The following is a 434,290-nucleotide window of genomic DNA, read 5'->3' on the forward strand; positions in this document are numbered from 1 at the left end:
TTTTAGTCATGTGATGCTGTAACAATTTGTTTACTGTACCAATACTACAACAACAATTATGCAGCACTTTTAATGTAGGCAATGTCCCAAGGCACCTCACAGAAATGTTATCAGACAAAAGGTTCACGCTGAGCCAAAGAAGGAAATATTGGGGGGAAGAGACTAAAATAATAAGAAATAATAAATGCAGCATGTGTACTAGAGCTTCAAGTTCTGCCCCAGATTTTTAGTGGGAAGAGGTTTTAATTCCTTTAACCAGGTTCTGTAAAGGAGCAACCATAATGAATCATTGATATTAGTAAATAATATGATTCAGACATTCCAAAACAGAACCTAGTCCATGAAATTAGTCCATCGTTAGAACAGTTTTAGAAATAAATTGGAAAATGCCAAAGGTGTACAGCAGGTCATTCTCCATCTGAGTGGGAGATGACTGCTTTGGGTGTAACCCTTCAAAATCCTAACTTCCTGAAGCCCCTTGAAATGTGGTTTCTGACTCCCTCACTAATGGCAAGAGCTTTTTAAAAAAAAAAAATGCAGACTTAGCACTGCTGAAGAGAATGTCACATCATGTGAAGTTTTATAGCTTGGAGATGACTGTAATGTTATGGTCTTTGTATTTCTTTTTTCATTTGCCCTCTTTTTGAAAGGGGTGATTCAGGCTGGGTAAGCTCCATGAGTGTTTAGTAACCTTCAGTGCAATTGTCAAATAGCCTTTTTCAGATGTTACCTAAACTGTATGGCATATATTTGACTAAGCATGCTTCAAGCTCTATCCTTTCCTCACCTGATATCTCAACCACTTTACAGAGCAGAAGAAATAGGAGCAGGAATGGATCATTCAGCCCTCCCAACTTGCTCTGCTATTCAGTATGATCATAGCTGATATATTCCACCTTCCTGCATTTTCCCTTTAATTTCCTTAGAATCCAAAAATCTATCAATCTCTGTCTTGAATATATTCAACAACTGAGCATCCACCACACTCTGGGATAGAGAATTCCGAAGATTCACAACCCCTTGAATGAAAAAATATCTCCTCATTTCCGTTCTAAATGGCTGACCCCTTATTCTGAGACTGACCCCTAGTTCTAGACTCCCTAGCCAGGAGAAATATCCTCCCAGCATCTACCCTGTCAAGCCCCTTAAGAATTTTGTGTGTTTCAATTAGATAATCTCTCATTCTTCTAAATTCTCAGGAATAGAGGCTTAGTCTACTCAATCTCTCCTCTTAGGACAATCCCCTCATCCCAGGAGTCAGTTCAGTGAACCTTCATTGCACTCCTTCTAAGGAAAGTATATCCTTTCTTGGGTAAGAGACCAAAACTGTACACCGTACTCCAGATGTAGTCACACCAAGGCCCTATACAATTGCAGTAAGATTTCTTCACTCTTGCATGCCTGTCCCTCTATAATAAAACGAACATACCATTTTCTTTCCTAATTGCTTGCTGCACCTGCATGTTAACCTACTGAAATTCATATACAAGGATACCCAGGTCCCTCTGAACACCAACATTTCCCAGTCTCCATTTAAAAAATATTCTGATTTTCTATTTTTTCCTTTCAAAGTGGATAACTTCACAATTCCCCAGGCCATGTTCTTGCCCACTTCTTAACCTGTTTGCAGCCTCTTTGTGTCCTCTTCACAGCTTACTTTCCCACCTAATTTTGTATTGTCAGCAGATTTGGATACATTATACTTGGTCCCCTCATCTAAGTCACCGTAGTTTTGTTCTATGCCCTTGGCAGGGCTGTGGATGTGTTTCAATCCTTTGGCCTCTGAGACAGAAGGTTGTGGATTCAAGTTCCACTCTAGAGTCTTGACAAAATCTGGACTGATGCTCCGTTGAGCAGTACTGAGGGAGTGCTGCATTGTTGGTGGTGTATCTCTCAGATGAGACCTCAATCAGGGGGCCTGTCTACCGTCTCAGTGGATGTAAAAGATATTCCAGCACTATTTCGAAAAGCTGCAGGGACATTCTCCCTGGGATTATTTATCCCTCAACCAACATCTTCTAAATCATTATCTAGTCATATCACATTGCTGTTTGTGGGACCTTGTGCAAAAAATGAGCTGCTGTGTTTCATAGGCATAGAGAGATACAGCACTGGAAAAGGCCCTTTGGCCCACTGAGTCTGTGCCGACCAACAGCCACCCATTTATACTAATCCTACATTAATCCCATATTCCCTACCACATCCCCACCATTCTCCTACCACCTACCTACACTAGGGGCAATTTACAATGGCCAATTTGCCTATCAACATTTCCTACATTATAACAGACTACACTTCAAAAGTACTTCAGTCGCTTTAAAGTGCTTTGGTCATTATGAAAGGCACTATATAAACACAAGTTCTTTCTGTCTCACATGCACACGTGCGTAAGTTAACTCTCACATACCACATATCTCACACATTCCAGGAAGCAAACACAAATAGGGCTTGAGGGCAGACAGTTGCTTTCCTCCCATAGTCCTGTGACTGTTGGTGAATTGTAGCATCCCGACTGCTGATGAGTCAACTCCGCACATGCCAGGGATCGAAGCTAAGAGTTTGTGTGGCGCAGTTGCTTTTCTACACGCATTGGCCTGAGGTTCCCTATGTAACCATTGGCTTTTATTACTCTGGCATTACTTTTTCAGTAATTCACTTTTCTTTAAACTTCTCCCTAAACTTGCTGCTGTTTGAAGGTTTCTTGTCAGGTCATCCATTTTCTAAACCCTGGTAGTTTAAAAAAGATGTATTTTATAACCCACTGTTATATGGTCTACCAGCCACTTATTAAATATTAAAATCAAGCTGGCAGGGTCTTCAAACCTAGTTTCAGAAAATATGTATCCCATAGAGTAATGCTGTGAATAGGAGCAATAATGTTTCATGATAGCATAGTGGAATACCAGTTGGCATCTGTGGTCTTCCAGACACACTCGCAGATCTCAGCCTTAATGAACCTCAAGTAATTGCTGCATTGGCTGTAATATAGTGCAGGTGCTTTATTGACCTATTCAGGTAGTGTGATCTGAAATATTTCACCTGCTGTCACCTTTTTGTGAAATTTTCAGAGGTTTGCAGGATATTTTAAAATGACTGCCAGAAAAATTGAGGGTTCCACTCGGTGAATCGTGTTTCAGGGTTATTATGTAAAGCCAGGAAATAGGGTCTGCATTGACAAACTTGGTTAGCTAAAGTCTATGTAACTTCCTCCAGCTTTTATCTGGTGAGTCAAAACTGTTAATAGTGGAATGTGCCTTTTGTGAGCATGTTTTCTATAGCTCTGGTTAACCCCAAAAAGACTTATGATCATCACTGATCAAGTAGTATGTTGTTAGTAACACTGAACATTGCATGAATGCCCAAGTAGCTGCAAGAAAAGTACGATAGTGGACACCAGTGCTGTGACAGAAGAATGTTTCATGAGAAAAGTCGCATGTCTAATGAAGGTAAAAATACCTTATTGCTGTTGATGGACAGATGAGAAGTGCATAATAACCCAGAATAAATGCAAAGAAATATGCTACTGTGGTGAACTCATCTAACTAAATAGCCGGCCTCTGTGTGAACTCAGTAGCCAGTATCTGGATTTAACTCCAATAGAAGATAGTCGTTAAACTATATAAAATCCCTTTTGAATCCTTGGAAGCCAAATTCCCACAACCAAATGATTGAAGACTAGAAAAGGTAATTCTCACAGCATTTGCCCCTGATTGATTCCTTGTCCACTTTGACTACATGGGAACTCAAAGAGCAGCATCACATATTGCTGACCAAATAGTTTTGGAACTGAAATGATCACAAACATTATTTGCTAGATGTATTTTGAAAGGACAGATTTTTAATTTTTTCTATAAATGAAATTGTATAAAATGTATATCCTGCCATTTTATATAAAAATAATTGGTCAGGAAAAAACTACAGGTCATTCCTGCATCATTGTTTCATGCAAGCATTAATTTCATATATAGTTAAAAATCTTGTTTCTGCATCCTAGTATGTCTATAATGGAGCTGTTTATGTAAACCTCTCTGTAATTTACACACTCTTGCCAGTAATGGTGCTGTGGTGCCTCAGCCTGTACTGCCAAGAAAGTCCCGAATTCCAGCTTAGCTCCTCTTCCCAAATTGTTGTAAGTTTTGCTGTTTAATTATATATACTTCAGTTTTCATATTATTTAAACTTAATGGCAAAATATATGGCTTTAAAATGGGGATTGAATTACATCTATATGCCCTGGCCAAATGATATCCCAGCTTCTAACCCTACTTTGCCTGAAGGCTACAATTGATGTTTCACTCTCTGTGAGCTGACTGAACACATTAAAAATTACAGAAAATATTGGATCTTCATAATGTTTTCTGTGTATTAAGTGAGTAATGATGTCTGATATCTGAATAAATTACAGGTCATAATGGCATTCTGAATTTTGACTAGCAATAGACCTTCAAATTTGGTGAATCCCTTGGAGTTGTACTTAATTGCATTGTGTGGAAAATAAGGTGTTTAGCAATATCAGATCCATAGGAGAAGTAATTGCACCTGGGAAACAAAGGGAGATTTTTTTTCCCATTATCACAAAGTAACCAAGGTCACATTATTAATGTACCATTATTATTCACTGATAAACTGCAATCCAGGAGTGTTAATTACACAAGTTGAAATGTGTACAATTGTAAAACATCCAAGGGCTGGAGATAGAAGTCAGGAGGGAAAATGAACACCAATTACAGTGAGGAGAGAAGTGAGAAACTTCTGACACCAAGAATGTGTTTTAAATTCCTGTCATGTTTTCCTTTATGTATTTGCTTCTAGTTGACACGCTTATAAATTTGTTTGCACATTTTGACTCTAATTAGGCTGTAATTCTTGTCTCGGGTGAATTGTACCGAAATGGATAAACCATGAGAATCAAGTAGAGTCTTCTGACTGTGCAGCAAGGATTTCTCAAAATCCCTGTTGAATTAGTAAACCTCAGGTCACTAATTACAATAAGCCCTTTCATTTTGCATTGATTGACAGTATACATTGTTTCCCTATGTGTGTGTGTATATAAAATAATATAATCTGAATTTGATCAGTAATTTAAGACCTCATGGAATTAGTGTGCTGATTATGAGCATCTTTTTCTCACAATCCTCTTTGTCCCAAAGGGCTATTCATTTTGGCTGATAACTCAATCATGCACACGACATGTTTCTGTAGTTTTAAATGCCAACTTATAGATCCACAATGCAATTTTGTTGATTATAATTGTTTTAATTTACAAGACAATAAAGGCTACATTTACAGTACATTTTAACCTGTATTTTATTCTCCAAATTTTCCTTCTCTCCTGAAAGTATTAACTCCTTGTTGGGGTGCAGTTCCCTAGACACCAGCTGGTCTCCAATAATACCTCATTCAAGTGTATGGGTCTTGACTCTGCTGCTTTATTATTTTTTCCTAATAAGTACATTTTGATTATTTTTTGTACTCTGAATTTTAATGGCAGCATAACTACACAAGAATAGCAACAGGTAGCTTTTCACTGGTTATTCATTCAGGAGTATATTATTTACTATTAATTAGCTAAGAATTTTCACACTCGCAAGTGTGAAAGGGGAAAATAGCATTGCTGCATTTTTGCCAACTGTGCACCAGGTAGTATCATCTATTATTTAGCTCCATTATATTCTCTAGCTATGCCATGCTTTTCTCCAGTGATTGTAAATTTCTGAAATCATCTGGCACTTTCAGATTTTTTAAATTGTTACAGGGTTTCTTGCAGCATGGAGCATTCAACTGCTTATTCATTCACATCTTCTTGTGTGCTCTCACTGGGTTTCTGAGAGAAGAAACAATCCAAAGGTAATGAAACAACAAGCAGTTTTACACAAACGGGCTAACGTCTGTCTTGACTTGTCTCTAAGTTGGTTGTCAATAGCAGTTAATCAAAGAGCATGGTTGTGTCAACACTAGAAAGTCATTCACCACCTCAGTCTTCCACTGGAGAACTTTGGTTGCGGGGCATTTTTAAGTAAAAAGTTAATGGTTTGTGATGCAGTTGTATTAACATGTATTTCAGTACAGAAAAATCTCAATTATAATTATCTGATCAGCTGTGAGAGAATATATATTTCATGAAGCTGATATTCAAAATGGTTTTTTTCCTGCCAAATGTAGCTTCTTGCTGAATTGCAGTTCCAAGGCCACCCATTCATTGCCTTCCACTACCTCATCCAACTAGTGCTTCATCCCGTGTGAGCCAAGACTAGGTTTGCCAACTCTCCAAGACTGCTTTGGAGTCTCCAAGAACTGAGTTTTAACCTCCTGGACATTGCTACGAGCAATCCAGGAGGAAAACATCACAGTGGCGTTAAAAAAGTTTTATTTTCATATTCTTGGAAAGTTTTGTTTATAAGTAACAGAAATGTTGGAAATGGGAAAATGGCTATTTGAGAATGCTTTATTATTTTTTCCTAATAAGTACATTTTGATTATTTTTGTGCTCTGAATTTTAATGGCAGCATAACTACACAAGAATAGCAGGAGGGTTGAGGTCTTGTGATAAAACCTCCAGGAATATGTCCAACAAGAGTTGGCAACCCTGGCCGAGACCGTGCATGTCATCAGGTTATCTGACTGTGAGGAACGTCACTGTCATCCCTCACCCAACATTCAAACACATGCATTGTCTGCAGGGATCAGTGAATAGACATTAAGTAGGAACACTAGCTGATTTTCCTACCCCACCTACCTCAACCTCCTGTACCACTGTCCAAGTAACACTGGTTAAATCAGCACATTCTTGTCTGTTTGGCTCCGCGACTCATTGCCTCAATCATCTGAACCATATGGACAGCCTGGTTCACTCAAATCCAGCTTTAAAACTTGGTGGAGAAAACGCAGCCATGGCCAACCACAGCACATGTGTCACCTCTCCTAGATCACCAGGAACTGGGTGCTTACCCCCTCTCCCCTATACTCCAGGATTCTCAGGCACACTTCATTTTCCAAAGATTTAGATTTGCTGCTGTGGCTCCAGCTAACTACTGCCAATCTGAAACTAAATCTAGGGGGTGGGCAGAGGAAACACCAAACTGGTGCTGTATATGCAGTGGGATATTCTGTGAAAATACACCAGCTTTAAAAAAAGCTAGAACAGTGTACCTGACTACCAATTGGGTGACACCTGTATTATCCAAGTACTTTGAACTTTACCAAATTCAGAGAAGTTAGATTTTTTTTCCCCCTGAGTAAATCCTTTATTTAGTGTGTCATTACATCATTTTTCCTAAATTAGCACTGGTTTGCAAATATTTTCCTGGCATCTCCAGCATCACACCTGCAGAGTAAGAGAAATTCAACTCCTTGGGCAACTGTAGAAGAAAGAGTTGGACATAAGATTCAAGCTATGTGATGGGGATTGAGGAAGATGCTCCCTCTTTTATTCCGCCATCAAACAAAATGAGTGCACATGATCAGTGAGGTAGGAATTGCCCATCAGTTGAATGTTTGAATGCTAACAAAACTGTTCAAATACATTCTGCAGCCATTTTGATTGATTATGGATCTTGTGTGGAAAGGATGACAATTGTAGTTTTGCACTTGAAACAGTTAACAGAAAAATGGAATCAAATTTTGTAACGAGTTGTGTAAAAAGTGCTAATTTATGCCTCGAACCATCATCGGTTATGTTAGTGAGACAAGGCTGGTCCATTGACCTCGAATTGGCTGTAAAACGCTTTGGGACAACCCAAGGATGTGAAAGGCACTATATAAATGTAAATTCTTTCTTCAATGATTATGAATTTTGCCTTTTCACTGTGAAGGTACTTATTCACCTGAGCCTGCACTAGTAACAGTTTTGTCTCTTCCAGACTGTACCAACTGAATCCTGATACAAATGTATGAAGGCCCAGAGGAGCAGAAAGCTGTGTGGTCACTTTGTTGAAACCAGACAGATGGCTTAACTTTTATTATGCAGCCCCTTATTTTTCATTTGGTCACTCACCTAATTCCTTCCTCTACATTTCCATGAATTTTGTTTGGGGAGGAAGAGAAAAAGTTTATTATTAATTCTTACGAGTTTTCTATTTGATTTAACCTGATACCTGGCAGTTGATCTATGGGAACAGCTACAGAAAGAAAATTTATTTTTGGTGCAGTAAGATACTGTTCAAACTTCACTAAGCATTCTCACTGTTAGAGAAATGCTCTGGTATTAGCAGAGGGGTATATCTTGACAGGGAGTAGAGCTTTATGGATTGAGAGGTCAAGGAGCATCCATACGCAACACAAATTTAGAAAGGGCAGGTCTGGGAATCTTGAAAGCTCCAATTGTTCCCCCAGCATCCATAGCCTTTTGGATGAGGGTTCCAAACTGCTACTACCCTTTGTGTGAAAAATGTTTCAAGTGGCCCATCTCTTAAGCCTATGGTCCCCTTGTTCTTGACTTCCACCACCAGAGAAAACAGTTTCTCTGTATCAAATCCTTTTAACATTTTAAACACCTTGATCAGATCGCCCCTTAATCTAAACTCAAGGAAATTCAAGCCATGTTTACGCAACCAGTGTTCATAATTTAACCCTCTAACCCCTGGTATCATTACATAAATATAATCGAAAGAGAGCGGTAATTCCATGCAGATTGAATTCCTCTAATCTTGAAGAGATGATACTGATGTAATTCTTCAGTGTGAAGAACATCATACAGCAACTAAATGGAGCACCCTGATCCGTTACTAGATAAATAATTAAAATATATCCATGGTCAACAGGATTTCCATTGGAAATATCTGACATCTAAACATAAGAACTGATGGCTGGGTAAAAGTCATGGCATTAAAAATCTCATCCAGGGGTTCAATCTACAATAATCTGCTTGTTTTTTGCAAGCAGAGGCAATCAGTTTTGTCCCAAATTATCTCACTAACAGCTGTTTCCTACTCTGTTCATTCCAATTAGTTCTGGCACTTCATAGTTACCCAGTCTTATGCCCTCAACAATTAATTCCCATTCCTCTGCCCTACTTTTCTAAAGATAATGATACCGAGATCCAGTCCTGTTACCTGTAGGCTATTCAAACCAGGGTGTTGTGGTGGTTGGAGGAGGTGGCGGAGGGGAACCATGTGCCTCATCAACATACCCAACATCCACATGAGCAAAATTTGTAAATGGAATCACTGGAGCAGAATTGGGTGCATTGTACCAGTATTAAGAAACAGTGCAATTTAGCAAATTACAGTGTCTGTATTAATATTTAATTGGTTAATATATTTATTCTATATAGTTTCTTTTCTTTATTTTAATAAACGTTAAGAAAAATCTGTATCCCAATTGTTTATAACTTGATATGTTTTACTCTATTCTGTGTCATTCAGACATCCTCAGCTTTGTATCTAACCGTGCAGTGCTTTGAAGAAAATTCAGTCTCCTATCATCCATTTAAACTTTTGTTCTATAATTTTAGCTACTGCAAACAACCTTCCCTCCACCCACCCACTCCAATTAACCATGTCTTTCAAATGTGAAAACTATAGTCAACATCAGCTCAGCATCTAAAAGATCTCCTTCGAGCCCAGCAGTGTCCAAGCTTTTAGTCTTTGTGGGTCACCTAGGTGCTTACCATGCAGCCAAATAGTAGGCAGAATTTTCTGAGGTCATGTGTCAGTGGAAGAGCCTAGTGTGCACCAGATGGCTTGTTGGAAAATTGCAGGTGCACTGTCATGGTTTTCTATCCATTAACATTCAGTGTTTCTGACACCTGGGGAGCTCAGCATCGACAACCTGCTAGGAGGTCTACACAGACAGAGATGACTTATCCTCTTAACTAGTGGCATTTGTAAATGAGCGTGGGATGTGGAGTTCTCCAGCTTTCCCTAGTAAAAAGAAACAAAGACAGGAGCGAATCTCTTTCCACCTGCAGCAACTAATTTAAAGTGGCTACAATGCTGGCAAGCTATAAACTCTCGTAAAGAAATATTAAAACCTAGAGGGAACAATTTTTTTTCTACCGATGTAAATCAAGTCTGAATAGTGAAGAACTGTACTAATCGCACCAGAACAGTAATGTGCTAATAACGCACAGATTTCCTGGGTCAACCTATTGTTATTCACAGACCCAATTTGGCAGATGTGGTGAGTACACAAATGGTGAGAGTGGAGAGTGTAAGAGAAATTAATAGAGACAGGGACAATCAAATAATGAAACCAATCAGCACAAAAACAGCTAATGTAACAGCACGAAAAAATCATGAAGATAAATGGGGCAGAAACACCGGGCATAGGAACAGGAGTAGGCCCTTTAGCCCCTCAAGCCTACTTACTATCCAATGTGATTCCTAACTCCATATACCTGCCTTTGTCCCATATCGCTTAATCCCTTTAGATAATGTCACGTTCCTGTGTTTTTTCTTCTCTCCTCGGAAATATTTCGGTGCACCTTTAAAACTGTAAAAAGAACAGTGCATTTTTCAGAACTCTCCAGCGGCACAGTGAGCCAGGGTGCATTCTGGTTGCCAGGCAACAGCCACAGAGAGAGAGAGAGAGAGGACACAAGATTCAATGTTGCAGTTTGACTTTTGAAACTGGCTGGCTGAGACTGGTTTGCAAAGAGAGAGACTGTTCCAGCAATTGAAAGAAGAGACAAAGCTCTGAGACAATTTTAAACTGAAGGGAAAAGTGTTATTTCTCTCTCAAAATTCTACAAAGTTTCAAGCTGAATTAATTGCATAAAGCATAAGAAAAAGCTTTTTCTTTCACAACAAATTATTGATATTAGCTGTGTTCATCACTAAAAAAATACTACCACAGCCAAATTGTTGAACCCCTATCTTTGGAAGGACCTTCTGTTTTCACTGGACCTTGGAAGATTGCAAGTGAACTTTGAGTTGTATTGGAAGACCACTCGTCAGAAACATGATTTGCAAAGATTTTATTCTTTCTATTTTGTCGGTCAGCTAATTTCAAACCGAGTATATGTATGCGAATGTGGGAGTTAGATTTTTAAATAAGTTATAAGGTCTTTAGATTTTGGTTTATCTTTGTAGTTTTTAAGATTTTAGCTTTTTAAAAAAATAAATAGTTAATTTGTTGATATCTAAAGATACTTGGTTTGGTTTGCTTCATTCGAGGGTTACTAGGTTGTTCAATTTGGCTGCTTTTTTGGTTTGATTTGGAAAGCTTAAAGAAATATGATGCGACCTGTGGAGCAATGGGACTGAATTAGCAGTGTGTTGCTCCCACAGCAATCAGAATTATATATAGTGATTGGCGGCTTTGTCCTGACTGGTTGTAACAATAACAAAAATCCAATAACCTCAGACTTAAAATTTACAATTGATCGAGCATCAATTGCTGTTTGTAGAAGAGAGTTTCAAACATCCATCACCATTTCTGTGTAGAAGTGTTTCCTAATTTCAATCCTGAAAGGTCTGGCTCTAATTTTTATACTATGCCCCGATGGTCTAAAACTTATTGATTGAGTCTTCCAACTTCCATATACAGAGTATTTATAAAGTCCTTGTGCAACTTTAATAATTTTGGATGTACACATGATAGAAACTTTTTCATCCAGTTGTTAATTGAGTTCCTATGTGGTATATAATGAGCAGTGAATTTTCTTCTCCCAGCTGTTATGGACTTCAGTTCTGCTGACCATAACACACAGTTCACCTTTTCTTCTTCTGTTGTCATTTTCAATTAGCAAAACGTTAACAGCATTAACATTTTAAAAAATTATGAATTATGCTTTCATATGCTACTTGCAGTTTGCTTCTATCATGTGTACATCCAAAATTATTAAAGTTTTAATTTGCATAAGGAATTTATAAATACCTTGTACAGCTCCACCCATAGTAACTGGACACCCAGTAAGTTGTGCGGGGCACTTTTGCATCACTTTTGTACCATTTGGATACTATGGTAAACCCTCAATCTCATTTGGCTGAGAGCTTCCTCCAAACCCACCAAAAATGCACTTATAAAAGCACTAACTCTCACTTTTCACCCCATCAGCCTCCATATCCAAAGGATCATCCTCCGCCATTTTCGCCACCTCCAGCGTGATGCCACTACCAGTCGCATCTTCCCCTCCCTTCCCCTGTCAGCATTCCGAAGGGATCGTTCCCTCCACGACACCCTGGTCCACTCCTCCATTACCCCCACCACCTCGTCCCCGTCCCATGGCACCTTCCCCTGCAATCACAGGAGGTGTAATACCTGCCCATTTACCTCCTCTCTCCTCACTATCCCAGGCCCCAAAGACTCCTTTCAGGTGAAGCAGCGATTTACTTGTACTTCTTTCAATGTAGTATACTGTATTCGCTGCTCACAGTGTGGTCTCCTCTACATTGGGGAGACCAAGCGCAGACTGGGTGACCGCTTTGCGGAACATCTCCGCTCAGTCCACAAGCAGGACCCTGAGCTTCCGGTTGCTTGCCATTTCAACACTCCCCCCTGCTCTCATGCTCACATCTCTGTCCTGGGATTGCTGCAGTGTTCCAGTGAACATCAACGCAAGCTCGAGGAACAGCATCTCATTTACCGATTAGGCACACTACAGCCTGCCAGACTGAACATTGAGTTCAATAATTTCAGAGCATGACAGCCCCCCATTTTACTTTCATTTTTAGTCATTTTTTCTTCTTTTTTTTTTACATTCTTTTTTACATTTTTTATAATTTTTTTTTTGCATTTATTTCATTTCATCTTAGTCTGTTCAGTTTGCTTACCCACCGTTTTTTTTCAGGTTTGCACTTGCTGCTGTTCAATATTCAGTATATTAACACCTAATCTGTACTAATGCTTTGTCTTTCAACACACCATTAACATATTGTTTGCCTTTGCTCCGTGACCTTTTGGTCAGCTATGTGGCCTGGTCCAATCTAGACCTCCTTTGTTATCTCTTGCCCCACCCCCACCTCACTTGCTTATAACCTGTGACTTTTCTAATATTTGTCAGTTCCGATGAAGGGTCACTGACCCGAAACGTTAACTCTGCTTCTCTTTCCACAGATGCTGCCAGACCTGCTGAGTGGTTCCAGCATTTCTTGTTTTTATTTATAAAAGCACTGCCGCTCACAGTCACTTTCTCAGTCCCCAAGTCTTTGATGAAATGAAACATGGCAATTCCTCAATCCAACTATATTACAAAATAGTGAAGTACATTTGAAACCTGCAACCTGCAAGCCATCATACACTCACTGGCACTGCTATGCCACACAGGAGTGCTGATTTGGACTAGTGGTAAGGAATTTATAGCAGAATACATCAAATATAAAATGATCACAACACAATAGCAAGGTAATTAAACTCAATAGGCTGAAAAAATGGCAACATTTCTCATTACAAACACTGTTTAAATCTCCACATATTGCATGATAAAAATGCAATAATCTTTCATAGAGTACATTAGTTAGCATTTATATAGTGTTTTTTATGTAAAGGATATCCCAAGAAACTTCACGGATAGGGAGATGGAGCAGACATCAATTCAGGGAAGGAGAGATCAGGAGGTTTGAGGGGGACTAGATGCTGATGTTATTTCACATTAATTACACATTCATTTCCTGTGATCTTGCAGCAATTGTATCAAGATTTTAATCCACTGGTGTTGAGGTCATCCTGTCACATCAACTACATGAAAATAATGACATTACTGCTGAAGGTTTCCTGAAACAGCAACACCCACCACTGAGAAATAAAAAGAATGAAATCAAATTTCCAAGATTTCTGCAATTATTTTTTTAAAACTTATATGTAGATGCGATTTCAAAATAGAATTACATTAAATTTACAAAACAGAAACCATTCAGCCCAATTGGTTTTGCCAGTGTTGTATGTTCCTCGACACAAGCCTCCTTCCACTCTGATCACCTCTTCTATTCCTGCACCCACCCCCCCACCCCCCGCATTTCTCTCTATTTCCATCTCCCTCATGTATGCATCAAGCCTCCCTTTGATGCATCAATGCTATCTGCTTCAATTACTCCATGTGGCAGCAAGCTGCAAATTCTCACATCTGTGAAAAAAAGCCTCCTAAATTCTTTGTGGTCAGAGGCTCTCTTATGTTTAACACGGTATTGGGAGTCAGGTGATGCTCATGAAGAGTTCGATTGCAGTTTAAGATGTCATAGAGTTATACAGCACAGAAACAGGCCCTTCGGCCCATCGTGTCTGTGCCGGTCATCAAGCACCTAACTATTCTAATCCCATTTTCCAGCACTTGGCCCGTAGCCTTGTATGCTATGGCGTTTCACGTCATCTTGAGTTCTCACTCCCAGATATCTCTTACCCTCAGTGTAATGTAATCTCAATTTATCGGCACACTGCATGCAAGTGCAAAGACCTAAAACTCCTAACTGTTGCAATTAATCAATAAATATTATCAGAGGAACGCACTGAAAATTTGTTACCATGTCAACGGCCCATTGCTTATCTAATATTAGGAAGAATTTTGAGTAAATAGCAATACATCTTTGGAAATAATCTGTCAAGGAAGGTTATAGAGGAAAAAGATTGGGGTCAATGTTCTCATTAAGTTGTGCTCATGCTTGGCCAACCAGCAATCTGGAAGGTACCACACAGACCGTTCACAAGTTGTTTCCTGTAAGATACTGTGCCTGCGTGGCCATGCAAGTATTTAAAGGTACTGTGTCTTGAAATAAACAGGCTGCACAAAAGAAAGAAAATTTGGGTTATTCAAAATACAGTATTATACTGCGAGTTAATGTATTAGAGGAATGGGCTTCAATGGACTAAATGTTAATTTTTGTCCTTAACTTTTCTTGCCGCCTTGTATGTTAATGGTCAGTTTAACTTCACTCTAGCAGTGACCAAAACAGGCAGCTTACTGAGGCACCAAGCAGTCAACTGCATTCCTGTAATATAAACGTGCCTCGACGTTTATGGTCATTCCATGTTAAAATAGTGCCCTTCCAACATTTATGAACAAGGTCCTAAAACATAATTCAGTGCAGCATTCTTACCTGTCAGGGTAAAGGCTGAGTGATCGAAGCTCCATTCCAGGGCTTGAGCCCATAATCTAGCTGACATTTCAGTGTAGTACTGAGGGAGTGCTGCATTGTTGAAGGTGCCATCCTTTTGCATTAGAAATTAAACCAAGCCCCTGTTTTCCCTCTCAGATGGATGTAAAAAATCCCATGACTCTTGTTTTGAAGAACAAGGAAGCTCTCCCAGTGTTCTGGTCAACCCTCATTCAAGACACGGTAACTGTCATTACCTCATTGTTGTTTATGGGATCTTGCTGTGCGCAACATGGCCACTGTTTGCTTACAAAATAAAACAAGGACTATACTTCAAGAAGTAATTTATTGGGTGTGAATCACTTTGGGAACCTTGAAAATATGAAAGGTGTTGTATGCAAGGTACAAGTTTTTTCCTGATTTAGGAACAATTCAGCACTTTTCCTTAGCAGGATACATAATAAATTTAAAGCATAAAATGAAAAGTTTAAAAGTATAAGATGGTTTAAAAGGTCTTATTGTTATGATCCTGTACTTTGTTTTCTTTTCTGGGAAGTATGCAGTGTGCCTTTAAGGCTGTAACAGGATCAGTACTGCTTTAAGGCAGCAAGCTCCAGGGACAAGTCAAAGAATGCATTCTCATTGCCACAGGATGCAGCCAGCTTCAAATATACATTCTCGTTGTTGTAGGATACAGCCACTCAGGACCAATGTTGCTGATTGACATTTGAAACTAGCTGAAAAACTGACTTTTGAGACATAGTTAACAGATATATACAGACTGTCTGCCAGCATATACTGAAGGAAAAGAGAGCTCTCTCTCTCAGTTTATTTAAACCCTATTTATTATACTCTCAGAATTCTGATATCAAGCCAGATTAATTTCTTAAAAGAAAATAACCAAATTCCTTTAATTACTGAACTGTAATTGCTGAAATTCATCGCTGGAAAAGAAGAGCATCAATTCAACTGTTGAACTAGACTACAGACTGTTCTACTGTTGAAGAACCTTTTTTTCCCCATCGGATGGCTGAGAGGACTTCAAGCTACCTAATACTGTTCCACATTGGAAGAGTCCACTTTGGCAGGAGCGTAAATCTGCAAGGACAATAATTTTTTTTCAATTTAAATGTTGTTTATAGCCTAGTAATGTTTAAGAATTTAGTTTTTCTAATTAAACAGTTAACTTGTTGATCTAAAGACACCTGGTTTGATTTGCCTCATTCGGGGGTTAATAGATGGTCAATTTGGCAAATTTAAAATGATATGTTAGGCGATCTGTGGAGGGGTGGGACTGAATCAACAGTGCATTTCTTCCACCACAATCAGAATCATATATTTTAATTGGGGGCTTTGACTTGAGCGGTCGGTCGTAACATTATTGAAAAACCACAACTATGAAATGTCTTCATTTGGAAATGTTTTAGATATAGTTACCAAGCAGCCCGTTCTTTTATGCTTGGCATTTTAAACATTGTGAGGCCTATTCCAATGGAGGATGAAACAGTGTACGCTTTTGCTTTTCTATCTGACCTACTATGTCACCAATCTACAACCACCCTGGAGGCTAAACCTAAACTCTGTACACCTGCCCACTTTGGATGCCTCCAATAACTTGTCTCTGAATGACTTTGATCAGGAAGAATTTGCTTAAGAATGTGTTCTTTCCCAAACATAATCAGCAAAGTGGAGATACAGTGACTCACGTCTGGAAAGAAAGGAGGACTGTGTCTATTTTACTGAAAGCAGGATTTTGTTTTATTCATTCATGAGCTGTGAGCACCACTGGCAACATTTATGACCTTTGAGAAGGTGGTGTTGGGCTGCCTTCTTGAATGCAACTGAGTGGCTTGTTAGACCAGTGGTTCTCAAAGTGTGGTCTGCAGACCATTGGTGGTCTGTGAGGGTCCTCCTGGTGGTCTACAGGTTGGACCAAAATGTAAGTCACTGACGCAGAGCACGGCTGAGGCCATATGAGAGAACAGGCCAGAACCCTCATCCCACCAGTCACCTGACGTCACTCAATCAGACCAACTCCCGTGTGAGTGGCATGAGTTGTCATAAGCATAACCAACAGCAATGTACTTTTATAAGCAAGATTTATGTTACTGTTGATTTTGTTTTATTAATACAGATGTAAGATGAGTAATAATTCCCTGAAGATTATTCTGATGATTTTAACGCAAATTAGAATGTTTCAAATAAACCTGTTCTCTTGTAGTATTAATGTTTATAATATGAAAATATCTATACTTTCTGGCATGAATTAATAATTTACTTAAATTTAATCAAAAAAATTAATGCACAGAAATTTATTACATTTAGTACCAAATAAACAGCAAAATATTTACAGTTTCCCTAAGTTCCCGTTAATTCTGGTAAGTTGTTTTGTGGTGGTTATTGAAAGCGGGTGGGGTTGGGCCAGTAGGGGTTCCCAGTGTCCTCTGTCCTTCTTAAGTAGCCCGCGGGTGAAAAGGTTTGAGAACTACTCTGTTTGACCATTTTAGAGGGCAGCTGAAAGTCAACTGCATTACTGTGGGTCTGAAGTCACATGTAGAGCAGAATGGCAATAGACAGAAAATTTCCTTCCCTAAAGAACGTTAGTGAATCAGATGGATTTTTACCAAAATTCAGTAGTTTTATCATCATCACTTATGGTAGCTTTTTAATGCCAAAAATATTTAATTGAATATAAATTCCCTAACTGTTGTGGTGGGATTTGAACTCATTAGTACAAGCCTCTAGTTTATTAGTCCAGTAACATAACCACTATGCTAACATACCTATTACATGCTTAATTGCAATTGGTAGTGAGAGTTGGCATTTTCAATTCAGAGAGTGACATAAAATCTACAAAACAATAATGCAGTATCAAAGTTACAAATACATTTCAAATTGACAGATTAGCTGTTATTACAACTCATTCTCAAAGCACAAGAATTCTACTATTGTTGATAGTCTCAGAAACACAGCCTAATAATTATAATTTAGATGAAAGCAGGCACATTTTCACTTCAATATTCAGCCAAGGGATTTAGAATGAATTAAACTACCCATTATCATTTAATGTTAGGCAGTATTTGTTTTAGTGTCAGCTTGCTTTGTAGTTCAAGCCCCACTCCAGGTTGAGCACCTAGATTAGACTGACACTTCAGTACAGAGGGAATGCTGCTTGAACAGAGATAAGAAGTTCTTTTATTCATTCATGGGAGGTGGGAATTGCAGGCAAAACCAGCATTTATTGCCCATCCCTAATTGCACTTGAGATGACGGTGAGCCACCTTCTTGAACCAATGCAGTCTGTTTGGTGAAGGTACCTCCCAAAGTGCTGTCAGGAAAGGAGTTCCAGGATTTTGATCCAGCAACAGTGAAGGAATGGCGATATAGTCCCAAGTCAGGATGGTGTGTGGCTTGGAGGGGAACGTGCAGCTGGTGGTGTTCCCATGTGCCTGCTGCCCTTGTTCTTCTCGGTGGTAAAGGTCGTGGTTTGGAAGGTGTTGTCGAAGAAGCCTTGGCGCATTCCTGCAATGCAACTTGTAGATGGTACACACCATTGCCTGGCACTTGTGTGGCATGAATGTTACTTGTCACTTATCAGCCCAAGCCTGAATGTTGTCCAGGTCTTGCTGTATGCAGGTACAGACTGCTTCACTATTTGAGGAGTTGCGAATGGAACTGAACACTGTGCAATCATCAGTCAAATCCCCAACCCTGACCTTATGATGGTCATAGCTGAAGATAGTTAGATCTCGGACACTGTCCTGAGGAGCTCCTGCATTGATGTCCTGGGACTGAGATGATTGGCCTCCAACAATCACAACCATCTTCCTTTGTACTGATATGAGTCCAGCCTGTGGAAAGTTTTCTCCCTGATTTCCATTGACTTCAATTTTGCAAGAGCTCCTTGATGCCACACTCGATCGAATGCTGCCTTGATGTCAAGGGTAGTCACTTTCACCTCACCTCTGTAATTCAGCTCTTTTGTCCATGTTTGGACTAAAGCAGTAATGAGGTCTGGTGCTGAGTAGGCTGGGGGGGGGGGGGGGGGGGGCTGGTGGTGGGGAGGGGTGGTGGTGTTGGTGAGCAGGTTATTGCTGAGCAAGTGTGGAGCTCCTGAAGGCTTGAGCCTTCAGTGGGTAAGTGCTGGGGTGAAAGGGAGAGAGACAAGGCCGCCACAAGGCCGCCTTTTCCCATCAGGACACTTTGATGTCTTCCTGCCAACTACATCAGCAACCTAGGCCTTGACTCCCCTTTGGCAGTTGCATATGGTGGGTAGGGAAGGGATGGCCACTAGTGGTAGAGGATCTCCACTGTGGTGAGGAAAACTAATTTGAGGAGAATCAGTAGGGTTGGGGTAGTCATCACTGCCTGATTGTTCTCACTATCCTGTTCATTTTGGGGTGGATGAAAATACAGGCCTACATGTTGTCATGCAGGTCCCCACCTGCCAAGAATGAGGCACATTAGTTTCACCACATGGACATTAAATTTCAAATCATTGCTGGGAAGAAGAGAAGGCTTGTGACAAGGGTTTGCCAAGCCCCTGGCTGGAGAGCCATTTTTGCATATTAACAGACAGTGTTTGGAACAAAGGAGCTATCCCCTGTTCCAATACAATCCACAAACAAACATGGTCAAACCAGTTAGTCACATGACTAACCTGCTTGGCAGTCTGGATTTTTTCTGAATTGTACAGTTTGAACTGAGAGTCTGCAGAAAGCGGTTTGCTCCTGGACTGAAGCAGACCTCCTCGCCTCTCTGTCTGTTCACATCTCTTCATCACAGAACTCCAAAACCCACTGAACCCCAAGAGAGAAAAGTCTCCTACAGTGAACAAGGTTTAAGAAGAATAAACCCCAACGAAAAGCAAGATCTACCTACAATCAAGGACTCTACAGTGAGCTCAAAGAACCGTAACAAAAACTCTTCAGATATTCCTCAAACTTTTCCACTTTATTTTTCTTCTGCTTTTTTCTGTCTCTATTTGCATGTGTGTATCGCGTATGCATGCTAGCGTGGGCGTGTCGTATATCCGTAGGCATCAACTGAATTAGCATTTAAGTTTAATAAAGTTCAACTTTTCTTCTTTAAACCTTAGAAAGCCTGTTTGTGCTAGATTCTTTCCCTTATAATTGGAAAGCGGTAAATAAGGATTCACCAAGGGGGAGCTGAAAACACGGGGTGTTTAAAAATTAAACCCTGTTACAGTAAGACCAGGTCAAGGTGAAAGAGAACCCTAGACCTCTTTCTCACCTGGTCGTAACAATGTCTAGTGGATCCAGATCTGGATTTGAAAGTGAACAACTGATTGATACATCAGCAATAAATAGATAAAAGGGCCTGTAACTCCGCTGCTTTCAGTGTATATTGTACCGCACCGATCGCAAAATTACAGTATTATAACAGATACTTTTCTGAACTAGTAAGTGTGCGGATGTGGGTTCACACTACCCAGGTATCTCTGTGTCTTGATGAAGGGTCACTGACCCGAAACGTTAACTCTGCTTCTCTTTCCACAGATGCTGCCAGACCTGCTGAGTGGTTCCAGCATTTCTTGTTTTTATCTCTGTGTCTTGGCCTGTTTATGGGACCAGCACATGATGAGCTAAAACAGCTTTAAATTCTGAACAGGGATGCTTTGTGAAGCAGGTCTAAAGTAAGGTTGAGGGGCTGAAGGAATATGTGAAGATCACTTATCCATTTCCTGAGGGTCTGGGGATGTTTTGGTCACTATTGATAGTTAAAAAGAGATTGAAGTGCTTAAGCAGACCATATAATTATGGTTATAGGATGATTAGCAGATTGAAATGGGCATAAATGTATCTTCTTGGCTCCATGTACATCTGAAAGCTGCATTGTGTGTCTTCTGATGTATTGTGGTTTAGTGTTAGTATGCATGGAATGTAGAGATTAAAGGTACAATTGGTATATGTGTTTTGAGTAAACCACTGTGTTCTGTAGTCATGCTGAAATTGTGAAGTGTGACGTATCTGAGTTTTTACAGTGAATTGTGAATTCAATAATAATCATATAATCATATTGGAACAGTGTAATATGCTTTACCTGCGTACTCAAGTTGAATTGTGCAACATGAGCTTGATTAAGACCTGATTCTGCAGCTGTTTTAATTGATGTCTGTGTAAAGGAACAAAATGAAATCGACCAGGAAAGCAGTCGCCAACACTAAGTACATCACAAAAGTGAGATATGTTCATCATCCGAACTCCAGTACAGGATTATCACCTTAAATAAAAGTACCTGTTATAGTTTATAACATACAAGTGTTTTTTTCTAACTGTTTCCATTTCACACAATACCTGAAGTGATCATGGGTTTTATGACACTCAGACTGAAGGTAAATTGAATTTGTAACAGCACACACAATACCCTGTATATAATATTCTTTTACTATTCTACACTTAATGAAATGGGCTTTCAGATAAATTTATGGTAAGATGCTTTGGTTTTAGAAGTAACTGGAGCAGTGTGCAATGCAGTAGACAGTAATTCGATTCACTCCGCGTGATATCAAGAAATGACTGAAGGCACTGGATATTGCAAAGGCTATGGGTCCTGACAATATTCCGGCAATAGTACTGAAGACTTGTGCTCCAGAACTTGCCGCTCCCCTAGCCAAGCTGTTCCAGTATAGCTACAACACTGGCATCTACCTGACAATGTAGAAAATTGCCCAGCTATGTCCTGTACACAAAAAGCAGGGCAAGTCCAACCCGACCAATTACCGCCCCATCAGTCTACTCTCAATCATCAGTAAAGTGATGGAAGGTGTCATTAACAGTGCCATCAAGCAGCACTTGCTTAGCAATAACCTGCTCAGTGATGCTCAGTTTGGGTTCTGCCAAGGCCACTCAGCTCCTGATCTCATTACAGCCTTGGTTCAAACATGGACAAGAGGTGAAGTGAGAGTGACTGCCCGTGACATCAAGGCAGCATTTGACCGAGTATGGCATCAAGGAGCCCTAGCAAAACTGGAGTCAATGGGAATCAGGGGGAAAACTCTCTGCTGGTTGGAGTCATACCTAGCGCAAAGGAAGATGGTTGTGGTTGTTGGAGGTCAATCTCCAGGACATCACTGTAGGAGTTCCTCAGGGTAGTGTTCTAGGCCCAGCCATCTTCAGCTGCTTCATCAATGACCTTCCTTCAATCATAAGGTCAGAAATGGGGATGTTCGCTGATGATTGCACAATGTTCAGCACCATTCGCAATTCCTCAAATACTGAAGCAGACCGTGTAGAAATGCAGCAAGACCTGGACAATATCTAGGCTTGGGCTGATAAGTGGCAAGTAACATTTGCGCCACACAAGTGCCAGGCAATGACCATCTCCAACAAGAGAGAATCTAACCATCTCCCCTTGACATTCAACAGCATTACCATCGCTGAATCCCCCACTGTCAACATCTTAGGGGCTACCATTGACCAGAAACTGAACTGGAGTAGCCATATAAATACCGTGGCTACAAGAGCAGGTCAGAGGCTAGGAATCCTGCGGCATGTAACTCTCTTCCTGACTCCCCAAAGCCTGTCCACCATCTACAAGGCACAAGTCAGGAGTGTTGTGGAATACTTTCCACTTGCCTGGATGGGTGCAGCTCCAGCAACACTCAAGAAGCTCGACGTCATCCAGAACAAAGCTGTCCGCTTGATTGGCACCCCATCCACAAACATTCACTCCCTCCACCACAGTGGCAGCAGTGTGTACCATCTACAAGATGCACTGCAGCAATGCACCAAGGCTCCTTAGACAGCACCTTCCAAACCCGCGACCTCCACCACCTCGAAGGACAAGAGCAGCAGATGCATGGGAACATCACCACCTGCAAGTTCCCATCCAAGTCACACCATCCTGACTAGGAACTATATCGCCGTTCCTTCACTGTCACTGGGTCAAAATCCTGGAACTCCCTTCCTAACAGCACTGTGGGTGTACCTACCTCACATGGACTGCAGCGGTTCAAGAAGGCAGCTCACCACCACCTTCTCAAGGGCAATTAGGGATGGGCAATAAATGCTGGCATAGCCAGTGACGCCCACATCCCATGAATGAATTTTAAAAAAGTATTATAGGAAAGTGTCTGGTGAACAATTAATGAGCAACTCACAACCATTTTCAATGATTCATTGTGTTAAATTGACAAAAATATATTAATGTAAAATACACCAAAGTTTATGAACTGGAGTGATTTAAGATGAAACGATTGTTTCTAAATGTTTTCAAGTATTAGGTATGGCAGGCAGCTGGAAACCTACACTTCATATATGATTCGATCAGTTAATACAAGTAACTCTGTCAGCAGCATAAAGTCATACGTCAATTGTAAAAATGGAGGCTCCTCAATTCATTCACCTTCCTCCTGCAACCTACAGCTTCTTAAAACCTAAGCATTGTCTCACCGAACCAGTACTTTTTGACTTGGTCTTCTTTCCTAGTCTTTCCAATCTTGATGTTATCATGCACTATGGGCCTTGAACCTTCACCTAGATTTTTCAATAACAACAACTTGCATTTATATAGCACCTTTAATGAGTAAAACATTCCAAGGTGCTTCACAGGAGCGTTATCAAACAAAATTTGACACTGAGTCACACAAGGAGATACTAGGACAGGTGACCAAAAATGTGGTCACAAAGGTAGGTTTTAAGGAGTGTCTTAAAGAAGAGGGAGAGATGCACAGAGGTTCAGGGAGGATATTCCAGAACTTAGGGCTGAGACACCAATGGTGGGGTGAAGGAAATTTTCAACGAAACCAAACTTAGGAAATTCCAACTATTGTGCAACTGATCATGAGAAACCTATAGTTTTTCCATCACAGGATCTGACTGTTTCTAAAATGCTTCAGTGTCCTTATCTGGAAGCATCAGATACAGTTTAACAACAATAAAGTAATTTTTGAACAGCTGCAACTCAATAAAACCAAATGCTTGAAAAATTTTAAAATACAAGGTCACCGGAAGATGATTTTTAAAAAAACAAAGCAATCTCCTCTCCACCAGTTTTACATAATCACCGAGAATGAGGGCAGATGTTTCACGTTAGCCCATGCAGATGTACATGCAGTATAAGATCAGTCCCATAACAAGGCTTGTTGATTAAGCTCTTTTGAAATAAGCTAGTATTTTGTGATATATTTCCTCTGTTTGCTAATGTTATGCTCACACTGACATGTTGATAAACATTAAAAAAAAACAGAAAATAAAGCCCTTTGTTATCAAAATGGGAGATGTACGTTCTGGGCAATGGAATACTTCTCCTGGGTGTATAAACACCCCAGGCACACCATGCGTTCTCTGCAGAACAAAGCTCACAATATGTATGTTTCAGATGAAATGTTAAACCGAAGCCCCATCTGTCCTCTAAGGTGAACATAAAAGATCCCATGGCACTATTTCAAAGAAGAGTAGGGCATTTCCCTCCAGTGTAATGGGCAATATTGAAGCCTCAATCAACATCACTAAAATAGATTATCTCACGATTATCTCACTGCTATCTGTGGGATCTTGCTGTGTGCAAAATGGCTGCTGCACTTCCTACATTGCAACAAAGACTGCACTTCAAAAGTACTTCACTGGCTGTAAAGCACTTTAGAACGTACTGAGATTGTGGAAGATGCTATATAAATGCAATTCTTTCATTTTTTCAAGGCTTTCCTTGTAGTTTGGGTGCCTGTGATAATGTTTAAACAAGGGAAACTCCTGTACATGTTGACGGACTCAGTGGTGAATGGCCCAGCAGCTGCACCTTGGAACTTACCCTCGAATCTCTGGACGTCAGGTTTGTGGATTATCAAGCTCATTTCTTTTTATATAAAAAAAGTGCCTTAATCCCAAAATCAGAAGAGGAGCCTTGTGACAACACTGGGATGTTTCTATTTCTCATACTCGTCATCCTCTTTGAACAAGATTGCCAATTTAATTCCAATTAATCTTTAAACAGGGAAATCTGAATAAGCCATAAAGTAAACCTGTGATTGTATGAATTGGAATACTTCTAAACTGTTAAATTAAAACAGTTGTAACTACAGGTGGGGTAAGGGTAGAAATTAAACCAACTTATCTGATTGTTTATCCATTTTTGAACTTTTACAATTGGAGGCTTATATCAAGCAATTTAGCTGCTGAAATGCCTCTTTTCTTTCCTTTAAGCTGCTGACCAGTGCTGGTGTATGATTCCACAGGCAACACCAGCAAGCCTGGACTTCATATTTATGTGTGAGTGTAGACATTGAGTATTAGCAGGCTACTCAATTGTGGGGGACAAGGTATTACATTTTATTCATATTCTCTCCCCGACCAATGTCCACATTCATACATATCCCTGCAAGAGTTGCTGGGCAGTATTCAATGGGAAACTGGGCTGCTTTTAACCCTCCTTAGCTTGGTGACACTGAGGCCAGATGTGAAGCTCTACTACCTCTCTGTTTGCAGTCAGCTAGTGCAGCAGACACCAGGAATTGAACATGGAATCTTCCTTTCTGTCTCAGCATTCCTTTTTTTAATTCTTTCATGGATTGTGGGTGTCTCTGGCAAGGCCAGCATTTGTTACCCATCTGTAATTGCCCTGAGAAGGTTGTGGTGAGCTAGGAGTGTCCTTGCTGACTGAACCATTGTGATGCTAAGGTCTGCACTGATTCAAAATTCCCTGTTTACTTCCAGTACCTGAAATATTTCACATCACTGAAGCTCTTCACATCAGTTAATTAAAATAAACCAATTCTGCCACAGTTCATCTTGCATTTTGTTAGCCTCTTTCCATTCAGATTACTATTTCCACTCGACCCCTCCACAACTCACACCATTGATTTTGTTTCTTCTTTTCTCACTCGCTTTGGCTTCCCTCATTTGAAATTGTCCTCAACCTATTCGCATAGAATAGTCATTCATCTCATGAAAATACAGATGGTGCTTGTACACTAAACGTCGGATTTTATTGTCACAGTATGTTTATAAGGGCCAGAGTTTTTGGGCCCACCAAGATCAGGAACAGAGGTGGATGGGGCCCGAAAATATCTGCTAGCATGCTACTTCCCTGACCCCCAAGATGCAGGCAGCCAATTAGGCTCATTAAGAGCCTTGCTAACAGCACTTAAAAAAGGCCAACTAGGATTTTCCAGTCAGCCTCCAGGTTCCCAATGCAACGGAGGGCAGTTCAATTGCCTGGAGGCGGGCACCTGGGAGGTTGGGCCCTCCCTGGATGCCTGGGTGCGGTGCCAGAGTGGTGGCCTGGTGGCTTCTTCTGTTTATTTGGTTTTTTTTAAAGTTGGTGAGAGGGCACGTTCATGTTGCAGCATCCTCTCAGTTACTTACCGTTTACTGCAACCTGCTGCTCCTCTCAAGCTGGGAGGGCTCTGATTGGCCCTCCAGCTTTGAGAGCCCACCTAACACCCTTAATTGGACAGGGAAGTGGTCTCCTTGCCAATTAAGGGAATACTTCCATGAAAATCCCAAGGAGTGACTATTTCCCCCTGGGGCAGATTTGGGACCCAGAAACAATCCCAGCTCCTGTTTCCTACCCCCAAAGCAAAAGTTCAGCTAATGGAGTCACTGTGTGTTTAAATGGGGCCCCACTGTGTTCATATGGGATTCCACTGTATTTAAATGGGGCCCTACTGCATTTACACAGGATCCTGGTGTGTTTATATGGGGTCACTGTGTTTATATGGGATCCCAGTGTGTTACTATGGGGTCACTGTGTTTATATGGGATCCCTGTGTTTTTATATGTTTATTTGGGGTCCAAACCTTGCACACCCAAAGCTTTGTATTTCAATGAAAAATAATTAATACAAAACATTTTACATATAGATGTTCAACTAGTGATGCAGACAGGCTCAGATCGCATTTCTACCTGCTGCCAGCTTCTATGAAGACAGAAGAGAGGGAAGCAGTGACAGACAAAACTTAAATAAAAGGAAACCCAATATGAAAAATTCATTCATGGGATGTGGGCGTTGCTGGCTCGGCCAGCATTTATTGCCCATCCCTAATTGCCTTTGAGAAGGTGCTGTCGAAGGAGCCTTGGCGAGTTGCTGTAGTGCATCTTGTGGATGGTACACACTGCTGCCACTACGCGTCGGTGATGAAGGGAGTGAATGTTAAAGGTGGTGGATGGGGTGCCAATCAAACAAGCTGCTTTGTCCTGGATGGTGTCGAGCTTCTTGAGTGTTGGAGCTGCACCCATCCAGGCAAGTGGAGAGTATTCCGTCACGCTCCTGACTTGTGCCTTGTAGATGGTGGACAGGTATTAGGGAGTCAGGAGGTGAGCTGCAGAATTCCTAACCTCTGACCTGCTCTTGTAGCTGCACTATTTATGTGGTTGGTCCAGTTCAGTTTCTGGTCAATGATAACCCCCAGGATGTTGACAGTGGGGATTCAGTGATGGTAATGCCATTGAACGTCAAGGGGAGTTGGTTAGATTCTCTCTTGTTTGAGATGGTCATTGCCTGGCACTTATGTGGTGCGGATGTTACTTGCCACTTATCAGCCCAAGCCTGAATGTTGTCCAGGTCTTGCTGCATCTGTATCTGAGGAGTTGCGAATGGTATTGAACATTGTGCAATCATTAGCGAACATCTCCACTTCTGATCTTATGGTGGAAGGAAGGTCATTGATGAAGCAGCTGAAGATGGTTGGGCCTAGGACACTACCCTGAGGAACCCCTGCAGTGATGTCCTGGAGCTCAGATGATTGACCTCCAACAACTACAACCATCTTACTTTGCGCTAGGTATGACTCCAGCCAGCAGAGAGTTTTCCCCCGATTCCCATTGACTCCAGTTTTGCTAGGGCTCTTTGATGCCATACTCGGTCAAATGCTGCCTTGATGTCAAGGTCAGTCACTCCCACTTCAACTCTTGAGTTCAGCTCTTTTGTCCATGTTTGAGCCAAGGATGTATTGAGATCAGCAGCTGAGTGGCCCTGGCGGAATCCAAACTGAGCATCACTGAGCAGATTATTGCTAAGCAAGTGCTGCTTGATACCACTGTTGATGACACCTTCCATCAATTTATTGATGATTGAGAGCAGACTGATGGGGCAGTAATTGGCAGGGTTGGACTTGTCCTGCATTTTGTGTACAGGACATATCAGGGCAATTTTCCACATTGCCAGGTAGATGCCAGTGCTTTAGCTGCACTGGAACAGCTTGGCTAGGGATGCAGAAAGTTATGGAGCACAGGTCTTCAGTACTATAGCCAGAATGTTGTCAGGACCCACAGCCTATGCAGTATCCAGTGCCTTCAGTCATTTCTTGATATCACGCGGAGTGTATCGAATTGGCTGAAGACTGGCATCTGTGATGCTGGGGACTTCAGGAGGAGGCAGACATGGATCATCCACTTGGCACTTCTGGCTGAAGATTGTTGCAAATGCTTCAGCCTTATCTTTCGCACTGATGTGCTGGGCTCCCCCATCATCGAGGATGGGGATATTTGTGGAGCCACCTCCTTCAGTTAGTTGTTTCACCGCCATTCACGACTGGATGTGGCAGGACTCCAGAGCTTAGATCTGATCCGTTGGTTATGGGATCACTTAGCTCTGTCTATCGCATGCTGCTTACGCTGTTTGGCACACAAGTAGTCCTGGGTTGTAGCTTCACCAGGTTGACAACTCATTTTGAGGTATGCCTGGTGCTGCTCCTGGCATGCCCTCCTGCACTCTTCATTGAACCAGGGTTGGTCTCCTGGCTTGATGGTAATGGTAGAGTGGGGGATATGCTGGGCCATGAGGTTACAAATTGTGGTTGAGTACAATTCTGTTGCTGATGATGGCCCACAGTGCCTCGTGCATGCCCAGTTTTGCATTGCTAGATCTGTTCAAAATCTATCCCATTTAGCACGGTGATAGTGCCACACAACATGATGGAGGGTATCCTCAATGTGAAGGCACAAGGACTGTGCAGCGGTCACTGTTACCAATACTGTCATGAACAGATGCATCTGCGACAGGTAGGTTAGTGAGGATGAGGTCAAGTATATTTTTCCCTCTTGTTGGTTCCCTCACCACCTGTTGCAGACCCCGTCTAGCTGCTATGTCCTTTAGGACTCGGTCAGTAGTGGTGCTACCGAGCCTCTCTTGGTGATGGACATTGAAGTCCCCCACCCAGAGTACATTCTGCACCACTGCTACCCTCAGTGCTTCTTCCAAGTGGTGTTACGACCAGGTGAGAAATGTGTCTAGGGGTCTGTTACTATCTTCACCTGGTCTTAGTGTAACAGGGTTTAATTTTAAACACACTGTGTTTTGAGCTCCCCTTTGTGAATCCTTGTTCACAGTTTTCCAATTATAAGACAAAGAAACCAATTCGCACAAGCTTTCTCAGGTTTAAAGAAGATGAAATTTTATTAAAACTTAAACTCTTAATACGGTTCACACCTATGGATATAAGACACACCCACGCTAGCATGCACACGCAATACACACATGCAAATAGGGACAGAAAAGAGAAGAAAAGATAAGGCAATACTTTGTTATGGTGCTTCGAGCTCACTTAAGTCCTTTTGTAAGTAGTCTTGCTTTTCGTTGGGGCCCAGTAGTCTTCTTAAAACCTTGTTCACGTAGGAAAATTTTCTCTCTTTGAGTTTCACGTGTTTTCACAAGATTCAGTTCCGTGGGAAGGAGATGGAAGCAGGCAGGAGAGAGGTCTTCTTGTATCAGTTCCAGGAGAGATCTTAACTCCATGAGCACACGGCTTTGTCTCTTCAAAATCTCTTTTTCCAGTTTTAAAACTCCCCAAGTTGGCCAGCAGGTGGTCACGTGACCAACTGATTTCACTAGGTGTCTTCTGTGTATTGGGGCAGCGACTGGTTCCCTTTGTTTTAACACTGTCTGGTACTATGCAAATGTATTTCCAGTCAGGCACTCGCAATTTTTTAAGTTTTAATGCTCATGTGGTGAATTAATGTGTGCCTCAGTCTTGGCAGGTGGGGGGTTTGCCTGACACCTCCACACCCAGGGGAATGAAATGTGATTTGAAGAAAAAGATGCATTTCATTGCAGAGTTTGAGAGAAATATAAGATACAGAAAGAAAACACATGCATTTCTCTCTTCATTTCCATTCATTCACCAATCTTAAAGCTTAATAAAAATGGTCTGTTCTGGGTGCCAGGGCTGCTTTAATTTTCTCTTTTTTCCCCCAGGAGTGTTAGTAGGAGGCGGATCTATCCTGAACTCTGAGTCATGCAAAGACTTTTTACTTCAGGTGGTTCCCTTTTCCTCTGACTGTGGGGGAGGAGTCTTTGTTACTCCCCCCTTTGTTCTCTGGGACACTCCTACCTGCAGGTATTTGTGCAGACTTAACTGCATTCTCCTGTGACACTTCGACTAGGTGAGGAATCACCCTCACAGTTTCTCTGCCCCCTAGAGATCTCTCTTTGTCTCTGCAGGTTCCTGTAAATGCTGTTAGCAATTCTGGTGGGGTGCTTCTCGAGGCTGCACTCATAGGAAGACGTGAGGTCTAACTTTTCACGTTTTTCAGGGTTGGTTGACCAGACAGTAGGGATTTTCACCCGGGATTCTTCCCGGACTTCCTTTAACATACCCTCTTGGTCACTTTTTTCCCTTCTCGTTCTAAACTTTTGCCAGCCATGTACCTGCCTGTTCATTGTGTTCTCGGCGGGGGTCCCTTACAGTTCACCAACCCTCAGCTGGAGGGTCCTCCTAACACTTCTTAGGGGACTTAGGGGTGCAGGTTTCACTGTAGGTTGGGGTTTCCCCTCAACCTGGCACATGTGGCAACTCCTGCAGTACGCCACCACATCCTTGTGGAGTTTTGGCCAGTCAAACCGCTGTCTTATGTGGGCTTTGGTGTTTCGTATACCGGCATGTCCAGCTATTGTAGTCTCGTGGGCCATTCTTAATATTTCTCCCCGGTACCTCTGTGGCACCACTAACTGGTGAACTACTGTCCACTCCTTGCCCCTCAGCTCTGTGAGGAGAACTCCACTTCCTCATCAGTACCTCATTCTTTAAATTGTAGCAATCAGGGACTCCCTCTGCTTCACTTTCAGACTGGGCAGCCTGTGCTAACTCTCACAATACTGGGTCGGCTTGCTGAGCCTCACCTAGGGAAAATCCATTGAATTCATTCCTTGGGTCTCCTAACTTTCCGAAGAAAGTCTCGGACAGGCAGACCTCATGATCATCTGCCTGCAGTGCCAATGCAGTCTACTCTGGGGGATCTGGTTTGATCATGGCCTGATCCACTACCCATTCAGGGACTCTGCAGGAGACCATCTCCAGCCACTGTCCTGTCTCTCTGACCTCCTGCAGTCTTTCTTGCACTACTGGGGGGAGCTATCACCTTCACTCCTGCCTGATCATTACCTAGGAGCAGGTCAACCCCATTCAAAGGCAAACTAGGGACAATCCCTACGGTTACCAGTCCCGAAACGAGGTCGCACTCCAGGTGCACCCAGTGTACAGGTACAGGCATACACTGCCCTCCAATACCATTCACCACCATTTTGGTGTTCACTGTGCTCTCTGGGTGAAAGGCCAGGCCTTTTCCCAGTAAAAGGGATCTGGTGGCCCCTGTGTTCTTGAGAATTACTATGGGCTTGCTTTGCCCCACTCGAGGATATGGGGTTACTTTCCCTTCAAATACAAAACCCTGATAACCTTCAGGAATCCTATTAACTTTTCCTGCACTGGCTGTAGTAAACTTCCTGGGTTGCACTCTTACTGCACAGTACCTTCCTTTTTGGCTGGAGGATGGCTCCCGTGTCTCCTGCTTTCCTCTCTCTTCCAGGACTGCCTGGACTTCTATCACCTTCCCACTCTTTGTCCTTTTCGGATTTGTGGGGGTGATCAGGAAAGGTTCTCCCCTGGGAAACCGACTTATAAATTAAAGCAAATTAATTGGCCAGAATGGCTGCTTGCCGGGCTCCCTGAACCCGCTGCTCCTCCACATGGGTTTTTATTGAGAATGGGAGAGTGTTTTTAAATTCCTCTAACAGGATTACTTCTCTGAGAATCTCATAGCTCAGCTGTATTTTTAAAGCCCTCAGCCACTGGTCAAAAGTCAGCTGCTTGGTTCTTTCAAACTCCAGATAAGTTTGATTAGTTTGCTTTTTGAGGGTTCTAAACTTTTGGCAGTAGGCTTTGGGTACTAATTCATATGCCCCGAGGATAGTATTTTTGGTCAGTTCATAATTTGATGAACTCTCATCTGGCAACAAGGAATAAACCTCATGGGCTTTTCCAGTTAGCTTGCTTTGCAGTAAAGGAGACCAGGTCTCAGCTAGCCATTTTAGCTGCCTTGCCAGTTTCTTGAAGGGCACGAAAAACGCTTCCACATCTCCCTCATTGAATTTTGGAATTAGTTGGGTGGGTTTTAGCAATCTTGTACCTAGTCCCGAATTGTGCTCCTCCATACTGGCCATGCTTTCACTAGGGTTGCTCTGTCGCCCCCTAGTTAACTCAAGCCACTTCAACTCTCTGTCTTCGCATTCTTTCTGGAATTTTCTTTCTCTCTCTCCAGCCTTTTATTTGCTTCACGTTCCTTTTGGAAGGCCCTCTCTTTCTCACTCTCCTGCCTCTCTCTCTCTTTTTCTCTTTCCTCAAATTCAAGTTTCTTTTGTTCCAATTGTAACTTTACTAGCAATACCCTGTCTGGGTCTGCTTCTAACGCTGCTTCTGCTTCTTCAGATTCAAGGGAAAAATGGTTGGCCACTAGCCCTAGGAGTTCAGACTTCCTGGCCTTGTCACGTACAGTGATCCCACACTGCTTAGCCATTTTTCTCAACTCCTCCACAGACAGTCCTTTTAACTTATCCCTAGTTACTTCACCCTGGCTCGGAGAGCTGCTAGCTTCAGTTGCAGACATGTTAGTATTCAATCACACACAACCACAAGAAAACCTGTAGTGATTATTTGCTCTTTTTGATTGGGAACAATTTGGCTTCCCACTTCAAATTTCACTCATTTGACTGTGGGTAACAATCCGGACTCTAGCACCCAATTTCTGTTGTGACCAGGTGTGAAATTTGTCTAGGGGCTGTTACTATCTTCACCTGGTCTTATTGTAATAGGGTTTTATTTTAAACACACTGGGCTGCATTTTAGGTTGGGCGGACAGGAGCTGGCCACCGACGTAAAAACCGGTGGCGAACCCACTTCCGCCTAGCCTGGGGATCCGTCCCGCATTTTACAGGTCCCAGGATTTAATTGTTCCGAGGCGGGACTTCCACCCGCTTGAGGAAGTCCCGCCTCATTGAGCTGCTGCTCCACCTGGGGTGGTGGCCACTGCTGGGAATGCAGCCCAGCCGAGGACATGGAGTCAGGAGTCCAGGTAAGCTTGGGTTGCCTCGCTGGGGGTTATCGGTCGGGCACCAGCGAGGCAAGGGTAGTCGTTTGGCGTGGAGGGGGTGCGTCTTGGGTCCTGGGGGTGGTTGGGGAAGCGGGAGTGGCCCTCAATCGGGCACCCAGTGCTGGACTGTCAGGGCCTACCCATAGGGCGCAGAGAAGCTGACAGCTTTTCCCGAGCGGCCTTTCCCAACTCCAGGTTCCCCGCTTGCCACGGATAAAATCCCCGTGGAGGCAGGCAAAGGCCTTGAGTAGTCATTAATTGGCAACTTAAAGATCTTGATTGGCCTGGGGTGGGTGGCCCATTTCCGCACCCCCACCCCCTCACCCTATGTAAAGTGGGCCAGAGGTGGGAGCGGGTCAGAAAGGCCTCCCAGAGCTTCCCACTCCATTTTAGGCCACCCCACCCCCGCCACCACCTGGCTCACTGTGGTCGTGTAAAATTCTGGCCACTGTGTTTTGAGCTCCGTTTTTTGGAATCCTTGTTCACAGTTTTCCTATTATAAGGCAAAGAAACCAATTCACACAGGCTGTCTCAGGTTTAAAGAAGAAAGATGAAATTTTACTAAAACTTAAACTCTAATATAATTCACGCCTACAGATATATAACACGCCCACATTAGAATGCACATGAGATACACATATGCAAATAGGGACAGAAAAGGGAAGACAAGGTAAGGTGGAACAGTTTGAGGTAATGTCTTGTTACGGTGCTTCGAGCTTACTGTAGTCCTTTTGTAAGTAGTCTTGCTTTTCATTGGGGCCCAGTAGTCTTCTTAAAACATTGTTCACAAAGGAAACCTTTCTCTCTTTGAGTTCACGTGTTTTCACAAGATTCAGTTCCGTGGGAAGGAGATGGAAGCAGGCAGGAGAGAGGTGTTAAAATAAAAGCAAAATACTGCAGATGCTGGAAATCAGAAATCAAAACAAGAAATGCTAGAAACTGAGTTCTGAAGAAGGGTCACTGAGCTGAAACATTAACTCTGCTTTTCTCTCCACAGATGCTGCCAGACCTGCTGAGTATTTCCAGCATTTCTTGTCTTTATTACAAGAGAGATGTCTTCTTGCTTCAGTTCCAGGAGAGCTCTTTACTCCAAAGCACACGGCTTGGTCTCTTCAAAATCTCTTTTTCTAGTTTAAAACTCAACTTGGCCAGCAGGTGGTTATATGACCGACTGGTTTAACCAGGTGTCTTCTGTGTATTGGGGCAGGGACTGGTTCCCTTTGTTTGAACATTGTCTGGTACTATGCAAATGTCTTTCCAGTCAGGCACTTGCAATTTTCTAAGTTTTAATGTTCATGTGGCGAAATAATGTGTGCCTCAGTCTTGGCAGGTGGAGGTTTGCCTGACAGTGGTCAATATGGAGAAGCACTGATTCACCAGCTGAGGAGAAATGGTAATCAGCAGGAGGTTTCCTTGTCCACATTTAATTAGATGCCATGAGACTTCATGGGGTCTGGTGTTGATGTTGAGGACTCCCAGGGGAACTCCCTCCCGACTGTATACCACTATGCCTCCATCTCTGCTGGGTCTGTCCTGCCAGTGGGACAGGACATGGGGATGGTGATGGCAGTGTCTGGGACACTGTCTGTAAGCTATGATTCAGTGAGTATGACTATGTCAGGCTGTTGCTTGACTAGCCTGTGGGACAGCAGGGTCGGGTTTGCCATTGTCGTTTCCGGTGCCTAGGTTGATGCCGGGTCGTCTGTCCAGTTTCATTCCTCATTAACTTCGGAGCGATTAGATACAATTGAGTTCAGACAGCATTTAAGAGTCAACCACATTGCTGTGGGTCTAACATCACATGTGGGACAGCAGATTACCTTCCCTAAATGGGATTAGTGAACCAGATGGGTTTTTAACAACAATCAACAATGGTTTCATGGCCATCATTAGACTAGCTTTTAATTCCAGATTTATTATTTGAATTCAAATTCTACCTTCTGCCGTGGTGGGATTTGAATCCATGTCTCCAGAGAAATACCCTGGGTCTCTGGGTTACTAGTCCAGTGACAATACCACTATGCCACCAACTCCCCATTGATCTAAATTAACTCATCTTCAAGCAGTTTAGGACTCTCAATGTCAGATGACAGACTCAAGCCCACATTGAATTAGACCTTATTTCGGACAAATGTAGAAGATTGATTGGCTCTCAATGCAATAAGTGTCCTGGAACAGTCCAATCTATTGGAGTTCATCTTCATTAACATCACATACCATTCACTGTAGCCACACACTTTCACAGTTCAAGCCTCGCAGGCAATGTAGCTGTGTTGATCATGTTGAACTAACCCCATACCTTAAGCAACATAAATTAAATGGTTTGTATATCTGTTAAAAATATTTGTTTTATTAATTCATTCAACAACAGTTAGCAATATTTTCAATTATTGCTGCAGTAGCTGATTCTGGTAAGTCTTATATAATGTGCTTTTTGCAGCTAGTGATTTTACAATGACAATGTAACGAAAAATTCAATTGCTTAAGAATGATACCAAAGAGGAGAAAATTGGATTATCAGCTCCTCTAAGCTGAACTGAATCAGCAGCAAGAACCCAATCACATTTTATGAAGCGTGGATTAATTTATATCTGCAATGTAGAATGCAAAGATCAGACAGAATATCACTACACTGTGCAGAACAATGAAAGTGACTCGGTCATTACAGGTGAGGTTGCCTCTGTGTGCCGGTGGTAATGAACTCTTTTGTGTTTCCTTTTTAAATAAGTTTACAAATCTAGTGCACAGAGGAAATCTCCCTCCCTGTGACTCCTCCAGCTTGGGTGAAATTTTATACAGCACGGAGTGAGCTATCAGGACTATGCAGCCCACAAGACATACAAAGGTGGGAGGAAGAGAGCAAATGATGCAAATTTCCCAGTTATATCAGCTTATTTGGCAGGGAACATGAATGATTGAGGACCATTTTTTACTGCGCAATGTAGCATCATCGAGTATCTTGTGTACTGTGTTTGAAGCCTTTGAACATTTCAAATGTTATATCATTCAGTTTCCTGCTGGTTTTGAATGTGATCCATGGCAGTGGACTTCTCTTCCAATGTTGTAAGATCTAAATTCAGCTTCCTTCATATTCTGACAAATGTATTTCCATTTGCAAAAACCTTCCACATTTGAGGTATCACAATTATATCACAGATTAACAGCATTGGAATAGAATTTCAGTTCCTGTTTACTAACACTCTGGTTGCATTAGGCACTTTCAGCGTTGTCAGCAGATTGTTCCTGAAGATGCCCTTAACTTTTGTATTGTTTTAGCAGCTGGTTGGCTATGACCAGCCGCTGGATTTCGCTGGTTCCTTCATAGATCTCAGTTATGCGGGCATCACGATAGTGCCGCTCTGCTGCCATGTCCGTTACATAACCCATACCTCCCAGAATCTGCATGGCCTAAACATATGAGGAAACAGAAGTCAGACTCAAGTAAACAACTGGAACTGGTCAGCCTTGTGAAAAAATATAACATGCATTTTGTGGAGTTGTTGTATAACTTTGTACACAGTGCTCACAGAAGAATAAAATGGCAGATTGAGGATGTTGGTACATTAGGCACATATTTGGAACCACATGCTTTAGGGGAGGGGGTCTGGGTAATTTAGTAACATCCTTCAGGTTCAGCTGCATCAAGCAGATTACAAGAGTCCTGCCTGCATAGGGGATCTCTTAGTAATGGGTGGTTGCTTCCAATCTTGGGCTTTTACGGCCCAATCGAATAGAGGTGAATCCTTGATAGTTTCCATGCTTACTTTCCATGTGAGGAAGTTTATACGTTATGGGGCGGGGAGAAGCAGGAGTCGGAGAGGGGAATGTTTGGATCGAGGAGGTTACCAAGAAAAGGCTCTAGGCTGCCTGATGCCTCCAGTGATCCAGAAGATGTCTGCACATTACTCGTTCTACTGGTTTATCATGGAGAGGGCTACCATTTGCCATTGGGGGAAGGAAGGGATAATGCATCTTTTGTGAATTACACTAATGGCTGCAATATCTTATGCATTGCCAGGGATTGTCAATCATGAACAGATGCCACCTGAAAACAAAAAAAAGGGAAAAACAAGAGAAAAACCAAAACCAGCAAAGGAAAGAAACAAAATGGGGGCAGAGGTTATGATCTGAAACTGTTGAACTCAATGTTGAGTCTAGAAGGCTGTAAAGTGCCTCATCGAAAGATGGGGTGCTGTTTCTCGAGTTTATGTTGAGCTTCATGGAACATTGCAGGATGCTGAGGACAGCAAGGTCAGAGTGGGAGCAGGGTGGAGAATTAAAATGATTCTGCCATTTACACCTCTAGTCACATCTTTTATTTCTTTACTTGTCCCATTACCATTCCCTTTGGCCTTGTGCCATGGACACGTTTATCATTTAATCCCTCCCAGATTCCCCCCATTGCAGTCCTTCCCTTTTGTTCTTTTTCCGTTCATGCACAATCTCCAGAACAATCTCCGATTGAGCCTGCCCATCATAGCCTCTCAAAAAAGGTAAATGCTCAAAAACGCCCAATGGTATTAGCCTGGAAAGAAGCTTGTGTTTTTCCAAAAATCCCACACGGCCTTGTCAGTCCTATCTCCAATGTGACACAATAAAGAAATCCCAGACACATTCACCATAGATGGATTTCAGGACTTCCCAAGAAAGACATTACCAATCTAGACCAACACCTTATCAGGGGCCATATTATTTCCTTCCACCAGCAGACACACAAATTTCATCTCCCCAAACATGACCAGCAGCACTCCCTTCAAATTAAACGTTTTGTCCATGACCGAGTCATAACTGTGAAGTCTTGGACATAAGCCCATAGCCATCCACTCCATTTCTCAGTAGAGCTCTGCTGAAACATTTCTAACCTTTGCTCCATGGCTGACTCTAGTTCTAATGAAAATACAAAAAGCCTGAAGGTGCCTGCAGCGGTACAGAGACAAATATTGATAATAATTACTAAATGTTATTCAGATTTTCAATGAATTTGCAAAGTAAACATCAGCACACAAGCCCTGATCGTGCTCCTGCTCCACTGTTATCCTTTCCCTCCAGTTTTAAACCTGGGAAATGGTGGTGACATTTGCAAGAGGAACCCAGAAGCAGGTGTGTGAGGGAGACTCACGAGGATATGGTTGAGGTGCGCTGACCAGCACTAACAGAAGAAGGTGCAATAACGGTACTGATTCTGGCCAAAATGTTAATCAATCACTGGTTACAAAGTTGGCAACACTTATTTCCCCTGTCCTACCACCCTGCAAACTAAAAGGCACTGAAACTCTCTAAAACCAAAGTGCGTTCTGTACTATGATCAGGGTGACAGCACTGTCCTCTGCTGCTTGGCTGGTCTGTAATTTAAGAGCATCAATATCAAATTTATCTATCATACCATTAAATATATCCAGGCCTAAACCCACATAAAAAGTACTGTTGAAATAATACAGTAGCTTAACACTGATTGCAGACGACATTTTATATACATTACACAAACACATTACATCACTACCATATTTCATTATCACCCAGCATATTTCAGAGCCCTGTATACAGTAGGCAGTGCCGTATATTTGAACTGTAAACACTTGCCAAGATTTGTAAATGATCTCTGCTCTTTATTACAAAATATTTAAATCACATAAACTACCATTTGACCCAACAGGTTCATACCAGTATTTATGCTCCACATAAGCCACACCCTACTTCATCTAACCCCACCAACATTTTTTTCTATTCCTTTCTCCCTCATGAGCTTATCTAGCTTCTCCTTAAACGCATCAATGCTATTTGCCTCTATTATGACTGAGGATGGAGGAGTGCACAGTCTTTCTCCAGTCCCACTTCTCCAAGAGTCACAACATATATTTAAATGTTTTACCCAGTTACCAATACGGCCAATTATATACTTTATCTATTTTAGTTTCAGAACAAAAATCTGCCAATCAGGTTTCTTTAACAAATAATAAAATTAATTTGTTATAAAACAAGACTCATTCAATAAAGATGCAAAGCTTATTAACACACAGGTTGAAATATAAAAGTATATTCCCTTCTAAATAGCCCAACACACATGCACACACACCGGTTAAAGAAAAAAGTAAGGAAGCTTTCTCTGCAGAGATCAACTTTACAAAAAAAAAAGTACTTTGGCCAAATAATTGTTAATTCTTGAAGAAAAAGGATAAGATATGGATTGTTCCAGATGGATCTTTGGTCTGGTGTCCAGGTACACATAGATGGGTGTCATTAGACTTATGCAGTGGTCACTGGGATCTTTTCAGAAGTAGTTCGTTCAGGAGATGTCAAGAGAAAGTCTTGCAGAAACTTCTCAGGAGAAATGCTGCATCAGTTTCTCCAGTTCTCACGCTGGGTTTCTCAAAGAGGTGGAACAGGGTGAACTGGAAGCCTCTCTCGCTTAGCGGGCGTACACACCAACTGAACTCCAAACAGACAGTTCAAAAACAAAAACAACTCTTCACCACCATAAATCTGGACCTGTTATCTCTCTGTAAACAACTCTGATAGTAAGCAAGGCTCCTGCTGTTTACTTAGCTTGAGACATGTGACTTCCAGTAAGTGCTTTTAAATGAAGTTCCAAGTGTCCTTCCAGTGATCCTTTTTTCATAAAAGCCGAGTACAGTATCTCCTCAGGTATTTCCACAGTCATTTGAACACAAGTCCTCAAAAAATATTAAAAATGGAAGCACCTTCATAACACCTCAACTACTCATTGTGGTGGTGAGTTCTGTATTCCAACTATTCTCTGGATAAAGACGTTTCTCTTGAATTCCCTGTTGGATTTATTAGTGACCATCTTATATTCATGGCTGCTAGTTGAGGTGTGCCCTACAAGCGGAAACATCTCCATGTCCACTCTATCAAACTCTTGCATAATCTCAAAGGGCTCGAACCGGTCACTGCTCAGTTTTCTCTTTTCTTGACAATAGGACCTTCTTGCTCAGTCTTTCCTGACAGGTATATCCTCTCAATTTTGGTATCATTCTAGTAAATTTTTTTTGCATGTTCTCCAGCACCTCTAAAACCTTTTAATAATACGGAGACCAGAAATATTCACAGTACTCTAAGTGTGGTCCAACCAATGTTCTACACAAATTTAACATAATTTCTCTGCTTTTCAATTCTACCACTCTAGGAATTAACCCAGTGTTTTGTTTTCTTTTTTTAATGGCCTTTTAAGCTATGTTGCTACTCTTATAATGGTTTGTGTATCTGTGCCCCCCCCCCCCCCCGATCCCTCTGTTCCTCTACAAGGTGTATGTAGCTGCCTTATTCTTTCCACCAAAATGTACTAACTCATGTTTATCTGTTTGAAGTTCATTTGCCAATTACATGCCTGTGCTGTATTTTGCCTCTGTCATCCTCTGTATTAACTACAACCCCTAATTTGGTGTCATCTGCAAATTTTGAAATTGTACTTCCAATTCTCAAGTCCAAATCATTTATTTAAATAGTGAACAACAGTGGTCCGAGCAAAAATCCTTGTGGAACACCACTTCCCACCTTTCATCAATCTGAGTAACTGTTTTTAACCCCTCCTCTGTTTCCTGTTAAGTAGCCAGCTTGCTATCCATTCTGCTACTTGTTCCCTGACTCCACATGTTCTGCCCTTAGTCATAAGACTACTTATCAAAGGGGTTTTGGATATCCAAATATATTACGTATACTGCATTACTCTTATCTACTCTTTCTGTTATTTCTTCAAAGAGTTCAGTAAGGTTGGTCAAGTGTTACCTTCCCTTTTGGAATTCATGCTGACTATTCTTATATTTTCAGTTTTATGATGTTTTTCTATTACATTTTTGAGTAAGGATTCCATTATCTTTCCTAACACTGACGTTAAGCTGATTGGTCTACAGTTCCCTGGATGTTTTCTACCTACCATTTTATATATAGGAATCACATTAGCTGCCTGCCAGTCCTTTGGAACAATTCTCCTTTTCTAATGAACTTTTATATATATGCAATAGTGCCTCTGCTACCTCCTCCCTAACATTTTTTAATATGACTGGACACAATCCATCCAGTCCACAGGTTTTATAATCTCTAAGTTTGATGAGTTTATCAATTATCTCCCCCCTTTCTACCTTAAAATGTACTCATATACTGCATTGGAGTGACGACAGAGATGATGTGCCCTCGAACCCACACCTTCTGACTCAGAGGCAAGAGTGCCACCAACTGAGCCAAGCTGACAATGAATTATATAATATATAACTAAGTAAGAAAAAACTGTTTTGTTTGAACCTGAAAGTTGTTGGAGTCACAGTGGCAGCATCTTGGTCAATAAGATTTTACCACACATTTTCCAGTAAATATTTTCCTCTATTAGCAAGTACTTGGTTTAACAAAGCTTTTCAACAGCTGTGATAGAGGCATTGTGGCTCAAGGTTTTCTTTCATCAGGTGAGGTTTGACATGTTCTAACCATGCAGAAAAATAGTATCAGTTTATAGAAAATAACAGATGGGTTTAGAATGTGAGAATAATAGGGTCAAAACACAGTTAGGGTGACAATGCACCACACAATAGCACCCAATCATGTTAATTGTCTTACTTTAAATGGGTTAATGCCACTGTTAACTTAGTAAAGGCACTCCATACAAAATGCCTTGTAGAACGAAAGCTGTAAATTTATATCATGCCATATTGCCTGTCCCATAGCATTTCACACTTGGTGAATTATTTGATAGGGTGACAAAATTGCATGCCACTCTCACCATTGATCTGTACAGTGTCGGTACAACATAGTGCAGTGTGTCAGGGAACTGTATTTTTTTCTCCTCTGATTAAAAACAGTGTATGCCTTTAAGACTCTGTTTTAAAACAGTGTGCCTTTAAAAACTATGAGGCACAATGTGCCAGCTGCGCCTGTCCCTAGGCCACAGCAGGAGAGAGAAGTCACATGGTGTACTGTAACAATTTGACTGTGTGTAAAAACCGGCTGAAACCAGTTTAGAGAGACATCAGCAAAGCGTGCTTACTGAAGGAAAGAGCTGTCTATTTCTTTCAACAGAAATTCTACAATGAGCTACAGCCGTGTTAATTGCCTAAGGAGGAAAAAAACCCTATGAAGAGACCATCTGTATTGCTGGAGTAAAGTTTCGACTGAGCGACTGTCAGTTTTAAAATCCGAGTGGACCCATTGCTATACTCCTTGTTTAAAAAACTGTTTGACTCCTGCTGCAGCCGAAGTGCTTTAAATGCCTATCTTAAAAAGACTGTTCATCAAATTCACGTGGATACTTCGAGTGGCATTTGATTATTTTTACACTAGGATACCTCACTAATCAGGAACGTAACCCACAAAGACTAACAACCCAGTTATTTATTTATTCTTAAGAAACAGTTAATTTTTAAAACATTTGTTTAAACCGATTAACCATTAGTTTTTGAGTGTATGTGTGTGAATGGGGGAGTTAGGTTAAAATACGAAGTTACAAGGTCTTTAGACTTAGTTTTATCTTAATAGTGTTTAAGACTTAGTTTTAATAAATAGTTAATTTGCTGTTGCCTAAAGATACCTGGTTTGGTCTATTTTATTCTGGGGTGACTAGAGTATTTAATTTGGCTGTTTTTCAGTTGGGTGGGAAAACTTTAATAATATGCTGCGACCTGTGGAGTGATGGAACTGAATTGACAGTGCATTGCTCCCACCCCGGTCGTAACAAGTGTTATTCTGACTGGGACTGCAGTGCCTTACAAATGCGCATTTCCGTTACAACTAACTGCTACACATTGACCAGATGGTCTCAGGATATGGTCAACGGTTATTCCAAACTAATCTTCCTTTTCAGGTACTGCCAGTGGAGACCCTTTCATGTTTTCATTTGACCCTTTTTAATATAATTTTATTTCTGCCTGGTGTTCAAATCAGTTTGGATGGGCTACCCTTCCTTGAGCCTTTAGGGCTCCCCTCCCTTTAAGGGAATGTACTTGCTTTCACCAATTTAAAAATTTCATTGGCCTGTCACAAAATAATTCTCATGTTAAACACATTTTAACTGTTACAAAAGCAAAATCCTACAGATGCTGGAAATCTGAAGTTCTGATGAAACGTCATTGACCTAAAGCATTAACTCTGTTTATCTCTCCACAGATGCTGCCTGACCTCCTGAGTATTTCCAGCATTTTCACATTTTTACTGTTACCCATTCCTATAGGTATTATCCTACATTTAATCACATTATAAGCTGCAATTTATCAGCTCATATATATATAACTGTTAGCATCCAAGTGAATGCATCTGAATTATATGCAATTTAATGACGAGAATTAGCTTTCCAAAAAAAAAATTCAGTCAAGATATCAGAAATCAGGGATACATTAATTTCCAGGATCTGTCTGTAAATAGAGAGCTCATCTTTCATGTGTAATAAATTGGCTGTTCGAGCAATTGCATTTCATTTATATTGTTAAGTGTTTCTAAAGCTTTCCTTTCATCTTTCAGATTTTATTAATGTGAGCAGCCAAACTAAATTTCTCTCCCAATGAAAGCTCCTGCTTTCACCTTTATACAATTCAGAATCCAGATTTCTTTATTATTCTGCATTAAATGTGTTTCGTGACTTTGCTTCAAACGTATCATTTATTTCAGAGCCAGCAGATGATTTAAATAAATTACAGGCACTAACAGATCCAATGTCACATTTCCTTATATTAGGTGACTCCAGCTAGCCTGTACACCCATTGACTCAGCATCATGCTTCTAGTTTGCTTTCCTATGCTTCAAAAAAAAGGAACTGTCTCAGGTTTTGGACAAAAATATATTTTTCATATAGAATCATAGAAAGTTTAAGGTACAGAAAGAGGCCACTTGGCCCATCGTGTTTGTGCCGGCCATAAAACGATCCACCTATTCTAATCCCACCTTCCAGCATTTGGTCTGTAGCCCTGCAGCTTACGGCACTTGAGTTGCATATCCAGACTCCTTTTGAATGAGTTGAGGGTCTCTGCCTCAACTACCCTTTGAGGTAGTGAGTTCCAGACCATCACCACCCTCTGGGTGAAAAAGGTTTTCCTCATCTCCCCTCTAATTTTTCTACCAATCACTTTAAATCTATGTCCCCTCGTCACTGACCTCTCTTCTAAGGTGAATAGACCCTTCACATCCACTCTATCCAGGCCCCTCAAAATTTTGTACATTTCAATCAGATCTCCCCTCATCCTTCTCTGTTCCAAGCAGAACATCCCCAGCCTATCCAATCTTTCCTCATAGCTGCATTTTTCCCGTCATGGCAACATCCTCATATATCTCTTCTGTACCCTCTCTAGTGCAATTACATCCTTTCTGTAATGAAGTGACCAGAACTGCACACAGTATTCAAAGTTGTGGCCTAACCAATGAGTTATACATTTCCAGCATAACTTCCTTGCTCTTGTATTCTATACCTCGGCTAATAAAGGAAAGGATTCCATATGCCTTAACCACCTTATTGACCTGTCCTGCTACTGTCAGGGATCTGAGGACATTCACTCCAAGGTCCCTCACTTCCTCTACACTTCTCAGTATTTTCCCATTAATCGTGTATTCCTTTGCCTTGTTTGACTGCCCCAAATGCATCACCTCACACTTCTCCAGGTTGAATTCCATTTGCCACTTTTCTGCCCATCTGACCAGACCATCAATATCTTCCTGCAGCCTTCAGCTATCCTCCTCGCTATCTACCACACGGCCAATCTTTGTGTTGTCCGCAAACTTCTTGATCATGCCCCCATTTACGTCCAAATCGTGAATATACACCACAAAAAGCAGGGGACCCAGTACTGAGCCCTGCGGAATGCCACTGGAAACAGTACCCCAGTTGATAAAACAGCCATCAACAATTACCCTTTGTTTCCTGCCACTGAGCCAATTTTGTATCCACCTTGCTGCATTTCCCTGGATTCCATGGGATTTTATTTTTTTAAACCAGTCTGCCATGTGGGACCTTGTCAAAAACCTTTCAAAATCCATGTAGACTACATCAACTGCACTACCCTCTTCCATTTTCCTGGTTATGTCTTCAAAAAATTTGATCAAGTTGGTCAAACAAGATCTTCCCTTAACAAATCCATTCTGACTATCCTTGATTAACCTGTGCCTTTCTCAGTGACAGTTTATCCTGTCTCTCAGAATAGATTCCAATAATTTGCCCACTACTGAGGTTAGACTGACTGGTGTATCCTTTGCTCCCTTTTTAAACAGAGGTACAACGTTAGCAATTCTCCAATCCTGCGGCATCACACCTGTATCCAGTGAGGACTGGAAAATGATGGTCAGACCCTCTGCTATTTCCTCTCTTGCTTCTTTTAACAGCCTAGGATACATTTCATCTGGCCCTGGTGATTTATCAACTTTCAAGGATGCTACTCCCATTAATACCTCCTCTCTCCCTATGTTTATCACATGCAATAGTTCACAGTCTTCCTCCTTAACTACAATATCTGCATCACCCCCCCCTTTTGTGAAGACAGACGCAAAGTATTCATTAAGAACCATACCAATATCTTCCACTCCTACGCATAGGTTACCTTTTTGGTCTTTTATGGGCCCTACTCTCTCCCTAGTTATCCTCTTACTCGTAATGTATTGACAGAGTATCTTTGGGTTCACCTTGGCTTGCTCGTCAATATTCTTTCATGCCCTCTCTTTGCTTTCCTAATTTCCTTTTTGATTTCACCCCTCCACTTCCTATACTCCTCTCGGCTTTCTGTAGTATTGAGTTCTCGGTGTAAAACATAAGCTTTCCTTTTCTGCCTCATCTTACCCTGTAAGCTCCTTGACATCCATGGGGCTCTAGATCTGGCCACCTCACCCTTTTTCTTTGTGGGAACATGCTTACCCTGAACCCCTTGAATCTCCCCTTTGAATGCCTCCCGCTGCTCTGATACTGATTTACCTTCAAGTAGCTGTTTCCAGTCCACTTTCGCTAAATCTCTCCTTAGTTTAGTAAAATTGGCCTTGCCCCAATTGAGAACTCGAACTCCTCTTCTATCTCTGTCCTTTTCCATAATTATGTTAAAACTGACTGAATTATGATCATTACCACAAAAATGCTTTCCCACTGCCACTCCTTCGACCTGCCCATCTTCATTTTCTAAAACGAAATCCAAAACTGTGCTCTCACTTGTTGGACTTGGACATACTGGGCAAAAACGTTTTCCTGAATGCACCACAAGAATTCTGCTTCCTCAATTCCTTTCACAGTAAAACCATCCCAGTTAATATTGGGGGAGTTAAAATACCCTACTATTACTGCCCTATTGTTCTTGCACTTCTCAGAAATCTGCCTACATATCTGCTCTTCTATCTCCCTCTGATTGTTTGGGGGTCTATAGAACACTCCCAGCAGCGTGATTGCCCCTTTTTTGTTCCTTAGCTCAATCTATATGGCCTCATTTGATGAACCTTCCAACATATCATCCCTCCTCACAGCTGTAATAAATTCCTTGACCAAAATTGCCACTCCCCCACATTTCATACTTTTAGTCAACAGTATTGACCCCAATATTAATATGAAGGTGGCTTCCTAGAGGGGATCAGGGTGGAATTGTATGGGGTAGATCCGGAAGTCAACTGAGCTGGTTGGAATCTGGGATCTAAGTTCAACTATACTGATTACTTTAGACTTCCAGGTTTCATGTCTCCACAGCAGGAGAATGTGGTAACGCGTGATGCAATCTCAGTTCTATTTAAAGAGACTGTCTACAAGTGGAAATTGGGGTGTTCAGGATGGTGAATGTAGAATAAGGGCAGCACCCAGAGAGAGTGACAACTTGCTAGAATTACTGTTAGGTGCAGTCAGGAGGAGGAAGGACATACTTTTCCCCAGCTATGGGAGGGAGAAACCTGCTGCTTTCACCAAGAAGGTGTGGTTGGAGGTAGCTGAGGAGGTAAACAGCAGCAACAGCGTGCCGAGTTCTTGGATGCAATGTACGAAGCAGTTTAATTACCTAACCAGGGCAGGAAAAAAAAAGTACATTTTCTGATCACCTACATCCTGTGCTTTAAACCCCACTCGCCCTTCAATCGGTCTTACTAAGCATTCTCCATCACATCACTCCTCACCCTCACTCAACTTCCAGTAGCACCCAGCCTTCACTTTCTATGCACTTCATCACCTCCCCATTTATGCATCCACCATTGAGAATCACTCCAATCTTTATGCAATGTGATGCATGTCTCATAGTCACCCTCACTGAATGTACTACCTCCATCAGGTAGTAGGTCTGTTTTTTCACTCTTGTAGGAGAAGAGAACACTAAACACATGGGAGAGGGACGGGACTGGAGGTGACCCACCACAAACAGTCCATCTCATTGATGCGGAGGAGGATGCCCTGAAGATAAGTGGCATATCCTTATCCTTCTTAATCGGAGATAGTGAGAACGGGATCTCCCAGATAGCTGGTGACAGAATTACAAGTATCTCTGACACACATCCGCTGACTACATTTCATCAATGACTGAAAAGATTGAGTATGGTGCTTGTCAAGGCTGTAACTTTGCCATGTAATCATATCCCTTTTTGCTCTCCAGGGCCTTCACACGCACAGGAAGTGTCGCAGGACATCCATGATTCCTCAGAGGACTTCATTCCTGCTGAAGATTCACCATAACAGGATGTACAGCCCTGCACAAACACAGAATTCACACTCCGGTGGGTCCACTTCAATGATTAGTTGGGTTTTCACCTGGTGATTCATAATACAAAAGTGAACACAAGTAGACACTGGTGGTAGAGAGTTGTAGAGTCTGTATCGCGGGGCGCAATCCTCTCCAAGCTCTGTTCAGCTGGACACGGATGGTGAATCTCAGGCGCCATCATAAAGAAGGAGAAATGAGAGATGCATCAGCAACTGAGCAAGGTATGAACTGATGTGCCACACACATTCTGCACAATAGTGGAGAGGATGGAGGAGTCCATCTCAATCATTAGCGGATTGGTGACACCAAAGAATTACAAGAATGTCTGTCATGGAGAGACTGGCTGCCTCCTTGAGGTTTCTTGCATGGCTCTACAGAATGACAGATACCTTATCCATGGGCTGCAGCAGAGTAGTAGGAGTGGAAGTGCTGGTGAAAGGGGGAATGGAAGTAAGAACTCCACTCAAAGCACTCCCACTTCTCACCCACTGCTCCCCCATCAGCCAGTATGGGAAATGCTGCGTCGTCTCCTGATGGCCGAGTCTGACTCTGCACAGGTGGAACAGTATTTGGCAGGGCCGTGAGGGCTCCAAAACTCAGAGCATAGGCTAAAGGCACCTCAGCAGTTAGGGCACAGATCTGCCTCTGCTGAAACCTCACAGGATGCGCCACATAGATGGGGTAGGAAGCATAAGTTAAAGAAATTGTAATTCTCCAAGGGTATACATATGCTTGTTTGACAAAATGTTATTTTTTTTATATAATGGCACATAAAATTTACTGATTAGCATCACTTCCACATCTTGGCCATTATTGTGTCCAAAGTGTAAACTCACCCTTTCACTTGTCTCATGCTGATCATCATTGCATTATGGGACCCATTGGGCAGATGTGCAATGGGTGGATGAGTGGTTGAAGGACTGTTTAATGCAAAGGATAGGGGTGGAGGGTGGTGCTGGTGTGGGAGCAGATCTCAGGATTTAATTTCTTATGTTTCACACTTGGCGAAACTTTGAGATATTAGGCTATCCCTGACAGCAATGTAATCAGCTAGTTTTGCAACAGGTGCCCCATCTTCCTTCTCCTCCTCTGAATGTGAATGATGTGCCCTTTTGTCCACCTCCACCTACAATCCTATCCTCTGCGCAACACTGGGCAGAATGCAGCATACCACAATCGTTCTGGACACCCTGGCTGGCGAATACTGAAGGGTGCCTCCAGACCTATCTTGGCACCCGAAGTGCATCGTTAACATTCCAGTGGCTCACTTGATGAAACACCTGGTGGTCATGTGGCTCTCATTGTAATGCTCTGGAGCATCATTGTTGGGGTTCCTCACAGGTGTCATGAGCCAAGTTTGAAGTGGGTATCCCTGGTCTCCTACAAGCAAGCCATTAAGTTTCCTTCCTGGAAGGAAAAGGTCTGGGATGTTGAATTGCTGCAGTAAAAAAGCATCATGATAAGTCCCAGGGAATCTGGCACTCATCCTCATGAACCCCTTCTTGTGGTTGCATAACAGCTGCACATTGATGGTTTATAAACCATGTTTTATAAACAGTCCTGGTTGCTGTGGCAGTGCTCTGATTGTTATGGGTGCGCAGTCAATGGCAGCATGTATCTCGGGTATCTAGTCAGAGAGGAGATGTCGAGTGCACTCTCATTCTGGCTTTTGTCAGCACAGAAAATTTACATAATTGTCGGCCCCGGCAAACAAGGCATCAGTAGCCTGCCTTATGGCTTTATGTGCAGCTGACTGGGAGATCCTGGAAATGACTTGGGTAGTGCCCTGGAAGGATTCGGAGGCAAAGAAGTTGAGTGCAATGGTCATTTTCACAGCCACTGGTAATGGGTAGCCACCAGGCCCAGCAGGGAGCAGGTCTTCTTCCAGGAAACTGCTGATGTCTGCCATCACCTGAGCTGACAACCTCAGCCTGTGGGAGCACTGCTCTTCTGAGAGGTCCAGGAAGCCAAGTCTCTGTTCGTAAACCCTGAGTCATGGGTAGTGCCTCCTGCGACCTCGTCACTTCTCCTGTGCACATGCTGATCCCATCACAGCATGTCCTCACTGCCATGAGTAGTGATGGTCTTCCTCTTCTGATGTGCTGTCAAACATATCCAAGGTGCTTCCCACCTTGATCTTGTCAATTTGAAATCCTCTAAGGCTGAAAAAAGCTGTATCCACTCAAGCCCTCCCTGCTAAATATTTGCCAGAGGAAACAGTCACCATCTGTAATAGTGAGCTTTTATTCAGATGGGACACTGATGAATTTGATTGAATACCCATCTGAACTACTGCTCAAACTCACCTCCATTTCCCTGGTCAATTTCATGAGCCCCAGGAAACCTGCACTGCACAAGTTAAATTTGGAGCCAAGTTAAATACAGTTTAAAAATACATCATTAAGGACTTTAGTTGTGCCAGTAAGTACCTGCTTTCATCCTATTATTAAATCCCCAACATTGGCGTATAAGTTTCTCGCCAGCATCCAAACGCAGCTCCATGCAGACTTGGACATGTTGGAGCCAGGTTGCGCTCCCACTCTAAAAATCAAAACTTTTAACCACCCCCCACTCCCACCCCACCTATTCTTGGGTTAGAATGCCCCCATTGTTTCTAACAAGCAATTAGAAAAAACATAATAATGTTTACACTTACATTATCATTTTTTTTAACTCCTTAAGCTATTAGGACCATAAAAATTCTTGTCTGCCTGGACCTATCAGCTGTTCGTTTGAAACTCATACTATAACACTAATTATTAGATAAATTTATTCAGATGTCAAACATGGCTTTCTTTCTGTAATAATGTAAACTGTTAGAATAAATAACAGAACACAATTTTAAATGCAAAAAAATTAACATTTCGTTGCATTTATCCATCATTCTATCCGTTCTACTATTCTTAGCCCTATTATCCTTAAATTTATTTTCACCCCTTTTCTAATTAAAACACTTGTATAATACTATTCTAATCTTATTACCTTTTGTTCAGCCATACTCAGCAACCGACAAACCATATGCTATACTGTATCTGTTGGAAACTTGTTTCTAAATGGAGACCCATGCATTGCAGTTGCTCATAAAGTTTGAAATATATATGAGTGAAGTGAGGGGCATCAAGATGTACAGATGTCAGTGCAGTGTCAGGGCATTAAAGTACTAATCTAGCATTTCCACTGCCTTGCCACATCACTGCTCTTGAATAATTTAGTCCGGAATCTAATACAATGGTCTACAGAAGCAGCAACGCAGACTAAATTATTTCCCAATTTAAAAAACAATGTACAAAGGGCTTTTATAAAGTTTCCCTGTTCTCCGCACTATTCCCCATTTGAGAGAGTGGGCAAGTGATAACCTATTGCTAGTACTGCTCTGTAGCCAGTCATTCAGAGGTGTACGACAGAAGCCCAGATAAATCAATCACAAATTTTCACTCCACATATCCCACTAAGAAAATAACTTGACTGCAGATCTGCGCCTGACCAAAATCATTGTGAAGGGAATATCATCGGGAACTTGTTATATAGGGAATCTGATCAGGACTTCATTGTGTAGGGAATTCTTGTTGCAAATTCGCACTCCGCCTGTGCATTAATGTTGGAGCACTTACACACAATGTCTAATGCACGTTTCAATCAAAACTAGCACTTACTTTATGAGCTATAGTTGTTGCAGCCTCAGAGGCTGCCAGTTTGGCCATTGCAGCTTCCTGTAAATCAGGAAAAAAAAAATCAAAATTCAATTACAGTGAACAAACATCTTTTTATACTATACAAAAAATATTCACTGTCTGTACTTTATTGCAAATTCCAATATTAAAATAGATGATACTGATCCGAAGTGAACTCTGAAGCCTTTTCAGGAATTTCTATCCCATTTTACATTTCAGAATTACATCAAGTAGAAGTGGTTCTGAACTATGTTGGGTGCTCAGGCATCTGCCCCAATTCTGTTGCTGGGTGGATTCCAAAGCAGTAGCAACAAAGAACCAACTGCACGTGTGCCAAGGCTGCTCCTGTGTGTTTGTTCAAAAGCTTTATATCATAATTTTCAGTTTCTGGCCAGGGTTTGCCCCACGGGCCTGGACGGATAGGCTCGGGTGCTTAGTTTGCTTGTAGCACTGCTGCCAGCTCCTTACACTTGCTGCCAGTGATTCTTGTTGTGGCACCACCTCATTTATTTTACAGCAAGTCAGGACTGCCATCAGCAACAATGCTGCAATATTAAATAGGCATAAGATGAATTGCAGCAAAATGTGTCTATTTTGCCCATGGCGCAAGATGTCCTGCAACTGGCATGCTTTTGAAATGTTCTGTGCTATAAGCAGATTACAAAAAAAAAATTACAAAAACCCCCAAGACTTTAAAAAATGTCAAAGTTTCACTAATGTGACACAGGCTACAATATCCCCTGGAGCTGATGCTGGCAATGTACCAGAAAATCAACAGATTTCAATAAATTTAAAATTTAAATTCTAAACTGGAATATAATGTGCAGCTTTTCAAGATTGTCACTACAGGGGCACGTAATAAACCACAGTCAACTGTAATGTTGCCACGTCCTGATTAACAGCACACACTCTGGACCACAGCAGTCCTACTATTACCTATATACCATTACACAGCTTCAGTTTCTGATTCTAATTCAGCAGCATGCACAAGCACTCTACATTAAGGAGAGAGAGAAAAATCATTTTTCATGCAGATTTATGTTCAGTTCTGATCTCTGAAGAATTTCATCTATCTTTCTTTTTTAAATGCTGTCTAACCTGTTTTGTATTTCACATCTGCCAACCACCAGTGTTTCATGGCGAGAGTCAGCATTTGGTGGGCCCAGTCAGCATGCTATCATCTTCCAACACAAAGCAATGCAACCAGGTCACCCTCCACCCTGCTCTCTCCTCCCAAGCCGCCGTACAGGTCCGATTCCTCCTTGCAAGATTTCCATTGCTAATGGTCTGGATTTCCTTCTCTGCTGGTGGGAACTTGTGTGTGAATGGGGATTTCCTGCCAACTGCACAGAGAGGCAGTAATCGCAGGAGTGGTGTTGAGAGTAGAAGCGGGACCCGTTTCCATTAGTACCAGATTCAGGTAAGAGTGGGTGGGGGCAGGAAATGAATGCTAAGGGAAGGAGACAAGAGAAAAGTTTTGCAGGTGGGGAAAGAATGCAAGGAAAGAGAATGGAGGAGGCAGTATGCATGGCAACGATATTCATTGTGTAGGGAATTCTTGTTGCAAATTCGCACCCCGCCTGTGCATTAATGTTGGAGCACTTACACACAATGTCTAATGCACGTTTCAATCAAAACTAGCTGATGAAAAACTATAGCACAGGGAAAGAATAGAATGCATGCTGAGGAGAGGGACCAAAATGCATGGCAACAGAATGCATGTGAGGGAAATGGTTGGTGGTGGTGGGCAGGTGAGGGGTGGGGGTAAACGTGTGGCTCTGGCACGCAGATGGCAAAGACCGAGGGAGCAGTATATCAATGCCAATGAAGTGGGAGGTAAATTCATTACAATATATGAAAGAGGGTTGGAGAAGAGAGTATCTCACGTTTAATTTAAAAGTTAAAAATGTTTCAGGGAACACACCCCTGGAAATGACCATGAAATTTTTCCAATAACATCTGTATTTCCCTTTAAGGCTTGTATGTTTGTCTTTTTATCCTACATTACAAATAAAGGAATGCTCTGAAAATACTTGTTGAACAACTTGTTTTCTACATCAGGACAGTTGTTAGCTTTTTCTAGATTGGCATAGATGATGTATTTCCAGTTGTATTTCTGATGCCAGCAATCACAACTTCCAGGCTGACGCTTAGCAGAAGGAAGTGTGACACTGTCAGAGATGCCATCTTTCAGATGAGACATTAAACCGAGGCCATGTCTGCCCTCTTAGGTGTAGATAATAGATACTATGATACCATTGGAAGAAAAGAAGGGGGTTCTCCCAGTACAAAAGAAAAATGCTGCAGATGCTGGCAATCTAAAACAAAAACAGAAAATGCTGGAAATACTCAGGTGGTCAGGCAGCATCTGTTTTTGTTTTAGTTTAGTTTAGTTTAGAGATACAGCACTGAAACAGGCCCTTCGGCACACCGAGTCTGTGCCGACCATCAACCACCCATTTATATTAATCCTACACTAACTCCATATTCCTACCACATCCCCACCTGTCCCTATATTTCCCTACCACCTACCTATACTAGGGGCAATTTATAATGGCCAATTTACCTATCAACCTGCAAGTCTTTTGGCATGTGGGAGGAAACCGGAGCACCCGGAGAAAACCCACGCAGACACAGGGAGAACTTGCAAACTCCACACAGGCAGTACCCAGAATTGAACCTGGGTCGCTGAAGCTGTGAGGCTGCAGTGCTAACCACTGCGCCACTGTGCCGCCCACATGTACACATGCCCCTTTGTACCATGAAACCGTTTGTCATTTAATTTCTCCTGTCCTCTACCCTATCACAGACCTTCCCTTTTGTTCTTCTTCCCCCGCCCCCTGCCCCGCCTTTTCACTTGCTCAAAACCCTTTGCATTTCTAACTTTTGCCAGTTCTGATGAAAGGTCACATGGACCTGAAACGTTAACTGTTTCTCTCACCACAGGTGCTGTCTGACCTACTGAGTTCTCCCGGTATCATGGCTAATATTTATCCATCAACCAACATCAGATTATCTGGTCATTTATTTCATTGCTGTTTGTAGGACCTTGCTGTGCACAAATTGACTGTTGCATTTCCCTATATTACAACAGTGGCTGCACTTCAAAAGTACTTAATTGCCTGTGAAGCACTTTGGGATGTCCTGAAGTCATGAAATGTGCCACATAAAATTCAAGTTTTTTCATTTATTTTTCTCTACAAGAGATTGTCTGTTTTATTGGATAGGCAGAGACCTATTTACACAATAAAAATTATTTTTCTACATTTGTAATGCCATTCCAAAATACAACAATTACCAATAAAAAAATGATGTGGATCTTATCTACAACTAACTCTCATCAGGACTTTGGCAGCATTTTTCTAATCCACACTGACAAATTTCTTGTAATTGGGGATTATATTTACCTACGATTTCTTTATCTATAAACGCAAGTCACACAGGGGAACAAGGTACTTTATATTCCATTACAGACAATCAAGCCTTTGAAAAGGCAAGGTGAGCTTACTCTGACTGCTGAAAATGCTTTGAGTACACCCTCAGGTGCAAATTGCATCTGACAGCACGGTGAAATACCAGCTCAGTTTGGCAAATTTCGCACAAATCCTCTCAATTCTAATGCCTGCTATCCAAATAATGGTGTTTTCTGATCTAATAAATAAAACGAGCCTGACAATCAGCCTCCCAAACTCTCAAAAAGTCACAGTATAAACCACAAAGCAGCAAAGTTACAGATTTAGATGTTTTCACCAATTAAATTCCTTCTGGAGAGATAAGGCTTAGTTTGACCTTGAATCCCACTCGCAGCTTTAAAAGGAATTGACTTACTGAGAGCAAGTTATCTTCCTTGATCACATATAATCCAAATACCAATCAGGGAAGCTGAACTGCTCTGCTGCCAAGAGATGTTACGGATAAGAAACTGTTGCCCTTCTAACCCAAATGCAATATTTTAGGATGTAGGATCTAATGTTTCAGGGACGGCATGCTTTCTGCTCTGGGCTTGGCTCAGCGTTTTCATTTTTTAAATTCCAGGAAAACTTTGAATTGTTCTGTAAAGAGTATTTAGAAATAACAGGAAAAAGAAATCTTCAGTAACGACAACATCCCTCCCCCCCCCACTACCCCTGTCCCCACCGCTACAATGTACACATAATAGCATGGTCTATTTTAAATAAGACTTACACTCTAATCAGCCAGTTATATCTCAGTTATCATTGCAGGGTAAATTGAGTGTAGTCAGTGTTGGCCTTGGCTCAGTTGGTAGCACTCTTGCTGCTGAGTCAGAAGGATGTGGGTTTGCCTCTCAATCCAGAGACTTGATAATGCGAAATCGAGGCTGACACTTCAGTATAGTACTGAGGAAATGCTGCACTGTCAGAGGTGCCATCTTTTGGATGAGTTGCTAAACTGAGGCCCCATTTGCTGTTTCAGATGGTGTAAAAGATGCCACAGCACATCAAAAAACAGCAGGGGCGTTCTCTTCAGTATCAATATTTATCCTTCAACCACCATCCCTAAAACAGATTATCCGGTCATTATCAGATTGCTGTTTGCAGAACCTTGCCGTGTGCAAATTGGCATTTGTACACTTCAAAAGAACTTTTATTGGATGTAAAGTACTTTGGGATGTCCTGAGATTAGGAAAGATGCTACATAAATGCAAGTCCTTTTCTTCGTGGTTAGCCAAATTGAAGTAGATAGGAGTCGAGAGACGAGCTCCAGGAGGCAGCCTTGCGCAGGCTGCAGTATAACTTCGAAACATCATTTTCAGATTTTTAAAGTTAGCAGAGAGCAGTAAAATTAAACAATTTCTGGCAGGTTGGGGAATGGGCCCAGGTCTGTGAATGCATGCTCACTGTTCTGTCTCCCAGTGCAGAGATGGTGACATTGTACAAACTTTGGTCACTCGGCCATGGATCACTCTCAAGGATGCTGGTCGTGAACTGATATGTACCGGCAAACCAAGGGAAGCTAGTAATTGTTAGGCAGAAAGAGCTATCTAATTAGTCCCACTCCCCTGCTCTTTCCCCATAGCCCTGCAACTTTTTCCTGCTCAAGTATATATCCAATTCCCTTTTGAAAGTTATTATTGAATCTGCTTCCACAACCCTTTGCAGAGGGTTCACAGTTATCCCTAATTGCTGTAATCTGCAGACTTGAATTTACGCAGAGACACCATCATCTTGGTATTGGCAGTATGGAACATAGAACAGAGCATTTACATAACTGTCTTTGAATAACTGAAAGAATCAAGATTTTTAGAACAGCTCCCATCCATTTTAAAGGGCCATATGCTCGTGAGGTGCACAAGTGTTTTAAGATTCATGACTATGGATATAAACAACTGTTTAGTGTTGTTACAAGTCCACACAATGGCCTCATTGATTGGAAAAGTGGCAGAGGCCACTGGATGTTGAGAATTGGGAATGCTTTGTGTTGGAAGACTAAGTTGTGTCTATGCTTTTAAGGGGCAGCAGGACAGTGACTACTTGCCTGTTCTTCTGCCTCATTTTTAGTGGAGTGTAAGGCAAGAAATTGACTTAACTGAGTCTAAACCAAGCCCAAGACTGTCTAGGGAATTAATTCAGTGGCTGAAGCTGTATGGACTTTTGAGTGTGGATCTTGGGATTTGTCGCATTGAAGTTATCCGTGAAATTCAAAGTTGACTTGAAGACTGTTTCCATGAATTGCATGTGGAAATGGGACTCAAACATTTGATTAGCAAGGGTGAAAATCCGGCCTGTTACATCTAGAATCTAACTGTAGAATCTGTATTGCATTTAGTTTGAGTTTTGCAAATTTTCAAAGTGGCACAATAAAATTATGAAGATGAGCAATTTGAAAAGGTTGAGAATAAAGAACACAAAAGGGCAGGTTTGAATTGAGTGAAAGTATAACTTTCAGCAGTATTTTATGCTAGTTTTGAGAGTACATAAATGTAGCAAAACAAAGGCACTTTAGTATTCAACTACAACTTTCGAACAGCTATGTAGCAGTTACTTTAACTGAGGGAATTTTAAAAGGTTCTCAATGCTTTTGAATTTTCATGGTTTTTGGGTTACAGAGGACTGAAATCCAACAGGATTTCCAACTAGATAATGGCAGTAACACAGCATACTGAAAAGATGCCATATGTTCTTATTAATTCTTTAAAGCATTATTGTGGGATTTAAACTGAATTGTGTGAGAAAATAAAATGCTTACAGAAAGAACTTAAACTTATATAACCCCTTGCAAGACCTTTTTTTAATTATTCATTCACGGGATGTGTGCAATCACTGGTAAGGCCAGCATTTGTGGCCCATTCCCACTGCCCTTGAGAAGGTGGTGGTGAGCTGCCTTCTTCATTACAACGGAGTGGCTCGCTAGGCCGTTTCAGATGGCAAAGCCAACGCCATTGTTGTGGATCTGGAGTCACATATAGGCCAGGCGAAGACATTAATGAACCAGATGGGTTTTTATGGCAATCTGGTAATTTCATGGCCACCATTGCTGATATGAGCTTTTTATTCCAGATTTATTTAATTAACTGAATTTAAATTTCCCAGCAGCTGCAGTAGGATTTGAACTCTTGTCTCTGGATCATTAGTCCAGGCCCCTGGATTATCAGCCCAGTAACATAACCACTACACTCCCATATCCAAAAGCTCTGCACAGCCAATGAAGTACTTTTGAAGTATTCCCTTAAACCCAAAGCTGGTGTAGGGATCGGAATCTCCACTTGTACCAACTGCCTGTGTTCTGTATTTTGGAGTCAATACATTGTCCTATTAGATTCAGATCTGAAGGCAAGGCTGTTTAAAATGTGATAATTTGCAACATTATGCTACTATTCATATCATTCCTGGTAAGGATGGGCACTGACTGCAGTACAAAAGCTACCTGTGCATGACACTATCACAAGGGACATGTGTTTGAAGCTAGAAACAAACTCTGCCATCTAGCTGAACAATCATTCAGACTAAGCTTCCGCAAAGGCATGATTTCCATTTTCAGGTATAAACCAGCTCTAATTCTGTTTGCAGTGCTTTTGGTCTTGCTTGAGTGTTAACTTTAACATCGTTAATAGCAATCAATTCTCTGGGCTAACCTCATTCTCATAACTATTCACCACTCCCAGGTGGGTCTAAGAATGACAGCACTGGTAACAGAACAAAGGTGCATGCAAGTCAAATTTGAAGGGATAGGGACAATTAACAGTAAGTGTAACAAGAAGGGGGATAAAATTTAGAAAGAATCTGGAGAACATTAAAAGGCATCTTGAACCATCAGCAACCTTTGCTGAGACTCGAGAAGCAGGGAACTAAGAAGTAGCAAACTCCCTTGAAGGGAAAGGGACCTCGAGGTACAGGCATGAGTCTGCAGACAAGTGACAGCACAGACCAGCACCTGGACTCCTCTTTGCCAGCTGTTGAAATCGAAGTGTTGCAACATTAGATGCTTGCAAGGGGAGTTTTCAGTGGTCCTATTCCAAAGGACAATCCCATAAGTCAATTTAGAAAGACCAGGCACATTTCAGATCACAACAGACCATTACTGGCCCTGCATATGTGCAAGCTCTATGTTGCATTGTTGCCGCAGGTGTCCTTGCAGCAGATAGCACAACTTGGGATCCACCCCTCTGCTGATACAGTCTGAGAAGACATGTTCCAATTCTCAATCCCAATTCCCACAGATTTGGTTAGGGGCATCTTGGCAGGTGTATTCAAACAGGGAACAGTGGCTGCTGATCACGCTGGCATACCTTCCTTGATGTAGTATCATGTAAAGCATGGCATGCTGTGATTGGGTTGCAACAGTATAATCTTCCAGCATACGCATTAGTCAGGTATTCACATATCACTATGAAGGCACGAGAGCTCTGCTGATGCAGTTTCCTTTGAGAAGCGAAGACTCCACCAACAGTGTCTGCCAAAGTGAATTATTCTATCTCTCTGCATCTGTTGGGGGCTAATGCCAACAGAATATCACAAAGCAAATCTTGGGAAGTCTTAAATGTTTGGCTACCCTCCAGAGTATGACAGTTCAAAGGTTAAAAGGATCCCTAGTGATAAATTCTTTTGTACCCTCATTTCAATGGAAATGAAAATTGAATGGTTTTCACAACAGGCACCCGATCCGTCGCAACGGAAAGTTGAAATTCTATCCCAGTGAATCACAACCCACTAAAATTCCAGGCAAGGGCAGTACATAGGTGATTTGTCACGGTTCATACATTATATGGCTGAGTTCAAAAATATTTATCACATTAATAAATACATCCCAAATCCAGGAGACCGAAGCCTAATTAATTTTGCAGGAATAATGTGGGGACCTAAGTTTACAATAAGGGAGGTGGTGTGTAGGGGAGAGGCTTCATTTGAACAAGAGTGGGGAGAGCGGGGAGAGGTTTCATTGGAAAAAGATCACAAGAGCGGGGAGAGGTTTCATTTGAAAAAGATCACAAGAGCTGGCAGAGGCTTCATTTGAAAAAGAGCACAAGAGCGGGCAGAGGCTTCATTTGAAAAAGAGCACAAGAGCGGGGAGAGGTTTCATTTGAAAAAGATCACAAGAGCGGGGAGAGGTTTCATTTGAAAAAGAGCACAAGAGCGGGGAGAGGTTTCATTTGAAAAAGAGCACAAGAGCGGGGAGAGGTTTCATTTGAAAAAGAGCACAAGAGCGGGCAGAGGCTTCGTTTGAAAAAGAGCACAAGAGCGGGGAGAGGTTTCATTTGAAAAAGATCACAAGAGCGGGGAGAGGTTTCATTTGAAAAAGAGCACAAGAGTGGGGAGAGGTTTCATTTGAAAAAGAGCTCAAGAGCCGAGAGAGGCTTCATTTGAAAAAGAGCACAAGAGCGGGCAGAGGCTTCATTTGAAAAAGAGCACAAGAGCGGGGAGAGGTTTCATTTGAAAAAGATCACAAGAGCGGGGAGAGGTTTCATTTGAAAAAGAGCACAAGAGCGGGGAGAGGTTTCATTTGAAAAAGAGCACAAGAGCGGGAAGAGGCTTCATTTGAAAAAGAGGACAAGAGCGGGGAGAGGTTTCATTTGAAAAAGAGGACAAGAGCGGGGAGAGGTTTCATTTGAAAAAGAGCACAAGAGCGGGGAGAGGTTTCATTTGAAAAAGAGCACAAGAGCGGGGAGAGGTTTCATTTGAAAAAGATCACAAGAGCAGGGAGAGGCTTCATTTGAAAAAGAGCACAAGAGCGGGGAGAGGTTTCATTTGAAAAAGATCACAAGAGCGGGGAGAGGCATCATTTGAAAAAGAGCACAAGAGCGGAGAGAGGCTTCATTTGAAAAAGAGCACAAGAGAGGGGAGAGGCATCATTTGAAAAAGAGGACAAGAGCGGGGAGAGGCTTCAGTTGAAAAAGAGCACAAGAGCGGTGAGAGGCTTCATTTGAAAAAGAGCACAAGAGCGGGGAGAGGTTTCATTTGAAAAAGATCACAAGAGCGGGGAGAAGTTTCATTTGAAAAAGAGCACAAGAGCGGGGAGAGGTTTCATTTGAAAAAGAGCACAAGAGCCGGGAGAGGCTTCATTTGAAAAAGAGCACAAGAGCGGGCAGAGGCTTCATTTGAAAAAGAGCACAAGAGCGGGGAGAGGTTTCATTTGAAAAAGATCACAAGAGCGGGGAGAGGTTTCATTTGAAAAAGAGCACAAGAGCGGGGAGAGGTTTCATTTGAAAAAGAGCACAAGAGCGGGGAGAGGTTTCATTTGAAAAAGATCACAAGAGCGGGGAGAGGCTTCATTTGAAAAAGAGCACAAGAGCGGGGAGAGGTTTCATTTGAAAAAGATCACAAGAGCGGGGAGAGGCTTCATTTGAAAAAGAGCAAAAGAGCGGGGAGAGGTTTCATTTGAAAAAGATCACAAGAGCGGGGAGAGGCATCATTTGAAAAAGAGCACAAGAGCGGGGAGAGGCTTCATTTGAAAAAGAGGACAAGAGCGGGGAGAGGCTTCATTTGAAAAAGAGCACAAGAGCGGGGAGAGGTTTCATTTGAAAAAGAGCACAAGAGCGGGGAGAGGCTTCATTTGAAAAAGAGCACAAGAGCGGGGAGAGGCATCATTTGAAAAAGAGGACAAGAGCGGGGAGAGGCTTCATTTGAAAAAGAGGACAAGAGCGGGGAGAGGCTTCATTTGAAAAAGAGCACAAGAGCGGGGAGAGGCTTCATTTGAAAAAGAGGACAAGTGCGGGGAGAGGCTTCATTTGAAAAAGAGCACAAGAGCGGGGAGAGGCATCATTTGAAAAAGAGCACAAGAGCGGGGAGAGGTTTCATTTGAAAAAGAGGACAAAAGCGGGGAGAGGTTTCATTTGAAAAAGATCACAAGAGCGGGGAGAGGTTTCATTTGAAAAAGAGGACAAGAGCAGGGAGAGGTTTCATTTGAAAAAGAGGACAAGAGTGGGGAGAGGTTTCATTTGAAAAAGAGCACAAGAGCGGGGAGAGGTTTCATTTGAAAAAGATCACAAGAGCGATAAGAGGTTTCATTTGAAAAAGAGGACAAAAGCGGGGAGAGGTTTCATTTGAAAAAGATCACAAGAGCGGGGAGAGGTTTCATTTGAAAAAGAGGACAAGAGCGGGGAGAGGTTTCATTTGAAAAAGAGCACAAGAGCGGGGAGAGGTTTCATTTGAAAAAGAGCACAAGAGCGGGGAGAGGTTTCATTTGAAAAAGAGGACAAGAGCGGGGAGAGGTTTCATTTGAAAAAGAGGACAAGAGCGGGGAGAGGTTTCATTTGAAAAAGAGGACAAGAGCGGGGAGAGGTTTCATTTGAAAAAGATCACAAGAGCGGGGAGAGGTTTCATTTGAAAAAGAGGACAAAAGCGGGGAGAGGTTTCATTTGAAAAAGAGGACAAAAGCGGGGAGAGGTTTCATTTGAAAAAGATCACATGAGCGGGGAGAGGTTTCATTTGAAAAAGAGGACAAAAGCGGGGAGAGGTTTCATTTGAAAAAGATCACAAGAGCGGGGAGAGGTTTCATTTGAAAAAGAGGACAAGAGCGGGGAGAGGTTTCATTTGAAAAAGAGGACAAAAGCGGGGAGAGGTTTCATTTGAAAAAGATCACAAGAGCGGGGAGAGGTTTCATTTGAAAAAGAGGACAAAAGCGGGGAGAGGTTTCATTTGAAAAAGATCACAAGAGCGGGGAGAGGTTTCATTTGAAAAAGAGGACAAAAGCGGGGAGAGGTTTCATTTGAAAAAGAGCACAAGAGCGGGGAGAGGTTTCATTTGAAAAAGAGCACAAGAGCGGGGAGAGGTTTCATTTGAAAAAGAGGACAAGAGCGGGGAGAGGTTTCATTTGAAAAAGATCACAAGAGCGGGGAGAGGCTTCATTTGAAAAAGAGCACAAGAGCGGGCAGAGGTTTCATTTGAAAAAGAGGACAAGAGCGGGGAGAGGCTTCATTTGAAAAAGAGCACAAGAGCGGGGAGAGGTTTCATTTGAAAAAGATCACAAGAGCGGGGAGAGGCATCATTTGAAAAAGAGCACAAGAGCGGGGAGAGGCTTCATTTGAAAAAGAGGACAAGAGCGGGGAGAGGCTTCATTTGAAAAAGAGCACAAGAGCGGTGAGAGGCTTCATTTGAAAAAGAGCACAAGAGCTGGGAGAGGCTTCATTTGAAAAAGATCACAAGAGCGGGGAGAGGCATCATTTGAAAAAGAGGACAAGAGCGGGGAGAGGCTTCATTTGAAAAAGAGGACAAGAGCGGGGAGAGGCTTCATTTGAAAAAGAGCACAAGAGCGGGGAGAGGCTTCATTTGAAAAAGAGCACAAGAGCGGGGAGAGGCATCATTTGAAAAAGAGCACAAGAGCGGGGAGAGGCATCATTTGAAAAAGAGCACAAGAACGGTGAGAGGTTTCATTTGAAAAAGAGGACAAGAGCGGGGAGAGGTTTCATTTGAAAAAGAGCACAAGTGCGGGGAGAGGCTTCATTTGAAAAAGAGCACAAGAGCGGGGAGAGGCATCATTTGAAAAAGAGCACAAGAGAGGGGAGAGGCTTCATTTGAAAAAGAGCACAAGAGAGGGGAGAGGCATCATTTGAAAAAGAGCACAAGAGCGGGGAGAGGTTTCATTTGAAAAAGATCACAAGAGCGGGGAGAAGTTTCATTTGAAAAAGAGCACAAGAGCGGGGAGAGGTTTCATTTGAAAAAGAGCACAAGAGCGGTGAGAGGCTTCATTTGAAAAAGAGCACAAGAGCGGGGAGAGGCTTCATTTGAAAAAGATCACAAGAGCGGGGAGAGGCATCATTTGAAAAAGAGGACAAGAGCGGGGAGAGGCTTCATTTGAAAAAGAGGACAAGAGCGGGGAGAGGCTTCATTTGAAAAAGAGCACAAGAGCGGGGAGAGGCTTCATTTGAAAAAGAGCACAAGAGCGGGGAGAGGCATCATTTGAAAAAGAGCACAAGAGCGGGGAGAGGCATCATTTGAAAAAGAGCACAAGAACGGTGAGAGGTTTCATTTGAAAAAGAGGACAAGAGCGGGGAGAGGTTTCATTTGAAAAAGATCACAAGAGCGGGGAGAGGCTTCATTTGAAAAAGAGCACAAGAGCGGGGAGAGGTTTCATTTGAAAAAGAGCACAAGAGCGGGGAGAGGTTTCATTTGAAAAAGAGCACAAGAGCGGGGAGAGGTTTCATTTGAAAAAGATCACAAGAGCGGGGAGAGGCATCATTTGAAAAAGAGCACAAGAGCGGGGAAAGGCTACATTTGAAAAAGAGGACAAGAGCGGGGAGAGGCTTCATTTGAAAAAGAGCACAAGAGCGGTGAGAGGCTTCATTTGAAAAAGAGCACAAGAGCGGGGAGAGGCTTCATTTGAAAAAGATCACAAGAGCGGGGAGAGGCATCATTTGAAAAAGAGGACAAGAGCGGGGAGAGGCTTCATTTGAAAAAGAGGACAAGAGCGGGGAGAGGCTTCATTTGAAAAAGAGCACAAGAGCGGGGAGAGGCTTCATTTGAAAAAGAGCACAAGAGCGGGGAGAGGCATCATTTGAAAAAGAGCACAAGAGCGGGGAGAGGCATCATTTGAAAAAGAGCACAAGAGCGGGGAGAGGCATCATTTGAAAAAGAGCACAAGAACGGTGAGAGGTTTCATTTGAAAAAGAGGACAAGAGCGGGGAGAGGTTTCATTTGAAAAAGAGCACAAGTGCGGGGAGAGGCTTCATTTGAAAAAGAGCACAAGAGCGGGGAGAGGCATCATTTGAAAAAGAGCACAAGAGAGGGGAGAGGCTTCATTTGAAAAAGAGCACAAGAGAGGGGAGAGGCATCATTTGAAAAAGAGCACAAGAGCGGGGAGAGGTTTCATTTGAAAAAGAGGACAAGAGCGGGGAGAGGTTTCATTTGAAAAAGAGGACAAGAGCGGGGAGAGGTTTCATTTGAAAAAGAGCACAAGAGCGGTGAGAGGCTTCATTTGAAAAAGAGCACAAGAGCGGGGAGAGGCTTCATTTGAAAAAGATCACAAGAGCGGGGAGAGGCATCATTTGAAAAAGAGGACAAGAGCGGGGAGAGGCTTCATTTGAAAAAGAGGACAAGAGCGGGGAGAGGCTTCATTTGAAAAAGAGCACAAGAGCGGGGAGAGGCTTCATTTGAAAAAGAGCACAAGAGCGGGGAGAGGCATCATTTGAAAAAGAGCACAAGAGCGGGGAGAGGCATCATTTGAAAAAGAGCACAAGAACGGTGAGAGGTTTCATTTGAAAAAGAGGACAAGAGCGGGGAGAGGTTTCATTTGAAAAAGATCACAAGAGCGGGGAGAGGCTTCATTTGAAAAAGAGCACAAGAGCGGGGAGAGGTTTCATTTGAAAAAGAGCACAAGAGCGGGGAGAGGTTTCATTTGAAAAAGAGGACAAGAGCGGGGAGAGGCTTCATTTGAAAAAGAGCACAAGAGCGGGGAGAGGTTTCATTTGAAAAAGATCACAAGAGCGGGGAGAGGCATCATTTGAAAAAGAGCACAAGAGCGGGGAAAGGCTTCATTTGAAAAAGAGGACAAGAGCGGGGAGAGGCTTCATTTGAAAAAGAGCACAAGAGCGGTGAGAGGCTTCATTTGAAAAAGAGCACAAGAGCGGGGAGAGGCTTCATTTGAAAAAGATCACAAGAGCGGGGAGAGGCATCATTTGAAAAAGAGGACAAGAGCGGGGAGAGGCTTCATTTGAAAAAGAGGACAAGAGCGGGGAGAGGCTTCATTTGAAAAAGAGCACAAGAGCGGGGATAGGTTTCATTTGAAAAAGAGCACAAGAGCGGGGAGAGGCATCATTTGAAAAAGAGCACAAGAGCGGGGAGAGGCATCATTTGAAAAAGAGCACAAGAACGGTGAGAGGTTTCATTTGAAAAAGAGGACAAGAGCGGGGAGAGGTTTCATTTGAAAAAGAGCACAAGTGCGGGGAGAGGCTTCATTTGAAAAAGAGCACAAGAGCGGGGAGAGGCTTCATTTGAAAAAGAGCACAAGAGAGGGGAGAGGCTTCATTTGAAAAAGAGCACAAGAGCGGGGAGAGGCATCATTTGAAAAAGAGCACAAGAGCGGGGAGAGGTTTCATTTGAAAAAGAGGACAAGAGCGGGGAGAGGTTTCATTTGAAAAAGAGGACAAGAGCGGGGAGAGGTTTCATTTGAAAAAGAGCACAAGAGCGGGGAGAGGTTTCATTTGAAAAAGAGGACAAGAGCGGGGAGAGGTTTCATTTGAAAAAGAGGACAAGAGCGGGGAGAGGTTTCATTTGAAAAAGAGGACAAGAGCGGTGAGAGGTTTCATTTGAAAAAGAGGACAAGAGCGGGGAGAGGCTTCATTTGAAAAAGAGCACAAGAGCGGTGAGAGGCTTCATTTGAAAAAGAGCACAAGAGCGGGGAGAGGCTTCATTTGAAAAAGATCACAAGAGCGGGGAGAGGCATCATTTGAAAAAGAGGACAAGAGCGGGGAGAGGCTTCATTTGAAAAAGAGGACAAGAGCGGGGAGAGGCTTCATTTGAAAAAGAGCACAAGAGCAGGGAGAGGCTTCATTTGAAAAAGAGCACAAGAGCGGGGAGAGGCATCATTTGAAAAAGAGCACAAGAGCGGGGAGAGGCATCATTTGAAAAAGAGCACAAGAACGGTGAGAGGTTTCATTTGAAAAAGAGGACAAGAGCGGGGAGAGGTTTCATTTGAAAAAGAGCACAAGTGCGGGGAGAGGCTTCATTTGAAAAAGAGCACAAGAGCGGGGAGAGGCATCATTTGAAAAAGAGCACAAGAGAGGGGAGAGGCTTCATTTGAAAAAGAGCACAAGAGCGGGGAGAGGCATCATTTGAAAAAGAGCACAAGAGCGGGGAGAGGTTTCATTTGAAAAAGAGGACAAGAGCGGGGAGAGGTTTCATTTGAAAAAGAGGACAAGAGCGGGGAGAGGTTTCATTTGAAAAAGAGCACAAGAGCGGGGAGAGGTTTCATTTGAAAAAGAGGACAAGAGCGGGGAGAGGCTTCATTTGAAAAAGAGGACAAGTGCGGGGAGAGGCTTCATTTGAAAAAGAGGACAAGAGCGGGGAGAGGTTTCATTTGAAAAAGAGGACAAAAGCGGGGAGAGGTTTCATTTGAAAAAGATCACAAGAGCGGGGAGAGGTTTCATTTGAAAAAGAGGACAAAAGCGGGGAGAGGTTTCATTTGAAAAAGATCACAAGAGCGGGGAGAGGTTTCATTTGAAAAAGAGGACAAGAGCGGGGAGAGGTTTCATTTGAAAAAGAGGACAAAAGCGGGGAGAGGTTTCATTTGAAAAAGATCACAAGAGCGGGGAGAGGTTTCATTTGAAAAAGAGGACAAAAGCGGGGAGAGGTTTCATTTGAAAAAGATCACAAGAGCGGGGAGAGGTTTCATTTGAAAAAGAGGACAAAAGCGGGGAGAGGTTTCATTTGAAAAAGAGCACAAGAGCGGGGAGAGGTTTCATTTGAAAAAGAGGACAAGAGCGGGGAGAGGTTTCATTTGAAAAAGAGCACAAGTGCGGGGAGAGGCTTCATTTGAAAAAGAGCACAAGAGCGGGGAGAGGCATCATTTGAAAAAGAGCACAAGAGAGGGGAGAGGCTTCATTTGAAAAAGAGCACAAGAGAGGGGAGAGGCATCATTTGAAAAAGAGCACAAGAGCGGGGAGAGGTTTCATTTGAAAAAGAGGACAAGAGCGGGGAGAGGTTTCATTTGAAAAAGAGGACAAGAGCGGGGAGAGGTTTCATTTGAAAAAGAGCACAAGAGCGGTGAGAGGCTTCATTTGAAAAAGAGCACAAGAGCGGGGAGAGGCTTCATTTGAAAAAGATCACAAGAGCGGGGAGAGGCATCATTTGAAAAAGAGGACAAGAGCGGGGAGAGGCTTCATTTGAAAAAGAGGACAAGAGCGGGGAGAGGCTTCATTTGAAAAAGAGCACAAGAGCGGGGAGAGGCTTCATTTGAAAAAGAGCACAAGAGCGGGGAGAGGCATCATTTGAATAAGAGCACAAGAGCGTGGAGAGGCATCATTTGAAAAAGAGCACAAGATCGGTGAGAGGTTTCATTTGAAAAAGAGGACAAGAGCGGGGAGAGGTTTCATTTGAAAAAGATCACAAGAGCGGGGAGAGGCTTCATTTGAAAAAGAGCACAAGAGCGGGGAGAGGTTTCATTTGAAAAAGAGCACAAGAGCGGGGAGAGGTTTCATTTGAAAAAGAGCACAAGAGCGGGGAAAGGTTTCATTTGAAAAAGATCACAAGAGCGGGGAGAGGCATCATTTGAAAAAGAGCACAAGAGCGGGGAAAGGCTTCATTTGAAAAAGAGGACAAGAGCGGGGAGAGGCTTCATTTGAAAAAGAGCACAAGAGCGGGGAGAGGCTTCATTTGAAAAAGAGCACAAGAGCGGGGAGAGGCATCATTTGAAAAAGAGCACAAGAGCGGGGAGAGGCTTCATTTGAAAAAGAGCACAAGAGCGGGGAGAGGCTTCATTTGAAAAAGAGCACAAGAGCGGGGAGAGGCATCATTTGAAAAAGAGCACAAGAGCGGGGAGAGGCATCATTTGAAAAAGAGCACAAGATCGGTGAGAGGTTTCATTTGAAAAAGAGGACAAGAGCGGGGAGAGGTTTCATTTGAAAAAGATCACAAGAGCGGGGAGAGGCTTCATTTGAAAAAGAGCACAAGAGCGGGGAGAGGTTTCATTTGAAAAAGAGCACAAGAGCGGGGAGAGGTTTCATTTGAAAAAGAGCACAAGAGCGGGGAGAGGTTTCATTTGAAAAAGATCACAAGAGTGGGGAGAGGCATCATTTGAAAAAGAGCACAAGAGCGGGGAAAGGCTTCATTTGAAAAAGAGGACAAGAGCGGGGAGAGGCTTCATTTGAAAAAGAGCACAAGAGCGGTGAGAGGCTTCATTTGAAAAAGAGCACAAGAGCGGGGAGAGGCTTCATTTGAAAAAGACCACAAGAGCGGGGAGAGGCATCATTTGAAAAAGAGGACAAGAGCGGGGAGAGGCTTCATTTGAAAAAGAGGACAAGAGCGGGGAGAGGCTTCATTTGAAAAAGAGCACAAGAGCGGGGAGAGGCTTCATTTGAAAAAGAGCACAAGAGCGGGGAGAGGCATCATTTGAAAAAGAGCACAAGAGCGGGGAGAGGCATCATTTGAAAAAGAGCACAAGAGCGGGGAGAGGCATCATTTGAAAAAGAGCACAAGAACGGTGAGAGGTTTCATTTGAAAAAGAGGACAAGAGCGGGGAGAGGTTTCATTTGAAAAAGAGGACAAAAGCGGGGAGAGGTTTCATTTGAAAAAGATCACAAGAGCGGGGAGAGGTTTCATTTGAAAAAGAGGACAAAAGCGGGGAGAGGTTTCATTTGAAAAAGATCACAAGAGCGGGGAGAGGTTTCATTTGAAAAAGAGGACAAAAGCGGGGAGAGGTTTCATTTGAAAAAGAGCACAAGAGCGGGGAGAGGTTTCATTTGAAAAAGAGGACAAGAGCGGGGAGAGGTTTCATTTGAAAAAGAGCACAAGTGCGGGGAGAGGCTTCATTTGAAAAAGAGCACAAGAGCGTGGAGAGGCATCATTTGAAAAAGAGCACAAGAGAGGGGAGAGGCTTCATTTGAAAAAGAGCACAAGAGAGGGGAGAGGCATCATTTGAAAAAGAGCACAAGAGCGGGGAGAGGTTTCATTTGAAAAAGAGGACAAGAGCGGGGAGAGGTTTCATTTGAAAAAGAGGACAAGAGCGGGGAGAGGTTTCATTTGAAAAAGAGCACAAGAGCGGTGAGAGGCTTCATTTGAAAAAGAGCACAAGAGCGGGGAGAGGCTTCATTTGAAAAAGATCACAAGAGCGGGGAGAGGCATCATTTGAAAAAGAGGACAAGAGCGGGGAGAGGCTTCATTTGAAAAAGAGGACAAGAGCGGTGAGAGGCTTCATTTGAAAAAGAGCACAAGAGCGGGGAGAGACTTCATTTGAAAAAGAGCACAAGAGCGGGGAGAGGCATCATTTGAAAAAGAGCACAAGAGCGTGGAGAGGCATCATTTGAAAAAGAGCACAAGATCGGTGAGAAGTTTCATTTGAAAAAGAGGACAAGAGCGGGGAGAGGTTTCATTTGAAAAAGATCACAAGAGCGGGGAGAGGCTTCATTTGAAAAAGAGCACAACAGCGGGGAGAGGTTTCATTTGAAAAAGAGCACAAGAGCGGGGAGAGGTTTCATTTGAAAAAGAGCACAAGAGCGGGGAGAGGTTTCATTTGAAAAAGATCACAAGAGCGGGGAGAGGCATCATTTGAAAAAGAGCACAAGAGCGGGGAAAGGCTTCATTTGAAAAAGAGGACAAGAGCGGGGAGAGGCTTCATTTGAAAAAGAGCACAAGAGCGGGGAGAGGCTTCATTTGAAAAAGAGCACAAGAGCGGGGAGAGGCATCATTTGAAAAAGAGCACAAGAGCGGGGAGAGGCTTCATTTGAAAAAGAGCACAAGAGCGGGGAGAGGCTTCATTTGAAAAAGAGCACAAGAGCGGGGAGAGGCATCATTTGAAAAAGAGCACAAGATCGGTGAGAGGTTTCATTTGAAAAAGAGGACAAGAGCGGGGAGAGGTTTCATTTGAAAAAGATCACAAGAGCGGGGAGAGGCTTCATTTGAAAAAGAGCACAAGAGCGGGGAGAGGTTTCATTTGAAAAAGAGCACAAGAGCGGGGAGAGGTTTCATTTGAAAAAGAGCACAAGAGCGGGGAGAGGTTTCATTTGAAAAAGATCACAAGAGTGGGGAGAGGCATCATTTGAAAAAGAGCACAAGAGCGGGGAAAGGCTTCATTTGAAAAAGAGGACAAGAGCGGGGAGAGGCTTCATTTGAAAAAGAGCACAAGAGCGGTGAGAGGCTTCATTTGAAAAAGAGCACAAGAGCGGGGAGAGGCTTCATTTGAAAAAGATCACAAGAGCGGGGAGAGGCATCATTTGAAAAAGAGGACAAGAGCGGGGAGAGGCTTCATTTGAAAAAGAGGACAAGAGCGGGGAGAGGCTTCATTTGAAAAAGAGCACAAGAGCGGGGAGAGGCTTCATTTGAAAAAGAGCACAAGAGCGGGGAGAGGCATCATTTGAAAAAGAGCACAAGAGCGGGGAGAGGCATCATTTGAAAAAGAGCACAAGAACGGTGAGAGGTTTCATTTGAAAAAGAGGACAAGAGCGGGGAGAGGTTTCATTTGAAAAAGATCACAAGAGCGGGGAGAGGCTTCATTTGAAAAAGAGCACAAGAGCGGGGAGAGGTTTCATTTGAAAAAGAGCACAAGAGCGGGGAGAGGTTTCATTTGAAAAAGAGGACAAGAGCGGGAAGAGGCTTCATTGGAAAAAGATCACAAGAGCGGGGAGAGGCATCATTTGAAAAAGAGCACAAGAGCGGGGAAAGGCTTCATTTGAAAAAGAGGACAAGAGCGGGGAGAGGCTTCATTTGAAAAAGAGCACAAGAGCGGTGAGAGGCTTCATTTGAAAAAGAGCACAAGAGCGGGGAGAGGCTTCATTTGAAAAAGATCACAAGAGCGGGGAGAGGCATCATTTGAAAAAGAGGACAAGAGCGGGGAGAGGCTTCATTTGAAAAAGAGGACAAGAGCGGGGAGAGGCTTCATTTGAAAAAGAGCACAAGAGCGGGGAGAGGTTTCATTTGAAAAAGAGCACAAGAGCGGGGAGAGGCATCATTTGAAAAAGAGCACAAGAGCGGGGAGAGGCATCATTTGAAAAAGAGCACAAGAACGGTGAGAGGTTTCATTTGAAAAAGAGGACAAGAGCGGGGAGAGGTTTCATTTGAAAAAGAGCACAAGTGCGGGGAGAGGCTTCATTTGAAAAAGAGCACAAGAGCGGGGAGAGGCATCATTTGAAAAAGAGCACAAGAGAGGGGAGAGGCTTCATTTGAAAAAGAGCACAAGAGCGGGGAGAGGCATCATTTGAAAAAGAGCACAAGAGCGGGGAGAGGTTTCATTTGAAAAAGAGGACAAGAGCGGGGAGAGGTTTCATTTGAAAAAGAGGACAAGAGCGGGGAGAGGTTTCATTTGAAAAAGAGCACAAGAGCGGGGAGAGGTTTCATTTGAAAAAGAGGACAAGAGCGGGGAGAGGTTTCATTTGAAAAAGAGGACAAGAGCGGGGAGAGGTTTCATTTGAAAAAGAGGACAAGAGCGGTGAGAGGTTTCATTTGAAAAAGAGGACAAGAGCGGGGAAAGGCTTCATTTGAAAAAGAGGACAAGAGCGGGGAGAGGCTTCATTTGAAAAAGAGCACAAGAGCGGTGAGAGGCTTCATTTGAAAAAGAGCACAAGAGCGGGGAGAGGCTTCATTTGAAAAAGATCACAAGAGCGGGGAGAGGCATCATTTGAAAAAGAGGACAAGAGCGGGGAGAGGCTTCATTTGAAAAAGAGGACAAGAGCGGGGAGAGGCTTCATTTGAAAAAGAGCACAAGAGCAGGGAGAGGCTTCATTTGAAAAAGAGCACAAGAGCGGGGAGAGGCATCATTTGAAAAAGAGCACAAGAGCGGGGAGAGGCATCATTTGAAAAAGAGCACAAGAACGGTGAGAGGTTTCATTTGAAAAAGAGGACAAGAGCGGGGAGAGGTTTCATTTGAAAAAGAGCACAAGTGCGGGGAGAGGCTTCATTTGAAAAAGAGCACAAGAGCGGGGAGAGGCATCATTTGAAAAAGAGCACAAGAGCGGGGAGAGGCATCATTTGAAAAAGAGCACAAGAGCGGGGAGAGGTTTCATTTGAAAAAGAGGACAAGAGCGGGGAGAGGCTTCATTTGAAAAAGAGCACAAGAGCGGGGAGAGGCATCATTTGAATAAGAGGACAAGAGCGGGGAGAGGTTTCATTTGAAAAAGATCACAAGAGCGGGGAGAGGTTTCATTTGTAAAAGAGCACAAGAGCGGGCAAAGGCTTCATTTGAAAAAGAGGACAAGAGCAGTGAGAGGTTTCATTTGAAAAAGAGGACAAGAGCGGGGAGAGGCTTCATTTGAAAAAGAGCACAAGAGCGGGCAAAGGCTTCATTTGAAAAAGAGCACAAAAACGGGGAGAGGTTTCATTTGAAAAAGAGCACAAGAGCGGGCAAAGGCTTCATTTGAAAAAGAGCACAAGAGCGGGAAGAGGTTTCATTTGAAAAAGAGCACAAGAGCGGGAAGAGGCTTCATTTGAAAAAGAGCACAAGAGCGGGCAAAGGCTTCATTTGAAAAAGAGCAGGGAAAGCGGGCAGAGGCTAACTTCTGTCCTATCCTCTATTCAGAGGCTATCCTCTATCCTATCCTCTATTCAGAGGCTATCCTCTATCCTATCCTCTATTCAGAGGCTATCCTCTGTCCTATCCTCTATTCAGAGGCTATCCTCTGTCCTATCCTCTATTCAGAGGCTATCCTCTGTCCTATCCTCTATTCAGAGGCTATCCTCTGTCCTATCCTCTATTCAGAGGCTATCCTCTGTCCTATCCTCTATTCAGAGGCTATCCTCTATCCTATCCTCTATTCAGAGGCTATCCTCTATCCTATCCTCTATTCAGAGGCTATCCTCTATCCTATCCTCTGTTCAGAGGCTATCATCTATCCTATCCTCTGTTCAGAGGCTAACCTCTGTCCTATCCTCTATTCAGAGGCTATCCTCTATCCTATCCTCTATTCAGAGGCTATCCTCTATCCTATCCTCTATTCAGAGGCTATCCTCTATCCTATCCTCTGTTCAGAGGCTATCCTCTATCCTATCCTCTGTTCAGAGGCTAACCTCTGTCCTATCCTCTGTTCAGAGGCTAACCTCTGTCCTATCCTCTATTCAGAGGCTATCCTCTATCCTATCCTCTATTCAGAGGCTATCCTCTGTCCTATCCTGTATTCAGAGGCTATCCTCTGTCCTATCCTCTATTCAGAGGCTATCCTCTATCCTACCCTCTATTCAGAGGCTATCCTCTATCCTACCCTCTATTCAGAGGCTATCCTCTATCCTATCCTCTATTCAGAGGCTATCCTCTATCCTATCCTCTATTCAGAGGCTATCCTCTATCCTATCCTCTATTCAGAGGCTATCCTCTATCCTATCCTCTATTCAGAGGCTATCCTCTATCCTATCCTCTATTCAGTTCAGCGGAACGAGCCCCTTAAAAGAAAATCAAGTGTGACGACACAAGCATCAGGTAGGTGATTGGTTGGGGAAGAAGCCACCTGTTTGGTGAGTATCTGGTAAGTGGTTCAGGTCTATTCCAATCCTAACGATTAAAACAGTAAAGGAACTGGTGCTAAGCTTAACAAAATATATAAAAAAATAAAATAAAATAAATAACTGAATAAAATAATTGAGGAGTTAATTGAAAAACATTAAGGATGGCAGGACAGGTGATGTGTCATGGCTGCAGCATGTGGGAGCTCCTGGATGCCAGTGTGATCCAGGGCAAACATGTCTGCAATAAGTACTTGTGGTTTGAAAAGCTTCTGCTCAGTCATTGAACTGGAGGCTGAGCTGCAGACACTGCGACACATCAGGGAGGGGGAAAATTACCTGGACATTTTGTGCCAGGAGGTGGTCACAGCCCTTAGAATAGGGTCTTCTGATTTGGTCAGTGATCAGGGACAGGAAGTGTGGCTGCAGCTGAGGCAAGTGAGGGGACCCAGAGGGCGGGAGTGGAGAAGCCTCAGCCTTTGCGATTATCCAAGTGCTTGTTTGGATGAGAGTAGGGGCTATAGGGTGGATGAGCAACTTGACCATGGCACTATGGTACAGGAAATCATTCAAGTGGAGGGAGCAAAAAAAATGTAGTGGTAGTAGGGGACAGTATATTGAGGGGGATTGACATTGTTCTCTGCAGCAAAGAGTGAGAGTCCAGGCGCTGTGTTGCCTGCCCAGTGCCAGGGTTTGGGATATCTGCTCAGGGCTGGAGAGGAGCTTACAGTGGGAGGAGGAGGAGGATCCAGTCGTCATGGTCCATGTAGGTACCACCGACATAGGAAGAACAAAGAAAGAGGTTCCGCATAGTCAGTATGAGAAGCTAGGCACCAAATTAAGAACCACAACCTCAAAGGTAATAATCTTTGGATCATTACCTGAGCCATGTGCAAATTGGCACAGGGTAAATAAGATTAGAGAAATGAATGGGTGGCTCAAAGACTGGTACAGTAGAAGTGGGTTCCAGTTTGTGGGGCACTGGCACCAGTACTGGGGCAAGTGGTGGCTGTACCATTGGGACAATCTACACCTGAACCGTCCTGGGGCCAGTGTTCCAGCGAGCTGCATAACTAGGGAAATAGAGAGGGTTTTAAACTGAATAGTGGGGGCAAGGAATCAAGTTTGGGAAGATATGGTAAATCAAGGAGTAGAGACAAGGCATGAGAGAACAGGAAGGGACAGAGCGTACAAATCTTAGAGTAAATCAACAGATAAGGCTAGAGGTTCCAAAAATAATAAAAGGACAAAACTAAAGACTCTATATCTGAATGCACGTAGCATTAGAAACAAAACAGATGAACTGAGAGCGCAAATTGAAATAAATAAGTATGATCTGATAGCCATTATAGATACATGGCTGCAGGATGACATAGATTTGGACCTGAATATTGAAGGGTAAATGGTATTTAGGAAGGACAGGAAGTTAAGAAAAGGTGGCGGGGTGGCTGTTAATTAATGATGGTATTAACGTAATAGAGAGAGATGGCCTAGGTTCAGGAAACCAGTTTGGGTAGAGATGAAAAATCATATAGGCAAGAAGTCACTTGTGGGAGTGGTGTGCAGGCCACCTAACATTAACCACACTGTCGGACGAGGTATAAAGGAATAAATAATGGCAGCTTGTCAGATGGGTACAGAGATAATCATGGGGGATTTTAACCTACATATAGACTGGAAAAATCAGATGGGCAGAGGTAGCCTAGATGAAGAGTATATAAAATGTTTTCAGGATAATTTCTTGAAACAGTATGCTCTGGAGCCAACCAGAGAGCAGGCTATATTAGACCTGGTATTGTGCAACAAGATAGGATTAATTAATGACCTCATAGTTAAGGCGTCCCGAGGCAGCAGCGATCATAACATGATTGAATTTTACATTCAGTTTGAAGGAGAGAAGAGTGGGTCCAAGACTAGTATTTTAAACTTAAATAAGGGCAATTATGAAAGCATGAAAGCAGAGCTAGCTAAAGTGAACTGGCAAAGTAGGTTAAGGGATCAGTCAATAGAGATGCAGCGGCAGACATTTAAGGTGATATTTCAGAATACACAGAATAGATACATTCCAATGAGAAAGAAAAATTCCAATGGGAGGACCCGCCATCCGTGGTTAACTAAAAAAGTTAAAGATTGTATCAAACTTAAAGAAAAAGCATAAATTTACGCAAAGATGGGTGGCAGGTCAGAAGATTGGACAGAATATAAAATACAGCAAAGAATGACTAAAAGATTGATAAGGAAGGAAAAATTAGAGTACGATGGAAAGCTCGCTAGAAATATAGAGACAAATAGTAACAGTTTCGATAGATATTTTAAAAAGAGTTAACAAAATGAGCGTTGGTCCTATAGAAAGTGAGTCTGGGGAATTAATCATTGATAATAAGGAGATGGCAGCTGAATTGAACAGATATTTTGCATCGGTCTTCACTATTGAGGATACAAGTAACATCCCAGTATTAGCTGTAAATCAGGAAATGGAAGGGAGGGAGGAACTCAAGAAAATTACAATCACCAGGGAAGTGATACTGAACAGATTGTTGGAGCTGCGGGCTGACAAGTCCCCGAGTCCTGATGGACTTCATCCTAGGGTGTTAAAAGAAGTGGCTAGGGAGATAGTTGACGTGTTAGTTTTAATTTTCCAAAATTCCCTAGATTCGGGGAAGGTTCCATTAGATTGGAAAATAGCGAATGTAACTCCTTTATTCAAAAAGGGAGGGAGACAGAAAGCAGTAAACTACAGGCCAGTTAGCTTAACATCCGTCTTAGGGAAAATGTTAGAAGCTATTATTAAAGACATTATAGCAGGGAGTTTAGAAAAATTCAAGGTAATCAGGCAGAGTCAACATGGTTTTGTGAAAGGGAAATTATGTTTAACCAATTTATTGGGAGTTCTTTGAGGGAGTTACATGTGCTGTGGTTAAAGGGGAACTGGTGGATGTATTTATTTATTGATACAGCACTGAAACAGGCCCTTCGGCCCACCGAGTCTGTGCCGACCATCAACCACCCACTTATACTAATCCTACACTAATCCCATATTCCTACCACATCCCCACCTTCCCTATATTCCCCTACTTATACTAGGGGCAATTTATAATGGCCAATTTACCTATCAACCTGCAAGTCTTTGGCTGTGGGAGGAAACCGGAGCACCTGGCGAAAACCCACGTAGTCACAGGGAGAACTTGCAAACTCCGCACAGGCAGTACCCAGAATTGAACCCGGGTGGCTGGAGCTGTGAGGCTACGGTGCTAACCACTGCGCCACTATTCTACTTAGATTTCCAGAAGGCATTTGATAAGGTGCCACATCAAAGGCTATTGCAGAAAATAAAAGCTCATAGTGTAGGGGGTAACATATTAGCATGGATAGAAGATTGGCTAGCTAACAGGAAACAGAGAGTAGGCATAAATGGGTCATTTTCTGGTTGGCAAGATGTAACAAGTGGTGTGCCACAGGGGTCTGTGCTGGGGCCTCAACCTTTTGCTATTTATATAAATGACTTAGATGAAGGGACTGAGGGTATGGTTGCTAAATTTGCTGATGACACAAAGATAGATAGGAAAGTAACTTGCGAAGAGGACATAAGGGGCTACAAAGGGATGTAGATAGGTTAAATGAGTGGGCAAAGACTTGGCAAATGGAGTATAATGTGGGAAAGTGTGAAATTGTCCATTTTGGTAGGAAGAATAACAAAGAAGCATACTATCTAAATGGCGAGTGATTGCAGAGCTCTGAGATACAGAGGGATCTGGATGTCCTAGTGCATGAATTGCAAAAGGTTAGTAGGCAGGTACAGCACGTAACTAAGAAAGCTAATAGAATGTTATCATTTATTGTGAGGGGAATTGAATACAAGAGCAGGGAGGTTATGCTTCAGCTATACAGGACATTGGTGAGACCACATCTGGAGTACTGTGTACAGTATTAGTCTCCTTATTTAAAGACAGATATAAATGCGTTGGAAGCAGTTCAGAAAAGGTTTACTAGATTAATACCTGGAATGGGCAGGCTGTCTTATGAGGAAAGATTAGGAGGCTAGGCTTGTATCCACTGGAATTTAGAAGAATAAGAGGCAACTTGATTGAAACATATAAGATTCTGAAGGGTCTTGACAAGGTGGATGGGGAAAGGATGTTTCCCCTTGTGGGAGATCTAGAACTAGGGGTCACTGTTTAAAAATAAGAGGTTGCGCATTTAAGACAAAGATGAGGAGAAATTTTTTCTCAGAGGATCGTGAGTCTTTGGAACTCTCTTCCTCAAAAGGCGGTGGAAGCAAAGACTTTGAATATTTTTAAGGCAGAGGTAGATAGATTCTTGATAAGCAAGGGGATGAAAGGTTATGGGGGTTAGGCGGAATGTGGAGTAACCAGTTCAGCCATGAACTTATTGAATGGCGGAGCAGGCTCAAGGGCCGAGTGGCCTACTCCTGCTCCTAATTCGTATGTTCGTACTTATGTTCACATGCACATTCCATGCTGGAAGTGCACCGCTTGCCATTTTGGTAAAGATTTAGGTATAGGTACTCAGTATTGTTACAACTATTGGATGCTTTACATATGCAAATAGGTGGCCTAACATCTGTTTCCTAAGAACATAAGAAATAGGAGCAGGAGTGGACCATACGGCCTGTCAAGCCTGATCTGCTGTTCAATATGATCATGGCTGACCTTGGGCTTCAACTCCATGTTCCCACCCACTCCCCATATCCCTTGATTCCCTGAGAGTCCAAAAATCTGTCTATCTCAGTCTTAAATATATTCAATGATGGCACATCCATAACCCTCTGGGATAGATAATTCCAAAGATTCACAATCCTTTGAATGAAGAAATTTCTCCTCATCTCAGTCCTAAATGATCTGCCCCATTTCTTGAAACTGTGCCCCTAAGTTCTAGATCCCCCAGCCAGGGGAAACAACATTTCAGTATCTACCCTGTCAAGCCCCTTGATAATCTTGTACGTTTCAATGAGATCACCTCTCATTCTTCTATACTCCAGAGAATATAGTCCCAATTTATTCAGCCTCTCACTATAGGACAACCCTCTCATCCCAGGAACCAATCTAGTAAATATTTGCTCTATTGCTTCCAATGCAAGTATATCTTTCCTTAAATATGAAGACCAAAATTGCATGCAGTATTCCAGGTGTGGTCTCACCAAAGCCCTGTACAAATGTAGCAAGACTTCTTTATTCTTGTACTCCAAACCCATTGCAATAAAGGCCAACATGCCATTTGCCTTCCTAATTGCTTGCTGCACCTGCATGCTAACTTTCTGTGCTCCTTGTATGAGTACACTCAAGACTCTCTGAACACCAACATTAACAAGTTTCACAGCTTTTAAAAAATATTCTGCTTTTCTATTATTACGACCAAAGTGAATAACCTCACACATGCCCACGTTATACTCCATCTGCCATCTTGTTACACTCACTTAACCTGTCTATATCTCTTTGCAGCCTCTCTGTATCCTCCTCACAGCTTGCATTCCCACCTAGCTTTGTATCATCAGCAAACTTTGATACATTACTCTCTGTCTCTTCATCTAAGTCATTAACATAGATTGTAAATGGCTGAGGCCCCAGCACCGAACCTTGCGGAACTCCACTAGTCACAGCCTGCTAGCTTGAAAATGCTCCATGCATCTCTACTCCCTGCTTCCTGTCCGCTAACCAATCCTCTATCCATGCTAATATATCACCCCCAACTCCATGAGCCTTTATCTTGTGTATTAACATTTCACATGGCACCTTATCAAATGCCTTTTGGAAATACAAGTATACAACATCTACTGGTTCCCCTTTATCTACCCTACGAGTTACATCCTCAAAAAACTCTAATAAATTTGTCAAACAGGATTTCCCTTTTGTAAAACCATTTTGACTTATTCTAATTCATACTATGCTTTTCTAAGTGCACTAAAAATTAGGCTGCCCTGAATGCAGCTACATTCAGGATGGCCATGACTATACGTGGCCTACCTGGCGCTGGGATCATTCTGCCAGTAGACTGTGCTATATAATTTCAACCCCATGAAATTCTTGTTTAGTCTTGAAAATGTTTCCAAGTGAGTATGCTGCAAAGAAATGTTCAGAAGCAGTGGTTTACTTTTATGTCTGTCTTCACTGCTACTAATTTGCTCTCAAATCCCATATGTGCCACCACTTAGTGAATGTGGCGAGAATTTGTTTCTGAACTTGATGAATACAGTCCTGATAAGTCTGCATAAAGCCTCTTGGAATTTTAGGGCCTCCATATATTCTGTCTGAGGAAGCTCATGCAGCAATTGAGAAAGTTCCTGCTGTTTGAATGTTTCAGCAATTCTATACAAAAGCCTTCAGATGGATGCCTTGCTATTATCTACAGTACATGCTGGTATGTACTGAAGAGCTCTTTGCACAAAGAGGCCTCTGTAAAATTCAATGGCATACTCATGAAAATACCAGAGACTACTTTATAGATGTTACAATGAATTACAATGGTGCTCTGTTGAGTCAGAAGCATCTTGTAGAAGGATCTCCTATGAGTCAGACCAACAAAGGTTGTGACAGATTCTAAAGCGAGAACAGGTAGGGAGGTGGGCAGCTAAAGGGGCAATGTCTCTTTAATGAAACAAGAGCAGGTGTTACTGACTGATTCACCGTGCAGCTGCCTCCTGAGCACACAGCTGGGTTTGACAGAGGAACAATTATACAGGGGTATCGTGGGTACAGCTGTGTGTTGAAACTGGGCGCACAGCCAGAGCAGATGGTTGTTCAAAGTTACATCTTAAAAAAAAGCCGTGAACTGAAGACAGTTACTTAGATCATTTTACATTTGCATGATGACTGACTTAATGAGTTATGGATTACTGTGCTTTCTCTGCAGAATGAAAGCTGTTTTGCCAGTAGCACAGGAATAGTTGTTGCCTCAAGGCATCCAATTTTCTAACATGTCTAGAAAGACTCTCCTACCCAACCCTCCTACTCAATCCTATCCAACAAATTTGTACATCAAATTTTGAATATCTAAGTTTCAGTAAAGTCCAAATCTGATTTAATCTAAGCGTTAACCCCGCGCACCCCCCCCCAAACTTACTTTAGAATGTAGTAAAGGACCTTAATTTTTCACTGTCATGCACTGATAAACGATGATATTGGAGTTTACATTCGATAATTTCACTGTGAACCTATTTACACAAAGCTGACAAATATTGGTTTCTTTATTATCAGATTTAATCTGGTCAAGAGGAAATTGGTATTCTAGCTATCTAAATGCAGTTAATAGTTTGCTGATAGGTGGTCTCAAATTTAGAAATCCTTCAATATGTATTATATCCACAAGGCCAAAGAAACTCATTGTCTGTCACACACTAGTAGCCAAGACGTCCTCCTGGAAATTTTTACGTACAGTTTATTGATTTCAGAATTTGGGCTGAAAGTCTGTTTGCTTTGCTTTCCTCCCTATCTATGTAACCTCCTCCAGCTCTACAACCCTCTGAGATCTCTGTCCTCCTCCATTTATAGCCTCTTGTGCACTTCCAATTTTTATTGCTGCACCATTGGTGGCAGTGCCTTCAGTTGCTCTGAAATTACCTCCCATCTCTTTCCTTAAGCCGCTCCTTAAAACTGACCCCTAGACCTTCACCTGTTCTAATACCTCTTTATTGGTACGGTGTCAAATCTTGTAATGCTCCTGTGAAGCGCCGTAGGATGTTTTACTACGATAAGGGCACTATATAAATGCAAGTAGTTGTTGTTGCTGTAAGGATCCCAAGTAAAAATGATCTTGAAAATGCATGCATTAGTTTACCTAACGTTACATGATATTGACACCAGGTGCCATAGTTTACCTGGAATTGTGTAACATTGACATTATGTGGGAAGGGGATAAAAACAATCTGTTCCCCACCGTTGACATCCTTCACTTTGTCAAATCCCTCACCTGCACCTTGAATGTAACATTTCATATTTTATCATATTTTATTTATCTCTCATATATTGTAGTATCCAAATTACAGCTAAACACACCACACTTTACTGATGCATCCAATTTTTTGCCTTGAAATTATGGCCTTTACACTGGGAAGTCTAACCTATTTTCAAATAGAAATTTCTTATCTGAAGCCTGTCAGCTGAAAGAGAAATAAACTGTCTCCACCAGCAATGTGTGAACAGTAATGGAATTTGCAGGAACAGCTTGCTTTCAATCTTGTTTTGCCACGTAACAACTTTCAAACTGATGGTTCATTTCCCTTCTAGCACTGAGCGTTCTGTTATTATTGTGGGCAGTGAGATCAGCAGCAATTCTATACATAAAAAACACTAACATTCAGATTTTACATTTTGTCAGACTGCGATAAAAATACATTTTCTGTGTACTATATAATTGCGGCTGTGGTTCTGTGGAATACAGCATTGCAGCTTTGAAGGTTTTTATTTCAGAAATTATAAATTACATTTCTGTTTCAAGATAGTCTCCCAGTTCTCAAAAATAATAGTAATAACATTATTTTTGAAAAAGAAAATAAATGTTACATCAGGCATTATTCATTAACTGTGATTGAGAACATTGAGCTAAGAAAATGCATCATGTCGTACTACACTTAATTGAGCGTAGTATGAAGCAAAACTACTTCCCTCAACTCTCTCCTCTTCTCTCCTCTCCTGCTGGGTCAGGCAGCCTTCCAGTGCCTTGCCCCAGGAAGCCACATTTCATGTGTAAACGACAGCAGGGTATCCCATTGCACAGGGTACCATAGTAAAGCTCATTCAAGATCAATACACAAGCAATTTAAAGCAGAGATCAGGAGCAGGACCCCAGTGATCTAATCATAGAATGGTAACAACACAGGAGTCCATTCAGCCCATCCAGTCCATACCAAATCTCTGCAAGAGCAACTCAGCTAGTTCCACTCCCATGTCTTTTCTCCATAACCCTGCATATCTTTTATCTTTTGATAATCATCCAAATCCCTTTTGAAAGCCATGATTGAATCTGCCTCCATCACACTCTCAGGCAGTGCATTCCAAATCCTAATCACTTGCTGCATAAAATAAGATTTTCTTCATGTCACCTCTGGTTCTTTTGCCTATCACTTTAAATGGGTGCCCTCTGGTTCTTGACCCTTCCACCAATAGGAACAGTTTCTCCCTATCTACTCTGTCTAGACCCTTCATGTGGCCACTTGTACCACCTAAACCTGAACCGTAAGTATTGGAAACTTTTTGACAGGAGAGATGTATCAGGGCAGACCTCTACCTAGTGCTCACCCGCCATCCATATTGATGCACTTCCAGCAAAGGTCTTCCCTGCATAGTGATTTCAGCAGGAACACTGGATGGATTTTTCATTAAATCATAGAAATTTACAGCATAGAAGGAGGGCATTCGGCTCATTGTGTCTGGGCCCGCCAACCAAGTAGCCATCCAGCCTAACCCCACTTTACAGCTCTTGGTCCACAGCCTTGTAGGTTACGGCATTTCAAGTGCATATCCAAGTACTTTTTAAATGAGGGTTTCTGCCTCTACCACCCTTTCAGGCAGTGAGTTCCGGATCCCCACCATCCTCTAGGTCAAAATGATTTCCTCTCAAATCCCCTCTAAACCTCCCACCTCTTACCCTAAACCTATGCCTCCAGCTTGTGGACCCCTCAACCAAGGCAAATTGAGCCTTCCTATCGGCTCTATCTAAGCCCCTCAATTTTATCCACTTCAATTAGGTCTCCCCTCAGCATCCTCTGTTCCAAAGAAAACAACCCCAGCCTAGCCAAACTTTCCTCAAATAAAATTCTCCAGTTCAGGCAATATCCTCGTAAACCTTGCCTGGATCTTTTCTAGTGCAATTACACAAGAACACAAGAAATAGGAGCAAGAGTAGATCATATGGCCCATCAGGCCTGCTCCACCATTCAATGCAATCATGGCTGATTTTAGGCTTCAATTCCACTTTCCCTCCTGCTCGCCATATCGCTTGATTCCCTGAGAGACCAAAAAGTCTGTCTATCCCAGCCTTAAATGTATTCAACGATGGAGCATTCACAACTCTTTGGGGTAGAGAATTCCAAAGATTCACAACCCTTTGAGTGAAGTAACTTCTCCTCATCTCAGTCCTAAATGATCGTCTCCATATCCTGAGACTGTGCCCCCATGTATTAGATACCCCAACCAGCAGAAACAATCTCTCAGTGTCTGTCCTATGCAGCCCCTTCAGAATCTTGTATATTTCAATGAGATCGCCTCTCATTCTTCTAATCTCCAGAGAATATAGTCCCAATTTACTCAGCCTCTGATCATAGGACAACCCTTTCATTCCAGGGACTAATTTAGTGCCTGTAGTTCACTGTTTTCGCTCTCCCTCCCTTCTGGAAAAGCATTGCTCACATTTGCCAACTTCCAATCTGATGAGACCATTCCTGGACAACCCCTTCATTCCAGGGACTAAGTTAGTGCCTGTACTTCACTGTTTTCTCTCTCCCTCCCTTCTGGAAAAGTGCTGTCACATTTGCCAACTTCCAATCTGATGAGACTATTCCTGAATGTAAGGAATTTTGGAAAATCATAGCTAGCGCATCCATCATCTCTGCAGCTATCTCTTTTAGAACCCTAGGGCATAGGCCATCAGGTCCTGGGGATTTGTTGGATTTTAGTCCCTTAAGTTTCTCCAATACTTTTTCTCTGCTGATATTAATTTCCTAACTTTTTAGCCCCTAGGTTACCATGTATTTCTGGTATGAAACTTATGTCTTCTACTGTGAAGACGGACACAAAATATTTGTTCAATGCCTCTGCCATTTCCTCATTTCCCACAATAATTTCTCCCATCTCTGCTTCTAAGGGACCAATGTTAACTTTAGCTACTCTCTTCCTTTTTATATACTTATAAAAGCTCTTAAAATCTGTTTTTATGTTTTTGACTAGTTTACTCTCATATGCTATTTTTTTCCTTTTTTAGCAACTTTTTGTTGGCTCTTTGCTGGTTTTCTAAAGCACTCCCAATCCTCAGACTGTTTTTTGTAACATTGTAAGCCTCTTCTTTTAATGTAATACTATCCTTAACTTCCTGAGTGAGCCATGGATGGAACTTTCTTGCTGAGTTTTTGTTTTTCAATAGAATGTATTTTTGTTTAATATTTTGAATTGTTTGTTTAAATGTTTCCCACTGTTCATTTATCACCATACCTTTTAGTCTATTTACCCAATTTACCTTAGCCAGTTCTCCCTTCATACCTATGTAATTGGCTTTGTTTAAGTGTGTTTGTAATTGGAGCATGTCACTTTCAAACTTAGCATGGAATTCAATGGTATTATGATTACTATTTCCAGTGGATCGTTTACTACGACATTACTAATTAACCCTGCTTCAGTACACAATACTAGTTCTAAGATATCTTTATCCCTAATCGGTTCCACAATGTATTGCTCCAAGAAACAGTCACAAAAACATTCTACAAACTCATCTTCTAGACCACGCTTGCCAATTTCATTGTCCCAGTCTATACGATGATTAAAATGCCCTACAATTATTACATTGCCTTTGTTACAAACTCCAATAATTTCTTGTTTAATGCTCTGTCCAATAGTATGACTACTGTTAGGGGACCTATAAACAACTTCCACAAGTGTTTTCTGATCCTTGCTATTCCTAATTTCCACCCATACTGATTCTACTTCATGATCTTCTGAGGCCAGATCCTTTCTCACTAATGTCTTTACATCATCCTTTACTATCAGGGCTACCCCTCCTCCTTTGCCATTCTGTCTGTCTTTCCGAAAAACTGTGTATTCTGGAATATTTATTTCCCAACCTTGATCACCTTGTAACCATGTCTCTGTAATGGCAATTAGATCTAAATCATTTAACTCTACTTGTGCCAGCCATTCATCTATCTTACTGCAGAGGTTTTGTGCATTCAGATAAAGAACCTTTAATTTTATTTTACTCCTATTCCCTGCAATGACCCTATTCACTGATGTACAATTTTTGTCAAACTATCTGTCCCTTCCTGTCGCATTCTGCTCGTCTTTACCCACAATGCTATACTGTTTTGATGCCTCGACCTTTCTCTTTGGATTTCTAAATCTCCCTTCACCCAGACCTTCCCCTCCCCCCCACCTGTGTTAGTTTAAAGCCCTGTCCACAGCCCGAGTTATACGATTGGCCAGGACACTGGTCCCAGCTCAGTTTAAGTGGAGCCCATCCCGACAGAATAGCTCACTCTTCCCTGATCTTCACTGATACCAGTGCCCCATGAATTGAGACCCCTTCTTCCCACGCTATTCTTTGAGCCATGCATTTAATTCTCTAATCTGTTTGAACATATGCCAATTGGTGCGTGGCTCAGGTAACAATCCAGAGATGATTATCTTTGATGTTCTGCATTTTAATTTGGACCCTAACTCCTCAAATTTTCTTAGCAGATCATTCCTGGTCCTACCCATGTCTTTGGGTTATCCTGCAAAGAGCCCCCAATTATAATATTACGACTGACGTGGCAGGAGTGCACTGTTTTTCTAGTTCCCACTTCTCCACAGGTCACAACACATTTAACTTTTCTCCCAGTTACCGACATAGTCAATCATAGACACTATTTATACCAGAGTAAAATACACCAACCAGGTTTCTTTAATAAACAACAAAGTTATCAGTTTATTATAAAACAAGTCTTAACCAGTATCAATGCAAAGCATTAACACACAGTTTAAAATATAAAAGTTCCCTTTTTACCTTAGGCGCGCACGCACACGCCAGTTAACGAAAAAGAGATTTAGAGCTCTATTACCAAAAAAAAGACAAAAAAATACTTTGGCCAAATACTTGCTAATTCTTGAAGAAAAAGGACTAAGTATGGAAAGATGTCAGATGTCCTTTGTTTTTCTTTGGTGATGTTTTTTGCAGGCTTTTCCAGGAGAAATGCAACAGGGGTTTCAGGCAGTTTCTTACACTTGCTTCTCAAAGAGATGGAAAACTGGCAGGCTTTTCAAAGAGCCGGAACAAGCTGAGGTGGGGTGTGCTCCCTTGGCAAGTTTTCTCTAACTGTCTTTTTAACACTGTCCATATCACCAACACACTAATCCAAAGCAAAACCAAAAACAATGTCAAAAGAGTTGAGCCTCCTGACTCCTATAAATCTTGACCTGTCACGTCTTTGTAAACATCTTTCCCCAAGTAAAAAAAAACCCTGCTAGGTAATTATCTGAAGGCAGGTGCCTTCCAGTAAGGGCTTGTTTTTAAGCACTTCTTGAGTCTTCTAGTAACTGTTGCTTACAAGCTCAGTCCAAAAGACCTTCTGATGACCTCTTTTAAAAAAAACAAAGATTCTAGCATCTATGGAATCTTCTTTCTGTTTTAACACACCAATCCTCATAATTTAACAAAAAAATGGAAGCACTCGTAAAACCTCAACCCTTGGAGGAATGAAACTCTGTTTTTAAATGCTTTTCATTACAAGGTATGGAAAAACAGAAGATGCAAAATTTTAAAACACATTTACACATTCATTCTCATCCACGTTACCCACAGTTAATACAGTTCTGCTTTGTACCATCTTTGCACTCAGATAACTCAAAGTAAAGTTAGATTCTAGATAAAGCATCTGCAATTACATTATTTTTGCCCACAATGTGGATAATCTTTAAGCGATAAGGTTGCAACAGTAAACTCCATCAGCATAGTCTGGAATTCTGGTTTTTGAATTTTTCCACAAAGGCTAGGGGGTTATGATCAGTATTTACCAGTGTCTCTCTGTAGTCATGGCAGACATAGACTTCAAAATGCTTAAGAGTCAATAATGAACCCAGGGTTTCTTTTTCCACTGTAACAGGACTGCACTGACCCCCAAGTTACAAGCATCAATTGCTACCTTGAAGGGTTTAGTGAAATTTGGAGCAGCGAATATTGGTTCATTAATCAAAATGGCTTTCGGCCTCTCAAAAGATGCTTGGCATTCCCCTGAGCACACTACCTTGGTATTCTTTCTCTGTAGTAAATCTGTCAGTGGAGCAGCTATAGTATTAAAATTTGCACAAACTTGTGGTAGAAACCACACATCCCCCAAAACCGCATGATTTCTCGCTTAGTCTCAAGGGTAGGGAACTCCACCAATGCATGTACTTTTCCTGTTCTTGGCAACACTTGTCCTTGCCCTACAATGTGCCCGAGATAGGTTACCCTCAATTTTGCAAATTCACTTTGGCAAGGTTCATTACTAAATAAGCTGATTGTTATTTTCTAAATAGAGCTTCTAGTTGTTCCAAGTGGTCCTTCCGAGTGTCACTGTATACCAGCACATCAAGGTAAACCACACAGTTCAGAACACTGGCTACCACTTGGTTCATTAGTCTCTGAAATGTGGCAGGGGGATTTAAGCCCGAGTAGCATCACTCAGCATTGGAAAAGACTGTCTGGTGTGCAAAGACCAATATTTCTTTAGCTCGGGGTGTTGACGGAACCTGCCAGTATCCCTTTAACAAATCTATTTTTTAAGAAACGTGGCACTGCCCATTCTGTCAATACAGGCTTTCAAGCGAGGAATTGGGTAGCAGTCTGTCTTTGTTACTGCATTAACCTTTCTGTAGTCTATGCAGAATCTAGTTGAACCATCAGGTTTAGACCACACCACCACTGGGGAACTCCAGCTACTTTGACTGAGTTCAATTAGCTGCTTTTCCACATGTATTGGATTTCTGCTTTTACCTGGGCCTGTTTCTCTGGATGCTGTTTTATAGGAAAGGATTCCCCTACATCCACATCATGTGTGGCTAGGGTTGTACACCCTGGCTTGTCCCTACAGACTCTTTTAAATGCTGTGAGGAGCCTTGTTAGGTGGTCTCATTGTTCTGCATGGAAATATGAAAGCATAATGTCCAATCTCCCTAACAATTCAGTATTAGCCAACCGGTAGTAGGAAGTTCAATTGAGAATTGTCTAGGCCTCTTCTGCCTCATCCTCACTATCCCTACTACCTGACATATCTGTGCTTGCTTATCCTCGTCCCGGTGATGATATTGTTTCAACATAATGATCTAACAGCCGATTCTTTTCCAGCGATCTGGGGTATCAAATAATTTACTTTACCAATTCTCAACCACTTTATATGGACCACTGAACCGTGCTTTCAGTGGTTCACCCTACAAAGGCATACTAATACCTCATCCCCTGGTTGAAATGTTTAGGTCTTGGCATGCTTGTCTGCCCATTTCTTCATAGCCGTTTGGGAAGCTTTAAGGCATTCCTGAGCCACTTTGTAGGTTCTCATGAGCTGCTCCCAGAACATGGATACATAATCTAGGAGAGGGGATTTGTCCCTCTGTTCTAAAAACCTTTAATTAGTTTTAGAGGACCTCTTATCTCATGTCCCTAAACTAATTCAAAAGGACTAAAACCAGTAGATTCAATAGATGAATCTCTAGTGGCAAATAAAAGAAATTCTAGCCCTTTATCCCAAACATGGGGATATTCATGACAGTATGCAGAAATCAACAAGCGCATGGGTAAGGCTTCCACTGCTATGTTCAGACTGGCCAAGAGAGTGTGGGAAAATGGCGCACTGACACGGAACACAAAAGTCCGAGTGTATCAGGCCTGTGTCCTCAGTACCTTGCTCTACGGCAGCGAGGCCTGGACAACGTATGCCAGCCAAGAGCGACGTCTCAATTCATTCCACCTTCGCTGCCTTCGGAGAATACTTGGCATCAGGTGGCAGGACTATATCTCCAACACAGAAGTCCTTGAAGCGGCCAACACCCCCAGCTTATACACACTACTGAGTCAGCGGCGTTTGAGATGGCTTGGCCATGTGAGCCGCATGGAAGATGGCAGGATCCCCAAAGACACATTGTAAAGCGAGCTCGCCACTGGTATCAGACCCACCGGCCGTCCATGTCTCCGTTATAAAGACGTCTGCAAACGCGACATGAAATCGTGTGACATTGATCACAAGTCGTGGGAGTCAGTTGCCAGCATTCGCCAGAGCTGGCGGGCAGCCATAAAGACAGGGCTAAATTGTGGCGAGTCGAAGAGACTTAGTAGTTGGCAGGAAAAAAGACAGAGGCGCAAGGGGAGAGCCAACTGTGCAACAGCCTCAACAAACAAATTTCTCTGCAGCACCTGTGGAAGAGCCTGTCACTCCAGAATTGGCCTTTATAGCCACTCCAGGCGCTGCTTCACAAACCACTGACCACCTCCAGGCGCGTATCCATTGTCTCTCGAGATAAGGAGGCCCAAAAGAAAAAGAAAGAAAGAAAATGTCCTAATCATCACCTTTCTAAAGCTCCTTGTGTCTGTAGTTGTAAGCTGAAGACTTTAACTGTGTTAGACCCAATTTAACCATAACTTGCTGAAAAATTCTAGACATAAAATTGGAACCTTGATCTGACTGAATCTCAATTGGTAATCCATATCTAGTGAAGAACTGGGTTAACTTTTCTACCACCACCTAAGCAGAAATTATTCTCAAGGGAATGGCCTCTGGGAACCGAATAGCCATATCCATGCTAGTGAGTATATATTGATGTCCCGCTTTTGTTTCAGGTAAAGGTCCTACACAGTTTACCCACACGCTACTAAATGGTTCCCCAAAAACTGGTATGCGAATTAGAGGTGCCAGCATTATGGCAGGTTGGGGTTTTTCCCACAATCTGGCATGTATGGCACATTTTACAAAACTGTATTACATCCTTGTAAAGACCTTGCCAGTAAAAACATCGACCTATACTTGATTGGGTCTTCTGGATCCCCACATATCCCACTATAGGAATTTCATGGGCTATCCTTAATAGTTCCCGGCGATACCACTACCTGGTCCAGTCTTCATCCGCTGGTCTGAGGAGGGCTCCACTTCCTCATCAGAATCCCATCTTTAATATAGTATCCTTCCGGAACTCCCTTAGCCTCAGCTTCAGTTGGAGCTGATTGTGCCACTTTGTTTAACTCTGGATCAGCTTGCTGAGCCTTGATCAGAGAAGACTTATTAAACATTTCCTTCGGATTATCCAAATCCCCAAAGAAAGTTTCAGATATTGGACTATTTGACTGTGATGCCAATTTTACCCCCGACAATGGACCTTGTTTAGCTATTGCTCGGGTCACTACACATGAAGGAAAAATTCCTGGAACCTTTTCCTGCAACTGTTCGGTCTCTAACTTCACTTGGTTTTTCCGTGACTACTGGAGAAGCTACAACCTTCGCTCCGGCCAAATTATTCCTCAAAAGTAGGTCAACTCCGTCTAATGGCAAACTATGGACAACTCCTACAGTCACGTTCCAGACATTAGGTCACTCTAGGTGCACCTGATACAAAGGCACGGGTATATACTCCCCGCCAATACCATTCATTAAAACCTTGGCATTCAGTGTGCTCTCTGATAGAAAAGTTATGCCTTTTCCCAGCAAAAGAGTTGAGGTGGCTCCTGTATTCCCCAAGTATAACTATAGGTTTACCTGCCTCACTTGAGGTATAAGGAGTTACTTTTCCTTTTGCCAAGAATTCTCTATAACTCTCAGCTATGTTATTCACATCGCCTGCACTCAGTAGTTTTGGTATTTGGCCTTACAGCTACAGCCTGATCTCTCGGTACAGTCATACTCTCGGTCAGGGCCCCTTTCTCTGCATTGGCTTTGTGTACCCCAATAAGTCCCTTCGGTTTACCCCACAACTTCTGTATGAAGGTGATCCACTTTGTGACAATGGTAACACTTAGGCTTGCGGACCACACTTCCACCCTCAGCTTCTTCCTTTCTAGCCTGGAGAGATCCCGGGGCATTCCCAACTGTCCTTCCTTGTCCCCGGTTACTTGCCTTCCTTTCACCCTCCCACCTTCTATCCTTCACAGGTCTGTGGCGGTGACAGACAAAGGGTTTGGGCTTACAAACAAGCTCATAATCAGCAATTTCCACTGCCTGTCTGGCTGTTGAAACCTTCTGGTTCTCTACATGAGTTCTTACTAATGGAAGAAGTGAATTTTTAAATTCTTCCAGGAGAATTAGTTCCCTAAGGTTCACATACGTGGCCTGTACCTTTAGTGCCCGCATCCAATGATCAAAATTAATTTGCTTTAGGCTCTCAAATTCTATATAAATCTGCCCAGACAATCTCCCGAGGTTCTGAAATTTCTGCCGGTAAGCTTCAGGAACCAGCTCATAAGCAGCAAGAAGGGCCTTTTTTGCCTTCTCAATCCGCAGAAGCCTCCTCAGAAAGCATGGCATAAACTTCAGGAGCTCTGCCCATCAACCTGTTTTGCATTAGCAGTGTCCAGCTTTCCTTCGGCCACTTCATCAGTTTGGCTATCTTTTCAAAAGAAATGAAAAATGCCCCTACGTCCCTTTCCTCAAACTTAAACAGCTCTCCACTGGATCCTGGGCTGGAACGAGGTCTTTCCCCAAAATTTTCACTGGAGTCAAGACCACCCCTTTTTCTTAGTTCCATCCTTTTAACTTCAACTTCCCTTCCTTCCCTTTCTCTTAGTAACACTCTTTTGACCTTTCCTCTTTTTCAAATACAAGCTTCTTCATTGTCAATTCTCTTTCAAGCTCAAGAGTTTTCAATTCTATTGCTTTTTCTTTTTCTTGTTGAAGCTTAAGTTTTTACATTTCCTGTCCCTGCTCAAGCTGCTGCATCTGTAACTGAATTTTAGCTAATTCAATTGCACCACTCTCTGGTTTGTCTCCTTCTTCTCCCAATTTCAATTGCTGTGCCATTGCTTCAATTATGCCTGCTTTCTTAGCTCCTAGTTTTAACTCGCACCAACAGTTCAGCCAAATCCTTTAGTTTAACCTTGGCTAAGCTTCTCAAATCACTCAGGGATACATCCTCCTTCCCCAGAAAGGCCGCAGCAACTGATAAAGACATTCCAGTCGAGTAAACTTTAATCTGCTGCACAAGAAACCTTTTTTTCCTTTTCCTCTTCTCAGTTATTACTTACAATTGTACATAGTCAGCATTGGGTTATCCCGTAAAGAGCCCCCAATTATATGTTACGACCGAGGCAGGAGGAGTGCACTGTTTTTCTAGTTTTACTTCTCCACAGGTCACAACATATATTTAAATATTTTCCCAGTTAACGATACTGTCAATCATAGACTATTTTTATCCCAGAATAAAATACACCAACCAGGTTTCTTTAATAACCAACAAAATTATCCGTTTATTATGAAACAAGTCTGAATCAGAAATGATGCAAAGCATTAACACAGATTGAAAGATAAAAGTTCCCTTTCTACCTGGGCTCCACACACACACACGCGCGCACACACACGTGTACACTGGTTAACCGAAAAAAAAGAGATTTACTCTTTAGAGCTCTGTTACAAAAAAAGACAAAAAATACTTTGGCTAAATACTTGCTAATTCTTGCAGAAAAAAAAAGATATGGATAGATGTCAGGTGTCTTTTGTTTTGGTTTGACATCCCAAATACATGTAGACGGCTGTCACTGGGATCTTTCTAGAACAGTTCTGGTCAGGCGAAGATTGGTTTGGGCAGGCTGTCCAGGAAAAATGCAGCAACAGGCGTTTCAGGCAGTTTCTTACATTTGCTTCTCAGAGCTTCTCAAAGAGCTGGAAAACTGGCAGGCTTTTCAAAGAGCTGGACCAAACTAAGGTGGGGTTTGCTCCCTTGGCAAGTTTACCCCAGCTATATTTTTTAACAATGTCCATATCATCAACTCACTGTCCAAAGCTGTCACGACCTAGGCGGGAGTAATGCACTGTCAATTCAGCCCCAATACTCTGCAGATTGCAGCATATTAATGTTTTCACACCTACTGGAAATTAGCCAAATTAAACATTTTAGTAACCACCAGAATAAAACAAACTAAACCAGGTATCTTTACACAACAACAAATTAACTATTTATTAATACTATTAAGATAAACCCATGTCTAAAGGCCTTATGACTTCTTATTTAACCTAAGCTGCCTCATACACACACAGATTCAAAACTAAATGGTTAACTGGTTTTTAAAAATAGTATTTCTTAGGAATTAAATAAGTAGCTGGGTTGTAAGGCCTGGTGAGTTATGTTCCTGGTTGGTGAGGTGTCCCAGAGTATAACAATCAGATGCCACTCAAAGTCTCCAGGCAAATCTGACTGTCTATAACGGATAGGCATTTGAAGCAGGCATCAGACAGTTCTTTTAACAAGGAGTATAGCCACAGGTCTATTTGGATTCTAAAATTGGTAGATTTTCAATAGAAATTTTACTGAGAATTCCAGCAAACACAAACAAAATGAGAGTCCCTCTTGAAGACAAATGTTCTTTTATTCAGTTTTTTTTCTCTCCTGAGGCAATACAGAGCCTGAAGATAAATGTAAATTTTCCTGTTAAGAGAAATACAGCTTCTTCCTTCAGAGGATGCTTTGCTGGACTCTAGTTCAAACCGGTTGAAACCAGTCTTTATCCACAGTTAAAAATTACAGTAAACATGTGACTGTCTCTCTCCTGCTGTGGCCTAGGAAACGGGTGCAGCTGTTGCCACACTGTGCTCAATCTTAAAGGCACTCTGTTTTTAAACAGAGGAGGAAAAAAAGTTCCGTGACACCTCCACCCTTGGTGAAATGAAACATCATTCTTAAAATGCATTTCATTACAATGCAAAAAAAATAGAAACTGAAAAAAACTATACATTTTTTCCACACTCATAACCCCATTCACTCTACTGATAATTAACAGAATTTTCTTTGTACCATCACCATTCATGCAACTTAACATGGTTAAATTTGTGACAAAGCATCAGCAATAACATTGTTTTTCCCCGAAATATGTACAATTTTCAAATGATAAGGCTGTAACAACAAACTCCATCTAAATATTCTAGCATTTCGGTTTTCACATTTTTCCACAAACGTTAATGGGTTATGCTCAGTGTATATTAGTGTTCCTTTATAGTCTTGGCGGACATGTACCTCAAAATGCTTGAGAGCCAGCAAAAGTCCAACGGTTTCTTTTTCCACAGTGGAATACTTTCTTTTGATGGCAATTTAGTTTTCTTGAAAAGTACCCTACTGGGTTCTCTATGCCTGGTTCGTTATCCTGCAAGAGGACTGCAGCAACCCCCAGGTCGGCTAGCATCGATCACTATTTTAAAGGGTTTAGCAAAATTTGGAGCAGCCAACACTGGTTGATTAGTTAAGACTGCCTTTAGCTTTTCAAAAGCTACCTGGCATTCATCTAACCATACGATTTTGTTTTACTTTTTTTGTAGCAAATCGGTAAATGGAGCAGCCACAGTACTAAAATTCCGTACAAATTTCCTGTAAAAACCATACATCCCTAAAAACCTCATTATCCAACATTTAGATTTAGGGATAGGGAACTCCATTAAGGCTTATACCTTTGCTGTTTTTGGCAATACCTGTCCTTGCCCTACTATGTGTCTGAGGCAAGTTACTTTTGCTTTTCTGAATTTGCTTTTTTCCAGATTTACCACTAAGTCCACTGCTTGTAGTTTTTTTTTAAAAACAGAATTTTAGCTGGTTTAAGTGTTCTTGCCAAGTGTTACTGTATTAGTATATCATCGAAGTACTCTACACAGTTGGGAACACTGGCTACCACCCGATTCATTAATCTTTGAAAAGTGGCTGGGGCGTTATTTAGCCTGAATGGCATCACCCGGCACTAATAAAGACCGTCAGGTGTTACAAAAGCTGATACCTCTTTGGCTCAAGGAGTCAAAGGAACTTTCCAGTGTCCCTTTAACAAGTTGATCTTGGTAAGATAAGGCTGAAGCATTTGCAACAATCTTCAGCCAGAAGTGCTGAGTGGATGATCCATCTCGGCCTCCTCCTGAAGTCCCCAGCATCACAGATGCCAGTCTTCAGCCAATCGATTCACTCCGCGTGATAAAGAAACGACAAAGGCACTGGATACTGCAAAGGCTATGGGCCCAGACAACATTCCGGCAATAGTACTGAAGACCTGTGCTCCAGAACTTGCTGCGCCCCTAGCCAAGCTGTTCCAGTACAGCTACAACACCCTGCAATGTGGAAAATTGCCCAGGTATGTCTTGTACATAAAAAGCAGGACAAGTCCAAACTAACCAATTACCACCCCGTCAGTCTACTCTCGATCAGGACAGTAATAGAAGGTGTCATTGACAGTGCTATCAAGTTGCACTTGCTAAGCAATAACCTGGTCAGTGACGCTCAGTTTGGGTTCCGCCAGGGCCACTCAGCTCCTGACCTCATCACAGCCTAAATTCAAACATGGACAAAAGAGCTGAACTCCAGAGGTGAAGTGAGGTTTGACCAAGTATGGCATCAAGGAGCCCTAGCAAAACTGGAGTCAATGGGAATCAGGGGGCAAACATTCCGCTGGTTGGAGTCATACCTAGCGCAAAGGAAGATGGTTGTGGTTTTTGTTGGTCAATCAGCTTAGCTCCAGGACTGCAGGAGTTCCTCAGGGTAGTGTCTGAGACCCAAACATCTTCAGTTGCTTCATCAATGACTTTCGTTCTGTCATAAGCTCAGAAGTGGGCATGTTCGCTGATGATTGCACAATGTTCAGCACCATTCACGACGCCTCAGATACTGAAGCAGTCCGTGTAGAAATGCAGTAAGACCCGGACAATATCTAGGCTTGGCCTGATAAATGCCAAGTAACATTCACGCCACAAGATAGAGAGAATCTAGCCATCTCCCCTTGACATTCAACGGCATTATGATCGCTGAATCCCTCACTATCAACGTCCTGGGGATTACTACTGACCAGAAACTGAACTGGAGTAGCCATATAAATACTGTGGCTACAAGAGCAGGTCAGAGGTTAGGAATCCTGTGGTGAGTAACTCACCTCCTGACTCCCCAAAGCCTGTCCAGCATCTACAAGGCACAAGTCAGGAGTGTGTGATGAAATACTCTCCACTTGTCTGGATGGGTGCAGCTCCAACACTCAAGAAGCTCAACACCATCCAAGACAAAGCAGCCCGCATAATTGGCACCCCATCTACAAACATTCACTCCCTCCACCACCAACACACAGTGGCAGCAGTGCCTACCATCTACAAAATGCACGGCAGCAATGCACCAAGGCTACTCAGGCAGCACCTTCCAAACTAGTGACCTCTACCACCTAGAAAGACAAGGGCAGTAGATGCATAGGAACACCACCAGCTGCAAGTTCCCCTCCAAGCCACACACCATCCTGACTTGGAACTATATTGTCGTTCCTTCACTGTCGCTAGATCAAAATCCTGGCACTCCCTTCCTAATAGCACTGTGGGTGTACCTACCCCACATGGACTGCAGCGGTTCAAGTAGACAGCTGACCACCACTTTCTCATGGGCAATGAGGGATGGGTAATAAATGCTAGCCTGGCCAGCGATGCCCACATCTCATGAAACAAATAAAAGAAAAAGAAACCTAGCACTGCCCACTCTGTTGATACGGTCTTCTAAACGTGGAATTGGGTAAGAGTATGCCTTCATTACTGCATTTACTTTTCTGTAGGCTATACAAAACCGGGTTGACCCATCAGGTTTAGGTACGAGAACTATTGGTGAACTCCAGCTGCTTTGACTAGGTTCGATCAAGTTGTTTTCCAGCATCTATTGGATTTCTGCTTTTTCTTGGGCCTGTTAGTCTGGACTTAAGCAGTAAGGATGTTGCTTTAAAGGAACGGATTCCCCTATATCCACATCATGTGTGGTAAGGTTGTACATCCTGGCTTATCCCTACAGACTCTTTTAAATGTTGTGAAAAGCCTGGTTAGGTCTTCACGTTGTTTTGCCTCTAAGTGCAAAAGCAATTTTCCTAGCCATTCTGTATTCGCTAATCTGATAGTTGGAGGTTCAATCTGAGAATTGTCTAGGCCTCCTTCTACCTCATCCTCACTATCCTTTTCCTTCTCAACAGTCCCCATTTCCTGATATACCTGTACTGGCTTATCCTCCTCCCTGCGATAATATTGCTTTAACATATTGATGTGACACCACCAGTTCTTCTTCCAGCGATCAGGGGTGTCAATCAAGTAATCTATCTTACCCACTCTTCTAATCACTTTATATGGGCCACTGAACTGTGCTTTTAATGATTTCCCTATAACAGTAACACCACCAATACTTCATCCCCTGGTTGAAAATTGCAGGTTTTTGCATTCTTGTCTGCCCATTTTTTCCATATTGGCTTGGGATGCTTTAAGATGTTCCTGAGCCACACTGCAAGCTTTCGTGAGCCTTTCTCGGAACACAGATTCATAGTCTAGGATTGAAGATTCATTCCTTTGTTCTAAGAATCCGTCTTATGAGTTTTAGAGGACCTCTTACTTCATGTCTGTAAACCAGTTCGAAAGGACTGAAGCCTGTAGACTCATTCGGTGAGTCTCTGGTGACAAATAAAAGAAAGTCTAGTCCTTTATCCCAATCATACGGATATTGACAATATGTTCTAATCATTGTTTTGAGTGTTTGGTGGTATCGCTCTAAAGCTCCCTGTGACTGTGGGTGATATGCTGAAGATTTCAACTGTCTGATACCCAAATTGCCCATGACTTCTTGAAATATCTTAGACATGAAATTAGAATCTTGATCCGATTGAACTTCAAGTGGTAATCCATATCTCGTAAAGAACTGGGTTAACTTTTCTACTACTATTTTAGCAGTAATTGTCCTCAAAGGAATGGCCTCTGGAAATCGAGTAGCCATATCCATGATAGTATGTATTGATGTCCCACTTTTGTTTTTGGCAAGGGTCCTACAGAGTCTAAAAATACCCTGCTAAATGGTTCCTCAATCACTGGTATGGGAACTTGTGGTGCCAGTTTTATGGTAGGTTTCGGTTTTCCCACCATTTGGAATGTATGGCATGTCCTACAAAATCGCCTCACGTACTTTGCAAGGCCTGGCCTGGCCAGCTTCTTTCAGAGTAGTCTTTGCCATTATGTATAACTCCGGATCAGCTTGCTGTGCTGCAATTATAGAAGATCTGTTAAACATCTCATTTGGATTATCTAAATCCCCAAATAAGGTTTCAGATACTTGGCTATTTGTTTGTGGTGCCATTTTTACAACCAACAATGGAACTTGTTTAGCCATTGCTCGGGTGACTACATATGCAAGAAATATTCCTGGAACTGGTTTCTGTAATTGTTCCATTTCTTTAACTTCACTTGGTTCCTCTGTAATTATAGGATAATTTTGATCCAGCCAAATCATTTCCTAGGAGTAGATCAATTCCCTCTACTGGCAAACTGGACAACTCCTACAGTTTCCATCCCAGATATTAAGTTACTCTCTAGGTGTACTTTATATAAAGGTATGGGTGTATACTTCCCGCCAATTCCAATAACTAAAACTTTAGCGTTCAAGGCGCTCTCTGGTGGAAACATTATATCTTTCCCCAGCAAGAGTGTTTGGGTTGCTCCTGTATCCTTGAGTATAATGATAGGTTTTGATGATAGGTGCGAGGGGCAAAGTTTAGAGGGGATGTGCAAGGCAAGTTTTTTTTACACAGAGGGTGGTGAGTGCCTGGAACTTGCTGCCAGGGGAGGTGGTGGAAGCAGATACGATAGCGACATTTAAGAGACATCTTGACAAATACATGAATAGGAAGGGAATAGAGGGATATGGGCCCTGGAAGTGCAGAAGGTGTTAGTTTAGGCAGGCATCAAGATCGGCGCAGGCTTGGAGGGCCGAATGGCCTGTTCCTGTGCTGTTCTTTGTTTTCCTGCCTCACTTAAAGGATATGGAGTTACTTTCCCCTTTGACAAAAATTCATTATAACTTTCGTGTATCTTATTCTTAACCTATGCACTCACTTTAGTTTTTGTATCTTGTTTTACAGCCACCATTAAAGCTATAGCCTGGTCTGTACTCAGCTCTTTTCTCTGCATTAGCATTGTGTATCCCAACAAGTCCTATGGGTTTACCTCGCAACTTCCAGCATTCTGAACGAAGATAACCCGTTCTGTGGCAATGCCAACACTTAGGTTTGCGGATCTCACTCCTACCCTCAGCACCTTCTTTTCTGGCCTGAGGAGATGATTCTGGGGCATCCCCAGCTGTTCCCTCTTGTCCCGGGCTACTTGCCTTCCTTTCACTCTCCCACCTTCTATCCTTCTTGGGTTTATGGGTCTGACGGACAAAAGGTTTTGGCTTATTCACAAGCTCAAAATCATCAGCAATTTCCACTGCTTGCCTAGCTTTCAAACTTTGTTTATCTACACGAGTTCTCACTACTGAAGGAACAGAATTTTTAAACTGTTCCAAGAGAATCAATTCTCAAAGATTCTCATATGTGGTTTCCATCTTTAATGCCCGCATCCAATGGTCAAAATTAATTTGCTTCACCCACTCAAGTTCTACATATGTCTGCCCAGCCAACCTCCATAAGTTCCAAATCTTCCGACGGTAGGCTTCAGGGACTAACTCATATGCAGTTAGAATAGCCTTTCTGCCATCTCAATCTGCAGAAGCCTCTTCAGGAAGCATGTCAAACTTCATGAGCTCTGCTCATCAACCTGCTTTGCATAAGCAGTGTCCAGTTTTCCTTTAGCCATTTCATTTGTTTGGCTATTTTTTCTAAAGATATGAAAAATGCCTCCACGTCTCTTTCCTCAAACTTAGGAAGAGCTTGTATAAATTTAAACAGCTTTTCGCTGGGTCCTGGACTGAATTCAGATTCTTTTTGACCAGAACTTTCCCTGGATTCAAGACTACCCCTTTGTCTTAGTTCCATCTATTTTAACCTAAATTCCCTCTCTTCTTTCACTTTCTCTCTGAAGTTCAAGTTTTTATTGCTATTGCTGTTTCTTTTTCTTGTTCAAGTTTTCTTAATTCTTTTTCAGGCTCAAGTTCTCATTTCTAACAGAATTCTAGCCAATTCCACTGCATCACTCTGACTTACCATCTTCCTCTTCCAATTCCAGATGTTGGGTTATTATGTCAATTATCACTGCTTTTTTGGCATCGGATTTCAACTCTAACCCCAATTTTTCTGCCAAATCTTAGTTTATTCTTAGATTAAGTTGTCAAGTCTGAGGAACACATTCTCCTTTCCCAGAAACTCAGTTGCAACTGCTAATGCCATTCCGATGATACAGCCTTTACCCTTATTTAAGGGAAACCTGGTTCCTTTTATTTTTCTCTTTCAAATTAGTCCCCTTATAATTAACATAATTGGCATTGGATTTCGATTGGATCCCGGACAGTTGGGCAACTGATATGATCCCAGACGCAAGAGCAATTGATATAATCCCAATTAATTGGTTACGACCAAGGCAGGAATAATGCACTGTCAATTCAGTCCCAATACTCCATAGGTTGTAGCATATTAATAAAGTTTTCCCACCTACTGGAAATTGGCCAAATTAAACACTTTAGTAATCCCCAAAATAAAACCGACTAAACCAGGTATCTTTATACAACAACAAATTAACTATTTATTAATAAACTAAATCTTAATACTATTAAGATAAGCCTATATCTAAAGACCTTATGACTTCTAATTTAACCTAAACCTTCCCATGCACACACATACATTCAAAACTAACAATGGTTAAGTTTTTAAAAGTAGTATTTCTTAGGAATAAAATAAGTAGCTGGGTTGTAAAGCCTGGTGAGTTACGTTCCTGGTTGGTGAGGTGTCCCAGAGTAGAACAATTAGATTCCACACAAAGTCTCCAGTCAAATTTGATAATCTATAATGGATAGGCATTTGAAGCACTTCTGTTGCAGCAGGCATCACACAGTTCTTCTAACAAGGAGTATAGCCACAGGTCTATTTGGATTCTAAAATTGGTAGATTTTCAGTAGAAACTTCACTGTGAATTCCAGCAAACACAAACAAATGACAGTGTCCCTCTTGAAGGCAAGTATCCTTTTCTTCCAGAGTTTTTTTCTCTCCTTAGGCAATACAGAGCCTGAAGATAAATGTAGATTTTCCTGCTAAGAGAAATAGGCCAAAATTTTACACCCCCCACCCCCCCACAAGAGCGGGGGGGGGGGGGGGGGAAAGGGGGAGAGAGTGTAAAATGAAGTGGGAAGTCCAGGGTGGGGGGGGGGGTGTCCTTCCTGACCCCCTCCCGCCTCCACTTTACGCAGAACGGCGACTGCGCAAGACAGCCCGCCCACCCCAGACCCGTAAGTGGCTACTGAAGGGCCTCCACCACAGGATTTTCCCATGGCTGGTCGGGCGGCCCAGGCCAGAGAGAAGCCACCTGATAACAGGTGGCTTTCTGACGGCCGTGGGGGGGGCTCATGAACAGGCACCCTGTGCCCGACAGAGGGCAGCCCCTGCTACCCCAACCCCCCTTGCCTCGCTGGGGCCCGACCAATCATTCCTGGTGAGGCAACAAAAACTTACCTACATTCCAGGGTTCCCCAACATTTTCTTTACTAAGCTGGGCTGCAGTCCCAGCAGTCACCACTGCTCACGGTGGCACTGCTAGGACTAAGAGCTGTCGGCCCACTGATTGGCCAGCAGCTCTACTCAGCGGGTCTTCCTGCCTCAAGCGGGTGGAGGTCCCACCTCAGAACAATTAAAGGCCAGGGAACTGCAAGATATGGGTCGGATTCCCAGGCCGGCGTGGGGGGGGGGGGGCGATGCAAATATTGTAGATGATATTATATGCAAATAAAACCAAAAACAACATCACAAGAGTCAAGCCTCCTGAACCCTATAAATCTTGACCTGTCACTTCTCCATAAACATCTTTCCTCAAGTCAAAAAAACCCTGCTGGGCAATTATCTGAAGACACGCACCTTCCAGTAAGGGCTTGCTTTTAGCACTACTTGTTTCTTCAATAACTGTTGTTTACAAGCTCAGTTAAAAGTCCTTCTGATGACCTCTTAAGAAAGATTCCAGCATTCATGGAATTTTTCAGTTTTAACACACAAATCCTCATAATTTAACAAAACAAAAGGAAGCACTCGTAACAGTCACAACAATTGGATCCTCCTCCTTCCATTCCAGGTCCTCTCCAGCAGTGAGGAAATGCCCTTAACCCTGGAAGCAGGCAGGCAACACAACCTTCAGAGCTCCTGGTCACAGCTGCAGAGACCAGTATCTATCCCCCTGACTATACAGTCTCCTATAATCCTGAGGCAGAATGGGACAAGAAGGGAGTGACAGTTGTACATCAGTGATTAGGGTCATTGTTAGGAATAGAATTTTAAAAATAAAGTGAAAAGTTCTTTATTTGAATGCACGAAGCATCTGCAATAAGATAGATAGCGGCACAAATAGAGGTAAATGATTTAGATCTAATCACCATTACAGAGACATGGTTACAAGGTGATCAAGGTTTTCCTCTTGGCTCCCCCAACTTGAATTGCATCCTTCAAGATGAAGCCATGCTCAGTCTGCTTATCCACCTCACAATCCTTCTTCTCATCTACAAAGGTAGCAAGTACTTTGTACCTGCTGTACAAAGTCAGGAGCTGAAGCTCCTCCATCACTAAACACTGATTCTCCATACCTGCCTGACTCAGTCATACCCTCCGGTCCCTGAGGACTGACCAACTCAGTTCTGCCTCCTGGATCAAAGTGACTAGGTAACTTCCCCCCTCCCTGATGCATCACAGTGTCTACAGCTCAATGACTGAGCCAAAGTTCCTCAAACTGCAGGCACTTGCTGCAGACATGTTTTCTCTGGATCACACTGGCATCCAGGAGCTCCAACATTCTGCAGCTGCAACACACCAGCTGCCCTGCCATCTTTATTATTACTAATATTAATGTTTTTTTTGCAGTTAATTTATAATTATTAAATCCCACTACTACTAATAAGCTTTACTACTGCTAGTAAAGCTTACTACTACTAGAGTTTCAGAAGATTCTTATTCTTAGTATTTCAATTAATCATAGAATCATAGAAATTTACAGCACAGAAAGAGGCCATTTGGCCCATCATGTCCACACCAACCAACAAGGAGCCATCCAGTCTAATCCCACTTTCCAGCACTTGGTCTGTAGCCCTGTAGGATATAGCACTTCAAATGCATTTTTAAAAAAATATTCTTTATACTAACCCCAATTAAAATTTTCTAGTTTCGATCAGAGAAAAAGTTCACCAACCACTAACTTTCTTTGCTGTTAAGTCACACATCAATTTTCCTTGGAATGCTCTGAACTACAGACTCACCCCACCCAGCTCTTCAAACTCTGGCCACTGTCTGTTACCCTCAATTTCTGGGAAACAACTTATGTCTTCTGCAGCTACTGGAGACTGAAAAAGGAGCACCTCTTTCCCCTCTGCACCAAATTTCCCACCTTCACACTCAAGCAAAATCTCCTCTACATGTACCACTTACTCTGTTTGGATTGAAAAACTTGACTGCTTATATAGAGCCTCTGATGAGTCACTAGCCGGCTTAGCTTCCTGCTACAGTGATTAACACCTAATGAACCAACTACTTTCAGCTGATGGACAGATAACTGCCACTGTCAGGCAGCTCCCTGTTTAACAAGGCAATTTAACTAACTTGAAGTTTGAAAGTTCTGTGTCAGAGCCTGACTCTTAATCTAAATTGAAACTTGAGAAAATCTTACCAGAACTTACCACGTGAATCGAATTCCCACCTTCACACACTGTTTACGTTTCAGGTGAAGTATCCTCTCCGTGCGCTCCTTACTCCTATAGTGCGGTGAACTAAACTGCGCGCTGTACTCCAGCTGTAGCCTAGTGTTTTCTACAGTTCCAGAATAACCTCCCAGCTCTTATATCCTATGCCTCAGCTAAAAAAGGCAAGTATCCCAAATGCCTTCTTGACCACCTCATCTACCTGTCCAGCCACCCTCAGGGATATGTGGACATGTACTCCAAGGTCCCTCTGTTCCTCTACACTTCTCAGTAGTCTACCAGTTATTGTGTATTTTCTTGCCTTATTAGCCTTGCCCAAATGCATAACCTCACACTTCTCCAGGCTGAACTCCATTTGCTTCTGTTCCGCCCACTTGACTAGTCCATTGATAGATTCCTTCAGTCTATAGCTTTCTTCCTTAACCACACGGTCAATTTTTGTATCGTCTGCATACTTCTTAATTATACCCTCGACATTCAAGTCCAAATCATTGATCCATACTACAAAAGCAAGGGACCTAGTACTGAGCCCTGCGGAATTCCACTAAACAGCCTTGCAGTCATAAAAATACCCATCGACCACTACACTTTGCTTCCTACCTCTGAGCCAATTTTGGATCCAACTTGCCACTTTGCTTTGGATCCCATGGGCTTTTACTTTCATGATCAGTCTGCCATGTGGGATCTGATCATAAGCATTATTAAAATCCAAATAGACTACATCAAATGCACCACCCACATTGAATTTTTTAAGGAAGTAACAAGGAGGGTCAATCATGTTAGTCAGACACAACCTTCCCTGAACAATTTATGTCTTTCTAAATGAAGATTTCTCTCGTTGCTCAGAATATTTTCCAATAATTTTCTCACCACTGAGGTTAAGCAGTCTGGCCTGTAATTACTTGGTCTATCCCTTTCTCCCTTTTTAGACAATGATACGTTAGCTGTCCTCCCATCTTCTGGCACCCCACCTGTAGCCAGAGAGGATTGGAAAATGATGGTCAGGGCCTCTGCTATTTCTTCTTTTGCTTCCTGTAACATCCTGGGATTCATTTCATCTGGGCCTGGGGATTTATCCACTTTCAAAGATGTTAAACCCCTTAATACTTTCTCTCTTACTATGTTAATTTCATCTAATATTTCAAATTCCTCCCTGATTGCAATGTCTGTATCATCCCTCTCTTCTATGAAAACAGAAGCAAAGTATTCATCAAGAACCATACCCACAATCTCTGCCTCCACATAAAGGTTACCCTTATGGTCCCTAATAGGCCCTACTCTGTCTTTAGTTATACTCTTGCTCTTTGTGTATTTATAAAAAATATTTGGGTTTTCCTTGATTTTACTTAAATATATTTTCATGCCCTTTCTTTGCTTCCTTAATTTCCTTTTTTTAATTTCACCCCACACTTTTTATACTCCTGTAGGTTTTCTACAGTATTGAGACCTCGGTATCTGTCATAATCTTTTCTTTATTTCTTTATCCTCTCCTTTAAGCGCCTTGACATTCGGGGGCTCCGGATTTGTTAGCCCCACATTTTTCTTCAAGAGAACAAACTTGCTCTGAACCCTCACTATTTCTTCCTTGAATGCCTCCCACTGTTGCGGCATTGATTTACCTTCAAGTAGCTGTTTCCAGTCCACTTTAGCTAAATCACATTTCAGCTTAGTAAAATTTGTTTTCCCCAATTGAGAAATTTTATTCCTGGTCTATCTTTGTCCTTTTCCATAACTACCCTAAATCTAAGTGAATTATGATCACTTCCATGAAATGCTCCCCAATTGATACCCCTTTCACCTGCCCTGCTTCATTCCCTAAAACTATGTCCAGAATCGCTTCCTCTCTTGTTGGGCTTGCTACATACCGGCTAAAATGTTGTTCTGAATGCATTTTAAGAATTTCATTCCCTCTGTGCCTTTCACGCTAATTCTATCCTAGTTAATATTAGGGTACTTGAAATGCCCATTATCACTGCACTGTTGTTTTTGAACTTTTCAAAGATTTGCCTACATAATTGCTCTTTTATCTCCCTCTGACTGTTCGGGGTCTGTAGTACACTTCCAGTAGTGTGATTTCCCCTTTTTTTGTTCTTGAGTTCAACCCATATGGCCTCATTTTATGATCTTTCTGCCATATCATCCCTCCTTACAGCTATAATTGTTTCTTTAATCAATATTGCGACCCCCCCCTTTTTTTATTCCCCTCTTTATCTCACCTGAAAACCTTGTAACCAGGAATGTTGAGCTACCATTCCTGCCCCTCTAACAGCCATGTCTCAGTAACAGCTACATGACATTCCCACATGTCAATCTGTGCTCTCAGCTCATCTGCCTTATTCCCTAGATTTCTTGCATTGAAGTATATACTATTTAGCCCTGTCAAACTCCCTTGTTGTCGCTTTTCTAGCCTTTGTTTCCTCTGCCTTCCAAACACAGTCGCTACTTTTCTGCCTTCCATTTCCAACTTTTCTTTTCTCCCTTCTGAATTTACTCTCAGTTCCCATCCCAAGCTAGATTAAACCCTCCCCAACAGCACTAGCAAAACCTCCTGCAAGGATACTCGTCGCTGTCCTGTTGAGGTGCAACCTGTCCGGCTTGTACAGTTCCCACCTCCTCCAGAAGCAGTCCCAAAGCCTCAGGAATCTAAAGCCCTCCTGCACCATCTCTCCAGCCAGCTATTCACAGCGCTATCTTCCTATTTCTGTACTCACTAGCATGTGGCACTATCTTTGAGGTCCTGCTTTTCAGTCTTTCTCCTAGCTCCCTAAACTCTTTCTTCAGGACCTCATCCCTCTTTCTGTCTATGTCATTGGTGCCGATATGGACCACGACCTCTGGCTGTTCACCCTCAGAATATCCTGCATTCGTTCAGTGACATCCTTGACCCTGGAACTAGGGAGCCAACATACCATCCTGGAGTCACATCTGCGACCCCTCACTATCAAATCCACTACCACTACTGTTCTTCCATCCGTCTTCATCCCATCCTATACATGGTGCTGTAGACTTGGCTCTGCCTGCATTCCCCACAGGAACCATCACTCTCACCAGTATTCAGAACTGAATACCGATTGGAGAACGAGATGCATGCATGGGAACCCTGCCCTGCCTTCTTAGTCCTCCTTGTCCTTCTGGCAGTAACCCATTCCTTCTCTGCCTACGCAGTTTTAAGCTGTGGGGTGACCACCTCTAGAAACGTGCTATCCACGAAGTTCTCAGCCTTTTAAATGCTTCAGAGTCACTCCAGCCACTGCTCAAGCTCCAAAATCTGGAGCTCAAGCTGCTCTAGTTTTTCTTCCTCTTTAGTAGAATGAAAGACGTATTTTATATAAGACTTTTCATGACCTCAGGATGTCTCAAAGCCCTTTATAACCAATATTCTTGAAGTATAGTCACAATTGTAATGTAAGAAATGCGATAGCTAATTTGCACGTAAACAGCAATGAAATGAATGACCAGATACTCTGTTTTAGGAGTTGGTTGACGGATAAATATCGGCCAGGCCACCAGGAGGACTCCCTGCTCTTCTTCAAATGGTGCCATCGGATCTTTTAAGTATTCCTGAAAGGGTAGACCAGGCCTTGATTTAACAGTTCAGCTGAAAGATGGCATGTCTGACAGTGCAGCATTCCCTCGGTACCACACTGGGAGTGTCAGCCTAGATTATATGCTCAGTTATCTGGAGGATAATTGAACTGTTATCCCATCTGAGATCAGTTAATACAGCACAGACCAGACCAGGTATAAAAATTGAACTTTCCCACACTGTACAACTCAATACCACACCAGCGGCTGAATATAGAATCATAAAATTTTACAGCATATTAGAGGGTTATTCAGCACATTGTGCTTTTGCTGGCTCTTTTAAAGAGTTGTGTGATTTCGTCCTACACCTCAGCTTTTTCCATGACTCTGTAAATTAGTTCTCTTCAAATACTTGTCCTGTTGCCTTTTGAAGGTTCTGTTGGAATCTGATTCCACCACCCTTTCAGGTATGTATTCCAGATCACAACAACCCTCTGTGTGAAGAAAATTCTCATTTCCCTTCTAGTTCTGTTACCAATTATTTTAAATTTATGATCTCTGGTTACCGACCCACTTTCCGAGGAAGCAGTTTCTGCCTACTTGCTCTATCCAAAACCCCATAATTTTGAGTACCTCTATTAGGTCTCCCCTTAACCTTTTCTGTTCTAAGGAAAACCATCTCAGCTTCTCCACTCTCCCCACATAATTGACGTCCCTCATTCTCACCAAGGTCTTGACATCTTTACTAAAGTGTGGTGACAAGAATTATACATAATATTCCAGCTGAGGCCTAATTACTGATTTATAAAGATTTGCATTACTTCTTTGGTTTTTGCATTCAATTTACAATGTCAAGTATCCCATATGATTTCTTAACTGCCTTATCAACTTACCCTGCCACCTTCAAAGATTTATGAATATGCAACCCCAGGTCCCTCCACTCTTGCACTCTGCTCAAATAGTACCATTCACACTATACTGCCTCTCCATGTTGTTTCTCCCAAAGTGCATAACCCTACACGTCTGCACTAAATTGCATCTGGCATATGTCTGCTCATTTAACCAATCTGTCTATATCTTCCTGAAGTTTGCTACTATCCTGCTCACTATTTACTACATTGCCAAGTTTTGCATCATCCACAGACTTCTAAATCCTCCTCCCTATATCCAAGTCCAGGTCATTTATATACAACAAGAAAAGGACTGAAACAAAACAAAAAGTGTTGGAAATACTCAGCAGGTCTGGCAGCATCTGTGGAGAGAGAAGCAAAGTTAACGTTTCACGTCAGTGAGAAAAGGAATAATCCTCATATGCACCCTGGGGGACCCGACGGCATACGTCTCTCCAGTCAGAAGAGCATCATTAACTACTACTCTATGCCTCTCATCCCTTAGCCAATTATGCACCAAAGTTACCCTTTAATACCATGTGCTTCTATTTTCCGAATAAGTCTGTTATTTGGTACTTTATGAAATGCCTTTTGAAAGTCCACATATACAACATTTACTGCACTACCTTCATCAACCTATTCTGTTACTTCATCAAAAAACACAATCAGGTTATTCAGACAAGATTTCCCTTTAAACAAGCCCATGCTGGCTGTCCCTTACTAAACCATGCTTCTCCATGTGAGAATTAATTTTGTCTTTGATAATGGTCTTCAGTAGTTTTCCCACCACTGACATTGGACTGATTGGTCTATAGTTGCCAGGTTTATCCCTCTCCCTTTTTTTGAAGAGGGATGTAACATTTGCAGTCCTCCAGTCCTCTGCCACCACTCCCAGATTCAAGGAGGATTGAAAGATTGTGGTCAGAGCTTCTATTATCTCCATCCCAGCTTCCCTCAGCAACCGAGGATGCAGTCCTTCTGGACTAGATGACTTGTTAACTTTGAGTGATGCCAACCAATCTATTTTTATCCTATCCAATATTTTCAATCTCCACTCCTCTAACTGCAACATAAACTTCATCCTTTTATTGTGTGAAGACAAATGCAAAGTACTCATTCAGTATCTCATTACCTCTATTCCAGACCCACAGCAATGTGGTTGCCACTTAAATGCCCTCTGAAATGGCCTAGCAAGCCACTCAGTTGTATCTAACCGCTAAAAGTCAATAAAGAATGAAACCGGATGGACCACCTGGCATCGACTTAGACACAGGAAACAACAATGGCAAACCCAGCCCTGTCGACCCTGCAAAGTCCTCCTTACTAACATCTGGGGGCTTGTGCCAAAGTTGGGAGAGCTGTCCCACAGACTAGTCAAGCAACAGCCTGACATAGTCATACTCATGGAATCATATATTACAATGTCCCAGATACCGCCATCACAATCGTCGGGTATGTCCTGTCCCACAGGCAGGACAGACCCACCAGAGGTGGCGGCACAGTGGTATACAGTCGGGAGGGAGTTGCCCTGGGAGTCCTCAACATCGACTCCGGACCCCATGAAGTCTCATGGCATCAGGTCAAACACGGGCAAGAAAATCTCCTGCTGATTACTACCTATTGCCCTCCCTCAGCTAATGAATCAATACTCCTCCATGTTGAACAATTGGAGGAAGCACCGAGGGTGGCAAGGGCGCAAAATGTACTCTGGGTGGGGGACTTCAATGTCCAAGACCAAGAGTGGCTCAGTAGCACCATGACTGACCGAGTTGGCCGAGTCCAAAAGGACATAGCAGCTAGACTGGGTCTGCGACAGGTGGTGAGGGAACCAGCAAGAGGGAAAAACATACTTGACCTCGTCCTCACCAATCTGCCTGCCACAGGTGCATCTGTCCATAACAGTTTTGGTAGGAGTGACCACCACACAGTCCTTGTGGAGACTAAGTTCTGCCTTCACATTGAGGATACCCTCCATCGTGTTGTGTGGCACTACCACTGTGCTAAATAGGATAGATTTCGAACAGATATAGCAATGCAAAACTGGGCTTCCGTGAGGTGCTGTGGGTCATCAGCAACAGCAGAATTGTATTCAACCACAATCTGTAACCTCATGGCCCGGCATATCCCCCACTCTACCATTACTATCAAACCAGGAGACCAACCCTGGTTCAATGAAGAGTGCAGGAGGGCATGCCAGGAGCAGCACCAGGCATACCTCAAAATAAGGTGTCAACCTGGTGAAGCTACAAGCCAGGACTACTTGCGTGCCAAACTGTATAGGAAACAGAGCTAAGCGATCCCATAACCAACGTATCAGATCTAAGCTCTGCTGTCCCGCCACATCCAATCGTGAATGGTGGTGCACAATTAAACAACTAACTAGAGGAGGTGGCTCCACAAATATCCCCATCTTCAATGATGGGGGAGTCCAGCACATCAGTGCGAAAGATAAGGCTGAAGCACTTGCAACAATCTTCAGCCAGAAGCGCCAAGTTAATGATCCATCTCGGCCTTGTTCATCATTGTTTTTCTTTGATGCTGCCTATTATTTTACTTCAGAGGATAGATACTTATGTATTGGCTCCTGCGGGACTTCTGATACACAATCATATGGATGAAGTGGTATATACCCCTTTGCTCCATCTGCCAAGATTGATATAATGCTCAAGAAGTTTCCTAGGGGACAACTGACTTGGGGCACAAGCCTACAGATTCAAGATATTTAACAGACCTTTCTGTCCTAACATTTTACATGCAACAGCAGTGAAAATGGACAGGGACGTACCTAAAAAATAAATCAATTTCAAACATCAAGACTTTTGTATTACCTTTACATATGATTTTCCATTATCCTTCAGCATGGCTGCTCTCCAGGTCAACAAGCGAGCACTCTCCAGTGCCAGGCCCATGTCAGCCAGTTTGAACTATAAACAAACATGATTCTTGTCACTATCACCAATTTTTTTCAAATTATTCATTTTTTAAACTAATAGGTATACATTGCAGTTCGGCTTAGTACCTTTAGCAGTAGAATGCTGGATTCCCACAGTGGGTATGGGCTCAAGGTTGGAAGTCTAGTTGTGACTACCATTCAGATTAATCACAAGTTACTACCTGGGCCAACAAATGAAATAGCTCACAGATAGTTGGGGGAAATTCTGAATGTAGTATTATAGTAGCATAGAGGAGGCCATTTGACCCATTATGCCTTTTTCAGCTCTTTGGTCAAGCTATCCAATTAGTCCCAATCTCTGCTCTTTCCCCTTAGCCCCGTAATGTTTTCACCCTTCAAGTATGTATTCCTTTTGAAAGTTACTATTGAATCTGCTTCTAGCAACCCTTCAGGACACTCCAAATCACAACAACTTGCTGTGTAAAAAAACTTTCCCCATGTCACCTCTGGTTCTTTTGCCAATCACCTTAAATCTGTGTCCTCTGGTTATAAACCCTTCTCCCACTGGAAACAGTTTCTCCTTATTTACTGCATCAAATCATATACCACTACCAAATCTCCTTTTAATCTTCTCTGCTCTAAGGAGAACAATCCTAGCTTCTCCAGTATCTCCATATAACCCGTGTTTTATAAAGGTTAAGCATGACACCATTGCTTTTGTAATCATTGCCTCTATTATTAAAGATAAGGATCCCATATGCTTTTTCCTTATCAGTCTTCTCAATTTATCCTGGCACCTTCAAAGATTTTTTACATACAGCCCAGAGCTTTCTGTTCCTACACCCTTTTCAAAATTGTAACGCTTAGTTTATATTGCCCCTCCTCATTCTTAGTACCAAAATGTATCACTTCAAACTTCTCTGGACATTTTAGAAAGTACTTTTGTTCTTTCTTATATAAATAAAAGAAGAAACCCAATTGAATCGGTCATAGGTCTGCCCATTTCACCAGTCTATGTGCTCCTGAAGTTTGTTATTATCCTTCTCATTGTTTACTACTTTTCTGAGTTTTCTGTCATCTGCAAACTTTGAAATTGGAGAGCGGAGCAGGTAGGCCAGTGGCTAGACAGCAGTTCAATCTAAACCATTGCCACTGTTCTGAAGGAGGAGACAGTCAATACTGGAAGAGTAACAGAAATGCAAATCTACTATGATTTTTATAGTATTCCTTTTAGAAAGTTTGAAGTGAAATCTATGTATAAACCATTTTGCAGGTAGCATCATCTAGAGACCCCAGTTTGAAAACTTCCCTAGCAACTTACTGTAAAGAGAGAGACTGTTTTGTCTTCAATTCTCCAAATTAGTTTTTTTTTTAGCAAACAGAACCTTGTGGCAACATTGCTTCATGCATGTGCAGTCCTAGCCAATGTGATGACAATACCCAGCAGAAACTGCTGTGTGTAACAGATGTCATCCAAACCTACAAAGCTTTATATTAATCCAAAAGGACAGTCAATCCTTACATGTCCCTGTCATCTTGTGGCCATACTATGAGCAGGCCCATTTTTAATTCTCGGTATATGTAAACACCCTGTGGTTGAAAATCTGCAATAGTTCTCTCAATTATCTGCAGAAACCTTGGAGAAACTGAACAAATACCATTTATGCCATTTTTCCAGGGATATCTGTGGAATCTCCCAATGATGGTTGGTGGACAATTGGGAGTGCATCCATGGGAATAACTGGTGCCTATTTTTACCTGTATGGCCTGAAGTTTGGAGATCGGTGAGCCAAACGCCATCCTTCTCTCAGCATAGTCCACAGCACAGTCCAGGGCTGCTTGTGCAATTCCGAGAGCTTGGGAGGCAATACCAATCCGACCTGAATCCAATGTTTGCTGAAAGACATGTTATGAAAGCATTTACCCATCACCTGGTAAGCAGTGTTGTCTAACTGAGGTAACATTTCTGCACCAAGAACGAGAGACCTCAGGGAAGATCCTGGCATATTGACAAAATGTTACTTTGCAATAACTAAAGGTAAACAAGTTTTGCACACACTCAGCCGCTTTGAAGTTGTGCTCATGGCATCTGAGCAAGTACAAATGGCCACTTACTCAGTTTAACTCTCTAGTTGACATGAGACAGATTGATTAGCAAGGGAATCAAGGTTATATGACACAGTGACTTACATTGGAAGTGGTTCAGTAATATAGAAATGGATCAATGCGCACAAGGTACAAGCATGTCATCTGGTGCTAACTTTAAGAGAGAACATTCAGGCAAGGCTTAATGACAATTCACACTGCAAACAATATATACAAACTGGATATCTTAGAAAGTACTTTTGTCCTTTCTTGTACAAATAAAAGAAGCAAAGAGGAAGTATGAAAAGAGACTGGCAGCTGACATAAAAAGGAATCCCAAAGTCTTCTATAGGCAAATAAATAGTAAAAAGGTGGTAATAGGAGGAGTAGGGCCGATTGGGGACCAAAAAGGGGATTTACACATGGAAGCGGGGGAACAGCTGAAGTGCTAAAAGAATACTTTGCATCTGTATTTAAGTAGGCAATTAATACACCAGAACAATTTAAAATTGATAAGGAGGAGGTATTAGATAGGCTGTCTAAACTTAAAGTTGATAAAGCACCAGGACCAGATGAGATGCGTCCAAGGATACTGAGGGAAGTGAGAGTGGAAATTGCGGAAGCACTGGTCATAATTTTCCGGTCTTCCTTAGATTCAGGGGTGGTGCCAGAGGACTGGAGAATTGCAAATGTTACACCCTTGTTCAAAAAAGGGTGTAAAGATAAGCCCAGCAACTACAGGCCAGTCAGTTTAACTTCAGTGGTGGGAAAACTTCTAGAAATAATTCAGGACAAAATTAATAGGCACACGGACAAAAGTGGGTTAATTAAGGAAAGCCAGCATGGATTTGTCAAGGGAAAATTGTGTATAATTAACTTGGTGGTGTTTTTTGAAGAGATAACAAAGAGGGTTTATGAGGGCAATGCTGTTGATGTGGTGTACATGGACTTCCAGAAGGCATTTGATACAGTGCCGCCCAACAGATTTGTAAGCAAAGTTATAGCTCATGGAATAAAAGGGACAGTAGCAACATGGATATGGGATTGGCTGAGCGACAGGAAACACAGAGTAGAGATTAACGGATGTTTTTCAGGCTGGAGGAAGGTTTGTAGCGGAGATCCCCAGGGGTCAATGTTGGGACCCTTGCTCTCCTGGATATATATTGACTTTGACCTAGGTGTACAGGGCACTATTTCAAAATTTGCGGATGATACGAAACTTAGAAGTATTATGAACAGTGAGGGGTATAGTGTAGAACTTCAAAAGGACATAGACAAGTTGGTGGAATTGGCAAAAAAGTGGCAGATGAAGTTCAATGCAGAGAAATGTGAACTGATTCATTTTGGTAAAAAGAACATGGAGAGAGACTATAAGATAAAGGTACAACTCTAAAGGGGGCGCAGGAGCAGACGGCCCCGGGTGTACATGTGCATAAGTCATTGAAGGTGGCAGGAAGGGTTGAGAGATCAGTTAATAAAGCATACAGTATCCTAGGCTTTATTAATGGGGGCATAGAGTACAAGAGCAAGGAGGTTAAGTTGAACTTGTATAAGACACTATTTCGGCCTCAGCTGGAGTATTGCGTCCAGCTCTGGGTGCAGCTCTTTAAGAAAAATGCGAAAACATTGGAGAGAGTGCAGAAAAGATTCAGGAGAATGGTTCCAGGGATGAGAAACTTCAGTTATGAAGACAGATTGGAGAAGTTGGGACTGTTTTCCTTAGAGAAGGCTGACAGGTAATTTGATAGAGGTTTTCAAAATCATGAGGGGTCTTGATAGAGTAAATAGGGAGAAACTGTTCCCAGTCATGAAAGGATCGAGAATGAGAGGGCACAGATTTAAACTATTTGGCAAAAGAAGCAAAAGTGACATGAAGAAAAACTTTTTCACATAGCAAGGGGTTACGGTCTGGAATGAAGTGCCTGGGAGTGTTGCGCAGGCAGGTTCAATCGAGGCATTCAAAAGGGAATTAGGCTGTTATCTAAAAAGGAAAAATGTGCAGGGTTACAGGGAGAAGGTGAGGGAATGGCACTATGTGAATTGCTCATTCAGAGAGCCTGTACAGACAAGGTGGACTGAATGGCCTCCTTCTGTGCTGTAATAATTCTGTGGTTCTGTGATTACTCTGCCAATTTTTTCCTCCTCCCCAACCAGAAAGGCTGTGATTGGCTCCGTGGACATCTATTTTCTTCAGGTAACACCTTCAGGCAGCCATTATTGAAGAGTGAGCACTGTCAATGAGTGCCAGCAGGTTGTTTGAGGTGCAACATCTACTCTTGGGATCACTCATGAAACAGCAACTTGCATCACCAGAGTTGGGTTCAGCATTTCATGGAGAATTTGGAATTTGAAACCATCAATTTAAAAATAATCTTAATGTTCATCAGATCAAGTCATACAGGTGTTTTTTTATTTGTTCATGGAATGTGGGTGTCATTAGCAAGGCCAGCATTTATTGTCCATCCCTAATTGCCCTTGAGAAGGTGATGGTGAGCCACCATCTAGAACTGCTACAGTCCATGTGGTGAAAGTGATCTCACAGTGCTGTTAGGTAGGGAGTTCCAGAACTTTGACTGAGCGACAATGAAGGAGCTGCGGTATATTTCCCAGTCAGGATGGTGAATGACTTCAGGGAACTTGCAGGTAGTGGTGGTCCCATGTGTTTGCTGCCCTTGTTTTTCTAGGCAGTATAGGCTTTGGGTTTGGTTTCTGCTGTTGAAGAAGCCTTGGTGAGTTGCTGCAATGCATCTTGTAGATGGTATACACTGTAACCATGGTGGTGGAAGAGTTGAATGTTTAAGGTGGTGGAGAAGGTGCCGATCAAGCAGGCTGTTTGTCTTGGATGGTGTCGAGCTTCTGGAGTGTTTTTGGAGCTACACTCATCCAGGTGAATGGAGAGTATTCCATCACACTCCTTAATTGTGCCTTCTAGGTGGTGTAAAGGCTTTGGGGAGTCAGGAGGTGAGTTACTTACTGTAGAATTCCCAACCACTGATCTGCTTTTGTAGCTACAGTATTTATATGACTGGTCCAGTTAGGTTTCTGGTCAATGGCGACCCCCAGGATGTTGGTGGTAGGGGATTCAGCGATGGTAATGCCATTGAATATCAAGGGAAGATGATTAGGCTCTCTCTTGTTGGAGATGGTCATTGCCCGGCACTTTTGTGTGAATGCTACTTCACACTCATCAGCTCAAGCCTGAATGTTGTCCAGGTCTTGCTGCATGCAGGCACAACCTGCTTCATTATCTGAGGAGTTGCAAATGGAACTGAACATTGTGCAATCGGCCAACATCCCACTTCTGACCTTATGGTGGAGGGAAGGTCATTGATGAAGCAGCTGAAGATGGTTGGACCAAGTTCACTGCCCTGAGGAATTCCTGGAGTTCCTGGAGGTCAAGATGACTGGCCTCCAAATATCACAACCATCTTCCTTGAGAGTTTTCCCCTTGATTCCCATTGACTTCAATTTTACTAGGGCTCCTTGATGTTACACTTGGTTGAATGCTGCCTTAATGTCAGGGGCAGTCACTCTCACCTCACCTCTGGAATGTAGCTCTTTTGTTCATATTTGGACTAAAGTTTATTGAGATCTGGAGCTGAGTGGTCCTGGCGGAACCCAAACTGAGCATCAATGAGCAGGATATTGGTGCATAAATGCTGTTTGACAGCACTGTTGACGACACCTTCCATCATTTTGCTGATGATTGAGAGTAGACTGATTGGGCGGCAATTATCCAGATTGGATTTCTCCTGCTTTCTGCTGACAGAACATACTTGGGCAATTTTCCACTTTGTCTGTGAGATGCAAGTATTGTTGCTGGTTCTGGAGCACAAGTTTTCAGTACTACAAGCTGAAATATTGTCAGCACCCAGTCTGCACAGCCATTTCGGAACACAGGAACAGGATAAGACCATTCAGCCCATCGAGCCAGCTCTGTCATTCAATACAATCATGGTTGATCATCCACTGCTATGCCTTTTCCCCACACTATCCCCATATTCCTTTATGTCATTGGTATTTAGAAATCTGTCAATCTCTACTTTAAACATACTCAATGACTGAGCTTCCAATGCCCTCCGGGGTAGAGAATTCCAAAGATTCACAACCCTCTGAGTAAAAAAATTTCTCCTCATCTCTATCCTAAGTGGCTTCCCCCTTATTTTGAAATTGTGTCCCCTGGTTCTAGACTCCCCAACCAGGGGAAACATCTTACCTGCATCTACCCTGTCTATCCCTTTAAGTATTTTGTAGGTTTCAATGAGATCACCTCTCATTCTTAGAAACTCTAGAGAATACAGGCCCAGTTTCCCCAATCTCTCTTCATAGGACAGTCCCACCATCCTAGGAACAAGTCTGGTGAACCTTCGTTGCACTCCTTCTATGGCAATAATATCCTTCTTAAGGTAAAGGGATCAAAACTGCACAAAGTACTCCAGGTGCAGTCTAATCAAGGTTCTATACAATTGAAGTAAGACTTCACTACTCCTGTACCCAAATCCTCTTGCAATAAAGGCTAACATACCATTAGCCTTCCTAATTGCTTGCTGCGCCTGCATGTTAGCTTTCAGTGACTTATTGATGAGGACACCCAGGTCCCTTTGTACATCTACACTTTCTAATCTCTTACCATTTAAGAAATACTCTGCACATCTATTCCTCCTACCAAAATGGATACCCTCACATTTTTCCACATTATATTCCATCTGTCACGTTCTTGCCCACTCGCTAAGTCTGTCCAAATCCCCTTGAAGCCGCTATGCATCGACAACACACTTTTCCACCTAGTTTTGTGTTCTCTGTGAACTTGGAAATATTACATTTGGTCCCCACATCCAAATGATAGATAAATATTGTGAACAGCTGAGGCCCAAGTACTGATCCTTGCGGTACCCCATACAGCCTGCCAACACGAGAATGACCCATTTATTCCTACTCTCTGTTTTCTGCCTGTTAACCTATCCTTAATCCATGCCAGTATATTGCCCCTATCCCTATCCATCTCAAAAAACTCCAACAGGTTTGTCAAACATGATTTCATTCATAAATCCATGTTAGCTATGCCCAATCAGATCATTATTATCCAAGTGTCCATTTAACACATCCTTTAAATAGATTCAAACATTTTCCCTACTACTGATGTAAGGCTAACAGGTCTGTAGTTCCCTGTTTTCTCTCCCCCTCCCTTCTTAAATATTGGGGTGACATTTGCTACCTTCCAATCTGCAGGAACCATTCCAGAATCTGTAGAATTTTGGAAGATGATCACCAATGCATCCACTATCTCCATAGCCACCTCTTTCAACACTCTGGGATGTAGAATATCAGGTCCAGGTTTCTTGATATCACGTGGAGTAAATTGAATTGGCTGAAGATTGGCATCTGTGATCGTAGAGACCTCAGGAGGAGGCCGAGATGGATCAACCACTCGGCAATTCTGGCTGAAGATGGTTGCAACTGCTGTGTCCTTGTCTTTTGCACTCGTGCTGGGCCCTGTCATCATTGAGGATGGGGATGCTCATGGAGCCTCCTCCTCTGGTTAACTGTTTAATTTTCTATCACCATTCACGACTGGATGTGGCAAGACTTTGCTTTGATCTGATCCGCTAGTTGTGGGATTGACGACCTTCGTCTAAAACATGCTACTTCTGCTCTTTTGCATGCATGTAGCCCTGTGGTGTAGTTTCATCAGGTTGGCATCTCATTTTGAGGTACAGGTGATACAGCTCCTGGCATGCTTTCCTACACTCCTCATTGATCCAGGGTTGGTCCCCTGGCTTGATGGTAATGGTAGAGTGAGGAATATAACCGGCCATGAGTTTACAGATTGTGCTGGATACAATTCTGCTGCTGCTGATGGCCCACAGCGCCTCACAGATGCCCAGTTTTGAGCCGCTAGATCTGTTCTGAATCCATCCTGTTAAGCCACAAACACAATGGAGCGTGGCCTCACTGTGAAGATAGGACTTGGTCTCCTCAGGGACTGTACAGTGGTCACTCCTACCAATACAGTCATGGATAGATACATCTGTGACAGGTAGATTGGTGAGGACAAGGTCAAATAGGTTTTCCATCTTACTACCTTCTGCAGCCTAGGATGGCAGCTATGTCCTTCAGGACTCAGCCAGCTGTGGTACTACTGAGCCACTCTTGGAGATGGACATTTAAGTGCCAGAACACATTCTATGCCCTTGCTACCCTTAATGCTTCTTCTAAATGGTGTTGTGATTCATCAGCTGAGAGAGAGTGGTCGCTGGTAATTAGCAGGAGGTTTCCTTGCCCATATTTGACCTAATGCCATGAGACTTCATGGGCTCTGGAGTTAATGTTCAGGCCTGCGAGAGACACCCTCCATTGTGTTGTGTGGCACTATCACCATGATAAACAGGACAGTGATTGTGATGTCTGGGACGCTGGTTGAAAGGTATGACTATTTCAGGCTGTTTCGTGACTAGACTATGGGACAGTTCTCACAATTTTGGCAGAAGTCCTCAATGTTATTGAGGAGAAATCTGCTGAGTTGACTGGGTTGAGCATTCCTTTGTCATGTCTGGTGCCTAAGTCAATGCCAGGTGGTCCATCTAGTTTTACTCTTATTATAGCTTCTCATAGTGGTATTGATACAACTAAGTGGCTTGCTCGGGTGTTTCAGACAGCAGCTAAGAATCAACCACAGTGCTTTGGGTCTGGCGTCACATATAGGCCAGACTGTTCAAGGATGCCAAAATTTCCTTCCCTAAAGGGCATTAATGAACCGGATAGGTGTGTACAACAATCTGGTAGTTTCATGGTCACCATTACTGATACTAGCTATTTATTCCAGGTTTATTTTTAAGCTGAATTTAAATTCCCCAGCTGCCATGATGGGATTTAGAACTCATATTTCCAGATCATTAGTCCAGTATCTTAACTACTATGCTACCATACTCTCGAAGATGTCGAGAGCATCAGTCAATCTTCAAAGCATCAAAGGTATCAAAATTAAAAGAAACCAGCAACAATCATTTCAATCTTTTTTTTCTTCCCTGGACCCTGAAGTTCATAATTTGCAAACCTTCCTCCCTAAACAGTAATTAAACTTAGGTTGGCCCCTGACTGTGTTTACTTTACAGCCATAAAAGGCTAGACCAGTTACACCTTAGCAATAGAAAACAGCAACAGAAAGGTCAGTTAAATAGGATAATGCTCCAGTTACTACAAGGTAACATAATCCAATTTAAAATACAACACAAGATGCTCCAACGTTGTACAAATCTACTTTGAGCCTTACGTTTTTAGATGTTTTAATGTAGCAATGTGATGCAGGATTATTTTTAAATCGAAGTAGGAAAGGGAAAATAGGAAAGTGATTCACTCAATATTGAAGTCTACAATATTCACCCTTTATACAGGAGGCATTTACTCCAGATGTTCCGAGCAAAATTGGCAGAAATACCTGAAAGCAGTCTGAAATGCAACTCCAGTAATAGATGGCAGGCAATTTCTGTAACGTGAAGTGCCCTTTCTGGAACTTTCTGTGCACAACTGACTTTGCAATTTTTCTATTTTAGGTTTGCCTTTTTATTAATGTATATTAGTAATAGTCATTGAAAGAAATGCAGTTTGGAGTAAATTAAGTGGAATAATATACCAAATATTGCACTTATGCTAGTTTTTAATGTGCCTTAGCCCTCAAAAGCACACATCATGTAATTGTTACACAGGAGGCCATCTTAGAAATCAAAATCCAAACAGCTTTAAACATATAACTACAAACTCTCACTCTTTCACTTTCAATTTACAAGGTTATGGCGATGTTTGGAATTCACCCCACTGAAAATTCTCCGGTATCATGAGATTACAAGGTACAGACAGGATCATCTGAGTCTGCACAAAGACTTAAGAAACTCCAAACATACCAATTAAGCTGCACTGCTTCACAATAACTGGCAATCTTTTAAACATGTGCAAACTATTGTTTGCTCATATTGTCTAAATACATAGTTATCCTTTTAAATAATGTTAATAATACCATGTTTCACCTTGCTGTACAGTGTCAGTTCTGTTTATAGAATTGCATTTACAGTTATATTAAAACACATATGGGTAGTCATAAAAATCATAGAAATTTGCAGCACAGAAGGAGGCCATTCAGCCCATCGAGTCCACACCGGCCGACAGGGAGCCATCTAATCCCACTTTCCAGCTCATGGTCCATAGCCTTGCAGGTTGCAGCACTTCAGGTTTAACATGTTATATGGGTTTCTCCCTCTATCACCTATCCAGGCAGTGAGTTCCAAATGCCTACCACCCTCTGAGTGAAACAATTTTCCCTCGAATCCCCTCTAAAGCTCCTACCTCTTACCCTAAATCTATGCCTTCTGCTATGGACCCCTCAACCAGAAGGAAAAGGGCCTTTCTATCCACTCTATCTAGACCCCTCATAATTTTATACACTTCAATTAGGTATCCTCTCAGCCTGCTCTGTTCCAAAGAAAACAACTGCAGCCTAACCAATCGTTCCTCATAAATAAAATTCTCCAGTCCAGGCAACATCCTCATAAATCTCCTCCGTACTCTCTCTAGTGCAATCACATCATTCCAATAGCGCAGTGCAATGACCAGAACTGCACACAGTATTCCAGTTGTGTCCTAACTAGTGTTTTATACAGTTCCAGCATAACCTCCCAGCTCATATATTCTATGCCTCAGCTGATAAAGGCATGTATTCTGTATGTCTTATTGACCACCTTATCTACCTATCCAGCTACCTTCAGGGATCTGTGGACATGCATTCGTAAGGTCCCTCTGTTCCTCTACACTTTTCTCAGTATCCTACCATTTATTGTGTATTCCCTTGCCTTGTTAGCTTTCCCCAAATGCAATACCTTACACTTTTCCAGACTGAACTCCATTTGCCAATGCTCCACCCACCTTACTAGTCCACTGATATGTTTCTGCAGTCTACAGCTTTCTTCTTCATTATCAACCACACGGGCAATTTTTGTACATCTGCAAACTTCTTAATCATACCCACTACATTCAAGACCATTCATTGATATATAACACTAAAAAAAGTAGGAACGTAAGCTGTGAGGAAGACACAAAGAGGGTGCAAAGAGATATAGACAGGTTAAGTAAGTGAGCAACAAGGCGGCAGATGGAATATAATGTGGGGAAGTGTGAGGTTATTTACTTTGTTAATAAGAACAGAAAAGCTGAATATTTTTTAAAAGGCGTGCAACTTTTAAATGTTGATGTTCAGAGAGTCTTGGGGTGTACTTGTACAAGGAATGGAAAGTTCGCAAGCAGGTACAGTAACCAACTAGGAAGGCAAATGTCATGTTGGTCTTTATTGCAAAGGGACTGGGGTACAAAAACAAGGAATTGTATAGGGCTTTGGTAAGATCAGACCTGGAGTACTGTGTGCAGCTTTGGTCTCCATATCTAAGGATATACTTGCATTGGAGGCAGTACAGCAAAGGTTCACTTGATTTGTTCCTGGTATGAGGGGGTTGTCCTATGATGAGCGGCTGAGCAAATTGGGCCTATATTCTCTGGAGTTTAGAAGAATGACGGGTGATCTCATTGAAACATACAAGATTCTGAAGGGCTTTTGACAGGGTAGACACTGAGAGGTTGTTTCTCCGGGCTGGGATATCTAGAACATGGGGGCACAGCCTCAGGATAAGGGACTGATTATTTAAGACAGAGATGAGAAGAAATTTCTTCACTCAGAGGGTTGTGAATCTTTGGAATTCTCTACCCCTGTGTGTTGTGGATGCTCCATTGTTGAGTATATTCAAGACTGGGATAGATAGATTTTTGATCTCTCAGGGAATCAAGGGATATGGGGAGCAGGTGGGAAAGTGATTGAGGCAGAAAATCAGCCATTATCATATTGAACAGCACAGCAGGCTTGAGGGGCTGTATGCTCTACTCCTGCTCCTATTTCTTATAGTCTTATGTAGATACGAACATACAACTTAGGAGCAGAAGTAGGCCATTCGGCTCCTCGAGCCTGCTCCGCCATTCAATAAGATCGTGGCTGATCTGTTTGTGTTTCGAATTCAACATTCCCATCTACCCCCGATAACCTTTGATTTCCTCGCCTAACTAGAATCTATCTACCTCCACCTTAAAAATATTCAATGACCCCGCCTCCACCACCTTCTGAGGCAGAGAAATCCAAAGTCGCACAACCCTCTGAGAGAAAAAATTTCTCCTCATCTCTGTCCTAAAAGAGCGACCCCTTATTTTAAACAGTGCCCCCTAGTTCTGGACTCACCCACAAGAGGAAACATCCTTTCCACATCCAGCTTGTCAAGACCTTTCAGAATCTTATATACTTCCATCAAGTCTCACCTCACTCTTCTAAATTCCAGTGAAAACAAGCCCAATCTGTCCAACCTTTCCACATAAGACAACCTACTCATTCCAGGTATCAATCTAGTAAACCTCCTCTGAACCACCTCCAACGCATTTACATTCTTCCTTAAATAAGGAGACCAAAACTGCACAAAGTATTCGAGATGTGGTCTCACCAATGTCCTGTATAACTGAAGCATAAAATCCTTACTTTTATTTTCAATTGCTCTCGTAATAAAGGATAGCATTCCATTAGCCTTCTTTATTACTTGCTGTACCTGTATACTAACATTTTGTGACTCCTGCACTAGAACACCTAGATCCCTTTGCACTTTGAAATTCTGCAGTTGTTCTCTGTTTAAGTAATACTCTGCTATTTTATTCTTCCTGCTAAAGTGAAAACATTTTCCCACATTACACTCCATCTGCCAGATTTTTGCCCACTCACTCAACCTATCTATATCAGTCTGCACTTGACTTTGATCTTGACTTTGTGCAATTGCATAAAATGGGTGATAAGAATCAGCAGTCAGTTTTGCATCTCTCCCAATTTTTATTTCCAGAGGCACCATTGGAAATAAAAATCAAAATAAAACGCTGAAGCCTAACCAGTGATTCATAGGTTTTGCATATCTTTGCTTTTATGCACCATGGCTCCAATTTCAAGCCCAGGATCCTGTATGCTTTTTAACAACATATCCTACCACCTTGAAAGCTTTGTGTACTCGAACCCTCCAGGGTTATTTCTGCACCCCCTTTAAAATTGCATCATTTAGTTTATATTGCCTCTTCTCATTCTTCTTTCCAAAATGTATCACTTCCCTGCATTAAATTTCATCTGCCATTTCACCAGTCCGTTTACGTGCTCCTGAAGTCTGCTCAATCTCAGCACAATCCAGGACAAAGCAGTCCACTTGATCGGTGCCCTAGCCACTGAACTCAATATTCACCACCTCCATCGCTGGTGCACTAGACTGCAGTAAGAACGGGCTACAGGGTGCAATGCAGAATCTCGCCAAGGTTACTTCAACAGCACCTTGCAGCCGTGACCTCTACCACTGAGAAGAGCAAGCACAGCATCGCTGTAAATTCAACTTCAACAACAAAAACTTGCATTAGTATAGCACCCTTAATATAGTAAAATATCCCAAAATACTTCATAGGAGTAACTTGAGACTGAGTGGTAAGGAGGCAGGTGATCAAAAGCTTGATCAAAGAGGTAAGTTTTAAGTAATAATACAGCCTTGACAACATCCCAAATGAGAAAAAAAGCCAGACTAAAGTAAATCTCAGGCTCTGGGAACAAACAGCAGGATGTTGTTTGGTAAATAGGTAGAAGAGCTATTGGATAATTTCAGTAAGCTGCAAGAAGGGCTGCAGAATTAAAAGGCAACTGAGTAGAAGGAGTTTGCCCTAAATTAGAGTTTGGCACTTAAGTATAGTTGGCTTAGACTACTTTCAATTATTTGAGTGCCTGAGTCCTTCGAGTCTAAGAGACTTATAACAAAGAAAGTACTATGTGGACCTTTTAGGAATGCAGCCTCATAGGCAGAAAGCAAAGGGTAAGAGTAAAAGGAGGTTTAGTGGATTGCAAAGATGTGATGAGTAGTGCTTTATTTTTAACTTGTTATTGGGATGTGGGCAACACTGGTAAGGCAGTACTTATTGTCCATCCATGTTGCCCTGCAGGCATTAAGAGCCAACCACAGAATGTGGGACTGGATCCACATCAAGTTGGCAGCTTTCCTTTCTTGAAGGCCACTAGATTGAGTCCTAGGATGAGAGGGCTGCCCTTTGAGGAGAAATTGAGTAGAATGGGCTTAGCTTTCTGGAGTTAAGAGGAATCTCATCAAAGCACACAAAATTCTGAGAGGACCTGAGGGGGTAGATGCTAAGAAGCCATTCCTCCTGGATGGAGAGTCTAGAACTAGACGTCTCTGGATAAGGGTTGTGAATCTTTGGAATTCTCTATCCCAGAAGGCTGTGGATGTTCAGTCATTGAATATATTAAAGGCTAAGATCGATAGATGTCTGGACTCTTAAGATAATCAAGGAACATGTAGATCGGGCAGGAAAGTGGAGTTGAGGTTGAAGATCAGCCATGATCTTATTGAATGGCAAAGCAGCCTCAGGGGGTTGTAAGGCCTATTCCTGCTCCTAGTTCTTACATTCTTATGACATTAGTTGACCAAGTTCACCAACTTGCCATACTGGGATTTGAACTCACAACCTCTGGGTCGTTAGCCCAGTACCATAACTACTAGGTTACCACAATATTATTTACTATATACATATATGATCTGGATTTAGGAACTGAAGGACCAATATTGAAATTTGCTGATGATACCAAATTGCAAGATATGGAAAGTTGTGAAAGATTATGAAAAGACATGGCTAGGTTAGGAAGTTGTGAAATTGGTTAACTAATGTCATAGACCAGGAGTAGGCCTTACACCTCTTGAGGCTGCTCCACCATTTAATAAGATCATGGCTGATGTCATACATATCAGAAGTGCGATGATACAACATTCATGGACTAACTCTGAAGAGTTAAGAAAAAATGGACTTTGTCTTTAAAAAATGAACCTTTATTTAAAAAATGAATAATGGTCCAAAATGGCCTCCAAAGAAAAAAGGGGATTAGCCTTTTATGTATCCTAAAAACATTCCAGAATTGAATGTCTTCTTCTAAAACAAAGGAGGTGTGAAGTAGCCACATCCGAGGCCATTGTACGATCACTATGAGAAAGAAACCAGAGTGTCGCCTAACAGGAAGGGAAGCGGTGATACAGTTTTACTTTAAAACAAAGACAGCCAGAGAGAAACAGAGGGAAAGACTGATCCAGAAGATGAAGCTACTTGTAACAGCTGGCATTGCAGCAAACCAGAAAGCCTGCTGAAAAATCTGACATCTACATTATACAGCAGAGAGAGCTGGAAGTGACCCACCATCTTCAACAGAACTTACAATCAAGAGAGAAATCTACAACCATCTCAGGCCTGCAATTATCTAGAACTTGAGTCTCAAGAGAATTCAACATGTATTTTGCAACCCTTCCCCCCCCCCCCCCACTAAAACCCACCTACCTCTTTCTCTTCTTGTGTGTGTGTGTGTGTGTGTATATGTGTGTGTGTGTGCTCGCGAGCGAATGCATGAGTGGATGCATTGCGACAATTTCGGGATAAGGCATATTGATCAATAAACAATTGACTTTCTGTTTTTAAAACCTACAAGAAAACCTGTCGCTGTCTGTTTATTTGAAAAATAAAATACTAAGGGGCTAAGTTCTTAATACAAATACACTTGCTGAGGTCAGGTAGGGAGTTTGAACAGTGGGAACCACCCACGTCACACCACGTGGTCGTTAACACTGATCTTCGACATCAACTCCACTTTCCTGTCCGATCTCCATATCCCTTGATTCTCTTACTGTCCAAAACTCTATCGATCTTAATCTTTAATATATTCAATGACTGAACATCCACAGCTCTCTGGGATAGAGAAGTCCTAAGATTCACCACCTTATGAGAAAAGAAATTTCTCCTCATCTCAGTCCTAAATGGCCGATCCATTATCCAGAGACTATGCCAGTTAGTTCTAGACTCTCCAGCCGGGGGAAACAGCCTCTTAGTATCTACCCCCTCAAATCCTCTCAGGTCCTATGTGTTTCAATGAGATTACCTCTCATTCTTCTAAATTCCAGAGAGTATAAGCTCATTCTATTCAATCTCTCCTCATTGGACAACTCTCTCATCCTAGGAATCAAGCTAGTGTCCTTCTAATGGTAAATGTAGAAAAATGTGAACTGAAAGATTTTGTAGTTATAGGGAAAGGAAATATATCTTAACTAGTAAGATGTTAAATAGGATAGAGGAGCAAAGGGGCATTGGTGTGTAAATTATAGCAGATCACTTACAGGGGATGCGTTGGAACACGGACACATGCCACAATCCACACTGTTTAAAAGTCAAACATACACCTACCTGTCACTTCAAAATCCCTCAGAGGCAGAGGGGTACCTGGGGGTTCAGTATGCAGTACAACCCTGAGGAATATTCTGCAGTTCAGTTAGCCTGAACCAAAGTAAACCTGTTCATGCAAAGCTGATTGTGCAAATAAGAGATGAATGTGGAATTCTAACAACTAGGGCTGGAATTTTCTGAGGCCTCTGACGTCAGGGGTCGTGGTGGGGAAGCCCGGAAAATTCTTCCAGGAGAGGCCCGCCATGGCCACTGACGCCGAGAAGGCCCCATTGCATTTTAACGGCGGTGGCGAGGCCTCGGTGCAGCCCCTCACCGCTCAGCAGTGGGACCTTCATTTCAATATTAAAATTATGTTAAAAACATTCAAATGTCCTGGCAGCCGTTCCACACCGATATTCCGGCAGCTTACCGGAAGTCCCGCGCCTTTGGAACTCCGTTTGGAGTTCCGAGGCGGACATCGGTGGAGAGGGGGGAGCAGTAAAATCTTTGGGTCGAGAGAGAAGTAGGCACGGGGAACACCGCTCCGATTGGTTGTGGGAAGGGTCAAATGATATGAAGGTGAGGGGTTAAAGTTCACTATTTAAAAAATTGGTTCTCCGTGGGTATAGGTATTTTTATTTATGAAGAACTCATTGGCCGGAGGGGGTGGGGGGAGGGGTGGTGGTGGTGGGAGAGGGAATGCAAAGTTTGAATAAAATTTAATTGATAACATTAGGGCGGTGGGACCTTTAAACATTTAAATTTACCTGAAGGGCTTGAAGCCTTTAAAAATGGGGCCACTGCCTGCGCTGTGGTGCCGGATGCTGTTGCCAGGGATGGAGCGGCTGCCCCCTTTACGTCATCAGCAGTGGCTGCTCTGCCCCCTCCATTTAGATGAGCCCCTGTGAAAAATATCGTGGGGGCTCAGTGACGGCGCATCCACGGCTGAAGAGCGCCGAGATCAGAGCAGCCGTCGTGAGGAAGTTGTATGTAACAAATCCCTTCACTTCTGGGGAACCAGAAACCATTGTTTTGCCAGTGTATCAAGCATTGGTACTAAAGTTAGAAATATCTACCTAAATTTGTCGAGCATAATGACCTTTCCTATTCCTAAACCTCTATCTTTATTTTAAAAAAAGAATTCTAATAGTTTATTTATTTTATTTATTTAGAGATACAGCACTGAAACAGGCCCTTCGGCCCATCGAGTCTGTGCCAACCAACAACCACCCATACATACTAATCCTACATTAACCCCATATTCTCTACCACATCCCCACCATTCTCCTACCACCTACCTACACTAGGGGCAATTTACAATGGCCAATTTACCTATCAGCCTGCAAGTCTTTGGCTGTGGGAGGAAACCGGAGCACCCGGCGGAAACCCACACAGACACAGGGAGAACTTGCAAACTCCGCACAGGCAGTACCCAGAACTGAACCCGGGTCGCTGGAGCTGTGAGGCTGCGGTGCTAACCACTGCGCCACTATATTAGAAACTTATTAATTTCATAATTCTTTCAACATCCTACTTCAGAAGCAGGAACAAGGAAGGGTGAGTGGTGCTGTGAATCTGAGAATGTGGCATTATCTTTGATAAAGTGAAGGTACATATCTTTGGTAAGAGCCAAGCAATTTCTTCCTGGACAACAAAGAAATCTGTGACATTTTGTACATCAGTGGAAGGGGTTACTCACATACATCTACTCTATCTGTGCAATGATTCACCCTACCCACAACTTTCAATGCAGCTCCACCAATCTTCAGACTTATATGGCAGCCTGCCCAGTGTTAAGGGAGTGCAGCGGCAGTAGCAAATCTGGTGTCACAAAATACAATGGCTCCCACAACAAAATCATGAATCACGCTACATGAATCCATCCAATACACAGTTTCCCACTGAGATATATACTTTCTTTCAAAGAAATAAACTACTCCCTCACCAAAAATTAAATTCGTCCCAACCCATTGTCTGATCTAGCCCTAACCTCAGCACATCATAACTCTCATCCCAAGCCAGCTCATAACTCAAAATCCATCTTAACCCAAAACCTAAATCTAACCCCAACCTAGGAAGATTTTATTTCAGGGCAGATTTAATGCAATTTAGGGTAGTGGGAAAAGCAACAAAGCAAGAGGGTTCTACAGCAAGGTCAATGGGACAATCAAAAAGTGGATTAAAGATAAGTTAAAGAAGTAAACTTACCCTACACGAGGAACAGGAAATCACTGGTCTAAGAACACTTCAGTGCAAGTCAAAAGATCCAGAAAATGAAGTTAGCATGCAAAAGACTTTTCTTAATTTCACAAGATCCAATAAGCAACTAAATTAGATCAATTTTGGAAATCTTGTAAGAAAAGAAAATACCCAGTGAAGAAAGCAACATGTAACAGCTGTGACAAAAATGGAGTATCATGTTATTAATTTCTTTCTTTCCATTATGGTATATGTAGGGTTAAAAACTAGGTTTACTCAGAAAACATAACCCAACTTGTTTTGATATACAAAACCCCCAGAACTGACATGGTGGCCTAAAAATGTGGGCATGCCCATTTTTGGTTGTGCTGTGGGACGCAAAGAAGAATCTCTGCACTTTAATGATGCAACTTAAGGCGTCTCGATATTAGGCTTCAGGTCTCTTTAGGAATGAGCTGGCAAGTTGCAGACTATAACAAGCAGTCTGCTGGCAAAATGGGACTCTTACAATAGTAGCAGTGGCACTGAAATTAGGTGATTGGGGTGAGGGCACAGTGGCCATTGGAAAGTGGGTAATCGGGAAGAAAGGCAACTGGTTAAGAGGGGACAATTGTGTCAGGAAGGAAGCGACAGCCTGTGGGGGAGTGCAGCATCTCTTTCACTATTTGAAAGGACTGTTCCTCAATTTTTGGCTGTACTTCAGTCCCTCACTCCTGATCGTTGGCCACCCATTGTGGAGAGGAGCAAGCAGGTTGGGGGACCTCCTCATAGACTGCTCCTGGGCCTGGCAAAGGTGGCCATTCACAGGTCCAAGCAAGACACACTCAAGAAGATGGCCTGCCTTTCATCTGTGGGTATCCATGGTGAGACTTTCTGTGACTGATGGACTCTGGTGGGACTGGAATGCATTGTTGACACTCAAAACTACATCTTAATTTTTACATTTTTAGTAACTTGTTTGTGCCCTTTTAAGGAGGAGACATTTGTTAACTCTTATTGATGATGACAATTAAGACATCCTAATTGGAAATTTAAATAAAAGGTTAGCTGGGGGTGGTAATAACAGAAATTGGTGGGGGGGGGGGGGGGGGGGGGGGATAGGAGGGAAGCTGTGGTTGGCTGTGGCGGATGGACTTTGAATGAGGGGTTAAGTGGTGCACTCCTACTCCTTCTGGCTCCACATTCAGAGCATAAAGATCCTACCTTGTTGATTGCAGTCTCTTTGGCAGGCCCTTTAAGGATTGCCTATTAGGCCACATGTAGACCTGTTAATCCTGAGTGCAGCTGGTGCTCACTGCCTCAGGGCAAACCAATTTTGCAGTCGGGGCATCAAATGGGCATTGAGCCCCTTACTTGCAGAATCACAGGCACTGGATATCAATTTTTTGGCATTTACCACTATAGCATAGAACGCACCTCCTGCTGGAATGAACGTGCATATCCTGCCTGCCATATTGGTGGCTTAGTAGGCCTTTTAGCATGCGAAAAATAGGAACAGAACAGCCTAATTTCTAGGCCATTGTGTCTATAATAGGATTCTGAAGGAGGGGCCAAGCCATTCAGATAAAAACATCCAGTGGGTTTTGTTTGGCTATATGTTTGATAAACAGTTCTTTTCTAGTTTTCACGGTTTTCCTTTATTTGGAGAAGGAAGATAGGGCGATGTTTCAGATGGGCACTTCCCCACAGCATCACTATAACATTAGCCTACTCTTTCAAATGCAGATTGGACCACTGTAGAATTTCCTGATTTTTATTCCTGATTTCCAGCAAGCATCATATAGATGCATTTAAGGGGAAGCTAGATAAGCATATGATGGTGATGTTGATAGTTAGAATGGGGGGAGGCTTGAGGAGAGCATAAATGCTGGCTTGGACTGGTTGGGCCGAAAGACCTGTTTCTGTGCTAAATATTCTGTGCAGTCTAACAAGTACATGTTCAAATATCTCATGTCATGCTCAGATATTGAAATGAAGGCCCAGATTTTCTCACTGGTATTATTTTAACACCAGCATTAATCACATTAAAATATCCCTGATCAGAAAGTCTAGGCCAATGTCTGAGCTTGTCTTGTTCAAGTGAGCAGTCTGCACAAAGCCAACAAGGGTTCGATAAATAGACTAGATATACTCTATAGACTTTACACTGCGAACTGCCCATTAATGGTTTATAAGAACCATGAGCTCAACCCAGTTCATACAGAAGTTTACAGTAGCAGATTCAATTATTTATTTTCTATCTTTTAAATGCTTATAGTTATTGTAACTATACAGCACCTCTGGAGTCCCCATGGATCTAGCCTTGGCTGCCTCCTACTTCTCATCTGCATGCTGCCCCTTGGTGACATCATCTAAAAACACAATGTCAAATTCAATTGTCCATTTACTAGTTAATAACTATTCAGCAATTTTTCATCTAAACAGTGATCTAGTGAAGAGTGTAATGTATTCAAGTTTGCTGGCAATACAAAGTTAGGTGGGAGAGTAAGGTGGGAGGAGGATGCAAAAAAAGCAGCCAAAGGATATAGGTGGGTTGAGTGAGTGGGAAAGAACATGGCTGATGGAATATAATGTGGGGAAGTATGAAGTTATCCACTTTGGTAGGAAATACAGAAAAACAATATATTTTTTTAAATAGTGAGAGACTGGGAAATGTTGGTATTCAGAGGGACCTGGGTGTCTTTGTACTTAATCAGACAAAGTCACATGCAGGTACAGCAAGCAATTAGGAAGGCTAATGGTATGTTTGCCTTTGTTATAAAGGCATTAGAGTATAAGAGTAAAGAAGTCATACTACAATTATATAGAACCTTGAGTAGTGTACAGTTTTGATTTCCTTACCCGAGGAAATATATACTTGCCTTAGAGGGAGTGCAATGAAGGCTCAATAGACTGATTCCAGCGATGAGAGGATTGTTCTATGAAGAGAGATTGAGTAGACTAGGCCTACATTCCCTCAAATTTGGAAGAATGAGAGCTGATCTCATTGAAACATTAAAAATCTCAAGGGACTTGACTGGGTAGACGCTGGGAGGACATTTGCCCTGGCTGGGAAGTCGAGAAGTAGGGAGTTGTAGTCTCAGAATAAGGGGTCAGCCATTTAGGACTAAGATGCGGAGAAATTTCTTCATTCGAAGGCTTGTGAATCTTTGGAATTCTCTACCCCAGAGAGCTATGGAAACTCAGTCGTAGAATATATCCATGACAGAGATTGATAGATTTTTGGATGCTAATAGTATTAAGGGATATGGGGTAGCGCAGGAAGGTAAAGTTCAAGGTAGAACATCAGCCATGATCATATTAAATGGTGGAGCAGGCTCAAAGGGTCAAATGGACTACTCCAGTTCCTTTTCCTTATGTTCTTACTCTCTTCTTTGGCCTCCTTATCTCGAGAGACAATGGGTAAGTGCCTGGAGGTGGTCAGTGGTGTGTGGAGCAGCGCCTGGAGTGGCTATAAAGGCCAATTCTAGAGTGACAGGCTCTTCCACAGGTGCTGCAGAAAAATTTGTTTGTCGGGGCTGTTACACAGTTGGCTCTCCCCTTGCGCCTCTGTCTTTTTTCCTGCCAACTGCTACGTCTCTTCGACTCGCCACACTTTAGCCCCGCCTTTATGGCTGCCCGCCAGCTCTGGCGAACGCTGGCAACTGACTCCCATGACTTGTGATCAATGTCACAGGACTTCATGTCGTGTTTGCAGACGTCTTTAAAGCGGAGACATGGACGGCCGGTGGGTCTGATACCAGTGGCGAGCTCGCTGTACAATGTGTCTTTGGGGATCCTGCCATCTTCCATGTGGCTCACATGGCCAAGCCATCTCAAGCGCCGCTGACTCAGCAGTGTGTATAAGCTGGGGATGTTGGCCGCCTCGAGGACTTCTGTGTTGGAGATACGGTCCTGCCAACTGATGCCAAGTATTCTCCGGAGGCAGCGAAGATGGAATGAATTGAGACGTCACTCTTGGCTGACATACGTTGTCCAGGCCTCGCTGCCATAGAGCGAGGTACTGAGGACACAGGCTTGATACACTCGGACTTTTGTGTTCCGTGTCAGTGCGCCATTTTCCCACACTCTCTTGGCCAGTCTGGACATAGCAGTGGAAGCCTTTCCCATGCGCTTGTTGATTTCTGCATCTAGAGACAGGTTACTGGTGATATTACTCTATCACCTTTCAAAGTTGAGGAAGATCATGTGAGAACATTTGATATAATCAGTAAACTGAAGTGTAGTAATAATGGATTTCTATTTAAGCCCTGAGCTCACTACACATTAGCTAACTATTGGACATTGTTACGGCCAGGTGATAAGGGGTGTGGGTGGTTCCCACTGTTCACCTTCCAACTGACCGCGATCATGCTTTGTTTAAAATGATGAGTTATCCCCTGATGTTTTACTTGCTAAATAAATGGACAGTGACGGGTTTTCTTGTAGGTTTAAAACAGAAGATTAACTATTTATTGAACAATATTCATTCCCCAAAATGTTCGCAACACCACTCACTCAGAAATTCACTCTCACATTCACTCTCAAGAGTACAGAGATGGTAAAGGTAAGTATTCAAAGTGTTGTAGGTGTTCATGGTTTACAGTAAACCTGTTGAATTTTCCAAATAGGACAGTCATTTCTAAAGATGCAGGCCTGGGTTGTTTGTAATCTTGACTTGTTGAGGTAATGAGGATTTCTGGTGGTTAAGATTTCAGACTGGAGGTGGTGGGTCTCTTTCAGTTTTCTGTTGCAGCAAGTTGAAGTGTAGAATTTGCAGCAGGACTCCTTCCTTATTTTGGCTGGATCTTTTCACAGCCCCTGGTTCGACTGCCTTCTGTGATGTTGCTGTGACATCTTTCTCTCTTTACCTTTTAAGATAAAGATCTCTCACATTAGCTTCTGTTAGGAGATGCATGGCCATCTCCCCTGTTGTAACTACACAAGGACCAGGATGTGGAATTCATGGCCATCCATTAAAATCTGGATGAGTATAATGCAGTTATCATGTGGCTACAAACCTTCTTTGTTTCAGAAGAACCCATTCAATTCAGGAATGTCTCTTGATGGTTTCAGGATGGGCTTACTTGACACCACTTAGCCTGGAATGTATCCTTTTGTCTTTAACAGACAGTTTGAATGTACAGGTCAAGTCAGCTGACCTTCGGTGGTCATTTTGCAGCACACTATCTACTTTTTAAAGGGAAAGTCAATTTCAAAGATTCCACATTGAATAAAGTTTGTATCTTAAAAGTAGGAATATGATATGTCTTTATTGGGCATGACAGCATATAGAAGCATAATTCGAACCTTAGGGAATGAGAGCCTGCATAAGAGAGACACTGAAACTGAGCACATTATCCAAGAAGAACATATTTTTACATAGCACCTTTAAAGTAGAAAAAAAATCCCAATGTGTTTCATAAAGGTATTGGCCCAGATTTTGATTTGGGAATAATAATTTAACAGCGCTCGCTGTTATTATGGAGTAAATCAGTCAGCAACTTCAGTGTACACACATGCTCAGTTAAATGCAGAAATCTGAAAGTTACTGTGCGAGTTACCCTGCTCCTCCATAGGCTGCGCTATAATAGTACCTCAGTGACAAACTTGGCCTTGAAATCAATATAAGGGAAATGAAGTTGCAGCACTTACCCACAAAACATGGTAGAAATGTTTGGGCTGGTGCCTTCAGGTGTAAGTGAATTTTTAATGCTGTAATCAGTCATAATTACTACCAATCAACCTCTCTGGCCCTAAAAATGTAATTTTACACATGTGGAGTCTCATTCCTTCAGAATTTAATTAGCGCTGAAGACTTAATTTTTAAAAACTTTTTCTGTTCCTTTTATCTCTTGCTCTTAATCCCATCTTTCTTTCCTACTCGTTATTTTCCGTACATGATATAAATCTAATTTATAATTCCTGGTTTATACTTCCCAGAAGAACAGGTTTTCCAAATGTCCTTGAGAATTTAACCATCGGGTTCCTTTGAGTGGGGTTCCAGCCCACAGGCAATTTGTTTGACAAGCGGGAAGCCTGATTCACAGGGCTGAAGCCTATTACAGCAAGTGTACTGGGGGAGTGAGAGAGATTGTGGATTGAAGCGGTTGTGTCTGGATCACATGTGGGATTCAACTGGACTGTGGGGGTGGGGCGGGGAGGGGGTTTAGATCTCCTGGAGGAGCTGGATCACCTACCCTGGGGTCCAATGGTTCTTCGGCGGGGAGCATACAAATCAGGGTGGTGGGTGGGGGATTTTATTGGATAGCTTGTTGGGCCTGAAGGAAGCATTCCTGCTCCTCCCAGCCCACAAGCAGTGCTCTAAAGGCACTTACCTCATGGATTCAGGCCTTTTTTAAGCTGCTGAGTTTCACGAGGCCCTGGAAACCTGGCTGCCTGTGGCTAAAAAGGGAACAACTGTTAAAATGAAGGCCCATGGACTCGCTATAACATTTAAATGTCCAAACCACTTCTGGTGAGTGGGTTAGTCACCCGCCCCTCACTTCACCTCCGTCAAAATCGGACGTGGCTGGATTTGGCTCCTGTTCCAGTCTTTTTGCATTTTAACATCCGACACAACTCCAACTTGCTCATTTTGGGAGTTTAGATTCAGCCCTGCAAGTCTCAGTGAAGATTTTTCAATCTGGTTGGTTGAAATGCTACACTGTTCCTTGCCCTGCTCACAGAAAGCACAGGGTGCTGCTGGATCTGACACTCAATGACAGCAAGTCATAGAGAGATACAGCACTGAAACAGACCCTTCAGCTCACCGAGTCTGTGCCAACCATCAACCACCCATTTATACTAATCCTACATTAATCCCATATTCCCTACCACATCCCCACCTTCCCTCAATTCTCCTACCACCTACCTACACTAGGGGAAATTTACAATGGGCAATTTACTTATCAACCTGCAAGTCTTTGGCTGTGGGAGGAAACCGGAGCACCCGGCGGAAACCCACGCGGTCACAAGGAGAGCTTGCAAACTCCACACAGGCAGTACCCAGAACTGAACCCAGGTCACTGGAGCTATCCGCTCAAAAGCCCACAAAATCCCCGTGGGCAGCTGTCAGCATAATGAACGGCAAGTGCCGTTCCTTCACACTGACTGCAAAATTTGGGCCAATGTCAAATAAAATAAACGTAACAACTTTCTGGACTATTCTGGCCCATTCTATTCCCTCTATGTAGAAAGAAATATATGATGAATAAGATTCTCAGCCAAAGACTTGCAGGTTGATAGGCAAATTGGCCATTGTAAATTGCCCCTAGTGCAGGTAGGTGGTAGGAGAATGGTGGGGATGTAGTAGGGAATATGGGATTAATGTAGGATTAGTATAAATGGGTGGTTGTTGGTCGGCACAGACTCGGTGGGCTGAAGGGCCTGTTTCAGTGCTGTATCTCTCTATGATAACTGTAACAAAACCCTCTATGATAAAAGTTTTGCACGATTGCACTTTGTTGAATCATGCAATGGATTCACACATTGCAAACTAAAATACAATAATACCAAGACTTTTGCATTCATTTTAGAAATCCTCTGTGCAGGAACACAGAAAAATGCAGGTTTCACTTCATGAAGCACAGTAGAAAAAATACTGAACACTGAATGCATGGTAACATGGTGCAAGAGGAAATCCAGCTTTCTGTACTAAAGGTTACTCTGGCATAACACTACAAAAATGTAGAATGAGGGTAGATGCTTAAGCACTTTATGAATAGATCTCTTTGATAAAACTGAACTAAAAATATAGTTTCTTTAGCTCCTTGCTGCCAAAACCTTTTTTTAGGCCTGTGATCACATATAGCGTTGAATAGCACAAGCAAGATATCAAAGTAAATTAATATGACTTTCAACCACAAACAATGAGCCCACTTTGTGAGAGCTCAGAGCAGCTGCTACATACCATTTATTAAAAAAACACCTTCAATACACAAATTCTGCTTTGTGCTTGCTTTTTTATTTTCCTTCTATGCCTATCAAGGTCGGGAATGTCGTGCTGGGTCATGAACACCCTCCATTTCAAGCACCCATTGTTACCATCAAGATTCCCAGATTCAGTGTAGCACCGATAGATGCAGAGTAAAGCTCACTCGGCTTTGTCCCAGATAAGCACAGTGTGGTACTAGTGTAACAATTTTCCCCATTTCCCACATTAATCATCCTTAGGCTTGTCTGGGCAATAATTGCATTGGGGCCGATATTCAGGTCAGTTATGCTCCATATGCTGCCAGCTCATGGGATGGAATGGAAAAAGGCATGCAGACCTTCCCTGGCAATGACTATGGGAACTGGCTCCAGCTCAGCAGAGAGGGGGGTACAAAGCCTTGTCATCTGCTGCAATGACATCTATAACTAGCATGCAACATAGATTGGCACAATAAGCGACTGTAACCTCCAGCCTGCCTTCACCTCATTCCAAACAGCAAAACCTGACTAGCAGAGTGGTTCTGTAGAATGGCGAACAGGACCACCCCTAAAAACAACTAATTGTAAAGCAGTGTTTATGAAAGAGTGACCATAATATGATAGAATTTTACATTAAGTTTGAAAGTGATGTAATTGAATCAGAAATTAGGGTCTTAATTCTAAGCAAAGGAAACTATGAAGGTATGAGGGGCAAATTGGTTATGGTGGATTGGGAAACTACGTTAAAGGGTATGATGGTATTTAGGCAATGCCTAACATTCAAAGAACCAATACATAAGTACATTCCTTTCATGCACAAAAACCCAGCAAGGAAAGTGTTCCAACCGTGGCTAATGAAATAAATTAAGGATTGTATTACAGCAAAAGAAGAAACGTATAAAGTTGCCAAAAAATGGCAAGCCTGAGGATTGGGAACATTTCAGAATTCTGCAAAGGAGGACCAAGAAAAAGATTAAGAAAGGGAAAATAGAATATGAGAGTAGAGAAAAACATAAAAACAGACTGTAAAAGCTTCCATAAGTATGTAAAAAGGAAAAGATTAGTAAAGACAAATGTGGGGCCAACACAAGCGGAGTCAGGAGAATTTACAGTGGGGAATAAGGAAATGGCAGAGAAGCTAAACAAATACTTCATGTCTGTCTTCACAGAGGAAAATACTAAATACCTCCCAGAAATGATGGAGAATCAAGGGACTAGTGTAAATGAGGAATTGCAAGAGATTAATATTAGTAAAAAATAGTACTAGCGAAATTAATGGGACTTAAAGTAGATAAATCCCCTGGACCTGATGATCTACATCCCAGAGTGTTGAAAGAGGTGGTTGTAGAGATAGTAGATGCATTGGTGGTCATCTTTCAAAAATCTATAGGCTCTGGAATGGTTCCTGCAGATTGGAAGGTGGCAAATGTAACCCTACTATTTAAGAAAGAAGGGAGAGATGAAACAGGGAACTACAGACCTGTTCGCCTAACATCAGTCATGGGGAAATGCTAGAATCTATAATAAAGGAAGTGATAACAAGACATTTAGAAAATAATGGTAAGATTGGGCAGAGCCAACATGGATTTCTGAAAGGGAAATCATGTTTAACAAACCTGTTGGAGTTTTTTGAGGATGTAACTAGCAGAATAGATAAGGAGGAAACTTGTGGCAGCGGTACATTTAGATTTTCACAAAGCTTTTAAGTCCCACTCAAGAGGTTAGTAAACAAAATTAGAACACATCGGATTGGGGGGAATATACTGGCATGGACTGAGAACTGGTTCATGGACAGAAAACAGAGAGTAGGAATAAATAGGTAATTTTCGGAGTGGCAGGCTGTGACTAGTGGGATACCGCAAGGATCAGTGCTTGGGCCCCAGCTGTTCAGAATCTATATCATTGATTTGGATGTGGGGAACAAATGTAATATTTCCAAGTTTGCAGATGACACAAAACTAGTTGGAAGTGTGAGTTCTGAGGAGGATGCAAAGACGCTTCCAGGAAATTTGGAGAGGCTAAGCAAGCGGACAAAAATTTGGCAGATGGAATACAATGTGTGGAATTTTTTTTTTCATTCATGGGATGTGGGTGTTGTTGGCTAGGCCAGCATTTATTGCTTATCCCTAGACCCAAAACGAAGGTTATCCACTTTGGCAGGAAAAACAGAAATACAGAGTATTGCTTAAATGGTGAGAGGCTGGGGAGTGTTGAATTTCAACGGGACTTGGGTGTCCTTGTTCATAAGTCACTGAAAGCTAACATGCAAGTACAGCAAGCAATTAAGTATACAAATGATATGTTGGTCTTCATTACAACAGGATATGAGTATAGGAGTAAAGATGTCTTACTGCAATTATATAGAGCCTTGGTGAGACTCCACCTGGAGATTTGTGTGCAGTTTTGGTCTCCTTACCTAAGGAAACATATACTTGCCATAGAGGGAGTGCAACAAACGTTCACCAAACTAATTCCTGGGATTGAGTGATTGCCCTATGGGGAAAGATTAAATAGACTAGGCCTTTATTCTCTGGAGTTTCGAAGAATGAGAGGTTATCTCATTCAAACATACAAAATTCTTACAGGACTCGACAGGATAGATGCAGGAAGGATGTTACCCCTGGCTGGGGAGTCCAGAACCGGGGTACACTGTCTCAGAATGAGGGGCAGGCCATGTAGGACTGAGATGAGGAGGTATTTCTTCACTCAGAGGGTGGTGAATCTTTGGAATTCTCTGCCCCAGAAGGCTGTGGAGGCTCAGTCACTGAGTATGTTCAAGACTGAGATCAATAGATTTCTACATATTAAAAACATCAAGGGTTACAGGGATAGTGCAGGAAAATGGTGTTGAAGTAAAAGATCAGCCATGATCTCATTGAATGGTGGAGCGGGCTTGAAGGGCAGAATGGCCTACTCCTGCTCCTATTTCTTGTGTTATATGTTTCACAAGAGTACTATCTGACAAAAATCGACACCGAGCCACATGAGGAGATGTTAGGGCAGGTGACCAAAGGTTGGTGAAAGAGGTAGGTTTTAAGGACTGTGTTAAAGGAGGAGAGAGATAGAGAGGTGGAGAGGCTTAGGGACTGAACTGCAGAGCTTAGTGGGTAGGCAGCTGATGACAGGGCCACCAATGGTGGTGTGATTCAAATCAGGGATACGCAAAAGGCCAGAATTGGAAGAGCAGAGAGATCTTGAAGGCTTGAAGGGATTGAGGAGATTACAGAGATTGAACAAGGCAAGGCCATGAAGAGATCTGAAAACAAGGGTCATCATTTTAAAATTGAGGCATTGCTGGACTGGGAGCCAATAAAGGTAAATGAGCACAGGGGTAATAGGTTAATGAGACTTGATGGAAGCTAGGATACGGGCAGCAGAGATTTAGGTAGCTTAAATTTATATAAGGTGGAAGATGGAAAGCCGGCCAGGAGAGCATTGGAATAGTCAAGTTGGGAGGTAATAAAGGCATGGATGAGGTTTCAGCAGTAAATGTGACGAGGAAGGGGCGGAGTCAGCCATGTTACGGAGGTGGAAATAGTCAGTCTTGGTCATGAAGTGGATATATGTTCAGAAGCTCAACTCAGTGTCAAATACGACACCAAGTTTGCATAATGTCTGGTTCAGTCTTAAACAGTGGCCATGGAGAAGGATGGAGTTGGTGGTTAGGGAACTAAGTTATGTGGGGGACCAAAGACAATGCGCTGGATTTTACTGGCAGTGCGTGAACCTGACATTGGGATCATTTCTGGGTTCTGACCCCACTCAAGGTCGTTACGCAACGTCTGTCATTTTGCAATGGTGACCAATTGGTGGCTCACCTGTGCAATCACCATCCAATTAGGGATGAAGGGTGCATTCAGGAGGAGGGAGCTGGACATGCCGGGCACCATTTAAGGGCGCCTGTCAGCCATCAGTGTGGTTGAAGGCAGACTGTATCATTGCAGAGTCTGCAACAGTGGAGAGCAGCATCCTGCCAGGCAGTCGTGTAAGGGCTGCCCCGCAATTCAGCGATGCCTCCCTGGAGGTGGTGAGAGCCCACAGGGACATTTTATTTCCTGAGAGTGGTAGGACGAGGGCTGCTAGACAGACTAAGCAGGCATGGCTGGAGGCTGAGCGAGAGGTCAGCAGCCACAGTACGATGAGCAGGCCATGGGTCCAGTGCAGGAAGCACTTCAATGCCCTTCTGGGGTCTGGAAAGGTGAGTAAGATTGAATACCCATCTGGCAGCCATGAAGTAAATACATGCTGAGCCCACCTCTGAGCAGAAGGGCCGCAAGGCAGGCATCGCCTGGGAACATTTATGGCATGTATGCCCATATCAACTCCTCACTTGAAGGGCATACAGCAATGCCAGATGTCTGATGAAGCGGCTACTGAGAAATGGGAGGTAGAGGGACTGGTGTGTTCTCCCTTCCACAGGGGCAATGCTGGAGGAGCAGCACCAGGCAACATTGGAGGCCACACTAACCTCAAAGGCAGAGATCCTCCAAGGATCCACCGTCACAGGAGTAAAGTGCACCTTCCAGCAGCGCAGATATATGCATCTCGGTGAGAACACAGGTACGGTTAGAATGGGAAGCACAATGTGAGACTCTCGTCATATGTGAGCAGGAGCATGTGGTGGAGGCAGCAGCAGCTGGGCAGTCCCCAACGGAGGACGAAGAGACTCAGCTATGCTTGCCTGGTTGGAGATGCTGAGCCTTGGGGGTCATATGCAAAGCGGGCACTTGTGAAGCACCCAAGGGAAATGTGTGGCCACCTGTTAGAGTTCCCTGAGGCAGCACAGACCCTTGGGCAGAGAATGGAGGAGTCCATACATGTCATGAGCATTGCAATGTCACAGGCATATGAGCACATGAGCTCCTCCATTGAAAGATGGCTAACCTCATGGAGAGACATATGCAGCAGTCCACTGAATGGATGCGGGAGCAGCGGACTGGCATAGACAGAATGTATGAAACATTCTGCAGCATTGTCTGCTCCGTTGGACATATGCATTGGCACATAGGTGCGTGGACGGGCAGTCAGGTGCTCTCCCACTCCTGGTCAGTGCAGACATGCACGTGCACCATGAAAGGGCTGAGAGATTCAAGGATGATGTAGATGGAAAATAAAAAGTTCCCATGGGCCCTCACCGCCTCTACATCATCTACCGCGAGGCACCAAGGGCATCTCAGCTGCTTGGATAGACGCTCGAGCTACCTGCCTCCACATCTGCCACAATTGTGTCACATTCAGCCACAAGGGGAGCCCCTCTTAGAAGCTCTTGTTACAGGGCAGAGAAGCAGCTGTAGCATCAATTTAGGGTTCACTCGGGTGCAAATCATAATGCTTATGTCAATAGCATGTATGTTTGTGGAATGAAACGGCTAGTTTTTGGATCCTTACATGTGTCATTTTGTTATTATTGGGACATAGCAACACCAGCATAAGGTGGTGTGGGAAGACTGGGAGTGAATGGGATCACCGTTTGAATATTGGAGAAGTATTGCTTGATGACTATTGGACACCAGCAGAAGTCTATGTGGCTTTGGAATATTAACAGCGCACACAAATGATGAGACAGGTACTTGCATGGCAAGATTCCATTACACAATCTGCCTGCCTCAGGAGAAACATACCTGGATTAGGGCATCACGGAATTCTCTGCCATCCTGGTCAGTGTGTTGACCCTTCACCACGAGCTCTGGCTGGCCTTGCAGAACTGCCTGCTGGTTCTCATCAACCTCCTCTGATGACTTTAAGGAAGTTATAGCTGGGTACTTAGAAAAACTCAAGGTAGTTGGGAATAGTCAGCATGGTTTTATGAAAGGGAAATCATATTTAACCAATTTATTGGAGTTCTTTGAAGGAGTAACATGAGCTGTGGATAAAGGGGAGCCTGTTGATGTACTGTACTTAGATTTCCAGAAGGCATTTGACAAGGTGCCACTTAAGAGGTTATTGCGCAAAGTAGGAGCTCATGGTGTAGGGGGTAACATATTAGCATGGTTAGAAGATGGCTGGCTGGCAGAAAACAGAGAGTATGCATAAATGGGTCATTTTCTGAGTGGCAGGATGTGACGAGTGGAGTCCCGCAGGGGTCTGTGCTGGGGCCTCAACATTTTACAATTTATATCGATGACTTGGATGAGGTGAGCGATGGCACAGTAGCTAAATTTGCAGATGACACAAAGATAGGTAGGAATGTATGTTGTGAGGAGAGCATAAAGAGGTTGCATACTGATTTAGATAAGTTGAGAGTGGGCAAAAATCCGGCAGATGGAGTGTAATATGGGAAAATGTGAAATTGTTCACTTTGGCAGGAAGAATAAAAAAGCAGAGTATTACTTAAACTGAGAACGACTGCAAAATTCCTAAGTGCAGAGGGATCTAGGTGTTCTAGTGCATGAGTCACAAAAAGTTAGTATGCAGGTACAACAAGTAATAAAGAAGGCTAATGGAATGCTATCCTTTATTACGAGAGCAATTGAAAATAAAAGTAAGGATGTTATGCTTCAGTTATACAGGGCATTGGTGAGACCATATCTCAAATACTTTGTGCAATTTTGGTCTCCTTATTGAAGGAAGGATGTCAATGCGTTGGAGGTGGTTCAGAGGAGGTTTACTAAATTGATACCTGGAATAAGTAGGTTGTCTTATGAAGAAAGGTTGGACAGATTGGGCTTGTTTTCACTGGAGTTTAGAAGAGTGAGGTGAGACTTGACTGAAGTATATAAGATCTTGAACGGTCTTGACAAGGTGGATGTGGAAAGGATGTTTCCTCTTGTGAGTGATTCCAGAACTAGGGGGCACTGTTTTAAATTAGGGGCCGTCCTTTTAGGACAGAGATGAGGAGAAATTTTTTCTCTCAGAGAGTTTTGCGACTTTGGATTTCTCTGCCTCAGAAGGTGGAGGTAGATAGATTCTCGTTAGGCAAGGGAATCAAAGGTTATCGGGGATAGATGGGAATATTGAATTCAAAACACAAACAGATCAGCCATGATCTTATTAAATGACAGAGCAGGCTCAAGGGGCCGAATGGCCTACTTCTGCTCCTAACTCGCATGTTCGTACGATGACGAGGTGGCTCGCTCTTTCACAGGGTCTTCCTTCGGTTCCACTCTTCTCTGTATGACCATGTTGTGCAGACCACAGCAGACAGGCACGATGCGTGACATGCTTATATGGGAGTGCCAGAATGCGTTCCCCCCGACCGGCCAAGGCACCATAACTGCCTCTTAAAGAGTCTGATGTCCTGCTCAATGGCGACCCTTGGGTGAGATGACAGCGGCTGTATCGTTCATGTACCTGCACTGCGGGGTTGTGCACAGGTGTCAGCCGCCATATCTTAAAAGGATATCCCTTGTCAGACCTTTGTCAGACAGGAGCCATCCACAGAAGCTGTCTGATGCCATGAACAGCTCTGGCATCTGTAACTGCTTGAAGATGAATGCAACATGACAGCTGCCTGGAAACCTGAAGGAATCAATGGTTGAATGAGTGGAACTCCTTTTTGTTGATAAAATCACAGGCTGTGCCACTGGGGCCTTGATGGCCTCATGGGTGCAGTTGATCATGCCTTGCACCTGAGGGAATCCTGCCATGGAAGAAAACCCCACAACCTGACTGGCCTCATCTGTGGTGAAGATAATGAAGTCTGATGTCCTCTCATACAGGGCATCCGTCACCTGAGTGATGCTGATGTGGATGACTGTCTGTGAGGTCCCATACAGGTCTGCTGCCGAGACCCCTGAAATATCGACGGTCACCTTGACAGCTGCTGGCAGTGGGTGTCCACTGGCTCCTTGTGGTCTAGGGCCCTTCTCCAGGAGGGTGCACAGGTCAGCCACCATGCCTCGATAGGTGCAGCCTTAGGCGGCATTGCTGCTCAGATATGTTAAGGAAACGATCACCTTACTCCTCCTGTCCCTCAACCAGCACCTCTGCTTCCCTGTGCATCAGAGGACTTCCTTTGTTGCTAGTGCTGCTGTTCTAGCCCACCTCTGAAAAGGTGACGCCCATGTTTAGATACAACCTCGATCACTAGGCCCTCAGCTGCCATATTTCCCTTACATCGTGCAGTGACCCAGAATGAGCCCAACTCTTAAGACCCACCCTCTTATTCAGCACTCCCAATCCTAGAGTTCGGCTTACACCATGGCAATTCAGTGGCTATACATGAGCTCCTGTTTGCTGATTCCCTCTTTTATACAGAGGATTTCATGTCTGCTGCTTTAGTCATGGTGCAGCTACCTCATCTGCTTGGATGAGGTGCTGACAAAGTGTGGGGCCCATGCACCTCTAACAAAATGGCAAAACCGTATCATGTGCCTGTTTAATTGCCTTATTTGCCTGCCTGCTGCTACTGGGCGGTAGGCTGTCCTTCGGAAGAAGCCACCTCCGGAAAAATTGTGCGGAGGCAGCAACACGTCCGACTCCTGGAACGACAGCCTCCTGTGCGAAATTGCCGGCGGCCCACCTCCGTGGCAAAATTCTACCCAATGGCTTTGATCTTCACAATATATAGTTGGAGGATATTTATGCTCATCCAGGACTGGATGTCGGACAAGCAGTGTGACAAATCAGAGACAGTGGAGGGGTCAAAAGGGATGCTGGTGAGGTAGAGCTGGGTGTCATCAGGGTACCCATGGAAACTGATGCTGTGTTTTCAGATGATGTTGCCATTTCATTGGCATTATCTTCACTTCAGCAGCCAACAAACAAGGGTTTGGTTGGTCAGCCACTCTGGGGTAGATCTTGACTTTGGGTGATAGTGTCAAATGGGTTAGAGCAAGCCAGCAACCCATTTTACATTTCTCCCAATTTTTATTCCCATTGACTTCAAATCATGGGAGATATAAAAGAGGATATTGACACATTATCACCCATTTTCCACTATTGCATAAAAGCAGGTTTCCACTACAAATGTGACTGTGAGAAGCTCTATGTGGTGTCACAAATGCAGAACATTGTCGGAGGTCATAGTTTCTGGTAATGCTTTAAGTTTGGAGGTCTTTTACAGACTGTGAGGGGCTGAAATTTTTGGAGCCATTTTACATCTCAGGCACTTAATAGTATGGAAGTTTAAAGAAAGTACTAAAAAAAAATTGAAGAAAAAAACAGATTTCTGTATCAGCACATCTTTCTCTGTGTGCTACGATGCGGAGGAAGACGATATGGAGAAGGAGATTGATTCAGCATCAAAGGAGATAGCACCCTACCCATCAATGCCTGTTCCAATGCCAGCCTCAGAGTTTCAATGTGGTAACGCATTAAAAGGTTGAGCTTCCCTCCAGAGTTATGCTAGCTGCTGGTCGCAGACTTGGATTCCACTTCAACAAAGAGCAGTTTCACAAACGGCTACTAAAGTCACCATACTGCTGAATTTGTTTATCAACGGATAATTCCAGACTGCCTCAGTAACATCTGTCAACCCAGTGTGCATTACTATATTAAGAAGGCATCAGATGCTCTGTTTAGTATTTCAATTTATTCCTTTCTCTGTGGAGCCTGACAGATAAATAGAATCATCAATGAGCTTTTACAGAATAGTAGGATTCCTCTAGCAAAGTATAACATGTGTCCGATATATCCTGTTGGCAAACAGAAGTCCTGCCCCTTTTAATTTCCAATGGCCATGGGAAAGCTTAATGACTCAGTATTTATTGGATCACTTTTCTTTAATTGTCTTCATCCCTTTAAATTTCACTTACATGCAATCTTCAGCTCCCACCACTAGAACATAGTCAAATCTGTACTTAGAACTGCAAATAATTATGCAAATAGACTGATCCACAAAAATTGAGTGCTATTAACACATCATTATTTAACAAGATTTGCACCACCAGTCAGAATTGATACCATTAGATGGAAGTGTCGGTTATATGTTATAACCCCAAACTCACTAGGAACATGACTGAGATTGTCCAAACTCATTTCACACACAATCCTGAAAAATAACATACAAGGGAGACATTTAACCCATCAGTCTGGAATGGATTTGAACAACAAATCATTTCCATTGTTTTCAGTTTTTTATAGCCGTGACAGGACAGATTACCCTTGATCTATGGTAGGAACAGACTTAAATGCTTTTTTTCTTGTTCTAACAGCAAAGCTAAAAATACCAGCTTCCTTATATTTCTACTCAAAATTTCAAAAAGAAAAGTTGTTTGACTCTTGTCAAGGCCCAGAGTTCCAATTAGGAAAAGCTTTGCGATATCTTAAACAATACCAGAACAATGGGCATGCGCAGCATTAACAATTGTGTTGTAGTATACATTGAAGGCAGGCTCAAAATTGGCTATGATGAATTGGTTTAATCCCCAGATGTTCAGAGATAGCAGAACTAATCTAAATCATATTGAAATTGATTGGCAGAGCATATGGTTTACTAGTTATCTCAAACAAACCTTCCCTTATTTCTCATTTGGTTACTCTCCCTTTCTTCACCCTAAGGCTTTCATCTGTTTGCAAAGTAGTTACCTCCAACATTGAAGGATACTCTGCTCAGCTCCAGGGTTGATCTGTAAGTCAAATGTTACTTATATTTCCACATGCAATGCAAGAACAGCAGTTTTTTATATTATACTTCTAAAGCGTAGAAGTAGTTTGGTTTCTGATTAGGTTGAAGTTGCAATTATGGTCACTGCTGGCACCTTTTATAAATTTCTGAGATCAAAATTTACTCAGAAATTCCCTCTTTCTTGTTTTTATGCCAAATATTAGCTTAATGACCATTCTTAGCTCTCATATATATAAAAAATAAAATATCTTATTGATTTTCCCCCCTCAAGCAAAGTATGACTCAGCAGAGATAATGCCATAACAGCTGAAAAGATGATGCACATTTTGAGTGTTCCGACAGCCTTTCAGAAATATATAGGAAAGTTTAAATTACCAACTGGAAAAACAAGCTAGAGGACACAGCACAGGGTATTTTTTAAAAATACAATGTTAGATCCTAAGTGAACACAGATGAATTAGGGGCTTCAAAAGCATAGTTTTAATAAATGGGGCCTCTTGTTAATCATAAGAACAAATCAAAAATATGTACAAGACAGGTTACTTGATGGGCGTCTTGGGTTGCCAATCTCCCACCGTTGATAAACCACATGTCTTGTTATCCTAACTGCTTTAATTTCTTGGTTAAAATAACAGGGCATACAACAGTCATTCTCTGAAGAATAGGAACATTTACTATGTTCTACATATAGGATTTATGCCTAAGGAAGGATATGCTTATCTTTGGGGGAGTGCAACGAAGCTTCACTAGACTGATTCCTGGGATGAGAGGGTTATTCTATGAGGAGAGACTGAGTAGACCTGTTTTATCTGGATGTATGACAAATGAGGGGTGATTTCATTGAAATATAAAATTCTTAAGGGGCTTCACGGATAGATGCTGGGGAGCTAGAACTTGAGGGGGCGGGGTCACAGTCTCAGAATAAGGCATTGGCCATTAAGGACTGAGATGCAGAGAAATTTCTTCACTCCAGGTTGTGAATCTTTGGAATTCTTTACTCCAGAGAGCTGTGAATGCTCAGTCGTTGAGTATATTTAAGACAGAGATTAATAGATTTTTGGATTCTAAGGGAATCAAGGGATATGGGGATAGTGCAGGAAGGTATAGCTGAGGTAGATCAGTCATGATCTCATTGTACCACAGAGTGGGCTCAAAGGGCCAGACGGTCTACTCCTGGCTCCTATTTCTTACATTCTAATGGAAATGTTATTAATCCTTTCCTATGTGTTAATGAGGTGGTAAACAATTTGGACATGAGTGCCTACTCTTGCCAAACTGATTCTAACCTCCATGCCAACAATCCTTGTTTAATCAACATTACATTTCAACATGCCATTGATCTCTTCAAGGTTTGAGGGATGTCACTAGTGCAGAATGGCTGCATATAAACCCTTCAAAATGAATTCACTGTGTGAGGTATTTTGAGATATTTCAAAGTGAGAGATTAATATATAAATGCAACTGTTAGGGTGACGGTCAGCTTATGCTCATTCGGTCAAGGTAGCCATGCCAGCTTTTTTATTGTCTTTTTTTAGAAATTAATTTTCTCAATTTTTTCCATTTAAATTATCTATTTACACCACACATCTTCCCTGGGTGTTTAGCCAAATAGAAGGTATTTGAATCTGCCATTCTGATTTATTTTCTTCCTTCACTTAGGAGAATTGGCCAGTGCCCATGTTTCATTAATGATGTTTCAAAATCTCAGGCCAAGTGACAGTGTCAAATTAGTTTCTTCTCACGTTTCTAATGAAGTTCCATGGTTTTCACTGAAAGAGGCTCTCGCTTTCCCTGTAGCATCTCTGTTACGATTGTTCTGAATCTCCCTGTCATTTAGTTTAGGCTGCATATCAGAGAAAAGTGCTGAATTATGAGCAGGATACACTTCTTCATGATTCATACTGTAAAAATGCATTTGGCTATCGTTCATTAACAAAAAAATTGCATCTCTCCTCTCCTCCAATCCATTTTTGTAAGTACTTACAGCTGACCGTACTACTCTAGAAGGAGTCCTCCCAAGATCCACATATATAAATTCATAAATATCGAGACAGATAAATGTTATGTACAGATTGAACTTAAAACCACACTCCTCTCTGTTCTGCAACATTAGGAATAATGGCCATGTGGAAAACAAGCTCACAGCAAGCTTCCACCACAGATTGAAAATAGGTCACATATGTCAGGTTTCATTTACTAGCCTGGTATTCCCTCAAGTATAGAAGATGTAAGGGGTGATCTAATTGAATTGGTAAGATAATAAAGGAGTTGATAGAGTATAGAGAGAGAGAGAGAGGGACTATTTCCTCTGGTGGGTGAGTCCAAAACATGGCAACATAATCTTAAAATTGGAGCTAGGCTGCTCAGGAATGATATCAGAAAGCACTTCTTTACGTAAAGGGTAGTGGAAATCTGGAACTATCTCCAAAAAAAAGCTGTTTAGGCTTTTTGTTAGGCAAGAACATTAAGGGTTACAGAACCAAGGTTGGTAGATGGAGTTAAGATACATGCCAGCCATGATATAACCGAATGGTGGAACAGACTCAAGGGGTTGAGTGGTCTACTCTTGTTTTCTATGTTTCTAAAAACTTGGTCACAAACATTGATTTTTAGGAGGTTTTAAAGATTAGGGGTTGGAGGGCTGTAGGGCTAGAGGAGGTTACAGAAATTGGGAGGGACAAGGCCATGGAGTGATTTGAACACAAGGATGAGAATTTTTAAATCGAGGTTTTGGTGGATCGGGAGCCAGTGTAGGCAGTAAATGAGCACTGAGGTAATGGGTGAGCGACACTTGGTGCAAGATCAGACACGGGCAGCAGAGTTTTGGATAAGCTGAAGTTTATGGATGGTAGAAGATGGTAGATTGGCCAAGACTGCAATGGAATAGAGAAGTCTGCAGATAATAAATGGCATTATATTACTGTTGTACAATAAATTTGCTTGAGAGTTAAATGAGGTCTGAGGTTTAGATGCTTTGCTGCTTTTTAAAAATGTGATAAAGATCTTGCTGAAGCACAGGATAGGTCCAGGGACTAAAAGGCAATTTTAAAGAAAGGTTTTATCTTCATTATCATGGACATGATATCAAAACCTATACATATATCAGGGTCAGCGAAGCTGCTCTAAAGCATGACAGTAATCTGAAGTACAGAAGCTAATGATTCTAGATAAGGGCAGAAAAGACCTAAAAACATAAAACTTCTTTCTGTTTGTGAAGGAAGAGGAATTGGAGCTAATGACCCACATGGACACATCGATGTCATGCATATTGGGGAATTCAGTACAGGGCTCTTCTGGGATACACTGTCATGCCAATGTATGTTATATGAATATGCTTCAGACCACAGCACTGATAATATGAGATGCTAGCATCTGAAGCACAACAACACCACGGTTACCAAAAATCGTATTGTAGGCCCCAAGGCTTAGACCTTACAATCTAGTGAAGAATTTTTTTTTAAATTACAACATCTAAATACTCCTTTAAAGAGTACTGTTAGCTAAAATAATAAATGGATACAAGCCAAGACACACATTAAAAGGGATCTCCTAGGAGCTGATTTACTTCCCAACATTAGTTTAGCCTAAAAATGTCTTTTCCTCTGCCACCTTACCTCATTTTGTTGTCTCCAGTAGATGCTTCTGAAGCATCTGAAGAAAAATAAATAGGAATCTCATGCACGGATTAGACTTGGGAAGGCTCAGGGCCTATCCCTTGGCACATATTCTCAGTGTCTTCCTGTGCTTAGGGTATCCATCAGGTTTAACATCTGCTGATGATACAGCTTTTTCTGGCTGCATAAAACTACATCTGACACTCAAAATACGAAGCTGGTAGAACTTGACATCCGACTAATGGCTAATTCCAGCTTATGCTCATCGCTCATGAGTGTACTCAAACATATGCCTGCAACTCTGCTTGCTGGCCTCTGACTGCCAGTGGAATTTTGCCAATGTCATTTGAAATTGAAAAGCAGTACAACAAGCCATTTAAGCTCTTTTTAACCTTCAACTTTTGTATACAATATTCATTGTGAATCAGCTACAGATACACTACAGCCAGCACTAGTCAGATGAGATTTCTTTCCCAGGCATTCTCACCACTAATATCAAACTAATAAATTCAATTCTGTGAATTTAGCAGCATTGATTGGATTTTTGACACTGAATTTTGTCACACCAATGACAAGTTGAGGCATTAGTGAATTATACCCACAGCCTGATAGAAAACAGATATAACAGCACAACAGATTCCACAAAGGACTCATATTAAGGCCAAGAAAGGCAATTGTAATAAATCGGAATACCTTCAAGAGAAGAGATGCAGTATAGTATCTCTGAATGATGAGCATTATTTAATATGCTGGCTGCATCCTGAGCCTGCTTTCCACATGTCAATGATTTAAGGACCTCTCTTACAAATACACATAATGTGAAAAGCAGACTGTTCTGCCAATATTGAATGATGCACTTGTGTGACAGACTACTAATATGGGCAGATGATGTTTACTCATTTCAGTAAAGAATATATTCACAAATGTAGCTTCAGTACAGTACAGAGGGATTGGTTTAAATTAAGGTTGATAAATTCTCAGGTGAGATTGGCTAGAGTCCAATAGTTTAGTTGTATTACTGTTTCAAGTCTACAGGTCTTTGCTTCTGAATGGGCATTTTAATTCCATACAGACAGTGATGTTGAAAATATAATACAGTTTTGAATTGTTGCTTAAATTTCGAATGAATAATTTTTCACAGATCTGCCAGTACTGTTATATGCCGCAATCCTTATCCCGTTGTAAATTGCATTTAACATGACAAAAATGATCTAGAAAACTAACCAGATATAACATTGACAGAATAAACTACTCGTACAGAGAAGAACTTGACACAAGCTTATTTAAATATTAGTACTATTAAGAGTTAAATGCTAATGTAGAGAGTAAAAATGCAAACAAATGACACCTAAAATAAAAACAAAAAGGCACAGATCAATGAGCATCTGAAAGACAGAGGTAGGTTTTGATTGTGCAGAGGAAGGGTCAAACCCAAAATGTTCATGAACCTTTCTCTTTCAAATGCTGACTGATCTGCTCTGCGTGTTCAGCATTTTCTGTTTTAGTTCTGCTTCGTATAAGTAATTTTAAAAGTGTTCAGAAATTGAATAAATTAAACCTTGATGCTAATGGTTAACTCAGCAAGCGGAGTATTTAAATTAAGTCACAAGTTAAGTGAGGGAACCTTGACTTATGTAGCTCACCAAGTGCTTTGGAAGAGGGTAGGCAGTGGCGTAGTGGTATTATCACTGGACTAGTAACCCAGAGACCCAGGGTATTTCTCTGGGGACATGGGTTCGAATCCCACCACAGCAGAAGGTGGAATTTGAATTTAATTAATAAATCTGGAATTAAAAGCTAGTCTAATGATGGTCATGAAACCATTGTCGATTATTGTAAAAACCCATCTGGTTCACTAATGTCCTTTAGGGAAGGAAATCTGACTCCAGACCCACAGCAATGTGGTTATCTCTTACATGCCCTCTGAAATAGCCTAGCAAGCCACTACGCTACGAAGTCAATAAAAAGGAATGAAACCGGATGGACCACCCGGCATCGACCTAGGCACCGGAAATGACAATGGCAAACCCAGCCCTGTCGACCCTGCAAAGTCCTCCTAACTAACATCTGGGGGCTTGTGCCAAAGTTGGGAGAGCTATCCCACAGACTAGTCAAGCAACAGCCTGACATAGTCATACTCACGGAATCATACCTTACAGACAATGTCCCAGACACTGCCATCACCATCCCCGGGTATGTCCTGTTCCACCAGCAGGACAGACCCACCAGAGGTGGCGGGACAGTGGTATACAGTAGGGAGGGAGTTGCCCTGGAAGTCCTCAACATCGACTCCGGATCCCATGAAGTATCATGGCATCAGGTCAAACATGGGCAAGGTAACCTCCTACTGATTACCACCTACTGCCCTCCCTCAGCTGATGACTCAGTACTCCACCATGTTGAACACCACTTGGAGGAAGCACTGAGGGTGGCAAGGGCACAAAATGTACTCTGGGTGGGGGACTTCAATGTCCATCACCAAGAGTGGCTCGGTAGCACCACTACTGACCGAGCTGGCCGAGTCCTAAAGGACATAGCTGCTAGTCTGGGTCTGCGGCAGGTGGTGGGGGAACCAACACGAGGGAAAAACATACTTGACCTCGTCCTCACCAATCTGCCTGCTGCAGATGCTTCTGTCCATGACTGTATTGGTAGGGGTGACCATCGCACAGTCCTTGTGGAGACGAAGTCCCGCCTTCACATTGAAGATACCGTCCGTCGTGTTATGTAGCACTATCACCGTGCTAAATGGGATAGATTTCGAACAGATCTAGAAATGCAAAACTGGGCATCCATGAGGCGCTGTGGGCCATCAGCAGCAGCAGAATTGTACTCAACCACAATCTGTAACCTCATGGCCCAGCATATCCCCCACTCTACCATTACCATCAAGTCAGGAGACCAACCCTGGTTCAATGAAAAGTGCAGGAGGGCATGCCAGGAGCAGCACCAGGCATACCTCAAAATGAGGTGTCAACCTGGTGAAGCTACAACAAAGGACTATCTGCGTGCCAAACTGCGTAAGCAGCATGTGATAGACAGAGATAAGTGATCCCATAACCAATGGATCAGATCGAAGCTATGCAGTCCTGCCACATCCAGCCGTGAATGGTGGTGGACAATTAAACAACTAGCTGGAGGAGGTGGCTCCACAAATATCCCCATCCTCAATGAAGGAGGAGCCCAGCACATCAGTGCGAAAGATAAGGCAGAAGCACTTGCAACAATCTTCAGCCAGAAGTGCCGAGTTGATGATCCATCTCGGCCACCTTCTGAAGTCCCCAGCATCACAGATGCCAGACTTCAGCCAATTCGATTCACTCCGCGTGACATCAAGAAATGACAGAAGCCACTGGATACTGCAAAAGCTATGGGCCCTGACAATATTCCGGCAATAGTACTGAAGACCTGGGCTCCAGAACTTGCCGCGCCCCTAGTCAAGCTGTTCCTCAAAATGAGGTGTCAACCTGGTGAAGCTACAACACAGGACTATCTGCGTGCCAAACTGCGTAAGCAGCATGTGATAGACAGAGCTAAGCGATCCCAGAACCAATGGATCAGATCGAAGCTCGGTGATGTACAGCTACAACACTGGCATCTGGAAAATATGTGGAAAATTGCCCAGGTATGTCCTGTACACAAAAAGCAGGACAAGTCCAACCCGGCCAATTACCGCCCCATCAGCCTACTCTCAATCATCAGTAAAGTGATGGAAGGTGTCATCAACAGTGCCATCAAGCGGCACTTGCTTAGCAATAACCTGCTCAGTGACGCTCAGTTTGGGTTCCGCCAGGGCCACTCAGCTCCTGACCTCATTGCAGCCTTGGTTCAAACATGGACAAAAGAGCTGAACTCAAGAGATGAGGTGAGAGTGACTGCCCTTGACATCAAGGCAGCATTTGACCGAGTATGGCATGAAGGAGCCCTAGCAAAACTGAGGTCAATGGGAATCAGGGGGAAAACGCTCTGCTGGCTGGAGTCATACCTAGCGCAAAGGAAGATGGTTGTGGTTGTTGGAGGTCAATCATCTGAGCTCCAGGACATCACTGTAGGAGTTCCTCAGGGTAGTGTCCTGGGCCCAACCATCTTCAGCTGCTTCATCAATGACCTTCCTTCAATCACAAGGTCAGAAGTGGGGATGTTCGCTGATGATTGCACAATGTTCAGCACCATTCGTGACTCCTCAGATACTGAAGCAGTCCGTGTAGAAATGCAGTAAGACCTGGACAATATCCAGGCTTGGGCTGATAAGTAGCAAGTAACATTCGCGCCACACAAGTGCCAGGCAATGACCATCTGCAACAAGAGAGAATCTAACCATCTCCCCTTGACATTCAATGGCATTACCATCACTGAATCCCCCACTATCAACATCCTAGAGGCTACCACTGACCAGAAACTGAACTGGAGTAGCCATATAAATACCGTGGCTACAAGAGCAGGTCAGAGGCTAGGAATCCTGAGGCGAGTAACTCATCTCCTGACTCCCCAAAGCCTGTCCACCGTCTACAGGGCACAAGTCAGGAGTGTGATGGAATACTCTCCACTTGCCTGGATGGGTGCAGCTCCAACAACACTCAAGAAGCTCGACACCATCCAAGACAAAGCATCTCACTTGATTGGCACCCCATCTACAAGCATTCACTCCGTCCACCACCGACGCACATTGGCAGCAGTGTGTACCATCTACAAGATGCACTGCAGCAATGCACCAAGGCTCCTCAGACAGCACCTTCCAAACCCCCGACCTCTACCAACTAGAAGGACAAGGGCAGCAAATACATGGGAACACCACCACCTGCAAGTTCCCCTCCAAGTCACACACCATCCTGACTTGGAACAATATCACCGTCCCTTCACTGTCGCTGGGTCAAAATCCTGGAACTCCCTTCCCAACAGCAGTGTGGGTATACCTACGCCAAATGGACTGCAGTGGTTCAAGAAGGCAACTCACCACCACCTTTTCAAGGGCAATTAGGGATGGGCAATAAATGCTGGCCTGGCCAGCGTCGCCCACGTCCCATGAATGAATAAAAAAAAAGGCACCGGGCCATTTACTCTTCTGCAGTCACAGTAAAGCAGGGTGATGTTAAAAAGACATTTTTTGAATAAATAGTTAAAAAGGGTCATTATAATGACATTTGATCACTGATTTTGCCCGATTAAAATTAATATATATAGCTACAATTGTCATTCTTCAGCTTGTGCCTTTTTGGCTTTAGAATCTCTTCAGGATCATTTATTGTGTGCCAGTACTGCAATAGTACAGGGGGTCTACCACTGTCACAATAGAAAATTCTGCTCAGATACTGTTGCTGTTATTTGTTTATGGAGAGGGAGAGGAAAGTATCCCCAAACTTGATGAATGTTAATCATAGCATTTAACTGAAATCTTAAGGAGCCTGAGTGTTTCATTGCCTCCTAAAAGAGGATGCCACTTATGTACACTATGGTGTTGCCATGACACATCTATTTAACCTCATTGGCACAAAAGAGAAAATGTAATCACTGTCGCACACTAAGTGGCCAGTTAAAATACAGGTATCCAAGATCACTACTTGTGGAAGTGTCTCAGATAGTTATCTGTATTATAACTAGCCCCTTTGTGAGAATGTAGCTCAATTGCTGTCTTTCAGCTAAAATGCTCAATAGAGGCCTCGTCTTCCTTCTCAGGTGGATGTTAAAGCTCCCATGGCACTAGTTCAGCGGAGCATTCCCAGTATCCTGGCCAATATTTATCCCTCAATGAACATCACTAAAACAGATTATCTATGCATTATTGTACTGCTGTTTGTGGGAGCTTGATGCATGTAATTTGGTTTCCTGCATTACAACAGTGACAACACTTCAAATGTACTTCATTGGCTGTAAAAATTTTGGGATACCTGAGGTTGTGAAAGGTCTATACAAAGCAAGTCTTTCTTTTCCTTTCTTGGATGCTGTGAAGTTAAAGAAGTCTGCGTAGTAGCATCAATGTAGAAAGATAGGATGAATACTGGCTATTATGTGCCGGAGTCAATGCCAGAACCTGATAGATAAATTAGAAAAACTGGGGAGGAGAATTCAATGATTGAAACAGAGAGCATCAGACTGCATCACTCAACAAATTGTGGCGATAAGACGAGGAAATGGTTTCCCACTCAAGAAGCAAGATTAGAAGGAATCAGAAGTTGAAGTCTTTTATCTTGTGCACATAAAGGCTATATTTAGGGAGGGAGAGTTAACCAAACAATATCAACATGATAAAATTCACTGAGTATGTAGTCACTCTATTACTTGTAGCATAGGGTATGTTAAATCAAATCTTAATTTAAACAATAAGTAAATGCACATTTTGTTTGGAACTTTGGATGTTCTGTCCATCCAACACTGCTTCAAGCACAAGCAAAACTCTGCCCAACTGGTGGTATTGAAGGATCTTGTAATTTTGATACTTTTTTAAAAGAAGCCTAAAACAATGGACTTGAAAATCTTGCCTTCTTGGTAAAGAACACACAGCTGTTAGCTTGACCAAAAACAGAATGCATGATCGTCTATGCTTATTGCCCAGATTGCTTGGAGAGAGAAATGAGCAAGTGTGAGCAAGACCAAATGGAGCCTTCATAAGATAAAATCTGAAGTATCTTGTTATAAATAGTCACTTGGTAGTAAAGAACTTAAGTACTGCTGAAAAAAGAGACGTGCTGTTGAAGCTTTTCATTTTGCACTGATCAGGACAGATGCAAGAATGCCAAATTTCAAAGGGTGCAACAATTTACACTGCAAGAGAAAAGGATGCTGATTGGTTGGCAAGTAGATTCTAATTGGTCGAGGCATTGCTATCGAGAATGCACCTGGGAACTATTGTCCCCCACGCTTTTGTTTATTCAAAAAGTGCGCAAAGCCTGGACATGTTCCTTTTGCCTGCAGAGGACAGGTCCCTGCGTATGAATATATGTAGCTTCTAGCAAGTGTAAGTAAGTCACATCGTGAGCCTGACTGATAATCTTAAATTAGTTGTTAGTGTAATTTTTAGCACATTCAGGATTGTTCAGCAAATGCTGTCCAATCGCGGAATCACATCTAACGTTAGACATTGTGTTCCGAGTTTTGCAAGTATAGGCTGGTTGAGTACAATCAGTACTCTGCCTATTGCGAACAGCCAGAGGGGCATGCTGTTTGATACAATCCACCAGTCGTTGGGACGTATGACCTATGCACCTGGCATTGCACAGACACTGAAATTCATATACCATATTACTTATTTGTGTGGTAGGCAGAACATATTTTTTGGTTTGACGGCAGCATCCTGTTAGTGGAAAATACCACTTGTGTTGATTCTGCATTGTAGCAATGTGACACAGCTAGCTTCACCTGTTGCTGAAACTTTTGAGATACTTTCCCCTTCCAGGGTAATTTGAGGTAGATTGGGCACTTTTCAGGTCTGAAGGTGGCAACCTTAGGCCAATTTGTGAGTATGCGCAATACACAATGAAGAATGATATGATCGGGGTAGCCATTATCCTGCACAATAGCTTTGATGTGCCCTATTTCAGCGTCAAGCGTGCAAAGTGAGCAAATGGCTCGGCCCTTATTTACGAGACAATTGAGATGTTTAAGGATAAGTTCAAGCATAGATAGTTTAACAATATGGAGGGACATAGATATATCATACAAGGAAAAAGGAAAAAAGACTTGCATTTATATAGCACCTTTTACAACTTCCTGACTTCCAAAATGTATTTTACAACCAATGAAGTGCTTTTGGAATGTTGTCACTGTTGTAATGTAAGAAGTGCATCAGTCACTTCTGCACACAGCAAGCTTCCACAAAACAGCAATGAAAAAAATGATCAGATCATCTGTTTTAGATATTAGTTGAGAGATAAATGTTGATCAGGTGACCAGAAGAAACTCCCCTGCTCTTCTTCGAATGGCAGTGTGTGATATTTTACGTCGACCTGAGAGGGAAATTAGGGCTCTCAGTTTAATGCCTCATCCAAAAGGAAGGCACTAGTTAAAGATTTACATGGATGTTAAAATTAAATCAGCATTTCTGATCTGGCGTTTTGCTCAATTTATCTCGGGTAGGGAGACATTTGCAGAACATTCCTTGGGAAATTAAATGGTTTGCGAGATGCCATAATAAAGCAGATTGTGGATGACCTATAGAACCCTTTCTCGTTCCAGACATCCACAAACTTTAACCAAGCTTTTGGTCACCTGTTCTAATATCTTTTTCCCTAGCTTGATGTCAAGAAGAGCAGTGGAGTTTCTCCTGGTATTTTGGCCAACGTTTATCTCTCAACCTACCCTAAAACAGATGACATGACCCTATATTTCATTGCTGTTTGTGGGAGCTTGCTGCGTGCAAAAGTGACTCTTGGGTTTCCTACATTACAACGGTAACTGCACTTCAAAAGTACTTGATTGGTTGTCAAGCACTCTGGGACATCCTGAAGTCATGAATGGCGTTCTATCATTGATAATGTTGCTGTGAAGCCCCTTATCACGTTTCTACAACGCTAAAGGCACAATATAACTGAAGTTCAAAAGCAAGATACTGCAGATACTGGAAATCTGAAATAACAACAGAAAATTCTGGAAATACTCAGCAGATCTGGCAATATCAGTGGAGAGAGGAACAGAGTTAATGTTTCAGGTCAGTGATCTTTCAACAGAACTGAGAAAAGTTAGAAGTGTAATAGGTTTTGAGCAAGTAAAGGGGGCAGAGTGGGAAAAAGAACAAAAGGGAAGGTCTGTGATAGGGTGGAGGGAAAAGAGAGATTAAATGACAAAAGGTTTCATGGTGCAAGACCAAAGGGAGTGGTAAAGATGATACCAATCAACTGCAACAGGATACAGACAGGCTAACAGAATGGGCAGACAAGTGGCAGATGGAATTTAATACAGAGAAATGTGAAGTGATGTATTTTGGCAAAAGGGATAGGGAGAAGCAATACAGACTAAATGGTACAATTCCAAAGAGTGTACAGGGACAGAGGGACAAGGGGGTTCATGTGCATAAATATTTAAAGGTGGTAGGACATATTGAGAGATTGTAATTGAGATAGTTAACAAAGCATATGGGATCTTGGGCTTCATAAAGGGATATTGAGTACATAAACAGGTCGGCCATGCTGAACCTTTACAAAGCTTTGGTTAGGTCACAACTAGAGTAGTACATCCAATTCTGGTCACCATACTTTAGGAAGATGTGAGAGTCTTTGAGAGGGTGCAGAGGATATTTACCAGAATGGTTCCAGGGATGAGGAATCTTAGTTACAAGGTTAGATGGGAGAAGCTGGGGTTGTTCTCCTTGGAGCAAAGGAGATTGAGGGGAGATTTGATAGAGATATACAAGATTCTGACAGTTCTGTACAGGATAGACAAAGAAAGGCTATTCCCATTAGCTGATGGTACATGGACTAGGGGACACAGATTTAATGTTTTGGGCAAGAGATGCAGTGGGGATGTGAGGAAGAACTTTTTTATGCAGCTAGTGGTAATGACCTGGAATTCGGTGCCTACAAGGCTGGTGGAAGCAGAGACGATGAATGATTTTAAAAGGAAATTGGATGAGCGTTTGAGGGAAATAAACTTGCAGGGCTACGAGGATAGAGCTGGGGAATGGGACTTATTGGATTGCTCTGCAGACAGCGATGGGCCGAATGGCCTCCTTCTGGGCCTCTATGACTCTACCCTATGAGATGGGTCTTACATGTTACTGTGGAAACATCATCCAGAGGCATGGGTATCCTGACACTGACTGCTGAGGATAGGTTTCTCACAAACCTATCTGGACCACATTGAGAAGAGCTCAAATAAATTGCACTCCCCTTTGGAGCTTGTGCTGTGCTAGATGTAGGAAAAGTTCCAATTTCAGAAGGACTGTATGTTAAGTGTACACTTGGCCTTACTCATAATTCTGACCAGGGAGGTGGATATCTTGGATCCAGTTCCCATTTCTTCCTAAAAGCAAAATACTGCGGATGCTGGAAATCTGAAACAAAAACAAGAAATGCTGGTATCACTCAGCAGGTCTGGCAGCATCTGTGGAAAGAGAAGCAGAGTTAACGTTTCGGGTCAGTGACCCGAAACGTTAACTCTGCTTCTCTTTCCACAGATGTTGCCAGACCTGCTGAGTGATTCCAGCATTTCTTGTTTTTGTTTCCCATTTCTTCCTATTCTTTTGCCTCTATATTTGCCATAATTTTTATACTTGCCAGTCCTCCAGGGTTTCTTTTAATGCTTACATGTCTGGGATTAATAATTATATCACCAGGCTCTTAAAATGTTTGGGACACAGAAAGATTTGGAAACCACAAGTCCTGGAACTATTAGGGTGAAAGATCACAAGCCTATTTAAGCTCTAATTGAGCTAATCCTTAAATTTTGCTTTCACAGCAATAGGAACTAGTGGCAGATCAAATCATATTGAAAGAGTAAATGATTGGCCAGCAAGCCAGCCAGTCTCAAAGTGGTTCAAGGATAGGAAAACAAATTAGATATAAGGCAAAGGGAATGGAAATTCATGAGGTAGGAAAATTTACATTTCAAATATTTTTCTGAAGGGAGCATTATTACAAAATGAACACAAATATTAAGGAAGACTGCCTGAAAAGTAGGAATATGTAGGATTGCTATGAGGGAATGAAAGGAAACAAGGAAAGGTAGCGACTGAGAGCATATGCGGCAATGGAAGGCAAGAAAAGAAATCGTACAGTACAATTTCAATTAAGGGTCATGCAATTAAAGCAAGCATCATGGCAGAAAGATTAAGGTAAAAGGGAACTTTGAAAAACTATTTAAAAGCTAAATAAATGCTAAATAATAAAATATTTTTATTATACTGGAACTGAGAAGAGGAAGCAAAAGAACTGAAGCACATTATATCACAGTTCAACTCTGGTACTGATGACTCAAATTTCACATTTATCCTCACCCAAAAACCAATAAAACCCACCCAATCCAAGTGACAGATACTATGATCCTAATTCCTATTTCTTTACTGCATTTTTAATATCATAACCTGCCTGCAATTCCATTGTGCTCAGGGCTTACATGATGTCTCAACGCACTTTATAAAGCAAGAGACAAAAACAGTGGACAAGAAGAAGGTGGGAGCACGTAAGGAGAAACTCCAGGTGGCATGAAAGATCAGTCAAAGAGAAAGGCTAGTAGGAAACATTTAATAAGCAGGTTGAGCGATGACATGACAGAGGTGCTAAAGGATGTAATTCCAGAGTAAAGAGCTTTAGTGGCTGAAGCATGGGCAGCAATGATGGAGTGGACAGTATGGAGTAGGTCAGTGTCAGAGTTGCAGAGGGTGTGCACAGAAATGTATGGCTAGAGGAGATGCTACGGTAGGGAGGTGTGAGACTATGGAGGGATTTGATAGCAAGGATGAGAATCTTAAAGTACATTTGCTGCAGCACAGGGAATCAGTGGAGCCTGGTGAAAACAGGGGTGATGGTATATGAGCTTTTGTGCAGGTGAGAATGTGCACTACTACATTCTGGATGAGTTCTAGTTTGTGAAGGGTGGAAGCAGGGAGGTCACAAGGAGAAGTCTGGAGAAACTGAGACTCAAGGTGGTGAAGGCTAGATTAGGGATTCATTCAGCAGAGAGGGAGCTGGTGGAGCAAGGGTGGTTGATGTTTCAGAAAAGGAAAAAGGCAGCTTTGGTGACAGTGGGGAAGAAGGCTGAGACATGCACAAGTGTCTGCAAGAGCCAAAGAGAATGGATTTGGCTTTACCAACATTTAGTTGGAGAAAGTTACAACTCGTCCTAGTCTTAATATTGGGTGAGCAATTGGAGAGAGTAGCAACAGCTTTGACAGCAGGTCTCATGCCTATGGATGTTATTGCCGAGGGGAATCTTAAAAATAATGAATAGGCTAGGACTGTGGATAGACGGCTAGAGTGCAGCAGAAGTGACTGGAAGTGATGTTTCTCACATCACCTCTGGTTCTTTTGCCAATTACCTTAAATCTGATCCTCTGCCCCTAGAAACAGTTTCTCCTTATTTCCTCAATCAAAACCCTTCAGAACCCCTCTATCAAATCTCCTCTCAATCTTTTCTGTTCTAAGTAGAACAATTCCAGCTTCTCCAATCTCTCCACATAATTAACAGCTCTCACCTCGGTACCATTCTACTAAATCTCCTCTGCATCCTCTCCAAGGCTTTGGCCATCCTTTCAAAAGTATGAGTCTCAGAAATGGATGCAATGCTGCAGCTGAGGCCCAACCAATGTTTTATAAAGATTTAGTGTAACTTCCTTGCTTTTGCACTCTATGCCTCGATTAATAAAGCCAAGGATCCTGTATGCTTATTTTTTAAAGCCTCCTTCTCAACTTGTCCTGCTACCTTCAAAGACTTGTGTAGATACACCTCCAGGTCTCACTGTTCCTGCATCCCCTTTAAAGTGTTCCACTTATTTTATATTGCCTCTCCACATGCTTCCAAGCAAAATGTATAACTTCATACTTCTCTGTATTAAACTGCATCTGCCACCTGTCTCTCTGCTGCAATTGTCTATCCATGTCCTCCTGAAGTCTGTTACTAGTCTCCTCACCATTTATGATGTTTCCGAGTTTCGTATCATCTGCAATCTTTGAAATGGTGCCCTGTATATCCCATATGCAGGTCATTAATGTATATCAGAAAGAAGCAACGGCAAAATAAGAAAGAACATTTTTACGCAGTGAGTGGTTAGGATCTAAAATGCACTGCCTGAGAGTGTGGTGGAGGCACATTCAGTCGTGGTTTTCAAAAGAGAATTTGATAAGCACCTGAAGAAAAAAAACTTGCAGGGCTAAGGGGAAAGGGCGGAAGAGTGGACTAGCAGAGATGCTCTTGCAGAGAGCAGGCAAAGACACAATGGGCAGTGCTGTAACCCTTCTATGACTCTATATAATGTCGAAAAATTGGCAGGTAGGAGTGGAACTAAGAGAAAACAATTCCTATGGTGGTGGAAATGGAGGAGAAATATGGGATGGATTGTTAATAGACTCAACAGCAGCGATGTGGTTGAGAAACATGAAGCGGGACGGAAAGTCATAGTCATGATCACAAAGGCTATAGTTGGTGACTTTGAACGAGGGGGTTTCAATGCAGGACAGAAGCCTGAACGGAGGGTTCTGAAACAGCGAGTGCTGTTAGGGTAATTGCAAGGCAATAACGCATTCCAGAACTATAGCACAGAACAGAAGGTAGAAGGAAGGGTGATATGGAGAAAATGGATGGGCTTACAGCTCAGTACTGAAATAGATGTTTTCTGTCTTAACTGAAGCTTAACTTGGAGTATTGCTTTTAGACTGAGTTTTGTTTTCTTTTACAGAGAAGAAATTTTGTGTATGAACAAGTGAAAAACTCTCAGCAAGCAGATTACACATTACAAAGTTCAACATAAAATATATAACACATATAGCTTTTTCATATCAATGATTTGAATGTGGGGATTAAATGTAATATTTCCAAGTTTGCAGATTACATTAAACTAAGTGGAAGTGTGAGTTGTGAGGAGGATACAAAGACGCTGCAAGGGGATTTGGAGAGGCTAATCAAGTGTGCAAAAATTTGGCAGATGGAATACAATGTGGAGAAATGTGAGGTTATCCGCTTTGGTTGGAAAAAACAGAAATACAGAGTATTGCTTAAATGGTGAGAGGCTGGGAAGTGTTGAATTTCAACGGGACTTGGGTGTCCTTGTTCATAAGTCACTGAAAGCTAACATGCAAGTACAGCAAGCAATTAAGAAGGCAAATGGTATGTTGGCCTTCATTACAACAGGATTTGAGTACAGGAGTAAAGATGTCTGACTGCAATTATATAGAGCCTTGGTGAGACTCCACCAGGAGTATTGTGTGCAGTTTTGGTCTCCTTATCTAAGGAAACATATACGTGCCATACAGGGAGCGCAACAAAGGTTCACCAAACTAATTCCTGGGATGGAGAGATTGTCCTATGAGGAAAGATTAAATAGACTGGGCCTGTATTCTCTGAAGTTTAGAAGAATGAGAGATGATCTCATTCAAACATACAAAATTCTTACAGGGCTCAACAGGGTTGATGCAGGAAGGATGTTTCCCCCCGGCTGAGGAGTCCAGAATCAGGGGACAGTCTCAGAATAAGGGGCAGGCCATTTAGGACTGAGATGAGGAGGTATTTCGTCACTCAGAGAGTGGTGAATCTTTGGAATTCTCTGCCCCAGAGGGCTGTGGAGGCTCAGTCATTGAGTATATTCAAGACAAGATCGATAGATTTCTACATATTAAAAACATCAAGGGCTACGGAGATGGTGCAGGAAAATGGTGTTGAAGTAGAAGATGAGCCGTGATCTCATTGGATAGTGGAGCGAGCTTAAAGGGCTGAATGGCCTACTCCTGCTCCTATTTCTTGTGTTCTTGTGACTTGGGGAAGCTACATCATACTCGACTGAACTGATTCCTTTCCTATCTTTTTAAGGTGTTAAAAAGGATGAGGAAGGACTATTCAATCCACAAGCTTATCCTGTTGTTCAGGGTAATATCCAGGCCCATTTTTTTTCTCCCTTTTGCCTTAATATCAGGTTCATGGTTCCACAAAAACACTTCTTTTTTTGAATGGTTGAACTAAGCCCATGACTGCCTCATCTGCAGATTAACAAATATATGTCCACAGTAGATCACCTGAAGCAATTGCTGCCTGTGATTTAAACAGCTTATGAATCATGTCACCTCTATTTTTCATTGGAGGTGGGTCCAGATCAAGTTGCAGCATATGGCCAAACTGACTGACGGTGTCCCTTGTGAGGCGCAGCCCTGGGTCAGGACAGAAACAGCAACAAAGCCACAAGACAGATGCTATAAAAGCAACAATGGAGTGCACAGTAAGTTATAAATATACTATAATCTTGGATTTTAAAAAAAATTCTATATGCATACAAGTGAAAATAAACAAGCATGGAAATTACTTTGATTGGTCCTGTACTTTTCCTGGTGAATTCAAACTGGTGTGAACATCAGAAAACATAGGAATAAGTAAATCAAAAATACAGAAAAAAGTGTGATACACAGAAAATGTCTGTGAACAGCATGATGGGGAATGATGGACCCTTTGATATTACAAAGAGTCGACCACATTCAGCAGGAAACAGGGGATATCTTGTTTCTGCTGCTTCTGAGCTACATTTGGCTTTTACATTTTCAACTAGCTAGCCAGGCATTAAGCATGTGAAAATGAACACCCCAATGCAAGTTTTGGGAGTTGAGAATAACCATGAATTGTGACTTCTGAATTATGCAGCAGATAGTTTATTATTAACACCAAATGTAGATGTTATCAAATTGGTAAAGTATATCTCTGCAAACAGATATAATCTCTGGATTACATACGAGTATCATACATACAAACAGCAAAACAATGTGGTGTGAACATTGCACCAACACCTTCTGTAATTCCCTGTTGATGTTTCAAAAATGAGGGTAATGTAAATGTGCTTGAAAACATATTTATATTGTCATGCCAGCCGCCACCTGCCAAAAATGAAGCACAATAATTTCGCCACATGGACATTAAATTTCAAATTGTTGCTGGGAAGGAGAGAAGGCCTGTTACAAGGGACTGCCAAGCCACTGGCTGGAAAGACATTTTTGCATATTAACAAACAGTGCTTGTAGACAAAGGAGCTATTCCCTGCTCCAATTCAATCCACAAACAGACATGGTCAGACCAGTTAGTCACATGACTAACTGGCTGTTGCAGAGTTTGAACTAGCCACAGAAAAGGCAGAAAGCTCTTTGCTCCTGGATTGAAAGGACCTCTGCTGGCTGGCTCACCACAGTCTCTCCTGTCTGTTCCCATCTCTTTCTGAACTGAATCCACTGAAGACATATGAACCCCAAGAGAGAAAAGTCTCCTATAGCGAACAAGGTTGAAGAAGAACACTGGGCCCCAATGAAAAGCAAGATCTATCTACAATCAAAGACTCTACAGTGAGCTTGAAAACCCACAACAAAAACACTTCAGATATTGCCTCAAACCTTTCCACTTTATTTCTTCTGCTCTTTTCTGTCTCTATTTGCATGTGTGTATCGCATATGCATGCTAGCGTAGGCATCAACCGAAGTAGAGTTTAAGTTTAAATTTTAATAAAATTTCACCTTTTTTCTTTAAACCTAAGAAAGCATGCTTGTGCTCATTTCTTTGCCTTATAATTGGAAAGCAGTGAACAAGGATTCACCAAGGGGGAGCTAAAAACAGTGTGTTTAAAAATAAAACCCTGTTAAGACCAGGTGAAGGCTGAAAGGGAACCCTAGACCTCTTTCTCACCTGATTGTAACAGAAATTTGGTTGCTAACGTCTGGAACTGAGCCACAGACAAACAAGAGAATTTGGAAGTGGGAAGCCAAATTATTCCCAAGCAAAAAAGAACAAGTTTTCAATACAGGTTTTCTTGTGGTTGTGTGTGCTTGGATACTAACATGTCTGCAACTGAAGCTAGTAGCTCTCCGAGCCAGGGTGAAGTAACTTGGGATAAGTTAAAAGCACTGGCTATGGAGGAGATGAGGAAAATGGCTGAGCAGTATGGGACCACTGTATGTGGCAAGGCTAGGAAGTCTGAACTCCTAAGACCAATGGCCAACCATTTTTCCCTTGAATCTGAAGAAGCAGAAACAGGGTTAGAAGCAGACTCCGACAGGGTAGTATTAGCAAAGATACAATTGGAACAGAGGAAACTTGAATTAGAAGAAAGAGAGAGAGGCAGGAGAGGTAGAAAGAGAGAACTTTCCAGAAGGAACATGAAGAAAATGAAAGGCAAGAGAGAGAGAGAAAGACAGAATAAGGAATGAGAGAGAGAGAGAGAGAGGAGAGAGAGAAAGAATATTCCGGAAGGAATGTGAAGAGAAAGAGTTGAAGCGCCTTGAGCTAACTAGGGAGTGACAGAGTAAACCTAGTGAAAGCATGGCCAATATGGAGCAGCGTAATTCAGGGCTGGGTACAGAGTTGTTAAAACTATCTTAACGAATCCCGAAATTCAATGAGGAAGATGTGGAGGCATATTCTGTGTCATTTGAGAAACTGGCAAGGCAGCTAAAATGGCCAGTTGAGACCTGGTCTCTTTTAATCCAAAGCAAGCTAACTGGAAAAGCCCATGAGGTTTATTCCCTGTTGCCAGATGAGAGTTCATCAAATTATCAACTGACCAAAAATGCTATCCTCGGGGCATATGAATTACTACCCGAAGCCTATCGCCAAAAGTTTAGTACAAAGACTTGCAGGTTGATAGGTAAATTGGCCATTGTAAGTTGCCCCTAGTGTAGGTAGGTGGTAGGAGAATGGTGGGAATGTGGTAGAGAATATGGGGTTAATGTAGGATTAGTATAAATGGGTCGTTGTTGGTCGGCACAGGCTCGGTGGGCCGAAGGGCTGTATCTCTAAATAAAATAAATAAAATAAACCCTCAAGAGGCAAGCTAATCAAACTTATCTGGAGTTTGAAAGAAGTAAATAGCTGGCTTTTGACCAGTGGCTGAGGGCTCTTATACTATAGCTCAGCTATGAGAATCTCAGAGAAGTAATTCTATTCGAGGAATTTCAACACGCTCTCCTACTTTCCGTAAAGACCCATGCAGAGGAACAGTGGGTCCAGAGAGCCCAGCAAGCGGCCGCTCTGGCTGATGAGTGTGCTTTAATTTATAAGTCGGTTTCCCAGGGGAGAACCTTTCCTAATCACCCCCAAAAATCCGAAAAGTTGATAAAAGCACAGGCAGTCCTGGGAAAGAAAGGAAAATAGGAGACACAAGGGACCCTCCTCCAGCCAAAAAGGAAGATGCTGTGAACAAGAGTGAGGCCCAGAGACCTGTGTGCTTCCATTGTAATAAAGCAGGGCATTTAAAAGCTGAGTGTTGGAAACTAAAGGGAAACCCGGTAGGGTTCAGCAGGGCACACCCGCTCAGTGACGCTCAGTGACGACGGGACCCTGATGGAAAGCACAGCAGAGCAAGCTGTGGTTTTTAACTGCAGTAAGAGTGAGACCCAGGAAGCTTACGGCTGCAAGTGCAGGAAAAGTTAATAGGATTCCTGAAGGTTATCAAGGTTCTGTATTTGAAAGGAAAGTAAACCCATACCCCTCGAGTGGGCCAAGCAAGCCCATAGTGATTCTCAGGGACACAGGGGCCACTGGATCCTTTTTACTGGGAAAAGGCCTGACCTTTCCCCCAGAGAGTGCACTGAACACTAAAATGGTGGTGGATGGTATTGGAGGGCAGTGTATGTCTGTACCTTATACCTGGTGCACCTGGAGTGTGACATAGTTTCGGGACCGATGACCATAGGGATTGTCCCTAGTTTGCCTGTGGACAGGGTTGACCTGCTCCTAGGTAATGATCTGGCAGGGATGAAGGTGGTAGCCCCCCCAATTGTAAAAGAAAGACCGCAGGAGGTCAGAGAGACTGGGCCGTGGTGGGAGACGGATCCCTGCAGTTTCCCTGAATGTGCAGTGGATCAGGCCGTGATCAAACCAGCTCCCCCAGAGGAGACTGCATTGGCACTGCAGGCAGATGATCATGAGGTCTGCCTGTCTGAGACTTTGGAAAGTTAGGAGACCCAGAGAATGAATTAAATGGATTTTCACTAGCCGAGGCTCAGTGAGCCGACCCAGTATTGCGAAAGTTAGCACAGGCTGCCCAGTCTGAAAGTGAAGCAAAGGGAGTCCCTCATTGCTACTATTTAAATAATGGGGTACTGATGAGGAAATGGTGTTCTCCTCACAGACTTGAGAGCAAGGAGTGGACAGTCGTTCACCAGTTAGTGGTGCTGCAGAGATACTGGGAAGAAATATTAAAAAGGGCCCATGAGACTATAGTGGCTGTACATGCCGGTATACGAAAGATCAAAGCCCGCATAAGACAGCACTTTGACTGGCCAAAACTCCACAAAGATGTGGTGGCGTACTGCAAGAGTTGACACATGTGCCAGGTTGAGGGGAAACCTGCACCCCTAAGTCCTGTACCAGTGTTAGGCGGACCCTCCAGCAGAGGGTTGGTGAACTATAAGGGACCCCTGCCGAGAACAAAAAGGGACAGACAGGGACAAGGCTGGCAAAAGTTTAGAAAGGGAAGGGGAAAAAATTGACCAAGAGGGCAGGTTAAAAGAAGTCCAGGAGGAATGCCAGATAAAAACCCTTACTGTCTGGTCAGCCAACCCCAAAAAATGTGAAATGCTAGACCCCACATCCTCCTACGTAAATGCAGACACAAGAAGCACCCCACCAGAGTTACTAACAGGAACCTGCAGAGACAAAGAAAGACCACTGGGGGCAGAGAAACCATGAGGGAGATGCCTCACCTAGTCGAAGTGCAACAGGGGAGTGCAGTAGAGTCTGCACACATACCTGTAGGCAGGAGTGTGCCAGACAACAAAGGGGAGATTAAAAAGAATCCTCCCCCACAGTCAGAGAAAAAGGGAACTCATCCCTTGAAGTCAAAAGCCTTTGCATGACTCAGCAAAGCACTGAAAGAGAGTTCAGGATAGACACGCCCACTACTAACCTGCCTGGAAAAAAAAATTATCTCAGCAGGAACAAAGGCCCAAGGCAGTCATGGCAATGGGCAAACTGAAGCAAAAATTCCCCAAAGAACCACATGGTTACGGGGATGCCAAAAAGGGGAAATGAAAGCAGCACTGGCCCCAAGAAAAGACAGTTTTAATAGGTTTTAGGATTCATGAATGAATGGAAATGAATGAGAGAAATGCATGGTTTTCTGTATCTTATATTTTCTCTCAACCCTTTTAATGAAATGCGCCTTTTCATAAATCGCATGTCATTCCCCTGGGTGTGGAGGTGTCATGCAGGCTGCCACCTGCCAAGAATGAGGCACATTAATTTCGCCACATGGACATTAAATTTCAAATTATTGCTGGGAAGAAGAGAAGGCCTGTTATGAGGGGTTGCCAGACACTTGGCTGGAAAGACATTTTTGCATATTAACAGGCAGTGCTTCTCACACAAAGCAGCTATTCCCTTCGCAAATTCAATCCACAAACAGACGTGGTCAGACCAGTTAGCCACATGACCAACTGGCTGTTGCAGAGTTTAAACTAGCCACAGAGAAGGCAGAAAGCTCTTTGCTCCTGGATTGAAAAGACCTCTCCTGGCTGGCTCGCCACAGCTTCTCCTGTCTGCTCCCATCTCTTTCTCACGGAATTGAATCCACTGAAGACACATGAACCCCTAGAGAGAAAAGTTTCCTACAGCGAACAAGGTTTAAGAAGAATACTGGACCCCAACAAAAAGCAAGAATTACCTACCATCAAGGACTCTAGAGTGAGCTCGAACAACCATAACAACTCTTCAGCTATTGCCTCAAACCTTTTCACTTTATTTCTTCTGCTCTTTTCTGTCTCTATTTGCATGTGTGTATTGCGTATGCATGCTAGCGTGGGCATATCGTAGGCGTCAACCGAAGTAAAGTTTGAGTTTTAATAAAATTTCACCTTTCTTCTTTTATTGGGGTAGCGCACAGGATTGAAGCTAGGATCCCAGTATTCACAATATATATTAATGGTATAGATGAGGGAATTAAATGTAATATATCCAAGTTTGCAGATAACACAAAGCTGGGTGGGAATGTGAGTTGTGAGGAGGATGCAGAGAAGCTCCAGTGTGATTTGGACAGGTTGAGTAAGTGGGCAAATACATGGCAGATGCAGTATAATGTGGATAAATATGAGGTTATCCACTTTGGTGGCAAAAACAGAAAGGCAGATCATTATCTGAACGGCGACAGATTGGGAAAGGGGGAGGTGCAGTGAGACCTGGGTGTCCTTATGCACCAGTCGCTGAAAGTAAGTATGCAGGTGCAGCAGGCAGTTTAGAAGGTAAATGGTATGTTGGCCTTCATAGCGAGAGGGTTCGAGTACAGGAGCAGGGATGTCTTGCTGCAATTATACAAGGCCTTGGTGAGACCACATCTGGAGTATTGTGTGCAGTTTTGGTCTCCTTATCTGAGGAAGGATGTTTTTGCTATGGAGGGAGTGCAGCAAAGGTTCACCAGACTGATTCCTGGGATGGCAGGACTGAGGTATGAAGGGAGATTGGGTCGATTAGGCTTGTATTCACTATAGTTTAGAAGAATGAGAGGGGATCTCATAGAAACCTACAAAATTCTAACAGGACTGGACAGACTAGATGCAGGAAGGATATTCCCAATGGCGGGGGAGTCCAGGACCAGGGGTCACAATCTAAGGATAAGTGGTAAGCCATTTAGGACTGAGATGAGGAGGGATTTCTTTATCCAGAGAGTGGTGAAGCTGTGGAATTCTCTACCACAGAAAGCAGTTGAGGCCAAATCATTAAATATATTCAAGAAAGAGTTAGATATAGTTCTTAGGGCTAAAGGAATCAAGGGATACGGGGAGAAAGTGGGAACAGGGTACTGAGTTTGGACGATCAACCATGATCGTATTGAATGGCGGTGCAGGTTCGAAGGGCCAAATGGCCTACTCCTGCTCCTATTTTCTATGTTTCTAAACCTAAGAAAGCCTGTTTGTGCTCATTTATTTGCCTTATAATTGGAAAGCGGCGAACAAGGATTCTCCAAGGGGCAGCTAAAAACACAGTGTGTTTAAAAATAAAACCCTGTTACAGTAAGACCAGGTGAAGGCTGAAAGGGAACCCGAGACCTCTTTCTCACCTGGTCGTAACAATATAGCTTAAAGAACTTAAATGTTGGGATGTGTTCATGTATGCCCTCTGCAAGAAAAGAGCTGCCCTCTGCAAGAAAAGAGCTACTTTCTTTTTTTTAAGACCTGTACTTCTGTGCCTTTTTAAATTTTTAAAAAAACTAGGGGATTGAGGATGATAAGGAGTTTCTATCTCAAAGTCTTTGAAAAGAATATGTTGACAGGTTGGGAGATGGTACATTACATCTAGATTTTGATACTAGTGGACAACAAGGCAAGAAAAATATCCTGCAGCCTACATGCTTGGAACAATGCATGACTCAGACGTCATGACGCCTCGAATCAGAAAACAGCAAAAGCATGACAAATGATGATAATGTCAGATCAGAACCTCTAAACCTTGGCACATACCTCAGCAGCCAATTGACAAACATGTAACGATTCACATACAAAAAACAAACTTAATTTAGTTCCATCAGTTAGCTTACAAAACAAAGAATGTCGTAAAACAAGCATGTATGGCCCTATGATGCTAACAACCCAGTAATAAAAATAATTCACCATGATCAACACTAGTTCAATAATCAATGTACTGAAACTACAAAAGAGTGAAAAAATAGCATTGAGAGACACGCTGTACTAAACACTTAATCTTTCTAATATTACACTGAATCTCCTTGATTTATGGCTCCAGAGATTACGGATACACTTATTCTGTAGCTACAAGCAGAATCTAGCCAGGAAGTATGTTGTTTATATTCCATGGCTCCAAATCAAATTCTTGGAGTCAGGAGAGTGCTCTGTGAATGTATGTGTATACTGAAGTTACACCTCATCTAGTGCAAAATCCAAACAGTGCAAGAGTGCCTCCACCAGGTGGATCTTCACACTACTAGGCTGCGGACTCAATTTGGAAAGAAATTAATAATAGAGCAAAAGTCGAAATATAAAGATAGCCTTTATGAAGCAAATGTAATTTAAAAAAATACACCTTCAGAAACACCAAATACCTTTATGAAAGCACAATCTATAAAACTATCAAAACAAGCCTTAAAGCTGTTCTTTTACGTTTTAGCTTTTATTTGGAGGGGAGATGAAGTGATTCTGACATGAAACCTATCAAAAATACAACAAATAATTTCAAAATTGTAGTTTTTTATTCTTTTGTCTTTTTGACTGGCAACCCTGAAAGTTCCAATGCAGGGAATATCTTCATTTTATAAATAACAGTATAATTTCAAACTTTTCTTGCAATTCTCTCCCCTACCCTGCTCTCCTGAAGGCCCTAACCCTTTAGTGGAGTATGGTGGCACAAGCCCTTGTTGCCCTCCGGTCCCTCACCCAAATGCGTATTTTTCACGAGTGCCTTGTTTCAACGACAGGATCATCACCACAGGGTCTAATCCTTTCCACAACCACTATATAAACACACACACACACTTCCAGTAGGAAAGCAAGGAGTAATTTTCAAAGTCCTAAGTATTAGTATCAATATTCAATCACCAGTGAAACATAAGAACAGGAGTAGGCCATTCAGCCCCATAGCCTGTTCTACCATTTAATTTGATCATGGCTGATCTATATCTCAATTCAAGCTATCCGCCTTGGTTCTGCAACCCTTAATAGCCTTGCATAACAAGTATTTATAAATTGCAATTTTTAAATTTTCAATTGACTGAGACACAACAGCTTTTTTGAGGAGAGAGTTCTAGATTTCAACTATCCTTTGTGTGAAGAAGTACTTTCTGATATCATCCCTGAACAGCTGAGCTCTAATTTTAAGGTTATGCCCTCTTGTTCCGGACTCTCTCACTAGAGGAAATTGTTGCTTGCTACCTTATCAAGCCTTCAACAATGTTAAATACTGAAATTGAACCACCCCTTAATTTTCTATATTTAAAGGAATACAAGCCTAGTCTCTGTAACTACGTCCTCATAATTTAACCCTTTTAGCCCGGTACCATTCTGGTGACTCTGCACTGCAGTCCTCAAGGCCAATATATCTTTCCTAAGGTGTCAATCCCTGAACTGAATGCTGAACTCGAAATTTAATCTCATCAGAGCTTTGTATAACTGTAATATAACATCCAGCGCTTTGTATTCCAGTCCCCTTGAGATATAGGGCTGGATTTTACATTAGGCAGACGGGAATTCGCCACTGACGTAAAAGTCGGTGGCGAGCCCGCTTCCGCCTAGCCTTGGGATCTGTCCCGCATTTTATGGGTCTCCGGGCTTTATTTGTCCTGAGGCGGGACTTCCATCCACTTGAGGGAGGAAGTCCCGCCTCAGTGAGCTGCCGGCCAATCAGCAGGATGGCATCTCTTTGTCCCAGCAGCGCCACCGGAAGTGGTGGCCACAGCTGGGACTCCAGCCCAACCGATGACATAGAGCCAGTAGGAAAGGTAAGTTGGGCAGGCCTCACCAGGGGGATTGGTCGGGCCCTGTGAGGCGAAGGTGGTCATTTGGGAGGAGTGGGGGGGGAGCTTGGGTCCCGAGGGTGGGTTGGGAGGTGGAGGCGGCCCTCAATTGGGCACCCTGTGCTCGACTGCCATGGCCTCCGCCCGGTGCTCAGAAAGGCCAGCAGCTATCGCTGGGCAGCCTTTCATGTCCCCAGCATGCCCGCTTGCCACGGGTAAAATACCCGTGGAGGTGGGTGAGGGCCCTTAAGTGGCCGTTAAGTGGCCACTTAAGGGCCTTGACTGGCCTCAGGCGGGTGGGCCGTTTCCCACCCACCCCCCCACCCCCACCCCGCCCGACCACCGTAAAGTTGACCGGAGGCGGGAGTGGGGTGGGAAGGCCTCCTGGAGCCTCTCGCTCAATTTTACACCGCCCCCATCTATCCCCATGCCACCATCTGACCCGCTGGGGCGGCGTAAAATTCAGCGCATAATCCAAATTTCCATTAGCTTTTTAAAATATGTTTCTATGTGACCACTAGCTTCTAGTGATTTATGTACTTGGATGCCTAAATCTCTCTGTCACTTTTTACAGTTCCTAGTCTCTCACCATTTAGAAAATACTCTGATCTATATTTTTTAGGTCCAAAGTAGATCGCCTGACACTTCCTCACACTGAACTCCATCTGCTGCAGTTTTGCTCAGGCACTCAATCTATCAATGTCCCTTTACAGCTTTCTGCTCCAATCTTACTGTGCCACCTAACTCAGTGCCATCAGAAAACCTGAATATAAGGCTCTCTGTTCGTTCATTGAACCAATTTATAATTATAGTGAAAGGCTGAGGCCCTGATACCACGAGTCAGATCCTGCCAATCGTAAAGAAAGAGGTAGTAGAGACACTGGTTGGGATAAAAATTGATAAAGAGCAGGTATTAGAAAGGCTGGCTGTACTTAAAGTTGATAAGTTACCAGGACCAGATGAGATGCATCCCAGGATACTGAGGGAAGTATGGGTAGAAATTGAGCAGGCACTGGCCTTAACCTTTCAATCCTCCTTAGGTACAGTGTGGTATCAGAGGACTGGAGAATTGCAAATGTTACATGCTTGTTCAAAAAAGGGTGTAAGGATAAGCCCAGCAACTATAGGCCAGTCAGTTTAACCTCGGTGGTGGGAAAGCTTTTAGAAATGATAATCTGGGGCAAAATTAACCGCCATTTGGACAAATATGGATTAATTGAGGAAAGCCAGCACTGATTAGTTAAAGGCAAATTGTGTTTGACTACTGTGATTGAGTCTTTCTATGAGGTAACAGGGAGGGTTGATGAGGGCAATGTGGTTGATGTGGTGTACATGGACTTCCAAAAGGTGTTTGATAAAGTGCCACATATCAGGCTTATCAACAAAGCTGCAGCCCATGAAATAAAGGGGGCAGTGGCAGCATGGATACAAAATTGGCTCAGTGACAGGAAACAGAGAGTAGTGGTGAACATGGGGGTATATGTGCACAAATCGTTGAAGGTGGCAGGGCAGGTGAGAAAGCAGTCAATAAGGCAGGTGAGAAAGCAGTCAATAAGGCATATGGGATCCTGGACTTTATAAATAAAGGCATCGAGTACATTATGGTGAACTTTTATAAAACACAGGTTCGTCCTCAACTGGAGTATTATGTCCAATTCTGGACACCACACTTTGGGAGGAATGTGAAGGCATTTACGAGAATGGTTCCGGTGATGAGAGACATCAGTTACTTGGATAGTTTGGCGAAGCTAGAACTGTTTTCCTTACAGGAGGTTGAGAGGAGATTTGTTAGAGGTTGTCATGCAGGCTCCCATCTGCCAAGAATGAGGCAAATTAATTTTGCCACATGGACAATAAACTTCAAATTGTTGCTGGGAAGAAAAGAGGGCCTATTACAAGAAATTGCCAAGTCCCTAGCCGGAAAGACATTTTTGCATACTAGCAGACAGTGTTGGAACAAAGGAACCAGTCCCTGCTCCCAATACACAGAACGCACGTGGTCAGACCATTTTAGTCACATGACTAACTGGCTGTTGCAGAGTTTTGAACTGAGAGTTTTAAATTGGAGAAACAGGATGTTTGAAGACAGAAAGCTCCTGACATCCGGATTGAGAACATCTCTCTCTTGTCTGCTCCCATCTCTTTCTCACCAGCTTCGGAATCCATTGAAGACCCATGAAACCAAGAGAGTAAAGTCTCCTACAATGAACAAGGTTTAAGAAGAATACTGGGCCCCAACAAAAAGCAAGAATTACCTACAAGCAAGAACTCTACAGTGAGCTCGAAGAACTATAACAACTCTTTAGATTTTGCCTCAAACCTTTCCACTTTATTTTTTTCTTCTGATCTTTTCTATCCCTATCTGCATGTGTGTATCGCTTATGCATGCTTGCGTGGGCGCGTCATGTATCCGTAGGCGTTAACCCAATTAGAGTTTAAGTTTTAATAAATTTCACTTTTCTTCTTTAAACCTCAGAAGGCCTGTTTGTGCTTGTTTCTCTCCCTTATAATTGGAAAGCGGTGAATAAGGATTCACCAACGTGGGAGCCAACGGTGTGTTTAAAATTAAACCCTGTTACAGTAAGACCAGGTGAAGGCTGAGAGGGACCCCGAGACACCTTTCTCACCTGGTCATAACAAGGGCCGGAATTTTACTCCACCCCAGCTAGCCGGATTGTGGCAGGGGTGATGGAAAAAATTGAGCGGGAGGCTCTGGGAGGCCTTCCCGGCCCACTGCTGCCTCCGCCCCACTTTACATGGGCTGCGGGACAGCGAGAAATGGGCCGCTTGCCCCAGGCCAATCAAGGTCCTTCAGGGCCTTAACGGCCACTTAAGGGCCTTCTCCCGCCTCCACGGGTATTTTACCCATGGCAAGCGGGCATCCGGTAGACGGGAAAGGCCACCCAGTGTTACCTGGCAGCCTCAGCGCACCGGGGGGACGGAGACCCTAACAATCGGGCACAGGGTGCCCGATTGAGGGCCGCCCCCACTTCCCCAACCAGGACTCGAGATGCCCCCCTTCCTCCCAAACGACCACTCTTGCCTCACCAGGTCGCAACCGATTCCCACGGTGAGGCAAACTCCAACTTACCCAGTCCCTAATCCATGTCCTGTGCTAGGCTGCAGTCCCAGCAGTTGCCACCGCTCCCGGTGACGCTGCTGGGACTAACAGCTGCCGGCCCGATGATTGGATGGCAGCTCAATGAGGCGGAACTTCCTCCCTCAAGCGGGTGGAAGTCCCACCTCGGAACAATTAAAGCCCAGGGACCCATAAATGCGGGACGGATCCCTGGGCCGGGCGGAAGCAGGATCGCCACCATATTTTACGTCGGTGACCAGCTCCCGTCTGCCCGACGTAAAATGCAGCTTAAGGTGTTCAAAATCATGATGGATCTGGACAGAGTAGATGGGGAGAAACTGTTCCCACTGATGGAAGGGTCAAGAACCAGAGGACATCAATTTATAGTGACTGACAAAAGAACCAGAGGCAACATGCGGAAAAACTTTTTTACATAGTGAGTGGAGTGCACTGCCTGAGTGTGTGATGGAAGCAGATTCAATCATGGTTTTCAAAAGGTAATTGGATTATTATCTGAAGAGAAAAGATTTGCAGGACGACGAGGAAAAGGCAGAGGAGTGGGACTAGCTGAATTGCTCTCGCAGAGAACTGGCACAAACACGATGGGCTGAATGGCCTCCTTCTGTGCTGTAATCTATACGATGCAAGACTCTAAACCCATTATCCCTACTCTCTATCTCATACCTGTTAACCAATTCCCTACCCATGTCAGTAGGTTCCCTCCAATTGCTTGTACTCTCCTTTTTATTAACAGTCTCTTAAAGTGAACCTTCTCAAATGCCTTCTGGAAGTCCATATATAACATCCATAGGCATTCCCTTATCTACCACGTTAGTGACCTCCTCAAAAAATTCAATGCAGTTCATGAGACAGGACATACCCTTTACAAATCTATGCTGGCTCTCTTTGATCAGTTCACTTTTGTCCAAGTGCCATGAGACATTGATAATTTAGTTCAATAATAAATTAAGTCAGTTCATGATTTCCCTTGAAGTGTAAAGTGGAGAAACACATGTATGTTACAATAAATGACACCAATAGGATGTTGCTTTTTATGAATTAGAGTCCTATGATAGAAAGTAGCATTGCCCCATACATTGAGGAGTTTTAAGGCAGGCTTAGTTTCTGGCACAGCCTGATCTGACAGTCTCCACAACCTCCACAACGTTGGTCACAGACACTATATATGCTGCTTGTGAACTTTTCACATTACCAAGTTAATTTACAAGATAGCTAACCAATTTCCTGCATCAGAAATGACTAATGCTATTGCAGCACCCATCACATGATGTGCTATCACTCAGAAACCAGCACTTTTGTACATTTGGAATTTTTAATGCAAATTGTGATACTCAGACAACAATTCACATTACATTCGTTATGTGACAAAATTCACTGCATTAATCACAGGTGTCTATTGCTAAGGAAAGGTTATGTCAGTGTAGTAACATACTACGCTTTTTTGTACATAATGTGTGTATCAGCTGGGGCTCAGTTGGTAGCATTCTCACCTCTGTGTCAGAATATTTTGGGTGCAATGCCCCAATCCAGGACTTAAACACAAAAATCAAGGCTGATACTCTAGTGCAGTATTGAGGAAGTGCTGCATTGTTCTTTTTTGGGAATCATGGGATTTGCCATTGCTGGCGAGGCCAGTATTTATTGCCCATCCCAAATTTCCCTTGAGAAGGTGGTGGTGAGCCACCTTCTTGAACTGCTGCAGTATATGTGGGGTATGTATACCCACAGTGCTGTTAGGAAGTGAGTGCCAGGATTTTGACCCAGCGACAGTGAAGGAATGGTGATGTAGTTCCAAGTCAGGATGGTGTGTGACTTGGAGGGGAACTTGCAGGCGGTGGTGTTCCCATGCATCTGCTGCCCTTGTCCTTCTAGGTGGCAGAGGTCGTGGGTTTGGAAGGTGCTGTCGAAGGAGCCTTGATGAGTTGCTACAGTGCATCTTATAGATGATACACACTGCTGCTGCTGTGCCTCGGTGGTGGAGGGAGTGAATGTTTGTGGATGGGGTGCCAATCAAGCGGGCTGCTTTGTCCTAGACCTCATTGTCAGAGCTGTCATCTTTCAGATGAGACCAAGGACCCGCCTGCCAGGCGGACATAAAAGATCCCATGGCACTATTTCGAAGAAAAGCAGGGGATTTCTCCCCTGTGTCCTGGTCAATATTTATCCTCCCATTAACATCACAAAAACAGATTATCTGGTCTTTATCACATTGCTGTTTGTGGGAATTGGCTGTGCAGAAATTGGCTGCCGCGTTTCCTAATTACAACAGTGACTACACTTCAAAAATATTTCATTGACTGTAAAGTGTTTTGACTGGTGGTCCTGAAATGTAAATATAAATGCAAGTCTTTCTTTTTTCAGCATAGGTTACACACACTGGTGTTCAAATAGTGTAGCACGTACCATGGCTATTTTGAAACCAAAACCTGGTTCTCCCAAGATGTTATCCTTTGGAAGTCTGCAGTCTTCAAAAATTAGGTTTGCAGTGGATGATGCTCTAATCCCCAATTTGTCTTCTTTCTTTCCCAAGGATAGCCCTGGCGTAGGCATGGGAACTAAGAATGCACTTATTCCCTGTAAACACAATGCAAGCAAAACATATTACATACATTGGAATAAAAAAACTAAATTTTGTTTTAAAGTTTCAATTTTGTATTACTATCATTTTTTTATTCATTCATGGGAAGTGGGCGTCACTGGCTATGCCAGCATTTATTACCCATCCCTAATTGCTCTTGAGAAGGTGGTGGTGAGCTGCCTTCTTGAACCGCTGCAGTCCATGTGGGGTAGGTACACCCACAGTGCTGTTAGGAAGGGAGTTCGAGGATTTTGACCCAGCGACAGTGAAGGAACGACGATACAGTTCCAAGTCAGGATGGTGTGTGACTTGGACGGGAACTTGCAGGTGGTGATGTCCCCATACATCTGCTGCTGTTGTCCTTCTAGGTGGTAGTCGCGGGTTTGGAAGGTGCTGCCTAAGGAGCCTTGGTGTGTTACTGCAGTGCATCTTGTAGATGGCACACACTGCTGCCACTGTGCGTCGGTGATGGAAGGAGTGAATGTTTCTGGATGGTGTGCCAATCAAGCGGGCTGGTTTGTCCTGGATGGTGTCGAGCTTCTTGAGCGTTGTTGGAGCTGCACCCATCCAGGCAAGTGGAGAGTATTCCATCACACTCCTGACTTGTGCCTTGTTGAAGGTGGACAGGCTTTGGGGAGTCAGGAGGTGAGTTACTTGCTGCGGGATTCCTAGCCTCTGATCTGCTCTTGTTCCCACAGTATTTATATGGCTACTCCAGTTCAGTTTCTGGTCAATGGTAGCCCCTAGGATGTTGATAGTGGGGGATTCAGCGATGGTAATGCCATTGAATGTCAAGGGGCGATGGTTAGATTCTCTCTTGTTGGAGATGATCGTTGCCTGGCACTTGTGCGGCGCGAATGTTACTTGCCACTTATCAGCCCAAGCCTGGATATTGTCGAGGTCTTGCTGCATTTCTACACGGACTGCTTCAGTATTTGAGGAGTCGTGAATGGTTATGAACATTGTGCAATCATCAGCGAACATTCTCACTTCTGACCTTATGATTGAAGGAAGGTCATTGATGAAGCAGCTGAAGATGATTGGGCCTAGGACACTACCCTGAGGAACTCCTGCAGTAATGTCCTGGAGTTCAAATGATTGACCTCCAACAACCACAGCCATCTTCCTTTGCGCTAGGTATGACTCTAACCAGCAGAGAGTTTTCCCCCTGATTCCCATTGACTCCAGTTTTGCTCGGGCTCCTTGATACCATACTCAGTCAAATGCTGCCTTGATGTCAAGGGCAGTCACTCTCACCTCACCTCTTGAGTTCAGCTCTTTTGTCCATGTTTGAACCAAGGCTGTAATGAGGTCAGGTGCTGAGTGGCCCTGTCGGAACCCAAACTGGGCATCACTGAGCAGGTTATTGCTAAGCAAGTGCTGCTTGATGGCACTGTTCATGACACCTTCCATTACTTTGCTGATGATTGACAGTGGACTGATGGGGCGGTAATTGGCTGGGTTGGACTTGTCCTGCTTTTTGTGTACAGGACATACCTGGGCAATTTTCCACATTGCCGGGTAGATGCCAGTGTTGTAGCTATACTGGAACAGCTTGGCTAGGGTCGCGGCAAGTTCTGGAGCACAGGTCTTCAGTACTATTGCCAGAATATTGTCAGGACCCATAGCCTTTGTAGTATCTAGTGCCTTCAGTCGTTTCTTGATATCACACGGAGTGAATCGAATTGGCTGAAGTCTGGCATCTGTAATGCTGGGGACTTCAGGAGGGGGCCGAGATGGATCCTGTTCTCCCTCCTACCCTGCTCCCCGTAAATGCCAATTTCTGTAGTTGAGGTTGGTGACCTTAGAACCATAGACGTATAACGGCACAGAACAAGGCCATTCAGCCCCATTGAGTCAATGCAAGCTCTCTGTAGAGCAATCCAGTCAGTCCCATTCCCTGGCTCTATTCCCATAGCCCTGTTAGTTTATTTCCCTCAATTTCCTTTTGAAATCATTCATCATCTCCACTTCCCTCCTAGGCAGCGACTTCCAAGTCATCACCACTTGCTGTGTAAAGAAGTTCTTCCTCACATCCCCCCTGCATTTCTTGCCCAGAACCTTAAATCTGTGTCCTCTAGTCCTTGTACCATCAGCTCTAACCTAACCTTGTAGCTAAAATCCCTCATCCCTGGAACCATTCTGGTAAGTCTGCTCGGCACCCTCTCAAGGATCCTCAAATCCTTCCTAAAGCATGGTGATCAGAATGCAATATTCTGGTTGTGGCCTAACCAGAACTTTGTAAAGGTTCAGCATAATGTCCCTGCTTTTGTACTCAGTGTTGTGATATCACTTTAACAGTTTCAGTACTTCACACATTATCACAGAAAGTCATGTCAACCAACATACGACAGCTGAAGTTGTGTTAGTCACCCAGTCACATGTAAATTATAGAGCTCTCTTGTAAACCTGTTACTTAATAATAAAGAACCCACTACTTACCTACCTTTCAACTCACGATTGCTTGGTACCTTATTGCTGAAGAAAGCAATAACATAATATAGTGGCAGTTTGTGGTTTCTAAAGCTTTTGAGTTCTGAACATACCATCCACAACCTGGTGGTGTGAAGGTGTATTTGAAGACCACAGCGTGGAGGTAGTAGAGCACATCAGAGTAAAAGTACTGCAGAGGCTCAGCAGCAGCATTCAATGGGAACAGCGATCTCGAGTGAGACATCAGGAACAGTGATCTCTCCCGTTGGAATCGACCAAAATCAGGATATCGTTGGAGGCAGCAGTGGTGGCGTGGCACGACACTGTCAGTTTTGATGACCATCACTGAATTCAGTGCTCAGGAGTGCGTGGATACAAGAAAGGGGGTTGTTATTTTGACAGTGGCCTGCAAGAAAAGGCAGGAATTAGGCTCGGGAGAAGTGGGCAGAGTCAGTTCACGTTGGGGCTGCGGAATGGCACTGCCATTGCACACTGTGTGTTTTCCTGTCATAATCGCTTCATGGACGGCGTCTCCATGATCACAGGCTGCAAGTCCGCACTGCAGGCACTGAGCACAGGGCGTGGCTGAAGTCCGATGCTGTAGACACAGCAGATCTGCAATTCTTTTTTCCCTTCAGTCAAAGCTTAAGGCTCTGTATCTGAATGCACGCAGCATTTGTAACAAGATAGATGAGTTGATGGCACAAATAGAAATTAATGAGTATGACTTGATAGCTATTACAGAGACATGGTTGCAGGGTGACCAAGACTGGGAACTCAATATTCAAGGGTATTCGATGTTCCGGAAAAATAGGCAAAAAGGAAAAGGAGGTGAGGTAGCTTTGTTAATAAAGGAAGGTATCAGTGCAGTGGTGAGTAGTGATATAGGTGCAATCGACCGTGATGTGGTATCAGTTTGGGTGGAAATAAAGAATAGCAAGGGGAAGAAGTCACGGGGTGGGAGTGGTCTATAGGCCCCCAAACAGTTGCCTCACTGTAGGACAAAGCATAAATCGGGAAATAACGGAGGCGTGTAAGAAGGGCACTACAATTGACATGGGTGATTTTAATCTGCATATTGACTGGACAAATCAGATTGGCAGAGGTAACATGGAAGACGAATTTATAGAGTGCATCAGGGATTGTTATTTGGAGCAATACGTTACAGAATCTACCAGGGGACAGGCTATTTTAGATCTAGAAATGTGAAATGAGGGAGGATTAATAAGAGATATCATTAAGGATCCTCTGGGGGTAGCAATCACAACATGGTAGAATTTCAAATTCATTTTGCAACTCGGGTCTCAAACCAGTGTCCGCAACTTAAACAATGGCAATTACAGAGGTATGAAGAAAGAGTTGTCTAAAGCGGGCTGGGAAAATAGACTAAGGGGAAGGTCAGTGGATGAGCAGTGGCAGATATTTAAGCAGATATTTCATAATGCTCAGCAAAAATTTATCCCGATCAAAAAGGACTCGATGAGAAGAATGAACCACCCGTGGTTAACAAAGGCGGTCAAGGAGAGTATCAAATCAAAAACTAGGGCATATAAAGGGCAAATCAAAAACTAGGGCAAATCAAAAACTAGGGTCCCTCATGGCAGACTGGTACAAAAGGTGAAGTCACACGGGATCAGAGGTGAGCTGGCAAGATGGATACAGAACTGGCTCGGTCATAGAAGACAGAGGGTAGCAGTGGAAGGGTGCTTTTCTGAATGGAGGGCTATGAGTAGTGGTGTTCCGCTGGGATCAGTGCTGGGACCTTTGCTGTTTGTAGTATATATAAATGATTTGGAGGAAAATGTAGCTGGTCTGATTAGTAAGTTTGCAGACGACACAAAGGTTGGTGGAGTTGCGGATAGTGATGAGGATTGTCAGAGGATACAGCAGGATATAGATCAGTTGGAGACTTGGGCGGAGAAATGGCAGATGGAGTTTAATCCGGACAAATGTGAGGTAATGCATTTTGGAAGGTCTAATGCAGGTGGGACGTAAACAGTAAATGGCAGAACCCTTAGGAGTATTGACAAGCAGAGAGATCTGGGTGTACAGGTCCACAGGTCACTGAAAGTGGCAACGCAGGTGGATAAGGTAGTCAAGAAGGCATACGGCATGCTTGCCTTCATCGGTCGGGGCATAGAGTATAAAAATTGGTAAGTCATGCTGCAGCTGTACAGAACTTTAATTAGGCCACACTTAGAACATTGCGTGCAATTCTGGTCGCCACACTACCAGAAGGACGTGGAGACTTTGGAGAGAGTACAGAAGAGGTTTACCAGGATGTTGCCTGGTCTGGAGGGCATTAGCTATGAGGAGAGGTTGGATAAACTCGGACTGTTTTCACTGGAATGATGGAGGTGGAGGGGCGACATGATAGAGGTTTACAAAGTTATGAGCGGCATGGACAGAGTGGATAGTCAGAAGCTTTTTCCCAGGGTGGAAGAGTCAGTTACTAGGGGACATAGGTTTAAGGTGCGAGGGGCAAAGTTTAGAGGGGATGTGCGAGGCGTGTTCTTTACACAGAGGGTGGTGAGTGCCTGGAACTTGCTGCCGGGGGAGGTGGTGGAAGCAGGTACGATAGTGACTTTTAATTGGCATCTTGACAAATAGATGAATAGGATGGGCATAGAGGGATACGGTCCCCGGAAGTGCAGAAGGTTTTAGTTTAGGCAGGCATGGCCTGTTCCTGTGCTGTACTGTTCTTTGTTCTGTGTTCTATAAAGCAGTGAAAAATAGTGGTAGGCCAGAGGATTGGGAATTTTTTAGGAACCAGCAGTGGATGACTACGAAGCTAATAAAGAGGGAGAAAATTGATTATGAAATTAAATTGGCAAGAAATATAAAAACAAACAGCAAGAGCTTCTACGGGTATATAAAAAGAAAAAGAGTAGCTAAAGCGAGTGTGGGACCCTTGGAGGATGTGACTGGAGAAGTGATAACGGGGAACAGGGAAATGGCAGATAATTTAAACCAATATTTTGCATCAGTCTTCACAGTGGAGGACATTATAAACAACCCACAGGTATCAGATAAGCAAGGAGCTAATGGGAGGAAAGATCTTGTAACAGTCTCTATCGCAAGGGACAAAGTATTTGACAACCTAATGAGACTAAAGGCAGACAAGTCACCAAGACCTGATGGCCTACATCCAAGGGTTTTAAAGGAAGTGGCTGCAGAGATAGTGGAGGCATTGATCGAAATATTCCAGAACTCACTGGATTCTGGAAGGGGCCCAACAGATTGGAAAAACACTAATGTGACACCCCTGTTCAAGAAGGGAGGGAGACAAAAAGCAAGAAATCATAGGCCAGTCAGCCTATCATCGGTCGTTGGGAAAATGCTAGAGTCCATTATTAAGGAAGAAATAGCGGGACATTTAGAAAAGCTTAATGCACCTCTCATTCTTCTAAACTCCAATGAATAAAGGCCTAACCTGTTTAGTCGTTCTTGATAAGACAACCCCTTCATCCCAGGAATCAGCCTAGTGAACCTTTTCTGAACTCCCTCCAATGCTAGTATATCCTTCCTTAAATACGGGGACCTAAACTGTCCACAGTACTCCAGGTGTGGCCTCACCAACACCCTGTACAGTTGTAACAAGTCTTCCTTATTTTTAAACGCACCAAGGTTCATTAGACAGCACCTTCCAAACCCACGACCTCTACCAACTAGAAGGTCAAGGGCAGCAAATGCATGGGAACACCACTACCTGCAAGTTCCCCTCCAAGTGACACACCATCCTGACTCGGAACTATATCGCTGGTCCTTCACTGTCGCTGGGTCAAAATCCTGGAATTCCCTTCCTAACAGCACTGTGGGTGTACCTACCCCACATGGACTGCAGCAGTTCAAGAAGGCAGCTCACCACCACCTTCTCAAGGGCAATTAGGGATGAGCAATAAATGCTATCCTGGCCAGCGATGCCCACATCCCATGAATGAATAAAAAAAATAATTCTAACCCCCTAGCAATAAATGCCAAAATTCCATTTGCCTTCCTAATTACTTGCTGCACCTGCATGCTAACTTTTTGTGTTTCATGTACAAGAACACCCAGATCCCTCTGTACTGCAGTATTTTGTAGTCTTTCTCCATCTAAATAATAATCAGCCTTTTTATTCTTCCTACCAAGGTGGATGACCTCATACTTTCCCATGTTGAACTCCATCTGCCAAGTTTTTGCCCACTCACTGAACCTATCTATATTCCTTTGTAGATTATTTGTGTCCTCATCACAACATGCCTTCCCACTTATTTTTGTATTGTCAGCAAATTTGGATACTCTACACTAATCTAGATAGTAAATAGTTGATGCCCTTGGACCGATCCTTGTGGCACCCCACTAATTACGGCTTTCCAACCTGAAAAAGACCCATTAATCCTGACTCTCTGCCTTCTGTGTGTTAGCCAGTCCTCAATCCATGCCAACACATTACCCCCAATACCCCGAGCTCTTATTTTGTGCAATAACCTTTTATGTGGCACCTTATTGAACGCCTTCTGAAAATTCAAATACACTACATCTACCAGTTCCCTTTATCCACTTTGCTTGCTATATCCTCAAAGAACCAACAAATTTGTCAAACATTTCCCTTTCATAAAACCTTGTTGACTCTGTTTGACTGCATTATGTTTTTCTAAATGTCCTGCTATTTCTTCCTTAATAATGGACTCTAGCATTTTCCCAATGACAAACGTTAAGCTAACTGGTCTATAGTTTCCTGCTTTCTGTCTCCCTCCTTTCTTGAATAGGGGTGTCACATTAACGGTTTTCCAATGCTCTGGTACCCTACTGGAATCCAGTGAGTTTTGGTATATTATGACCAATGTCTCCACTATCTCTGCAGCCACTTCTTTTAAAACCCTTGAATGCAGGCCATCAGGTCCTGGCAACTTGTCTGCCTTTAGTCCCATCAGTTTGTCAAATACCTTTTCACTCGTGATAGATTGTTACAAGTTCCTCCCTCCCATTCACACTTTGCTCGTCTATTATTGTTGGGGTGTTTATAGTGTCCTCCACTGTGAAAATTGATGCAAAATGTTGGTTTAAATTATCTGCCATTTCCCTGTCCCTGTTATTAATTCCCCAGTCTCATCTCCTAAGGGTCCTACACTTACTTTAGCTACTCTCTTCCTTTTTATAGTCCCGTAGAAGCTCTTACTGTTTGTTTTTATATTTCTTGCCAATTTACTCTCATACTCAATTTTCTCTTTCTTCATTAGTTTTTTAGTCATCCGCTGCTGGTTTCTAAAAAATTCCCAATCTTCTGGCCTGCCACTTGCTTTCACTGCTTTGTACGCCTTTGTTTTTGATTTGATACTCTCTTTAACTTCCTTTGTTATCCACGGATGGTTCATCATTCTCATCGAGTCCTTCCTTCTGACCGGAATAAATGTTTGCTGAATGTTATGAAATATCTGCTTAAAAGTCCACCACTGCTCATCTACTGACTTCCCCTGTAGTCTATTTTCTCAACCCACTTTAGACAACACTTCCTTCATACCTCTGTAATTGCCATTGTTTAAGTTGAAGACACTGGTTTGAGACCCGAGTTGCTCACCCTCAAACTGAATTTGAAATTCTAGCATGTTATGATCGCTTCCCCCTCGAGGATCCTTAACTACGATATCTCTTATTAATCCTACCTCATTACACAATACCAAATCTAAAATAGCCTGTTCCAGGGTACGTTTTGCAACATATTGTTCTAAGAAACAATCCCTGATGCACTCTACAAATTCGAGTTCCATGCTATCCTTGCCAATTTGATTTGTCTAGTCTATATGCAGATTAAAATCACCCATGATAATTGCAGTGCCCTTCTTACATGCCTCCATAATTTCCTGATTAAATATTTTGTCCTACAGAGAGGCAACTCCTCGGGAGCCTATAGATCACTCCCACCCTGTGATTTCTTTCCCTTGCTATTCCTTATTTCCACCCAAACTGATTCTACATCACAATCTATTACACCTATATCATTACTCACAACTGCACTGATCCCTTCCTTTAATAACAAAGCTACACCACCTCCTTTTCTTTTCTGCCTATTTTTCCAGAACGTTGAATATCCTTGAACATTGAGTTTCCAGTCCTGGTCATCCTGCAACCACGTCTCAGTAATAGTTATCAAATCATATTCATTTGTTTCTATCTGTGCTGTCAGCTCATCTATCTTGTTACAAATGCTACATGCATTCAGATAAAGAGCTGTAAGCCATTTTTACTGACTCTGGTTCTAATTTCTGCTGTACTCTTATGCTTGTATTCTCTGTCCCTTCCTGTCATATTCTGATTAATGTATGCCCCTTCACTACCCTGCATCTCTGCTCTCTCGTTACTTTTCGACTTTTTAAACTTCCCTTCAATTGAACTGTACCCCCCACTATATATGATCTATCCATAGCTTCGGCTACAGAAGCCTTGTTACAACGTTTACTTACTCTTGATACCTAAGTTCAATCATCACCTCGATACTTTTATTTATTTATTTAGAGATACAGCACTGAAACAGGCTCTTTGGCCCACCGAGTCTGTGCCGACCAACAACCACCCATTTATACTAACCCTACAGTAATCCCATATTCCCTACCACCTACCTACACTAGGGGCAATTTACAATGGCCAATTTACCTATCAACCTGCAAGTCTTTGGCTGTGGGAGGAAACCGGAGCACCCAGCGAAAACCCACGCGGTCACAGGGAGAACTTGCAAACTCCGCACAGGCAGTACCCAGAATCAAACCCGGGTCGCTGGAGCTATGAGGCTGCGGTGCTAACCACTTCGCCACTGTGCTGCCCTTAAAGCCTTATCTACAAACCTAGTTATACGATTCGCCAGGTAGGCAACACAGCCTTCGGGAATCTCTATCTTTGCTGCAGAGAACAGTATCCATTCCCCTAACTATGCTATTCCCTATTACTACTACATTTCTCTTTTCTCCCCCCACTTGAATGGCGCTCTGAACCATGGTACTGTGGTCAGTTCGCTCATCCTCCCTGCAGTCTGTGCCCTCATCCACATTGGGAGCAAGAACCTCATACCTATTGGATAAGGGCACTGACTGAGGCTCCTCCAAAACTAAATTCTAAATCCTCATACCTGCCTGACTCACAGTCACACCCTCCTGTCCCTGACCACAGTCCAAATTTGATGTAATTAATCTAAGGGGTGTGACTGTCTCCTGAAACACAGTGTCCAGGTAACTCTCCCCCTCCCTAATGTGTCGCAGTGTCTGCAGCTCAGACTCCAGCTCATCAACTCTGAGCCAAAGGTCCTCGAGCAGCCAACACTTGCTGCAGATGTGGTCATCATGGATCGCATCGACGTCCACCAACTCCCACATACCATAGCTGCAACACATCGCCTGCCCAGCCATCTCTATTCTATTTAATTAATTAATTTGGATCCCAGTATTGAAAATAAAATGAATTATTTAAGTGTACTCTTAACCTGTAATGACATCTCCTGATTTAAATCACTTGGCCAAAACAAAAGTTTCCACTAGTGGGGGAATCTCGAACTAGGGGACATAGTTACAGAATAAGGGGACACTCATTTAAAACTGATATGTGGAGGAATCTCTTCTCCCAGAGGGTAGTGAATGTCTGGAATTCTCTACCCCAGAGGGTTGTGGAGGCTAGATCACTGAAAGTATTTAAAGAGGAGGTAGATAGATTTTTGAAAAATCGGGGAGTTGAGGACTATGAGGAGCTGGCATGAAAGAGGAGTTGAGGTCTGGGGCAGATCAGCCATGATCCTATTGAATGGCGGGGCAGGCTTGAGGGGCCGAATGGCCTACTCCTGCTCCTATTTCTTATGTTCTTACGTTCAGGGAAAGCCTCAGTAAAAAAAAAAGAGGCAGTCATTTAAAGGGGAAAGCCCCAGCTAAAGATTCTTGCTGACATGTAATTTGGCATAATGACTATCAAATATCCGTCAATGAATCGGAAAGCCCAAGATCTCCTCCACAAATCCCAACTCTTCAAGCAATGCATGGAATTGTATTGTTGGATCTTGCTGTGTCAGAGCAGGACAAGCAAGCAATCAAAATAAAAATCGCTATCAGCAATGAAGGGCTTCACCGTATCAGCACTGTACCAAAGTGGTGGTGCAATGCCTTCGTGAACTGCTGCAGTCCAGCTGGTGCAGGTACACCCAAAGTACTGTTCAGAAGGGAGTTCCAGGATTTTGATCCAGCAACAGCAAAGGAAAGGTGACATATTTCCAAGTCAGGATGGTGTGTGGCTTGGACGGGAACTTGCGGGTGGTGGTGTTCCCACACATCAGCTGCCTTTGTCGTTCTAGGTGGAAGAGGTTGTGCGTTTGGAAGGTGCAGTCAAAGGAGGCGTGGTGATTGCTGCAGTGCATCTTATATAAGGTACACACTGCTGCCAGTGTGTGTCAATGTTGGAGCGAGTGAATGTTTAAGGTGGTGGATGGCGTGCCAATCAAGTAGGTTGCTTTGTCCTGGAGCTTCCTAAGTGTTGTTGGAGCCACACTCATCCAGGCAAGTGGAGAGTATTCCATCACACTCCTGACTTGTGCCTTGTAGATGGTGGACAGGCTTTGGGGAGTCAGGAGATGGGTTACTCGCCACAGAATTTCCAGCCTCTGATCGCTCTTGTAGCCACAGTATTTATGTGGCTTCTCCAGTTCAGTTTCTGGTCAATGGTAACTCCCAGGATGTTGATAGTGCGGGATTCAGCGATGGTAATGCTGTTGAATGTCAAGGGGAGATGGTTAGATTCTCTCTTCATGGAGATGATCATTGCCTGGTACTTGTGAGGCGTGAATGTTACTTGCCACTTATTAGCCAAAGCCTGAATGTTTTCCCGGTCTCGTTCATATGGGCACTGACTGCTTCAGTATCTGAGGAGTTGTGAATGGTACTGAACAATTATCAGCAAACATTCTCACTTCTGACCTTATGATGGAGTTGAAGGAGATGAAGCAGTTGCAGACAGTTGAGGAACTCCTGCAGCAATGTCTTTGGGCTCAGATGATTGGCCTCCAACATCACAACCATCTTCCTTTGTGCTAGGTAGAGTTTTGCCCCTGTTTCCCAATGACTTTAATTTGGCTAGAGCTTCTTGATACCACACTCGGTCAAATGCTGCCTTGATATCAAGGGCAATCACTCTCACCTCACAAACGAAATGGGTATGACATTGAAAGTTTCCTGAGAGAAGGCAAGAAGTTCGAGGCTATAGCTGCAAGCAGGCAGTCCATACAAGCACTTGGAAAAATGACCATAGGCGAGGTAACCTCAACAAGACAAGATAAGTGGCAAGCACAGTATGATGCACCAACCAAGAAATTGTCCCGCTTATGTGAACAACTGCAAAGTATGTGGCAGGAAAGGGCAGTGGGCAAGGCTGTGCAGAAGGCCTGGGAATGGAAAGTTGGCCAGAAGTCACAGCAGGCAATGATCTGTCAAGAAACAAACACCACCTTGTGAGAGAACAGGGATACATTCGTACCAGGCCAATTGAAATGCAGACATGTCTACGAGATAGACACGGATGTGAGTAATAAAGAGAGTGCTGATTGTGAGCAAGCTTTTCACACAGTAACAATTGCACACCAGATGGACTTGGTTACTTAGCAGGAAGCATTTACCACCACTGACATTATATGCCTAGAGAAAATTGGACAGCACAAACTGTGACTCAAGGTCAATATAGGGACAAGTGCAAATGTTTTGCCACTGAGAATACTGAAGAACATGTACCTGGTGAGATGGGAAGCCATGATTCAACCTACAAACTCATTGCCTATAACGGCACTCCAATTAACTGCATGGGAGCACTAACACTGGAATGTAGGTATGGAAACTCTTTGTGGTCACATCAAACATTCTACACTGACGACACTAATGGTCCAGCAGTTGCAGGGCTACCGGCATGTAGTGAGCTTAGAATTGTGACAATCCGTGAGATCAGCAGTGTGCCAAGGACAGATGCCCAAAAGAGATGTGATCCCATTGAATCCATTCAAGACTTACAACGAATGTACCCGGATCATTTTGAATCAGTGGGAAGTTTCAAAGGAGATGCTATCCTACAGGCGAGAGATGATGCCATTCCTTCTATAAATCCAATAAGGAAATGTAGCGTCTATATCAAGGATAAACTCAAAGCTGTGCTGGATACTATGTAGAGGCAAGGAATAATTAGGTGTGTTCAGCAGCACACGGATTGGAGCAGTTCTATAATAGTGGTGATAATAAAAGACGGCAACATCAGGGTATGTTTGAACCCTAGAAGGCTGAACCGGGCATTAAAACAATGTCCTCAGAAAATCCCCACCTTGGAAGAGCAAATCCAAAGTTCACAAAAGCCAGATTCTTTTCTAAGCTATATGCAAAATATGGATACTGGCCTCTGTGACATCCTCCTGCCCTAAAACCCTCTGCAGCGAGTGACTCCCCAAACCTTTACACCACCTGCAAGATACAAATCAGGAGTGTGATGGAATACTGTCCATTTGACTGGATGGGTGCAGCTCCAACAATACTCAAGAAGCTCGACACCATCCAGGACAAAACAGTCGGCAGTCAGCACCCCACCCACCACCTTAAACATTCACTCCCTCTACCACATGAGCATCACGCTGCAGTTTGTATCATCTACAAGATGCACTGCAAGAACTTGCAAAGGCTTCTTCGACAGCACCTTCCAAGCCCTCAACCTTTGCCACCTAGAAGGATAAGGGTGCCAGCTGTACGGGAACACCACTATGACTTGGACATATATCGCCGTTCTTTTATCATTGCTTGGTCAAAATCCAAGAACTCTCTACCTGACATCACTTTGGGAGTACCTTCACCACATAGACTGCAGCGGTTCAAGAAGGCAGCTCACCACCACTTTCTGGAGGGCAACTAGGGATGGGCAATAAATGCTGGCCTTGCTAGCGATTCCCACATCACGTGGATGAATAAATAAAAAAGACAGCTCCTAATAGCTGTCTAGTGACCTTCCTGGAAAGTACACATCTACGCACATTGCAAAGAACAGGATTGTGCTTGGCTCACACATAACACAAGAAATTTATGATTTTTTTTGGTGCCAAGAATGGCCATTCTATATGTGGACAATATCCTCCCTCAGATTTCCTTCCTGCCTGGTTTCCTTCCTAGTGGAGCAATTTCCACAAAGAGGGATGTTAGAAAATTAGAAACAACACAGCAAGACAGTTATAGGGAGATAAGCTTTAATGGTCCTGTTCAACAACAACTTGGATTCATATAGCACCTTTAGCATTTTAAAATGCCCCAAAGTGCTTCACAGGAGCGTTATGAAACAAAATTTGGCACCAAGCCACATAAGGAGATATTAGGACAGATGTCCAAAAGCTTAGTCAAACAGTAGGGTTTAAGGAGTCTCTATAAGGAGGACAGGGAGAGGCAGCTGAACGCATGGTTGCCATTGATGGAATGATGGAAGTTGGGGATGTGCAAAGATCACAGGGTTGTGAGGCTGGTGGAGGCTACAGAGATAGCAAGGGTGATAATCGGACAATACTTTGAGTACTGAGTTGGTGCAGTAGGATCTTTAATGGCACTGGACTTGATTGTGTCAGTAACATTTTTGCAACAGAATTTTCTGAGGCAATTTAATGACAACAAAAACTGACACAAATCCAACAGAAGGGATGTAAAAGGGTCATTAGAGGCTCATGCATACAGGATGCACTTTGCTCACTGAGTACCTTAAATGCACATTTGACAGGTCTGTATCTGAAAAGAATGGAACCATGGCTTGCCACTGTAGTTTATCTTTCACTTGCTAAACTGACACCTGGACCCAGGGTTTTTTTTAAACAAGCATTCAGTAGGTTAGGGTTCCACATCAATAGTATCTTGTTCTCGAGAAGAACAAATCAGAGTGTTTATTAAAGGCTTTAGATTTCATTGATGCTTGCAGGATCACTGGCAAAACTGTCTGCAGACCATCAGCTGTAATGCTATTCCAACTACAACTGTTATAAGATTAGAATGGCTGTGCTTTAACATTTTGCTTTTGCATGAATACCCTGTATTTTAGATGATGATGAAAGGCGTTGTTTCCGCAGCCAAATGCAAATCCAAATGCACAAGTGGAAATTTGTCTCTTGCTGTCAACAAATTCCGTCAGCACTGTGCCTGACTGTCAGCTGCAATTTCAGTACAAAAGACAGTTTCTGCCAGTGGTGTACGCTGACAGACATCGTCTTCTGTGACTCCCATTTCCTGAAGCTTAACCACTTGATGGAGTTGCTTAAAAATGTTGACGTTTTCATAACCTGATATTAATGTTTCGTTTTTCTCCCTCTCCACTCTCAATTAGAAATGAGGATTATAATTGTGCTCTTTTGCATCTGTCTGGCAAAACTATGCAATGTGGTTTGCTGAGTTACTTCTCTCTCCTTTTGGCCACAACTATTCCTGGAGGATAAGCTGCTTTACTTTCAGTGTTAGACTGGCGATTATTTAGTTAAATGGGTAGGGCAGAGTCTCTGATGGAGTGCATTGTAAACTGCTTTGTGAAAAAATGAGCCTGATGACCCAAATGGTCTTTTCCCTTTCTGTGCTTTATATATTCTTATGCTGCTTAATGGACTGTTTCAATCAGTTAGCCTTTAATGCTTTTTTCAGGAATGCATACACTATTCAGCACCAACAGCATTAATATGATTTTGTCCATCATTTTAACTGTCATATTAGTTAGTTTAATATAGTGTACAAAGAATAACAGCAACATAAACAACAACTTGTATTTATGTAGTGCCTTTAATATATAGTAAAGTGTCCCAAAGCACTTTGCAGAAGTGTTATCAAACATAATTTGTCACTGAGCCATAGAGGGCGATATTAAAGCAGGTGAGGATTACAGAGGCAGGTTTTAAGGAGTGTCTTAAAAGAGGAAAGTGTGGTAGAAAGGTTTAGGGAGTGAATTCCAGAGCTTAGGGCCTCAGCAGCTGCAGGCATGGCCACCACTGCAGCAACTAAAATCAGGGATGCACAAAAGGCGAAAATTGGAGGAGTGGAGATATCTTGGAGGGTTGTAGGGCAAGAGGATGTTACAGAGACCAGTATCCGTATTTTGCATATAGCTTAGAAAAGAATCTGGCTTTTGTGAACTTTGGATTTGTTCTTCCAAGGTGAGGATTTTCTGAGGACATTGTTTTAATGCCTAGTTCAGCCTTCCAGGGTTCAAACATACCCTGATGTTGCTGTCTTTTATTGTCACCGCTATTATAGAACTCTGCTTCTCTCCACAGATGCTGCCAGACCTGCTGAGTATTTCCAGCATTTCTTGTTTTTATTTCAGATTTCCAGCATCTGCAGTATTTTGCTTTTATTTTAGTATTTAATTCACTGCCACTTCTCTTCCAGGAATGCCTACCTTGAAGAAGTTCTGCTCTTCTCTCTGATGGGATTTTTGTTTGTCTCTTTTACCTTGTTCACCTTCATTGCTTTCTATTTCCCTCCTGGTGTTTGATAAAGTGTCTACGAAAACTCGTTTTCACAGCCACATCTCTTTCCTCAGTGACTGTCTCCGGCTCCGACTTATTCCACGTGGATTCCAACTGCAATTTCACCCATCATGTTTTGAATCCACCCAGGATTACAGGTATCTCTGAGAAATACGACGTTCCTCAGACTGCTGTTCTTGCCGCATCCTGAGATCCACACTCAGTGCTATGCACCGCCACATGTACACACTAGACCTCTCTCTCCAGAAGCACCACCTTACCTTATCTCAAAGCTGTTCTACTCTGCAGTTTCATTTCATCCTTCGTCTTATCCGACACATTAACAAAAAAATGTTTTTCTTCCTTTCAGGTGTTAAGGAACGGAAGCTCCAGCAGCTGATGGGGACTAATGCCCCTCCAGATCCTTCTTCCCCTTCACTTCCCTCTGACCTCACCCCTTCTGATCTGACTCCCTGCCGTGTATTCATTATACCCTCTGACCGTCTCCTCTCTGACGCTGAGCGTTCTGTACTCAGCAAAGGACTCCGTTTCATCCCCTTTCGCCCCCACCTCAATGAATTTCACGCTTGGCATGACATTGAGCTCTTCTTCCGTCGCCTTCACCGCCGGGCTCACTTCTTTGAGCAGAAGTCCTCCCCCGAACAGCGGACCCATTCACCCACCTCCAGCATTCTCCCTCAACCTGGACCCCTCACTCTGGCCTCTTACCCACTCTTGATCTTTTCATTGAAAACTGTCAGCGAGACATCAGCCATCTCAATTTCTCTGACCCCCTCACTCACTCTACCCTGTCCTCCTCTGAACTTGTCGCACTCCGTTCTCTCAGGTTTAACCCCGACATTGTCATCAACCCTGCGGGGAGGCGGTGGCGCCGTGGTATTATCACGGGATTAGTAACCCAGAGACCCAGGGTATTGATCTGGAGACATGGGTTCGAATCCCACAACAGCAGAAGGTGGAATTTGAATTTAATTAATAAATCTGGAATTAAAAGCTAGTCTAATGATGGCCATGAAATCATTGTCGATTGTTGTAAAACCCATCTGGTTCGCTAATGTCCTTTAGGGAAGGAAATCTGCTGTCTTTACCTGGTCTGGCCTACATGTGACTCCAGACCCACAGCAATGTGGTTAACTCTTACATGCCCTCTGAAATGGCCTAGCAAGCCACTCAGTTGTATCTAACAAGAGGGAAAAACATACTTAACCTTGTTCTCACCAATCTGCCTGCCGCTGGTGTTTCTGTCCATGACTCTATTAGTAGGAGTGACCACCTCACAGTCCTTGTGAAGACGAAGTCCCGCCTTCACATTGAGGATACCGTCCATCGTGTTGTGTGGCACTATCACTGTGCTAAATGGGATAGATTTCAAACAGATCTAGCAATGCTGTGGGCCATCAGCAGCAGCAGAATTGTACTCAACCACAATCTGTAACCTCATGCTCTGTCATATCACCCACTCTACCATTACCATCAAGCCAGGAGACCAACCCTGGTTCAATGAAGAGTGCAGGAGGGCATGCCAGGAGCAGCACCAGGCATACCTCAAAATGAGGTGTCAACCTGGTGAAGCTACAGCCCAGGACTACTTGCATACCAAACTGCATAAGCAGCATGCAAAAGACAGAGCTAAGTGATCCCATAACCAATGGATCAGATCTAAGCTCTGCAGTCCTGCCACATCCAGCCATGAATGGTGGTGGACAATTAAATAACTAACTGGAGGAGGTGGCTCCACAAATATCCCCATCCTCAATGATGGGGGAGTCCAGCATTTCAGTGTGAAAGATAAGGCTGAAGCATTTGCAACAATCTTCAGTCAGAAGTGCCGAGTTGATGATCCATCTCGGCCCCCTCCTGAAGTCCCCAGCATTACAGATGCCAGACTTCAGCCAATTCGATTCACTCCACGTGATATCAAGAAACAACTGAAGGCGCTGGATACTGCAAAGGCTATGGGTCCTGACAATATTCCGGCAATAGTACTGAAGACTTGTGCTATAGAAAAGAAAAGACTGAGAGGTGACCTGATAGAAGTCCTTAAGATTATGAAATGCTTTGATAGGGGAAATGTAGAAAGATGTATCCACTTGTGGGGGAGACCAGAGCCAGGGGCCATAAATATGAACAAACCGGGCCCTTGCCCTTTAATTTTTTTAAATGCCCGACCCAACCCGAACCCGACACATGTAGTTGGGTTTGGTCGGGTAGCCAGACTTTACTGCAGAGTGCGGAGTCTGGACTGCACGTTTCCCGCCTTGACATCTGAATGTTCATTTGAAGATTACTTCCCGGCGCAAGGCAGCACTGTCCATGTCCAGCCCAACCTGACCCAAGCCCGAATGCTAGACCCAGAACAGAGACCCGACCCGATCTATGTTGTTGGGTCTGGTCAAAGAACAAAGAACAAAGAAAATTACAGCACAGGAACAGGCCCTTCGGCCCTCCAAGCCTGCGCCGATCCAGATCCTCTATCTAAACCTGTCGCCTATTTTCTAAGGGTCTGTATCTCTTTGCTTCCTGCCCATTCATGTATCTGTCTACATACATCTTAAAAGACGCTATTGTGCCCGCGTCTACCACCTCCGCTGGCAACGTGTTCCAGGCACCCACCACCCTCTGCGTCGAGTTCGGGTTGGGTAGCCACACTTCACTGCAGAGTGCGGAGTGCGGATTGCATGTTTCTCGTGCGGCTATCCCCTTCACTCTCTTATGTCCATAGGCTGCAGACTTGAACGTATATGGCACACAACTGGTTCACCATTCATCGGCAAGTGTAACTGGACAACATCAAACACTATTGAGCCCTTCTTTCCGCTGCCAGTACTTCAAACTATTCCAGGATTGCCCCGGAATGCAAAGATAAACGCCAACTTCTTTTCTCCACCAGCAACTAACTCTTTAAATCCTTCCCCGCCGTCCCCTCCATATTTACTCCACAAGAAGTGCAAGGAGCTCATGGATGTCTTTGTCACTAAGATTGAGACTATCTGTTGAGCTGCCTGTGCTGCATCCCCCTCCTCCCCTTGGGCAACAAGCCAAGCTTCCCCCAAGGTTCCTCATTATCCTAGCTTTGAACTTATCTCTGCTCTAGTTTCTCTCCAACCTCTTCGTCCTGCTCTGAACCTCTCTGAGCTCACTTTGTCTCTGAGGCCCAACTCTTTCTCTCCCAACCCTGCTCCCATTAAACTGATGATCATCCAACTTCTCTTCCTGAAATTGTAAATAGCTTCCCCTCTTCAAGTACTCTCCTCTCTTTCGAATCTACTCTTACTGCCCCTCCCTGCAAAAAAATCCTTGACCCCTCTGTCCCTACAAACCTATTGTTCATCTCCAATCTTCCTTTCCTCTCCAAATTCATTGATCATGTTGTTGCCTCCAAAATCCATGTTCATCTTTCCCAAACTCCACATTTGAACTCTCCAAGCAGGTTTTGACTCCTGCCACAGCATTGAAACAGCCCTAATCGAAGCAACAAATTACTTAGGACTGGATTTTGTTGAGCGCCCGCGTCGGGCTCCATGGTGGGGGGGCCAGAAGATTGCAACGGCCCACCACGAAGCCCGACATCAGGACTGCTGGGCCTGATCTTCCTACCAGCAGGGAAGCTCCGTAGCGGCACATCCGCCGCTCTGCGGCGGGACCTGGATTTCAATACTCAAATCACCAATTTAATACATTTAAATGGAAGCCAGAGTGATCTTACTGGCAGGTTCTGATCGTCCAAGCAACGTGCGGCCCTCCCGTTCCTTCACTTTCTCATCCAGGGAAAGTTGGTGCCACCAAGGGGACAGGGTGGGGGTGGGGGGAAATCTCTGCATTTTTAGTGAATGGGGGGGGAGGGGTTAACTCTACATTGTCAGTGTAGTGGGGTGGGGGAAGGGTTGAACTTTGCACTTAGGCCAGTTGGCGGGGGTGAAAGGGTCAACTCTGCACAGTGCAGTTGGGATGGAAAAGGGGTAATCTGGGCTTTTCTGGTGTAGTTGGGGGAGGGGGGCCAAACTTTATTTTTTGTTGCAGTTGTGGGGGGTGGGGTCAACTTTGATCTGTCAACACAGGCCTGGCAGTCCTTTAAAAATGGCGCTGGTGCCTGCACAGAAACAGGCAACACCATTGATGGCGCCGCCGAGGCCACCCACCACATGATTGGGAGGGGCGGCAGCCGCCCTGCATATTATAATGAGCTGCCATGCACTAGATCACAACAGCATTTTTTCGGCGGTGGGAAAATAAAATCCAGCCCTTACTCTGGGACTGTGACCTCATTCGTCTCGACCTGTCTGCAGCCTTTAACATGGCTAACCACACCATTCTGCTCCAATGCCTTTCCAGCATCGTCCAGTTGATTGGGACTGTCCTTGCTCTGGGTCCACTCTTAGCTATCCAGTTATAGCCAGGGAGTCTCCTCCAATGGCTTCTCTTCCCACCCCTGCACTGTCATCACTGAAGTCCCTCAAAGATCTAGCCTCAGCCCCATTTTATTGCTCATTTAGATGCTGTGCCTTGAAGACATCATCTGAGGACATGATGCCATGTTCCAAACTAATACTAACAATATCCAGCTTTACCTTACCAGCTCCTCTCTCAACCCCTTCACTGCCTCAGCATTGTCAATGGAGTTACCCAGCATCCAGGCCTATACAAACTGCAACTTCCTCCAATTAAATATTGGGAAGAATGAAGTCATCCTCTTCAGCCCCACAAACTGCTTTCCCAAATCACTCATTCCAACCCTCTGCCCAGCCACTCTCTCAAGCTGAACCAGACTGAACTCAGCATACTTTAAAACCCCAGAATGAGCTTCCAACCATTAAAAAGAATGCTTACTTATGTTAATCTGTTAATTGTGTATCAATTGTTTGATTATATGCAGGTGGAGGGTTTTGAGTGAGGAGCTACATGTTTGTAATCCTTTTACTCTGTACAATAAATGTGAAACTGAGTAAAGATAGGCGCCAGCATTATCCTTCCAGAACAAGCTTTCTGAAGTTTAACATGGTAGCAGAGAATGGTTGCCTAAAGCTGAAGGCTGTAAACTAGGAATTTTATTTTTACATAGAAATCTAAAATCTCATGGGCTATTGTGGAAAATATGGCAGAAAGCAAGTGTAAATTGTCCAAGGTATGATTACCCTCCGATGTTCTTTGAGTCTGAACCATATGACCAGTGGAAGAATGAAGTGGATACGTAGACATGGATTACATCTCTACCAAAGACGAAACAAGGGATGGCCTTGGCATTGTCACTTCCTACCAAAAGTAAAATCAGAAGTAAAGTGTTTTGTGAACTGGGTGCTCGTCAGTTGGATACTGATGAAGGGTTGGATCTTCTGTTAGAATTCGTGGATGAAATTTACAAGTAGGATGATCTACTGAATGTGTATGAGGCATGGTCAGACTTTGATAGATTTCGGAAAACAGGTGGTTGTTCAATGGAGGCATATACCATGGATTTTAACAGACTGTATAGAAGATAGAGGAAATTCAGTTTGGAGAGCCCTGGTTCAGTGCTAGCATTTAAATTGCTAGATTGTGCTAGGGTGTCACATATGGACAGGCTCCTGGTTCTAACTGGAGTTCGGTTCTTGGATCAAATGTCTGCTGCCTTAAAGAAATTACAGGGGAAATAGTCATTTCCTGCAGCCCTGGTCAAACAAACAGGGCATTCTGTGGTGATACAAAGAATGGAGGACTCAATGTTTACTAGATTTTAAAATGGTCCAGATACTGGAAGCAGGCATAAGTACATTGGAAGAGGTAAAGACAGGAGGAATGAGGATGAAAGCACCTTTAGCAGGTCTGACTATTACAGTGGAAGACAGGATGGAACAGCAATCAGGCGAATGAAACCCAAGAGTGCCCAATGAACAGTTAATAGGTGCTTCAGATGCGACTCAAAGTATCATTAGGCAATGAACTGCCCTAAGTGGAGGGGAAGAGTTCTCGAAATAACAAACGACACAGAGAATTCTGAGGCAGAAGAGGAAGATACTGATGAATCTAAACAAATTGTACTAGTCACAAGGAGTTTTAGTCCTGTGATGAATGTATCAGTTGTGGATTCATTTAACTGTGCTGTGTTGGATAGTGCTTGCACATCAGCAGCATGTGGAACATATCGGTTACAAGGTTATTTGGATTCACTTAGTAGTAAGGAGCGATACCAGGTTCAGAAGTATAAAAGTACTATCGGCTTTAGGTTTGATGATGACAACACATTGAAGTCACTGAAGACAGTAATAATTCCATATAAAATTGCTGGAGAAAGCCACTTTAGCAATACTGATGTGGTCTCTAGTGAGATAACTTCGCTGTTGAGTAAGCCTTCAATGAAAAAGGCACAAATGAAACTTGATATGGAGCATAATAATAAAAGCAAAATACTGCAGATGCTGGAAATCTGAAATAAAAACAAAGTGCTGGAATTACTCAGCAGGTCAAGCAGCATCTGTGGAGAGAGAGAAAGAGTGAACGTTTCAGGTCTATGTATCAGAACCATCGGCCAGTTGCCACTGTTGACCTTGAAAATGGGTGGCTGACTTTCCTTTTGTGTGTGGAGCATGCAATCAATTTGGCTTCTCTCCCGTCCCTATCTAGAGCTTAGAATTTATGAGCAGCTGGGAAAAATGATACATGTGCAGTTTCGTATTGACTCTCTCTCTGAATTTATAACTGTGAGACTCTGGGAAGGAGCTGCAACAGGGGAAATCCAATTTGAGGTAATCCATTTCTTAATTGCATGTGTTCAAAAATAGAACAATCCAAGAAGGGATAGGCAGCTTAAGGAATATCGACATGAATTGGAAAAAAAGAACATTCTGAATAGGGTGAACAGTAAGTTATGTGGAAAAAGTTAAAGATAAGTACATACTGATACTAATTTTCCACTTGGCGATAATGGGCGTAATTTTGTCTGGACGATCGTGTAAAGCAGGCGATATCTGATCAGCTGCCCACTTTTACATTTCTCAATTTTAATTTCCACTGTCTTCAATACAAAAATAAATCGAGATGTAAAATCAAGAGAGGCAGCTGATCTGATATTGCCAATTTTGCACTATCACCGAAGGTCAAAACCTGCAATAGTTCCATGCCATTTCTAAGGTCTGGGCAGACTGGCATCAGTACGTTGTGAGCCAGGGTGTCTCAATGAGGGCCATAGATAGGGTAGTTAGGAAGAAACTTTTTTCCCTTAGCGGAGGTGTTAATAACCAGGGAGCATAGATTTAAGGTATGGGGCAGGAGGTTTAGAGGGGATTTGAGGAAAATAATTTTCACCCAGAGGGTGGATGGAATCTGGAACACACTGCTTGAAGGGGTGGTAGAGGCAGGAACCCTCATAACATTTAAGAAGTATTTAGATGAGCACTTGAAATGCCGTAGCATACAAGGCCACGGGCCAAGTGCATGAAAATGGGATTAGAATAAATGGGTGTTTGATGGCCAGCATAGACATGATGGGCCGAAGGGCCTGGTTCTGTGCTGTATAACTCTATGATCTTTCATCAGAACTCTGTTTCTCTCTCCAGAGATGCTGCCTGACCTGCTGAGTACTTCCAGCACATTCTATCGATATGGAGCATGATATACAACTGTTTTTGGAAAGTCAGTGAATTTGCAGTTTACCCAGTCAGGGCATTATTGTATACCCTTAACAAAACCTGATGTTTCTAGTCAAGAGTGTTAGAGGTAGTAATGGCGTCAGGTGTTAAGAATCAGCGAGACAAAAAGCAAATTGTCTGAAAGTTACACAGACAATTTGCTCACCCTTCTTGTCAGAGATTAAAAACCCTGCTAAAAGATTCAGGTGTGATTGAAGAGTACATGAGGATAATAGAGATTAGTGAAAAGTGTGAAATCTGTAAAAAGTATCGAAGGACACCATCAAGGTCTATTGTCAGCCTTCCATTGAGTGAGTTTAACGAGGTAGTTGCCATGGATTTAAAGGTGTGGTACAAAGACAAGAATTATTGACATAGCAACTAGATTTAGTCTTTCTACAATAATAAATAGCAAGGACAAAAGGGTGATTAAAGACAAAATTATGGAGAAATGGATAGGGACTGGACTTGGGGCACCAGCTAAGATTCTGACTGACAATGGAGGGGAATTTGCCAATGATGAGTTCAGAGACATGTGTGAAAACATGAACATTATGGTTATGAATACTGCAGCTGAAAGTCTTTTCAGCAATGGCCTCTGTGAAAGGAATCACGCAGTGGTTCATGAAATGCTGCATAAAATCTTAGCTGACCAGCCAAACTACAAGTTGACAACTGCCCTGGCATGGGCGATTCATGAAAAAAATTCACTTCAGATGGTTGGAGGATATAGTCCCTATCAATTGGTCTTTGGGCGGAATCCCAAATTGCCTTCTGTACTGTGCAATAGTCTCCTGCTCTAAAAGGTACTACAATGAGTTCCAATTTTCTGCATATTTGAATGCTTTACATGCAGGGAGACGGGCTTTTATCAAGGCTAAGGTCTCTGAGAAAATTCAGAGAGCTCTAAGGTATCGTTTAAGGCCATCTGAGGTGGAATTTAATTCAGGGGATTTGGTGTATTATAAGAAAGGGTCATAGGGAATGGAAGGGCCCTGGTAAGGTGATAGGTCATGATGGTAAGACAGTAGTTATTAAGCATGGAAATCAAACTGTTAAGGTTCATTCCTCACAATTGATCGTGGTTGATTATAAAATCTCACTATCTGAGCAGCTGATCGAGGGAAACGATGCACTTTATACCTCAAATACTCATGTTTTGTGATGAAGATACTGAGGAACAGAATAAGGTAGATCAAGGGTTGGATAGTAATTGAGGGATCATGATGCTCAAGAAAGGGCTATTGCATCCAAAGGACAATTGCTCCAAGTAGGTACTCGGGTGACATATATTCCAGAGGGGTCTAATAGATGGAGAGATGCAACAATTGTGGGATGTGCAGGAAAATCTACAGGCAAGTTTAAATATTGATTAAATGTTCAAGATGATGGCCAAGAAGCAAGGTCCATGGACTGGCAAAATGGGATGAAAGAGTGGAGGGTAAGAAAGCGCAGTGCAAGTTCTAATAGTGAGTCTGGAAATGACCTGCGTATGGAAGCAACTACATACTGGAGAAAGAGCCTCCGATAATGTGCAAGGGAGATCTTCTAGCAGTAATTCCGAAACACATCAAAGTGCTAAGTAGTTTGAGCAGATTCCACAATGAAACAAAGGCTAGAGAGCAGTCTCTGAATAGAACTAGAAGCGGAACATGAAGTCCTCATGACTGTGAAGTTTTAGTGGTTACCAATAAACTTGAGGAAAAACTAATAAGTGAAGCAAAACATAAGGAATTGCTTTAGATATTTAGAGGTGGAGAGAGTTTAGAGTTTATTCTGAGCTATCAGGTAGGGGACAGCCAGCCTTGTCACATAGATGGATTTATACTGAAAAAGTCCTTCCTGATGGAACTTATAAGGCTAAAACGAGGCTAGCTGCAAGGGGTTTTGAAGAACGATTGGGTGATACCAATGTTAGAGTGGACTCTCCTACAGCTGAAAAAGTAATCTTGAAAATCCTTTTAGCTCTTTTGGCCACATATTCATGGGAGTGTAGATCAATAGACATAAAAGCTGCATTTCTGCAGGATGATACTTTTCAGAGCAAAGTGTTTCTGAAACCACCCAAAGAGGCAGCAGATGCAGAAGGAACACTACGGAAAATGAACAAATGCGTCTATGGCCTTAATGATGCTTCCAGGGTGTGATATTTCTTGGTGAAATCTGTTTTGTTGAAAGTTGGTTATGTTCAACTAAAAGCAGATCCTGTGATTGTTTTATTGGTATCATAAAGGGAAACTTTCAGGCATCTTCATGATGCATGTTGATGATTTCTTATGGGATGGTACTGTGGATTTTGAGAAATATGTTGTTAATAAGGTTAGGGCAGAATTTAAAATTGGGAGTCAGGCTTGTGCGGCCTTTAAATATATTGACTTAGATATTAAGCAGACTAAGTCTGGGATAACTTTAAATCATTTAAAGAGTGTTACTCCCATCCCAGTTAATCATGTTTGGTCATCACAGAAAGATGATCTATCTAAAACAGAGACTGAGCAATTGCGAAGCTTGAGTGGTCAATTAAACTGGTTGTACTCTCAGACTAGGCCTGATGATAGTTTTGATGTGCTGGAGTTAAGCATAATGATGAAGCATCTGAAAGCTGAGAATGTTTGAAGGGCAAATAAAATATTAAAAAACTAAATCTGGAGAAATGTGTACTGAAGTTCCCATCCATAGGTGACCAAAAGAACATGAAGCTAACAATTTTTAGTGATGCTTCACATGCTAATCTTGCTGATGGGTATTCGAGTGCAGCTGCTTTCATAATATTTCTGATGGGTGAAAATGGGAAATGTGGTCCTTTAACTTGAGAGGCTAAGAAATTAAAACGGTTGTTAAAAGCACTTTAGCTGTGGAAACACGGTATTGTGGAGGCAGTGGATATGGGGTTCTATTTGTCAAATATTTTGGGTGAAATTCTGAACAAGGGACATCCTGAAAATAGGCTACCCATTGAATGTTATGTGAATAATCTTTCTTTGTGGGACAATATACACTCGACAAAAAGTGAGTGAGAAAAGACTACATATTGATCTTGCTGGATTGAAACAAATGCTGCAGAGACAGGAAATCTCCAAACTTAAATGGGTAGATGCAAGTCATTAGCTATCCGATTGTTTCACTAAAAGAAATGCTAGTCCAAAGAAATTGTTAGGGGTGCTAGAAGAGGGGCATCTCACAATGTAATACTTTGTACCCAATACGGAATTTATTTTCAAATGCTGTTTGAGCATGTTAATCCACATGGTATTATAAAAGAAATCTGTTAATTGTGTATCAATTGTCTGATTATATACAGGTAGAGGGTGTTAATTGGGGTCGGTCTTGAGCACTTATAAGCAGACACTTACTGAGTGTGGTGGAGAGTTTGAGTGAGGAGCTACATGTTTGTAATGCTTTTACTCTGTACAATAAATGTGAAACTGAGTAAAGAAAGGCTATAGCATTATCCGTCCATAACAAGCTTTCTGGAGATTAACAACTTTCACCTCCGTAGTATTGCCAGTCTCTGTTCCAGTCTTTGCTTAGCTGATGCTGAAACCCTCATCCATGTTTTTGTTACCTGCAAACCTGACTATCACAATGCTCTCTGGGCGGCCTACCATCCTCTACCCTTCAAAGATTTGAACCCTTTTAGAACTCCTACCCATACCTTAAAGAGCACCAAGCCCCGCTGACCCATCACTCCTGTGCTCACTGACCTACACTGACTACCAGTCCCCTAAACCTTGATTTTAAAATTCTCACTCTCATGTTCAAATTCCTTTATGGCTTCATCCTTCCCCTTATCTGTAACTTCCTCCAGCCCTACAAGCCTCCAAGAACTCTGTCTTCCTCCAACCCTTGCCTCTTATGCAACACCCTCTTCCTTCATCCCATTATTGGTGGTCATGCCTTCAGCACTATAGGCCTTAAGCTCTGGAATTTCCTCCTTAAACCTTTCCACCTCTCCACCTCTTTGCTCTCTCAGGACCCTCCTTAACACATACTGCTTTAACCAAGCTGTTCATCACCCATCCTAATACCAACTTCTTTGGCGCAGTAACAATTTTTGTCTGTTTATACTCCTGCGAACTGCTTTGGAATGTTATCCTATGTTAAAGGTGCTATATACAAACAAGTTGTACATGACATAATTTTTAAAAATAAGCTTTATTTAAAGCTAAGAAGAACCCTCAAAATGGCTTCTGGCACTGCATGCTGGGAAACTGACTAAATTGCCTGAAGCATATCTGTAAGAAGCCAGTCAAACTGATGTGTCCTAACAGATGTAGCCTGATATTGGAAGTCCTGGAAACACTTAACATGCATCACTGAGCACTTCATCAATGTCACAATCTTATTGGGACAACCTTAGTTTAGACAGCTGTGATTTGCCCCACAGGTGGTCTTCCAAATGCCTGTGCATGTGAATTTAGCTGGCTATCCTTCGTACTAGTAACTTGGTATCAGTGGCAAAGAGTGTATTGTTACAACCGAGGCAGGAGGAGTGCACTATTTATTCTAGTTCCACTTCTCCAAAGGCCACAACATATATTTAAATTTTTCCCACTTACCGGTACGATCAATCATAGACTCTGTTTTATCCCAGAATAAAACACACCAACCAGGTTTCTTTAATAAACAAAAAAATTACCAGTTTATTATAGAACAAGTCTTAACCAGTAATGACGTAAAGCATAAACACACAGATTGAAATATTAACGTTCCCTATTTACCTTAGCCCCTCATACATACATACATTGGTTAACCGTAAAAATAAAAGGGAACTTTGCTTTAGAGCACTTAGGCTGAATAGTTGCTCATTCTTGAAGAAAAAAAGAGAAGATATGGAAAGATATCCTTAGGTTTGGTTTGGCGTTCCAAATGTGTATAGACGGCTGTCACTGGGATCTTCCTAGAACAGTTCTTTCCAGGCGAGGTTGAAGATTAGTTTGGGTAGGTTTCCAAGAAATGCAGCTACAGAGGCTTCAGATAGGTCTTACAGCAGAAATGCAGCAACAGGGGTTTCAGTTTCCACACATGCTTTACGCAGGGTTTCTTCCAATACAGGAGGAAAGAGGAGACTGACACACTGGACGCGCAGGATTTCTTTCAAAGGGAGAGAAAGAGATGAGCTGGGTTTTCTTGGCAGGCAAAAACCAACTGTCTTTTTTAACAATTCAAGTGAAACCAAAAACATTCCAAAAGTCAAGCCTCCTGACCTCTATAAATCTTGACCTGTCACTTCTCAGTAAACATCTTCTCCAAGTCAAAACAACAAGCTTCCTACTGGTATTTTATCTGAAAACAGGTGCCTTCCAGTAAGGACTTGTTTACAAGCCAAGTCCAGGAAGCCTTCTGGTGACTTCTTTCAAAAGAAAACACAAAGTTCAGCATCTCTTCAGGATTCCAGATGAATCAAGGTCCATAATTAAGTCCTTAAAAACTTTTTTACAAAAAATAGAAGCACTCTCATAACCGTACATAAAAGCATGCAAGGAATACAAGAACCGAACATTTATGATAATCTAGTTATGATTATGACTGAGTCTGATGACACAAAGATAGGTAGGAAAGTAAGTTGTGAAGAGGTCAAAAGGAGGCTACAAAGGGATATAGATAGGTTAGGTGAGTGGACAAAGATCTGGCAAATGGAGTATGATGTGGGAAAATGTGAAATTGTCCATTTTGGCAAGAATAATAAAAAAGCATATTATCTAACTGGTGAGAGATTGCAGAGCTCTGAGATGCAGAGGGATCTGGGTGTCCTAGTGCATGAATTGCAAAAGGTTAGTATGCAGGTACAGCACATAATTAGGAAAGCTAATAGAATGTTATCATTTATTGCGAGGGGAATTGAATACAGAAGTAGGGAGATTATGCTTTAGTTACACAGGGCATTGGTGAGACTCCATCTGGAGTACTGTGTACAGTATTAGTCTCCTTATTTAAGGGCGTAAATGCATTGGAAGCAGTTCAGAGATGGTTTACTAGACTAATACCTGGAATGGACGGGTTGTCTTATGAGGAAAGGTTGGACAGGCTGGGCTTGTATCTGCTGGAGTTTAGGAGGGCGAGAGGTGACTTGATTGAAACGTAGAAGATCCTGAGAGGTCTTGACAGGGTGGATGTGAAAAGGATGTTTCCCATTGTGGGAGAATCTAGAACTAGGGGTCACTGTTTAAAATAAGGGGTCACCCTTATAAGACAGATGAGGAGAAATTTTTTCTCTCAGGCTTAAGTCTTTGAAACTCTCTTCCTCAAATGGTGGTGGAAGCAGAGTCTTTGAATATTTTTAAGGCAGAGGTAGATAGATTCTGGATAAGCAAGGGGGCGAAAGGTTATCGGGGGTAGGCGAGAATGTGGAGTTGAGGTTACCATGATCATGTTGAATGGCGGAGTAGGCTCGAGGGACCAAGTGGCCTACTCCTGCTCCTAATTCGTATGTTCATATAACGGACAGACAAGAAAAATGTGAAGTTGTAGGTAGGAATAGCTACATCATTTCAAATATGAATGTAATCAATAGGGATTAGGGTGCTACTGAGCTACTAACAAAAGTATTATATAGTAACTGGGTATTCTTTGCACACTTTACATTCGAAAGAACCTAACAGAGTGGTTTGCCTGTTCATGAATTAATTTGAAACTACAGTGCTGTATCATGCAAATGGATTTCAACAGTTGTCTTGGTTGCTGCAACTGTAGAAGAGTATCTGAATAAAGCTGTTTAATCTGATGTGACATTATCTGACTTGACTGATGATAATCGTCCTCTGCAATGACATGGGTACACTGTGGCAATCCCATGTATAAAGCCAGAGGTAATAAATGCATCTATTGTTTGTCCAGGTCTGATATCCCTAATTACGAGGTTACATTTAGGAACCTAGGGAGGGAAAGGCCTTTACAATGAGACCTGACTATTGCGTTGAGTGCAAAACAAGAATCTGTTCGAACCATTATATAATACATGTGTGTAATTATCAGTAGCAATCATTGATTAGCTATCAGGTAACAGGAAACCTTGCTGATTTTAAAAAAATTTTCCCTCTCTCATCCAAGGTGTTTGGGCCAACTGTAACACCCCAGCTGATATCGGCTGACTGAACGCAGACCAAGACTGAACCTGGGGCTTTCCTGGTCTGTTTGACCCAGTATAACACTGCACAGTGCATTAACTCACAAGCTCCCTTTGGGGAAAGCTACTTGACTGAGACCCTCTGTCACCTACAGAGCCCTGGAAACAGTAGGCAGGTCTTCAGAAAATCATGGGTGCATCACCTGCGAGTTTTCTCCCATTAATGTCAAATGCAAGGACAGGATGACCTGAGCACAAAGCTGCAGCATCAAGAGGACACAAGGGTGATAGTGTAAAACTCACAATATAAGCTTGAAGTATCAGCTTGACCGCCGCCTTAATCACCTCTCCCAATTAGAGGTGATCAACAGGTGGTCTGAACTGATACCGCCCATTTTACACTATCGCCCAAAGTCAAAATTACCCCCTCAATTTCCTAATATTCACATTCAAAATGTGGTTATCTTAATTGACAAGCGACATCACATTCAACATGACAAAACTGCTTGATTTAGTAACAAATAAATAGGAAGGCGAACAGCATTATAATATTGCACAACAGATGCAGCCCTCTCCTTACCTGACAGATTTATGAGAAGGTAAATTACTTATCCCTGTGGTGAAGCTCATCTATAATGAGGTGACAATCATACTTGGGAATTAATTATCAAGTTCAGATGCATTTATTTCCCTCATACAAATATCAAACATCAAGGAGTTTGCCTTTGCTTCTTGCCATTTCTGATGTGCTGCTCTTGAATCCTACATGATTGGAAATATTTACGAGCTGAATAATATACTTTTATGAGGAATTAAAAATACCTTCTAATCAGCTAACAAGCTGAGCATTGTGAGACTACCTTCCTGAATCATTCCTATCTGCATGGTTTCTTCATTCAACAATTTTAAAAAGTACTAAAAAAGGAACATTTTATAAAAGGTGAAACAGTTGTGCCTCATGGTTTATACTGCAGGGTGCATTCAGTAATAACTAAGATTTACACAGTTGCTCAGACCACGACTGTAACTTTAAAGCTGTTGCGCCTGCCTGTTATTACAACATGGACCAGTTGGGCCGAATGGCCTGTTTCTGTTCTGTAAATACTGTGTAACATTATTTTGTGGCTCTATTATTCTGGCTGGTACCCATCCTGATGTAGAGGGAAACTCTGTGCAGAACGGCAGTGCTGAAAGCACATTAAAAGAAAGACTTGCATTATTTTTGCGCCATTCACAACCACAGGCCATCCCAAAGAACTTCACAATTAAATGCTTTTTTGAAGTGCAGTCATGGTTGTAAAGTGGGAAAACACAGCAGTCAATTTGTGCACAGAAAGGTCTCAGAAACAATAATGTGACATTGGCCTGATTATCTGTTTTAGTGATATTGGTTTGAGAGATAAGTATTGGCCAGGACAACAGGAGAACTCCACTGCTCTTCTTTGAAAATGTACATGGAACCTTCTACCTCCACCTGAGAGGGTCTCACTTTAATATCTCATTAAAAAGATGGCGCCTCCAACAATTCAGCATTCCCTCAGTACCGCACTGGAGCATCAGCCTAAATTATGTGCTCAAGTTGCCAGAGTGGGACTTGAGCCCATGAGCTTCTGACTCAGTGACTAGACAGTACCACTGAACCAAAGCTGCCATTCTATATGGGCTGATTGAGTAACCAGACAACCTGTGACTGGAGATAAACGCACATGCAATGCCAGCAAAGGAAGAACAGATTTGCTGCCTCAGTAACCAGTCCTTGCAGGCGTCCAGCAAAATTTCACCACAAGGAGGCTTTCTATTGTTTCCGATGGCACTGCAGAGTAGCTGTTGGCACAGCAGTTAGCTCGGATAGTATTCTTCCAGTCCAAGGAACCCCTATATTATAAAGGTGACACTAATCATTTCCTAACTAGCCTTAGAGGTTTCTATGCAGATCTTCCCATATACATCAAAAGTATCAATTACTCACCGGATAAATTGATTACAGCTCAGGAACATTGGATCAATTTTGGACTCTGTTACACAGAAAATGGATGCAGATAGGGAAAAACACAGCTGGAAATGCAGCAAGAATCAGTTCCAGCTGATCTCTGCACCTCAGGATTTTCCAATTGCCAATGGAACTAGTGTCCAAAACTCCCACCTGAAACAGGCAAGAGCTTCATTACATTATTCATGTGGGCAGGGACATGCACTGATGCTATGAAACCTCTGAGATAACATATTGAAAAGAGAAAGACCACCTAAGGAGGGATGCTAGGCAGGTCACACTGCACCAGAGATGTTCCATGTAGAATCATAGAATCTTAGCATGGTTACAGAACAGGAGGAGGCCATTGTGTCTGTGCCAGCTCACTGTAAAAGCAACTCACCTAGTCCCACTCCCCTGTCTTTTCCCCCAGCCCTGAAAATGTTTTCTCTTCTAATAATTATCCAGTCCTCTTTTGAATCTGCCTCCACCACACAGTCAGGCAGTGCATTCCAAATCCTGACCACTCACTGTGTAAAGCTTTTCCTCATGTCGCCATTGCTTCTTTTGCCAATCACCTTCAGCCAACGGGAACAGTTTCTCCCTATCTACTCTGTCCAGACCCTTTGTGATTTTGAGCACCTCTAACAAATCTCCTCTTAATCTTCTCTTCTCAAAGGAGAACCAGCTTCTCCAGCCTATCCACGTAACTGAAGTTCCTCATCCCTGGAACCATTCTTGTGAATATTTTCTGCACCTTCTCTAATGACTTCACATTCTTCCTAAAGTGTGGTGCCCAGAACAATACTCCCTTTTCTGAACAAGCGTGTAACATTTGCAATTCTCCAGTCCTCTGGCACCACCCCTCTATCTGAGGAGGATTGGAAGATTATGGCAAATGCCTCCGCAATTTCCACCCTTACTTCCCTCAGTATCCTCGGATGCATCTCATCCAGTCCTGGTGACTTATCAACTTTAAATGCAGTTAGCCTATCTAATACCTCCTTTTTATCAATTTTTAGCCCAACCAGTGTTTCAACTACCTCCTCTTTCCCCATGACTTGGGCAGTATCTTCTTCCTTGGTAAAGACAGATACAAAATACTCATTTCGTACCTCAGCCATGCCCCCTTCCTCCATGCGCAAACCCCCTTTTAGGTCTTTAATCAGCCCCACTCCTCCTTTTATCACCGTTTTACTATTTATATGCCTATAGAAGACTTTTAAATTCCCTTTTATGTTACCTGCTAGTCTCGTCTCATATGCTCTCTTTGCTTCTCTTATTTGTTTTTTCACTTCCCCTCTGAACCTTCTATATTCATCCTAGTTCTCAATTGTATTATCCAACTGACATCAGTCATATGCACCCCTTTTCTGCTTCATCTTACTCTCTATCTCTTACATCATCCAGGGAGCTCTGGATCTATTTGCCCTACCTTTCCCCTCCTGGAAATGCACCTTGACTGTAGCCAAACTATCTCCTCTTAAGGCAAACCATTGTTCAGTTACAGTTTTGCCTGCCAATCTTTGATTCCAATTTAGTTGGGCCAGATCCATTCTCACTCCATTGAAGTTGGCCCTGCTCCAATTAATTTTCTTTACTCTGGATTGTTCTTTGTTCTTTTTCATAACTAACCTAAACCTTATGATGCTATGGGCACTGTCCCCTAAATGCTCCCCTACTGATACTTGATTCACCTGAACACCTCATTTTCCAATGTCCTCACATTGGTACCCACATACTCACATCCGCAGACAGAATTGAAATTGTCTCATATGGGCAAACACAGTGCCGTGGACGTTCCTGTTTTCAGAGGAATCTGTGACAACAGGCCTCTCCTCCCAATGGCCTCATCAAGTATCCAAAGGCCTGACTACTATGGTATTGCATGAAAGAAGGCATGCCAGGATGATCATTACCCTTCAAAATCTGTCTGCCACATCACCAAGATCCCACCAACCATATTTGCTATTGTTGCACCTACCTGGGTGATGACTGTGGGGAACAGTCTTTGCAATGTCAACAGAAAGGCAGCAGCACAACTGTGTCACTGGCTACAAGGACACTTGCAATTACCATGAAGCACAAGAAACGATAGTAATTGTCAGCTGCAGCCTGAAACATGTCTGCATTTTCCTTGGAATCATCTCATGCAGCACCACCTCAATTTGAGCAGCTGTCAAACAGGTGGTCAGGTACTAAATGTTTCTGTCACTTGGCTGCAGACTCATAGCTGCACTTTGGATTCCCATTCCCTTCATGTTTGGCTGGCATTTCTTAATCTCCTGACTCTTCAACCTTGGCAATGTCAGTTGATGGGTAGTGATGCCCTCTGAAACTCTCTAAAGGCTTTCTGAAGTTAGGTCCTTCTGTTGTGATACTCGTCTGTACTTAGCATCATCCCATTAAAATTTTTTTTTTTAAGAGATACAGCACTGAAACAGGCCCTTCGGCCCACCGAGTCTGTGCCGACCATTAACCACCCATTTATACTAATCCTACACTAATCCCATATTCCTACCACATTCCCACCTGTCCTTATATTTCCCTACCACCTACCTATACTAGGGGCAATTTATAATGGCCAATTTACCTATCAACCTGCAAGTCTTTGGCATGTGGGAGGAAACCGGAGCACCCGGAGAAAACCCACGCAGACACAGGGAGAACTTGCAAACTCCGCACAGGCAGTACCCAGAATTGAACCCGGGTCGCTGGAGCTGTGAGGCTGCGGTGCTAACCACTGCGCCACTGTGCCGCCCCATTTACATGCAACTTGCTTCTACTATCACTCGTGTTTCACAGACCCATTCAAGTCTGCAACTGGACCTACAAAAAATTATGCAAATTAGCTCATGCCAGAAAATTGAGTGCTATTAGCACATTCCTATTTAAACAGGGTTTGTACAAGTTCTTAACCATTTAGAAATGGTTTACACCTGTATACCAAAAGTTACCTCATTGTGCACATCTCTATCAGAATTAACAGGAAGGAATACTCAGAAATGTCTCAAAGCAAAATCTTTTTGCAAACACAGTGAACCTTCCTGCTGTGTCCTTCAGTTTAAATTACTAGATACATTAACAGTGTGGAGGATAGATAGTACTTCTGGCAATGATAAGTTTATCAATGTTCACATGATAGGATTCAGCTAACTCAATTATTGGCAACAGTCTCTATATTGTTTAAGCAACTTTGTCCATTCATAATTTAAGCAATACAACAGAATTGTCACAACACTGTGCAAATTGCATCTTCTTCACATATTTGAAATTTCAGGCACTTTAAGCCACCATTTTGAAACTTGCTGGTGCTTGCGGGATTGTTAAGTTTTCAACTCATACAACTAAAGATCTGCTAAGTTGTTTTGTACAACCTTACAATAGAGTCAGGTTTTACACTTAAAGCAATTATGGGATCTCATTTCTCTGGTGGTTAGAAACCACATTTACATAGCTGGGAACAGAATATGATTCTAATCATAAAGAAGTAACCATCAGTCCGGCTATGTGGAACGTGCAGAATGGTGTTCTGCTTCTCAGTCATATAGCTTGTAACATTCCTTTCAACAATTTTAAAACCTCCATTTATGTTGTTTTCCAAAGGGCATTTGAATGTTACCAATAATTGCATTCATTATACAGTCATGAGTTAAAATTACAATTTAATTTGTTGAAGTAGCACAAAACATAATTTCCTGTGAACATGTTAACATATTTGCTACTAATATTGCACAGTCATAATTGAATACTCTGTACCAGTCAGTCGCCACTGCCTTGAATTTCTTTACAACTGGATCTTTCCCTGCAGCATCTTGTGACCTGTGTCACATTAGCCAGAAAGCAGCTCGCCACCACATCAAGAAGCTGACTGCTCCTCTATTCAGGAGGGTCATGCAATTCATATATTACCCAGTTGAACCAGATAAACAAGGAGATAGAGCTATCCAGATCTGTAGACTGCCTGGGTTCCCACAAGTTCAAGGAGCAACTGACAATAGATGTAGCACTCAAAGACCCACCTGAGAACTGCCTCAAGTTGATGAACAAGAACAACTTTTGCTTAACTAATATGCAGTTAATGTAGAATGCCAATCACCTTATCCTGCATGTGGATGCCTGTTACCCAAGAATTGTCATGATGCTTTCATATAACTCAAAACAGACTATCCACCTCTGCCATATCCCAAAAAGTCCACCTAAACCTTTAGTGTGGTATCATTCTAAGCACCTGCACAGTTCATAATGGCCCTTTGACTCCTAATGAGGCAAAAAGGGATGTCCTAAAAGGCACTGTATAAATGAAAGTCTGTCTGTCTTTCTTCAAGGAAATTCCCAGCACTTGCTGTTGCTGCCAGCAGTTCGCCACTATCTTTCTCTGCAATCACTGTCTGCCTGCTCTGATGTGTGCTTGTTGTCATTAGCTGAGATTGTTAGCTATGCCTGTTCTCCTGAGAATTATTTTCTTTTAAATATGTTTTTGAGCAAGTCTGGTTTGTCTTAGCACATGACCTGTTAACCAATTTAGCTTTGTTTTAGCCATGTGCCTTTCTTTTAACCCTAGGGACATATATGGCTTCCTTTTGCAATAGGATAGCTTTAAAGGTATTCCATTTTTCTTTTGTGTTGCTATGTCGCTACCTAATAGTGCCCAATCAAGCTGATTTAAGTTCTCTGCCATCTTTACAAATCTAGTCCCTTTGAGAGCTGGAACTAGCATTAAATTTTCAGCAACTTCAAGTTTAATCAAATAATGTGGTCGCTGTTATCCAGGTGTTCCCCAACATGGTGAGCTGTTACTACATCAGGATTACTACTAAAAATTAAATCAAGTAAGCAATTACCCTTAGTTGCCTCATTAACATGCTGTAAAAGGAAGCAGCCATTTATTATATCTATATTGTGAACCAGAGGTCCCTGATGTAAGGTGAACGGCAAAAAAACCAAAGGCAACATGAGGAAAACCTTTTTTTATGCAGCGAGTGGTTAGGATCTGAAATGCACTCCCTGAGATTGTAATGGAGGCAGATTCAATTGTGGCTTTCAAAAGGGAATTGGATAATTATCTGAAGAGAAAAAACTTGCAGGACTACGGTGAAAGGGGAGGGGAGCGGGACTAGCTAAATGCTCTTGCAGAGAGCCCATGCGGGCATGATGCGCTGAATAGCCTCATTCTGTGCTCTAACCATTCTATGATTCCATGAAATCTTTCACTTTCTTGCCCTCCATGCTAGACAGATCACCACTGAGCCATTGCCTGGGAATTTAAAATCCTGCATTATGCTGACATTACTTGATTCAGGTGCTTGCCCCTGAAGAAATAGTGACTCAGGATATGGGCATTGCAATACTCTAAGAAGGTGCAAGAAGCTGATACTACTTATGATAAAGCTGGTGCAGATGCAAAATTCTATCCCCGAGGCTCCTGCTCTTTCAGTTATTCTAGCAGTTGTGCTTCGGTTGCTGTAAGAATAATGTCCTCTTTAGAGAGCAACACAATGCTGCTTTGTGTTGTTCTTCCTCCCAGCAGCAGTAACCCAGTTGAAAGCAGTATTCCCACTCCTAACCTACCCTATATGGGCACTAAGAGCCCGAGGAAGATAAAGCAACAAAGTCACAGAGTCAAGTAGGTAGATGAAAGCCCCACACTGTCATGGACTCACTAACAAGAGGAGAGTTCAACCCAATATATCTAAGATGTAGACATTCTTTTAAATTTGTCAATGCTTTCACAACATTGTTAGCTTGCATCTATATAGTGCCTTTGATCACCCAAGGTGCTTCACAGGAGCATTTTCAAACAAAAAAGAAACACTTTACAGAAATGTTGTGGATTTTTAAAGATGTTGCAATTTGAATGTCCCTTAGCTAAAGGTAATCTTCTCTGCTAAAACTGTAGTACCAGCTTGGCTGTCATAGGCTAAAATTAAACTGCATTTTACGACTGATCAAGTCACACAAAAGCAGTGGCTTACTGATTTCCTAGCCCAACCACAGTCTAGACTTCACACAGTAACAATATTGAATAATTAGCAAACATAACATTTCATAATGCATAATCATAAATAAGCAATCATTCCACCCTAAAAAAAAAGGGCTGACCACATTTGCAGTGTTGAAAATGACAAAACAGCTTGGATCATTAAAAAGGGATTGGTGCTGCTTTGCAAACCTTTTCCCTGAATTTTTTATTTGGATTGTTGAGAGTAAGCCAGCTGTCATAGTGCTCCATCTGCTGGTCTTGTTGATATAGGTCATTATTAGATCCAGTGAGAAGTATCAAGCCTGAATTAGTCAACAATCTAATGGAATGGGAACATCCAGCTAATCGTAGCCATAACATGATTAAATTCAATATAGGTTTGAGAGATAGATGGGCGAGTCACAAACCAAGGTTTTAAATTTAGGTCATTATGGCACAGAAGGCGGCCATCCAGTCAGTCCCATTCCCCCGCTCTATCCCAGTAGCCCTGCAAGTTTACTTCCTTCAAGTGCCCATCCAGTTTTCTTTTGAAATCATCGAATGTCTCTGCTTCCACCACCCTTGTGGAGGGATAGTATAAAACAAAATAAAGAACTTTACGAATGAAAAGAACAGCAGAGATGCCACAGACAGGAAAATACATAAAGAACAGCAACAGAATACAAAGAAATACAAGAGCTGCAAAAAGGGAATACAAGAAAATGTTTGTAAGGAGCATCAAGGACAACACAAAAAGTTTTTCAAGTGTATTAACAGAAACAGTGTGGCTAAGAGTAATGTGGAACCCTTAAAGATAAATGCAAATTCTATTGTAATTGGAAATCAGGAAATGGCATACTTGCTAACTATTTACTTCACAGTAAAGGATAAGAATAAAGTACCAGAGAAAGTAAAAGTAAAAATAAATAAAAGGGCAGAACATACTAGATTTAACAGAGGTACAAAAAGGGTAATCGAGAAAAGGATGAGACTAAAGACAGACCAATTTCCAGGATGTAATGGTTTCCACCCCAGCGTAGTAAAAGAAGGTGGTGAGGAATTTGTAGATGTGCTAGTCATGATGTTCCAAACTCTCTTGATTCAGGAATTGTCCCCTTAGATTGGAAAACTATCAATAGCACTCTATTATTTAAGAAAGGTACGAGAAATATTTGGAAATTATAGGTTGGTACGAATACGTAGTGTGACGAAGGTGGTTCCCACTGTTCAACTCCCCACCTGACCACAGCAAGTGTATTTGTATTAGAGTTTAGCCCCTTTGGTGCTTTTTAAAAAATAAACAGACAAAATGACAGGTTTTCTTGTAGGTTTTATAAAACAGAAAGTCAATTGTTTATTGATCAATATGCCTTATCCTGAAATTGTTGCAACCGTATCCACTCACACATTCGCTCATGCGCGCGCACATACACATACACACACACACGAGACAGATAGAGAAGAGAAAAAGGAGAGTGGCTTTTAGTGGGGAGATAGGTTATGATAAACCTGTTGAATTCTCTTCAAGATCAAGTTCTAGATAGATGCAGGCCTGAATTGATTGTAGATTATTCTCTTGAATGAACGTTCTGTTGAAGACGGTGGGTTACTTCTAGCACTCACTGCTGTATAAGGTAGATGTCAGATTTTTCAACGGGTCACATGCTTCCTGGCTTGGCTGGAACTCAAGCTGTTAGATGTTGCTCCTCTCCTGGGTGAGTCTCTCTGTCTGGCTGTCTTTTTTAAGGCAAAGCTGTTATCTCTCATCTCCTGTTAGGAGACACTCTGGTTTCTTCCCAACGGTGATCACACAATGGCCCAGGACGTGGCTACTTCACATCTCCTTTGTTTCAGAAGAAGACATTCAATTCAAAGGGCGGCACAGTGGCGCAGTGGTTAGCACCGCAGCCTCACAGCTCCAGCGACCCGGGTTCAGTTCTGGGTACTGCCTGTGCGGAGTTTGCAAGTTCTCCCTGTGACCGTGTGGGTTTCTGTCGGGTGCTCCGGTTTCCTCCCACAGCCAAAGACTTGCAGGTTGATAGGTAAATTGGCCATTGTAAATTGCCCCTAGTGTAGGTAGGTGGTAGTGAATATGGGATTAATGTAGGATTAGTATAAATGGGTCGTTGTTGGTCGGCACAGACTCGGTGAGCCGAAGGGCCTGTTTCAGTACTGTATATCTAAATAAAAAAAAAAAAATTCTGGAATGTTTTGGGATACATGTAGGATGGGTTCCATTGACACCTTTTAGCTTTGAAGACTTGTCTTTTATCTTTGACAGACAGTTTGAATACACAAAAGACCAATTCCTTTTTCTTCGTCGGCTATTTTGGACCATTATTCACTTTTTAAAATAAAGGTTCATTTTTTTAAAGATAAAGTCCGTTTTTCATAACTCTTCAGAGTTAGTCCATGATTGTTGTATCATCGCACTTCTGGTGTGCGTAACAAGGTCTAGTAGTCTAATGTGTGTTGTGGAGCCTTTAATAGAATCTGTTATTGGGGATGGAGTGACTGAGCGCTTAACTAAATATGAACTGATCAGCATAGATTTGTAAAGGGTAAATCAAGTCTAACAAACATAGGTACATCTTTTGAGGATGTAAGGGAGTTAATTATATGGACTTCCAAAAGGAATTTGATCAGGTTCCACATAAAAGGCTGTTAACAAAAATGAGAACACAAGGAACTGGAGGTACCATATTGATATGGATTGGGAGGTAGCTAAAGTGTAGGGATAATTGGTACGACCTCAAATTGGCCGGATGTGACTAGTAGTAACCCAACCCCAACACCCAACCTCCCTACCCTGTGATTTTAACACAGTGAGGATGAAAACAGGAGTAAAAATCTGCAGGACGAATTGGTAGTTTACAGATTCTTGTTATCAATGTAACAATGTGACAGCACAACTAATCATGTATCAAAGTCCTGCTGGTCACCCAGCACCTGCCAGTTACAGTAAAGGCTTTGTTAATCCGGCATTTTACCAACTGGCAAACTCTATTATCTGGAATTTCCAAAAGCTTCCAAAGCTCTCCCGGGCCAAGTTTTTCCGAGTGCAGTCGATTGTTCTTGGCATTAGTTAGTGATGCTTGTTGGAAAGGACTGACTCTCATGCATACTACAGGTATATTGGTGCACCAACCCCAAAGGATTAAGGGAAAATTAAAAATAGGCTTTCCCAATGCTGGCCCCTGGGGAATTCTTTGGTCTTCCGGTGATAACTTCGGACTGGAATGTCAGATCTCCACCCGCCTTCGTATGTGCAACTCTTGATTAACCACAATTTTTGATTGTCCAGCACCTCTCTGGTTCAGCATATGCCAGATAACAAAGCTTTTCCTGTACTTACTTTCTTCCTGCAACACTCCTGTTTTCTCCAATTTATTTATCCAGTTTATTACCCTCTTACAAAATTTGACCTTTTCTTCAGGCCTGTCTTGCTGCCAATCTTGTTAATCTATTTACTTTTCTTGTTTCTATTTTCAATATCATTTCAATGAGCTTGCTTACAAACAGAGGGACGGACACCTTTCCCATTGACACTGACCTCCATTACCAACACTGTCAGTCAGAAAACCATCCCATTTCCTGGCAACACAGACCGATAGAAAAAGCTTCAAATTACAACAATGTAACTAAAACATGTCAGGCACAGGCAAAAAAATACATATGGGAATTAATAGTGGATTATAGAATGGTGATGGTTAGTCATGCTATGTATGTTTCTTTTTACCACTTCTCAATATATAATCAACATACTTCCTAATCTTGTCAAAATGACTTATTTTTAATGAAGAAAAGTTAAAATTCTGTCTAAATGCATGCATTTTCTGGCTTTCTAAAAAATGAAAATACAAAAATAAAATGTGGGCAGGGTTCCCAGATCCTTATCAGACTTTGAAAAACATTCCTGTGAGCTTCCTGTATACTGGCAATAAATCAATACACATTAAATAATTTACAGACAGTTTAATTGTTTCCATTGTTTTTGTTTGTACATTCACATGCTTTCTCACAAGGAAAACATAACAGGGACAAAAACACACAGAAAATAGAAGGAAAGGTGTGTGTTATCCAAGAAAAGTCTGGGCATTATTATGAGAGCAATGATACAGCTGAATTAAGGCAACTGCAAGAACTTTGAAAACGTCTGCACCGTTTCGTAAGTGTTAATACTGGGAGCTACCCCAAAGGGTAGTTTTCTCGGTGAAATATATCCCAGAGAACTGTTGTTAATCTTCAGACCCCCAATATGACCTGATCAATGTTTCAGCCTCATTACTCACCATTACCTCAGCTAACAGTCCTGGCTTCTGCTTTTCAAAATTAAGGTATTGGCTGGCTTTTCGCTTGGTTGGTTTGTGACTGTGTATTGGAACTGGGTTTAGAAATTTTAATTAGAATTTTCAAAATTGATATCAATAATTATAGTGCTACCACCAACTGAATGTCACACAATCACCTTCAAATAAACTACCCATACATACCATCACACACGTTACCCACATAAACACATTCCATATTTACAAGCACTTACATACATACTAGCTGTACATACAACTGCTCATACACTGCCTATACATACCATTATATACACACTAGCCACAAAACATGTGCAGTGTGTACTATCTACAGATGCACTGTAATAACTTATCAAAAGTTTTTGACAGTACCTCCCAATTGTGCGGCCTCTACCACCTAGAAGGTCAAGGGCAGCAGGCATATGGGAACAACATCACTTCCAAGTCACATACCATCCTGACTCATAGGAACATAGGAGCAGGAGTAGGCCATTCAGCCCATCGCGCCTGCTCCACCATTCAATACGATCATGGTTGATCATCCACTTCAATGTCTTTTTCCCACACTATCCCCATATCCCTTTATGTCATTGGTATTTAGAAATCTGTCAATCTCTACTTTAAACATACTCAATGACTGAGCTTCCACAGCCCTCCGGGGTAGAGAATTCCAAAGATTCACAACCCTCTGACTAAAGAGATTTCTCCTCATCTCTGTCCTAAGTGGCTTCTCCCTTATTTTGAGATTGTGTCGTCTGGTTCTAGATGCCCCAACCAGGGGAAACATCTTACCTGCATCTACCCTGTCTATCCTTTTAAGTATTTTGTAGGTTTCAATGAGATCACTTCTCATTCATCAGAACTCTAGAGAATACAGACCCAGTTTCCCCAATCTCTCTTCATAGGACAGTCCCGCCATCCCGGGAACAAGTCTGGTCAGTCTTCATTGCACTCCCTCTATGGCAATAATATCCTTCCTAAGGTAAGGAGACCAAAACTGCACACAGTACTCCAGGTGCGGTCTAACCAAGGTTCTATACAATTGCAGCAAGACTTCGCTACTCCTGTACTCAAATCCTCTTGCGATAAAGGCTAACATACCATTAGCCTTCCTAATTGCTTGCTGCGCCTGCATGTTAGCTTTCAGTTACTTATTGACAAGGACACCCAGGTCCATTTGTACATCTACACTTTCTAATCTCTTACCATTTAAGAAATACTCTGCACATCTATTCCTCTTACCAAAATAGATAACCTCACATTTTTCCACATGATATTCCAACTGCTATGTTCTTGTCCACTCACCAAGTCTGTCCAAATCCCCTTGAAGCTGCTTTGCATCTTCCTCACAACACACGTTCCCACCTAGTTTTGTGTCATCTGCAAACTTGGGAATATTACATTTGGTCCCAACATCCAAATCAATGATGGTTTGTGAACAGCTGGGGCCCAAGCACTGATCCTTGCGGTACCCCACTACTCACAGCCTGCCAACGCGAGAATGACCCGTTTATTCTACTCTCTGTTTTCTGCCTGTCAACCAATCCCTAATCCATGCCAGCACATTAACTCCTATCCCATGTGCTTTATTTTTACTAACCAACCTCCTGTGGGGAACTTTATGAAAAACCTTCTGAAAATCCTAGTATGCAACGTCCACCAACACCCCTTTATCAATTCTGTTAACAACATCCTCAAAAAACTCCAACAGGTTTGTCAAACATGATTTCCTATTCATTAATTCATGTTGACTATGCCCAATCAAAGCATTATTATCCAAGTGTCCAATTATCACATCCTTTAGAATAGATTCAAACATTTTCCCTACTACTGGTGTAAGGCTAACAGGTCTGTAGCTCCTTGTTTTCTCTCTCTCTCCCTTCTTAAATAGTGGGGTGACATTTGCTACCTTCCGACCTGCAGCAAACATTCCAGAATCTATAGAATTTTGGAAGATGATCATTGATACATCCACTATCTCCATAGCTACCTCTTTTAACACTCTGGGATGTAGAATAATAGGTCCTGGGGACTTATCAACCTTCAGCTCCATTAATTTCTCCAATACAACCTTCTTACTAATACTAATTTCCTTCAATTCCTCATTCTCCCTAGTTCTTTGGATTTCTAATTCTGGGAGATTTCTTGTATCTTCTTCATTGAAGACAGACACAAAGTAGCCATTTGTATATTCCCTGTTATAAATTGTCCTGACTCTGCCAGTAATGGACCCACATTTGGCTTAACCAAACGTTTCTTTTTTACATTCCCATAGAAGCTTTTACAGTCCGTTTTTATGTTTTTTGCTAGTTTACTTCATATTCTATTCTCCCTTTCTTTATCAGTTTCTTGGCCCTCCTTTGCTGTATTCTAAAATCCTCCCAATCTGCAGGTTTACTACTATTTCTGGCAACTTTATAGGCCTTTTCATTTAATCTTATACAATCTGTAACTTCCTTTGTTAGCCACGGTTGACTGCCTTTACTTTTGGAGTTTTTGTGTCTTTACATTGCTATAAACTATGTAATAATTGTTTGAAGACTATCCATTGTCTATGCACTGTCATACCTTTTAATGTATTTTCCCAATCCACCTCAGCCAATTTGCTCCTCATACCTTCATAATTTCCTTTGTTCAAATTTAACACCCCTGACTTCAGATTGAAGTACCTCACTTTCAAACATAATGTAAAATTCTATCACATTATGGTCACTCATCCCTGAAGGTTCTTTTACAACAAGATTATTAATTAACCCTTTCTCATTACACAATACTAAATCTAAAATAGCCTGTTCTCTAGTCAGTTCGTCAACATACTGCTGTAGAAAACCATCCCTAACACACTCCAGAAACTCGCCCTCCACACATTAGGGCTCATTAGGTTTACCCAGTCTATGTGCAGATTGAGATCACCCAAGGTTGAAGTCTCGGACAACTACCGCCATTCTTTCAAAGTCGCTGAGTCAAAACCCTGGAGGTCCCTTCCTAAAAACACAGTGGGAGAACCTTCACCACATGAACTGCAACGGTTCATGGAGGAGGCCCACCACCACCTTCTCAAAAGCAACTAGGGATGGGCAATAAATGCTGACCTTGCTAGTGACTCCCACATCCCAAGAATGCATTTAAAAAATATATACTTTACCCACACATGCAGCCACACATAAATCTGCACATATACCACCCATATACACTACCCATATATAAAACTGCAAATAAATTACCCGCATATATACCACCCAAATACACTAACCACACATACAATGACAAATGCACTACGCACACATATAACATTGGATCAAAACAGCACCTAAACTTGTTTTGCACTTTCTCAGAATTAAGCATTTGGCCTATAAAGATTTATTTCCTTACAACACAACCATTAACACAAATATATTTTTGTATTTCAAGGTAACAAGAAATGAGAAGCAAAGGGCCTGTAACAGATTCACAAAAACCTCCAAAACATATTGGGAAATTCGCACTAAAAACACTATCTGCTGACCATGAACTAAAGGTTAACTGCCGAGCTCCAAAAAAATCACTTCTTTTTGCAACTTCCTTTTGCGGTACACCCTGTTCATGTCATGCTTTAAAAGAAAATTTACCATAACACTTTAGTTCTTAGTGATTGGTCATAAGTCGCCTCTCCTGGAGATATGCAGCGACTGCAGAAATTCACCAGAATATTCTCAATCCTTGAGGATTCACAAGGATACTCTTGTTTGTTAAGAGATTTCCCTGAGCACTCCACTTCCTCAAGTAGTCATTTCACACCAGATGTGGAGTGGAATACTCCTACAATCTCATCATGGGGAAACTAAAGCAGCGAGCAGCAGACCAAATCTGGATCCCGGTTACAGTAATACTGGAGCGGTTTACATTGGTTCTTTACCAGATGTACTCTCAATGCTACAGTTCAGAATGCCACATTTTCCTTTTGATGCTCTCATTAGTGTGGAGACTCCATCTAATCTCAAGGATATTGATGATTCTTATTTCTGGAGGAGGTTTACTTTGCCATGCCATTGCCTTTTGTGGATTAATATAATTCCCTGTCATAGTTCTAAAACCATAATTCCTCACGGCATTTTGTTTCTAACCCATTAACTGAAGGTCACTTCTCAGTTTATCATCTCTTTCCTGTGTATTTTCAAATGGACTAGTTTTCTCATGATAATTCACCACAATCTTATTTCTCAATTCTGAAACTTCTGAGGGATTTAGGGAATACTTTTACTTTCACAATTCTCATTTGTCAGCAAACGTGATACTCATTTATCTTGTTTCCTGTTTGCACTCATTTTCACTCAGAAATTTTTCAAAGCGCTCCAGTTTTCTACAGCAATTCATCAAAATGCTCTCACATCCCATCCAGCTTCCTATATATGATCTATCCATAGCTTCGGCTACAGAAGCCTTGTTACAACGTTTACTTCCTCTTGATACCTAAGTTCAATCGTCACCTCGATACTTTTATTTATTTATTTAGAGATACAGCACTGAAACAGGCCCTTCGGCCCACCGAGTCTGTGCCGACCAACAACCACCCATTTATACTAACCCTACAGTAATCCCATATTCCCTACCACCTACCTACACTAGGGGCAATTTACAATGGCCAATTTACCTATCAACCTGCAAGTCTTTGGCTTTGGGAGGAAACCGGAGCACCCAGCGAAAACCCACGCGGTCACAGGGAGAACTTGCAAAGTCCGCACAGGCAGCACCCAGAATCGAACCCAGGTCCCTGGAGCTGTGAGGCTGCGGTGCTAATCACTGCGCCACTGTGCCACCCTTTTCTGCCACTTTTGTGCCAACACCAATACAATGCTGCAACCCCTAAAAAATCTCTCTTAAAGGTATCATGTTAATTCTACTCCTGCATATCGTCAATCTGCACCTATACCTAAGGTTCTTTAGAGACATTTGTAAAACCCAGTAAATAGCCTTACCTTTTCAACTGTAATAACAGCACACAATAGCAACACCAATAGAATTACTGCCACTCTCAAACAACCTCTACACAGCAGAATCTGCTCATCCACATCACCTCCAGTTACCTTGTGCTTGAGTGATTTGTCTGTAGTGGCAAAGACAATTGCAGCAGAAGCATCCCAACTATTTGTGATCCACGCCTTGGTGCCATTTAAAATCCAGTGGTCACCATCTAGTCTGGCATTGGTGGAGGCTGCACCGGCATCACTCCCATTCCCTGAAAAGCACAGATGCCTAGTTTTGAAAGACTGTGTCAAGCTTAACTGGCAAACAACAACTCAAAAATAACTTTTAAATACATAAAACGGTATGTAAGCATTATTATGCTCGAACAAGTGAACAACTGTCCAGATTTGAATCAATCCTGGTGTCACTGAATCTCCACTTCTTCAATACCTTTTTTCTTCCTTTCTGCTTTGTACTTAGTGTTCACTTGCACTGTAGACCTTGATCTTTCTTTGATATTTCTCAATTAAAATAGAAGCCTGCATTAAGTTTTTGGGCGAGATTAAGAATACTACTAGCTTAGCATCTTGATCTGATCTTGTTTTTTAAATTTAGATCTTATTTTAAAGACCTCAATCAAATCTCGGCAAAGTTTATGCTTTTCTAGAGTAAAAGGCACCAGCTCTTTAAGCCTATTGTGGTACCTGATTAAACAAATCTAGTGACCCTGTTCTGAATCTTCCACATGGTCTCTATATTACCCACCATGTAAGGGGACTAAAACTGGATACAGTATTCTAGATGAGACCTAACCAAGGTCTTATACAAGATGGGATAGTATTTTGATTTTGGATTGAATTGTTCTGCCAATACATCCTAATACACTACTAGCTTTTACTATAGCCTTGCAGCATTGATTGTGAACCTCGAGTTCATGTGCTGTGACACCTAGGCCTTCCTCCCACTCAATAGCCTGAAGTGTGCAACCAAGCATGCTTTATACACATTTAGTGATAGCCCTACCCACATGACTAACACTACATTTATCTATTAAATGACATCTGCCAGACATGGGCTCTTTGCCCAATGCATCTAGATCTGCTTGTAATCTATTTTTGTCACCCAAGGTCCGAAAACCCACTCAATGTTTTGTATCATTCATGAACTTGAGGACAGTTTTCCCAAAATCTTCATCTAAGGTAAAGATGGGGAAGAACAATGGCCTTAGTACCGATTGCTGCAGGACTCCATGGTAACTGATACCCATATAGCATCATTGCCCATTAATCAGAATGTTCTATGAGAACGTAATTTTTTTTTATCCAACCAAAATCTGTCCGCTACTCTTATATTGTTCTACTGTGGTGTAGTGGTATTGTCACTAGACTAATAATCTAGATGTGCTGGGGACCTGGGGTCAAATCCCACCACGGCAGCTGGTGGAATTTAAATTCAATTAATTAATTAAAAAATCTGGGATTTTGAAAGCTAGTCTCGGTAATGCATCCATTGTGACTCCAGACCTACAGCAATGTGGTTGACTCTTAACTGCCCTCTGAAATGGCCTAGCAAGCCACTCAGTTGTCAAGGGCAATGAGGGATCGGCAACAAATGCTGGCCAGCGACGTCCATATCCCATGAAAGAATAAAAAAAACTATTGTATGTCAGCCTGTCAAAGTCTTTTTGAAAATCAGGGTATACAATGTTAACCTGGATACCTTTTTTTATTTGTTTCATGGGCTATGGGCATTGCTAGCAAGACCAGCATTTGTTTCCCATCCCGAATTGCCCTGGAGAAGGTGATGGTGAGCTGCCTTCTTGAAACGCTGCAGTCCATCTGGTGCAGTACACCCACAGTGCTGTTAGGGAGGGTGTTCCAGCGGCAGTGAAGGAACGGTGGTATATTTTCAAGTCAGGATGGTGTGTGGCTTGGAGGGGAACTTGCAGACATGCTCCCACATATCTGCTGCCTTTGTCCTTCTAGGTGGAAGAGATTGTGGGATTGGAAGGTGCTGTCGAAGGAGCCTTGGTGAATTGCTGCAGTGTATCTTGTATATGGTACACATTGCTGCACTGTACGTTGGTGGTGGAAGGAATAAATGTTTAAGGTGGTGGATGGGGTGCCGATCAAGCGGGCTGCTTTGTCCTGGATGTTGTTGAGTTTCTTGAGTGCTGTTGGAACAGCACTCATCCAGGCAAGTGGTGAGTATTCCATCACACTCCTGACTTGTGCCTTGTAGATGGTGGACAGGCTTTGGTCAGGAAATGGGTTGCTTGCTGCAAAGTATCCAGCCTCTGACCTGTTCTTGTAGCCACAGTATTTATGTGGCTGCTCCAGTTCAGTTTCTGGTCAACGGTAATCCCCAGGATGTTGGCAGTGGGGGATTCGGTGATGGTAATGCCATTGAATGTCAAGGGGAGGTGGTTAGATCCTCTCTTGTTGGAGATGGTCATTGCCTGGCACTTGTATGGCACGAATGTTACTTTTCACTTATCAGCTCAAGCCCAAATGTTGTCCAGGTCTTGCTGTATGCGGGCACGGACTGCTTCAGTATCTGAGGAGTTGCAAATCGTACTGTACGTCATACAATCATCAGCAAACATCCCCACTTCTGACCTTATGATGGAGGGTAGGTCATTGATGAAGCAGCTGAAGATGATTGGGCCTAGGACACTAGACTGAGGAACTCCTGCAGCAATGTCCTGGGGCTGAGATGATTGGCCTCCAAAAACCACAACCATCTTCCTTTGTGCTAGGTATGACTCCAACCAGTGGAGAGGTTTCCCCCGATTCCCATTGACTTCAATTTGGCTCGGGCTCCTTGATGTCAGTGCACAGTGCACCTCTAGTGATCTCTTCTACCATCATACCTATAACTGAAGTCAAACTAATGGGTCCATAATTTCCCAGTTCTGCCTTATTGTAATTTTGTATATTACAATCACACATGTCCCTCTCCAGTCCTTGGGAACAATCCTGGACTCCAGCAATCTGTTTAATATATGAGCAAGATGCTCACAGAACACAGACTCCAGTTTTTTGAGCACCCTTGATGAATGCTGTCAGAGCCAGCAGCCAGATCTGTTTGTAGATCCCTTGTATTGGCCAGGAGAATATCCACATCTCGCAGGGGAAGAAAAGAATTTTGCAAGATCAAATACAATACGTCCAGAAACATGCAGATTTCTGTACCACACAACAGCACACTGACAACAAATAATTTGTCACAATGAACAAGGTATTATGAGAGTTTTTCCACTGGTACTTTAGAAGGCCTTTCTAATATTTAGCATTCAGCCCACATGCTATGGTTTCCAAACATGTACCCTCAATCTGTCATAATCTGTCTCTATGCACCAGTGCTCATGCTTAGATTGTGGCCTACCTGGTTCACTCAGACCAAAGCAGCCAATTTTAGTTCCATCTGTGAATGAGGTTATCCACTTGTGCTTTTGTTCTTCTGAACCGAATTTCAAAATTGGACCCAAATACAATGACTGGAAAAGGAGGAGAAAACTGTGAATTGTTTATTGTATTTTTAACAAATAATATAACTGCATGAGAAAATCTGAACACAGGGTTGTACAAGGAAGCAAAATATCAATCTGGTACAACTGACACGCACTGATCTATTTACTAATTTTATCATAATTTAGGAACAAGAAAAATAAATCTAAAAATGAGCCTCCACATTTTTCTTGGATATGGTTTCTTAAACGCCATGGGGCCTCTGATACCTTGCTCAAGTATCAGTAGAATTATTCAAATTCAGGAGACATCGCAGCCTCACCAAATGTTCACACATGTACTTCCAGCAGAGATCACAAAGTATTTAGAAGCCACAGCCTTAACTGATCTTCCCCCCTTCCAAACACAGCAGTGCTCAGACCAACTGAAGAACCTCCACTAACACGCTGTGCTGTGGCTCCTGGTCTCCCAGCTTAAATCAGCTAACAAAGTGCAGACTGGGTTTTGAAATTGGAATTTCTTAGTCTCTATGGCTCTGTTACTCACTGGCGTAACCAGCTGTACGTTCAGGGGAAGCCAAAATGAAAATCTTTTTAAACAGCAACAGGAATACATGAATAATCAAAAGCTGATATCAACAATTCTATAAAACATTCATAGTTTGGAAGTACATCATTCAGCAGGAATACTTTTTATCAAAACATGAAATGAGTTGTTTATCACAATACCAGTCCATAGGTTTGCAATCATAGAAAGTTCTGCTACTAGCTCCTCTGATGGTTCTGTGGGTGATTACTTCATTTAGTGTAGTATTGAACCATATAAATCAGGAAGATTTAGGACATGAAACTGAGTAACTTAGTGCCACCATTGTAGGTATCCGTGTGCGCGATGCGCCACTGGCTGCTTCCTGCACGGCATTACTGAATTAGAATGGGACATGCATTTGCACCCCTGTGTGTGCCCAAAGACCTTGAATGGATATTATCATGATGCCCGTTAGCCAAATGGGCTGGTGCAACACCAGGATACCAAATTTGTCAAAGCATGTGCTGGCAGTGACTGCATTAATCATTCCTGAAACAACTAGCGTTATGAAGCAAGTTGAGCCTTGTTCTAGGGCTATTTAAAGGCCCACTCAACGAGGTTGTAGCTGTGGTGTTTTGACTTACTTTTGCTAAGGCAAAGTTTGTGGAAGCAGTGTTTTGAGTTGCTGGAGCAATTTGGAGATATTTGCTGAAGTAATTTGGAGATATTTGCTGAATGTAACAAGGGAGGAAAGACCAGTGCCTTATATGGGTACAGGGGAAATTGTTGCAGTACCTCTTGGTGAGACCACACCAAATAATTCATCTCGGTGAATGCCCGCTATCCTGGCAGCAACCACGATTCATTTATCCCGCGCCAATCTGCATACTTGCCTACCTCCAAGACACACCAGAGAATGGATGCTCGATGACATGAGCTACTCCCTCAACACGTGGCTGATGACCCCCTTCCACCATCCCACCACGCGAGGTCAGAGGGCCTGTAATGAGAGCTATGGAGCGACCCAGAACACTGTGGAGCAAGCCATCGGCCACCTCAAGCAATGGTTCCACTGCCCAGATCACATGGTGGGGGGGGGGGGGGGGGGGGGGGGGGGTGGATATCAACAGTACTTGCCTGACAAGATGTCCATGTTTCTGGTGGTGTGCTCCATCTTCCATAACCTAGCCATTCTGAGGGCCCAGCCACTACCAACTGTGATCTGGAGGCCACAACGGGAGAAGCAGGAGGCACAGAGAAGACCACATCCACATGTGACTGGCGTAGCAAAAAGGATCATATTGTGAGGTTTTGCTTCAGTTAAAAGGAACTTCCCGACTCCAACATGGACCCACTATTGCCTAACTGTACATCTATATCAGACTCCAGAACGTTGAGGAACTCAAAAGGGATTACAAAGGTTGGAGGACCGTGAAACCCCTCTTTGAGTCTCCAGTTCACTGGTGGGAAGCGATCAAGGAGAACATCAAGAGGTTCTTCATCCACAAAGGTGTTCAGAGGGCGAGAGAGAGACAGAGGGAAATGTCCCAACTCCAGAAAAGCATGCAAAATCTGCTCCGGCTGCAGTCGATGGGGGTCGAGGTCAAGGAGGACCTCCAAGAGGTGAAGAGCCAGCAGGCCTCGCTCTTTGCCACGGAGGCCTCCAAGATCATCTTCCGGTCCAGAGTCCGCTCCATCAAGCAGGATGAGACGTGCTCGCGTTACTTCTTCCAAAAGGTACAGAGAGAGAGCTCTATTATCAGCAGCCTGAAGGAAGAGAATGGCTCGGTAATGTCTTCGCAGTCCGACATACTAAGGATCAGCAAATCCTTTATGCTGGGCTGTATGACGTGAAGCCCACAGACAGCAGAGCCTCCCAGTCCTTCCTGTCATCTATCACAGAGGTCTTAGATGACAGCACGAGGGGTAGACTGGACAAGCCGCTAACTCTGGACGAGCTGACAAAGGCCGTTGAGTCCTTCGAGACGAGTAAAACTCCCGGAAGTGACGGCTTACCGGTCGAGTTGTACTCGGCCCTGTGGGACTGGGTCGGCCCGGACCTGCTGGAAGTATATGAGAGTATGCTCCTGGCCAGCAGCATGTCAGAATCCATGAGGAAAGGCATCATCTCCCTCATCTACAAGCGGAATGGGGAGAGGACAGAAATCAGAAATTGGCGGCCCATCTCACTGCTTAATGTTGACGACAAGATTCTGTCCAAAGTCATAGCCAGTCAAGTCAAGTCTGCTCTGGAGTCGGTGATCCACCCTGATCAGACCTGTACTGTACCCGGCAGGAAGATCTCTGATAGTCTCACACTACTCAGGGATACAATCGCCTATGTACGGGACAGGAGGGTGGACACCTGGCTAATCAGGCTGGACCAGGAGAAGGCTTTTGACAGGATATCACACACCTACATGATGGACATGCTTTCCAAAATGGGGTTTGGGGAGGGAATCTGCAATTGGATCAAACTGCTTTACACAAACATCAGTAGCGCAGTCTCAATCAATGGGTGGGAATCGGAAAGTTTCCCGATCCAATCTGGAGTCAGACAGGGCTGTCCTCTCTCCCCGGTCTTGTTTGTTTGCTGTATTGCTGTATTGTATTTGCTGTACTCAGCCCTTTGCTGAGTCTATTAGGAAGGATGCGAGCATAAGAAGGGTGACAATCCCAGGCAGCGGAAGCACTCAGGTTAAAACCTCCCTGTACATGGATGATGTCGCCGTTTTCTGCTCGGATCCGCTGTCCGTGCTCAGACTGATGAGCATCTGCGACCAGTTCGAACTGGCCTCGAGAGCCAAAGATAACCATGGCAAGAGCGAGGCCATGTTCTTTGGGAACTGGGCTGACCGATCCTTTGTCTGACTACCTGAAGGTGCTGGGGATATGGTTCGGAAGGGCCGGGGCGTGCACCAAAACCTGGGAGGAGCGAGTAGCCAAGGTACAACAAAAGTTGAGCATGTGGGGGCAGCGATCTCTCTCCATTGTGGGTAAGAACCTGGTCATCAGGTGCGAGGCGCTCACGTTGTTGCTGGACGTGGCGCAGGTCTGGCCCATACCCCACTCCTGCGCTGCGGTGGTCACCCGAGCCATTTTCCGCTTCATCTGGGGATCTAAAATGGACCGGGTCCGGAGGGACATGATGTTCAAACCTCTGGATAAAGGCAGGAAAAATGTACCCAATGTGGCCCTCATCCTGATGACCACCTTCGTGTGCGGCTGCATCAAGCTGTGTGTAGACCTCCAGTACGCAAACTCCAAGTGTCACTACGTGCTGAGGTTCTATCTGTCCCCGGTGTTGCGAAGGATGGGCCTGGTCACATTGCCGTGGAACGCTCCATGCAGTTGGACCGTGCCCTACCACCTATCCTTCGTGGAGCAGTTTCTGCGGGAAAACACCTTTGACCACCGATCCATCAGGCAGTGGTCTGCACGGAATGTCCTCAAGGCCCTACGGGAAAAGGAGATGGTGGATCCTGTCGGATGGTTCCCCGAGCAGACTGCCAAAGTCATTTGGCGGAATGCCTCATCACCAGAACTTTCAAACAAGCACCAAGATGTAGCTTGGCTGGTGGTGAGAAGAGCCCTCCCCGTCAGATCCTTCATGCACGCCCGAAGTCTCGCCCCCTCCGCACAATGCCCCCGCGGTGGCTGTGGTGGGGAAGAGACGGTTGCCCACCTCCTCCTAGAATGTGTCTTTGCAAAGCAGGTGTGGAAAGAGATGCAGTGGTTTTTGTCGAGGTTCATCCCAAGCAGCTCTGTAACACAGGAGTCTGTGTTCTACGGGCTGTTCCCAGGGACGCACACCGAGACAAACATCAACTGCTGCTGGAGGACTATCAATTCGGTGAAAGACGCCCTTTGGTCTGCCCGAAACTTGCCGGTCTTCCAGCGCAAAGAGTTGTCCACGACCGAATGTTGCAGACTGGCACATTCCAAGGTCCAGGACTACGTGCTGAGGGACGCACTAAAGCTTGGGGCAGCTGCAGCAAAGGCTCAATGGGGAAAGACCACAGTGTAAGGTCCCCCCACCAAGCTGAACTGAGGGGCTGGATCCATGGGAAACCCCTCGAACTGTATCGGGAAAATTTTCATTTGCTGTAAAATGTTAAAATGTAATTGGCATGACAAATGTGAAATGGAAGGGTTGTGAGGCAACTCATGATTGTAATGAAGCAAACGGACCTCCTTTGCACTGTTTGTATTTTTTGACTTGGTGCTGTTTGAAACTGGTAATGTAATTTTTACAGATTTTTATGAATAAAGTATATTTTGGCAATAATTAAAAAAAACATCATAAAGTCCACTTGGGCAACATCAAGCAATAAAAGCCATCAGCAAAAAACTTCATTCAATAAATTTATCCAGAAACACATCAATAATACAGAAAAAACAGAGCTAATCATTCTTATGCATCCCCTTAGTGCCTGACTTGCAGAGGCCTTACCTGGCCCAGTGCTCCGAGCAGTGTTACCCAACTGTCTGCAGCATGGCTGGAGGAAGGCTGCTGACTTTCACTGGGGGAGACGGCAGCAGGGCCTTGCCAGGACGCCCTTGAGCAGCACTGGGCCTTGGAGGCTCAGCTTCAAACTGCTTTGGTGACAGCAGCCTGGGCTAGTTGGTTGACAGGCAACGGCGGAGCACTGGCGGAGTGGCAGTGGTGGGAGCATGAATGCTGTCATCCTGAGAGAGGACAGCAGGTTTGTGCACCACAGTGCCACTGCCACTCCCACAGGATGGGACCCCAACAATTCTAATAATCTGCTGTATTGCTGTAAGAGCCTGCATGTCTCATTGAGTACTGAAATTCACACCCACGATGGCAGCAGTCTGAGCCTGCATGTCAGCAATCATGGATCTCATGACTTCACAAGTTGTTGTTGTCTGAGCTTCCACTGCAGCAGTGAGACATTGGGAGGCCTACGCCTGTGCTGAATTGGAAACTGAGACAGCGGCTGCAGATGTTCCATCATATGTCAGTCTGGCAGTGCTGTCATGGAGCTTCCCACCACTTCCACAGTGGAAAGATGGGTTCTAAGCTCTGTGCGATGCCCTGTGCCACGTTAAAGCTGGATTCCTCCATGTTCCTTGCCAGTGAGTAGAGACGGTCTAGTAGGCCTGCCAATGCACCAAGCATCTCAGTGTGCATCACCACGAGCGTTTTCCTGGAGTCCACCTCTACAAAATCCTCATCGGAGACCCCTGTAGCAAAGCATGTATGAAGCCTTACCCTAGAGAGTTCACACACAAACTGTCCTATCCCCCTGTCCTGGCTGCAGCCCATGTGCCCAGTGACTCATCACGTGCTGATCTCAATGCTACAACAGCTCTAAAGTTTACACAGTGCCAGTATCTGAGCTGGTGACTGAGTATAAGGTCAAGCGATAGTACCTTCTCTTCACTTTTGTGGGGTTGATCTTCCGCTTCCTCGTGGCTCTTTGTAGGCTTAGCAGCCATCAGTTCTTGACTATTTGAAAGCACAAAGGCCTAAGAGGAGGATAGAGGTGAGGATGCGGTGGGTGGGAAGGAAAGCAGAAGTTCCATATGCATATGTAGTTTCCATTTCATGGCACCTTTCAGGATGACGGTGAGGAGTAAGTGGAGAAGGTGCATACGGCAGTAACTTTCCATCATCCTTGACGGCCTCAGCAGCGCCAAGTGCCACTGGCTCTATGGCATCAGTACCGATGACTTGTTGGACCATCTCCACAAAAGTGCTGAAGGGATGCAGGCATGTGGCCCTTTGCCTGTCCTGTGGGTCTCCCTCCTGTTGCGGGCCACCTTCTCCTAGAAGAGGGCCGAATATCAGTGACTGTGTGTCACTGTGCTTGGGTAATGTGCTTGCCACAGCTGAATAGCTGTAGGTTTACGAAGCGGTGTAGAGGTGTGCACATGGCTGACATGACTGGAAGGTGTGTATGTGAGTGAGGTGTAGCATAATAATGTTAGGGGTGAGTCCCGAGTGCTAGGGTGTGCTGCTGGGTGAGTGATGGGGATGTGGTGTATTGAGCAATGTGAGAGGTAACTAGTGTATCTGAGATGTGGGTATGGATTTTGTGCAGGAGGTGGGGCTCCCGGCACCAGGCTGAAAAGGCAGGGGGAACCCCGCCTCGGCCTTTTCGTGCCCCCTGACACCGGCACAATTCTCCGTTGTTCCAGAGGCAAACGAACATATGAATTAGGAGCAGGAGTAGGCCGCTCGGCCCCTCAAGCTGGCTCCACCATTCAATAAGATCATGGCTGATCTGACTGTAACCTCAACTCCACATTCCTGCCTATCCCCAATAACCTTTTACCCCCTTGCTTATCCAGAATCTATCTAGCTCTGCCTTAAAAATATTCAAAGACTCTGCATCCACCGCCTTTTAAGGAAGAGAGTTCCAAAGACTCACGACCCTCAGAGAAAAGATTTCTCCTCATTTCTGTCTTAAATGGACGACCCTTTATTTTTAAACAGTGGCAAAGTTTCTAGTACGGGGATCCCCATCCCTTTAAAGACAGGGATCCCGCCTCCAAGAGCTCTCGGCCAATCACAGAGCTGGCAGCTCAGCAGTATTGGCAGCACCACCGGGAGCACTGGCCACTGTCAGTACTGCAGAGGCCTTGGACCCAGGCACAGCGCTGGAACCCCGACCTGACCGGAAGGCCCCAGCAAGGCGGGTGGGGGGTGGTCGTGAGGTCCGGGGGAGAGAGGTCCTGGAAGGTGCATTGTTTCCCGACCAGGGCCCTGCGTGAGCAAAAGATTGCCCACAGAGGAGGGATCCACATCCCGCCCCAGGCCCAAAGGGAGGGCGCCTCATTTTACAAGGCATCCTCCCCGCATGGCAGAGGCCCCCCCCCCCAACTCCCGGCCGCTGGAGAAATCCCAGTGGCAGGGTGAAAGAGGCCCTTAAATGGCCTTTAATAGAGCACTCAAGGGTCTCAATTGGCCCCTCTGAGCAGGAAAGCTGTCAGCGGCCTATCTCAGTCCCGGGAAAATCACTTGGCAACAGGGCAACCCCCCGCCACCTGTCGTGCATTTATGAGCACCAGCCCACCCCCCTGCCTCCGACCCCACCTCAGGGGGGCCCATAAAATCCAGTCCGTGATGTGCAGATGCATTCGCTCACCTTGACCACCCACGTGAGGTCATTAATCTTTTTTTCTGCACTGCTGCCATGTCTTCAGAGCAACACTTTGGGCATTAGCCACGCTTGACACCTACTCCCATTCCTTTCTGAGGGTCTGTCTGGAAGGCTTCCTGCCCCAAGTGTAAACATTGGGATGGTGGGGGAGGGAAATTTTCCCAGGCCATTGGAGGCGGTGGGGGGGCCAGGAAAATTTGAAAAATGCGGGAGAGCTATCCCAACATGTTCCTGCCTCTTTCCGTCTTCACAGGGTGGGTTGGTGAAGAAGTCAGGAACTCCCATGACTGAGGCATGGAGATAATTAGGAGGGATTTTCCCAGTGGATTCCCTTTTTCCCAACACAGAAGCAGTCCCATGCTGTGTCTCCAACCTGGCAGTTAGGAGAAGGCGAGAGCACAGTGGGAGGGAATTCCTTAGTGAAACTGACGAGCTGTGAAGGCTTTGATCAGTTGCACTGAAGAACTGCAGAAATGTCCAGACTGAGAGACAGCCTTTAACGGCACTTCTTCTGTTAGAGAGTGCTATCGTTGCTTGACAGGTGATTGCCAACAGTCTATAAAGCACTTCACCTGACCAGCACTTCACCCACCCTCAGCTGCACTTCCCTTCTACCATGGCACGGGAGCAGTTTATGCAGCTACACTGTCCACCTCTGCAGAGGGTCTAGGGCAGGGGACTTTCCACTGCAACATGCTCCAGCTATAGCTGGAGCAACACCAGCAGCAGCAGCAGCTGCCTTCTCCACAGCCACACATCCCTCCACAGGGCAGAAGAGATGGCCACCGAGATGCAGGTGAAAGGAGACAAGACCCCCGACAAAGGGTTTATATGCAGAGGACCAGCTATCCCAACATGTGCGAGCACCAGTGCCTCATGAGGCTGAGGCCCTCACAGCAGGTTGTTGCTGCCATCTGCATCCTCGTGATGCATGACCACCTTCGCATTGACCAGGCGGGTACGTACTGCCAGTGGCCAACAAGGTGCCAACAAAGTGCCTGTCATTGGAGGCCCACTCCAACCATCTCCTATTACCCCGCACATCTGACTCATGCGAAGTTGTGTGCTCTCTTCTGCAAAGTGAGAAAGCAGGGAGATTGGAATGTTAGGAATGGCTTGATGGCTTGGGTTCAGAGGAGTGAAGGACAACATTTGTGGAGGGTGACTGTGAGGCATAGGTGCAAGAGGGCAGTACGCTGAGAGGCATTGCGAGTGTTGGCTGTTCAGATGGGGAAGGGAGGTGCCGGCAAAGAGAGGAATAAGTGGAGCTACGAGGTCCTGAGGTGTGCTATGGAGGAGAATGCTGTGCAGGTCAGAGAGTGGGGATTGGCACCTGACAATGTTATGTCACTCACCTATCATTCCCTCTTGAGGTCCTGGATCCTGCTGGACCACAGACTCCAGGTTAGAGGGGCCGCACTGCTGCTGCTCACTTTCTTGGCCACTTCCATCCATGTCTGCTTGGTTGGACAGACTGTCCTCTTTCCCCTCTCTTTGGAGAGCTTGCCATGCCACAGCCCCTCCGCTCCATGCTGCAGACCCTCAGCTCCAGGCTGCAGACCCTCAGCAAGTAAGAGTATGAGATCTGGGGACCAGCCTTCCTAGGTCTCCTCACGATTTCTGTGGGTACTGCAACCTAAAAATCCAATTCCTGGTGAGCTTTGCTGAAACATGCTGTGGTCCCTTTAATTAGAAATCCTCTGACAAAATGGCCACGTCATCCCAGCTGCACTCACTAATTGGTTGGGAAGCTCAAGGGCGGACTCTTAATTGGTTTGCTCTGGTAAAGAGCAACCAGAGGACCCACGACTCCAGCAACCATGTTCCTGATCCAAAAATGGTTCCTACGTCTGAGAAAAAACTAAGGTGGTATTATTCTGCCTACAGTGTCTCTACTGGCCTCCATTGGTCTCACCAGTGCCTCCAGGGTGTTGCCACTGAAGCAGGCAGCCCTTTCCCAGCACAGTGCAACATCCAGGTCAAAGGCAAGGGAGTGGGACTAGGTCAATTGCTCTTGCAGAGAGCTGGCAGACACAACTGACTGAATGGCCTCCTTCTGTGCTGTAACCATTCTATGATTCTATCTCCCTTGGTCCTGAATGTTCCAAAGTGATTATCCACCAGCCTTCAGTTCATTAGTGTAGTTTCCCTTTTATAGGGACTGCGCCTTTAAAAAGGGAAGGCTGCCTGAAGCACATGGTTTGCTCACAATGCTAATCAGCCCCCTGCAGGGCACAGATGCAGCCAGCAGCACTAGAGAGAGGAGTGCAGCACGGGATCAACTTGGGGCCATGTTACAATCATGGGAATGAGGTGGGTGCTCCAATTACACCTGCTGTCCACCTCACTCGGAACCGGTGAGGGCAGGTCACGACCCATGCATCCAAAAACCTAGGCAAACCAATTTCTAGCTCCTAAGGTTCAATCGGCAATCTGTGCTGTGTTAGGTGATCACACCCAGGCTGAGGTTGGGCTGCTACAATTGGCCTTAGAACATCAAACTATGGAGCAGGAAAAGAACAAGGGAACAAAGAAAAAAACAGCCAGGGAGTTTTTTTTATAATTCTGGGGATATGGGCAATGTAAGCAAGGCCAGCATTTATTCCTGTCGCTAGTTGCCTTTGTGATGGTGAGCCACCTTCTTGAACCACTGCAGTCCCTGTGTTGAAGGCACTCCCAGAGCTATTGGGTGGGAGGTCCAGGATTTTGATACAACGACATGAAGGAACAATGATATATGTCCAAGTCAGAATGGGGTGTGACTTGAAGGGGAGTTTGGAGGTGATGGTGTTCCCATGCACTTACTGGCCTTGCGCTTCTAGATGGTTTAGGCCGTGGGTTGAGGAGGGACTGTCAAAGAAGCCTTGGCGAGTTACTGCCATGCATGTTGTAGACAGTACACAATGCAGCCATTCCTGATTACAAGATTTAGCTCTGGTGTGATGCTCTGCTGATGAATAGCCTGCTAACATGCACCACCTAGGTTCACACTTAAAGAACGGGAACTTGAGCAAGATACCATAAGCTGGTGCTGTCCATTTTAACCATACTCCAACAACAGTCAGTACATTCAGCAGAAAACTAGAGTGGAGAAGTTACTTGGAGCCTCTGAATGTCTCACAACAACTGTATGTGTGTGTACGATTGAATCCAACAAACCATGGGCCATAATATTCTTGTGCATCATCCTCGTTAAAATATCTTTACACACAAAAGAGTAAAAGGACCATAATTCCTTCCAAATAACAAAAAGAATTTAAAATGTTAAATGAAACAGTATTAATAAATCAGGGCTGTTGTAACTGAACATCTCAACAGCTGATAAGTTGTCTAATGTAGTTCTGGAATGGATGGGGGAATTTCCATCACATCTAGTCTGATCAATCAGCTTCAAAATACTAAAAAATTATTAATAGGGTCCTGAAAAAATTGTAGAATGAATTCACTTGACAATAATCAGCCAGTGAAAGTGGGGACATTTATTATATGTTGTAGACTTACATTATTTACACTCATGATGACGCCTGAGGAAGCACAGCCTCGGCTTATTTCCTCTACAGCGATGGCATATGCCAGATAATCCAATCCTGCTCCACCATACTTCTCAGGCACATCCATTGCCATGAGCCCGAGTTCTCCCATTTTCTTTACCTGAGAAAACATAATTAAGGTTGCAATTTCACAACACACTTAAAATTTGAATACAACTGATAAAAGCAGTAATTAACACAATAGGGTTTACTGCTTCTGTGAATATAAATTGCATTTATATGGCACCTTTCATGACTTCAGGACATCCCAATAGCACTTTACAGCCAATTAACTCCTTTCTTTTTAAGTGTAGTTACTATCGCAATAGGAAATCCCAAAATTAGAAAAAGTCACCACACCTGCCCCTTTCGCAGGCCTGCCAAATCACAGCTCTACTCTATCCATTTAATATCCAGAGGGAAAGTTTTGCATAAACACTTCCATAATCCCTAAAAATAATCAAGTAAAATTCTCCCAGTCCACACTACTACCACTCTTCAACATGGTCTGCTGCTCACAACACTGCCTTCGCCCTTCCAAGCAGTAGCGTAGGGAAGAGTGAAAAGGGTTAAAGGAAACCTGATAGGTGGTAGGACTAAGACACAGGCTAAAGCAGGTCCTGACAGCTGCTGCAGCTAATGTCCTAAATATTAACTGCAGCAAATGGATTAAATGATTGTGTGATGGTCGCTTTGAAATATATATATAATAAAAACATTACATTTTTTCATTAATATGCCAGCTTTGGCAATTTTAAATGGAAAAATATCTTTCAATTTGAATGACAGAATAAACACTTCATAAAGATCACTGTGCAGTCCTTTAATCAACTGATGTTTCAGACCGCATCAGCACTACATGGCAAGACCTAGTCTTAAAACTTACCTTCGGGAGAGGAATAGAGTCGGATCTGCAAGAGAGCAACTAAACAGCGGGAGCAGATAAATACAGAGCCAGGCTCGGGGTCTGCACTTATCTTCGGTAGGGGAGAGGAGTCGGACCTGTGAAGGAGTAGCTCTTCAGGAGTTGGCGCACACTGACTGAGTTTCAAAAAAATTCAAACAGTGATATCACAGGAAAGCTGTAAGGTGATTGGTTGGTGAATAACTGCTGTTAGGGAGTAACTTCAAATAGCTAGGTTAGTACACTACTGTTAGGGTGTGCATTTTAATAGGTAGAAATTAGAAAAGAAACTTAAAATTAAAATTTATGTAACTACCTTAATTAATTAAGACACACAAGCAGAAGGGAAGTAAGAAGCTAGTGAGTCTACTTTCTGTTTTATTTTTAAGCGGTAATGTTTATTGTATTACCAAGGTTTAAATTGGTGTAATAAGTACTGGTGAAGACAGCCATTAAGTAAAACATTAATTAAGTAAATAAGTAATTAGTTATTTAAAACACAATAAGGATTTCAGGTTAGGTGATGTGTCGCAGTTGTACTATGTGGGAGCTCGTGAACACCAGTGATCCACGGCAAACACGAATAAGCTGGAGGCTGAGCTACAGGCACTGCGACACATCAGGGAGGGGAAAAGTTACCTGGACACTTTGTACCAGGAGTCGGTCACTCCCCTTAGGATAGGGTCTTCTGACTTCGTCCGTTGTCAGGGACAGGAGGGTGTGACAGCGAATGAGGCAGGTATGGGGACCCAAAATGTAGAAGTGGAGGAGCCTCAGCCTTTGCAATTGTCTAACAGGTTTCAGGTTCTCTCAACCTGTATGGATGAAGGGGGAGGGGGGGTGGGAGACTGCAGGGTGGATGAGCAAACTAAGCATAGCACCATGGTACAGGAAGCCATTCAAGCGAGGGGGTATAAATAGGAATGTAGAATTAGTAGGTGATAGCATAGTCAGGGAGATAGACATAGTTCTCTGCAGCCGAGAGCGAGGATGCCAGATGGCTGTGCTGCCTGCCCAGTGCCACAGTTCGGGATATCTGCTCTGGGCTGGAAAGGAACTTGCAGTCAGAGAGGGAGAGTCCACTGTTTGTAGTCCATGTAGGTACCAACGACATAGGTAGAACTAGGAAAGAGGTTCTGCTGAGGATTATTGCCTGAGCCACGAGCAAATTGGAGTTTAGAGAGTGTCATGCAGACCCCCACCTGCCAAGAATGAGGCATATTAATTTTGTCATATGAACATTGATTTTAAACTGTTGCTGGAGTAAAGAAATGACTTGTTTGAAGATCACCAGACACTGGGCTCGAAGGACATTTGCATATGAAGAGAGGCTGCTTGTAGAGACAAAGGACGATTCCCTGCTCCAATTAATTCAAGTGGATTTTGACCACCAAATATTGATGGTGTAAGGAAGTGCATTCCAGGGCCTGCTGAGCTGATACAATCCACAAAGCCAGGACTGGTTAAACCAGCTGGTCATATGACTAACTGGCTGGTCCAGGTTTTTTGAACTAGCCACAGGACAGTTTGAATTCAGAAGGCAGTGTGCAACTGAAGCTGGAACAAGGAAGCCTCTATCTCTCGTTTATCTATCTCTCTCGCTTTCTCCCAAGCCACCAGACCCATGGAAGGCACGTAAACCTCAAGAGAGAAAAGACTCCGACATCAAAACAAGTTGAAGCCTGAATTGGGCCACAACAAATAGCAGGACTTACTGGCTACCTAAGACTCCACATTGAAGACAAAGAACAGTAACTAACAAACAGATATTACCTCAAACTTTTCCCCTTTATTCCTTCTACTTTCTCTGTCTCTATCTGCGTGTGTGTTTATCGCGTATGCATGCTAGCGTGGTCGCGTCACATATTGGCAGTCGTTCACCGGATTAGAGTTTAAGATTAATAAACCTCTACCTTTCTTGTTTAAATCTAAGGAAACCTGTTTGATTTCTTTGCCTTACACTTGGAGCAGTAAACAAGGATTCACTAAGGGGGAGCTAAAAGCATGGTGTTTAAAAATTAAACCAGGCAAAGGCTGAAAGGGACCCCTAGACCCCTTCTTAACTGGTTGTAACAGAAATTTGGGGACGAGCGTCCTGGATTTGCCCACAGGCAAATCAGTGAAATTGGAAGTGTGAAGCCAAATTGATCCCAAACAAAGAGAAAAGATTTCAATACAGGTTTTATTGTGGTTATATGTGCTAGAATACTAACATGTCTGTGACTGAAGCTGGTAGCTCCCCAAGCAAGGGTGAAGTAACTTGGGATGTTAAAAGCACTGTCTATGGAGGAGTTGAGGAAAATGGCTGAGCAGTGTGGGATCACTGTACATGGCAAGGCTTGGAAGTCCAAATTCCTAAGACTAGTGGCCAACCATTTTTCCCTTGAATCTGAAGAAGCAGAAGCAGGGTTAGAAGTAGACCCCGACAGGGTATTGCTAGCAAAGCTACAATTGGAACAGAGGAAACTTGAATTAGAGGAGAAAGAAAGAAAGAGAGAAAGAGAGAGAGAAAGAGAGAAAGAGAGAAAGAGAGAAAGAGAGAAAGAGAGAAAGAAAGAAAGAAAGAAAGAAAGAAAGAAAGAAAGAGGAGAGAGAGAAAGAGAAAGAACCTTCCAGAAAGAATGTGAAGAGAGACAGCTGAAGCGGCTTGAGTTAACCAGGGGGCGACAGAGTAGCCCAGTGAAAGCATGGCCAATATGGAGGAGCATAATTCAGGGCTGGGTACAGAATTGTTAAAACTTTCCTAACTGATCCCAAAATTCAATGAGGGAGACATGGAAGCGTTTTTTCTGTCTTTTGAAAAACTGCCAAGGTAATTAAAGTGGCCAGCTGAGGCTTGGACTCTGCTGTTACACAGTAAATTAGTAGGAAAAGCCCATGAGGTTCATTTCATGTCGCCAGATGAGAGATCATCAAATTATGAACTGACACAAAATGTTATCCTCGGGGCATATGAGTTAGTACTGGAAGCCTATCGCCAAAAGTTTAGAACCCTCAAGAAGCAAGCTTACCTGGACTTTGAGAGAAATAAACAGCTGACCTGTGACCAGTGGCTGAGGGTTCTTAAAGTACAGCTCAGCTATGAAAATCTCAGAGAAGTAATTTTGCTGGAGGAATTTAAAAACTCTTTCCCATTCTCCATATAGACACAAGTAGAAGAGTAGAAGGCTCACAGAGCCCGGCAGGCAGCACTACTGGCCGATGAGTTTGGTCTCATTTATAAGTCGGTTTCCCAGGGGAAAACCTTTCCTAATCACCCCCACAAATTCAAAAAGGGCAAAGGGTGGGAACGTGATAGAAGCCCAAGCAGTCCTCGGAGGGAAAGAAAAGCATGAGACACAGGGGGCACTCCTACAGCCAAAAAGGAAGGTCTGTAAGCAGGAGTGAGACTCGGAGACCTGAGTACTTCCATTGTAATAAAACAGGGCATTTAAGAGCTGACTGCTGGGAACTAAAAGGAAAACCTGTAGGTTAATCAGGGCACACCCGCTCAGTAACGGAGAAAGGACCCTGATGGAAAGCACAGAAGAACAAGCTGTGGTTTTAACTGCAGTAAGAGTGAGACCCAGGAAGCTTAGGGCTGCATGTGTAGGAAAATTTAATAAGATTCCTGAGGGTTATCGGGTTTTGTGTTTGAAGGGAGAATAACCACATACCCCTCGAGTGGGGCAGGTAAGCCCATAGTAATCCTCAGGGACACAGGAGCCACTAGATCCCTTTTACTGGGAAAAGGACTGACCTTTCCCCCAGAGAGTGCAGTAAACTCCAGAATGGTGAATGGTATTGGAGGGCAGTAGATGCCTGTACCTGTACACCGGGTGCACTTGGAGTGTGACCTAGAAACACAGAAACATAGAAAATAGGAGCAGGAATAGGCCATTTGGCCATTTGAGCCTGCTACGCCATTCATTATGATCATGGCTGATCATCCAACTCAGTAGCCTGTTCCAACTTTCCCCCCATGCCCTTTCGCCCCAAGAGCTATATCGAATTCCTTCTTGAAAACGTACAATGTTTTGGCCTCAACTGCTTTCTATGGTAGCAAATTCCACAGGCTCACCACTCGCTGGGTGAAGAAATTTCTCCTCATCTCAATCCTGAAAGGTTTACCCCGTATCCTTAGACTAAGACCCCTATTTCTGGACTCCCCCACCATCGGGAACATACTTCCTGCATTTACCCAGTCAAGTCCTGTTAGAATTTTATAGGTTTCTATGAGATCCCTCTATAGCAAGAACATCCTTCCTCAGATAAGGAAAGCAAAACTGCACACAATATTCCAGGTGTGGCCTCACCAAGGCCCTGTATAATTGTAGCATGACATCCCTGTTCCTGTACTTGAATCCTCTCGTTATAAAGGCCAACATATCATTTGCCTTTTTTACCGCCTGTTGCACCTGCATGCATACCTTCAGCGACTGGTGTACGAGAACACCCAGGTCTCGTTGCATATTCCCCTCTCTCAGTTTATAGCCGTTCAGATAATAATCTGCCTTCCTGTTTTTGCGACCAAAGTGGATAACCTCACATTTATCCACATTATACTGCATCTGCCATGCATTTGCCCACTCACTCAACTTGTCCAAGTCACCCTGAAGCCTCTCTGCATCCTCCTCACAACTCACCCTCCCACCCAGTTTTGTGTTAGTTTTAGTTTCGGGACCGGTGACCGTAGGGATTGTCCCTAGTTTGCCTCTGGACGGGGTTGATCTGTTCCTATGTAATGATCTGGTGGGGATGAAGGTAGTAGTCCCACAAGTAGTGAAAGAGAGACCACAGGAATTCAGAGAGACAGGGCAGTGGCAGGAGATAGTCCCCTGCCGTTACCCTGAATATGTAATGAATGAGGCCATGATCAAAACAGCTCCCCCAGAGGAGACTGAATTGACACTGCAGACAAATGACCAAGAGGTCTGTCTGTCTGAGACTTTCTTTGGAAAGTTAGAAGACCCAGGGAATTAGTTAAATAAATCTTCCCTAGCTGAGGCTCAGCAAGCTGGCCCATATTGAGAGAGATAGCACAGGCTGTCCAGTCTGAAAGTGAAGCAGAGGGAGTCCCTGATTGCTACTATTTAAAGCAAGAGGTACTGATGAGGAAATGGAGTTCTCCTTACAGATCTGAGAGCATGGAGTGGACAGTGGTTCACCTGTTGGTGTTGCCGCAGAGGTACCGGAGAGAAATATTAAGAAGGGCCCATGAGGTTGCAGTGGCTGTACATGTCAAAGAACAAAGAACAGTACAGCACAGGAACAGGCCATTCGGCCCTCCAAGCCTGCGCTGATCTTGATGCCTGCCTAAACTAACACCTTCTGCACTTCCAGGGTCCGTATCCCTCTATTCCCATCCTATTCATGTATTTGTCAAGATGCCTCTTAAACGTCTCTATGGTAACTGCTTCCACCACCTCCCCCGGCAACAAGTTCCAGGCACTCACCACCCTCTGTGTAAAGAACTTGCCTCGCACATCCCCTCTAAACTTTGCCCCTCTCACCTTAAACCTATGTCCCCTAGTAACTGACTCTTCCACCCTGGGAAAAAGCTTCTGACTATCCACTCTGTCCATGCCGCTTATAACTTTGTAAACCTCTATCATGTCGCCCCTCCACCTCCGTCGTTCCAGTGAAAACAATCCGAGTTTATCCAACCTCTCCTCATAGCTAATGCCCTCCAGACCAGACAACATCCTGGTAAACCTCTTCTGTACCCTCTCCAAAGCCTCCATGTCCTTCTGGTAGAGTGGCGACCACAATTGCACGCAATATTCTAAGTGTGGCCTAACTAAAGTTCTGTACAGCTGCAGCATGACTTGCCTATTTTTATACTCTGTGCCCTGAACAATGAAGGCAAGCATGCCGTATGCCTTCTTGACTACCTTATCCACCTGCGTTGCCATTTTCAGTGACCTGTGGACCTGTACGCCCAGATCTCTCTGCCTGTCAATACTCCTAAGGGTTCTGCCATTTACTTCCCACCTGCATTAGACCTTCCAAAATGCATTACCTCACATTTGTCCGAATTAAACTCCATCTGCCATTTCTCCGCCCAAGTCTCCAACCGATCTATATCCTGCTGTATCCTCTGACAATCCTCATCACTGTCCGCAACTCCACCAACCTTTGTGTCGTCCGCAAACTTACTAATCAGACCAGCTACATTTTCCTCCAAATCATTTATATATACTACAAACAGCAAAGGTCCCAGCACTGATTCCTGCGGAACACCACTAGTCATATCCCTCCATTCAGAACAGCACCCTTCCACTGCTACCCTCTGTCTTCTATGACCGAGCCAGTTCTGCATCCATCTTGCCAGCTCCCCTCTGATCCCATGTGACTTCACCTTTTGTATCAGTCTGCCATGAGGGACCTTGTCAAAGGCTTTACTGAAGTCCATACAGATAACATCCACTGCCCTTCCTTCATCAATCATCTTTGTCACTTCCTCAAAAAACTCAATTAAATTAGTGAGACACGACCTCCCCTTCACAAAACCATGCTGCCTCTTGCTAATAAGTCCATTTGTTTCCAAATGCCAGTAAATCCTGTCCCGAAGAATCCTCTCTAATAATTTCCCTACCACTGATTATCCTTGCTACCCTTCTTAAACAAAGGAACAACATTGGCTATTCTCCAGTCTTCTGGGACCTCACCTGTAGCCAATGAGGATGCAAAGATTTCTGTCAAGGCCCCAGCAATTTCTTCCCTTGCCTCCCTTAGTATTCTGGGGTAGATCCCATCAGGCCCTGGGGACTTATCGACCTTAATGCTTTGCAAGACACCCAACACCTCCTCAAAGAACAAAAAGAACAAAGATAATTACAGCACAGGAACAGGCCCTTCGGCCCTCCAAGCCTGCGCCGATCCAGATCCTCTCTCTAAACATGTCGCCTATTTTCTAAGGTTCTGTATCTCTTTTCTTCCTGCCCATTCATGTATCTGTCTAGATACATCTTAAAAGACTCCATCGTGCCCGCATCTACCACCTCCGCTGGCAATGCGTTCCAGGTGCCCACCACCCTCTGCGTAAAGAACTTTCCACGCATATCCCCCCTAAACTTTTCCCCTTTCACTTTGAACTCGTGTCCTCTAGTAATTGAAACCCCCACTCTGGGAAAAAGCCTCTTGCTATCCACCCTGTCTATACCTCTCATGATTTTGTACACCTTTTTGATAATGAGATGACTGAGACTATCTACACTCCCTTCCCTAGGCTCATCATCCACCAAGTCCTTCTCTTTGGTGAATACTGATGCAAAGTACTCATTTAGTACCTCGCCCATTTCCTCTGCCTCCACGCATAGAATCCCTTCTCTGTCCTTGAGTGGGCCAACCCTTTCCCTGGTTACCCTCTTGCTCTTTATATACGTATAAAAAGCCTTGGGATTTTCCTTAATCCTGTTTGCCAATGACTTCTCATAACCCCTTTTAGCCCTCCTGACTCCTTGCTTAAGTTCCTTCCTACTGTCTTTATATTCCTCAAGGGATTCATCTGTTCCTAGCCTTCCAGCCCTTACGAATGCTTCCCTTTTCTTTTTGACTAGGCTCACAATATCCCGCGTTATCCAAGGTTCCCGAAACTTGCCAAACTTATCCTTCTTCCTCACAGGAACATGCTGGTCCTGGATTCTAATCAACTGACGTTTGAAAGACTCCCACATGTCAGATGTTAATTTACCCTCAAACAGCCGCCCCCAATCTAAACTCTTCAGTTCCTGCCTAATATTGTTATAATTAGTCTTCCCCCAATTTAGCACCGTCACCCGAGGACTACTCTTATCCTTATCCACAAGTACCTTAAAACTTATGGAATCATGGTCACTGTTCCCGAAATGCTCCCCTATTGAAACTTCGACCACCTGGCCGGGCTCATTCCCCAATACCAGGTCCAGTACGGCCCCATCCCTAGTTGGACTATCTACATATTGTTTCAAGAAGCCCTCCTGGATGCTCCTTACAAATTCTGCCCCATCCAAGCCCCTAGCACTAAGTGAGTCCCAGTCAATATAGGGGAAGTTAAAATCACCCACCACTACAACCCTGTTACCTTTACATCTTTCCAAAATCTGTCTACATATCTGCTCCTCTACCTCCCGCTGGCTGTTGGGAGGCCTGTAGTAAACCCCCAACATTGTGACTGCACCCTTCCTATTCCTGAGCTCCACCCATATTGCCTCGCTGCATGACCCCTCCGAGGTGTCCTCCCGCAGTACAGCTGTGATATTCTCCTTAAGCAGTAATGCAACTCCCCCACCCCTTTTCCATCCCCCTCTACCCCGCCTGAAGCTTCTAAATCCCGGAACATTTAGCTGCCAATCCTGTCCTTCCCTCAACCAAGTCTCTGTAATAGCAACAACATCATAGTTCCAAGTACTAATCCAAGCTCTAAGTTCATCTGCCTTACCTGTTCTACTTCTTGCATTGAAACAAATGCACTTCAGACCACCAGTCCCGCTGTTCTCCGCAACATCTCCCTGCCTGCTCTTCCTCTTAGTCTTACGGGCCTTATTTACTAGTTCCTCTTCATTTATTTCACTTGCTGTCCTACTGCTCTGGTTCCCACCCCCCTGCCACACTAGTTTAAACCCTCCCGAGTGACGCTAGCAAACCTCGCAGCCAGGATATTTGTGCCTCTCCAGTTTAGATGCAACCCGTCCTTCTTGTACAGGTCCCAATAGTCCAGATATCTGAAACCCTCCCTTCTACACCAGCTGTTCAGCCACGTGTTTAGATTAGATTAGATTAGATTAGATTAGAGATACAGCACTGTGTTTAGCTGCACTATCTTCCTATTTCTAGCCTCACTGGCACGTGGCACAGGGAGTAATCCCGAGATTACAACCCTAGAGGTCCTGTTTTTTAACTTTCTACCTAACTCCCTAAACTCCCCCTGCAGGCCCTCATCACTCTTCCTGCCTATGTCGTTGGTACCGATGTGTACCACAACCTCTGGCTGTTCACCCTCCCCCTTCAGAATGCCCCCTGTCCGTTCAGAGACATCCTTGACCCTGGCACCAGGGAGGCAACATACCATCCTAGAGTCTCTTTCACGTCCACAGAAGCGCCTATCTGTGCCCCTGACTATAGAGTCCCCTAAAACTATTGCTCTTCTGCGCTTTGTCCCTCCCTGCTGAACAACAGTGCCAGCCGTGGTGCCACTGCTCTGGCTGCTGCTCTTTTCCCCTGATAGGCCATCCCCCCCCAACAGTATCCAAAACGGTATACTTGTTAGAGAGGGGGATAGCCACAGGGGATTCCTGCACTGACTGCCTGCCCCTTCTAGTGGTCACCCATCTATCTGCCTGCACCTTGGGTGTAACCACTTCTCTAAAACTCCTGTCTATGACACTTTCTGCCACTTGCATGCTCCTAAGTGCATCCAGTTGCTGCTCCACCCGATCCATGCGGTCTGTGAGGAGCTGCAACTGGGTACACTTCTTGCAGATGTAGTCGTCCGGAACGCTGGAAGCGTCACGGACTTCTCACATCTCACAGGTGAAGCACTTCACCGCTCTAACTGACAAATCTAGCACTAATTAGTTAATTAATATAAAATAAATACTTATTAAATCCTTAACTAAATTGTTACCATTAACTATATGGTCCCTAGTGCTAAATTTCTACTATAAATATTAAATGTTAACTAAATACAGTAATCTCCTCCCTCTGGTTTAGTTACTCTACTTATTAATTAGTTAATTAGGGTTTTAACCAATTTTTCCAATGTTTTATTTTCAAATTCAGTACAAATTCCCTACCAACCAATCAGGTAACAGCTTTCCTCTGACATCTCTTTTCAGTTTTTTTTTAACCAGAGGTAAGTTTTTTATCCTTACCGGTCTGGAACTCCACCCTCCGAGTCTTCTCCGTGAATGTCGGCCGTGAATCCCCGAGGTAGGTTTTTTATACTTACCGGTCTGGAACCCCACCCTCCGAGTCTTCTCCGAGAATGTAGCCTCCGAGTCTTCTCTGAGAATGTCGGTATACGAAAAACCAAAGCCCACAAAAGACAGCAGTTTGACTGGCCAAAACTCCACAAAGATGTGGTGGACTACTGTAGGAGTTGCCACATGTGCCAGGTTGAGGGGAAATCCCAACCTCCAGTGAAATCTGCATCCCTGTCCTGTATCGGTGCTTGGAGGACCCTCCAAGACAGCTGGTGAACATTAAGGGACCCCTGCCAAGAACAAAAGGGGACAGGCAGGCACCAGGCTGGCAACACGTTAGAAAGGAACAGGGAAAATGGGACCAACAGGGCAGGTTAAAGGAACTTCGGGAGGAATCCTGGATGAAAACCCCGACTGTGCGGTCAGCCAACTCCGAAATGTTTGAAAAATTGAACCCCACATCCTCCTATGTAAATGCAGACACTAGAAGCATACCACCAGAGTGGGTAACAACATTTACAGGCACCTACAGAGACAAAGAAAGTCCTCAAGAGGGCAGAGAAACTGTGAGGGTGATGCCTCACCTAGTCAAAGTGCACAGGAGAGTGCAGCAGAATCTGGACAAATACCTATAAGCAGCAGTGTCCCAGAGGACAAAGAGAAGATCAGCAAAGAATCCACCCTCACAGTCAGGAAAAAAGGGAACCAGCCAGCCCAAGGTGAAAAGCCCTTGCAAGACTCATCAAAGCACTGAGAGTTCAGAGTGGAACCGCCCACTGCCGTCGCCCCTGAGCAGAGCTCCCACCTAGGGCTAATTAAACCTAATCCTCAACAAGAACAAAGACCCCTTAGACAGTCATGGAAATGTATAAACTGAAAAAACTTCCCCAAAAACTACATTTATTGGGATGCCAAAAAGGGCCGTTTAAAGCAGCACTGCTACCAAGAAAAGGCAGGCTGTAACAATTATTAGGGTTCTGAATGAATGAGAAAGATGTATGTGTGTGTTCCTGTACTTATCTTCTTACGTCCCTTTTAATGAAATGCTCTTTTTTTTTAAAATCGCATTTCATCCCGCTGGGTGTGTAGGTGTCATGCAGACCCCCACCTGCCAAGAATGAGGCATATTAAATTTGTCATATGAACATTGATTTTAAACTGTTGCTGGAGTGAAGAAATTACTTGTTTGAAGATCACCAGACACTGGGCTGGAAGGACATTGTGGAGACAAAGGACTATTCCCTGCTCCAATTAATCCAAATGGATTTTGATCACCAGACAATGAAGGTGTAAGGAAGCGCATTCCAGGGCCTGCTGAGATGATACAATCCACAAAGCCAGGACTGGTTAAACCAGCTGGTCACATGACTAACTGGCTGGTCCAGGTTTTTTGAACTAGCCACAGGACAGTTTGAATTCAGAAGGCAGTGTGCAACTGAAGCTGGGACAAGGAAGTCTCTATCTCTCTCTCGCTTTCTCCCATGCCACTGGACCCTCGGAAGACACATAAACCTCAAAAGAGAAAAGACTCCGATATCGAAACAAGTTGAAGCCTGAACTGGGCCCCAACAAATAGTAGGACTTACTGGCAACCAAAGACTGCATATTGAACTCAAAGGACAGTAACTAACCAACAGATACTGGCTCAAACTTTTCTACTTTATGCTATCTACTTTCTCTGTCTCTATCTGCGAGTGTGTTTATTACATATGCATGCCAGCGTGGTCGCATCGCATAATCGTAGTCATTCACCAGACTGGAGTTTAAGATTAATAAACTTCTACCTTTCTTGTTTAAATCTAAGGAAACCTGTTTGATTTCTTTGCCTTACAAATGGAGCGGTGAACAAGGATTCACTAAGGGGGAGCTAAAAACATTGTGTTTTAAGATTAAACCCTGTTACAGTTAAACCAGGCAAAGGCTGGGAGGAGACCCTTCTCACCTGGCTGTAACAAGAGTTAAACGTGTGGCTTGAAGATTGGTGTGGGAAAAATAGGTTTCGATTCATGGGGCACTGGCACCATGAGGAAAGTGGGAGCTGTATCATTGGGATGGTCTCCACCTGAACCATGCTGGGACCAGTGTTCTGGCGGGTCGTGTAACTAGGGTGGCAGAGAGATCTTTAAACTAAATAGTGGGAGTGAGGGAACAGGATTGAGAAGATATGATAAATTAAGTGGAGAAGGCAAAGCAAGAGAGCAAGGTAGCAATAAGGGAAATGTTGATCAGAATGTGGCAGGAAGGGACAAAGTGTACAAACCTAAGACTGCACCAGCAGATAAGACTACAGGTTACAAAAATAGTAAAAAGACAGAACTATAGTCTTTGTATCTGAATACACGTAGCATTTGTAACAAAGCAGATGAATTGACAGCGCATATAAATATGTATAATCTGATAGCCATTACAGAGACATGGCTGCACATCTATTCCTCCTGCCAAAGTGGATAAGCTCACATCTTTCCACATTATTTTCCATCTGCCATGTTCTTGCCCACTCACTAATTCTATCCAAATCTTCTTGAAGTCGCTTTTCATCTTCCACACAAAACACATTCCCACCTAGTTTTGTGTCATCCATGAACTTGGAAATATTACATTTGGTCCCCACATCCAAATCATTGATATGTATTGTGAACAGCTGGGGCCCAAGTACTGATCCTTGCGGTACCCCACTAGTCACAGCCTGCCAACTTGAGAATGACCCGTTTATTCCTACTCTGTTTTCTGCCTGTAACCAATCCTTAATCAATGCCAGTATATTATTTCCTATCCCATGTGCTTTAATTTTGCTAACCAACCTCCTGTGGGGGATTTTATCAAAAGCCTTCTGAAAATCCTAGTATTCTACGTCCACCAACCCCCCTTTATTAATTCTGTTAATAACATCCTCTAAAAGCTCCAACAGATTCGTCAAACATGCTTTTCTGGTCATAAATCCATGTTGATTATGCCCAATCAGATCATTATTATCCACGTGTCCATTGTTACATTCTTTAGAATAGATTCATGCATTTTTCCTACTCCTGATGTAAGGCTAACAGGTCTGTAGTTCCCTGTTTTCTCTCTCCCTCCCTTCTAACATAGTGGGGTGACATTTGCTACCTTCCAATCTGCAGCAACTGTTCCAGAATTTATAGAATTTTGGAAGATGATCACCAATGCATCCACCATCGCCATAGCTACCTCTTTCAACATCTGAGATGTGGACTATCAGGTCCTGGGGACTCATCAACCTGCAGCCCCATTAATTTCTCCAATACAATCTTTTTGCGAATTCCTTCAATTCCTCATTCTCCCTAGTCCCTTGGATTTCTAATTCTGGGAGATATCTTGTATCTTCCTCAGTGAAGACAGACACAAAATAATCATTTAGCTTCTCTGCCATTTCACGATTCCCCATTATAAATTGTCCTGACTCTGCCTGTAATGGACCCGCATTTGTCTTAGCCAAACATTTCCTTTTTATGTACCGATAGAAACTTTTGCAGTCCATTTTTTTTTCCTCGTTTACATTCATATTCTATTCTCCCTTTCTTTATCAGTTTCTTGGTCCTCCTTTGCTATATTCTAAAATCCTCCCAATCCGCAGGTTTACTACTATTTCTGGCAACTTTATAGGCCTTTTCTTTTAATCTTATACAATCTGTAACTTCCTTTGTTAGCCACGATTGACTGCCTTTTCTTTTGGTGTTTTTGTGCCTTGAAGAAATGTATAGTTGCTGTAAACTATGTAATAATTCTTTAAAGACTATCCATTGCCTATGTACTGTTATACCTTTTAATGTATTTTCCCAATCCACCTCAGCCAACTTGCCCCTCAGACCTTCATAATTTCCTTTGTTCAAATTTAACACCCTGGCTTCAGATTGAACTACCTCACTTTCAAATATAATGTAAAATTCTTTCATAGTATGGTCACTCATCCCTAAAAGTTCTTTTACAACAAGATTATTAATTAGCCCTTTCTCATTACAAAATACTAGATCTAAAAGAGCCTGTTCTCTAGTCGGTTCCTCAACATACCGCTCTAGAAAATCATCCCTAACAGTTTCCAGAAATTCACCTCAACAGCATTAGTACTCATTAGGTTTACCCAGTCTATATGCAGATTGAAGTCACACATAATTACTGTATTACCCATGCTACATGTTTCTCTAATCTCCTGATTAATACCATGTCCCACACTACCTGGTGGCCCATAAACAACTTCCACCAATGTTTGCTGCCCTTTGCTGTTTCTTAGCTCCATCCAAACAGATTCCATCTTTTGTTCTTCCGATCTGAGATCCTCCCTTACTAATGTACTGATCCCATCCCTTATTATCAGTGCAACACCACCTCCGTTTCCTTTTTGCCTGTCCTTCCTAAATATCAAATACCCTTGAATATTCAGTTCCCAGTCTTGGTCACTCTGGTGGTACGATTCTGTAATGGCAATTAAATCATACCCATTTACCTCTATTTGTGCCTTTAAATCATCTCCCTTGTTGCAAATGCTGCGTGCCCTTAACTTTGTCTTTTTGACATCATTCTGCGTTCTAAGCCTAGTTGATGCTCACCTTTGTTTCGCCTGCCTTCTAATGTTGCATGCTACTTTTCTAACTCCTGTTACCAGCTTTACTTCCTTCCAATTTGAGCTACCCTCAGGTTCCCATCACCCTGACAAGCTAGTTTAAACCCTCTCCAACAGTACTAGCAAATCTCCCTGTGGGGATATTAGTTCTGGCCATGTTAAGGTGTAGCCTGTCCATCTTGTATAGGTCCCACCTTCCCCAGGACTGGTCCCAATGCCTCAGAAATCTGATGCCCTCCCTCCTACAGCAATTCTCCAGCCACGTGTTCAATCGATCAATTCACCTATTCCTATGCTCACTAGCACATAGCACTGGGAGTAATCCTAAGATTAGTGCTCTTGAGGTCCTGCTTTGTAATTTCCTTCTTAACTCCCTAAAATCTGCTTTCAGGACTTCATCCCTCTTCCTACCTATGTCATTGGTACCAATGTGGACCACATCCTCCCCCAGGAGGATGTCCTGCAGCCGCTCTGTGACAGCCTTGACCCTGGCACCAGGGAGGCAACACACCATCCAGGAGTCACATTTACGTCTGCAGAAACGCCTATCTGATCCCCTAACTATCGAATCCCCTATCACTATTGCTCTTCCATTCTTCTTCCTCCTCTCCTCTGCAGCTGAGCCACCCATGGTGCCACAGACTTTGCTCTGGCTGCACTCCCCTGAGAACCATCGCCCTCACCAGTATCCCAAATGGAAAACCGATTAGCAAGGAAGATAGACTCGGGACTCCTGCACTGCCTGCCTGGTTCTCTTAGACAACCTGGAGGTCACCCTCTCTGCCTGCATGCTCCTAACCTGGGGTGTGACCTACACATGCTATCCACGTAATCCTCTGCCTCGCAGATGCACAACAGTGACTCCAGCCGCCGCTCGAGTTCTGAAACACGAAGACTCTAAGGGAAGAACGCTCCATCCGTGGCTAACTAAGGGAGTTAAAGATAGTATCAAATTAAAAGAAAATGCATATAATTCTGCAAAGATATCTGGCAGGTCAGAAGATTGGGCAGAATATAAAGAACAGCAAAGAATGACTAAAAGGTTAATAAGGAGGGAGAAATTAGAGTACAGGAGAAAAGCTAGCTAGAAATATAAAAACAGATTGTAAGAGTTTCTATAGGAATTTAAAAAGGAAGGTAAGTAAAGTGAGTGTAGGTCCTCTGGAGAGTGAGTCTGGGGAATTAATAATGGAAAATAAGAAGATGGCAGATGAACTGAACAGATATTTTGCATCTGTCTTCACTGTAGAGGATACAAATAACATCCCAGACATAATTGTGAATCAGGAGGTGAAAGGGAGGGAAGAACTTAAAACAATTACAATCACTAGTGAAAAGGTACTGAAAAAATTAAAGTCTCCAGGTCCTGATGGACTTCATCCTAGGGTCTTAAAAGAAGTGGTTGCTGAGATAATAGCTGCATTGGTTCCAATTTTCCAAAATTCCCTAGATTCTGGAAAGGTCCCATCAGATTGGAAAATAGCAAGTGTAACTCCTCTATTCAAGAAAGGTGGGAGACAGAAAGCAGGAAACTACAGGCCAGTTAGCTTAACATCTACTATAGGGAAAATGCTGGAATCTATTAGTAAGGAGATTATAGCGGGACACTTAGAAAAACTCAATGTAATCTGACAGAGTCAACGTGGTTTTATGAAAGGGAAATCATGTTTGAATAATTTATTGGAGTTCTTTGATGAAGTAACAAACAATATGGATAAAGGGGAACCTGTGGATGTGGTGTACTTGGATTTCCAGAAGCCATTTGAGAAGGTGCCAGATCAAGGGTGACTAGTCAAAATAAGAGCTCATGGTGTAGGGGGTGACATATTAGCATGGATAAAGGACTGGTTGGTTAACAGGAAGCAGAATGTAGGCATAAATGGGTCTCTTTTGGGTTGGCAATGTAACTAGTGGAGTGCCACAGGGATCAGTGATGGGCCCTCAACTATTTACAATTTATATTAATGACTTGGATAAAGGGACTGAATGTATGGTTCCTAAATTTGCTGATGACACAAAGATAGGTAGGAAAATAAGTTGTGAAGAGGACATAAGGGGAAGCATTTTAAAAGTCCGATGCCAAAGTAGGCAGCGGGCTGAAAAATGTGTGGCCCGCACACATCGGAGCCGCCATGATTCCAAACTCGACAGCTCATTAGCATGGCCGGGGCAGTCGCTGTCACCCCAGCACCACCAAGGATGTGGAGGGAGCAGGCAAGCCATCCCCAGCATCTGACACCAATGCGCAGGTGCCATTTGTAAAGAGTTTACAGCCCTAAATGATCATTTAAACTTTTAAAGACACCATTAATGTGACGTGTAGAAAAATGAATAAAAAAATATTTCCATGCCCTCTCCCAAACCCCCAATGGCATTTCACATCATTCCTGCCCTTTCCCCCCACCCCCCCGGAATACATACCATTAATATATGACCTTTCCCACCCCAAAGTTCGGAACCTTTGTCCTTTACCTTTTCCCATCAGCCCCTCGACCAATCCGAAGATTTTGACCCTATTCCCCACCTCCTGCACTGAGAAAATCACCTCCCCACAGGTGTCGTGCCTCGTTTCCCCGAACAGGGAATCGAAGGCGCGGCATTACTGGCCGCCAGAATGAAGATTCAAACCTGGTGGCAGAATTGCTGCGGTCTGCATATTAATGAAAGGCAAGTACTATTTGCATATAACGAGGGTCCCGTCGCCACCGCCACCGAGATTGGACGGGCCCTGCCGGAGTCAGGGTCGGTGGCGGGCCTCATCCGTTGCGATCGTCATGCTCCCCCGCCACTGTTCCCGGTGTCAGGGACCCTTTAAAAAAGCCCTAGGAGTCTGCAAAGGGTTATAGAAAGGTTAAGTGAGTGAGTAAAAATTTGGCAAATGGAGTATAATGTGGGAAAATGTGAAGTTATCCACTTTGGCAGGAAGAATCATGAAGCAGCATATTATTTAAATGGAGAAAGATTGCAGAACTCTGAGGTACAGAGGGATCTGGGTGTCTGGTACATAAATCACAAAAGGTTGGTATACAGATACGGCAAGTGATTAGGAAGGCAAATGGAATGTTGTAGCTTATTGCAAAGTGAATGGAATATAAAAGTAGGGATGTTTTGCTACAGTTGTATAGGGTATTGGTGAGACCACATCTGGAGTATTGTGTACTTGGTATTTGGTCTCCTTATTTAAGAAAGGATACAAATGCGTTACAGGCAGCGCAGAGAAGGTGCACTCGACTGATACCTGGGATGGGGAGGGGTTATCTTATGAAGAAAGGTTGCACAGGTTGGGTCTGTATCCATTGGAGTTTAGAAGAATGAGAGATGATCTTATTGAAACATAGAGGATCCAGAGGGGACTTGACAGGGAGGATGCTGAAGGGATGTTTCCCCTTATGGGAGAGACTAGAACTAGGGGACACAGTTTAAAAATAAAGACTGGTGCATTACACCTGGTAATGTATGATCGACTGTATAGACATTGATCACCTATTACATGGATGACTAAAAACAAAAATGAATATAAGTATATGGACTGGATTCCCAGGACATCAACGGCAATCCCAAAATATCATGCAGTGGGGAGGGAGGCAACTTGATTTGTTTCATCGCATTCTCTCTTATGATGCACTCCTCCACTGTCTATGTATTTAATGTATGCCTCTTTCCTAAACCATAATTGTTCCCTTTTGTCTTTATTCATCCATGAAATCTCACTAGTGTTTAGCTTGTTCTTTCCTTTCAACAGAATGCATTTTTCCTGCACTCTGTTCAACACCATTTTAAATGCTTCCCATTGTCGTTCTACATCATTGCTCGCCAATATTGTTGCCATTTTGTTTTCCTAAGCTCTATTCTTAGGCCTTCAAAATCAGATTTGCTCTAATCTATTAACCTGGCTTTCATCCTTCTTGATTATCATCTTAAAGCTATTATATTATGGTCACTATTACCTAGATGTTTCCCTACTTGTACTTTTCTTATCTGCTCTACTTCAATTCCCATTACGAGATCCAATAGCGAGTCTTCCATTACATAGAATATACAGCACAGAAACAGGCCATTTGGCCCACATTGTTGGGCTTTTACATATTGGGTTAGAAAGGAGTCCTGTACGCATTGTAGGAACTCCATAACCTTATCCCCTTTACCTACCTCTTCTGCCCAATTAATATATGGGTAGTTGAACCCCCACCCCCACCCCACCCCCGCCATGATTATGGTGTTTTTTACTCAATTCCACAATTTGTCTGCATATTTCCTCAACCTCCCTTCCTGTAGTCTGTAGAATGCACCCAATAGTGTGACAGATCCTTTATTATCTTTTATCTCTATCCATATGGATTCTATTTTTGTCTTGCTGATAGCTGTGTCCCTTTTTTCTACTACCATTATTATCCCCAATAAGTACAGCTACTCCACCTCCCCTTTTTCCCTCTATATCTTTTCTAAATATAGAAACATAGAAAATAGGAGCAAGAGTAGGCCATTCGGCCCTTCGAGCCTGCTCCACCATTCATTATGATCATGGCTGATCATCCAGCTCAGTGACCTGTTACCGCTTTCCCCCCATATCCTTTGATCCCTTTCGCCCCAAGAACTATATCTAACTCCTTCTTGAAAACATACAATGTTTTGGCCTCAACTGCTTACTGTGGTAGCAAATTCCACAGGCTCACCACTCGCTTGGTGAAGAAATTTCTCCTCATCTCAGTCCTGAAAGGTTTACCCCGTATCCTTAGACAATGCCCCTGATTCTGGACTACCCCATCATTGGGAACATACTTCCTGCATCTACCTGTCAAGTCCTGTTAGAATCTTATAGGTTTCTATGAGATCCCCCCTCACTCTTCTGAACTCCAGCGAATATAATCCTAACCGACTCAATCTCTCCTCATACGTCAGTACCACCATCCCAGGAATCAGTCTGGTAAACCTTCGCTGCACTCCCTCTATAGCAAGAACATCCTTCCTCAGATAAGGAAAGCAAAACTGCACACAATATTCCAGGTGTGGCCTCACCAAGGCCCTGTATAATTGCAGCAAGACATCCCTGCTCCTGTACTCAAATCTTCTCGCTATGAAGGCCAACATACCATTTGCCTTTTTTATCGCCTGTTGCATCTGCATGCTTACCCTCAGCGACTGGTGTACGAGAACACCCAGGTCTCGTTGCATATTCCCTTCTCTATTTATAGCCGTTCAGATAATAATCTGCCTTCCTGTTTTTGCTACCAAAGTGGATAACCTCACATTTATCCACATTATACTGCAGCTGCCATGCATTTGCCCACTCACTTAACTTGTCCAAATCATCCTGAAGCCTCTCTACATCCTCCTCACAACTCACATTCCCACTCAGTTTTGTGTCATCTGCAAATATGGAGATATTAAATTTAGTTCCCTCATCTAAATCATTAATATATATTGTGAATAGCTAGCGTCCCAGCACCCCAGATCTTGGGTCTAAAGGGATCAAAGTGTATGGGGTGAAAGCCGGAACAGGCTACTGAGTTGGATGATCAGCCATGATCACAATGAATGGCAAAGCAGGCTCAAAGGGCCGAATGGCTAACTCCTGCTCCTATTTTCTGTTTCTATGTTTCTAGCACCGATCCCTGCGGTACCCCACTAGTCACTGCCTGCCGTTCGGAAAAAGATCCGTTTATTCCTACTCTTTGTTTCCTGTTTGCCAACCAATTTTTTATCCATCGCAATACACTACCCCCAATCCCATGTGCTTTAATTCTACATGCTAATAATCTCTTATGTGGGACTTTGTCGAAAGCCTTCTGAAAGTCCAAATAAACCACATCCACTGGCTCCCCCTCATCAACTCTACTAGTTACATCCTCAAAGAATTCTAGTAGATTTGTCAAGCATGATTTCCCTTTCGTAAATCCATGCTGACTCTGTCCGATTCTACCACTGTTCTCCAAGTGCTCTGCTATAAAATCTTTGATAATGGACTCTAGAATTTTCCCCACTACCAACGTCAGGCTGACTGGTCTATAATTCCCTGTTTTCTCTCTATCTCCCTTTTTAAATAGTGGGGTTACCCTCCAATCTGTAGGAACTGTTCCAGAGTCTATAGAATCTTGGAAGATGACCACCAATGCATCCACTATTTCTAGGGTCACTCCCTTAAGTATTCTGGGATGTAGATTATCAGGCCTTGGGGATTTATCGGCCTTCAATCCCATCAATTTCCCCAACACCATTTCTCTACTAATACTGAGTTCCTTCAGTGCCTCCCTCTCACTAAACCGTGTTCCCCAACATTTCTGGTATGATATTTGTGTCCTCCTTTGTGAAGACAGAACCAAAGTATGCATTTAGTTGGTCAGCCATTTCTTTGCTCCCCATAATAAATTCCCCTGTTTCTGACTGTAAGGGACCCACATTTGCCTTCACCAATCTTTTTCTCTTCACATACCTATAGAAACTTTTACCGTCAGTTTTTATGTTCCCCCAAGATTACTCTCCTACTCTATTTTCGCCTTCTTAATCAATCCCTTGGTCCTCCTTTGCTGAATTCTAAACTGCTCCCAACCCTCAGGTCTGTTGCTTTTTCTGGTGAATTTGTACGCCTCTTCCTTGGATCTAATGCTATCTCTAATTTCCCTTGTAAGCCATGGTTTGGCTACCTTTCCCATTTTACTTTTGCGCCAGACAGGAATAAACAATTGTTGCAGTTCATCTATGCGCTCTTTGAATGTTTGCCATTGCCTATCCACCATCATCCTTTTAAGTAACGTTTCCCAATCCATCATAGTCAACTCGCGCCTCATACACTTGTAGTTTCCTTTATTAAGATTCAGGACCCTAGTCTCAGAATCAACTACGTCACTCTCCATCTTGATGAAGAATTCTACCATATTATGGTCGCTCATCCCCAAGGGGTCTCGCACCACTAGATTGTCAATTATTTCTCTCTCATTACAGAATACCCAGTCTAGGATGGCCTGTTCTCTAGTTGGTTCCTCAACGTATTGCTCCAGAAAACCATCCCATACACACTCCATGAATTCCTCCTCTACGGTATTGTGACTAATTTGATTTGCCAAATCTATATGCAGATCAAAGTCACCCATAATTACCGATGTTCCTTTATTGCATGCGTCTCTAATTTCCTGTTTAATGCCATTCCCATCATCAACACTACAGTTTGGGGGTCTATATACAACCCCCACTAACATTTTTTGCCCCTTCGTGTTTCTCAGCTCTACCCATACAGATTCCACATCATCAGAGCTAATATCATTCCTCACTATTGCGTTAATTTCCTCTTTAACCAGCAATGCAACTCCACCGCCTTTTACTTTTTGTCTGTCCTTCCTAAATACTGAATACCCCTGGATGTTCATTTCCCATCCCTGGTCACACTGCAGCCATGTCTCCGTAATCCTGACTATATCATACCCGTTTACATCTATTTGCGCAATTAATTCATCCACTTTATTGATAATGCTCTGCGCGTTAAGGCACAAAGCCTTAAGGCTTGTTTTTTTAACATTACTCGTCCCCTTCCCACTATTTTTCACTGTGTCCCTGTTTGATTCTGGCCCTTGATTTCTATGCCTATAACTTTTCTTATTCCCCTTACTGTCTTTTGTTCTTGTCTTTGATCCTCCCTCCTCTGACTCCTTGCAAAGCTTCCCATCCCCCTGCCATTTTAGTTTAAACCCTCCCCAATCACTCTAGCAAATACTCCCCCGAGGACATCAATCCCGTTCCTGCCCAGATGTAACCTGTCCAGTTTGTACTGGTCCCACCTCCCCAAGAAACGGTCCCAATGTCCCAGGAATCTAAAACCCTCCCCCTCATACCATCTCTTCAGCCATGGTTTCATCCGATATATCCTGCTATTTCTACTCTGACTAGCACGTGGCACTGGTAGTAATCCTGAGATCACTACCTTTGAGGTCCTACTTTTCAACTTACTTCCTAGCTCCCTATATTCTTTTAGGACCTCCTTTTTTTTAAACTTACCTCATTTGTACCAATGTGTACCACGACCACTGGCTGTTCACCCTCACCCTTCACAAAGTCCTGTAACCGCTCTGAGCCATCCTTGACCCTCGCAACAGGGAGGCAACAAACCATCCTGGAGTCTCGTTTGCGGCCACAGAAACGCCTATCTATTCCCCTTACAATTGAATCCCCTATAATTATTGCATTCCCACACTTTTTACTCCTCCCCTGTACAGCAGAGCCAACCGTGGTGCAACGAATTGGGCTATGGCTGTTGGGCTATATGTTATACCCTGCAATGTTTAATTCCCAGTCCTCAGCTTTCTGTAGCCATGTCTCAGTAATCCCTATTTTGCTGGTTCCTCCCAATGCGCTATTGCCTCCAGCTGCCCTGTTTTATTATGGACACTGTGCATTGTTGTACAGACATTTTAACTAATTTTTAATAGGATTTCCTCACTTTATGTTTAAGCATCTTTTTAGATTTCTGTTCAATAACTATTTATTCCCTTGCCATCAGTGTGCTCCCTTACTTTATTCTTTCCTATGCTCTCCTTCCCTGTTTTGCTTACATTTAGGCTGCTTAGGTTTCTTGCAGATCCCTCCCTACATCTTACTAGTAAGCCTTTCCGCGAGGACACGGGTCCCATCCCGGTTCAGGTGGAGCCCATCCCATTGGTACAGCTCCTTTCTGTCCTAGCACTGGTGCCAGTGTCCCATGAAAAGGAACTCCTCTTTCCCAGCCCTTTAGCCCCTGATCAGACTGCGCCTATGCCAATTTGCACATGGTTCAGGCAATAATCCAGAGATTACTACCCTTGAGGTCCTGCTTTCTAATTTAGAGTCTAACTCCTGATACTCTTTCGGAAGGACCTTTGCCCTGGGCCTACCTATGTCATTTATTCCAACATGGACCACGACAACTGAATTTGCTCCCTCCTTTCCAAGTTCCTCTCCAGCCGCTGTGAGATATCCCTTACCCTGTCACCGGGTAGGCAACACGTCCTTCAGGATTCTTGTTGTTGGCTGCAGAGAACGCTATCTATCCCCCTATTACTACCACATTTCTATTCTGCTCTTCCCCCACCTTAGACAGCCTTCTGAGCCACAGTGCTTTATGTTAGAGAAACTTTCAAGCCTGTTTGTGAAGAAGACACTGAGACTTGGATGCTTTAGTGAAAACTTTATTGCTTCTTGAACATACTCTTTTCCAAGGCCTGAAAACTGCACAACTGTTTAACTCCTTCAGTCTCCTCTTTTTCCGAGAATGTACAAATCTTCAGAACCAGGCTTGGTGTCTTTGAGCCACTTTATGTTGATGGATCTCATTTACACTGTATTCTTTTGAACCTTGGTGGAATTGTGCACCAGATTCTTGACACTACACTAGATTTCTCACCAAGTAAAAGATCACCTTTCATTTCCCAATGCAGGAAAGTGCAGGTCCCTTTTACTCCCTCCGCCCTCTGCACTGTCCCACCACAAGGTGCTGCCGAGTTCTCATCATTTTTCCCTATTAAATGTTTAGGACAAGGAAAAATGAGGAATTGAAGGAAATTAGTATTAGTAAGAAGGTTGTATTGGAGAAATTAATGGGGCTGAAGGTTGATATGTCCCCAGAGTGTTGAAAAAGGTAGCTATGGAGATAGTGGATGCATTGGCGATTATCTTCCAAAATTCTATAGATTCTGGAATGGTTGCTGCAAATTGGAAGGTAGCAAATGTCACCCCACTATTTAAGAAGGGAAGGAGAGAGAAAACAGGGAACAACAGACCTGTTAGCCTTACATCAGTAGTAGGGAAAATGCTAGAATCTATTCTAAAGGATGCGATAAATGGACACTTGGATAATAATGATCTGATTGGGCATAGACAACATGGATTTATGAATGGGAAATCATGTTTGACGAATAGTGGGGTGACATTTGCTAACTTCCAATTTGCAGCAACCATTCCAGAATCTATAGAATTTTGGAAGATAACACCCGTTCACCCTATTACCTTCAACCACTAGGTATTTAACATCCATCAACAGAACTTATTGGACACTAACACTTTAGTCTGCATTGTGGCTGTCCTCCCTGCAGTTCCTTCTCCTTGTCCTTAAAGGTTGCGAGTACATCGTATCTGTTGGACAGGATCAGCGTTTACGGAACCTCCTTTTCAACCATTTCTAAATTCCCACTACCCAGCACCCTAACAGTCACATCCTCCCTTTCCTGAACCTGTGTTTTCCGCTGAGGTGTGACTGTATTCTGGATAAAGCTATCCAGAAATTCCTCCCCCTCCCTTATGTGTCAGAGCCTCTCCAACTCACACTCCAGCTCAATGACTCTGAGCCGGAGAGATTCGATAAAATATTTTTAAATAATCAAATAGTAACAGATACAACACAGTGTCTACTTCACTTATGAGACAAATTCATATACCTCTCAGGAAGCCCTCATCCATGCCTTTGTTACCTTTAGACTCAATCATTCCAATGCTCTCCTAGCCAGCCTCCCGATTTGCAACCTCTGGAGATTTGGAGCTCATCCATAACTCTTCTGCCTATATCCTAACTTGCACCAAGTCCCATTCACCTATCACTTCACTACTCGATGACCTAGACTGGCTCCCAGTCCAGCAATGCCTTGATTTTGCAATTCTCATCCTTGTTTTCAAATCCCTCCATCGTCTCACTCCTCCTTATTCTGTCACCTCTGCTAGCCCTACAACCCTCCGAGGTCTCTGTGCTCCTCCAATTCTGGTACCTTGCACCTCCCCATTTTTCTTTATTATTGGCAGCTGGGCCTTCAGCTATCTAGGCCCTATACTCTGGAATTTCCTCTCTAAACCTTTCCACCTCTACTTCTCTCTCCTCCTCAAAACCCACCTCTTTTACTAAGCTTTGGTCACCAGTCCTAATATCTCCTTATGTGGCTCGGTGTCAAATTTTGATAGAAAATTGCTCGTGAAGTGCCTTGGGATATTTTACTACTTTAAAGGCTCTATGTAAGTGCAAGTTGGTGTTGTGGTATTGATAGATCATGAAAAGAAATGCCGTAACAGGCATAAAAAGCTCACAAGCACATCTCACATATGCACTCGGTAACCAACTTACCTTCTCCCACTTTTATTCTGACCAAAATTATAATTATACAAGTGACTGACAGTATAAAGCAGCTGATTTAGAAGATGTGAATTATATGTGGCATTTAGCTGTACATAGGATGAGGCTGTGTGGAGTTAATTGTGATTTGTTACCTTCTTTACATCTGCTGCACTCTTAATTATTTCCATGTCGTTCTTTATTTAACTTGTTCAGCTGTAAGGTGCTATTTTACACAGCTAATGTAATTGCAGTGCACTACTGTAGTTCAGAACTGAACATCTCCTCATTTATATTAGCTGTACCTGGACATTCCGGCAGCATAACCAAATTGCGATTTCTGTGTAGTGTACCATTTACAAGTTTTCACCGTCCTCATGCAAAATTTTCTCTCGTTTTTTTTTGCATAAGAAAACAATCCTAATGCTTCTGTTGCAAATGTGTCTCAGATGGTTCCCCCCTTCCCATTTCTCTCTCTCTCTCTCTTTGCTCATTTACTGCACTGGGTTTTCACTAACTCCACACTAAAATATCTGACTGTTAATCCTTCCTGCACTTCAGTTAGTGCTCAAGATCAGTCAGATTGCCCAAACTTGATTGATTTGGACAAAAAATGTTTAAGATGAAAAGGAGAGAATGCTACCAAATGTTTGCAATAAACTGAAAATATTGGAAATACATATCAGGTTAAGCAGCATCTGATGGAGAAAGACAGATTTATAAGTGAGGTGTATCAACTCTCGAGCACTGAACATGGGTTTCACTGAAGTGTTCAACATTTTCTGTTTTTATTTCAGATTTCTACTTTTCACACTTTTCTATTCACCTCAACATTAGCTAATGTTTTGCTTCTTTAGTCTTGTTCACCCTCGTGTAGGAATAGCACTGACAGAGTTAATCCTTTGTAAATTAGTTGGGGAAGAAAGAAACAAAAGATTTGTGCTAGCATTGGGCTCATCGCAATCTGTGAAGTGGCTGAGGAAGAGCTCCTCAGTGACAGAAATGTATTAATCATTAATAATTATGGGAAAAGAGCGCAATAGCAATCAGAGTGATTACAGTCTCTGCAGACATTGCAATTTGGCTGAGGTAAAGAGATATTGCAGGTAGAGTGGCATAAAACATAAGGCAATTAATTGTAACCAGGGAAAAAGAGCAAGCAGAGTAAAAGATATGCAATATCAAACAGATATTCATCTAAAGAGTAAACTCCATCTTTAAACGGCTTTTTAAAATATCAGCCAAGCTCCTCTGAGGTGTCAGTGAATAAATGCGCCATGTAGTGTGGTATTGAACTATACAATCCAGAAGTGCCAAGTTCAATCCCTGGGCTGTGATGAGTTAGCAATAGGGTTACAAGAAGTCTCAGTGTTACCTGGCTAAAAATTTGAGAGAAAAATAAAATGAATCACAGTATGCACAATGAGTGAAACTGATAACCCTTGGTGGAAGTGAATGCAAGTCTGAAAATACACTTTCAACCGGTCAAGAATAAATTTAAATTGCATTTATTTAAAGACAACAGTTTATTATTTCTGCTCATTTTAATTATCTGCCTATATGTTATCAAAAATTTGGGCCTAAAAATCCGACGCATTTGCAAACTGGGACACAGGTGCTGGGGCACACACCTGTTAAAATGGAGTGAGGCAGTGTACAATATCCTGCCTGATCATTATAATCCTGCAGATGTACAGTCAATGTTAAACTATGCTACTCATGGTGCTGACAGTGAACAGGAGAAGGGACATCCTCTTTCCACTCTCTCCCCCCCACCCCACCTCACCTCAGGGAGCAGAATGCTCTCCAGACACTCAGGAAGGATGTATGGGGTCTGCATGGAGTGGAAGTGGCTTGGGAATGGAGACAGGGAAGAAACTGCTTGACAGAGGGAGAGGGAGAGGGGTAAGGAGAAAGACTGAGGAAAGAGTGAAAGATCATTCACTATTACTCATTTCATTATAAATGCGTTACAATTGGAAAACTTATAACTTTCTGATCATATTGCACTGGGAGGTGAATTCTACATTACAGAGCCGCTTTGTGAACATATAGCACATCAACTTGCTTTCATTATACTCAACAGGTTTTTTTTATTCTAAGGGCAATGGGCTTCATGTACTACTTTTACTTTTGGGATTGGTCTTCATACACCTGTTGGATTCTGTTGTGTAATATAGAGATCCAGAGTACAAAAACACAGAATCAGCTTCCTACATTTACATTCCTGGAGCAAGCAGACTAGGTCCACATTTTGCTGCTGTCAGTCCCTCCAGATCCTACTCCCTATCTCTCAGAATACAGATAACATCGGAGGAAAATTGCGTGTCTGCAGTAAACTTTGATTTCCGCAGAATTATGGGGCAACTCACAAATCAATGATTGTAACTATTCCAAACAGTCTCTCCCAGCAGCACAGCAGTTTTTTGTTATGTGATCAAACCATACTGTATTAGGAAGATTACTACCTGAGGCTTCATTAAAAGCTGTTACCTGCTCAGCAGGAAATTTATGTTCTCTGTCCAGCTGTGCAGCAACTGATGAGAGTTCCTTTTCCGCAAAACTTCTGCAGGTGTCCCGCAACAACTGATGAGTTTCTGGAAGCTCGACCATCTGATAGACTGTGTGCAGTCGGCGTAAACATGCTGACCTCAAGGCTGCAGGAGTGGGAAATACAGAATAACTGATCACAAACAGCGGCTGCTACTTGCTTTATTATCACTAGGTAAAATCATGGATACTCTGAAATCACTTGATCGATTCCACCAATATTGCCCTAATCTGGGAAATGGTGGGTGAAGGTCAAGCACAGTATTTTTCAAGGGTGCAAACAGAAGCTCCTCAGCCAAATGCTGCATGCCCAAGGTTACTCAATTAAAGGTCAAACAGGATAGTATAACAATCACATCATTCTACTGGCACAGCAAATCACACTTGTTCTGACACATGCCAATGGAGAACTATTTCAAGGGGAGGAGAAACGTAGCTTGGATTCCTGTACTACTGAGCTGCCAATCACAGTAAGCCAAGCAGAGTTCACCACCCCCCCACTTTACTCCTCTGCCCCTAACCCCTCTTAGACTCACCATTTCAGTCCTGAACCATATAATTGAGATATCCAATTGTGTCAAAAGCAAACATCATTAAAAGAGGCAAGAGAGATCTGTTACCTGGGACTAAATGATAGATAAGTGCCATTAATATATGCTGGAAATACTCAGCAGGTCTGGCAGCATCTGTGGAGAGAGAAGCAGAGTTAACGTTTCAGGTCAGTGACCCTTCATCAGAACTGGCAAATATTAGAAATGTAATAGGTTTTAAACAAGTAAAGCGGAGGTTTCTCTGTGACCTTGTCTCATCAATACCTTCTCTTTTGTTATCTCTTGCCCCACCCCCACTTTACTTGTTTAAACCCTATTACATTTCTAATATTTGCCAGTTCTGATGGTCACTGACCTCAAATGTTAACTCTGCTTCTCTCACCAGAGATGCTGCCAGACCTGCTGAGTATTTCCAGCATTTCTTGTTTTTATTTCAGATTTCCAGCATCTGCAGTATTTTGCCTTTATTATTTATTTATTTTTTATTTAGAGATACAGCAATGAAACAGGCCCTTCGGCCCACTGAGTCTGTGCCGACCGTCAACTACCCATTTATACTAATCCTACATTAATCCCATATTCCTACCACATCCCCACCTTCCCTCAATTCCCCTACCTAGACTCGGGGCAATTTATAATATCCAATTTACCTATCAACCTGCAAGTCTTTGGCTGTGGGAGGAAACCGGAGCACCCGGCAAAAACCCACACAGTCACAGGGAGAACTTGCAAACTCCGCACAGGCAGTACCCAGAATCAAACCCAGGTCGCTGGAGCTGTGAGGCTGCGGTGCTAACCACTGCGCCGCCCACTGTGCCATTAATATATGTTCTCTCCTCTTTATGTCATCTTTTACCTCACTTTCTCCTTATTTCTTCATAATGTATCTGGCTGTAGATTTTCCAAATGGTTTCTCCTGCCAGAGGGATATCCCAGAAATCATAGCAGAGGAGTTAAAACTATAGCGTTATGTGCAAGCTTTCACTGACTGCGTTACGATAGCCTGGCTGCAGTTCAGGCTTGTTCTATACAAGTCGTTACTAGATGATGGTCTGCTTATGGAAATTGAGTTCCTTCTGCCTTTATTCACTCCTATACATTGACTAGCATGCCCAGGTCTAACAATTCATCTTTAATTATCGTAAACTGTTGACTGGACAATGTGGGATTCCCACCGTGTTCGCTCATTGGTCAAAATTATTTCAATCAAAATAATACAAGGAAGCAAAAACCATGGTACTAAAACTATAATAGCCAAAATTAGACATTAGCCGTCTTTTAAAAACGTGTGAAATCATTGCACTTCTTTCAGTAAGCCCTTATTAAATACTTCTGATGGTAACTTACATAGGAAGACCTCTGAGAGTCCCTATTAGCAAATATCAGAAGGCAAACAGGGAAATTAAGACCATGAGAAAGTTTGCAGCCTGTAACGCTTCTTTTCAGCAACAATTTCTTCTCAATTAACAGGCAATTAATGAGGGAATACTGCATTGCTGGAAGTGCTGTCTTCCAGATGAAACATTAAAGAACTTGTATTTATATTGTGCTCTTCATATCCTCAGGACATCCCAAAGTGCTTAACAGCTAGTGGATGACTTTGAAGTGTTGCTGGTGTTGTAATATGGACAAAAGTGGTAGCCAATTTGGTCACAGCAAGATCTCACAAACAGCAATGAGATAAATGACGAAATAATCTGTTTTGATGGAGTTGGTTGAGGTATAAATATTGACCAGAACACTGGCAGAACAGCCCTGCTCTTCTTCAAATAGTGCAGCAGTATTGTTTATGTCTACCCAAAAAGGAAGGTAACATCTCATTTGATAGCACCTCAAGCAAAGCAGCCCTCCCTTTCAGAATTCTGAAGGGACCTTTCTCTCTGCAACACCCTAGTCCACTCCTCAGCCACTCCTAACACCCCCTCCCTTTCATTGCACCTCTCCATGCAAGCGCAGCAGATGCAGCACCTGCCCTTTTACCTTCTCCCTTCTCACTGTTCAAGACCCCAAACACTCCTTCCAAATGAAACAGTGATTTACTAATACTTCTTTCAATTTAGTATACTGTATTCACTGCTCACAATGTGGTCCCCTCCACATTGGGGAGAACAAATGCAGACTGGTGACTACTTTGCGGAACACCTCCGTTCAATCTACAAGCATGACCCGAGCTTCCTGTCGCTTCAATTCTCTACCTTACTCCCACTCTGTGTTTTTGTCCTTGGCCAACTGCAGTGTTCCAATGAAGTTCAACACTAGCTCAAGGAACAGCACCTCATCTTTCTACAGCTTTCTGGACTCAACACTAATTCAACAATTTTAGGTCATAACTTCTGCCCCCATTTTGTTTCATGTTTTTTGCTGTTTTATTTTCTCTTGTTTCTTTCTTAATCCCTTTACATTGTGTTTGGACAGCTGCTATCCCACTCCCTTTGGGTTTGTACCATGAAACCTTTTGTCATTTAATCTGTCCTGCTCTCCAACCTCTCATGGACTTTCCCCTTTGTTCTTCTTCCTACCCCTCCCCCATTCACTTGCTCAAAACCTATTACATTGCTAACTTTTCTCAGTTCTGATGAAAGGTCACAGACCTGAAACATTGGGTGGAATTTTATGCTCTTCCCCGCGACGGGTTTGGAGGTGAGGAGAGCATAAAATTGGGTGGGACAGTGACAGGGTGGGGGGTGGCCTTCGCCTCCACCAAAATTTAGTCCGGGGCAGGAAGGCCTGTGAACATCCTTCCCACCCCGCCGCCAATTAAGGCTCTTAACTGGGTAAGTAATCCCTAATTAAGGTCCTTGTCCCACCGCAGCCGCAATTACCCGTGTGGCAGGCGGCCCTGTCGCCGCAGAGGAAGCACGGTACGAAAAACCGTGCGGGCTGCTTCCCGGCTGCAGAGGGTGGTGGAGGGGGGTTGTCCCTCATTCAAAGGCACTTAGTGCCTGAACAGGGGACCTGGCACTAGGAAGGGGGTCCTGCTGAGAGCCACCCCCACATCTCTCGCCCATGCTGCCGAACTCCTCCCCCCCTCGGCCCCCACCCCGCGAGACCCCTCCCGCCCCAACAAACCTAAAGCCTGGTTCCAGCACCGCTCCTCGGTGTCTGGTCGCTGCAGCAGCAGCCACCACCTCCACGACAAGGTCAGGACTTCTGGCGATGGGGCCCTAAATCCTATGGAAGACCTGCCGCTGTCAAGTTAAGTGCTCGATTGTCACTAAATTCAGCGGGCCTTCCGTACAAGAGGCGACGCGGGGGTCTCGCCATCAGTTTCCCCCGACGTCAAGACCCCCGCCGCCAGCATAAAATTCCAATCGTTGGGGCGGCACAGTGGCTAGCACCGCAGCCTCACAGCTCCAGCGACCCGGGTTCAGTTCTGGGTACTGCCTGTGTGGAGTTTGCAAGTTCTCCCTGTGTCTGCGTGGGTTTTCTCCGGGTGCTCTGGTTTCCTCCCACAAGCCAAAAGACTTGCAGGTTGGTAGGTAAATTGGCCATTATAAATTGCCCCTAGTATAGGTAGGTGATAGGGAAATATAGGGACAGGTGGGGATGTGGTAGGGAACATGGGATTAGTGTAGGATTAGTATAAATGGGTGGTCGATGGTCAGCACAGACTCGGTGGGCCGAAGGGCCTGTTTCAGTGCTGTATCTCTAAACTAAAAAAAAAACTTAACTCTGTTTCTCTCGCCACAGACGCTGCCAGACATGCTGAGTGTTTCCAGTTTTTATTTTTATTTCAGGTCTCCAGCATCCGCAGTATTTTGCTTATGCAGCACACATCTCATTGCTGTTTGTGGGAGCCAGCTGTGGACAAATTGGTTGCTACATTTGCCTACATGAAACAGTGGCTACACTTCAAAAGTAATGAATTGGCCACGAAGCGCTTTGAGGCATCCTGAGAATATGAAGGCATTATACAAATGTAAGTTCATTCTTCTTTATCTGAAGCAAGAGCATAACTGGGAATTAGCAGCACCGTCAAAATAACAGGTGATCACAATCCTGAGACAAGATTGTAATCTCCCACGAGACTTTCACCAAATGCCAGAGAGTTGCTAGACTAACCTATTACCAATAACAACATTACTTGCATTGGTATGGAGCCTTCAATGTAGAAAAACATCTCAAGGTAACTCACAGAGGGAAAAGTCATTATTTTTGTGGGCGATTTAGGATCAATAAAATAATGTTTCGTCCTGAGTGATGGGTTCCAAGAAGGCTTTAAAAGGTAGGGAGGGAGGTAGTAAGGTGGAGGTGTTTAGGGAGAGCATTGCAGAGAGTAATGCTGAGATTCTGCTAGTTTCTGGCCTCTTGGCATTCCCAATTTTCATCGCTCCACCACTGGCGGTTGCACTGTCAGCTCCCTAGGCCCTAAATGCTCCGGAATTCCCTCCCTAAACCTCTGCACTTCTCTACTGTTCGCTCCTCCTTTCGGACACTCTTTAAAACATACCTCATTGACTAAGCTTTTGGTCACCTGTCCTAATATCTCCTTATGAAGCTTAGTGTCAAATTGTATTTGATAATGCACCTGTGAAGCACCTTGGGCTGTTTTTCTATGTTAAAGATGCTATATAAATGCAAATTGTTGTTTTTGGGATGGCTTTAAGCACTACCACTGGGACTACCCTATCAAACCCTTTCATAATCTTAAAGGCCACTATCAGGTCACTCTTCAGCCTTCCCTGTTCTAGAGAAAAGAGTCCCAGTTTGTTCAGCTTTTCCTAATAGTATATTCTCTCCGTTCTGGTATCATCCTTGTGAATCCTTTTTATAACGACTGTGCACAATATTCCAAATGTGGTATAACCAAGTTTCGATACAAGTTTATCATAACTTCTCTGTTTTTCAATTCTGTCCATCCAGAAATGAACCCGTGCTTGGTTTGCTTTTGTTACAATTAAGAAACAAGAAAGAAAAGAAAGAATTAACCTGTGTCGCTACTTTCAGCCAATTGTGTCTCTGTACCCCTAAGATCCCTTTGCTCCTCTACCCCTTTTAGACTCTTAATATCCAAACAGTATGTTGCTTCCTTATTCTTCCTGCCAAAATGCACGATATATATTGAAATTCACTTGCCAATTACGTGCCCATTCTGCAACTTTATTAATGTCCACTTGTATCTTCAGCAGTCCTTCCTCCTTATTCAGATCCTGGATATTAGGGATCCGCTTTGTCGCTCTTCTCTACACTGCTTCTAGTGTACAAAGGCCTAACTTGTATCTAGGCAAACAGAGCTAGACATATTACTCAAAGTGTGTTTTAACAAGGGCACTATACAGTTTGGTTCCAATTTCCTTTAACTTGTTGTTTGGTTGTGTAGCTCTGCAATCTGTAGGCTTTGTTGATCGCTGCTCTGTAGTTGCCGGAAATGTTAAACGTCATCCCTACCACAACTCTTAAGGTCTCTTTCGATATTGTCCATAGCTACTTCAACACCATTTATGGAGTACTTGTGTTATTTATTTTTTCTTGCTATGTGTAGATAAGAACATAAAAAATAGGAGGGTAGACCAGATGGCCCCTTGAGCCTACTTCACCATTCAACACATTCATGGCTGATGTTCTGCCTTAACTCCACTTTCCTGACCGCTCCTCATTTACCTCGAGTCCCTGAGAAATCAAAACTCTATCTCAGCCGTCAGTATACTCAACAATGGAGCATCCACAACCCTCTGGGGTAGAGAATTCCAAAGATTCACAATCCTCTGAGTGAAGAAATTTCTCATCTCAGTCCTAAATGATCGACCCCTTATCCTGAGACTATCCTGCGACGCATCCATGCTCACATTCATACGAGAGAGACACACACACACACATGAATAGATAGAGGGAAAAATAACAGAGTTGGGAGGCTGGGGAAGAGTCCTTAATAAAAATGGAATTTAAATATGGAAGTGTAGTCCCAGTGTCATTAGTTGAAATTGAAGTCTTGAAGTCTTCGCTGGGTCACGCGCACAATTCGGGCTTGCTTCTCTGGTTCCGGAAGGCCGAAGAGAGGCTTTACCCATCCTCCTTGTTGCTGACTATGAGGATCTGTAGATTTGAGGTCTCAGTAGCTGCCACTCAGGCTTCCCTGGGACTTTGCTGGAGAGAGAGAGAGATCCTTTCTTGGAGTTCAATTACTGTCCTTCTGAGGCAGAATTCACAAACTCTGAGTTACACAGGCAGTCATATTGTGTGACCACTTCCTTGTTTGAAACAGCACATTCTGGCATGATCTTTGAAATTCAAGACTGTTCAGATGCACTTGGTGTGGGGGGGGGCAGGGGTTTTGCTCTTTCAAAGTCAATGGGTTTTGATGGCTTTTGACGATCAACATTGACAAACCATTCGAGGTAACAGAATCAGAGAGCACCCCCATTGGTCTGGCTAGACTGGATAATTACCTCTGTCCCAGCCAACCTTTTGCTTCTCATATGCAAATTGTGCGTGGCCATCTTGAGCTGCTCTGTTCTGGTTTTTGAAAGTTATTTTAAATAAAGTCCAGTAAAAGGTCTCAGGCAAAGTTCCATACGATGAAATCAATATTTTCCATTTAGCATGTGGGATTTCCATCACACCTCCATACCCTGCCGAATGGAATGCAATCATGGGAGCATTTCATTATAGGAGTTAAAAAGAGACAACACAGGAAAACACACATTTTTTCATTCACTCTCATCCACTCAGAAATCTTATAGTTGCAGCTTGTCTTTTTCTCTCTACAGCAGTGCTGATTTAAAATGCCCTTTTTCCCTTGAGGTTGGTCTGTGAGGGTTACGTGTTGTCCAATGGATCTCAAGTTTCTTTCGTACCCATTTGTAATAACCTGGGAATGGGCATCTCAATAAACATGTGGCTGCTGGCGAAGATTCGGGAGTGCAAATTTCCATAATTATCTAATTGAGTTCCTCTTTGTGCACAAGCTTTAACCCCTTAGGTGCTGTTTTTGAAACACGTGGTTCTCATCCTTCAGGTTCCAGTACCTTGCTAATTTCTCTCCTTAGAGTAGTATTGGGTGATGAATTAGTTTTAAGCCCCTGTGAGGTCTCTGTGATTTCCTCTGGGCCTTTGTTCTTGTTGGAGACTGAAGTAAGATTGTTGGATATAATTAACTCTGGGCTTGAGGTCTGATGCTGGGAGTCTGTAGTGGGTAGTTCCACCCTGACCTCACTTTCAGTGCTCAGGTGAGTCATACAAGGGTTACTCATTTTAGGGCATTTTTGTTTCCCTTTTCCCTTGACTGTGGGGTCTCTTTGCTGAACTCCCCCGTGTCCTCTGGGACATTCCTGCTCACAGGTATTTGTCCAGATTCCACTGCACTCCGCTGCGGCACTTCGACTAGGTGAGGCATCGCCCTCACTGTTTCTCTGCCCTTTTGGGGACTTTCTTTGTCCCTGCAGGTTATTGTTAGCAGCCTTGGTAGGGTGCCCCTTTTGTCTGTATTTACGTAGAAGGGTGTGGGGTCTAATTTTTCCAACATTTCAGAGTTGGCTGACTGGACTGTAGGGGATTTTATTTAGGAATCCTCCCAGACCTCTTTTAACCTGTCCTCATAGTCCTTTTCGTCCCCTTCCTCCCTAACTCTCTGCCAGACCTGTGCTTGTGTGTCCCCTTTTGTTCTCGGCAGGGGTCCCTCACCATTAACCAGCCCTCTGCTGGAGAGTTCCCAAATAGGAATTAGGGGTGCAGATTTCACTGCAGGTTGTGACTTCCCCTCAACCTGGCACATGTGGCAACTCCTACAGAACTCCACTACATCTTTGTTGAGTTTTGGCCAGTCAAACTGCTGTCTTATGCGAGCCTTGGATTTTCGTACACTGACACATACAGCCATTGTAAGCACTTGGGCCATTCTTAATATTTCTCTCTGGTACCTTGGTGGCATCATTAACTGGTGATCCACTGTCCACTCTTTGTCCTCAGCTTGGTGAGGAGAGCTCCACTTCCTCATCAGCACCTCATTCTTTGCCCAGTAGCAATCAGGGACTCCCTCTGCTTCAATTTCAGTTTGGGCAGCCGATGCTAACTTCCTTAATACTGGGTTGGCTTGCTGAGCCTTAACTGGGGAAGATTCATTTAATCCATTTCCAGGGTCTAACTCCCAAAAGAAAGTTTCAGACAACCAGAAAGCATGGTCATCTGTCTCCGGTGCCAGATGTAGCTGGTTTGGCCATGGCCCGAGTGACTACACAATCAGGGGAAATGCAAGGGACCATCTCCTGTCACTGCCCTGTCTCTGGCCTCCTTCAGTCGCTCTACCACTAGTGGGGGAGCTACCACCTTCACCCCTGCCAAATCATCACCTAGCAGCAGCTCAACCCCATCTACATGCAAACTAGGTACAATCCCCACAGTCACCGGTCCTGCAATTAGGTCACATTCCAAGTGCTCTCAATGTAAAGGTACAGGCGTACACTGCTCTCCGATACCATTCATTGTCATTTTCATATTTACTGCACTCTCTGGGGGAAAGATCATGCCTTTTCCCAGTAAAAGGGATCTGGTGGCCCCTGTATCCCTGAGTATGACGATTGCCCCACTTGAGGGGTATGGGATTACTCTCCCTTTGGACACAAAATCCTGATAGCCTTCAGGGATCTCATTATATTTTCCTGCACCCACAGCAGTATTTTTTCTAGGTCTTACTGCTGTTGCAGTTAAAGCCACTGCCTGCTCTGCAGTGCTTTCCATTAGGGTCCCTTCTCCTGCACTGGGCAGGTGCTCCCTGATTAACCCTGCAGGCTGTCCCCGTAGTTTCCAACAGGTGACCTGCCTTTTTACAATGGAAACACCAGGTCTCCGGGTCTCACCGCTTTCAGCACTATCTATTTTGGCTTGAGGAGGGCCCTCTGTGTCCCGCTTAGTCTTTCCCTCCCAGGACTGTTTGGGCTCCTATCACCCTCCTACCTCTTATCCTTTTCAGTGTTGTGGGGGTGATTAGGAAAGGTTTTTCCTTGGGGTACGGACTTGTAAATGAGTGCAAATTCATCAGCCAGAACTGTGACTTGCCTCACTTTGTGTACCTTTTGTTCCTCCACATGGGTCTTTATAGAAAGAGGGAGAGAGTTTTTAAATTCCTCAAGTAGAATCACTTCTCTGAGGTTTTCATACATGGGCTGCACTTTAAAAGCCTGAACCACTGGTCAAAAGCCAGCTGCTTACTTCTCTCAAATTCCAGCTAAGTTTGATCAGCTTGTTTCCAGAGGGTTCAGAACTTCTGGCGGTACGCTTCCAGTACAAGCTCATTTGCCCCGAGGACAGCACTTTTACTCAATTCATAATCTGATGAACTTTCATCTGGAAACAGGGAATAAACCTTATGGGCTTTTCCTGTTAGCTTGTTTTGTAACAGTCGTGTCCAGCTCTCCGCTGGCCATTTTAACTGTCGAGCAAGTTTTTCAAAAGTTACACAAAATGCTTCCACGTCTCCCTCATTGAACTTTGGGATTAATTGGGAGAGTTTTAAGAGCTCAACACATGGCCCTGAGTTAAGTGTAGCCTCTAAATTGGCCATGCTTTCACTGGAGTTACCCTATTGCCCCCTAGCTAATTCGAGCTGCCATAAATCTCTTTCCTCCTGCTCCTTCTGGAACATTCTCTCTCGGCGCTCTCTTTTTCCTGTCTTCTAATTCAAGTTTCCTCTGTTCTAATTGTATCTTGACTAACATTACCCTGTCTGCAACTAATTCCAACTCTGATTTTTCAGGTTTGAGGGAAAAATGGTCGGCCGCAAGTCTTAGGAGTTCGGATTTCTTAGACTTGGCACGGAAGGTTATCCCATACTGCCCAGCTATATTTCTCAACTCTTCCATTGATAGTGTCTTTAACTTATCCCAAGTTACTTCACCCTGGCTTGGGAAAGTACTGGCTTTGGATGCGGACATATTAGTATTCTAGCAACACAAACCACAAGAAAACCTGTATCGAGCTATTTTTTTTTTGATTGGGATCCATTTGGTTTCCCACTTCCAATTTCTCATTTGTCTGTGGGTACAATGCCAGACTAGAGCCCCTAAATTTCGGTTACGGGGTAAAGGGGTCTCAGGCTCCCCTTTCCCCCCTTCTCTGGTTTGACCACAACAGAGTTTACCCTTTTAACACAGTGATTATAACATACCAGCTCATGAGCACTTGCTCCTGTTGCTGTAATATATACTTGCAAATGAACCAAACAGGTTTTGTGAGTTTAAACAAGATGTAAGTTTATTAACCATATCACTCTAAACTGTTAAAATTACTAAAATACGCAACGCATCAACGCTCACATTCATACGAGAGACACACACACAAATAGATACAGAGGGAAAATTAACAGAGTTGGGAGCTTGGAGTAGAGTGTTTATTAAAAATGGAATTTAAATACGGAAGTGTAGTCCCAGTGTCCTTAGTTGAAATTGAAGTCCTCGCTGGGTCAAATGCACAATTCGGGCTTGCTTCTCTGATTCTGGAAGGCCAAAGAGAGGCTTTACCCATCCTCCTTGTTGCTGACTGTGAGGATCTGTAGATTTGAGGTCTTAGTAGCTGCCACCGAGGCATCCCTGGGACTTTGCTGGAGAGAGAGAGAGAGAGAGAGGGGGGTCCTTTCTTGGAGTTCAGGTACTGTCCTTCTGAGGCATAATTCACAAACTCTGAGTTACACAGGCAGTCATGTGATCACCTCTGTTTGAAACAGCACATTCTGGCATGATCTTTGAAATTCAAGGCTGTTCAAACATAGTTGGTGAGTGGGAGGGGAGGGTTTTGCTCTTTCAAAGTCAATGGGTATCAATGTCTTTTGACGGTCAACGTCGACAAAACCATTCAAGGTAATTGAATCAGACAGCATCCCTATTATTCTGGCTAGACTGGCTAATCACCTCTGTCCCCAGCCAGCCTTTGACTTCTCATATACATATTGTGCATGGCCAGCTTTAGCTGCTCTGTTCTGCTTTTTAAAAGTTATTTGTAATACTGTCCAGTATAAGGTCTCAGGCAAAATTACATACGACAAAATTAATACTTTCCATTTGGCATGTGGGATTTCCATCGCAATGTAAAATTTCTGCATTCCTTGTACAGGCACATCCACGTCACTTTGAACATCGACAAAAGCAGGTCAGAGGCTAGGAATCCTGTGGTGAATAACTCACCTTCTGACTCCTCAAAGCTTGTCCATCATCTACAAGGCACAAGTCAGGAGTGTGATGAAATACTCTCCACTTGCCTGGATGGGTGCAGCTCCAAAAACACTCAAGAAGCTCAACACCATCCAGGACAAAGCATCCCGCTTGATTGGCATCCCATTCACAAACATTCACTCCCTCCATCACCGACACACAGTGGCAGCAATGTTTACCATCCACAAGATGCACTGTAGCAATACACCAAGGCTCCTTAGACAGTACCTTCCAAACCAGCGACCTCTACCACCTAGAAAGACAAGGGCAGCAGATGTATTGGAACACCACCACCTGCAAGTTCCCCTCCGAGCCACACACCATACTGACTTGGAACTATATCGCCATTCCTTCATCGAATCATAGAAAGTTTACAACACAGAATGAGGCCACTTGGCCCATCATGTCTGTGCCAGCTGAAAAACCCTCCACGCATTCTACTCCCACCTTCCAGCATTTGGTCTGTAACCCTGCAGATTACGGCACTTGAGGTGCATATCCGCACTTCTTTTGAATGAGTTGAGTGTTGCTGCCTCAACTACCCTTTCAGGCAGTGAGTTTCAGACCCCCACACCCTCTGGATGAAAAACCTTTTCCTCATTTCACTTCTAATCAATTTAAATCTATGCCCCCTAGTCACTGACCTCTCTGCTAAGGTAAATAGGCACTTCACCTCCACTCTATCCAGGCCCCTCAAAATTTTTAACATTTCAATCAAATCTCCCTTCAGCCTTCTCTGTTCCAAGGAGAACAACCCCAGCCTATCCAATCTTTCCTGATAGCTGCATTTTTCCAGTCCCGGCAATATCCTCGTAAATCTCCTCTGTACCCTCTCCAGTGCAATTACATCCTTTCAGTAATTATTTTTATTATTTATTCATGGGATGTGGGTGGGCTGGCTAAGCCAGCATTTTACTGCCCATCCCTAATTGCACTTGAGAAGGTGGTGCCTTCTTGAACCGTTGCAATCCATGTGAGGTAGGTATACTCACAGTGCTGTTAGGAAGGGAGTTCCAGGATTTTGACCCACAACAGTGAAGGAACGGCGATATAGTTCCAAGTCAGGATGGTGTGTGACTTGGAGGGGAACTTGCAGTTGGTGGTGTTCCCATACATTTGCTGCCCTTGTCCTTTGAGTTGGTAGAGGTCGCGGGTTTGGAAGGTGCTGTCTAAGAAGCCTTGGTGTGTTGCTGCAGTGCATCTTGTAGATGATACACACTGCTGCCACTGTGCATTGGTGGTGGAGAGAATGTTTGTGGATGGGGTGCCAATCAAGTGGACTGCTTTGTCCTGAATGGTGTCGAGCTTCTTGAGTGTTGTTGGAGCTGCACCCATCCAGACAAGTGGAGAGTATTCCATCACACTCCTGACTTGTGCCTTGTAGATGGTGGACAGGCTTTGAGGAGTCAGAAGGTGAGTTACTCACCGCAGGATTCCTAGCCTCTGACCTGCTCTTGTAGCCACGGTATTTATATGACTACTCCAGTTCAGTTTCTGGTCAATGGTAACCCCCAGGATGTTGATAGTGGGGGGATTCAGCGATGGTAATGCCATTGAATATCAAGGAGAGATGGTTAGATTTTCTCTTGTCGAGATGGTCATTGCCTGGCACTTGTGAGGCGCAAATGTTACTTGCCAATTATCAGCCCAAGCCTGGATATTGTCCAGGTCTTGCTGCATTTCTACATGGACTGTTTCAGTATCTGAGGAGTCGCGAATGGTGCTGAACATTGTGCAAACATCAGCGCACATCCCCACTTCTGACCTTATGATTGAAGGAAGGTCATTGATGAAGCAGCTGAAGATGGTTGGGCCTAGGACACTATCCTGAGGAACTCCTGCAGTGATATCCTGGAGCTCAGATGATTGATCTCCAACAACCACAACCACCTTCCTTTGCGCTAGGTATGACTCTAAACAGCGGAGACTATTCCCACTGATCCCCATTGACTTCAGTTTTGCTAGGGCTCCTTGATGCCATACTCGGTCATATGCTGCCTTGATGTCAAGGGCAGTCACTCTCACCTGACCTCTTGAGTTCAGCTCTTTTGTCCATGTTTGAACCAAGGCTGTAATCAGGTCAGGAGCTGAGTGGCTCTGGTGGAACCCAAACTGAGCGTCACTGAGCAGGTTATTGCTAAGCAAGTACCACTCGATTGCACTGTTGATGACACCTTCCTTCACTTTTCTGATGATTCAGAGTAGACTGATGGGGCGGTAATTGGCCGGGTTGGACTTGTCCTGCTTTTTGTGCACAGGACATACCAGGGCAATTTTCCACATTGCCGGGCAGATGTCAGTGTTGTAGCTGTACTGGAACCGCTTGGCTAGGGGCACAGCAAGTTCTGGAGCACAGGTCTTCAGTGCAATAGCCGCAATATTGTCGGGGCCCATAGCCTTTACGGCATCCAGTGCCATCAGTTGTTTCTTGATGTCACGCGGAATGAATCAAATTGGCTGAAGTCTGGCATCTGTGATGCTGGGGACTTCAGGAGGTGACCGGAACCGCACAGAGTACTCAAGTTGTGGCCTAACCAATGATTTATACAATTCCAGCATAACCTCCCTGATGTTATATTCTATACCTCGGTTAATAAAGGAAAGGATTCCATATGCCTTCTTCACCACCTTATCAACCTGTCCTGCTCCCTTCAGGGATCTGTGGGTATTTACTCCTAGGTCCCTCACTTCCTCTACACCTCTTAGTATTTTCCCATTAATCGTGTATTCCTTTGCTTGCTTGACCTCCCCAAATGCATCACCTCACACTTCTCTGGGTTGAATTTCATTTGCCATTTTTCTGCCCATCTGACCAGACCATCAATATCTTCCTGCAGCCTACAGCTATCCTCCTTGCTGTCTACCACAAGGCCAATCTTTGTGTCGTCTGCAAACTTCTTGATCATGTCCCCCACATTTACATCCAAATCATTAATATGTACCACAAAAAGCAGGGGACCCAGTACTGAGCCCTACAGAATGCCATTGGAAACAGCCCTCCAGTCGCAAAAACACCCGTCAACACTTACCCTTTGTTTTCTGCCACTGAACCAATTTTGTATCCACCTTGCTGCATTTCCCTGGATCCCATGGAATTTTATTTTCTTTAACCAGGCTGCCATGTGGGACCTTGTCAAAAGCCTTGCTAAAATCCATGCAGACCACATCAACTGCACTACCTTCATTGATCTTCCTGTTACTTCTTCAAAAAATTCAATCAAGTTGGTCAGACAAGATCTTTTCTTAACAAATCCATCTTATCCCTGATTAATTCGTGCCTTTCTAAGTGACAGTTTATCCTGTCTCTCAGAATCGATACCAATAATTTATTCACCACTGACTGGCCTGTAATCATTCGGTCTATCCTTCGCTCCTTCTTTAAACAGAGGTACATCGTTAGCAGTCTTCCAATCCTCCGGCACCACAGTATCCAGTGAGGACTGCAAAATGATGGTCAGACCTTCCGTTATTTCCTCTCTTGCTTCTTTGAACAGTCTGGGGTACATTTCATCTGGCCCTGGTGATTTGTCAACCTCCAAGGATGCTAATCCCATTAATACGTCCTCTCTCTGTATGTTGATCACATCAATACTACACACCCCTCTTCCTTAACCACAATATCTGCACTGTTCCCCTCTTTTGTGAAGACAGAAGCAAAGTATTCATTGAGAACAATACCGTTCCACTTTCGCAAAATCACTCCTCAGCTTAGTAAAATTGGCCTTGCCCCAATTGAGAACTTTAACGCCTGTTCTATCTTTGTCCTTTTCCATAATTATGTTAAAACTGACTGAGTTATGATCACTACCACCAAAATGCTCTCCCACTGCTAATCATTCCATCTGCCCATCTTCATTTCCTAAAACTGCACCCTCTCTTGTTGGACTAGCTACATACTGGCCAAAATGTTCTCCTGACTACACCTCAAGAATTTTGCTTCCTCAATTCCTTTCAAACTAAAACTATCCCAGTTAATATTGGGGTAGTTAAAATCCCCTACTATTACTGCCCTATTGTTCTTGCACTTCTCAGAGATTTGTCTACATATCTGCTCTTCTATCTCCCTCTGACTGGTTGGGGGTCTTTAGTACACTCCCAGCAGTGTGATTACCCCTTTTTTGTTCCTTAGCTCAATCCCTGAAAACCCTGTAACTAGGAATGTTGAACTGCCATTCCTGTCCCTTCTTAAGCCATGCTTCTGTAATAGCTATGATATCATACTGCCACGTGTCTATCTGTGCCCTCAGTTCATCTACTTTATTTGCCATACTCATTGCATTGAAATAGATACCCTTGAGCACTGCCAAACTTTTTTTTATTTTCTAACCTTTGTTTCTTCTGTCGTCCAGACTCATCGATTAATTTTCTGCCTTCCATTTTCATTTCTGATTTTGTCCCAACTGAGTCTATCCGCAGGCCCCCATCTCCTGCTAAACTAGCTTAAACCCGCCCCAACAGCACCAGCAAAACATCCCACAAGGAACTCAGTCCCAGCTCTGTTCAAGTGCAACCCGTCTGGGCTGTGCAGGCCCCATCTTCCCCAGAGCCGGTCCCAATGTCCCAAGAATCTAAAGCCGTCTCTCCTGCACCATCTTTCCAGCCAATCATTTATCTGTTTAATCCTACTATTCCTGTACTCACTTGCACGTGGCACTGGATTAATCCAGAGATTACTTGTTTTGAGGTCCTGCTTGCTAATTCCTTACCTAGCTCCATAAATTCTGACTGCAGGACCACAACCCTCTTTCTATCTATATTGTTGGTTCCGATGTGGACCATAATTGCTGGCTGTTCACCCTCCCCCTTCAGGATGCTCTCCAGCCGCTCAGTGACATCCTTGGCCCCAGCACCAGGGAGACAACACACCATCCTGGATTCACGTCTGCGGCCACAGAAACACCTGTCTGTTCTCCTGTCTATTGATTCACCTAACACTATGGCTCTTCCAATCTTCCCTGTACCCACCCCCCCCAGCCCCACGCAGCTGAGCCACCCGTGCTGCCATGAACTTGGCTCTGGCTGCACTCCCCAAGTGAACCATCACTCTCATCAGCATTCAGAACGGAATACCTGTTGGAGAGTGAGATGCAATCAGGGGTCTCCTGCAGTACCTGCATGTTTCGTTTTGATTACCTGGCAGTCACCCATTCCCTCTCTCCCTGCATAATCTTACACTTCACTGTCACTGGGTCAAAATCCTGGAACTCCCTTCCTAACAGCACTGTGGGTGTACCTACCCCACATGGACTGCAGCAGTTCAAGAAGGCTGCTCACCACCACCTTCTCAAGGGCAATTATGGACAGGCAATAAATGCTGGCCTAGCCAGCGACGCCCACATCCCATGAACAAATAAAAAAAGCATAGACACTTACAAGTTTCACACTTTAAAAAAAAAATTCTACTTTTCTATTCTTACAACCAAAGTGAATAACTTCACACTTCCCTTCATTATTCTCCATCTGCCATCTTGTTGCCCACTCACTTAACCTGGCTATATCTCTTTGCAACCTCTCTGTATCCTCCCCACAGCTTACCTTTCCACCTACCTTTGTATCATCAGCAAACTTAGATACATTACTCTCTGTCTCTTCATCTAAGTCATTAATATAGATTGCAAAAAGCTGAGGCACCGCACTGATCCTTGTGGCACACCACTATTCACTGCCTGCCAACTTGAAAATGCCCCGTTTACGCCCACTCGGTGCTTCTTGTCCGTTAACCAACCATCTATCCATGCTAATATATTACCCCCAACTCCATGAGCCCTTATCTTGCCCATTAACTTTTTGTGTGGCACCTTATCAAATCCCTTTTGGAAACCCAGGTATACTACATATACTGGTTTCCCTTTATTTACCCTACTAGTTACATCCTCAAAAAATTCTAATAAATTTGTCAAACAGGATTTCCCTTTAGTAAAACTATGGCCTCTTACTGCTGAACTGAATGATTTTTTCACTGTTGTGTTTAGCTTCCGCTGTAATGCTTTTTTTCTAGGTTCCTCTTTTCTCATCTGATCAACTATTTAATGTTTCTGCATTCATCTCATTGAATCCCTTCCCCTTTCTGATAAATATAATTTCCTCTTTATTTCACTTGATTTTAGAATGCATTTATCCTGCAACATTATACCTTTAAAAAGTTTAATTTACTGTTTATTGGGGTTTTGTTAAATAACCTAGCATGATCCTTTTGCTTTAGTTGTTCCATTGCCTTTAAATGCAGCCCTTTAAAAGTTATATAACCTGAATCCTCATCTTAAGATCTATTTAGCTGTCAGATCACATTGAACTTGATGATTCTATGATCACTAGCCTTCCTATCTCTTCACAGAGCATGGTGATGTGGAGGTCTCTAGCATATCTCTAGTGTAAACTTGGATTTTTCCCCATTTATTTTGTAGGTTGACACTCCCCCCCCCCCCCCCCCCCCCCACCTACAAGATCAATTTCATTTCTTCCCCCGTGTTCCTGACATATAGGGCTATGCCACCTCCTTATCCACATTTTGTTTTCTGAACACTCTATACCCTTGAATGTTAACTCTATTTCCATCCTCTGGGTTTTGCCATGTTTCTGTTATTTCCACAGCACTGTAGTTCTCTAATGCCATCAAAGCTGCCTGATCTGGCACCTTACTGCTAATACATTTGACACTGTTATAGATACATCATATTAATTTACATCTTTTCATGCTCCTTGAATGCCTACCTATTCCTGGGCTTCGATTTTTGTACATCACTCTCAATATCAGTGTTTATACCTACCCACTAATTACCTTTCCCAGTAAGATATTTCTTATCTGGAATCCAGTTACCTCTTGTCCTCCCCCCACCTATCTAGTTTAAATGATTTTTAATTGCCATCTCAATGTTCTGCAAGTTCATTTATCGCCTACAACAAAAACACTCACCGTCTAGGTTCTCACACAAGAATGATTACTTTGGCAAGCTCCTGGTGAAGTCACTACCTTCAAGGGGAAAAGTGGAACAGGGGAACAGAAAAAGAACTTGTCCCACACCAGTCCTGACAGCAGTACCAAATCATACTTATCTCAGTAAGCATCTCTTATTTGCAGTTAAGATGCAACAGAAATTTTCTAAGTGATGACTTTGCACGTTAAGGTGAAATTTCTAAGAAGATAAACAGCACAAATGCAAGATCAAACCAATTAATACAACCTGCTTTGCCCAAAAAACAGAAAATATGAAACAAGGTGCCATTTTGTAAGGCTAATACAAAAGCAAAATACTGTGGATGCTGGAAATTTGAAACAAAAACAGAAAATGCTGGAAATACTCAGCAGGTCAGGCAACATCTGTGGAGAGAAAAGCAGAGTTTAAAAAGGGTCATCGATCTGAAATATTAACTCTGCTTTTCTTCCCACAGATATTTATTTACTTAGAGATGCAGCACTGAAATAGGCCCTTCGGCCCACCGAGTCTGTGCCGCCCAAAAACCACCCATTTATACTAACCCGACAGTAATCCCATATTCTCCTACCACCTACCTACACTAGGGGCAATTTACAATGGCCAATTTAGCTATCAACCTGCAAGTCTTTGGCTGTGGGAGGAAACCGAAGCACCAGGCGAAAACCCACGCAGTCACAGGGAGAACTTGCAAACTCCGCCCAGGCAGTACCCAGAATCGAACCCGGGTCCCTGGAATTGCCTGACATGGAGCATTTACAGCATTTTCTGCTTTTGTGCCATTTTGTAAGCTTTGTTTCTGAAAATATTGCTGCATTTAAAATGCTCTATGTAGCTAATAAATCTGCAAAGGACAGAAATAACTAATTTTATTTACAAACCTGAAAGTTTCTGTAAAAAGTCAAAAACATTTGTAATGTTTCCACTGGGTGTATTTAACACATACCTTGGCAGCAATATGCTATTTTTAAAAAATCACTTAAACTTTGTTGTTGTGTCATAATGCCTCTTGTCCAATATTTTAAATTCATATCAAACCACTTCCACCTGCAAACACCAGTTCACCACTAGTTTAAAACTGTTTACAATCTCTCATCCAGAGTCAGCCCAAGTTAGTAAACACAAAAAAAACCAGAAAGTGCTGGAAATACTCAGCAGGTCTGGCAGCATCTGTGGAGAGAGAAAAAGTTAACATTTCAGGTCTGTGACCTTTCATCCGAACTGGCAAAGGTTAGAAATATAATAGGCTATTAGCCTTTTAAGCCTTTGGGCCTTTTCAATTCCTCCTCCCAATTTTCACTGGCTCAAAGCCTATTACATCTCTATATTTCCAGCACTTACTATTTTTATTTCAGATTTCCAGCATCCATAGTATTTTGCATTTATTTTAGGGAGCACAAAACCTCTAAACTCATTACACTGCTTGTCGTTTCGATCTAAATAGATGTAATTTGCTGAGACTTGAGCTACAGTTGCTTTAGTTTGTCTACATAATAACAGTGACTACATTTGAAAAGTAAATCACTGATCATTAAGCTCTGTGCAATGTCCCGAGAGCGTGAAAGAGGCTACGAAAATGAACTTTCTTTCCAGTGAAAGATCTCGCTCCTCTTTCTTTAGTAAAATCCTCCTGACAGCACAGCACTTGTTCATAGAAACCTCCAATCTAGATTGGTTAGAACCTGCTGTTGGCGGGGGCAGGAGGGAATCTAAATGATGTAAAAGCAAAATACTGCGGATGCTGGAAATCTGAAATAAAAACAAGAAATGCTGGAAATACTCAGCAGGTCTGGCAGCATCTGTGGAAAGAGAAGCAGAGTTAACGTTTCGGGTCAGTGACCTTTCTTCGGAACTGGCAAATATTAGAAATGTCAAAGGTTATAAGCAAGTGAGGCGGGGTGGGGCAAGAGATAACAAAGGAGAAGGTATAGATTGGACAAGGCCAAATAGCTGACCAAAAGGTCATGGAGCAAAGGCAAACAATATGTTAATGGTGTGTTGAAAGACAAGGCATTAGTACAGAAAAGGTGTTAACGGTGTGAATATTGAACAGCAGCAAGTGCAAACATGAAAAAAAACACTGGGTAAGCAAACTGAACAAACTAAGATGAAATGAAATAAACATACAAAAAAAATTGTTAAAAAATAAAAAATAACTAAAAATAAAAGGAAAGCGGTCACCTAGTCTGCGTTTGGTTCCCCCAATGTAGAGGAGGCCACATTGTGAGCAGCGAATACAGTATACTACATTGAAAGAAGTACAAGTAAATCGCTGCTTCACCTGAAAGTAGTGTTTGGGGCCTGGGATAGTGAGGAGAGAGGAGGTAAATGGACAGGTATTACACCTTCTGCGATTGCGGGGGAAGGTGCCATGGGAAGGGGACGAGGTGGTGGGTGTAATGGAGGAGTGGACCAGGGTGTTGCGGAGGGAACGATCCCTTCTTAATGCTGACAGGGGAAGGGAGGGGAAGATGCGTTTGGCAGTGGCATCACACTGGAGGTGGCGGAAATGGCGGAGGATGATCCTTTGGATATGGAGGCTGATGGGGTGAAAAGTGAGGACAAGGGGAACCCTGTTACGGTTCTGGGAGGGAGGGGAAGGGGTGCGGGTAGAGGTGCGGGAAATGGGCCAGACGCGGTTGAGGGCCCTGTCAGCAACAGTGGGGGGGAATCCTCAGTTGAGGAAAAAGGTCATATCATAAGCACCGTCATGGAAGGTAGCATCATCAGAGCAGATGCGTCGGATACGGAGAAACTGGGAGAATGGAATGGAGTCCTTACAGGAGGTAGGGTGTGAAAAAGTGTAGTCGAAGTAGCTGTGGGAGTCGGTAGGCTTATAATGGATATCAGTAGACAACCTATCCCCAGAGATGGAGACAGAGAAGTCGAGGAAGGGAAGGGAAGTGTCAGAGATGGACCATGTAAAGCTGAGAGAAGGGTGGAAATTGGAAGCAAAGTTGATAAAGTTTTCCAGTTCGGGGCGGGAGCAGGAAACGGCACCGATACAGTCATCAATGTACTGGAAAAAGAGTTGGGGGAGGGGGCCTGAGTAGGACTGGAACAAAGAATGCTCGACATATCCCACAAAAAGACAGGCATAACTAGGACCCATGCGGGTACCCATAGCAACACCTTTTACTTGAAGGAAGTGAGTGGAGTTCAATGTGAGAACAAGTTCAGCCAGGCGGAGGAGGGTGGTGGTGGATGGCGACTGGTTGGGCCTCTGTTCAAGGAAGAAGCGGAGAGCCCGCAAACCGTCCTGGTGGGGGATGGAGGTGTAGAGAGATTGGACGTCCATAATAAAGAGGCGGTTGGGACCAGGAAACTGGAAATTGTCAAAATGACATAGGGCATCAATCTTTGTCTTTCAACACACCATTAACATATTGTTTGCCTTTGCTGCATGACCTTGTGGTCAGCTTTGTGGCCTTGTCCAATCTACACCTTCTCCTTTGTTATCTCTTGCCCCCCCCCCCCCTCCTCACTTGCTTATAACCTTTGACATTTCTAATATTTGCTAGTTCCGATGAAGGGTCACTGACCCGAAACGTTAACTCTGCTTCTCTTTCCACAGATGCTGCCAGACCTGCTGAGTGATTCCAGCATTTCTTGTTTTTGTCTAAATGATGTAGTTGATGCAGCCAGTCACATCTCGGATGTCTGCAGCTATTAAAAGCCGAGGGTTGAGGCCCTGGGAGCAGTCAGTAGGTGAAAGGGCAGCACTCAGGTGACTGGCTGAGAGCAGCAGCCGATCAGGCTCAAGCCGCCCGCCCCCCAGGTGCTCGGCGGCTGCAGTGCAGGGGGTTGTTCCTCGTTCCTAGGTCCTGGCCCCACTCCCACCTCCGTTTAGATGTTTATCTTGTTGAACTCACTCGTTGTTCTGGTGATTCTCCACAGCAGTGAACCCATCCCTGCCGGCGCCGCGTCCTTCCCGCACTACGTCCCCCGACCGCAGCACGCCAGTCCGCTGCGTTCTGTTCCCACCCCCGCCATGGAACATTTCAACCTTGATCAGCTGCAAGTTGTAGTGCTGCGTCTGGCAACTTCAGTTCTAATAAATCAAACTTTTATTGTAACAAACAATTACTATACATTAATTTGTAAAACAAAAAAACAAAGATTTAGTTTGTGCACTGGAGGTGCAAGATGAATAATTCCCCAGGGGAGAAAGCGAATGATTTCCAGTAACATTCCTTTAAGTAGCACTGTAACAAAAACATTTTAAGATTTATTTGTGTCGCACATTTGTAAAGAAGGCCATGCAATTGATGAAGTTTTTTTGAGAATCTGATCACTTCGAGGTGTGAGAATAAGAAATACTGAAATGTTGTTTCTACAGCTTGTGGAAAATTACCGAGAAGTCATTTCTACACAACATAATGAAATCACTGAAAAAGAGAACTGATAAGGGTATGTAAGTAAAGACCTTGAGACAGTACAGCAGTTAAAAATTGTGCTTATGCAGAGAAAAGAAAAACAGCAAGAGTTAGAACAAAGGATGTAGTGAATGAGTAACTGACAGCTGCAAGTTAAAACACACACAATGGAGAGCCAAATAAGGTAAAACAAAAACAAGAGTTAGGGGCTAGAAAGTTAGAGTAGGGGGAGAAGTAAACAGAGGAGGAGACTGTAGCAACTATAGGATAGGTTAGTGTCATAATATGTTATAACCAATAATGTAAACTAAAGGCGTGAACAAATGGATTTGTATTGTATAAACATGAACTGAATATGTTGATCGGTGTGCCTGCTTGTAGGACACCCGATCTTGCAAGAACGTTAAATAAACTTACTTCTTCAGCGTTTGACTTGGTGTAAATTATTATTAAGTGGGCTACGTTTCTCAGAGGGAAATTCTAAAAAAAAAATTTACGGCTCAGGTTGGAGATAACGTGAAATAGTCAACAGAAACATTCTGCGATTGTACCTCCTCCAGTAGAATCTTGAGAAATAGATTTATAAACTGTTTTGTATGTTTTTGTAACCCAATTCAAAAATCATTTGGGGGTATCGCTGGTAACATTTGGTATTGTTATGGGCAGAATTGAGGGAGAGAACTATTGAGGCAGAGCGCAGTAGGGGCGGCACAGTGGGGCAGTGGTTAGCCCCGCAGCCTCACAGCTCCAGCGACCCGGGTTCAATTCTGGGTACTGCCTGTGCGGAGTTTGCAAGTTCTCCCTGTGACCGCGTGGGTTTTCGCCGGGTGCTCCGGTTTCCTCCCACAGCCAAAGACTTGCAGGTTGATATGTAAATTGGACATTATAAATTGCCCCGAGTCTAGGTAGGGGAATTGAGGGAAGGTGGGGATGTGGTAGGAATATGGGATTAATGTAGGATTAGTATAAATGGGTGGTTGATGGTTGGCACAGACTCGGTGGGCCGAAGGGCCTGTTTCAGTACTCTAAATAAAAAATAAAAACTGAAACCCCTTTAAAAGTAAGGTGTGTTTCTTAACCCGAGTTTCCAATTTGGATAACCAGCAGCACACTTTTTGTCAATTGAAATAAAGCAGATAATTTTTATTCACACCTTCACCCTTAATTAGCAGACGCTGTCACTCACTCACCACTGGAGAAAGAAAACTGTTAAAGAGCATAGTGCACTTTTACAAATTTCAAACGAAAGAATAGTGTGTAAGGCACGTGATTTAGCTCATCTTGGGGAAAAGGCGTACGTTGTGACCAGACGAAGGCGGCATTTTCACTCCTGAAATGGAGTTAGGCGAATTCAATGGCCGGAGTCATATATCGAAGTCATTGCAGGATTCTCTGGAAGAGGTGAATTTTCAGCAGGTCACAAAGTTAGGTGCCTGTAGTTTCAGCACTAGGAGGTCAGTTTTCTGTACTGGTGGACTTGAAAAGGAAAAGGCTTGCAAACCTTAAGATGTCTTGCCTTTTCTGTTGTCTCTGCAGCTGTTGTTTAGAGATCAACCAGTTTCTCCCTGGTGCTTTGGGTAATAAAATCCGTTATCTGCGGTGAGTTTCGGTCAGGCGGTCAACTGATCAATACTTCTGTTGTCCACCCAGCATGATTTGAAGGTTGAATCCATTGCTACACAATGAGGGATGGATGGTGGCCATTCTCCCCTACTTGCTTAACTGTTTTCCTACAGCTCTCCAAGTTTCGAGCTCAGACAGTGAGACGAGGAGTCCATTGATATTGAGTTCTGGGTCAGACTACACAAAATAGGAGGTTCCACAAATGGTTTTGTCTTCGTATGACCATCCAAAGGAGGCACTCCACCCACGGTCATTCAATTAGGAACTTTCCAGACGCTGGAGATACTTCTGAGCCTGGGCCAAAATTGCAAAAGTCAGCTGACCCTGAGGAGCCAGCTTATTCAGCATTTTAGTGGCCGTTGTGGTTCATTTAAAAAAAGAAAATTCCGCTCCAGAAGATTCTATGCCCATGTTTAAAGTTATGAATAGGACATACCTTCCCTAAGCATGACAGTGTGAACAATAACATATTTATATAGCACCTTTAACATAAAATATCCCAAGGCACTTTGCAGGATCATCATAAAACAATTTGTGACATCAAGCCATAAAAGGAGATATTAGATTAGATGACCAAAAGCTTGGTCAAAGAAGTAGGTTTTAAGGACGCTCTTAAAGGAGCAAAGTGAGGGAAAGAGGTGTAGGGAGGCTATGCCAGAGCTTGGGGCCTAGGCAACTGAAGATGTTGTTTTCCCTTCTGGTTCCCAGAAGTTAAAAAAAAATCTCACCTTAGACTTGAAAAGGCTGAAGCTCTTTGCATTTTAGTGCAGCTCTTCATGCAGCTTAGTGGGAACTAGCAGAATCAGGTGTAGTGTTATATGACTCCAGTGTAGCAGTAAATATAGTACCCTGGAATACTTACACATAACAATTAGTTCCTAGCTCTTTACGAGTAACATAACATCTAGCAGGTGCGGCCACTAATGGTGGAGTAATTAAAATCAGGGATGCAAAAAAGACTAGAATTAGGAGTGTAGATATCTAGGAGGGTTGTGGGGCTGGAGTAGATTATATATAGGGAGGGGGGAGGTCATGGTGGGATTTGAAAACAGGTATGAGAATTTTAATGTAAGCCAATGTAGGTTAGTGAGCACAGGAGTGATAGGGGAACGGGACTTGGTGCAAGTTAAGGCATGGGCAGCAGAGTTCTGGTTGACCTCAAGTTTATGGAGAGTAGAATGTGGGAGACCAGCCAGGAGTGCATTGAAATAGTCAAGTCTCTAGCCTAATGAAGGCAGTAATGAGGATTTCCAGCAGCAATTGAGCTGAGACAGGGCAAAATCGAGCGATGTTACAGAGGTGAAAATAAGCAGTCTTAGTGATGGCACAAATATGAGGTCAGTAGCTGATCAAATGTGACACCAAGCTTGCAAAGAAATTGGCTTAATCTCAGACTGTTGCCAGGGAGACAAATAGAATATAGAGTGGGGATCGAAAACAATGACTTCAGCCTTCCTAATATTTAACTGATGGAAATTTCTGCTCATCCAGTACTGGATATCGGATAAGCAGTCTGATATTTTTTTCCAAAAATATACTTTATTCATAAAATACACAAGACAGTACAAAGTTGACATTTCCAAAAGTGCAAGAGATCAGATTCTTTCCATACAGAACATAAGGTGCCTCATAACTCTTGCCATTCCATTTTATATGCAATGTATATTTACATTACATAGCAAAAACATTTTTGGTGCATACAGCCCGAGGAGCTTTACACGGGTTCCAGCCCCTCGGTATACTATGGCGTGGGAGACTTTACACAGTGGCCTTTCCCCATTGAGCCTCTGCAACGGCTGTCCCAAGCTTTAGTGCATCCCTCAGCACGTAGCCCTGGACCTTGAAATGTGCCAGTCTGCAACACTCAGTCGTGGACAACTCTGTGCACTGGAAGACCAGCAAGTTTCAGGCAGACCAAAGAGCATCTTTCACTGGGTTGATGGTCCTTCATCAACAGTTGATGTTTATCTCTGCATGCATCCCTTGGTACAGCCCATAGAGCACAGAGTCCTGCGCTACGGAGATGGTCAGGATGAACCTCGACAGAAACCGCTGCATCTCTTTCCACACCTGCTTGGCAAAGTCACATTCCAGAAAAAGGTGAATGACAGTCTCTTCCCCACCTCAGCCACCTTGAGGGCAGCGAGCATAAGCGGAGACACTCCGGGCATGCAGGAAGGATCTGATGGGGAGGGCCCTTTTCACCACCAGCCAAACTACATCTTGGTACTTGTTTGAAAGTTCTGGTTTTGAGGCATTCTGCCAAATGAGTTTGACAGTCAGCTCGGGGAACCATCTGACAGGATCCACCATCTCCTTTCTGCGCAGGGCTTTGAGGGCATTCCGTTCAGACCACTGCCTGATGGATTTGTGGTCAAAGGTACTTTGCTGCACAAACTTTACCACAAAGGATAGGTGGTACGGCTCGGTCCAACTGAATGGAGCGATCCGTGACAAAGTGGCCAGACCCATCCTTCGCAACACTGGGGACAGATAGAACGTCATCATGTAGTGAAACCTGGTGTTTGTGTTCTGGGGTTCTGCACACACTTGATGCAGCTGCACAAAATGGTAGCCATCAGGATGAGGGAGATGTTGGGTACATTTTCCCCCCTTTATCCAGAGATTTGAACATCGTGTCCCTGTGGACACGGTCCATTTTCGATCGCCAGATAAAGCGGAAGATGGCTCGGGTGACCGCCACGGTGCAAGAGTGGAATATGGGCCAGACCCGCGCCACGTACAGTAAAACGTGAGCACCTCGCACCTGATGAACAGGTTCTTACCCACAATGGAGAGAACACGCTGCTCCCGCATGCTCACTTTTCTGTTTTACCATGACTACATGCTCCTTCCAGTTTTTGGACAATGTCCCAGCCCCTCCAAACCACATCCCCAACACCTTCAGGTAGTCTAACTAACAGTGAAGGGAACAAAGGATCAGTCGGTCCAGTTCCCAAAGAACATGGCTTTGCTCTTGCTGTGAGTTACTTTGGCTCCCGAGGCCAGTTCGAACTGGTCACAGATGCTCATCAGTCTGCGAATGGACAGCAGATCTGAGCAGAAGACGGCGACGTTGTCCACATACAGGGAGTCTTTGACCTGCGTGCCTCCGCTGCCTGGGATTGTCACCCCTCTTACGCCCGCATCCTTCCTGATGGACTTAGCAAACAAACAAGAATGGGGAGAGAGGACAGCCCTGCCTGACTCCAGATTTGATTGGAAAACTTTCTAATTCCCACCCATTGATTGAGACTGCGCTACTGATGTTTGTGCAGAGCAGTTTGATCCAATTGCGGATTCCCTCCCAAACCCCATTTTGGAGAACACGTTCATCATGTAGGTGTGAGATATCCTGTCAAAAGCCTTCTCCTGGTCCAATGTGATGAGGCAGGTATCCACCCCCCTATCCTGCACATAGGCGATCATATCCCTGAGTAGCGCAAGGCTATCTAAGATCTTCCTGCCGGGTACAGTACAGGTCTGTTCGGGGTGGTGAATCACCAACTCCAGAGCAGACTTGACCCGAATGGCGATGTCTTTGGACAGAATCTTGTAGTCCACATTAAGCAGAGAGATGGGCCGCCAATTTCTGATTTCCTCCCTCTCCCCCTTCTGCTTATAGATGAGGGTGATGATGCCTTTTCTCACAGATTCTGGCATACTCTTGTATACTTCCAGCAGGTCTGGGCTGATCCAGTCCCACAGAGTCGGATACAACTCAACCGGTAAGCTCTCACTTCCAAGCGTTTTGCTCGTCTCAAAGAACCTGACGGCCTTTGTCAGCTCATCCAGAGTTAGCAGTTTATCCAGACTCTCCCGCATACTGTCAACAAAGACCTCCGTGATAGATAACAGGAAGGACTGGGAGGCTATGCTTTCTGTGGGCTTCACATCATACAGCCCAGCATAAAAGGATTTGCTGATCCTTAGTATGTCAGACTGTGATGACCTCACCGAACCGTCCTCTTCCTTCAGGCTGCTGATCACAGAGCTCTCTCTCTCTGGACCTTTTGGAAGAAGAAACGCGAGCACGTCTCATCCTGCTCAATGGAACGGACTCTGGACCGGAAGATGATCTTGGAGGGCTCCATGGCAAAGAGAAAGGCCTGCTGGCTCTTCACCTCTTGGAGATCCTCCTTGACCTCAACCCCCAACGACTGCAGCCGGAGATGATTCTGCATTCTTTTCTGGAGTCGGGATATTTCCCTCTGTGTCTCTCTCGCCTTCTGAGCGCCTTTAAGGATGAAGAACCTCTTGATGTTCACCTTGATTGTTTCCCATCAGTGCTCCAGAGACTCAGAGGGGTTTCACAGTTCTCCAACCTTTGTAATCCCTTTTGAGTTCCTCAATGTTCCCTGGGGTCAGCAGTTTTACGTTCAGTTTCCAAGTCCCCCTGCTGGTCGTCCTGTAAGTGACAGTTGGCCGGTCAGAGGCAGCGGTCAGATAAGAACACTGGCTTGACGTCAGTGGATCTGACCATGAATGCACGGGATACAAACAGGAAGTTGATCCTGGAACAGACAGGGCCGCCGTATCTTGACCAGGTGTATCTACACTACGCTCCGTCTGCAGGGTTGCTGAAGACATCATGCAGCTTGGCATCTTTTATGGTTTCCACCAGGAGTCTAGACATGGCATCCAGCTTGCTAACGTCACTGCCGGGTCGTCCAGCTGCATCAATGATGCAGTTGAAGTCACCACTTAGAATGACCAGCGTGGACGTCGTCAGGAGCAATTGGAGCTGCTGGAGGACAGTCAGCCGCTCGCGGTAATGGACCAGGGCTTACACATCCATTAACCAGAGCGGAGCATTGTTGTATGTTACGTCTGCTACGAGGAGGAAACCGCCCATCGCCTCCTTAACTTCAGAGATGGTGACGTTGCCTCCCCGCAGCAGAATACCCAGGCCAGAGGAACAGGAGTAATTCCCACTGACCAGATCGATGGGACCACCACCTTGGCCATTTCCTGTAAATGCTGAGGTGCAGTATCACACACTCCTGCAAAAATAGGTCAGCTTTGACTTTGGCCAGGTAACCAAAGGTCGAAACACATCGCGTAGTGGTTTTAAACGTTATGCGCGTTAATAGAGGCAAATTTTCAACCCATTTTAAAGATTTTAGGTTATATGTCTGAAAGTCTATGCAAGTTCCAGCTCCTGGGTATGCTCCTGCATAACTGTGGTGTTTACAAACTGTTGCACTTTTTCAGGGCTGAGACAACAGTCCTGCTCTGCTACAGGAGCATTGTACTGTCTGGGTGACTTCAGGGGTGGTGGGGGGAGGGAGTCATGTACTCGTGGGGTGTTGTTTCTCCTCTTCAAGGCCATTGCTGCTCCGGCTTTCCTGGAGTTGGGGGGCGCTGGTTACATTGCTGCTCCTGGCGTTCTGAAGCAGGTGTTCCCTGGGGGCCCTTCGTTGCTTCCAGTGTTTCTCAGCTGAGGGCCATTTGTCTCCTCTCCCTCCTCAGTGTTTTGTCGTTTTTTTTTTGTTGATGGTGGCTTTCTTGCTCTTCCTCATCTGAGAAGCAGCAGCCACCGGTGTCTGTCTGGGACATCAGTTGCTTCTTGCTGCTAGTTTTCAGGGTGGCTTTCCCCTTCTTTTCTGTTTTCTTCTTTGTATTTTTACTTTTCACAATTTGCCACTCTCCTTACCTCCTCTTTCATTGACTCAGCTTTCTCTGGAGGGAGCTGAGGAGTTTGGCTAATTTCTGAAGTGTCCTTTGCATTGAGTTTGCATGCTGTGACACCTTACCCATTATCTTGTGCACAGAGGCTCTTGGTGGAGGGTGGGGTGTGAATCTCCTTTGCAGCAGCCCTGATTGTTGCTCCTGCTTTGGACAGGCCTTGTAAAGATGGCCACCCTTCCCACACTGGTTGCAGCACTTGCTCTCTTTGCAGTCCTTTGTCAAATCCCCTTCATGCCTGCAGTTCCGGCAGAACGTTGCACTGCAGTTGACGGCCAAGTGACCAGTTTTTCCACAGGTGCGACACTTTGGGCTGCCCCATGTACACTAAATAACCACAACTTCCTCCAATGGCAAAGCTGCAGGAAGGATGGCTCCATTGACATCCACCTTCTAGGTCACCCTGACCTGCCTTTTGCTTGTCCAGATCCCAAAAAGGTCCTTGACCTCCATGCTGTTACCAGTCTTCTCAATGTACCTGCCAAGGAAGGTGAGCACATACACCACAGGGATATGGGGGTTGTACAGGTGAATGGTTACCACCCAGTTCCATTGCGTTGGCAAAGTAAACAAAGGCTCCGCAGTGAGGATCAACAGCGGCACCTGGCTTCCTCTCCCTTTGAAGGTGTTCAGGAGTTTGATGCATCCACAACATTTTTAACCATAACATCGAAGTATCCGCCACTGAGGAAATCCTACAGGCAGACAATGTCCGCGGCTTCAAAATCACAGCACTCAAAAAGGACCCGCTTCACAAAAAAGGTGTGGTCCATGGGAACCCCTTGGTCCGGAGTCTTCACTGTCACCCTGACAGTATTGCGCATCCCTTGGGCTGGAGTCCGGGCACTTGCAGCAGGCATAGCTCAAAACATTGTGTTGTTACTATAGAGGCATTAGGGCAATTCCAGTACAGCTCAAACAGTGTCTTGGTCACTGCCGCCACCCTCAATCCGCCGTTGTCGACTAAGATCTTCGCACTCGTCCCTGGGAGCAGTATCAAGACTTCTGCCCTGCCAGGTAAGCAGTCTGATAATTTAGCAACAGTGAAGTTGAGAGGAGTGGTGGTCAGGGAGAGACAAAGAATGGAGGAAACAAAAATGGAGCCAAACACAATAAGGTGGAGGTTAAGCAGTTACAGGGAGAAAAAAAGCAACAAGTACTCACCACAAAACTTTAATGATTACTTAAAACTGCAGCAACAGAACACAAAATCTACCATTGCAAGTTCGACTGTAGAAATTGCATTGTGGTACAAGGTTTAAAAAAAACTCTGGTTTTCCTTGTGAGAGTTCTTGTTCTAGGCCTTCCTACAACTAATTGTAGCTCTGCCTGGTCTAGGAACATGCATTCAAATCAGCACTTCAAGGTTCCCAGGAGATGTTGGATTCAAGAATATCTCCAGCTATTGTTCTGGTTCCTCTAGGTTAGCCAAAGTAGGGACAGACTGAGAGAGACTACCCTGAATGGTCTTCCACATACCAAATTATTTCCATGGTCTACATATTGCTGGAGTTGAGCCTAGATCCCATACTAGGGAAACAAATATTGGGCAAACATCCTCTTCGTTTCTTTTTAAAACTGAGGGGTATTAGCGACTTTGAATGAAATGTGACCCATGTGCTACCTGTGTTCCCATGCCATTTAAAAGCTCTGGAACTTGTACTTTTTGCATTTAAACAACATACAAGCAGAGGGATATATGAGTCTGCATTAGTCAATGTAGGATATTCTATTTGCAAAACCATTTGGGGAATGCCAGAATTAGATTTGCTCTCTGCTCAAATCTTCTGCAACATCATGCGTTACCAGGAATTGAAGGAAATACATGTAAACACATCCAAGAAAAGGAAGGGCTGGACACGCATCCAAAGTTCTCTAATGGCAAGATGAATAGGTCAATTACCAGATAACTCAACATTGGAAATATCTTGAACTGCCTTAGTGTAGATCTTCCATTCATGGGAATAGACTGTTAGATATAGTCAAGAGCTTCTGCAACAGAGTTGTCCAACCAGTTAAATGTTGTGTAGTGTCACATCGTGGTTTAGGTACCAAAGGGCAACCTGATAGTCTCTTTTTCAAGACACTGAGAATGGGTTCCATTTTATCTGTCGACACATGGGATAGTCATCGTGTTTTCTGTCCAGAGACAAGCCAATTTTCTATGCTTCAAAGCAGAAACATTTTTTGTGACTAACCATAACACTATATCCCAGTTATTCACATGCCAGGAGGATTTCTGTGCTCCAACTGTTCAGCCTATTTGTCTTGAAGAGGAACACCCCACATGGGAAGGGACGTTGCCATTGCCAGTATCAATGGAGGATATCTGCAGGGAAACCTCACTGAGGACGTTGTGTTCAGCAAGCTAACAGTTAAAACCTAGTGCAGAGACTTGTTCCATTCCCACTCACAGATAATGAATACAAACAAAAGGGCTACCACAAAGGTTTTTGTCAAGAACAGCAAAATGATGTCAAATAATTGGAAGGCTTCAAAGGATTCTATTACCACATACTTAGTAAATACGAAGTTGAAAATCAAAAATCTTTATTACTATTCCTTTGTGACAAAATAACATTTTATACAAACAAGCCACCTATCACTTTAAACATGAAAAATTGAAGACGGGTTGCTACAAAATACAGTTCAACATTCTAATGCAATTACAAAGCATCAAGTCACAAATGTGAATTTATGCATCTTACATTTCCTGTGAAAATAAACAAATTATCAAGTTTAAAAATATAAGATTTACTCAGCGACATTTATTACTCTTCATAAAATATCCCAAAAAGCATTTCTTCTCACCTATTCAATTTGGTACTAATATGGAATGGACTACGGGTTGAAGAAGCAGTGAAAGACTTTTAAAAAATAACTGTGCAAGATACAAGTGAAACACTGAATGCATTACGGATGAGATTTGGATGCAAATAGGAAAACTGTTGCACCATCACCATGCAAGTTTCCAAACTGCTTTATTCTGCATGCATTCCCAACCACTTCTAGGAACTGAGGCTTATCCAAATGAACATTTTCATTTCTATACAGTATTCTTCGAAACCTCCCCAGAATAGATTTTTTTAAAAATAAACTTTATATATTGTTTGAAAGCCTCAAATTTCAGGGCCCAGGATTTACATGAATGAGAGGTAAATTGCATACCAGTACTCCATTCTCAGAATGCAGTAACAGTAAATTATGAAAAAGTTAATTGTTCCCATTTGGTGTAATAGACCTCATCCAAATTTAATCATGCCAAGGAACAGGAAATTCACAGGGACCAGAGTGGTACAACAGGATTCTCCTATCCACAGAACAGCAGCATGTCATGTACACAGCATTTCACCCCTACTCAATTAGAGCAATGGTCATAGAGGCAGCTATGTAACCATAGCTACAAGAACAGAAATTACAATAGGCAACCTGACAGATTTTCACTTCTCTATTTCACCATAACCATAGACCCATGCTGGAAGGGAGAACGGTGGAAAATACAACATATGGAGGCCAACTCATCCTCCCGAGTCACTGGTCCAAAGCTAGAGCACCAGATACAATGCCTGTATGACTGGAGGCCAGATAACCAGTTTCATCTTTTCACACAAGGAAATAATTTTGAACCCATTGGTACGTTTTCCCTTCAGTCAGGTGAGGCTTCCATTTTTACTCGCTTACAAACAGTTTACAGAGTTATGTACTGATTCACTGGGTAATATATCTGGGTAAAACATGGCATAGCAAAATAAGGAAGTTTGTGCAACAATGTCAATGGAAGGCTGCGTCCTGACTGTCCTAAGTTCTACAGCATATACTTGTCAAAGAAAAACACAATGCAAACAAAAGGAACTGTGTGCAAACCAAAAGTTTAGATGCTAATGGATTTTATGGAATTTCTTAGCAATGGGAAAACAGACAAAGCTGGTTTTATATTTTTGCTTCCTCCTCCCAACTAATCTAACCTCTTAAGAGCTTCTTCCCAGTATAAGTAAGCTTCTCAATCTGCTTAGGCTATTAAAGAGAGGTTCAGGAATTTCAGCCAGTGAGCTAGAAAAATATCAAAGCTTTCAGAATTAACTAGTAGGAATTAGTCCACAAAGAGATTTGGAAACATCTTCGCCTTTTTAAGAAACTCAAGGGCCAAGTTTATTGCAAGCATCTCCATCTCATTGTCTACCTTTCCTCATGATAAAATAATTACACAGCTTTCCTGCAGCAAATAAAGCAATAAGCTGTTTTTTTTTTTTGAGGTCTTGACAAACAAATCATTACATCCATGGTACCAGTCAACGAACAATGCAAAACTAGTGTCTAGTGCTCGATTATTACATACAGTTGCAATGTTCAATTGAGACAAAAAGTTACTGCAATGGTGCCCTAGGAATTACATGAAACAAGAGCGGAGAAGCCAACTAAGGAGATTGAAGGGTACTGTGTAGGGAAATCTCAGTAGTGGATTGCAACATGCTAACACAATTACACACGTGACAACCATCACTGAATTTGTTAGTTAATTCACCATCCTTATATTTTTAAGATCCTTTATGATGAGTGGCTGGTCTATGTCACGGGTCTGATAGGATTCTTGCATCGGCCACTGGCCATTACTTTATTGATCCCCTTCAAACCAGAGATTTTTTTTTTTTACCCTTTCTGGAAGAGCTGGCAACACAAATACCATTAAGCTATTGGCAATAAGTATGCATAAAAAGATACCATTTCATTTTAGCGGTGACTGAGGAAATTTCCTACATGAAATTCAGATTTTAATCCCAATTTTCACATATACTGCTGAGCATATGGTTACTCTGAAAAACAATTCATAACTACAGGCCTCAAAAATACTACAAACTGTTGAATTTTCAGATTTTTCTCTTCCAGATAGATCTCAACATTAGAAGAGGAAAAAAGCTGGTCCAAAGAGGAAATGTTTTTAAATTCATGGTGAGGAAAAAAAAAAGGCACCAACCCAAGTCTCTTTACAGCCAGATATTACCAACTTTCAAGCTGAATGGCATATCTTACATTTCACAAAGGACAAGGATAAAGTTATTTACTGGTCAAAATTTGTACTGGCAGGATGATGGATCTGTACATGCGAATCTCTCACTCCACTAATTTAGCAGAGTAAGTTCAAGGCCACTTCACACCAACGCTACACTTGAAGGGTAAATTGGGTGTGAAGACCCAGACTCCAAAACAAAATGGAGTGAGACTTCCTCCTCTAGTAAGTCTATCGGACACACTTTCAAATGAATAAATGCAAACTCAAAAGTACCAGGTGAAATCAGACTTTCTCAACAGCATTTCCACTGCAAGTTTGGAAATTAGCACTTATACAGGATTGCACCGGTTTCAATTATGCACAAACGTTTCAAAATCTAAACTATTGGCAACTGGATGAAAAAGGTAGAGGGAGAAGAGAAGCAAAACAGATGTTATACATTGCAGGTCTTATTAAACAAAGCAGCCTATCATAGAAGCAAAATAATTGCTTATGGATTCACCATTCTGACCCCTAGCGTTGCTAGGTAACAGCTCCGAAATACTTTCAATACCCACAGATTTCTTTGCAAGAGGTAGATCAGAAATCAGAAGTGTAGAGTTTAAAATATAAAAGGTGCAAAACTACAAAAGAATATCAGCTGACAGAGTAATAAAGTTCCTGTTAATTTACATCAAATACATTTTCTCTGACTTCTGTCCTCTTGTCTAGTTAAACAAAAAGTGTTGTCAGACCAAAATTAATTCCTAGTTTCTATCCACAATAAATGTGACATCAGATGTAAAAATACTTGTTCCTTACTCTAACTCTTATCTTGTGCTCAGAGGCCAGACCTGAGCAAATCTGCATGTGAACCAATGTGCTTTGGATGTATTCAAACAATTTCAAAAATAGCTGTGAGGAGCCTTGAAGCCCAAATCGAACCAGGCCAGTGCAAGCTACAATGGATCCTACACATATCTCTTTTAAGAAAAGCTTTCTTCCACCAATCCTCTCCCCGCTCCCCACAAAAAAAACGACACCACATATCTTTGTTTACACCTATTGGCCAACTTCAGTTTTCATGCAATTCAACACATGACCCCACATTTACCATTCCATCTAAAATCTTTTACATCAGTTCAACAGCAGATTCAATCAACCACATTCAAGCTTTTGCCTTCTGGTTTCCTTTTCAAAAGTTCTTGCTAGGTCTTCTGTTTTTGGGGGGATGGGGGGGTGAGGAGCAAGGGAAAAGAGTTGAGGGTTGGGATGGAGGAAGAATATTTTTGAAAGGTACTACAAATTTAAGTTTAGTTAATTCTTTGTCAATGCCAGTGAAGCCCCAAAGTCCGAACAGATCAAAGTGAAGCCCCAAAGTCCCAATTTAATAGATCAAGATGTACTTATTTACATTTAGTTTCAATGGGAACTCCTTGAATTCCTGATTTTTGTTTTTGTTAAGATAGAGTGCTAATGGCATCAGTGCTACAGGCATGGAAATATCAAAGAGTCTGAAACTAAAGAAAATTACCATAATACAACACTGGACTATTGACCATTTCTAACCATTAACCTAATGCCAACATTCAATTATAAGGAGAAAGATCTTTAAATCAGTATCCCCAATATCATCAGCATTCACTGTTTAAACTAAAAAAAAATTAAATATCAAGAAATGATTAACATTGTTACATTCTATCTGTAACTTGACTATTCAATTGATCTGATGGCAAGATTGCCCATTTAGAAACAAAACTCAATATAAATGTCTTTCAGTCTGAACTGGATGAAGACACTGGCAGCAGTACCACAATGTTAACATGCTCAAGGACTTTTTAAAAAAATCAACCAAGTGCCAAACAGTCTCCCTAATAGTACTCAAAGAGCCCACCCCTGACAAAGGTACTATCTAAATTTATAAAAAAAGGCATGTTCACAGGCCAAATGCAAGTAACTATATCTGAACTAACACTGGCATTCCTTCGACTCAACAAACATTCAAATCACTCCAAAGCAGCTTCTTCCTGGTCCATTATTGCAAAACGGAGATATCAATCTCTGCTATGTTCGGAATATCAATACAAAGAAACGACATGGATCCAAGTGTCTGTCTGTGATAGACATTTCTAACATTTGTGCTCTAAATTTTGAAATCAGAATCACAAGTGGAAGTACCAAAAAGTCTGCCATTAGTTATGAGAATCCATAGGTTTAGAACTCATGGCTGCTTTTCACTGTAGGCCAAACCATAAAAGGTTGAGCAGCAAAGGTAATGCTATAGAAATCGTACTATAGAAATAGCAATGGGGCAGAGTTTTAGCTAGGAATGTCAAAAATAGTGTATAAAACAATACCAGATGTGCCTGAAGTAGCTTTTATATTTCGAACAATTTAAAGCAGCCAGAGCCTGAGAAATTTGGAATTATTTCACATCTAATGAGTGCCTTGCAACATAAGGAAGGCAGTTATTTTTTCCCTAATCACTTACCTACATTCAAGTCATGTCAATGTCAACTACATGGTGTTAGTCATGTTCAAGCTATAGTTCAAAATAAAATGTATTATTTTAGCAAATTCTGACCACTTTTTTGGCCGACTGTGTCCCTTATATCACTTTTCTGACTTGTAAACTATGATACATCATCTCATAGAATTAAACAAGAGAGTTTTGCAAGCTAAAAAGGAAATTAATGCAGTTAATAAATACTTTTACCATTCAATTTCTGATACAGAACTTTGAAGATGGTCCTTGGATTGAGAGGTCTACTGTCAAATATCACAACTTGGAAGTACTTTACATTTTGCTGGACAAAGATTAGGAACAGATGTAGAATACAAGGAAATTAAATAAACCCAGGAACCTTTGAGGGTTCACAATTTCTACAATATAGTTTAGAGTATTCCAAACCACAAAAACTAGATTGCTCTGCAACGAATTGACAAACGTTTTAAACTAGGTGTTCATTTTGTCAGCAACACCTACCAATTCATGCAACGAGAAAGCACACACGGACTGAAAAAGGGTCATATCTAAAAAAAAAAAGATGGACATAGAATGGTTGATGTGAAAGCCAGCATAATAACCATGTTTTGTGAAGAACTTCTTTTCAATTTAAAAAAAAAACTATTTCACAAAAATCTTTGCATCTGATTCTTTAAGATATATTAAACTGTAGCTGCTGATAAAAATGCAAAATTCAATGTATATTTTCAAGTTCAGTCTCAGATACCGCTCCATTGAAGAGTTGAAATACCGTACTGTGGTCACCAAGTAAATGGATTTTTGTGTGCACTGTAACATAAAAAAGGTTAGCTAGGCACCCTGTAATAACTTTTGTTTAAATGAGGAATGATTTGGTCCTCTAATCAAAAAATCACTCGTGTCTTCCACCCGTACCCAAACATAGTGCAAGGCCATGTTCACACGCAGTGGCATGAATACTTTACTATAAATACAAATAAAATAGATCCTTTTATTATGAGGAATCTTTCATCACAACTAGGCATTCATTTTAGGCATAGGTAACCACTGCATACTGTACATGGGTGGAACTTCCAACTCAAAGCCTCAGCCATTGGTAAGCTTAACTGACTTTTTCTCCTCTAGTGCAGAATGCATAGAAATGATAAAAGATAATTAATTTGCACAGCCAAAAAGCCACCCCCTTCATCATCAATGCAGGCTTTGACTGAATGGGTTGTGTTGCTGCTGAAATATATTCGTTCCAAACAGTTCCACTACTGTCCTCCATTATATGCGTAATCTGCCTTGTTGTGCATGATCAGCTTGCTGTCCACAAAGTAAAAACTGTCAGACCGTGTATCATAAGGATTGTCCACCATCTCCTGAACTGCAGAGAGAGAGAGAGAGAGAGAGAGAGAATCCACAAATTAGCATTCTAATAAAAGCTCACTGAAAATATTAAAGCTTCAAACTAAAATAACGTTTTGAACCTAAAATTTTAGACGGCACATCAATCATTTAGAACCATAGTTTACAAAAGGAAGCCATTATGCCCCTCCATGTCTGTACTGACTCTTTGCTAGAGAAACCCAAAAGTAATTCCACTGCCGTACTCTCTCCCCATTGCCACATTTAAAAAGAAAAGCCTTCTACTCGCTCATGCTCCCTGATGGATTTCCTTGATCATTCACTCTAAATCTACTCAACCAATGAAAGGTCTATCGTGCTTTGCTATTAGTCTACCAAAGTACTGGCATACCAGTAGAACTATTGGAGCCTTTATTTTCACCTTTGAGATCACAGGTCATTTTCAATTTGCAGTCAAGTTTTTTTTCAGGAAATTCTCTGAATGACCCTAGTGGCGTAAAAATTTGTAGAAAGTAAATTTTGCAGGTGGTAGATATTCTAAAACCCATGATGAGCATTCAGTCCTTGGAGTTATTTCATAAGCGCAATCGACAAATGACTATTAGGCCTATAAGACTTGTTCCTTACACAGGCTATTGTTACGACCTCTGAGACCGTTAACGTCAAAACACGAGATATGAACTCCCAGATCAATTTAAGGACAAGATTTCATGTTTTAAGACTTTTATAACAACTAAACTAAAAATCACCATTAACTAAATAGAACTTTGTAAGTAGCTAATACTCCAAAATTCAGAGAAAGGTACTTTTTTCACTTGTTAAAACATTTGAAAACCTCACACCACATTTACACGTTGCACAGTCCTCCATGAAGCGAAATCTTTGCAGCCAGAAGTCCCAAACTCCTCCTAGTTGTAATGAGTTGGATCTCCCAGACCTTCTCAAAGTCAATGTCTGTCAGGTGTTGTAACCTTGCATTCTCTGCTTTTTAAAAGGGTCTTTGAACTGGGTTCCTTGTTGTCCTGATAACCAAGATTCCTGTCTTTGCTTTAAGTACAGTTGATGTGAGGTCACATGACTTCTCTGATTCCATCTTACACCGCATTAAAAATCTCAGTTTTTAAAACCTAACCATACTACAAAGTCCAGCATTCATAACACTCTGTACAACCTTCCCCCATCAAGCAATTTTATCATTACAGTTACCAACCACAGGCAAAAATTCCAACAGAAATTTTGTGCACCATGACACAGCCACTTTGACCAGATAACCTACATAAAAAATAGGAGCAAGAGTAGGCCATTCAGCCCCTCTTTTCTGCCCCACCATTCAGTAAGATCATGGCTGATCTGTTCCAGGCCTCAACTCCTCTTTCGGGCCTGCTCCACATAACCCTCAACTCCCCGAGATTTCAAAAATCTATCTACCTCCTCCTTGAATACATTTAGTGACCTAGCCTCCACAACTCTCTGAGGTAGAGAATTCCAGAGATTCACCACCCTCAGAGAAGAAATTCCTTCGCATCTCAGTTTTAAATGTGTGCCCCCTTATTCTGTAACTATGTCCCCTAGTTCGAGATTCCCCCCACTAGTGGAAACATTTTCTCAACATCTACCCTGTCAAGCCCCCTTAAAATCTTATATGTTTCAATAAGATCACCTCTCATTCTTCTAAACTCCAATGAATAAAGGCCTAACCTGTTCAGCCGTTCTTGATAAGACAACCCCTTCATCCCAGGAATCAGCCTAGTGAACGTTTTCTGAACTGCCTCCAATGCTACTTTATCCTTCTTTAAATATGGGGACCAAAACTGTACGCAGTACTCCAGGTGTGGCCTCACCCACACCCTGTACAGTTGTAACAAGACTTCCCTATTTTTAAATTCTAACCCTCTAGCAATAAAGGCCAAAATTCCATTTGCCTTCCTAATTACTTGCTGCACCTGCATGCTAACTTCTTGTATTTTAATTATAGGTCCTCTCCTATAATTCCAATAGATAACACAACACTCCTCATTCATTCAACCTGTACATACATCAGCATTGCACCAAACAAGTGAAAAAACTTGAAGTAGGGCTCTGAAGACACAAATGTTGAACTAAGCTTGGCAAGCAACAGTGCCAATCAACTTCCAAAGTTCTGGGCTAAAGTCAATAACGTTTCATTGAATAATTCAAGTTATTTTGGTTGACAGAAAAGAGACAAATACTAACTGCAATCCCTGCTGAAATTGGGATGTCAAGTTTTGGGTTTTTTGACTATTTAACCAGGAGAAAGTTCAGATAATTTATATTAAAATATAGCTCTTTAAGTTAATCTCAGCTCAGCTGAGGGTAAATTCACTTTTGGGATTGAAGATTCAAATTCAAAAACAACTTATATTTATACTTAAATTCAGAGCTTAAATTCAGAGAATGAGGAATTACTCCCAACAGAAGCATTTAACCAGGATGGCACTTTCCCACATATCTGATCAGTTTGAGACCATGTAATTTGTTAACACATCTCAGAAAGGAAACTGGATGTAATATTTTGGGGTGGCTTCATTCGTGGTAAATCTACTAAGTGGTGTTGTTTAGGAAGCTCACACCTTTGTGGAGGGAGGAAAGTCGGTACGATTTGTAGTTCGACTGGCCAATTCCCAAGTACAGTAAGCTGGTCAAGCTTTTGGGCTTCCTGACCAGCTAAGAGTGCACAGGGAAGAAAAAAAATCAGAATCTGCTGAGAGCAGATAATGAAATGAGAACTCTGTTGTGATTAGTGCTGACCAGATACAGAATAATTACTGATCAGAAAAGTTTACTTAACTGTGATATTTAGTTATGTTAGGCTTTACAAAATAGATTAAAATTCACTGCAAGCATTACTCCTTTTGCATATTTGTTGAATAAATCATTGATTAATTTTTTGATTAATATTTGGTCTTGTCTTAAAAACAGGGTATCTCAGATCGTCTTTTGGAAGATAGGCAAAATGAAAATGGGAACACATGCGAGATTACAGTATTCAGTTCAGATAAGGAGTTTTCGTATTTATAATTCCAGATAACACTATCACATGGCTCAATATTGGGTGGAAGAGGTAAACTTCTGATCGTAAGGGACATGGGAACTGCTTACAAGAGAGATCAGTGATGCTAAACCCAAGCTACTATCTAATGCAGATCCAAAATTTCTAACATGGGGAAAATCGAAATAGCATATACTGTCCTGGGAGGCACTGCAGGAATTTTGATTGAAGTAAACATGGCCAAATGCTAGACACGCAGGATGCTGTGAAATAATTTTGCCTTTGGTGCCTTAGGGACACCCTCCTTCCGTACTTTTGTAGCACAACATGGCTCCGGAGTCTGGATAGTGTGCAGCTTGTGAATGCAGCTTATGGAAGATTACAGGAGTTACCCACCATCAAAACCTCCACTGACTACGAACACTCAGCAACATCTGTGACTAGTATAACTCGTCATCCCCCTCATATCCTTTTGGAAAAAGGCGTGTTTGAAATTTCAGTGTCTACCTGAACATTAATTTGCTGTTTTATCTTTGTTTTGCCTAAAGCTCTATCAATTCTAAAGACTATCCTACATCCTCACAAAAAATAGAACACAAGTAATCTCAGGTTACGAAAAGTAGTCAAAGATACTTAGACATAAAAATGTCATTGTGAAATAAAAGCCAAATTTGAGGTTGATTAAAATAATTGAGAATCATTTTTCTTATCAAAAAGCTTAAGAGTATGGTTATCATGTTTCACTTGAATATCAATTGGTTGTGTTTTTGAGAGACACAGTATAAGATTAATTAACATCGCACACGTAGGATGTTTCTGCAAACTTACTTCAATAAAAATGCAACAAAACCTCACTTATTGAGTTGCCCTCATCAGGCAGCAGGTGATGGGGAGCTGGGGCAATGGGTGAGAGGAGACAAGAAGACAACTCATTTTAAGGTTTTCCCACTCTATGGGTCCAGATTAAAAAACTGTATGTAACTATGATTTGTTTATTCAACATCAAATTTGATGAAGGTCCCTTACCAACTTCAATGAAAATCATACAAAACAAAAAGCTAGCTACCTTGATGGATCATCCATTTTTTTTTCATTGAATAGCTAGCTTACACAATCAGGAAACTCCCAGCTATGATCCCTGGACTATATGGAGATAGTTAATCGCAGCTCACCTGATGGTAGGGACTAAGGAGGAGGAAGTCACAAGTGTTTCTTGCTCATTGCTATCCAGAGACTCAAATGGAACTGCATAAGTGAGCATCAAGTGAGGACAGGATTGGGCTATGAGATTCCCTTAAGGTTCAGGTATCCTTCCAGTCACTGCCCATCATGAAGGCTCACACCTGAAGAATGGCCACTTAGGCAAAATACTGGCTGACATTCACAATATGTGGAACTGTTCATCAACAGGGAGTCAACACCTTCAGGAGAGGAAAGAATTGCCAAGGAAAAAAATAAGGTCGCAAATTCATATTCAGGTACATCACACTTATATCTGATGCACTGAATATCTTGGAATACCAGTTTTCAAAGGAGACCCAGAGTATGCAGAGTTTTACCAGCTGCAAGAGTTTAATAATACAGCACTACATTTAGAGAATTGACAAAAACATTCTCTTTCAAAAGAAATTCAACAGAAAATGTGCATAGTGCTGAGCAAGCCCATTTTCAAAAGGATCAGTGCGAGACGAATTTCAGGAAATTTGATGTTTTGTTAAAGTCTAGAAGAGTTACAAATTACTGATGGTCACAACTTGGAATTTCCTGCTTCAAAAAAATGACTTTTTTTGGTGTGTTTTTTTAAACATAATGACCATTCATTTGAATAGTATCCAGAAATTCATGAAGTAAACCTGCTTAAACTGCAACATCTCCAATAGCAGAGCTTATAAAAGCTAGAAATACATACTGATGTCTTCAGAAAGTTGAGGAAATTCATATATGTGCTCGCATGTGTTTCTGCTGTTGGGAATACAGAATCCAAAGTCAAAATCGAAGCTTTTCAGCAGCCGCTCCCTGAAGTAATGTCTTTCAATCATCCTGAAGTTACTTACAGGCTTGTCTCCAACTGTAAATTCTACCCTGTGGGGAAAAAAAGGAAAAGGACAAAAAGGTCAAAAAGAAAGAAGAGCACAGTGGAATGCTAAAACGGAACGACGATTGCACTTTTAAACCAAGTTATACAATTATATTGTTCTTATCACAGATGAGATATTCTTCCATACATTTGTCCATGTATTGTAAACATTGCTAGGACTAATCACATTGCCTGATAATTAAGTTTCAATACCATGCACTGCAGTAATTAAAAAGGTGCCAAAACATTCGCCCTTATTTGTGTCAATTGTATTTATCTCAGAAAGTAACAAAATTCAAATGTTACAATGGAAAAGAACTGATCATCTTGAAATCATAGGCTTTAAGTATACAGGACTGCTTAGTACCTGCTGTTCGAATCTGGTGCACAAAAGCACCTTCATACAGGTATTCTAACTACTGGATGAAATCATAGAATGGTTACAGCACAGAAGGAGGCCATTTGGCCTACCATGCCCATGCCGGCTCTCTGCAAGAACAACTCACCTAGTCCCACTCCCCTACCTTTTCCCCGTAGCCCTGCAAATTTTTTCTCTTCAGCTAACTATCCAGTTCTCTTTTGAAGGCCTTGTTTGAATCTGCCTCCACCATACTCTCAGGCAGTGCATTCCCGATCCTAACCACTCGTTACGTAAAAAAGTTTTCCCTCATGTTGCCGTTGGTTCTTTTGCCATTTACCTTGTATCATTGTCCTCTGGTTCTCAACCCTTGTGTCAATGGGAACAGTTTCTCGCTATCTGCTCTGTCGCGATGCCAATCAACATCTCTATCAAATCTCCTCTTAATCTTCTCTTCTCCAAGGAGAACAGACCCAGCTTCTCCAACCTACCCACGTAACTGAAGTTCCTCTTCCCTGGAACCATTCTCATGAACCTTTAGAGCACAGAAGGTGGTTGCGAAATACGTAACCGATCTACAGTATGAAGTCATTGTGGGCCTCTCATCATTGTCAATTGTCCAATGTCCCATTAGTGACTACATTCCTTAGGGAAGGAGTAGGGCGGGTAAGTACAGGAATGGAATGGGAGATTAACAGGATCTCTAATCAAGTTGAATTGGAAGTGATATGTCTGGAGTTGGGATACTGGAACAGAATTGATCCTCTATGGAGCCTCAGCATTGTGGCTGTTGTTGACTGATTTGGCCAGTAGCCCAAATAATCACTATAACCAACATATTCAGCATACCCTAATTTAGTGCCTTAGATGTTTACTCGTTGTACACTGCTGATCCTATGATGCACAATGTTTACTGCACTGCTAAGCACTGCCTAGAACTTTATAAAGAGCTAGTCAAACAGCTGTTCAAAATGTCTTCTCCAATGTGCTGTTCAGAATCCATCAGATCTTGCTGGACTACATTAAACAATAGCAGGTTCTGATGAAAAGTCATCGACTTGAAATGTTAACTATTTCTCTCTCCACAGATGCTGCCAGACCTGAATATTTCCAGAGTTTCCTGTTTTTATTTCAGATTTCCAACATCTGCAACATTTTGTTTTTGCAGGTCTCTCCATCCTTTGCCAGAACCCACCCACTACTCCAGAATCATAGTGGAGAGCAAGAATACCAACAGACTTCTTATTTCCACTAATAACCTTCTCCTTGTCTCCCTCCAAGGAGCACATGGTTTGCTCTGTCACTTAAGATTAAGACCATCAGTTCAGCTGCCTTTCATGCTTCCCCTTCTCCTTGCCCACTCAGACAAACCACCTCCCCAGATTTGCCCCTGCCCTAGTTCTGAACCCACATCTCTCTGCAGCTTCTCTCCTATCTTCCACAATGTCCACGAGGTCACCTCCTGCTTCCCTGACTCCATTCCCACTAAACTGCTCACCATCATCTTCCCTTCCTTGCTGCCCAGGCTATCTGACATTGTAAATAAATTCTTCTCCTCAGGTACTATCATCTTCCTTTTCACCATCAACTCAAAATATACACCCCTGACCCCTCTGTCTATGCAAACTACCAGCCCATTTCCAATCTCTCATTACTGTTCAAAGTCCGTGAAGGCGTTTGTCGCCTACCAAATCTGTGGTATCGTCCACAACATTGGGTCAGTCTCCAAATCTACACTTATGACACTACATCTTCTAACAGATCTCGAGATCCAAAGCCTCTCTGTTGTCAGACTGTTTGTCTGATATCCAATCTTGGATGAGCCACAATTTTCTCCAGTTAAACACTGAGATGACCAAAACTATCATTCTTGTCCCCCCCATCACAAATGCTTTACCCTTAACACCAATTCCATCTGCTTCCCTGACCTCTCTCTCAGACGAAACCAGACTGTTTACAGCCTCTGTATCCTACCGCCCTACACAACCTCAAGTTGAGCTTCTGATCCTGCATCTTCTCCATCACAAAGATTGCCTATTTCCATAACAAATGCCCACCTCAGCGCATCTGCAGCTGAAACCCTCATCTATTCCTTTGTCACCTCCTGATTCGACTAGTCAGTCTCCCATTCTCCACACTCCATAAACTTCAACTCATTCAAAGCTCTGCTGCACAAATCCTATGCCATACTAAGTAATACTCATCCATAACCTCCAACGATCTACACTGAAGTGTTGGCGGACTAGGAGCCAAATTTTAAAATTTGCAGGATGTTTAAATCCCTTCATGGCTCTGTTCCCCCCCCCCCCCCTATTTCTGTAACCTCCTTCAGCCTTATAAACCACTCTTTTGAACTCTCCAACCTATGACCACTTGTGCATGGCTCCTCTCTTTGCCCCAGCAGTGGTAGTTGTGTCTGCAGCCACCTAGGCTCCACACTCTCAAATTCCCTCCCTAAACTTCTCCACTTTCTTATCCTCCTCCAAAATCCTCTAATTCCTACCGCTTTAAACAAGGCATTGGTCGCTCTGCCTAATATTTTCTTCCTAGGTTTGGTGTCCATTTTTTCATTAAACCCCTCACTTTGTTTTTTTTTTATGTTAATAGCGGTATATAAATGCAAATTATTGTTCAAAAACCCTGGAAGGTATTTTTATCATGAATGAGAAGAATTTGGAACATGAAGGGAGGAGTCGGCATACGTACACTTTGCAAGCAAAAGCATTTGCTCTGTTTTAAAAAAATTTTTTTTAGATGACATTGTTCAAAGTTTAATTGTGTGTCAAGGAAATCTGAATTTACTTCAACAGTGCAAAGAACATTGATTTCCAATCAGCACAAGATGCTATGCATGACTAGCACATTATTCCATAAACCTGTCATCCCCAGACACACAGTATTAGAGAGGACTTTACTTACAACATTTTTCCACATATACAGCAGGCCCATTGTTGTGTAGAACAAGAATGTTTGATTAGATAAGAAAAACACAAAAATTTTAATAGTCTTGGCAGCTTTACATATGTCTTTCTAAAGTACTCATGAAAAAGCCTTACAATGGGTTTAATACATCCTACATATAATTTTTTAAAAATCCAATCATATTAATTGTCCTTCATCTTTATCATATTCCCAAACTTAGTTGCTCATCCTCCCTGAACCCCCTTGCTTTCAAGTAAAACTAGCAGTTTTAGGAAAATAAAATGTGTTTTATCAGAGGTTTTATAGCTCAAAGGGAGACTTTTTGGGCAAGCACGAAAACTGTGTTACAGAAATCTAAAAGTAACCTCACAGCTCTACTCTCCCCACACTCCTGTATCATTATCTATTTCAAATGTTTGGGCATGGGTGAGAGCACGGGGAAGAGGGCACAAGCAGGGCGAGGTGGGAAGAGGGGAAAGCATGAGCCGGGTTTGGGGGGGGTGGGGGAGTAAGGAGATGGACAACCGTGGCGGGGTGGGGGGAGGAGAAATGGAGCGGTGGGGGGGGGGGGGGGGGGAGGAGGAGAGAGAAGGAACAGAGTGACTGTGGTGACCCACCTACCATTAATACTTGTACATGCTCAAACAAGTAAGTGTTCTTCACATTTTTAAACAAAAGTTTGGTACCCTAAACTGCAAATCAGATGTGGGGTGTTCATTTGATGCTTTGGCCAGGACCGCTATCTCTGTGGGAGGATCTGCCTTTCAGCCCCAATCAGTCCGACCCTTACTTTGACTACCGTTTTTCTGTCTATATGTTTATAGAGGACTTTTGGGTTTCCTTTGGTGTTGGCTGCAGGTCTGTTCTCAGGCTCTCCCTTTGTCCCCCTTGTTCCCTTTCCTCAATCTCCTGTGCATTCTATATTTAGCCTGGCATTTGTCAATAACACCAGTATTCCTAGCCAGAATGGAATGGAAATGATTGGGTAAATCACCTGCCAATCATGCCTGAATTGGTGTAAGTGACTGGGATTAATTTTACATTACTATCTTCCACTTAGTGCATTTTGCTGGAGATATCTTTACCATGGAATTCTGTACCCCAGAGAGCTGTGGATGTTCAATCGATGAGTATATTCACGTCTGGGATTGACAGATTTTTGGATACTGTGGGAATTAAGGGATGTGAGAATAGGTGGGGGAGGGTGTCGTTGATGTAGACATTTAGCCATAATCTTATTAAATGATGGAACAGGTTCGAGGGGCTGCATGGCCTACTCCGGCTCCTGTTTCTTACATTCATCTTAAATCACCTACCTTTTATTGGAAGACGTTGCTACAGTTTTGACTAAGTTCTGTTTGCTGCAGTTCGTTGAGGCTCTTTTTAAATAGACTTGTAAATAGACTTCTTTTGCTTTGCTAAGTAAATACACTTTGGTCACAAAATTGGGCTCCATAACCCCTCTGATGCTGGTGCTACAGAAGCCCCAGGGTCAGCAAATGGCACACGCAGCGCTGTGGGCACAGTCTGCGCAGTGCCCCATTCAGGGCAGGGCACAAGTACAGGTGGCTGACTATTCCCTGGAAATGCTCGGATCGCGACGCCAACTGTTCCAGCTGATTTGACCATGATTGTGCTAACCATTCATAGCTGAAAATGCATTCAGCTGCATGAGGGACCCTCCCCTATCCCACTCGCACTATTTAAAAAGCCAGCCATCCAAATGGTAGGTGTGGTGCTTTTGATTTAATATTGCTATAGGAAAGTTTGTGGAAGTACTGTGACTTGTTTTTGGAGGGATGTTGGTAGCAAAGCATCCACTCCAGGAGGGCAGAGGATTTGGTTACTTGTCCACACCAAGTCTGCACGGGGTACAGGGGCGGTTGTTGCAGTACTTCTGGGTCTACAGAACAGACAAATGGAACAGAGACTGCAGAGAGGGGAAGCTCTGAACAGAGAGAGGCAGAGGAGGGCTCTGCACAGAATGCTGGACCCACTACATGTTTTCAGAGAGCACTTCTCATACCTCCACCTCAGCTAGCAGCAATGCCTGAGGTGACTCAGATTCACCAAAGAGGTGGTCACAGAACTGTGCCACCTCTTTTAACACGACCTGCTGCCATACAGCAGGGCAAGGACAGCGCTGCCAGTGGCCATCCAGGTCACCATCACTTTAAATCTATGCAATTCGATCCTTCCAGGTGGGAGCGGGCGATACAACAAACATCTTCCAGTATGCCATCCATCACTGCATCCAGAAGGTGACAAAGGCCCTAAATGCAAGGAGAGGTGAGTTCATCATTTTTCTCTCTAAGCGGAGAGAAGCAGGATGAGCTGGCATGTGACAGGATTCCCAATGGTGCAGGAAGCCTTCAACTATGTGCATGTGGTTCTTCAGGCCCCACATTTAAACGAGAAGAGGTAGAGGAACCATAAGGGCTACCAATTCATTAATGTGCAGTTGCTGTGAGATCATGGCGACCATGCACAAACCGTTACATTGGCGAACGCCCGCTATCCTGGTAGCGGCCATGATGCCTTCACTCTGAGGCAGTCTGCCTTTCGTACTGTGTTCTGTGGCTGCTCGGAAAAAAGTAATGTCTCCTTACACGTGGCTGATGACCTCCCTTTGCAACCCGACCGAGCAAGGACAATGGGTGTACAATGAAAGCTATGGTGCCACTTGTAACATCATGGAGCAGACCATCAACATGTTTGAAAAGCAGCTCCAATGCCTGGACAGCTTGTGGGGAGCCCTAAAGTACTCTCTGGAGCATGTATCAAAGTTCATGGTGGTCTGTCATGTCCTCATCAAGATGGCTATCATGAAGGGACAACTATTGCCACTAGCCATCCGGAGGTCACCTCAGGAGGAAGACGCAGGGAGGAAGGAGCAACCCCTTCATTCCAAACTGGCTGTTTGGGAGTACCTACTCAAACTCAACTTCCCTTAGAAGAGTATCCCTTCACCCCAGCTTGTGTGAAAGTGAGTATCATTTAATCCCTTCATCCTCTTGAGCCTTGCATCTGCCAAAGTAGGATGTAGCGTCAGGATGAGAGCGATCTACACCCCAGAGGCGGGCATAGGGACAAGGGATGCAAAATGTCTGTCAGCAGCGTGTCATAGTGGTCCTGAAAAAAAGCCTCCTTTCATAATTGAATCTCGTAAGATTCTTGGGAAGGCAACACAGGCAGGAAGCATCTGTGTGCCCCTATCAGTGGCATCTGCACTGCCAGCAGCCTGTGTTGGGATTGATGCCGTGCGGGGTCGAACACCTCCCTTCCCTTTGTCGACAGGAGAAGAAAGCACATAACCACAAGGAGCAGGCCATTGCTGAGTGCCCTATTGCCGATGGAGGAGACGGCCATGGAGTCTGGCGGACTGCAGGGTGGAAGGAGCGTTGCGGACGAGAGACAGGGGCACCCTCCCAAGATAGTAAGCAAGCACAAAGCTACAACTGCAACGATGGAGCCATGCTGCTCATCTGGCATCTGGTGCACATAGGGGTCTGCAATATAAGGGTGCCTGCAATGGAGGGATGGCAGGCCCTGAGCCTGACAGGTCTTTGTTCTGTTGCGCAGGTCAAGCTGTGCCAAATCAGACACCAGTGGAAACTGCTGTGGATCCTACCACCTTTGAGGTGGAGAAGGAGCCTCAGAGGGTCCATTAGCACCTTATACTCCTCCATCCTCTGCCAGCACAGATACATGCACCTTGGTGGGTTTGAGTGCGAGCGTAAATCTGGGCACAGAATCTGGTGAGCACAGCACACACGTGCCCGAGCAACTGACGGTGGCGATGACAACCCAGGCCTCAGAGTCAGAGGACTGTGGGAAGCCAAGCCCATGCTGAGCCCCAGACACATGATATGCCTCTGGTTCTGGCAGCAACAGGGGACATGCTGGAGCTGCAGCGAGAGGTGCAGCAACATCTGGCAGAGATGAGGAGTCCATCCAAGCCTTGACAACATCTCTGACCGGTGCATGAGTGGCCTCCTCCATTGAGAGATTGGTGGATCTGATGGAAAGCCACATTCAGCAGAGCACTCAGTATTTGCTGGATATTCATGCAGACTCCATACCCTCCTGATCATGCAATAGTGGCAAATTGAGCAGGGGACAGGGGACTTCCAGGTCCTGTCCTCTCAGGTCAGCAGAAGTCTGCCTTGATAGGCCTGGAGGAGTGTATGTCTCTGGCAGCTGAAGGCTCCTCACAGGGTGTGACCCTAGTGTAAGTAGCAGCTCCTCTGCCAGTGTCGCCAGTACATCCAACATCCCAGCCAAACGAAGGCGATACTGCTTCTTTACAGGAGGCCCACAGCATGCCAGAGCTTTCCAGGCCCAAGGCATCCCCAGGATCAATGGCCTGCGCAAATGGTAGCTCGCATTGTCCCATGTCATGCATTGCATCTGTCGTCTGCATCTATGTGTGGGTTCCTCACAGGCGTCAGTAGCCATATCCTCAGTGGGTAGCCCTAGTCTCCAAGGATCCATCCCTGAAGGATGGGGGAAGCCAGAAAAGTTCAGCAACCTGGGACTGCTTCAAAATGTAGACAGCGTGGCAACTTCCTGGGAAGTGTGAGCAGATCAGCAGGATTTGTTTACAGTGGTTGCACACCAGTTGTACATTGAAGCAGTGGAAGCCCTTCCTGTTGATGAAAGCCACTGGCTGGTGTTCCACAACCTTGATGGCCAGATGTGTGCAGTCGATGACCCCCTGCACCTTGGGGAATCCAGCGATGGCCCCGACACCAGCGTCCCTCTCTGCTAGGGAGTTGAGATCCGTGTGGAAGCGCGCATAATCTCTGGGCCCCCTGAACAGGGCACTGGTGACCTTCTTGATGCACCAATGTGCCACAGTGTCCCCTGTGGATCCCTGGAATGATCCGGCGGCATCCAAGATCAGGGCCACTGGATTGGCCCCAGTTCCCTGGGGCACAGTCATTATGCATCATTGCATACAGGTCAGTGTCTGCCTCCCTGGAGAGCCATTGCCTTTGTTGGCACTGCCTGTCAGAAATCCGCACCTGCACACTCTTTCTGCAGAGTACCCTTTCCGTGCTGGCCACCTCCCTCTCTCTCCTCTTCGTCCTTCTGCTGCGTCCAGAGGCGGCTTAGGTCCCTCCTGTGGTATGTAGTCCGTTGTTGTGCCTGTGAAGGAGCCTGGCCCTCCCTCCTGCTCAGGTGAGCCTAGTCTTCAACAGGGTCACCGAAGCATGGGTGAATGAGGCCCAAGATAAGTGGCCTCTCCCTTAAAGGCAGTCTTCCCCAGCCAGGAACCCCTCTTGATGCCCACACTTATGCTCCTTGCCCAGGTGTCACTTGCCCGTTGCCCTCTTGAATTGGACCCCGTGCAGCGCAGTCAACCTTCCCCTCACTCTTGAGGCATTAAGCTCAGCCCTCCCTTCAAGGATCTTCCAGGCCCTCGATACTTTTGATAGTCTCCCCTTCGAGGCAGGCATGATCTGCTGCCTTGACGTTGCCTCCTTGAAGGATGCGAGACTCTGAAACCCCACGAGACCCTTGCACCGTTTATAAAATTGCATCAGACACACAAAATTGCTTTCAATTGGCCCTTTAACTAGCTTAATTAACTGTCCGCTGTGTCGCCATCGGACCTCCGCCCTCCACGTTTGCCGCCATGGACAAAACTGGGGTGGGACATCACAACGACGAACAGGAAGTCCCAATTTATGTCCCCCCATGCCTCCATACCCGTCCACATCATTCTCTTAAAATTTAGCCCATAGAGTCATTTACTGCACAGAAAGAGGCTATTTGGCCCATTGATTTTATCCTGCTCTTCCTATAGCAATCCAGAGTCCGATTTTCCCATTCTATCCTCGTAGCCCTGCAAGTTTATTTCCCTCAAGTGCCCATCCAATTTCCTTTTGAAATCAATCATCTTTGCTCCCACCACCCTTGTAGACAGTGAGTTCCAAGAATTTACCACTCACTGCATAAAAAAGTTTCTTCCTCACAGCCCCCTACATCTCTTGCCCAAAACCTTAAATCTGTGTCCCCTAGTCCTTGTACTATTGGCTAATGGGTACAGTTTTTCCTTGTCTACCTTATTTAAACCTGTCATAATCCTGTACACCTCTATCCAATCTCCCCTTAATCTCCTTTGCTCCAAGGAGAACAACCCCAGCTTCTTCAACCTAACCTTATAGCTAAAATCCCTCATCCCTAAAACCATTCTGGTAAATCTCTCTGCACCCTCTCAAGGGCCCTCACATCCTGCCAAAAGTGTTATGGCCAGAACAAAACGAAAAAAATAGAATGAGAGTGAACTAGCCAGTAACATAAAAACAGATTGTAAGAGCTTTTATAGGTATATTGAAAGGAAGAAAGTAGCTAAAGTAAACGTTGGTCCCTTGGAAGCAGAGACAGGAGAAATTATCATGGCAGAGGCACTGAACAAGTATTTTGTGTGTGCCTTCACAGTAGAAGACACAAGTTCCATACCAGAAACAGACAGTAACCTAGGGGCTAAAAAGTGAGGAAATTAAGGAAATTGATATCAGCAGAGAAAAAGTATTGGAGAAACTTAAGGGACTAAAATATGACAAGTCTCCAGGACCTGATGGCCTACATCTTAGGGTTCTAAAAGAGATAGCTGCAGAGATAGTGGATGCGCTGGCTAGGATTTTCCAAAATTCCTTAGATTCGGGAATGGTCCCAGCAGATTAGAAGTTGGTAAATGTTATACCACTTTTCAAGAAAGGAGGTAGAGAGAGAGCGGGGAACTACAGGCCAGTTAGCCTATCAGTCGTTGAGAAAATGCTAGAATCTATTATAAAGGAAGTCTTAACAATGCACTTAGAAAAGCACAGTATGTTTAGAACAAGTCAATATGGTTTTAGTAAAGGGAAATCCTGTTTGACAAATTTATTAGAATGTTTTGAGGATGTAACTAGTAGGGTAGATAAAGGGGAACCAATAGATGTAGTACACCTGGATTTCCAAAAGGCATTCAATAAGGTGCCACACAAAAGGTTAATTGGCAAGATAAGGGTTCATGGAGTTGGAACTAATATATTAGTTTAGGGCGGCACAGTGGCGCAGTGGTTAGCACCGCAGCCTCACAGCTCCAGTGACCCGGGTTCAATTCTGGGTACTGCCTGTGTGGAGTTTGCAAGTTCTCCCTGTGTCTGGGTGGGTTTCCTCTGGGTGCTCCGGTTTCCTCCCACAAGCCAAAAGACTTGCAGGTTGGTAGGTAAATTGGCCATTATAAATTGCCACTAGTATAGGTAGGTGGTAGGGAAGTATAGGGACAGGTGGGGATGTTTGGTAGGAATATGGGATTAGTGTAGGATTAGAATAATTGGGTGGTTGATGGTCGGCACAGACTCGGTGGGCCGAAGGGCCAGTTTCAGTGCTGTATCTCTAAACTAAACTAAACTAAAATTAACATGGAGAGATGATTGGTTAACAGATAGGAAGCAACGAGTAGACATAAACGGGGGATTTTCAAGTTGGCAGGCAGTGAACAGTGGAGTGCCGCAAGGATCAGTGCTGGGGCCTTAGCTATTTAGAATCTATTGTTACGACCAAGGCGGAAGGAGTGCACTGTTCATATCACCAACTCACTGTCCAAAACGAAACCAAAAACAATGTCACAAGAGTCAAGCCTCCTGACCCCTATAAATCTTGACATGTCACTTCTTTGTAAACATCTTTCCCCAAGTCAAAAAACATCTGCTGGGTAATTATCTGAAGACAGGTGACTTCCAGTAAGGACTTGTTTTTAGCACTCCTTGATTCTTCCAGTAACTGTTGTTTACAAGCTCAGTCCATAAGACCTTCTAATGACGTTTTTTAAAAAAAACAGTTCCAACATCTATGGAATCTTTTTTCAGTTTTAACACAATTCCTCATAATTTAACAAAAAAAAGGAAGCACTCATAACACTATATTAATGACTTAGATAACACAGACAGAGAGTAATGTATCTAGGTTTGCTTATGATACAAAGGTAAGTGGAAAGATAAGCTGTGGGGAGGACACAGAGAGGCTGCAAAGAGATATAGACAGGTTAAGTGAGTGGACGAGATGGCAGATGGAATATAATGTAGGGAAGTGTGAAGTTATGTACTTTGGTCATAAGAATAGAAAAGCAGAATTTTTTAAAGTTGTGAAACTTGTAAGTGTTGACGTTCGAAGAGACTTGGGTGTGCTTGTACAAGGAACGCAGAAAGTTAACACGCAGGTACAGCAAGCAATTAGGAAGGCAAATGGCACGTTGGCCTTTATTGCAAGCGGATAGGAGTTCAGGAATAAGGAAGTATGGCTACAATTGTACAGGGTTTTGTTAAGACCACATCTGGAATACTGTGTGCAGTTTTGGTCTCCACAATTAAGAAAGGATATACTTGCATTGGAGGCAGTACAGCAAACGTTCACTAGACTGGTCCCTGGGATGAGGGCGTTTTCCGATGATGCGTGACTAAGTAAACTGGGCCTGTATTCTCTGGGGTTTAGAAGAATGAGAGGTGATCTCACTGAAACATATGAGATTCTAAAGGAGCTGGATAGGGTAGACAGAGAGATTATTTCTGCTGGTTGGGGAATCTAAAACACAGGGGCACAGCCTCAGGATAAGGGGCCGATCATTTAGAACTGAGATGAGGAGAAATTACTTCACTCAAAGGGTTGAGAATCTTTGGAATTTTCTACCCCATAGGATTATAGATGCTCCACTGATGAATACATTTAAGGCTGGGATAGACAGATTTTTGGTCTCTCAGGGAATCAAGGGGTATGGCGAGCAAGCGGGAAAGTAGAGTTGAATCCTAAGATCAGCCATGATCGTTTTGAATGGCGGAGCAGGCTCGATGGACCATATGATCGACTCCTGCTCCTATTTCTTGTGTTCTTGTAATACTCTAGTTGTGGCCTAACCAGAGCTTTATAAAGATTCAGCATAACTTCCTGCTTTTGTGCTCAATACCTCTATTTAAGAAGCCCAAGATCCCATATACTTTGCAAACGACTCATTATGTTCTGCCACCTTCAAAGACCTATACACCCTCAGGTCCCTCTGTCCCTACATACTCTTTAGAATTGTGCCATTAAGTCTATATTGCCTCCCCGTAGCTCTTCTGCTAAAATGCATCACCTCACACTTCTTTGTATTAAATTCCATTTGCCACTTGCCATTCTGCTAGCCCATTTACGTCCTGTTGCAGTCGATTTGTATCATCCTCACTGTCTTCCAATCATCCAAGTTTGGTAAATTTTGAAATTTTACTCTGTATTGCAATATCTAAGTCATTATATATATCCAAAAAATCAGTGGTCATAACACTGAACTTAGCAGAACACCACACTGTCTATCATCCTCCAGTCTGACAAATAACCAACAACCAACTTTAATACAACAAAACATTCCAAAGCTCTTCACAAGAACATTATAAAACAAAGTATGACACTGAGCCACAAAAGGATGATCAAAAAGCTTGGTCAAAGAGGTAGGTTTTAAGGAGTGCATGTGCATATATCTTTGAAGGTATGTCACGTTCACAAGAAGTGCAGTGATGAAAATACAGAACTCGAACCGAAGAGTTATATAATTTGACTTCTCGTTTTAAAAAGTGGTCAATGTGCTGCAAAATGGCTGCTGAGAGTCAGGCTGATTGGGCCTGTATATTCAAACTGTCTCACTATTCGTTAAGAACAAAAGTATACATTTCAAGTTAAGAGGTGTCAATTACACTCATTCCTGAACCCATCAAGAGACATTTCTGAATTAAATGGGTTCTTCTGAAACAATTAAGGTATGAAGTAGCCACATCCTGGTCCATTGTTGGTCAGAACAGGGAGGGGGCACTGTGTCTCCAAACAGAGGGAGCATGCAAGAGACTGTTTACCTTACAAAGTAGCTCTCTGGAGAAAGAGAGCGAGCGTGCGAGCGAGAGCGCCAAGAGTCAAGAGATCCAGCAAAAACCAAAAGGAGCCCTGCTGCGAATTCTACTCTTCAACTCTGTGTAGCAGAGGACTAAAAAGGACCACCAACTCCAGACTGAGGTCTTAACTACCAGAAAAATCTATAAACGACACAGGCCTGGAACTTCAAAAAGAGAAACTGTCCTCCAAGAAGATTCAACAGATTTACTGTGAACCCCAAACACCGAGCTCACTTTAACCCACTTACCTTTTTCCTCTCGTGTGCGCTGGTTGGGGAATCTAAAACACAGGGGCACAGTCTCGTGTGTGCGTGTGCATGCAGGTGAATGCGTATGTGGGTGCTGTTGTGACCATTTCGGGAATGAATATTGTTCAATAAATAGTTAATCTTCTGTTTTAAACCTACAAGAAAATCTGTCACTATCTGTTTATTTGACAAATAAAACACAAGGCACTAAAACCTAGAAACAAAAAGCTTGCTGTGGTCAGCTGGTAGGCGAACAGTGGGAACCACCCACACCCCCTTATCACCAGGCTGTAATAATTTGGGGACTCATCCAGGATCTGAACCACCAGGTAAGCAAAAGATTTGATAACAGGAAGAAAATTGACTTCTAAAATTGTGGAAAACTAAGCAAACAGATTTTCTTGTATTCTTTTTTTTCCCTCTAGGGTGTTAGAAACAAAAGAGGTGGCCATACTTAAAGCTGAAGAATTTGTAGAGCACGGAGACATATCCCATAAGAAGTTAAATAAATTAAGTATTGAAAATTTAAAAAGCTTAGCTGTCCAGGTGGCAGTCACTTTCAAACAAAAAGCAAAGAAACCCTAAACAGTGAGTCTAGCTAAGCTATTTAAACGTACTCCTGAGCCAAAGAAGAACGCATGTAATCTGAAACAGAAAGGATAGCCCTAGCTGGAATTCAGAAGGAAAGGCAAGAGGGGGCAGCTGAGGCGCGGGGCGACGCAGCTGAGGCGCGGGGAGACGCAGCTGAGGCGCGGGGAGACGCAGCTGAGGCGCGGGGAGACGCAGCTGAGGCGCGGGGAGACGCAGCTGAGGCGCGGGGAGACGCAGCTGAGGCGCGAGGAAATACAATTGCAGAAGGAAGGAGAGGAAGCAGCAAGAAAGTTCGAGTTAGAAAAGCGCCAAGCCCAAGGTGAGCATGCTACCAGTTTCTCAAACTTTATCCCCAATTTGGAACAAACTTTGATGTATTCAGGCACTCACAGTTAGTGCCAAAATTTAATGAAGAGGAGGCCGAGTCATATTTCATCTCCTCTGAGAAAATAGTTACCAGGTTAAAATGGCCGGAAGAATTTTGGACTCTCCTCTGACAGGGCAACTTCAAGGGTAGGACTCGTGAAGCTTTTTCTGTGTTATCAGAAGAGAATTCCTCTGACTATGCACAAACTAAAACTGCAATTCTAAATGCTTATGAGTTAGTACCTGAAGTATATCGACAGAAATTCAGACACACTAGGAAAAGTTCCACACAGACTTACGTTGAATTTGAAAGAATTCAACATATGGCTTTCAATTTCTGGATATGATCGCTCAAGCTAGAACCCACATATGAAAATTTGAGAGAAATATTGTTGCTGAAAGAATTTAAAAATAGCATCCCAGTTAATATAAGAACCCATATTGAAGAGCAAAGAGTTACAAGGGTAAGAGAAGCAGCAGAAATGGCTGATGACTATGAGTTAATACACAGACCCCTAACTCAGAATAAATTTGGATCTAGTAACTCTTACAGGCTAGGGAGAGATAGAAGGGTTGCAGATAAAGCAGAAATGGGCTCGAGTGAAAAGTAGGGAAGGAAACCCAGATCGGTCTCCAACTTTTAAAAGAAGGAACCAAGATGATAAACCAGTACGCGTATGCCCGATATATTTCCAGTGTAGAAAATCTGGGCATGTCAAGGCAGATTGTTGGTATCCAAAAACCAACAGGGGGTGCTGCAGTCAAGCCAGTGTCTGTAGCTATGAAGGTAGTGAGCATGTGCTCCAATATAACCCTGGATCAGAACACCTATCAGAATTTTTTTTTTTTTAACAGAAGAAAAAATGACTCCTTTTGTATCACAGGCACCAGGCTTAGAGATGACCATCCTCAGGGATACACTCACCCCCGCCCTCCCCCGGTTGTTTTCAACACTATACATAGCTAAGTTTATAGAAATGCCACTCGAATGCAGAACAAATACCACAGTAATGGTAAAAGGGCTTACTGGCAAATGCTTGAAGTTGAAGTTTACCTGCAGAGTATGTTGGTCACCAGGGTAATGATGGTTGGGGTCATTCCAAGCTTACCAATGCAGGGGTTCGACCTATTGCTGGGCTATGACTTGGCAGGAAGCACTGTATTGTACCCAGAGGGTCCAGAGCAGTCCATGGAGACTGGAGAAGCTGGGGGGAACAAACGAAATTCTGAAGAGAATTCTGCAGAGAGCTGAGGAAGTCCCAAAAATCCCACTGGGGGTGGAGGGCGCGATAGCCAGTAGAATTTAAAGAGGCCAAGAAGAAGCCAGAGGAATTTGAAGGAACGGAAATAAACACAGAAATTGAAGGGAAATCAAAAACCTTCTTTAAAGATTTAAATAGGGACAAGGAAAGCTCCCAAACAGGCAAACCAAGTGTGAGGGAGATGCCTCACCTAGCTGAAGTGTCAAAGGGGAGTACAGCAGAAGCTGGATAGCTATTTGCGAGCAGTAATGTTCCAGAGGACATGGGACAGACTGGGGAAAAACTACCCCCGAAGTAAAGGTAAAAGGAATGTAAAATGCATTAAGGTAAACAACCAAAGATTCTGACGGTTAGAGTAACAGGAGTTTATTTACACACAAAGTTCTGATGAAAGGTCACAGACCTGAAACATTAACTTTGCTTCTCTCTCTACAGATGTTGCCAGACCTGTTGAGTATTTTCAGCACTTTTTGTTTTTATTTCAGATTTCCAGCATCTGCAGTATTTTGCTTTTAGTTTATTTACACACGTCTTGCATCTATGGCTTCCACTTACACTCTACACGAGGTTCTGTACAGATTCTATTACATCATTTCCTGCGTTGATGTTCACCATCTATTTACATATTCTGCCCAGTAACAACCCTATGTTGGGTTACTATGTCTCCCCCACTCACCACCCCCCAAGTCTCTGACTTCTCTTTTCATTGATTGTTAACCACTGTGGTGATTTTACAAGTCTGCCGTAACATGTTCTTTCTTTTGAAGGGGTTTGAGGTTTTGACTCTTTTAGTTCCTCCTTCTGACTCTGCTGTGCTTGAGTAAAACTATTGGATGACTCAAGTTCTTCATTTGGGTTGTTTTCTGGGTTGATGGATGATTGCAGCATCACTGGTTCATCAAATCTTTGAGATGATTGGTCCTCCTGTATTTGCTGCTGCTTTGGCATCGCCACCAATGACCTTCTGTTTTTTCTCATCATTCCATGGTCAGTTTGGACAATGTATGATCAGAATATGGTGATTGTTTTATCACTTCTCCATACTGATTTTGGTCTCTAAACCAAACTGATTTCCCAGGTTGGATGCCTGACAAGTTACTCCTATGCTCAAAAAGATCCATACCTATCCATATCCATGGTCCAGATGGTGAAGAAAATGACATGAGTGCGTCCTTCGTCTCATGACAATTGGCAGCACGTGATACATCTCAGTATCATCTCTTCAATTTCTTTAGAAAAACCAGGCCACCATAATGAATTTCTTGCTCTGGCTCTACACTTTATTATTCCCAAATGTCCTTGGTTTAATCTCTCCAAGATCTCTAATCTCAATATTTTAGAAGAACATTACAGCGCAGTACAGGCCCTTCGGCCCTCGATGTTGCGCCGATCATCTGACCTACACTACCAATACTCCAGGGATAACTAATTTCTCATCACAGATCAATAAATCATCAACAATGCTTAGACAACTCTTCTGATCATAATACTGCCTTAGAACAGGGTTATGTGGCATATACGTTGGCCATCCATTCAAGCAATATTCCCTGATTGCCACACATATTTCATCTGCTTTCTGCACATTCCTGATTTCACTCAGTTTCTGAGCTGTAGCAGGTAAAGTTGTCATCGTCAAAGCAAAAACTTCTACTTCAAGGAAAATATCTCCTCCTTCAGGTCCTGTTGGTGAAATACATGATAAAGCGTCTGCTGTTTCCCTGGAACGTGTTCAGTTTTCAACTCAAATCTCATCAATCTTAATCTAAACCTCTATACTCTTGAAGGTAATTTCACAAGCTCCTTTGTGTTTAATAGAGTAACTAACGGTTTATGATCTGTTTCAATTTTGAATTGAAGAGCTAGGCCGTAAATCTGAAAATTTCTCACATGCCCAAGTTGCTGCCAATGCTTCCTTTTCTATTACAGCATATCTCTGCTCAGTTTGTTAACGAGCGAGAAGCAAAATATACAGGTCTGTGTCTCCCATCTCTCTGCACTTGAAATAGGACTGCTCCCAATCCCGTTGTTGACACATCCGCAGCTATGATGGCAGATAGCTTTGGGTCATAATGTACTAACACTTCTGATGATACTAGCATGTTCTTGATTTTCTCAAAGGATTCTTGTTGGTCTTCTTTCTAACACCCAACATAGTTGTTTTTCAGCAGCTGTCATAATGGCTTATTGATCATGGCTAAATTCAGTAATTTCCCTACTTGATTGACCATTCCCATAAACCGTTGAAGCTCTGTAATGTTTTTAGGCTCTGGGAAGTCCTCTTTCAGTTTTGTCTTTTGTGGATCTGCTTTAATACCAGACCCATCAATTGTATGTCCAAACAATTTTAGCATTGGCTGTAAAAAAACACATTTCTCTTCCAATGTGAGACCTGCTTCTTCCAATCTCTAGTACTGCTCGCAGTCTTGTATAGTGTTCCTTCTGATTGGTTCCATGAATTAATAGGCATCCATATGGCAGAAGATCCCATCTAATCCTTCCAGGATTCCCGGCATCGCCGTTTGAAAGATCTCTGGTGCTGACGTAATTCCAAATGGCAATCTGTTCAAACAGAATCTTCCAAATGGTGTTATAAATGTTAAGAGTTTAGATTCCTCATCCAATGGTAATTGCCAAAATCAATTCTTAGCATCCAATTTAGTGAAAATTGTGCTCTTCCCTAGCTTTGCCAAACTCTCATCTACTGATGACATTGGATGTATTTCTCTTTCCACTGCCTTATTCAGTTGCATGAGATCAACAGAAATTCAAATGGGCCCATTAGGTTTTTTCACTGGACCATACCAGAGCACCACCCTGTAGGTTTTGACACAGGTCAAGTGACTCCCTGTTTTCTCATCAATTCGATTTCATTTATAACTTCCTCCAGGAGTGAATGTGGAACTTTCCTAGGCGTGTACAAACACACTGGCTCTGCATCCTTTCTCAGTGAAGTGGAGTGCCATTTTTAACTTTCCTAATCCATTGAATAATTTAGGAACTTCAGCCCTAAGATTTCTAGGCTGCTTGCTCTTCTACTCCACATATTAGTTGTAGGTCTATACAAGCCTTTTCTGCTTAGGAGTAAACAACTTTAATTCTTGATTGCACATCAGGTCACAGGAATTTCTTTTCCCTGGTAACTCAAAATTGTTTTCAACTTTCCTATTACCTCAACTCGATGCCTCCAGTCCCATATAATTTTTTACCTGTTGGTTTGAGACAGTTCTTCTTCAGTCACGGTTCTGTTTCTGATAGTACTGAAACTGCTGCTCCAGTGTCCAGTATAAAATTAGTCTTTACATATACAACCTCTACATTGGGGAGACCAAGCGCAGACTGGGTGACCGCTTTGCGGAACATCTCTGCTCAGTCCGCAAGCAGGACCCGGAGCTTCCGGTTGCTTGCCATTTCAACACTCCCCCCTGCTCTCATGCTCACATCTCTGTCCTGGGATTGCTGCAGTGTTCCAGTGAACATCAACGCAAGCTCGAGGAACAGCATCTCATCTACCGATTAGGCACACTACAGCCTGCCGGACTGAACATTGAGTTCAATAATTTCACAGCATGACAGCCCCCCACTTTACTTTCATTTTTAGTTATTTTTTCTTCCTTTTTTTTACATTCCTTTTTACATTTTTTACAATCTTTTTTGCATTTATTTCATTTCATCTTAGTTTGTTCAGTTTGCGTACCCACTGTTTTTTTCAGGTTGTTTTTCTTCAGGTTTGCACTTGCTGCTGTTCAATATTCAGTATATTCACACCTAATCTGTACTAATGCTTTGTCTTTCAACACACCATTAACATATTGTTTGCCTTTGCTCCGTGACCTTTTGGTCAGCTATGTGGCCTGGTCCAATCTGCACCTTCTCCTTTGTTATCTCTTGCCCAACCCCCACCTCACTTGTTTATAATCTGTGACTTTTCTAATATTTGTCAGTTCCGAAGAAGGGTCACTGACCCGAAACGTTAACTCTGCTTCTCTTTCCACAGATGCTGCCAGACCTGCTGAGTGAATCCAGCATTTCTTGTTTTTGTTTCAGATTTCCAGCATCCGCAGTATTTTGCTTTTATTTTAGTGTTTAATTCACTGCCACTTCTCTTCCAGGAATGCCTACCTTGAAGAAGTTCTGCTCTTCTCTCCGACGGGATTTTCGTTTGTCTCTTTTACCTTGTTCACCTTCATTGCTTTCTATTTCCCTCCTGGTGTTTGATAAGGTATCTACCAAAACTCGTTTTCACAGCCACATCTCCTTCCTCAGTGACTGTCTCCGGCTCCGACTGATTCCACGTGGATTCCAACTGCAGTTTCACCCATCATGCTTTGAAACCACCCAGGATCACAGGTATCTCCGGGAAATACAACGTTCCTCGGACTGCTACTCTCGCCGCATCCTGAAATCCACACTCAGTGCTATGCGCCGCCATATGCACACACTGGACCTCTCTCTCCAGCAGCACCGTCTTACCTTATCTCAAATCTGTTCTACTCCGCAGTTTCATCTCATCTTACGTCTCATCCGACACATTAACAAAAATCTTTTTTTCTTCCTTTCAGGTGTTAAGGAACGCAAGCTCCAGCAGCTGATGGGGACTAATGCCCCTCCAGATCCTCTTTCCGCTTCACTTCCCTCTGACCCCACCCCTTCTGATCTGACCCCTTGCCGTGTATTCACTATACCCTCTGACCTCCCCCTCTCTGATGCTGAGCGTTCTGTACTCAGCAAAGGTCTCAGTTTTATCCCCTTACGCCCCCACCTCAATGAATTTCGCGCTCGGCATGACGTTGAGCTCTTCTTCCGTCGCCTCCGCCTCCTGGCTCACTTCTTCGACCAGGAGTCCTCCCCCCGACCAGCAGACCCATTCACCCGCCTCCAGCATTCTCCCTCTACCTGGACCCCTCCCCCTGGCCTCTTACCCGCTCTTGATCTCTTCATTGAAAACTGTCGGCGAGACATTGGTCGTCTCAATTTCTCTGCCCCCCTCACTCACTCTAACCTGTCCCCCTCTGAACTTGAGGCACTCCGTTCTCTCAGGTCTAACCCCGACATGGTCATCAAACCTGCAGACAAGGGTGGTGCTGTTGTTGTATGGCGTACCGATCTCTACCTTGCAGAAGCTCAACGCCAACTCACAGACACCTCTTCCTACCTCCCTCTGGACCATGACCCCACCACCGAACATCAAGCCACCGTCCAAAGGACTGTCACTGACCTCATCTCCTCTGGAGATCTTCCCTCTACAGCTTCCAACCTCATAGTCCCGCAACCCCGGACAGCACGCTTCTACCTCCTTCCCAAAATCCACAAACGGGACTGTCCCGGCAGACCCATTGTGTCAGCCTGCTCCTGCCCCACTGAACTTATTTCTTCCTATCTAGACTCAATCTTTTCTCCGCTGGTCCAGTCTCTTCCCACCTACATCCGTGACTCTTCTGACGCCCTACGTCATTTTGACAATTTCCAGTTTCCTGGTCCCAACCGCCTCCTCTTCACTATGGACGTCCAATCGCTCTACACCTCCATCCCCCACCAGGATGGTTTGAGGGCTCTCCGCTTCTTCCTGGAACAGAGGCCCAACCAGTCGCCATCCACCAACACCCTCCTCCGCCTGGCTGAACTTGTTCTCACATTGAACAACTTCTCCTTCAACTCCATGCATTTCCTTCAAGTAAAAGGTGTCGTTATGGGTACCCGCATGGGTCCTAGTTATGCCTGTCTTTTTGTGGGATATGTCGAGCATTCTTTGTTCCAGTCCTACTCAGGCCCCCTCCCCCAACTCTTTTTCCAGTACATTGATGACTGTATCGGTGCCGTTTCCTGCTCCCGCCCCGAACTAGAAAACTTCATCAACTTTGCTTCCAATTTCCACCCTTCTCTCACCTTTACATGGTCCATCTCTGACACTTCCCTTCCCTTCCTCGACTTCTCTGTCTCCATCTCTGGGGATAGGTTGTCTACCAATATCCATTATAAGCCCACTGATTCCCACAGCTACCTCGACTACACTTCTTCACACCCTACCTCCTGAAAGGACTCCATTCCATTCTCCCAGTTTCTCCGTCTCCGACGCATCTGCTCTGATGATGCTACCTTCCATGACGGTGCTTCTGATATGACCTCCTTTTTCCTCAACCGAGGATTTCCCCCCACTGTGGTTGACAGGGCCCTCAACAGTGTCCGACCCATTCCCCGCACCTCTATCCTCACCCCTTCCCCTCCCTCCCAGAACCGTGACAGGGTTCCCCTTGTCCTCACTTTTCATCCCACCAGCCTCCATATCCAAAGGATCATCCTCCGCCATTTTCGCCACCTCCAGTGTGATGCCACTACCAGTCGCATCTTCCCCTCCCTTCCCCTGTCAGCATTCCGAAGGGATCGTTCCCTCCGCGACACCCTGGTCCACTCCTCCATTACCCCCACCACCTCGTCCCCGTCCCAGGGCACCTTCCCTTGCAATCGCAGGAGGTGTAATACCTGCCCATTTACCTCCTCTCTCCTCACTATCCCAGGCCCCAAACACTCCTTTCAGGTGAAGCAGCGATTTACTTGTACTTCTTTCAATGTAGTATACTGTATTCGCTGCTCACAGTGTGGTCTCCTCTACATTGGGGAGACCAAGCGCAGACTGGGTGACCGCTTTGCGGAACATCTCCGCTCAGTCCGCAAGCAGGACCCTGAGCTTCCGGTTGCTTGCCATTTCAACACTCCCCCCTGCTCTCATGCTCACATCTCTGTCCTGGGATTGCTGCAGTGTTCCAGTGAACATCAACGCAAGCTCGAGGAACAGCATCTCATCTACCGATTAGGCACACTACAGCCTGCCGGACTGAACATTGAGTTCAATAATTTCACAGCATGACAGCCCCCCACTTTACTTTCATTTTTAGTCATTTTTAGTTATTTTTTCTTCCTTTTTTTTTTACATTCCTTTTTACATTTTTTACAACCTTTTTTTGCATTTATTTCATTTCATCTTCGTTTGTTCAGTTTGCTTACCCACTGTTTTTTTCAAGTTGTTTTTCTTCAGGTTTGCACTTGCTGCTGTTCAATATTCAGTATATTCACACCTAATCTGTACTAATGCTTTGTCTTTCAACACACCATTAACATATTGTTTGCCTTTGCTCCGTGACCTTTTGGTCAGCTATGTGGCCTGGTCCAATCTGCCCCTTCTCCTTTGTTATCTCTTGCCCAACCCCCACCTCACTTGTTTATAATCTGTGACTTTTCTAATATTTGTCAGTTCCGAAGAAGGGTCACTGACCCGAAACGTTAACTCTGCTTCTCTTTCCACAGATGCTGCCAGACCTGCTGAGTGAATCCAGCATTTCTTGTTTTTGTTCCAGATTTCCAGCATCCGCAGTATTTTGCTTTTATAAAATTAGTCTTGTTGCCTTCCACATAAAACTTCTGCCATCCAGCAACACTCATTTGTTCCTTGGATTTCCCCCCAAAAAAGGTATTTCAACACTTTGCACGTCCTGTACTTCATTAACTTTTTTATTCACTTTGGATTTCCTTTTAATATTTGCAGCACTCTTTTTTTTTTTTACTACGACACACTGCCTGGGCAGCTTTCCCGCTGGTGCCCCACTCAGGCCAGACCTACTGCAATTAGTTGCTGCTGCCTCTAGATGCTCTTCCTGCCTTTCCTGTCTTTGACCGCCATTTTTCCCTTTTGTTTTCTTAACATATTCAATGGAGTCTGCTACTTTCAAGATTGGACTCTCCCTCTCCCCTCGAACAATGAACCGGTTAAACTTTCTAACCTCTGCTTGCCTGCTCAACTGAACCGCTTTCGTGACTGTAAGCTGATCCCTCGATTGTAGATGAACCGAAAGGCCGTGGTCTACTACACCGAGCACAATCCTATAAATCATTGATAAATGAATCAAGGCTCTCCCCTTTCTGCTGGGTACGCTTATTAAACTTGGCGCGCTCCATGATGGCATTTTTCCTTAAAGTCAGTCTCGAGTGCCTTAACGACTTTATCATATGTAGCCTTCTCTTCATCTATGCTTTGAGTAATGAGGATGTCATTCGCACCTGCCCCTATTGCATACAATAGCATTTAGACCTGTACCTTGTCTGGTTTCTGCACAAGACTCGATACAGGAGGATGCCTTGCAATCTTCCAGACCCATTTTGACTATGCCTCGGCTTGTTTCAGTCCAACTAATTTTTCTAACTTCTCCAGTAAGAGCAAAGATTTTTCCATATTTTCTTCAGTTCACTGTTGCTACTACATAATATTCTCATAATATGGCACAGACTCGGTGGGCCGAAGGGCCTGTTTCAGTGCTGTATCTCTAAACTAAAACTAAATTCTGATAACTATTGAGGCTTAGTACAGAATATCTAAGAGTCTGACAGTTAGAGTAACATGAGTTTATTCACACATGTCGTGCAGCTATGGCTTCCACTTAAACCCTACAGGTTCTGCAGAGATTCTATGACATCACTTCCAGTGATGCTCACTATCTATTTAAATATTCTGCCCAGTAACACCCTATACTACAGGTGTCATGTGTGCAGTGGTGTGACCTTATACCCTCCTATTTTCTTTCTAAAACCAAAAAAACAAACACAAAAAATTAAATCCAAGGAATTTCACCTTTTTCACATTTTGGGGGAGGTGTCACGCTTGCAAGAAGTACAGCGATGAAAATACAGAACCCGAACTGAACAGTTATATAATTTGACTTCTCCTTTTAAAAAAGTGGACAATATGCTGTAAAATGGCCGAAGTAGCCACAACCTGGTCCATTGTTGGTCACAACAGGGAGGGGGCACTGTGTCTCCTAACAGAGGCAACATGAGAGATTTTAAAAAGTAGCTCTCCGCAGGGGGGGAGGGGGGCCGAGAGGGGGTGCCCAGAGGGGGTTGGGGGGGGGGGGGGAAAGAGAGGGAAGAGATCAAAATATCACGAAAGCCTGTCCAGCCGAGAGCTGAGATCCAGCAAAAACCAAAGAAGGAGCCCTGCTGCAAATTTTACCCTTCAACTTGGTGCAGCAGAGGACTGAAAATGACCACCACCTCCAGACTGAAGTCTCAACCACCAGAAAAATCTACAAACAACCCAGGCCTACAACTTTAAAAAGAGCAACTGTCCTTTGAGAAAATTTAACAGGTTTACTGTGAACCCTGCACACCTCCCTCATTTCAACCCACTCACTCTTTTCTTCTCTATCTATCTATGCTTGTGTGTGTACGTATGTATGTGCGCATTTGTGTATGTGGGTGCAGTTCTGTCCATTTCCGGAATGAATATTGTTCAATAAATAGTTAATCTTCTGCTTTCAACCTACAAGAAAACCCATCACTGTCTATTTGACAAAAACACAAGGGATTAAAAACCTAGTAACAAAAAATACTTGCTGCAGTAAGTTGGGAGGTGAACAGTGGGAACCATCCACACCCCTTCCCACTTGGCCGTAACAGGTGGTAGGACATTGTCACGCTCATGGGAAGTGCAGTGATGGAAGCATAAAAATAAACTGGAGAGTTATGAAAAAAAGAACAATTTAAAAAGACTGGTATACTTGCCTTCAACAAGATAGAGGACAAAGTCACATGACATCCACCTTCTCTCATACTGAAATACACATTCATGCCTGCTAGAACTAAAACTCATTAACCCTGTCTGGACTGAGATTGTAAACAGCTCATCACACATGGATGTCAGCTATCCACAAAAATAAGCTAAAACAAAGGCACTCGCAGACACCCCACCTCCAGCTACAATCACTGCAATAAAGTTTGAAAATACCTCAAGTTATCCAAATGGACTGCAATCCAAAGCCATTATACAGCCCCTCAGGAACTGAATCCTAAGCCGCATGGGCGAGACCAACACTTAATGAGTTTTACCTTTCCATCTTTAACTCCAGCACACGGCTAAAAGAAAGATAAATTCCAGCTAAGACAGTTGAACCCTGCTGAGTCGACATTGCAATCAACTGCAGAGAAATAAGAGAGTGACTCTTAAAAAACTCCTCCGCCTGTGAAAATTGAACTAAGAAATAACAACACTATCTTCAAACTGAAGTGTTGACTGCCAGAAGACTTCAACATCCCAGCAAATGCAAGAGACCCAGCAAACAGGCCTGCAACTCTAAAACTTATCTTCAAGAGGATCCTACAGGTTTTCCCCGAAAACAGCAGACTTTTACACCGTGAACTCTTAACGCTTCTTACCCATTACCTTCTATCTTTTCTTGAGTGTGCACATGAGACTGAATGCGTGCACGGGTGGTGCAATCATTTCTGGTAATTATTGTTCAATAAATAATCTTCTGTTTCAAACCTACAAGAAAACCTGTCACTGCGCTCATTTGGAAAACAAATCACAGGGGCTGAAACACTAGTTTAACAAATACACTATCTGCGGTCAGTTGGGAGGTGAAAAGTGGGAGCCAGTCACCTTATTTCCCACCTGCTCACAACAACACACAGAGAGTGGTTAGCAAAGCACATGGAATCTTGGGTTTCATAAACAGATATATTTAGTGCAAAAGCAGGTAAGTTATGCTGAAAGTTTATAAATCTCTGGTTAGGCCACAACTAGAGTATTGTGTCCAGTTCTCATCACCACACTTTAGGAAGGATGTGAACGCCCTTGACAGGGTGCAGAGGAGGTTGAACATAATGGTTCCAGGGTGAGGTATTTTAGCTACAAGGTTAGGTTGGAGAAGCTGGGATGGTTCTTTTTGAAGCAAAGGAGATTGAAGGGAGATTTGATAGAGGTGTACAGATTCTGACAGTTTGGATAAGATAAACAGAGAAAAACTGCTCCTATTAGCTGATGGTACAAGGACAAGGGAACTCAGATTTAAGGTTTTGGGCAAGTGATGCAGAGGGGACGTGAGGAAGAACTTCTTTATGAAATGAGTGGTAATGACCTAGAACTCGCTGCCTACGAGGGTGGTGGAGGCAGAGACAATCAATGATTTCAAAAAGGAAATTGGATGGACACTTGAAAGAAATAAACTTGCAGGACTATGGGGTATAGCGGGGTTATGAGACTGACCAGTTTGCTGTATGGAGAGCTGGCATAAGCTCAATGCGCCAAATGGTCTCCTTCTGTGCTGGAAATGACTGACTTTCACTGATATGTCTGCATGTCAGTGAAGGGAGCAGCTTTATCATGCAGGTTACACATATTCTGACATGTTCCTGAAACGTTAACTCTGCTTCTCTCTCCAAAGATGCTGCCTAACCTGCTGAGTATTTCCAGCACTTTGTTTTTATTTTACACATATTCTGTTAAGTTCTCTCAAGGATGTATTTTGTTATTTGAAAACAAAGGCACTTTGTTCCACATCTTTCAGAAATTTACAAAGTCATGCTAGAGAATGGTTTCCAGGGTTAGTCAGCAAGGCTATCATGCATGCAGTAAACTAGATTTACAACTGTCCGGCAGTATAACTCAACAATGAAAAAATACTCTTTGTGCATTTGCTTTACATACATTAAAGACAAAATTCTTCAAGCCTCACTCCCTTGCTGGAAATACAGCAGGATGAGGCTTCCAGTCACCAGCTTGACCTAATGTTGACCCTGCCCCAAATCCTTTCCTGCTCTGTTGGGGAGACAGTAAATTCAGCTTCTGTACTGTTACTGCATACCCTTACACCAACCCATTGTTCTAGGTCCACACCACCATATTGGTGTAGTATGTTTGTTTTATGCAGGCATCCATGAGGCTGGCCACAGGAAAAGCAGAACTCAGTCCCACTTCATTCAAACACATCAGGGAAGAAGATAGGCACAATAAGTACCTGCTCCTTCCAATCAGACCGTAGTCCTTGCAAAAAGGAGCAGAATCCCACTGGAATTGGAGCCCATCCCAAATTCTAGCCCTCCTACCCCAAATCCACCCCTATCTGAAATAAAAACAAGAAATGCTGGAAATACTCAGCAGGTCTGGCAGCATCTGTGGAAAGAGAAGCAAAGTTAACGTTTCGGGTCAGTGACCCTTCTTCGGAACTGGGAAATTCCACCCCTATCTAATTTGTTTTTGATTGTGATCTGATTTGTGTTCTTGTTCTGCCCAGGAATTTTAGGCCCAATATATTTATGCTGTATGTTGTATCGTAACTAAATTTGGAGGTGCAACCAAATATTTTACAATCAGGAACATGGAGGACCCCTAGATTCAGCAAAATGGCAATGACGAGGAATCCATGGCTATGACTTAGCAGCATGTTACCACTCCTGATTTTATCCCCTGAATTGTAAAACGATTGGGAGATATAAATGCTGATGATACTGGCCCACTTCATGAGGTCACACAGGATGATTTTTTTTTAAATTATGCGAAGTGGAGGGGGTGGGGGAGAATTGAATCAGAACATATTAGCCCCAAAAATCATGGGGAGGGGCTCAGAAGTCTTCAGATTTCTCAGGGGACATGAGGTGACAATGCTGTACAACAACAACAATGATTTCCTTGCCCATCTATGCACTCACTGCTAAGATGGCTGTCAGGAGAGGTGAATCAATATGGAACAAAATCTCAGGTGTTGCTAGGTCTTTTTTCCAGTCCCTGATGGTATCAAGCTGCAACGTTGCACACAAGACACAAAAAAGATGGTCATGACTCAATTTTAAGGTTGTTAAAAGTAATAAAGTTCATGACTCACGTTGCACCAACTGTCCTCAGTCTCAAGAAGGCAGGAGTGAACTGGTAACGAACAAAACGCCCAGAACTGGAATCCATTTCTCCATTCTCATCATCGTTGTCGTCTTCTAGCTCTGAAAGTGTAAGTTCAGCATTTATAGACAGCAATTCAACATTAACAGTACAATCATATTTTGGAACATTCTGCTACACATTTTGAACTGTTACTGTAGTTCTTTTCCCCCACCAAAAGAAGTTTTATAAATGGCTGCATTTTCTGCCAATGCAATCAGTAGGTGGCACAGTACTGACACATGGGCAAACGCAACCTCATCGACAAAAGCGTCACTGTGTGCTACGTCTCAGGCAGCTGCCAGCAATAAAGATGGCATTGCTCAATTTAACACAAAAAAATTGAACCCAAACCCCCTCACCCTCAATGGCCACGATCGCCACCTCCGCACCGCCCCCACCCCCCAAAAGTACCCTCCTGCTGTCGCCACCTCAATCACCGTATTTAGTTTCCCGCTCCCTCCCATCGCTTCATTATGCTCACCACTCCATCCTGCTGCAACCGACTGCTTGCCGCTCCATCCCGACCTTCTCTCACGCGCCCAACTTGTCGCCGTTCCCTCCCGCCACTCGCTCCCCACCTCGCTGCCAGGAGAAGCAGCAGGTTGGGGGTGGGTGAGGGGGGAGGGAGCGAGTGGGGTGCTAGTGGCGAGGCGGGAAGCGAGCGGCAGGATGGAGCGGGAACCAGTCGGGAGTGGTGAAATGGAGTAGTGAGCAGGCAGGCGCGGGAGAGAACGTCGGATGGAATGGGGAAGAGAACTGGCGATTGAGGCAGTGATTGCGGGAGGGAGTGGGGGAGAGAAGCGGCAATTGAAGCCACTTTCCAAAACTTGTGCTGGAGGCTGACATCTCTTTGCATGATGACGTATTCACACACTTGAGCGCATTGGTACTGGCAAGCTGGCAAATCTCTGGTGCATTTTGCTTGTGCACAAGTATGAATGCGTTCCGCACATATGCAGTTTAGACCACAGTGATGACGCCGGCGCTTGGCTGCGCTGTCAGGAGACACTCTGCTTATAAAAATGGATTCGTTTAGGATTATTATACAAGTAATTTTCCCCTTATGGATTCTCTCATTAGTTTACTAAGACATCCATCTACAATTGGAGTATGGTGCAAGAACTTAAAAAGATGTTTCGTGGGCATACATTCATGTCACACAAGTGCCAGGCAATGACCATCTCCAACAAGAGAGAATCCAACCATTTCCCCCTTGACATTCAATGGCATTACCATCGCTGAATTCCCCCACTGTCAACATCCAGGGTGGGGGGGGAGGGAAGGTTACCATTGACCAGAAATTGAACTTGACCAGCCATATAAGTACTGTGGCTACAAGAGCAGGTCAGAGGCTGGGAAATCTGCAGCGAGTAACTCACCTCCTGACTCCCCAATGCCTCTCCACCATCTACAAGGCATAAGTCAGGAGTGTGATAAAATAATCTTCACTTACCTAGATGAGTGTAGCGTCAACACTCAAGAAGCTTGACACCATCCAGGGCAAAGCAGCCCACTTGATTGGCACCACAACCACCACCTTCAACATTCACTCCCTTTACGACCGACATACAGTGGCAACAGTATGTACTATCTACAGCAGCAGTATGTGCTGCAGCAACTCACCAAGGCTCCTTCGATAGCACCTTCCAAACCCACGACCTCTACCACCTAGAAGGACAAGGACAGCAGATGCATGGGAACACCACCATCTGCAAGTTCCCCTCCAAGCCATACACCATCCTGACTTGGAACTATATTGGCGTCCCTTCATTTTCTTCCTATCAGCACTATGGGTGTACCTACACCTCATGGACTGCAGCATTTCACCACCACCTTCTCAAGGGCAATTAGGGATGGGCAATAGCTGGCCTAGCCAGTGATGCCCACATCCCAGGAAATTTTTTTTAAAAAGTTGCCCATCCAAAGTTGCCCTGACAAGGTAACGGTGGGCCTTTATCAGAAAATGATTGATTATACAACTAAGTGGCTCACTGAGCCACTTCAGAGGTCGTTAAAAATCAACCACATCATGTGCATTAGTGTTACAAGTAGGCTAGACTGGGTAGAGCTCCATTTCCTGAAATCGGGGTTTTATGATCATTTAATTCTGGTGGCAGCCTAGAAATTACCATGTTTACTAAATCTGATTTCACAATTTGATAAAGTGGGATTGAACTCATGACCTCTTCCCATAACCACTGCACTCTCATTCCAGAGACTCCACTACCTGCTACCCTCCAGTACCAACCCTTGTGGCCATTATCAGTATATAATCAGTATATTGAGATCAAATGTGTCTTTACTGGAAGTTCACGTGTCCTCTTCAGCAGAGGTTGCTGGTTAGCAATCAGGAGCTCCTCCACAATGCCACTCAAAACAAGGGATGCTCGATTAAATTGTAGTCCCTCTATCAGATACAGCTAAGATCAGCTCATTCAGTGCAAACTGCATGTTAAACTTGGGACACTCCTGATATTTATGGTTCAGTTACTCACTGAGGCATAGAGGGAGCCAAATAAAATACATTTTATGTGCTACAGTAAACTCCAACTTAATAGAAAATTTGAATACTGTACCAGTTTGCTCAAGCGTTTCCAAACAACCTATTATTACTGTCTTAAATCTTAATTACTATAAAAAGCTTCAAAAATCAAATTAAATTTGATGCACTAACTGAGCCAGTTTATCTCCAGAAATATATATTGTCTTTCAGGTAAATAATTGAAAAGCTCAGTAGCTATACAGAGACACACAACTGAGGCTTAGATTACAAAGCATTAGGCATGTAATCTCCTAATCCACAGTTGTGCGCCTCAGTTGGCCCTGGATATTTTAAACCAATTACAATTTTACAGTTTCCACAAAATATCTGTACATTCAACTGTAGTAAGCAGCTCAGTTTTTGTGATTATTGTAGGTTTTGACAAATAAAGTTTGGATCTCCACAGACCACAACTGAAAATAATCAGGCATTTCATAATAGTATTTATTAACCTTCAGAATACAGCAAGCAAATGTTATCACTTAATGGGACCCAGGAAGCAGTGGAAAATAAATATATGCCTTTCAAACTTAAAAAAAGTTAAAATTGAATATACTAAAAAGTAAAAGCGCAAGAGGACCGAGAGAAAAAGGAGACACGGCAAGCAGTTCTTTTACAATAGGTTTAACATAAAATACAGTAATACAATTACTTCTGGCATCCAAGTAGCTCCGTTATGGTATTAGTGTATACTTCACAGCCAATTGCTAAATGAATACTTTAAAAATTTCGCAGAAACCTAGAACTCACCAGACCTAGGTGTGCATTAAAGCTTAAAAGATGGATGGATATACTGAGCAAATAGTGAATAAAGCCATTGAACCACTGACCAAAGGCAGCAGTGTTAAACATACTTAATGGGTTATGTCAATGAAAGCCATCCAAAGTCAGCCTTATGGACTGCAGGAGCATTCTCCCAAGTGGCAACGTACCTGAGGCTGGTGGCTTGGCAATCTCAAACAAAACAGTCCCAGTTTCCATGTCTCGAATCTTAAATCGTGTAAAGTCAATGTTGTAAATGTTGTCTTCGGGTTTGCATAAGTAGGCTGAAAGAAAGTAATTTTTAAAGTCTTTTTTTAAAGCTATACTGATATAAAGAAAGCAGAAAAAATACATGAAACCATGTTGCACAAATGGAACCTCAATAAGTATTTTATTACCTAATGACTCAGCTGAAATGACTTTGATCATGGATGGCAAATTCTATGGCCTCTGCCAGCTGATCAGTTCTCATCGCCCCTCTCCCTCCAGATTGTCTGCTCACTTGTGAACGCACTTGGTATACATTAACTTACTGTGCATGATTGCATCGACATCAGGGCCATGGCAGAAATCTAGCTGAAGGGTGATGACACCTTCCACCTCCTTATATCACTCTCCACCCACCTTTCCCTTCCACGTCCCAACCCTACTTCCTTCTGTGCCCGCCGTGTGAAAGTAGTATTCTCCAATTCACTTTCAAATGCACTTCAAATTGATCTAGCCATCTGTTCACCATGACATTTCTGCAGCTACTGATTTGCTCAACAGCACCCTTACGTCCACTTCTGCCACAGTCCCCAATAAAACCATTACTCTCTCTCACCCCGGTCATTCCCCCAGTACAGATCGCATCTCCACTCCCTCAAGTCCATGGGACACCAACTTCAATGGATATGACAGACAACTAGTTTAGCCATTTACTGCCATATCTGGCTGGACCACGTAAAGCACTATCAGGTCCTGCTCTCGTCTGCTAAAATTGTTCATTATTCCAGGATCCTGGATTGCAAAGATAATCCCCGGGTTCTTTTCTCCACTGCAAACCATCTTCCTAAACCCCTCTTCCCTGTCTCCTCCACCCTCACCTCCAACAATAAGTGCAAGGAGCTCAGACTTCTTTGTCACTAAGATCGAGACCATCCTATAAGGAAAGGACGGGGGAGTGGGACTAGCTGAGTTTCTCTTGCAGAGAGCCGGCACAAACACAACGGGCCGAATTGGTTCCTCTGATGTTGTAACCATTCTATGTCTCTGTGATCCAATCAGCTGCCTCTGCCATATACCTCCCTCGCCCACGGGGCCAAACCTCTTCTAAAGCTCCCCGCTGCCCTAGCCCTGAACTTCCGTTCATTCTCTAGTTTCTCTCTGATCTCCCCTCAAGCCCTCTACAGGCTCAACTTGTCCAGGAGACCCACCTCCTCCTCTCTCGACCCTATCGCCACTAAACTGATCACCCACCTTCCCTTCCTGGTCCACAGTGTTAGCTGACATCAATGGTTCTCTCTCTTCAGGTACTTTCCCTCTCTCCTTAAATTGCCACCACCCCTCTCCTCAAAAAATCAACACGACCCAACATCCTTGCAAACTACGCCCCATCTCCGACCTCCCTTTCCTCTCCAAAGTCCTTGAACATGTTGCTGCCACTCAAATTCATACCTCTCTTTCCCGAAATTCCATGTTTGAATCCCTCCAATCAGGTTTCCACCCCTGCTATAGTACATGCTGCCACTCAACAGCATCATCAAAAAAAAGCATCACTTTTCACATGTACACTAACGAAACCTACCACTACCTCACCACCACTTCCCTCAACTCCTCAACTGTTGCTAAATTATTGAACTGCTTGTCCAATATCCAATACTGGATAAGGAGAAACTTTCTCCAATTAAATTCAAAGCCGTTGTCTTTGGACCCCACTACAAACTCTATTCCTTAGCCACTGACCCTATCCCTCTCCCCGACAACTGCGGCTAAACCAGACTGTTCACAACCTTGGTGTCATATTTGACCCTGAGATGAGCTTCCAACCACATATCCACACCATTACCAAAACCACCTATTTCCAGCCCCATAACATCGCCCGGCTCCACCCAAGCCTCAAGTCATCCGCCACTGAAAGCCTCATCCATGTCTTGGTTAGCTCTAGACTATTACAACATGCTCTTGGCCAACTTCCCATATTCTACTGTCCCTAAACTTGAGGTCATCCAAACCTCCGCTGCCCATGTCCTAATTCACACCAAGTCCCATTCACCAATCATCCCTGTGCTGACTGACCTACACTGGCTCCTGGTTAAGTAATACCTCAATTTTAAAATTCTCATCCTAGTTTGCAAATCCCTCCATTACCTTGCCTCTGTCTATCTCTGCCATCTCCTCCAGCCCCTAAACCCTCCAACATAGCTGCACTCATCTAATTCTGGCCTCTTGAGCATCCCCAATTTTAATTGCCTCACCATTGGTGGCCATGCCTTCAAGTTTCCTAAGCCTTAAGCTCTGGAATACCCTCCCTAAACCCTCCACCTCTCTCTCTCTCCTCCTTTAAAGATACTCCTTAAAACCTACTTCTTTGACCAAGCTTTTGGCCACTTGCCCTAACATCGCCGTATGTGACTTGGTGCCAAATTTTGCTTTATGACGCTCTTGTGGTGCACCTTAGGACGTTTTATTACGTTAAAAGGTGCTATATAAATACAAGTTATTATTGTGGGTAATGTATTTTTGTAGGTACAACATAACCAGCTTTACTTGCATGCCACAGTTTAAACAACAAGTTTTGCTCTTAAGTAAGTGATGCCAAATAATGCATAATCGATTACCTTGTAAAATAACATCTAGCCCAACTTAAACATATAACATAAGCATATAAAACACATAGTTCTCTCCATTGTACTCTACTTATCTTTACTGCAGCACTTGGGCACCTCAATAGACATATGGTTCTTTTATTTTCCAATTCAACTGTATCGCTGGTCGGCAATCTCAATGTTCAGCAAAAATTGCCTTCATTATTACTTAATGTTTTATTAGAAAGAATTCCAGTATACAGCAAAGAAAATTGTAATATAAAAAGGAGAACCAGAAAGTGAGCTAGGCTCTTAATCATCCCCTGTGAAGAGAACTGAAGGGAAATGGTAAATATTAGTAAAGAGACAAAGCATGATGTATAAAGAGCACAGAAATCAAAGTAAAAAACAAACTTGCTTTATTTTTGTTTCTTTTGACTTTCAGAATGCAAAATTGGCATCTGGGTGTTCACACAATAGTGATGCCAGAAAACTAATCAGAGAAATGTGGATTTCAGCCAACATTCTGATTAGTCAGATTAGGACCTAAAAATTAAAAATTATTTTCATTTGCTTCTCTTTCTTTCCTCCACCACCCCCAACCAAACACACCATCATTTCTACCAACATTTTTCTCTCTGTTCAATTCAGGAATATTCTGCTGTAAGAAATTGCAACTCTAACAGTCCTAACTAAAAAACTCCCAACTGCTGATGTTTTCTGTCAAAACCCTCAAGTTGAGGAAAACAATGCCACACAAAAGACAGAGTTCAGCTGCAATTTTTCAAACTTCTTGAAAGGCACAGCCTTTCTGGAATACTCATTTTCAAAAATCACCAACTGCATAGATCAATTGGAAGATCTCCTTCCAATTTGCTGAAATTAGCTGACAGGTCACCATAAATTAATTTACAGACACACGGGGGAAAATATTTCCAGGAAATCGTCTCATCCCAGCAAGACTGACTCAATCAGAATTTGACTGCTACTGCTTGGAGATATCGCCCTAACTGCCATCAGTAGGCCTACCAACACTTCCACATTTGGTGGGAGACCCATTCACGAGACAGCAACATCCTGCATGTTCTTCATTTCTCTCACTAACAGCAAGAGAAAAGGACACAATGATATGTAAGCATAACTACTCCAACATCCAACACAAGTGAATGGTCACCAAAAACATGTAAGAAGCCCTTTTACTCATGTCCCAGCTCCATTTTCTTGTTCTCCAACAAGCAAAACAAAAAGAAAACCATAAATTCCAAATTCTGGCAAAAGAAGAACTCCCATTTACATTGCACCTCATGTAAACAAAACATTCCAAGGTGATTTAAAGGTGGGTGGTACACACTGAGCAGAAAGCAGCTGAGAAGTTAGGACATGTGGCCAGAAGCACAAGTGATGAAGTCTTGAGACAGCTTTTAAGGAGAAAAGTGGTAGCAAAGTTTGTGGAGAGTTAAGAGTGTAACAGCATGATGGCTAAAGGTCCCACAAGTTTGTCAGGATGCAGGAAAAAGTGCAGATCAGAATTGGAACAGCAGTGGGCACATGTTGGGATGGAAGGCTGGGGAAGATTAAAAGATTGATGGATTTGAAGACAAGGCCCTTGAAGTGAAAGCTGACAAATACAGCGATGACATATTTTATCGAGATGTTTGGAGATTGCATAGGATACAGCTGGAGGAGGACAGGAGAAGGATATTATGGAGCTCAGTTTTGAGCTAACAATGGCATGACAGGAACTTGAGGGATGGTGGGAGTAAGTTCGAAGCATTGGGAGGCAATATCAGGAGGTGGAGATCCCAGAGGTTTAAGTAAGTAGTCTCCTTGAAGAGGGGAGGCATGAGAGAGGAGAGAAAAAAAACATTAATGCCATTTTTACATTGCACTAACAGTTTCAGCGCTGTTTCAGTTTTCATAGCAATGCATGTGAGAGCTATTTTTTTCCCCTATTTATAAAGTTAAATAAGGCAGAGCTCCACTAGCTATCCACAAGCCTCCTGCTCCTAATGTCTCACTTCCCATAGTTACCAAAAGATGTCACTGCTAACACCAAGCCCTTGCCTTTTTTTGCTGAATCTCAGCTGAACATCCCAGTGGTAGGCATGCCATGAAGATGCCCAAAGACACAAGGAGGTGAAAAACCACAGATAAAGGCAAAGCAGCCACCATAAGCCCATTGGTGGGTCACACTGTGAGTACCTGTATTACTGTTCCAGTTAAGTCAATTGAATGCCCTTTTCAATAACATTCTGCCATTTTCACCAACTGTACAATTTTTAGGCAAAACAATACAACATAGGATAAAATTAATTGCAATGATTTATTTTGCTCCTCTTCCCCAATTCTGAAAGGTTTGTCAATCCTTTCCTTGATCAAGCAACAATTCCAAAACAAGGCAGCTACTCACTTGGGATATACTCAAAAGCAGCCGAAGCTGACACCATCCCTCCCAGAACAAGGGAGTTCCACTCTTCCATCCTACCAAAACCCTTTACCATGCTAAAGTACCACCCCACTCAGATCCATTTAGGCAGTTTTGCAGCCCTACATATATGCCACATATTAATGAAAGTAATACTCCATAAAAAGCCCCACTTCAGAGTCATAGAGTCGCACAGCATAGAAACAGGCCCTTCGGCCCACCGCGTCCATGCCGACCATAATGCCTATCTATACTAATTCCATATCCCTCTATGCCTTGCTCATTCAAGTACCTGTCCAGATGCCTCTTAAATGTTGCTACTGTTCCTGCCTCCACCACCTCCTCTGGCAGCTCATTCCAGATACCCACTATTCTTTGTGTGAAAAATTTACCCCTTTGATCCCCTTTAAACCTCCTCCCTCTCACCTTAAATCTATGCCCTCTACATTTAGTCACCTCTACCATGGGACACAGACTCTGGCTATCTACCCTATCTATGTCTCTCATAATTTTATATACCTCGATCATGTCCCCTCTCAGCTTCCTTCGCTCCAGGGAAGACAAACCCAGCGTATCCAATCTCTCTTTATTTTTATGCAATTTTCTATGGAACAATACTTAAAATCGGTTTTTAAGGTGCAGGATGCACAAATATTTCACTGGATCATCTTCTGCCTGGGTAAAATGGGTCGGGCTGAAAATGGGCAGGAACATAGAGCTACACAAACAAAACTGTGAACTTAAGTTACAACTTAAGTTAGCTTGCCATCAAGGCCAAATTAAAGCATACTGACTTTTAATATACATTTACTCTAAAATGAAAAACTGTTATTTGTAGAAGAAAATATCCATCTTCTGCACAGTTTGAATTTTTTTTTAATGATTGATTTTTTTCTTTAAGTTTCCATTTAATTAAAGAAAACTTTCACTGCATTAGTGAAAAGGAAAAAATTGGTAAAAACCTTTCAAATCCTTGTTCACCAGGAAAAATGCTTCCTTTTACCAGCCTAGTAAACTTTCTGTTAAAGTTTAATAACTACCTTCCTTTCTTGATTATGGAAAATGGTAAGCAAAACAAAACTTAATTTCACTCAAAATTCTGAAGAAGGGCTCGAGAATTTCTCTTTTCTCTATGGAGCAGATCTGCACTCTGCAGTTTAGAGTTGTTAATGGTGCTGTGTGTCCATCCACAAATCTTGATATAGATGAGACTGTCAATTGCAAAACCAGTTCAGACATCTGTGTAGGACACTGCTCTACATGAAGCTTGAGCGTATTGAAATAAAGCAAATGTTAGGGAGTGCCTGTAACAGTAGATTTAAAACAGATGTAGTACTAGCAGCATTGAGTACAATGTCTATTTCAAATCTGTCAATACTGAAATACAACACTACATTGTTAATGAGAACCAACATTTTCAATACCAGTTATTACATCAGAACAGCAGACACAACAATAACATTCCTGATCTTTTCCAATTGGGCATGTGTCAGCTGCACTGACAGCTCAGCAATATACGCATTCTCTCTCAAGTGAGGAACTGAAAATCAGGTCTAATGTCAGGTATTTATTTTTATTAAGACAAAAGCAAAATACTGTGGATGCTGGAAATATGAAATAAGAACAGAAAATGCTGCAAATACACAGCAAGTCGGGTAGCATCTGTGGAGATAGAAACATGAGTTAACATTTCTGGTTGATGACATTTCATCAGAACTGAAGAGAGATATAACAGATTTTAAGCAAGTATAGAGGCAGGGGAGGGGAGGAAAGAACAAAAGGGAAGGTCTGTGATAGGGTGGAAGGCAGTAATGATTAAGTGGCAAAAGTGAATGCTGACGCAGAGTGATAGGGGTGGTAAACAAACAAGCAGAGAACAAAAAAAGGTCTAGAGGAACTGAAAATGATGAAAGTAGGATAATTACCAGCAACTGCTGTCTGAAAAAAATGGCTGCAGTGATTATTCTCAAAAATTGTTGAATTTAATGTCAAGTCCGGAAGGCCGTAAAGTGCCTATTCGAAAGATGAGATGATGTTCCTCGAGCTTCACTGGAACGGTGTAGAGTGTGAGTAGGATGGAGAATTAAAACAAACGATGGGAAGCTGAGGATCACGCTTGCAGACTGAATGGAAGTGTTCCAAAAACAATCACTCAATCCGAGTTTGGTCTCCCCAATGTAGAGGAGACCGTAGTGTGAGGAGTATAAGAAAATCGCTGTTTCACCTGGAAGGTGTGTTTGGGGTCCTTGACAGTGGAAGGAGAAAGTAAAAGGTTTGGTGTTGCACCTCCTGCACTTGCATGAGAAGGTGCAGTGGGAATGGGAGGGAGAGTTGGAGATTGAAGAGTGGACCAGGGAATCAGAGGGAACAGTCCTTTTGGAATGCTGAAAGGTGTGAAAGGAAGATACATTTTGTGATGACATTCCATTGGAATTGGCAGAAATGGTGGAGGATGATCCACAGAACGTGGAGGCTGGTGGGATGAAAGTTGAGGACAAGGATAACCCTTTCATGGTTCTGGGAGGGAGGGGAAGGGGTGAGAACAGAAGTGTGTGAAATGGGATGGACACGGTCAAAGGCCCTATCAACCAAGACGGAAGGAAATCTTGGCTGAGGAAAAAGGAAGACATTTTTACTAAAACATTGCTTAGATTCACCCCCCAGTGTATTTTCTTTTGCAAAGACAAAAGTGAACCAGTAAGGAAAAACAAAACAATTATTGCCTGCCTAATCAATTTCCCATCTTAAGAGACAGTTAAAAGAACACCCAACAGGGAAAGCCACTTAGCAATGTCCCTTTCATAATTTCTTCCTTTCTAAAAGGTGCAGACACATAGTGGGATGCTTGCTATGGATTCATGCAGCCCTCCAGTACTTTGCCTAAATTCTTCATGTGGAAATATTAGTATTAAGTGCTTGAGGAGTAAAAAAAATGAGGGAGCATTGTAATCAAGCCCAATTCAACCCTAATGCAATAAACAGGTAGGCATACTATCCACAGGCTCATTGGACAGCGATCAGATATACCCTTAATTCCTTCTCTCTAGCCTAGAAACACTCATTGTCGCAGAAAATCACAAATCCTAAAGACTAGAGAGAAAAACTCCTATTTGTACCTTTTAGGTAAACAAAACATCCAAAGGTGATTTAAAGGCAGAGTGGTAGACACTGAGAAGAAGCCAGCTGAGAGGTTAGGGCATGTGGCAGGTATTCTTTTTAAAACAAAAGGACGGGATGAATGTGTGTTAGTAAACAGGATTTAAACAGTCCTCCCTCCCATAGCGTTGCTATGTCACCACTAAACTGGTGACAAAGTAATTTTATGGGTAGAAGACAATTGATCTATCTAGTCTAAAATTCCAAATCTCCCAGCAAGTTACTTACTGTGACTCTAGACCAACAGTCCCAAATCCTATTTACTAACATGAACTCATCAAGTCCTGTTTTTAAAACCTCCTGTGGTTTTCTGTTCCACCATCCCTGCTGGTAACTTGTTCACAAATTCTAGCACATTTTTACTGGAAAACAAGTCACTTAAATTTCTTATTTTAATTTGGCAAACATTTGTGACTTTCCTGATCTCTATTTCTCAGTACCACACCAGCAAGTGCACTCCAAGACTGCAAAAAGTGCTAAAAGAAATGTTTATAAATTAAAAAGTCCAAACTCAGCAAAAAAAGACACTGAGTTGGAAAGAAGCCTATGGAAATCACTTGTGAACACACAACCTCCAGAAACAGCCAAAAGGGATACGTAGGAAAGGCAAAAATTCAACACTTATGGGCTCTACGGCAAAATCACACGGGGTTGACAAGTGTGTCTAATTTTCTGGTGAATTTTCAATAAAAGCTGGAAGAGAACAATCTTCATAGATACTATTACAACAGATTGGAAATTACATTCATAAAAATACTGGATTATTAATAGCACTCTACAATAATACTTTAAAAGCAACAGCTTTATGACCGACAATGTAGACACCATAATATTTGCTATTTTGCTCGACAGACAGTTCTAGATTTGTAAATAGTCTGTTCACTGCAGCTTTGAAAAGGGCAAAAACAACCAGCTGCTGTTGATTGGATGTGCACATGTATCACAGTTCGAGACAGATAAAAATGCTTTCAATATAGTGAACAGCAACACTGGGGAGAAGTCCTAGCCATGGTGGAGTGCAGCTGACAGTATGACCTAACAATTTATTTACAGGGTATAGTATCTACAATCCACTGTTGTACAAAATGCATATTATGTATCTTACAAAGCAAAAGTATTTTATAGAAAGGTTACACAGAAAAGGCACGCTTGCATATATGCCATTTTTATAAACAAACTGCACAGGACAAGTAAAAGGATTCCACTGCACTATTACATTTGCCAAGATGCATGCCATTCTAATGAGGCAAGCAACAAAAAGTCTGCATTATTCTACAAACCTCAATATACCATACACTGAACTTACAATACTGTAGCAAGCAATGATATATCGTAATGCGAGTAGGTATTGTAGCACTGACCCAAACCGGTAACACCTAGTAGTAGTATCACTATTGAATGAAGAAGAGCTCTATGCAAATGCAAACACCTGGAATTTCAGTCACCAGTCTATTTTCTAAGGTTTCTAACTATAAAGAGCATTTGTCCTGCTAAATCCTGTCAATACATTGGACATAGTCCAGTGCACTGCCTGTCCAACATTCGCCCCATGCCACACCCATCTAAAGCAGTTTTAAAAAAAACACTGTTGCAGTTATACTGCACACATCACTAATCCCACAAGTCATTCCCATGTGAGCAGAGGAAGATTACAAATCTTCAGTCAGAACAGCCTGAATATGCATGCTGCTCCAATGCTAGATCTGCCATGTAAGCTACGGCATTCAAGGGTCTGAGGCAATCATTCCAACAAATCTCTACTGTTAATAAATTACTTTCGGGAGGGACTGAGAGAGTAAATTATTCCTCCGAATGAAGTTTTAAATTTCTGTAGAATTTCACAATTATTGGTTATGTTACAGTTGCAGACAAGACAGTATTTCTGAAACAGAGTTTCAGATTATTCGAAGTATGGAATTTGGATACTTGCCCATTGCATTACAAAAGATCTCGAACTTCCACTGTGATAACAGCAATAAAAATTTCCAGCATAATTGCAATTAACAACTAAATCACTAGAGTCGAAATAGTGCAGTGATTTTGCTTTAATATTAAACACAGAGGAAGGTTTGGCTGCTGCCAACTTATCTTGCATCTGTAATATAGCATCTCCAGTCCTCATTCAACACACTTTTAACTCAACCAAAATTAAAAGGAGCTGAATGGTTCTGATGAAATGTCACAGATCTGAAACATTAACTCTGTTTCTCTCTCCACAGATGCTGCCAGACTTGAGTATTTCTAGCACTTTCTGTTTTGATTTCAGATTTCCAGCATCTGCAGTATCTTTGATTTTATTAAAAGGTGAATACTTCAATTTTGAAATAAAAGCAGCTTATTAAGACTAATGATATCACCAAAATGCTTATCCTTAGCATTTTACAGCAGGAAGGTTTTTTGCCTTGCTGCAACCTTCTAAAGATCTATCCATTGTATGAGTCAATGTGGTGTTATACAAGTCCATGATGGACCAGCCTAGCTGTTTGAAGAGCAAATTTAATGCTCACTTACAGCAAAATTGGTAAAAGATCAGGACAGCATATACCATCACTGAGAAGACAATCTCCGATCATTTTCTTGTATCGCTCTTTACCCACAATCCCCTTTCCCCTCCCAACCCCATTTCTTTGGGTCAGCCCCTGGTAAAAACTATCCCCCAAGTCATTTACCAATTTTCAACTTTCACTTTCAAATTTGCAACCATCTAGTCTTTGGCATCCAATTCATCATGACATTTCTGCAGCTACTGATTTGCTAAATCACACGCTCTCCATTTTTACTGCCCTTGTCCCCATCAGAACTATTACCCTCTCTCACCTTAACTGTTTCCCTTGACATATCCCTCATCTCCGCTCCCTTAAGTCCAATGAACACAGATTTGAATGTCTTTGGCGAAAACTGGTTTAACCATCCATCACCAGATCTGGTTAGAACAGTTAGGGATTGGGAGAATAACCCAAAAATGCTCTAAAACTACTCACTATTCACAGATCATCTAAGAATACAAAAATAATCTGCATTTTCTCTTCACCACAAACCATCTTCTTAAACCACTCCATCCTCGCCTCCACCAAGTGCAAGGAGCTTACTGACTTTTTGTCACAAAGATCAAGACCATCTATTTGGCTGCCTTTGCAGATTCCTTCCCTTCCCTAGCCCATCGGGACAAACGTCCTCAAGTGTTCTGCGCTGCCCTAATCCTGAACTCAAATCTTTCCCTAGATACTATCCCAGTTCATGCAATGTTCTCTCCGACCTCTTCTTGTCCATGAAACCCATTCCTGCGCCCTCAATCCTATTCCGGTCAAACTGTTTACCACTTGACTTCACCTCCTGTTAGCTGTTATTGTTAACAGTTCTCTCTTCTCAGATACTATTTCTCCCCACACTTCAAAACTTCTGTCATCACCCCTCCTCAAAAAACCTACTCTTGACCCCTCTGTACCTGTAAATTACTGACACATGTCCAAATTCCATTTCCCCTCCAAAGTCCTTGATAGTATTGTTGCTTCCCAAATCGGCACCCATCTTTCCCACAATTCCATATTTGAATTCCTCCATCATATTTCCATCCTGGCCACAGTACTGAAACAGCCTTCGTCAACGTCACAAATTACATTCTTTGTGAGTGTGACCATAATAAACTTTGCCTTCTCAAACTATCTGCAGCCTTCGACACAGTTGATCGCAACATCTTCCTCTAACACCTTTCCTCCATCGTCCAACTGGGTGGAACTGCCCTAGCATGGTTCAATTCTTATATATCTAATCATAGCCAGAGAATCACCTGCAACAGCTTCTCTCCCCCCAAGAATCTACCTTTGGTCCTCTTCTATTTCTCATCTACATTCTCATCTTAGCAATATCATCCAAAAACATATCAGGTTCCACATGTATGCCAAATGATATTCAGCTCTATTTCACCACCATCGCCTTGGATTCCTCCACGGTCTCAGATTTCTCGCACTGCTTGTCTGATATCCAATACTGGATCAGCAGAAATTTCCTCCAAATATTGGGAATACCAAAATCAGTGTCTTTGGTCCCTGGCACAAAATCTGCTCCCTGTTCACTGTTTCTAACCCTAGCAACCATCTTAAGTTGGACCCATTTATGCATACTCTCTGTTTTCTACCAGCCAGCCAATCTTCTATCCATGCTAATATGTTACCCCCTACGCAATAAGTTTCTACTTTGTGCAATAACCTTTTATGTGGCACCTTGTCAAATGCCTTCCGGAAATCCAAGTACACTATGTCAACGGGCTCCTCTTTATTCACAAGCAGGTTACTCCTTCAAAGAACTCCAATAAATTGGTTAAACATAATTTCCCTTTCACAAAACCATGCTGACTATTCCCAATTACCTTGAGATTTTCTAAGTGCCCAGCTATAACCTCCTTAATGATCAATTCTAACACCTTCTCCACAACAGAAGTCAAGCTAACTGGCCTATAGTTACCTGTTTTCTGCCTCCCCCCCCCCCACTTCTTGAATAGAGAGATTATATTTGCTACTTTCCAGTCTGATGGAACCTTTTCAGAACCTAGCAAATTTTGAAAAATTAACACCAACGCATCTACTACCTCATTAGCTACCTCTTTTAAGACCCTAGAATGAAGTCCATCAGGACCCGGGGACTTGTCAGGCTGCAGCTCCATCAGTTTGCTCAAAACCACTTTCCTGGTGATCGTAATTTTGCAAAGTTCCTCTCTTTCTTCCACCTCCTGATTACTAGAATTTTTCTGTATCTTCAATAGTGAAGACAGAAGCAAAATATTTGTTCATTTCATCCATCATTTCCTTATTATCTACTATTAACTCCCTATTCTCACTCTCGAAAGGACCAACAGTCACTTTACTTACACTTAAATACCTGTAGAAACCCTTGCTATCTGCTTTTACATTTCTAGCTAGCTTCCTCTCATAAATTTCTCCTGATTAACCTTTTAGTCATTTCAAACATGGAGTTCCCAGAAAGATAGGCACCAATTTGACAGGCGACATGTTTAAAGGCTTTGGAGAGGAAAGGGAGGTTGGAGATGGGGTGGGAGTTTGCAAAGACAGAGGGGCCAATGGTTGGTTTTTGAGGAAAGGGGTAATGATGACAGATTTGAGACAGAGAGGGGGACAGAACTGAGGAGAGAATACCAGTAACGATGTCAGCTAACATGGCAGCCAGGAAAGGAAGTTGGGTGGTCAGTAGTTTAGTCGGAATAGGGTCAAGAGAGCAGGAGGTGGGCCTCATGAGTAGGATGAGCTAGGAGTGGGCACGAGGAAGAAATAGGAGGGAAACTAGTGTAGGAAACAAGTTTAGGGATAGGGCAGGGAGGAGCTTTAGAGGAAGTTTGGTCCAATGGACTGGGGGAAGGGAGGGAAGTGACAGAGGCAGTTGATCAGATTGTCTCAATCATGGTGAAAAAGAAATCCATGAGCTCCTCGCACTTCTTGTTGGAGGTGAGGAAGTAGAAGACGGGGAGGGGAGTTTAAGATGACAGACTGCAGTAGAGAAAAGAAGCTGGCACTCCAGGATGATCCTGGAATAGCAACCAGTTTTCGCAGATGACAGCAGGCCCCAATAGTGCTTTACGTGATCTGGCTGTGAATGGCTAAACCAGTTGTCCGCCATATCCTTTCAAGCCCGCAGCCCTCAGACTTAAGGGAGCAGAGATAAAGGCCATACCAGGGGAACGGCCAGGGAGAGAGGCAGTAACCGGTTCAATAGGGACTAGGATGTCAAAGGTTTAGTTGAGCAGATCGGTAGCTGCAGAAATGTCATGGTGAACGGAGGGCCAAAGGCTAGACAATTGTGATTTTGAGAATGCAGTGCTAACTGCATTCGGGAAACAGCTTTTTCCAGGGACAGATACAGAAGGAAGTAGGTGGAGGAAGTGGGATGTGGGTGGAGAGCAATAGAAGGAATTGATCAGAGATGGCCTTACCTGTGATTGATACTAATGGGAGTATTGAGGCCATGTGAGATGGCAGGGTCAAGGGGGCAGCCATGAATATGGGTTGGGAGTTTACATGGAGGGAGAGATTGAGAGAGGAGAGGAGAGGTGGGCAGTAAACTGAGAGGAGAGAGAGCATGATGAATTGAGATGGAGGTTAAAATCACCAAGGATGAGAAGCTGCTCGGTGCAGAGGCTGAGGGAGGAATAGAGTAAAGGTAACTCCTTGGCAAAATTGGCATGGTACTTGGACAGGCAGTAAAGAGCCAAGATTTTAAATGGTGAGAGGGATGGAACAAGGTGAGATGCTCAAAGAAGGAGAAAGTGCCAAAAGAATAAGAGAACAAAACAAGGCGAGTTTTGTTCTAACAGCCACATTATCAACTCAACCATCTAGGCAACAGCTTGCAATGGAGAAAAGAAGCTAGGGGTTACTTTTGAATTCCAAGAAGATCCTGGAATAATTTGCAGTTTTCGCAGACGACAGCAGGACTCGGTAGTGCTTTATGTGGTCCGGCTAGATCTAGCTAAACCAATTGTCCTTCATGTCATTTCAAATCTCTTGGACTTAAGGGAGCAGAGATGGTATTCCTATACTTACAGCAACAAGTCTTGTTCAGTTATGAAATGCAAACATTTTCTGGCTGTTCACTTTGTTACAAATGAATTTAATCTGATTTTGCTATTAAAAATTCTCCAATCTATCAGGTCACATCTATTTTTCTCAACCACACCCTAATAGATTGCACATTCTGCAAATGATTATTTTGCTTCAATTTACACTATGCTACTTATTATTCTAGTATCTTTACATATCTGACTACCTTTTTTAAAGTCTCCAATATGATGAATACCTAAGTCTTTGCCATCTGAGATATTTTGGCAATTGGGAGCTTTTATTTAATCCAAATTTAGAAATTCACCACAACGCTTAATTTCCTTCACATAGTTGAGCCTGTGTATCAAGCTTTCTTTGCAGTTACGTCAGGATTCTTGTGGTGGTGAGCATAAGATGAAAGCAGCAGGAGAGTGCACGCAAGCACGGGTGCGTCACACATACATATTACATATGAAATAAAAGTCTTGTATCTAGCATCCTTCCATCACACTTCCAAAGTGTCCATCACATAAAATTTCATCATTAAAGCTTCTGTGAAATTTGAGCAAATCTGGCTTACTTCCCTTAAAACACCCATCATAAATATTTTTCCCAAATCTTTTCAGTGAATGTTATTTCTTTCCGCCTGCACCAACTGCAACACTTATCAAAAGCAACACTATGGGAAATCTGCAAGTACCATTTTAAATACCAGTGCAACAGCTTCACATCAGTGCTCAACAAGTGCTGTAAAATTATGACGGTGCCACAAGGCTTGAAACCAATATGTTACAAGAATAAATGCATTGAAACCAAAGTGCTTGAATATTGTGGGATTCTCTTAACGCATTGCATAAAATTGCTCACACCAGCAGTACTTCATTCTGGTGTTGTACAGTTTAAAACATTGTCTTTTCAGACACACTCAAGCTTTGGAAACGCAACATCTATAATTGCACTGCAGGGTGCTTACAGTTCAAGTGGACATAGGATTTTTAAAAAATTACATTCCCACCATTGTACTTAACTGAAATCCTAATAACACAGGTCATAAATGACTGACTTACTTGGCCATTAAACTGCCTTGGCACCAGTCAAAGCTAAGTGTACCATGATTAACATCATTGAACTCATGCTTTCACTTGCCATATGGCAAGACTGCAGTCAGCTGCTTGGAGTGAGTCTTTGCACTATTCCAGCCAAGTTTGAGAATCAAGGCTTACCAGACACAGAGGATTTCAGAAATTTGAATTAATTGTTATGCTGTACATGTGCAAACTGTATTACAGATACTGGCTGTACCAAAAATTACATTATAGATCTACGATGCATTCAGACTGTGGAATCCAGAACCAAGCTTGCACACATTCTGCAGCCAGAATTTCAATAAAACAGAACCTTACATTAGTTTTCATTTCATTTTTGTCACGATTTATTAAGAGTATGTTACGAATTGAGGCACTACTTTGTGCAGAGCAGTGTAGACATTCATGTTCCTTCCAACAGCCAGTTCTAAAGATTAATTTGCAGAGAATGGAAGCTTGTTACCTGCTTGAGGAAGAGGAAGAAGCAAAGCAAAGGAAAGGAAAATTCTAAAAGTTCATATGCCAGGTGGGGGAAAATTTGCTTCAAGTATTAACTCTACTCGTCGATTGGCATCATTTTACTATTATGCATATTGCGCATATAGCTATGCATTTTCACTGTAGATATAGCAAGCTTTAACACACCCCCTCCCCCCAGCATAAATACCAAAATGAATAAATATGCACAAGTATGATTTCAATGCTTTCAGGTAGATCCAGAAAGGCAATCAACAAAGTACATTCTAAATCAGACCAGAAATCAAAGCTTGAACTTCAGATTTTAAAATGCCCACCCTCATGGGGAAATTGTCAACAATTCTTTCAATTAAATGTTCAGTGTAATAAAAACATACCGATTTTTACAAACAGGAATAGGTTATTAGGCTCAAATAGCACACCCTTTTTTCCACAGATTAATATCACCATAACACTCAATACCTTCCCTTTCCAGATACATTCAATTTTCTCTTAAATCCAATTATGTTGTCTACGTTACCCATTTATACACTACACACAAGCAGAGCCATTTCTTACTTTATTTTTTATTTAGAGATACAGCACTGAAACAGGCCCTTCGGCCCACCGAGTCTGTGCCGACCAAGAACCACCCATTTATACTAACCCTACAGTAATCCCATGTTCCCAACCACCTACCTACACTAGGGGCAATTTACAATGGCCAATTTACCGGAGGAAACCAGAGCACCCGGCGAAAACCCACGCGGTCACAGGGAGAACTTGCAGACTCCGCACAGGCAGTACCCAGAATTGAACCCAGGTCCCTGGAGCTGTGAGGCTGCGGTGCTAACCACTGCGCCACTGTGCCGCCCTTACGGAAGGAAGAGAAATATAGCAAGACAAATTTTACCTCAAAGTAGTATTCCTCTTCCACTGCTTTACCCCAGCAGCACAGTTAGTACACCCTTGGAATTTTGGTTATAAGGACAAAAGAATACCCAAAATATACAAAATGCGCCCTTCAATCACTAACAGGGAATTGAAGGATTGAAATACTTCCTTCTCACTGTTTTAACACAAGCTTTGATAGTCAAACTCAACATATAAGGAGCAAAACATCAAACAGTCACCAAGGCAACCCTTAAAATTGCATATAGCATAAACAAGATGATGGCTGGATGAGTAATTGATAAGTGACTGAATAGAACCCATTAGTCATCAATATAACAAACTATAACATTTGCTGTTTTACATGTCAACATGTGTAAATTTTGGTAAGCTTTGTGCTCACTGTGAAGAATGAGTGCTGAGAAATGGAACACATCCTTGTTTTGGACAGCAATTTCCAGCATCTGGCACCTCCAGTCACGTTAGATACAGAGTAAAACCACCCCCAACTCTTGCACAACAACGTGTCTTAGCCCCAACCTCAGAGTTACCTTATTTCACTTGTAGAATATATTTTTATTTCATACAGCCACCATCCAAATTGCATTCTCCCTAAGCAAGTTTTACTTTGTGCCAAATTTTGGGCAGTTTTACATTGTAAGACTTTGCCTGCTTGGGAGCAGAAGAGGGACACTACATTAATTTCCAGCTTTAAACATCTTAGTTTTCAAGATAGACTCTGCACTTTATAGAAGAGTAGACTTAGAGGTAATTTGATCAAGTTTTATAAGATGATTAATTTTGATATTTTAATATTTATGTAGCTATGATCTATACTTGTTTCAAATAAATAGATTAGCAAGGCCCCGGAGTCAAAATTTCAAGTTATGCAAGGCTAGGCTTGGTTTGATGTCAGAAGATGTATTTTCCATGGAGAATAGTGTACCTGTGATACAGGCTGCTGGCTTGTGCAATGAACACCAATTCGCTGAATTCTGTCAAGTAAGAAATGGCCTGCTTTTAGCTGGGGTGCAGAACAAGACGTAGGCACTTTAGGACATTAATTCAGGGCCAGAGCGCTCTCCTAATTAGTTTTGATCACCTCAGGGGTGAGAAAGGAATTTTCCAGATTTCTTTTTCTCTAATTTGCCTGGGTTTTTTTAATATGCTTTTTTGCCACTCCCAGGGGATCACATGGCTTTCAGGTGGGGTGGATAGGATATGTATTGTGATGCACAAAGCATCACAGTAGTATGTGATAGGTTGCATGGACTAGTGGGTCTTTTCTGTCACTGTTAATATGAATTGGATTGAGTGCACCCAAATTCATTGTAAGCCAGTAAACAGAGGTGCACTGAATTCATACTCAAGTCTCATTGGTGAAAGACTAGTGAATGGCACTATCCAGTCTCCAAGATCATTTGTAGAAGAACTAGCACCCTAGATGATTGAGTACATGAAAGCATTGTCTGATGAAGCACAAAGCCATACAGGCAAGAAGGTTCCAAATTTGATTCTCAATCTGTGCTGCATTAGCTGACTGGAGCACGATACTGCTATAAAGACTGGGCAAGAGCAATATTACAAGTGGCCTCAGAACTAAGCAAGGGTAAAAATTATCGCGAGTCCCTGTTCCTGATCCAGCAACTCCTGTCAGAAAGTGCAGGTGTGAATTCCAAATAAAATGATCAAGCTCTGTTATGACTCCTTCCACAATTAACTGGACCACTGTTAGTGTAGTCTATGCTCACATTTTCAAAAAGTAACCATTTGGGCAAGGCATTGGAAGACTGCCAGCATCCAAGGAATGGATGAATGGAAAGACTGAAGAAAAAAATTTTTTTTTTTTTAAACTTCTTGGTTATTTGAACAAATGGCTGGTCCATTCTAAGTAATTGTTTCTGAATTACAGCTGAAACTGCTAAGATTAAATTGTCTGATTGTAAACAAACCAGTTAATTTCATCAACAGAAGGAGCATAGTTGGGAACTCAGAGTATGAATTCCAGTCTTGGCTCTGATAGCTGCACTGACCAAGTAACTTACCAGCCTCAACCAAATAATTTAAATTCTAGAAGTGAACAATAATCAGTGTAGACATCCCTGTTCCACTTTGAAAGAACATCTCCTGTTATCTCACGCCTGACCTAGCCACACTGCTCAGCAAAGACTGCACAAATGCCTGGAGTATATAAACAAGCAACTCCACCCAACCAAAAATATTTTAGGTAACGAGCTTAATTAGCAGAAGTATAAAGATCTCAACCATTTGGGATGACTGGTAATATAAGTACTTCAATCATTTCAGTTGTAAATGCAATACCAATTGAAGTAACGGGTCAGGCACTGCATCTGTAGTTTTTTAAATCAAGAATTCAATTTAGACAACCTTTCAGAACTATCTGGGAGCTCATTTATGGTTATATTTCTGGTGCTAGTGCACAAATTATGAATTCAATTTCAAAACTTAGATTTTAAGTCATGACTTCTGACCTTCTAGTCTAGAACTACACCACTATACTGCTGTATTTCAGTGTTCAAGTCAAGGTAAATTCTAGAGTTTGTTTTCTGGTTCAAGTGCTGGCCATTATAAATGCCATCAGCCCCCATAGGTGAACTTGAAGTGGCAAATCTAAAATGCCTGTTGACTATTATGATAATTCTTGAAGGCTGTCAGTCATAACTGAAGGATATTCTACTGCTTACTCTTCCTGATTTTGAAAATGCCCTGCAGCATAAACAGGATGGTTTCCCAAAAAGGAAGAGAGAAACTGACCTCTTTCCAAGCATATATGTAGCAAATGCAACAGGATAACTTACAGTCCAATAAAACAGAAAACAACTATTTTCAGTAATCTGAAGTAACTAAACTTGAATTCGACAAATTTAAGACTATAATTCAAAAGTGTGTCTTCATCAATTCTACGCCTAAAACCAGACATTATGCCTGTTCTGTACAGGTTCACGAACTCTTGTAATCCTGAACTGCAGGTAATTTTGTGCATTTGGTGACATTAGTGGGAAGTGGCCAAGTAAACTGGTTACCGGATTAGAAAAGGAGAAATTATATGCACGTATCTAATTGAGTAGTGAGAGACTGAAGAACTGTATTGCAGGTTTTATGAACTAGACAAGAAACAAGCCACATATTCATAAATTGAGATATCCAAAATAAAAAGCTTCCAAAGTTGACTTGGAGTGAGTTTTTTTGGCAAATGTTAACAGTTTAAATATCTCAGAAATTTGCTTCGGCACTGGAAATTCCCCATTCCATAGATAAAAGAACCACACCAGAGAAAAAAGATCCATCCAAATCAAATGTCATTATTGCTAACTGCAAACAGAATACCGAAAGTTGAACAACCAGTTTTGACATCTAATTCTGATGGCATTAGTGAGAGAGCAAAGTTTCTACAAATTTGTGAGCCAATCTATAAGGTGTTCTCAATTCTGTAAGCATACAAGAGTTTCTGTTCATGAGCATGTTGTCTTTCAACTCACTTATGATCTTGTACAGTTAACATCTCAGAAATACAGTTGACATTAGCTTAAAAGCCTACCTATTTAATCCTTACCCCTTGAATGCTTTATTGCACTTTGCTGTTCTGTATTGACTGTTTCATATCCTACATGGATATGGTCAAAATAACTTTCATTTTTACCTGTCACTTCCCAGCCTCCGCTTCCTTCCATCTTAGCAAAGGCTGCTAAATTAGCTGAGACGACTTCTGAGCCTTTCCAAAGACATACAAAATTTTTGGCCCATTATGACAATTCCCTTTATCTGTCCTTTTCCCATTAAGTTTTATTTGCACAATTTTCTTGCTCAACCCAAAAATGTCCTGCATACTCCCATAACTGTACAGATGAACCGAACAAGGAAATTAAATGTAAACAACACTTCGATTTGTACAATAGCAAAATACTGCAGATGCTGGTAATCTGAATAACAGAAATGCTGAAAATATTCAGCAGATCAGGCAGCATCTGTGGATGTTAATGTTTCAGCCTATGGACATGAAATGTTTATTCTGTTTCTCTCCCCACAGATGCTGCCTGACTTGCTGAGTATTTTCAGCATTTTCTGTTTTTATTTCACTTCCATTTGAATCTGTCTAAAACTCTCACTGACCATTCAGGTCTAAACTACAATTATGTAAATGATAGGCTGAACTGTTAGATGACCAGGGCCTGATGGGATCTACCCTAGAATACTGAGGGAGGCAAGGGAAGAAATTGCTGGGGCCTTGACAAAAATCTTTGCATCCTCATTGATGACAGGCGAGGTCCCAGAGGACTGGAGAATAGCCAATGTTGTGCCTTTGTTTAAGAAGGGTGGCAAGAATAATCCAGGAAATTATAGGCCGGTGAGCCTTACGTCAGTGGTAGGGAAACTATTAGAGAGGATATTCGGGACAGGATTTACTCCCATTTGGAAACAAACGAACTTATTAGCGAGAGACAGAACGGTTTTGTGAAGGGGAGGTCGTGTCTTACAAATCTGATTGAGTTTTTTGAGGAAGTGACGAAGATGATTGATGAAGGAAGGGCAGTGGATGTTATCTATATGGACTTTAGTAAAGCCTTTGACAAGGTCCCGCATGGCAGACTGGTACAAAAGGTGAAGTCACACGGGATCAGAGGTGAGCTGGCAAGATGGATACAGAACTGGCTCGGTCATAGAAGACAGAGGGTTTCAGTGGATGGGTGTTTTTCTGAATGGAGGGATGTGACTAGTGGTGTCCCGCAGGGATCAGTGCTGGGACCTTTGCTGTTTGTAGTATATATAAATGATTTGGAGGAAAATGTAGCTGGTCTGATTAGTAAGTTTGCGGACGACACAAAGGTTGGTGGAGTTGCGGATAATGATGAGGATTGTCAGAGGATACAGCAGGATATAGATCGGTTGGAGACTTGGGCGGAGAAATGGCAGATGGAGTTTAATCCGGACAAATGTGAGGTAATGCATTTTGGAAGGTCTAATGCAGGTGGGAGGTATACAGTAAATGGCAGAACCCTTAGGAGTATTGACAGGCAGAGAGATCGGGGCGTACAGGTCCACAGGTCACTGAAAGTGGCAATGCAGGTGGATAAGGTAGTCAAGAAGGCATACGGCATGCTTGCCTTCATCGGTCGGGGCATAGAGTATAAAAATTGGCAAGTCATGTTGCAGCTGTACAGAATCTTAGTTAAGCCACACTTAGAATATTGCATGCAATTCTGGTCGCCACACTACCAGAAGGACGTGGAGGCTTTGGAGAGGGTACAGAGGAGGTTTACCAGGATGTTGCCTGGTCTGGAGGGCATTAGCTATGAGGAGAGGTTAGAAAAACTCGGATTGTTTTCACTGGAACGACGGAGGTGGAGGGGCGAAATGATAGAGGTTTACAAAGTTATGAGCGGCATGGAGAGTGGATAGTCAGAAGCTTTTTCCCAGGGTGGAAGAGTCAGTTACTAGGGGAGATAGGTTTAAGGTGTGAGGGACAAAGTTTAGAGGGGATGTGCGAGGCAAGTTTTTTTTTTTTTACACAGAGGGTGGTGAGTGCCTGGAACTTGCTGCCAGGGGAGGTGGTGGAAGCAGATACGATAGCAACGTTTAAGAGACATCTTGACAAATACATGAATAGGAAGGGAATAGAGGGATATGAGCCCCGGAAGTGCAGAAGGTGTTAGTTTAGGCAGGCATCAAGATCGGTGCAGGCTTGGAGGGCCGAATGGCCTGTTCCTGTGCTGTACTGTTCTTTGTTCTTTGAAGCCCTTATTAGATTACTTTTAAAAATCCTCTTACTTCCTAAACAGGACTAATTTCGGACGGTGAGAATTATACCCCTGTCAAATCAGTGTAGCATCTACTGCATTTGGGAACTGATGTTTCCAATGCAAAAAATCAAAAGATAGGATGGAATTTCAAAAAGAATGAAACCCACAACATAAGGCCAAATCAAATATGATGTTCAGCTAAAGGATCAACATCTGGAAAAAGTCACCAGCTCGACAGTCAACAAACAAAACCAAATCTCTGGTTGTGTCCAAAATGGTTCCAGGAGATAACTGTCTGCAAACATAATTCTCCCCGTTGGTCTAAATACAATGCAGTTAACTACATGGTCTGCAGCAGAATTCATTCACTGACTTTGTCACCAATCACACTCCCACATATTGCTAAATTTACCGATCTTGATCCAGTAGACAAGTGTTAGTTTCGTCACGATTACTCTGTTTGTAATTATAATATATGTGCTGCAGTACATTTGATAGCTTGCTACTTTATGTGGCATTCCAATTATCTGTGACATTTAACAAATGCTCCTAAATCAATATTACAGTGCACAAAGAGACACATATTCACACTGGATTGCAAATTACAATCCATAAATGCGTTGTGACGCATGGTAGATACCACTTCAATTAGCCACCAAATGTCAAGTAAACTTGCTGGATACTGTCAAAAAAAATCAGACCAAGTAAGTAACTAAACGTTCTTTCCTGAAGGCATGTGGAATCCATCAGAAGTTATATGTAACTACCAGGTTTATCTGTAATGGACACAAACAACTGAAAGGTTTTATATGAAATGTGATACTACACATAAAATTTATACTTTTGTAAAAGGTGGCCACATCAGTAACTTATATAGGGTCTATTATGACTGAATCTAAGAAAAAAATTGCCATATCGCTGACTCTCAGCATTTTCCGCCCAAAGCTTCCTTTCTTCACTAGGCTTTCTGATTTATGTTGCTGTTAAACGACTGCATACTAAGAGTTCTTTCCTCTCACTGCTAGATACCCAACCAGTCAGTACAAGTTCATCCTCAGCTTTCACAGAATTAACACAAAGTAATCTTCAGTAGCTCCTCAGCACAGCAAAGTAAGAAAGATTTTAACCAGAGGAATGAAAGTAGTTAATCAAATTATCCAGGAACTCATTTAGACTATTCAGCACCAGGACAGCAACGAGCAGATTTTATCCACCAAATCAAGCAACAATAGTAAAACAGTGCACTCCAGAACTTAGTGAATGCTGTTCTTTTATTTGAATTCTTTCTCTCTCTCCTGAAGCTGCAGGTTCATTACAATACACCATTACATCATCCGAGTAGACTTTCTTCACCCGATCTAGTCAACAGCTTGCTGCCTCTTAGGCGGCATCATGGCCAAACGCGGACTTCAACCTCATCCGACTTGATGCATATATTTTCCAGCATGAACAACTGCACAGCAATCAGCAGCAGCTTTACTTTCCCCACTAACTCAGGATCATACTACTCTCCAGCTACAATCCGATAACATAACACAGACCAACAACTGAACCATGGGACCTTCCCAACCTGAATATCACTCTATCACACCAGGAAGTGCAACTGACCACTGAGTTAATGCATGGTGCAGCCTTTTTCAACATTAAATAATTCAGAGCTGACTCAATGGTTAAACTATGGCATGAGCAGAGAACCACAATTGTACTTGTCACTCATTTAACCTTAAAGTTCATGGAGGAAATGTTCCATTTGTGTGCTCAAATATGTAAAAAAAAAGACACTGCTGATCCATCTTCATTGTGAGTTTGTTTTAAAAAATAACTAGAAAAAGGCAAAAGGATAGTTGGTTCTTTCCAAATATGCAAATATAAATCACTACAGGTCACCAGATTGTTGAAAATTACCAAGTTTCGCACTCACTGCATTTATATAATAGGCAACATGGATGGTTACTGATGCAAAATCATTTTCCAAGGTTATCTGACTAATGATGCAAATTTCAACAGCAATAATACATGTGTCGGTTTTAGATTAGATTAGAGATACAGCACTGAAACAGGCCCTTCGGCCCGAGTCTGTGCCGAACATCAACCACCCATTCATACTAATCCTACACTAATCCCATATTCCTACCAAACATCCCCACCTGTCCCTATATTTCCCTACCACCTACCTATACTAGTGACAATTTATAATGGCCAATTTACCTATCAACCTGCAAGTCTTTTGGTTTGTGGGAGGAAACCGGAGCACCCGGAGAAAACCCACGCAGACACAGGGAGAACTTGCAAACTCCACACAGGCAGTACCCGGAATCGAACCCGGGTCCCTGGAGCTGTGAGGCTGCGGTGCTAACCACTGCGCCGCCCTTTGGACTGAATTTTTGGCACTGAGCTAAATAAGCAATATAATTCGCACTGTAATAAAAGTAAAATACTGCGGATGCTGGAAATCTGAAATAAAAACAAAGTGCTGGAAATATCCGTACATCTGATGACAGTTCACAGACCTGAAACGTCAACTCTTTCTCTCTCTACAGATGCTGCCAGACCTGCTGAGTATTTCCAACATTTCTTGTTTTTATTTCAGATTTCCAGCATCTGCAGTATTTTGCTTTTGTTTAAAGAGTTCTATTTTCTTCCACACCCACATAGACATCTACTAAAGCTTACTGGGTATGTATGACTGGGTTTCCAGTTAACTACATCCCCACTTTATCAAGTAATCTGACTTGGCGATTCAACTAAAAAACATACATTTTAGAAACGGTGGAGGGATGCTGGTTCAATCAAGGCAAGATATCTCTTAGGGCCCTTTTCACCACCAACTAGCCCTCTATCACTGGTGTTCATTAATTTAGAGATGAATAGATTAAGTAGGGCGCTTCCTTCGAAGGATCGGAATAGGCTAATTAAAACGAAAATTAACAACACATCAAGAGTGTCTTAAATTTACTAAATGGATGGGAGAAAAGTCACTGCAACTAGATTACAACCTTCCCGATTCTTATGAGAGCCCCGAGTCTCAGCCTAATCACCCAGAAGGCTACAAGCCGGCCGACCGGACACCGATACCACCCACCCCCAACTGCGAGGGGGAAGCCAACGCTTACAATCGGTGGCGTTCTGCAGACATAGCACGTTGAGCGGGTTGATGCAGTCATTCTGCAGCAGCTCGGCCTCGGTGATGGGGGTCAGGCCCTCGGGCTCCGGGTTCTTCCTGCTCTTCATCCTGTTGAGCACGCTGCCGCCCTGCTTCTTCAACTCGGTCCCGTCCGCCCTGTTATCCGAGTTACTCATCTCAACGGTGATCCAAACACACGGACCGGGGGAAGGAGGAAAGGAGGGGAAAGAGGGAGGAGAAGTGCGAGCAAACTTTAAACCGCCTCGGAACTTTCTCTCCCAGCCCCAGCCCTTGCCCTGCCGCTGGGTCGCTCCTTCCTGAGCAGCAGCCCGGCCAGCCTCCGGTCGCCGCCGCTGATATCAAAATGGCGGCTGGTCCAGAGGACTCGGTATCTATGGAGAGGAGGCGCCGGGGTCACCGCCAGCCAATCAGGCGGCCTCCCGGGTTCAGCTCAAAGTAACACAAGGAGCTACAGGTTGCACATTGCATCTTTTCAACACTGCTGGCTGCAGCAGTCTTTTTAACCAGTCTGCATATTCATTCTATTTGGTCTTCTGGGATCCATTCTAATTTAATGTGATTCGACTGAAAATATAAATGTAGCATTTAAAGAGCAAATCTTTGCATCGTTTTTAAAGAATCCTGTAGTTTCTGCTTAATTTCGAGGCCAGCATTTATTGCCCATCCCTAATTGCCCTTGAGAAGGTGGTGATGAGTTGCCCTTGAACCGTTGCAGTCCATCTGGGGTAGGTACACCCACTGTGCTGTTGGGAAGGGAATTCCAGGATTTTGACCCAATGAAAGTGAAGGAACAGCGATATAGTTCCAAGTCAGGATGGTGTGTGACTTGGAGGGGAACTTGCAAGTGGTGATGTTCCCATGCAACTGCTGCCCTTGTCCTTCTAGGTGGTAGAGGTCACGGGTTTGGAAGATGCTGTCTAAGGAGCCTTGGTGCGTTGTTGCAGGCATCTTGTAGATGGTACATACTGCTGCCACTGTGCGTTGGTAGTGGAGGGAGTGAATGTTTGTGGATGGGGTGCCAATCAAGCGGGCTGCTTTGTCCTGGATGGTGTTGAGCTTCTTGAGTGTTGTTGGAGTTGCACCCATCCAAGAAAGTAGAGAGTATTCCATCACACTCCTGACTTGTGCCTTGTAGATGGTGGACAGGCTTTGGGGAGTCAGGAGGTGAGTTACTCGTTGCAGGATTCCTAGCCTCTGACCTGCCCTTGTAGCCACGGTATTTATATGGCTACTCCAAGTCAGTTTCTGGTCAATGGTAACCCCCAGGATATTGATAGTGGGGAATTCAGTGATCGTAATGCCATTGAATGTCAAGGGGAGATGGTTAGATTTTCTCTTGTTGGAGATGGTCATTGCCTGGCACTTGTGTGGCGTAAATGTTACTTGCCAATTATCAGCCCAAGCCTGGATATTGTCCAGGTCTTGCTGCATTTCGACACGGACTGCTTCAGTATCTGAGGGATCGGGAATGGTGCTGAACATTGTGCAATCATCAGCGATCATCCCCAGTTCTGACCTTACAATTGAAGGAAGGTCAGTGATGAAGCAGCTGAAGATGGTTGGGCCTAGGACACTGCCCTGAGGAACTCCTGCAGTGATTGACCTCCAACAACCACAACCATCTTCCTTTGCACTAGGTATGACTCCAACCAGCAGGGAGTTTTACCCCTGATTCCATTGACTCCAGCTTTGCTAGGGCTCCTTGTTGCCATACTTGGTCAAATGCTGCCTTGATGTCAAGGGCAGTCACTCTCACCTCACCTCTGAGTTCAGCTCTTTTGTCCATGTGTGAACCAAGCCTGTAATCAGGTCTGAAGCTGAGTGGCCCTGGCGGAACCCAAACTGAGCATGTGAGCAGGTCATTGCTAAGCAAATGCCGCTTGATAGCAATGTCGACGACACCTTCCATCACTTTACTGATGATTGAGAGAAGACTGATGGGGCAGTAAGTGGCTGGATTGGATTTGTTTTGCTTTTTGTGTACAGGACATACCTGGACAATTTTCCACATTACCAGGTAGATGCCAGTGTTATAGCTGTACTGGAACAACTTGGCTAGGGATGCGGAAAGTTCTGGAGCACAGGTCTTCAGTGCGATTGCCGGAATGTTGTCCAGACCCCTAACCTTTGCAGTGTCCAGTGCCTTCTGTCATTTCTTGATATCACATGAAGTGAACTAAATTGGCTGAAGACTGGTATCTGTGCTGCTGGGGACTGCAGGAGGAGGCCGAGATGGATCATCAATCATCTGGCTGAAAATTGTTGCAAATGCTTCAGCCTTATCTCTTGCACTGATATGCTGGGCTCCCCCATCATTGAGGATGGGGATATTTTTGGAGCCGCCTCCTCCAGTTAGTTGTTTAATTGTCCACCACCGTTCACGACTGGATGTGGCAGGACTGCAGAGCTTAGATCTGACCTGTTGGTTGTGGGATTGCTTAGCTCTGTCTATCGCATGCTGCTTGCACTGTTTGGCATGCAAGTAGTCCTGGGTTGTAGCTTCACCAGGTTGACACCTCATTTTGAGGTATGCCTGGTGCTGCTCCTGGCGTGTTCTCCTGCACTCTTCCTTGAACCAGGGTTGGTCCCCTGGCTTGATGGTAATGGTAGAGTGGGGGATATGCCGGGTCATGAGGTTACAGATTGTGGTTGAGTATAGTTCTGCTGCTGACGGCCCACAACGCAGTGTCTTCATTTAAATCTCTGTGAACGTACAGCAGCTACTGTAAATAAATGTGCTAGGAATTTATGTTCATGTCTGGGGCTAAAAAGATGAGTCACCTGTGCCTGTGGCCAAGTCTCTCAGATTTCCCTTCTCGCTGCTCTCGCTCCTAGGCAAGTCATTTTGTCAAATTAGGTGGACCCAGGAGTATATTTATACCAGTAATGTTCTATTCTGTGGCTCAGTTGATAGCACTTTCACTTCTAAGTCAGAGATTGTGGGTTTAACACCCACTCCAGCACTTGAGCACAACATTTAAAGCTGACACCTCCAATGCAGTACTGAAGGAGTGCTGCACTGCAGAGATGCTGTGTTTCGAATAAGATATTAAACCGAGACCCCATCTGCCCTCTCAGACATAAAAGATCCCACAACGCTCTTGAAGACGAGCAGGGAAGTTCTTCCTGGTAGCCTGGGCAATATTTATCCTTCAATTAACATCACAAAAATGAATTGGTTGTTATCACATTGCTGTTTATGGGAGCTAGCTCTGTGCAAATTGGCTGCCATATTTCCTACATTACCCCAGTGATTACACTTCAGAAATACTTAATTGGTTTTAAAATGCTTTGGGATGTCCTGTTGTGAAAAGCACTATATCACTGCATGTCTTTCTTTTTCATTCAATTCCTTCACTTCAATGCAACTTTTCCTCCTGACTAACAACTTGAAAATCACACATATAAAATAAAAGCAAAATACTGCAGATGCTGGAAATCTGAAATAAAAACAAGAAATGCTGGAACCACTCAGCAGGTCTGGCAGCATCTGTGGAAAGAGAAGCAGAGTTAACGTTTTGGGTCAGTGACCCTTCTTCGGAACTGACCCGAAACGTTAACTCTGCTTCTTTGATTTAAATTTAGATTTAGAGATACAGCACTGAAACAGGCCCTTCAGCCCACCGAGTCTGTGCCGACCATCAACCACCCATTTATACTAATCCTACAGTAATCCCATATTCCTACCACATCCACACCTATCCCTATACTTCCCTATCAATAACCTAAACTAGGGACAATTTATAATGGCCAATTTACCTATCAACCTGCAAGTCTTTGGCATGTGGGAGGAAACCGGAGCACCCGGAGGAAACCCACGCAGACACAGGGAGAACTTGCAAACTCCACACAGGCAGTACCCAGAATTGAACCCGGGTCGCTGGAGCTGTGAGGCTGTGGTGCTAACCACTGCGCCACTGTGCCGCCCTACATCTTTCCACAGATGCTGCCAGACCTGCTGAGTGGTTCCAGCATTTCTTGTTTCTATTTTATATTATATTTGAAAATCACACACCTGACGTAAGACTGGAGACAACCCAGCAGGATAGTATAGAGAGCGGAGATCTGAAATCAGCAGCGATGCCATAAGAATTGCTAGATGAAAAAAGGCCATGGTCCATCTAGCTTGTCTTCCACCATCCTGGTAGTCACATGATACAACAATAATGGTGTTATTGACCAATCATAGCAATTAATCTACAACACTCCCAGAAATGGCACAAGAAGTCCAATGGTAGAGAGCTTTGTGAACCATAGGTCCAAAGTCACCTTTTCCTTCCAAGCATGCTACACTTACCACAGAAAAAAATGGCTTTCCTTTCATGTCCTCAGGATGTCCTAAAGTGCTTTACAGCAAATAAAATACTTTTAAAACGTAATTTTCTTTCCCAAAATATACTTTATTCATAAAAAACTGTAAAAAAAATACATTACCAAACAGTTCCAAAAAGCACAAAGTCAAAAAATACAAGGAGTGCAAAAGAGATCAGTTTTCTTCAATACAGGAGTGAGTTGCCTCACACCCTTCCATTTCATTTTACATGCTATGTACATTTTACAGCAAACCAAATATTTTCTGGATACAGTTGAGGGGTTTTTCATTGGTCCAGCCCCTCAGTTCACCTTGGTGGGGGGTACCTTACACAGTGGTCTTTCCCCATTGAGCCTTTGCCGCAGCTGCCCCAAGCTTTAGTGCGTCCCTCAGCACGTAGTCCTGGACCTTGGAATGTGCCAGTCTGCAACATTTGGTCGGGAACAACTCTTTGCGCTGGAAGACCAGCAAGTTTCCGGCAGACCAAAGGGCGTCTTTCACCGAATTGATAGTCCTCCAGCAGCAGTTAATTAAGGCAACGTAATTTTTTTTTATTATTGCCAAAATATACTTTATTCATAAAAATCTGTAAAAATTACATTACCAGTTTCAAACAGCACCAAGTCAAAAAATACAAACAGTGCAAAGGAGGTCTGTTTACTTCATTACAATCATGAGTTGCCTCACAACCCTTCCATTTCACATTTGTCATGCCAATTACATTTTTACATTTACAGCACACAAAATTTTCCCGATACAGTTCGAGGGGTTTCCCATGGATCCAGCCCCTCAGTTCAGCTTGGTGGGGGGACCTTACACTGTGGTCTTTCCCCATTGAGCCTTTGCTGCGGCTGCCCCAAGCTTTAGTTCGTCCCTCAGCACATAGTCCTGGACCTTGGAATGTGCCAGTCTGCAACATTCGGTCGTGGACAACTCTTTGCACTGGAAGACCGGCAAGTTTCCAGCAGACCAAAGGGCATCTTTCACCGAATTGATAGTCCTCCAGCAGCAGTTGATGTTTGTCTCGGTGTGCGTCCCTGGGATCAGCCCGTAGAGCACAGACTCCTGTGTTACCGAACTGCTTGGGATGAACCTCGACAAAAACCACTGCATCTCTTTCCACACCTGCTTTGCAAAGACACATTCCAAGAGGAGGTGGGCAACCGTCTCTTCTCCACCACAGCCACAGCGGGGGTATTGTGCGGAAGGGACGAGACTTCGGGCGTGCATGAAGGATCTGACGGGCAGGGCCCTTCTCACCACCAGCCAAGCTACATCTTGGTGCTTGTTTGAAAGTTCTGGTGATGAGGCATTCCGCCAAATGACTTTGGTGGTCTGCTCGGGGAACCATCCGACAGGATCCCCCGTCTCCTTTTCCCGTAGGGCCTTGAGGACATTCCGTGCAGACTACTGCCTGATGAATCGGTGGTCAAAGGTGTTTGCCCGCAGAAACTGCTCCACAAAGGATAGGTGGTACGGCACGGTCCAACTGCATGGAGCGTTCCGCGGCAATGTGACCAGGCCCATCCTTTGCAACGCCGGGGACGTAAGAAGCACAACAACCAATTTATATTCAGCAAGCTTCCACAAACAGCGAAGAGATAATGACCAATTAATCTGTCTTTTTAGTGATGTTGGTTGATGGATAAATATTGACCAGAACACCAAGAGAACTCCCTGCTCTTCTTTGTAAGAGTACCATTTTGCATCCACCTGAGAGAACAGACGGTGTCTCGGTTTAATGTCTCATGCGAAATCTATCTAATTTGCATATGAATTAATTAATGTTGACCTTTGTCTGATGTGAGTGTTACAATTTTATAATTTTTACATAAGTATGTGCATTTCTTCTTTTTATTTGTTCATGGGAAGTGGGTATTGCTGGCATGGTCAGTGTTTGTTGCCCATCCCTAATTGCCCTTGACACTTGAGTTGTTTGCTAGGCCATTTCAGAGGGCAGTTAAGAGTCAATCATATTGCTGTGGATCTGGAGTCACATGAAGGCCAAAGATTTCCTTCCCTAAAGGATATTAGTGAATCAGATGGGTTTTTATAGCAATCAATGATAGCTTCATAGCACCATTACTGATACTCTTTTTTATTTCCAGATTTTTATTAATTAATTGAATTTAAATTCCATCAGCTGCCATGGGGGGAATTTGAGCCCTTATCCCAAAAGTCATTACCCCAAGCCTCTGGAGTATTAGTTCACTGACATTACCACTACGCCACCATCTCCCCTCGGCTGTCTTAGTTTACGCTACTTTGTGGTCAGGGGAATGCAGAACTCAGCATGTGTCAGCTTCCTGTCCTCTAACTGTTGCTTTTATGATATTAGAAACTTAAAGGTAAATTTTTAAAGTCGGAATTGCACTAATGGAGTTATAGTACTTTATAGAAGTGATCTCATAAATGATGCTTGATGCCAAATGTCAAACTGAGACAGATTTAGCTGCAGATGCACTGTGATTCTTGCATCACTGGAAAACAAAAAGACTTCTTTCCATTAAAACATAATATGTATTATATAATTGCACAATTAAAACAACACGTTAAGTACAAAAGTTTGTGATTGCCTTGAATGTCTCTGTATGTTTTAATCACATCCTGTGTATTTCTGTTGATTTATTTAAAGGAGTGTTTTTTGTCATTAGAAATAGATGTAAAATGGCTGTTCACCATTTTTCTCACAATGGCATTTAGTGTAAGTTACACAATGATGTTTATGTGATACAATGATATGTAAGTTACATTTGAATCTTATGCAGTGTTTGCTGGAGAAAAATACTTTTGACAAATATAGAACTCCTTTAATATTTTTGAACATGAAGTGTTGTTGTCATAATTAATAGAAAATGGCTGAGAAGATTACTGAGCCCAAAAGCATGCGGGAGCTAAATTGATGTAAATAGGAAAGATCTTTGTCTGGTCCAAGTGATTTACAGACAATAAACTACTGGGAGTCACTGAACTGCCATTGACTCCTGTGAACTGTGTCAGCATCAACATAAATTATTTATTTTCTGTAAATAACCTGTCCTCACAGGTTATTATTGTGTCCTATTTATACATGACATGTATCATTTGGATAATATACTTTAAGATATTTCATAATACTTGTGTCAGTTTATCACTGTTTTCAGATGCACTTACCATTCTGGATGCAGAGTAATTTCAAATTGAGCATAATTGGCACACAACTTCCCTTATCATTAGTCGCTAGAAATGGCTTGAACATTTCATGTTTGCACGGATTTGTTCTCCTCTCTTAAAACAACTTACTATTCCAAAAATCTCTTGGAATACAAGGAAAACTATGAGAAGTGGCCCACTCAAACCGCTATCTTCCCCCTTGATTCTCACCTCAAATACTAAATGCAACAAACTTGTGGATTTCAAAGATTTCTGCTGCTTCCTCTCTCAAATATCATAGAATCATAGAAAGTTATAACACAGAAAGAGGCCATTCGGCCTATTGTGTCCATGTCAGCTGACAAGGAGCCTTTCTGTCCCAGTCTCCCAACCCTGAACTCTCACCACTTTGCAGTTTCTCCCCCGTTGCCCTCTCCAAATTTATCTCTTCTGTGGGACTCACCTCCTGCTTTCCTGATCCCCTCTCTACCTAATTTCAGATCAATCAACGACCACTCCTGGCCCTGTGCTAGTGTCATGTTAATAGTTCCCTTTCCTTAAGCACAATCCCTCTTTCTTTCAAATGTCACAGCTGCGTGGTGAGGGGCGTGAGTGGTCCCCACTGTTCAACGACCACCTGACCGCAGCAAGTGTTTTTGTTTCTAGGGTTTTAACCCCTCTGTGTTTTATTTGTCAAATAAACAATCGGCTTCAGGTTTTCTTGTAAGTTTAAAGCAGAATATTTACTATTTATTGAGCAATATTCACTCCCAAAATGGTCGCAATCGCACACACATTCACCCGCACACACACACACACACACACACACACACATGAAGCGACAGAGAGAAAAAAGAGGTAAGCCATTTGAAGTGAGGTAGGTTTTTAGGGTTCATGGTAACCTGTTGAATCTTCTCAGAAGTCAATTTCTTCTTTAAAGTTGCAGGCCTGGGTTGTTTGCAGATTTCTCTGTTGGTTGAAATTTCAGTCTGGAGACAGGGGATCACTTTCAGTTCTCTGCTGCACAAGTTGAAGTGTAGAACTCACAGCAGGGAACCTTCTTTTTGACTAGCTGGATTTTCTCCCAGCTCTCAGCAGGACAGGTTTTGGTGATGTTTGTCCTGATTCTCTCTCTCTCTCTCTCTCTCTCCAGAGAGCTACTTTTAATGTCAAAATGGTTTCACGTCTTGCCTCTGTTGTGAGACATAGATCTTCCTCCATGTGGTGACCGACAATGGCCCAGTATGTGACTTCATCACACCTTCTTTGTTTCAGAAGAATCTATTCAATTCAAAATGTCTCTTGATGGGCTCAGGATGGGTGTAATAGACACCTCCTAGCTTGCAGTGTATCAAAGAACAAAGGACAGTACAGCACAGGAACAGGCCATTTGGCCCTCCAAGCCTGCACCTATCTTGATGCCTGTCTAAACTAAAACCTTCTGCACTTCCGGGGACCGTATCCCTCTATACCCATCCTATTCATGTATTTGTCAAGATGCCTCTTAAACGTCACTATCGTACCTGCTTCCACCACCTCCCCCGGCAGCAAGTTCCAGGCACTCACCACCCTCTGTGTAAAGAACACGCCTCGCACATCCCCTCTAAACTTTGCCCCTCGCACCTTAAACCTATGTCCCCTAGTAACTGACTCTTCCACCCTGGGAAAAAGCTTCTGACTATCCACTCTGTCCATGCCACTCATAACTTTCTAAACCTCTATCATGTCGCCCCTCCACCTTCGTCGTTCCTGTGAAAACAATCCGAGTTTATCCAACCTCTCCTCATAGCTAATGCCCTCCAGACCAGGCAACATCCTGGTAAACCTCTTCTGTACCCTCTCCAAAGCCTCCATGCCCTTCTGGTAGTGTGGCGACCAGAATTGCACACAATATTCAATAGTGTGGCCTAACTAAGGTTCTGTACAACTGCAGCATGACTTGCCAATTTTTATACTCAATGCCCTGACCGATGAAGGCAAGCATGCCGTATGCCTTCTTGACTACCTTATCCACCTGCGTTGCCACTTTCAGTGACCTGTGGGCCTGTACGCCCAGATCTCTCTGCCTGTCAATACTCCTAAGGGTTCTGTCATTTACTGTATACTTCCCACCTGTATTAGATCTTCCAAAATGCATTACCTCACATTTGTCCGGATTAAACTCCATCTGCCATTTCTCTGCCCAAGTCTCCAACCGATCTATATCCTGCTGTATCCTCTGACAATCCTCATCACTATCCGCAACTCCACCAACCTTTGTGTCATCCGCAAACTTACTAATCAGACCAGCTACATTTTCCTCTAAATCATTTATATATAATACTAACAGCAAAGGACCCAGCACTGATCCCTGCGGAACACCACTAGTCACAGCCTCCATTCAGAAAAGCACCCTTCCACTGCTACCCTCTGTCATCCATCTTGCCAGCTCACCTCTGATCCCATGTGACTTCACCTTTTGTACCAGTCTGCCATGAGGGACCTTGTCAAAGGCTTTAATGAAGTCCATGTAGACAACATCCACTGCCCTTCCTTCATCAATCATCTTCGTCACTTCCTCAAAATACTCAATCAAGTTAGTGAGACAACACCTCCCCTTCACAAAACCATGCTGCCTCTCGCTAATAAGTTCATTTGTTTCCAAATGGGAGTAAATCCTGTCCCGAAGAAGCCTCTCTAATAATTTCCCTACCACTGACGTGAGGCTCACCGGCCTATAATTTCCTGGGTTATCCTTGCTACCCTTCTTAAACAAAGGAACAACATTGGCTGTTCTCCAGTCCTCTGGGACCACAGCTGTAGCCAATGAGGATAAAAAGATTTCTGTCAAGGCCCCAGCAATTTCTTTCCTTACCTCCCTCAGTATTCTGGGGTAGATCCCATCAGGCCCTGGAGACTTATCTACCTCAATGCTTTGGAAGACGCCCAACACTTCCTCCTTTTTGATAATGACATGACCCAGACTATCTACACTCCCTTCCCTAGACTCATCATCCAAAGAGAAAGTCTTTCTCTTTTGTGAATACTGATGCAAAGTACTCATTTAGTACCTCGCCCATTTCCTCTGGCTCCACATAGATTCCCTTCTCTGTCCTTGAGTGGGCCAACCCTTTCCCTGGTTACCCTCTTGCTCTTTATATACGTATAAAAAGCCTTGGGATTCTCCTTAATCCTGTTTGCCAATGACTTTTCATGACCCCTTTTAGCCCTCCTGACTCCTTGCTTACGTTCCTTCCTACTTTCTTTATATTCCTCAAGGGCTTCGTCTGTTCCCAGCCTTCTAGCCCTTACGAATGCTTCCTTCTTCTTTTTGACTCGGCTCACAATATCCCTCGTTATCCAAGGTTCCTGAAACTTGCCAAACTTATCCTTCTTCCTCACAGGAACATGCCAGTCCTGGATTCTAATCAACTGACGTTTGAAAGACTCCCACATGTCAGATGTTGATTTACCCTCAAACAGCCGCCCCCAATCTAAATTCTTCAGTTCCTGCTTAATATTGTTATAATTAGCCTTCCCCCAATTTAGCACCTTCACCCGAGGACTACTCTTATCCTTATCCACAAGTACCTTAAAACTTACCGAATTATGGTCACTGTTCCCGAAATGCTCCCCTACTGAGACTTCAACCACTTGGCTGGGCTCATTCCCCAATACCAGGACCAGTACGGCCCCTTCCCTAGTTGGACTATCTACATATTGTTTTTAGAAGCTCTCCTAGATGCTCCTTACAAATTCTGCCCATCCAAGCCCCTAGCACTGTGAGTCCCAGTCAATATAGGGGAAGTTAAAATCACCCACCACTACAACCCTGTTACCTTTACATCTTTCCAAAATCTGTCGACATATCTGCTCCTCTACCTCCCGCTGGCTGTTGGGAGGCCTGTAGTAAACCCCCAACATCATGACTGCACCCTTCCTATTCCTGAGCTCCACCCATATTGCCTCGCTGCATGACCCCTCCGAGGTGTCCTCCCACAGTACAGCTGTGATATTCTCCTTAAGCAGTAATGCAACTCCCCCACCCCTTTTACATCCCCCTCTATCCCGCCTGAAGCTTCTAAATCCCGGAACATTTAGCTGCCAAACTTGTCCTTCCCTCAACCAAGTCTCTGTAATAGCAACAACATCATAGTTCCAAGTACTAATCCAAGCTCTAAGTTCATCTGCCTTACCTGTTATACTTCTTGCATTGAAACAAATGCACATCAGACCACCAGTCCCACTGTGCTCAGCAACATCTCCCTGCCTGCTCTTCCTCTTAGTCTTACTGGCCTGATTTACTAGTTCGCCCAGTTATTTCACCTGCTGTCCTACTGCTCTGGTTCCCACCCCCCTGCCACACTAGTTTAAACCCTCCCGAGTGACGCTAGCAAACCTCGCAGCCAGGATATTTGTGCCCCTCCAGTTTAGATGCAACCCGTCCTTCTTGTACAGATCCCACCTGTCCCGGAAGAGATCCCAATGATTCAGATATCTGAAACCCTCCCTCCTACACCAGCTGTTCAGCCACGTGTTTTGCTGCACTATCTTACTATTTCTAGTCTCACTGGCACATGGCACAGGCAGTAATCCCGAGATTACAACCCTGGAGGTCCTGTCTTTTAACTTTCTACCTAACTCCCTGAACTCCCCCTGCAGGACCTCGTCACTCTTCCTGCCTATGTCGTTGGTACCGATGTGTACCACAACCTCTGGCTATTCACCCTCCCCCTTCAGAATGCCCCCTGTCCGTTCAGAGATATCCTTGACCCTGGCACCAGGGAGGCAACATACCATCCTGGAGTCTCTTTCACATCCACAGAAGCGCCTATCTGTACCCCTGACTATAGAGTCCCCTATAACTGTTGCTCTTCTGCGCTTTGCCCCTCCCTGCTGAACAACAGAGCCAGCCATGGTGCCACTGCTCTGGCTGCTGCTGTTGTTTTCCCCTGATAGGCCATCCCCCCCAACAGTGTCCAAAACGGTATACTTGTTAGAGAGGGGGATAGCCACAGGGGATTCCTGCACTGACTGCCTGCCCCTTCTAGCGGTCACCCATCTATCTGCCTGCACCTTGGGTGTAACCACTTCTCTAAAACTCCTGTCGGTGACACTTTCTGCCACCTGCATGCTCCTAAGTGCATCCAGTTGCTGCTCCAACCGATCCATGCGGTCTGTGAGGAGCTGTAACTGGGCACACTTCCTGCAGATGTAGTCGTCCGGAACGCTGGTAGCGTCACGGACCTCCCACATCTCACAGGTGAAGCACTTTACCCCTCTAACTGACATTTCTAGCACTAATTAATAAATTAATTTAAAATAATTAAATACTTATTAAATCCTTACCAAATTTTGTTACAATTAACTATATGGTCCCTGGTGCTAGAGTTCTACTATAAATATTAAATGCTAACTAAATACAGTAATCTCCTCCCTCCGGTTTAGTTACTCTACTTATTAATTAATTAGTTAATTAGGGTTTTAATCAATTTTTATCAATGTTTTATTTTCAAATTCAATACAGATTCCCTCCCAGCCAATCAGGTCACAGCTTTCCTGTGACGTCACTTTCAGTTTTGTTTTTCAGTTTTTTTTCCATCCGAGGTAACTTACCGGAAGTCCGGAACTCCGCCCTCCGAGTCTTCTCCCTGGATGTAGGCCGCGAATCCCCGAGGTAAGTTTTTTATACTTACTGGTCCGGAACTCCGCCCTCCGAGTCTTCTCCCTTTTGTACTTGCCAGACAATAGGAAAGTTTGAATATACAAGACCAGAACTTTTGATCTTTGGTGGCCATTTTTTCCAGCACATTGTTCACTTTTTAAAAGAAAAGTCAATTTTTATAACTCTTCAGTTTGAGTTCTTGTATTTTCAATCGCTGCACTTCATGTCAGCGTCACACAAACCACTGTCATCACTCCCTACTCAAAAGCACCACTTCAGCCTTTCTGTCCTCTGTGTCATCCAATTTCTAACTTTCCTTTATAAGGTCCTCAAGCGTGTCATCACCTCATAGCTCCCTGCCCACTTCAATACAACTTCAGCCCATGTCAAAACCCTGAGACTGCCCTGGCCAAATTAGGTCCAAGGGACTGCCCTTGCATGGCCAGTCCACTTTTTCAGGTTCACCCAATGCATCTTTACCATCAACTTTGCTTCCCTTCCTTGCATTGTCAGCTCCAGAGCCTGCTCATGGAAATATTCTTGGTCCTTTCCTTTCCCTTGTGTACACATTAACAGTGGTAGTATTATCTGCAGACATGGGGATACTTGTGGCAACCAACTTTAGCTTTTCAACAGCAACAACTTGCATTTATATAGTGTCTTTAACATAGTGAAACATCCCAAAGTGCTTCGCAGGAACGTAATTTGACAAAATTTCAGAATTTCCTCCCACAGCCACCTCTCTGCTGTCAGACTGCTTTTCCCACAACAACTAGTAGTTGAGTAACAACATCATTCCTGGCCCTGTTACAAAGTCCATCCCCTTGCCACTGACTCCTATGTGCCTCTCTCGAGCTAAACAAGACCAGGTGAACCATGGAAGCCTAACGACAAACTGAGTTTCAAATCTGACATCTTTTCCATGACCAAGACTGATTATACCCATCTCCACAAAATGTCTGCCTCCATCCCTATGTCAGCCCCATCTCTGCTGAAAGGCTTATTCATAACATTTTCACTTCGAAACTCTATTATTCTCATGCTCTCCTCACTGGCTATCTGTTGTTCTATTCCATAAAGCCCAACTTGTCCTAAACACTGCCATATATTGTCCTACATTACGCCTGACTCACCCATCGCTCCTGTTTCCATAGACCTATACTGCCTCCCGACCTTGAGTGCAGTAAATTTAGAATCCTCAACTTTGTTTTCTGATCACTCCATGGCCTCACACCTCTACCGATCCACATCCTGAGGGTTACCATTGACCAGAAACTGAACTGGACCAGCCACATAAATGCTGTGGCTGCAAGAGCAGGTCAGAGGCTAGGAATTCTGTGGCGAGTAACTCATCTCTTGTCTCCCCAATGCCTGACCACCTTCTACAAGGCAGAAATCAGGACTGTGATGGAATACTCTCCACTTGCCTGGATGGGTGCAGCTCCAAAACACTCGAGAAGCTCAACACCATCCAGGACAAAGGAGCCCGCTTGATTGGCAGCCCATCCACCACCTTCAACATTCACTCCCTTCACTAAAATAAAAGCAAAATACTACAAATGCTGGAAATCTAAAATAAAAACAAGAAATGCTAAAAATACTCAGCAGGCAGCATCTGTGGAGAGGGAAGCAGAATTAACCTTTCAGGTCAGTGACCCTTCACTCCCTTCATCACTGATGCACAGTGGTAGCAGTGTGTATCATCTACAAGATGCACTACAGCAACTCACCAAGGCTCCTTCGACAGCACTTCAAAACATGTGACCTCTACCACCTAGGAGGTCAAGGGCAGCATATGCAAAGGAACACCACCACCTGCCAATTCCCCTCCAAGCCACTCACGATCCTGACTTGGAACTATAATCACCATCTGTTCACTGTCGCTAGGTCAAAATCCTGGAACACCCAGCACAGTGGGTGTATCTGCAGCCCAAGGACTGTAGTGGTTCAAGAAGGCAGCTCACCACCACCTTCTCAAGGGCAGTTAGGGATGGGAAATAAATGCTGGCACAGTGGCGTAGTGGTTAGCACCGCAGCCTCACAGCTCCAGCGACCCGGGTTCAATTCTGGGTACTGCCTGTGTGGAGTTTGAAAGTTCTCCCTGTGTCTGCGTGGGTTTCCTCCAGGTGCTCCGGTTTCCTCCCACAGCCAAAAGACTTGCAGGTTGATAGGTAAATTGGCCATTATAAATTGCCCCTAGTATAGGTAGGGGAATATAGGGACAGGTGAGGATGTGGTAGGAATATGGGATTAGTGTAGGATTAGTATAAGTGGGTGGTTAATGGTCGGCACAGACTCGGTGGGCTGAAGGGCCTGTTTCAGTGCTGAATCTCCAAATCAAATTAAATCAAAATCAAATACTTGTTAATTCTTGAAGGAGAAAAGGATAAGCTATTAGTTGTCCAGCTGGTCCTTCATTCTGGTGTCCAAATATGCGTAGACAGCTGCCTTTTGGAACAGTTCTTTTCAGGCAATGTTAAGGATTAGTCTGGCAGACGTTCTAGGAGATTCACTGCACCAGGGGTTTCAGCTATCACACTGGATTCTCAGGGTTTCTCAAAGAGGTGGAAAAAGGATGAGCTGGTGGCTTCTCTCTTAGCAAGCTTACCTCCAACTGACTCAAAGCAATATCCAAAACGAAACCAACTCTTGATCACCATAAATCTTGACATGTCACTTCTCTGTGAACAACTCCCCTAGTCATCCAGGCTCCTGCTGTTTACTTAGCTTAAGACATGTGACTTCCAGTAAGGGTTTGTTTTTAAACAAAATCTCAAATCCTTCCAGTGACCTTTAAAAAACCCAAAATCCAGCATGTATGGAATCTCTTCAGTCTTTCAAATGAATCCACTTCCACAATTTTTAAATACGAGTCCTCAAAAAATATTTAAAAATGGAAGCACTTTCATAACACTTACCCTTGGATGCAATTATCTAAGTCATCACAGACCAGCATCAATTTTGGGTCATGCCTTTTTACAGCACAGATCCATGTTGCCTGGTGCATTTAATATTCAGGGCAACAAATCTGTGAATTTTAGACACACTCTTCTAGTAACTCTTTGCTGATGTTTGTTGTAGCAAGGTGATCTTTTTAGAGAGACAAGGATAGAGTGCAACAGTGTTGCTCCATAACTCCACGCAGACCACTTTATAACAGGAGCCCTGCCTTGCTTCCCACAGCATCATGGAAGCACATCGCATGGGGAATTTGAGGTACCTCCTTAACACAACATGTTACTGCTGTAGTACATGATGCCACTCTACTGCAATCTTTTTAATAGCACTGCATTTGAAAAATTTAATCTGTGCTCCTAAAATCCAAGATTTAGGAACGTCACTATTGCAGTGCTGAGCAGTTTCTACTGGCAACAATTTTTAAGTTCCTCCCTCTACAATTTTCCCAGTGGATGAAAAACCAAGTTCAACTCAAATCGGTAGTTAACATTAACCACTACTTTACAAAGGTCTGTGTCATCTCCTTTGGGTGTTTATCACGCAAGTATCTTGAATAAATACCTCATAACCAAGCTATTTCAACTATATACAGTGGTCTCGTGGCATCATCCACAATAGCGCTAAGGTGATCACTCTTAATACTGCTGAGCCTTAGAACAAAAGAACAAAGATAATTACAGCACAGGAACAGGCCCTTCGGCCCTCCAAGCCTGCGCCGATCCAGATCCTCTATCTAAACATGTCGCCTATTTTCTAAGGGTCTGTATCTCTTTGCTTCCTGCCCATTCATGTATCTGTCTAGATACATCTTAAAAGATGCTATCGTGCCCGCGTCTACCACCTCCGCTGGCAACACGTTCCAGGCACCCACCACCCTCTGCGTAAAGAACTTTCCACGCATATCCCCCCTAAACTTTTCCCCTCTCACTTTGAAGTCGTGACCCCTAGTAACTGAATCCCCCACTCTGGGAAAAAGCTTCTTGCTATCCACCCTGTCGATACCTCTCATGATTTTGTACACCTCAATCAGGTCTCCCCTCAACCTCCGTCTTTCTAATGAAAATAATCCTAATCTACTCAACCTCTCTTCATAGCTAGCACCCTCCATACCAGGCAACATCCTGGTGAACCTCCTCTGCACCCTCTCCAAAGCATCTACATCCTTTTGGTAATGTGGCGACCAGAACTACACGCAGTATTCCAAATGTGGCCGAACCAAAGTCTTATACAACTGTAACATGACCTGCCAACTCTTGTACTCAATACCCCGTCCGATGAAGGAAAGCATGCCGTATGCCTTCTTGACCACTCTATTGACCTGCGTTATAAAGGGAAGAAGTGCTTTGCTGAGAAGCTCATTCTCAACATGTAAATCAAACATCCCAGTCCAAGGATGGTTCTGTCAAAGTTGCATTTCTAAGGATTTTAAAGCACATCACTTAACAAAAGACCAATTAAAGCTATCACATTAATGATGTTCCAGTAGTTGAACGTTTAATCTGTGGCACATTGTACAGCCACAGATTAACTCTCCTATCAGCATTATGTTATTTAAAGAGATTTAAAATTCCCAATGTTCTCTGCAAGGTGCTGACTCATGCTGAGGTAGTTTCACACATACCTGCTGCCCTCCAGTAATTTGTGTAAGTAATCACTCCTCATAAGTGAGAGTTGAGGGGCAGTAGGCAGTTTGATTGTGGGAGTGTCGGAGCCAATCCCAATCCCATTTTCACCTGATATTCACACAATGCAGCAGTCACTGAATAGTGATCAGTGGCAGGAACCCAGGCAGTTTGTCCTCCTCCATTCCCTGGAGACGCTGACACCGATTGCTGTGCTTAGTTGTTTGCCCCTGGCTCATTCAGCATAGATCAGAAATCTAACCTGAGGCAATCTAGTCTGGTTGAAGTTCCACAATGCATAGTCTATCACTGAGCCATCAGCAGAAATCAGATTCTGCCATTCTTAATCTTGAAGACATGTTTCAATTACAGCACAAGTTACACCCAAATAATATGAATTGTATTGCACATTGTTTAGTATTTTTAAAATATCCAATCTTTCACAAAGGATGGGTGTTGTAAGTGTAGAAGCAGTTCAGTAAGAATTTTTTCACTGCCACCTAAATTATTACAGTTGATGCCAAGACTTTTATCATTGGAAAGGTCTTTATCCAGTAACTAAGTGTTCTGTAGTGCATGTCAGAAAGCTGTATTGACTACGAATAATCACTCAGCTTTCCTGCAAAGTGATTGACATGTGAAGCAAATAGGCACTGGAGACCATTTGGAAAGGTAGAGAATCTCCAAACAAGAAGTGGAAGTTTAGCCCAGTTGGTGGACTTGATTCTTATTGACTGCATCTAGGTGCCAGCATGCATGTCGTGGAACGGTCGCAAGATTCCATTTGTTACCCACATCTGAACTGCAGTAATCAAATATGTGTCTTGTTAGCGCTCAGCATCCCATAATGATGCAGGTTGACATTAAAGCAGCGCAAGAAATTGATGATCTGAGGCTATATCCTAAATGTATTCTTTCAAAATAAGTTTCACATTGAGTTGCAAACAGACATATTTTTAAAGCTCCTGGCGGATCTCAGCAGCGAGCTTAAAAAGAGGCGTGGTGCATGTGCGCCGTGGAGCCGCCGTGATATTTCGCATGGTGGTTCATTTACATGGAGGAGGCAGAACACCCATCCCCGAAGATGTAGAGGGGGCGGCCACTCCGTCCCCGGCAACGGCGTCCAGCACCATCGCGCTGGCACTGGTGCCATTTTAAAAGGGCTTCAAGCCCTTCAGTTACATTTACATTTTTTAAATGACAAATTTTCCAATAAACTAAAATAAAATTTTATTCACAATTCCAATCTCCTCTCCCATCCCTCCAATGAATAATTTGCTTATTATTTGTCCTATCCCCCACCCCCCCGCCCCCAGAAAAGTAAATTTCCGATCACGACCTTTCCCCACCACCCCCCCCCCCCCCCCCCCCACCCCCCCAAACTTTCTTTCCTTTAACCTTCATCAGCATTTTGGGGGAGAGAGTTCCAGATTTCCACTTTTAACTTTTAAAGTGATGCCCCTTTGTTCCAGATTGTGTTTGTGTATGTGTGTGTGTGTGTGTGTGTGTGTGAGTGAGTGAGTGAGACTGGTACCAGGCTAGCATTTTAAGGGTTTGGATATACAGACAGCACATTAATGTTCTAAAGCATTCACTGCAAAGTGGCAGATCATAGCATTCCTGGTAGCAATTCTCCTGCACAATGAGTCAGATATTTCAGCTGTTCCACTGAGACGAGCTTCAGAGCTGGATGGAGCAAGGAACCTTCCAAAGGGACCAAATGAAACTTGGAGTGTGAGTTACCCCAGACTACTCTTAGGCTTCTGCTGGCTCCCAATTACAGACAACATTAGGAGGGGTTTAGGAGGTTACTTTCCGTCTCTCTCCATCTAGAAATGAGATTTGTATATGAGACCTGAAACACTGGAAAAGAGGAAAATTAACACACACCTCCTACTCCCTCTCCCAAAAATGTTTGTGCACTGGAGATTAACCCGAGATATTGCCTTCATTGAATAAGTATAGGAGGCGGCTTAAGTCAACCACACTCATTTATTAAAGTGCTTTTTTTTTGGCTTAAAATGCAGGATTCTGTTTATCTAAGGTTTATTGTCCATTTGCCTGGTTATTAATTGCTGACTCTATAAAATATATAGAGGTACGAATTTCTCTGGTAACTGTGTACTAACATAGTGCCTGCTGGTGCCAGTGCTACAGAATCGAAAAAATGTGATGTTTCTGGCCACTTCTGACACAGCCCACGTGGTTGCCCTGACTGACAGTGCGCTAGCGTGGACGTGCCATGCACACGGTGGAAGCATGCAGAGTGGGCAGATCAAGATGCCAAACAGCTTCTAATGCTGATTTGTCACACGGTCTTCCCATTTGGATCATGCAGGTCCAGTTAATGCCCTCTTCTAGTCAGTCCCCCAGCTGAGCTGCAGGATAGACACCGCCCCCACTAGTGCCGTTTAAAAGACTAGACATCCAACCTGCAGGTGAGGTGCTTTTGGCTTACTTTTGCCTTGCATTGTGTGTGGAATTACTGTGGCACTTTCTTGGGGGAGTTTTGGAGAGTTGGTGGATTTTGAAGGGAGTGTTGCTGCATCCTGACTGGGAGGTCAAAGGCATTTTCAGCCTTGTGTACAGAAAGCTGGCTAGAGTTATGAGGTCTGTAGTTGCAATCCCTCTCGGGTTGCAAAACCACAGGAACATGGAGCACAGGCTACGAAGAGGGAAAGCTGTAAGCAGAGAACTCCCAACATAGGAACATAGGAAGTAGGAGCAGGAGTAGGCCATTCGGCCCCTCACACCTGTTCCTCCATTCAACTAGATCATGGCTGATCTTCCACCTCAATGCCATTTTCTGGCACTATCCCCATATTCCTTGATATCTTTAATATTGTTACTGTCAAGGTGGGAGGAGTGCACTGACTTTTCTAGTTCCGCTTCTCCACAGGTCACAACATATATTTAGATGTTTACCCAGTTACTGATGCAATCAATCATATACTGTACTCTTTAACCCAGAATAACATACACCAACCAGGTTTCTTTAATAAACAACAAAATTATCAGTTTATTATAAAACAAGATATAACCAGTAATGAAGCAAAGCATTAACACACAGATTGAAATATGAAAGTTCCCTTTTACATTAGACACACACACACACACAGGTTAACCGAAAAATAGAGATGTTCTCTTTAGAGCTCTGTTACAAAAAAAGGCAAAAAAGAATACTTTGGCCAAATACTTGCTAATTCTTGAAGAAAAAAGAGAAGATATGGAGAGATGTCTGTTGTTCCTTTTTGGTTTGGCGTGCCAGCTATGCGTAAACGGCTGTCACTGGGATCTTTCTAGAGCAGTTCTTTTTAGGCGACATTGAGGATCAATTTAGCAGGCTTTCCAGGAGAAATGTGGCAACAAGAGTTTCCGGCAGACCGTTCAGGAGAAGTGCAGCATCAGTTTATCTATTCCTTTCTCAGGAAGTTCTTAAAGAGGTGGAAGACGGTACTGATGGTGATTGCACTCTTGGCTGGTTTTCTCCAACTGCCTTCAAAACAGTCCACACCCAAACACACTGTCCAAAGCAAAACCAAAAACAATATCTCAAGCATCAAGTCTCCTGACCCCTATAAATCTTGGCCTGTCACTTCTCCATAAACATCTCCCCCAAATCAAAAAACCCCTGCTGCGTATTTATCTGAAGACAGGTGACTTCCAGTGAATGTTGTTTTCAAACAAGACCTCTCAGTGTGCTTTCAATGACCCCAGTGAAAAAAATCCATGGAATCCTTTTCACTTTTCCCAAATAAAAGAGTGTCCATAATTCTAAAATACATGAGTCCTCATCATTTTCAAATGCATTTCATTACAAAGAGTGGGATGAAAAATATTTTAAAACACATTTTCACACTCATACTCATTCACTCTTTACCTGTAGCTAATACAGTTCTGCTTTGTACCATCTTAGCACTCAGCTAACTCAAAGCAAAGTTAAATCCTATACAAAGCATCCACAATTGCATTATTTTTTCCCCACAATGTGCATAATCTTTAAGTGATAAGGTTACAATGGGAAACTCTATTGGAATAGTCTGGCCTTCTGGTTTTTGAATTTTTCCACAAAGGCTAGGGGTTATGATCAGTAAATGTCCTCTTGTAGGCACTTTCTCCACAGACAGTTGGCAGCTGCTTCCGGACAATGACAGTGCAGCTCCCTTTTAGGAAGGGCAGACTGCCTTTAAAATGTGCAGGCTAGCTGTAACACGTGCTAGCTACGCACACTGCTGGGGCCCCTGTTGAGAGTATAGCCAGCCAGCAGCGCGTTTCACACTGGGCTGCACACTGAAATCATTGAAATGAGGAGGCGGCATGAAATTTGCATTCTGCCTGCCTCAATGGGACCGGGCAGGGGTAATCGTGAATTGCTACTCCTCACCTGAAAACAGGAGCAATCCAACTTTTCCCCCAATAAGTTTACAGATTTCCTTTGTTTAGCAATATTGTGAACACAGTTCTGAAAGGACATGCTTAATAGTCTTGGGAAGTCACCAAGACATGAAATTACAGTTGGTGATATTAAACAAAGGCTTAGCATGTTTGTGTGCCATTCCTTTATCAAGTATTTTAACGTGTGTTAAAATGAACAGGTTATTGTCTCTGCTAAAATAGCAGACAGAAGAAGGCCATGCAAACGTGTTAGGTGTTTGTCCATTACAATTACCAGCAGTCATTTCTAAAGTACAATGACCAATGGACTTTGTATCCCATTGTGTGGAGACAAATTGGGGGTTAAATTGGGCAGCTTAGCGCCCGTTTTTCAGGTGTTATGTGGCCTCCTAAGGCCCCAAAATGACAGGCGGGAAGCTGCCGATGAGAAGGGCACTGCCCACCATATTATGTACAGACAAACGAGGGGCATCTTTTACCATGCCTGAACGAAGCATTTGTTCCTTTGCATATGCAATAAAGAGGCTAACACATGCTTCAGATCCCTGCAGCATTGGCTTTCCCCAAATTATTTTAAAAATAATTCTAAAGGTTGGTTGACACCGCCAACAATGCAGCACTCCTTCAGAGGTATCAGCCAGCTGGAAAATGAAGCATCAGGCTTGGCAGTGAAGCCCACTATAAAGAAAGAAAAGTTTGCATTTATCTAATGCCACAGGACATCTCAAAGCACTTTACAGCTAATGAAGTGTTATTGTTTAATGTTGGGAATGTTATAGCCAATTTGCGCACAGCGAGGTCCCACAAACAGCCATGTGATATTAACCAGATAATCTGTTTTAATGATGTGGGTTGAGGGATAGATATTTGCCAGGACACCAAGGAGAACTGCTGTGCTCTTCTTCAAAATAGTGCTATTGGATCTTTTTTGTACACCTGAGAGGGCAGATTGGGCCTCAGTTTAATGTCTCATCTGGAAGATGGCATCCCATCTGTATAGCAATGGAGTGTTGGCTTAGATTATGTGCTCAAGTCTCTGGAATGGATCTTGATCCCACACTTTCTGATTCAAAGACAAGAGTGCTATCATTGAGCCTAATCTAATTATGTGGTAGAATATCACTTTAATCCTGTAATTTCCTGTAAAGGAACAAATGGCCTTCCTCATCTGTATCAATCTTATGAATCCTAATGTAAATTAAAAAGTGAAAAAGAGAAGTTGCTATGTCTCTGGTATTATGCCGCATTCTCAATTGTGTTAGCAAATTGAGAATGAGACTAACAAGTCACTCTGAGCATTACGCTTTCAGTTTACAATATTAACTGCAATTCTTCAAACTGTTACAAACTTTCAACACACTCCAAACTGCCTGCTTATCTTATCTTGAAACTAAGTGTAGTTTTATCAATGGTCTCATAGCTCTCTGAATTCTTGCTTTTCACAGAAATATTCATGCAGATACAGGAAGAAGAATAGGGAGGTGTGTTCCTCTGGAGGGAAATGAGAGTGTGAGAGATTTGTTAATGTGCCATCCATCATACTTTGATATTGTAGTGATTTAACTCCTGAACCTTACTGGCTGCATGAGACAGGTGTTGTGGCCAGGTGAGGTGTGGGGGGGGGGGGGGGGCGCGGGGGTTCTCAGGCTCCCCTCTTGCCCTTCCTCTTATTTGACCACAACAGGGTTTATTCCTTTTAAACAATGATTGTGCTTATCAACTCAGTGAGTGTTTTACCTTTTCACCTTTACTGTGATCATGAAAGAACCAATTGGACAGGTTTTCTTGAGTTTAAACAAGTTCATGAACTTACCTCTTTCTTAACACTCTAAACCCGATTTAAAAATACTAAAAAAAAAATACACTACACATTCATACACACAAGTATCACGTGCACAAATAGATTACAGAGGGAAAAATAGATCTGGTGGTTGGATTAAAGTCCCGAATAAATGGAACTTAAATGCACAGTCTGTGAAGTGGATGATCCGGTAATCCTCGGTTGAAGCTGTATTATTGAACTCTTCACTGGTCAAAGTGTACTTTGTGGTTGGCCTGCTTTGCTCAGTTTTCTTGAAGGCAGAATTGTAGTTGGCTCTCTTCCCCTGGTCGCTGGCTGAAGTTGTTTGTAGGCTTGGAGGGTCCACAGTCGCAGTTGGTTTTCAAACTTAATATTTTCTGGCGAGGGAGAAAGGGAAGCATGCAGCTTTCCCTGCTGCTGCAGTCTCAGTTACTCCTTGTCTTCTGTGAGTGTAATAAAACCCCTGTTTTTCCAGAGTTGGACAGACGGTCACATGGTTCTCTCAATACCCTTTGTTTTTAATGCGATACAAGGTTCAGAATTGTCTCCACAGTTTCCAGGATGCCAATATTTACACTCGGAGTGGTTTGCTCTTTCAAAGTCAATGTGTCAGGATGGCCTTGACTGCTATGCTAATGAAGCAACTCTCGGTAGTTCAATTACTTAGAGCAAGCTATTGTTCTGGGTCCAGGGCTTCTCAGACTTCCGTCTGCAGTTCAATCTCCTGGTATTTCAGATGCAAATTGCAGTGGCTATCTTGGCTGCTAGTATTTTAATAGTTACTGTAGGATTTTTCCCATTAAAAGTCTAATACCGATGAAACTGATATTCTCATTTCGCAAATGTTTGAACCTCCTTCAAGAAATCCCAAGCTAGCAATTTAAATGCACAGGACCCAAGGTAAGGGACATTAACATATAATGGGCTGAAATTTATGGTGCCGCCGCCGCCGTAATTGGCAGTGGACGGAAACAATGGTGGTCCACCCGTGTGGGACGCACAGCGCGGAACCGCCGCAATATTAAACGTGGCAACTCATTTAAATGACATGGAGGTGGTGGGCGGTCCATCCCCAGCAATGGCGTCAGCTGCCTTTGCGCAGGCGTGACGCTATTTTTTTTAAAAAGGCTTTGAGCCCTATCGTAACATTTAAATGAGAATTGATTTTTTAAAATTAAATTAATTGATCTTGCCCCTCCCCCACCCCTGCACTCCAACAACCATAGATTTCATTCCTCACCCTCCCCAACAAAATACTTACCTTGTGCACCTGACCTTCCCCCCCCGCAAAGTTCATAAGCTTTAAACTCACCAATGAAATGACTCTGACGCTGTTCCTGCACCACCCCCCCCCCCCACCCCCACACTGAAAAACCTATTTGCTCCTCCCTCCCAATCAGTGTTCCGGAAGGTGTGGGAGTGCCAGCCACTGGCACCAATATCGCTCCGGGCCTGATGATGGGAGTGTGACAGTAATTAATTCATTTATTTACATTAATTAACATAATTAAATTGGGCTCCCATTGCCGAGTGGCATGGGGCTGCCACGAGGCCTCTCTGCCACTGGCAATATAGAACAGGGCCTTCCCAGCTTTGAGATCTGTGGCGGGCCTCTCCCGGAGGTATTTTCATCACGCCAGCTAGTGCAATTTAAAATTCAATTAATTAATAAAACTCCGGAATTGAAAGCTAGTCTCTGTAATGGTGCCATGAAACTATCCTCGATTGTCGTGAAAACTCATCTGGTTCACTAATGCCCTTGAGGGAAGGAAATCTGCCATACTTACCTGGTCTAGCCTACATGTGACTCCAGACCCACAGCAACATGAATGACTCTTAACTGTCCTCTGTAATGACATAGCAAGTCACTCAGTTGTCAAGGGCAATTAGGGATGGGCAACAAATGCTGGCCTTGCCAGTGGCACTCACATCCCATGAAAAAATAACAAAAAAACATTGAAATGGTCTGAGCATGTGTCGGATGCCTAATTTCTGAGTCTGCATCTGTATCATTCGGTCGGCTGTTCTGAAAAACATTCTTTCTTGAACTTCTTGCAGCTTCAGCTGCAAAGTTTTTAAAAATATATTTTAAGAAAAGCTCGAAGACAAATTTCAAAAGCTTTTCTGAAGTAAAATTCAGAATGAGTTCAAAATTCAGAAAGGTGATAAAGAAAGAAAGACTAGGGTCAAAAAAAAAGAGGTGAACGAGCGAGACAGAGAAAGGTTGTGTGAGAAAGAGAAAGACTGCGGTCAAAGAGGGGAAATTGAGAGGCTAGAGTCAGAGAAAGAGGATGACAGAGAGTGGTGCTGGGTGGAGTGTCCTTCCTTGATGCAACTATACTTCAGTTTTCCAAAGAAAGAATGCAAAAGCTGGGCAGGTGGGCAGTTAGAAATTCCCTGCTCAGGATCTGGTCTCTTCCTGAAGATTCAAATTTGAACCCGAGAGCAGGAAGAAGGGTCTTTTCAATTTTTTTTTTTTTTTTTATTTGTTCATGGGATATGAGCATCGCTGACAAGGACAGCATCTATTGCCCATCCCTAATTGCCCTTGAGAAGGTGGTGGTGAGCTGCCTTCTTGAACTGCTGCAGTCCATGTGGGGTAGGAAGGGAGTTCCAGGATTTTGACCCAGTGACAGTGAAGAAACAGTGATATAGTTCCAAGTCAGGATGGTGTGTGACTTGGAGGGGAACTTGCAGGTGGTGGTGTTCCCATGGATTTGCTGCCCTTGTCCTTCTAGGTGGTAGAGGTTGCGGGTTTGGAGGGTGCTGTCTAAGGAACCTTGCTGCTTTGCATCTTGTAGATGGTACAGACTGCTGCCATTGTGGAGGGAGTGAATGTTTGTGGATGTACCTACACACATGGGCTGCAGCAGTCAAGGCAGTGGCTCACCACCACCTTCGCAACAGCAATTACAGATGAGCAATACATGCTAGCCTTGCCAGCAATGTCTATATCCTGTGAATGAATAAAAAAAGAAACTACCTGTATAAAATCACCTGTGCTGGGATGTATGTATAGATAGATAAATACATAATTATATTTTATGTTGAAGAAGCATTGGAAAAACCTGGCCAAGAAACACTAAGGAAGATGACAAATTAAGAAACTGTCTCTACCTTTCCACATCCTATTGTTGGCTTGTCATGGGTATGAGTTATGTATCTTAAATAAATAAGTTATAACATGACAAATAAGCACTTCCATATACAAGTTTACACTGCAGTCATAGTATTTTAATTTATGTGGTTTATGTGATTGCTGTAAACCATTTATTTCATTGTTTGCTTACAGAAGTTGATGTTGGTTGAGGTGTGTGTCTTGCTTCTAGTGTTTTGTATTTTAAAATAGCTGGAGGGCTGAAGGCTTGCTTGGGGAACAGACATTGGCAAAGTAATGCAACATATCAATCTTTACAACGTTTAGGGACAATTCAGTAGGGTACACAGTACTTAAGGACTATGTAGACACACTTTGAATTACTTTTACAAAAGCAAAAAACTGTGGATGCTGGAAATCTGAAATAAAAACAAAATTCTGGAAATACTCAGCAGGTCCGGCAGCATCTGTGGAGCGAGAAACAGAGTGAACGTTTCAGGTCTGTGACCTTTCATTGAATTATTCAACAGTAGAAAGCTGAAATAATATAATAACAGAAGATAAAACTGTACAAGTTATATTAATTAATAAAGGAAGACTTGCATTTATACAATGTCTTTAATAAGTTCAGGATGTCCCAAAGTGTTTTACAGCCAATTAAATATAGAACTTTTGAAGAGTAGTCACTGCTGTAATGTAGGAAATACAGCAGCCACTTTGCACATAACAAGCTCCTACAAACATCAATGTGATAATGATTAGATAACCTGTTTTAGGTGAAGTTGAATGAAGAATAAATAACAGTCAGGACACTGGGGAGAACTCCTTTACTCTTCTTTAAATATGCCATGGGATCTTTTATGTCCATCAAAGAGAGCAGACAGTTTAACATCCTACCTGAAAGACAGCACCTCCAACAGTGCAGCACTCCCTCTATACTGCATTGTCAGCTGAGATTTTGTACTCATGGTTCGGAAATGAGACTTGAACCCACAACTTTCTGACTCGGAGATAAAAATGCAACCACGGAGCGATGGCTAGCACCTAAATCACAGATGATTTGGGAAGAATTATTTTCTGGGGCATTTTGAGTTGAATATTTAGTTGGGCGATGCAGTCAAGCTCAAATGCACGAGGGACCTCTCCACATTGATAATCCACCATGAGATGATTGTGCATTGTTTTATGTAGTGTGTTCAAGTTACTTTCTGTAATGAGAAATTGTCAGCGTCTTGTCAGGGTAAGTGGAGAACAAAAACTGCTAATGGCAAAGAATAATAAGGCATGAAACAGTGACAAATGTACAGTTTTGAGGTTGGAAAACAGCAAGAATATAATCTGATATATTGAATGCATGGATCAAAATCTATTGTTCATAAACCACAGCAGCATAACTAATAATTTGTTATTTTGAAACTGGCTAAATAAAATCATATGTAGAATTAAATTTTGTTTTTAAAAAAGATTCTGGAGTCAATTATTTCAAAAGATTTTATCTAAGTAAAGTCTATCTGTCTGTTGTATTCTGCCACAAAAAGAGGTCCTACGTCAAGTCTCATACGTCCTTGAGACACTTACTAGGGAAGAGTGGCTGAGGTGGTTTCCATAGTTTGCTGTTTGCTCTGGGTTTCTTCATCATCATCTGGTTCTTCCAAATAAATGATGAACTCTTGCTTCTGGGAAATAAGGATAATGTTTCTCCTATTTCTATATGTTCTCTTCTGTTGTGTCTACCACACACTATCTCTGGTAGTTTTCATCTCTGTGGATTACAGTACCTTCCCTTCCTAGGTCTTGTATTCATACTCTTTGGCTTTCATTCAGTTGGTAAGTCTCTGGCACAAAATCTTTTGTTGTAATTTCGAGTTTGTTGCCTTCTATAAGAGTTTTCCCAGTCTCTTACAGTCTCCTAGTCCCGGATATACAATCCTGGAAGCAATTTTTTAGACAACATAGGAAGTTGCGTTCTTATCTTCCTGCCCATCAGTAACTCTGCAGGTGAAAGTCTGCACATTAACGGTGTAGATTGATAAATTAGAAGTGAGGCTGGAAGGTCTTCATTCTTCTTTAAGGAGGACTTTATGGTTCTTAAGCCTCTTTCCGCTTCACCACTTTAGCCACAGTTGAATGGTGAACTTGTGAGATGTTGAAATCCCATTCTTGTCGCAAACTGTGTGAAATATTCATTTGCAAACTGTGGTCCATTGTCCGACAGTATTTCATCAGGGATACCATGTGTCGCAAAGATGTCCTGTAGAATTCTTTTAACTGCTTCTTTTGTTATTGAATACAACCTTCTCACTTCTATCCATCTTGAGAAATATTCAGTGATAATTACACAAGACTTTCCATTGAACATGAATAAATCCATACCCAGGTGTTCCCAAGGTCTGGTCGGAAATGGAGCAGTTATTTGAAGTTCACGCTGTTCTGGTCATTGTATTGCACAGATCTGGCAGTTCTGGATCAAATTTTTGATGTCTTTGAATTTTTCTAGCCACCACACTGATGATTGTGCCCTTGCTCTGCACTTTGTTATTTCCATGTGACCTTGAGGTAGACATTCCAAGATATCCAATCTAAGTGAACTGGGAATGACTAGTCTGTCATTATAAAGTAGCAAATCGTTGATGATTGTGAAGTATTTACTATTGGACATTAAGATCTTCCAGAAGGTGTAGTTTAATTTAAAGGGTTAAGTCATGGCAGGAGAGCTCCAAGCCGTGGTGTGCTCCTCGTGATCCATGTCGGAAGCCGGGAACATTTCCAGTGCCCGGGTCCAGCATGTGTGCAGGAAATGTATCCAGCTGCAACTCCTGGAAGCCTGGGTTTCAGAGATGGAGCGGCAGCTGGGGACGCTGTGGAGCATCCACGAGGCGGAGAATATCGTGGATAGCACATATAGAGAGGTGGTCACACTGCAGGCTCAGACCCCACAGGCAGGAGGGGAATGAGTGACCACCAGGCACAGCAAGAGGACTAGGCAGGCAGTTCAGGAATCTCCTGTGGCTATTCCCCTGCAAAACAAGTATACTACTTTGGATACTGTTGGGAGGAATGGCTTCTCAGGGGAAAGCAGCAACAGCCCAATTCGTTGCACCACGGTTGACTCTGCTGCACTGGGGAGGAGTAAAGAGTGCGGAAATGCAATAGTTATAGGGGATTCAATTGTAAGGGAAATAGATAGGCATTTCTGTGGCTGCAAAAGAGACTCCAGGGTGGTATGTTGCCTCCCTGGTGCTAGGCTCAAGGATGTCTCAGAGCAGTTACAGGACATTCTGAAAGGGGGAGGGTGAACAGCCAGTGTCATGGTACACATTGATACAAACGACATAGGTAAAAAAAAAAGGATGAGGTCCTAAAAGCAGAATATAGGGAGCTAGGAAGTAAGTTGAAAAGTAGGGCCTCAAAGGTCGTGATCTCAGGATTACTACCAGTACCACGTGCTAGTCAGAGTAGAAATAGCAGGATATATCAGATGAATACGTGGCTGAAGAGTTGGTGTGAGGGGGAGGGTTTTAGATGCCTGGGGCATTGGGACTGGTTCTGGGGGAGGTGGGACAAGTACAAACTGGACGGGTTACACCTGGGCAGGACCGGGACTGATATCCTCGGGGGAGTATTTGCTAGAGTGGTTGGGGAGGGTTTAAACTAAATTGGCAGGGGGATGGGAACCTTTGCAAGGAGTCAGAGGAGGGGGGAATCAAAGACAAGAACAAAAGACAGTAAGAAAAGTTATAGGCATAGAAATCAAGGGCCAGAATCAAACAGGGACACAGTGAAAAATAGTGGGAAGGGGACAAGTAATGTTAAAAAGACAAGCCGTAAGGCTTTGTGCCTTAACACGCAGAGCATTTGCAATAAAGTGGATGAATTAATCGCGCAAATAGATGTAAACGGGTATGATATAGTCAGGATACGGAGACATGGCTGCAGGGTGACCAGGGATGGGAAATGAACATTCAGGGATATTCAGTATTTAGGAAAGACAGTCAAAAAGCAAAAGGCGGTGGAGTTGCATTGCTGGTTAAAGAGGAAATTAACGCAATAGTGAGGAAAGATATTAGCTCTGACGATGTGGAATCTGTATGGGTAGAGCTGAGAAACACTAAGGGGCAAAAAACATTAGTAGGAGTTGTATATAGACCCCCAAATGCAGTGGTGATGTTCGGAATGGCATTAAACAAGAAATTAGAGATGCATGCAATAAAGGAACATCTGTAATTATGGGTGAGTTAATTTGCATATAGATTGGACAAATCAAATTAGTCACAATACCATAGAGGAGGAATTCATGGAGTGTATACGGGATGATTTTCTGGACCAATATGTTGAGGAACCAACTAGAGAACAGGCCATCCTAGACTGGGTATTGTGTAATGAGAGAGGAATAATTGACAATCTAGCGGTGCGAGACCCCTTGGGGACCAGTGACCATAATATGATAGAATTCTTCATCAAGATGAAGAGTGACGTAGTTGATTCTGAGACAAGGGTCCTGAATCTTAATAAAAGGAAACCACGAAGGTATGAGGCGCGAGTTGGCCATGACGGATTGGGAAACGTTACTTAAAGGGATGACAGTGGATAGGCAATGGCAAACATTTAAAGAGCGCATGAATGAACTGCAACATGGAGGTGGGGGTGAAGTGCAAAAGTAAAAAGGGAAAGGTAGCCAAACCAAGGCTTACAAGGGAAATTAGAGATAGCATTAGATCCAAGGAAGAGGCATATAAATTTGCCAGGAAAAACAGCAGACCTGAGGTTTGAGAGCAGTTTAAAATTCAGCAAAGGAGGATCAAGAGATTGATTAAGGAGGGGAAAATAGAGTACAAGAGCAAGCTTGCAGGGAACATAAAAACTGACTGTAAAAGTTTCTATAGGTATGCGAAGAGCAAAAGATTGGTGAAGACAACTCCTTTCCCCACTTTGATAATGGACCTCCCCACCCCAGTATTGGAACCCCTCTCCAAGAGATCGTTGGCTACCCATCCCACCCACTGGATTTACAATCCCCCACCGACCCAGATCTGGACTCCACCCCACCTACTCTCCCACTTACCCTGCTGTAGGTTCCCGACCTGCTCCTGGCCTGTGGCTTCCTCTGGAGCATTTCACACCCAACAGGCACTATAGTAAGGAAGGGAAAACCCAACATGAGTTCCTGCTCCTGATTGCTACCCTGTGACTCCTGTTGGAAAGTGTGCATGTGTGAAGTGCCTTGGGACGTTTTATCACATTAAAGGCGCTATATAAGTGCAATGTTGTTGTTATTTGTTGATGTATTGGTGTGAGATGAAGACAGGACTGGGGTCAGCTACAATGTCTCAAAGTCAAAAATCATGAAGATACACAGGGCCCAATTTCAACACTATGCAAGTGGATGGGTTTTGAGTGAGTCAAAGTCTCACCCTCAGCGTCCAGACTTGCAGGTAAAAAATACCCATTGAATGAGCTATTGAGGGTAGCTAAAATCTATGAAGCTGCAACTCAACTTAGGGGAGGTCAGAAAACTGGAGGGGAAAAAAAACTAGGGAGCTTAATTTTCCTGTTCCTGGAGCTTTTACACTGTCTGGGCACAGTGAATACAGGAAATTTGGGCACACCTGATATTTCTGTAGAGGCTGTGCCCAAGCAATCCAATAACCCAGATGTAGGAACAGTAAAATGTACCCCACAGCTTTTAAAATAAATTTCCTGCTACAAATCTTCAGAAATTAACTTTTTTTGCATGGGGTGGGAGAGTTTGGATCAGAAACTTGCAGAGGTTGTTTTATGTTGGATAAAATAAGATTTTGTGCACTGAGAAAATATTAACATCTGAATTTATGGTCAGTTTTAAGACAAATAGTTTGAGCAAGAATTAAATCATTCTGGTACTACAATGAGCTTAAGGGCTTTTACAATCTCTGCAAGCAATCATGCTGTACTCTTTTATGGCACGGAAACAAAAGTTTCTTTTTTTATTATAATGATAAACAGAATTTTGGTTTACTAGACCCTTAACATTGCGAACATATGAATGTATAGAACCATGAAAGATCATCTTAGACTATTTACTCAGTGAGTATCCTATCCCTTCATATCACTTTTCTCCCATATTAAATTTTTCTCCAGGTACTCATCCAATTCTGTCTTGAATTTGCTATCAAAATAGCTCCTGCTGCCTGCCTTGTATTCACTGCTCTCTCTGGAAATTAGTTAAAGAATTACGTGAAAAGCAGTCAAGATAATCATCAGAGTCTGCAGTCCCATTCAGAAAAGAGGAAAGGCACAGTTTTTATCTGTTTGTTCAAGAACGCCCACAACAATTTCGAACAATAGAATTGTCTAAGGGCAGATTTAGCCTTATATGAGCAAGATACCTTCTTGGAAAATTCTCACTTACATCTGCTCTTAAAACACTTGCGGTAAAATGTGACAAGATATGGCATGATGCCATCTTGTAAATACACCACAAAATGCAGCAGTGTTCCCAGAGGAATGGCACGGAATTTAGTGGGCCACAGCAGGAATCTGGAAAGCCAGGTAAAGCACAGATGGAAGGGGCCCACTGCCACAGAAACTCTATTTGCACAACAGCTTCCCCCCACACACAAAAAGGAAATTAGTATTGATTACTACACCGTTGCTTTTGCTGCTGTTCTGTTGCAGGTATCATTTGAGAGTGGTGTGAAGCAGCACAATCTGCATACCACTGGCATCATACCCTTCTGTAGTCAGAGGAGAAACAGAGCTTGCTGACTTAAAGGGGCAAAGCTCTGCTAATCAGTGTCTGAATGCCAGCGAAATTTCCCAAGTGTTAGCATAGAGCCAATGGGGTAGGCCAATGAGAGGCTGCACCTATCAAGAAAGATTGAACAGCTGGGGCTCTTTTCTATATAAAGGCCGACCTAATAGAGGTCTTTAAAATTATGAAGGGGTTTGATAGGGTAGACATAGAGAAGATGTTTCCACATATGGGGGAGTTCCAAACTAGGATTAATTCATTTCTTCAGTACCATTTCTTTACTAATGCTTACTTCCTTAAGTTCCTCATTTTCACTGGACCCTTGGTTCCCCACTACTTCTCCATGTTAAAAAGGAAACCACTTATTCTGAAACTGTGCTCTTTGGTTCTAGATTTCCCCCATGAGGGGAAACATCCTTTCAGCATCTACTGTCAAGCCCCCTCAGAATCTTTTATGTTTCAATAGATCACCTTCTAAATTCCAATGAGCATGGGCCCAACCTGCTCAACCTTTCCTCATAAGACAACCCCTTCATCCCTGGAATCAACCAAGTGAACCTTCTCTGTAATGCCTCCAATGCAAGTATATCCCTTTTTAAGTAAGGAGACCAAAACTTTACACAGCACTCTAGGTGTGGTCTTACCAATGCCCTGTACAGTTGTAGCAAGACTTCCCTACTTTTATACTCTATCCCCCTTGCAATAAAGGCCAACATTCCATTTGCCTTCTTAATTACTTGCTGTACCTGCATGCGAACATTTTGTGATTCATGAACGAGGACACCCAGATCCCTCTGTACCGCAGCATTCTGCAGTCTCTCGCCATTTAAGTAATATTCTGCTTTTCTATTCTTCCTGCCAAAGTGGACAAACTCACATTTTCCCACATTATACTCCATCTGCCAAATGTTTGCCCACTCACTTAACCTATCTATATCCATTTGGAGACTCTTTGTGTCCTCCTCACAGCTTGCTTTCCTATCTATCTTTGTATCATTAGCAAATTTGGCTACAATAAACTCGGTCCATTCATCCACATTATTAATATAGACTGAAAAAAGTTGAGGCCCCAGCACTGATCCCTGTGGCACTCCACTGGTTAGTTTTCCAACCCGAAAATGCTCCATTTATCCCAACTCGCCTCTTCCTGTTAGTAAGACAATCCTCCATCCATGCTAATATATTACCCCCAACACCATGAGCTCCTATTTTGCGTGGTAGCCTTTTATATGGTACCTTATCGAATGCCTTTTGGAAATCTAAATACACTACATCAACTGGTTCCCCTTTATCCACCCTGCTTGCTGCATCCTCAAAGAACTCTAATAAATTTGTCAAACTCAATTTCCCTTTCATAAAACCATGTTGACTCTGTTTGATGGTATTATGATTTTTTTAAATATCCTGCTACTCGTTCCTAAATAATGGGCTCCAGCAATTTCCCAATGACAGAAGTTAGGCTAACTAGCCTATAGTTTCCTGCTTTCTGTCTCCCACCTTTCTTGAATAGAGGTGTTACATTTGTGGTTTTCCAATCCACCGGGATCTTTCTAGAATCTAAGGAATTTTGGAAGATTACAACCAATGCATCCACCATCTCTACAGCCACTTCCTTTCAGACCCTCGGATGCAGGCCATCAGCTCCAGGGGACTTGTCAGCCTTTAGTCCCATTAGTATTACCATGACTTTTTCCCCTACTGGTGGTGACTGTTTTAAGTTCCTCCCTCCCTTCTGCTGTGATTTTCTACTATTCTTTGCCTTTGTGTCTTCTACTATGAAGACGGATACATAATATTTCAAAACCGTTGGCATTTCCTCATTTCCCATTATTAATTCCCCAGTCTTGCCCTCTAAGGGACCAACGCTCACTTCAGCTACTCTTTTCCTTTTTATATATTTGTGGAAGCTTTTACTGACTGTTTTTATATTTCTTGCTAGTTTTCTCTCATACTTCAACTTCTCCCTTTTTTTTTTAAAGTCATCGTTTGCTGGATTCCAAAATATTCCCAATTTTTTGGCCTGCGACTAATCTTCACATCATTGTACGCCTTTTCTTTCAATTCGATACCACCTTTAACTTCCTTAGTTAGCCAAGGCTGGGGCATCCTTCTGGTAGAGTCTTTCTTCCTCAATGGAATATATCTTTGTTGAGAGTTCTACCATCTTACCTTTTAACCTATTTCCCCAGTCCACATTTGCCAACAGTCTTCATTCCCTTGTAATTGGCTTTATTTAAGTTTAAGACACTAGTTTCAGACCCACATTTCTCCCCCTCAAACTGAATGTGAAATTCTATCATGTTATGATCGCTCTTACCTAGACAATTCTTGACTATGAGGTCTTTAATTAATCCTGTCTCATTACACATTACCAGGTCCAAAATAGCCTGGTCTCTGGTAGGTTCTAGAATGTATTGTTCTAAGAAACTGTCCCGAATACACTTTATGAACTCATTATCCGGGCTACTTTTACGGTCAAGTGAGGACGGTCAAAGGGCTTCCCTCTTTTCCCTGTCTGACCATAACGGGTTTAGTTCTTTCTTAAAAGTGGATGTACTGGCCAATTCAGTCGGTGTTTGATTACTTACTTGCTATGATCATAACGAGAATGAATGGGACAGGTTTTCTTGAGTTAACAAAGAGGTTAAATTTATTGTACCTAAATGTGTATATATGTGTATGTGTGTGTGTGTATGTGTGTGTGTGTATGTGTGTGTGTGTATGTGTGTGTGTGTATGTGTGTGTGTGTATGTGTGTGTGTGTATGTGTGTGTGTGTATGTGTGTGTGTGTATGTGTGTGTGTGTATGTGTGTGTGTGTATGTGTGTGTGTGTATGTGTGTGTGTGTATGTGTGTGTGTGTATGTGTGTGTGTGTATGTGTGTGTGTGTATGTGTGTGTGTGTATGTGTGTGTGTGTATGTGTGTGTGTGTATGTGTGTGTGTGTATGTGTGTGTGTGTATGTGTGTGTGTGTATGTGTGTGTGTGTATGTGTGTGTGTGTATGTGTGTGTGTGTATGTGTGTGTGTGTATGTGTGTGTGTGTATGTGTGTGTGTGTATGTGTGTGTGTGTATGTGTGTGTGTGTATGTGTGTGTGTGTATGTGTGTGTGTGTATGTGTGTGTGTGTATGTGTGTGTGTGTATGTGTGTGTGTGTATGTGTGTGTGTGTATGTGTGTGTGTGTATGTGTGTGTGTGTATGTGTGTGTGTGTATGTGTGTGTGTGTATGTGTGTGTGTGTATGTGTGTGTGTGTATGTGTGTGTGTGTATGTGTGTGTGTGTATGTGTGTGTGTGTATGTGTGTGTGTGTATGTGTGTGTGTGTATGTGTGTGTGTGTATGTGTGTGTGTGTATGTGTGTGTGTGTATGTGTGTGTGTGTATGTGTGTGTGTGTATGTGTGTGTGTGTATGTGTGTGTGTGTATGTGTGTGTGTGTATGTGTGTGTGTGTATGTGTGTGTGTGTATGTGTGTGTGTGTATGTGTGTGTGTGTATGTGTGTGTGTGTATGTGTGTGTGTGTATGTGTGTGTGTGTATGTGTGTGTGTGTATGTGTGTGTGTGTATGTGTGTGTGTGTATGTGTGTGTGTGTATGTGTGTGTGTGTATGTGTGTGTGTGTATGTGTGTGTGTGTATGTGTGTGTGTGTATGTGTGTGTGTGTATGTGTGTGTGTGTATGTGTGTGTGTGTATGTGTGTGTGTGTATGTGTGTGTGTGTATGTGTGTGTGTGTATGTGTGTGTGTGTATGTGTGTGTGTGTATGTGTGTGTGTGTATGTGTGTGTGTGTATGTGTGTGTGTGTATGTGTGTGTGTGTATGTGTGTGTGTGTATGTGTGTGTGTGTATGTGTGTGTGTGTATGTGTGTGTGTGTATGTGTGTGTGTGTATGTGTGTGTGTGTATGTGTGTGTGTGTATGTGTGTGTGTGTATGTGTGTGTGTGTGTATGTGTGTGTGTGTATGTGTGTGTGTGTATGTGTGTGTGTGTATGTGTGTGTGTGTGTATGTGTGTGTGTGTATGTGTGTGTGTGTATGTGTGTGTGTGTATGTGTGTGTGTGTGTATGTGTGTGTGTGTATGTGTGTGTGTGTATGTGTGTGTGTGTATGTGTGTGTGTGTATGTGTGTGTGTGTATGTGTGTGTGTGTGTGTGTGTGTGTATGTGTGTGTGTGTATGTGTGTGTGTGTGTGTGTGTGTGTGTGTGTATGTGTGTGTGTGTGTGTCATATGACAGTCACTCAGTGATTCAAACATGGCATTTAGCAGTATTTCTTCTTCTTGCTGAGAGAACAGGTAGTTCCTTTAAAACTTCCTGGGTCTTGGTTCTTGCTGGGATATTAATAGACATTTTGTCTCCCTTCTCAGTCCTTTGCAATATAGGATACAGTGCTGAAAACTAGGTGATCATCTTAAACTGAAAAGATAACTTTTTGGCAGCTTGTCTTTTAAAAAATGTCAGTGGATTAAAGAAAATTATTCAACAAAACACATTGTCGTAACACTACCTTTGCCAATTTCATTTGTCCAATCGATGTGAAGATTAAAATCACCAACAGTTACTGTCATAACTTTCTTGCAAGCCCCCATTATTTCTTGATGTATACTCTGTCCTTTGTAGTTACTGTTGGGGAGCCTATAAACTACTCCCACCAGTGACTTTCCTTTGCTATTTCTTATCTCCATCCAAATTGATTCTACATCTTGATCTTCTGAACCAAGATCCTTTCTCACTATTGTATTTACCTCGTACTTTATTAACAGCTACCCCACCTCCTTTTCCTTTTTTCCTGTCCTTCTGAAATGTCAAATACCCTTGAATATGCTGTGTGCATTCAGATAAAGAGCCTGTCTTTTTACCATTTTTGCCTACTATGATCCTAATTGCTGGTGCACTCTTATGTTTGCACACTGTCCCTTCTGATCATTACCAGTATTGCAATCTACACTATTTCCTTGTCCTTTCTCATTAACTTTCTAAATCTCCCCTCAGGTGAACCCTCCCCTCCCAACTATTCAGTTTAAAGCCCTCTCTATGGCCTTAGTTATATGATTCACCAAGTCACCAGCCCCAGCATGGTTTAAGTTAAGGCTGTCCAACTGTCCAACTCCCTCTTTCCCCAGTACTGGTGTCAGTGCCCCATGAGACAAAACTCATTTCTCCCACAGCAATCTTTGTGTACACGTTCAACTCTGATCTTATTTACCCTATGCCAATTTGCTTGTGGTTTCGCTGGTAATCCAGAGATTACCCTTGTTGCTCTGCTTTTTAAAATTTAGCCCCGAGCTGTTCATACTCCCTCAGTAGAACCTCTTGGGTTCTGTTGTCAGTACCCATGTGGAGCATGAAAACTGGATCCTTCCCCTCCCAGTCAGAGTTCCTCTCCAGTTCCTAGGATATGTCCTTAACCCTTGTACCAGGCAAGCAACACAGCCTTTGGGACTCACGCTGTTGGCTGCAGAGAACAGTATCTATCCCCCTAACGATACTGTCCCCCTACTATTACTACATTCCTTTTTACTTACCCCACCTGAATGGCCCCCTATACTGTGGTCAGTTTGCTCATCCTCCCTGTAGTCCTGCTGTCATCCACAGAAGCTGCAAGAACCTTGAATCCATTGGATAAGCACAAGGGCTGAGGCTCCTCCAGTGCTATCTTCTGGATCCCCATATCTGCCTCACTCAGTCACACCCTCCTGCCCTGACCACATAGCTATCCTAAGGGGTCTGACTGCCTTCTGGAACAAAGTGTCCAGATAATTCCCCCCCCACCCTCACGCTGATGTATTGCAGTGTCCGAAGCTCAGACTCCAGCTCATCAAATTTGAGCCGAAGTTTCTCCAGCTACAGGCATTTACCGCAGACGTGGCTGCAGCGGATCACATTGGTGTCAATGAGTTTCCACATTCTATCTAGACTAATTATTCTTGGTGCAGTGACTGGAGCCAGACTTAAGGATAGCTAACTTCTGTGGCAATATTCTGAGAATACTATTCTCTACAGGGCCATCATTGAATTGAATGAAACAAGACAAAGACCTTCTGGTCAGTTATTGTCTGCGACCCTGTCATATCACCACCTTGTCTTTTGTTACCTCTTGCCTCACCCCCACTTTATTTGCTTAAAATCTATTACATTCCTAACCTTTGCCAGGTCTGATGAAGGGTCACTGACCTGAAACGTTAACTCTGCTTCTCTCTCCACAGGAGCTGCCAGGCCTACTGAGTATGTCCAGCATTTCTTGTTTTTAATTTCAAAGTCCACGAACAGACTGACAGACCTAAATTGGCAATATTTCCAGCTGAATCAGATTTTAGAATATACCCTATTCGCTTAATACTTATGACAATTTACCTCGGAAAATTGTGCTGAAAATAGTGTTTTTCCGAGGCTGCACAACTCTTCAGACTAAAAATCAGTTTAAAGAAAATTGAAGTCCTGCATCAGCCTGCACTCCAAGAAGAATATAGACCACAAGCATTGTCATTCGAGGGAACCCAGCTGAATGCAGTCAAGTAATTTACTTATTTGGGGAGAGTCATCCCGTTTGATGCCACCATAGACAAAGAACTGGAGAATAGGCTCTCCAGAGCAAACAGTACATTCGACAGACTCGACAAACGAGCATGGTACAACCACAGCCTCAGGGCACAGACCAAACTCAAAGTGTACAAAGCTAGAATCCTCACCACCCTTCTGTATGGTCCCGTGTCATAGGTCCTACACCGCCATCATGTACACCTTCTAGAGCACTTCCATCAGCGCTGCCACTGCGTATCCTCAAGCGCCACTGCCAGGACCGCATAACCACCATCACCAGGATCAAGGCCATCCTCCTGCAAAGCCAACTGCGTTGGACGGGTCATGTTGCCCGGATGGACGACGGTTGTCTGCCCAAGATCATGTTGTATGGAGAGCTAACCATGGGTAAAAAGGAACAGAGGGGCCCCATGCGAATGTTGAAGTCCCTCTCTGTGTGCCACATCGACCATCACCAGTGAGAAGTACAGGCCAGAGATCGTGATGCCTGGAGATGCTAAATCAGGAGGGCTACAGACACCTTTGAGACTGAGCAAAGAACCAGCATGAAAGAGAAAAGGAGGATAGATCTACTTGCTCCCAGCAGTGACTACACCTTCACTTGCATCCATTGTGGGAGAATCTTCCAGTCACGGATAGGCCTGACAAACCACCAGCAGGCCTGCTGGTTGATGAGTACAACCTTCCCAAAATCTTCGGATGACAATTAAAACTATGCATAGGCCCATTTGTTGCAATAGATTTGCAGCCTGTCCCAGCAGTACAGCTAACTTTTCTTTCCCCAAAAATATACTTTATTCATAAACGTTTGTAAAAAATAAGTTACAAAATAGCTCAAATTTGATATTTGGGAAAGAGCAATAACTATCACATTCTTTTGATACAGAACACGAGGTGCCTCACAATTCTTACCATTCCATTCTCTATCCAATTTAGATTTGCAATGCATAGCAAACACATTCTCTGGCACATACAGCCCGAGGGGTTTTACGCGGTGCTGCTAACACAATGCAGCCAAAAGCTGTATCCATCACACACCAATCAACTCCCGCCCAGCGACCGCCTTTCATTCATTCGCTCCCACTCCCACACTGCACCGCGACAAGTGTGTGTTGGATCGCTCTGATTGGTTAGCCGCGATCGACTCATTTCACGCAGAGAGGGGGGATTGTAAATCTCTTTGGATAATATTAAGCATTGAATTCAATGCCGTGTAGCTACTCAAAAGAAAAAAATACATGTTAAGAAGATATACATTGTATATTCGAAGTAAGTCATCTTTTGCGAAAACAGTTCTTAGGAAAGCGCATACAAAATCCTCTCAACCCCCTTTGTACCAATTGAACCGGTTAATCTACTTCCGCATTCGGTTGGCACTTGCCAACTGAACAGGCTTGCTCTCCCACACAACCGAACTTGACTAGCTGAAGACCCGCCCCCGACCTACAGATTGGTCGCTCCTCCCCGTTAAACGGCGTAACTCGTTTCGGATCCTATGTTCTATTGGTTGAAAGCCTTGCCAATCAGTACTACACTGATGACTCTCGTTCCCATTAAGTTGGGTTGACCGTCTTTTCCTTCAGTGCTCTCCACCTGCAAAAAAAAATATTTTGTAATCTTGAGGGCCTTGCAGTTTTAGCAGGGAATAAATGTGAAGTATTTTGAAGTGAAAGTGGTTTTATTTTTGTTTTTGGATGGTGGAGGCCGTGCGGCGATCTTTGGGTTTGTGTGCGGCACGGTTTGTGTCCTGGAGCCAGTGAGTGTGAGATGAGGAAAGGGAGACCGTGCGGTGGCAGCTCACACTGCCTCTGGTTGCTAACGGCGGCCTTGGTGACGGCGCGCTGCTGCGGCGCTGCCAGCGGCCAGAGCGACAAGGTGATATGGGCCATCAACGCCGGCGGGGAGGCTCACACCGACATCCACGGCATCCACTTCAAGAGGGATCCGCTGGAAGGCAAAATAGGCAGGGGTAAGCCGTGGGGGGAATGGGAGGAGGAGACCAAGTATTTTATATTTAATTGTTGATCCCAAATGTGTGTGTTTCATTCACTTATTTGATTATAAGTGTTCAAAATACCGCTGACTGTATCTGGGCCGAAGCAGTGAATTTGCAAAAACAACAAATGGCCAAAAATAAACTTTTTCCAAGTGCTTAATTTGTCTGGTCAAAGTGAGGGATGACCGTAACTTCTATTTGCACAGATGGGTGGCCAATAACTTTTTTCTCTCGCTGACTATTTGAGCATATCTGGTAATGAATTGGTTGCCTAACTGTAAGGTTAGGGTACGGTACATGGATGTCCTGTTATTGCCCTACTTCCCGACCCCTAAGCGAAGTGAAGTAACCAAAAGATCTTTTACAAAAGCCCTGTATAGCACATGATTGTACTCTCTTATTGAGCGTGAGCACGTTATTCCCTTAGCAGCAGCTATGTAAGAACCTCTGTGCTGCATCTGACCTGATCTGGGATTATTTATTGCGATAAACATGGTGCAGGTGTGGGGGGAAATGTTCCACAAGAGAAAAAAATGCCATCACAGCTCACTGAGTTAATTGTATTAAATCTATTCTGAAACATTCCTACTTAGCAGCTGTTCTGTAATGTGCCATTCCTTTCTCTCTGTGAAGCGTGGCATTCTTGAATGGAATATAGGCAGGTGACTTGTTCCCACACCAGTGACCGGTGTGCCAATAAGCATTGCGCAAGAGAGTGGATTAATCTGCCTTGGGATCCTTTTTCCTTTCTTCCTCGTGTGAGGAATAGCATTGCCACGCACCTAAGGTTATGAACTTGCAATGATGAAAACCCACGACTCAGTGCTTCACTGTGCAATTGTACACCAGTGTGTTTGTCTGATGGACCTCTTCATATGATTACAAATCTTCATAGATTCCTACTTACTTGAGTTTAATCTGGGCCCTAAATTCATGACCGGGTCAGTACGAGAACATAAATTTTACTATGTTAACATATCTCCGCTTTTTGGTGTTGCTAGAATTGACCTTTGGGCCTGTTTGGGTGGTGGGAGGGAGGGGAGATGAGCCTGACTGGTCACCACAGTGACTGGAATATGTATTTGTTTGTGTGTATTATAGTGATAATAGGATCAGGCTTGGCTCTTGAGTAGCTTGCCAACATTTGCTGTCTCAGATGATATGTAAAGATTGGGTGTGAGTGAGACAGTTGTAATGTGCATCTATATTCAGTATGAGTTAGTACCTTGTGGGGGAGATTTGGGGAAAATAAGCTGCATGATTTTTGGCTTAGTAAATTATAAACATTTGGCAAATTATAACTTTGAAAAAAAATGACGGACTTGCCTTTATATAGCACCTTTCATGTCTAAAGGACGTCCCAAAGTGCTTCACAGCCAATGAAGTACTTTTGAAGTGTAGTCACTGTTGTAATGTAGAAATAAAGTGTGTTGTCAGATCAGGAAGAGGAAATGGCTTTCGTTTACTTTACTGAGCACATGAAGCAGATAAAATGTTTGTCAAACAAGACATCTCTACAGTAACATCTTTGGAAAGGATAAGCTGTGGAAATTACATAGAGGTGAGATTGTACCGTGAAGAGAGACAGTATTAAAAGCCTCATTATTTGGGTGATATTTAAGTATTTCTATGAAGAATTTTCTCTCTGTTATAATGCACATCAAGAAAAACTCAATGATAGGCTTCTCCTCGTGTCACATGCGTGATCAAAGGGAAAAGATGGGGTATTAATTAACAATTCCATCTGTTTGCACATTGGTGTTTACAAAATCTTAAATGTGAGTTTTAAGGAGAGTAATTTCTGTAGAAAATTAAACTTTTAAAAATTTGTAATGCAAGTGTTTGATCCAAGGCATATCCAAATAAATAATATGTATTTGACGTAACTGACTGCTCTCTCTTTTCCCTCTTCTTTCCTACCCACTTCACTGGTGGCTGTTGATATAGTGCTTATGACGAAGCATGTGTCTGCTTAGCTTGAAGTTAACGTGGCGATGGCACATTTTCATTGAGGGTATGGAGCATGCTCCATTTTTGTTTATATGTTTGGGCTATCCTTCTTTGAAATGCAAACAGTTCATGACCTTTTTATAAATAATTAATTTGGAATGGCCCAAAATATTTGTCTCTAAAGAAATAATACTTTCTTTTAAAGATAACGTGGAATAGCATTGCATGGAAACTGAACTGTTGCTGTTCTGTAGCCAAATTCCCTGTGGAAATGTCCTTGATAGAATCTAACCTAGTTATTTTAGTGTGTTTGAGCTATTCAGGGCAGTTCGAGTATATATTCATGATCTGTTGCATTTTTCTGTTGTCTTGTCACAAAATCTCTATATTTTTGTCAGAGGGAGTTAGTGTGAGGGATGTTAGTGCTAGATAATGGAAAGATTTTCTATTTCATGTAATGATTATCCCGCATCAAGTGCTCTTAGCATACATGGCACATCCATAGGAAGATAGGAACAGGAGTAGGCCATTCAGCCCCTCAAGCCTGTCCCGCCATTCAATGGGATCATGGCTGATCCGCGGCCTAACGCCATATACCTGCCTTTGGCCCATATCCATTAATATCTTTGCTTAACAAAAATCTATCGATCTCAGATTTAAAATTAACAACTGTTCTAGCTTCAACTGCTGTTTGTGGGAGAGAGTTCCAAATCTCTACCACCCTTTGTGTGAAGATGTGCTTCCTAACATCTCTCCTGAATGGTCTGGTCCTAATTTTTAGACTATGCCCCCTAGTTTTAGAATCTCCAACCAGTGGAAATAGTTTATCTTCATCTAGTCTGTCTTTTCCTGTTAATATCTTGAAGACTTCGATCAGATCACCCCTTAACCTTCTAAATTCCAGTGAAAACAGGCCTAATTTGTGTAATCTCTCGTAACTTAACCCCTGTAGTCCAGGTATCGTTCTTGTAAACCTATGTTGCACTCCCTCCAAGGCCAGTATATCCTTCCTAAGGTGTGGTTCCCAGAACTGCCCACAGTACTCCAAGTGGGGTCTAACCAGGGTTTGGTACAGCTGCAGCATAACCTCTGTGTCTTTATACTCCAATCTTCTAGATATAAAGGCTAGCATTCCATTAGCCTTTTTGGTTATTTTCTGCACTTGCTCGTGGCATTTTAAAGATCTATGCACCTGAACCCCCAAGTCTCTTTGGACATCCACTGTACTTAACCTCTTCCCATTTAGAAAATACCCTGCTCTATCCTTTTTTGGTCCAAAATGGATAATCTCACAAGTTCCCGCATTGAAATCCATCTGCCACAGATTTGCCCATTCACTTAGTCTGTCAATATCTCTTTGCAATTTTATGCTATCATCTAGACTGTCTACAATGCCGCCTAACTTTGTATCATCAGCAAATTTGGATATATGACTTACGAAGCCATCATCCAAGTCCTTAATGAATAATGTGAATAATTGAGGCCCCAACACAGATCCCTGCGGGATACCACCAGTTACATCCTGCCAATCGGAGTACTTACCCATTATCCCCAGTCTCTGTCGCCTACCACTCAACCAACTTCCTAACCATGTCAGTAATTTGCCCTCAACTCCATGGGCTTCTACCTTAGTTAACAGTCTATTATTTGGGACTTTATCAAATGCCTTCTGGAAGTCCATATAAATAACATCCATAGGCATTCCCCTGTTCACTACCTTAGTCACCTCTTCAAGAAATTCAATCAGATTTGTCAGGCATGACCTTCCTGTCATGAATCCATGCTGGCTGTCCCTGATTAACTGAAATTTTTCTAGATGTTCAGTCACCCTATCCTTGATTATAGACTGCAGCAACTTGCCCACCACAGATGTCAGTCTAACTGGTCTGTAAGTTAAAAGCAAAATACTGCGGATGCTGGAAATCTGAAACAAAAACAAGAAATGCTGGAATCACTCAGCAGGTCTGGCAGCATCTGTGGAAAGAGAAGCAGAGTTAACGTTTCGGGTCAGTGACCCTTCTTCGGAACTGTAAGTTCCTTGGTTCCCCCTTTCACCCTTCTTAAAAAGTGGAGTGATATGTGCAACTTTCCAATCCAGAGGGACCACTCCTGAATCTAGGGAACTCTGAAAGACTTTAGTTAGTGCATCTGCTATGTGCTCCCCTACTTCCTTTAACACCCTCGGATGGAAACCGTCAGGTCCTAGGGATTTCTCACTCTTTAGTTCAATTAATTTCCTTGTTACTGATATCTTACGTAGGGGACAGGGACTTAATACAATTAACCTATCGGCTATTAATTTTTTCGGGGCTTCCAGCAAGTTATCCTCCTTTTCAACTGTCAATACTGAGGCAAAGTAATTGTTCAACATGTCTGCCATTTCCCCATTATCAATATCCAACGGAAGAGTAAAGATTCATCTGTCCTGCTTAACCCCAATCTCAAAAGATTCCCAATTAGTGTACTAGTGTGACATTTCCCATTCACTGCACCAACCATCTCGGAATGAAATTGCTAATTTGGGCATGGTTGTTTTGAAGGCCGTGCTCATTATGAGCTTGGTTGCGACTAACCCGAGTTAATTTCACATTAGATTCCTAAGGCAGAGGAGGCTTTTGTCCCATCATCAACATTGGATTTGAACCCAAGTCCTAGAGCTGCCAGGATAATGTTTTGAGTTTCACTGTGCAACCCAGGATCCCTCACAGTATGTACATTTGGTCGGCAAGTACAGGTAGTTGATACTTGCCTCCTACATTACATTTAGTTCAAGACAGGAACTCAACCACTCGAGCCTGTTCAGTGAGTAGGAACAGAACTTTGGAACTCTGGGAATAGAAAAAAATTTAGATCTCCCTCATTACTATACAATATTTTTCTCATATTGCACAATAGGTACGGCTATCTGAAAACAAAAGTAACTCTAAAGAGGATGCATCAGTTGAAATTCGGATGTTCAGCTGTTTGTGATCAGAACATTTTGCATTTTACTTTCAAAAACTCAGTCTCTTTCAAATTTGGTTTTCAGTATTGAAAAAAAACTGCATCGAGTAGACAATCCTCTGATATGCCAAAATATATTGAATATTCACTGACAATTGTGTTACCAATCATTCTGTATCCTATAGTATCATAATAAATGGTATGTTATCGCCCTGTAAGATACACTATAATAAAACTTAACAGCTGACCAGTTCAAATTATATGGTTCAATTCCAGGAATCTGCTGGCCCATCACTGAAAGTAAAAGCCAATCCCACAAATTCGGCCATATATTTGTTATGCAAATATTATCTTGGGAGACCACATAATGGTTCATAGATAAAGGTGCCACACCATCTGAGCCATATGAACGTTAATCCTGTTTATGGCCCAGGTTCAATTTTGTGTGATTTAACTGATTTCAGCTGGTGCAATGATTGGCCACAGAGCATTTGAATTAGCGACTGGAAAAATTCGTCAGGGTACTTGGTACTGCTGCGAATGCATGTGTGTTGGGCCAAGACAGAATTGGGCTCTGTGATGCCTCTTTGGGAGAACAACTTGTGACACTCTCACTGTCTGGGCAATGCTGGCCACTTAGGTGAGGTACCAGATGTCACCCATAGCCTAAGGAACTTACTGCAGTTAAGTGAATCCCGATCTCTTGAGGATGTGATAGATTTAAAGTTCAGATAAAAGTTATGCAGCTAATTGCAACATCTGAATTGCAGCATGCTTATTGCCTTGTCGTATTCAGCTCTGTCTTTTACAGTTGGAAAGAATAAATAACAGGATTAGTGCAGTGTCTGGCAATAAATGAATATATGACATGAGTTTTAATTTTCATACTGTCTTATATTCTCTAAAAGGAATGTTTAAATAATACTGTGGATAAAGTTCTAGAAATAAATGTAAAATGGAACCTGAACTGATTCAGTATTTTCACCCGGCTTTATTTTTAGCATGTTGAAATTGATGGGTGGATATAGTACTTAAGCAAAAACACTTGAATGTTGTACTATGCTTCTTGCATAATAATTTTAATTTATCACCCCAAATTCTTCTCATCACAATTGTGGCAGACTGAAAATCAAGAGTACCCCATTGATCTGACAGAATGCAGGGTGTTTTTCTACAGGCCCAGTGACAAAGATTTCATACATCCACCATTATTTCTCCTGGCTAGTGGGCTGGTAACTGGATATTGTAGATTTAAAATAATTGGCGAAAGAACTAGAGAGAAAATTGAATTTTTTTTTCTGTTGAGCTTTATGATGATTGGGAATGCACTACCTGAAAGGGCACTGGAAGCACATTCCATAGGAACTTGCAAAAGGCAATTGGACATGTGTTTGAAGAGGTCTAATTATGGGGAAAGCTGGGATGTGGGATTAAATTGGACTGCTCTTCCAAAGAACTGACACAGCCGCGACAGGCTGAAGGGCTGCCTTCTATGCTATAGGATTCTATGATTGGATTTATTAAAATCTTAGTGAAAGGTGCCTACATGGAGCTACGTGAAAGTTTAATGCAGTCACCATTGTGCTTTGCTGAAATGCTGCCAATGGCAGGGTTATGGACGATAAACAATCTATCACATGCTTCTTGTTAGTTACTAGTTGAGTATGGCACACAGATTTTTGAAATGTCCACGCTGCAACATTGAAGACATGCAAAATCTACCGATTTGCATACCATTTTGTGTGTTTTGCAAACTTGTGCTCTAACCTTATTTTTTAAAGTGTGAAAATTAGGCACTTGCACTTAAGTCGTGCATGGAAGTACAAAAAAAAGTGATCCGTAGCACCTAACAACTCTACTTTTTTCTGTGGGTGAGGAGGAGGGTGTTGATGTTGAGTCAACTCTGCCTAATTAATATCACTGAGATTTATTTTGGGATTCTGGAAGATCTTGTTCTTCATCTTATAATTGCCAAAACCTCAGATACTGGAGTCACTGTTGTTTCTCATCCTACACTCTCAAAACATAACCCCTTCTCTTTAACTTGGCAGATAACAAAGTGAAGACCATACATATCTTTAAATGCATATATTTGACAGAATAAAATGCTTATGGGTCTAATGAAGTACAACCCTTGTATATTTGAAGCAGGAAAAAAGCTGTAATGTGACTGCCAAAACCTACTGCACTGGTTTGAAATTTAATTGGTCTGAATAGATTTAATTCTATAACATCCAACTCCCTCCTTGTTTCATAGCAAAAGATTCTTCCATCACTGTGTCAACTTTTCAGAACATGGGCGGCATAGTGGTTAGCACCGCAGCCTCACAGCTCCAGCGACCCGGGTTCAATTCTGGGTACTGCCTGTGTGGGGTTTGCAAGTTCTCCCTGTGTCTGCGTGGGTTTCCTCCGGGTGCTCCGGTTTCCTCCCACATGCCAAAGACTTGCAGGTTGATAGGTAAATTGGCTATTAGCAATTGCCCCTAGTATAGGTAGGTGGTAGGGAAATATAGGGACAGGTGGGGATGTGGTAGGAATATGGAATTAGTGTAGGATTAGTATAAAATGGGTGGTTGATGGTTGGCACAGACTCGGTGGGCCGAAGGGCCTGTTTCAGTGCTGTATCTCTAAACTAAACATGGGCTGCTTGGTTTTCAAATTATTACGATCCATTGCCAGACATTTGAGTGAATTCTACTTTGTTCTAACTTGTATTGTAGTCTTAAGATTTTGGTATTTGCATAATAAAGCTCTATATTTTGTTTTATGCATTAGGGAGAAAGTTCTTTTTTAGTTCCACAGAAATCAATGTAAATATAATAAGTTAACCTGTTTTATGCAAATGAAAAGCTTCTGTTTTCTTCTCTGGTCCCTTTTATTTCTTTTCCCTATTGTCGATCACTCTTGCCTTTTAATGTGCTGACTCTTGATGGAGTTGGCTTCTACCAATTCATCCAAGTGGCTGCTCTTCATACGAGTCTAGGCAGTGAATGTCAGCTGTTCCACTTTGTTGGGAGAGAGAGACCCAACCTATCTTCAGCCACCTCGCACATGAACTTTTAAATGGGGCAACTGAATAGTGCTCAGGGGATGGAATCCCAATGGAGACCAAGTTTAGTGTCCTTGTCACTGCCTTAGCAGAAATCGAGGAACAAACCTTGTACCCTCCTGTCTTAAGGATTACTACTACACTGTATGTTGCATTTGCCTACATCAGGGGGTTGGCAATTATAGTTGTGAAAATAAAGCTGCCTTTGCACACTTAGAAATCAATGAAAGATGAATTGGGCAGTTGTGATGGGTGTACTAGTTAGTTATTGGTTCAGTAGGTTAACTCTGAAAGGTGTACCTAGCGGTGTACCTTCTGTTGAATGTGAAGTTTGCAGAAAGCATATTAAAATGTAATCATTTCAGTAGAAGCTCGAGGGTTGCAATGAATATTTGAATATTCAAATATTCATTTGTGCAAGGAATTATTTCAATAACATTGCCTCTGAATGTTTTGTCTCTTGGCTTTGATCCAGACTCGGCTCCATATAAATTCTGTAGAGGATACACATCGGGGACCGGTGGTTTACCGAAAGTGGAGTGGCGCCGGTTGCACAGGCATGACTGAGGTATGGCGGCTGCAACACGAGTGGTTTATTTTCTGTAAACCACATTGTCCCCAATGTGTATTCTGTTTATGCAACACGTACAGTGCATGTTTATACAGCCAGTGAATGTTTATTTGGTATTTGAACTTTCATTGTGAATTCAAATGGTTTAAGTAGGCTTAGTTTTTCTCGACTCCTGAAAGTGCTGTCTTATACGCAGGTATGATTCCATATGTGCTGGCTGCCCTCTGGGTACTCGAGTCAAGTGGCTATTCATGTGCGGGCTCAGACAGCGAGGGGCAGATTCTGCTGTTCTGTACTTGGGCCTGTTGGGGTACTTGGTCTGCAAATAGCGGAAGATCAGTGGGGAGAGAATTGCATACCAGTGAGGGAGCCCGTCCAATTTAAATCCATTAACTTGAGTGGGTGGAAAATGAGATGGTCTCCCTCTCAGGCATGCGATCCTTCCCACCTGATTTTTCTCTGTCTGCTCAACTCAGGTGGTCCAATACACCCAGCCACAGGAAAATCATCATCTCCAGTGACAGCCTCATCACCGATGAGCAATACCTGAAACGTATATCTGGACCCTTAAAAGAAAAGTATGTTGTAGCACATTATGCCACAGTTCATGTTGCACTGCAACCAGAAACCAAGGAAAATGCCTGAAAATGGCAACAGGCCAAGTATAATTATTGTTGGCTCAGCTCTGTCAATGGTAACAATGCCAGTCTGGTGGCAGCTTCATGGAATCATAAACCAATACCTTACACAAAGTGCATGCCATATAAAATGTTGACAGTGGAGCTTGCTCTCCCTTGCTCTTCAATTGTAAATATTTGGTTGTGATTAAATCCTGTCTTTCAAGAAGTTTGTTTATTACAGCTCTAATGTTGAGAGAACACAAAGCATTGTTCTGGTGTTTCACAAAGCTCTATAACTTTAATGTTGTGACAACCCAGTTGCATCTAAATTGTAAATGGAGGTGGATAGTTGCCTGGTGTCGCCTCCTGCCCAACTTTTATTGCTGCAGCATAGTCTAGTCCTTGTACCATGTTTTATTTCTATGCATTTTTCAGGGCTCCGGTTTCCTTCCTGTTTCTTAAAACTGGACTTAGAACAACTGCCCAAAAGCAAAATTTGGCACTGCTTTTTCTGCTGGAAGGTGTATGTGTAGTGTCAGCCATGGCTCAGTGATGGCACACACTCCTCTGAGCCACATGATTGTGGGTTCAAGTCCCACTCCAGAAACCTGAGCACCTAATTGATGCTCACGCTTCCATACAGTGCCGAGGGAGCTGTCAGGTGCAGTCTTTCAGATGATGCATTAAACCAAGGCCCTTCTGTCCTTTTGGGGGCATAAAGGATCCCATTGCACCATTTTGAAGACCAGAGAAGTGCACCCCAGTGTCTTGGCCAATATTTTTCTCTTAACCAACATCACTGAAACAGTCAGTATCTCACCTTGTGTGCAAAATCGCTGCTGCTGCACTTCCTACATCAACAACAGTGACTGTAGTTCAAAAAGTGCTTTGGGAGGTCCTGAGGTCGTGAAAGAAACTATATAAATGCAAGTTCTTTCTTTGACCATACCTACTATTGGTCACCTAATTGAGCTGATTTGGAACCTCTTGTAGATTTGCTTCTCGGTATTTTGCCTATTATTTAGTTAATTAGGTGCCATAAATCTCAAGTTCACATCTGAAGGAAGAGGAAATTGATGCCTCAAACAGCTGGCTAGCAGGTAGTAAGCTTAAAGGCTTGTCAATATTTTCCTGAACTTAATATAACTCGCTGCCTTTTCTTCCCTCTGTTTCTTATTTTTTGAAGCATCGGACTATGGATTGAGGTTGCCCATTTTTCGGTCAGTGCCTGAGGATCAAATTCTGTATCAAACTGAACGCTACAACGAAGAAACATTTGGATATGATATTCCAATTAAAGAGGAAGGCGACTATGTATTGGTTCTGAAGTTTGCTGAAGTATATTTTGCCCAGTCTCAACAGAAGGTATTTTTATTTAATTTCTTTTGGATGGGGGAGAAATTTTGGTGTTTTGTTTACAATAAGTAAAAATATATTTAAAATAAATGTATTTCAGTACTAATGTGAACAGCACATGCACTCTCTAGCACTTATTGCTTTGATTCCCCCATCCTTACCCTTTCTCCCCTGATGGAGCTGACGCATGTTTGTGGTTCCAGGGGCACCCTTTTGGTGTCTAGCCTAAGTGTTCTTAATGTGTCTCAGTTATTCAACCATTGAGTAGTTTCATTACTAATCCTGATCCTGACCTGTTGTCCACAAGTTTATCAGCAGGAGTCACTGGACAGTGATGAGAACTATAGCTGATGTTTTCCCGCAAATATTAGCAAGATACGTGTTATAGGGAGTTGCATTGTAAAATTAGATCAGTGCATTGTACCTTCAAGCTTTTAAAGTCCGGATTGAAGGTTTATACACTGGTATGTAAAATAAATAATGACATACTGATCAATGTAAAAGTAATTTGTGTTGTAAGCCTGCACCCAGTAGGAAGCAGTGCAACACTGTCGTGTAAGATCTTTACAGCTAGTAGAAAAAGGGTAACTTTCATTCCATCAGTCTTGAGCCAGTTTTGAACTGAGTTCCCAGAGGGTTAAGGTAGAATTTTGTAGCCTGCCATGTTGCACAGTAATGTAGAAATTCAATTATACTGAATGAATTAAAAAATGCAATGTGTAGTAGAAAGTTGCAGAATGGTGATTGACACAACCATTTTAAGTTGTGGGGGTCAAAAGAAAACTTGTCTAATAGAATCAGAAAATGCTGTAAATGCTCAGCAGGTCAGGCAGCATCTGCAGAGGGAGAAACAGAATTAGCGTTTCAGGTCAATCACCTTTCATCAGATAAGAAAACTTTTACTGGACAAGTGGAGGGGTGTTTCAGGCACTTCAATTGCCTTGTCTTAGTGTGTGCCGCTTTCCTGCTCTTACTTTTATCCTTAGATGTCTCTTGTGTAGGAAACTAACTCAATGCATTTACTTTGCTGAAATCAGCTTCCTCCAACACAAAACTCTTACACCCACATCTTCATGGATCTGCAATTCCTTTGGATCTCTTGAATACAGGGGCATTTCCGCCAGACAGTATAGCTGAAACAGAGAGTCCTGCAGATCCTCTGACAGCTCTCCACTCCTGTAATCCAGGAGCACCTGTAGATGCTCAGTAGCAGTGGGAGCTAATGTCTTATTCAAAATGGAGAAAGTTAAATCAGATTGGCTATCTTTTATTTTAGCTGAATGGATCACTGTGACAGTTGAAGAGCAACAGCTGGCAAAAGAGAGCCTCAAATCCAAATATTCCTGACTGCCCCATTGATCATATTTTGCCGATCAAGTGCTCCACAGCAAAGAGGATCATGCCTTTTGGATTGCATCACTCAACAAAAAAATATATATTCTGGTGTCTTTTTAAGGAATGCTGGGTGAGAGCTGTCACCCAGCATTCATTTGATTTCCATACAAAAGTGTTCAGGAGTGATTGGAATTTACAAATCTTTATAACAATACTCATTCTCTAAAAAGCCATTTCCAAGTATTGTTTCAGATTAACTTTGGGTTATCTATTCGTAGATATTAGGTTGTGGCTTACGTAGCATTTCAAACATTTGATTAAATTTGCATTTTGTGTAATTTCTGGCAAAATCAAAGGGTAACATTTTATGACACATACTTGGAGTTATTGCTGTAGATGACTGAAAAGATTGTGGTAGACAATTTGGCTTCGAGCCAGCAACAGTTTTTTAATTTAGTTAATTAAACACAGGGTCTGTGGTTGGTGATTTATTTTTGGTTGATCTAATGCAAGCCATCTGTGACTTTGAGAGCGATTTCAGGGAATGCAGTGCAGAAGCCCCTCTTTTGTAAGGGGTTTGCCTATAGTAATGTAGTTTTGTCATCTTTTTAAAACAGGTCCTTCCAGCAGCTGCCCTTGACCTTTCTGGAAAGTTTGCTATCAGGTTACTGCCAGCTGCTTGAGACATGCGAATAGGGAACTGATGATGCTAATACCTATGATATCAAATACAAAAGCAGCTTTAATTCGATCACATTTTTCCTTCCAGTGGTAACAAGCCTCTACCCACCAGTACATCACCCCACTGTTGTCAATGAAAAAGCTCTCTGCAGGCATAGCCCCTGTTTGCAAAGGATTAATCTATGACTGCATTACTAATTTTTTCAGGTTTGTATACAAATTTCACAAGCCCACCTTCACATTTCACTGAAACCCTGTTGACAGTACTTTTAATAGATATTTTAAATTTACATAGTTGGAGGTGCTTTTAAAGTAAAAAGTTCAGTAGCCATTATGTAGCTAAAAATGTCAAAATGGCTAACATAAGTAGTTGTGGGTGGTAGTGGTGTCTCTGTAACCTGGTTATAATGTAGCCCAATTACCAACATACTCTGTTTAGAGACATGAGCTGCAAAATTCAGTTTTGTAGTGCTGCTGGTTTTGGCAGTACTGGTGCCTGGAGTTCAACAAAAGCTCTGGGTCTGCTGCTGTCAACTTCTGGCATGGTCCACCCGATCGCCGTCTTAGGAAGGGTGATAACGTGGGTAGCTGTGCATGCACCGGAAGTGTGCAGAATGGGCAGATCATGAGCGTGTCTAATGCTTGTTTGGCACAAAATCTATTTTGGAGCTTGCAGGTTCTGTTAACGCCCTTTCTTAAACATGCATAGCTGAACATGCATTCAGTGCACGAGGGAACCTCGCAACCCCCACCACTGCTATTTGAAGGTATCACCATGGAACTTGCAGGTGAGATGCTTTTGTCTTTTTTCTACTGCTGTTGAATTAATGGAAAATACAGCATACTGTGTTTTTGGAGAAGCTCACACAAGCTCTTGTAGTCAGAAGAGAGTGCTGCTGGACCTTTGCAAGGAGTAGCGTGGGTTTTAAAGGTCTCTGAGAAGAAAACTTGCTCCCAGTCATTGGGTTATAGTTGCAGATGCTCTTCAGCTGCAGCATGACATGGAGATGGAGCAGAGGCAGCATAGATGTGCCCAGAGGGAGGAGGAGGAGACCTCTCAAAAGAAGGCCATATCCACTTAGGGTCTTGAGAGAGCACTTCTCTTACCTCCACCTCAACCAGGAGCAGTATCTCAGGCAGCTACACTTCATCAAGGAGGGTCGTTGAACTGTGCCAGCTTTTCCAACTGGACCTGCAGCTGCAGAGTAGAATGAAGATGGTGCTGCCAGTGGATGTCATGGTCATGGTCGCCCTCAATTTCTACACCTCAGGATCTTTCCAGGCTGGGTCCGGTGACATCACCAACATTTTTCAGTTCACTGTGCATCCTTCATCTGGGAGGTGACTGAAGCCCTGTACGCAAGGAGAGGGAACTTCACTGCCTTCTTTCTCTAAGCTGGAGGATGGGATATGGCTTTGCCAGCGTAGCGTGCTTTCCAATGGTGCAGGGAGCCTTCGATTGCATGCATGTGGCTCTGTGCACGCCACATCTCAACAGGGAGATGCACCGGAACTGCAAAGAGTTCCAATCCCTGAACGTGCAGTTAGTGTGCAACCATACATAGGCCATCATGTTGGTGAAAGCTTGCTATCCTGGTAGCTTTTATCCTGTGCCAGTCAACCTCTCTTGCCATCTTTGAACCACCATGTCAAGCCAGAGGTGGTTGCTTAGCGAAGGGCTTCCCACTCTATGTGTGGCTCATGACTCCCCTCCACTACCCAACTACACTTGGACAGCACTGCTGTAACAAGAGCCAGGCTGCAATAAGGAATGTATTGGAGGTGACCATCAACGTCCTCCAACAAAGGTTCCACTGCCTGGACAGCTCAGGCAGAACCCTCCAATGCTTATGGAATGTGAGACGTCGACTATCAAAACAACAGCTTATCTACATAGTGCTGTTAACATATTAAAAAGTCCCAGGGTGCTTCATAGGAGCAATATAAAACAAAATAGGACAGAACCACATAAGGTATTAGGCCAGATGACCAAAAGCTTGGTCAAGGAGGTTGGCTTTAAGGAACCGCTTGAAGGAGGTAGAGAGACTGAGATGTTTAGAGCGTGACTTCCAGAGCTTAGGGCCTAGGCAGCTGAAGACATGGCTGCCAATGGTGGAGCGATTAAAATCTGGAATGCTCAAGAGGCCAGAATTAGATGAGCGCAGATATCTGAGGGTTGTGGGGCTGGAACATGTGAGAGCATAGGAGACAGGGGAGAGGCGTTCAAAACGCTGGTTTGTAGTAGAGATAGGAAGCTGAGGGATATCTTTGCATTCCGTGATCCTGGAGTAGTGAGCAGTTTTAGTTTTAGCAGATGAGAGCAGGACCCGATAGTGCTTTATGTGGTCCAGTCAGATCTGGCAGTGGGTGGTTAAACCACTTATCCACCATATCCTATCAAGTCTGTGTCCATTAGTCTTAAGGGAGCGGCGATGAGGGCTGAACCAAGGGAAACGGCAAGGTTGAGAGAGAATAATGGTTTTATTGGGGAATGGGGCATTAAAGGTGGAAGTGAGGTTGTGGTTGAGCAAATCAATAGTTGTACAAATATTGTGGTGAATGGAGGGGCAAAAGGACAGTTATGATTTTGAAAGGGCAGTTGTAAGTGAATTGGGGGATGGTTTTCTCCGAGGGTGCATACAGGAGGAGGATGAATTGGGGTGTTGAGGAGGACGTGGGTGGAGAGTGATACAAGGACGTGATCAAAGATGGCCTTATCTGTGATTGATGCATTGCATCATAGTTGGGTCCACGTGTCATGGAGTTGGCCATTACTTTCATGCCTAAAAGATGCGCTCCTAGCTCTTTACAAAACCCTGTGTTAAGTTGGAGCAGGACTCCTCCATGATCCTGAACAGTGACATCAGGCTATGTGGCAAGCCTCCCAATGCACCAAGCATTTCGGTGTGCCTGTCAATCAGCCTTTTCCTGTACATTGCTAAAGCAAAGTCTTCCTCTGATTCCTCAGCAACAGAACACGTCTGCAACCTCACCCTCTGGGGAGCTTGCACACTCACTGTTCCTTCTCCCTGGCCTTGCTGCAGCTGATTTGTGCAGATCCTGCCTCTATACTCTCCTTTAACGTATCAGATCAAGTGACTGTGTTTCTTCATCAGACATCTGCTCTTTTTCTCACTCTTAATCTGCACTGCACTGGCTGGACAGGCGGCAGGTCCTGGGTATCTAAAAACATAAATGCAGAAGGGGAGGGTTGGAGTGAGGAAAGAGGGGTAGTTTGGTGAAAAACGATAGGTGCATGGTCACACCATCTGTAGCCTGTACTTCGTACCAGATTGTGGGATGAAGGTGAAGTGGGATTTGAGAAGATGTATAATACGGAAATATAATGTCGTCATGGATGGTTTCAGCAACACCAGTTACAGTGGCCTTAGTGACTGCCACCCAAATAATTCAAAGCACCATCTTCTCCAAGAGGCTGACGACATACAGCCATGCCTGTCCCCAACCGGTTCTTTGCTGCTTCCTCCTGTTTCGTTCTACCTTGTTTGGCAAGAGAGCGAGGGAAGGTGTAAGTGAGTGTTGTGCAAGGCTAGTTCAACTTTTTGATTTGCTAATATACAATCAGATTCAGGAAAAGGGAGAATGTTCAAAGTAAACTAGTGTTATGACCAGGTGAGAAAGGTGTCTAGGGGTCATTTGCCTCTTTACCTGGTCTTAGTGTAGCAGGGTTTAATGTTAAACACACTGTGTTTTGAGCTCCCCTTTTTGTGAATCCTTGTTCACAGTTTTCCAATTATAAGACA

The 434,290-nt window shown here is 43.0% G+C and overlaps 3 protein-coding genes and 1 long non-coding RNA gene across 6 annotated transcripts in view; 1 reads left to right on the plus strand and 3 right to left on the minus strand.

Annotated features, from left to right (window-relative positions):
* Positions 1 to 35,137: 35,137 nt before the first annotated feature.
* On the minus strand, positions 35,138 to 296,259 carry acads (acyl-CoA dehydrogenase short chain). 2 transcript variants are annotated; one of them, XM_068055208.1, is made up of 10 exons: positions 296,170 to 296,259; positions 273,620 to 273,783; positions 244,675 to 244,824; positions 233,433 to 233,544; positions 230,165 to 230,316; positions 182,106 to 182,276; positions 113,689 to 113,826; positions 111,866 to 111,961; positions 51,579 to 51,635; positions 35,145 to 36,697 (listed from the first exon to the last, which is right to left on the minus strand). In XM_068055208.1, exons 1-10 carry the CDS (start codon positions 296,204 to 296,206, stop codon positions 36,545 to 36,547), a joined length of 1,230 nt encoding a protein of 409 aa, XP_067911309.1. In that variant the 5' UTR covers positions 296,207 to 296,259; the 3' UTR covers positions 35,145 to 36,544. The 2 variants fall into 2 exon arrangements, with proteins under 2 accessions (XP_067911310.1, XP_067911309.1); XM_068055209.1 differs by lacking the exon at positions 182,106 to 182,276 and having other exon boundaries at positions 35,138 to 36,697.
* Positions 296,260 to 306,517: 10,258 nt separating this feature from the next.
* Positions 306,518 to 376,165, minus strand: unc119b (unc-119 lipid binding chaperone B). Its single transcript, XM_068055210.1, has 5 exons — positions 375,772 to 376,165; positions 349,723 to 349,836; positions 346,196 to 346,307; positions 317,726 to 317,898; positions 306,518 to 312,825 (listed from the first exon to the last, which is right to left on the minus strand). The coding sequence occupies exons 1-5, from the start codon at positions 375,956 to 375,958 to the stop codon at positions 312,713 to 312,715; spliced, it is 699 nt and encodes a 232-aa protein (XP_067911311.1). The 5' UTR covers positions 375,959 to 376,165; the 3' UTR covers positions 306,518 to 312,712.
* Positions 376,166 to 403,386: 27,221 nt separating this feature from the next.
* Positions 403,387 to 417,053, minus strand: LOC137383002 (uncharacterized). The gene is made up of 3 exons (XR_010977320.1): positions 416,938 to 417,053; positions 407,827 to 407,894; positions 403,387 to 403,972 (listed from the first exon to the last, which is right to left on the minus strand). It is a non-coding gene; the product is annotated as an uncharacterized lncRNA (long non-coding RNA).
* Positions 417,054 to 417,546: 493 nt separating this feature from the next.
* mlec (malectin) overlaps positions 417,547 to 434,290 on the plus strand; it is a 99,348-nt gene continuing 82,604 nt past the window's right edge. For both annotated transcript variants that reach the window (XM_068055212.1, XM_068055211.1), the window contains exons 1-2: positions 417,547 to 417,994; positions 428,341 to 428,519. In XM_068055212.1, the coding sequence (XP_067911313.1) occupies positions 417,793 to 417,994; positions 428,341 to 428,519 (381 nt within the window). In that variant the 5' untranslated portion in view covers positions 417,547 to 417,792. The remainder of the gene's footprint in view (positions 417,995 to 428,340; positions 428,520 to 434,290) is intronic.

Source organism: Heterodontus francisci, chromosome 23 (assembly GCF_036365525.1).
Source record: "Heterodontus francisci isolate sHetFra1 chromosome 23, sHetFra1.hap1, whole genome shotgun sequence".
Lineage (NCBI taxonomy): Eukaryota > Metazoa > Chordata > Chondrichthyes > Heterodontiformes > Heterodontidae > Heterodontus > Heterodontus francisci.

Coding starts and splice junctions, on each gene's coding strand:
- acads (XM_068055208.1), bottom strand. CDS start 296,206: ATGGGTTCACTGCTGTGGAGAATCACCAGAACAACGA. Junction 273,784..296,169: donor GAGAATCACCAGAACAACGA/GTGAGTTCAACA, acceptor CCACTCCTGCAG/CCTTGAGGTCAGCATGTTTA. Junction 182,277..230,164: donor ACAAATCACTCAAGCACAAG/GTAACTGGAGGT, acceptor TTGTGTTTACAG/GGAATAAGTGCATTCTTAGT.
- unc119b (XM_068055210.1), bottom strand. CDS start 375,958: ATGAGTAACTCGGATAACAGGGCGGACGGGACCGAGTTGAAGAAGCAG. Junction 317,899..346,195: donor CTGAGGACAGTTGGTGCAAC/GTGAGTCATGAA, acceptor TTTTCCCCACAG/GGTAGAATTTACAGTTGGAG. Junction 312,826..317,725: donor TCAACTTTCTGAAGACATCA/GTATGTATTTCT, acceptor CTCTCTCTGCAG/TTCAGGAGATGGTGGACAAT.